Source organism: Bubalus kerabau, chromosome 2 (genome assembly GCF_029407905.1).
Source record: "Bubalus kerabau isolate K-KA32 ecotype Philippines breed swamp buffalo chromosome 2, PCC_UOA_SB_1v2, whole genome shotgun sequence".
NCBI lineage: Eukaryota > Metazoa > Chordata > Mammalia > Artiodactyla > Bovidae > Bubalus > Bubalus kerabau.
This window is the reverse complement of record NC_073625.1, coordinates 129,469,901-130,012,005: the sequence shown is the minus strand read 5'-3', so window position 1 is coordinate 130,012,005 and position 542,105 is coordinate 129,469,901. Positions and strand designations below refer to the sequence as shown.

At 41.5% G+C, this 542,105-nt stretch overlaps 13 protein-coding genes, 2 long non-coding RNA genes and 5 pseudogenes across 47 annotated transcripts; 11 read left to right on the top strand and 9 right to left on the bottom strand.

Annotated features, from left to right (window-relative positions):
* Window positions 1–3,311: 3,311 nt before the first annotated feature.
* On the top strand, window positions 3,312–3,783 carry LOC129644476 (60S ribosomal protein L21-like; annotated as a pseudogene).
* A 59,345-nt stretch (window positions 3,784–63,128) lies between these two features.
* KLHL24 (kelch like family member 24) lies at window positions 63,129–100,768 on the top strand. 5 transcript variants are annotated; one of them, XM_055568936.1, is made up of 10 exons: window positions 63,129–63,265; window positions 67,820–67,953; window positions 69,218–69,389; window positions 69,579–69,620; window positions 72,237–73,217; window positions 83,917–84,101; window positions 85,273–85,391; window positions 88,952–89,140; window positions 90,068–90,256; window positions 95,747–100,768. In XM_055568936.1, exons 5-10 carry the CDS (start codon window positions 72,298–72,300, stop codon window positions 95,945–95,947), a joined length of 1,803 nt encoding a protein of 600 aa, XP_055424911.1. In that variant the 5' UTR covers window positions 63,129–63,265; window positions 67,820–67,953; window positions 69,218–69,389; window positions 69,579–69,620; window positions 72,237–72,297; the 3' UTR covers window positions 95,948–100,768. The 5 variants fall into 5 exon arrangements, with proteins under 5 accessions (XP_055424911.1, XP_055424912.1, XP_055424910.1 ...); XM_055568937.1 differs by lacking the exon at window positions 69,218–69,389 and having other exon boundaries at window positions 67,820–67,949; XM_055568935.1 differs by lacking the exon at window positions 69,218–69,389.
* Window positions 100,769–122,667: 21,899 nt separating this feature from the next.
* LOC129643813 (40S ribosomal protein S6-like) lies at window positions 122,668–130,643 on the bottom strand. 4 transcript variants are annotated; one of them, XR_008710518.1, is made up of 2 exons: window positions 130,524–130,643; window positions 122,668–122,812 (listed from the first exon to the last, which is right to left on the bottom strand). XR_008710518.1 is itself a non-coding variant. In XM_055568930.1 (2 exons), the coding sequence occupies exon 2, from the start codon at window positions 126,906–126,908 to the stop codon at window positions 126,219–126,221; it is 690 nt and encodes a 229-aa protein (XP_055424905.1). In that variant the 5' UTR covers window positions 126,909–126,984; window positions 127,133–127,603; the 3' UTR covers window positions 126,139–126,218. The 4 variants fall into 4 exon arrangements, 1 of the variants encoding a protein (XP_055424905.1); XR_008710517.1 differs by lacking the exon at window positions 130,524–130,643 and adding an exon at window positions 127,133–127,636; XR_008710516.1 differs by lacking the exon at window positions 130,524–130,643 and adding an exon at window positions 124,311–124,444.
* On the top strand, window positions 129,914–233,271 carry YEATS2 (YEATS domain containing 2). Of its 14 annotated transcripts, none has more exons than XM_055568910.1 (33): window positions 129,914–130,186; window positions 145,496–145,586; window positions 150,545–150,662; window positions 153,794–153,891; window positions 154,398–154,490; window positions 157,522–157,767; window positions 159,421–159,536; window positions 169,162–169,323; window positions 178,048–178,159; window positions 182,027–182,075; window positions 184,761–184,937; window positions 185,889–186,131; window positions 187,753–187,911; window positions 189,314–189,417; window positions 190,753–190,860; window positions 191,585–191,767; window positions 197,015–197,273; window positions 200,886–201,047; window positions 203,031–203,200; window positions 204,002–204,160; window positions 207,462–207,638; window positions 211,065–211,251; window positions 217,554–217,682; window positions 218,200–218,298; window positions 219,248–219,328; window positions 223,348–223,450; window positions 224,329–224,402; window positions 225,778–225,857; window positions 226,533–226,734; window positions 228,370–228,596; window positions 229,449–229,523; window positions 230,207–230,280; window positions 231,023–231,383. In XM_055568910.1, exons 3-33 carry the CDS (start codon window positions 150,563–150,565, stop codon window positions 231,189–231,191), a joined length of 4,377 nt encoding a protein of 1,458 aa, XP_055424885.1. In that variant the 5' UTR covers window positions 129,914–130,186; window positions 145,496–145,586; window positions 150,545–150,562; the 3' UTR covers window positions 231,192–231,383. The 14 variants fall into 14 exon arrangements, 13 of the variants coding, with proteins under 13 accessions (XP_055424885.1, XP_055424884.1, XP_055424883.1 ...); XM_055568909.1 differs by lacking the exon at window positions 145,496–145,586 and adding an exon at window positions 140,660–140,735 and having other exon boundaries at window positions 231,023–231,382; XM_055568908.1 differs by lacking the exon at window positions 145,496–145,586 and having other exon boundaries at window positions 129,915–130,186; window positions 231,023–231,380.
* Window positions 169,181–178,033, top strand: LOC129643817 (60S ribosomal protein L30-like; annotated as a pseudogene).
* Window positions 233,272–234,158: 887 nt separating the features above from the next.
* MAP6D1 (MAP6 domain containing 1) lies at window positions 234,159–242,670 on the bottom strand. 5 transcript variants are annotated; one of them, XR_008710521.1, is made up of 4 exons: window positions 242,256–242,670; window positions 237,296–237,413; window positions 235,824–236,802; window positions 234,159–234,296 (listed from the first exon to the last, which is right to left on the bottom strand). XR_008710521.1 is itself a non-coding variant. In XM_055568932.1 (3 exons), exons 1-3 carry the CDS (start codon window positions 242,633–242,635, stop codon window positions 236,722–236,724), a joined length of 579 nt encoding a protein of 192 aa, XP_055424907.1. In that variant the 5' UTR covers window positions 242,636–242,670; the 3' UTR covers window positions 234,731–236,721. The 5 variants fall into 5 exon arrangements, 1 of the variants encoding a protein (XP_055424907.1); XR_008710520.1 differs by lacking the exon at window positions 234,159–234,296 and having other exon boundaries at window positions 234,731–236,004; window positions 236,314–236,802; XR_008710519.1 differs by lacking the exon at window positions 234,159–234,296 and having other exon boundaries at window positions 234,731–236,470; window positions 236,584–236,802.
* A 3,323-nt stretch (window positions 242,671–245,993) lies between these two features.
* Window positions 245,994–384,081, bottom strand: PARL (presenilin associated rhomboid like). Of its 3 annotated transcripts, XM_055568928.1 has the most exons (11): window positions 384,078–384,081; window positions 297,088–297,218; window positions 286,498–286,687; window positions 285,898–286,038; window positions 282,959–283,007; window positions 263,359–263,454; window positions 262,625–262,774; window positions 259,918–259,988; window positions 248,854–248,955; window positions 248,619–248,716; window positions 245,994–246,317 (listed from the first exon to the last, which is right to left on the bottom strand). In XM_055568928.1, the coding sequence occupies exons 2-11, from the start codon at window positions 297,210–297,212 to the stop codon at window positions 246,206–246,208; spliced, it is 1,134 nt and encodes a 377-aa protein (XP_055424903.1). In that variant the 5' UTR covers window positions 297,213–297,218; window positions 384,078–384,081; the 3' UTR covers window positions 245,994–246,205. The 3 variants fall into 3 exon arrangements, with proteins under 3 accessions (XP_055424903.1, XP_055424904.1, XP_055424902.1); XM_055568929.1 differs by lacking the exons at window positions 297,088–297,218; window positions 384,078–384,081 and adding an exon at window positions 302,822–302,931; XM_055568927.1 differs by lacking the exon at window positions 384,078–384,081 and having other exon boundaries at window positions 297,088–297,243.
* LOC129644475 (cytochrome P450 2J5-like) lies at window positions 308,345–316,829 on the bottom strand (annotated as a pseudogene).
* LOC129643816 (40S ribosomal protein S13-like) lies at window positions 312,054–312,606 on the bottom strand. Its single transcript, XM_055568934.1, has one exon. The coding sequence runs from the start codon at window positions 312,589–312,591 to the stop codon at window positions 312,088–312,090; it is 504 nt and encodes a 167-aa protein (XP_055424909.1). The 5' UTR covers window positions 312,592–312,606; the 3' UTR covers window positions 312,054–312,087.
* On the bottom strand, window positions 336,553–337,105 carry LOC129643815 (glycine cleavage system H protein, mitochondrial-like). Its single transcript, XM_055568933.1, has one exon. The coding sequence runs from the start codon at window positions 337,103–337,105 to the stop codon at window positions 336,587–336,589; it is 519 nt and encodes a 172-aa protein (XP_055424908.1). The 3' UTR covers window positions 336,553–336,586.
* Window positions 337,686–419,518, bottom strand: ABCC5 (ATP binding cassette subfamily C member 5). Of its 5 annotated transcripts, none has more exons than XM_055568923.1 (30): window positions 419,389–419,518; window positions 416,310–416,486; window positions 399,544–399,701; window positions 397,016–397,171; window positions 396,236–396,383; window positions 391,181–391,414; window positions 390,857–391,030; window positions 389,651–389,798; window positions 387,322–387,470; window positions 386,813–386,920; window positions 382,156–382,512; window positions 376,849–376,920; window positions 374,470–374,594; window positions 374,277–374,349; window positions 372,471–372,674; window positions 371,482–371,625; window positions 370,595–370,697; window positions 366,824–367,008; window positions 366,281–366,427; window positions 365,880–366,009; window positions 364,232–364,385; window positions 364,012–364,140; window positions 362,109–362,295; window positions 360,329–360,418; window positions 358,242–358,431; window positions 353,245–353,404; window positions 343,391–343,469; window positions 342,235–342,348; window positions 340,478–340,642; window positions 337,686–339,143 (listed from the first exon to the last, which is right to left on the bottom strand). In XM_055568923.1, the coding sequence occupies exons 2-30, from the start codon at window positions 416,436–416,438 to the stop codon at window positions 339,042–339,044; spliced, it is 4,314 nt and encodes a 1,437-aa protein (XP_055424898.1). In that variant the 5' UTR covers window positions 416,439–416,486; window positions 419,389–419,518; the 3' UTR covers window positions 337,686–339,041. The 5 variants fall into 5 exon arrangements, with proteins under 5 accessions (XP_055424898.1, XP_055424897.1, XP_055424899.1 ...); XM_055568922.1 differs by lacking the exon at window positions 419,389–419,518 and adding an exon at window positions 417,363–417,506; XM_055568924.1 differs by lacking the exons at window positions 337,686–339,143; window positions 340,478–340,642; window positions 342,235–342,348; window positions 343,391–343,469; window positions 419,389–419,518 and adding exons at window positions 352,491–352,907; window positions 417,363–417,506.
* Window positions 419,519–422,630: 3,112 nt separating this feature from the next.
* LOC129643807 (uncharacterized) lies at window positions 422,631–436,316 on the bottom strand. Its single transcript, XR_008710514.1, has 3 exons — window positions 436,124–436,316; window positions 434,469–434,606; window positions 422,631–423,240 (listed from the first exon to the last, which is right to left on the bottom strand). It is a non-coding gene; the product is annotated as an uncharacterized LOC129643807 (long non-coding RNA).
* LOC129643803 (5-hydroxytryptamine receptor 3C-like) lies at window positions 431,608–437,358 on the top strand. The gene is made up of 9 exons (XM_055568905.1): window positions 431,608–431,674; window positions 433,431–433,597; window positions 433,965–434,009; window positions 434,484–434,593; window positions 434,847–435,016; window positions 435,200–435,357; window positions 436,182–436,386; window positions 436,569–436,772; window positions 436,902–437,358. Exons 1-9 carry the CDS (start codon window positions 431,608–431,610, stop codon window positions 437,129–437,131), a joined length of 1,356 nt encoding a protein of 451 aa, XP_055424880.1. The 3' UTR covers window positions 437,132–437,358.
* A 9,278-nt stretch (window positions 437,359–446,636) lies between these two features.
* On the top strand, window positions 446,637–447,667 carry LOC129643804 (histone-lysine N-methyltransferase SETMAR-like; annotated as a pseudogene).
* Window positions 447,668–449,323: 1,656 nt separating this feature from the next.
* LOC129644474 (5-hydroxytryptamine receptor 3C-like) lies at window positions 449,324–457,387 on the top strand (annotated as a pseudogene).
* A 17,255-nt stretch (window positions 457,388–474,642) lies between these two features.
* On the top strand, window positions 474,643–482,390 carry LOC129643801 (5-hydroxytryptamine receptor 3C-like). The gene is made up of 9 exons (XM_055568902.1): window positions 474,643–475,682; window positions 477,017–477,183; window positions 477,627–477,671; window positions 478,386–478,495; window positions 480,301–480,470; window positions 480,785–480,945; window positions 481,453–481,657; window positions 481,858–482,073; window positions 482,188–482,390. Exons 1-9 carry the CDS (start codon window positions 475,616–475,618, stop codon window positions 482,388–482,390), a joined length of 1,344 nt encoding a protein of 447 aa, XP_055424877.1. The 5' UTR covers window positions 474,643–475,615.
* On the bottom strand, window positions 477,705–531,751 carry LOC129643806 (uncharacterized). The gene is made up of 3 exons (XR_008710513.1): window positions 531,007–531,751; window positions 482,286–482,386; window positions 477,705–478,636 (listed from the first exon to the last, which is right to left on the bottom strand). It is a non-coding gene; the product is annotated as an uncharacterized LOC129643806 (long non-coding RNA).
* On the top strand, window positions 506,475–514,090 carry LOC129643802 (5-hydroxytryptamine receptor 3E-like). 2 transcript variants are annotated; one of them, XM_055568903.1, is made up of 9 exons: window positions 506,475–506,541; window positions 508,529–508,695; window positions 509,232–509,276; window positions 511,074–511,183; window positions 511,339–511,508; window positions 512,245–512,405; window positions 512,777–512,981; window positions 513,153–513,356; window positions 513,488–514,090. In XM_055568903.1, the coding sequence occupies exons 1-9, from the start codon at window positions 506,475–506,477 to the stop codon at window positions 513,715–513,717; spliced, it is 1,359 nt and encodes a 452-aa protein (XP_055424878.1). In that variant the 3' UTR covers window positions 513,718–514,090. The 2 variants fall into 2 exon arrangements, with proteins under 2 accessions (XP_055424878.1, XP_055424879.1); XM_055568904.1 differs by lacking the exon at window positions 509,232–509,276.
* On the top strand, window positions 517,936–518,749 carry LOC129643805 (protein MIX23-like). The gene is made up of 2 exons (XM_055568907.1): window positions 517,936–518,007; window positions 518,093–518,749. The coding sequence occupies exons 1-2, from the start codon at window positions 517,951–517,953 to the stop codon at window positions 518,474–518,476; spliced, it is 441 nt and encodes a 146-aa protein (XP_055424882.1). The 5' UTR covers window positions 517,936–517,950; the 3' UTR covers window positions 518,477–518,749.
* Window positions 531,752–532,584: 833 nt separating the features above from the next.
* Window positions 532,585–541,741, top strand: EIF2B5 (eukaryotic translation initiation factor 2B subunit epsilon). 2 transcript variants are annotated; one of them, XM_055568900.1, is made up of 16 exons: window positions 532,585–532,842; window positions 534,301–534,425; window positions 535,284–535,469; window positions 535,562–535,739; window positions 535,829–535,909; window positions 536,188–536,265; window positions 536,800–537,112; window positions 538,026–538,171; window positions 538,388–538,529; window positions 538,652–538,753; window positions 539,075–539,182; window positions 539,319–539,409; window positions 539,707–539,830; window positions 540,503–540,628; window positions 541,045–541,155; window positions 541,322–541,741. In XM_055568900.1, exons 1-16 carry the CDS (start codon window positions 532,600–532,602, stop codon window positions 541,379–541,381), a joined length of 2,214 nt encoding a protein of 737 aa, XP_055424875.1. In that variant the 5' UTR covers window positions 532,585–532,599; the 3' UTR covers window positions 541,382–541,741. The 2 variants fall into 2 exon arrangements, with proteins under 2 accessions (XP_055424875.1, XP_055424876.1); XM_055568901.1 differs by lacking the exon at window positions 540,503–540,628.
* The last annotated feature ends 364 nt before the right edge of the window (window positions 541,742–542,105 follow it).

Sequence of the window (542,105 nt, the reverse complement as noted above, 5' to 3'; positions counted from 1 at the left end):
TATTGTTTATTGTTTTAGATATGCCTCTGGGGGCAGAGAAGAAATGGCCTCTAGAAGCTCCATCCCCAGGGTCTTCTCTCTTGGAAGACCAATCCGGGTAGGTCAACACCCAGATTGCCCTAGGAAGTCTCAAGTTGGCCTGACCTCACTCAGCATCTATTGGTCACGTGTCCAGTAGTGGATTGTCAAGTATTTTCATTGCATCTGCAGGTCTCCATTAAATAGAAAAAAACTGTCTTTTATTAACCTCTTGCTATATCCTAGGAAATTTATATGAGTTAATGTATTTTAATCCTTATAACAACCCAATGGTGCTAATAAGACTTACTTAATTTTACAGCTAAGGAAAGTGAAGCTCTGCTCAAGTGAGTGGCAGGACCCAGTTCTCACCTTTAAAGCACCCATTTCTGGCTATCAGAGCTGTAATATCATGTTGGCCCTGGCTTCTTGTATCCCAGGGAGAGAACTGCTGGGCTTGCCTACTACAGCTACCCTAGCTACCCTACCTCACCAAAGCAGCTTCTGCTGTCTGCACCTGCACTCATTCCACCTGTGGCAGTGGGCAGCAATGATCTGCAAGAGTCCAATCCTTTCTCTTTCCTGGTCAATGGTGACTCCCTCTCCTGGAGTTCCAGTTCTGCTTCAGCTCTTCTTTTCTTCCATGGATACTTACTCCTAAAATCGGAGCCTTTGATATTCCCCCCAAACTAGTTCTTCATCCAGAGCTCTGTTAATCAAGATGCTTTGGACTTCTGGGAATTCCCTAGCAGATGAGTTGTTAGGACTCCATGCTTCCATTGCAGGTGGCATGGGTTGAATCCTTGGTCAGGGAACTAAGATCTCACAAGCTGTGCCCAGGGCTAAAAAAAAAAAAAAAGAAAAGATGCTTTTGGCTTCAAAGACAGAATATCCCATCAAAAGTGGTTTAAACAATAAGAGTCTCATATTATAAGAAGCTAGAAGTGTGGAGTCCCAGGTTGATCCAGAAGTTCAGTGATATCATCAAGGACAGAAGATTTTCCCATCTTTAACTCTATCTCCCTTGGAATGATAAAGGTATACTGACATGGTCACACAATAGCTATCACAGTACAAAACACCATGTTGTCACAGAACTCTGATCCAAAATCAGGACAAAAAAGCACAGATCTCTTCTCCTCCATCTCTGTCTTTTTATCAGAGAGAGAAGTATTTCCTGAAATCCCCATGATACTTTTCCAGGCCAGTTGGCCACCTCAGACCAAATACCAGGAAATATAAGTTGAATACTATGATTGGCTTGCATCAAACACAATTCATCCACTGGGACTAGTCCATCTCCCCAAGATCAAGAAATGGCCATGTGATAGCTGAACAGAGTTACAGCCTGTTAATGCAGAACATGGGTTGTGTATACAACTAGTTCCCTGTGCCTGCCACAAAGACACACATACTCCTCCTGCAGGCCTTGGCCAGAGAGAGCTCAGAACTTCACCTCTATGACTCTAAACACCTCCTCTAAGAGAGCTGAGGACAGCACATGACCCAATGCCTCTCGTGGCATTTTGTCCTCTACAACCTCTCAGATTATAAACAACACTGGCCATATTCAATTCCACCCAACCACTTCAAATACAACAAAATTAAGAATGTAACTCAATTCTTTGTTTCTGAAGCATTGTATCAAGGCCAAATCTTATTCTTTAAACTTTAAGAAAAAATCTGTAACATGAGTATATATCCAGTGATTAAACATGAACATACAATTTAATAAATTATAGTAAAAATAAATGTAAGTATAACCTGAGTATATAATGCATAACCAGGAGAGTTCCCCCTGTGCGTCTTCCTAGTCCTAATCACTTTCTGCCCCTACAATTAACCACATTGACAGTTTCATACTTTCTATTATAGATTTACCAACTAAATAAGCATCCATAAATAATATAGTTTTTTGTGTATAAATTTTTAATGTGTATAAGCATAATTATAGTTATCTGCATTTTAGTATGCCTTCTTTCATTCATCTTTATCTTTTTTTAAGATTCAACCACATTTCTGCCTGTTTTTTATTTTCTATGTGTCATCTGTGCCACATTTTCACATTCCACTGCTGCTGCTAAGTCGCTTCAGTCGTGTCCGACTCTGTGCGACCCCATAGATGGCAGCCCACCAGGCTCCCCCGTCCCTGGGACTCTCCAGGCAAGAACACTGGAGTGGGTTGCCATTTCCTTCTCCAATGCATGAAAGTAAGAAGTGAAAGTGAAGTCACTCAGTTGTGTCCGACTCTTCACGACCCCATGGACTGCAGCCTACCAGGCTCCTCCATCCATGGGATTTTCCAGGCAAGAGTACTGGAGTGGGGTGCCATTGCCTTTCTACTACTGATGAATATTTGAGTGGCAAGTCAGTGTTTTTTTTGTTTGTTTGTGTTTTTAGTTTATTCACCAAGTTTTGCAACCATGACCACTACTAACATGGATTTTTTTTTTTTTTCGTCTGCACCATACATCATGCAGGATCTTAGTTTCCTAACCAGGGATCAAACCTGTGCCCCATGCAGTAGAAAGGCACAGTCCTAACAACTGGACCACCATGGAAGTCCAAGAATTTGTCAATTCTTCATTCATTGTGGATCCTGTTCACCAAGTTCCCCAATAAAATTTCATATACCTCCCAAATCCACCCACTCCACCACCTGAATAAGACTGTTATCTTCCCCCAAACCTTCCATTTTCCTAGTAGGCAAGTGCACACAAAATTGTACCATGAGTGTGATAAGCTCTATGGTTAAATTTTAGTGCAAAGGTAAAAAACACAATCAGTGTGTCTATGTCAAACTGGATAAGCTCTGAGATTCATCATGAAATGTTAAATATTCTTTACAGGTACAAGCAAAATAATTCCATTTTGTGTAAACTTGATTTTCCTACCATGCAATGAAATATACAAATCATTGGCAAAAGCTTTACTCCTGAGAAAAAAATCTAATTATATCTTACTAAGCTAGTTGGTTTTATGATGCTTGTAAAGAATAGATTCTGTCCCCATACAAATTGGTGGCTGCTTCAAAGAAAATTTCTATTCTTAGAAATGCTGGAGAGTCCATGCCCCCCAAGAGTGACCTTCACCTGACAAAAACTTAGACAAAAATCTCTAGCTTCCTTGTCTCTTTGTGGATAGCAATGAAGTATGTTATACACCATAGAGTCCTCTCACTTCTTATCCTATTATGACTTCGTGTCCTAGTTTGCCTCTTGGTCGAGCTTGCTCTCAATATATTAAGGGGTTCTCTCTTTTTGGCTAAAATTGCCAACTTCCAGTATTTTGCCAAAATGACCAACATGAAGGGCAAGGAGAACAGCACCCATTGTAGGTTCTCTAAGCCTTTAAGAAAACATGGAATTGTTCCTTCAGTCACATCCATGTGCATCTTCTACAACAAAGGTGATATTGTAGAGATCATGTTCAAAAAGGAATTCCCCACAAATGTTCTCAGGGTGAAACTGGAAAAGTCTAGTGTTACCCAGCATGCTGGTGGCACTGCTGGAAACAAACAAGTTAAGGGCAAGGCTCTGGACAAGAGAACTAATGTAAACACTGAGCAGATTCAGCCCTCTAAGGGCTGAGATAGCTTCCTGAAATGTGTGAAGGAAAGTAATCAGAAAAACAGAAAGCCAAGAGGAAAGTACTTGAGCTCAACTGAAGCACCAGCCTTATCCCCCTAGAGAAGCATTCTATGTAGGAACCAGTGGAAAGGAGCCTTAGCTGCTGGAACCCATTCCCTACAAATCTGTGGTGTAATAGGTGTAAAAAAATAAAAGACCTCTGTGTTGTGTTAGTCACACAGTTGTGTCTGACTCTTTGAAACCCCATGGACTGTCCTGTGGACTTCTGTCCATAGAACTCTTCAGGCAAGAATACCAAAGTGTGTTTCCATTTCCTACTCCAGAGGATCTTCCCAAACCAGGGATCAAACCCAGGTCTCCTGCATTGCAGGCAGATTCTTTACTGTCTGAGCCACCAGGAAAGCCCCAAAGACCTCTGGGCTGTGCGGTGGGGGGAAGATATTAAAGGCTCTGGTGGCAGGCCTCAGGTTTGAAATTCATGGAAGAATGTTACCCCTGGAAGACATCAGAGAATTAAGGCAAGACATTAGACCTGGAGGAACAGCAATACCAACAACGGGGCTCAGAGTACAGAGTACTATAGATGGACATAAGGTCAGAGCAAGGTCAGTTGGTTATAATTTTTGGAAAGGATCTAAAAAAACACAGATCAAAGTCTCAGTTTCCTTATCTGTAAATTGTACCTAATAACAGTATCCACCTAGATGTGTTGTGAAGAGGGGGAAATGAGTTAATATGTGAAGCCTTTCACACAATGCCTGGCATACAGTAAGCATTAGCTATTATTCTTCAGGCATTTCTGTAGAAAAGAAAGTATGTGCCTTTTATTCTAAATTTGGCTTCTGGCTCCAGACCAAAAAACTCCTTCAGTACAATGGTCTTTGTTAGTATCCTCAGGCTGTTTATTATCCCCCTGTTATCTTGGATCATTTCCATATAGTCAGTGCAGAGGGGCCCGTAGACCACCATCTCCCCCGGGGAAATAAACATTCCCATCACTCCACCCTGTGCGTCAGAAACATTATTGTACCGAGAGGCACAATTTACAGAAGTATTTAGCTGTCTGGGAAATTCTTCCCAGAAGTTAAGCCAGATTAAAGAGGTAATTTGAAAAATACAGTATTCCAAATGTATATAAAAACATACTATGTGTATTATACGCTGTAATATTTATTTGTTCATCTGCGTCACCCGGGGCTTTCGTTGCGGTCCGTGAATTCTCTATTTGTAGCCCCGCAGCAGTTGCGGCACACAGGCTTCGTTGTTCTGTGCCATGTGGGCTCTTCATTCCCTGACCAGGATTGAACCCATGTCCCCTGCAGTGCAAGTCAGATTCTTAACCTGTGGACTACCAGGGAAGTCTCTATTATATTTACAATATGAAAATGCAACTTTTTCAAAGAATGCATTAAAATACATAATGTATATTAATATACTCATTATAAACATTAATGTATTATAAATGATATTATTACTATGAAGAGAAACATTGTCGTGTTCTTGGGTTAAGTATCTTACATGCTTCATCTCATCTTCTTTTCTTATATCCTGAGAATTTGATAAAATAGGTAGGTTGTTTTCCTCTTTTTACAGTTGAGGAAACCAAGGCTTAAAACCGAAGTTGGATTCCCCTGAAACTATCAACATTGTTAATCAGCTATAGTGTCAAAGTGTTAGTCCCTCAGCAGTGTCCAGCTCTTTGTACTCCATGGACTGTAGCCCGCCAGGCTCTTCTGTCCATGGAATTCTCCAGGCAAGGATACTGGAGTTGGTGAACATTCCCTTCTCCATACCCCAATAGGAAGGAAAAAAAAAATTGAAGTTGGGTGTTTCGTTCCAGTTCACACAGGCAGTTCTAAGTAAGTCAGTTACAGCACCTGATTTGCCCATGCCCTATTCTAATGGAAAGTTTCCAGTTCACCTCTTTTATCGCCCAGTAAGTCATTTTGGGGTTGTTACTAACTAGAGTGGATGCCCCCATCCAAAGACAGCCACGTGCACATAGGCAGTAGTCCAAGGACACATGGAGCTGGCTCAAAAAGATCAAATGGGACAACTAGAGACTCTCTAATTTGAAAAAAGAAACACAGTTTTCCGTGAGAACCGAAATAAGAGGCAAAAAGATATATCAAGAGATGCCATAGGTTGAGTCAGAACCATGCCAAATTAAAGCCATTTGGAAACCAAACTTCTGAAAAGCAAAAACTGTAAGTAAGAAGAAGAACTTGGAAAGTTAAAGTGGAGATCAAAGCTGATATGTACAGAGTAGCTGAGACAGGTCACCCTGAGACTGGGTGGAGAGCCATGGACTCCTTTTGCCCAAATCCCAAGGCTGCTCTGAATCTGGATCGAGTTTCTAGCTCTAGTTGCAGCTCCACTTTGAATTTCAGAGATTTCTGCCTAGAGTCCACTTCTACTGAAGTAGCTTAATTGAGACTCTTTTCATTGTATTTAAATGAGCCTAACTGGGACAGAGACAGAGCAGTGCTGAGCAGCTCATCTCTCTTGACCCCACATACCAACCACTGGGCTACCCTTCTTGCACAGACCAGAGATGTTGCCAGGTGCAGACATGGGCCTTGAAAAATAGGTCAGAAACCATACAGCAGCCAGTACTAATTCAGGTTTGCTGTTTATACACAGCCCTAAAGTCGACTTTCCAAATGAAAAGTCAAGGACTAATCGGAAACAGCAAAACGTCCAAAGAGTGGGTTTGGTCAATAAAAAACAGCACCCAAATGTTTGCCAATTGCTAAGTGCGGGAGAAAAGCTATAAAATCGTAGGTACAAGATGTTTCTATTTTTGCAAACATGAGAGTGTATGAAAATAGATAAAAGGCCAGAAGGAAACGCATTCATTCATTCATCAAATGTTTCACAAGAGTGTTCTAGGTGCTCAGGATACAAGGGTGAGCAAAAAGTGACACAGTTCCTACCCTCAAAGAGCTTCTGTTCTAGTGAGGAAGACCAACACAGGCACTGTAATCATTCTAAGTGTTTGAGGGAAATGCACTTGGTGGAAAACTTTATCATGGGCAATGTGATCTCGTCAGAGAAGTTAGCAAAGGCTTCTCTGATAACTAAGTTGTGATGGATAAATATGCAGTACCTGCATGAAGGGTTGTCCAGGCAGAGGCTATAGCATGCGCAGAGTCCAGTGAGGAGGGACACTTGCCCTTTGGAAATAGTTGTCTCTGTATGGATAACAAATTACTAGGAGCCAGTATGGATGAGCAGGAAGAAGAGGAGGCCAGTGTGAAATCTGTCACAGTGAGCCAGGTGGCATAAGATGGCAGCAGCATGGGCTGGGAGACAGGGTTAGGGACAGAAACAAGCTGATGAATGGGAAGCAGCTAGGAAAGTCAAAATCAATAGGAATTGGTGATAGATTGGATATGGAAGGTAAAGGAAAGGGAATTTTCAAGAATGGCTTAGGTTTCTAGTGTGAATAGCTGGATGAATGGAGTTACCAACACTCTGATATGGGGAACACTGGAAAAGGAACAGGTTTGGGGGAGAAGAGTATGAGTTTAGTTTTTAGTTTTGCGAGATGAAAAGAGTGCTAGAGGGACTTTGTTAGTGATCCAGTGGCTAAGACTTCATGCTCTTAAAGCATGGGGACCCAGCTTCAATCCCTGGTCAGGGAACTAGATCCTGCATGCTGCAACTAAGACCTGGCACAGCCAAATAAATACATATCTTTTAAAAAAAAAAAAAAAAAGAGTGCTGCTGATGTGTTGCACAACAATGTGAATAGACTTAAAATTATTGAACTTTGCATTCTCAAATGGTTAACGTGGTTACAAACAGCAACAACAACCAAAACAGCTAAAGAAAGAAGTTGTCTTTCTAGTTTTAACATATTGGGACTATTGGGCCCAGGGTATTCCAGAGTTCTGAAAGTATTAACATCAAATGTCATGTTTCAAAATCTTCTTAGATGAAACAGTACTGAATATGCACTTCGGTTCGAAACACAAAATTAATCAAAGTTGAGTCCCTTGAGTTGAGATATTTAAAACAACTAAGACATTTTCAATTTACATGTAAATTCATCAAGCACAAAAGTGATATTAAAGATTTGATTACATTCTCCCCTCTCCCAAAATAGCTATAAAAGACACAGTAAGGAAAATTTGAATGTGAGCTATACTCAATGACATTATACCAAGGTTAAATTTCTTACATGTGATCAGGGCATTGTGGTTATGTAGGACGATAATGCTCTTTTGCAGGTGAAGCATCATAATACCTGCCACTTAATTTCAAATGGTTCAGCAAAATAAAATGTTTCATATAAAGATAGAGCAAAGAGTGTGTGGGAGCTCATTATACTATTCTTTTATGTTTTAAATTCAAAATGTTTGGTGGAGGATATAGGGAGCACACAATCTCCAGCTTAGATGGAGGACGAGGCTTGAAAGGTGCAGCCAAGAACAGGCTCAGAATCTCTGAAGGATCAGAGTGGTAAGAACATGACTTTCCTGGTAAGAACACTGCTTTCCTGATGCCCGAGTTAAGATGCTGCACCTTGTTCTACTGACACTGTTAGTTCAGGGTGGGGATGCTACTGCCAGAACTCCCCCGAGGACTCAATCTTGCAACAATCGCTCAACTGAGCAAATAAATCCAGTATAGATGGTCACCTCTGGATGGACCATTAGAACTAAAAAGTGTAAACCTGAACAGCTGAGGATAAGGCCACAGCACAGCGTGGGGTGGGGGAGTTGGGGGACGGGGACTTCCAATCAATCTCATTTTGAAACATCCAGGTGGCCTTCTCACGCTTAAAACACTTCATCTAGCGTGGAAAAATGTGACCAAGTCTGTGTGACATTTCAAGCTACAGAATTTCAATAGATCTTTAGATGAGAGATGAAAACCAAGGAAAATATTGGGTTAATAACGTCCACTCTCTATATCTCCATTTCAAGGGAAGCTTTCATGCATGTCCATGGATATATCATCCACATTATCCAGAGATTCTCAGATTAGCCTAAATTCTTTTAAACCTGACATACTGGAAACCTAATGCCATAAATATGATTCAGTGGCTCTGATCTTTTATGATTCTTAAAAAATACATAGAAACATTTTAACACATACCAAAGGCATTCGGGAATACTCTTTAGATGATCCCCAGTCTGGGTTAACAATACTGCTGCTCAGGATTGTGGATATAATAAGATGTGGATGTGAGAAGACAAAATATTATTGAAAGGTACCATGTATAACCAATAGTTTATCCATAACATAATCATCTTATTAACCCTTCCAGGTGCAAATACGGCAGGAGATATTGAGGGGAACAGTACAGAAAAGTGAAAGTCCTTGCTCACTTCTGAATCTCACGCTGCCTCTGCAAATAGTCTCCTTCAGTATGAGGTGTATACTAACTTAAACTGGGGACTGGAAAACTTAGCCATCACTTTCTCAGGGGAATAACAAGAATTTGAGGGCTTGTACCTGGAGAAAGGATCCTAGCGTGGAGAGTCAGGCGATCTAACTAAGGAGCTTAGGGCTCTCTTAGACCCCCATTCTAATTGTCTAGGGGTTCTGCTTGACAGGAGAACAGAAGACCATTGGAAAGGACCAAACTGAAGTCAGAAAGACCTGAATTTTAATTCCAGTTATTGCATTTCTCAGTGTGGCGCTGACAATTTGCTTAACTTTGCAGAGCCTCAGCTTCGCCTATAAAACGGGTTACCTATCTTATAGCATTGTTGTGGCTATCAAATGAGAGATAATTTTGTAAAGTCGTTAGCACTGAACCTGACATAACGTTAGTGTTAAATAAGTAACAACTATTATTAAATAAGGAAAGTTTCAAGCCCTAAGCATAGAAGAGCAGAGACATAAATTCCCTCCAGACGTGAGAACCATTTTGGCCACAGCCTGACTGACTGACATGTAAATTATGTCTCGCGCTCTCAAAATAATCCACCTTAACGGAAAGTTATTTCTTTGTCTGAAGTCGACAAAGTGCATTTCTCTGCTCTAGGCTGCCCCTTTCCCTGGAGGCTCTGTCCTGGGTCATCGACAGGTCCAAGATGACACTGAGGATGGGGAGTTGAAACTGGCCCTTTTCCAGAATTAAGTTTAAGTTTAATCAATATTATTAAATGCCAACTATGAGCCAGTCACAGTGATGGACACTAGGGGATACAGAAAGGACTAAATATCCCCCAACTCTACCTAAGGAGCTCCCAGTCTAAGGAGACCAACATGAGAACAGAAAATCTCTAAGGAGTGTGCGAAACATGCAGGTTACTGTGAGAAAATCAGACATTCGAAGTTACATGAAGCTTTTTAGATCCGATCTTCATATATTTTCAACATTTTATTCTGTTCCTCAATTTAGTGCTTTTCCTTAGCAACTAAACTCTCAGCAAATGGGCTTAAGTCAATGTATATTCAAATGAGAAAACAAAGTCCACACTCCGTTTGCTTCAAAAGTTGCCATCTTTGTCTCTGAGTGCTGAGTGCTCAGTTGCTCAGTCATGTCCGACTCTGCAGTTGTATTAACTTTGTGAGTTCTATGATTCTTGTCTCTGTCACTGGAGGAGAGGCGCCTAATACAGTCTGAGATACTGTATTAGAGGCACCTAATACAGGGTTATGGCAGGAAGGATCTTTCTGTCATACACTCTGTGAGAGTCTCATTGGGGATTAGAGGTTTCAACATATGAATTTTGTGGGGATGCAATTCTGTCCATAGTGTTCCACCCCTGCCCAGCCCCCCAAATCCATGTCCTTATTGCATGAGAAATACATTCTTTCCATCCCATCAGCTCCCAAAGCATTAACTCATTCTAGCATCAATTTTAAAGTCTAAAGTCCAAACTCTCAATATCAAAATCAGAGGTAGGTAAGACTAGAGGTAGGATTCGTGCTGAGGCAAGACATCTATCCAGCTGTGAACCTGTAAAACCAGGCAAGTTAAGTGCTTCCAAATACAACGGTGAGACAGGCTTTTCCATTCCAAAAAGGAGAATAAGAAAGAAGGAAGGGGTGATACATCCCCCCAGAAATCACAACCCAACAGGGCAAATTCCATTAGATTGTAAGTCTCGAGAATAACACTCTTTGGTTTGATGCACAGCCTACCAGACCCAGTGGGGCAGCAGCCCCACCTCCCCAGGTAGGCAGCCAGGGTCATGCCCAGAAGGCTCCAGTCATTTTAACAGAAAGAATTTAATATAGGGAATGTTCAACTAGATAATAAAGAATTGCTAACTAAAGGCAAAAAAAGATTATTAAACTCTCAGAGAGGAAGCAACAGCAGAAAGCAGTTCCTAGGCTGGAATAACCAAGGGAAGAGGTTGGGATTATTCAAATTTAGGAAGATCCCCTGGAGGAGGAACTGGCAACCCACTTCAGTATTCTTGCCTGGAGAATTCCTAGGACAGAGGAGCCTGGTGGGCTGTAGTCCATGGGGTCACAAAGAGTGAGACATGACTTGAGCGACCAACACTAGATGACTAAGGGTTTGGACGTGAGTCCCAGTGGACTGGGACCCAGACTTCGGAGGAAGCAGGGCCAGCCAGTAGGGCTGGTATCTCTGCAGGGACACCATGTTGGCTTTGCAAGTTGGCAAAGCTTCAAACTGGACTGAACTGTATGTTACTTGCTGGGCTTGCCATAGCAAAGCACCACAAACTGGGTAACTTAACAGAAATGTATTGTCTCACATTCTGGAGGCTAGAAGTCCAAAATCAAGCTGTTGACTGGGTGGGCTCCTTCTGAAAGCTCTGTGAAGGAAGACTCTGTTCAAGGCCCCTGTCCTTGCTTATAGATGGTCTTCTTGTGTCTCTTCACATTGTTTTCCCTTTATATATATTTTTGTGTCCAAATTTCCTCTTCTTATAAGCACATCAGTCATATTGAATTAAGGCCCACCCTCGTGTTAACCTGAATACCTCTGTAAGACCCCATCTCTAAATAGGGTCATATTCTGAGGTTCTGGGGGCAAGGACTATAGCATATGCGTTTGGGGGAACACAACTCACCTGTAACAAACTATTTCTGGAATGAACTACCTTTGCCAGAGTGAAGGAGCAGCATTGCTGGATGCTGACAACAGGAACAGGATGCCAACCAGAAATAAACCAGAAGCAAAGATGAAAATGTCTCTTCTTCCTCATCTAGCCCTGCAGTCTCCCTAACATCCCTTATGGACAGAGCCTAAAAGGAAGCAGCTGGCCAAGAAAAAATGTGGCTTGCACAGTCCCAGCCCCTGCATCACAAAGCAGAATATAGAAGAGTGAGTTTGAAAGCTGAGAGATCATAGTTTAAAAACTGACAAAGTACAGAATAGTTGCTACTTATTAATCACTAGCATCAGAACTTTTATTTTCATTTTCCACACATTTTATAATATAAAAGGAAGAATTGCAATAAAATATTTAATTGAACAAACATACTGGCTATGACAGCTGGTGGGCTGGAACATCCGCGTGCCTTAGCTCACATTCTTTTGTGTACTGATATACACCAGTGTACTGGTGGCCTTCAGAACTGAGCTACAGAAGGCCAATGTGTAATACGTGTGGTGTGTAAGAAAATGAAAAACTGAAGTCAAGTTGTTAGCAAGTGTTGTTTCCATTTTGTAGTTCAGGCTGTGAGAGTTCAGAAGGAGAGGTCATTTGCCCAAGGTCACACAGCTAGTAAGAGACAGAGCATAGATTTGAACCGGGACCTGATTCTCTGTGTCTCATGTGCCAAATGAAATTAATAGTACTTACTCAATAAACTGTTCTAAGGATTACATTAATATGTATATTGTGCTTAAGATACAGCCTGGAATGTCACAAGAGTTCAACAAACATTGCCTGAGTCTGGGGCTTTTTCTACCATCACAGGTTGTCCCATTATACACGCTTGTTAAAACTTTATGGCATTTGGAGGACAGAACTGCAATGAATAGAGACAGAGTTAGGAACAAAATTCCTTTAAATTTTTAAAAATCATAATATATTTTGCTATCCAATCTTTTTGCCAGCAATCATCCCTTTTGGACCACAGGATCTACACAGCATTGAGCACCAGCCACATGGTAACGACTGGAAATATAACACTGAGACAGAGAGTCCCACCTTCAAGTGACAAGCAGTGAAAACACAAAAAAAGGCCATGATGGATCTTTCACATCTGGGATTCCCTGACACAGGCGTGGGAACCTGTATTAGGGAAACTGGACGAGGACCTGAGGAAGAGAAAGCTTTCAGGGAGGAGGTCTTGTTTGAGGTGAAATCTGAAAGACAAGTAGGAGATTGTAAGCATTTCAAACATAGGCAAGAACTTGAGGAAAAGCCTCAAGGCAAGAGGGAGCAAGGAGTCTTTGAAGATCTGAAGGAGGGTGACTGTGGTGTAGAAGTTAAGGTGACAACAGGCAAAGCTGGCGAGATCCCCAGGGCCTGTTCCTGCAGGTCTCTGTGAGCCACAAGATCCTGGACATTGTCTGGGTGATAGTTTAGGACCATGGAAGGGTTTTAAGCAAGTGAGGGACAATAAGACATGGACTTTAAGAAGATCAGCTCTCGGGACTTCCCTGATGGTCCACTGGTTAAGAATCCATCTTGTAATTCAGAGAATGCAGGTTTGGTCCCTGGTCAGGGAACTAAGATCCCACGTGCTGCAGAGCAACTACGCCCACGCACCACAGCTACTGAGCCCGCACGCCGCAACTACAGTCTGTGCGCCACAACAAAAGATCCCACGTGATGCAACAACTAAGACCCGATGCAACCAAGGAAATAACTGTTTTTTAAAAAGAAAGATCAGCTCTGGATGTGGTAGGGGGTGTGGTTTGGAGTGAGGTAAGAGGGGAGGTGGGGAAATCAGAAAGGCTGCTACTACTACTACTAAGTCACTTCAGTCGTGTCCAACTCTGTGTGACCCTGTAGATGGTAGCCCACCAGGCTCCCCCGTCCCTGGGATTCTCCAGGCAAGAATACTGGAGTGGGTTGTCATTTCATTCTCCAGTGCATGAAAGTGAAAAGTGAAAGTGAAGTCGCTCAGTCGTGTCCAACTCTTAGCAACCCCATGGACTGTAGCCTTCCAGGCTCCTCCATCCATGGGATTTTCCAGGCAAGAGTACTGGAGTGGGGTGCCATTGCCTTCTCCGAGAAAGGCTGCTACCTGCCAGCAAAAGCCACGTGAGAGCTGATGAAGGTCTGAGATACAGAAGTGTCATGGGGATGGAGAAAACTGGATGCATTCAAGTAATATATAAAAGGTAGAGCCCACAGCATTTGAAAGCTGATTAGAAATAAGGAATGAGGAGCAAGAAGAAGAAATGAGAGAAATAAAGGAAAATATCAAAGCTTCTACTTGGGGCAACTGGATTGATGGTGATACCCTTTGCCAGGATAGGGGCACACGAGGCAAAGTAGGCTTAAGGGAGAAAAAGATGGGTTTAGGTTTAGGGTTGAGTTTGAAATGTGCAAATCATCCCGATGGAGATGTTTTCTAAGTAGCTGGATTCTTTGTAAACCATCATGTCTTATTTTCCCACTTCAACTAGTGACCGCAGTCCCACCTCTCCAAGCAGCCGAGCTCTCTATGAACCAACCAATAAGTGCCTTGAGTACCACCTGCCATAAATGAGAGTATTATTAGCCTCTCATTTTAATAACCGATAAATTTAAATTTGCTCCCCTCCAAAATTCATCCTTAGTGAGAACAGGATGTGGGTGTATGCAACACATAATTATGTATGTATTGTGAACTCTATTTAAAATGAGACCATTGTTACTCAACTGTTAGATACTTTCTAAACCCAAACCTATTTTTTGCTCTTTATTTTCCTACCATCAGCTAGGAGAGAGGGTCCCATTTTTTTTTTGTAATGTTGACCTGTTATTAATCTCAAAATTAAACACTAAGAAATGGAACACAAGTTATTTGAATTTTTATTCTGGAAAGGAAAATTCTAAGCTGCTGCTGCTGCTAAGTCGCTTCAGTCATGTCCGACTCTGTGCGACCCCAGAGACGGCAGCCCACCAGGCTACCCAGTCCCTGGGATTCTAAGCTGCACAACATCAAATCAGATGTCTTAATCTGAGAATATGGCCAACTCAGAATCAGAAAACATTATGGCTAGAACATTTAAATAAGTGGATATTATTTTTAACTCAGAAATCCCTATGTACAAGGCTCTGTTCAACAAATTTTGGCATCTTTTGGGAGGAAAGCACGTAGATATAATTCTGGTCTCCTCCACAGTGGGTCAAGTAGCAACTGCAGAAGAATCAGTGTTGGCCCCAGGCAGAACCTCTAGTGGGACTACACCTCTGAAGACTGAGTGAATAGGAAAGCCACAGCCCACTCAATTCAAAGGAACGATGTATGTTGAGAGGGATTGAAAGAAGCTACTTCCTCCAGGAGGCCGTCCCTCATTCCATTCAAGCTGGGTAAGATGTGCTTCCTGTTTGTTCACATGGAACCCTGGGCATTTCTGCCCTGGCACTAGACACCCATTACTGGAAACATTGTTCTAGTGCCCATTCCTCTTCTACCCCAGTGTGCAGTGTGAGGGCGGAAACTCTGCCTTGGACATCTGCATCTCCCTAGCGCTGGGCACAGTAGATACTCAATTGTTGTTGTTCAGTCACTAAGTCGTGTCTGACTCTTTGTGACCCCATGGACCGCAGCAGATACTCAATAAAATCTGATAAATAAAATACTGAATGCCCTAGTCACACATTTCTCAGACAACTCTAACATCAGTAAAGACACTTTGATGCTCAGAGTTAAATACTTAAAAACATGTAATTTTATAAAATCTTACTCTTAGCTCTAATGTTGTAGCCACGCATTAGGGAAACAAACTCACTCAGAAGGACAATGCAGATAGTGGAGTGCAGTTTATTATACCGGCGGGCCCAAGGCAGACTCTCCTCTTAGCCAAGGACCCCGACCAGTTTTTGTGAAAACCGTATATACCCTAAGTGTACATGCTCAAACCCACCTCCTGAAATTCTCTGAAACTAGTCTGAACAAAGGAAAAGAAAGATACAATCAAAGTTAACCCATGATTTGCATGCCTTAAACCTGTGATTCGTATGCCTTAAGCCTAGGTAGTTAACAGTGGACAGTTATCAATAGGCCTCTGGTCATACCCCAATAAGCATAATAGTATTTATGATTCTATTCGGTTACACAGATAATTAGGGTATTCTTTTAGGCATGGAGAGTCTAGGTACGAGCCCTGGGGCTCTTCCATCTGAGGGGGTCTAGTTTTCCAGTTGGAATGTCATTTCCATAGATACTGGGCATATAGCTGAAAGTCCACAGTTCTGCCCAAGATGGAGTCCTGCTTTCAGACAGAGCCTGTTCTGTTTCCTCCTTCACTACTACTAATGCAAACCCAGCTCCCAGAAAAGTCCCTTTAAAGAAGGGATTAAGCTGTGCTCCAAATAAATGTGGATTTCACTTGATAAGCCACTATGTGAAGTTTATCTTTTCTCCTCTGCTCTGATCTACTTCCATGGGGCACCATTTATGCATCCTTCAATTCAAATGTATTTATTGATTACATACTCGATGGCAAGCATTGTACTAAAAGCAGGATGTGCAGCACTGAACATGAAAGAACCAAGCCCAGCCCCTCATGGAGCTTACAGCCAAGTGTCCACTGGCACCTACTCACCTACAAAACTCCAAAGACCCTGAGACCGCCACGTGGGCATAATACATTTTTATCTTTAAGCTCTTGAAAACGTAATGCATTGATAAAGCAAGCTCGTGCTAATTCAGGGATATCTAAAGGTCTGCCATTCAGAGTTAAATAACAAGTTTGCTAAATATTTTTAAGTTTCCCAAGCCAACTGGGGACCGACCAATACACAAGAATTCATACCGAGGCACATCCAAGATCCCCCTGGCCTCCCTCAATTCGGGCACCTACACAGGGATATCCGTCCTGAAAAGCCAAAGGGAGACAGTGATGCCCACATCGTGCAGTCTTTCAATCGCCTGCTTAAAGGCCTCCCCTGTGTGAATTCAGGAAAAGGCGCCCCCTTTCATCAGGCATATTAGAAAAAAAGCGTCCCTTCCTCCCCAGCCGACGTAGCCCCACTCGGGGGTGCTTGGCTGGCGGTAGGGGGAGTGGAGCTCAGCCAGGATTTCAATCCCAGCATGCCCTTCGGCAGAGTCCCACGCTGAAGTTCTGCTACCAACTCGCTGGTCCGTGCACCGGGTGCAAAATGCATTAGCGCGTTTATATTACATCTGTTTAATGTTCATAACTAAGGAAACCAGTTTTTCTGGGAAATTACTGAACTATATGGAACGCCTTTCCTAAAATCCCAGCAGCAGTCGTAGAAACTTTAAGCACAATTCAAACTCATCAAACTTCTTCCAAGATCACTACCCATTTCTGCTAAATAACTCTCTAACTCTTCAAAGTCTATGACTTCATTGAGCTGTGAGCAATTCAGAAATGGAAAATGAGCAGAGTCTCCAGTTGTGTGGTTTGGGATAAAGCCCAGCACCTCCCTGGACAAATATCAAGGTCAGTGTTCCCACAACTCGCTAGTCGCTTCGCTGAGGAAGTGCCGGCTTGGTAGCCGTTGAGCCTCTCAGAACTTGAATTCCCAGCAAATCGTTTTGTGTGATTCACCCAGGACCAGCCCCTTCACTCGTGACTCTGAGAAGCAATTGTGAAAATGAGACTGCTGTGGGGAGATGTTACAGGGCTGCCCTACACCAGCTGACGTGCGTGTGGACGGCTGTTCTCAAAGGTCCTTCAGATGCCTGGCACCCGGCATATCTCATGACCGCTTCCAGCCCAGACATCTTGGCCTTGCCTGGGTGTCTCCCTCCTTCTCCTCTCCCGTCTTGCCAGTCATCACCACCCCCGGGTCCAAATTCTCCTCTCTGATTTGAGATGAGCCATTCCGTACTCCCTTCCCAAGTCACCCCAGGCCCATCTTCAAGCAAACACTTCAAAGGGCTCCGCTGAACAAATAGCTCGTATTACTGTTTCAACAGAGGCCTTGCCTTTATAGGTCTTTTTTCTTTAATAAAATTCACCATCCTTGAAGACAGCTGTGGTTTCAAAGAACCATCTTCTCTTTTGTTTTTCTGACGAATGGTGCAGTGGAAATCAGCTGCTTGAACCTCCTTCTTCAGCTTGATTGAACAGTGGAACCCTTTTTTCTCTCCCAGACCCGGTGTCTGGTCTATGGTCAGTACATTCAACTTTTCCAAGCTTAGACAAAAGCCCCCAGATTACAAATCGGCAGGTGGTTTACCCCTACTGGTTTAGAGTGCTAGCTATCTAGGTTTACAGACAGAAAGAGTTTAGTTTAAAACCTTGGTCGGGCCACGGCCCGAGATCTAGCCCCCTAGTGTGGCCCCTCAGTGGCTCCTGCCCACCTGGACATTCGATGGACTGCACAAGGCAAAGGACTAGCCTTGTTTGCTCTTGTGGCTTCTTTGGGCAACGGTCGTTTTGCTGTTTCCTCTGATCCTTCTCAGCCATCCCTGCTCACACATCAAAAGCAGAGAGCAAGCAGATTCCAGACTCAGCCTTCCATTCATGCACCCTGTACAACTACCTGAAGGCCTCATACCCACCCCCAGAATCACACAAACCCCGCAGGGAATGGAGACTTCATCCTAAACTTGCTGTTCACATCCTTCCTTTTGTATCAGTCTCCTCGATCTGTTTTCAAACTTTATTCCATTCCAATGAAGCTGCTTGTTTGGGGGATGGTTTTGATTCTCCACCCTGGCCACATGACCTCAGACTGCTTCAAGCAAACAGCTCTCCCCTCTCTGACCTACCTGGGATCCTCGAGCCCTGGACCCCCTCTTGTAAGGAGAACATTCTCCTGTCCTGAGAATGGCGTCGGGTCAGCAGGAACCCACAGTCCCAGGCCCAAGAGTACTTGCTTCTCCCTGGTTCCCTTGTCCCACCCCCGGCAGCCCCCAGCAACACCTCACACCAAGTCCGCTGACAGAGCCCTGATAAAAGGCCTCAGCCCCGTAGGCTGAGTGATGACAGCTGCGGCGGCATGCACAGTCCTGGGGCCACTCCTTGCCCAATGCCTTTGCTGGGACATTTTTCTAGCAAATGAATGCAGCTGCTTAATTTCTCCCTGCAATCTGTGCTTCCGTGGCTGTGAGTCTCAGGAGAGGCAGAATGAGTAGTGTTTTGGTTCTCTGCCTGACGAAAGTGATCCACATCCAAGGACACATTCCTTATGTGATGTGTACTGTGTCTCCAACTCTGTCTGGCAGTGGTGAGCTCAGATAGCAGAAAACGCCACTGCTCATGGCAAGGATTATGAAGAAGATACTCTGCAACTCCAAGAGGTCATGCTATCAGGGAAAACGCCCCCACAAAGACATGCAGAAATTTTCTTCCAGCCCTTTGGATCCCTGCAAGCATGAAGCCAGCTAGAGGTCAGACCCAATTTCAGGCAGCACCAGGGAATGAGGCAGCAGCTGTTACAAGGTAATTAAGTTAGGCAAAAGGCAGAGGGGCCAGGAAGCTGGTGTGAGGTCAGGCAGGGTCAGAAACGACATTCTGCTCAGGCCTGTAAAATACCTATTAGCTGCAGACATACAGGAATGGTCCATGTAAGCACTGTCAACAGTGAGAAGACTAAGGCAGGGATCTAACAAGTCTTCCTTCAGAGGATGCCAACAACAGATCCATTTTCTCTTCTACTGCAGGCTGCTTCAAGGAGGCTAAAGAATCCCTTTGTCCTGTTTTTAGATGATTTTACTAACAGGAAACTCTTTTTTTCCTAGTTGAACGGATGTACACATATATGCCTAGTTGAAGGCATATTGAATGGATGAATGGACGGATGAATGAATGAATAGGAGAGCAAGAAGTAGGAACAGGTGAATTTTGTAGGTAGAACCAGTACCAAGAATTGAATTTAAGGCCAGGATTTATCACCCACCCGAAACCAATCTCTCTGAGGACCACATTAACCACTGAGTTTCCAAAGAGGCTGGGGGTATGATTTTCATGGACTGACACTTACAGCAACAGCAATGATAATGTGATCACTTGTCAGAGAGCTGCTGCTATGTACCGAACATTGTGTCACATGCTGTATTAGATAGGACTCTCCCATGTTCTGTGCAGCTACTTTGACAAGAGTGTTATTTCAGGAAATGGATGTGAAAGCTGTTCTGTAATGCATTTGAAGAAGTGTTTAAAAACACACATAATAAAGATGTTCATAAGAGTTGTACATGCAGGATACTTTGAGAAGAGTTATTTCAAGGAATGAGCATGGTAGCTTTTCAGTAATCCATTTACAGAAGTGTTTATAAACATTTGTAATAACTATATTTATTAAAAAATGGTACCCACTTGGGATGGGATTCCCAGGTGGTGCAGTGGTAAAGTATCCACTTGCCAAGGCAGGAGACACAGGAGATGTGGGTTTGATCCCTGGGTCAGGAAGATCCCCTGGGGTAGGAAATGGCAACCCACTCCAGTATTCTTGCCTGGAAAATTCCATGGACAGAAAAACCTGGTGGTCTACAGTCCACGGGGTCACAAAGAGTCAGACACAACTGGACAACTGAGCACGCACCCACTTGGAACAAATAAAACAATTTTTTAAGTGAAAAAATAATAGGTCTTCTGTTATTTCACGTAACAAAACCCAACTCAAATTGATACAAGCATTAAAAAAGAAATTGTTACAGGGAGATCACTTTGAACTCATGACCAGGAAAGTTCCTAGATTTTCCTAGGGCAGGGAATGAACCAGTAGACAGTTTCTTCCTTTAACATCTGACTTACTATTTTTCTGAGACTGGCTCTTTTTGCTTTTTTTTTTTTTAATATAAATTTATTTATTTTAATTGGAGGCTAATTACTTTATAATATTGTATTGGTTTTGCCATACATCAACATGAATCCACCATGGTTGTACACAAGTTCCCCATCCTGAACCCCTCTCCTACCTCCCTCCCCATACCATCCCTCTGGGTCATCCCAGTGCATCAGCCCCAAGCATCCTGTGTCATGCATTGAACCTGGACTGACGATTCATTTCACATAGGATATTATACATGTTTCAATGCCATTCTCACAAATCATCCCACCCTCTCCCTCTCCCACAGAATCCATAAGACTGTTCTATACATCTGTGTCTCTTTTGCTGTCTCGCATACAGGGTTATTGTTACTATCTTTCTAAATTCCATATATATGTGTTAGTATATTGTATTGGTGTTTTTCTTTCTGGCTTACTTCACTCTGTATAATAGGCTCCAGTTTCATCCACCTCATTAGAACTGATTCAAATGTATTATTTTTAATGGCTGAGTAATACTCCATTGTGTATATGTACCACAGCTTTCTTATCCATTCATCTGCTGATGGACATCTAGGTTGCTTCCATGTCCTGGCTATTATAAACAGTGCTGCGATGAACATTGGGGTACACGTGTCTCTTTCAATTCTGGTTTCCTCAGGGTGTATGCCCAGCAGTGGGATTGCTGGGTCGTAAGGCAGTTCTATTTCCAGTTTTTTAAGGAATCTCCACACTGTTCTCCATAGTGGCTGAACTAGTTTGCATTCCCACCAACAGTGTAAGAGGGTTTCGCTTCTTTATCCATATGGTAGAAAACACAACTACCTACCACCTACATTTATGTCCAATCTTTTCATCTCTCATGACATACTATTGCTTGAGGGGACATTTAAGATAATATTCGTAAAGGGCTAGAAAAAAAGTCTTTGAAGAAATCGAATTGACATGGTAAGATAATTAACATAGTCTCATGGCCTGTGGAAAATTGTTTTCTATTTGTCTACCAAGGAACTGACCTGACCTAGATTGCCATTCCCCGATTTCAACTTAATCTCTTAAGTCATGATTCAGCCTGCCGCCTTACAACCCTACTGCTTCTTGGTGACCTCCTAGCCCCTGGAATTAGGTTTCCTTTTCTTTCCAGCATGGATTACAGGTGCTACCAAGTCTTAACATACACTAATAATATGTTGGCTATCAATATTTACCCAATAATTTACATTTTGGTAATAGAAAAACAGAAAACAAAAGAAGTCAACAAAGAAGTAATAAGATTATTTAAATCTGTGATAAGTGCTATGGATAAAAGAAATAAGGCAATCAGATGAAGAGTAACAGAATTCTCAGGAGGAGCTACTTCAGAAAGCTTACTCAGGAAAAGCCTTCTTAAGGAGGTGATATCAGAGCGGAGACCTGAAGGTTGAGAAGAATGCAGTCTCATCAGAGTCAGTAAAGAGGAGAAGGGGACGACAGAGGATGAGATGGTTGGATGGCATCGCCAACTCGATGGACATGAGTTTGAGCAAGCTCTGGGAGTTTGTGATTGGCAGGGAAGCCTGGCATGCTGCAATCCATGGGGTCACAAAGAGTTGGACATGACTGAGCAACTGAACTGAACTGAAAGGAGCATTCCAAGCAGAGAGAACAGAAAGTGCAAAGTCCTTGAGATAAGCAAGAGACTGGGTCATTCAAGAAAACATGGTTGGAGCATAATGAGTGGAAGAGAATGGACCATATGAACTTAAGAGGAAATAAGGACTAGATTATAAAGGATTTTGTACATGATGGTTAGGCATTAGAGTTTTATTTTATGTGAAATACAAAAATAATAGAAGATTTAAGCAGAGCATTGACAGGATTAGATTTAAATGTTTCAAAGTCACTCTGGTGATGTAGAAAACAGACTAAACATGGAAACAGCGGAAGGAGGGAGGCCAGATGGGAGAGTGGCAGGAGCCCAGGAAAAGCTGATGGCACTTGGAGTAGGGGGTGACAGAGATAGAAAGAAGAGGGCGGACTGAAGCTATATTCTTCAGGTAGAACTGACAAGACTTGGCTATGGATTGAAAGTAAGGGACCAGGAAAGGGAAAAACCCAAAATTCCTCTTAGATTTTAGGCTAAGTCAACTGGTTGGAAGGGGGTGCTTTTTACTACTATAGGAAAAAAACTGGAGAAAAACATAGTAGAGATGAGAAATTTTGGGGCATATTAAGATGCCTATTAGGGGCTTATGTGGTGGCTCAGTGGTAAAGAATCTGCCTGCAGTGAAGGAGACATGGGTTTGATTCCTGGGTCAGGAAGATCCCCTGGAGAAGGAAATGGCAACCCACTCCAGGATTCTTGCCTGGGAAATTCTATGGACAGAAGAACCTGGTGGACTATAGTTCATGGGGTTGCAAGTGTCAGGAACAACTTAACAACTAAAGCACCACCACCAAAACACCTGTTAGACTGGCAATGAGGTACATTGCCAGTACCAGCTGGATTCATATTCTGGGGTTCAGAGAAAATGTTTGGACTAAATGTACACATTTGGAAGTCATTGGCATAAAGCAGGTCAAAATCATAAAATGGAAAGGGAGAGTATATCAAGAAAATATAGGCAAAGAAGGAAAGAAGACCCGGGTCAGGTTTGGGGCATAACCTCATTTAAAGGTTTGATAGAAGAGGAAAAAGCCAGTTTTGAATACACTGAGGAAGAGGGATGTACTTGAAATAATCAGAAAAACATTTTATTCTTTTTCTCCATGACGCATTCAAACCATTCCTTTGGTTGAACTAGCTGTTTCCTGCTCCTTGAATAAAATCAAGGGCAATTTGTAGTGTTTGTAGATGTTCTTAAGTAATAAAAAGCCATCCAGTCACCTTTGGCCAGAGACATACACCGAGTCTAATTTCAGTAAGTAATATGAATGGCCCAAAGTAATAGCCAAACCTTCTAACGTCATGAACAGTTGAAGCTTCTGTCCCTTAGGCAAGCTCCAAGCTGGCTGCCTGTAGTGGGAGAGGAAGATACAGATGACTGGTTATTTCTCGCCCCTAAAACATGCAGTCCTCTTCCCCCTCACTAGATTGCTTCTGGTTCCTTGGGGTAAAGCAGAGTGGGGAGGGAAGAAAAGGTAGAAAGGCAGGAAAGATCTTACTTGATTAGTCTAGTTATGAATTTAAAAAACCAACCTGGGTTTGGCAGGTATTTAGAGATTATTCTTTTTTCCATGGGACCATTTATGGGTATCTTTAGAGACTCTACCCTCTCAGGAAATCTTGCAATGGCAGTCCTCTCGCTGGAGGTAAATGCATCTGCTAGGACAGATCACTTAAAATTCTTCCCTCACCACCTAGGAATTCAGACGTCTATCTGCAGGGTTTGTTTGTGGTTTGTTTTTCTCCAGGGAGCCCTCTTGGGCAGGATCTAAGAAAACTCCATGTCTGCTCTCTACGTGTGTACCATGTCAGGCCCGTGGGAAGCACTCAAGCCTCAGTTGCCCAAAACTCTGGGAGAACAGCCATCTCCAACACAACATCTCATTGTCATCAGAGGAGTTGCCAGCCAGTCAGACTCCAGTCCTCTGTGCCCCATTTTCTAGGTGCTCCCCAGTAAAGCCCCTTTCACTAAGCTGGCAGTGAAACTGATTAGTGTCATTTCAGGGGGGCTCCAAAGAGCTCTGGTATCATAGTTCTTTCTGTCTCAGTGCAGAGAAGAATTGAGTGAGAGCACAGTGGTAGATAAGAAGTGATTTATTAGAATAGGATGCTAATGAAGCTTACAAGCAGGTGAGCAAGAAATGCTGTGTCCCAAGAACTTTGTGGGCTACAGTTTTATAATCAAAGGAAAAGTGGGAAGGGGCAAAGAAGGCCTTCTTTGTCTTTCTGGAGTTGACATCATGTTTTCATCATTTACTCTCTCTCCAGGTTGAACAGGGGAGTTTTCTTGTCTCTGCGTGGTCAAGTTAGGTCCACGTATTGTTTTTATGTGTGCAGAGAGCATGTCCTAGGGGTCACTAACTTACTGAGCTCACTGGGCACAATGTATGTCTCATGCCACCATTGCTTTATTGTTTTGGGCCACATCCTGTGCTTCTGTTGCATGGTTTTGTTTCTAAGCAAGCCTGCTTGGTTTTGTGGTTAAGCAAACCTGCTTTCTTGAGCAATCATTAACATACAGGGGTCTCCTATATTTTTCTACTTAAAATCCCCTAGTGGGATTGACTATTTAATCACCTGTTTTGTCCCTCCATCCTGCCCCTATCAGCTGGAAGAGCAAGCCTTCTCACTGCTACCATACCATGGGGGAAACTGATTCTGCACATCTATCTAAAGTAATTTTCTCTCCAATTTCTTATGCACTTTGGTATCGTCCAAACTTTTTCATAAGCTGGAGGTATTTAATCAACCAAGCAACATAAAACCCACTCTTGGCTTATCCTTTTCAAGTCCTGGCTAATTATCTCCTTGAATCATTTTCTAAGATAGTGTAGGGAAGACAAAGTCAAAGACAAAATAGGACAGGTCCTGTTTTTCAATCCTGTATACACAGAAAACTGAGAAAGAGCAACCAAAGGAAAAAGTAAAGCCAGGTGAATACGATATGGCAGAAGTGAAGGATACCCAAGTAGTCACATGTTGCTAAAAGGTGGAAAAGATGAAGACAAAAATGCTCACTGAAGTTGTGGCCTCGTGTAGCTCCATTTCAGCGTAGTGTTGGGGACACAAGTTAAATTGACAGGTTACATCCTTTCCCAGAACTCGTTCTCCCCTTCTTCCTTGCAAACAAAACCGCCGAGGCCAGCTGCATTGTAAGTATGATTGGTCCAAACTAACTACGACAATCTATTTTCCTCTGGCAATGATTCATTTAGGAATGTACTTGTCATACAATTCTAGCCAAGATGTCAGGGGAAGTCTGTTGGAAGATTTCTTAGAGGTCTCTTTTTTCTTAAGAAGAGCCAGAAGGAGAGGGCAGCTCATCTCTTACATGGGCTATTGCCATCTCTTGGAGAAGGAAATGACAACCCACTTCAGTATCCTTGCCGGGATAATTCCACAGACAGAGGAGCCTGGCAGGCTACAGTTCATGGGGTCACAAAGAGTCAGACATGACTGAAACAACTGAGAACTCACATTGTCATTTCTACATGGGACATTTCACTGTGGAAATCACCTTGGTAAACGCCTGAGGATAAAGCTGACGCCAAAGAGGAGGACAGAACCAAGATAGCTGCCATGAAGCAGAGCCAGAGTCCAAACCCGGAGCCCACTCTTCCAGTGGGGTTCTTGTTATTTAATCTCATAAATCGCCATTTTAGTTTACACAGTTGATTCAGAGTTTTCTCTTATTTTAATGCCAAAAGAATCTCGAAGATACAAAGTAGGCTTAAGGGAGGTGAAGAACTGGAGGCAGAGCACAGGTGATTCTTTTGAGATATTTTTCTGGGAAGAGAGGCAGAGAAATGGTCTAACAGCTACAGGAGGATGAGGAATCTAGGGAAGGCTCTTCTAAAGATGGGAGATACAATAGCCAGTTTGTGCGTGTGACAACTACTGATGGGAATTATCCAGTAGAAAGAGGAGAAGGCAGAGCTGTGAGTACAAGCATCTTCTTGCCACCTCACTTCAAGTGCACAGCCTCTCCTGGAGTCGCTCGCTTATCTTGCTGATGCCCCCACAAAGAAGGGCCCCAGTTGTCACAGTATTGTTTCCACTGTCTGACTACAACTGCTTCCCTCCCTAGTGGTCCATTAGTGGAATCCCTCCAGCCATCTCTGAGCTTTTTATTTGTCTGGAGTAAAAGTAATAGCTGGTCTCAGCAAGGCTGGTCTCTCTCAGACAACCTCTGCTCAAGAAAGGCTGGCCAGAGTTCAGCTTTTCGTTTTCTTGAGGTTTTTCCCAAGGAGATTCCAAGTTACAAAATTTTACTCCCCTTCACAAAGAAACACAGGCTACCCAAGAATCCAGCTTGTAGTTAATTGCTTATCCTCCAACCTGAGCCTACCCCTAAGCCCTCCTTTACCCAGGGCCACAAGCAGCTCAGCTTAACGAAGTTTGTTGTTACTAAATCCCCTCTTTCCTTAGGGGTTTCACTGGTGGCTCAGATGATAAAGAATCTGCCTGCAATGCAGGAGGCCCCAGGCTCAATCCCTGGCTTGGGAAGATCTCCTGGAGAAGGGAAGGGCTACCCACTCCAGTATTCTTGCCTAGAGAATACCATGGACAGAGGAGCTTGGCAGGCTACAGTCTGTGAGGTCACAAAGGACACGACTGAAGCAACAAACACTTTTCACCTTTCACTCCCTCCTTAACATTTTACTTTCCAATTACAAATGCACAAAAGGATACACACTCATGCCTGTTGGAACATATAGCCCATCTCCTCCAAGGTAGAAAGCCTGGTATCCAAGTCAGCAGCACTGTCCCCTTCCTAGGCTAATGAAGCCATATGAAAATTAACTTAGAGTACAGGGTCTTTCCCAGGGGAACAGAAAAATTCAGTCCCAGTTGGGGCTTGAGCTATATCTGACTATGAATGTACTGAATAACTAAATGGTGATCCAAAAAGGCATTGCTGTAAAGCAAATCCAGTAAAAATATAATTACAGTGCAAAGGACCAAGTCAAGAACAATGTTGATTTGCCTTTCTATTGCTTCCTGTCGAGAGCAATACTTTGTTCCACATTTCACTTCCCCTACTCATTTAGCAGTAAAACAAGATGTGTAGCCTAAAAATGTATAATACCCATGCCATGAGGTATGATTATCTACACTCACACAGAAGCACCTGGTAAAAGCCAGTCAACTGAGTTTCATTTCCTTATGAAATTTCAACAATTCGTTAACAAAACATTCCAACTGACCAAAATATGTTAAATATCTAAAATCAGCTCCCTTTGTTGATTAAATTCAAATTAATTTACTGGTTCTTATTTTTCCATATTTTCTTACTAACGCAATTTTGGCTGAAATATAGACTGCATTTAAGAAAAACCAACTAGTTAAATACTTACTTTCTCCAACCAGTCAAATACTTTCTAAAATCGTAAAACCTGTAATCATTAGGAATGAGATTTCCCACTTAGAACAATAATTTAAGCTAAGTCACATTTGAAATTTTTGATGATTTAGAGTAAAGCCTTTCAGTGCTAAATTAATTTACTTGCCTGGTTTATTTTATTAAAATTTGCACCTGTGCATACCTTAAGATTTAGCCACCTCATATCCTTTTTTAGAATAAGGCAGTTGTTAATTAAGTACTTTTGTGATGATCTCTCTGGATGATGAGTCCTTGCAATGAATATCAACAATACATGGTTGTTGGAGAATTCTTTGGGGATTCTCCTCAGAACTGCCCTTTCTCATGAGGACAATTTCCACAGACATGTTCTTGTTGATTTCGCTTTTTTGACCACGTTTGATTGGGCTAAGACTAGACACACAGCCAAGCTGGACCAATTAGATTTTCTCTTATGGAAATTTGAAATTGTATTAATATATAGCCATTCTAGTCAGGCTTTATGTGTACTTAAGAGGATCGACAGGACACCAAGCAGACAAAGAAGCAAAGGAAAGAAAAGAATGAAGCCCACTCTCAGAACAGAAATAAAAGAACACGAAGCTTCAAAAAGAGAGGGAGAGGGAGAGACAGCTTGGTTTCTGGTGGCTTCCCAGCACCTAATCTGTTACTTCATAGGCTCTCTTTCATTAGATTCTCTAAAATACTCCCATAGATTTGTGTCTTTGTTTAATTTATGCAGGTTTAAGTGAGTTTCTGGAACTCTGAATTAAATTTTCTCAAATGACAATGAAGCCCTCACGACCTACTAAAGTACAGAGAAAGACTGGCCACAAGAACAGGCTAAGTTGCCGAGTTCTTGGGACTGATCTCTGTCTCTTTGACATGTAAAGCACTTATGTAGATCGAATAATGCTTTCAAAACGTTTCTGACCAGACCACACAGAGTGACATCATCAAAATGGTGAAAAAGAATTTTCTGTCGTCTTTCCCCTAAAGGTAACTGATTCTGACAATCACCCATGGACAAGAGTGTCTTTGTGGCGGTCGAGGAGTCTAACAGAAAAGTAATAGCACACAGCTGAGGGAAAAAAATCTAAAGTTGGACACATTGAAGACAGCAAGAGGTAACAGTTTTACTTTACCTGTGTCATCCCTCCCCGCAAGGCACCACAACTTAGTGCTAATAGAGACCTCCTAGCCTATTTCTCCCATAGGAGAAAGAGAGAGCGTGTAAGTACCCATCTTCCCCAGCTGTGTATGCATGCATGTTCAGTCGCTCAGTCATGTTCAACTCTGCGACTCCATGGACTGTAGCCTGCCAGGCTCCACTGTCCATGGAATTATCCTGGCAAGAATACTAGAGTGGGTCACTATTTCCTTCTCCAAGGGATCTTCCTGACCCAGGGATCGAACTTGCATGTTCTGTGGCTTCTGCATTGGCAGGCAGATTCTTTACTACTGAATGGGAGATGCTACCAAAGAGATCTACTTCTTTCTCACTCCATCTAGAATTCTGAAGAGTGCTGCATGACTTTGGGGCAGAAAGTGGCTGGTAGACCAGCAAACAGAGCTCTTGGAGGGCATCAAAGGGACAGAGGGCCAATTAACTGTGTCATGGACTCTATCGGGAAGCCTTTCCATGAGCTGTTGGGAATGCCTCACCTGTAGATCCCCCAAATGGCCCTCAGGAACCTCCAATGCTATACATGCCTCACTTGCACATAACCCACCGCATGACTGGCTCCCTCTGTGCACTGTGGTAGGCAGGGTAGCCTTTGCAGACAGCTAGTGAGCACACACAGAAGCTGGCCCAGCACTTCTGGATTGGGAGAGAGCAAACCCCACTCTGTGTGCTTAGTCATTCAGTCGTGTCTCTTTGTGGTCCCAGGTACTATAGCCCGCCAGCCTCCTCTGTCCATGGGATTCTCCAGGCAAGAATATTGGAGTGGGCTGCCATTCCCTTCTCCACTTCAGTCTGTTCAGTTCAGTCGCTCAGTCATGTCCAACTCTTTGCGACCCCATGGACTGCAGCACCCCAGGCTTCCCTGTCCATCACCAACTCCCGGAGCCTGCTCAAACCCATGTCCATTGAGTCAGTGATACCATCCAACCATCTCATCCTCTGTCATCCCCTTCTCCTCCCGCCTTCAATCTTTCCCAGCATCAGGGTCTTTCCCAATGTGTTAGTTCTTCACATCAGGTGGCCAAAGTATTGGAGTTTGAGCTTAAGCATCAGTCTTTCCAATGAATATTCAGCACTGATTGCCTTTAGGATGGACTGCTTGGCTCTCTTTGCAGTCCAAGGGACTCTCAAGAGTCTTCTCCAACACCACAGTTCAAAAGCATCAATTCTTCCAGCACTCAGCTTTCTTTATACTCCAACTCTCACATCCATACATGACTACTGGAAAAACCATAGCCTTGACTGGAGGGACCTTTGTTGGCAAAGTAATGTCTCTGCTTTTAATATGCTGTCTAGGTTGATCATAACTTTTCTTCCAAGGAGTAAACGTCTTTTACTTTCATGGCTGCAGTCACCAGCTGCAGTGATTTTGGAGCCAAAAAAAATAAAGTCTGCTACTGTTTCCACTGTTTCCCCATCTATTTCCCATGAAGTGATGGGACCGGATGTCATGATCTTAGTTTTCTGAATGTTGAGCTTTAAGCCAACTTTTCCACTCTCCTCTTTCACTTTCATCAAGAGTAGATATCCCAAATCAGGGATTGAACTGGTCTCCAGATTTGCAGACAGATTCTTTGCCATTTGAGCCACCAGGGAAGCCCTAAGCACCACTCTAGGGGAAACAAACAGGAAGCTGTCAGCCTCCAGCCTGCTCTGAAAAAGTGTCAGAATCCCTAACAGGGCTAACAGAAGATACTTGTATTTCTCTCTCAAGCCAGTCAGCAAGAATGGAAGGAGGTGACTGTTTCTTCAAATGCAAAAAGAAAAATGCAAGACTTAAATGTACATGAAAAATCAAGGAAACATGACACTATCAAAGGATTATAATAACTTTCCAGTAACTGACCCCCAGGAGTTGGAGAACTATGATTTGCCCAATAAAGAATTCAAAATATCTGTTTTAAGGAAGCTCAGTGAACTACAAGGAAACACAGAAACCCAATTCAACATCAGAAAAACAACAAATGCACAAAATGAGAAGTTTAACAGAGACAGAAATCAAAAAATAAAAAAGTAAAAATTCTAGCAATGAAGAATACAATGAATGAAACGAAAAACACATTAGAGATCATCAACAGCAGACTGTTGGTCAAGCAGAAAAAAATCTGTGCATAGAAGACGGGTCATTTGAAATTATCCAGAGGAGAACAAGGATAAACAAATGAAAAAGCTTAGGTGATCTATGCTGCTGCTGCTGCTGCTGCTAAGTCGCTTCAGTCGTGTCCGACTCTGTGCGACCCCAGAGACGGCAGCCCACCAGGCTCCCCCATCCCTGGGATTCTCCAGGCAAGAACACTGGAGTGGGTTGCCATTTCCTTCTCCAATGCATGAAAGTGAAAAGTGAAAGTGAAGCCACTCAGTCGTGTCTGACTCCTAGCGACCCCATGGACCGCAGCCTACCAGGTCCTCCATCCATGGGATTTTCCAAGCAAGAGTACTGGAGTGGGGTGCCATTGCCTTCTCCGTGGTGATCTATAGAACACCATTAAGATAATATTCTAGGCATTATTAGAGTCACAGAGAAGAGAAGGAGAAAGGAGAGGAAAGCCTATTTAAATAATGACTGAGAACTTACTAAATCTGGGGAGAGATTTAGCCATCCAAATTCATAACAATCAGAGATCCCCAAAATAGTTCAATGAAAAAAGATATTATCCAAGATATATTATAATAAAACATTTTTAATTCAAAGATTTAAAAAAAAAAGAATTTTAAAAGCAGTAAGAGAAAAAAATCCTCACATACAAGGGAACTCCCATGAGATAACCAGTGGATTTCTTAGCAGAAACCTTGAAGGCAAGGAGAGAGTGAGATGGCATATTCAAAGCACTGCAAGAAAAAATACTGCCAACCAATACTTTACTGTCAAAGATGTCTTTCAGAATCACCTGGTGGTCCAGTGGTTAAGAGTTTTACCTTCTAATGCAGGGGGTGTGGGTTCCATCCCTGGTCAGGAGCTGCAATATGCCTCACAGCCAAGAAAACAAAAACATAAAACAGAAACAATATCGTAACAAATTCAATAAAAACTTAAAAGATGGTCCACATCAAAAAACGCTTTTTAAAAATGTAGAAGAGAAAAAGACTTTTCCGGAAAGCAAGAAACGCTGCTTACAAGAAACGTTGAAAGGAATTCTTCAAGTTGAAAGGATGCTATTACTAACATGAAAATATACAACACGCTGGTAAAGGTAAGTATACTACCAAATTCAGAACAGTCTAGTATTAGAACATGGTAGTGTGTTAATAACTTAACTCTAATATAAAGTTAGAGGAAAAAGTATTTTAAAATAATAGCTATAATAATTCGTTAATCACTTCAGTTCAGTCGCTCAGTCGTGTCTGACACTTTGAGACCCCACGGACTGCAGCATGCCAGGCTTCCCTGTCCATCACCAACTCCCGGAGCCTGCTCAAACCCATGTCCATCGAGTCGGTGATACCATCGAACCATCTCATCCTCTGTTGTCCCCTTCTCCTCTTGCCTTCAATCTTTCCCTGCATCAGGGTCTTTCCCAATGTGTTAGTTCTTCGCATCAGGTGGCCAAAGTATTGGAGTTTGAGCTTAAGCATCAGTCTTTCCAATGAATATTCAGCATTGATTGCCTTTAGGATGGACTGCTTGGCTCTCTTTGCAGTCCAAGGGACTCTCAAGAGTCTTCTCCAACACCACAGTTCAAAAGCATCAATTCTTCCAGCGCTCAGCTTTCTTTATACTCCAACTCTCACATCCATATGACTACTGGAAAAACCACAGCTTTGATTAGACAGACCTTTGTTGGCAAAGCAATGTCTCTGCTTTTTAATATGCTGTCTAGGTTGGTCATAGCTTTTCTTTCAGAGCAAGCCTCTTTTAATTTCATGGCTGCAGTCACCATCTGCAGTGACTCTGCAGCCCCCAAAATAGAGTCTGTCACTATTTCCATTGTTTACCCATCCATTTGCCATGAAGTGGTGGGACTGGATGCCATGATCTTAGTTTTCTGAATGTTGAGTTTTAAGCCAACTTTTTCACTCCCCTCTTTCACTTTCATCAACAGGCTGTTTAGTTTTTCGCTTTCTGCCATGAGGGTGGTGTCATCTGCATATCTGAGGTTATTGATATTTCTCCCAGCAATCTTGATTCCAGCTTGTTCTTCATCCAGCCTGGCATTTCGCATGATGTACTCTGCATATAAGTTAAATAAGCAGGGTGACAATATACAGCCTTGACGTACTTCTTTCCCAATTTGGAACCAGTCAGTTGTTCCAACTGTTGCTTCTTGACCTGCATACAGATTTCTCAGGAGGCAGGTCAGGTGGTCTGGTATGCCCATCTCTTTAAGAATTTTCCACAGTTTGCTGTGATCCACACAAAGGCTTTGGCATAGTCAATAAAGCAAATCTCATTTACTATATTTTCATCCTTAGGAGTTTTTGGATCCATTTTGCATCTTCTATTTCTGTCTCAGGTGTTCCTTCACCCTCTTGAATATATGGAGTATATTTATAAAAGCTGCTTTAACATTTTTGTTTTCTCATTCTATCATTTCTGTCATTTCTGAGTCTGTTTATATTGGTTGACTTTTCTCCTGCTAATGGATCATATTTTCCCATTTCTTTACATGCCTGGTAATTTATTCTATTGGATGCCTGATAATGTAAATCTCACACTTGGGGGCTGAGTTTTGTCAAATTTCCTCAATTAGTGTTAGATTTTGTTCTGGTGTACAGTTAGGTTACCTAGAATCAGTTTGTCCTTTTCAAAGCATTCCTTGAGGCCAGAGCAGCCTTTAATTTAGTCTAGGGCTCATTTAGCCTCATCAGTAAGGAAATACTCCCCTGACGTATCTAGTTGATGCCTTAGAAATCATGAGCTCTTTCTACTCTGCCTGCTGGAGCAGACTATTTCCAGCTCTGTGTGAACTCCAGGAATCGTTCAATTTCCTACTCTCTGGAGATCCTTTCTGCAGCCTCAGTAGCCTCCCCTCACACATGTGCAGATCACTGAGCCAAGGACTTAAGGGAGTCTTTCTGTGAATACCCAGAACTCTTTCTTTGTGCCTTTCCCTCCCCTCCTGTACTCTGCCCCATGACTTCTAGCTACATTAACGTCTCAACTCCAATTTACATCTTTTAGCTCAAAGAGTTTCTTCGTCCTACACTAAGTCCACTCAGGCAGTACACCGAGTCAATTGTAAAACTCACCTCACTTTTTTTTCCTTCTCTCAGGGGCTACAGATCTGTTCTAGTTGCCATCTAATTCCAAAAATAGTTTTTCTTAATGGATATTTTGTCCAGTGTTCTAGCTGTTTAAGGGTTGAGGGTAAATCCAGTCCCTATTATTCAAACATGTCTGGGAGGAGAATCAGCTTACAGAAATCAGATAGGAATCACCCCTTTTGTTTAAACTACTACTAATAATATGGCAAATATTATCAGTCAGGATTAAAAAAAGAAAAAAAATCAAGGTAATATTATTATGTATTTAGCAAATACAAACACACTACCTGTACTGTGTCAAGACTATTCCTGGTCATTTGAGTTTTGATGCAGTTCTTTGAGAACCGTAATCAAGAAGAGTACAATGTTCCAGTCCTCAACAAACAGGAGAGACTGGGGAGCCCATGTCCAGAAACCAGTGAGAGGATGGCCCACACTTCTCTGCCTATTTCAATCAACACTTAGTCACAAAGTTACAATCATGCTACCCTCTTGTACTTCATTTTATTACCACTAAAGATCCTATGTATCACATTTTTCTCATTTTTAAATGTATACTGTCCCCACATGTTCACAATAGAAAAAAATCAGAAATATAGAGAAACTAAAATGGGAGGAACATTGACCCAAAATTTAGATACAGGTTACAGGAGATGACAACTAAAATACAATAAGATATTTCAAAAACTAAAATTCCTTAGTGAAATTTAATACGAGAAAACTACCAAGAATATGAATGATCATTTAAATGGATGTTTTCTATGGAGCTAAAATCAGGAAAAAATGACAAAATTAAACTGACTTGAGTACCCAGAAATATATTCAAGATACCAGACCTGAAGCACCTACTATACACAAAATAAGTAACGCCTATGAAACATTTAATATTGGCAAATGAATTAACATTAAGTATTTAACACCTACTGTTCACTATTTTAATCTGCTGATGTATTAAAGAACCAAATATGTTGAAATTTTTTTGTATAAGATGTAAATTTTTATATATAAAATTATATATTTCAGTGCAATGAAATGGAAAAAGAGCCAACCGCAAATGATGTAGACTGGGAAAAGGTATACAAGGCAAAAGGGATTGAAAACACTTACAAAGTGTCTGAAATTTTGAGCCTTACATAAAAGAGAAGGTCTCAGCACCCATCACAAATGTAAATATTTTTACAGTATCACTATTTCCAGGATTTTGGAAATAAATACACCCAGATGTTAAATTTGCATTTCAAATTGGTCCAGTTTTTCTCAGTACCAACTAGTATACAACTGTTTACACATTTGACCTAATCATTTCACTTCTAGGAAGATAGCGCCAAAGAAATTTGCATTCAGGGCCAAAGCTTTTTTGCTAGCACTGTTTTGAATAGTTTAGACAACAAACCTTAGAAAATTTAAACTTTAAAAAAAACTACAGCTACAGAAAATATATAATCAAACTAATATATTTTAGTTTGATGGGATATTATACAAAACAATATTAATCATTTTAACCATCTATTGAGCACTTGCTATGTGTCAGGTGCTGTTCTGAGCATTTTATCCTATTATGTATTTGCATTTAACTGCTTAATAGCCTGTATCTTAGGTACATATTTACAGATGGGGAAATTAAGGCTCAGAGAAGGGCTCTGCAATTAATAATAGCAGACAGACAAATCAGGTCTGTCTGACTCCAATTTCTGCGAAGGGGCCCAGAATGCCTTTGATACACGGAAGGCATGAATTTAAAATGTAACTGATGGTGGAGGGACTGTACATTTTTAAATGATTTGAGAATCATCTGGAAAACCTTCACATACATATTGATAATGAAAGAGGAGAGAGAGAACCTACCTGCATTTACCTAGGACTGTCCACAGGAGAGAGACAGGACTTAGTGAATTCTAATCTCTAGAAAAGTGTACTTTAATAGTGGAGGAGAAATTCTCCACACTCTGTCATAGCCCAGCTGATGCTCACACACACACAGAACTGAACTCAAAAGGTATAAACAGGAAATGGCTTTGTCTCCTAATACTGTCCTTTAACATGCCTCACCGGATCTATTTTTTTAGTCCCTGGACAGGATCTCAGGAAGATCTTAAAGTTTTTCAGGCTATAGGAATAACCTCAGCTGGAGACCTTAAAAAAAAAAAATCCAGTCCATGGTAAGGAGGAAAAAAAAAAACTCACATGGAATTCTGCACTGCTCTCCACCCCTCAGGCTTGACCTGTGGCTAGGGGATCAACACTAGGTTAGAAGGCATGTGTGGTCTGCAATTTCACTCTCTTGTTTCACCTCATCTTCTGGCTCTTCCAGGATCGGGTTAGGGGGAAGGGAATGGTCTTTTAACTCAGGCTGGTGCAGTGTGTGGTTTCTCTTGACTAACTTGGCTGAGGGTCACATACTAGGTCTTCAGAGGGGGAGCATTTGTGGGTTTGTCAGAGGCCACATGGTATCTTTGCTGTACATGGTTCCCTGATGTGTGTGATGTCTTGTACCCTCTGGCTAATTTAATACAATCCACCCTTGCATCTCTTGACCTCCAGAGATAACCACCATTTCCTCATACTCCTGGATTCCTGGCAGATAGCCCTCTGGGACAGGACCCCATCCAGGCAACTGAAAGCCCACTACCCACTGCAGCATCCTTTTGGCCAGGGAAATCACCATTCATGCTCCACTAAACTATTGCCCTCTCTTGAACAATACCATCATAGCCTTCTCCAGCCCACTTTCTACTTTCAGAATTCTCCAGATCAAAAGCAAACACCAGTGCCTAACCTCATTCCCACCTTCCACCTCAAATTTCAGAGTCTGTATGTCAGGCTTCCCTCAAACTCTCTTAACCCTATGCTCTGGTTCTACGGAAGCACGGGCTGTAATTCCTTGTCAGTCCATTACTTAACCACATCACTCCCTCCAAGGCAGATTCTGAAATGAGCCCCCTTTAAAATCCTAGTCCCCTGTGAGGCTGGAGGTGGGTGGCAGAGGCTGCTAGTCTCAGGACCAGCTCTGTCCTCTTTTTTTTTTAATTGGAGGATAATTATTTTACAATGTTGTGTTGGTTTCTGCCGTCCAACACCATGAATCAGCCACATGTATACATATATCCCCTCCTTCTTGTACCTCCCTCTCACCTCTGTCCATCCCAACCCTCTAGGTTGTTACAGAGCACAGGGTTGAGCTCCTGGTATTATACAGCAACTTCTCACTAGCTAGCTATTTTACATACGGTAATGTATACGTTTCAATGCTACTCTCTCAATCCGTCCCACCATCTCCTTCCCTCGTTGTGTCCACAAGTCTGGTATCTTTTTTTTTCCTGTAATATTTTAGGAGATCCTAAAAGTATGTCTGACAACGTTCTTTAGAAGAGAGAGAGGTATTTACTACTGGCTTTGAGCATTTGGCCAAAATTCAGAGACATCAAAAAAATCTCATTTCATACCCTTTTATATTAAGAACCATTCAGTTATATTTCTTGACATGGTTATTGGTTACTTCAGTGTGTTCACATTAAGAAAGATTCACTGAACTGTGTGCTTATACTTTGTGTATTTGGGTTGTTGTTGTTGTTTTGTTTTTGTTTTGTAGGTTATACCTTCACTAGGAGCTTCCCTGATGGCTCAGCAGGTAAAGTATCTGCCTGCAATGCAGGAGATGCAGGAGGCATGGGTTTGATCCCTGGGTGAGGAAGATCCCTTGGAGGAGGGCATGGGAACACATCCCAATATTCTTGCCACGAAAATTCCATGGACAGAGGAGGTTAGTGGGCTACCGTCCATGGCATCGCAAATAGTCGGACATGAATGAAGCGACTGAGCACACACAAACTTGCATAAAAATTTACTTACAGGAAATGATCCTGAACCCATGGTGCACTGAATTTTGTGCCAGGCCTTTTACATATCTTATCTCATTTAATCAGGTTGCCTGTCATTTATTAAGCACCTACAATATTTTCCTGTGGTCATGTATGGATGTGAGAGTTGGACTGTGAAGAAGGCTGAGCGCCGAAGAATTGATGCTTTTGAATTGTGGTGTTGGAGAAGACTCTTGAGAGTCCCTTGGACTGCAAGGAGATCCAACCAGTCCATTCTGAAGGAGATCAGCCCTGGGATTTCTTTGGAAGGAATGATGCTGAAGCTGAAACTCCAGTACTTTGGCCACCTTATGCGAAGAGTTGACTCATTGGAAAAGACTCTGATGCTGGGAGGGATTGGGGACAGGAGGAGAAGGGGACGACAGAGGATGAGATGGCTGGATGGCATCGCTGGCTCGATGGACGTGAGTCTGGGTGAACTCCGGGAGTTGGTGATGGACAGGGAGGCCTGGCGTGCTGCGATTCATGGGGTCGCAAAGAGTCGGACACAACTGAGCGACTGATCTGATCTGTTCTGATATGTCTGCATTATGTTATATTCTTTTTTTATATATATATTCTTTCTTTTAATGTTTATTGAGATGTATAATATATATACAGAATATGTTCAGTTTAACAAATAGTTACAAAGTAAACACACATGTAAGTACCACCCAGATTAAAAAAATACATTGCCAGCATCCTAGAAGCCCTTTTCCTGATAACAATCCCCTGCAATATTCTTCATATGAATTATTTGATTTAATCTTCACAAACAATCCTGGGAAATTATCAGTGGTTGAGGTTGCAAGCTGGAAAATTCCCAGTGCTCACCTAGATCTGGGACACATTTGAGTCTGAGCAGGCAGAGTTTGGAAACCTCACTAAGCACCTTGGTCATTTAGCAAAGACCCCAGAAGGGGTTTAGATCTTTCTCTGTCTGACCTATTTTACGTAACATAATGCCCTCCAGGTTCATCCATGGATCAAGCATCTTAATCAGAAATTGAAGCTTAAGTCCCTGTTTATTTTCTATAATAGTAGGTTCTGCTCTGCTCTCAAAACCCAGAGGGTAGACCAAGCTCCTGAGGTCCAGTTCCTGGATGTATAGCTCCTACATTTTTCTGCTTATTTCCTTAGCTCTGAATTCCTAGACGTGCCTGGCCACTGGCCATTAGAACTTACTTCTTTACTTGCTCCACCCTCATGAGTCCCTAGGCTCTGGTTCCAACTACCCAGGATGTGGCTCACTCATTCAGTCTACAAACATTTATTGAGCACCTACTGTGTATCAGGCACTAAGCAAGGTGTTGAAGATACAGCCATGAACAGGACAGACATGGTCACTTTCCCAAATAAGTTGTAGTCTAATGGGGGATACAGACAAGTCATAAGACACTGTGATCAGTCCTATGCACAAGCAAGTCCAGGGGCCTTTGAAAGTGTAAAGGGTGGATGCTTAATTTAGACTTCAGGTTTAGGAAAGACTTTTCAGAGGTAATAAAATCAAAACTGAGACCTGAAGGATGAGAGGAGTCAGTCAGAAGGACAGAAAGAGTAGTAAAAGTTGTAGGCCTGAAGTTCTCAAAATGCGTTTCCAGACCAGCAGCAGCAGGATCAACTGAGAACTTGTTATAAATGCAAGTTTCCAGACCTACAAAATCAGAAATCCTAAGTATTGGGCCCATAAGTATTTGTGATTCTAAGGCACCATATAATGTAAGAATCACTGGACTTCCCTGGTGGTCCAGTGGCTAAGATTCCACGCTCCCAATGCAGGGGACCCAGGTTCAACCCCTGGTCGGGGAACTAGATCCCACATGACACAACTAAAGATCTTGCATGCCAAAACTAAAGAGCCTGCATGCTACAATAAAAAAGATCCTGCGTGCCGCAATGAAGATCGAAGATCCAGCATATCGTAATAAGAAACAAAACATCAAAAGGCCTGGAGAGATTGTGGCTTCCTTCCCCTACAAAAGAATCATACCCCAGTTATGAGAATGATGATTGCAGTGCCTTATCTGAGATGGCAACTCCAGGCCCAGTTCAGTCGAGTGACATAAAAACAGACTAGAGAAGGACTACCATTCATTAAGGGCTTCCAAGGTGGCGCTAGTGGTAAAGACCCGACCTGCCAATGCAGGAGACATAAGAGACAAGGGTTTGATCCCTGGGTTGGAAAGATCCCCTGGAGAAGGGCATGGTAACCCTCTCCAGTATTCTTGCCTGGAGAATCCCATGGACAGAAGAGCCTGGTGGGCTTCAGTCTGTAGGGTTGCAAACAGTTGGCCATGACTGAGTGACTAACACTTTCACTTTTTTTCAAGGGCCTTAGGCTTTCAGATGCTGACCTAATCATATCTATAAACAAACCATAACCATGAGAATAGTCACAATATATTACTAAGAAATATAAAAAAGGTGGAATAAAATTATGCATACAGAGTGATTCTAATCATTTTTAAATGCCGAATAAAAAGACTAGAAGGGAACACACCAAAATGTTAAAATAGCTTTCTTCCCATCTAATACTCATAAAATAGGTCAAATTTAAGAGAATGACTTATGTGACAACATGTTTTTTATAGCAGGGGTCCCCAATCTCTGGGGTCTAATGCCTCATGATCTGGGGTGGAGATGATGTAATAATAATAATAGAAATAAAGTGCACAATAAATGTAATGAGCTTGAATCACCCCAAAACCATCCCCCTGACCTGGTCCGCGGAAAAACTGTCTTCTGTGAAACTGGTCCCTGGTGCCAAAAAGGTTGGGGACCACTGCTTTTTAGTACTTTAACAGAAAACTAGAAGCAACTTAAATACTCAGCATAATGAAAAGGGATTAATAAATTATATTTTGATCATATGATAGAATGTAAAGCAATCATTCAAAGTGACAGTTTAAAAAAGTTTTTTTGTCAAATCCTTGGCTCTGGCCTGCACCCAATCTGCCCCCAGAGGCAGGGCCCACATATACTTCCAAAATTACAGTGGAAGACAGGGCCACAGAGAACAAAAATCACCCATCTTTTCTGGGGCTTCCTGGAATTTCACTTCCAGATAAGGTCTTAGCTTTCCTCTCTAACAGAATTCATACCACCATTTTAGGTATAAACATGGACCCAGAGAACCCCAGACTAACTGGGGTTTAAACAGATTTAAACAAAAGGCAGTCTGTTTAGAGCTCATCTCGTGCCAACTTATCCCCCAGCACCCTATCCGTCATAGATGGTGAGTTTCCTCTAAGGAGAAATGTGACCAATTAACCTCTGAATCCCAGAGCAGAACATCTTCATTTTTCATTGTCAATCGTGACATTATCAATGGCTACCTCTTGTTCTGCACCAGGGCAGACCAGCCATTGGACTCTCTACACCCAGAGTCAGCCAGCTGTCCCCCAACAAAATCTGATGCATCATCTGCTTTGTAGGTAATTGTATTGGAACACGCACACACACAGTATAGTTGTAACCATGAGAACAGTTGTAAGGACTTCCCTAGCAGTGCAGTGGTCAAGAATCTGTGCTTCTACTGCAGGGGCCTGGGTTCCATCCTGGTCAGGGAGCTAAGATACTGCAAGCCATACGGTAGGGCTTAAAAAGAGAGAGAGAGAGAGAGAGAGAGGGAGAGAGAGAGAGAGAGAGAGAATAGTCATGATATTTGTTAAGGGAAAATGTGAGAAAAAAAAATATGTATATACAATGTGATTCCAATTTTAAAGTGCATAATGAAAAGAATCAAGTGAAACTTATCAAAATGTTAAATAGCTTCTCCCTCATCTCATGTAACAATCCAGCATAGTAATTATGTCTATTCCACAGGTGCAGAAGACAGGTGACTGTCTTTGAAAAGCGGAATTGTGAGTGGCTTATTCCATATTTTTACACTACTTTCTATATTTTATATAATTCCACCCCTCATTCCTTTCCCCAGAGGTGGAAGGCTGGGTCCTGCAGGAAAAATCCAAAGTTGATCCCTGATGCACAAATGAATGCCCTCTGCCAAAGGCCCAGCCTGCCATCTGTCATGAGCCTCTGGGGAAGGGAGGGTACAGGCAGGCACTGCACTTCCCTGAAAGGTCTGGTTCCCTGAAGGCCTAGAAGGACCATCCTGTGGGTGCAGCTGTCTGTAAAAATTAATTTTCAAATTAAATTTCAATTAAAAAACCTGAACCATCCCTGATTAACTCAACTTAATCCAGTTTCTTTTTTAAAGAGAAAAAACTTAACCCAAGGAGAGCTATGCCTGAAATTTGGAAATTTCCTGGTGCTGTCTCTAGTCCACCAGCCTCAATTTCTGCCTTATCCACTCCCCTGGCTCAGAATCTGTTTGTAAACCAGAGAACCCAGCTTCCCTCTGATGGTTTACTAATCTAATGCCTCTTTATGACCATAGCTCACCCGGATCCTGTTTGAGCCTGTTGGTGACCCAGCCCTTGGCTTCTGCCAAGCCCCTGCCTCCCAGCTCTGCCCTTCTGGCTGCCCACCCAGCCAGCACCCTCACACCAGCTCTTGGTCCTGCCCTCAGCACACAAGACAGACACAGCATTTTGTTAGTGAAGGTAACAGTGTGGAGGAGTCAGATTTTACTTCTGGTGGTGACATCAGCAGGAGTTGGGGTAGCTCCTGGCTACAGTTAATGGCACAGAGACTCCCTCAGACAATTTGAGTGCTCAGCAGTTTTGTTCTTTCTAGCTCTTTGTCTGCACTTGCCACTGCCACACTTTTCCCACCAAGCTTTGCTGTTACCATTAAGTGTCTCAAATAGAAGTTCTCTGATTCTGAATGGGGTCAGACCCATCAACCAGACCTGAAGTCCCCCATCTCCCAATAGTTCTTCAAAAAAAGGTTGGAAACTTGTGAAATAAAAAAAAAACGAAAGGTCTCCAGCAGCACTGCCTGGCTCCCTGCTCTGCTTTATAATCACCTCTCTCTCAGCTGCAAGTTCACCTTACACTCCAGGGAAAATTTCATTCCTGGGCAATTTGAGGTGCCTGGACCAATAATTCAGACCTCTACATCCTCATCTTGTGGCCAGTTCTACTCCGAACCCGCTAATAGAATGGGAATGATTTGTAACCAAATCCCTGCCTTGGAACCTCAGACAACCTTGATCCCCCCTTCTTGGGTTCCCAAGTCCACGCCAGCCTGGCATCCCAGGAATATCAAGGCAGTTACCTTATAGAAGAGTCATGTCCTTGTCTCAGGTATCTTGACAGGTACTACTGACTACTATTGTCAGTTACATCTTGCAGCCCGACTGTTCCCTTACGTGGTCACAATGTTTCACCCATCATCTTAGTCATTGTCAGCTTTAGTATCTGTTTTAAGATGTGCATGTGTGCTCAGTCACTTCAGTCATGTCCAACTCTTTGCAACCCCATGGACTGTAGCCTGCTAGCCTCCTCTGTCCATGGGATTCTTCTGACAAGAATACTGAAGTAGGTTGCCATGCCCTCCTCCATGGGATCTTCCCTACCCAGGGATCGAACCCATATCTCCTGCGTCTCCAGCATCTCTGCACTGCAGGCAGATTTCTTTACCCCTGAGCCACCAGGGAAGTTTTTTGATGTAAGTTTTATTATTATTCAAGTATAATGAGGCCAGCACAGGAGGAGGTGATTGCCATTGAAAAGATTGTTGTTCACAGTTCCCAAAGGGGTACATTGTGCCAAACAGGGCCATGTGGGGGAGCAGAAGGGTTGATGAGGGAGTGGAGGAATTAAGGGGAAAATGTGGGCAAGAGCCTTCATTATGGTTTTCACAGGAAGGAATAAAGGTAAGCAGCTTTAAGTTTGGCTAGTTTGAATGATTTCAGTCAACTCTGGGCACTGGGGCTGTCCTTAGTTGTCAGGTACATAGTTCTAGGGGGATTAGGACAAGGGAACAGTGGCCCAAAGCTGAGTCCTGTGAACACCTAATAAAGCAGATGGTTGGGATATAATCTTGAGTTGGTTGGTTTGCGCTTCCAGGAAATTTTTTGCTATTGGTAGGGATTTGCTAACCCTGGGAAGGACAGATGGAGAAGGAAATGGCAACGCACGCTGGTACTCTTGCCTGGAGAATCCCTGTGGACAGAGGAGCCTGATAGGCTACAGTTCATGGCGCGGTCACAGTCAGATACGACTGAAGCGACTGAGCACACCTACTCGCACGAAGGACAGAAGCTTCCAGTGTCAGCAAAGCTCCCAAAAGCATCAAAATAAAGAGACTTAACCCATCCCGATGCTTAATACACATCCTCACTAGGTATTAATTAACTGTCACAGTTAGTTCAATTGAAACTGAGGGTTCGAAGTTAAGAGAGGTCTTTACCTTCACTTCTTTACTCAACATGCATTTATTAAACACTATTGAATGAGCACTATGTTAAGCTCTGGGATACAAAGAAGAAAAATGATCTTTTTCTTAAAGTTCGGGTAACAAAACAAGTTTAAATGTCCTTAATAAACATAACAGTAACAGGAAGTCCGGTGTTCCATAACAAGAGAGGCCCTAAACAGAGCCTGAAAGGGACCAGATTCCGCGATGCTCCAATTTCACTACTGCCCTACCTCGCCCAACTCCAGAGAGCAGGGCTCAGGGACAGAGCTTGTGGCAAAAGAGCTGAATAAATTCTCTTGTTTCCCGCCCCCCTGCCACCCCCGACAGCTCCTCCAATAAGCTCCCTTTGAATAAAATCTTTGGATAAAATTATTTTCCCTTTCCATTTCTGTGAACTAACCATGAGGAAGTCATGCAGCAGAAGCAGAAATCTATATCCAGGAAGAGGTCCATTGCAAGGCTATCAAAATTGGGGGAAAAAACTGATGCAACGTAAGTATACAAAACAAAAGGAGCAGTTGAGCAAAATACAGCGCACCTACCAAGGTACATTATTAAGCAACAAGAACTGTGTATTGATTCAAAAGAAGCACAGAACCCAGAGTCAGACTTTCTACTACACTCCAGCCTTTGGGCAAACTAGTTAATATCTCTGAATCTGTTATCCCATTTGTAAAAAGGGGGCTAGCTAATTAATGATACTTGCTACTTCACAGTGCTGTTGTGGAGATTAAATAAGACAATGCAGGTAAAGTACTTAATAAACACCTAGAATAGGGCTCAATAAATGTTGGCCATCACTGCTCTTATTATTAATGTAAAGTCAGTGAAAACAGTTAAGTGGGTGGACTTAATACACCACAGAAAATATTCCTAACATAGTCTTAAATTAAAAAACAAATGTATATGTGCTGTGCTTAGTCACTTGGTAGTATCTGAGTCTTGGTGACTCCATGGACTGTAGCCCACCAGGTTCCTCTGTCTAGGAAATTTCCCAGGCAAGAATACTGGAGTGGGTTGCCATGCCCTCCTTGAGGGGATCTTCCCAACCTAGGGATCGAACCCAGATCTCCTGGATTGCAGGTAGATTCTTTACTGTCAGAGCCACCAGGGAAGTCCAAGAATACTGAAATGGGTAGCCTATCCCTTCTCCAGGGGAATATTCCCGACCCAGGAATAGAACCAGAGTCTCCTGCATTGCAGGTAGATTCTTTACCACCTGGGCTACCACGGAAGCCCAAATGTATATAATAGTATGTAATCAAATTCTGAGCCTATGTGAAATGTATCAGATCAGATCAGATCAGAAGAGTCGTTCAGTCGTGTCCGACTCTTTGCCACCCCATGAGTCGCAGCACGCCAGGCCTCTCTGTCCCTCACCAGCTCCCGGAGTTCACCCAGACTCACGTCCATCGAGTCAGCGATGCCATCCAGCCATCTCATCCTCTGTCGTCCCCTTCTCGTCCTGCCCACAATCCCTCCCAGCATCAGAGTCTTTTCCAATGAGTCAACTCGTCGCATGAGGTGGCCAAAGTACTGGAGTTTCAGCTTTAGCATCATTCCTTCCAAAGAAATCCCAGGGCTGATCTCCTTCAGAATGGACTGGTTGGATCTCCTTGCAGTCCAAGGGACTCTCAAGAGTCTTCTCCAACACCACAGTTCAAAAGCATCAATTCTTCGGCGCTCACCCTTCTTCACAGTCCAACTCTCACATCCATACATGACCACAGGAAAAACCATAGCCTTGACTAGACGGACCTTTGTTGCCAAGTAATGTCTCTGCTTTTGAATATGCTATCTAGGTTGGTCATAACTTTCCTTCCAAGGAGTAAGCGTCTTTTCATTTCATGGCTGCAGTCACCATCTGTAGTGATTTTGGAGCCCAGAAAAATAAAGTCTGACACTGTTTCCACTGTTTTCCCATCTATTTCCCATGAAGTGGTGGGACCAGATGCCATGATCTTCGTTTTCTGAATGTTGAGCTTTAAGCCAACTTTTTCACTCTCCTCTTTCACTTTCATCAAGAGGCTTTTGAGTTCCTCTTCACTTTCTGCCATAAGGGTGGTGTCATCTGCATATCTGAGGTTACTGATATTTCTCCTGGCAGTCTTGATTCCAGCTTGTGTTTCTTCCAGTCCAGCATTTCTCATGATGTACTCTGCATATAAGTTAAATAAACAGGGTGACAATATACAGCCTTGACAAATTCCTTTTCCTATTTGGAACCAGTCTGTTGTTCCATGTCCAGTTCTAACTGTTGCTTCCTGACCTGCATACAAATTTCTCAAGAGGCAGGTCAGGTGGTCTGGTATTCCCATCTCTTTCAGAATTTTCCACAGTTTATTGTGATCCACACAGTCAAATGCTTTGGCATAGTCAATAAAGCAGAAATAGATGTTTTTCTGGAACTCTCTTGCTTTTTCTATGATCCAGCGGATGTTGGCAACTTGATCTCTGGTTCCTCTGCTTTTTCTAAAACCAGCTTGAACATCAGGAAGTTCATGGTTCACATATTGCTGAAGCCTGGCTTGGAGAATTTTGAGCATTACTTTATTAGCGTGTGAGATGAGTGCAATTGTGCGGAAGGTTGAGCATTCTTTGGCATTGCCTTTCTTTGGGATTGGAATGAAAACTGACCTTTTCCAGTCCTGTGGCCACTGCTGAGTTTTCCAAATTTGCTGGCATATTGAGTGCAGCACTTTCACAGCATCATCTTTCAGGATTTGGAATAGCTCAACTGGAATTCCATCACCTCCACTAGCTTTGTTCGTAGTGATGCTTTCTAAGGCCCACTTGACTTCACATTCCAGGATGTCTGGCTCTAGGTGAGTGATCACACCATCGTGATTATCTGGGTCATGAAGATCTTTTTTGTACAGTTCTTCTGTGTATTCTTGCCATCTCTTCTTCATATCTTCTGCTTCTGTTACATACATACCATTTCTGTCCTTTATCGAGCTCATCTTTGCATGAAATGTTCCTTTGGTATCTCTGATTTTCTTGAAGAGATCCCTAGTCTTTCCCATTCTGTTGTTTTCCTCTATTTCTTTGCATTAATCGCTGAAGAAGGCTTTCTTATCTCTTCTTGCTATTCTTTGGAACTCTGCATTCAGATGTTTATATCTTTCCTTTTCTCCTTTGCTTTTCGCTTCTCTTCTTTTCACAGCTATTTGTAAGGCCTCCCCAGACAGCCATTTTGCTTTTTTGCATTTCTTTTCTATGGGAATGGTCTTGATCCCTGTCTCCTGTACAATGTCACGAACCTCATTCCATGGTTCATCAGGTACTCTATCTATCAGATCTAGGCCCTTAAATCTATTTCTCACTTCCACTGTATAATCATAAGGGATTTGATTTAGGTCATACCTGAATGGTCTAGTGGTTTCCCCTACTTTCTTCAGTTTAAGTCTGAATTTGGCAATAAGGAGTTCATGATCAGAGCCACAGTCAGCTCCCAGTCTTGTTTTTGCTGACTGTATAGAGCTTCTCCATCTTTGGCTGCAAAGAATATAATCAATCTGATTTCGGTGTTGACCATCTGGTGATGTCCATGTATAGAGTCTTCTCTTGTGTTGTTGGAAGAGGGTGTTTGTTATGACCAGTGCATTTTCTTGGCAAAACTCTATTAGTCTTTGCCCTGCTTCATTCCATATTCCAAGGCCAAATTTGCCTGTTACTTCAGGTGTTTCTTGACTTCCTACTTTTGCATTCCAGTCCCCTATAATGAAAAGGACATCTTTTTTGGGTGTTAGTTCTAAAAGGTCTTGTAGGTCTATGTTTAAATATCAATATTTAATAATATCAGTTGTACTGATAGCATAATAGCATTATGAGCAATATTTGAATGAAAGATTTAATCTTGTTGCCAATTTCTCTTTAATAAAAAGTGAAAGGGAGGAATATAAAAATAAAATCAAAAATAAAAAATAAGGGAACACTGATGCTTTTGAACTGTGGTGTTGTTGGAGAAGACTCTTGAGAGTCCCTTGGACTGCAAGGAGATCTAACCCGTCCATCCTAAAGGAGATCAGACCTGGGTGTTCATTGGAAGGACTGATGCTGAAGCTGAAACTCCAATACTTTGGCCACCTCATGCAAAGAGTTAACTCACTGGAAAAGACTCTGATGTTGGGAGGGATTGGGGGCAGGAGGAGAAGGGGACGACAGAGGATGAGATGGCTGGATGGCATCACCGACTCGATGGACATGAGTTTGAATGAACTCAGGGAGCTGGTGATGGACAGGGAGGCCTGGCATGTTGCGATTCATGGGGTCGCAAAGAGTTGGACACGACCGAGCGACTGAACTGAAGAAATTTTTTAAAAAAACAATAAGTTTGTCCTGGGGTTCATGTCTGCAGAGTTGATGAGCCTAAATCGCTGTCAGTTAGGGGAGTGACATCTAAGCATGTAGAACTCTAACTCATCTCAGTAATAACATGCTGATATAAGCCAGTTCCACACTGCAGGTCAGTGTCATTGGGACTGCCAAGAGGTCAACCTAGATCAGAGAGAAGGAAATAGAAAGCCACCTATTAAATGGTGATACACAAGAGTATATTTTTCATGTATATTATTAAATATTCAGAAATATGTATAAATAGCTATAGAAAGTAAGAAAGTGCTAGTCACTCATGCCCAACTCTTTGTGACCCCAAGGGCTATAGCCCACCAAGCTCCCCTGTCCATGGAATTCTCTAGACAAGAATACTGGAGTAGGTTGCCATTTCCTTCTCCAATAAATAGCTATAGATACACTATAAATACAGATACAAAGAAATAAAGGATTGGAAATATATTGCTAGCACGTAGCTCTCTTTGGGTTGAAAGATTATAAATGATATCCAATTTCTTCCTTATCCCTCTAAAGTTTTTTACAGTTGGCACATAATACTTTAAAATTTAGAGGAAAGGAACTTTAAAAACTACTTATTTCTTCTTTCTAAAGCAAGAGATTAATAATGAGAAGGTAAGAGGGAGAGTGAGAGCCAGTTCTGTCATATTCCCTAGGGCATGTGATGATGTACTCCCAGAAGTTCCTGAGTTGAGAAGTAAAAATAGGAAGAGCTGGGGTGAAATCTGGGGAGGCAATGAGTCTCATAAGAAGGGCTGTGAGCAGGGCAAACTAAGGTGAGGCACAGGAGTGGGGTGACTTGGAGGGAGGGTGGTGGGGCTACAGGGACAGGCGGCACTGATCCAGGGATTCAGCCGGGAAAGGCTTTGGGGAGGGTGTGGGAGAGTTGTTTTAAAGGTTCAGGCGAGGACCCGAGTTCAGTTTGATCCCAAAGGAAGCAGCTGCGTCCTCCCAAAATCCCATTACCCTATCAAGCAGGCTTTTCACTCTCACAGTTGGAACATGATTTCTGGTCATTCGTGACCTCTTAAATCCACCCAGCTCTTTCCTAAAGAGTTCTATATGCCCCCAGGAATGTCCTGATTTGGGTGCTTGTTGAAACAAAAGAACTTTTCCACTGAAGTCCTTTCAATCAAAAAAATTTACAAATTTTTTCCTGTACTTCTAAAACTAGACAGGCCTCTAGAAATACTTTAGCCAAACAACTTCATGGGTGCAAAGCACAGTGCTCCTTTTACAGATGAGGAAACTGAGACCCCAGGAGATTAGGTGAGGTGTCCAGTGTGACTAAGTTATGGCAGGGCTCCCTGGGACTCCTCTTTTTTCTGTGTATTTTTTCCATTACCCCATGTTGCTTCTTGTTAAACAGATCTTTGCGAAGATTTGTCAATGCATCATCATGTCCTGTCATAATAGTAATTATTATTATATTTTACAAAATAATATCTACTGTTATGTCCTGATTGAATAATACTTAACTGTTTGTTGGGGTCTATGTGCCCTTACCAGAAGCAGTCATTTAATTCTTATAGGAAGACAGTATTATTATATTTCATACAAAGAAGCTGAATATCAGAGCAGTTAAATAAACCATTCACTATCACTGTGTCAGTGGTAACAAAGTTAGGATCTGAACCCAGTCCATCTGAATCTAAAGTTACCTTCTTGACTCTCCATAAAGAAACACTGTTGGGTATATACATGAATTAGAATATTATCCAGCCTTAAAAAGGAAGGAAATCTTCTACGTGCAACAACATGGATGCATGTAAAGGACATTACACTAAGTGAAAATAAACACAGAATGATAAATACCTAATGACATCACTTGTGTGTGGAGTCTAAAAAATGCTGAAACTAGAAGCAGAGAGGGCTTCCCTGGTGGATTAGCCGTAAAGAATCCACCTGCCAACGCAGGAGACGCAGGAGATGTGGGTTCAATCTCTAGATTGAGAAGATCCTTTGGAGAAGGAAATGGCAACCCACTCCAGTATTCTTGCCTGGGAAATCCCATGGACAGAGGAGCCTGGAGGGCTACAAAGAGTCGGACATGACTGAGCATGCAGTCACATGTGGTGAGAACACTTAACATCTACACTTTTAGCAAACTTCAGGTATACAGTAAAATATTATTAACTATATTCATGTTGTCATATGTTAGATCTCTAGTACTTATTCACCTTGCATAACTGAAACTTTACCTCCTTTGATCCACATCTTTCCATTCTGCCACCTTCCAACCCCAGCTCCTATCAGAACCATTCTGTTCTCTGCTTCTATTGTTGTTGTTTAGTTGTGTTTGACTCTTGCAACCTCGTGGACTGTAGCCCTCCAGACTCCTCTGTTCATGGGATTCTCCAGGCAAGAATACTGGAGTAGGTTGCCATTTCCTTCTCCAGGGGAAATCTTCCCAATCCAGAGATCTAACCCACATCTCCTGCTGTCTCCTGCCTTGGCAGGTGGATTCTTTACTACTGAGCCACCTGGGAATTAATAGTCATCTATATACTTTCCCCTTCCCACCTGGGAAGCCCCTTCTCACCACTTAAGAAAAGGAAAAGAAGCTGGGAAAGGGGTGGCAGGCACCATGTCCAGCTGCAAAGGTGGTAAGAAGCCCCTGAAGCAGCCCAAGCAGGCCAAGGAGATGGACGAGGAAGATAAGGTGTTCAAGCAAAAACAGAGGAGCAGAAGAAACTTGGAGAGTTAAAAGCAAAGGCCGCAGGGAAGGGCCCCCAGATCACAGGTGGAATTTAGAACCCTGGCAAAAAGTAAGTTGTTCCTTGTGCCTGAGGCGATGATGAGTTTTAATTCTATTCCTGTTTAAACATTTGGATTCCCTGCCATAACCGTTGCCACCTATAGCTAGAATGAAGTGTTGTCTTAGAATCTATTATATGTTTAAGAATAAACGTGTGTGATAAAAAAGGAAAAGAAGAAACCAGTAACTGTGTTAATTATGTTAAATATGTTAATTAGCTTGATTGGGGTAACCATTTCACAATATATATGTACATCAAATCATCAAACTGTACTGTCAAGTAAACCCCAGAAAAATTTTTAAAATAAATATAAAAATACCTTGTACTGTACACACACACACAAAATATCTTTGACTGTACAAACAAAAAAATATTCTGTTGGGGCCAATCTCTCAAGGAGCTGATTCTCCATTAAATTCAGCATTCCTTAAATTTCTCTCATTAGTCAAATTGTCTTTTCTTCAAATAAAAGGACAACATTTAAGCGTCTTGAACTAAATTCCTAAACCGGATTCATTCTAATCACCTCCATAGAGTTACCAGGATAAGAATTTTTACCTTGGCTTTGTTTTTATTTCACTTGAGTGTGCAAAGTACTATTATGATGTATTACTCTAATATAATAATGATTTGCACACTCAAGGAAATAAAAAAGGAACCCAAGGTGAAATTTTTATGAGACGCCTAATGGAGAAATCATAGATACTCCCTTGTGTTTGTTATATTTTCCAATAATATGGCAATCTTCAAACGTTTCACATTATAAAACATCACCTCTGGTATTTAAATTGATAAATAAAAAGCAAGGTGCCCTCCAATTCCTGACTAGTGCTGGGGACAAAGATCATTCAGAGTTCATCCTGAAAAGCATCTAAATTTAGAGATTTGCTACCGGAGCAAAACTTTCATGTACTAGTAATAGAAGCAGGCAGCCTTTCCAAAATATGTTAAGTATGTGTTTGCGATGCTGTCATAAACAGGGTCAGAGTATCTGTCCCTGTGTGCTGGTGACCTGGGAGCCCTCACAGTTTTCTAGGCCAGTTACAGAGAGATCTGGGGCTGGAAGCAAAGAAGATTGCACAATAGTTAGCAGGGTGCTTAATTTAATCTCATCAGTTAGGGAAAGGCTTTTTAAAACTTTTTAAATTTTGAAACATGTATATATGTGCATAGTTGTTTATTTGTCTTTTAACGTCAAAAGCTTATTGAGGGGCTTCCCTGGTGGCTCAGTGGTACAGAATCCACCTGCCAATGCAGGAGACACTGTTCAATTCTTGATGCAGAAAGATCCCACATGCTGCAGAGCAACGAAGTTCGTGTGCTACAACTACTGAGCCTATGCTCTAGAGCCTGAGAGCCATGCTTACTGAGACCAGGTGCCATAACTACAGAAGTCCACATGCCCTCGACTTCATGCTTTGCAACAAGAAGCCACCTCAATGAAAAGCCAGTGCACCGCAACTAGAGAATAGCCCCTGCTCACTGCAACCACAGGAAAGCCCATGCAGCAACAAAGACCCAGCATAGCAAAAAATAATTTTATTTTTTTTAAAAAAGCTTACTGACAGAAACAAAAAGGTCTCCCTCCACCCCTACTCCTAGTCCCCTGGTCTACAACTCAAAGGTAACCATGGTTTAATCTCAGTGGTCTTTGAGTTTGGATATTGTATGATCAGAGGCAAACTGCTTTTCTACATCTTAAGGGCAATCTCTTTCTTTTTTAAATATTACAAATGCCCAGACAAAAGAAGTTAGAGGATAGGATCCTGGTGAGTGTTTAGAAAGTCTGGTTTTGGGTTCTGGGTTTTCTAAATCACTTCATTTCTTCATGTTTATTTATCAAATCTAGATTATAGAGGTTATAAGTTCTTCCACTCTTCCTTGCTTTCCTTCTTTTGCCTACCTAAAGCAAAGGATAAGGCATTCCTGAGGATGTAGCTAGAATTGGTGGGGGAAGGGACAATAATAATAACAGTAATAATTTTGGTTGCTGTTCAGCACTTATTATATTCCAGGAACTGTATTTTTTTTCTCATTTTGTCCTCATAACAATTCAATGAGGTAGGTATTTTTATCCTCATTTTTTTTACAGATGAGAAAACTGAGGAAGATGAAGTAATTTACTCAAGGATATATACTGGTAAGAAACAAAGCTAAATTTTGAACCTAGACTCTTCAAGTCTAAAGCCCCAGTGGAAATACCTGAGATTTCAAGTCTTTATAGGGAGACAGAGAATATGACTGTCAAAGTGCTAAGCTAGGTAAGGGACTGAAAAATGATATAGCACAAATTAGGCGCTCCTGGACTAGCAGTGTGTGGGAACTGCTCTGGAATCTGCATTCAGGTTTTGGGGAGGTTGCATTGTTCACAACAGATGCTTCTGACAGAGCCTAAAATGAGCACAGTGATAGGCACGCTTACTAAACTGAGAATTCTTGGGTTGGAGACAGGTGTGCCAGCCTCAGCCAACACAGTTTCTTAAGAAATTGGATGGAAAAAAAAGAAAGAAAGAAACTGGATGGAATCTCTCTAGAACAGGAGACGTCTGCTGCAGATATTCGTGGTTAGGTCCAGCCCTGTTTATACCTGCTGAAAGATTTCTGGAAGGCTGCCCATCAAGCAAAAGGGAACCAAAGATGGACAAGACACACTGTTAGAAACTGCAAGCATTTGGAAGGACAGTGCCAGAGCCAGCAGAGGAAGATCAAGTTGGAGTTAGTACATGCCTCTTAAATGTCACGGGGCGGCAAGAAACTGGAGATGGAGGCAAAGTGTGCTGGGACCAGCAGCAGGAATTCCATATGGACTCACAGCCACCTATGACTGAGACAAGATGCTGAGCAGCACTAGAAGTGGCATTATGGTCATTGTTTAAAACTGGCAGACACCAGAAGCAGGAGAAGACACTTTCTGTATGTGTTGATACTGTTAGGGGAAGCACACTGATTGAAACCGCCCACCCTGGCCAGGCACCATAGTAACTATTTGTATGAGTTGTTTTATGGCAGGAGATCCTGATAAGGAGTACGGAACTAATAAGCCACCACCAATCGGAAGAGTTCGGGAAAGGTCGAAAGGAGACACCGGTTGTCCATCCACTTCCCAGAATCCCTCTCACTAGCATCCATCTTGGCTGAGCGATGTGTGCGCCACCAGGAAAGACTCTGAATTAGAATGATTGGCCAAAGACCACCTGGAAACTAATCCCATCACCATAAAACCCAAGACTGCAAGCCACGCAGCAGAGCAGTTCTCCTGGGTTCACTTACCCTACTGCTCTCCACCCGGGTGCCCTTTCCCAATACAGTCTCTTGCTTTGTCAGCACACGTGTCTCCTTGGACAATTCATTTCCGAGTGTTAGACAAGAGCCCAGTTTTGGGCCCTGGAAGGGGTCCTCCTTCCTGCAACAATACCTGAGATGGTTTTGCAGCAAGTCATGTGACAAGGTGCTATGAGGTGTCCTTTGGCAAATCAGGCCTACCTAGAGCAGTCAGGGCAGGAGTCACTTCCAAAACATCACGTTTCTTCAGAGACCAGAGGGCCCATCCAAATTCTCATAACTGAGGAAGTAATCAAGGAAGAAGAGAGGGGGTGAAATCAGATGTCCTTGAAAAAAAAAGTGAAGTCGCTCAGTCGTGTCCGACTCTTTGCGACTCCATGGACTGTAACCTACCAGGCTCCTCTGTCCATGGGATTCTCCAGGCAAGAGTACCGGAGTGGGTTGCCATTTGAAGCAGAAACAAACAGGGACTGGCATCCTGTGCCAGGAGATTCAAGTATGCCCCAGTCTCCTGAAGTCAGAGCCCGGGGCTCACGGTGATAATCAGTCATCCTTACCTGCGTCTGCTGTGGCAAGCTTGGTCACAAACAGGATCCAAGGCCACCTAGATAACAGTTTCTGGCACCCTATTGACTTCAACCTGTGAAAGATGATTTCCAGAAGAAAGCAAGGATTGTCACCCTCCCACCCCATTCCCAGAAGAAACACTTGTTTCAGAAGGAAAACTCAGGAGAGAGGGTAGGGAGCTGACTTTCCAGGTGACAGAAAACTCACCTCTTTTCCCGGATCTCAAAATGGAAAATTTTCCAACTATGTCTACCTGGTTAAATCCTAATGCTATTATGTTTGACCCTAAGGTTTAACTGATCTGATCTGATCTGACTGAGGTCTATGGCTGTCTCAGCGGAGTGGGACAACCCTTCCTGGTAACTATAGAGCTGGAGAGAGTCAGACCTCTGCGTCCAAAAGAGCTGCAGAGATGATTCACCTCTCTTACCAGAGAAGGGAGACGGGTGGGCCTCAAGACTGGAGAGGCTTAGGTGCCATGAGCAAATAGTGTACTGTGTTCACTCATGTCTTCACTCAGCACTCTGAGGAGGTATTGTGTAACAGACTAGCTGAGGTGTTAAATGCGTCTGTGGAGGAAAACAGGGTAGGGTGGGGCATGCTGAGATACTTTGTTATTTATGGTAGTCTCTGTCTTCTGAAGAATGGAACTCTGTTGTTTGAAAGGTGATGAGTGTGAATAATGCAAATTACTGAAAAATAGATAGAGGAGGAGGGCTAGAGGGGATTGTCTAGGAGGAAGAGATCACATCGAGATCATGGAGAGGGAGAAATCCCAAGATTGTGGCTGGAGAAAGGCCCAGAGAGAGGGTGTGAGGTGGGAAAAGAGAAGTAGCTGGTACTGAGGAGGAGCGAGGTGAGGCCACAGAGATGTGCAAGGGGAATTGTTATGGAGCTGTGTGGTGTGAGATGCCATGTATTCTCTCTTTGTGAAAACCTCTCTTTCTAAAATCTTTGCTCTTCAGTACTTTGCAGCTGGGGCTTTTATTGCAGGGGTGGCGCAAATGTGCTAAGCACAGAGCTGGTTGAAGAATCCAGTTGCATTCAAGGGCTTGGTATAAATACAGTGCTAGTGTCACATTATAAAGGATGTGGGAGGTGTGCACAATTTCATAACAGGTGAGGGAGAGAGGAGAGGATCAGAACAGTTGGCATCAGAGGGAAACCTTAAAGGACGACCAATATGTCTCCTAGAATTAGAGATGGAGAGACTTCAAGTGCAAGGGACCTAGAGCAGAGGCAGGGTGGTCTAGAGGCAGAGTGGTCTGGAAGCACGTGGTATGTTTAGGGAGTGATGACTTACTACCTCCCAACCATTATCTGCATGGGGAAGAGGAGCAGGCTGGAGTGCAATAAAGAATGGCTGGAGGAACTCTGGATGCTTGGCCACCTTCAAATCATAAAGGCTGTCCATGAATGCCCTGGAGAGTAAAACATGGGCTTCCATGTGCGATGTGCAAGAAGACAAAATAGAGAGCAGTATGCTGTATCCCTGGAAGGAGAGGAAACAGTTCTGAAAACTGTCTGATTCCCCTCACTCTGAGTAGCTGCCTCCTTCAAATGACTAAGCTGACCTGGACTGTAAACACTGCATAAAATATATCGTGTTATGGGACTTCCCTGGTGGTCCAGTGATTAGGGCTCCACGATTCTACTGAAGGGGGTATGGATGCAATCCCTGGTTGGGGAACTTAAGATTGCATGTACCATAAATTTAAAAAAATTTTTTTAAATAAAAACTAATAACTCATGTAACAATCAGTTTCAGCAGATTGTGCTGGACTTGACAGCTCAGCTTCTATTCCAGCCCCACCTGAGGACAAGGCCACCAGTGGTGGTGCTCACTGATTTGTAGGGTAGGCATAGATCCCAGGGCCCTCTACCAACCTCGAAAGCACCTCTATTCTGGGGGTTGCCTGAGGAGCTCCCACCCATCAATAGGCCTGTCTCTTGAGGCTGCTGTCCTGTGAGTTCCCTCGCTCCCTTCCACTCTCAGTGACTGATCAACTCGCAGCCATTTGCCCCAAGAGAATCTGAGGACTTTGCTGTGCAAATCAGTTCAAGTTGATCCCAAGTGGTCTCGAGGCACTTTTTTTTTCCCTCTCAAGTCCCCTTAGCCTAAGAAGTAGAGATCCACCTGCCAGTTAACAGATACATACTGAACATCTGCTGCTGCTGCTGCTGCTGTTAAGTTGCTTCAGTCGTGTCCGACTCTGTGCAACCCCATAGACGGCAGCCCACCAGGCTCCCCTGTCTCCAGGCAAGAGTACTGGAGTGAGGTGCCATTGCCTTCTCCAACTGAACATCTACTAGGTATCAGTTCAGTTCAGTTCAGTCACTCAGTCGTGTCCGACTCTTTGCGACCCCATGAATTGCAGCACGCCAGGCCTCCCTGTCCATCACCAACTCCCTGAGTTCACTCAACCGCATATCCATCGAGTCAGTGATGCCATCCAGCCATCTCATCCTCTGTCATCCCCTTCTCCTCCTGCCCCTAATCCCTCCCAGCATCAGTCTTTTCCAATGAGTCAACTCTTCGCATGAGGTGGCCAAAGTATTGGAGTTTCAGCTTCAAAATCAGTCCTTCCAAAGAACAGCCAGGACTGATCTCCTTTAGGATTGACTGGTTGGATCTCCTTGCAGTCCAAGGGACTCTCAAGAATCTTCTCCAACACCACAGTTCAAAAGCATCAATTCTTCAACGCTCAGCTTTCTTCACAGTCCAACTCTCACATCCATACATGACCACTGGAAAAACCATAGCCTTGACTAGACGGACCTTTGTTGCCAAGTAATGTCTCTGCTTTTGAATATGCTATCTAGGTTGGTCATAACTTTCCTTCCAAGGAGTAAGCGTCTTTTAATTTCATGGCTGCAGTCACCATCTGCAGTGATTTTGGAGCCCTCCAAAATAAAGTGGGACACTAGGTATACTACAACACAAAATGAATAAGCCATCATCCCTGACTTCAGGAATTTGAGAGAGTACTCAGTTGGGAAAGGCATGTAAATATAGTTGACCCTTAAGCAACAAGGGTTTGAACTGCAAAGATCCATTTATATGCAGATTTATTTTTTGCAGTGGTAAATACTGCAGTACTACACCATCCAGGGTTGGTTCAATCTGTGGATATGGAAGCAGGGATACGGATAACAGAGATGTGTGGAGGGCTGACTATAAGCAGTACACAGATTTTCAGGTGCACAGAGAATGAAAGCCCTTAACTCCTGCATTAGGGTGATGCACACAATCAGTATGATAACTCCTGGGAAGGAGGTAAGGACCAGTGGCTGTGGGAAGACAAAGGGAGATATTTAGCCCAGAGGGAATGAGGAGGAATGGAGGGTTTCCAAGAGAGAGGATCTACACGCTGACTCCCGGGAGGAAAAGCAGGAGCTAGCCTAGTAAAGAGGATGAAAGAGAGGAGAGAGTATAAGAGGCCTAGGGAGCAGGATACAGATGGGAATGGTCTGGAGACAGACAGCAAGAGCTCTTTGGGCAAGAGTCCTGTGGGAAGTTCACTGAGGCTGGTGTTCAGGATTCAGAGTGGGGCCTCAAGGTGCATCAAGAAGAACCCTAAATGCACTTCCAGCGAGTTGGAACTTTGTGACGGCAGTGAGGCCCCACAGGTGCTTAGCTGCTTGTCTACCCAAGGAAAAATGAAAAGCCGTCCAAGAAAGTAAGTTGTATACTGTTTATCTTATCATTCAATAATAAATACATATCTTATAACATAAACATTAAATAATTATTTAACCATAAATTTATATTGGAAGGATGCGGAATAGGGATGACAGCTCCCTTAGTAGGAAATAGCCATATGTCATTCCCTGGTGGCTCAGACAGTAAAGAATCTGCCTGCAATGTAGGAGACCTGGGTTCAATCCCTGGATCAGGAAGCGCTCCTGGAGAAGGAAAGGGCTATCCACTACTATATTCTTGCCTGGAGAATTCCATGGACAGAGAAGCCTGGCTGCAGTCCATCGGTTGCAAAGAGTCAGACATGACTGAGCAACTACACTTTCACTTTCATATGGAAAGATAAATGTAAATATCAGAATAGGTCAAATAGTTGAAACTGGTTACCTATGGTAAATCAGAACTGAGGAAGGATAGGAGACAGAACTACTGTTGCACTACTAGATTTAAAATATTTAACTCTGTAAATCGGAGAAGGCAATGGCACCCCACTCCAGTACTCTTGCCTGGAAAATCCCATGGACGGAGGAGCCTGGTAGGCTGCAGTCCATGGGGTTGCAAAGAGTGGGACACGAATGAACGACTTCCCTTTCACTTTTCACTTTCATGCATTGGAGAAGGAAACGGCAACCCATTCCAGTGTTCTTGCCTGGAGAATCCCAAGGACAGGGGAGCCTGGTGGGCTGCCGTCTATGGGGTTGCACAGAGTCGGACATGACTGAAGCGACTTAGCAGCAGCAGCAGCAGCAACTTTGTAAATACACTTTTTAGAAAGACAATTGTGTACCTATATTTATATAATTATTTTTAAATGTGTGAATGCCAGCCTCAACACGTAATAACTGAGTGACCTCAGCCATAAAAAGGAATGAAACTGTTCCATTGGCAGAGACGTGGATGGGCCTAAACTGTCATACAGAGTGAAGTAAGTCAGAAAGAGAAAAACAAATACTGTATAATATCAAGCATATGTAGAATCTAGAAAAACAGTACAGATGAACTTATTTGCAAAGCAGAAATAGAGAAACAGATGTAGAGAACAAACTTATGGATACCAAGGGGGAAAGGAGGATGGGATGAATTGGAAGATCAGGATTGACACATATACACTACTATGTATTGGATACAACAGATAACTAATTAGAATCTACTGTATAGCAGAGGGAACTCTCTTCTATCCTCTGTGAATACCTAAATGGGAAGGAAATCCAAGAAAGAGGGGATATGTGTATACATATAACTGATTCACTTTGCTGTGCAGCAGAAACTAACACACTGTAAACCAACCAAACTCCAATAAAAAGTAATAATTAAAAAAAATGGGGGGAACTTCCTTGGTGGTTCAGTGGTTAAGAATTTGCCTTGCAGTACAGAGGACACAAGTTCAATCTCTGGTTGAGGAACTAAGATCCCACAGGCTGAAGAGAAATAAGCCCATGTGACACAGCTACAGAATCCATGCTCCATAACGAAAGATCCCACATGACTCAGTGAAGATCCTGTGTGCTGCAACTAAGACCCAATCCAATCAAATGCATAGTTTTAAAACAATTTAATTTTGAAAAAACAATAACTGAGTGACCAGTGCTAAATCCTTATCCTCTCCATGGCTTGACTTCTTCACCTGTAAAATGGGATAACACTCTCTTGCTGGGTTATTATGAAGATTTAAGGATATATACAAAGTACTTAGCACTCTGTTTGCAGCTTAGAAGTAAACCCAATAAATGGTAGGTAATTTCATTTTTAATAACAGATGGAAAAGAGGACTAAAAATCATGTTTAAAAGGCCTGGACACAAGCCTTCTCAGATCAGATCAGTCGCTCAGTCGTGTCCAACTCTTTGCGACCCCATGAATCGCAGCATGCCAGGCCTCCCTGTCCATCACCAACTCCCAGAGTTCACTCAGACTCACGTCCATCGAGTCAGTGATGCCATCCAGCCATCTCATCCTCTGTCGTCCCCTTCTCCTCCTGCCCCCAATCCCTCCCAGCATCAGAGTCTTTTCCAATGAGTCAACTCTTCGCATGAGGTGGCCAAAGTACTGGAGTTTCAGCTTTAGCATCATTCCTTCCAAAGAAATCCCAGGGCTGATCTCCTTCAGAATGGACTGGTTGGATCTCCTTGCAGTCCAAGGGACTCTCAAGAGTCTTCTCCAACACCACAATTCAAAAGCATCAATTCTTCGGCGCTCAGCCTTCTTCACAGTCCAACTCTCACATCCATACATGACCACTGGAAAAACCATAGCCTTGACTAGACGGACCTTTGTTGGCAAAGTAATGTCTCTGCTTTTGAATATGCTATCTAGGTTGGTCATAACTTTCCTTCCAAGGAGTAAGCGTCTTTTCATTTCATGGCTGCAGTCACCATCTGTAGTGATTTTGGAGCCCAGAAAAATAAAGTCTGACACTGTTTCCACTGTTTCCCCATCTATTTCCCATGAAGTGGCGGGACTGGATGCCATGATCTTCGTTTTCTGAATATTGAGCTTTAAGCCAACTTTTTCACTCTCCACTTTCACTTTCATCAAGAGGCTTTTTAGTTCCTCTTCATTTTCTGCCATAAGGGTGGTGTCATCTGCATATCTGAGGTTATTGATATTTCTCCTGGCAATCTTGATTCCAGCTTGTGTTTCTTCCAGTCCAGCGTTTCTCATGATGTACTCTGCATATAAGTTAAATAAACAGGGTGACAATATACAGCCTTGACGAACTCCTTTGCCTATTTGGAACCAGTCTGTTTTTCCATGTCCAGTTCTAACTGTTGCTTCCTGACCTGCATACAAATTTCTCAAGAGGCAGATTCTATATTACCAGTATTTACACCTCCAATCACTGGAACATGCATGTCCTCTTATTTCATAAAGGCTTGACTGTATTCATAAAGAAGAGAAAGTGAAAGTTGAAAAGTCTTGACTGTATTGCTAAAGAAGGAAGAGAAAGAAAGTGAAAGTTGCTTTGTCCTGTCCATCTCTTTGTGACCCCAAGGACTATAGTCAATGGAATTCTCCAGGCCAGAATAGTGGAATGGGTAGCTGTTCCCTTCTCCAGGGGATCTTCCCGACACAGGAATCAAACTGGTATCTCCTGAATTGCAGGCAGATTCTTTACCAACTGAGCCATCAGGGAAGCCCTTAGGGAGAGAGAGAAGTTGTAATTCTGATATCAGAAACCAAAAACTAGTTAAATGTTTCAAAATTTGGAGATACACTCAACTTTGAAAAAAAAAAATTGCGGAAACAAAAAGAAAACAATGTCTTTTGGAGCACCTGCTTCAGAAAACAGGGATTTGTGATAACTTTGATTTGCATATAAGTGTAAAATAAAAATGTAATCTTTGCCAACAAAGGTCAGTATAGTCATAGCTATGGTTTTTCCAGTAGTCATCTACACAACATGAGCACTGGAGCATAAAGAAGGCTATTGTTGTTGTTTAGTCACTCAGTTGTGTCTGGCTCTTTGTGACCCCCATGGACTGCAGCAGGCCAGGCTTCCCTGTCCTTCACTATCTCCCAGAGTTTGCTCAAACTTATGTCCATTGAGTCAATGATGCCATCCAACGATCTCATCCTCTGTTGCTCCCTTCTCCTCCTGCCCTCAATCTTTCCCAGCATCAGGTTTTTTGATGGTGATGCTGAAATTGTGGTGCTGGAGAAGACTACTGAGAGTCCCTTGGATAGCAAGGAGATCAAACCAATCATAAAGGAAATCAATCCTGAATATTCATTGAAAGGACTGATGCTGAAGCTCCAATACTTTGACCACCTGTTGGGAAGAGCGGACTCACTGGAAAAGACCCTATGCCTTGAAAGACTGAAGGCAAAAGGAGAAGAGGGCAGCAGAGGATAAGATGGTTTGATAGCATCACCAACTCAATGGACATGAATTTGAGCAAACTCCGGGGAGATAGTGGAGGACAAAGGCTGGCATGCTGCAGTCCATGCGGTCGCAGAGTTGGACATAACTTAGCTACTACACAACAACAACCCCCGATGACACAGTTGCCAGTAACAGATTTACAGAGAAATTTGGTTTCCCTGCGCTGTCTAGCTACCAGGGTTCTAGTCCCTTTCACTTCTCAGGTCCTCATATTTCCCGATTGTATACCAAAGGGTCAAATGAAAAGATCTCTGAGCCTAGTCCCCCAAAATTTAGGGTTCTGAAAACTCTTGGTTATAAGATTTTGCCTTGGGACGTAGCAATAAACATCTGACTGAGTTTCCCACAAGTCTCCTAAGACGTATGTATTTCCTTAACCTGTATCTACCTAAAACTGTTTCTGAATCAGCAGCCCTTGGATCGGATCTTGTTAAGCCTCGCACCTGACACCCGAACTACAGTGGGAAATCCTAGCGGCAGAGCGGCCACCCCCGGAATGGGGACTACAGCTCCCAGGGTGCCCCGGGACGGGGGCGCCCCTTCGGATTGGCCAGAGGTGCGTGACGCTCAGTGTTTTGGCCAGGGCGGTCACATGTTTCCTTTGTTGTGAGCTGTGGAAGGGCTGGTGGCTTCAGGAGACGCCGGCGTTGGAGAGAGTGCTGCGCCGCCGGCTGCTCAGGGACCGCGGGGGCCGCCGCTGTTGGCCACTGCTGCTGGCTTCTTCCAGCCTTCGCCGAGAGGTACCCGGGGATGACAGATCCGGGACTGACCGAAAGGCGAGGAACCGGCCAGAGCCGGGGGCGGAGGGGCGGCCCAGGTCATGCCTACGGGGGTGTCTGCAGGAGGGAAGCCAACGGCCGCCGGCCTCTCGAAGCCAGAGAAGGAGGGTCTGAGGAGAGATCGCAGCTGGGACTGCAGGGCCCTTGTCTGGGGCGAGGGGGTCTCTGGGAGTCTCCTGGGGGTCGTCAGGCCCGGTTCCGTAACGACACTCTGAAAGGAAGGGCACTGAAAGGCTGGCATTACCGCCCCGGAACCGCGACGCTGCTGGCGCGCCCGCCGGGGGCGGGTTGGGAGGGGCATGGCCTCTGGGGCGGGGGGTAGCAGGTGCGGGTCAGTCACCCCGCCGCCTGCGGGATTAGGGGCCGCTGGCGAACAGGGCCGGGGGAGAGGGGTCTCGCATGTTGTGGATGGGCTTCGAACGGAGCGCTGCTCTTCTTTAACCGAAGGAAGCGCTGAGAATGCAGAGTCAGAAATCAAGCCTTCGCGTTTGGTGGGGGCGACAGTTTGTTCCAGACTGGGAGGACTGACGGGGTCAAGGTGGGTCCCAGGGCTGGGGGCCAGAGAAGTCCTATTAAAGCGGTTGCGAAACGTGCTCGGCGCCGTCACCTGACCGTTACCCCCGCCCCCACCGCCCGGGAGCCTTTGTTTACCACTGCTTGCCGCGGGGCCCGCGCCGGGATCCGGGCCCTGGAACTACAGCCCCACGGGAGCCGAGGCGGGCGGGGGAGCGGGGGAGCCGCTGACGGGAGTCCCCGCCTAACCTCGCCTCCTTCCCACCACTCCAGGCTTGGGTTTCTTAATTTAGTTCGTAACGGCCCCGCCCCCAGGCTCTGGACTCTCGGGGCAAAGACTGTTAAGGCCGCGAGGATTGGGGCCCTGCGGGTGCTTGAGGGCGGGACGACGGGGCGTCTTCTGTGTGTTTATTGGCGGGTGTCTTGTCGCTGGGTGGACGTGCCCAGGCCGTTATTACCCGCCCCGCTGAAGGTGATCTGGAGGACACGCGGGAGCGCGCGCTTGCCTCTTCGGCAGCTGAGGCCGGAGCGGAGCTGCCGGCGGCGCGCGCTTCCGCGCCCGAGCCTACCGGCGCGAGGACCAGCTGCCCCGCCATCGTTGGGTGGCCGCCACGGCTTCTGTCTGAGCTTGTAGGCAGTTCTGGGGCCCGCGGAGGACCAGATAATTAACCTTCTTTAACTCGGTCCCCTAGTCCGCCCAGATGGTGGAAAGAGCCCTCAGGCGAATTAGTGTTTCCCTGTTCTGTAAACTAGGTTTAAATAGCGCTTCCCTGGTGGCTCAGACCGTAAGGAATCCGCCTGCAACGCGGGAGACCTGGATTCGATCCTTGGGTTGGGAAGATCCCTTGGAGAAGGGACCGGCTGCCTGAGGCCTGTCAGGCTACAGTCCATGGGGTTGCAGAGTCCAGCACGGCTGAGCGACTTTCCCAGCACCCTAACACCACGTTTTAGAGTGCCTCACAGTCAACCCCTAAGGCAGATTGACTCTTTCTCAGTTAATTTTAGTGGAGTTTAATGATTAATTATTTGCTCTCTTGAATAGCTTTTTAAAAATCGTGTCTTAGTATTTGCAGCTAAGAGCGTTTAGGCCCACTAGCGAGGTTGGTTTTTGTTAAGTACGGGAAATAGATTAAAAATCTGCCTCCTGTCACCTAAAATGTGAAATTAGATTTCTGTTTTTTTTTAAAGATAGCTTTGTATGGCTGAGTCCTTTCTCTGTTCACCTGAAACTACCACAACTTTTTGTTAATCGGCTGTACCCCAATACAAAATAAAAAGTTTAAAATTGAAAAAAAAGATACCTTGATGATATCCTCCCTCCACCCCCTCCAGAAAGTGAATTCTGTACCCGGGTTTAGATGAGTTGTTTGTGGAAACAAACATCATAGCTCACTCTTATATGATGACAGTTATAAAATCTATAAAAACAATTGTTTTAGCCACAGTGTATTGAAGATGCGGTTTTCCTAATCTGATTTAATAGGATACTAGGGTTTTATCAGATTTTTTTTTCCTATAAATCTGTAGGAATTCACCCAAGAAAGTACATTTCTGTAGAAGGTAGATTGAGTTCCTTGGGTGAAGAAAGAATTGCATTTGAATAGTTCTCATTGGTTATGCATTCTTAATTTATTTTTAAAATTCAAGTTGGAATGACTACACCAAAAGGAGCAGCCTCTGTGATCCTGAACTGCCTCATCGCTTGTGCATTGAAGGCATTTAACATTTCTAAATAAGTACAAGATGGAAACCTCTAACCTTTATAAAAAATAAAACCACCACTCATAAGCCTTCTTATCCAGACAAAGCCTGTGACTTAGTCTCTAAACAGGAAGAAGAAATAATATTCTGAGTTGGAGCTTACTATCAGCTTTAATTTAAACTTGCTTGGCTTTTGTCCAAGTTGCCAAAACTACTTAATGCCTTTTCAAAAACATTGTTTTAGCTTCCTTGTTTTTTCTGCCATTTACTTAAAACCCAAAGGTCAAGCCTGTGAAAAACAAAAAATACTATTTATTAAATGAGGGACTGCAGTTATTTTTGTATATACTTTTTTCTTACCTAGGAATTTGGGACATCCTTTTTCAATAAATATTTAGGTGTGAACTGTATAAAAATGTAAGTAAAATATCCTAGTATATCCTCATAAGTATATGAAATATATAAGCATATATATTTTATATGATTCTATTTCTGTTTTGACTAAAACAGAGTATATGGCCACTTGACAATTGTTGACAATTTGAAACCTTTATTCTTTCTCCTGTTAAGAACGCTAGTTAAGCTGCTGCTGCTGCTAAGTCACTTCAGTCGTGTCCGACTCTGTGTGATCCCATAGAAGGCAGCCCACCAGGCTCCCCTGTCCCTGGGATTCTCCAGGCAAGAACACTGGAGTGGGTTGCCATCTCCTTCTCCAATGCATGAAAGTGAAAAGTGAAAGGGAAGTCGCTCAGTCTTGTCCAACTCTTCACGACCCCATGGACTGCAGCCTACCAGGCTCCTCCGTCCATGGGATTTTCCAGGCAAGAGTACTGGAGTGGGGTGCCATCGCCTAGATTTTTTTTTTTTAAAAAAGAGTTTGTCACTCTGCCTAAATTTATCACCTAAGGGCTACCATTTTTTAGCATTTGGCACATGTTAAAGTACTAAATTGATAACTAAAAGTCATTAGGCTTTGCTCTTTACTCAGTGCTTTCTAAAACATACTTCTGCAAATCATTTGTGTTACCACCAAGGTAGATAAAAATCACTGACTTAGAAGTGCTTTTGTACATAGAGCAGCCATGTAGTAAAAGATTGGATCTCAAACTTGTTCGAGTGACAGAGTACCGGATGGTGTCCTTGCAGATTTAATTAATTCTAATAGAACCAAAAACACTTTTGCTAAAAGAAAACATAACTATATTATATATCTATAGGTCTTAAGATTTTAAAATAAAACAATGCATTAAATACCTAAAGGAAGCATGTTTCTAGCAAGATAAAACCAAAGACATTTAAGCTTACATGAGAAGTAGGTTTGGTAGGATAGCTTTATACCATGTATGAAGTCTGATAAACAATTTTTTTCTTCCTTTGGCGGTTTGGGAATATTAATAGCCAAAAGTTTTAAAACAAGGGAGAAAAACTGAATGGAGAAATTCAATTTTTTTGTTCTATGATATGAGAGAAGACAGTATTCTTTTTTCAGTTATAGAACCATAATTGTTTAGTCTGACACACTATTTAAGCACTCCTAAATTTTTCATCATTGGATATCTTTTATTTCTCTTTCTCTCATTAAAGTAATAATATATTGACTATTTGAGGTTCATGTAAACAAGGAATAATAACTTGGTATCATTCTAGACAAAGAAATTTAAAGCTTTTGTTGGTTTCTGGTATTGTATGGTGTGTAAATAGGTTATTGGTGGTTTCATAAGAAAAATAGAAATGTTGAAAATAACACCTTGAAGACTGGACTTTAAATATTGCATTTGTAAAATTTGTTTCGGGAACCACTACTCCAAGAGTAAAGTTTTAAGGTGAAAGTTTAAGAGTATAAATTTAAAGTGGCCATTAAATGGAATGGTTCAAATAAATCAGCGTTTTAGAAAATGGGGTGAAAAAACTTCTTGGTTTCAGATAGTTCAATGTTAAATATGGTTTTCTAGTTATTTTTAAATAATGAATTTATATGTTACAGTATTTTCTGGCTTTCCTTCTGCTGAGCTACTGTATATCTTTAAAGATAAACCTTTTATTCATTAGTCTTTTTGCTGTCTCTGCTGTGTTAGTCTTCACTTAGAGTTCAGTTTGAGAAAATGGGAGTAGTGTGGAGCATAGCATGTAGCTAGTGGCAGTTCATTACCACAGGTTGTTGGACCATGTTAGTCAAAACTGTTGGTACCATGTTAGTCAAAACTGTTGGTTTCCTTTGCCATCTGGAATTTATTAGTCATTGTAAGCCCCTCACTAATCCATACGATTTTAAGGCTGATAGTAACTTCTTTCTTTGTATAGGGTTCCTGTATTCTAAAGGAAAAATAAACTTGATTGCAGTACAACTACATTCTAAGATCAGTTCTGTTACTATATATCTCCTTTGGACTTTGTACACTGACCTCCCCTGTCCCCTGGCCTTAACTATTAGGTTGGTAAGTATTACCTAAAAACCCTCCAGAAAATGCCCAGGTGAATTGCCTTGCCCTTCTAGCTGAAACTCCAGTACTTTGGCCACCTCATGCGAAGAGTTGACTCATTGGAAAAGACTCTGATGCTGGGAGGGATTGGGGGCAGGAGGAAAAGGGGATGACAGAGGATGAGATGGCTGGATGGCATCACTGACTCGATGGACGTGAGTCTCAGTGAACTCCGGGAGTTGGTGATGGACAGGTAGGCCTGACGTGCTGCGATTCATGGGGTCGCAAAGAGTTGGACATGACTGAGCGACTGATCTGATCTGATCTGATCTGTTCCTTAAGGTATAATTCTAGACTAGATTAGGCATGAGAGAATCTATTCCAGTTTGCACTCTAGCAGAAACAATTTGTTTTCTGCAAGAGAAACATTGAGAATTTAAATCTATTTTAGTATCAATCTTTGAGTTCTTGTTAGATTCTAATCTTAGCCTACTCCACAGCATCTAAAATTGGATCTGAATCTGATATTCACCACCCCAGTGCCAGACAGAGGGATAGGCTCTCTAGAATTGTTTCTTGAATTGACTTGAGTAGGCTCAGGATTTTATTGTTTTCTTGGGAAAAAATACTTATTTAGCTAAGACTTAACAATCTCCTATTTTGACCAAGTTGACATATTCTTTACCAAAGTACACACAAGTTAGACTGACTTCTGCAAATAAGGAAACAAGGTAACATTCACCTCACAATCAAAGCTTAATCCAGGTATAGAGATGTGTGTTTTTTAATACATGCAGAAATCAGTAGTTTGTATCTTGGTTTTTGAGATCAACATTTGAATTTGCCTAAACTTGTTAAGAATTTATGAGTTCTATTTATAAATATCTAGGCCAGAAACCAGAAGTACTTGTATTTAAATACTGTTGGTATTCTGTGCACAGTTCAAGGTTCCAGTATTTTCTCAGAAGCATTCCTCTCTTTCCAACATACGCACACAGAGTTGTGCTGAATTGGTTGATTTCTACAGGTACTAGGGTCCATAAGATAAAGAAACAGAAGAAATATACATTTATATATTAAAATATATAATTACTTGATAAGCATAATGATTCTGTATGGATAATCTAGATAACAATTAAAAACTGAAATGTTTTTTCCTGAATTTCCCAAAATACTTGAGATTTTCTTATTGATTTCATAGGTACATAAAATATAATGACTGAACTGTTTGCCTTGAGTAATATTGATAAACCAACTCAGAATTATTTAATGACTGCAGATTCAAGTGAAACATTATTATCAGACATTCTTCAAATATCCAATGCAGAGTTACCATAGGAATGTTTCATCATCTCAACTCCACCATTGTTTACTCATCTTTCATTCAAGAAACCTTACTGCAGGATAAAATTGTCAAGAAAGGAATTGGATAAATAAAGAAACTGTTTTAGGTATAGAGTAAAATTTTTAATTCAATTTAAGGAATTGTTATTCAGGATTGGTTTTTTATGCAGAAGTTAACTTCTAGTCACAAATTGAAATCTATTAAAACCTCTTTTCAATGTATTAGTAAATAATGCCAATTGTACATGAAGTAATTACTATCTGACTTATATGTTGCTGTTCTCCATTTATTTTAGGTGTGGAAAAACTGGGGCTTTGATCAAGCAAATGCTGAAAAGGTATTATATTTATAATGTTTATAAACTCTTAGCATCATTATTAGAAAATATAAATCATTTTCCTTTAACCAGAGGTCACTTAAACCACCTGAGTAACAGGGAACAAGATCATATAGGAAGACAGCATCACAGTCATTTCTGTTACCAAATAAACTATCGACACACTCCTTTCTAACCCTTGCAGATCTCCTCAGTCTCCCTTCTACAGTTTCTCCAGTCCTAGGGACACTGAAATAAGTTATCTCCATTCATTTTTCTGGAACATAGGCCAAAACCATGTAGTTTTTAAATCTACCTAACAATTTGAAACTAGGTCTACAACATTTATGAGTTCTACAGTTGGAAGTAAACTCTAGAATACCCTTAACCAGAAGAATCTATCTTAAAAATCTTCCTTTCAAGTGAGAGTGTAGCTCTAGGAGTAACGCTCCTGAAGAAGATGAGGGAGAGAAAGAAAAGGATACTAGCTTTTCTAGGCAAATTGTGTGACTTTGGCAGTCAGTCATTGAGAGTCCAGTCACCCTTGCATCCACTAAATTATGTAGGTATTATTTTCCATCATTACATTTCTTTGGGACAAGCATTTTCCTTTTCTTTTGTCCAGAGATGCCTACTTATTTGCTACTTTTTAGTGATGGGAATAACAATGCTTTGATATCTGCTAATTTTTTAAAAGAACTCAGTCTAATTTTATGTTTAGTGGCAATCCACTCCAGGACTATTGCCTGGAAAATCCCATGGACAGAGGAGCCTGGTAGGCTACAGTCCATGGGGTCGCAAAGAGTCGGACGCGATTGAGCGACTTCACTTTCACTTTCACTTTGTTTATATATTAGTTCACTTACTATAAATCTTAAACCTATACTAGATACTCTATTTTGAAATGTGATTAAACTTGTCTTTACTAGTTAAAATACTTTGTGTAAAACAGGAAAATATACTGAATTACACCTGGAAGCCAAAAAGATGCTCTGAAATGTCCCGTATTCCTAAGACATTCTTGTGTAAATCGTTTAGTCTGTCATCATACAAAGAGTTGATATTTTATGGTGTTGTGGACTAGTTCATGGAAAAGTTCTCAGAAAGTCTAGAGAAAGTGAGGCTGCCCAAAAAGCCAGGAAAAAGTTGCTTGAAAGGAAACAGCCCAGATCTATGAGATAGTCTCTTTTCCATACAAAGCAGTAGACAGATGTCTTGTTGCTGTTGAATGGTTTTAATAACGAGAGATTTTATAGCTGTTTGTGTTTTCTGGTAAAGCAGTGGAAGACCTCTTGGCAGTCATCTATCAAGGGAAATAGGCATGGGAATTAAGAAGCTGAAAATAACATAAAAAGACCTTTAACTCATATAAAATTTTAAGACTTTTATTAATACTACTCACTCAATATGCTATCCCCAAACTTAGCAGATACACATACTATAAGATACCAAATAATGAATACAAGATACAGTAAAATTATTGGATACAGAAAGCAGAGCATCTTTTCATTTATGTTTCTTTCTTGTCCGTTTTAGCCCAAAGGGAAATTCTTAGTACTTGCGGTACGTTGTTTTGCATTCTGAACATATTTTCATTTAAAGTTTGAGAAAACAAAAATGTATGGAGGCAGAAACCAATGGGACGACCCAGAGGGATGGAATGGGGAGGGAGGAGGGAGGAGGGTTCAGGATGGGGAACACATGTATACCTGTGGCGGATTCATTTTGATATTTGGCAAAACTAATACAATTATGTAAAGTTTAAAAATAAAATTAAATTTAAAAAAAAAAAGTACATTTTGGATCACATGGCAACTTACTGAGAAGTGAAAAGAATAAAAGGAACTGCCTTAAAAATAAAAATTTAAGCCAATTGATAGCTGTAGTCCAATGCCTCAACCCATCAGTTACCTATTCATAGCATTTCTGAGGGAGACTTGAGGTTGTTTCTTATTAGGGAAAGGGAGGAGGGGATAAATAACATATATTTAAGAAAATACGGTACTATATCATTGTAGTGCGAATTTGGGGGAAATAAAGACAGAAGATATATCACGTAGCATTTAAATATATGTACCTCCTTTTTTCTATGCCTAGATGCACTGATACAAGTATTTTCTATTTATACAGCATTGAACATCTGTAGGTAACTCTTCCCATATAGTCTTCCGATAGATTGCTAGAAAGGGACTTAATGGTCAAACAGCATACATATTCTTAAAGGCCATTGATAGATATAGCTGAATTTTTCTGTAGCAGCACTATATTAAAATAATAAGTATTTATATTAAGATTTGAATGTAGTCAAGTTCTGGGTCGTATAGCGTTCTGACATAGCTCTACCTTCAGTAGATGAAACCCAGTTTGTAAAAGGGAAACAGAAGGTAATATATTAGTAATTCACAAAGTACATAGTATCCTTTCAACTAGGGGGTTTAAGGAGTACTATTGCAAATTGCCCCTAATGTTTTCATTGTATAAATTTTTATTAATCTTTATCAAAATGAGATAGTGCTCTATACCCTATATGAAATAGATAATGTAATTTTATTGTAGTGTTTACATCAAAATGAAATTATGTAATTGGAGTACTAAAACTTTTTACATACTGAAATGTTTTAATTTTTTTACTTTTAGCCACATAAAGAAAATCTGTTACAGTTATTTCTCAACAATTATATAGTCAACTGATGTAACAATGGTACTAATATTGGGACGAAGACTAAACAGAGAGGATCTTGGGGTGCGTGATTCACCAGCAACAAAGCGTAAAGTTTTTGAAATGGACCCTAAATCTCTGACAGGCCGTGAGTTTTTTGACTTCTCTTCAGGATCATCCCATGCTGAAAACATCCTCCAGATATTTAATGAATTTCGAGATAGTCGTTTATTTACAGATGTTATCATTTGTGTGGAAGGAAAAGAATTTCCTTGCCATAGAGCTGTTCTCTCAGCCTGCAGTAGCTACTTCAGAGCTATGTTCTGTAATGACCACAGGGAAAGCCGAGAAATGTTGGTTGAGATCAATGGTATTTTAGCTGAAGCTATGGAATGTTTTTTACAGTATGTTTATACTGGAAAAGTGAAGATCACTACAGAGAATGTACAATATCTCTTTGAAACATCAAGCCTTTTTCAGATTAGTGTTCTCCGTGATGCATGTGCCAAGTTCTTGGAGGAGCAACTTGATCCTTGTAATTGCTTAGGAATCCAGCGCTTTGCTGATACCCATTCCCTCAAAACACTCTTTACAAAATGCAAGAATTTTGCATTACAGACTTTTGAGGATGTGTCCCAGCATGAAGAATTTCTTGAACTTGACAAAGATGAACTGATTGATTATATTTGTAGTGATGAACTAGTTATTGGCAAGGAGGAGATGGTTTTTGAAGCCGTCATGCGTTGGGTCTATCGCGCTGTTGATCTGAGAAGACCACTGTTACATGAGCTCCTGACTCATGTGAGACTCCCTCTGTTGCATCCCAACTACTTTGTTCAAACAGTTGAGGTGGACCAGTTGATCCAGAATTCTCCTGAGTGCTATCAGTTGTTGCATGAAGCAAGACGGTACCACATACTTGGGAATGAAATGATGTCTCCAAGGACTAGGCCACGCAGGTAAGACTGATGCGTATTAACTACAACATAATTAGCAAAAGTTTTTGTTTTTTTAAAATGTTTTAAAGCTTCCTGAGTGTAGTATCCATGTAGTCATTTATATGTATCATCTACATGTGGTTTTATGTAATTCGAGATTTGTTTTGGATTATAACTCATTAGAATTTCTCCCAGTGAAGACTCGATTCAACAGTAGCACTTTTTGTTATTGTTGTTCTGAGCTATGAGACGGTATTGCAAAGGGTCTTTGGAGCTAGCATGTTTCAGCCTATATCTTCTTAACCTGTCTTAAAAAGGTTAATTTTTCTTAACCTTTATAGGGTACCAAATTTATTCCACGTTTTCCCAGAAGATCTTTGGAAGTTAAGTAACTAAAGACTCTGTTAGAGTTTGTTGGACTGCCTCTACTTATAAAAAACAATTTGTGTATTCACAGACTAACCTTTTTCCTAATAGACAACATGAAATATAGAGATCAAGTAAGTAAGTTGATATACATTGAGGGAATTCTCAGATGTAAAATCAAGGTTTCAAATCTTTTCTCATTGCCGCAGTTATTATATTTAAAACTATTTGAAAATGAAAGTCACTCAGTTGTGTCCGACTCTTTGCAACCCCATGTACTATACAGCCCATGAAATTCTCCAGGCCAGAATACAGGAGTGAGTTACCATGCCCTCCTCCAGGGGATCTTCCCAACCCAGGGATCAAACCCAGGTCTCCCACATTGCAGCAGGATTCTTTACAGCTGGGCCACAAGGGAAGCCTGAGAATACTGGAGTGGGTCGCCTATCCCTTCTCCAGGGGGTCTTCCCAACCCAGGAATCAAACCGGGGTCTCCTGCATTGCAGGAGGATTGTTTACCAACTGAGCTATCAGGGAAGACCCATTTAAAACACCTGTAGATTTTAATTCATAAACTATAGAAAAATAATCTCTGTGCCTTAAGAATGGAAGGAACAGTATTAAACATTTTACTGTGAATAAGCAAAAATTGGATGTTGTGAGACATAGTAAAGAATCTTAAATATTTTTCTACTAGAGCTGACTTTTTTGGTGTGTGTGGTATAAAATACATAACATAAAATTGGCCATCCTAACTGTTTTTTATTGTTTAATAGTGCTAAACATATTCACATTGTTGTGAAACTGGTATTTATTTTCCCATACTATCTTCACTTTGCCTATAAATCTATTAGAGCATAGCTCTTAAACCATATTTTTAGCATTAATTTTGATTATCAAAATTATTCCCGTGTTTTGGAATGTGATTAAAATTCAGCATGTTGTGAGATCTCATGTTTTTAATTATAATTCAGCATATTATGACCTGTCTTTAAAATCTACACTAGTTTGGATATAACAAGATTTGATCTGTTTCCTCATAAGTAAAATGAGATTTATGATAAACAGTGCTTATTTCACAGGTTTTGCTGTTGAAATTATTAAATGCAATAGTCTTAAGGTACTCAGCATAGAAGGTGGTACATAGGAAGTGCTTTAAGAATTATGGCTATAGTGTAGTGTTAGTATGACCCACTTTAAGAAAACTTCCAGTACTTGACAGTCTGAACATTTTTACAAATGAGATACAACATTGAGTAACTATTATTACAAAAATTAATGTAATATTTCTTTGTATATTAGGTTTAGAGTGCATTTTTTCTTCAAAGTCACTTGACTTTAGTTAAAAGTAATTGTTTTATAAGAAATAAATATAAAATATTTTACTCCTAGTCTTTTAACAAAGAACAAAAAACTATTAATTTTACTCTATAAAATATACTGATTTTTTAAAAGTTGTTTTTAGGACTGTTAAGAGACTTCAGCTGAGCTTAAGAATGTGAAAGACCAGAGTTCTTAAATGTATTAATTAGGAAAACTAAACAGCTTTGGGGCTGTTCCAGAACTTTTCTGGACAAACTGTATCTCTCCAAGGGGAGAGTTGTATATTTTTCCAAACAGAATCCCCTGTGGCAGACAGAATGGTTTGGGGTCAAACATGGTTAATAGTACCTATACCCAATACCTTCCAGTACTTGGAATAGGATTAGAATAGAGACCAAAGAATATGTGCTGTAGAATCAAAATTATTTATATTAAAATTGCTTATAAAGATATGACCAGAATGAAATCAGAGTGCAGCCTAAAGGTAATTAGAATCAGATTATAATTAGAGAATTTTCTGATTTTCTTAGTTATTCAATTTACAAAAATACAATTTTACATCCTATTTTTAAGGGAACCAATCCATTTCATACAGTGAAACACATCTGTATATATAAGATTATGATACCACTTTTCTCTAGGAGACTAGCAGAAAAAAAAATAAAGCTGTAGTTATATTGAATTTTCAGACTATTATAATAGCAGATATTTATTTTATATAAATTTTATATTTTATGAATTACGTGAGAACTCTTAAAAGGAATGCTTTATTGTAGAACTCTGCTATCACCTGTCCTTTATATTCTGTCCTCCACTTATCTGTTACTACATGTTAGTACTAATCACTAGGAATTTCCTTATCTGAACAATATGTATTCTTTGTAGAGGTTCTCATCTTTCTGAGAAACTACAAACTTCTTTGTAAGAGAAGTGACATCTCCACCTCTTCAACTACAGTTCATTCTGACTTCTCCAGTCACTCTACTGAAACTCCTCTCAGTCAGGTCATCTATTTGTTCTTTGTTAGCCTCTTTTCAGTCTTTATTCACCTAGATCTCTCTTTCAGATCTGATATTTTTAATTGCTTAAATCCTTCTTGAAACTCTCTTCTGATAGCTTCAGGAGTACCATTTCCCTCATGGTCCTCTTCTTCAGTACTCTTTTTCAGTTTGATAGTTCTTTGTCTATTGTTTGAAATGTTGATATTCTCTTGGTTCACATCTCGTCTTGCCTTGATAGTTTCGTAGATGATCACATCTATTCTCATGGTTTTGATTAACATGCTTACTATTGACTATGAAAACTATATCTCCACCCCAGGCTTTTTCATTCATTTATTCCATCATTCAGCTAATGTTTTTTTTTAAAAAATAATATGTATAGTTACACATACATATATATTTGAAGATGCATCTTTAAAACAATAACATAGCCAAAATAAATCTCACAGTTAAAAATAATTCTTTCATAATATTTAATATCCAGTCCATATTCATGTTTCCCTAGTCTTTTCCAAGCTGTTCTTTAATGAATTTGAATCCAGTCCAGGACTAGTACAGGATCATTGCATCTGTTTATTTCCATGAAGTCTCTTATTCCAAAGCAGTTTCTTTTTCATGAATCTTACTTGTTCATGGGCAAGTTGTCCAGAACAATACTCCATGATGTGTATTAGTCTGGTCACTTCCTTGTGATATCACTTAGCTGCATTTAGCTGTTTCCTGGAAACTGAAAGTTAGCTTCAGATCAATGGTGAATAGTTAAATACTTTTTTGCTAGAATTCATTCTAGGTAATGCATGTATCACATTGCATCACATTAGGAGAAAGACAGCATAACTGGTTGTTGTACCATTAGTGATATAAAGATTAGCTCTTGATTAGGGAGATGACAGTCCAAACCCACCACTGTATAGTTAGGTTATACTCTCACAGCATCCAATATTTCTTTAGTGTTTATTGTGTGCCAAGTATTCTCCAGAGCTCAAGCCATACTGGACAGTGACACCTGTATATACCCATGTGTCTCTTAAATGACAGAGAAAACCCCAAGATACACTGTATTAAAAACAGTGTGTAAAAAAAATTAAAAAACGAAAAAAAGAGTGTGATGGCAGTTTTCTAGAAAGAGGACATAGAACATAAGACCATAAAAGCTTTGCTAATCAGTATTGCCAGTTGTAAACCCTGGGTCCATAAAGAAAAAGTAGTGGAGATCTATCACAGAAGTAAAAAGCTGAAGAATAGTTGTTTTTATTAATATATGTTATGCAACTTTAAATTTCTATACTAAGGTATAACACGTTTTTAGTAAACACCTAGTGCAAGCTTCATGACATGTTAAGGGTACTGGCTTCAGAATCAGAGAGACCTGAACTACAACCTACCTCTGCATAACTAGTTAATTCTGTGACATTGGGCAAAGCACTTTAACTTTTCTATGTGTCAGCTTCCTCATCTGTAAACTAAGCATAATACCATCTATCCTGTAGGATTGTTGTGAGGATTAGAACTACTGTGTGAAAAAGGCATAGCCTAGTGTTGGACACAAAAATGCTTAATAAAAATTATTGCTAGTTTCATGAATAATCAAAATACAGTTAAAATTTGCACTATACTTTTACAGAATAGGAAATATAGTTTGAGAGACATAAATGCTTGCTATCAAGTGGTTTAAGTATAAATTGTTCATATCTACAGAAAAAATCTGCAACATTCCATTAAACAATAGAGATAGCTATGATCTAATAAGTTCATCATTTTGAGTTTGGAATTGGTTAATTAAGTACTTGTTTCTTCTAATACTTCCTATTACTCTTGTCTAATAAGCAGTTACTATATAATGAAAATAGGAACCTATTACCATAATGAGGACAGGATTCAAGTTCTTATTGAAAAAATCAACGAGAAGACCAAGGTTAAGTTTTTTTTTAAAGAAATAATATTTTAGAATTCAGTGTTCTGAGTTTCTGTTTGTTTTTCTTAAGTGATAATCTGCTATATTGGATTCATGGTCTACCATTTTTATACATGTTAGTTCATTGTTATTTTGAATGCATTTTTATATTAAAGTACTGTGTAATGTCAAAGTCTCCCTCTACCTGACCCTTGATATATCAGTATATATATATAACCCTTTCATCCCCAAAGGATTACCAGTTTTTTCACTCTTTTTAAAAATATTCTTTGTATACAGAAGTGTGTGTGTGTCTGTCTCTGTGTATACATGTGTCCCTACTATTTTTTATATAGATGGTAGTATATCTTATTTTTATCTCCTAAAAATATCTTGGAGTTTCTTCTATATCAGCACATATATGTCTTCATTCCTTTTTTTTTTTAACTCTTCATTATGGAAAATTTCAAATTCACTCTTTTTTAAGAGTTGTATAGTATCACACTTATGGATACTATAAATTATTTAATCCCTCTCTTAATGATGTACATTTAAGTTTCTAGATTTTTTTTCATTGCAAACAGTGCTCAGTGAATACTCTTATACATATGTCTGATAAATTATAGCATAAATTACTAGAAGTGAAATCACTAAGTCATAAAATAGGTGCATTTTTAAAACTTTGCCAAGATATTGTAAAAATTGACTTCCAATTTATACTTTTCCAAAAATATGAAAATCCCTATTTCTTCACTCCTTTCCTTACACAGTATTTTAATAGTTTTTATAAATTTTTGCTACTCTGGAAAAGTGAAAATTTGTATCCCATAATTTTTTTTGCTCAAACTTTAAACTTTATTTTGTATTGGGGTATAGTCGATTAACAATGTTGTTAATTGTTATTTCTTCTAATACTTCCTACTACTCTCATCTAATAATTAGTTACTATATAATGAACATTGGGTTGGATGTATTCTTTCAGATCATGTTTTTCTCTGGATATATGCCCAGGAGTGGAATTGCAGGGTCATATAGTAGCTCTATTTTAATTTTTTAAGGAACCTCTATACTGTACCAATTTACATTTCCACCAACAGTGTCGGAGGGTTCCCTTCTCTCCAGAGCCTCTCCAGCATTTCTTGTTTGTAAATGTTTTGAGGATAGCCATTCTGCCAGTGTGAGGTGATATCTCATTGTAGTTTTGATTTGTGTTTCTCTAATAATGAGCATGTGTCCCATAATCTTGATTTGCATTTCTTTCATGTGAAAGTTTGAGGTTTTCCAAGTTTGAAAACCATTTATAGGTTTGTTTTTTTCTCCACTTCATTGGACTCTAGTGTATCAGAATTCTGATTGGAAGTGATTGAAACCAGCATTAGCATAGAAGGGAGATAGATGTTTTAAAAGGGTATAAGAAGGTGTTATCTTGTAGAACCTAAGGGCAGAAGTTCAACAGGACTTACAAGAAGACTGGAACAGGCTACTGAAAATGCATCAGAAATCTAGCCATGCCCTATCTCTGCCTCTTACCTCTGCTTTTCTCTGCACATTTGCATCATTCTCTCTCACTGCTGCTGCTAAGTCGCTTCAGTTGTGTCTGACTCTGTTTGACCCCACCATTCATGGGATTTGATTTCTATATTACAAGGTCAGTCCAGAGACGCTGAATGTCTCCCTCTCATGTGGAAAGATAATCTCTGATCCAGACAGCCTTCTCTGGAGAGTTACCTGTGGCCTTGGAGTAGGATCATGTAGCAGAAAATTGATAGCTAAAATTCTTGTCCCATATGTAAGAGCAGACAAGCTGATAGTGGCTATTAATAGTAAGGTGTGGGTTTTCTCCTTTGTTCTTTCTTAACTTGAGGCAAGAGGAAGGGATGGAATAATTTGTGTTCATTGGAGACAACAAAAAATAACATCCATGTTTCTGCCTAGGAGGTAACACTGTAGCATTCAGCTTTATTCTTCCCTTTTATTCTCTAAGAATTTATTATTTCTTTTACAAAGTTGTAATCTATTTCATATCATAGTCTGCTGTTATCATTTATTTAATATATGGTAAACATATTTTCATGACATGAAATCTACAGTACCATAACCATCCCACCCACATTTAAACTCTTCCTGATTTTTTACCAGTAAATGAGATAAATATCTTTGTGACTATATAAGCATACCTGTAATTAGTTCCTGATAATAAATTCTTAAATAATTGCTTGTTTTAAAGAGTAAATATTTGAATCTTTCAATTGGTACAACTATTTCCTTATAGAACTCATTTTCCTCATTCCAGTTTCAGGTAGAAAGCCTTACCACACAAGTTGAAACTGTCCTTATTAAGTTTAGAAAGCCGTATGGTTTATGGCTGTCATAAGTCTCTTTATGGGGTCATTTATATACATTTATATTGATAAACCATACCCAGTGATTCCTCTAGGCTCAGGAACTTTTGTTTTTTGGATACAGTAAGATCAAACTATCAGGGAACAGACTTAACGTTAATTATGAGGGACTGATTAATTTATCTTTTAGTTTATATATATTTATTTGCAATAAGAAATGGAACTGTCAACTGTTCCAAAAAATGGAATGGTTCAAATGGAACTGTCAAAAAAATATTTTAAGTCAATGCAGCCAGCATATTCTCTTACTATGGGCAACTTACCAGTTGGGAAGCCAACGTTTTCAAAGGTTGTTTGGAAGCTAGAAGACCTTTAGAGCCCGACTCTTCCCAGCTAGTATAGTCTGAGGAAGTCTCACCCACCATAAAATATTCTTACCAAAGAACCAGTAATGTTCAAGTTAGCTTAGCTAAGCTTCTCCTTTCCTTTAGACGAGTTACTTGAATGGACACAGAAAATGTTTGCCTCTGTGCTTACTTAGTCTTTCATTCATTTGCTCATTCATTTATTTATCATATAGAGGGCTGATCAGTCCCCTCTTTTGATATATAGTTAATACACTGAGTTTAGTACTGTCGTATTCTACACACTAAAGAGTCATTTGGTCTCTTTAGAGCTTTTAAAGTCTCATATCTCTATTTGAATTCATTATTTTGGTTCAATGACTTGGTATTCAGGTATTTTTGAGTCTTGAAATAGACTGTGTCATTAATATCTCTCCCTTCTTCCTTCCAGCTTCCCACTATGTGGAAACATTTCTTTTCGTGTTTTCTAAATGTGTTCAGTCATTTTTCTTATTACCAAGGATCACCCTTAGACCCCTTTTTGTTGATGAAAATTAATTTGGCAGTTCATCTGTCCCTGGCATGTTTGCATTGACAATAAGAAGGTCTGTTATTTTGGCCAGCAAGTCTTTCTGAGGTTCTTAACTGAACCTGGCAATTACTATACATTTTGTTCATATGGTTTAGAATATTTTGTGGATTTATAATTCTTTTCCTTTCACATAAATCAAAGAATGTGATCTTTTAATTTAACCTTTTCTCAAGTTTATGATAAAAGAGTATGATGACTTTTAAAAAAGTATTTACCATGGTAGGAAAAAAATAATTTTCTTATCGCACTTTCCTAGAAACAAGTGGTGAGACTTAATACCCAAATTTCAATACCCAAGATTTAATACTGCTTAATACTTAAGCTGCGAATATTTGTTAGTTTGTTACAGCAGAAAATGAGAATTTTCACTTTAAAAGATTAATAAAGTAACATAGTCTCTAAAAATAGATTGCATGGGTATCTAGAATTTTATTCATCCTATACTATCATCTTGGCTGCTTTTTTATTCTCCTCACCATTATCAGCTGCAGCAACTCGTTTCCTTTAAGGCAATCATCTTCCTGCCTGAGATAAGTATTTTTCCAAGCTCAAGAAATAAAAATAGCTATTAAATTGAGTTAACACTCTCTAATGAGAACACCAGACTTGTCTCAAATTAAGTTAAAAGCCATTTGGTTGCAAATGAGACCTTCAGTTAGGCAAAACTACTAGTTTGCTGATCCTTTCAGATAAATAGACACAGGCACTGAAATAATCCTTTATTTAGTAAGACTAAATGTTTTAGCCATTAGCTTTTTGTGCTGTTTTTTCTTCTTGTCCCAAGGTGCAAAACAGACAATGTATGTTTATTGGGCTAAGAAGTCTTGGAAAACAAAGCAAATTCAAGAAAAGGGAAAGTATAAAACAAGTAAAATGCTACACATGTATGCTAAGCCTCTTCAGTCGTGTCGGACTCTTTGCGACCCTATGGACTGTAGCCCTCCAGGCTCCTCTGTCCATGGGATTCTCCAGACAAGAATACTGGAGTGGATTGACATGCCCTCCTCTGGGGGATATTTCCAGCCCTGGGATTGAACCCGTGTCTCTTACATCTCCTGCATTGGTAGGCGGGTTCTTTGCCACTAGTGACACCTGGAAAACCCAAAGAAAGTATAAGACAAAATTATATCAAAATTACCTTAATTTTGTATTAAAAATATTAGGAGTGACTCAAACCCAGTAACAGTATTTAGCAATTTTTGTTTTGCTCAATCAATAGGTAAGACTTTGAGGACTAACACATGGGTTTGTCTTAGAAGTATTTTAAGTAAGATTTAAGGAAATAATACTAATATGGAAAGAAGGATATCTTCTGGTCATTAGTTATACTACTAAGTGACTGGTGCTATCTACTATTTACTTTTAATATTTTCATTTTGGAATTATTTGGAAAATAGTAAATATTATTGATAGTATTTGAGTCCTTCTGATAATATTTTACTATATACTAGATTAGGGTTATATTATTCGCTGGGTTCTTAAAAGTAATTTTTATTGCATCTGTGGACAGAATTCTTTTCTATGATATTTATTTCTGATTTTATAATGGAAAAAGTATGCCTGGCATGGACTGACTAGGTGAATGATTGTTAGTTGAAATAACTGCAAGTAAGTATAGCTAGAATATAGCAGCTCTATCAAAGGGATGTACCAATGCTGCTTAATTCTGTTTTTTCCTAGTGAAATTGTAAAACATCACACTGACTAAAACTACAAATAAGTGTTTTAACCTGATCTTTTTTCCTTCATTTAAGAGAAGAGGGATTGTTAAAATTTTTGTTTGTGAGATTTAACATTGCAGCAGCCATAAAATGTAATTACAAGACTTTTTTATTTCCATGAGCCTTATGAACAAAAAGAAAAATCTTGGCTAAGCTTTTAGTTTTTCCTGACTCTATCGTAAGTTTAAACTACAAAGTAAAAGAAGCCTGTAATTAACGTAAACCTCAGGATTCCCTTAGGGCACTTAAAAGTTATCTTTTCCACTCTAAAAGTAGCCCATGCTCATTACTGTTTTGAAAATTTGTGTTGATATAAAGGAGGAAGCCACACAATCAGGAGAAAACCATCATTAGCACTTTGCTGTGATCTCTCCAGACACATTAATTACATAGTATTGATCAGACTTTCTGTACAATTTTTCATCTTGCCTTTTTCCTGTAGCATTCTTTACTATAAGCTCTGTTAACATCTTTGGAGACCACCTAGCCTTTTCAGTTGGATTAAGTTTACTTTACTTAAGTTTAAAAAAAATGTATTTAGGGAAATCCTTGGCAGTCCAGTGGTTAGGACTCTGCACTTTGACTGCGGAGGGCGTGGATTCTATCCCTGGTCAGGGAACTAAGATTCTGAAAGCCATGTAGTGCGGTTAAAAAAAATTTATTTTTCAAAATGATATCTGAACAAATACATGTATTCCTCTAAAGGATACTTAAATTGTACTGTGAATTTGTCTTTTTAGAACTAACAATCTGATGAAAAAGCACCATTTTCCTACACTTAAAAAGTGCATTGTCTTATCTTGTGTGATTATGCTTATCTGAATTGCTGTTAAGATTCCATTTGAAAGTCATCCTTAATATTACCAGGGTTCCAGTTCCATTAGGTATTATCTTTGGACTGCTACTCATAGAAAAAGTACCCATAGAAGTTTCCTGTGAAAAGATTATGTTATTAAACTCCTTATAAATGTTCTCAAAGTAAATAACTGATAGCCTCTATTGGTTGGCACATACTCAGAAAATAAATTTAACTTTATAATAATGTTCCACTTTTTTTTATGACAATGGCATGCTTTTAGGAATTTAAATAATCGAGTGTGTGTTATTATTTATGCATTCTTATAATAATTATTTTAGGTCAACTGGCTATTCTGAGGTGATAGTTGTCGTTGGAGGCTGTGAACGAGTTGGAGGATTTAATCTTCCATACACTGAGTGTTACGACCCTGTAACAGGAGAGTGGAAGTCTTTGGCTAAACTTCCCGAATTTACCAAATCAGAGTATGCAGTCTGTGCTCTAAGGAATGACATTCTTGTTTCAGGTAATAAAGAATTATTATGTAGCTACTTTTAATTTAATCACAGCTTGGCCATTTGAAACCATTACAGTGTCTCAAAAGAAAAGAGTGAAAGTAGAGATGCCCTCTTTAATCAGATCATGTTATACAAATAAAACTAAAACTGACTTATTGTTCTTAAAAACAGGTACAAGATAATTTAGAATTATTTAAAAAAGATTCACCAGAAAATGTCTTTAACCATATCATATTTTTAAAATTTATGTTACTGATTTCTTGTTATTTCTACTGAACAACAAAGTGATTCAGTTATACATATATATTATTTTTCATATTCTTTTCCATTATAATGTATCCTAGGCTATTGACTGTAATGCCCTGCACTGTACAGTAGGCCATATTATGTTTTAAATGCTCGCGAACACATATAGAATATGTACAATTTTTAAAACTTGTTTACTCTAAGGAGCACAGTGAAGTATATAAAGTGAAGAGTGCTCAGAGTTAAGCATCTCTCATCCACCCATGTTTTCTGGAATTCTCCCCAAAGTTTATGAAATAAGATTTTTCTTAAAATTCTTAACTTGAACTTCCATTATAATACGTGATATGTTACCTCTAAAGTCAGACAATAAAGTGACAGATTTATGCAAAGTGTAACTACAGTGTCTCTAATTTTAAATTTGTTAATTAAACAATTTTACCAGTTTTGCAGGTTACTCTGTTATTACACATTGAATAATATAACAACACATTATTTTGTGTAGTGGTATACTTTTTTAAAAAATGGCTGATTTTTTAAAATCTTTCTAGAATAATTCTTTTGTCCAGGTGCTTCTGTTCTCTGACTCTTAATTGAACAGTCTTATACATTTGACCATAGAATAAAATGTAGAATAGTAAAATTGTAAAATTCTACTATTCTACGTTAAAATTAGAATAGTAAGTTTCATATTCTACATTTTATTATTTGGGGCATGTAATGATTATTTCTCAAAATAACAATGGACAAGGTTAAATCTGCTCTGTGATCTATTTCCATTTGAAGTTTTAAGGGTCTTTGTTTTATTTATTGAACTGAATCCTTAAATTCTTGGACTGGGTGAATATTTCAGTGTTTTCATTATTTATGCCTTGGGCATAGATCCCTTGGTGATATACTTGTTAGTGTGTGTGCAATGTTTTGCATTTATAGGTGGAAGAATCAATGGACGTGATGTCTGGATTTATAACTCACAGTTAAATATTTGGATCAGAGTTGCTTCTCTAAATAAAGGCAGATGGCGTCACAAAATGGCTGTTCTCCTTGGTAAAGTAAGAGAAACCACTTTTTGTTATTATTGCTGGTACCTTTCCAGAATAAATACCACAGATGAATCCTTCATTTTACTCACCCTCTGGGTATTTTGGACTCAGCTTGTATTTCCTTTCATTTCTAACCTCAGTACATAAACTGAAGATATAAACAATTTGACACTGTACTTTTGAATGGATATTTTGTTCTCCCAACTTGGAATTCGTAGCAGTGCAGCACATTTCTTTTCTCATGTACCATTGGCTTCTAAATGCCTGAGAAGCACTCGAAAATAAAGGAGTACATCAAGTACAAAAACAGGCCAGTGTCTAATCCAAGCAGTCTTTTTCCTTTTACTGACTTCGGCAATCAGGCCAAGATATATTTATCTAGAGTCATATTATTTTATCTTTATTATTTATACAAGTAGGGACAAAGCAAATAAGTGTTAAGATAAACTCACCAGCTTATTTTAAAGCAAACTTACTACTGGCTGCAGCTAATAAATATAAAAAACATATAATCTGATTCTGGACCATTCGCTGTCCTTAGGAACTTTGAGAATCACTGGTAGACTAGTGGCAACTACAACCAGTTTTTTTGAGTTAAATTAATATAAGAAGCTGTTACACAAGCAGATAAAAATACAGCTGTGTAACAAGGGCTCACTTGGATTCTTTTCCTGCCTCCGTCTCTATCAGCTCCTCCAAAGCCACTTCAGATTGCTGAGCAGTCTAAGTATAAGCAACATACTTGGCTTGCGCATTTTTTTTGAAGTGTGGTTGATTTACAGTATTGTGTTAATTTCAAGTATATAGCACAGTGATTTGTGGTTTAGGGGTTTTATTTGTTTGCTGATTATATTCCATTATAGGTTATCACAAGAAACTGAATATATCACACATAATGTTTTTTATTCGTCCCCTGTTACCCTCTACTAAAATGATTGCTACCTCTTAAGCCCTCTTGTGGAGGCATTTTAGAGCCACCAATGAGAAAGCAGAACTGCTCTAGTTGGAACAGAGATGATGCCAGGAACCCTTCCCACTCAGTCACCTATCAGTTCTCATTCCTTCCCTCTTATCTCCCCACAAAAGTGCCTTAAAAACTCTGTACTGTAGAGCTTCTCAAAGTGCAGTTTGAAAGCTACTGTTAATTCCTAAGGGTACTGATCTAGTGTGCTGCTGCCACTGACAAAACTAGTGAAATAATGAGGACCTTAAGGTAGATGTAATGAAAATAAAATACTAACAGTATTTTCTAAAACCACTGGTTTGTTAATAGAGTTTTGGTAGCTATACATCAAGAATGACAACATAAAAGGGGCAGGTAAAATAATTAAGGGGTTGAAAGAGATGAGGTCAGACTAAAAACATTATAATTCTTTATTCTGAACAGAGAAGAGCATATGAAAATGATTGATGTTCCAAACATCATTTATGGATTGATGAACACAAATTTACTTGATAAATATTAGTATACTTGACTTGAAGTTACCCAAAACTTGGAAGCACTAATTCAAAAAAATAAAAGGATTCCTTTTGTCCTTCCACAGCAAGTACTCAATTCATGGAAAACAGTTATCCCCAAAATTACATTCAAGGCTGAATTCAAACCTATAAAGTTATTTAAAGCATAAATGTTTTCTGTTAAGGAAACCTAGGATGGTTTGGAATATAGTATCTTAGAGCAAGAAGCAATCTTAGAAAATATTTAATGTAACTTTTTCAATTTATGAAGAAACTGAATCCAGAGAGATGGAGTCATTTGCTCAGGGTTGCACAGAAAGTGATAAAGCAGGGGCAAAAGCTCAGATTTTCTCAATCTAGGAGCCTTTTATCTTGAGGCTCATAGCATATATTTTTAGTTTATGCATGTAGTGTAGTATTAAAGTTTAACCCTCAAAATTATGTGATAGGTACTATTATTTTATACATTTTTAGATTGAGGAAATTAAGACAGAGTTTGAGAGAGTATAGGTAAACTGCCCAAGCAAGGTCTTATGTGCAGTGGCAGAGCCAATGTGGACTCTACCTCTCCTGACTTCAAAGTTGTGCCTTTAAGTACTATATTATACCTCAGTTTCTGTACCCCTTCCATAGCTGCATGACCTTGAATAGGTTACCTAAGCTCTCTGGGTTATATGGTGTTGGGAGAACAGACCCACCAACAGATCATTTTAAATGTGAGAAATGCAAAATTGAAGTAACATTGGCTGCTAAGGAAATTTGCAAGAGTACAGAAAGATAGATTGTGGACATACTTGAATGACAATGTGTAAATATAAAGTTTGGCCTTGACCGTTTGGCATTCATTGTTAGACTAGTAAAAGGAGTTGATGAGGTATTTTAGGAAGATTAATACAAGAGCGGAGACCAGGAGGAGATTGAGAGGTATGAAATGATACGGACCCTGAGGAAGGATAGTGGCAGCGGGAAACAAAAGGAAGGGACAGATGCGAGAGATGCTGTGAAAGAAGGCTCAGTAGAACTTAATAGTTAGATATAGATGAGAGAAAAGTTGATGCTGCTGCTGCTGCTAAGTCGCTTCAGTCGTGTCCAACTCTGTGCGACCCCATAGATGGCAGCCCACCAGGCTCCCCCCGTCCCTGGGATTCTCCAGGCAAGAACACTGGAGTGGGTTGCCATTTCCTTCTCCAGTGCATGAAAGTGAAAAGTGAAAGTGAAGTTGCTCAGTCGTGTCCAACTCAGCGACCCCATGGACTGCAGCCCACCAGGGTCCTCCGTCCATGGGATTTTCCAGGCAAGAGCACCGGAGTGGGGTGCCATTGCCCTCTCTGAAGTTGATGATGATTGTTCTTTAAAAGAATTGTAGATGTTAAACTGGAGAGCTTCTATAGGTTAAAGATTTCTTGTATATCTCATGATGCTTAATGGATTATTCTGCATATAGCTGGTTTAATAAATGGCCTGTTGATCACTTGTCCTACTTCCTCATATTTGTGAAAAGAAAATGTATATGAAAGCTCTTTGAAATATACAGTCTAGAGTTCATTATGTGCCAGGTACTTTTCTAGGCTTTATGGGAACTAAATTAAAGAACAAAATAGGCCCTGCCTTCAAAGATTCTCACAGTCTAGTAATCCTTACCTAGTATTTTAGTTTCTAGCTTTATTCTATTTTAGAGCTTTAGTCTAGCTTTATAATATTCAATTATTTTCACCAAACGTGAATATGAGCACTTATGCTAAATCCTGTAATTCTCAATGCAAGTAGTATTGCTGCTAATGGGATAAAGATTGCTTCTTACTTCAAGCTATACATGTCCTTTTGTGCATAAAGCAGAGATATACATATAGTACATAAACACATATACAATATATCTATGGTATTAAAATTTTCATTGAATGGGGCTATTATGAAAAGAAATGTCTAAAATATCTCCTTGGTGGTAGTGAGAGGATGATAATTTTTTAAAAGGTCCAGAAACGGAGCTAAATATATTGCAGTTACAGTTACCAGGAACTTTTAAAGGGAAGAGATCCCTTAATTCTTTAGCCAACTAGTTAAAAATTCAAACTTTTGATAATTAAGATTTTTTCCATGTATTTTACATGTAGGTATATGTTGTTGGAGGCTATGATGGGCAAAACAGACTTAGCAGCGTAGAATGTTATGATTCCTTTTCAAATCGATGGACTGAAGTTGCTCCCCTTAAGGAAGCAGTAAGTTCTCCTGCCGTGACCAGCTGTGTAGGCAAATTGTTTGTGATTGGTGGAGGACCTGATGATAATACTTGTTCTGATAAGGTAAGCCATGTTTTCTTGCAGAAATAACCACTGATATACACAAGAAGAGAAATACAAATGGCCTAAGAAGTAGGTAGTTTGGTCCTCTAGTGTGAAAGGCCTTTTAAAAATTGTCTGGTACTTTATACTTTGGGAGGAAAACATTGAGTTTCAGGTTACTAAAGTGAAATGGTTTACAGAATCAAAAAATTATTTGTTCAGAATACAGTTAGTAAGTGAACTAGCAAAGGGTGAGACAGTAACCAGTTATACTGCTTTCAAATGGGTCGTTTTCTGTGTACTTTGAAAATATTGTTTAGAACAAAGATAAGGGAAGAAAACCTCTCTAATGTAAACATAGGATGGCTCAAAGCTGCTGCAGTTCATTAAATTCCTGGGACAATGAGCGTGTGCCATACTGGCAGCTCTGAAAATACCCTGTTTATTCTGGATACAAGTATCTAATGCCTGATTCATTTAACAATAGTTTGCTAAATTTTGTCAATAAATTTTTTCTCAAATTTTAATGTAATGTCAAATGTTACACATTTAGAATTCATTAATTCAGAACTTGTGATAAGTTAAAATATAGTAAATTGAGGTTCGCTTGTATTCTTTTGAAGAAAAGACTCCCTAAATATGTAAAGAAATTGTATTCAAATTGAGGCATACTTATCTTATGAAACAGAATTTTTTAAAATCCAGACATTGATTTTAATGGGAACAAAGCAAACCTGGTAGCCATTCATCCTAGAAACAATCTGTGCTTGTCTGTCACTCTGTTCTGCTTGATAATTCAGATATTTCATTCTCAAGCCAGCCTCCCTTAATTCTAGGAATTAATGGAATTTTATTTTAATCATGTTTTTGTATATTGGCAAACTTTTTATTAAGTAAATTTGCATTCTTGTTGAGAAATTTTAATTAAATATTTCTATATATTACTAGGTTCAATCCTATGATCCAGAAACCAATTCTTGGCTACTTCGTGCAGCTATTCCTATTGCCAAGAGGTGTATAACAGCCGTATCCTTAAACAACCTGATATATGTTGCTGGTGGACTGACCAAGGCAATATACTGTTACGATCCAGTTGAAGATTACTGGATGCATGTACAGAATACATTCAGCCGACAGGTAATAGCATAAAACAGATCAAAAGAAAAATCAGTGTAGGAGAGACCAAGTATAGTACCAATATGAATATACAGTACTGGACACTATTTCATGTACACTTGGATTATTTCACAGTTCTTTCAAAGTTCCACATACAGCATATGGTGTACTTGTTTTGAACTTCTTCCAAGGAATGGATTATTGAAATAACTTTTTAGTGTCCCGTGGTAAAGTAGGTATTGTACTTGGTCTGTTGGGTTTTTTTCCCCCTTGACCTTTTTCAGACTCCTGTTCCAGTTCTTATCCCTCTCTCTTGTACATTTCAAAAGAGAAGAAATGCTCCCAAACTGGTTTCTTTGCTTCTGCAGTAAGAAATTAGGTAACATGTTGTTTTGTTATAAAGAAAATGGCTGCACTTGGTTCTCTTTCATTCACACTGCATTTGTACTCTTTACTCTGCTTCTACCCCACCCCAAAAAGGCATTCTCTTGGCCTTTTAATTCATAATTCTACCCTCCTTCCTTCCACCATCAAAATGTTTGATGGCCCTGATGCTGGAAATCTGGCTCGACCCATACCACTTTTGAGGTGTTGTACCCACAAAGGTCATTACTAATAATTTTCTGAGTCTTATTCATGTTCTCTTGGTTTTTTTCTACCCCACCCTTAAATATGGGTATTGCCTGAGCCTCTTTTCCCTGCCCTTTTCCCAGTTTATACTCTATTCCTGCTCAGTACTGATGACTTCAAATCTTATTCTCCATTAAAACCTCTCTCCTCTGCTCCAGACTCAAATTTCCAACTACCTATTTAATATGTTCTAAGGCTTCAAACTTAAAACAGAATTCACCTTCTTCCCTAAGCTTACTTTTTCTGTTCCCAAACAACCTAGTAGGTAGAAAAACTCTGTTTCTTCCTTACTTACAACACTTCTGACACCAGATATGTGAATTTATTCCCGTACCAGTCAACTCTCCATCTCCAACTGGTGTCTTACAGTTCAATTCAGATCTGACACAACCTGAAGTTAGCTTCAGATTTTAAGGACTCAATCCCACAAGACTGCCACTGCTTCAGATGCCAGTCACAAGTCTCAGGTTGTCACCAGTACTTCTGAGCAATCAACTATAAATCAAGGTTTTCATAGTCCCCCCAATGAATTCAGTAATTTTCTTAGGAAAAACACTTATTTATGTTTACAGGTTATTACAAAGGACAGAGATGGGCAGCCAGATAGAGAGGTACCCACAGTCAGGTCTGAAAGGATCCCAAGCACAGAACTTTCTGTCCTCATGGATTTGTGGTGCTCCATCCTCCTAGCACATGGATGTGTTTACCAACCTAGAAGCTCTCCACGTCCTATTTTTTGGGATTTTTATGGAGGCTTTATCATGTATACATGATCAATTATAAATCAATTTCTAGCCCTTCTCCCCGCTCCAGAGAAGGGAAAGTAGGGGAGAAACCCTTTTCAAGCTTCTAGTGTCTTACTTTTCTAACCCATTTTACCACTAGTATCTGTTGCTTGCATTTGCTATCCAGATGGTATGTGTTCTTGCCTTTGTTCATTCTATCCACTTAGCCTTTAATGCCTTTTCTACCTTATCTACTTGTCTTTCAAGGACCACTGCATAGTTATAACAATCTGAGATTGCCCTGTTCCGAAATAATGCCTTTTCTTTCTGATCTGTCACTACACTTAACCTCTATTAGTAAATATTTATTGAGTAAGTAAACAAATAGAGAATGAAGTAACAGAGGGTCCTAATGTTAAGACAATTTTATATAAAATATAAGAAATATAGACTGTAAGGATAATGACTAGGGTTTGGGTATAACACTATTTTTCTGAAGCTGTTGACATTGAAGTATAGTCTCCAATTAGTAATGTATTCAGAGTAACATTGCCTCAGTTGATGAAAGGGACATAATAGGATCTTCAGTTTCATGGTACAAAGGGAACATAGTCTTCTGTCCTTCTTATATCCCATTTAAATAAAATGAACTGCAATTCTCTAGTTCATTGTCCTCCTACAAGAGACAGGTGAGAATGTGCCCTGCCACAGAAGAACCCTTGTTATGGTCACGTCCAGCTGTATGACAAGTGTTTACACTTACTTCTAAATTTTTTAACCAAAGTTTTTTTTAATTGGTTTATTGCAGTGAATATTTTTAAATATAGTGTGTTTTCACTAAGAGCTACTATTCACTGAGAAGTTGACTGTACTATACAAAACAATAGCAGAGCTTAGGAAGATAATTGCTAGCATCTAACATAACACAAAAAACATGTTTTGTTTTTTAATTGGAAGCTAATTACTTTACAATATTGTGGTGGTTTTTGCCATACATTCACATGAATCAGCCATGGGTGTACATGTGTTCCCCATCCTGAACCTCCCTCCCACCTCCCTCCCCATCCCATCCCTCAGGGTCATCCCAGTGCACCAGCCCTGAGCACCCTGTCTCATGCATCGAACCTGGACTGGCAATCTATTTCACATATGATAATATACTAAAGAATATATCTTTAACTAAATGATTGAGATAAAATTAAGGAAAAACAAGAGGACATATATGGCACATTTTCCTTAATTAGACAGTGCCTGATAGTGACTTCAGAAATTTCAAGGAACATTTAAATCAGAAGTATATTAAATCTATATGAAGTCTTAAGACTAGTATGTCAAATCTCTTGAAACAAAAAATACTGAAATTTCTGGGATTATCTTTTCTCCCCTGGGCCATTCTTAAAATCAGTACCTCTAAATGTATCTATGTATGTATGTATTATTGATAGGCAAGTTTTGAACCATCTGTGAGTCTTTGCCTACCCTTTTAATACTAATCAAATGAAAAATGATGAATCAACTATTTCATGAAATCTACCAATTTCATGGTAGAAAGCTATTTGAACAGTTTTAAAGTGCTTAGAATATCGAATGACCAAAAAAGAGCTGAAAAAATGAGCTCTTTTTGTGCGGTCATAATGGACCCAGCATTTTTCCCTGCTGTACCTTGATATTTTCATGCCTTTTGACATTGCATAATTCCTAAAAGCCACAACTTGATATTATAAACATATTTCACTTTTTAATTTTTATCAGGAACATATTTTTTTAATTGTGAAATTTTTTTACTGATGAAGTATTTTTTTAGCCTTCTTCAGTGGACTAGGTATTTAAAATGTCATTAAAGTTTAGAATAATAAATGAAATCTGGTTCTTTTTCTTTATTTTTGGCATTTTAATGATTCAGCATTATTTAAAAATAAAAATTAAGGAAAGAGGTATGTTTTACAATATTAAAATTGTGTTTCATTTAAGTCATGAAAAATAACATTTAAAACTTAATGTGTTATTAAGTTATTTTTATTAGTAGCTGCCATTACTCTTGAGACTAACATAGAGCAAAATAAACTACTATGCAAGTCATTTCCTGATACGAGTGAATACCAGTTTTGAAGATTGCTTGTTTCAATTAATTCTGAGCACTATTTAAGAAATGATGTTAATAACAATATCCTATAATTATATAGCTTAAGAATCATCCAAATGACTATAAAGTTCAATAGTATAAGCCAGCTTGTACTTGAAAACTAAGGATATTGTTTTTTGTGGTATTTAAAACTTCCAGAATTTCTAGAAAGAGCTCATTGTGCTTTAGATGAAAAGTGTTATAGTTTGGCACATAATTGATACAATTCATAGGTGGTATTCTACATGAAAGTTTTGTCATTCACTAGTGATAATGGGCCAAGTCATTTTGGGTGTATATAAACTCTAATGTAGGCATTTTTAAGTTCTCACTTATTCTTCTAGACCCAAAAATACTATCCTCTATTATATAAATCCACCAAGGTTTAATTTTTTCTACAAGAGTGAAATTTATATATAGCAAATCTGATCAAGTAAAAATGTTTGTTGTATTCACTGGTAGAATCTATCCATTGCTGGTTATGTGGAAGCAGGATAATAATATACAATAACTGTCTGAATTAATGTGAAATTTAAATAGAAGAATAATTGACCTGCAGCATAAACAGATTTATGCAATAGACAGTTTTAGTGTAATTTCTTTCTTTAAAGAAACACTTATCCTTGCAAAATATATATTATTGACAGATAAGAGTAAATTTAGCTAAGAATACCATTGTGTAGAAAGTTAACTATATTTGGGGAGTTTCTATACCCCAACCAAGGCACCCTAGTAACAGTGCTTTCTTAATCTGGTTATAACTCTCTCATTCATTCAACTTGAGGGTAATCCCATATAGCTAATAATGTTCCTATCCCTTGATCATGTAATAGACACTTTTTATAGTAAAGGACTGTCCTATAATATTATGATGTTTGTATCATTATAAAATTATGAGGTCCTGTAACAGGAGAAGCAACTCTTCAAGGATATTTTTGTTCAACCACCATTAAGTTAACTAAAACCCTTTTCTCAGCCACAACCCCCAGTTTACTGCCCATATCTTGACCCCAATTACTGACATTTATTCTGTTTTAACACTCCCTTCACCCATGCAAATTTATCTAGTATTCACACATAGAGCAGGAGTTGGGCAAAAGGGAACTTATTTCTTTTCTCCCTTTTGACTGTGTTCAGTTCAGTGGCTCAGTAGTGTCCAACTCTTTGAGACCCCATAAATCACAGCACACCAGGCCTCCCTGTGCATCACCAACTCTCGGAGTTCACCCAAACTCATGTCCATCGAGTCGGTGATGCCATCCAGCCATCTCATCCTCTGTCGTCCCCTTCTCCTCCTGCCCCCAATCCCTCCCAGCATCAGAGTCTTTTCCAATGAGTCAGCTCTTCGCATGAGGTGGCCAGAGTATTGGAGTTTCAGCTTTAGCATCAGTCCTTCCAAGGAATACCCAGGACTGATCTCCTTTAGAATGGACTGGTTGGATCTCCTTGCAGTCCAAGGGACTCTCAAGAGTCTTCTCCAACACCACAGTTCAAAAGCATCAATTCTTCAACGCTCAGCTTTCTTCACAGTCCAACTCTCACATCCATACATGACCACTGGAAAAACTATAGCCTTAACTAGACGGACCTTTGTTGGCAAAGTAATGTCTCTGCTTTTGAATATGCTGTCTAGGTTGGTCATAACTTTCTTTCCAAGGAGTAAGCGTCTTTTAATCTCATGGCTGCAGTCACCATCTGCAGTAATTTTGGAGCCAAAAAAAAAAAATAAAGTCTGACACTGTTTCTACTGTTTCCCCATCTATGTGGTGATGATGAAGCCATGAAGTGATGGGACCAGATGCCATGATCTTCGTTTTCTGAATGTTGAGCTTTAAGCCAACTTTCTCACTCTCCTCTTTCACTTTCATCAAGAGGCTTTTTAGTTCCTCTTCACTTTCTGCCATAAGGGTGGTGTCATCTGCATATCTGAGGTTATTGATATTTCTCCAGCATGTCTAATTTTACTTTTCCGTTTGCTGCCAAATTCCTTAAGGTCAACAGTTAATTTTTTTTTGTTTTAATTTGGTTCAACAGGAAAACTGTGGTATGTCTGTATGTAATGGTAAAATATATATCCTGGGTGGAAGACGGGAAAATGGAGAAGCTACAGACACTATTCTCTGTTACGATCCTGCCACAAGTATCATCACAGGGGTAGCTGCAATGCCCAGGCCAGTGTCCTATCACGGATGTGTGACTATTCACAGATACAATGAGAAGTGCTTCAAGCTCTGACGCCAGCGTACCTCACCCAGGAAGCCACAGCAATCCAAGATGAGAGGTTTTAAAAACTCCAGAGTGGGAACTTGGTTTATCTCCTTTATGCCATATGCACAAAAAAACAAAAAGAATAATTGTCGTGCCTTTCTCCCCCAAATACCAATCTTTTAAACTGTAATAAAGCCTTTTCTGTAATTGGGGAAAAAGTAATAGTTTTGAAGGTAATAGTGGTCTTTGCTTGGGCTGTGAGAGTGTACCTTTGTGAGTATTTGTAAAAAAAAAAAAAAAAAAAAAAAAAAGCCTATGTGGCATAGGAAATAATGTTTGCCTGCATACCATTTAGGAATTTGTGAATGGTCTCTTCATTTATGTATGTTTATCTGGAAGACTGTTGATTCCTTATTTTGTCACATAAGTGTGTATGTGTGTGTATATATATGTAGAAAATTGCATGACAAGTTTTCATTTAGGTCAAATCATGTAATGCTTAGAATGCTTAGAATCATTCTAAGGAGGGAAAGACAGTTTTAAAAATCTTTTTCACTAAAAAATACATCCAAATTGATTAACTTTATTATTTTTTTTTTCTGTAATTGATAAAACAGTAATGACAACAATCTGAGTATCATAAAATACTAAGTTATTGTGACTTCATTCTTAGAATTGCTTTCTTATATTAAAGATATTTTGGGGAGAAGATACAAAAGCAAGTCCCCTTAAAATGGGGGTTAAAATTAAAGATTAGTTCCTAAGAAAAAGTTATCTAAGACCCTTGAAGGAAAAATGACCCACTGTGGCTCTCAAAAGTATTTATGTATCATCTCTAAATCCTCTAAGGGAAGCGCCTTTTCTTAAACTTGGCAGAAGAGCTGAAATCCACTTTGCAATATTATCTTGTGAAAAACAGGGACAGATTTTCTCCCTAGCCCAGCAGGGTTTGACCTCATTGGAATGGTGCTTTGGGTGAGGACCTCTTCCTGGTTATCCTATTTTCTTGTGAACAGCTAAAAATCCTGGGAGTCTCTACTGTTAAGCTGCCCTTAAAGGATAAAGCAGGGACCACCTATCTCAGTGGGTCCACATTTCTTTTAAAGTTGATTATCTGAAGAAACCAACAGTAGTAGTAGCAGTTTTCTAAGATAAATCTTCATTTGGTACCCACTGTGTGAAATATCGATCAACATTCTCACACTTCTCTACATCAAATTGCCTTTGTCTAGACGTTTCAACTCCAGTTTATAAAGCTTGCTAGTTTTCAGAGAAGAGTGTGAAATTTTTTTTTCTAAGGCAAATGGGATGGCAGGAACTACAGCACAAGTGATTGTTGTTATTCCTGGGTAAACAGATACAATTTACAGTATTTTAGGGATGTTCCAGGTAGCCTGCTCTATTTCAGCTTCCCAGGCATTATTGTCATCTCACATCTTAATTATATATTCCTTGCCATAGGAGAAATGATGCAAATATGTAATTATAGTGTCACCAGGTTTTTGTTAAAACCAAAGTAGTAATCAAAAAACCTAACATTGATAAACTTACTCTTCTTTTCCCATTTTAGAAGATACAGAGATTTCAAATACACTATACAGTATCAACTTTAATGCCTAGCTGGATTGTGAATTCTGAGGAAAATTCTAAAAAACTTAACAAATTTTAGGGAATTTTTATTTTTCAAATCGTAATTTGAAATTACATGTACCTTTTTGTGATAATTGTCAAAGCAATTCATAAGCCAGTTTTCTACCATTTTAGTTGAAAGACAATAGTAGATACAATTGGGAAACCTGTTTTAATTTTAGAGTAAGCATCTACTTCTGCATCATACCCTTTGTAGGTTATGGAACCTATTTAGTTCAGAAATTCTTTGTGGTGTGTGAGATAATGTATGAGAAAAGTGTTGGTAAATGCTGAGTACTATACAAACGATACTTGTTATTTTCATGTGTATTTGTAAGGTCATGCCCATCCGTAAATATAGACACTTTCTTACAGAAAAGCCTTTCTCAGTGTAACCTGTATTTTAGTACTTGTGTAAGTATTAACTATTTACTTGTATTTTGTTATATGTTTATTTTTAATATTCATGTGTTTATTACAGTAAATTTGAAATGAAATCCTATAAACCAGAATTTGTTTAAACATGGACCTTATGCCAATATTTTTAAATTTTTTTCTCTACATAATTATAAACTACATAATTAGGTCACCAAGAACTTAGCTTGAATCCTATGAAATTAAAGTAACAATTTTTAAAGTTACCCAACTGATACTTTAATTTCCTTTCACGTCCTTTACTGATTTTTTATAATGAGGTTAGCATAGATAAAATAATAAAGAATTTTAGGGTATAATTAGTATATCAAAAGGGATTTATCAACAAAATTGGTGTCAGATTATATTCATACTGTCATCACATAGCTGACATTTTCTTTTGGTTTGTGATGCTCATATAAGCCTTTGGGTTAGGTTAGTATGTATATACATGTGTATATATGTAGATAGATAGTGTGCTCAATCTACACACGTATATACAAAAACCAAGAACTTCAGCAGTTTCTGGTTTCTGATCAGAGGAACATAAAGTAAAAATTAGTTGATCTTACTAAATTCAATTCCAAAAAAAGAAAAAAAAATGATAAATTCAATTCCAGACGTTCTGTTTTTTTTTTATTTTAATATTGGGCATCTCTAGCGTGCTCTTGTACATACGAAAATATATGATGAATATTATTATGATGACTCATACAGTCAGAATCTATATAACTCATACAATTTACAAGATCAGGAAATAAATCGGAGGGAGATACAAGTTTGGTAAACATAGCCATTGATACCTCAGTGGGAAAGGAATTCAAAACTAGGTTTTGTGGATCAAGAGAAATGTATTTTTTTTTTTTTCCATGAACTTTAATCATTTTTCATGTGGTTCCTATATGTGAGTGAGCTATAACGTGATCTAATTTTTACAACAAAAAGACCTTCCTCTTCTGCTCTAATCTTCCCACTGACTTTACTGCACAGGTATGAAATGGTAGCCTATTGGATCTTTAGTAACTTTTTTTTTCCCTAGATGACTGAAACATAGGTATTTACTCCATTTAAACCAGGTGTTTAAAAAAACGATGTAAATACTCAGGGTATTAACTTGTCATTTTTGCCTAATTGGAGTGTTTAAAGTGCCATATCTAAGCAACTTTCAGTTCATAATTCTAGAGTAAATTCAGTTTGGTAAAGGGGCTTCACACGTGGTGGTGGTTAAACATTCACTTTTTTATATTTAGATGAAAATGTTTGTGGACTGATACATTTTCTCTTAGTGAATATGAATTGTTTATGTATCTCTACTGTCATACCCTTTTTGAAACTCAGGAAAGACAAAGGTTCAATTCTACTACTTTTGTCAGTATACAAACCAGGTGTGTTATTTTTCCTGTTGTCTGGATATGGCAATAGATTTTTTAAAAAGAAAGGCTGTGAGAACCCATACGTGAAAAGAGAGAGTTGAATTGTTTGTGCCTTTTGTTTCTTGAGATTTATACGTGGAAAGGACATCATCTACTCCAGACTGTATTTTCAAAGAGAAGAAACTGCTATTTATGTGGTGCCAAGTGATAAAATAATGTCTCTTAAAGGCTTCCTGTGGACTGCCTTTATTTTCCTAAGCTCAAGACACCAGTTAACCTCAACATAATTTTGGCCTTTATTAGAATTTCTGTGCATTATATTGAAAGCTAGGTTTACATCACCTCACCCCATTATTCCTTTTAGTTACATAAATAAATTCACCATACCAAGAAACCAGAATGGGGCAATTTGGTTGGCCTTTAAGGCAACAGGTTTGACTAGCTAGCTATACTTATTGTCACATCTAATGCTAGGTATCAGAAACCACTTGAGCCGGAAGTGTGAACTGATAATTCCAGAGACATTGTCAACGTACTTCATACTTTTTTAAAAATGTTTTTTATGGATGTTTTACATTTGTGTGATTGCCTTAGATATTAAATTAGTGCTAAAGATCATCATTAAAAATGTTTTTAAATAGCAGTAGTTGTAACTTATTTTATATATTGTCCCAAAGAAAAGAATTTGTTTTAATGTTTTCAAAATAACTGCATCTGTATTTGTTTATGTGCCTTAAGTTCTCTAGTTCTGTTTCAACTTTTTTTTTAATCTAAAGTTTACCTTAGATAAGTTCCATACTTATTTCCTATAAATTGCTCTTAAAATGTTTAATGAGCATCAGCTATGTGGTTGCTTGGCAGGAAGGAAAATGTTAAGAAAGTGGTTCGGTGTTTGGAGTTTTACTATATTTGGGAAGGTTTTTTGTTTGATGCCAAGCTGCTTTTTAAGATTTTAAGAAAAAAATCCTTGTAAACATCATCAATATCTATATCCAGTGTCAAAAAAGTAAATCTACTTACTCTTGTTCCATTCTTAGGTACTGTTTTTTTGTTTTTTCCTCTACAGACTCTTTCATTTATCGTTTTTGAAAAAATTCTTAATCTTTCCTACCCCAACACCCACCCCATGGTTTCTTTATTTAAATCTTGTTGAAAGTCTCTGGAGCTAATCTAAGACAACACAATTATAGAGTTGAACAAAAGCATACTGTGCTTTATACAACTTGTACAGACCTGTGGCAGCCAGATGTCATTTGCTTTCAGATGCTCCAGTCTTCACAGTAAAAAAAAAAAAAAATGCTCCGTGTTTCTTTGTTTTCATCAGTTGCGGCACACTAATACTTTCATGTCTCGTCTAAAATATACTTTGTGCATAGTTTTTCTTTAATTTTTAAAAAGTTGTATCTAATAAAAATATGTCTTTTAACCATTATTACTTGACTACAGTTGTATTAAATTTTATTTACCAAAAACTAGTTGTTGTGTCTTAAATATATTCAAGTGGTTGTTTGAAAAAGGAATGGGGGGAAATTACAAGTTAACATATGTGTTTATTGGTAAGTCCACAAAGTAACTAGAAGGTCAAACAAAAAACTGAAAACATTGGTGTGTGTGAGGAAATGGTGGCTTTTTTAAATGATTTTGTAAACTTTTAATTATGAAAGTGATCCATCACATTTGCACTGTAGTATTCTTTTGATTTGGCTCTCAAAAATACCCCTATAGTAATATCAAGACTAAAGAACTTAAATTTTATTCCAGGTATTGAAGAGAGGGTACATTGTTCACTAAAGAGGCAATGTCTGACTTTACGTTAGCAAAAGTAAAATCTTGAGAAGGTGCATTACAGAGGCACAAGCAGCACTTAACTTGTTATACTTAGTTTTTAAATTGTGCCATGAAAATAAAAAGGCAAGTTAGAATGTGTCTTCCCCGAATGAGGGCATGGCGACTCAATCCACTATTCTTGCCTGGAGAATCCCCATGGACAGAGGACCCTGGTGGGCTACAGTCCATGGGGTTGCAAAGAGTCGGACACTACTGAGTTACTAAGCACAGCAAAGAGTGTCTTAAATGGCAGAGCTGTTTTCATTTCATTCATTTCCTCTGCACCCACACCTAGAAAGTGGATAGTGCTCTGCCATAAAGCCATTTAACCTCTCTGAGCCATACTTACTTTGTTTTAGGAAATGCACTCATAATACACAATTTACAGGCTTATGGGATAACAGTGTATGTTGAGTTCTGGCACAGAAGAGAATATAAATCTTGGTTTCTTTTCTGTGCATTTTGTTTTTAGAACAGAAAATGCAGTCAGGGAAGGAGTTGAAAAACTTGTTAGCTTTTATTTGGAAAATCATGGACAATGGGTAAAATGAAGAAGCATCTTGTAATTTAAATTTTCTGTTGAAAAAATAACCTGTGCTCTTAACAATATGAGACGGGGAAATGGGCTAAAACTGCCTCTGCCTCGCAGCTATTAACTGTTCAGTCGCTCCGACTCTTTGCTGCCCCGTGAATCTCAGCACGGCAGACCTCCCTGTCCACCAACTCCCAGTGTTCACCCAAACCCATGTCCATTGTGTCGGTAATGCCAACCAACCATCTCATCCTCTGTCATCCCCTTCTCCTCTGGCCCTCAATCTTTCCCAGCATCTCAGGTGGCCAAATAATTGGAGTTTCAGCTTCAACATCAGTCCTTCCAGTGAACACCCAGGGCTGGCTGATCTTTAGGATGGACTGGTTGGATCTTCTTGCAGTCCAAGGGACTCTCAAGAGTCTTCTCCAACACCACAGTTCAAAAGCATCAATTCTTCGGCACTCAGCTTTCTTTATAGTCCAACTCTCACATCCATACATAACTACTGGAAAAACCATAGCCTTGACTAGACGGGCCTTTGCTGACAAAGTAATGTCTCTGCTTTTTAATATGCTGCCTAGGTTGGAGAATCTCAGGGACAGGGGAGCCTGGTGGGCTGCGGTCTATGGGGTTGCACAGAGTCACACGATTGAAGTGACTTAGCAGTAGCAGCAGCAGGTTGACCATAACTTTCCTTTCAAGGAGTAAGCGTCTTTTCATTTCATGGCTGCAGTAACCATCTGAAGTGATTTTGGAGCCCAAGAAAATAAAGTCTGACACTGTTTCCCCATCTATTTACCATGAAGTGATGGGACCAGATGCCATGATCTTTGTTTTCTGAATGTTGAGCTTTAAGCCAACTTTTTCACTCTCCTCTTTCACTTTCATCAAGAGGCTCTTTAGTTCCTCTTCACTTTGTGCCATAAGGGTGGGGTCATCTGCATATCCGAGGTTATTGATATTTCTTCCGGCAATCTTGATTCCAGCTTGTGCTTCATCCAGGCCAGCATTTCTCATGATGTTCTCTGCATATAAGTTAAATGAGCAGGGTAACAATAATACTGCCTTGACGTACTCCTTTTCCTATTTGGAACCAGTCTGTTGTTCTATGTCCAGTTCTAACTTTTGCTTCCTGACCTACATACAGGTTTCTCAAGAGGGAGGTCAGGTGATTTGGTATTCCCATCTCTTTCAGAATATTCCAGTTTATTGTGATCCACACAAAGGCTTTGGCATAGTCAATAAAGCAGAAATAGATGCTTTTCTGGAACTCTCTTGCTTTTTCAATGATCCAGCGGATGTTGGCAATTTGATCTCTGGTTCCTCTGCCTTTTCTAAATCCAGCTTGAACATCTGGAAGTTCATGTTTCACATATTGCTGAAGCCTGGCTGGAGAATCTTGAGCATTACTAGAGTGTGAGATGCATGCAATTGTGTGGTAGTTTGAGCATTCTTTGGCATTGCCTTTCTTTGGGATTGGAATGAAAACTGACCATTTCCAGTCCTGTGGCCACAGCTGAGTTTTCCAAATTTGCTGGCATATTGAGTGCAGCACTTTCACAGCATCATCTTTCAGGATTTGAAAGAGCTCAACTGGAATTCCATCACCTCCACTAGCTTTGTTCATAGTGATGCTTCCTAAGGCCCACTTGACTTCACATTCCAGGATGTCTGGCTCTAGGTGAGTGATCACACCATCGTGATTATCTGGGTCATGAAGATCTTTTTTGTACAGTTCTTCTGTGTATTCTTGCCACCTCTTCTTAATATCTTCTGCTTCTGTTAGGTCCATACCATTTCTGTCCTTTATCGAGCCCATCTTTGCATGAAATGTCCCCTTGGTATCTAATTTTCTTGAAGAGATCTCTAGTCTTTTCCATTCTATTGTTTTCCTCTATTTCTTTGCATTGATCGCTGAGGAAGGCTTTCTTATCTCTCCTTGCTATTCTTTGGAACTCTGCATTCAAATGGGTATATCTTTCCTTTTCTCCTTTGCTTTTTGCTTCTCTTCTTTTCACAGCTATTTGTAAGGCCTCCTCAGGCAGCCATTTTGCTTTTTTGCATTTCTTTTTCTTGGGGGAGGTATTGATGTCTTCTGTACAATGTCACTAACCTCCATAGTTCCTCAGACACTCTGTCTATCAGATCTAATCTCTTAAATCTATTTCTCACTCCCACTGTATAATCATAAGGGATTTGATTTAGGTCATACCTGAATGGTCTAGTGGTTTTCCCTACTTTCTTCCATTTAAGTCTGAATTTGGCAATAAGAAGTTCATGATCTGAGCCACAGTCAGCTCCCAGTCTTGTTTTTGCTGACTGTATAGAGCTTCTCTGCCGGGAGCCGGCATATTGCATATTGAGTGCATATTGCATATTGAGTGCAGCACTTTCCACAGCATCATCTTTCAGGATCTGGAATAGCTCAACTGGAATTCTATCACTGCTGGGAGCCAGCGTGAGGAACTCCACCCATGACAAAGGTCATGAGGAAGGAGGCTCGGCATACGCAAAGGCGGGATCGAGCCTCAGGAGTCCACCTGGAAATTCTCGAGCATCTACCCCCAAAACCAGAGTCTGCCTACTTTCTGCTTTGTGCTTTCACCTACACCTCTGACTTGACGGGGGGCTGTCCCCCACTACCTCTCTCTGAAAAAAGAGTTAGCTTACAGCTCCAGTTAATAATTCCTGGGTGTGACAGTGTTTCAACCTACAAACTCCTCTGAAAGTCCTCTAGCCTGCCTGAATAGGTTTTTCCGGCCACATGTGATTGTTCAGAGCCTCCCAACTGTGAGAGGCAGGAGATGTTCTAAGCTGTCTAAACACAGATTCTTTTGAGTAGTTAAAAGATTGATTAGAAATTGTATTGGTGAAGGGTTTTTCACTTGTTGGGCCAATGTTTGCTGCTAAGTCTCCATACTCCTTACCTACTGTGTCCTTGGCAGTGTATTGATTGATATAATGGGTGTATAGAAATGTAAAATGCAGCTTTGTCCAATGCTTTTTTGGAGGCTGGTGCCTGACTTTGGAATAATCACCTTTAGAGAAAAATAAGTTTCTTAAAATGTTAACAGGCCTCCTGGCCAGAAGATGATGTCAATCACCTGAACTTTTGCATATGATAAGTTTGAAAGCCTGGCTTCGATTAGAACCAGGAACTGCTGTCCTTGCATGACTCCACCCCTTCCCCCATTATCCTCTATGCACAACTTAAGGTATAAAAACTACTTTGGAAAATAAAGTGCGGGCCTTGTTCACTGAAACTTGGTCTCCCCATGTCGCTCTCTCTTTCAAATTCTGGCTGAGTCTCCATCTGGAGCGCGGAACCCACCATGCTTGCTAATTATGCCTGGGCTTCTAAGATCCGACCGGGGAGGCCTCAGTGTCTCCTCTCCTTCGGGAGAACGGAAGGACGCCTGCAGCCTACGCAAGTGGTGCAAACTTCTTGTCTTGAAGTTTTATTGGTCTCCCGCGTAAACCAAGCTACTCAGCCTCTTTTCTCCACTGAATTTTCCTACTGAGCTATCCTCATTCTATTACTCTTTATATCTTTAATTAATATCTAATTGAAGCTATTGTATCCTTACCCTCGCCGACGCCGTCCCCGCTTCGAATACCCTGGATCTGCCGGGGCTGGACCCCGGCACTTCTCCATCTTTGGCTGCAAAGAATATAATCAATCTGATTTCAGTGTTGACCATCTGGTGATGTCCATGTGTAGAGTCTTCTCTTGTGTTGTTGGAAGAGGGTGTTTAGTATTAACTGTTAACAGAGACCAAGAAAATAAAAAGGCATGCCTTCCTCCTAATTATGTTGGGCGTCTTGATAATTTTCTGTATGATCTTTTGACATCTTTGGGAAGATGTTCCTGGAGAGAGACTGTTCCTCCCAGGACAAGCTAATTCCTATAGGCAAGTAAGCAGCTTGTTAGTGAGCCCAGTTTTCATACATAGACCAACTAATCTCCTATCCAAACCTCCAACTGCCTCCTTTAACTCTCACATATCAAGCCAACATTTCCTGTGCCCTAAATCACCCTGAGTCCAGATACCAGACGACTAAGAACCACCCACTATGTTCCCAAGCGAGCGGGAATTATTCAAACTAGCCAATCCTAAACTCTTTACCCTGCCATGCCTTGACACTCCCATGGAAGCCCCAGTAAAGACTGATCTCCACTTTCTCCCCATTTCTTTCTGCCTCCTGACTGACACTGATGCTTCCACCCTGACCCTGTGTGACATATCGTGCCTCTTGTTTCTAGGGGAGCTGTGAATAACATTGAACTTTTCTTTCAATGGCATTGACCACTTCTTGTCACACAGTCACCTTTATAATGACTCAAAATCGTGTTCATTTCTATGGTTTAATAGCATACTCAGTACAGAGGTATTAATACTTAATGTTTTAGTAAATAAAATCACCAATTCAGGTTTTTATACAAGAGCCTGCATATATGTTAAAACAGGATTTTTGAGTCATAGTTTTATAAACATAATAATCAATGCATACAGTATGAAATATAACCAAAATGCCAATCACTCTGAAGAGTCAAAACTTTGAATACTCATATCTTTTTATTTAGAGAAAAAACACAGTTGTGTGATAAAGGAGGAAGAAAGATTTTAGGAGGTCATATTGTTTAACACACTCCATTCTACTGAGATGATAATCAGAGTAAGACTTTATAGGAATTCAGTGTCTGCAGGTGAGTAAACAGAGGTAAAACAGACAATGCTCCAGGAAGCTTTCCAGCATGGTGGAACAGATATGGAAATAGGCCTGACTGATCTCCAACCACAGGGAGCGTAATTGGCCAAATGATGCCACAGTTGCTGGCCTTGAGATCCATCTTGCACTTGCACAGAGGCCACACCTCCTACCAGCTGCTTTCAGCCAATGACTTGCAATAGAAATTTGAAGGCACCCTTGTTTCTGGGAGACGGATCTCTTCTGATAGTGGGTTTGGGCTCCAGGACTTCCCTTCTTTGTGCAATCTTCCTTAGACTACCTGGGAAGGTAAGATGCTATCCAACCTTCTTTCCTTCCTTCTTCACTTGCTTCTGTAATCTAACAGCTCTCCCAGCCTTTTCTCTCTTTTCCTCCCTGTTTTCCCTCAAAGGGCAGGTTTTTAAAATTCTTACACATTTGATCTCATCTTGGCATGTGCTTCTCAGAGGACATAGGGCAAACATAAGTGGTATTTGGGGAAAAAACTTCCCTATGGAATCATTGCGTTAGGAAGAAAAAAAAAAAAAGATAAAGTTAGCACTGTGGAATGATTTGGGCTTCCAAAGGAGATGGACCGGTGGTAAAGAATCCACCTGCCAACACAGGACATGCAGGAGACACAGATTCAATCCCTGGGTCAGGAAAATCCCCCAGAGGAGGAAATGGCAACCCCCTCCAGTATTCCTGTGGCTCAGCTGGTAAAGAATCCGTCTGCAATGTGGGAGACCTGAGTTCAATCCCTGGGTTGGGAAAATCCCCTGGAGAAGGGAAGATCCCATTCCAGTATCCTGGCCTGGAGAATCCATGGACTGTATAGTCCATGGGGTCTCAAAGAGTTGGACATGACTGAGTGACTTTCACTTCACTTCATTCCAGTATTCTTGCCTGGAGAACCCCACAAACAGAGGACCCTGGTGGGATACAGACCATGGGGTTGCAAAGAGTTAGATACGACTGAGGTGACAGCATGCACACATGTGGAGGGCTTCACTAACCCTGGTTTTCTAAAAAGTACTAGTTGTTACACTTAAATTAGGTTTGGTGGCACCATAATGTGAAAACAGGTTTTAAAATCAAAACTGTATTCAAATGCCAGCTTTAACATTTACTGCTTGGGTACCTTTGGGCAAGATATTCAAACTTTGTGGGCTTCAGTGTCCCCTCTTCCTACTTAGGCTTGTTGTGAGGATTAAATTAGAATATAAAAGCATGAACTGTTTCAGCAAGTTGCCCTTCCCTGATTGCTATGTATTTCCTCAGTTTACAGAAAGCTTCTGGAGGACGAGGGCCTGTCTTACTTGATTAATCCCACAGCATCTTACCCTGTGCTTGGCAGCAACTGGGAAGAAGAGACCATAGCCTAGTACTTGGCAATGGTGCTTAATCAGGAATGGTTGTCCTTAACAACAGAGATTCTTTCATTTATGCATTCATTCATTTATTTGACAAATACTGGAGTTGTTAATGTGGGTCAGGCAGAACATTTCCTCCGGGACTGCAGTACTGAATGTGAGAGTCCCTGTCCTCAAAGTGTATAGAATGATGGGAGTAGCAGACATATGAACAGACAAATTCTATATAGTATGATAGAGGAACTTACAGGATTCCAGGGACCGAGAACTGTGTGTATGGAAAAACGAAACCAGCACTTTGCAAAGAGGTGGTATGGTCTCTTCTTTCCAGTTGCTGCCAAGCACTGGGTAAGGTTCAGTTCAGTTCAGTCGCTCAGTCGTGTCTGACTCTTTGTGACCCCATGAGTCGCAGCACGCCAGGCCTCCCTGTCCATCACCAACTCCCAGAGTTCACTGAGACTCACGTCCATCGAGTCAGCGATGCCATCCAGCCATCTCATCCTCTGTCGTCCCCTTCTCCTCCTGCCCCCAATCCCTCCCAGCATCAGAGTCTTTTCCAATGAGTCAACTCTTCGCATGAGGTGGCCAAAGTACTGGAGTTTCAGCTTTAGCATCATTCCTTCCAAAGAAATTCCAGGGCTGATCTCCTTCATAATGGACTGGTTGGATCTCCTTGCAGTCCAAGGGACTCTCAAGAGTCTTCTCCAACACCACAGTTCAAAAGCATCAATTCTTTGGCGCTCAGCTTTCTTCACAGTCCAACTCTCACATCCATACATGACCACAGGTAAAACCATAGCCTTGACTGGACAGACCTTTGTTGGCAAAGTAATGTCTCTGCTTTTGAATATGCTATCTAGGTTGGTCATAACTTTCCTTCCAAGGAGTAAGCGTCTTTTAATTTCATGGCTGCAGTCATCATCTGCAGTGATTTCGGAGCCCAAGAAAATAGTCTGACACTGTTTCCACTGTTTCCCCATCTATTTGCCATGAAGCGATGGGACCAGATGCCATGATCTTCGTTTTCTGAATGTTGAGCTTTAAGCCAACTTTTTCACTCTCCTCTTTCACTTTCATCAAGAGGCTTTTTAGTTCCTCTTCACTTTCTGCCATAAGGGTGGTGTCATCTGCATATCTGAGGTCATTGATATTTCTCCCGGCAATCTTGATTCCAGCTTGTGCTTCTTCCAGCCCAGCATTTCTCATGATGTACTCTGCATATAAGTTAAATAAGCAGGGTGACAATATACAGCCTTGACGTACTCCTTTTCCTATTTGGAACCAGTCTGTTTTTCCATGTCCAGTTCTAACTGTTGCTTCCTGACCTGCATACAAATTTCTCAAGAGGCAGGTCAGGTGGTCTGGTATTCCCATCTCTTTCAGAATTTTCCAGTTTATTGTGATCCACACAGTCAAAGGCTTTGGCATAATCAGTAAAGCAGAAATAGATGTTTTTCTGGAACTCGCTTGCTTTTTCAGTGATCCAGCGGATATTGGCAATTTGGTCTCTGGTTCCTCTGCCTTTTCTAAATCCAGCTTGAACATCTGGAAATTCACGGTTCATGTATTGCTGAAGCCTGGCTTGAAGAATTTTGAGCATTACTTTACTAGCATGTGAGATGAGTGCAATTGTGCGGAAGGTTGAGCATTCTTTGGCATTGCCTTTCTTTGGGATTGGAATGAAAACTGACCTCTTCCAGTCTTGTGGCCACTGCTGAGTTTTCTAAATTTGCTGGCATATTGAGTGCAGCACTTTCACAGCATCATCTTTCAGGATTTGGAATAGCTCAACTGGAATTCCATCACCTCCACTAGCTTTGTTCATAGTGATGCTTTCTAAGGCCCACTTGACTTCACATTCCAGGATGTCTGGCTCTAGGTGAGTGATCACACCATCGTGATTATCTGGGTTGTGAAGCTCTTTTGTGTACAGTTCTTCTGTGTATTCTTGCACACTGGGTAAGGTAGTGTGGGATTAATCTAAGAAGACAGGCCCTGGCCTCCAGAGCTTTCTGTCAAGTGAGGAAAAACAGCAGTCAGGGAAGGGCTGCTCACTGTGACAGGGAAATACCATTACCACTAATGGCCTAGTTTGTTGAATTTTCCACTTCTCAGCTTTCGGTTTCCGTATACGTACCATTCATAAGACTGTTAGCACATTTGACCTCTGATGCATAATCTTGCTCTGCTATTTTCCTGGGGCATTTAAGCATATGGGACCCATCCCTTTGTTCTAGCCCCAGGTCATTTTGACCTCTAGTCAACAGACCTTCACTCCCATTCACTCAAAGTAACATACAAGGCCATTCCTTGGATCATTTCATCACCTTCTTCCTCTGAAACCTTAAACTCTAAAGCCTTTCTTTAGCCATAAAAAGGAAAAAAATTGGGTCATTTGTAGAGACGTGGATGGACCTAGAGAGTATCATACAGAGTGAAGTAAGAAAGAAAAACAAATATTGTATATTAACACATATATGTGGAATCTAGAAAAATGGTACAGATGACCCTATGTGCAAAGATTAAATAGAGACACAGACATAGAGAACAAATGTATGAATACCAAAGGGGAAAGGGTGGCTGTGGGAGGAGTTGGGAGATTGGGACTGATATATATATACTATTGATACTATGTACGTGCTGTGCTCAGGCTTCCCTGGTAGGTCAACTGGTAAAGAATCAGCCTGCAATGCAGGAGACCCCGGTTAATTCCTGGGTTGGGAAGATCCTTTGAAGAAGGGATTCCAGTATTCTTGGGCTTCCCTGGTGACTCAGAGGGTAAAGAATCTGCCTGCAATGTGGGATACCTGGGTTCGATCACTGGGTTGGGAAGATCCTCTGAAGGAGTGCATGGCAACCCACTCCAGTATTGTTGCCTGGAGAATCCCCACGGACAGAGGAGCCTGGCGGACTACAGTCCTTGCAGTCGTAAAGAGTCGGACACGACTGAGTGACTAAGCATAGCACAGCACAGTGTCCATGGAATTTTTCCAGGCAAGAATACTAGAGCAGGATCAAACCCTCATCTCTTGAGTCTCCTGCATAGGCAGGTAGATTCTTTACCACTGTGCCCCTGGGAAGCCTATGTATAAAATAGATAATTAGCACATACTGTATAGTGCAGAGAACTCTACTTAATGCACTGTGGTGATCTGAATGGGAAGCAGTCCAAAAGCGAGGGGATATATGTATATGTATGACTGATTCATTTTGCTATACAGTAGAAACTAATGCTGAGGCTGAAACTCCAATACTTTGGCCACCTCATGCGAAGAGTTGACTCATTGGGAAAGACCCTGATGCTGGGAGGCATCGGGGGCAGGAAGAGAAGGGGACGACAGAGGATGAGATGGCTGGATGGCATCGCTGACTCGATGGACGTGAGTCTGGGTGAACTCTGTGAGTTGGTGATGGACAGGGAGGCCTGGTGTGCTGCAATTCATGGGGTCGCAAAGAGTAGGACATGACTGAGCGACTGAACTGAACTGAACTGAACTGAGAAACTAATGCAACATTGTAAAGCAATTACATTCCAACAAAATTAATTTTAAAGGAATAAAATAAGATAAAGTCTGTCTTTAGCCACAGTCCTCCTTTCCTTCCATCTCTCTCATTCTGTAACTTTCCTGTGAGCTTATCTAGACTTCCGGTCTTCTAAAGCCTCTTCACGCAGGCCCCTGTGCTACTCATTATCCCTTCCCAGCCTGCATTCCATCATCACAGTGTCATTCCTACACTCTTACCAGCACTCAAAATTTACTCACCCTTTTGATTTCCCATTCCACTTACTCTACCACCTCCAAGTATATCAACCCAGTGATTGGCCTTTTCCTCTCCTTCTCCCCAACTATTGATCACAAGTGGAGAACATCAGCTAATTTATACCTCTAAAATTGTGTGATCTCCACCTTCAACTGGGCAAGACTTCTTGGCCAGACTTCAGCACGGACCTCCTCTCTTCTCTTTCTTCTCTCTATAACAGCTCACTCACCACTCTCCTGATGTACGCCACTGTCTTCTGTTCTTAGCAGTTGATCTTGCTTTCTCCTTCAAAGACAAAGGACATGAAGTAGAACCTCTCCTCCCATACTTATTTCCTGCCCTCTCTGTTCTTCAGGATTTAGGTGTCCCTCCTTCATCTGAACCCTGAATCTCATTGACGTAGCATCTTAGGGAGTTCCTTCTACCTCCTCCTCTGATTTTCAACCTCTCTATGAGCTCTTTCCCATAGCATTTAAACATACTCTAGCCTTTCCCATTTTAAAAATCCTTCTGTAGCCCCAAGTTCCTTTCTGACTCTCTGTGTGCTCAGTCATGTCTGAGTCTTTGTAACCCCATGGACTGTAGCCCACCAGGCTCCTCTGTCCATGGGATTTCCCAGGCAAAAAAAAAAAAAAAACACCAAACACAGAATGGGTTGCCATTTCCTTCTCCAAGGTATCTTCCCAGCCCAGGGATTGAACTAGTGTCTCTTGCATCTCCTGCATTGGCAGGCAGGTTCTTTACCAGCTGAGCCACCAGGGAAGCTATTCTGACTCTACCCTCTTTTTAAAGTCTTTTAAAAGTCTTTAAAAGACTCTTAAAGTTTTAAAGTCTCTCCTTTGCCTCACTTCTTAATATACCACTATCTGGCTCACATACTCACCACTACAGAAATCACATTTGCCAAGAGCTCCAATTACATCTTTGTAAAGTCCTTATCTTATTTAACAAATCTGATGCTCCTGATAACATTCTCCTATCTTGACTGTAGTCATACTTTTACCTTCTCTTTCATGGGCTCTTCCTCCACCTCTGCCCTAAATTCTCAATCATCTGGCTTTCTTCTTACCCTGTCAGTAATTATCTGGGTAATTTTTTCCACTGCTATGGTTTCAGTTACAACTATATTAGTTAGATCCTAAATCTAAATTAGATAGATCCTAAATCTATCTTCAGACAGGATACTTTTATCCAAATACTTTCTAGAGATTTATATGTGAGTCCATAATATGGAACTACTAGAACCTAAAACTCAAAAACCTCTTTTTCCAAAAAGATTTATCTTATATTTCCTTTTCTGGTTGATAGCAACAAAATTGACTGCTTATCAAAACCAGGAGCTGAGGAGTAATTTTTCCTGTTATTCAACCATTCTTCAAATATTGAGTACCTACTTTGTGCCAGGAATTCTTCCTCTTTATATCTAAATCTATCTGTCTAACTTCCCATCCTCCCTACCAATGCCTTTGTTTCAAGCCTTCATCATTCCTTGTGTGGAAGAGCCTTCCAAGTGGTTTGCCTAAGATCAAAATTCCTTGTTGCCATGCAACTGAAACAATACTATCTGAATAGAGGATTTATTGAAAGATAGCTGAGGCTCACAGAGTTGATGAAACAGCCAAGTGTCATACGTGGAAAGTAGGCATAAACTGGGGAAGCTCTAGAGAGCAGTGAAGCAAGATACACAAAATGTTCTTTAAGCAGAAATAATCAGGATAAAACATCCCTAACTATCCACCCTGCTAATAAATGTATCTTTACCTCACAGACTTCTCAACTGAAATCCCTGGTGGAAACACTCAATTAGCTGACACCAGTTCAAGTACCTCACTGGCTGCTAAGAGCCAAAGGGAGCAACAAAGACAAAGACACATATGAAGAGAGAGACACAGAGAGAGAGAGACTTGAATTCCTTACGGAGAGGAAAATTTTGTTTCTTGTCAGAATAAATGCAGTGTGGAATCCCCGAAATCTTGGGTGGGGTGGAGGGAGAGGAGGAATACTTCATGGGCTTACCCATCTCTGTGCCTTAGCCTCCTCCTGGAATGCCTGGCCTCTAGCTATCTCCCCCATGTTCTTGGAAAGAACTAGGATTCATTTCCTGGGGAGCTTCCGTGATCACCCTCTTCCCATCCTGTAACCAAGCAGGACCCTATGGGGCCCTCCCAGAACAGGAACTCCCTCCCTCTCCAGAAACTTTAATCAAAGAATAAATTTAATCAAACAAGTGAGGAAACACAGAAAGGAAAACAGTCAAGCAAGACAAAATACCAATAGTTTAGGCAATAAACAAAGTCAAGGACCTTTCCTCCCCAAGAGCTATAGATAATATTCTAAGCCATGTCCTTTGAGCTGTTTTGCAGATACTGAAACCCCCACCAAGTGGAAGAAGTTAACTGTATGCTGCCCACAAGCTCGTAGATCCCAGAACAGTTGGTACCATGTTGATGATGTTGACTCCCACTTACCTAACTACCAACCAATCAGAAGACTGTCCACAAGCTGACCACACAGCTCACCTTTTTCCTGAAAGCCTTCATAGAGTTTGGGTCTTTTAAGCACTAGTGTGTCCTGGACTCCTTGCTTGGCCCGGTAATAAATGCTGCACTTTCCTTCACCACCAGCCAGTGCCAGTAAGTCTGCGGCTTTACTGCACACAGGCAAGCAGACCCAAATTTGGTTTGGTAATAATCCCAGATGAGCTCTTATGTGCCCCCATTAATTCTTTTACATGTATCCGTGAGAGTACTTTTCTGTTTACTTGACTCTTTACCACCATCTCCCAGATAATGGACTGTTTAAAATCAAGGACCACATCTTGTTTGGTGAGGTTTAAGAATCTAGCCAAAAATCCAGCTTAGAGGAAAGGATCAGCTGGGGTGAGCTGCCTTAGCAGGTAGTTTTGGAAAGACTGAGGTCGCTGGAAAGTGAAAGAAAAAGAGAAAGTGGCTAGAAGGTAGCGTGCCAATGACAAATGGCCTATTTTGAATTTGCGTAGAACTAAAAAAACTTATCTGTATGTGCTAAATAATATTTTTAATGATTTCCTGGCATCTTACATAACAGTGACTTTCCCTGACCTTATTATTAGGTTTTGGGTTTCTGTCTAAATATAGGTTCAGTAGTAACTTTCTCCTTACTTCTGAGTCCAGATCAAATGCTACCTCATCTCTGATGCCTTTCCTGGTTCCCCAAATAGATTTATTTCTCACTTATTGAAGGCAAGGACTAAGTCTGTCTTGTTAACCTAACTCTATCCCTAGGACCTGGCAAAGTGCCTGGCACAGAGTAGGTGATGAATATTTATTTAACTGATAATCACCATGGGAAGCAGAAGAGACTAATTGAAAACTAGAGGAATAGAGAAGCCATAAAGACTCCAAAGTTCTTTAATGATCCCTGGCTTGGTGCATACTTATTTCTTCTTTCTTGCTATGCTAAGTGGAAGTCCTGATGGATTGTTACCCAATCTTCTATTCCTGATTTAGCCCACTTCTGCTATCCCTAACCCACACCTGTACACCTACCTCCACATCTGCAATGGTCCCATTTTTATCAAAAGCATATAAATTACTTTCAGAATAGTGTTGTGAAGAATTCCATGGACCCCCACCTCGGCAAAACAATCGTAACTGGTGAAAATTATTTAAAAAACATTTAAAGTCTCTAGAAAATATTCTAAGGGCATATAATAAGTGAAAAAACTTATTCAAGAAAATTTGCTGAAACTTTGTTCTTTTGTAAGAACAGAGTCTGTAGCACTTAAACCACTATACATTCTCTACCTCTCCCTTCCCCCCCAACTCAATATTACAGAAGCTACACTCCAAGTGGATGTGATCAAGATGGGGCTTGGGCTTCCCTGGTGGCCCAGTGGATAAGAATTCACCTGCCAGTGCAGGAGACACAGATTCGATCCCTGGGCCAGGAGGATCCCACATGCCGCAGAGCAGCTAAGCCCATGTGCTGCAACAACTGAGCCTGTGCTCTAGAGCCTGGAAACCACAACTACCGAGTCAGTGTACTGCAACTACTGAGGCCCATGTGCCCTAAAGCCCCTGATCCTCAACAAGAGAGGCCACCATGATCAGAAGTCTGTACATAGCAACTAGAGAGTAGCCCCCGCGGGCCAGCAACTAGAGAAAAGCCCACGCAGCACAGAAGACCCAGGGCAACCATAAATAAATAAAATTATTTTTTAAAAAAGAAGATGGGGCTCACCTGCTCCCAAGCAAAGAGGCCTCCATGTGAGAGGGAGGCCACCAGCATGTCTCAGCCCCTACAGCTCTGTGTCTTCGTGAATATCGCTAATTTCCAGGTGAATATCGCTGAGAGGCAGAAGCATCCTTTCTCCAACCAGCCCCTATGTCTATGGCAGAAGGTCTATGCCAAAAAATCAGGCCAAGCACCCAACTTGTAAATCTGACTGTTTTTTTTTTAATTTCTAACAGAGTATGGGGATGTTCAAGCCTAAGGGAGCTTTAGAAAACAATGAAGGTAAACAGTTAAGAGGATGCTGGTAGTGTCAAGATAATCAACAGATGACATGACAGGCCAGCTAGATTACCAGTGAGAATCAGGGGGATAAAACAGCTAAGAAGACCCCCTCTAAGGATCAGAATAAATCTAAAAGGCTGGCCTCGAAAACCAACACTGCAAAGGAGTCAAAACTAAATCGAACTTCATGAAAGTTTAAAACTTCTGTGTTTCAAAGGATACCATCAAGAAATTGAAAAGACAATCTACAGAATGGGAGAAAATGTAAATCATATTATCTGATAAGGGACTTGTATCTAATTTGTATAGTGTAGTAGTTTCCTAAGACTGCCATAAGAAGGTATCAGATTGGGAGGCTTAAAAAACACAAATTTATTGTCTCAAGTTTTAGAGGAAAGAAGTCTGAGATCAAGGTATTTGTAGGGTTGATTTCTTCTAGGGACTCTGAAGACGATAATGTTCTGTGCCACTCACCTAGTGCCTGGGTATTTTCTGTCAATCTGTGGCATTTCTTACCCTCTGCTACATCACCCTGTTCTCTGCCTTTATCTTCACATGATGTTCTACTTGTGTGTATGTCTCTCTATGTCCAAGTTTTCCCTTTTTTATAAGGACACCCACAGTATTAGATGGAGAAGGCAATGGCACCCCACTCCAGTACTCTTGCCTGGAAAATCCCATGGATGGAGGAGCCTGGTAGGCTGCAGTCCATGGGGTCGCTAAGAGTCGGACACAACTGAGCGACTTCACTTTCACTTTTCACTTTCCTACATTGGAGAAGGAAATGGCAACCCACTCCAGTGTTCTTGTCTGGAGAATCCCAGGGATGGGGGAGCCTGGTGGGCTGCCGTCTATGGGGTCGCACAGAGTCGGACACGACTGAAGTGACATGAAGTGAAGTGAAGGTTTGTATATCTTTAAAGAAGATATACAAATAGCCAGTAGGCAAAGGTGCTCAATATCATTAGTTATTATGGAGTAAAAAAAGACAGGCTTTTGGGTTTGGGGGGGCTTTTAGTTTAAATAAATTGGGTTTTTAAAAAAAGACATAACAAATGTTGACAAGCATGTAGAAAAAATGGAATTCTCATACACAGCTGCTGAGTATTTAAAACAGTACAGCTGCTTTGGAAAACAGTCTAGTTGTTCCTCAAGAAGTCAAACATAGAGTTACCATATAACCCAGCTTCTAGGTGAGTATCCAAGAAAAATAAAAACATATATCCACATCAAAACTTAAACATCAATGCTTATAACAGTATTATTTGTAATAGCCCAAAGGTGGAAGCAACTCAAATGTCTATCAAACAATGAATGGATAAATAAAAAGTAGAATATTATTCGTTAATAAAAAGGGACAGAGAACTGATTCATGCTACAACATGGCTGAATTTTAAAAACATTATGCTAAAGTGAAAGAAGCCAATACAAAAGGGCACTTATTGTAAAATTCCATTCATATGAAACATTCAGAATAGGCAAATCTACAGAGACAGGGGTCGATTGGTTGTTGCCTAGAGATGGAGGGTCTCAGGAAATGGAGAGTGACTGCCGATTGGCATGTGGTTTGTTTTGGGGTGGTGGTTGCATAATTCTGTGAATATACTACAAACCATTGAATTGTACACTTTAAAATGAGTTAATTACATGCTATATGAATTATATCTAATAAAGCCACTATTTTTTTAAAACTATATAAATTCTTTCTTTCAAGAACCTCATCCTATGCCAAATTGCTATTAGAACTATACTTGAGAGTGAGAAAGAACAAAGTTTCTTCCTTGTTTCCAGTGCAATTTTCTTCCTTGAGTCTAGAAGCAATAGGATTTTACCCTGCTCAGCATCTCCTTATGTGGACAGGGAGGCAGACTTATGGATAGATAATTACAATACTACATGTGAAGACCTGTAACAGGCACAATGGATATTGTAAGTACAGCCAGCGCAGATTTTTGAAGCCAGATGGCCCTGGGTTTGAATCCTAGCTCTGCTACTACCATCCTCCACTTCCTCCATTATAAATCATGGACAAAAATAATGAGCTATGGGATTCCTGAAGGAATTAAAGGAAATACTATCAGAACGCCTAGGGCAAGGCCCTGCAGGGCAGTGTTTCTCATACTTCAGTTGCATGGGAGTCACTTGGAGATTCTGTTAAATTGTAGATTCTGATTCAGTGGGTCTGGGATAGAGCCTGAATCTCTGCTTTTCTAACAGGCTCCCAAGTGGTGGCCCTAGTATTGGTTGAGGACCACTGGTTAGGTAGTAGAACTATGAAGTCTTCATACCCTTTGTATGAAGTGTCAAAGGAGTGTAGAGGAGGAAGCAGTAAATTAATTCTTCAGACGGGAAGGCCAGAGCTGGATTTTCCTTGATAGTAGAGAGTTTGCCAGGAATGGGAAGGGAATGTGCATTCTAGAAGAGAGGCAGAGAACAATCAAGACCTTGACATAATAGTGGAAGATGACTTCAGAGGTAACTTATGGGGACTTTCCTGGTGGTCCAGTAGTCAAGACTCCTGTGTTTTCACTCCAAGGGGAATGGGCTCTATCCCTGGTCAGGGAACGAAGATCCCAAATGCAGTGTGGTCAAAAAACAAACAAACTTAGAGAATGTGGTAAGCAACAGCCAGAAACTGGGAGAGTAGGTTGGTAAATGATTTTAAACCAGATGTTAATGAGTTTTAATTTTAGCCTAGGCCAGTGGTGCTCAGAATGTGGTTCCTGATCAGCACCTTCCCCAAACTTGATAGGAATGCACATTTTAGGACCCACCCCAGACCTACTGAGTCAGAAACTCTGGAGCAGGAGCCCAGCAACCTATTTTCAAACAAGTCCTTTAGGTAATGTGGATGCACATTAAATTTGAGAACCACTGGCTCTAGGTAATGGGGCTGGGTCACTGGGAGGTATTTTTAATAGTAAAGTGAAGTGATTAGATGTGTGTAGTAGAAAGCTGACCCAAGCAGTTGAGACATAGTAGATAGGGAGAGTAGGAAGGCAGAACAAGCAAGTGGGAGGAGAGGAAGTCCATGAGCAGAGAGGGTGGACGCCTGGACAAGGGCAATGGCGGAAGAAATAAAGGAGAGAGCTGACCTAAGAAGAATTTAGGAGATGGATTCAGTAACACCTAAAGACTAATTGGATATTACCTGTGAGGGTAAACAAGGAGTGGATGATTCCAAAGTGTGTATCTCAGGTAACTCAGTGGGTGGTGAAACTAATCAAAATAGTAAGAGAAAGGAGAAAAGTAAGCCTTGGATGGCAGAGGGTGGGGCGAGGTGGGGGATGAATTTAATCATGAATAGGCTCAATTTCGGAGAAGGCAATGGCACCCCACTCCAGTACTCTTGCCTGGAAAATCTCATGGACGGAAGAGCCTGGTGGGCTGCAGTCCATGGGGTCACTAAGAGTCGGACACGACTGAGCGACTTCACTTTCACTTTTCACTTTCCTATATTGGAGAAGGAAATGGCAACCCACTCTAGTGTTCTTGCCTGGAGAATCCCAGGGATGGGGAAGCCTGGTGGGCTGCCGTCTATGGGGTTGCACAGAGTCAGACACGACTGAAGTGACTTAGCAGCAGCAGCAGCAGGCTCAATTTGCTCCAGAGTCATAAGGGGAAAGGTTGTAAATGCACTGAAAATAATGGTCCGGGTTCAGGTTGGAGGCCTAAGTCCATGATCTAGATTTGGAACTTGTTGGTACATAAGGGGTAGTTGAAGCTGTGCCCATGGAGAAAATTATTCAAGAAATGAGAACAGACCAAGGACAGAAAACACAGAAATCTCAGCATTCAGGTATAGGCAGAGAAAGAGGAGCTGGGGCTGGAGAGTGAGAAAGAGCTATCCAAGAAGCTGAGGAAAATAGGAAAGCAGCACATCGAAGAAATCTCATATAGGAATACACGAATGTGTATCATATAGGAATGTGTTTGGTTAAAACAACAGAAAGTCTGGCCACAGGTTGTTTAAAGAAACAAGTGATATTTTTCTTATAGTGGCAAGTTGGTAATCCAGGCCTGGTACCATCGTAGAAGACCCAGTCTCCTGCTTTCTTTCTGTCCCATTTTTAAGGTGTTGGCTTCTAACTCCAAGGTTGAAGGATGGCTACCATACCTTCAAATGTGACATCCAAATTCAAGGCAGGAAGAACGGGGCAGAGAGGCCAAGGCAGGACTAGCTACAACTCTCCCCTTTTTGGGAGAGTCTCTCTTTATATTCTTTGAACTTGGCTAAGTTCTCTTGTCTGGAACTGAGTCACACAGTCACTCCTGGCTGCAAGGGAGGGGAGGAAACTGAGTGTTTAACTCTGGCTTCAATAGAAGAAGGCAAGGGAGAAGGGTTGGGAGTGGGTGTGCATCTGCCAAACTGTTGTGCATGCCACACCTAAACGAAGAGAGACCCAGTGATGAAGTGGGGGCCGAGGAGAGGCACAGCTTCTCTCTGTGACTTATGCTTTTGCACAAATAAATCTTTTACACAAAATATAAACATCAACATTGTACAAGCAGTATAGGATTAAGAGTTAAAAAAAAAAAAAAGCTCCCAGCTATGATTCCCAGTATTATTATTATATATATTTTAAAAACTCTAAAACAGACTGCCTTCATTCTGGGCCATAAAGATCCAAGCTCATTCTACACACAAACTCTGACTATTCAAATTCTCCACTTGGTGTTATCTATAATGAATAGAATACAAAGCAGCTCAGCAAATCCTGGCAGTTTCCCCGACTTTTGTTCCTTTTATAATGGGCACAATTCTTCTCTAGGCACATTTATGACTGTCCTGACATTATCTGCTGCTCAGCTGGGGACACCAAACCTGGATGAGTTTACTCTGAACATATGAATAAGGCATTTTGTAAAAATAGGAGAAACATAATGGCCATACAAAGTATAAGAGTTTGGAAATGTTCAAAGAATAAAAGTTATTATGCACATGGTATGTCTCACTGCCAAGCTCAACCTATACAAGATTTCTCTTCCTAACTAAAACACCCTGTTCACTGGTGTTGGAAGAATGTGAGATCTGATTATAGGGACAGCATCCCACAATATGCCTTTGGGTGTGCTGGGGTGAAGGCCGAATGAGACTCCTAACATCTGGGTCAACAGGATAGCACTCTGGGCAGTGACTGATTTCTGAAACCGGATACAGGGACTTCTCTGGTGGTCCAGTGGCTAAGACTCCATGCTCCCAATGCAGGAGGCCTGGGTTTGATATCTGGTCAGGGAACTAGATTTGACATGCTCAGTTCAGTTCAGTCGCTCAGTCATGTCCGACTCTTTGCGATCCCATGAATTGCAGCATGCCAGGCCACCCTGTCCATCACCAACTCCCGGAGTTCACTCCAACTCACGTCCATCGAGTCAGTGATGCCATCCAGCCATCTCATCCTCTGTCATCCCCTTCTCCTCCTGCCCCCAATCCCTCCCAACATCAGAGTCTTTTCCAATGAGTCAACTCTTCGCATGAGGTGGCCAAAGTATTGGAGTTTCAGCCTCAGCATCAGTCCTTCCAATGAACACCCAGGACTGGTCTCCTTTAGGTTGGACTGGTTGGATCTTCCCACACTCCAAGGGACTCTCAAGAGTCTTCTCCAACACCACAGTTCAAAAGCATCAATTCTTTGGCGCTCAGCTTTCTTCACAGTCCAACTCTCACATCCATACATGACCACTGGAAAAACCATAGCCTTGACTAGATGGACCTTTGTTGGCAAAGTAATATCTCTGCTTTTTAATATGCTATCTAGGTTGGTCATAACTTTCCTTCCAAGGAGTAAGCGTCTTTTAATTTCATGACTGCAGTCACCATCTGCAGTGATTTTAGACCCCCCAAAAATAAAGTCTGACACTGTTTCCACTGTTTCCCCATCTATTTCCCATGAAGTGATGGGACCGGATGCCATGATCTTCGTTTTCTGAATGTTGAGCTTAAAGCCAACTTTTTCACTCTCCTCTTTCACTTTCATCAAGAGGCTCTTTAGTTCCTCTTCACTTTCTGCCATAAGGGTGGGGTCATCTGCATATCTGAGGTCATTGATATTTCTCCCGGCAATCTTAACTCCAGCTTGTGCTTCTTCCAGCCCAGCGTTTCTCGTGATGTACTCTGCATAGAAGTTAAATAAGCAGGGTGACAATATACAGCCTTGACGTACTCCTTTTCCTATTTGGAACCAGTCTGTTGTTCCATGTCCAGTTCTAACTGTTGCTTCCTGACCTGCATACAAATTTCTCAAGAGGCAGGTCAGGTGATCTGGTATTCCCATCTCCTTCAGAATTTTCCACAGTTTATTGTGATCCACACAGTCAAAGGCTTTGGCATAATCAGTAAAGCAGAAATAGATGTTTTCCTGGAACTCTCTTGCTTTTTCGATGATCCAGAGGATGTTGGCAATTTGATCTCTGGTTTGACATGCTACAACTAAGCATTTGCATGCCTCAACTAAAGATCCTGTGTGCCACAACTAAGACCCAGTGCTGCCAAATAAAGTAAACAAATACTAAAAAAAAAAAAAAAAAGCTAACAGAGGATAATACAAGTAAATATTATCAAGAAAACTAAAGGATATAAAGAATTCTGTCAACAAATAAATTCAGCACTCACATCATTATTTATCTTTAATAACAGAGAGCTATAGTGTGGAAAACCAATGTAAAAACAGAGGGTTGCCATTTCCTTCTCCAGAGGATCTTCCCCACCCAGGGATCGAACCCGGGTCTCCCATATTGTAGGCAGATGCTTAACCGTCTGAGCCACCAGGGAAATCTAAATAATAAATGAAAATATCACAGTATTATATTAACTAGATACCTATAGCTGATGAACGACATAAGGAAATACAACCAAATTAAAATCAGAAGTCTTCAGTCTTTAAAACTGACCCAGAAGTTAAAGGAAAACTGTTCTTATACATTTCCCTTTTTACATTGTATAGATTCCACCACAATCAAATCATATTACAGCTGAAATTGTATATTACCTTAACTTTACAATTAATTCTCAGATATTTGTAGCCTATGGTCAGATGACCTTTTTTTTAACAACTTTATTGAGATACATACTTATGCTGTGAACATTTCTGTACAAATTCTGTATGGACATATGCTTTCATTTCTCCTGGGACTGCCTAGGCGTGTAACTGCAGGGACACATGATAACTCTGTGTTTAATATTTTGAGAAACTGCCAAGCTGTCTGCCAAAGCACCTGCATCTTTCTACATCAGCAACATTATGAGAGCTCCAAGTTCTCCTCATCTAGAGACTTTATTCTTGTATGAAACAAATACAGAGAACTCAACCGATTCCGGCCATAAAAAGTTTCCTTTAGGATAAATAACCCCCTTTTGGGGGGCATGAATGAAAATGTCTTGCATCATTTCCTCCACTCTCCAAATTCATATCTACAGTGACTTCCCAATCCACAGATGAGAAGCCCAATGCATGGTTTCTTTGTGGGTTAGGATAGAGTTTGGTAAGATCTACAAGGGTGGGATATAGTTTTGTAAACTCCAAATATGTCAACTTAACATTTGGTTTCTTGTTTGGACTTGGTTGGGGGCATTTATTTTTAACTACTTGAGTGTGTAATTCCCAGGCACTGACTACTTTAACAGTTTGCTTGGGGCTGTACATGTGAGGTTCTCATTTTAAAAGTTTAATTGCTGTCTGCAATCTGGTTACCTCATTACCATAAGGGCTCCAGGAGTCCCACTCCTGTTCATCTTAGGAAGGGTGGTTAGTCTTCTTAGGGAGGAGGGCAAGACACCTCGGGTGTGGGGATCTCTGGGGCAGAGCTTAGCAATAATTTTCCATCTGAGTCAGATTCCCTCCCACTCACACAGAGCCTGGGGCTCATCACCCTTCTGAGGCTTTCCTTGGTTCTCTGGTTGCTGTTTTCAGTCTGCCTACTCCTGCCCCTCCACCAGAGCCCTGCAAGAAGCTGTTGGCTGCTGCTCCCAGAGTGAGCCCCCCTCCCAAATGCCAGCTCCTTCTCCTGGGTCAGTGCCATCATTCCTAGACAAACTTTAATAATTATCGTTTTTCCTTTCATTAATATTGTACATTTAACACCCAGCCCCTCCTCCCTCTGCTCACACTCTTACTAAGAGACTAGTGAGTCATCTAAATCATCCCACCTGCCTCTCCCAGTTAAGAGACTGTAAGACCCCAAACTGACTTAAACTCTATTTTACCCCAAGACTTGAAACTAAGTTTAAGCATATTGTCAAAGTCTCTCCCACCTCAGTCTCATATCAACCTTACCTAGATAAAACTGAAATTGAAAAGTTAGGAACTTCCCTGGTGGTCCAGTGGCTAAGATTCCATGCTCCCAATGCAGGGGGCTAGGGTTCGATCCCTAGTCTGGGAATTAGATTCTGCATGCTACAAATAAGACCTGGTGGAGCCAAATAAATAAATAATTAATAAATATTAAAATCAATATTTAAAAAAAAATTTAAAGTTATTTAACATTTTGTTGCCTCGACTCTGTGTCGTTTTCATCTCATATACTTGGGATGATAGATTCCCTCAGAAGTATGATTGTATCAGAAGCATGGAAACATAGTTATGAGTTTCTCATACACATTTCATCCAAATACTAGCCTGCTTTTATCAACTTTATTTGATCAGATAACATTAAACAGAAATTTCACAAATAAAATAATTTAAAAATGCTTACCCATAGAATTTAGATGACTTTAGTATTTTTAATGTTCTACTTGGTATAGAGAAATAATACTCCAATATCAGAAAATAGTAGTGTTAATAAAACAATAAGTGACAACTGATGCTCAGATTGGGATGGGGTTTGGGCGGACCATGCCCTGCAGGCAATAGGCCTTTTCTAATGGGGTTGTAACTTCCTCGTACCCAAGGTATCTAAGCTCTCAGACCCTGGTGCCAGACTGCCTGGGTCTGCAACGTAACTCTGCCACTTCTTAGCTGTCTGCTAAGTTACTCAACCTCTCTGTGCTTCAGTTTTCTCTTCCTTGAAGTACATACAATAATAATCAAGTTGTTACTTAGATTAAATTTGTGAAGTGCTTGGAACACTCCTTAGTTTACAGTGTTAGCTAATATCTAATTATAGCATTATGGGTGGCCTTTTTCATAGAAGGCGAAATCCAGGTTAAGATGTGATATTTCTCAACATCTGAAATGGTGGTTTGTTTAAAGCCAAGTGTGACATTGCTGGCTGTGACCATGCAACCCCTCTAAACTGTGCTCTCGCTTCTGCAATCTCACCAGCCCTCAGAGCCACCTGTTGATAAGGATATGTTGACAGCATCACCCACCAATTCTCTGAGCCCCAGAATTTGTGCACAGACCTGTTTAGTGTCTTTAGGCGGATGTCTCAAACTTAAAATAGTCCAAGAATAATAAAAAAATTTTTTTTTGTTTTACTGCACTGGGTCTTCTTTGCTGCACAAGGGCTTCTCTAGTTGTGGCATGGGCTCAGTAGTTGTGACATTTAGGCTTAGATGTCCCACAGCATGTAGGATCTTAGTTCCCCAACTAAGGGTCTAACCCTAACCTACGTCCCCTGCTTTGGAAGGCGTATTCTTAACCACTGGACCACCAGGGGAGCCCCCTCCCAAGAATTTTTGATTCACTCACCACTGCCCCCAACACAGAAAATCTGTTCTCCCTTTAACAAATGGCACCACCCTCCACCATCTGCCAACTCCAGAAACCAGTCTCTTTCAGTCCTTTATCTCCTAATCTTCTCCTTCCAGGCTCCAGTGCAGGTTAACACTGCGTAGGAGGCCTGGACAAGGAGGGGCCTGAAATCCATCCTCCAGCTGTGGGCCCCTGTGCAGGGCAAGCCTGCTTGAAGCCTGCCTGGGGCAACTTTTTCTCAGGTGCCATTTGGTTTAGCAGGGGCTAATCCCTTTCTCTCTTCCCCGGTCTTCTCCCAGTTCATTACCAAGTCTCTCAGTACTTTCTCCACCATTCTACAATCTTTCTGTTTTCTTCCGTGTCCACCACCCAGGTTAAGCTACCCTCATTTTTCACCTAGATGATCAAATTGCTTTCCAACTGTGTGGCTCCTTCTCTGTTCACACATCCCTCTAGTCATTCCCCACCCATTTGCTAGGTCAAATACATTACTTTATTTATTCATTTTTTTGATGTCTGATCTTATTTGTTTGTTACTCTTAGAACATCTCATTTTTGACTGGACTCAGACTTGGAAGTAGAAGCTCTCAGAGAGGACAGCCTCCGTCTCTTGACAATCTGTTCCTGCCGTTTTTCTTTAGCCTCCTTCATTCTCTTGGCCAAAAGTTTAGCATATTCTGCAGCCCCGTCTTTATTTTTCTTAGTACGCTGTTTCTTCAGAGCAATACGCCGGCGTTTGTGTTGCAGAACTCGTGGAGTCACGAGACGCTGAATCTTGGGTGCTTTAGTCCTAGGTTTCTTACCGTCTTTGTTTAGGGACTTTCGCACAACATATTGGCGGACATCATCTTTAGAGAGATCGAAAAGTTTGCGGATTCTGCTAGCTCTTTTGGGACCCAGGCGATGAGGCACTGTAGTATCAGTGAGTCCAGGAATATCCTTCTCCCCTTTTTTCATGATGACCAAATTGAGAACACTCAGATTGGCATCCACAATGCAACCCCGTACAGATTTGCGCTTTCGCCCTCCAGTCCTCCTTGGTCTGTAACAGGAATGCCCCTTACTCAGTAGCAGGCGAACTCGGCCATGGGTCAAGACACCCTGCTTCATGGGGAAACCCTGCTTATCCTTCCCGCCACTGATTCGGACCACATGACCCTTCCATTCTTCACCTAGAGCGTCAGCAGCAACTTCTGTGGCCATACGCTTCTCGTAGAAGGTTATTAAGTTTTCATTCATCGTCCACTTCAATGAGCTTCTGGCAGCCAGTGGCTGGGAAAGAGATGTTCAGCTTCATTCTGAAGCAGCTGACAGCCTCCGAGGCGCCACAAAAAAGAGCTACATTACTTTAAAAGGTCAAATTAAGTACATTACTTTTTTTTTTTTTTTTTTTTTTACATTACTCTTCTTAAAACCCTCTGATGACTTCCTGTTGCTTTTAGGTAAAGATTAACACCACCTACCTGCACAGTCTTCTTCTTGTCTGACTCTCAGCCCCAAACCCAGGCACTCTGCTCTCATTGAAGTTATCCTGGACTTCTCTCACTTTGTCTTAGGTTTTATCATGATCTGACAGCTCCTATTGCTTCCAGGTTTTACTTAATGTTTTTTCAGGGAAGCCTTTTCTACCTCCATATTAAATTTGGTTCCCCTGTGCTGTGCTCTCTTAGCACCCTGCCCATTTACTTCCTAGAGCTTATTCCTGTTACTAAATTGTATACACTGGGTGATTATGTATAAAAATCAGAAGTTGTTATTTCTCTTCAAGCGATGCCAGCTTTCTCATGGGCTCTCATTCCTGTTGGGGACTGGGCTAAATTTAGGCTTGCCATACCACTCGGCCTAAAAAAAGAATGAAATTTTGCCATTTGTAGCAACATGGACAGACTTGGAGGGCATTATGCTAAGTGAAATGTCAGAGAAAGGCAAGTACTGTACAATATCACTTATATGTGGAATCTAAAAAATACAACAAACTAGTGAATGAAACAAGAAAGAAGCAGACTCACATACATAGAGAACAAACTAGTGGTTACCAATGGGGAGAGGGAATGAAGAGCGGGAATACAGGCATAGAGGGAAGAACAGATTATTATGGAATCACATGAAATTATGCATGTGAAACTTCTGAAAATTGCAAAGCAATATAGAATTTAAAGACTCTTTCATTCAATCTAAAAAAAAGTACTCTGGTAAAACAAACAAAAAAAAGCTTGCCAAAGTTGTATGGTCTTAAACCATCTCATTTTGGGTGAAGAGTCAATTTAAAGTTACAGTCCTATCAGAACTTTCCCCTCCTCACTCTTGACATCCCAAGATGGCCTGTGGGACCAAAGGGAAGCTTTGAGGCAATGGCCAGAGGAGTCTTAGGTCTGTGTGCAGAGCTGTGAGCTATAGCCTAGGTCCTCACTGGCCTTCGCAGCCATGTCCCTAGTCATACCTGGTCACCAGGGCCCGGTATCAGCTGCTGAGGTTGTTGACTATCAACTCATAATCTGTTACTTTAGTACCTTGAGACTCTGATGTCTCACCTTCCCATCCCTGCTCCTCTCATCAGCTGACTGGGAGCACTTCAGCTCTTGTTGGGGTTTTCAGCTTTGCCCATCCTTGGGGTCTTAGCCACATTCTCCAGCCATTACCTTCATGGTTCTCATGCTACTTTCTTCTTGCCTGGCAGAAGGCGTAAGAGAAGTCTGGGTTTCCGGCACACCATCTACAAACTGTGGGCATGCAGCAGCACCATTTCAGATTCTTTGTTCTCCCTAACGCCGCTGTCTTTTCCTAAGCCCTGATCAATGTGAGACTTCTGCCAGAATTGGGCAGCCTTCCAAGCTGGGCCAGAGAGAGTGGGCTTCAAGATTCCTTCACACTTAGCTGGATATTTCTAATCCCCTGCCTCAGGGTTAGATCCCCAAAGTGGGAGAATACAGATATGTCCATGCTGACCACTTATCCTACCTTTTTTTCTGTGAAATTTATTTTTATCTTCCAATTCCCATCCTCTTTTTGGGTTTTAGCATAAGGCTAAGTGAGTTCTTCCCTGGCTTTTCAGATTAGATTGACTGTCAATCTCACAAGGGCAGAAACTGTTTTGTTCATTTCTGATCCACAGTATCTGACATAGTGCTGGGCACATAGTGCCAGGACATAGAACAGAAACACACAAAAAATTTGCTAAACAAATATTGCTTTCTTTTAAAAGATATTTATTTATTTGGCTGCACCAGGTCTTAGTTGTGGCACACAAACCCTTAGTTGTAGCATGTGGGATCTAGTTTCCTGACCAGGGATGGAACCCAGACCCCCAGCATTGGGAATGCGGAGTCTTAGCCACTGGACCATAAGAGAAGTCTTGAACAAATATTTTTAATCTGCCTTTACCCTAAATAGACATTAAGATCAGGAGGCCAACAATGACATTTTATAAATCCCTGTATTCCCTTATCATGCAGGGCTTTGGAGTACTGGCCCCACTATTCATTTATTCAACAAATACATTTTGACTGCATACTATGTGCAATGCACTGGACTTGCTATTGACAATATAGGAGTAAATCCTTTAAAACGTTTTTACTAAACATCAAACACATTCAAAAAATTGATAACATATATGTAAAGTGAAAAAATAATGGAAAGGGTAAAATTTTATCCTTTAAACCTTGGTAATTTCAATGGTAAATCTTTACCTAGTGAAGAAAACAGATTGAAGGGAGACAGAAATAGATCCCTGGAGACCAGATGTGAGGCTATAGCAGACTTGGGCAGATAGATATGGGATTTGCTGTACTGGGGCACAGGGAGAAGGAAAAGGAAGGCTGAGCTCAAGAGATATTTAGGTGGAAAACAGAACTTGATGGACTGTTACTACTAGTTGCATGAACTAGATAAGATCTAACCTTTCTGAGCCTTCGTTCCTGCATCTGTAAAACAGGTTAATAATAACTATAGTTATTTGTATCCCTAACACCTAGCATAAAGCTTGGTATATGGATTACACACACGAAAATCATAGCTACTGTTTTCATTGCTGTGGAAGCTTCATAAATGCCGGCAGAATATTTTCCTGGGGCTGCAACTTGCTACCTTCCTCTAAGGAGAAAATTATATATGATGGTGCTCTCACCAGAACAGACGCCCATTCTCCCCAGGCAGCAGGGCACTGCAGGTCACGGTGAGAGTCTGGCACAGCCTCAGCCCCGCCCCGGCCCCGGCCGCGGCTCCGCCCACAACCTTGCGAGCTCTATTACCCCCCGCCCATAACCTCTCGAGCTCCGCCCCCGGAACCTCGCGCGTCGCCGCCGCCGCCGCGGCGCGCGCCCCGCCCCGTCCCTGGTGCTGACGTCCGGGCCAAACGGGCCGGGCGGGCTCCGCCGAGCCGTGTGCTTCCGCGGGCTCCGGGGTCGCTGGGGCCTCGTGGTGGGGCGGCTCTGCGGGGCTCGGCCCGCTTCCTCCCCTCCCCCGTGCCCTCTCGCGGCACCCGGCGGTGTCTGCGCTTAAGCCGGAGACTCAGAAAGAAGGTAAGTGTTGGCGGGAGCGAGATGGGACCGCCGGGCGCGCGCTCCGCTCTCCCGGGCATTGTCTGGGCGGGGGCGGCGCGGGCACGTGCGCGCCCCTCCCCCACCCCTCCTGAGGCGCCGGCCCCCTGGCTGAGGGAGGGAGGGGACGCGTGACTGGGGAGGGGAGAGGCCTCGGAGGAGGAAACTGGGTTAGGGTGAGTGTGTGTGGCTGGGGAGTCTCCGCAGCGGGAACCCGGAATTTGGGTATGAGGGGGTGTTCTTTCTAAGGGGCACCGCGCTTTCTGAGAGAATATGGGTTCCCTGGGCCCCAGTGGCGGGAGCTTTTAGGATGTTAAACCTGGTGGCCTGCAGTGGGATTGGAGACGAAATTTGGTCCCAGCACCGGCAAGTTGTGAATTTATCAGCAAGAATCCTGGAATCTCCCTCCAACCTGTCGCCTTCCCTGTCGTTCCTCTCCGCCGTGAAGGATGAGTAGGATTTAGAAAGGTGGAGGATATTCCAGGGATGGTGCCCGCGTTAAAACATCAGAGGTGTGAGACAGCGCGGGGTTGGAGTGAAAAGCTTGGGAAAAGGAGTACTTGGGAAAAAGAAAGGCTGGTTTGGTGGGTTGTGGCCAGATTGCAGAAGACAGGTTTATCTCATAACCTTTTTTTTTAATGAGTGTAATTATGTTAAAAAAAAATAGAAGTGGAAGAAAATAGCACCAATAATTGTACAACCCTGACTCCTCATTCTTAGAATTTTGATGTTTGCTTGTATTTTCTTTTAAGCTTGTAACTGTTACCGAGTTTTAACTACCATTTTGCATTCCCTTTTCTCGTTTACATGTTAAAATGCAGTGTAATGTTATGTAGTATTCAGCAATATAATTTACTTTCTTAATGAGCAAGGAGCAGGCATTCATAGAAAAAATTTAAAATACGGGAAGGAAAAATGAGGAAAGGTACCATCGTTTTATTGTGTAGAGTTATTATCATTGAGCATATTTTTGGTTGTGGATGTTCTTTCAAAGATAGGAGCATGTAAAGCTGTTCTTAGGAATTTCACTTTTATGAGAATTCTTTGAAGGTTTTAAGAAGGAAAGCATAATCTGACGGCTGTGCAGAGGAAGAGAGCAAGAGTGGAAGCTGGAAGGTTGGTTAGTTTACAGTACTTTGGACTGGGTCCATGGTTTGGAGATGGAGGAGAGTAGAAAGATTAACAGATATTTTGGAGGTAGAATGAACAAGACTTGGAAATGAATTGGTGAGGGAAAGGGAGAACTCTGTTTTTTGATACTTGTTTTGAGCAACTTCGAGTAGATGGCAGCGTTCACTGAGAAGAATGGAAGAGAGCAGTTTGAGGTGGAAGAAATCATGAGTTCTGTTTTAGGTGTATTAAATTTGAAATGTATTTTAGATATGAAGTCCGTATATTGAAGAGGCAGTTGGATGTGCAGGTTTGGAGCTTCCAGAACAGACCTTAGAGTTGGAGATAAAAATTTGGGAGTACTCAGTATATAGATGATATTCAAAGTTATGAGACCACCTGAGAGTACTTCATGGCAGATAGATGGGGAAACAGTGGCAGACTTTATTTTTTGGGGCTCCAAAATCACTGCAGATGGTGACTGCAGCCATGAAATTAAAAGACGCTTACTCCTTGGAAGGAAAGTTATGACCAACCTAGACAGCATGTTAAAAAGCAGAGACATTACTTTGCCAACAAATTCTGTCTAGTCAAGGCTATGGTTTTTCCAGAAGTTATGTGAGACTTGGACTATAAACAAAGCTGAGCGCCGAAGAATTGATGCTTTTGAACTGTGATGTTGGAGAAGACTCTTGAGAGTCCCTTGGACTGCAAGGAGATCCACCCAGTCCATCCTAAAGGAGATCAGTCCTGAGAGTTCATTGGAAGGACTGATGTTGAAGCCGAAACTGCAATACTTTGGCCACCTGATGCGAAGAACTGACTCATTTGAAAAGACCCTGATGGTGGGAAAGATTGAAGGTGGGAGGAGAAGGGGACAACAGAGGATGAGATGGTTGGATGGCATCACGGACTCGATGGACATGAGTTTGAGTAAACTCCAGGAGTTGGTGATGGACAGAGAGGCCTGGCGTGCTGCAGTCCATGGGATTGCACAGAGTCAGATACGACTGAGCAACTAAACTGAGAGCACTTAGGTAAAAACTATATAGAAAATTGAATAATTGAGTGAGGCTCAGGCACGAGTTAGCCACTTCACTTTCACTTTCCACTTTCATGCATTGGAGAAGGAAATGGCAACCCACTCCAGTGTTCTTGCCTGGAGAATCCCAGGGACGGAGAAGCCTGGTAGGCTGCAGTCCATGGGGTCGCACAGAGTCGGACACGACTGAAGCGACTTAGCAGTAGCAGCAGGCATTTTAATGCTTGAAGATCTTATAGAGGAAGAAGATTGAGCACAGGACGGAAGGAACAGCCAGTGAGGTAGGAGAAAAAGCGGGAAACTAGTATCATGGGAGCCATGAGAAATAAGTTTCTGGATCCTCGGAGTCTTGATTCCTCAGTGCTTCTGAGATGTTTAATGAGGTGCTCACTTGGATTTGGCAACACAGAGGTTATTAGTTTGGTCATTGGTGTTACTAACCAGACTGGAAGTTGGAGGTGGAAACAGATGGAAGTAATTGAATGGGAGTGAGGAAGAGAAGACAGTGAGTGTGAATTGGGAGCAAGTGTCCCTTGTTCAACATACGTTATTTTCATCTCTCCCCAAACTAAATTTGATAGTTGAAAATGGTGTTTTGTTTCATGTTTCATTCCTTAATACTAGAATGTTTGAACATTTTCCACTTTTATTGGCCATTTGTGAATTTCTGTTCCTGTCCTCTGTGCATCTTTTTATTTGTGCTTGTCACTTTCTAATTGATTTTCTAATTATTAGGAGCTCTCTAGATTCTAAAAATATGTAGCCTGATGTAGAGCTTAAGGAATTGTCCCCCTAATGTGTCCTCCCCCAGAATAAATGAATTTATTATCTGTACTCCATCAGGAAGAACATAGTTAATAATGGAAAAACCATACTTAACCATTTAACTTTTATGTATACATTTTTAAAATAGTAGTAAAATACACATAACATAAAATTTACCACTGTAACCATTTTTCACTGGTGTTAAATACATTCATACACCATTGTGCAGCCCATTACCACCATTGATCTCCACAGCTCTTTTCATCTTGTAAAACTGAAACTCTGTCCCCACTAAACAATAACTTCTTATTTCCCCCTTACCTCCAGCCTATGGCAGTTGCCATTCAGCTTTCTGTCTCTGTGTTATTGACTACTCTAAATATCTCATATAAGTGGAATCAAACAGTATTTGTCTTTTTGTGACAGGTTTATTTTACTTCGCATAATGTCCTGAAGGTTCATCCATGTTGTGGCTTATGTCTGGATTTCATTCCTTTTTAAGGCTAGATAATATTCCAGTATCTGTATATTTGTTCTTATTGTTCAATTGCTCAGTCGTGTTTGACTATGAGACCCCACGAACTGTAGCCTGACAGGCTCCTGTGTCCGTGGGATTATCCCAGCAAGAATACTGCAGTAGGTTGCCATTTCCTACTCTAGGGAATCTTCCCGACCCAGAGATCAGACCCTCTCTCTTGCGTCTCCTGCATTGGTAGGTGGATTCTTTACCAGTGTGCCACCTGGGAAGCCCTCTGACTATCTCCTAGAGTTTGCTGAAATTCTTGTCGGTTGAGTCCTTGATACTATCTGATTATCTCATCTTCTGCTGCCCCCTTCTCCTTTCTTCTTCAGGCTTTCCCAGCATCCAGGTCTTTTCTAATGAGTTGGCTCTTCCCGTCAGGTGGCCAAAGTATTGGAGCTTCAGCATCAGTTCTTCCAATGAATATGAGTCCAGTTCTTTGGCGCTCAGCCTTCTTTATGATCGAACTCTCAACATCCATACATGACTGCTGGAAAAATGATAGCTTTAACTATGTGGACCTTTGTTGGCAAAGTGATGTCTCTGCTTTTTAACATGCTATCTAGGTTTGTCAGAGCTTTCCTTCCAAGGAGCAGGCGTCTTTTCATTTCATGGCTGCAGTTGCCATCCGCAGTGATGTTGGAACCCAAGAAAATAAAGTCTGTCACTGCTTCCACTCTTTCCCCTTTCTGTTTGCAAGGAAGTGACGGGTCTGAATTCTTAGTTTTTGAATGTTGAGTTTCAAGCCAACTTTTTCACTCTTCTCTTTTACCCTTATCAAGAGGCTCTTCAGTTCCTCTTCATTGATTCCATACCAGTAGAGTGGTATCATCTGCATATCTGAGATTGTTGATATTTCTTCTGATAATCTTGATTATTCCTGCTTGTGATTCATCCAGCCTGGCATTTCACATGATGTACTTGGCCTATAAGTTAAATAAGCAGGGTGACAATATACAGCCTTGTTGTACTTGTTTCCTAATTTTGAACCAGTCCATTGTTGCAAGTCCAGTCCTAACTTTTGCTTCTTGACCCGCATACAGGTTTCTCAGGAGACAGGTAGGGTGGTCTGGTACTGCTATCTCTTTAAGAATTTTCCACAGTTTGTTGTGAGCCACACAAAGACTTTTCGTTTAGTTGATGAAGCAGAAGTAAATGTTTTTCTGAAACTCCCTTGCTTTCTCCGTGATCCAACGGAATGTTGGTTCTTTGATCTCTGGTTCCTCTGCCTTTTTCAAATCCAGCTTGTACATCTGGAAGTTCTCAGTTCACATGTTGTTGAAGCCTAGCCTGAAGGATTTTGAGCATTACCTTGCTAGCATGTGAAATGAGCACAGTTGTGAGGTAGTTTGAACGTTTCTTTGGCATTGGCCTTCTTTGGGATTGGAATGAAAATTGACCTTTCCCCTTTGTCATGGCAAGGCTGTGATCCATGAAGGAGCCATCTGTACATCTGTATATACCACATTTTATTTATCTGTTCATCTGTTAATGAACACTTAAGTTGTTTCCATCTTTTGGCTCTTGTGAATAATGCTACTAGGAACATGGGTGCATAGATACCTGTTTGAGTCCCTGCTTTCAGTTTTATGGGCTATTTACCTAGAAGTGGGATTGCTGGATCATACAGTAATTCTGTTTTTAATTTTTTGAAGAACCTCCTCACTGTTTTCCATAGTAGCTGCACCATTTTATTTTTCCATCAGCAGTGCACAAGGGTTCCAATTTCTTCACATTCTTGCCAACACTTTTCTGGTGGGTTTTATTTTTCTTCTGTTTATTTATTTTTGATAGTAGCCATCCTAATGGTGTTAGATGATAATCTCTGTGTTTTTGATTTGCACTTCCTTGATATTAGTGATCATGTGCTTATTGGCCATTTGTATATCTTTGCAGAAATGTCAATTCAAATTCTTTTATCCATTGTAAATCAAGCTTTGTATTTAGGTCTTTGATCCATTTCGAGTTAATTTTTGTTAATTTAGGCATTAGTAAAGGGTCCAACTTGTCTTTTTTTTGCATATAAATGTCCAGTTTTCCTAGCGATATTTGTTGAAAAGCCTTTTTCCCCCGACTGAATGGTCTTGGCACCCGAGTCAGAAATCGTTTGACCATATATGTAAGAGTTTATTCTGGGCTCTCTATTTTATTCCGTCTGTCTATATATATGTTTTTATGCCAATACCATATTGTTTTGAGTACCACACTGTGGCTTCTACTAAGTTTTGGGATCAGGAGATGTGAGTCCTCCAGTTTTGTTCTTTTTGAAAATTGTTTTGATTATTTAGGGTCCCTTGAGATTACATATAAATTTTAGTGTTGAGTTTTTCTGTTTCTGCAAAAAATGTCTTTGAAATTTTGATAAGGATTGCATTGAATTTGTAGATGGCTTTGGTTGGTATTGACTAACAATATTAAGTCTTCTGATCCATGAAAATGAAGTGTGTTACCATTTATTTGTCTTCTTTAATTTCTTTCAGCAATATTCTGTAGTTTTCATTGTGTAAGTTTACCTTCTTGGCTAATTCTAAGTATTTTATTCTTTTTGATGCTTTTATAAATGGAAATATATTGTAATTTCCTTTTCAGTTGTTCATTATTTGTGTATAAAAATGTGACTGATTTTTATGTGTTGACTTGGTATCTTGCTTTTTTCTGTTAATTTATTCTAACAGTTTCTTGGTAAATCTTTAGGGCTTTCTACATGTAAGATCGTATCCCCCCATATTAAAATTCCCTTATATTCATTTAGTGAATACACTATAATTTGCTATGGACTATTTCCAGTTTTTTTAATTATAAAATATATAGATAGAGGAGAACTAATACTTACTAGTTTAAGTTGTAAGTCTGTAAGAACAGCCCATGTGTGTGTGTCACCAGGCTTGAGAGTCTTTCCTTAGAATAGATTCTCAGAAATACTTGATCCTCTTCTCTCTTTTCATTCAGTCATAGAGAATAGAATTCTTCACTGCCATCTCCTTAAATTGGCCCCAACCTCTCTGCCTTTAAACCTGCCCCCGTTTCAGCCTGTTTTCGACACTGCTGTTGAATGGAGGGTGAGAATCAGGTTTGGTGCACTTTTCCCTCCTAGAAAACAAGACTTATGCAGCAGATTGTCTCTATGGTATCTGTTCTATGGGAGTTAGGAAAAAAAGTTTCTTAAAGGCTGGAGTGCATGTCATAGATGAATTGGAACTTAATTTCATTCTTGAAGGATGAATAGCATTTCAGAAAGTGGAGAGAAGGTAGGAATGAAACATGAACCTGTTGGAAGGTAATAAGGAGAAGTTCAGGCATGTGAACTTTGATGACTGTAGACAAGGAGAGGTAGAAGAACTAGTTCTACTAACCAAGGGTTGTTTGTTCTGTTGATCTCAAGAGTGAGTTTGGGTAAGTGTGGGGAGAGACCTATTTTGTGGTGGTAATGAAGGCTGATGGTGACCAGAATGCCGAGCAGGCAGGGGCTTAAACTTTATTTGTAATGTTTTATTTACATAATTGTGCATGCATTGGTGATTGTTATCTATTTTGTTTTTTAATTACTTTTTAGTTTATTGGAGAGAGTATATCCTTTTTTATTGAGATGTAGTTCACATAATGTAAAATCCACCACTTTAAAATGTATAATTCAATGTCTCTTAAAGTGTATTCACAATGTTATGCAATCATTCATGCGTGCTTAGTGACTTAAGTCGTATCCAACTCTTTGTGACCCCATGGACTATAGCTTGCCAGGCCTTTGTCCCGGGGGTTTTCCAGGCAAGAATACTGGAGTGGGTTGTCATTTCCTCCTCCAGGGGATCTTCCTGACCCAGGATTGAACTTGTGTCTCCTACATTGGCATGCAGTTTCTTTACTACTGAGCCACCTGGGCAGGCCTGTGCAACCATTCAGTTCAGTTCAGTCGCTTAGTCGTGTCCGACTCTTTGCGACCCCATGAATCGCAGCACACCAGGCCTCCCTGTCCATCACCAACTCCCAGAGTTCACTCAAACTCACGTCCATCGAGTCACTACCATCTAATTCCATAACATTTTCGTGATTTCCAGGAAGAAGCCGTATACCTATTTGCAGTCAGTCCCAGTTCCCTCCACCTCTCTACCCCTCCTCCCTTGGGAGCCACTTTCTGTGTCTAGGGATTTGCCTATTTCTGGATATTTCCTGGAAATATTAGATTGGTGCAAACATAATTGCACTTTCGCACTGTGAATTTTGAACCAAGGCTCAGACACATCTTTATCAATCAAAATAGGAACCATTACAGTCAACACATTTTTGCCAATGAAAAACAAGTTGGCTTATTCCTGTAGCGTAAAAATCTGTTCTTTGGGAACAGACTTTTAGACTGTGGGAGAAGGCGAGGGAGGGATAATTTGAGAGAATAGCATTGAAACATATATATTACCATCTGTGAAAAAAATGACCAATCCAAATTTGATGCATGAAACAGGGTACTCAAAGCTGGTGCACCCGGAGGGATGGGATGGGGAGGGAGGTGAGAGGGGGGGTTTGGGACTGGGAGACACATGTACACCCATGGCTGACTCATGTCAATATGGCAAAACCCACCACAATATTGTAAAATAATTAGCCTCCAATTAAAATAAATTAATTAAAACATCTGTTCTTTGGGATTTGATGAACTCTTGGAAAGCATTTTTTGCCTCCTCCTGGTTGTGGAAGCATTTTCCCTGCAAAAACTTGTCAAAATGCTTGAAGAAATGGTAGTTGGTTGGTTAGAGGTCAGGTGAATATGGCAGATGAGGCAAAACTTCATAGCTCAATTCGTTCAACTTTTGAAGAGTTGGTCATGCGACGTGTGGTCAGGCATTGTCTTGGGCCCTTTTTGTTGACCAGTGCTGGCTGCAGGGATTGCAATTTTCAGGTGCGTCTCATTGATTTGCTGAGCGTACTTCTCAGATGTAATAGTTTCGCTGGGATTCAGAAAGCTGTAGTGGATCAGATGGGCAGCAGACCACCAGTGACCATGACCTTTTTTTGGTGCAAGTTCGGCTTTGGAGCTGCTTTTCTTGGTCCAGCCACTGAACTAGTTGTTGCCAGTTGTCGTATAAAATTCACTTTTTGTCTCACATCACAATCTGATTGAGAAATGGTTTGTTGTTGTTGCGTAGAATAAGAAAAGATGACACTTCAAAATCAAGCTTTTTAAAATTTTTGGCCAGCTCATAAGACACGCACTTATTGAGCTTTCTCACCTTTCCAGTTTGCTTCAAATGCTGAATGACCGTAGAATGGTCGAGATTGAGTTCTTTATCAACAACTTGTGTAGCTGTAAGAGGATCAGCTTTGATTGCTCTCAGTTGGTTGTTGTCAACTTCTGATGGCTGGCCGCTATACTCCTAAACTTGAAGTCTCTCATTTCCTTTGCAAAACTTCTGGAATCACCACTGCCCTGTACATTTGTTAGCAGTTCCTGGACCAAATGCGTTGTTGATGTTGTGAGCTGTCTGCACTACATTATGACCTATTTTGAACTTGAATAAGAAAATCACGTGAATTTGCTTTTTGTCTATCATCATTACCATAGTCTAAAATAAATAGAAAATACACAGTAATAAATCATTAGCTAAAAAAAACAAAGTGAGAAATGCATATTAAAATGATGTATAACATAACCACATTTATTTAAGAATGTATTCCAATATCAAATGGCAAAATTCAGCAATGAAAAGCCACAATTACTTTTGCACCAACCTTATTAAATAAATGTGGCCTTTTGTATTTGGCTTCTTTCATTTAATTAGTATGGTATATTCAGAGTTGATCTGTGTAGTAGCATGTGTCAGTACTTCATCCTCTTTTATTGCTTAAAAATCCATTGTATGACTATTACCACATTTTGTTTATCTAGTCATCAAAGGATAGACATTGAGTTGCTTCCATTTTTTTTCACTGTTAAGAATAATGTTGTGAACATTCACACACATACAAGTTTTTGTATGGACATACGTTTTCAGTTCTGTTGAATATTTACCTAGGTGTGGAGTTGCTAGGTCATGTAGTAATTCTGTGTTTAACTTTTTGAGGAATTGCCAAACTTTCCCAAAGCAGCTGCACTATTTTACACTTCCACCAATAATGTGTGAAGGTTCACACTGCGTATTCTTTTTACATTTTTTGACAGTCTATATTTAATATTTGTGTGTGTTTAAATAGCTTCATTGAGGGACAGTTGGCATACCACAAACTGCACACATATAAACTGTATGACATGATAAGTTTTGATAAATTTATGCATCTGTGAAAACATCACCACAGTCAAGATAGTAAACATATGTATCGGCCCCCAGTTTTTTCTCTTGTCCCTTGAGGATCCTTCTTTCTCCTCTCCCCATTGTTTCCTCATACCAGGACAACCACTGATCAGGTTTCTGTCATTATAGACTCGTTCTCATTTTGTAAAAATGTTACCTTTGTAGTATATTCTTTTTTCTTAAGCTAGCTTCTTTTCCTGGGTATTGTTTTGAGATTAATTCGTGTTGTGTTGCATGTATCAGTTAATTCTTTTTTACTGATGAATATATTGTATGGATGTGTCGCAGTTTGTTTATCCATTCACCTTTTAATGGACATTTGGGTTGTTTCTAGTTTTTGGCTATTACAAATAAAATTGCTGTGGACATTTGTTTTTGTATGGACATAAGCTTTTATTTCTCTTGGGTAATACGTAGAGTGGAATGGCTGGGTCACGTGGCGGTGGCGGCGCTGCTTTAGTCACTCAGTTGCGTCTGACTCTTGTGAGGCCATGGACTGTGTAGCCTGCCAGGCTCCTCTGTTCCTGAAATTCTCCAGGCAAGAATACTGGAGTAGGTTGCCATTTCCTTCTCCAGGGGATCTTCCCAACCCAGGAATTGAACCTGGGTCTCCTACATTGCAGGCAGGTTCTCTGCCGACTTAGCTACAAACTGCCAAACTGTTTTCCAGAGTAATTTTACTGTCTTTACCTTCCCACCACAAATGAATGCGAGTTCCAGCTATTTCACATTCTCTGTAGGTTTGTCTTTTCAACATACAGAGAAGTAACAAGAAAACAGAAAGAGGCATAAAGACACCCATAATCCATCTCCCAGGTTAGTCCTTTTGGTATTTTCCTCTCCCTAAATAATGCATGTACATGGTTAGAAAATTCAGACATTGTAGTCAGGAGTAAAATGAAAAGCAAAACGACTGCCCAGAGGCAACTATTGTTATTCATTTTTTATCCTTTCTTCTAGAAAAATCTACACAGCATCTACCAGCATTTGTGGGGGTATGGGGGATCGCTTTGCTCTTTCTTCTAGTTTACATAGAAGCAAAGTATACAAACCATTTGCACCTTGGTTTTTTTCACTTTACAATGTATTTTAGAAGTATTTGCGTATCAGCACATTTATTTTAATGGCTACATTGCAAAACAGTTTTGCTATAAGAAAACACAAATTTGGACTTTGCTGGTGGTGCAGTGGATAAGAATCCACCAGTGCAGGGGACACGGGTTCAATCCCTGGTCTGGGAAGATTCCACATGCCACAGAGCAACTGAGCCTTTGAGCTGCAGTTACTGAAACCTGTACACTCTAGTGCCTGTGCTCTGCAACAGGAAGAGCCTCCACAATGAGAAGAAGCCCACGCACCACATTGAAGAGTAGGCCCCGCTTGCTGTAACTGGAGAAAGCCCACACAAAGCAGCAATGAAGACCCAGTGCATCCAAAAATAAATATTTTTTTAAAAAAGAAAGAAGAAAGCATTAGTTTGTTTTAATACAGTGGATATGTTATGGAACTATTTGAGTATGATGTGGATTTCACATTTTACGTTTTGTGTTTCATCTGCAAGAAGCGCTAGGTAAATGCGAAAAAGTGCACCCTGCTGAACTGAACCACAGCAGAAGTATGCAGACCCCTCTTAGGTACACACCTTAGGTAACCTCCAGCAACCTCAGTTTACTTCTGTGTTATGAGCTACACCTGTCCTCATCTGGTGTTACTAAAGTTTTCTGTTGATTTCAGATTAGCCTACTACCACTTCATGGTAAGCTGTAACCTTTCAATGCTTACTTCCACAAGTAAAACTTAATTTCACAAGGTAAAGTGTCATATTTATTGTAGCATTTATGTATTTCTTAACCCATTTAATGTGTAAAACTCTGCTGCCATTTTTATTAGATTCCCTTTTTGATTATCTTTTTTAAATTAAGTGTCACTACTAAAATGTTTGTGTGTTGTGCCCAAACCCATTTTCCCCATAAGCCTTATGGTTTTCATTATGCAATTTTATGGTGTGATGATTTTTAAGAATGTATATGTCACATTACATTGGAACTGATTTATCCCATCAGTTCAGTCGCTCAGTTGTGTCCGACTCTTTGCGACCCCGTGAACCGCAGCACGCCAGGCCTCCCTGTCCATCACCAACTCCCAGAGTTCACTAAAACTCATGTCCATTGAGTCGGTGATGCCATCCAGCCATCTCATCCTCTGTTGTCCCCTTCTCTTCCTGCCCCCAATCCCTCCCAGTATCAGGGTCTTTTCCAATGAGTCAGCTCTTTGCATGAGGTGGCCAAAGTATTGGAGTTTCAGCTTTAGCATCAGTCCTTCCAATGAACACCCAGGACTGATCTCCTTTAGGATGGACTGGTTGGATCTCCCTGCAGTCCAGGGGACTCTCAAGAGTCTTCTCCAACACCACAGTTCAAAAGCATCAATTCTTCAGCGCTCAGCTTTCTTTACAGTCCAACCCTCACATCCATACATGACGACTGGGAAAACCATAGCCTTGACTAGACGGACCTTTGTTGGCAAAGTAATGTCTCTGCTTTTTATCCCATAATATGTACATAATTTATTTTTAAACTTATTTTTGAAAATTGTGAAATATATCATATATATATATATATATATATGCTAAAGAGCACATATGATATGAAGGTATGTTTTAAAGAAGACAAATAAGGTATCAAATACATACTTAGCTACAACCCAGCTTAAGAAATAGGAGATTGCTAATACTTTTGAACCTCCTTGTGTCCCTCTCACTGGTCATTTTATACTTTTTTGAATATCTGAACTATTCAATGAAAAATTAAGTTTTAAAGTGTTAACAGTCTGTGCCTCTGGTCTTGGTAATGTTGAATCCCCAACTGACTGTCCTGCTTTCCTGAATGTGCACACATAGCACATACGTGCATATTTGGGGGAGGATAATCTGTAAGTTGGTTTCTGTTTAAGGTTAATAAATCATAAGTTTGTCATTGTTATTTTTTTTGGTAATAGCTTTCTTGAGATCTGATTCACATGCCATAAAATTCACTCTTTTAAAGTGTAAATGTATTTTTTTTAGTATACCTACAAAATGGTGCAACTATTGCTATATCTAATTCCAGAAAATGAATAGGTACATTTTTGTAAATAGGTAGATTTTCTAGATTTAGGCAGTGTTTATCCAAAGAAAAACCAATTTTTAAAAGTGTCTTACGTTTTAAGGTACTAGTTTTCTTTCTAGCATCTCAGCTCCTGGTAGAAAGGCATGAGACTTATCCCCATAGGATTTATTGTCAGTTTGAAAGCTGTAATGAAAAATCCCTGTTTAATGAAGTGTGCAAGATTTGGCTTAATTTACATATTCTCAGTGACTGTGTCCAGGAGTTTGACACAGTCTTTATCTGGTCCAGTTCCTTCCTTTCCTTTCCAACGGGGACTAAAGACAAACCCCCCCCCCCCTTTTTTTTTTGCTTCTCTTGGAAAGAAAACTTTTATGGCTTCATAACTGAAACAACAAAATTGTCATATGAGTTAGAATTACCACTTTAGATAATTCCAATGATTTTTGTCCAAAAGTGGCTCTAAGAAAGTTACAGGGATGTTATATGGCCTACCTTCTGTCCACTTAAGAAGAATTTGCCGTAAGTATCTCAATATACTAAATATCCTAAATATCTCCTAAATATCCCAGATGGCTCAGTCTGGAGTATGTTAAAGGGATGGGGTAAAGGAACAGTAAAACCTACCTCAGGCCAGCTCTCCAGTTGTTGCAGTAATACAATGGATAGAAGCAGGGCACCTATAATTTAGACTAGCTCTTTGATCTTAAATTCCTTTTCTTGTTACTTTGTAAGATTGGAGGCAGAGTTCTGTCCTGAATGCATCCTGGGACAGACCTTATATAGCAACTTCTGTGTCTTAAGCAGTTTTGTTTATAGTAGGAAAGTAGATGTCTTGGACCTGAAATATGTAGTGCTTAAGTAACGAAATAGTTTTTTTGAGCTCAGCTGTTTACATGTCACATTGGGATGGCCACATCAGCTGAGTGGCTCAGGTCACTTTGGTGCTAATAACCAACCTCTGTCAGCTTCCCACCATTCAGGTCCAGTGTTAACATTGTGGCTGTTATAGGTCTAAAAAAAAAAAGACCTGTTTTTTTCCCATACCAGATGAGTTAAAGATGAAAAAGGCATTAAATTTGTGGGTGGCAGACATGAACAGAAAGCAGGGTTCAGTACTATCCTGTTTAGGCATTCACTGGCGGTCTTGAAACATATCCCCCACAGATAAGGGGAGACTACTTTGTGCTTGGTTTTGTGTATAAAACCTTGCGTAGAATAACTAGGATTGAGTTTTTGTCAGTACCACTTTAAGTGAATATCAGAACCAAATCTTGTCTTAAGCTGGCTATTTTTAGTTTGCAAAATGTAATTTATGAAATGGATGATATGTATTTGGATTACTGAAAGTCAGTTGATTTAAATATTCCTAAAGGTCCAGTGTTAGACATATGTAGTGGAAATCACCTTGCTTCAGGATCTCCCCAATACTTTATTGCTGGTAATAATACTTTCTAGTCATGATGAACTATTTTTTTAATATCCTGCTGGATTTCATTTTGTATCTGTGCATATTTACAAATGAAATTGGAGTCTCCTTTCCCTCTAAGGATGCCTTTTGACTATAGGTTTAGATATATTCTTTTTGTTGATAATTTAAAAATAGTTTGTTATTCTTATTTTCTTCTTTCATCTCATAGTGAGTTTTTGTTATTGTCACGTTTAATTTTATTGAAATCAGAGAATATGGTTATAACATTTCCTAATTTTGCAGTTTCTTCATATAACTTACATGATTTAATTTAATGGATTTTTATAGCTATTTCAAACAATATTCCTTTAGGTTCAGAGTTGTAAAGTCTGGCTTGTAAATTGCATTATGTATGTCATCTGTATTTTTATCTGTTTTTTTTTAATCTTCTAAATTTATTTAGAGAGACGTATGTTCAAATTCTCTTATGATTGTGATTTTCTTAAATTCTTGTATTTCTGGTTTGTTTTGTATACCTTGACATGATGTTGTTTGATGTATAGTTTGATGTATCTTTGTGATTGTGTCTTTTAATAGTAACATACTCTTTTCTGTATTAAATGTTTTTTGCCTTAACTTATTCTCTCTGTTATTAATCTTGCCATGGCTACTATCTTTTTGTTTGCATGTGTGTGTGTATAATAATTCTGTGTCTGGCTTCTTGTACTTACCATAAGTATTTTGAGATCTAGTCCTGTTGTCGGTTGGATCAGGAGTTCATTAGTTATACTACAGTTGTTTACCCATTCTCCTGTTTTGTTTTTTGTAGATATTTTTGAAATGTTTATTTGGTTAATAGGGGAGAACGGATTCTTTCATTCGAATGCTTAATAAAGGAGCACTGGTTATCTTATTTACCAAGGAGAAGATATTTTAAAATGAAAAATGTAAAAAGGACAGGGCTGAAGAATTACAAAATCATTATTAACATTTTAGGAACGTTGTATGTAAGCAGATGGAAAATGATTGTATTGCTACTCTTGTCCCCCCTCTTAAATCAGATATGAAAAGTCATCTTTAGTGAAAGCACAGAACTCAGTGATTCTGATGAGATTCAAATGCCATGACATCATGGAACTGTATATTGAGAAGGTACCTCACTTAGCAAAGTTTCAAAGAACCTTATCAGATTTAATTTCAAGAGTTGTCCATATCTTATACGGTTTGGTATTTGTAAGACAGGTTTCCAGGACTAGATTCTAGAGATTCTACATCTTGTCTAGCTTGAGAACTTTTAGTAAACCTTTGAGAACCTTTTACTAAGAATTTCTAGTGACTCTATATTACATCATTTTTTATATTTAAATTACACAGTTTTCTTTAAAAGTTTATTTTTATTTTGGCATTTATTTCAAAGTATAGAGCATTAAAAGATTTTGTTTTGTTTTTGGTCTTTAACCCTTTTCAAAAACTCGGACTTGTTTATCTTATTTGAATGGGTGTGATAACAGGGTAGTTTTGCTTTCTTACATCGTACATGGATATGTGGGGAAATGTGTATTTTTAAAGTTTAAGTTGATAGTGTTTACTTTTTATAAAGAGGCTAGTTCAGAGAGACAAAAATTTTAAATTAGAGGATTCAGCATTACATACTTTTCTGAATTTGGATTTGGTCTCTTGGTATGGAGAAAATCCTTTCTCACAAATTATAAACAGTAACTGATTTAAAAAAAACAGTTTACATTGTCAGTATTCTTTTCAGTTTCATTTGAGTCAAAACCTTAAGAGGATTAATAGGACATTTTGTTTCAGACTTGAGCCTGACACTAACAGCTGCTCATATTTCCTTTTCATAAATCTCAGGGTTAAACAAGATGAATCCAAAACTTACTGTTACATGGATCATTTGTTACGCATTCCACTCACTACATCATGGTGAGAGCTGGCCTTAGATGTGCCTACCCTTAGCTAGCATATACTTGAATGTGCCAGGTGTGTCCTTTAATATTGTTCTTTAGGACAGAAACAGATCTGAATTATTAAAAATGCTCATTAAGACATAAATCTTCCTGAATATGTTCGTCGGGAACTCAAATCTACACCCAGGGCTAACAGGAAAGCTTCATAGTGGCTGCATGATATATGAATTACCTTGGCAGCATAAGTTCACTCATTGGTTTTCTTCCTTACTCAGCCCACCTTTGCTCCACCACCATATTCTTCTCTTTTCCTCCTTCTGTTCTCCCAGTTTTAGAGCAAAAGTCAAGAGAGAATTTTGCTTTGTCCCTTAAGTGACAGTAAAACAAAAGACTATGTTCTTCAAGAATCCCCAACCTTTTGCGGGAGGAGCTACCATTGCTCAAGAGAGTACTTGGGGAAATGAGGTGTGGGAGGAGAATACGAAGATTATGAAGTCCACAGGATGAATGAGTGAAGGTGGTGCTGGACTCACTCATCTTTATAGATAATCCAGTAAGACTCTTGGCAAACTGTAGAAGATAGTTGGTCACTGAGGAAATGGTATGGCGCAAAGCAGACGGGAACTGGACTGTATCTCCCTCTGATTCCAGGTTTATCTTGAGTAGGAGGTTTTTTTCATTGTCTTTCTGTATGCAAGGAAAAGGAATAGGGTTTATTGATTTTTAAGAAAGTGTTCTTTGTGTAACTGCCCAAGAGTTTTTCAGGTTTTCTGTAACTAGTTGCAGGCCAAATGAAGAAGGCTAGAAGAATAATACCTTACTCTCACTTTTTATAAGCTTTAAAAATAGAAAATAATAGTCAGATTCAGGACCTCTCCAAAAATACTCACCTGTATTCTAAATTAGAGCTGGTAGGTGATGATTGTGAACAAACATTAAAGGGCTTGATTTAGAATGTTTCTAAATGTTGGGGGATTTTTATAAATGCTGTAGGACATTTTAAGGCTTCAGTTGACTTCAGTCGCTCAGTCATGTCCGACTCTGCAACCCCATGAACTGCGGCACACCAGACCTCCCTGTCCATCACCAGCTCCCGGGGTTTACCCAAACTCATGTCCATTTAGTCAGCGATGCCATCTAGTCATCTCATCCTCTGCCGTCCCCTCCTCCTCCTATCCTCAATCTTTCCCAGCATCAGGGTCTTTTTAGGCTTAGGGCTGTTTTAAAGATAACAATGATAGGAAAAATGTTTTCCTAGATCCATGATTTTACCTACATTCATGAAATTAGATAATGAGTCTTCCCAGCCTCTCCCACTTGTACCTCTGAGATGAGTGAAAGAACTGGACTGAGTAAGAGCTGAGAGGCTTTTAAGTTGTTATTTCTGTTTGAACTGAGTGGATAAAAAAATAAATATTTTCAAGTTAATGTTTTATTTTCATTAATTTTATTTTTAAACTTTTTATTGCTTTAGTAAATTCATATTGTATATTTTTGTCTTTGGTTATATAAATAATCTCCATCAGTGGTAAAGGAGAGATTTGGAAATCAGGGAGCTCTTCTTGTCTTTTCTGTGTCATAGATTAATCCTCTAAGGGGCACCTCCTCTAACCTCCCTGAACCTGTTTTCTAAGCTGTATGTCAGTAGACTCACTGCCCAGTAAGGGAAACACCAGCCATACGCAGTGCTTATTCAGCCTTTGTAATTTGACTGCTTCAAACTGAGGTGTGCTCTAAGTGTAAAAGTCTTAGTGCAAAGATAAGAACGTAAGATATCTTACTGATAATTTGTTTATATTGATTATATCATTAGAATGATAATATTTTGGGTACATTAGTTAAATGAAATATATTATTAAAATTAATTTCTTTTTCCTTTTAAAAATGTGGCCACTAGAAAAATTTTAATTCTGTTTGTGGCTCACATTATGTGTCTTTTGGACAGTGGTGATCTGGACAGTGTTTCCTAAACTGGCTCATGAAATATTATAAATGCTCAGTGAAACACACTGAGAGGAGGCGTGTCAGAGGGAACTTCCTGAAGTGATAAAATGTTCTGGATCTTGGTCCAGTTTAGTAGCTACTAACCACTTACGGCTATTGAGCACTTGAATGTGGCCATCAAGGTTTTGCATTCATTATGTCAGCAAATCTGGAAGACCCAGGAGTGGCCACAGGACTGGAAAAGGTCCTCATCCCAGTTTCCAAGAACGGTAGTACCAAAGAATGTGCTAACCTTCGGACAGTCTCATTCATCTCCCATGCTAATAAAGTCATGCTTAAAATCTTGCATGCTAGGCTTCAGCATTATGTAAACCCAAAACTTCCAGATGTCCAAGCTGGGTTTAGAAAAGAAAGAGGAACTAGAGACCGAATCGCCAGCATTTGTTGGATTATAGAGAAAGCAAGGGAATTTCAGAAAAACGTCTATCTCTGTTTCATCAACTATGCAGAAGCCTTTGACTCTGTGGATCATGACAAACTGTGGAAAGCTCTTAGAGAGATGGGAATACCTGACCATCTAACCTGTCTCCTGAGAAACCTGTATGTGAGTCAAGAAGCAACAGGTAGAGCCCTGTATGGGACAACTGACTGGTTCAAGATCGAGAAAGGAGTACAAGAGGGCTGTCTGCTGTCACCCTGTTTGTTTAACCTATACACTGAGCACATCGTGAGAAATGCTGGGTTGGATGAGTTACAAGCTGGAATCAAGATAGGCAGGTGAAACATCAATAAACTCAGCTATGCAGATGACACCACTCTCATAGCAGAAAGCAAAGAGGGACTAAAGAGCCTCTTGATGAGGGTAAAGGAGGAGCGTGAAAGTGCCAGCTTAAGACTAAATATTAAAAAAGTAAGATCATGGCATCCGGCCCCATTACTGCAATGCAAATAGAAGGGGAAAAGGTGGAAGTAGTGACAAATTTCCTCGTCTTGGGCTCCAGAATCACAGGACGGTGACTGTGGCCATGAAATCAGAAGACAATTGCTTCTTGGCAGAAAAATGATGACAAGCCTAGACAGCATGTTGAAAAGCAGAGACGTTACTCTGCCGACAAAGGTCTGTATAGCCAAAGGTCTTCCCAGTGGTCATGTACCGTTGTGAGAGCTGGACTGTAAAGAAGGCAGACTGGTGTGCTGCGGTCCATGGGGTTGCAAAGAGTCGGACATGACTGGGTGGCTGAACAACAACAGTGTTCTGAAATGTAGGAAAAGGAACTGAATTTTAAATTTTATTTAATTTGGATTAACTTTAAGGAGCTGCATATGACTAGTGGCTCATGTATTGGGACAGTGCAGATTTAAAGATTTATGGGATCGTTTTATTCAAAGACTTGTATACCTAGGACTTGTTTACTGTATTGCAAGCTTGTTAGTTTAATATATCTATACAGTTTGTTATGAATAATAATAATAATCGGTAACAGTAATATTTCTAAGAAGGCAATGGCACCCCACTCCAGTACTGTTGCCTGGGAAATCCCATGGATGGATGAGCCTGGTAGGCTACAGTCCATGGGGTCGCTAAGAGTTGGACACGACTGAGCAACTTCACTTTCACTTTTCACTTGCATGCATTGGAGAAGGAAATGGCAACCCACTCCAGTGTTCTTGCCTGGAGAATCCCAGGGACAGAGGAGCCAGGTGGGCTTCCGTCTATGGGGTCGCACGGAGTTGGACATGATTGACGTGATTTAGCAGCAGCAGCAACAGTAATGTTTATTAAGTACCTATTATATAGCCTATGTGTAAGTACCAGAGAAAGGACTTGTACATTAAATTATTTATTGAGACACATTGCTCATATTCTGTAATTCATTTGATGTACTGTGGATTCCAGGATACTGTGTGGGCTTACCATGTTTTCATGAAAATCTGGTTTTTTTCCTTTTCCTTATGAAGGCCATTCTGTGAAAGCCAGGCTTCTTTTGGAAAGTCTAAACAATGTGTTGCCTTGTTAAAGTATTTTCTCTTGAAAGGGAAATCCGTGTTTTGTAACAGATGATGATGATTTTTTTTTCAGTGAACTTTTGAAGTTAGTTATGCCTTTGATTTTAAAAAGGATGTGTGTGTATTTACACAGACTTACAAGCTTCTGTATTATATAATATTTATTCCCTTTGTATTTGTGTACACGTATAAGTGTTGAGACCAAGCAGTGTTATTAATTAATGTATTATTGCTTCACAGTGAAGAACAAATGTCATCATGTCTGGCATCAAGCGAACAATCAAAGAAACTGACCCTGATTATGAGGATGTATCTGTGGCCCTTCCGAATAAGCGGCATAAAGCAATTGAGAATTCAGGTAGAAATTCACCTGCCTTAGGAAATTATTTCTTTGTTGACATATACCTTCCTGTTAGATTTATAGGAAATTAAATGAAATGCATTTCCACTGTTGTGTATATTTTGAAGAAGTTTATGAGAGGGATTAGCTAAGTGCTCTGTTTCATAGTAATATACCATGTGTACCATCAAAGGCCAGAACATAAAGCAGGTACACTGTGAAAGCATTAATAATGAGACAAGCTATAAGTTTTCGCTGTCATTGTATGTTAGATGTGATCATAGTCTTAGCAATGTGTGTACTAAAATGTGAAATGATTATAGGTGGTACATGAATTGAGGGTTTTATTTTAATAATATTAATGTAAATAGAAAAGATAATGATCTCTTCCGACTTGCAGTCTCATGGCTACTGCTTAGGATAAAGCTAACTTTTAAAAAATTTTTAATTTTATTGGAGTGTGTGTGCGCACGTGCACATAGTCAGTCAGTCATGTTTGACTCTTTGCGACCCTATGGACTGTAGCCCACCAGGCTCCTCTGTCCATGGGATTCTCCAGGCAAGAAAGCTGGAGTGGGTTGCCATTTCCTGCTCCAGGGCATCTTCCCGACCCAGGGATCAAACCTGTGTTTCTGTGTTTACTGTGTTGACAGTCAGATTCTTGAACACTGTGCCACCTGGGAAGATGCTTTATTGGAGTATAGTTGATTTACAATGTTGTGTTAGTTTCAGGTATACAGCAAAGTGTTTCAGTTATACATATATTCATTGTTTTTTAGATTCTTTTCTCTTATAGGTTATCACAGACTGTTGAGTAGAGTTCCCTGAGCTGTACAGTAGGTTCTTGTTTGTTATCTAACTTACATATAGTAATGTGTATATATTCATGCCAAACTCCTTATTTAACCCAAGAGCTGACATTTTTAAAGAATATTATTTAATGGCCTTACTTAGATATTTCACATGGTTCTCAGATGTGGTAGGTAACTTGAAGGTGGAATATAAATGATGGAAATTTGGGGAACTCTGATCTCTGTACTTAGCTCTGGTGGGGGCACATTAACTTAGGCATTAAGTTACTTGCCTAAGATCATATAATTAGTTGCAGACCAAATCAACTACAATTACCCAGAATGTTTTAAGCTATCTCAAAAAAAAAGTGGCTATATTTGAGTTTTTAAAACAAAATATTGTTATTTATTTAAATAATAAATCTATTTAAGTACAGCTAGTTGAAGATCTCAGAGTCATATATAAGGTATTGCAGCTCCACAAACATCAAGGACCCCAAGGTTAATGGTGAAGGAAACTCCTGTCTGTGTAGGTGCAGTCAAGCCATATGGACCCCAGAAGTCTCTGTGGACTGAAAGTTATCAAATCAAATTCCAAATAATAAAAACATTTCACTGCAGCTTTTCTTCCGATTCAGTTGTAATTTTATTTAAAAGGATATGTTATTTGCTTTCAATAACAAGTCCAATAAATATGAAAGTATCATGAAACTTAAATTCATTATTCAAATGCATAGCATGGTATATCAATTTTTATAATGAAAATAAGAATTGGGAAAGCTGCTTTAGGAAACATCATAATTTCAATTTAAATCTAATCTAACATGTTCCCAGACATTTTATTAGCATTATTTTTCCTTGTTCCATGAAAGAGATATTTTAGAATTATTTCTGAGGAGCTTATGATAAATCCACCTTCAGTGATAACAGTCTCTCTGACTTTTATTTAGCCTCCCCTAAGATTATCAGCTGGTTTCTGTATACAGGGTTTATGTATACAAGGATACATACCATAAAACTAGGCAATATTCTTTTCATCAGATATGAAGAAAGCTAGTCATTTGCTTCAATGCAGGCATATCCACAAGAATGCTTATGCCAGCACTAGTTTAAATTGTTAGTCTAGTGGCATATATTATGGGGAGAAAATGACATGGGTGATCAAGGGTCCAAATTTTCTCTGTAATTTTTTAAACACCCCAAAGCCTGGGTGGTAGTTATTTCATATTACAGACACAGGATCATTATGCAAAATCTCAGGTTTTTCAAGCAGTCATTCAACTTTTTTTATTCTCTTGTAATCAATCTACATTTCATAGTATATTTTAACTCTTTGAATTACATATTACTTTGAGTAGTCATTATCTGAATTAAATTGCTTTCAGAGATGTCTTTTTTGCTGTATCCTTCAGATAGTTGTGATCAGAAACTACTGACTTGCTTGCTAGATCTTAACTTCTGCCTTCTTTTGAACTGTTCTTAGGTCACAGACTGCCTCTCCTTATAGCTAACTCTTTACTTTCTCCCTTGAGGTTATGGTTTTTCGGAAGTCAACACGTTTCTCTCAGAATCATCATAGGTTTTTCTTTTTTGGTAATTTGAATTTGATATGGTTTCAGTCAGAAAAAATCACAAGGAAAACTTGCATGTCTTTTTCCCAGATTAATTTACCAGTTGTTTTCATTTTGCCTCATTTGGTTTATCATTCTTTGCTCCCACCCCCAACCCAAACACACAAGTGCATTTGTGCAAGCAGATATATATGCACATCATTTTTTCTAAGTCATCAGAAGATATATTAGACAGTTGTAAACACTTGTGTATTTCCTTGGAACAGATTTCTTATGTAACCACAGTACAATGATCAGAAGTAGGAAATTTTAACATTTTACATCATATCTAATCTGCAGTCCACATTCAAGATTTACAAGTTGTCCCAGTATTATAACTGTTGCCCCCTCTCCAGAATCATGCAGTTGGTTTAGTTGTTATATCTCTTTAGTCTCTTGTAGTCACCTCAGCTTTTCTTTGTCTTTCTTGACTTTAATATTTGAATATATAGGCCAGTTAATTTTGTAGTGTCCTTCAGTTTAGGTTTGTCTGATGTTCACTGTGGTTAGAGACAGCATTTTTAGGAGTGCCACAGAGCGGTGGAGTCTTGTCAGTGTATCGTGTCAGAAAACATAATATCAGTTTGCTTGAATATTAGTGATGTTAACTTTTCATTATTGGTTGTGGTGATCATTATTAGGCTCTCCACTTCAGAGGTACTGTTCTGGGATTGCTTTTGTTGCTTGAATCAAGATAGCAACTGACTAATTGCATACTAACTTGGATTATTTTATGTTCTTTGTGCAGCTCGAGATGCTGCTGTGCAGAAAATTGAGACTATTATCAAGGAACAATTTGCACTTGAAATGAAGAATAAGGAACATGAAATTGAGGTCATTGACCAGGTATAATGATCTTACAGTGAAAAAAAACAAAACTATTGAAAAAACTGTATGTAATGAACTTTTAAAAATCTGTTGAAGTAGAATTACAGTGTATTTTTCCCCTTTGATGTTCTTTTAAAAGGTGCTTTTGCATTTCACGGGAGAGAGACCTATTTTTTTTTTTTCCTTCAAATAAAATGGTGGAAAAAGATAAAGAAAAAAATCACTTGAAATTCTATCCCAAAAGATAATTCCTGTTTGCTCTTGTGCTTTGTGGACAACCACAAATAAATGTCTTTGTGGACATTTCTCAATGAATATACATATTTATTAATATGTCTATATATTCTTGCAAACATCATATTTTGTCATCCTTTTAAATATTTTGCCAATCTGAGGTGGAAATGGTCGTTTCTGTTAGTTTTTCTTTGATTACTTTTCGGGGTCATTTGCATTTCTTATTTATGAATTATTTGCATATATCTTCTGTTATTTCCATTTTTTAAAATAATTAACATTTATTTTAGCGACTGATTGAGGCAAGAAGGATGATGGATAAACTTCGTGCCTGCATTGTTGCAAACTACTATGCTTCTGCAGGACTTCTGAAAGTTTCTGAGGTAAGTTTTCCTTGTAAGCAGTCATTTCTGACCACCTATATAGATGTGTGAAGAGAAATTAGTGTTCATGTGGAATCCCTGCCTTCAAAAATTTCTCATATTGACCTTTTGAATTCAAGAAGCCTAGCCTGCCTTCCTGGGTATATATTAATACATACAGTTATCATTGTGTTCACTCATATCCTTCAGGTATACCTCTCTGCACTGTCAATAATGATAACTAACATTTTATTTTCTTTCACTTAATTCTTCTTTAATTTTTAGCACTGTTGTTAGGTTTGCAGATACAAAGATGAGTGTAACTCAGTTTTAACTTGCCTTATTCCTCTTCATTTCCTTATAGTTGACTTTGGTGTAAATTATAGATCAATTGATTTTTATCTTTTACTGCTAATGAATGGCAGAAGGCAATGGCACCCCACTCCAGTACTCTTGCCTGGAAAATCCCATGGATGGAGGAGCCTGGTAGGCTGCAGTCCATGGGGTTGCTAAGAGTTGGACACGACCGAGCGACTTCACTTTTACTTTTCACTTTCATGCATTGGAGAAGGAAATGGCAACCCACTCCAGTGTTCTTGCCTGGAGAATTCCCAGGGATGGGGGAGCCTGGTGGGCTGCCATCTGTGGGGTTGCACAGAGTCGGACACGACCAAAGTGACTTAGCAGTAGCAGTAGCAGATTTACCCTATTCAAGAAGTCCTGATTTTTTTCCTGCTTACTTTTTTGGAAAATTTTCAAATATATAGAAAAGGTGAAATAAGTACTTGTTTATGCATCACTTAGCTTCAGCAATTTTAACAGTTTGCCAAGTTTACTTTATCATCTTTATTTTTCTCTGAAACCTTAAAAAGTAAGTTCTAAGCATCATGATGCTTCATCCCTAAATACTTAATCCTAAGATTGTCTTCTGTGTAGTCATAATACCTAAGAGAATTAGCCCCTAATATTATCTGATAACCAATCCATATTCAGCTTTTTCTCAGTTTTCACCAAAATATCTTCAAAGCTGGTTTTTTTTTTTTTTGACAGGATTCAGTCAGGGTTCGTGGAGGGGAGTGTGGTGGTATACTGCTTTGCGTCATTCCCTGTGGTTTCTGCTGATAAGAGATACCTGTCATGTACGGGTCGTCTTGTCATCCCATGGAGCTTTAGGCTATCCATGATACTTGGAGAAAGTTGAAGCGTTATTTGAGATTAATCTTAGATAGTAGTAGTTTCTTCTACTGCAGAAGTTTCCGTATTACATTTTAGAGTCTGAACCACTTTTCTTGGGCTACCATAACAAGTTACAACAAGCCTGATAGCTTAAAACAACAGGAGTTTATTATTTCATGCTTCTAGAAGCTAGCAGGCCAAGATGAAGGTGTGTTGGGTAGGCCATGCTCCCTCAAGACTCTAGGGAAGGATTCTTCTAGCATCTGGTGGTTATTGGTGGTACCTGGCATTGCTTGGCTTGTAGCTGCATCATTCCAGTTTCTGCCTTTAACTTCACATAGACTTTTCTCTCTACGTGTCTTCTCTTTTTCTTTTTGTATCCAACTTTCCTTCTTGTAGTACACTAGTCATTTGAATGAAAGTGAAGTGAAGTCGCTCAGTCGTGTCCGACTTTTTGCGACCCTATGGACTATAGCCTACCGGGCTCCTCCATCCGTGGGATTTTCCAGGCAAGAATACTGGAGTGGGTTGCCATTTCCTTCTCCAGGAGATCTTCTCGACCCAGGGATTGAATCTGGGTCTCCTACATTTGAGCCACCAGAGTGAGGCCTCCCCAAATCCAATATGACATCATCTTAACTTGATTACATCTGAAAAGAACTGATTTTCAAATAGAAACGTTCATAGGTTCTAGGTGGACAAGAATTTGTGGGAGATAACTGTTCAACCCAGGGCAGATTCCAATGTCATCTGTTATATAGCTTGCCATTGGAGTCAGCAAGATGGATGTCGAGCACTAGCAGCTGCGTTACATAGGACTGTAGCTCCTCTGAAGAGCTGGTTATTCATTTGATGTTTTGTTGCCCTTTTTTTAAAAAAACTATTTAACAGTACTGAACTGTGCTATTTGATGGTCTAAAAATGCACTGATTTTTGTTATATTCTGATTAGGATTTATTTAAGGATATTTAGGTATATTTTGTCTATCATGATCTGCCACTTAAAATATATTTTTAGTTTCCTCTAACAAAATACGTTTATAGCTGTAAAGTAAACTTTTATTTTTGAAATTAAGCTTTGTTGCTTTGAATTCTGAAACACTAGTCTCTGACTCTCTTACTCACTAAAACAATTATTTTAATTTCAATTAATTTCTAAAACTCGCTTCTTGAAAGTAACTACAGTGTATCAGTAGTACAGTATATCTGTATCAAGTAACAACTCTTCTTGTTTTATGTGTAAGTAATAAGACACAAAAAATACCCCAGGCTGGCTTCAGTGCTGGACTGTGCTATACTTTGTCCTATGTGGGAGTCATTTTATATATGCTTTTTAAAAATCTTTATATTTCTTACAGGAGTGTTTTATTTAGAATGGATGATGTATTTGAATCAAGCAATATGAGACTTATTTTTTAAAGTCAAATCTGACTTCCATGTGTTACTATTAATGTATATTTATCTTTACTTTTCATTTACCTTCTGAGAACTTGAATCTTTAGCTTTTAGTATTAGGACCTTTGCATAATTATTTCTCATTCTGCAGTTTTTGTTGATTTGGACTCTATTTTATGGGGGTAGGTGACTTAGATGGTAAAGAATCTGCCTGCAGTGCAGGAGACCTGATTAGTCCCTGGGTCGGGAAGATCCCTGGAGAAGGAGATGGCTACCCACTCCAGTATTCTTGGCTGAGAGTTCCGTAAACAGAAGAGCCTGGTGGGCTACAGTCCATGGGATCACAAAGAGTCGGACATGACTGAGTGACTAAGCACAGCACAGCCATGATCCTGAAATAGATAAGGGTTTTTGGAAAGATCAAATTTTTGCCTACTTTTGCTGAATATGATTTAAAGTTTGTTTTGCTTTCATTTTTGCAGGGATCAAAGACATGTGATACAATGGTTTTTAATCATCCTGCTATCAAGAAATTTTTGGAATCACCATCTAGGTCATCATCTCCTGCCAATCAGAGATCAGAAACACCATCAGCCAATCATTCAGAAAGTGATTCTTTATCTCAACACAATGACTTCTTATCTGACAAAGACACTAACAGCAATATGGATATAGAAGAAAGACTCTCAAGCAACACGGAGCAGAGACCAAGCCGAAATACTGGAAGGGTATATAGTTGGATGGGTGGAAGGGAGCCAAAAGAGAAGGGAACCAATATTTATTAAGTATGCACACAGTATTTCATTTTATTGGAACCATAAGATATAAGTTAATTATCACTTTTAGAGATGGGGAAACTCAGTCTCTATGAGGTTAAGGTTATAGTTGTCCACAAGTATCAGAACTGAGAATTAAACCTCTGTCTTTCTGACTTTACAATTCAAATCTCTGATCATTGCCCAACTCTCCCAGATGCCATTCATGTAGATAGGAGGAAAGAAACCTTGAGGAGTTGGCAGTACCTTAACTTTGCCCAAGGTCTTTCTACTTTATCAGGTTTATTCTCTCAAGAGCAGTGTCTCTTCAGTAGTTCCTCTTTGAAATTTAATGTTCTAAGATGCTTTAATAACTGAAAGAAACTTGAAAAAGAATAAGTAGAATTGAAAACTGTTTATTACTCTTTGATCCTGTCAGTTTGTTATTTGAATTCCCGTCTCACACTGCTATGAAGTTCTTGGTATAATACTTGACTATCAAATCCTCATTAGGAAAGACCAGTGGTTTTTCTCAACCAGATGTTCTGTGATAGAGGAAATTCCTAGGTTGCTTTCCACATACTCAGACATCAAAGATTTGGTTATTTTTGATAAAAATATTTTCTGGGGACTTCCCTGGCAGTCCAGTGGTTAAGGCTGCACTTCGAGTGCAGAGGGCATGGGTTCAGTCCCTGGTCGGGAAAACTAGGATCCTACATGCTGTGTGGCATGACTCACTGCCCCCCCTCCCCCAACAAAAAATTCTGATTACAAATTCATTCTGTTCATTGTTGAAAATTTTAAACTACAGAAAAGTAAGGGAGAACAGAAAAGTCATTTGTAATTATACTACCCCAAATCAGAACTGTTAATATTTGGATTTAGTTGTTGTATAACTTATGGGGAAATACTGTATAGGTTTTTCTTTTTTAATTAAGATAAATTTAGGTCATGCTAGTCATAGGATTCCAAAGCCTGCTATCTTTTATGTAACATACATGCTCATGTTCATGTAACATACTTAGTGTTTACTGTGTACCAGGCACTTTCTAAGAACTGTACAAAACAATCTGAGATGCATACTATTATCACCCTTATTTTATAGATGAGGAAACTGAGACAGAGAAGTTAAGTGATTACCAAGATGATACATCCAGTAAATGTAAGGTCCAAGTCTTAAACACTGGCTGTCTTTCTCCATAGTCAAACTTTAAATTAACCATTATATGTAAACTGCTTCTTACTGAAAAATTTGTAATAGTACAGAAGGTTGGAAAAAAGGTAAATTTCATTGACCCTATCACCCATTCCCATTTCCCAGAGGTAACCTTTGTAGTAGTTTCCTATGTATTCTTCTACATCCTATTTGCATATAAAAGCTGCTATGTATGACTATTAAAAGCACACATATATGTGGAGTTACAGTGTACAGACTTTTTCTATAATAGAGAAATTACAGTAAAATTATTCTTTCATACTCTGAGAGGAGCCATAAAACCAGAGAATTTTGTAATTAAAAAAAAGAAAAATTGAGTTAGTCCATTTGTACCTTGTATGATTTTGTGGTTTCTACCTATTGAAAATTATACAAATTGAAAATGAAATTTGATTATGATTTTTTTCTAGGACACTTCTAGTATTGCTGGCTCCCATAAAACAGAGCAGCGGAATACTGATCTTACAGGAGATGAGACTTCACGACTTTTTGTAAAGAAAACAATAGTAGTGGGCAATGTGTCCAAGTGAGTATTCAGTTGAATTGTCTCATTTTCAGTCATCCAGTTTTGGTAATACTCTGGCGTATTATTATCATAGTATTATAGTAGGAATAGGCTTCAGGAATTCTTTTTCCCAAATTCTTAGTTGTTTTAAAAGTAAATGACGGTCCAGAAACTTGAGACTCCTTCACTGTATCTGTTCATCTTTGACATGGAATAAAATTGTGCTTAGTAAAAAAAATTTTTGCAGACATGAAGTTTTATGTATTTTTTAAAAACACTTATTTGGTTGTGCCGGGTCTTAGTTGAAGCATGTGAGATGTAGTTCTCTGACCAGGGAACGAACCCAGGCCCCCTGCATAGGGATCACAGAGTCCCAACCACTGGACCACCAGGGAGGTCCCACTTTTATATATTTTATTAAGCATGTAAGTGTGGATAACTTTGGAGGAACTTTGACTTCTTCTGACCTAGTTCTATCCTTAGGGGCCTTACCTAATTCCTAAAAATGTTTGTTTGGTTACCCAAATTGAAATGTTTTAAATTTATAACAAAAGGTTATAAAGCAGGTCTTGAAGACAGAATTCCTCCAAGCTAAAGGGCTATCTAATGGTATGTCACATGCTGTCTAATAGGAGCATCATCATTTTTGCCAAGTGTTTAGGAATGGATAAAGACATAAATCTTCAACAGCTTAAGAATGTTCAGTTCAGTTCAGTTCAGTCACTCAGTCATGTCGGACTCTTTGCGACCCCATGAATGACGCATGCTAGGCCTCCCTGTCCATCACCAACTCCCAGAGTTCACTTAAACTCATGTCCATCGAGTCAGTGATGCCATCCAGCCATCTAATCCTCTGTCATCCCCTTCTCCTCATGCCCACAATACCTCCGAGCATCAGGGTCTTTTCCAATGAATCAACTCTTCGCATGAGATGGCCAAAGTATTGGAGTTTCAGCTTCAGCATCAGTCCTTCCAGTGAACACCCAGGACTGATCTCCTTTAGAATGGACTGGTTGGATGTCTTTGCAGTCCAAGGGACTCTCAAGAGTCTTCTCCAACACCACAATTCAAAAGTATCAATTCTTCGGCGCTGAACTTTCTTCACAGTCCAGCTCTCACATCCATACATGACCACTGGAAAAACCATAGCCTTCACTAGATGGACCTTTATTGGCAAAGTAACATCTCTGCTTTTCAATATACTATCTAGGTTGGTCATAACTTTCCTTCCAAGGAGTAAGCGTCTTTTAATTTCATGGCTGCATTCACCATCTGCAGTGATTTTGGAGCCCAAAAAAATAAAGTCTGACACTATTTCCACTGTTTCCCCATCTATTTGCCATGAAGTGATGTGACCAGATGCCATGATCTTAGTTTTATGAATGTTGAGCGTTAAGCCAACTTTTTCACTCTTCCTCTTTCACTTTCATCAAGAAGCTTTTTAGTTCCTCTTCACTTTCTGCCATAAGGGTGGTATCACCTGCATATCTGAGGTTATCGATATTTCTCCCGGCAATCTTGATTCCAGCTTGTGCTTCTTCCAGCCCAGCGTTTCTCATGATGTACTCTGCATATAAGTTAAATAACCAGGGTGACAGTATACAGCCTTGACGTACTCCTTTTCCTATTTGGAACCAGTCTGTTGTTCCATGTCCAGTTCTAACTGTTGCTTCCTGACCTGCATGTAGGTTTCTCAAGAGCAGGTCAGGTGGTCTGGTATTCCCATCTCCTTCAGAATTTTCCACAGTTTATTGTGATCCACACAGTCAAAGGCTTTGGCATAGTCAATAAGGCAGAAATAGATGTTTTTCTGGAACTCTCTTGCTTTTTCCATAATGCAGTGGATGTTGCAGTTTGATCTGTGGTTCCTCTGCTTTTTCTAAAACCAGCTTGAACACTGGAAGTTCACGGTTCATGTATTGCTGAAGCCTGGCTTGGAGAATTTTGAGCATTACTTTACTAGCGTGTGAGATGAGTGCAATTGTGCGGTAGTTTGAGCATTCTTTGGCATTGCCTTTCTTTGGGATTGGAATGAAAACTGACCTTTTCCAGTCCTGTGGCCACTGCTGAGTTTTCCAAATTTGCTGGCATATTGAGTGCAGCACTTTCACAGCATCATCTTTCAGGATTTGAAAGAGCTCAACTGGAATTCCATCACCTCCACTAGCTTTGTTCGAAGTGATGTTTTCTAAGGCCCACTTGACTTCACATTCCAGGATGTCTGGCTCTAGGTGAGTGATCACACCATTGTGATTATCTGGATTGTGAAGCTCTTTTTTGTATAGTTTTCCTGTGTATTCTTGCCACCTCTTCTTCATATCTTCATCTTCTGTCAGGTCCATACCATTTCTGTCCTTTATTGAGCCCATCCTTGCATGAAATGTTCCCTTGGTATCTCTGATTTTCTTGATCTCTAGTCTTTCCCATTCTGTTGCTTTCCTCTATTCCTTTCCATTGATCGCTGAGGAAGGCTTTCTTATCTCTCTCTGCATTCAGATGCTTATATATTTCCTTTTCTCCTTTGCACTTCGCTTCTCTTCTTTTCGCAGCTACTTGCAAGGCCTCCTCAGACAGCCATTTTGCTTTTTTTGCATTTCTTTTACATAGGGATGGTCTTGATCCCTGTCTCCTGTACAGTGTCACAAATCTCCGTCCATAGTTCATCAGACACTCTATCACATCTAGTCCCTTAAATCTATTTCTCACTTCCACTGTATAATCATAAGGGATTTGATTTAGGTCATACCTGAATGGTCTAGTGGTTTTCCCCACTTTCTTCAATTTAAGTCTGAATTTGGCAATAAGGAGTTCATGATCTGAGCCACAGTCAGCTCCTGGTCTTGTTTTTGCTGACTGTATAGAGCTTCTCCATCTTTGGCTGCAAAGAATATAATCAATCTGATTTTGGTGTTGACCATCTGGTGATGTCCATGTGTAGAGTCTTCTCTTGTGTTGTTGGAAGAGGGTGTTTGCTATGACCAGTGCGTTCTCTTGGCAAAACTCTATTAGTCTTTGCCCTGCTTCATTCCGTACTCCAAGGCCAAATTTGCCTGTTTCTCCAGGTGTTTCTTGACTTCCCACTTATGCATTCCAGTCCCCTATAATGAAAAGGACATCTTTTTTGGGTGTTAGTTCTAAAAGGTCTTGTAGGTCTTCATAGAACTGTTCAATTTCAGTTTCTTCAGCGTTACTGGTTGGGGCATAGACTTGGATTACTGTGATATTGAATGGTTTGCCTTGGAAACAAACAGAGATCATTCGGTCGTTTTTGAGATTGCATCCAAGTACTGCATTTCGGACTCATGTTGACCATGATGGCTACTCCATTTCTTCTAAGGGATTCCTGCCCACAGTAGTAGATATAATGGTCATGTGAGTTAAATTCACCCATTCCAGTCCATTTTAGTTCACTGACTCCTAGAATGTCGACGTTCACTCTTGCCATCTCCTGTTTGACTACTTCCAATTTGCCTTGATTCATGGACCTGACATTCCAAGTGCCTATGCAATATTGCTCTTTACAGCATCGGACCTTGCTTCTATCACCAGTCACATCCACAACTAGGTATTGCTTTTGCTTTGGCTCCATCCCTTCATTCTTTCTGGAATTATTTCTCCACTAATCTCCAGTAGCATATTGGGCACCTACCGACCCAGGGAGTTCCCCTTTCAGTATCCTATCATTTTGCCTTTTCATACTGTTCATGGGGTTCTCAAGGCAAGAATACTGAAGTGGTTTGCCATTCCCTTCTCCAGTGGACCACATTCTGTCAGACCTCTCCACCATGACCCACCCGTCTTGGGTTGCCCCACACGGCATGGCTTAGTTTCATTGAGTTAGACAAGGCTGTGGTCCTTGTGGTCAGATTGGCTGGTTTTCTGTGATTATGGTTTCAGTGTGTCTGCCCTCTGATGCCCTCTCACAACACCTACCCTCTTACTTGGGTTTCTCTTACCTTGGACGTCGGGTATCTCTTCACGGCTGCTCCAGCAAGCGCAGCTGCTGCTCCTTACCTCGAACGAGGAGTGTCTCCTCACAGCCGCCCCTCCTGACCTTGAACGTGGAATAGCTCCTCTTGGCCCTCCTGTTCCTGCGCAGCCTCTGCTCCTTGGACATGGGGTTGCTCCTCTTGGCCGGCTCCCCTGACCTCCGGCGTGTGGTAGCTCCTCTCAGCCAACACCCCGACCTCGGGCGTGGGGTAGCTCAGCCAGCTGCCGCCCCTGACCTCGGACGTAGGGTAGGTCATCTCGGCCACCGTGCCTGACCTTGGACGTGGGGTGCTCCTCTTGGCCACCACCCCTGACCTCAGATGTGGGGTAGCTCCTGTAGACCACTCCTGTGCCGACGCAGCCTGGCACTCTCGGTCACCGCCCCTGTTATTTCCTCACAAAACTCTTTGCTCTTCTCCTCACTAGGCATTTCTTCCATGCTGCTTGTCATTTTTGTCACATTATATCATTATTTCCAATTTTCATATATCTTTTCCAAATCAGACTGGAATCTCTTTAGACAGTGTATCTTTGTTTTTGTATCTCGCAGTAGTTGGTGTTCAGTAAATGTTGATTGGTGAATAAATTGATATATTTATGAAAATTTAAATTAGATTCGATTATTGAAACTAAAGGATTCAGAATTACACTGAATATCTGGGAAGGGGAATCAGATGTCAGGGGAGTCTTCCAAATCCCAGTTAATGAACCACTGATAACAAACAGGAAGTACATTAAGAATCTCAGGATAATACAGAGATGCTCAGTAGTCTTTGTAGTATTTAAATAGAAGCATAAAATATGACTAAGGCAATTAGGTTTCTGTTTTACAAGTTATTTTAGAATTAGCATGCATTTAGCTAAGAGAACTAATGTGTTGTGTTGAGGTCTCACCTATAGTATAAGACATGTCAGCCCAGAAAAGGCCAAAACTAGAAATTCAGGTAGGCTCACCAGGCCACAAAAAGACTGGGGAGAAACAGTTAATGACATTTTCAAACAATTATGTGTAATTTGTGGGTTTTGGGCTTTAAGGACAGGTGGACTTTATAAATAATGAGGAATGACTGGGATGAGAGTTATAAAGTCCTTGTTTGTTCTGGAAGAGGGTAAAAATATTGATTTACTTTAGACTTTGTTAACAATACTTGTTAGAGTATCTAAGATAACAACTAAAAGAAAAGACATAGAGATTTAAACTTTAAAAGTAGTAAGGAGGGCTTCCCTGGCTCAGTAAAGAATCTGCCTGCCAAAATGCAGGAGATGCATGTTCAGTCCCTAGGTCGGGAATATCCCCTGGAGAGGGGAATGGCAACCCACTCCACTATTTTTGCCTGAAATCCCATGGACAGAGGAGTATGGTAGGCTATAGTCCATGGGATCGCGAAAGAGTTGGACATGACTTAGCTAAATATCATCATCGTCAGTACACAGAAGTTGATTGTTTCTGTATGACAAACTTACAGAAAACAATTTTTAAAAGGTACATTTACTCTAGCAATAAAATAATGTAACATAATAAACAAAAGGTATGCTGGCCTTTTATGAAAATAAAAATTTTATTGAAACACATGAAGGAACTAAATGATTAGAGCAGTATGGCATGTTCATGGATAGGAAAGCTCAGTGTTGTAAAGATATCTCTTCTTCCTAAGTTGATATGTAGATATTCTGATTAAAGTGCTGATAGGGTTCATTAAATTCATAGGCTGGCTTTTATATATGGAAAAGCAAAGATAAAGATAGGACATGAGTACTCCTAAAGAAAAACTGGGTTAGGCAACTTGGCCCACTGTATTGCTAAGGATAACCATAGACATAGATGAATGTACAGAAGGCCATGACCTTATTTTCCAACAGAATGTTATAAGGGGGGCTCATGAAGTAAATGGCAACACACTCCAGTATTTTTGCCTGGAAAATCCCATGGATGGAGGAGCCTGGTAAGCTACATTCCATGGGATCGCAGAGAGTCGGAGACAACTTAGTGACTTCACTTTCTTTCTTTCTTTCTTTAATGGAGTAAAGCCAGAGCCTCAAAAGGAAGGGCTAAGGATTCTAGTTTTGCCATGGTTAGTACTTAGGGAAATGACTTGTTTTCTTTAAAGACAAAGAAACCACTTGCAACCTTGACAACAATGAGTAAGAAACAGAAGAGTTCTGAGTTCTAGCACTTTTGAACCTGAATGAAATCACCCCACAGGCTAGAGGTTTCCTAACCCAGGAATAAAGTATGCTAGTTTGTTTCTACCTAGTGTACCCACTTAGCAGGAAAAGCAGAATTTTTTTTTTTTAATTGACTGATAATTAGAAAATAAAAAAACTTCAAGGGAATGCCTCTTCAGGCCTACCCCCCCCACCCCCACCCTGAAAAAAAAGTTTAAAGAAAAGGGTTAACTGCAAAGACTTACTTTGATTAGGTAATATGGCTATTAAATATTGCCTGAATTTTAGGGGTTTTTTTAAATGGAAAAGTTTCTCCAACTCTTCAGCTCCTGATAACCATTTTTCTATTCTGCTTCTGTGAGTTTGATTTTAGATTTCACATGGAAGTGATACCAAGCAGTATTTGTCTTTCTTTGCTTGACGTATTTCGCATACCATAATGCCATCAAGGTCTTTCTATCCATGTTGTCAAAAATGGCAGGATTTACTTCTTTCTTAGGACTGAATAATATTCCTGTGTGTATGTTAATATGTTTATCTATATCTCCTTAAAAATATTTTTGTTTAATTGAAGTACAATTGATCTAGCAACATTATACTTGTTTTAGGTGGATAGCAGAGTGATTTAATATTTTTATATATTGAAAAATGATTACCACAATAAGTCTAGTTACGTCTGTCACCATAGCTATACATTACCTATACATTATATGACTTGTTTATAACTGGAAGTTTAGTTTGTTCCTCTGCCTATTTATAAATTAGATGTTTTGTTTTGGTATTTTGTGAGTTCTTCATGTTTTGAATATTAACCCTTTATCAGATACATGATTTAGAAGTATTTTTTTCCATTCCATAAGTTGTCTTTTCATTTTGTTGGTGGTTTCCTTTCTTGTGCAAATGCTTTTTAGTTTGATGTAGTTCTGCTTGTTTTGGTTTTATTGCCTCTGTTTTTGGTGTCAGATCCAAAAAATCACTGCCCAGACAGATATAAAAAATCTTGCCCTTTATACTTTCTTCCAGTTTTATGGTTTTAGGTCTTAAATTTAACTTGTGAATCCATTTTGTGTCGATTTTGGGTCTGGTGTGGATAGAGGTTCAGTTCATTGTTTTGCATGTGGCTTTTCAGTTTTCCCAGCACCATTTATTAAAACTGTCCTTTCCCTCATTGTATATATTAGCTTCCTCGTTGGAAATTAATGACCAGTAAGTGTGAGTTTATTTCTTGTCTCTGTATTTTGTGCCATTGGTTTATGTGTTTTTATTGCAGTACAACACCGTTTTGATTACTGTAGCTTTGTAATCTAGTTTGAAACCAGGAAACATGATGCCTTCAGCTTTTATCTTCCTTCTCATGATTGATTTGGCTATTCAGAATCTTTTCTGGTTGCACATAGATTTTAGGATTGTTTTTCTATTTGTAAAAAATGCCATTGGAATTTTGATAGAGATTGCATTGTAGTATGAACATTTTAACTGTTTTTCCAGTTCTTGAGCACAGAATATCTGTGCCTTCTTCAGTTTCTCTCATCAGTGTCTTCTAGATTTTTAGTTTTATTTTTGTTTATTGAAGTATAGTTGATAGTGTCTTACAGTTTTCAATGTACAGGTCTTTTACCTCTTTGGTTAAATTGCTCTTGTATTTGATGCTGTTGTAAATGAAATTATTGTTAATTTCTCTTTCTGGTAGTTTGTTGTCAGTATATAGAAACAACTGATTTTTTAATGTTGATTTTATATCCTACAACTCTACTGAATTCATTAATAGTTTTGTGATGGAGTCTTTAGGTTTTTCTATGTATGATATTATGATTTGTGCAAATAGAGACAATTTTACTTCTTCCTTTTCAGTTTGGATGCCTTTTCTTTCTTTCTTTCTTTTTTTTTTTTTTTGTCTAATTGCTCTGGCTAGGACTTATAGTACTGTGTTGAATAAAAATGGCAATAGTGGACATCCTCGTCTTGTTCCTGATCTTAGAGGAAAATCTTCTGGCTTTCACCATTCAGTATGATCTTAGCTGTGGGCTTGTCATGTATGGCTTTATTATTTTAAGAATTACTTCCTCTATATGCAGTTGTTGAGAATTTTTATTATGAATATATACTGAATTTTGTCAAATGCTTTTACTGCATCTTTTGAGATGATTATATAATTTTTAGCCTTCATTTCATTAATGTGATGTGTTGCATTGATATGTAGATGTCAAACCATCCTTGTATACCTGGAATAAATCTCACTTGCTCATGTTGTATGATACTTTGAATGTACTGTTGAATTCTGTTTGCTAATGTTTTGTTGAAGAATTTTGCATTTACTTTTATCAAGGATTGTTGTTTAGTCACTCAGTCATGTATGACTCTTTTGTGACCCCATGGACTGTAGCCTGCCAGGCTCCACTGTCCATGGGATTTCCCAGGCAAGAATACTGGTGTGGGTTGCCATTTTCTACTCTAGGAGATCTTCCCAACCCAGGGATTGAACCAGCATCTCCTGCATTCACAGGCAGATTCTTTACCACTGAGCCACCTGGGAAGCCCTTTATCAGGGATACTGGCTTATAATTTTCTTCTCTTGTAGTATCCTCATTTGGCTCTGGTATTGGTAATTTTGGCTTTATAAAATGAGATCATTGAGTGTTCCCTCTTCTTTTATTTTTTGGAAGAGGTTGAGGATTGGAATCAATTCTTTATGTGTTTGGTAGAATTCACCCTTTAAACCACTGGTCCTGGAATGTACTTTTTTGGGAGGTTTTTGTTTGCTGATTCAGTCTCCTTACTAGTAACTGTTCTGTTCAGATTTCTATTTCTTCACCATTCAGTCTGGATAGGGTGTCTATTTCTAGGTTTTATTCAGTGCTGCTAAGTTGTCCAGTTTGTTGATGTGTACTTGTTCTTAGTCTTTTATGATCTTTTGTATTTGTGTGGTATCAGTTGTAACATCTCCTCTTTCATTTATAATTTTATTTGTTTGAGTCTCTCCTCTTTCTTGGTAAGTCTGTGTAAAGATGTTTGTCTATTTTATCTTTTCAAAAAACCAACTCTTCTGTCTTTGACCTTTTCTATTGTGTTATTTAGTCTCTGTTTCCACTGTGATCTTTGTTATTTCTTTCCTTTTTCTAACTTAGGGTTTAGTTTGTTTTTCTCTTTCTAGTTCCTTAGGGTATAAAGTTAGGTTGTTAATTTGAGATTTTTTTTTCTTTATGTAGGCATTTATCACTATAAACTTCCTTCTTAGAACTGTTTTTGCTGCATCACTAAAGTTTTGGTATGCTCTATTTCCATTTTCAGATGTCTCTAGGTATTTTTTTTTAATTCTCTTTTGATTTCTTTTTTACCTATTAATTGATAAGTAGTATGTTGTCTACTCTTTATGTATGTATAAATTTTCCCATTTTCTTCTTGTAATTGATTTTTAATCTTGTTTTAAGTAGTAGTTAATTGGTTTGTTAGGAACAAAGATTTCAAGTTGTTTTTTTTCTCTCTACTCTAGGTATATACCTCCTGATAAGAGAGAAGAAAATGACCAGTCAACCCACAAGTGGATGGTATATGTCCGAGGCTCTCGTAGAGAACCCAGTATTAATCATTTTGTCAAGAAAGTTTGGTTCTTTCTTCATCCCAGCTATAAACCAAATGACCTTGTGGAAGTTAGGTGAGCAGTATTTGAGTTATTAAACCTCAGAAGTACAGAATTACTGAAGTGAAAGGAAAGTGATTTAACTTAAGAACACACCTTTGAAATTCTTGTATTATTAATAATTTTTTCAGCTTTGGCTTTTAGTCACAATATAATTTTAGCTGTGGTTCTTTATTGCAGATTTCTGTCTCACTGAACAGGTACCATCCCCACCTGTCAGGTTGTTACCATATGAATTACACCAGCTTATTCTCCTCTCCTTTGGAAATAACTTGTTTATATAGATATAGATAAATATAAAAATGTTACTGTTTTTATGATTATCAGAATATATTAGAATTTAATAAAGGATTCTGACTTTATAGAAATACTTAATGTTGTAAGTTCCCCATGATCTCACCCTCTCAGAAGTAACCTTTAATGATATTTTTTTCTGTTTTTAATCTAGCAAAGCTATTGAAGTTTTTTGTTGTGATTATTTCACAAAGATGGAATGATTTTATACACACACATACACACACACACACACATTATATATATACACTCTTGTAAAATTTGTTTCATTTAGGTGTATTGTTCACATCTATATGTGATGTTACCTATCACATGTATGTTCACTATATGAATGTATTGTAGAAGTGGTTCTGGTTTATTATCAATGAAATCTCCTGTATCTTCAGCTTTCTTCAGAACATTCCTTTAGAGCACTCCTAACTCTTAAGTAAAACCTGACTAATTCCTGAGAACACTGCTTCTTCTGAGAAAACTTTCAAGTGGCAACTTCTGGTTTTTTTTTTCCCTCTTACACACGGTGTATACCATTGGTTCTAGAAATGGGTGCTTGTCTGTCTGTCTTGTATTTGTGGCTTCCAGACCAGTTTTCCCCTTCTTTTCTCTAAAAACTTCTGCTCCTTTGAAATTTCATAAGATCTGCTGCTTCTCCTTTTTGGGAGCATTTACTGATTTCCTAGTCATTCCTCTTTCAAATACAGTTTTAGCACCTAGTGTGCTGATACTCCCTCTACCAGTCCACTTGCCATCACTCTTAAGGACTTTGATATGCAGATAGACAAGTCTTCTAAAACCTTGGTCTCCCAGTTCATTGATTTCCTTACTTTAATAATAATATTATGTTAGTGATATACCATGGAGTCTAAGCTGAGTAAGGAGAGAAGGAGATTACATTGGGAGATTACACAATAGCAGTAATGGGTAGTGAAAACTGGTGTGGACAAGAAATGAAAATCTCTTTGGGGGTCAAAAAATAAATCTATTTCTAATAAATAAATTAGAAATGGAGCTGGAAGATAGGCGTTGTTGGTCAAAAAGTCAAATACTTGGAAATGAGATTTTTGTAGCTAGTACAGAACATTTATATTCTTCATGTGGATATTTAGGTATATATTAATTATCAGCTGATCTGTCCTTTAATATGCACTTAATTCTCATAAAAACATGGATCTGATGCTAGATTTTGTTAATAATTTTGATTCCTGTACTAATACTATACTATTTTAATTGTTTTGCTTAATAGAGTATGCTGATCTTAGGTAGAGTATGTTCCCCTGATTATTATTATTATTATTCTACAGTTTTTGTCTTGGTCATTCTTGAGTACATATGTTGTTCCAGATTACTTTAGATTCTAAGTGTCGATTTATGGATTGAAATCGCATTGAATTAATGATTAATTTTCATACTTTTTATGATATTGAATCTTTCTATCTTGTCTACCCAAGAGAATGAATCAGAGTAAGAGTTTTCCGGTGCAAACAAGGTTTTTTTCTTTTACTTCCTTTATATTCTTGACATACTTCATTTGATAGAACCTTGGATAAGTGTTGCTATTCTGTTTTATTCTTATGGTACAGATTGATAAAGGAGCAAGTACATTCGCAGGCTCTCAAACATTAGAGTTGAAAAAACCTTGTGATTTTGTTTCAGTCTATACCTGATTCATGAAACCTTTTAGAAATACCCAGTACAGCTCATCTAGCCTCACCTAGAATTCCACTGGTGACCTATATTTGTTATCTTTGCTAGGAATACCATCTTCCTATTGTCTGTTTTCTTTGCTTATACACACATACATATGCTTATGTGTACACACATGTACACAGTGTAGCTGTCTTTCTTAAGATCTGCTGTTTATCCTTTAAGACATAACTCAGAAGTTAACTTTCTCAATGATTCCTTCTTTGCCCTACTTTCTTTCAGGGGTTAAAATACAAGTAAATGATTGTTTACTTGAATTCTTGGAATAGTAACAATATTTTGTACTTTAAGATAATTTAAGATTAACAGTATTTTCTGAGTTTAGATATCCTAACTCCAAATTAGCCCATTGTTTTAGTACAGATATTTTAGTGATTTTGTTAAGAAGTAGTAGGTGAGTTTAAAAACCACTTTGTCCATAAAGATATAAATATTAATATAAAAAACATGTCTTAATGTCCAGGCAAAAATTCCATACAGTAAAACAGCAGCAGCAACAACACTGTTTTAGGAAAGCATTTTATTTAATGTAAAACGTGTGAATCAGTTAAAATGTATTAATCATATTTTTCTATTGATGATAAACATTTGATTTACTAAAAATGGGGTTAGAGGCTCATTATGTAAAACCCTAATACTTTAATGATGCAAATCAGTGCCCATGTTATTTCTCAGTTCTCATCCCAAGAATTGGACTTTGTGAAACACATGGCTTCCTTTAGGCTGTAGAAAAGTATCATGCAATAATATATGAAATTGTATTTACTAAGAAATCTAATCTGTAGGTAAAGGTCACATTTATCAGATTATATTTTAAGTCTGAGGAAATCCAGGGGAGACATCATGCCATAGCTCCTTGTCAAATTTCTCTCTCACCTTTTACATCTAGAGTATCTTCTGTTAATTCTAAATGAGCTTTGTTTTGTGAAATTTATGAGGTTTCACATTTTCTGTTTGACTCATGCCACTTGGACAGTATTCCATAATTAGGTGTGGTGATATATCTGACCAGTTAAGTTTTTCACAGCTTCTGAATTACACTATTACCGCATACCTTTCCCAAGAGCATACTTTTACTGTACGTTTTATTAAGTACAATACTATGATTTTTAAATAATGTTTTAAAAGAGAACCTTGCTTGTGTGTTTCTAGAGAAACAGTTTGTTAATGATCAACCATACCTCTGTTTTCATAGCAAGTAATATATATAAATTTGTTATTACACTTACTAATTTACATGTATGTCTCCCTTACTAGATTCAGAACTTCTGGATGTTTGGGAATTTTTCTTTATTGTCTTTATCTAGAATCATGTCCAGCATGTAGTAAATGCTCATTTCATGTTGAGTGAATTATGAATTCGTGATGTGGGCCTTTCTATTTTTAAGTGGCTATGTTTGTTTGGATGTTTTTAATTACATTGAGGACTATAAAGGAAGCTGAGCACCTAAGGATTGATGGTTTTGAACTGTGGTGTTGGAGAAGACTCTTGAGAGTCCCTTGGACTGCAAGGAGATCCAACCAGTCTATCCTAAAGGAAATCAGTCCTGAATATTCATTGGAAGGACTGATGCTGAAGCTCCAGTACTTTGGCCGCCTGATGTAAAGAACTGACTCATTGGAAAAGACCTTGATGCTGGGAAAGATTGAAGGTGGGAGGAGAAGGGGATGACAGAGGATGAGATGGTTGGATGGCATCACAGACTCGATGGACATAAGTTTGAGCAAGCTCCGGGAATTGGTGATGGACAGGGAAGCCTGGCGTGCTGCAGTCCATGGGGTCACAAAGAGTCAGACACGACTGAGCGACTGAACTGAATTATATTGAGGAGAGTCCTAACTTCCTTTAACTTCTAACCAGTATACTTCCATACATTTTGTGACACCACACAGAATCATTATAAACTCTTTTCCATATAGCTGTTGTTCAGATATTTTGAGAGCACTGTTAGGTCTCTTCTGTTTTCCTCCAAGCCAGACATCCACATTTGTTTCAGTTGTTTATGTGACTTTGTGTTCCTCTGCCCATATAATGTGCCAGGTTATATTCTCTGGCACATTCCAGTTTATCTGTATTCTTAAAATATTCTTCTTAGAACTAAATTTTAAACTTCAGGTATGACAGAACATTAACCTGTGTCCTTGATTTAATTTAACTCTATGTTCTTTACGAGACTTTTAAGATGTTTCTTGTGTCAAAGTATCTAGAGTAATGTGATGAGTAGGTGAGATCTTTTCAGTTGACTTGAAACTTAAGGATAATCTCTCTGAACCAAAGTGCATGTGTGTTTCCCATGCACTGTGAATCTCCTTGTCAGAGCACATTACCTGATGAAGAGCATGGGTAGATTCTGCTCCTACATCCCATCTGTTTTCCATTAAGTTCAGTTGCCATGGCCATCCTTAGCCAACTTTCTAAAAGCTGTGACTGTAAACTTTGATTTTAGGCACAAGACAGTCACTACATGTTTGCTAGGCTTAGGACTCGATACAGGGATTTCAAACATGAAGAACACATGGTTCCGGTGTTAGAATATTCCTGGCCTTTGTGTGTGAGAGACTACAATGGACTAGGCCCCCAAAGGACTGTCCTAGTGAGCCTCTTCAAATTGTATCATTTTAAAAAAAGGATCACAGGGGCCGCAGGGGGCCGCTCTGGAGCCTGTTACTTGAGATTAAGCCTCAGATTCACTACTTAATTGCTCTGTGACCTTCTGCTAGTTACTTGGCCTCACTGTGTCTCAGAGGATATTTCATATTGTGGTTATAAAGATTAGATTAGTTAATAGATATAAAGGGCTTAGAAGAGTAGTAGGATTATGCTAAACAATATAAGTATTTACTTCTGCTGTTGTTACAAGGAACAGAATGTGTTTACCCTTCAGGGTGGACAACTTAGTGGAATGTTTTAGATTTTTTGAAGGTCCTATGGAGGAAGAATTTATTTGTGATTGCAGAAAGCATACAACTTACAGGAGGAAAATGAAATATTTTTTATAACAGAGCTCGTCAGAAATGTAAGCCCTTTCTTGCTCCCCGGCCATCTTGGCAGTTGCTCTTGGTTGGGGGCATCCTGTACCTAAGACCAGAAGATGGTGGCCGCAAAGAAAATGACAGAGTCACTGGAGTCGATCAACTCTGGGCTCCAACTGGTTAAGAAAAGTGGGAAGTATGTGCTGGGCTACAAGCAGATTCTGAAAATGATCAGACAAGGCAAAGCGAAACTGGTTATCCTCACCAACAACTGCCCAGCCTTGAGGAAATCTGAAATAGAGTATTATGCTGATTGGCCAAAACTGGTGTCCATCACTACAGTGGCAATAATACTGAATTGGGCACAGCATGTGGAAAATACTCCAGAGTATGCACACTGGCTATCATTGATCCAGGTGGTTTTGATATCATTAGAAGCATGCCAGCACAGACTGGTAAAAAGTAAATTGTATACAAATTTTCTTTAATAAAACTGGCCAGGCACAAAGACAGAAATACAGATCAATGGAACAAAATAGAAAGCCCAGAGATAAATCCACACACCTATGGACACTTTATCTTTGATAAAGGAGGCAAGAATATACAACAGAGAAAAGACAATCTGTTTAACAAGTGGTGCTGGGGAAACTGATCAACCACTTGTAAAAGAATGAAACTAAAACAGTTTCTAACACCATGCACAAAAATAAACTCAAAAGGAACTAAAAATCTAAACATAAGACCAGAAACTATAAAACTCCTAGAGGAAAACATAGTCAGAACACTCTGACATAAATCACAGCAGGATCCTCTATGACCCACCTCCCAGAGTAATGGAAATAAAAACAAAAATAAACAAATGGGACCTAATTAAACTTAAAAGCTTTTGCACAATGAAGGAAACTATAAGCAAGGTGAAAAAACAGCCTTCAGAATGGGAGAAAATAATAGCAAACAAAGCAACTGACAATTAATCTCAAAAATATACAAGCAGCTCATGCAGCTCAGTACCAGGAAAATAAACGACCCAATCAAAAAATGGGCCAAAGAACTAAACAGACATTTCTCCAAAGAAGACATACAGATGGCTAACAAATACATGAAAAGATGCTCAACATCACTCATTATCAGAGAAATGCAAATCAAAACCACAATGAGGTACCATCTCATGCCAGTCAGAATGGCAGCTATCAAAAAGTCTACAAACCATAAATGCTGGAGAGGGTGCAGAGAAAAGGAAACCCTCTTACACTGTTGGTGGGAATGCAAACTAGTACAGCCACTATGAAGAACAGTGTGGAGATTCCTTAAAAAACTGGAAATAGAACTGCCATATGACCCAGCAATCCCACTACTGGACATACACACCAAGGAAACCAGAACTGAAAGAGACACGTGGACCCCAGTGTTCATTGCAGCACTGTTTACAATAGCTAGGACATGGAAGCAACCTAGATGTCCATCAGCAGACGAATGGATAAGAAATGGGGGACACATGTACAATATTGTAAAATAACTAGCCTCCAATTAAAATAAATAATTTAAAAAAAAATGGCCAGAGCTTATTTAAATTAAAAAAAGAAATGTAATAGGAAGTTTCATTAGGTAGTGGATTTGGGGTCACTAGAAGTGATCCTAAAAGACTGGTTGGCTATTTGACTTAATTAGTTGGACGAGGAGTTATGCTTCATTCTATATTTTTAAGAAAGCCATTTTTAAAGTCCAGTATTCTGTGAGTTTTTCTTCTTGGTTATTGATACATTTCACCCCCTATGAGGAATCTGTGCTGTGCTTTGTGGCTGAGTCGTGTCCGACTGTGTGACCCTCTGGATTGTGACCCACCACACTCCTCTGTCCATAGGGGTTCTCCAGGCCAGAATACTGAAGTGGATTGCCATGCCCTCCTCCAGTGAATCTTCCCAACCCAGGTCTCCCACATTGCGGGCGGATTCTTTACCATCTGAGCTACCAGGGAAGTCCAAGAATACTGGAGTGGGTAGCCTGTCCCTCCTCCATGGGATTTTCCTGACCCAGGAATTTAACCGAGGTCTCCTGCATTGCAGGCAACTTCTTTACCAGCTGAGCTACCAGGAAAGCCCTTGAGGAATCCTGAAATACAGAATTATCTTCAAGGGAAGCAGTCCTTTTTTGTGTGAAACACATAATATCTTTTGAAGTAGAATATTTGGTAGCTGATGTCTCATCTGTTGGTAGGTCTTAGATTCCTTTTTTGCTTCCAAAAATATGGTTAAGGAGGAATTTCCTGTTAAAATCCTTGTTCCTTTTTCCTGGTTTGTCTGTCTTCTGTCTTCCTACAGTCCTTCCTATCCATTCACTAAAGTTTAGCCTATAAATGGTAAAGCACAGCTGATTTACTATATCCTTTATAAGAGAAGTTCAGCATACAAACAGTATGATTGACGAATATTGCAAAATGAATTTAGGCCATTCACTTAGCTTTACTGGAATTTAAGTGACTAACCCTGTCATCTATAGAGTTTTCTTTAATTATTCTTAAGTCCACTATGTTTCTAGGCCCTGCTGTATCTCTGACTTTGGATTCCTTTTCAGGCTGCTGTCTCAAGTCAACCTTCTCATTTGATCCCACATCTGTCTTTTATTTCTGTCTGAATTTATGCTGACATCATGGCTGCTTCTCTTGCTATCTCAGCTGGTTTCTTCCAGGCACTCTTATTTCTTTGCTTTCTTTTTTTCCTAGTTTATAATACAATTGTTGTTTTCTCTACTTTCTAGGCTGCTGCCATATTCAGGGATTTTTCCTGCCTTGGACTCTCCTGGTAGCCTCTGGCCTTGTGCCTGATGATTCATATCTGTTCCTAGACTCCTCTCAGGTTGTTTTCTTGCACTCCCTCTACCTTACTGAATTCATGTCTCTCCTTAGTTTTTCAAAAGCACATCCCACTGAAAGTCCTTTCTCCCTGCAGTCTTGGCATCCTCTCTCATTATAGTAATTCCAGGCCAGTGATTCATAATAAACATTTTCACTTTAAAGCATTCTCTCTTTCCTCCATTAACTTAAACCATGTTATTCTTAAGTACATGGGGGTCTCAATTACATTTTTAAACTTTTTATTATGGAAAATTCCAGACATAGACAAAGTAGAGTATATTGAATCCTCATGTACCCAGCACCAATAATCAACAGCAAACTAGTCTTTTTCTCATCACTCTTCCTTTTTATTTCCTTCACAAATTACATTTTGACTGAAAATTCTCATCTGTTTAGCAATCACACACATTCCTCTCTATTCACTAAAATTATGTAAAGTCAGATTCAATTTTTTTTAAGTCTTCTTAGTAGATAGATTAAATAAATTCGTCACCTTTAGATTGAATATGGTTTATTTTGTTTTTGCCAGAGTGGAGGAATAAATGAGTGTTTAGGGGTAAGGAATGTCCCTCACAGCCTCTGTCAGGTAGCAATCCACAGTTCTGGCTTTAATACTGTGACATCTGTTAAATCACCTTAGTTTCCTGTCCGTGAAAATGATGACACTGGATTATATGGTGTAAGTGTCTTAGCTCTAAGTATTCAGTGGTTGAAAGTTTAATGTAGATTTGAGTTGGATTTTTTTCTTTTATAGTTTAGCATTTTAGCAAAATTCAGCATATTGATTTAGCATTAACTGAGGAAATATAAATAATCATCAGAAAGATGTGACATTCTAACGTACCCATTATGGGAAAACTTCCTTTTCTAGAATGAGAGAGTGAACATGGACTAATACATTAATATCTGCTTTTCCCTAGAGAGCCTCCTTTTCACTTGACCAGAAGAGGCTGGGGTGAGTTTCCTGTCAGAGTTCAAGTTCACTTTAAGGACAGCCAGAACAAGCGGATAGATATCATACATAATCTGAAGGTATTGTAACAAAACAAAGCGTTGCTCCCCAGAAATGAAGTGTCTCTTTTCACCTACACCTGAAGTGGTAGGTTAGACCTTCTGAGAGAAGTTAACCACAGATGGTGGAAGGAGGATAGATCTGTTTGAGTGTGTTCTGCTTACTGCTGCAGTATTTGTCCTCTAAATGTTGAGTAAAGGGTCACTTTGCAACAAACTGTATGTTCTTTAAAAAGATGAGCTGGTTGAATAATCAGAAGACTTGATCTCTGATCAGAGCTCACTATTACTGTGTTACCTGGGGCTAATAAGTAAATGAAATCTTTTCCTTTTTAATCTATATTTTACTTTTTTACGTCTTAATTTTCTGTAGAAAGAGGCACAAATAGTAATCCTTGTCTATTTATCTCCTAAGAATAAAGATAGAAGTGAACATATTTTAGAAAATGTAAAGTCCTGAGCAAGGTTGTAATACTTTTGGAATCCTTAACTGATATATCCACATGGTTTATTATGTAATCATTATAAATTTATTTTACAAAGTGTTTTCTGTACATGGGGAAACTACCATTATAGTAAGTGAAAAGCATAAATATAAAACTATATATATAATATGAGGTCAACCAAGATTTTAAATAGATGGAAAAAGACACAAATATACTAAAAAGTTGGAGTAATTGAAGTAATGACATTGTGGACAATTTCTCCTGCCCCTTTTTTCTGTGTGTGTGTGTGTGTTTCTTTTCCAATTTATATAATAAGCATTTAGCGTTCATAGTCAGAAGACAGAGCATTTTTGTAAATTACCCTTATGCCCCTCTCTGTAGTAGTCTCATGTACATTTTCTGTCCGTAAGATATAATCCTAATATTGAACTCCTTCCAAAGTACCCTTACTTTGTGGTTTACCACATTATTCCCATTAATTGCTTTCAGATGAGTCTGAGTGCATTTTCAAAATTCCCTCTTTGTTCCCTTTATTCTACAAACGTACCCTTTCCAACCTTAAAACCACCTGAAATTTGTCCTCCATTGTTGGTAAACAGCACTGCTAAACTTCATGTTTAAGTTATTTTCTAGAGATTACTGTAAAACAAGATTTTCTTACAGCCTCAGTGAAGAACTGAAACCAAGTAAAGAATATTTAGCCACTTTGTTCAGTAGGGCAGGATATGTTCCCACTTAGAGGAAGGTCTGAAATAGTCTTGCTTTCCCCTTAACTTATTTTAAGCACTGCACATGCCATCTTGTATTGCACTGGGCTCAGTCCTGATCCCTAAAATAAAGGGAATTGTTTGCATACTTTTTATACACATTGTATTGTCCTTATCACTTAGAGTTTCTGGTGAATGAGACAGTTTTAAAACAGCAGTATTTAAAATGTTACTAGATTTTTCTCAGTTTTACTATTTATCATATATTGATTGGCCTTGAGAACTTAAGCACTTCTGTTATGACCATTGATCTTTATTTATACTGGAGTATCATATTTCCTGCTGTTTCTTTGTTAACTCTTAGAACCATCTTTGATTCATCCCTCTGTGTTCTAAATGTTTATTCACTTGCTGACCATGATTCTTTCTTCATAATTTTTCTTATAGACTATCCTTCACTATTAGACTAGGCTATTAGTCTACTCTGTCTCCTGATTAGCCTTTTTAATTCCAGTCTATCTCCCTTCCCCTCGGTCCGTTCTGTACACCACTGTCAGATTATTCTTCAAACACGAGAACTGTTACATTATTCTGAGAAGCTTTGATTGAATGTCTGTTACTCAAGTTTAGATTCCCCTGCCTGGTATTGGAGACTCTTCACATTTTGATTTGACATACTTCCCCTAAATTATGTCACACTAATCTCCTGTGTGAATGTCCTGCTCCAGTCAGGTCAGTCTCTATTCATGTCCCAGAGATACTTTGGGCCTTTTCTGACGTTGTCTTTTATTCTCCTCCCTTCTCCTATGCCGGTGTGGATTCTTTCCATTCTTTAAGATCCTGTGTAGCTTTTCTTGGTTACTAAAGTCCACAGTGATCTGTATTCTGAGATTCGGTAGTATGTAACAATCTATATTTGATACTGTAATGATTATATTGCATACTAAAGACTCTGTTAAGAGTTCTGTAACATTTAAAGTTTCCAGGATGAATTCACATATCCTGCATCCTTGAATAGTCATCTGAACCTCTCCTAGTCATCACCACGGAGCACAGTAATTCCCCAAACATTCTGTTTATCCATTTAGTAAATAAACTTTTGGAAGCTTCTCTCTTAAATTTACTTAAAACTGCATGACCCCTGCCCCCCTCTTCTAACCTTGATCTCATTTATCATTGTTTGATTTCTGGAGTAGACAGAACAGGATTTTGTTTTGTTTATTAATTCTAAAATGTTTATTGATAACTTTCATATCTCTCCTTAAATCATTCCTCCTCCAGCCAAAACCTGTTCTCGTAACATTGCTTATATGCTATGCTTTCCAGTTCTCTTGCCATTTTGATAATAGTTCTGTTTTGTCAATGTCTCTCGCAAAACAAGGTCCCACAAATAAAATAGAGGCCAGTGCAGTTTACAGAAAGACTGTTATTTCTGTGCTCTGGAGAACATGAAAATGGATATAGCCTTAACATTGCCTATATCTTTTATAACAGTCGCAAAGAGTCAGACATGACTGAGCGACTTCACTTTCTTTCTTTCTTTATAACAGTCACCCTATTGGTGAAGGTTTAAGCATTAAAACTCCAGATCTCTTCCATGGGGCTACTGTAAATCTACCCTGTATTGCCTTTTAAATTATGAATACTAGATCTCATGACTGAGTTGTCGTCTCTGTGTTGACTGCTAAGGAACTCAGCCAAGCTTGAAATCTACCTCTTGAAAGCCTTTGTTGTTGTTGTTTAGTTGCTAAATCGCGTCCAACTCTTTTGTGACCCCATGGACTGTAGCCCTCTAGGCTTCTGTTTCCATGGTGTATCCCAGGCAAGGATACTGGCGTTGGTTGCCATTTCCTTCTCCAGGGAATCTTCCTGACCCAGGGATCAAACTCAAGTTTCCTGCATTGGCAGGCAGATTCTTTACCACTGAGCCATCAGGGACCTTCTTGCAAACTTTTAAAATTTTACATTTATTAACCTCTTGGAAAAGGAAATGGCAACCCACTCCAGTGTTCTTGCCTGGAGAATCCCAGGGACGGGGGAGCCTGGTGGGCTGCCATCTATGGGGTCGCACAGAGTCAGACACAACTGAAGCGACTTAGCAGCAGCAGCAACCTCTCCCTGGCTTCGTATTTTTCCCCTTCCCTCCTCTTCCCCTCTTTTCCTCTCCCCTCCCTCCCCACTTCATCATTTTTACCTGTTGAACTTACTGTGTAAGATTTATATTGGCAAGCTGCCACAAATCCTTTTTTAACTTTTAATTTAAAATATAAAATGCAAGAATATGAACATATCTTCTTTGTATGTAATTGTAAACTTTTTTGTTTATATTATTAACATTACCTCAATGTATACTCCTTTCTCTCCTCTAAAATAAATCATCCATGATGGAGATATACTGGTAGTTATTAGTATTGCCTAAGTTTTCCTTCATTTTTTCCAAAAGTGCTTAGTAAATATAACCTAAGTATTTAATTGTGCCATCACACTGCATGTATATTTTTATAGCCTGTCTTTATAATAAGTGCTTATATGTCTGAGGTTGTTTTATTTATTTTATTCAATTTTTCTCTTAGAAAATTGAGGGCTTTTATTGATGTGATAAATCAATAGTTTACATTATGAAAAAGTAGATATTATGAAAGGAAGACTTGCAGTGAAAGTGTTTTAGATAAGATTGTATCCTAAGGTTTATAAGTAAGCACAGTAAAACTTAATACTCTTACTTCTCTCAATAGCTGGACAGAACTTACACTGGCTTGCAGACTCTTGGAGCAGAGACGGTAGGTTATTTTCCTGCAGTATTATTTGGGAACAAGTAGAATGAAAATTGATCTTTGTTTTTAATTAGGAAAAACATGAATGCTAAATTAAAAAAAATTTCTCCCCCCATTTTTATTTATTTTTTAAAAATTGTGATAAATTTACACATAAAATTTACCAACTTAATCATTTTTAAGTGTTCAGTTCAGTCGCTCAGTCGTGTCTAACTCTTTGCGACTCCATGAACCGCAGCACGCCAGGCCTCCCTGTCCATCACCAACTCCCGGAGTTCACTCAGACTCAAGTCCATCAAGTCAGTGATGCCATCCAGCCATCTCATCCTCTGTCATGTCCTTCTTCTCCTGCTCCCAATCCCTCCCAGCATCAGTGTCTTTTCCAGTGAGTCAACTCTTCGCATGAGGTGGCCAAAGTGGTATTAAATATATTTACATTTTCGTGCAGCTGTCACTAGCATCCATCTCCAGAGAACTCTTTTCATCTTGGAAAACTGGAACTACTCATTGATCATAACTCATCCTCTGCCCACAACCCCTGGCAACCACTCTTCTACTTTCTCTGTCTATGAATTTGACTGCTCTACCATATAAGTAGAATCATACAGTGTTCTTTTGTGTGTGTATGACTGCCATATTTCACTTAGCACAGTGTTCTCAAGGCTCATACACATTGTAGCACATTAGAATTTCCTTGTTTTTAAGGCTACAGTCTCTCAGTCACATCCAACTCTTTGTGACCCCGTGGACTGTAGCCTGCCAGGCTCTTCTGTCCATGGGATTTTCTAGGCAAGAATACTGGAGTGGGTTGCCATTTCCTTCTCCAGGAGATCTTCCCGACCCAGGGATCGAACTCAGATCTCCCTCATTGCAGGCAGACTATCGTCTGAGCCACCAGGGGATCCCTTTTTTAAGGCTGAGTAACATTCTGTTGTTGGTATATGTCACATTTTGTTCATCCATTTATCTGCCAATGAAAGCACTTGAGTAGCTTCCATCTTTTGGCTATTGTAAATAATGCTGCTGAGAATGTGGATCTGTCTGAGTCCCTGTGTTTAGTACTTTTGGGTGTATAACCAGAGGTGGAATTGCTGGATCACACAGTAATTCTATTTTTGATTTTTTGAAAAACTGTCACACTTCTTATCATAGCAGCCGCACCATTTCACCTTCCCACCAGCAGTGCATAAGCATTTCAGTTTCTCCACATCTTTGTCTGCATTTGTTGTTTTCTTTTTTTTGTATTTTCCAGTAGGTGTGAGGTGGTATTTCATTGTGGTTTGGGTATACATTTCTGTAATGATTATTGATGTTGAGCATCACTCAGTGGTTTATTGCCATTTATATATCTTCTTTGGAGAAATGTTAATTCAGATTCTTTGTCCATTTTTTAATTGGGTGTTTGGTTTCTTATAGCTGATTTTTAGGAGGTCTCTCTCTGTGTTCTCGGTATTAATCTCTCATCAGATATATAATTTGCAGATATTTTTCCCCATTCTGTGACTTTCCTTTTCACTCTTTATTGTGTTCCTTTGATGTGCAAAAGTTTAAAATTTTGATATAGTCTATGTGTTTTTTTTTAATCTGTACATTTTGTATCATACCCAAGAAATCATTGCCCAATTCAGTGTTACAATACTTTGCCTCTATATTTTCTTCTGTGAGTTTTATTGTTTTAAGTGTTATGTTTAGGTCTTTGATCTACTTCGAGTTAATTTTTCCGTATAGTAGAAAGTAAGCATCCATCTTCATTCTAATGCATGTGGATCTCCAGTTTTCTCAGCACTGTTTGTTGAAAAGACTATCCTTTTCCCAATTAGTGGTCTTGACACCCTTCAGAAAATAATTCGGCCATATAGATTCTTTTTAGTGTGTGAGAGTATATTCTAGCCTAATGATCCATGTGCCTGTCTTTATGCCAGTACCACACTCTTTTAATTACTATGATTTTGTAATAATATCTTTTGAAATCAGAATGTATGAGACCTTCAATTTTGTTTTCTTACCCCATCTCCACCCCCTGCCCCATCCCCCCCACTTTTTAGTGTTCATGATATATCAGCAGTAGCCATTATGATGAGAATTAGCTAAGTTAAACCTTACTCTCTTTATGGAAATGCACTGTGTTAGGTCAGAACATATTTATTGATCATGTACCATATGCTAGGCACTGGTTCAGGTACTGAGGACACAAAAATCAACAAATGAGAGCAGCTGCAATTCTCAAGGGGTTTTATTCTTGATTGTGTTGAGAGTGGGAAGAAAGTATATAGTAAACATAAATGCAGATAAGATAATTTCACTTACAAATGAGTGCTATAAAGAAGAGAATAGCTGGGAGACAAGGGAATTGCTTTTGCTAGGTTAGTTAGGGAAGGCCTCTCTGAGAAGGTGACTTTTGATTGAGACCTAATGGTGAGAAAGAGGCAGTCATATGAAGATTGGGGAGGAGAGTGTTCTAAGGTACAGAAACACTAATGGAAAGTCCCCAGTTTTATGATTGGTTTCATTGAGTTATTTATTAAGCTAGATTAGATTATATCCTGGGGTAAATCCTTTAGTTATTGAGATTGAAGTATAACTAGGAATCATTTGCCACATCTCTTAGAGCACCATGTTCTGAGATGGGTTTGGGGCTTTCTGTGACATTGATGATGGATTCATGAGCCCAGTTGTTGCATGGTTGTGTAGGTAGTGGATGTTGAGCTCCATCGGCATTCTCTGGGAGAAGACTCCGTTTATCCTCAGTCCTCTGAGTCAGACATCTCAGATGCCCCACCGTCCTTGCCTTTGACCATTCCAGCCCCCATGAAAGCGTCCTCACCGATAAAGCAGTCACATGAGCCAGTACCTGATACCTCTGTGGAGAAAGGTAATATATATTTTTCCATGTATGGACATGCATTTTACCTTGTATGGAGCGTTCCTTTCCCTCACTTGATAGTGAACTGCTGTCTTTAGCGAGTTAAGAGTATATGGAAAAGAAATTGTCCATAAGTAGGCATGCTGCTCTCCTACAGAGAGGTAGTATGAAAATAGCCAACTCTTTACTCTTCTCAGAAAATTTTTTTCATAAAGTTTTGTCAACATTTCATAGAACCTAGAACTCACTGAGAAAAGCATATTTATTCTTTGAATATAATGGTTTCCTCTGATAGATACAGGAAGACTTTCTTTTTTGAACCCTGATTGTGTAAACAAGAAGCTTGAATATTAAGTATCTTATCTTACTTAAAATACAATAAAAGATTTGTTATCATGCATTTTGACCATGGCATCATTTCATTTAATAGGCATATAAGCATATAATGAAGTATTTAGGTGTTCATTTATGTAACACAAACAGATACAATATAAAATTGATTCTGAATCATATTGATTTAATTGGTAAACCTACATTTTAATGTGTGTGAATATTTTAGTTCTTTTATAAAAATCTCAACTTTATTCCTCTTAAATTTTAGTTGCATCGTTTTTATGGGCATTTAATAAAACAGGATATCAGTAGATTAAACACATGCTTTCTTTTGAGTTTTTCCTCTTTGAACAGTTTTTCAATTCATATATAAAAAGTGGGAGAACATAATGAACTTGTGTAAATTTTATTATATACTGTTAATGTGTTTTCTGATTTTTTGAAACAAGCATTTTGATGAAATATGATTGTAGGTGTGATATTTACATTTCACCCCAAAATATATAAAGCGGTATTAAATACCTGTCTACTCTGTTTATTTTACTACTGGTAAATGGCTTACATAGTTGTTGAAATGATAAGAAATTTCAGATTGATTGATGATTTATTTGCCTCTTTCATTTCAAGAAGGATTCCCAGCCAACACTGAAGCTGAGAGACACACTACATTTTATTCTTTGCCATCATCATTGGAACGAACACCTACCAAAATGACAGCATCCCAGAAGGTTACCTTTTGTTCTCATGGCAATTCAGCTTTTCAGCCAATAGCATCGAGCTGCAAAATTGTGCCACAAGGTCAGATTCCTAACCCTGAGTCACCTGGAAAATCCTTCCAGCCTATCACCATGAGCTGCAAGATTGTCTCAGGTATACATGGTGTATGTGAAGTTGGTGTGTGTAAAAATTGTTAGAATGACAAAGCAAAGTGGTTTTGGTTGTTGTTGTTGTTTTTTAACTTCTTCTAAGCAGGGTTTTTGTTTAGTTAGCAAGCAAGCTAGGGACTTCCCTGGCAGTCCAGTGGTTAAAGATGCACTTCACTGGAGGGGACACAGGTTTGATCCCTGGTAGAGAACTAAGATCCTGCATGCCGCGTGGCAAAACAACCAGCCAGACAACAACAACAGAAAACCCAGAAGGTTAATTACTATTGATTTGCAAAGCCGAGGTGTCACAAAATAGAAACGAGTCATCCATACAGAAAGAATTGAATGAGGAAAGAAAGAAAATTCAAAGCAGTCACATTTTCATCTAGAATCAGCACAGGTAAATTGTTTGCTAGGATGTCTGATGGAAAGCTAAGGTAGGACGAGGATTATATTTGGAAACCAGAGCGACTATTAACAGAGAAAACTTAGTGGCCTTTGGTTTGTAGTTGAGCTTCAGGGGTTGATTTGAAGTTGAGATATCTTTTACACTCACTAGCTACACTAGAAATTTACTCATCCCTATGATCAGTAGGTAGTTCTGAGGCTTCATTTTCACTAAGGTTGAATTGTCCACTTTGTCACAAGTTTTACATTTGTGTTAGGTAAACTTCTAGTAGAAATATGCTTTATGGTTTTGGCTGTGCCCTCTTAGAGAAGACATGAAAGTCAATAGAAATACCTAGGCAGAGGGAGGACTCTATATAATACTTAAATGGTGGGGTTTGTCTTCAGTGCTAAAAATAGCTAAGCAGAAATGTGATCCAGGTCCTTGAAGAATGTATAATTTTACACCCCACCCCACCCCCAGTTAGAAGCATTTTGGAACTTGCTGCTTCAGAGGTGGAGTTGGCTGAACATGTAAATTGTTTTGAAGTTTAGAGAAACTCATGGATGACCGATGTGATCACTGCCAGTTGAGGGTGTTTAATGGTGTATTGGTCGGTAACCTTTGAGAGTGTTCTGTGGAAACATGGATCTCTGGATTATGTCTGTGACATGGTATTGAGAGATACTTTGGGGTGGGTGAGTTTTGTATTTTCCTATCAGAAATTCATTGCAAATCAAGATTTGGTTCCTAAGTCGAGATGTTCACATAGTAATTTCTTCCCTCACTTTAGTGTCTTCAAGTGTAACCAGTATTACAACAACCTGCCCAAAATATTATTACCTAGAGATTCAGCAGTTCCACACTTATCTAAAGCACTTGGTTTTCAACTTCAATGTGCTACTGGGGGTCTTGTTAGAATACTGATTTATATTCAGTAGATCTAGGGTAGGACCTTAGAATCTTTCTAACAGGCTCCTTGCTGCTGTTGCTGCTGCTTCTGCTGCTACTGCTGGTCCGTGGATAAGGATGTAGAGAGTGAAATACTCTAGTCCCTGGCCTCAGCTGCTGCTACTGCTCTCAGTACCTGAAACTTAAAATTTCATTCTCTTCTCCCAGTTTGTCACCTTGGTCCTGGTGGCTCTGCCCCTCTTCCATTTTCTTTAGCATCCTCTTAGATAGACTGAATATATCTCTTTTGTTTAGTTTATTTTGTTTTTCTTTTTCATTAATAAAGGTTCCCCCATATCAACCCCAAGTCCTTCGCCATTGCCTCGAACCCCAACTTCCACTCCAGTCCATGTGAAGCAAGGCACTACCAGTTCTGTTATTAATAATCCTTATGTTATCGTGGACAAGCCAGGGCAGGTTATTGGAGCCTCCACTCCTACTGCAGGTGTGTGTTTGAACTGAACAATATTCATGCAATCCCCAAGGTGACTTAGTAGCCAGATAATGGGAGAATGAAATCTTCAACCATGAACAGAAGGAGGGAATACATCAGAGTAACTCCAGTGCTGTTTCTCTGAGACGATTTACATTTTGTTGTATTTCTAGAAATTAAGTTTTTTTTTCCCTAAAGATTCAAACTAAGTCATAATTAATTTTCTAAAAAGAAAAATGTAGATTATATTCTCATTTAGATGGCTTTTTTTTTTTTGGACAATATGGTTATTAAATTTTCTAAATTAAGCTTTAGAACAGGAATAGCTTTCCGAGCCATACATGTTTTTCCTCAGTGATAAAGGTAATCTTTACTTTTCTGCGAATTAGATAAAACTTGCATGTGGGAGGGAAATTGAACTCTGTAGTTATTAAAAAAAAAAAAAAAAACTGTAATGGGAAGAATAAGAAGTCTTTGGATTCACTGTGTTTATCATTGTAACCTCAAATAAATAGAGTGCTTTTTAGATTTCTTTGAGGTACTTAAAACATTTTACTTATTCTCTTCAATCAACTGTTTAAACTCATGTTCCTCTGTGTAAACGTTCTGTAGCCTTCACTTCTAATTAAGAGAAATGAAATAAGAGGAATGACTATAATAAGATTGATTTTTTTTAACTTAATTGATTTTTAACACAGATTAATGTATTTGGGCCTTTGCAAGTATTTGGAAAAGTTATGTTCTTTAACAGTGATTATAATTATAGAACTCCTTTAAGAAAATGCTACTTTCAGAGATTCCCTTTTGAATACACTTTGGGATGCTAAGAAGGTGTCCTTTGAGGATGTTTAGTTTTAGGAATAAGCCAGTCTCTGTAGGCAAGTTTGGTAAATGGAGGTGACCAAATTAGTCCATTTTTAGTCTTGACTCCTGTTGACTGTTGATAATGTGACTTACTTTGATCAGATCCTAAAGACAGTTGTACTTATAGAGTACAAACTGTTTAGTGTTGTCAGTATTTTGCAATAGGTGTAACCTTCTAGTGAAACTACTTTGGAGGAACTCACATTCAGTTGAATGCATACATTTTGGCACATTGTGAAATAACCAGCACCATTATGTTACAGTATCTCTTTCTATAAAAGTGCAGATACATAATGTCTACTTAGTTTACTTATTCTACTATAGTTCCTTATTAGCTTCTTGTCCCTTTTTGGGATGAAGTGGTCCACTTAATGGGATGAATCCTTAAGTGTTTTTTCTATAATAATCTCCTGGTTGTAAGTTTTCAACCCTTCAAAATGAACACTAAATAGTGGGGAGAAGAGCAGGGTGGTGGAAAATGGCTTCAGAATTCCATTTTGTAAATTTTACTTTGTTCATACTTTGTTTTTAAATCGACTTTTCTTGTCAGGAAGTCCTACCAGCAAGCTCTCTACTGCCTCTCAGGCCTCCCAAGGAACAGGTTCCCCAATTCCTAAAATTCATGGAAGTAGTTTTGTAACATCTGCTGTCAAGGTAACACTCTTATTGCACTTTGCTAGTTTCTAAAATGGTACATTCAGGTTGAGCCAGAATTTGTCAGGTGATACTGCAGATTTCATAAAGTAATCTTCAAGCTAAAAAGTATCATAAAGATCAAGTACTCCAAACTCCCCTCCCTTGCCTATGATTTTTTTGTTTGTTTGGACAGCTTTGTTACACTTTTTTTTTTTAATATAGTAATAATTCTCCTCTTTCTACAGTCTATTTCCCCCCTCCCCCACCTTCTTCAGGATAAGAAGTGTTTTGAAATTTAGAACCCCAAATAAGATCTGATTTGTTCAGATCATAGCGCTAGTTATCTGCTCACTGGCAGAGACAATCAGCATTGTTGGATTAGTGATTCAGCCTGTCATTGTCTTGGCTGCCTTATGGCTAGAACCTCTGAGGTAAAGACTCCTGTTTGAGAATTCCTGAAAATTCAAAGATCATCTCTTACATGACTAGTGCTAACACAGCATTTCTTTATTTAGGCACTTAATGGTGATGATACTGAATAGTTTTCTGATCCAAGGCGAGGTTTTTCTCTAAATTCAGTGTAGTCTGTGATCACTGTATTGTAAGAATGCCTGAATTGTAAAAACTCCCTTAATGGCTTTAATTCTCTACCAGTGTATTTTTTTCATGTTTGTTGATGGTATTTCATTACAGTTAAGCAGTACTTTTAACTTTGTTGCTTGCCCCCAACATTTTGGAAAATTGCCTCTGAGAATTGGCTTTTGTATTTGAGAACTAGAGACAAATGACAGTAATTTTGAATTTTGACCCTTGTTAGTTCTTTTTGCTGTGTTGTTTTTTAAATTCTTAGTGAAAAAATAGCCCTCTGCATCCTGAGTATTTATTCTAGAGTAAGGGTAACAGATCAAGTTACAAGTAGTGTTAAAAGGGTGTGTGTACTGAAACACTGTAACTACCTGTTACATTCATTTGTTATTCAGTGCCTAGACTCTAGGGATAGAAAAGGAAATAGAAGATAGTACCTGTCCTTCAGTAGCATCTGGCAGGGGCCTGGACATGAAACCAGCGAGTCAACCAGACATTAGAGATTGTATGATAGGAGTCTTTGCAGCTGATCGTGGGCACATATGAGTGGGTTCTTGCCAAGTTATAGCCTTACTTTGAATTAGCCTCAAAAGCAATAATTAAAATGCAGGTGGACTTGGAAGACCCCAAAGAATTTTGGGTTTTTGTTTTGCTTTTTGGTGTATGTTGCTGGAGAATGTCACAGGCTTTTATTAAATATAAGTGACTAGAGTGTCTGAAATCACTGACTTTATCCTAATTGTACAATACGTATTTTTACAAACACAGCAGGAGGATTCTTTGTTTGCATCTATGCCACCTCTTTGCCCAATTGGGAGTCACCCTAAAGTTCAAAGCCCCAAACCTATAACTGGAGGACTTGGAGCTTTCACAAAAGTAAGTATTCCTGAGGGGATTATCCCACAAGTTGATAAGTTCTTGTTACAGAATCTTTTTTTGTGGCACGTTGGAGTTGATTGATGCTACCACCCCACAACATGAAACTTTTTTTAGTGTGTTTCATCTGTAAGACTGGATCCTACTTCCAAGACGTGCTTCCCTTTGTTTACTGTTGTTGACAGGGCTTCCCCTGAAGTTCAGAAAGATAGCGAGCATCAACAGTGCATTTCTCTCTAGTGCCATTTTGCCACCAGTGCCTAAAACAAATGACCAGATTGGTTTGCAGATACGCTGGATCAAGTCCACACCCTACTTTTGGTCCCTTTAATAGCTATTATGGGCTGTATTAGGCTTCCCAGGTGGCTCAGTGGTAAAAGAATACCTGCCAATGCACTAGCCACAGGAGCTGTGGGTTCAGTGTCTGGGTCAGGGAGATCCTCTGGAGAAGGAAATGACAACCCACTCCAGTAGTCTTGCCTGAGAAATCCCATGGACAGAGAAGCCTGGTGGGCTACCATCCTTGGGGTTGCAAAGAGTTGGACACTACTGAGCATGCATGCGTGCTGATTTAAGGCTATATTTAAGCAGTATTTTTACCCATCTAGTGGAGTCATTTTTTAAAGACCAGGCTTCCTTAATTCCTGCAGACAGAATAAATTCAAATATTAGTAGAATTGTTCATGGACTGTTTATTCAGTGTCATTATCATGTTTGTTGCAAGGTAATCATCAAACAAGAACCTGGTGAAGCCTCTCATGTACCCACAACAGGAGCTGCCAGCCAGTCACCACTCCCTCAGTATGTGACTGTGAAAGGGGGTCACATGATAGCTGTGTCCCCTCAAAAACAGGTTCTAACTGCTGGAGAAGGGACGGCCCAGTCACCAAAGATTCAGCCCTCCAAGGTTTGTGTTGGGTAAGGGTGGAGAAGTCAACCTGTCAGTGAACGTTGTTTGCCTGAGTCATGGCCAAGTGGTGCAAAGATTCAGGGTGAGAGCATCATTGATGATCCTGGGAAAGCTTGTGGATGAAAGTCTATGTTAAATCTACCTGTTCTTGCCATAGTCATTGACAAGAGCAGGAACATGTTTTGTAGAGGGGCCGGAGACAGTCCAAGAGGTGAAGGGACACCGTGTTATCTCTCTGGCAGTAAAGGATGTTGACGTCGTGGACACAACTGTCTACTAAATTCAGGTCTAAAGTGGGTAATGGAAAGGATCGAGGTCCACTGTTTACTTGTTTATTTCTGATAGGAGAGTGCTATAGTTTGTACCTCTGATGTCTTGGCTGTGTAATCTGTTGAGTGATTCCTGGCTCCTTAGAGAGTTTATTTTCTTTGTTATCTGGATGTTTGGGGAATTTACATATTGGGAGAATTGTAAAGCAGAGATACATGTTTCCCTGTATCCGTGGTGCTTAGGAGTGCCAGAGTTTATCCTGCTGTTATTCATATATTGTCTTAATCCTCAGACAACCTTGCAAGGTGGCTATTTTCACCACTGTTCTACAAATGAGGAAGTTGTGGCTCTGAGAGGTTAAGCAACTCCCTTATGAGCATACAGCTATTATAATAAGTGACAGAGAATTTGAACCCAGATCTAGTGACTCCAAAACTCCCCATTCTGGACCTGTTAAAATTTGGGGCTATTGTCTGTAACCTCAGCATGCTTTTAGAACATCCAGAGTTAAAATTATTTCACTTAATTTAGGGCAGATATATCCTAAAGCTATTACAAGTATTATGTGAAGTGCTTGCTTTTCAACTTTAAAATAGGAAAAGGTTTTAGATATTTTGGTTAGTCTAGATAGCTGCATGTAAATTGAGTTAAAAATTCATAGTGTTATAGTTGGTTCTAAAATCTGTGAGAGTTCATTAACTACTTTGCCAGACTTACCTGCTTATAAGACTCAACTGATGATTAAGAATGTATAGATACTGAGGCCCCCATCTCAGACTTACTGATCAGAACTTCTTGGGGGCCCTGGGAGTTTGGATTTTTAACAAGCTCTCCTGTTGACTCATATGATCAGGCACATTTAGGAACCATAGAGCTACAGCATCAAATCTGACTTGGGGGTTTCCATAGGCAGAATCACTAAAACAGGCAACCCCCAGCTAGTTCCTGATGCTGCTTCTGTTGTTTTGGCCTCAGGGATAAGCATTTTGTCCAGATTCCTTTTGTGAATCAGTTATTGTCATCTGGTCTTCGTACTCAGACATGTCCTATATGTTGTTTAAAATCTATTTTGGTTCACCTAGAAATACATGGTATTTCTGATTTGGGTTTTGAATCATTATAGCATTGCTCTTTGTCCTCAGAAACTCTGAGAAGTTTCCACTTTTTGCTACTTTTGTATTTTGCAAATCTGTTCACCCAGTAATATTGGCTTTCTTGTCACATTGCCACCTACCTAATGGCAAGGTAGGACCAAGAGAAAGGGGATGATGCGTTTGTGCTAGAATAAAACCATGCCTTGAATAAAATGTAAAGGCACCTGATAAGAAAAGCCACAGAAGTGTGAAAAAATTGCAGAGAAGCAGCAGAACATGAGAAAAGACATCTATTCCAGAAATTTAGTACCTGCTTTAGACTCAAGATAAGGAGCTGTGTGTACATACAAGCTGTCCCTCTTATTGCTGAGGTGCAGTGAGAGAAAGCAAGCCAGAAGACAGAAGGGTGAACAGAATAGTACTCTTAATTTCCACACAGCTTTGGCACAATAGAAATAACAGCTTAGTTTTTTCATAGAGATAGAGGTGCTGATTTTGACACGAAAGAGACAGCTAAGGAATTGGTGGTTCACATGAGAAAGAAGGAAGCAGTGTGGTTTAGTTAAAACAGCATGAGCTTTGTAGATAGACAGGTAGGCCTGGCATGCTGTGATTCATGGGGTCGCAAAGAGTCGGACACGACTGAGCGACTGATCTGATCTGATCTGACACACTTAGATCTCAGCCACTTATTACTTGTGTGAACTGGGCAGATTCATCTCTCTGAACCTTGTTTTTTAATCTAATAAAATGGAACATTACCCTTTCTTTGCCTTTCAGTGCTATAGGAGAATTAGAGATCATTGTATATAGAGTACCTCACACAGAGCAGGTGCTAAATCAGTGATGGCATATAATGTTATGTGAGATATCAGTGTGTGAGTACCATGGAATAGTTGCTGTCATTGAGAACTAAATCGTAAGTGGCTGTATTTTTCAGTGTCTGGAGGGAAAGTCACGTATGTGAATCCTCAGCTTCAGGTTGCTAGTTTCTGACTTGCAGAGGTCTGTACAGTGCACAGGGAGGGCAGGAATAAAAACACCGAATCAAAGCATGAATCAGAGTTAAGTGTTACAACAGTACAGAACAAAGGTGAAACTGCTTTGTGAAACTGTTGATAGGAGGAAACATGGAAAGCAGAGACAAGTGTTGTGGGAGGGGAAGAAGAGAACATTTGGTAAGTGATTTCAGGCTCTAGGCCAAAATGTTGAGGTGGTTGGTTTTTTTTTTTCTTTTTCTTTTAAGCTAGTTTGGGGTTACAGTGTCCTACGTAAGAGACTTAGCTGTGGTGTCATAGACATAAACCCTGCATATGGCTTTCCCCAGTAAAATGCCAGGCGTCCTCATTCTCCTCAGTGTTTTAGAATAAAGGAAGGGAAGTTCATCTTGTGAGTGGTTTGTTCTTAATGTACAGGCTCTGCTAATAAAAACTGCCCTCTTGTGGCCAACATGGTGATGTTTTATTTGGCTTTTGGAGAGATTAGGTACATCATATTCTGGACATTTTGAAGCAGTTGAGTGTGAGGATAGAGGCTGGCACAAGGAGAGAAAAGCAAGCCAGATGCATGGGATTGGGGAGAAAAATTAAAATACGTGCATGTATGTATTATTTTCCTTTTTTTTATATTGAAGTATAGTTTGTGTACAGTACTATATGTTACTGGTGTACAGTGTAGTGATTCACAATTTTTAAATGTTATACTGTATTTATACTTATAAAATATTGACTGTATTCCGTGTTGTACAGTATACCCTTGTAGCTTATTTTATACCTAATAGTTTGTACGTCTTAATCCTCTATCCCTGTACTGCCCCTCCTTCCTTCCATTTCCCCACTGGTAACTACTAGTTCATTCTATCTATGAGTCTACTTCTTTTTTGTTATATTCACTAGTTGTATTTTTTTATATTCCACATGTAAGTGGTATCATATGCATATATTATTTTCCTTTTAGATCTTTGTTTTCTTTGTTAATTTAGGAACATGAAAATATATGTAATTTAGCTTAGTCAATGGATTATTAAATGTGATGTATTTTGGAAATGTAAAGACAGATGTCTTAGGAAAAAAGTTCAACTACTAGAACAGACATTCCCAAACCAGAAGCTTAAATAAGCTTATTTCTCTCACACATATAAGACCAGTAGGTAGTTCTGGTGTGTTGGCCCCACAGTCCTCAAGAATATAGACTCCATCGTGTTTCTCTGTCATTTTCAGCATTTGGTTTTCGTCCTGTGGCCACTTCACCTCATGCCACCAAGTTCACGTTTCTGGTCAGCAGGAAGAGGGAAGGGGAAGGGGTTTTAGGGAGAGCGGAACTGAAGAGTCACACACACCACTTCTGTTCCTGTCCCTTTAGCCAGAAAGGAGATGTCAAACCTGGATGTGAAGGAGCTGGAAAATAGTATTCTGTGTGGCCATGACCATGCCTGAAAATTGGAGGTTGTACTACTGTGAGAGAGAAGCAGAGAATAGATATTGAGGTTCAGCTGGGATATATTCCTAAAAGGAGAACTGCTTTAATAGGGTAAATTTTCAGCTTTAGTAGCTATTCTAGTACCCTCTGGAGTGGCTGGACAAATTTATCTTTCTATCAGCAGTGAACAAAAGTTCCTGTCTCCCCATATCCTCTAGCCAGTTCTTGGTATCATCAGGCTTTAAAACTTTCCCCTCCAATCTGATGGTTGAAAAGTACTTTTCCTCTTTAACTTTTTCGCTTTTAGGAGGTAGATCGTTTGCTATTCTTATAACCTTATAGAAGTCTTTTCATCTAGTTTCTGGTGAGTTCTTTTTATAAAATAAAGAATTGGGGAGTGGGAAACACTGCCCCAGTTTTCCATTAATTAAGTTGTTCCTTCTAATTGAAAATCCTACTATTGACCTTGTTTTAAAAGAGCTCCAAAGTATTTTCTTACTTGAAAGAGTTTATAGTCTTTTCAGGACAATGTATTTCTAATTTTCATTGTTTGGTGCTGGAACCTTTTTTTAAAAAAAATTGAATTAAATGTCTTTCTAGCTTACACTTTTTCTTTTTTAACTGAATGTCTACCTTTAAGGAAAGAAAAGATTAGAGGGTATAGAAAAAGATAACTTTTCTTAAAAATCAGTTGGAAGAGGTGTCACATGTTATGCCATGTAATGAATGACATTAATTTCTAGATGTTCTAATGATGAAGAAATAATTGCTTCAGACAGAGAAAGCACAGAAGGAATTAATGAAGATGTGATATTTAAAAGTATATAGTGGAATTTATACTTTATATATGAGAGTGTTTATTGCAGTTTTCATAATATTAAGTTTAAAGTTACCTAAATAGTGACACAGCAGTGAAATATTTACTTAGATTATGGTATATCTATTCTAATACATTATTTTTTGGTCACCTAAAAATGTTTTTGAAAAACAATAGCATTGGAAATCCCTGTAATATGATGTTAAGTTTAAAAATTATAAAACTATATATATCCTAATCTTTGTTTTCAAAATGTACATTAAAAAGAATCAGAAGTAAATAAATACTGCATTAAAAATATTAGGAGATTATTTCAAGGTAAGTAGAGTTTTATTTTTTCCTTTTTATTTCTGTTTGTCCTAAGTTTTTTTTTAACATATACTACTTTTTATAATTAAAGTTAGTTATAGATAGTAGCTGGAGTTAAGACAAAAGCTGTAACAGTTTATTGTAATAACATACAGATTGTGAGAAATACTGCTCTTCACATCATAGATAGCATTCTTAGACAACTGAATTAGACAGTATATGTGTTGTGTCTAGGAGTTTGCTTTGTTCTTTGCTGAAACAGAGTGACTGTACTGTTTTAAAACCTTGAAGTACTATGAGAAGAAGCACTGCTGGATTTTTCTCTGTTTTGGACAGGTTGTTGGGGTGCCAGTCGGGTCTACTCTGCCTTCAACAGTGAAGCAGGCTGTGGCAATCAGTGGTGGTCAGATCCTTGTAGCCAAGGCCAGCTCATCTGTCGCCAAAGCGGTTGGTCCAAAGCAAGTTGTGACCCAAGGAGTTGCCAAGGCAATTGTGAGTGGAGGTGGAGGAACCATTGTCGCTCAGCCAGTGCAGACATTAACCAAGGCTCAGGTCACTGCTGCTGGCCCTCAGAAAAGTGGATCCCAGGGTTCAGGTACTGATACTAATTGAGGGCCCTTTCAACAACAGCCCCTTCCAAAATCCTCTGTGCTAGTGATTTTATTTGCTATTTGGTTCTCTCTAGGAAAACTTAGTAGGTTGAAGTTGTAAGGAGTTTTATAAAGACATGTTAATCTTTTTCACGTAACATTTTACATAGAGATCTATAATGCTTCTGCTTTAAGGTATGTGTGTGTGAGAGGGAGATAAAGAACAGTTGAAATAGAGTATATTTCTTGATACTGCTTTCAAGTCTGAAGAATAATTCTCATTTGTCCTCATTTCCACTCTGGGTTCTATTTCAGATTTAAGATCTTGGTATGTTCATTTGCCAGCAGCATTTGGAGATGCTTGACTAAGGCATTCTCTACTAAATAAAAGTTTAAACACTTTGAATGTTTTAGTCCTTGATGTGTTATTTCTGTGAGGGCAGGAAGAAATATACTTAAGGCATTTGATATGTACTCATTTTTGATGAGACTAAAGAGTGGTTGCTGTGAGTTGGGAGGATAGAAGGGTAGTGAATGTCCAAAATGAAGATTTCAGAGGTGATGGATTGCTACTGATGACAGAGTTCATTTGTGGCATTAAAAATGAGTGTTTGACCTATGGCTGATTCATGTTTATGTTTGGTAGAAACCAGCACAATACTATGAAGCAATTGTCCTTCAATTAAAAATAAATAAATTAAAAAAGAAAAATGAATGTTCGATATGGACCGGAGAAGTGATCTTTGGAGTTTGGAAGATATAGCACCCCAGAAGGGAGAGAATTAAATAAGTCTTCTACAGTGCTGTCACTGAGAATGATTATCTTGAGCATAGAGCACAGTACTTTTGAGTCAGGAGTCTGCCTTCAGCAAATGAGGGGAAGTGACTTGAGAGTTCAGGAAATGAGAACAGAAAAGAAAGGGAGATATAGCTCAGTAGAAGCCTCAAAGGAGGCTGGACTCTTTCTCCTCCCCTGGAGTGAGCGGTGATAATGGTTTAAAAGCCAAACTGCAGAGCAGAAATGTTCCTCTCCTGGCCCTGCTGCTAAGTCACTTCAGTCGTGTCCGACTCTGTGCGACCCCATGGACGGCAGCCCACCAGGCTCCCCCGTCCCTGGGATTCTCCAGGCAAGAACACTGGAGTGGGCTGCCATTTCCTTCTCCAATGCATGAAAGTGAAAAGTGAAAGTGAAGTTGCTCAGTCGTGTCTGACTCTTAGCGACCCCATGGACTGCAGCCTACCAGGCTCCTCCGTCCATGGGATTTTCCAGGCAAGAGTACTGAAGTGGGGTGCCATTGCCTTCTCCCTCCTGGCCCTAGACCTCAGATATTGAGGTAAAACAGAAAATAGCTAGGGAATTCCTGGGGATGTCTTATTTTCAAAGGGCTGACAGTTTTAATTACCACAAAAAGAATAATGTTCAAGGAGGCTAAGGCTCTAGAAGGTGTAAGGATCACAGCATGAATTCCTGGGGCTAGGGGCATAGTGAGAAAGTGAAGGAAGAAAGGATGAGGGGATGGGTTCAGATCAGGGACCTTGAGCCCCGTGGGGACGGGCTCTGGGTGTGCGTGGTAGAGAGGTTTGCTGTTCTGACATGGTCGCTACGCACAGTGATTAAAGATGAGATTAGTTCTGGTCATAATGGAGAGAGATGGCCCTCAGTTCAGTCTCAGTTCCTGGTTATTTGGGGCAACTTCCAGGGTTCCTGCCTCCCTAAGCTTTGCACAGTGAAGTGGTGATGAGAAGAATACTCTCCCAGGCAGGAGGAGGCAGTGAGCGTCCTTGCCCTGAGGCTGCTCAGGTGGGTGGTTCTGTAGGGTTTGTTTGGTGGAGATTCTTTTTTTTTTTTCTTTTTTTTAATGTATTTTATTTTATTTTTAACTTTACAATATTGTATTGGTTTTGCCATATATCAACATGAATCTGCCACAGGTATATACCTGGTGGAGATTCTAATGCAAAGTAACTGCAGAAAGTTTTCATGTTCAGAGGTTTTACAGCCATGTGCACTGAGAAGGAAATTCTAAGTGGTAAGTGAAAGCTGTTTGACATAGGTGAGACTTTTAAAAGATGAATTCTAGTTTCATAGTATATGTGTCAGTAGTTGACTGTAGCGTTTTTTAGTTCTTAGGAAGTGAGGGAGACTAAAAGTCTTGGTTCAAATCAGTATATTCATTGTTACTAGAAATTGACCATAAAGGGGCTTTAAAGAAATGTGAAGGAAATGTTATTTCACATTTGAAATGTGATTATTTCATTAATTGTCTAAACCGTAGTGCCTTTGAGAGTTGAGTCACTATTAATATTTATAGTGGGTGCTGTGTGCTAAGTCACTTGAGTTGTGTCCAACTCTTTGCGACCCTATGGGCCATAGCCTGCCAGGCTCCTTTGTCCATGGGATTCTCCAGGCAAGAATACTGGAGTTGGTTGCCAGGCCTTCCTTCAGGGGATCTTCTGACCCAGGGATTCTGACCCAAATCTCTTACATCTCCTGCATTGATTGGCAGATGGGTTCTTTACCACTAGTGCCACCTTGGAAGCCCAAATTATAGTTGGGACACGGGTATAAATTGTAACTGCTTTGGGCAAACCAGGATATATGGTCACCCTATTTATATACAGATATAAACTTCTTTATAGTTTATAGCAGATTCTTCTAGTATGTAAATTTTTAATTAGCAAGATAATTAAGAATATCAGCCTTTAAAGCATTGTGCATCTAGGACGCAAACTGTAGAGTTGTTTTTTTAAATTTATTTTTAATTGAAGGATAATTGCTTTACAGTATTGGTTTGGTTTCTGCCATACAGCAACATGAATTAGCCATTAAGTGTATATATGTTCCCTTCCTCTTGAACCTCGCTCTCACCTCCCACCCTTTCCCACCCCTCTAGGTGTTACAGAGCCCTGGTTTGGGTTTCCTGAGTCAAACAGCAAATTTCTGTTGGCTGTCTGTTTTACGTATTGTGGTGTACCTGCTTCCATGCTCTCTCTGCATGCATGCCGCCCTCTCATTCCTCAACCTCACCCATGTCAACAAGTCTGTTCTCTATGTCTGCATCTCTGTTGCTGCCCTGCACATAGGTTCATCAGTACCATCCTTCTAGATTCCACATATATGTGTTAGTATATGATATTTTTTCTCTTTCTGACTTCTAGGTTCATCCACCTCATTAGAACTGAGTCAAATGCATTCCTTTTTATGGCTGAGTAGTATTCCATTGTGTAAATGTACCACAGCTTCTTCATCCATTCATCTGTTGATGGACATCTAGGTTGCTTCCATGTCCCAGCTTTGTAAATAGTACTGCAGTGAACATTGGGGTACATGTGCCTTTTTCAATTTTCGTTTCCTCAGGATACATGCCTAGAAGTGGTACTGCTGGGTCACATGGTAGATTTATTCCTAGTTTTTTAAGGAATCTCCAAACCGTCTTCCGTAGTGGCTGTATTGGTTTACATTCCCACCATGGTTGTTAATGTTTTTGAATAAGTATTTTATTTTAGAACTAGCATTCTCTAGTTTTAATTTTAGAACTAGCATTGCCTTCAGTTCCGACTTAACTTACTGTTTTTCCTCTTTCTTTTTTTCGCCTTTTTTCCCTTCACCATTTTAGTGATGGCAACATTGCAGCTTCCAGCTACTAATTTGGCCAACTTGGCAAACTTGCCTCCTGGCACTAAACTCTACCTTACAACAAACAGCAAGAACCCTTCGGGCAAAGGAAAACTGCTGCTGATCCCTCAGGGAGCCATCCTGCGAGCTACCAACAATGCTAGTGAGTCCATCGTTAAATCATTTGGTCCTTGGGTCTTTGAGTATGTTCACCTCATCCACCAGAGGGGCAGTTCTTACCTGTTTCAGAAAGCATTTTCTTAGCTTTGTTTGTGGTAACATGGTGGCATTTGCCCACATGGATTTAAACCATACAAATATTTTAACTAGCAATGGATTTTTAAAATAATCATAGTCTTGGGAGGTGACACTGTTTTCTTGGATTTATCTACTGAAGAGTCTGGGATCAGGAACAAATACACTGAAGAGGTGAGGATGTTGAGGCTGTTTTTGGGAGAAGGCTGAGCTGGAAATAAAGAGGAGTTTTTTCTGTCAGTGGTATCTAAAGACTGGTAACACCAGAGAAGATTGCTGAACGCCTGCTTTCATCTTGAAGGGGATGGGAATAGGATTGGAATCAAGTGTCTCTGCTTGCCATTATTTAGATGTGCTGCATCTTAAGTTTGCTAGTTTGGTTAAATTTGCTAGTCTGGGAAATGGCAAGAGAAATACAGGCTCAACTTTAGTGTATAAGATGTAAAGCCCCAAGGAAATTAGATGGTTCATACTTATATAAATGGTTTATACTTATAGACTTATATAAACTTTTGCTTTGACATACAGTGAAAAAGTTTGGGTGGTGTTGAAAGGGTAAGAGGAATTCTATCTGAGTCAGAAGTATAATTGGTACAGCAATTAGGTTCGTTAGAAATTAGCCACTTGTCAAAATGCAGTGTGTAATTGTAACCAGGCAAGGGCTTGTGTGCCCATGGTACAGAAAGGCAGTTTTTGACAGGAGGAGTTTGCAGCAGAGTAAGGGTTTATTGCAGGGCACCAAGCAAGCAAGTGGGAAACAAGTCTCAGGTCCACTCCAGCTTGGTCTTTGAGTTTGGGGTTTTTAAAGGGGAAGAACAAAGAAGCCAGGGTTAGTTATCATCTCGTGACATTTCTTAGTCATAGTTTTGGGAGTCGGCATGTCTCTGGTTTATGTCTCTGGCCAGGTGGTCCAAGGCTCAGGGGTCTGTTCGCTCATCTTGCCCTGGAGAAACTGAGTTTTTACTTCAGCGATATTATTTGCAACAGCAGTTTTAGTACATGAATGATGTTATTAACAATGGCAGTTTTAGTCTTCTGACTCTGGTTGGTTAATGTTCAGTTAGCACAAGACTGAGGTCAAAGGGGACAAGAAAGGGAATAAAGTTTTGGATAGAGAGATTCATCATAAACTTGGCAGGGAAATTTGGTTAAGGGGGACTGAGTTTCAGAAGCTAGTCAACGATTTTGTTTACTGACTGTAATGGGTGATTTCCACTCTCTCACCCTGGTGTTTTTTCCTCATACATAAGCAGTGATGTATCAAAAACTTAGCTATGTAAGAAAAAGACAATGTAAGTAGTCCAAAAATCCATTCAGAGAGCTCCTTAGAGTTTAGTTTTTGTATGTCACCAAAAAGAAAGTAAAAAGGGATACAAAGGCTTTAAAGTGGAATTTGAAAAGCAAAATAGACTGGAGTCATTATAAATATGAGGAAAGTCTTAGTTTTTTCCGGAGCAGGGTGAGATGAAGAAGAGAGTACTGTAAAATTACACTAAATTCCAGCAGTTTCACTGAAATTGAATCAGATGCCAGAAAGTTTGGGAGGTCCTCTCTGAGCACATTAGGTGCTGATTAAAAACACTTGGTTAGAAAATGTATCCAACTCAGTCTCCCACAGCTAAGCCAGAACACTGCAAAGAGAAGTTCTTCATTTCAGTACTCAGAGCTGAACTAGTTGACCTCCATTCAGTCAGAAATAAATATATTTCCATCTTCTGCACCCGGAAATTCTCACTCTTGTCACAGAAGTCTGTATCACCAAAAAAGGAGGAAAGAAGGAAAGGGGAGGAATGCAGCCATCGTGACAACATTGCTCTGGGCTCATCTGTTTTCTCTGTTAAGGCTTCTCTTAGTATTTTTATGACTATGCTGTCATTCGTTGCATTTTCAGACCTCCAGTCTGGCTCAGCTGGCAGCAGCGGCAGCAGCAGCAGTGGTGGGGGAGGTGGCGGCAGCAGTGGAGCAACAGGAGGAACCGGTGGAGCCCAGAACCCTGCTGGCCCTGGAGGGATATCCCAGCATCTGACGTACACATCCTACATCCTCAAGCAAACCCCTCAGGTATGGTCATTTGTCACTGGTACCTTCTACATCACCTAGTTATTTATAATGACTGCTTTTAATTGTAGTGGATTTACCTTTACAGCTCTGGAATCAGGGGGATCAGTACTATTAATAACATTTTAGCCATGTTACAAATTTGTATTATTTGGGGCTTGCTGTGTTTTGAGAGAAAAGCAAGTAGAGATTCAGAAAGACTTAAGTAACTTATCCAGGATCTCTCTGCTGAGCTAGTTGGTAGAATTTAGGTTTAAACCCAGGTCTTCGTGAGAGATGTTTGCTGTGTTGTTGCCTCTCATGGGTTTGGAATAGTATCGGTGTATAGTTGAAAATTTTCTCTTAGACGGGAGTAACCAGATAGTACCAAGTTATGGTTTGGAGTTAACATTGGATTCAAGGTTAGGGACAGATTTCTGCCATCTTGTTTTCCCTTGATCCTTTCTTTCCCCTCTTTCTTGGCTCCTCTTTCTTTCTTTCTTGGCTCCTCTCCAAGTAAGGGAAAAGAATTTTGGTTCCAGGTTCTTAGTAAGAAGGCGGATAGTTATCAGTCTGAATGGTTAAATCCAGTTGTGAGGACTAGATTGTAAAACTTGAGCTTCCAACAGCCTGCTCTGTAACTCAAGTGCAAAGTTTGACAAGTAGGGATAGCTCTTGGTAGTGACACTGAGATCAGAGCTGTTCTGTTTGTTTTGATGAGTAGTAGAAATGAAGGGGAGCATTGTTGCTTATAATATGGGACCTTGTGATTTAAAGTCATTTGAACTTAACAAATTACTGATCAGGTCTTTGTTTGTAACTTAGGGCACATTTTTAGTTGGCCAGCCATCACCCCAGACATCTGGGAAACAGCTGACTACGGGGTCAGTGGTCCAAGGAACACTGGGAGTCAGCACATCTTCTGCACAAGGACAGCAGACATTAAAAGTCATCTCTGGACAAAAAACCACTTTGTTTACCCAGGTAAATGCACACTCACACACATTCCAAATATGTAGTAGTTATGGCATTTATTTTTTGGGAGGGGTGTTAGTTCTAAAAGGTCTTGTAGGTCTTCATAGAACCGTTCAGCTTCTTCAGCATTACTGGTTGGGGCATAGACTTGGATTGCAGAGGATGAGATGGCTGGATGGCATCACTGACTCGATGGACGTGAGTCTGAGTGAACTCTGGGAGGTGGTGATGGACAGGGAGGCCTGGCGTGCTGCGATTCATGGGGTCGCAAAGAGTCAGACACGACTGAACAACTGAACTGAACTGAACTGATGGCATTTATTTAAATGTTACAGCTTGTTTCTTTCCACAGAGAAATTATAGTTACCTAAGAGAATAAGTGATAAAATAGTATAGAATAATAAGAATAAAATATCAAAATTTGCAGAAATATAAGTAGAATGAGAAGATGAGACCAGAGAGTTATTTAGATATGCAAACAGTAATGTCTTGTATATTTGATAAAATTTGCCAAAGTTAAATAAGATGATCAGTTGTAAAATTCACACTACTTGTGAGAGGAATAAAAATAACCACATAATATTTTCTTAGAAGAAACAAAGATTTTCTTGACCCTTCATTATAAAAATTTCTCTGCAGGGACTTTGTATCGGAGATTCTGAATAGTATTACAGGTTATTTCAGCCACACTATCCATATTGTAAGTAAATGCTATAGGAAGCTTGGTGTATGTTTCTGTAGCTTCTTTAGTATAGGTGGAAGAGTAATGACAGAGAATTTTGACTGGGCGAGGGGTATCATAATCATCTGTAGGAGAATCTACAGCTAAATTTCAAAAAACTTAACAGATGAAATAAAGTGTAGAAGGTATAGACAGTGTGACGCCATTTTTAACAAATAATGCACTTTTTGTGTCTGTGTGTAGATCAGCAGTTCTCAAAGCACATCAGATTTTTGTCAAATGCTTTTTCTCTGTCTATTGAGAGGATCATGTGGTTTTTCTTTTTTTTTTTTTAATTTGTTAATAAAGTGAATATCGATATTTCAAATGTTAAAACAACCATGCATTCCTAGAATAAAACCTACTTGGTTGTGATATTTTCAAATACTCTCTTAAAGTATTATTGAATTTGATTTAGTAACATTTTGTCTAGAATTTTCCCAAGGAATATTGGTCAGTAATTTTCATTGTAATTTCTGTCTGATTTTGGTATCAGAGTAGTGCTGACCTCATAAAATGAGTTGGAAACTTCTCCATCCTTTTCACTTTTTGGAGAAGAATTTATGTCAACTTGGTATTATTTCTTAACTATTCAGAGTACACCAGTGAAACTGTAGTGGCCTGGAGCTTTTCTAATTGGGAAGGTGTTAATCTACAGTTCCAATTTATTTAACACATATGACTGACTGTTCAGGTTATTTAGTCTTAAGGAGATTTGTTAGTTTATATCCTTAAAGGAATTGGTTTATTACATCTGTGTGTGTGTTTGTGTGTATATTAGTCGCTCAGCCGTGTGCGACTCTTTGTGACCCCATGGACTGTAGCCCACCAGGCTCCTCTGTCCATGGGATTCTCCAGGCAAGAATACTGGAGTGGGTTGCCGTTCCCTTCTCCAGGGGATCTTCCCAACCCAGAGATTGAACCTGTGTCTCCTGCATTGCAGGCAGATACTTTACCGTGGAGCCATCAGAGAAGCCCTTTATTACATCTAAGTAGTTGAATTTCTTGGAACAAACTAGTTCATGATTTTCCCTCATTATCCTTTTAATGTCTGTAGGCTATTTAGTGATGTCCCCCTTTTCATTCTGGACTTTGATAATTACATATCTTCTCTTTTTTCTTGATCAGTCTAGTTAGAAGGTTTATCAGTTTTGTTGATCTTTTCAGATTACCAGCATTTGGTTTCCTTGAGTGTTGAATTCCCTTTGATCAGATGCTCTATGCTATGTTAAACAGATATGAGGCCCCAGAATTCTTTACGCAGTTCTTTAAAATCTTAGCAAATTTCTTCTAATCTGCTTATATTGCACCCTATGCAGTGACTTTCTTTTTTTGTCCTGCCACAGCTAAGACCTTTGCTGTTGCTTTTTATTAAGGTATAATTTGCATTGAATAATGCACACATCACAGTGTACTGCTCAGTGAGTTGGATGGATGTCTGTGCTCTTTCAAGCCTATCCCAGTCACGCTTTAGAGCATTTCCATCACTCTAAAACATAACCTTCATTTCTCATTCCACTTTTTTCTGTTACCATTTTTCTATTTCTGTTACCAGAGTAGCTTTTGCCTGTTCTTGAGCTTCATATCAATAAAATTATAGTTTTTTTTAGCTTCTATTGTTGAACAGAATGTTTTTGAGATTTATCCATGTGTGTATTGATTTTTGATTTTTGATTCTTAAATAATGTTTTGTTGCTTGACTCTACTCTCCTATTGATGGATACTTAGGTTATTTCCAGGTTTTGACTTATGAATGATACTGTTATGAGCATTCTTATACAGATCATTTGTATAGTAGAGTAGCTAGGTCATAGGGTAAATACAAGAAACTGATGGATAGTTTTATATCTGTCATTATCAAAGTGGTTGTACCATTTGATTCTCCCATGAGTAATGTGGGAGAGTTCTAGTTACTGTACATCCTCACAACAAGGTATCATCATTCTTTTAAATTTTAGCCATTTTTGTGAGTATGAAGTGATATCCCATTGTGATTTTAATTTGCATGAGACCCCGATATAGATTAATGTCCTGATTGCTTCTTCTGGATTCTAGTCATGATCCATGCAATAATTTAACCAACCTGCAAAACTGAAAATGCTTACTCATGCCTTTTATAGAAAAAGTTTGCTGAACCCTGACTTAAACCTCTAAAACTATAATTTGTTGAATGAGTCTCAAATGCTAAATGCTATGACTGTACTAGCAACATTAAATTACCCATTTAAATCTAGCCCTTGATTAGATTTTCATGTCTAAACGTTATGTGTTACATTTAGGAGCACTTTGGGCTCAGGTTTTTAATAACAAATGTCTCCTACCTTTGAAGGCACAGTTGCCAAACGGGGACTTGCAAATGCATTCATTTACTTGGTCTACATCAGGGATAAAGGAACGTTTGTATTAAAAGGTCATAAACTTGAGAGCTTGTTGGAAAGTACACAAATAAATACTTCATATAGTTTTGATTAGCAAGGCTTTCTTGGGGATGTGTTGGGGGTGGGGGGGGGGGCAGATATATAGGTAAAGATTGAATTGTGCCTGTTAACCAGGGTAACATTATTACTCCAACCTGTTTTGTCTCTGCAGGCAGCCCCAGGGGGACAGGCGTCTCTAATGAAAATATCTGATAGCACCTTGAAGTCTGTACCAGCCACGTCCCAGCTCTCAAAGCCTGGAACCACAATGCTGAGAGTTGCAGGAGGGGTTATCACAACTGCCACTTCCCCAGCTGTAGCCCTCTCAGCAAATGGGCCTGCACAACAGGTGAGAAGTAGCACGATAGTGGAAAATCATAATGAAGCATAAAATCAGTTTAAAAAAAAAACACAACTATCATAAGCTAGTCATCAGGCACACTAATGGGCACTCTAATTGCTCTTTTAAAAAAAAATTCAAATATTCACATACCACAAAATTCACCATTTTAAAGTATACAGTTCAGTGGTTTTTATTCTCAAGGTTGTATAACCATCAGTTCAGTTCAGTTCAGTCGCTCAGTCGTGTCTGACTCTTTGCGACCCCATGAATCGCAGCATGCCAGGCCTCCCTGTCCATCACCAACTCCCGGAGTTCACTCAGACTCACGTCCATCGAGTCAGTGATGCCATCCAGCCATCTCATCCTCTGTCGTCCCCTTCGATCACTACTATCTAATTCTAGAACTTTTTGTTTTTATTACTCCAGAAAGAAACTTAGTACCCAGTAGTAGTCACTCCCATTTCCTTCCTCCTCCTTCCAAGTCTTAGGCAGCTTCTAATCTACTTTCTTGTGACCGGCTTTTTTTGCTTAGCATAATTTCAAGGGTCATATATTTTATAGCATGTGTTAGTACTTATTCCTTTTTATAGCCGAATAATATTCAGTGTTATGGATATACCACATTTTGTTTCTCCATTCATCAGTTGATGGATATTTGGGCTGTTTTCCCCTTTTGATTATAATGATTAATGGTGCCATGAACATTTGTGTACAAGTTTTATGTTGCAGGTGGATTCTTTACCAGCTGAGCCATGAGGGAAGCCCTTTTATATAATCCTGTGTTTTCATTTATCTTGTCTTTATACCTAGGAAGGAATTGCTAGATGATATAGTAACTACATTTAACATTTTGAAGAACTACTAAACTGGTTTCCCAAGCAGCTGCCCTGTTCTAGAGTCCCACCAGCAATGTATGAGGGTTCAAAGTTTTTCCAGTCTTTGCTGATAATTGTCCATGTTTGTTGTTTTTGTTTGGAGCTTTTGTTTGTTTGTTTTAGCAATTGTAGTGGGTGTGAAGTGGTATTTCACTGTGGTTTTGATTTCCATTTCCCTGATGGCTAGTGATATTGTGCATCTTTTCATATACTTACTGGCCATTTGTATATTCTCTTTGGAGAAATGTCTATTCAGGTCCTTTGCCCATTATTTGGTTGGGTTATTTACTCTCTTTCTGTTATTGAGTTGTAGGAGCTCTTTGTATATTCTAGATACAAGTCTTTTACCAGATTTGCAAAAATTTTCTCCTTTCTTATCTGTCTTTTCACTTTCTTGAATCACAAAACTAACTTTGATGAAGTCCTGTTTACCTGTTTTCTTTTTAATAGAGTTTTAAAAAAATAATTTTTATTATTTATTTTTGGCTGTGCTGAGTCTTCATTGCTGTGCAGGCTTTTCTCTTGTTGTGGAGAGCAGGGGGTTACTCTCTAGTTGCAGTGCATGGGCTTATCATTGTGGCCTCTCTTGTTACGGAGTGTGGGTTCTAGGGCACATGGGCTCAGTAGTTGTGGGTCCTGGGCTCTAGTGCATGGGCTCAGGAGTTGTGGCCATGCTTGCAGGTTTAGTTGTTTTATGGCATGTGGCATCTTCCTGGATCAGGGATTGAACCCATGTCTCCTGCATTGACAGGCAGATTCTTTGCACTGGGTCTTGGTTGCTGCGGATGGGCTTTCCCTAGTGGTGGCAAGCAGGGGCTACTCTTTGTTGCAGTGTGTGGGCTCTTCATTGCAGTGGTTCCACTTGTTGCAGAGCACAGGCCTTGGGTGCACAGGCTCACTGGTTGTGGTGTGTGACTCTAGAGCACGCAGGCCTCAGTAGTTGCAGCTTGCAGGTCAGTAGTGGTGGCACATCGGCTTAGTTGCTTCATGGCATGTGGGATCCTTCTGCACCAGGGATCAAACCCATGTTCCCTGCATCGGCAGGTGGATTCCTATCCACTGCACCACCAGGGAAGTCCCCTATCAGTTTTTCTTTCATTGCTTATGTTTATGCTAGTAAAAAACCATTGCCTAATCCAAAGTCAAAATATAAGCCTGTGTTTTCTTCTAAGAGTTTTCTAGTTTTGGCCCTTACATTTACCTCTTTGTCCATTTTGAATTAGCCTTTGTATACGGTATGAGATAGGGGGCCAAACTTTATTCTTCTGTTTGTAAGTATCCAGTTGGCCAGCAACATTTGTTGAAAAGTCTGTTTCCCTTTTGAATTGTCTTGACACCCCAAGGTGCTCACTTCCCAGGCTTCACACCTCCTGCAACTACTGCTTCTCCTCACATGCCTACTCATACCACTCTACTTTGCAGTTCCTTGAACATATGCTCTTTCTTACCCCTCTGACTTTCTGCATGCTCTCTCCTTCCAGGGAAGACCCTCTTATCTCCCACTTTTCCTGTGTTCAAGATATCCTTAACGCTCCCAGTTCTCTCCCTCCCATCCCTAGGCTGAGGGAGTGACCCTCTCACTTGTCATGCTGTCTTGTACCCTTGCCTGCTGCAGCCTTCTTCACTGTCTGGTAACCCTCTCCTTGAGGGCTTTTATCTCGGGACCCTAATATTTAACACTGTGCTTTGTATAGATGTTTGTTGAATAATATGACAAACTTTAAAATATTACACTGAGATTTTAATAAAGTCATACTATTCCATTCTCACATCCTGAGATTATGTCTGATTGCGGGTGATAAGTTGAAATATTGTTTTATCAGTCAGTTCAATCTCTCAGTCGTGTCCGACTCTATGTGACCCCATGGACTGCAGCACGCCAGGCCTCCCTGTCCATCACCAACTCCCGGAGTTGACTCAAACTCATGTCCATTGAGTCGGTGATGCCATCCAACCATCTCATCCTCTGTCGTCCCCTTCTCCTCCCGCCTTCAATCTTTCCCAGCACCAGGGTCTTTTCTAATGAGTCAGTTCTTTGCATCAGGTGGCCAAAGTATTGGAGTTTCATCTTCAGCATCAGTCCTTCCAATGAATATTCAGAATTGATTTCCTTTAGGACTGACTGGTTTGATCTCCTTGTAGTCCAAGGGACTCTCAAAAGTCTTCTCCATCACCACAGTTCAAAAGCCTCAGTTCTTCAGCGCTCAGCTTTCTTTATAGTTCAGCCCTCACATCCATACATGACTACTGGGAAAACCATAGCCTTGACTAGACGGACCTTATTTTATAAAGTGATAAATAGGTGGTGAATTTCTTAATGTGGTAATCCTATAATATGTCCTCATTTAGAAATTTTTAAAATGTCCTGGTCCATGAAGTCTGAAAGCATAGGAACCGCCAGACTAAAGAAGCAATTTTTTTACATGGCATGACATTGAATAGGTAGTTAATAACAGCTATTAGCTAATATTTTGGGTGTGCTACATGGCAGTCACTGTTCTAAGTAAGTTACACTACTTTCTTCTTAATTTTTATTATTTCTGGTTCTATGGTTTAGCAGTCGGAAGGAACAACTCCTGGTTCATCGTCTACTGTGGGTTCTGTCATGAAAACTTCTGGACAGCAGCAAGTGTGTGTGAGCCAGGCTGCCGTGGGATCCTGCAAGGCTCCTGCCCCCTCTGTCATCAGCGCCACGTCCCTGGTGTCCACACCAAACCCCATCTCTGGAAAAGCCACAGTGTCAGGTCAGTTGTATCATCATTTCATTTCCCTTTCCCTTCTTTGGCCTAGAATATTTCTGGAAGGTCCTTAGTTCAGCTCATTTGTGTCCGACTCTTTGCGACCCCATGAATCACAGCACGCCAGGCCTCCCTGTCCATCACCAACTTCCAGAGTTCACTCAAACTCATGTCCATTGAGTCGGTGATGCCATCCAGCCATCTCATCCTCTGTCGTCCCCTTCTCCTCTTGCCCCCAATCCCTCCCAGCATCAGAGTCTTTTCCAATGAGTCGACTCTTCGCATGAGGTGGCCAAAGTATTGGAGTTTCAGCTTCAGCATCAGTCCTTCCAATGAACACCCAGGACTGGTCTCCTTTAGGATGGACTGGTTGGATCTCCTTGCAGTCCAAGGGACTCTCCCCAAAATTTTGTATAATAAATTATTAAAAACCATTAACTTGGAGGCATTTTTCATATAGCTTCTTTCTAGATGAAGTATTATTTAAAATGTAGGTATAAATTTTCAAGTCTGAAATGTTTTTATGGATTGAGTAAGAATTTTTAAGTGATATAGTAAAACTTCAGCCATCTGGAACTCTGGGTATTTCTCATCAGTTTTGAATGGAGCTCATAGCAAAACATCATACATTTCTTTTTGCTTTCATAAAGTACATAAAATGTAAAATTTTAAATGTAAAGATGTAAATTTTGAGTCCAGGACATGATTTTTAACAGTAGTTACTGTGTTAAGTTGTGTCAGAATGACATTCCTGAGGTTTGGTAAAATGTATCCTGTCTCCATGCCCATACTGAATGGCCTCAGAAAAGGGTGCGTTTTACTTCTTTGGGTAAGCTAGAGCACAAATCCTGAAGCTGGATTGCCTAATGCTTACCTCATGAAGTTTAAATGCCTAGGGTACTGTCTGACATGTAGTAATGATTATATAAATAATTGCTGCTATTGTCATTTTTAGTATCATCGTTGTTAGTCCACGTTCCCTTACCTACAATTCTGAAATTCAAAAAGCTGTAAAAACCAAAGGTTTGCTTACTGTTGTTGTTCTCCATAACTATTTTAGAGAAAAATCTGACCTCCTTTGACAGGCTATTTATACTACTAAATACAGCCACCTGATGTGAAGGACTGCCGGCTCACTGGAAAGACCCTGATGCTGGGAAAGATTGAGGGCAAAAAGGAGAAGGGGGCAACAGAGGATGAGATGGATAGCATTGGCAACTCAATGGACATGAATTTAAGCAAACTCAGGGAGATAATGGAGTGCAGAGGGGCATGGCATGCTACATACAGTCCATGGGGTTGCAGAGTCAGACATTACTTAGTGACTTAACAATACCATGTATCATTTACAGACACATATGTACATACAGAGAAACATACATAAATACATACACATACTATGTAGTTGACTACATACAGTCAACTCATTGGAAAAGACCCTGATGCTGGGAAAGATTGAAGGCGGGAGGAGAAGGGGTCAACATAAGATGGTTGGATGGTATCACTGACTCAATGGACATGAGTTTGAGCAAACCTTGGGATATAATGAAGAACAGGGAAGCTTGGAGTGCTGCAGTTCATGGTGTCTTAAAGTGTCAGACACAACTTAGCGACTAAACAACAACACATGCCCCAGTCCCTTTGGATAAAGATTGTGGATATTCTTCCCTGTTACTGCATATAGTTTGCTAAAATAAAAGCACAGGCTTGTGAGCTCTTCAGTCTAAATAAATCATCTTGACAACTCTTGGGTATTTTCAAAACTAACAAAAAAAAGATTGTGGAAATTCTCGTTTATTTTTCCCATGGTTTCTACCTCCCAATTAAAATTGACCAAATTTTTTTTATGAGGGTATTTTTGTTTTTCTATTTTTTAAGGCTGAGGAATCCACCTTAAATCCTTTCAGGGACGCGGTGGCCAAGGGACAGTGGTCTCTTTTGGTTCAACCACTTTGTGCCTGACACGGTCCACAGAAATTGTCTTGCTGGGGGCGGATGCCCTTGTGGCCTGATGCATTTCGTGTCCCCCTTATCCTCACATGGCAGTCTTCATGTGGCAGGTGCCCTAATGGCTTCTAAGTGCCTGACCCGTGCCCACACAATATTGGTTGGCCTAGTCCTCAGTTGTAAAGAAGACAAAAGAGAGACCCTTACCCATTCAGGTGGCAGCTACTGGGGCACGGTGAGCAGTGGGGCCTTTGGAACACACCAGAGGGTAACCCTGGCCAGAGTTCCTCAGTTGCTTCCACAGCACTTGCCTGGTGGCAGAGGGTCCCTATGAGAAAGGAGAAGCGAGGAGGTGGGGGAAGAGACCCCAGGTTCCCTGTATGAGCCACCAGAAATGTCGTGGTCCGAGCACACGTTGGAAAAGAATTTCCAGAGATGAGACAGAATGAGAGGGAAATAAAGTTTATTAGAATGGGAGACACTGTTAGAACAGCGGGCCAGCCCAAGTGAGAACCGACCATGTTGTTATTATTATTATCACTAGATTCCATTGTTGTTCAGTTGCTCACTTGTGTCCAACTCTTTGTGACTCCATGGACTACAGCATGTCAGGTTTCCCTGTCCTTGACTGTCTCCTGGATTTTGCTCAAACTCGTGTTCATTGAATTGGTGATGTTATCCAACCACCTCATCCTCTGTTGTCTTCTCCTGCCTTTCCCAGCATCAGGGTCTTTTCCAATGAGTCAGCAGCCCTTCACATCAGGTGGCCAAAGTTTTGGAGCTTCAGCATCATTTCTTTCAATGAATATTCAGGGTTGATTTCCTTTAGGATTAACTGATTTGATCTCCTTGCAGTCCAAGGGCCTCTCAGGAGTCTTCTCCAGTCAAAAGCATTAATTCTTCAGTATTCAGCTTTCTTTATGGTCCAACTCTCACATCCATACATGATTACTGGAAAAACCATAGCTTTGATGATATGAACCTTTTTTGGCAAAGTGATGTCTCTACTTTTTAATACGCTGTCTCGATTTGTCATAGCTTTTCTTCCAAGGAGCAAGTCTTTTAATTTCGTGATTGCAGTCACCATCTGCAGTGATTTTGGAGCCCAAGAAAATAAAGTCTGTCACTATTTCCATTTTTTCCCCATTTATTTACAGTGAAGTGATGGGACCGAATGCCATGATCTTAGCTTTCTGAATGTTGAGTTTTAAGCCAGCTTTTTCACTGTCCTCTTTCACCTTCATCAAGAGGCTCTTTAGTTCCTCTTTGCTCTCTGCCATTAGGGTGGTATCATCTGCATATCTGAGGTTACTGATAGTTCTCCCAGCAGTCTTGATTCCAGCTTTAACTTCATCCAGCCCAACATTTCACACGATGTACTTTGCATATAAGTTCCATTCATGACTCCAGATCAAAACCCTATGTTTCATTTGCTTTTTGGATGGTTAAGTACCAAAACATTAAGGCTCATTTATTTTCCCATGGTTTCTACCCCTCAGTTAAGATTGACCAGTTTTTCTTTTATGAGGATTGCTTGTTCTCTGCTAACTGAATGTTTAGAGGTAGTGTATTAGCACTGGAGTAGAAATGATAGAAGTGGAAGGAATTACTATTGTAAGAAATGAATAAGAGACTCATTATTTTCTACTATCCATTAATTTTGTGTGTGTGGATTCTTGTTTTTTTAAATTGAGGTATAAAGTCAATGGCACCCCACTCCAATACTCTTGCCTGGAAAATCCCATGGACAGAGGAGCCTGGTAGGCTGCAGTCCATGGGGTCGCTAAGAGTTGGACATGACTGAGTGACTTCACTTTCACTTTTCACTTTCATGCATTGGAGAAGGAAATGGCAACCCACTCCAGTGTTCTTGCCTGGAGAATCCCAGGGACAGGGGAGCCTGGTGGGCTGCCGTCTATGGGGTTGCACAGAGTCGGACACGACTGAAGCAACTTAGCAGTAGCATAATCTTTATAATTTTTCAATTAATTTTTTTGTGTGCATTACAAACTATTTTGAACAAGATTCCCATTGTGACTGGAACAGAGTAAGCAAGGGAAGAGTACTGGGAGGTAAAGTCAGAATGATGGGGCCAAATCACATAGGGCCTTTGTGGATCATTGTAAAAACATTGATTTTTACTTCAAGAGAAGCCATTGTAGGGGTCTTCCACTAAGGAGTAACATGAGCTGCCTGTATCTTTTTTTTTATTTTTATTTTTTTTCGTTTCATACATGATATTTTACATGTTTCAATGCCATTCTCCCAAATCTTCCCACCCTCTCCCTCTCTCACAGAGTCCATAAGACTGTTCTATACATCAGTGTCTCTTTTGCTGTCTCGTATCTTTTAATAAGTCATTGGCTACAGCATTTAGATTAATCTGTGGGGTACAAGATGGAAGCAGGGGACAGACCAAGAAGTAGACACTAAACTAAGAAAGAAACTTTGCTGTATTAGGGACCTCTGGCAACATCAGACTAAAAAGAGTTCCAGAAGTAAACAGAAAAGTTTAGTAATTACATTATCATTGGATTTCTCAGTAGCAGCACTGGAAGCTGGTTTTCAAAATTTTTGCTTTTCAAAATTATAGAGGGGAATTCTTGTAGTCTAGAGTTCTGCAGTTGGCCCAATCTTTACTAAGTATGAGGGTAGATATTTTCTGACAGGCAGCCTTTCAAATGTATTTTCTAGATTCTGTCTCGGAGCATAATTAAAATATATATTTCATCAGAGTTAAGAGATGTAGACCAGGAAAAAGGACAAAAATAGAAGGAAGGCAAAGGGAACTCGCAGGGTAGCTATGAAGTATGCTCCACAGCTGAGACCTTGGCCGCAGGCCTAGAAACCAGCAGTCTAGATGGAGCAGATCAGAGCACCCTGGGAAGGATAGCTCTGACTTTAAAAATGGAAGTGTAAATTATTTAAGAGGTTTGACCATATGGAGGAGAACGCTGTATTTAAGGGCAGGTTTGTAGTGTTTTTGAAGGACATGGGAAGACTTTGGTATGTTGTTGAAAGAGAACTAAATAAGCAGATGAAAAGGAGGAAAATTTTTAACTTCAGAAAATGAAATGGAATCATAGTATCATGGTATTCTTTGGATCAATAGAGGCCATTATTGGAGGAGAGGGAAGATAGGGTCTAAAGCTTATCTACCCTAATAGTCAGTCAGTGTGTAGCATTAAAATGTTACATCAAATTGAATCAAGGCCTACAATATACACATTGTTTTAAAAGACCAAAAGGGTTAAAAGTGGATGCTCCCTGTGAACAAGATGAAGACAGGGAGGTGGAGCAAAGGATGGCTGTTTTTAGTTATATGCCTTTTAGCCCTTTGTAACTTTTCAACTGATAAGCGTATAGTATTAAAATAGAAATAAGAATTGTTAAAATATGAAGAAACAGGTAATTGTACTCTTGGGAGGGGGTGGGGGGCACATCTCAGTAACTAACTACTGCTTGACGATCTAACATTCACTGATTCCAGAGAATGATTTTGTTTATTGAAGGCTTTGTTCTTGAAAGTATTTGAGATCCAACTGCATTCCAGTGCCTTAAAGTATCTTTAGCCTCTGTTGGTATTCTTAAGTTATTCTAACATGCATTTTCGTTGTTTCTTGTGTACTCTTTTTGTCACTGTTCCACTGGCCCTCTGAATGCCTAGAATAGTTTTATGATGGAAATGGGAGTATGAAAATTGCTTTAAAGCAAAGTAGGAGAGGATGAACCTTTCTCAAATAAGTGGAGACTATCTGGTTTGAAAAATAAAGGCTGCACAGAGATAGGAAACTGTAAGTTCTGGTGAGTACATAGATAACGTAGAGATGTTGTGAAGGAGATGTAAATAAATTAGGACCAGATTAAAATGGACTCCTTGTGCTTTGACTAATTTTGGAAACATACTCTAGGCAGACCAGAGCCAGAGAAGGTTTTCAAGTAGGAAAATGATAATTATCCAAATCAAAATACAAAATTTTACATCCAGTTTGTATGTATCACAGCTGTATGTAAAACAAATAAATAGTCATAGAAAACTAACATTGAGAAAAACTATCTCAAAATAATGATACTGGTTGTCTCTGCAGTAGGACTCTGTGGCTTTTTTCTATTATTTCCACTTTTTCAAAAATTTTTGTATTACTTATGATAGCAGGGTAAAAATAAATCATTATTGTTGCATCATTGTCTCCTTGAGAAACGTGCTTCATCCATTGCCTCATGCTTCTGGCTCTTTCTTTATGGAAAGAGTAAATGTCCTAAGAACATCCTGCTGTGAGAAAATGTGAATGCTAAAGAAGGCAGGAACTTTAAGGAAGCATCTGATCTTCAGCTTGGCCTTATCTTCCAACTTATTTTAGGATTGTTAAAGATTCACTCCAGTCAATCCAATCCCCAGCAGGCTGTCCTGACGATCCCCAGCCAGCTCAAACCACTCAGTGTAAATACATCTGGAGGTGTGCAGACGATACTGATGCCTGTGAATAAAGGTGAGTCCTTCACCTGTTGGGTGTGGTTGTCTCTAAGTCTGTCTGCCTGGAGGGTCTGTCTGGTGGGAAGGTCTGTGGTCCGTCCTTGGGTGGCCACTCCTGCCTTGTACAGCCTACCCTTGAGCTGTCACCATAATCCCTAGCACCAGCTCTGGGACTGAAAGTAACACCCGAGTGATCCATTGACTTCTAAATAACTGCTCATTTCTAAAGTTGAGCAGGGGAGTATATCTTAAACATTTATGAGAGTACAGGTCAATTGGGTTTTTACTTTCTGAGGTTAGTGACCAAGCCTGCATTTCCATGGTTGACAATAACAGCTCAGTTACCCTGCTACTAATAGTAAGCAGCCCACCTTACAAATCTGTGTGTAAAGCAAGGACCTTCCCATTTCTGTTACACTGAAATTGTTTTTGTGCTAGTCATCTACAGTAGAGCTGTCACCTGGGAGATAGATTATTTTCATTAAAATAAATTCTGTATTTCTTATATCCTCCCCTCCTCTTTTGCCTGTTAGTGGTTCAATCGTTTTCTACCAGCAAATCACCTGCCATTCTGCCTGTGGCTGCCCCAACTCCAGTTGTCCCCAGCCCTGCTCCAGCAGCTGTTACAAAAGGTATGTCATTTCCCACAGTATGTTTGCCCAGAAGTTTTATGCAAGACATTACTATCATAAGACTCCCTTGAATTTCAGCATTCATGAATCAGTCGCTTCAAAAATACATAGGGTGTTTATATACAGACTTCACTGAGGGAAGTAGAGATGTATAAAGCATCATTCTGCCCCCCCAAGAATTTATAATCAGGTTGGAGAGAGTTGCAGTAGACAGCAAGCAGTGATTGATAAATGCACGGTAGATGTTCTGAAAAATGAATGCCGAAATATTTTAGTCTAGGATGTGTGGTCCATGGAACGTGAGGGTTGTGGAGGTGGATAACACTTTGTATAGGACACGGATTTTAACCGGAACTTTAAGAGTGAAGCATTTTTGACTATGGACAGGCATGCCAGGTTAAGGAAACAGTAGAGACGAAGACTCAGAGGGCTTGTTTGGGCGAGTAGACCAATCAAGGGGACTCACCTGGGGTGTACAGTTATGTAAAGGAGCTGTAGGTAGGGTCAGATGTTGGCAGCTGGCAGTGGGGACACTTATGACTATTGACTGGATGGAGAGAGTACAGTGTGTTAGAACAAAACATTTTGACATCTGTAAGATCTACAATAATGATAGCTACCTTGTGTAAGAGCCTAAAATGTACCTGGCACCATGCTAGCTGCTTGGTGATATATCTATCTATCTATCTATCACTAATGATCAAAGTACCTGAAAAGAGCTGTTAATGCCCATTTTGCCAATGAGGAAACTGAAGTTTGGAAATAATAAGTCTGTACTTCCCAAGTCTAGAAAACTAGAAGGCAGTGCAGTCAGAATTTGAAATACTTCTTTTCAGGCATTCCAGGATCTCTCACAATAGTCTTGGGAAGAGATGGATTTGAAACTTACAGCATGACCATCTGAAGCAAGGGTTGGCTGACTGCAGTCTGCTGCTCATTTTTTAAATAGGTTTTATTGGCACATCTGAGAAGGCAATGGCACCCCACTCCAGTACTCTTGCCTGGAAAATCCCATGGATGGAGGAGCCTGGTGAGCTGCAGTCCATGGGGTCGCTGAGGGTCGGACACGACTGAGCAACTTCACTTTCACTTTTCATTTTCATGCATTGGAGAAGGAAATGGCAACCCGCTCCAGTGTTCTTGCCTGGAGAATCCCAGGGGCGGGGAAGCCTGGTGGGCTGCCGTCTATGGGGTCGCACAGAGTCGGACATGACTGAAGTGACTTAGCAGTATTGGCACATGGCCATGCCGATTCATTTGTATATTGTCCGTGTGTGCACTGCAGCCTCAGAGTTTGGTCATTCCAGCTGAGTTCACATGACCCACAAAGCCTCAAGTATTTACTGATTAGTTCTTATAGGAGAAGTATGTCAGTCATGATGAAAGATGCTAACCTAGACCAGCATCTCTCCTCAGTATCAGGTGTGTATCATAGTCCTCATACAGATTCTGATTCAATTAATTTTGGACTGGACCAGAGCATTTCTGTTTTGATTTTAATTAAGCATACCATTTGATGAGTTTTGACAACTGCATGAACCCAGCATCCCATTCACACTATAGAAATTCTCATCCCCTGTAGGCAGCCACTGTTTCAATTTCTATGATAGATTAGTCGTGTCTGTTTTTTAACTTTATGTGAATGGAAGCACATGCATTCTTTTGTGTCTGATTTAATTCACCCACTCAGTGTTTTTTGAGATTCAGCCATGTTGTTGCTAAGTAGTATTCCATACTGTAGAGGTGGATGGATAGACCATAGTATGTTTATCCTGTCTCCTGTTGGTGGACATTAGGTTTGTTTCCAGTTTGGGGCTATTATATGTAAGTCTTAGAAGAGCCTATCCAGTAAATAGCTCTCCCAACCTGAAAATACTGATTATATGATTTTGTGATTGAGTACCAGATTAAATGATTGTATTTACAGGAATTCCCTGGTGTAGTTAGGACTTGGTGCTTTCACTCTATGGCAGGTTCAGTCCCCAGCTGAGGAACTAAGAGAACCACAAGCAGTGCCATGTGGCCAAATAAATAAACAGCGTATACTTGCATCTACAGAACTAGAGTGTCTGAACTTTTTCTGAGGACTTCCTTCTGTTTCTTAAAGTCTCAGAATCACTAGGGGTTGGGGGAAGATGTCTTGCTGACAATGGAATTAGCAAGGTCACTCAATACAAGTTGGTATACATATAAAAGCCACTTTGAGTTCTATATAGAAATTAACTGCCAACGATCCACTAAATATTTATGAGAGAAAGACCTAAAAACTTGAAGGATATACAATTACAATTAATTATATAAATTTACTGAAATACCTGATTTTAGTCTCTCTCCCAAAATGACATGGGTTCAGTACAGTCCCAGTCAGAATCTCTAGTGTTGTTTTTGTGTTTGTGTAGAAATTGACAAGATAGTCTAAAATGTATATGGGAATGCACAGGCCTAGAATAGCTGATATAATCTTGAATAAAAAGTTGGGGGACTTGGGTCACCAGATGTATATATACTGTAAGGCTACGTAATTGAGATAGTGTAGTATTGGTTCAAGAACAGACAGAATGTAGGGGTCAGGCAATGGAAGGTGCAAACCGTTGGATGTAAGACAGGCTCAGAGATGTACTGCTCAGCACAGGGAATATAGCCAGTACTTACCTGATTTATGACACACTCAGCAGGGAAAAGATGTTCTTTTCAATAAGTTGTACTGGGCTAATTAGATATATCCTTTTGGGGGAAAGAAGAAAACTTGGCCCCTACCTTACATCATAAAATTTAATTTGCATTGGGTCCTAGACCTAAATGTGAAGGATGAAACAGTAAAGCTTCTGGAAGAGAATATGAGAATATCTTCATGACTTTGGGCAAAGAAAACACAAGAAAAGCAGCCATGAAAGAACAGATTGATAAATTAGACTTTATTAATACTAGGAACTTTATCGGATGGACAAAATTTAAGAGTGAAAGTTGCCACATACATCCTGAAAGATATTTGCAATTGACATATCTGACAAAGAGTTCTCCCCAGAATATAGAAGACCTGAAAGTCAGTATGAAAAAGACACTGATTTTTTTTTTTTAAAAGAGCAAGAAGTATAAACAGATACTTTACAGAAGAGGATATTTAAATACAATGAAATGAAAAGTTGTTCACCCTCATCAGTCGTCAAAGGAATGCAAGTTAAAACCATAGTGATACTGTTCTTTCACCAGAATTAAAAGAACTGCATTGCTAAGTGTTGACAAGGATGTGAAGCAACTGGAATTCACATACCCTGCTTGTGGGGCTACAAATTGACATAATAACTTTGGAAATGAGTTTGGCAGTTTCTGGTAAAATTAAACATGTTATCTGTCATGTGTTCCAGGAGGTACACTTCTAGGAAATGCATGCATATGTGCACCCAGATACATATACAAGCTTTGCTTTTTTTTTTTTTTTAATAGCCGAAAAGATGCTGACACAAAAGGGTATGCACGATGTGATTCCAGTTATATAAAATTTAAAGTGGAATTGGCAGAGAGGAATGCTAGAAGCATAAGGGACCCTGGCTGAGGACTGGAAATACTCTGCATTTTGATTGGGGTGCTGGGTGCATGGATGTATATGTAGGTAAAATTTATCAAACTGTACCCTTAATATTTGTGCATTTTTTGCAAGTTATGCATCAGTGAAAAGGGGGAAGATACACTCGTGTATCTCACTTGTAGACCTTTGCTTATATGAAACTATTGAAGGATGTTGAGTAGAAAATGACACTAGCACGCTGCTTTAGGTGCGTGTACTGGTGCTCGTGTACAAGATGAGTCGTAAGGGAATAGACTGACGGCAGGGAAGCTGGTGCAAAAGAAGTGTGCACGCATGCACACGTGTGCATGCACAGTGTTTTGATCAGAGACTATGGAAGGAAGACACATGCTCCTGACACAGTTATCTTCCGTCAGTAGATTTAGTAAGATCATGGCATCCGGTCCCATCACTCCATGGCAAATAGATGGGGAAACAGTGACTGACTGTATTTTTCTGGGCTCCAAAATCACTGCAGATGGTGACTGCAGCCATGAAATTAAAAGACGCTTACTCCTTGGAAGGAAAGTTATGACCAACCTAGACAGCATATCGAAAAGCAGAGACATTACTTTGTCAACAAAGGTCTGTCTGGTCAAGGCTACGGTTTTTCCAGTGGTCATGTATGGATATGAGAGTTGGACTGTGAAGAAAGCTGAGTGCCAAAGAATTGATGCTTTTAAACTGTGATGTTGGAGAAGATCTTGAGATCCAACCAGTCCATCCTAAAGCAGATCAGTCCCGGGTGTTCATTGGAAGGACTGATGTTGAAGCTGAAGCTCCAATACTTTGGCCACCTGATGCGAAGAGCTGACTCATTTGAAAAGACCCTGATGCTGGGAAAGATTGAAGGCAGGAGGAAAAGAGGACGACAGAGGATGAGATGGTTGGATGGCATCACTGACTCAATGGACATGGGTTTGGGTGGACTCCGGGAGTTGGTGATGGGCAGGGAGGCCTGGTGTGCTGCCGTTCATGGGGTCGCAAAGAGTCGGACACAACTGAGCAACTGAACTGAACTGAAAAGCCTCATGTGATGAGCTCGAATTTTTCCCAGTACAAAAGATCTGATTTTTTTGTTTTTTTTGCCGTGTGTCTCAGAACACTAAGATAATGCTAAAAGTTGATAAACTTAGCTGGAGAGATGATAAACAATAGGATATTAAACTTAGAACAGGCCAGCATTGTATTTTAATGTGGCATTGTTCAAGTGTAAGAGTGTATGTGTGTGGTCTTCCATAGTGGTGTGGTTAGCCCTCTAAGAAATATCTAAAAGCCATTTTATTGCCCTGCCTTTGTCATGAGACACAGGCTAACAGTTCTCCCGTTGTCTGCTGATCCCGTGATGACAGGCGCTATCCCAGCACCCTGGCCGTCTCTGCAGCTGTGGCAGCACCCTTACTGGGTTCCCATTGTTTCTGTCCACAGGTGTCGTTCCATCACTGAGCCCTAATAGCGCTCTCATTGTTTCTATTCCCTTGTAGTGAAGACCGAACCGGAAACACCTGCACCAGGCGGCCCCTCCCAGGATGGTCAGACAGCAGTGAAAACAGAAGACAGTTCTGAGCTGGGAAACTATGTCATTAAGTAATTATTTCAGTCCTTTCTAAGGGGGTTGTGCTTTTAGTATGTTATGGTACTTGAAAAAAAACCATCCCTGTGACAACTATATGTAGAGTTTTCTGTATGCATTAAGCCCTTTGATGGGTAGAAGCTTCTGTCCATGTGTGGTGAACAAGTATTACCATTTGCTGCCCAGCTCAGGAGACTTCATTTAACACCTCGATGTGACCTCTGAGCGGCACCTGATTAAGGGCCTCGGATGCAATTATAGGTCTCCCTTTCTTTGAGCTTGCCAACATGAAGTTTCTTTGCTCCATCTTTGGGTGTGAAATTTCTTATGATGTAATTGCTCAGGTGTGTGTACATTTTGTGTTGCAGTATCCACACATGTGCCCAGTCTTAAACAGCTGCCTTTTTATGGCCCATACACACTCAGTGCTGCTTCTAGAAATACTGAGATTTTCTCACTTCCAAACTGGGGGAAATCCACTTCTAGCATATTTTGAAGTACCTCAAACTGCTTGGACGGTAGAGACTTAGCCACTTTCACGGAGTTGACAGCATGAACTGTAATAACACTAAGAGTCTCTGCTCTAGTGACAGTCACACTACAGAAAGATTACATGACTATTTTAAAATATAAAAAGAAATGTCAAGTTTGCATTATTTGTCATTCCTGGGGTCTCATCTGTTTTAGTGTTGACTTTAAGCATTAAATGCTTTTTGTTTATAAACAAGGCAATATATAGAAGGAAGGACATGCAGATATAGTTGGGTTTAATTCCCTTGTAAAGGAGAAATATTTAATACATACATAAATTCATACGTATATACACACACACACACACACACAGAAACTGCTGTATGTATTCGCTACCCAAATTTTCTTTTGTCCTTCTCAGGATAGACCATTTAGAGACCATCCAGCAACTCTTAACAGCGGTAGTAAAGAAGATCCCATTAATTACTGCAAAAAGTAAGACCACACTGAGTATATGGGAGCGTGGTTTAAAGCTGTGACCTGCTTGGGGTATTGAGTCAGTTTGAATCACTTGGTGTTGTAATTAATACTGACGGTAGTTATCTTGGGGGGTGGGGTTTAGCTACAGCTGTAGCTTATTTGCAGGGTTTAGAATTCACACTGTCTTGGTCAGTTGGTTAGTCTTTTACTACTTTCACTGTGTTTGATCTGCAGAAGGAATTTTTTTTGTTATAGTATAGAAATTATAAATATGTAGTGTATATATAAAATTGTATTTGTTTTTAATGTTTATTAATAAGGAAAATAATTAGCATTTGCCCGCAGCATGCCAGACTCTGCAGGCTCATTATACTTTCTTATTTAACCATGGTCTCCGTAGGATACATGGTGTCATCTCATCTCCATTTCACAAATGAGAAAACTGAGAATAAGCAAGGTTGAGTCACCTGTTCAAAATCACAATAGCTATAGGTCATGCAGTTTTGATTCCAGAGTCATTTATCTTTCATCTGACACTCCTGTCACTCCCTCTGTAGAACTGCATGACTATCAAGACCTCCAGCAGTGAAGTCCCCTCTGTCCCTGCCCATTGTTAGCAAGACTGAACCATTTGCTTCTCAGCCCTGGTTGCTCTGACAGAGGGCATGACTGACAGCCTGTGGATACTTAGGTGTCTGCTCTTGGGCAAGGTCACCTGTGAACATTTAGAGGGAAGGGATGAAGCAGATCATCACTTCACATTCATGGGACTATGAAATGATGAGCCAAGTACAGACTACCCTGCTTTTTTTCCAGCTGTAATAGCAAAAATTATTTTTTTTCCCCTCAGGGTTTAGGGGGTCATTTTGAAGTAGCTCAAAGTCAATTTTCAATGATTCTTCTAGCCCAGCAGAAAAAAATTTTAATCTTTTTTAAAAAAAATCAGATGCAAATATAGAATGTTCAAGCTTAAAGGGCAGTTCAGAAGCCATCTTCCTAGTCGTCTGGTTTTACAGTTAAGAAAACTGAAGCCCAGAGTGATGATGTAGGTTGCTCAAGGCAGCTTAGTTAATAGGCCAGGGCTAGTTCTCAGGTCTGCTCCCAGTGGAATGCCATTGCCATTTATTTTAATAGAAAATCTCCTGTCATGATGAAGCTTTCTCTACCACAGAAGCTGATTTTCCCAAGGAGGGCTGTTGTTTTGAGTACACATGAATGAGATGCCTTCTCTTCTAAGGACAAGCCCTTCTGTATTATGTTGCATCGAACTTGCCTAGTAAGGAACATAGCCCATAAAGAGATCTAAAGAAACTTTTTGGACATGCCTCCAGCAAATAAGATTTTATTTAAATCTTAACTTTATTCAGTTTGCTGGATATGTGCATTCTAGGTGAAGATGCCAGCTGTTTTTCTGCAAAATCTGTGGAGCAGTATTATGGCTGGAACATTGGGAAAAGGAGAGCTGCTGAGGTAATCCCATGTCTGCCTCTTTGATATGCAGGCCATCACTGAGAGCCTGTTGGAGAAAATAATCAAACACATGTGCATTCTGGCTGCTTCCATAAACATCGTCATATGGAGCAGTGATAAATTCTGCAGCATGTTTTGTTAAATATTTGATGGTAGAACTTTTTCCTTAGTTAAAAATCTCATTCTCCAAAGACTTGTAGGTAGCCTTTGAAAGACCTAGTTTCTTTTCCTGCATTGCTAAAAATTTCTAAAAGTTTTTAAAAAATTGTAATATGTTAAAATTAAGTCAACTATTTATTGTTCAGTGTGGCAGCTACTCTGCCAAACAGTGAGGCTATAAGAGGAAGTGGCAAGTACAAAGGCGTGCGTAGGAAGCTTTGAGAAAGCCAGCGATGGGTTTGAGGAGGGCGGGAAAGTGGGAGATCACAGGCTGGGACCAGCTGAAACACCTTATAGGCTAGGCTTAGGAATTTCAGTTCTTTTATAAACATTAGGTAAATGTTCTTAGACTTTTTTTTTTTTTTTAATGAGGAGAAACACCATCAGATTTTTTTTTCCTCAGAAAAAAATTATTCTAACAGGTTAGCATGGTCATTTGCAATTGGGTGATTATTTGAACACACTCCTAAGTTGAAGGATTTCATTATGCCCCCCCCCACCCCTAATTTTTTTAAGTGGCAAAGAGCGATGACAATGCGAAAAGTCTTACAAGAAATACTGGAGAAGAATCCAAGATTTCACCATCTGACTCCACTTAAAACCAAGCACATTGCTCACTGGTGTCGCTGCCATGGCTACACCCCACCTGACCCCGAAAGCCTGAGGAGTGATGGGGACTCGATCGAGGATGTGCTGACCCAGATCGACAGTGAGCCAGGTAAGCAAGGCGGGGGGTGGGGGGTGTACTCAGCACCATTCGCAGCTGAGAGGTGTCTCCTTGGAGCACATGCTCATCTCTCAGCCTCCAGGGCTCTCAGGCCACATCAGCCCCAGCAGGTCTCAGAGCTTTTTCTCTTTCCTTCACCTGAGGTAAAGAAACCCAAGGACTCCAGGGGTTGCCATGGAAAACAAAAGTCTCGACTCACCTCTCACCAGGTGTCTTATCCACACCGCCCCCGCCCCCCAACAGTCCCTACCAAACTATTTGTGCCCAAGTGTCCCAAGTTGTGTCCCAGCCAGGAATGTTCCAGCCCACGGCATGCAACAGACACACACCATTCATTCAGGTGCCCCCTCCTCTGCATTAGTTCTCCTTTGGGAACTTTCTTAATCCACCTCCTTTCCTCCCAGAAGAAGTACTTCTTCCTTTGTGACCTATGAGTCCTCTTCCCTGAAGATGGGGACGTCTTATCTGTTATTTTATCTCCAAAAACCTAGTCTGGAGGTATATTGCCTGGTGTTGGAGGCACAGGTGTAAACAGCCAATAATGTTGCAGATAAAATGAATTGTTTTTTAATAAAGATACAAATAACTGTATGTGGGTGGGGGTGCAGGGGAGCTGAGCATAAAGATATATGGGGAGAATGTTTTGAGTTTCACCTTAAAGAATAAGTATTGTTTTCTCCTTTTAACCCCATCTTTGTAGAAAAACAGACCCTTCAACCTTCCAGTCTGAGGAAGGCTGGAGCACAGGCACAGTCTGGAGGGTCCTTTAAAACTTAACACAAGTCTCATTTTCTTCATGAAGCTTTCCTGAGAGCCCTAATGCAGGGTGGCCTCCCCTTTCTGCAGTCTCCAGTGGTATTTAATATCAGAACCTTGAGGGTTTCTCAGATTTTTATTGCTAAGCGCTTTGGAGAACAGAGGCCTTGTTGATTATTTCTGTGCTTCTCTGGCAGGGTATGTAAAACACAGTATTTTTCCTGTACTGGGCTTTCTTATTAATATGACTGATTAAATCTGTGAGCGTCCTGCCAGTAAAGTAGAGAGAGTTGGATGCTTTGCCTCCATCCTGCTGGGTGTCTTTAACCCCATGTCGACCTCACTCACTTATCATAAAGTGAAAGGGATGCATAGAACATTCCCAGAGCCCCTGCTGGCTTTAAAGCTCTATATATACTCTGTTGGGCTCTGTATAAATCAGCTAAAGATGGGATGCATGGTATACACTAAAATGGTAGTAGTACTCAGCTCTAAGCAGAACATGGGTGATTTTTAATTTCTTCACTGTTCATTTCTAAATTCTCCAGATGTAAAAAAAATTTTTTTAATCAGTGGGGTGGGAGGATGGCCTCATTTTTAGTAGCAAGAGTCAGAATTATGTGTTGTTTGACTCAGATTGCCCTTAATAGCACATATGTCTTAACACAAGATGCCTGTCTTGGTGCTTGTCTCACTTATGAATTACTAGTTCTTATAATTATAGGTCTGTAGAATTTTAGGACCGGACAGGAAGTCAGCTCCCTGATACTCAACCCTTCCTCTCTGGGTCTCAGGCTGTTGGTCCCTTGGAGATGCAAAGTCCCTTTTCTTTGGTCACCATAGTCATAAGACTGATTACCTCTCATTTAGAGTGCCCATCATCTTTCTCGTCCGCTGACAACCTCTGCCGGAAACTGGAGGACCTGCAGCAGTTTCAGAAGAGGGAGCCGGAGAACGAGGAGGAGGTGGACATCCTCAACGTCTCAGAGCCGTTAAAGATAAACATCAAGAAAGAACAGGAAGAGAAACAGGAAGAGATGAAACTCTACCTGCCACCAACACCGGGCTCTGAATTTATTGGCGACATCACACAGAAGGTAGGCGGCTAAGGCCTGTCTGTGAGACCCCTAACCTGGGGCTCGGTGCCTTAGACTGACGCCAGACTTTCTGGGGAGATAGGTGGTAAAGCTGGGCGAACTGTCTGGCACCTGCTTTCCCATGTCAGGGCCTTTGGGCAAGAAAGTGAATCACACGTGTAGAGCTTGCTCATCGAACATGACATTGCAGCAAAGGCAGCTAGATGTAGGCAGTTTCGTATTTTTCATCTCCTTTTTTCTCATCTGCCTCAGTAGAAGCACCTTCTACAGATGCACTCAGTAGAAGCATCTCAGAGGCATGTCAGAACGTGCTTTCCCTGACATTGTAAATAGCTCCCAAGTGCCCTGCCAGGGAGTGGATGTGGCACTGACTCCCTTGGGCTGCAGGAGAGAACTGTCCACCTGCCTCCGGTAGAATGCAGCTTCACTGCATCTGCACGGCTGCCTGGGACCCAAGTGAGAGACTGTTCTTTTTTCCCCCTACAGAGGCAATAAAAAATGGGGCAGTTTCCAAGTATATCTTCTTTCTTTTGCAAATAGGGCCTCAGAGTCTGATGCAGGCTTTCCAGCGTGTTGCTCCCACTGTCAGAATTCATGGTAGATTCTGTGTTCTCTCATGAAGGAGATTTGGGCAGGAGAGAAGGATTCTAATAGCATTTTCAACAATCCTTCAGAAACAGGGCACAGTAGGGTAACAGTCTTCTGGTTGTTACATTCTGTGTTGCTTCTCTGTGAGTTTTGTCCAGGACATTTGTAGAGTGTCTCTTCCACCCGGACATCTCCTTGGGTATCAGAAATGTGCTTGTTTTTAATGTACAAATAGAAACAAGAGGCCTTCTTTTGCTCTTCCAGATTGGGATCACCCTGCAGCCTGTGGCGCTGCATAAGAACGTGTATGCATCAGTGGTGGAGGACATGCTTTTGAAGGTGGGTGCCTGTGGGCAGCAGAGGGGCTGTCGGGGGCTGAAGCACCATGGGGCCAGCCAGGCAGGACACACTGGATCCCAGGCTGCTTTGAAAAAGACAAGGCCAGAAATGGAACAAAGATGACAGGCTTTATGATTTCTTTCTTATTTTTATATCAATTCAATTGTAGTTCCTCTGCGTGTCAAAGCAGCTGCAAGAGTTCCTGTGCCAGTGTCACTAACAATATTTTTAAATGCCATTTCAAGTGCTTTCTAAGTAGCCTGAAGTGCAAGTCAAAGCTCTCAGTGCTTTCGGAGGTGATTTGCATGTCACAGTAGAAACAGCCACAGCTGTCCCAGCCCTCGGCAACAGAATGACAGAAGCAGGTTCCTTACCCAGCCAGAGCCTGGCTCCGCTGTTCTTTCCTGGTGGATCCCCTCCAGGGGCAGGGATACCTCACAAATAGCCCTCATCTGTTTCCTTTATTAAAGCAGTGTCTAATTAATGAAAACCACCCCCTTCACAATTCAGAATCATGGCCTGTATAGTTGTGGCCTATTATTCAAACCTTTAGTTTTTCCTTAAGGACTTTGGGTCTTTAGATACAGTGGTTTCCCAAATTTAGGGCCTGGGATGGGGTCAGCTGCATCCCTCTGGCCAGCATGCAGGTGGCATTTTTAGAGTAACAGCATCTTCTGTTACAGGCTACAGAGCAGCTGGTCAGTGACATCCTGAGACAGGCTTTGGCAGTTGGATACCAGGCAGCATCGCACAACAGGTACAGTTCTCACTTCCTGACAGTTAGTTCCCATCAAGATGTTTTATACTTTAAATCAGTTCAGTAGGAGGTGGAGGTGTCCATGCTTGGGACATTCTCAGAGCCAGACTGTCTCAAAACGACCAAGCAGGCCCCTGAGTCTATCTCTTGGTTGTGAGAGGTCTGTATTGTCTCTGTCTCTGCTGCAGAGACACTGTTTGGTAGGATTCCAATATGGTAGGATTCCAATATGTTACAGGGTTGAATATATACCAATTCTTTGCCATGGAAGATAATAGCAGTGTTTCAGACTTGGGGCCAGGCACTGCACGTTACCTAATTTGTTTTTTGTTGCAGAACTCATACTCCCTCTTTAGAAATCAGGAAAGTGGGCTCTGAAATGTTATCTTGCCTGGCTTTCCTAGCAAATACATCATAGAACCTAGATTTAAACTTCAGTTTCACTGGCTCTATACCCACAGGCTGACCGCGCCTCTTTGTGGCCTGTCACTGATTGAGATGCTGAATTTTCCTTTTGTCCCACATCCCGGCATTCCTTTCAAAGGAAACAAATGTATTGTATTGTTTAAAGGCTGTTGTAAATTTATTAAAACTTTAACAGAGTACCTGAGGTCATGAAGAGACCTAAATAAGAGGATTATTAGGTCAGACTTGACAGGGATATAACACAGTGGATAGTATAGAGAGCTCTTTACAAAAAGCGGGGAACAAAGGATAATGCTGCTGCTGCTTGTCCTGCTAGAGATCCAGGAGTGGGCCGAGTGCCTCTGCAGCCCCTGCTCACCACCATGGTCCTGACTGTGAAGACACAAAGCAACTTCAGTGCTTTTGATAACATTGAACATCACACTTGCTCTGGCATAATTTCCAAGAGATGGGAAACATGGTCCCCAAGTTCTGTGGTGCTTTGATTCAGCTTTCATTTAGCCAAGACTGAACTACAGCAATATTCTGTTCTCTACTTTACTTCATTCCTTTTTTTCAATCTTCAAAATCTTTGTTTTCCCTTAATCATTCAGCCAACTGCTTGAAATTCATCTCATGCCTGTGAGTAGGAAGTTAGATTTGAGCCCTAAATAGGGCTGGCTGGGAAGAAGGTAGGCCACATCTCCCGAGTCAAGGGAATTAATGGAAAAGAAGAGAGGTGGGCAGGGAGAGGCTACAGAGCTGCTCCCCACCCCAAACCATGCCTGTCACTATCTCCATATAATTAATTTAGATATTTAAGAGAATTAACATTTTTTTTTTTCGGACCAGGATTCCCAAAGAAATTACAGTGAGTAATATTCACCAGGCCATTTGCAACATTCCTTTTCTGGACTTCCTCACAAACAAACACATGGGGATACTGAATGAAGATCAGTGAATGGAATGAATATGCTCCCAGGAAAGCAGGATTCAAAGCCTTGAACTGTGGTGACTTCTTTTCTGGAGAAGACTAGTTTGCTGTGTGCCTCAGAGAATCATGGCCACCAAACCATTGCCTCCACCTGATACCACCGGAGTGTTCAGTCCCAGGTCAATCCCTTTAGGACAGAAGTTTGTTTCCTGATTCTAGAGTTACACCATGAGTGAGTGCGTGCTCAGTCAATGCGCATCTATTCACTCTCTGTGCAGGCTCCATGAGGGTCCGGGGTCAAGCCACTTTATATTGGGCCCTTTTGTCCTCTGGGTATTTTCCAGGGGACACCGTGGGCCTGAGTCTCCCTCCAGGAGGTGGGAAATGAGTCTGGCAAGCTAGAGTTCTACCCATTCTGTGGGTTCTACCCCATTCTGGGGGTTCCAGGTACCCCCAACAGTTACCCTGATAACATCTGGAGGAGGGTTGGGCTTCGGCACAGAGCAGTGGCCGTGGTGGGAAGGATCCGCACTCAGCCCTGAGTCGACTCAGGAAGCAGTGATCCTGTGCTGAAACCACACGAGCTTGGGCGACTGCAGACTGAGAATTCCTGTTTCATGGAACACAGGATATTACTGCAGCCAGTCTCAGTATTGTCAGGGGGTGAATGGAGTCCAGCACAGGTCAGGAAAAGGTTTGACTACAGCTGAGAAGCCCTTACTGTGTTAGTCACAGACCCTCGCAGCTTGGATGATGTGCCAGCAGAGCGCTGGTTCATACTGTTGGCGAGGTCTGCAGGAGCTTCTGCTGCTGAGTCCATGTCGAGTGGCCAGTGGTTCCCACAGTCCCTCAGAAAGTTTCTTATCCAGTTCTTCTCTGTCAGTGAATTGTTCCCAAGAAGAAGAGTATTTCAAACAACACTTGTGAGTGCCTTAAAGGTAGAGAAACGACTGTCAAAGCCAGGTGACAGGGAGGTCAGTGCTCGGAAGCCGTGAGAACAGGCTGGTCGTGAGCAGAGCCCAGTCCATGGGAGACGGAGTGGATAGAAGGCAGGTTAGCAGCACCCTGCATGATGTCCAGTTTCAGTATAGACACAGTACCCCAACCTTCCTAACAAAGTCTGTGTGTAAGTAAAGAATTTGTTCTCAGTTAGGAATCTGCTCCAAGGAGATCTGAAACCTACCCAAGTCAAAGAAACTTACCAAGCAATGTAATTCGTGTTTTCCTGAGTCCTCTAGACGTTCAATTCAGGAAAAGACAGGGAGGCAACTACGAGAAGTCTGCCCTTTTTAATTCAGCCATCTGAGGACTGCAAGTGCAGAAGGAAATCTATTCAGTAAGGCATAGGGCATGCCCTGATTAAGAATAAAATAGTTTAGTGGTGAAGACTCAGATATTCTGTACATAAAATAGTCCAGGCAAGGTTAATGGGCAGGTATAGACTCATTTACCAGTGGACGATGACTCAGATCTACAGGATCGAAGATTTGATCCAATTCTTACAAGTATGAAAGCCTCAAGAAGTTATCTTTTTGCAAAAGAAATAGTAAATGATTTAACAGTCCTCATATATGTTAATGTTTCAAATGTATTTGTATCATAATATGTAACATAATGTGTAACAATATCTGCAGTAAATCTTTTGGTATTTGTGATGGGTTTTTCTGAGTTTGGGGGCTTCCCTGATAGCTCAGTTGGTAAAGAATCCGCCTGCAATGCAGGAGACCTAGGTTTGATCCCTGGGTTGGGAAGAGCCCCTGGAGCAGGGAAAGGCTACCCACTCCAGGATTCTGGCCTGGAGAATTCCATCGACTGTATAGTCCATGGGGTCACAAAGAGTCAGACACGACTGAGGGATTTGCACTTTCTGAGTCTGGAGCACTGCGCTTGGGTAGGGTTTTTCTTAGGTTAGGTCCCAAAGAGCTGGAGCCAGGCAAAGGTGTAGGGGTTTGTGTATTTAATTCTTCCACTTGTTTTCAAAAAGAATTTGCAGCTAGTAAAAGAAGGATTATGGTTATATAAAAATCTGAAAAAGTTTTGGAAGGATGCATTTTGGCCCTGGACATATGATTTCTGACAGCCTAGAGTGAAGGAAAACAACCTGAGATCAGACCCTCCTTAAAGCCAAGGCAATGAGGGAAACAGCTCCTGGTGTCCATCCAGGAAGCACACTGGTCCGTTTGGCAAGAATGGGTCTCTGCTGAGGCCTGGAAAAAGTTACTCCTGTGACCCGGTCCTGCTGGGACCATCTGCTACCACAGAAAAAACTACAGGAACTGCAGAAGTATCTCAGAAATGACTATTTATATCCACCCTTAATAAGAACTAAAGGCTTTGTTTTGGAAGCTTTGGTTCTTCAAAGATAAGTTCTTTGGGGAGGAGGCCCTGGGAGACAATCCAAGTATGAGACTTCACTTGGTGTCAGCCTTCAGGGAGTCCGATGGTCTGGAGAAGAATAGGGGCATTGCTCAGGCCCCTTTGCTGAATGTTCTGTGTGTCAGCCACAGTTCCGACAGCAGCCACTGGACAGTGTCACGGTACCTTATCGGGGACTCTCTTCCTCACTGGAGGAGCCTGTGTGTGGCCAGCAGAGCTCAAAGGATCCCCCGTCGGCCTGGGGCGGGCTGCACAGCCAAAGTTCTCTCAACTGCTGCTTTTTGGAGTTTGACCTAAAATCCTGGAGTTATTACAAGGATGAAAATATTAGCGTTTGTAATGCGTTTTTCTCAGTTGGAGTCGCCAGTCTTGCTCTCAGTGACTGGGGCCCTTCCCTCTGGTTGGGCCTCCTCACAGCTGATCAAGCCTGCTACTGCAGTGCTAACTTTGGTTATGGAATAATTAATTTGAACTCTTTCTGTTGGCTAAAATTAACAGACTAACTTTTAATACAAAAATGCTTATTGTATAGAAACTTTAGCAAATATTGTAAGATGTAAAAAATTTTAAGTTACCCATAGTTCCCCTTCTCAAAGATAGCTATTAATATTTCAGTACGTTTCTGTCTTTATGTGTTATTTATATGACCTGCATGAGTTTGGACCACATGGTGAGGCTATTATTATCTCAGTGGCTTCTTAAGGCCTTAACATAGTGTTACTGGAGTGGCCTTATTAAGACCTAGAGTGAGTGGGAGCAAGTTTCTTCAGAATTCAGATCTAATAATGAAGTCTAGTAAGGAAAGCTGTTACACTGGGATGTTTGTGAAAAGCTGTCTGTTCTTGAGCATGCAGGATGCCTTCCTAAGGTCAGGCCTCTCTTGGGCAGTGATGGGGCTCCTAGGACAAGCTCAGGGGGGAGGCATAGCTGGCTGTGCCGTGTGACTGACAGGGGCTATTGCTGGACCAAAGCAGCAGATGCCAGTAAAGCCGGCTCCCAGGAAGGGGTGCCTGCGCAGGAGAGAACACGTACAGCAGCTGTGCTTTGCACAGAAACCCAAGTTCTCTTAGGGGGAGGTGGGGTTTGCAGATTAGGAAACAGAAGTCTAAACTGCTGTCAGTTAATGAGTGGAGAACCAAGGTTTGTTCCCAAGACTGGCTTCAAGGATAGTCTTGCTTTACCCTAGGCTCCTGGTGGGGCTGGGGAGATGTGGGTTCTTGTTAAACACTACATATGACACCAGTGCGACCACAGCCCTGGGTGAGCATTCCCAGACTCTACACGCTCAAGGGAGAGCAGTGGTAGCCAAGGCACATTAAAGTCCTGTTACCAAGAGGAGGATAAAGGAAGACATGAGAAGGCGTTCGTGTTTATAATTAAATAAATAAATTAACAAGAAATTGAAATAGTACATTTGCATTTTAGTAAAATCTGAGATTGTACAGTTAATCTGTTTGCTTCTCACAGAAGGCCCAGCAGGCAGTCTCTTTTCCCTTAGGAACATCTAACATGCAAACCAATGAAGTCTGAAATAATAGAACCCTTTGTGTAAGCATATGGTTTTGCTTTTCCGTTTTAAATTATTCTCTCAGATCATTTCCTTTGCTGGAACAAGGGGAAAGGCTGTGCCTGCCAGAGCTGGGAGCTAGCACCTCTGAGGGGACGGCCCCCTTGCAGCCTGAGCTGGAAACACTGCCCCATCTCCACTCTGAGCTGCTTCTGAAACCTGAATGCCACCTCCTGTGGCGAAAGTAAAGGCTCACCAGGCTAAGTCACTTGGGAGCGGAGGGGGATAAAAATCCAAAGGGAAATCCTTGAGTTTTCTTACCAAAACTGTCCTTAGTTTGTGCCTATAATCTCTAAAAGGACACAAACGTTTCAAGGGCTGCTTGCAAAGAGGAGAACCAAGCTGGTTCCAGGTGGCTGCACTGGCTGGAGTTGGTCGATAAAGTCAGCAGAGGGACTTCCAAAACCAAAATGAGCTGGTTCCTCAGCAGCTAGTGAGCTCCCTGTAATGAGATGACATTTTAAGGCCTTTTGGGCCACCCTTGCCCCAAAGACACTCCCAGAAACCAACAAGATAAATGTCCTTCATTCAGCACGTCACTCATCCCAAGAAATGTTTTGTTAAAACCAGGGTCATCTTGGCCATAAAGAAATTACGTTTTTAAAAAAGATACCCTATGATTGATATTCTTCTGTTCCTTTGGGAAACTTGTTTCTGGTTACTTAGCATTATGAATCACATGCAGGTGATAACCTAAGATTTCTTCTACAACCTGTGGGGGGCCGCTGGTGGGACTATCCAAGGACATTACCTTGAGTTACCAAAATAGGTTATAAAATCATCATACAGCCTGGACGTTACTGGATCTTTCAAGGATCTGTTATGTCCATATTCCTCAACCCCCAGAGACCAATTCAGTTCACAGTAGAAATGATCGAGGTCTTCAGATTTAAAAACTGAAGGGCGCCCTAAAGAGGCAATTAAAAAAAGATCTGAAGCTTTCCGCACGCTTCCCAAGGAAGGAGAGGGTAGCGGGAGCCCAGCACTGAGCTGGGTGGTGCATCTGTTCTGCTCACAGCACCTGTGTGGCTTGCCGAGGAGTGGTGCCCCCTGGTGAGAACGGAGGACCCTCCCCTGACAGGGCCGTCCGGTCCTGAGGCCTCGCCGCAGCCCCCGGTGGTGAGTTCTGATCCCCTGTGGCTTGCTCTTCAGTGGGCAGTCACACGTTGAGGATCCGGGGAGCCGAGGCCTGAAAGATGGCTGAGGGGTTAGGGGCAAACTTTTTCCTCACCTCAGGGGCCTGAAAAATGAAATTTGGCCACAGATCAGTGGAGCTCTTCCTCAACTTCCCCCCTCCCAGCAGCTGCAGACTGCTAACCTGAAGGGTCGGGGTGGGGGGTGTCCACATGGACCTGACCTGCTTCCCGAAGCCTTTGGGTTGAGTCAGAAACTGAACAGCCCTACACCTCCCTTCCAGCCCCTCCTCTTTCTTACATGGACTCAGGCACTTGGAAGGCTTGTCACTAAGCAAGTGGTCCAGGGTAAGGCTGGGATTTAGGAGGGAGGCAACACCCTGCTCCCCGAGAAGCCCGTGCTAGAGGAACACACGTGGCTAACGACGAAGCAGCACCTTCGCTTTCAGTTGGTGAGCGATGGTTACGGGGGTTCAGAAACCACTGCCCCTGCCATAGTGCCATCCTACACCATCCACATCTGACTCCTAGTCCCTAACCTGGAGAGAAAAGCCGCTGTTCTCACAGCCCCCTGCAGCCAGGCACCAGCTTCCCACTGACCTGGAAACCGGCCCTGGGGCTGCCATCCCATCCAGAGCTGTGGGTTGTGATGACTTTGGCGGGCTTCACTTTTGTGGATCTTGATGGCTTCACTCCAGTCCAAGCCTGGAATTCCTGTCTGGAACAGAACACATCACAACCTTGCACAGGGCCGACTGTCCCTCAGGGGCCTTGCCTCTTGCCCTGTGCTTCTGGAACATTCCTGGCCAGTGTCCACTGCTGAGCTGCTGCTCTGGCTGCAGATGTTACTTTCTCACAGAGGAAGTAGACCCCAAACAGCTCCACCAGAAACTTTCTCCCACACTGCCAGGGAGCAACAGCACACACTGCACTGGGAGTGAGCAGAGGAGTCAGGCAACAACAGTATCCTCCTCGTCCTAAACCGTAGGCTCCTGGTGTGTGCTGGGCCTCAGAGGCCACATGTTCCAGCCCTGCTCTCCAGGGCTCCCTGTACCATCTCTGGGTCACGTCAAGGGGCCCTAGAAGCCCAGAACCAGTGAAAGTCACTCGCCTCCAGCCTGTGTCACTGGTGGCCCTTATGTCCAGGGAGGGGCTGGCCTGGACAGCGCACAGCAAGGCATGGTCACACCTGGTCACAACTGAGGAGGAAAGTGAGGCCCAGTGTTCTGTGTAGTTCTCTATAACCTGTCTTATTAACTCCTGTAAAACAGTAAATCATAGTGACCATCTCAAGAAACTAAAGACCGCCTGGCTTTTGCATGGCACTGTGCACGTGGGCAACTCATGCACAGGTGCAGGGAAGGATGGTGGTCTGCATGGGGGTAGGGACTGCTGGCTGCTTGGAGGGAAGTGACAAGGCTGGCACAGCCTAGCTCCATGTGCTCAGAGTTACAGTTTTTTGACAAAAACTAATCCCTTAAAAAAAAAAAAAAAGACCTGTTTCAATTCTGTCAACTCCCCTACTAAATTAGCAGAGACCTCCTGGGCCCAAGCCCCTGGCCAAGGGGAAAAGTGTCCAGCTGACCAGGGCCAGCACCCACATGTGGGCTGGGTCCTTGCCTATCCCATCCACAGCCCTGGCCAGGTTTCAGGCCCTGAGGTCAACAAAGCAGCCTTTTCTCCTTAGCTGCAGCACAGCTGGGCACCACTGGGCAGGCCACGTGTACATGGTACAGCTGTGTCTGTCCATGGTCAGCACGTGGGTACCAGGAAGTGAATCGGACCAAGGCTCTATCGGATAATTTTTGCTTCCAAAGCTGCAAGGTTTCAAAGACCAGCTGGCTGCACCATCTGCTGCTCTGCGTCTCCCAGAGAAGCAGGTCCTCCCCTGGGCGTGCCCTTCTGTCCCTACACTGAGCTGAGCCTTGGGTCAGGCAGCCCAAGCCAGCTGTCCCAGGGTGGCTGCAGGGGTCCCAGAGCAGGAAGTGACCTGGCCCAGGAGCTAGAGTAGTCCCCATGACTGTGGGGCAGGAGATAATAAAAATACAGGACTAAGTTGAGTCCACTGTGTCTCCCTCACCAAGCAATTTCCACCATCATCCACCTCATGTGAGCCTCAGTTGGACTTGATGCCCACAGTCCCTCCTGCTGAGAGGCAGGGAGCTACCAGGGTATGCAGAGAGCCCAGTCTGAGGATACTGAGGCCTGGTTCTCAGCCCAGCATGACTTCAAACAAATCCCTTAACTTCCCTAAGCCTTCAAGTTGGGCACTTAAAAAAGTGGGAGTCAAGTCTGGCACTTTGACGGTTAGCCCTTTAACTGACTCACCGAGAAAGAAAGAGATGACAGGAAGGAGAATTGCCAGAAGTGGGCAGAGTTAGAACCTGGGCCAGAAGTGCTGCACGCACGCACGCACACACACACACACGCACGCACACACACACTTCTGGTGGGAAGGCAAGCGAGTGATGCAGGTGAGCTCTCATCTGGAGACCAGGGGCCAGGTGAGGCTGGGGTGGAGAGGAGCAGCCACGAGTATCCTTGATATCTCTGGGCGCTCATGATCTGTTCATTATCTTTGCTTTATGAATTTATTTAAATGGTTTTCTTAGGTAACATGTATCTTGCAAGGAGGCAGGTGGGATGGAGTTGCTCATACCAGTAGTAGAGCTGGGAGGTAGAGGGTCTCAGAAGTCAGCTTGCAAGGTGACAGGAGAGCCAGGTTCAGCAGCAGTCCTGTGTCTCTGGCAGGTGACCCAGGCAAGTCAAGCTCTTACTATTTCTGCTTTACAGATGAGGAAAGGATCAGAGGGACCAGGTGACCCATCAAGTTTATACACCAGGAAGGACAGCTCTAGTGAGTCCCAACTTCTGCCCAACCACTGTCAGACATAGGTCAAGCAGCTACCTGACTGAGAGGAGGCAGCATCTTAGGGGATGGCAGCCTGTTTGGAGCACAAATTTGATCTAGGGCAAGAAACACTTGAACTCCACTCTGTTCTACGTGACCTCTTGCCAGACACTCAAGTGCCTCATCTACAGAATGGGGACAGCAAGAACTGAACTGATTTCAGGGGGTTATTGTAAAGTCTTGGGCTTCCCTCGTAGCTCAATTGGTAAAGAGTTTGCCTGCAATGCAAGAGACCCGGGTTCGATTCCTGGGTTGGGAAGATCCCCTGGAGCAGGAAATGGCAGCTCACTCCAGTATTCTTGCCTGGAGAATCCCAGAGAAGCCTGGCAGGCTACAGTCTATGGGGTTACAAGAGTCGAACACGACTGAGCGACTAAGCACACACACTGTAAAGTCCTGGGGGGAGATAATCTATGGGATGTCCTAAGCCTGGGGTCTGGTACATGCTAAGCAGTACCTTCAGTATCACAGGAACTGGAAGGACCCAGCAGGACATTCAAACCTGCCATCTATTTAACAGGCAAGGGACTGCTTCTGAAAGTCCAGCCTTTGCTTGGACACTCCCAGTGAGCAGGAGCGCAGCACCATGCAAGCTTACTCATCTCAATCAGTTCTAATTACTGGAAAGTGTGTCCCTCCCAGAGTCGAAGCTATCTCCCTGCAAGCCCTGCCCCGCTCTATACCTGGAACATCAGCCATATGAAGGCATGGCACACACAGGACGTCTGGCCTTCCAGGCCTGTCACCACTCAGCTCCCTCCAGCCGGTTCCAATCAGGGCCCCGGCATGCAGCAGTCAGCACCTTCCACTGCCTGGCTAGGGCGCCAGCGCTGCAGCTCAACGCTCTGCCCCTCACATCTCCATAGCTCGGCTTGAGCACAAGACCCACCCTGCAACAGCCACTCCCCACTGAGTTCCTTAAAACCCACATGCCCATTAAGGAATCTCTAGGGAGATGGGATGTTCTAGTGTCTTGATCATGTGTTCAGGTGTATACAAAAGTCATCCATCTGATTGATTTTACTGGATGGAAATTATACCTCAAAACAGTTGATTTTAAAAGTAATAAAGTTGAAGGGGAAAGTTCATACCCTTTGGCCCTTAATTTGACAGGTATGAATTCATATTGAAGAAATTAGGGTATAAGCAAAGATTTAACTATAAGAATGATGATCTTGTAAGTTATTTTTTCCTCTAAATTTTTTTTGCTAAAGGTAATACATATACATTTTCTTTTTCTTTTAAGCAGTGATTCAGGGAATTCCCTAGTGGTCCAGTAGTTAGGACTCCTCGCCTCCACTGCAGGGGCATGAGTTTGATCCCTGGTCAGGGAACTAAGATCCTGCAAGCTGTATGGCATGGCCAAAAGAAACCCCCAAAATAAAGCAGTGGTTCAAAAAGCAGAGTGAAAAGTCCCTTAGTCTCCATTTACTCCTGGCAGCGTCTACAACTCCTTTTCCTTCCTTTCCCTAAAGGTTACGATTTTCTCATATATCCATGCAGAGACATTTTACGCTTATTTCAGCAGATATGTATACATCAATAACCCCTTTAACAACACAGATAGTAGCAGACATACTGTTCTGCATCTTTTTTGACATCTGTTTTAGTCCCTCCTATGGCAGAGCTATAATTAACCAGTCCCCTACATCAGTAGGACTGATTTCCATCAACACTGTTTCCATCTTCTGTACACTGTTGACATGTACCTTATTACTCCTTAACTCCCACCCCATATTCAAGGTTACATGTAGGGAAATTTTCTCTAAGTGCAGTAACTAGATCAAAGAACAGTGTTTTCAATAGCCCCAAATTAGCAACACCCTAAATATTTAATGACATAAGAACGGGTTAATATTTGGAGGTACATATCAATATATGGGTAATGTATTGATATACCCATAAGACAAAACACTACACATCCATTAAAACTCATGTTATAGAAGTGCGTCTAGTAACAGGGACCAACAGCCACATACGTGAAATAAAAAATGTAGTTACAAATCCAGCCATGTAAGAATTACAAATGGATATGAACTCAAATGCATGTTAAGGATTAGAACTACCAGTTTGGGGTAGGATTGGGGATACTAATTTTTTATGTTGTAATTTCTGTAATTTCCAGTTTTTCTACAGTGACTATGTCTCACTGTTGGAGTAAGGAGAGAGAAAGCCCTCACTTATCCAGGAGAGGAGCACAGGCCTGTCAGTGAGAGCCAAGTCAGCTGCCCTCAGTGGGATCTTGAGGGGACCACCCAGAAGCCCTGCATCTGGTCCTCACCACCAATGCCCCCAGAGGGCACTGGCAGCTGGCCTGCGAGCACTCCTTCCATGGCTGGGCCCTTCTGGCAGAAATTAAGATTTTAACTCGGAGGAAAGCAGGCCTTTCTGACAGGACTGCCCCAGAGAGTGAGGTAGTGAGCTCACCGTCAGGGAGCTTGCTTCCTCTCTGACTCCAAGTCTGGTCAGGGAGCATCAACGGAGAATCAAAGGGGTGACCTCACAGGCTGCCTGAAGCTCTCGAAGTCGGGTGGGATGGGGGATCTGGGCGCCTCCTCGCTCCTGCCCACCTGGTCCTCCTGGCTCCGCGATTCAGTCTCCTGGGACCACTGGGTCTGGGTACGATGGGCTCTCCTGCCCCCAGCCTACCTGTATGATGTGGTTGCCACTGCAGCCGCATCCGCGTCGCCGATGGGGAGCACGTAGACCCCCCGGCCGGGGGTTGCGGAGGGCTTGGTCCTGCGGCTGCTTGCTCCCGGTCCGCGTCCCTGCGTTGCATCTCTGGACCCCGAGGGCGCCGTCCACACGCCGAAGTCCCGCTGGTACTGAGTGAGAGGCACGTCCCGGCCAGGGTCCCGGGAGCCTGCGGGAGATGGGCCTCTGCGCGAGGGAACACCGCCCGGGATTGGCTCCTCGCTCTCGAGGTCCGAGTAGCTGTGCAGGGTCAGCGGCACGGCCACGTCGGAGCGGTCCAGCTGGTTCCAGCGCCGCGCCAGGCAGCAGAGGCGGCTGATGCAGGGCCACGCCATGCCGGCCCGGCGTCTGCCTCTCGGCTCCCCGCGCTCCCGGCCCGCGCCGCCCCCGGCTGCGGCCCCGCCCCCACGGCCCTCCCCGCGCCGCCGCAGCTCCACCCCCTGGCCTGGGACCGCCACCCAGGGAGCGAGGGCTGGGCCACAGCTCCGCGGTGCGCACGGCTCTGGAGGGGTGCAGAAGCGAGCCTGGGGTTGGAGGAACTGAAACCGGCTGGAGGCACTTACAAGTATCCAACTTGAAGAATGTTCCTTAATTTAATCCAAAGTTCCCCAAGTGCTATCCTACAAATTGAACCTGGCTTCGCAGAGGCCAGGGGCCGGATGGCAACCATTCCTAGGGGGTACTGAGTGAACAGTCCGCTGGGCCCCGCCCACAGGCCACTGGCTGCCAGATTCGTACGAGGCTGCAAGCACGAGATGTAGCGATGAGGGGCTGTAGCGAAGCACGAGAAGATGAGATGTAGCGGAGAGAGAAGACTTGGGGCTGTACTTCCCGGAGAACACGCGTTTGAATCAGCCTTTATAATGCCAAATTTGTGACAACCAATTCAGCCTTCCACTGAGAATTGACATTAGCCCTCAACTGACATTTCCTGAGGTCTAAAATCCCTGATTTTAAAGCATGGCTCCAAAGGCTTGATTTAGCTTTATAAAGCTGCCACAAATCTTTGGCTACTATGCTATAAGAGTTCCCCTCCCTCCTGTGCAGAGCTAAGGTAATCCTCCAGGCTAAAGGTCAGTCTGTTTCAGGCATGACAGGGTATCAGACAATCCCTGGTAACACAAGCCTTCCTGAATTAACACAAGCCCTCAGTGTGCACTGCAGACCAGTTACTAGTAACTATCAATACAACATTAATTACCCAGTGCACCATCTCAAGCATATACCTGGACGGTATCCAGCCTGCACCTCAGAGGAACTGCAGTATAGCCCTGGCCAGTCAAGAGAGACTCCTCTCCCAAACCATTGCGTGGCTGGTCTTAGCTCGGGGGCACAGTGACGTGACACAACAACTGCCCGAAGTGGCCGCAGCTCAGCTGCCTGGGCCCCGCCACGACCCAAGGCAGCAGCAGAGGAGCCCCACGTTCTGTGAAGATGCTGGGAGACGACACACCTGCTCAGATTACCCACCTGCTCTGTGTGACCTCCATGCACCCACGGCCGTGGGTCAGCCACTCGGGAGACTCGTGACTAAAACACTCCGTCCTGCAGGAGAAAAAAGAGAGCAGCTCTTCTTGTTTTGACTCCTTCATTCATTAAACAGTTAAAAGAGCACTTACTATTGCTTTGTGCCTGGAATAATGCTGGATGCCTTCAGGAGGTTTACAGAGCAGTGGGTGACAAGACATGGAAACCAGTTAAACAGAGCTTTCCAGCAGCGGAAAGAAGGCCAGTGGCCTGGCCTCGCCTCACCACCCGCAGTGAGGGTGGGCAGCAGGACTGGGCAGGAACGCAAGGGTCCAGGCCCACGGGTTCGGCCACAGGCAGCCAGGGCTGGATCACGGAGGGCCTTGGTAGCCACACTACGGGGTTCACAAGCAGTTTTTTACAGGCGACAACAGGAAACGACTAGAGTGTTTTCAGCACTCTGTGGCCATATGGTGAAGTACAGCACATTTTAGAGAGCAGCTGGAGAACAGTCTTTACAGTCAGGTTAGGGACAAGGGACTGGGACTTAACGCACAGGTGCTGAGAGTGGAGAGAAGGGCCTGGATTCTAGAAACAAGAGGTGAGAGAGGGGATCTAGAATGGCCCAGGTTTCTGGCTTAAGCCAGGAGTGACATTTGACATGCCTGCACAGTGGGGGTCCAGGACCTAGAACTATGTTTGACAGGCAGCAGACACAGGTACAGAGTGACAAGCTCAGAAGACAACTTCACGGAGGTAAGTGAAGCCACAGAAGTGGAGAGGAGAGCGAGCTGAGGCTGCACGTGTGGGACCCCACACTGCAGAGCGCAGTGGAGGCAGCACAGGCTGAGGAGCACGAGCACGGCCTTGGGGTGATCACGTGCCAGCAAAGCAGCCAAGATGAGGAAGGAAGGTACCTCAGCGGGCAAACAGGAGAGCAGGGGCAGTTGCCAGAGCTTTGGACAGTTAGGCTTGTGCTTCTGGAGCTGGACGCTGACCTCCAAGGCCTCGCATAGGTAGATACTTGACCTTCTAAACATTCCTTCTCAGACAATCACAAATCAGAAAGAGGAGACATGTCTTCACTGCCTGTTTTTCGGGTCTGCCCACAGACGTGAATCTCATTTTGGACTCCATGTGGAAGGTCCATATGATCTCAGCCTCCCGTCCCATCTCTGAAAAACATTTCTTGCCTCATCTGTAAGTCACAGGGTTGTTAGTATCAGCTACATATTCAGAAAATGTCAAAGCACAGCAGTGTGACCTTGGGCGGTTCCCACACACGACCACCCTAGCACCTTACTGGCAAGATGAGGGCTAGGTTAAAAAAAATTACCTTGCCTTGAAGTGACATTAGTTTAGAATAGAATCCCCTGCCTGGTAAGAATGACCAGTACTTCACAGTAGAGAAGAGTCTGGGCTGGTGGGGAAGATGAAGAACCGCCATAGCTGAACAATTCCTTGGTGTTGGGCACATACTGCCATTTAGCTCTTAACATTATGTGAGGTGGGCACCGCTCCCTCACTGTCATGAAAACCAATGCTCTGTGCCCGCCACCACACAAGGCGGGCCCTCTACAGCACAAGGTGCAAAATTTGGCATAACCTTTTGAGATCACCAAAAGACCCCAAAACTCCCCTATAAATCCTTTCAAGAAAAACTTTTAAATTCTCAAATTGCATTTCCTAGAAATAATTCTCAATCACGAGAAGCTGTTCCACTACAGTGAAGCTACGACAACAACCCCTGTCTGCTATGTCAGTAAGAGGCTCCACTTCAAAGAATGTACATTTTCCAATATAAGATGCAATTAGGCTCAGATTCAAGTTTGAATTTATCCAAGATAGTTCCTTCTAATTCTTAATTTAGCTATAATTTTAACCTAGAAAGCAAAACCTAAAAATAGCTTTTTGTATACGACACTCACTGCCACAAAGTATTACCTACCTTTCTTGGGAAAAATTTAGAAAACATTGCAGCTGTTATTTCAGACCATGCCAGAGAGAAGATGTTCTTAATTTTTACCTGTCAACCAAGCAAGGAAAGGGGTAGGTAAGTAAGAGTAAAGATTTCGCAGAGGTGCTAGGAGGCCGACATTAAAAAGCAAGCACCTCTGGCCTTTCCGTGTGCGCACTCTTCAGGTTCAGGCGCGTGTTAAGCACAACAACGAGCAGCGCGAGTCCAGGCCAGCACTAGTGCTCTTCAAAGGAGACACACACCCTCTGTTTACAAACTACAGAGATACAAATCTTTATTTCACAACTTTGTCATAATTCACTTTCTAATGAGACATGTTCTGGGGACAATTTAAAATACTGGGAAAGCTAGATGCTGAGTATCTTCCAGGCAGGAGCAAAGATGTGGTCACTCCAGGGCCGCTGCATTCCTGGGCCTTCAGGCAGCACAGACCGGACGCGCCAGTATTGTCCAGCCCCAGTTACTTAGAGCCACCTCCTTTTTTGGGGCTGTTAGTCCTCATTTCATGCCAAATTTTCACTAGAGGCTCCCTGTTCTTCCAAATGAGTTCATGACCGTAAGTAATATACCATCTGGGGAGAAGAAGAACAAACCAGGTCCGACATTCAAACAGTGTGACATACAAATAACAAGCACCATGATACCACGCTGACATTTTAAAAACCGAATGCCACTGTCACCTACTATCCAGCATATTAAAACAGCTGATTATGTAACACAGATCAGTGACTTACCTTTAATATACAGACTATATAAAAGATGGAAGTAGAATGGAACCCAACGTGACTACTCCGAAAGCACCACACGCATACTACTTTTAATTCACCACAACCCTGCAAGTCAAATACTATCACTCTTCCCATTTACAAACATGAAGAAATCGAGTCTGAAAGAACGTCATTTGCCCAAACACTAACAGCTTCTAAGTGGTCAATCAAGGACTCACTCACAGGTCAGACTGATTCTAAATCTGGACTCTTTTTTATTATGTCAAGTGTAAGAAATGTCAAGAGTTAGAATTTACTAATAATGATGGCTAAACTTAAAACAAGAGAAAGAAGACCACCTAAGATTCAAATGCAATTATAAAACTCTTACAAGAAACAAAACACTTGTCAGGACTTTCCATTAATAAAGTGTCTTCTAAAATCTTTTTAACCTTATTTCAAGCAAAGAGTCAAACACTTTAATCTTATGGGTACATTGTTTTGATTATACTCCTAAGTTCAAATGTAACTGGTCATTTGGTTAAATTAAAATTAGGAAAATATTTCAAACTAACTTCTGCCTCTTCTTGGCAGCAGCATCACAGTCTAGTGCTCAGTCTGAAACTCCAGCTCTGCAATGACTCCCTGTGTGACCGTGGACAATCTCTCAACAGCTTCCTTTCTACAAGCTGGAATATCTCACAGGATTTTAAGAGTATTAAATTAGACCTTAGCTTAGGCACATAGTAAATATTCAATAAACATTAGCTATCATTACTGCAGCAGTACAAGGTGAAGATCATAAAATGTGCTCCAGGGACATAAAGTCAAAGAAATGTGCAGAAGGTTACTAACAGAATCTGTACCATTTTGTAAATATTTCTTAATCTAGATTAAAGATGTCAGAAAAGATGAATTCTGGATATGACTGAGATCGAGTAAATGAAAAGAGCTGAAATTAGAAACAGCAAAAAGAAAGGATTCCTCTGCCTTTCAGATCCTGGACTTTAAAAAATGCACCTGATCCAGTTTTCAGAACAGAAAAAGGTCATCTAATTATAGTTGAGAAAAAATAAAAAACTGCTGAGGAAAAAAAAAAAACTGCTGAGGAAAAGCTCCTTTAAGTACACATTTAAGCATACAGGTAAATTTAGAGTTCATAAAACGGAACCCCTTTCATCACTCTTTCTGTTTCTCATACTGTAATATCAGGTCAGTTCTTACTATTTATAATGTGTTGCTGTTAAAGCTCAAACTCACACATGCTATTCTTTAATCATCACTGAAAATTATAAATGGCATAATGGCATTTAGTTCCACCGCCTACTGGGCAAAACTGCTCCACTAAGAATAGATTTTTCTTTTTTTTTTTAATTAAGAAAAACTAAGTTTTCCCATTGTCATGAAATAAAGTAAAAATCAAATAAAGGCCAAAGGTAACATCTATGCAAGAAAACAGGGGCCATCATGGACCCAGCACACCAGACAGACAGTCTGCTGAAGGGCCTCTCATCTGTCTGAAGTTCTATGGTGGCGTCGCTACAGCACTGCTGTGTTTTAGGCCTGAACCACAAGTGGGAGATCTTGTAACAAGATTACAAGACAACTGTAACCACTATGGTGTGAAGGGCGGGAAGGCTTTGGATCTGGGTACAGATGCTCCTCACTGATGACATCTGGTCTCTACTCCATCCAGGCTGCGGGCACCAGCACACTCACCGCAGGCAGAGGACCAGTTCCACCCACTCAGGGTGTCTGCCCAGCACTGCTGAGGTCAGCAGGGTGGGGGCTGGGCAGGGCAGAGGTGGCTGGAGAGTAGGGGAAGGAATACAGCACAGACTGGGGGCTGGGGAACAGTATCCAAGAAGGACTAGGAACTGTGACAGGTCATGAGTTGGGGTGATATGAGGTTAAGGGTAGCGTAAAGGCACAGAGGGTCTCTCTCTACAAATGACCAAGGCAGGATAAGGGCCAAGAGACTCCCATTCCCACTGCACATGTGAAGCGGCTCAAGACCAAAGCAAACCACACTGCGATTTCCTTGTCCTCGCAACCCTACCTGCCCTGCTTCCATACCTGAACTAACTGCCCTACTCTACTCTGCCTTCCTCTGGGGTAGGGAAGGAGAGGACCAGAGAAATGTCACTCAGTCATACTCACACTTACATTCCAAAGAGAGCTCCCCCAAGATGTGCTGCATGATCAAAAAATTTCCATCCCAGGATCATTCCTGCTGTATCCATGGCAATAATGGCTTTTAGGGCCTGAAAGCCAGAAAAGAGAACAGAACTGATACAACTTTGATTGTTCCAGCATTGACATTTCTAATTTAAGGGCAAGAATTCAGTCAACGTAAAAATGTCACCCTGTCCCCAGCACTTCACGTCATAAAAATACTCACATTCCCTGCTGTGAACGTGAACATTGGAAGGAAGATGATGGCGAGTCTCCCTTCCGGGATCTTAGTGCAGACAGCGGCAAGGACAGTCATGATTGCGCCAGACTGCAAACCAACACACAGGGGAAAACGTGAAACTCTAACTGTGCAACTGTTTAGGACTGCTAAGTCTAAAGCAGAAATACTTCTTCCAGAAAGCTTACAAGCCATACATTTCTAGGGAAGCACAAAGTTAAACAGCTTTCCATTACTAATGTACAAAATAACAAGCAAAGGGGCTCCAAGTCCAGGATACAGTAACCACCTGGCAAGGACTAACCTACAGGCAGTAAGATGTAACAATGTCAGCACTTGACAAACTTCAGGAACCTTGTTACTGTATCACATGCATCACCTTATTTAGAGACTAAAAATGGACTTCTCAAACCTCAAGAGAACTCCTTCAATCAGCGAGTGAGCATGAATTCTCCCGATACGCACATGTGTGGAATTCTTCCCAAATTTAATGCTTTATCGTACCTCATGTGAACTTTGTATCCTATTTCATAACACTAAATATTTTCCTTAAAAGAATTTGACAAATGTTCTACTCCAGGAAAGCACGCCAAATTTGTCCCGTGGCTCTCCATGACCCACCCCTCACAGAATCCTCCCAGGGACACACATGCATCTGCCTGCTTGAGAAGCACTTTCCTTTACAACCTTGTATCTGAGAATAAAAATAATCGAAACTTCACAACCTTATGACCAGTAAGTCAACCATCTCTTGTTATAACTGAAATTATAATCGCTATACAGTTTTATCATCTATAGTGTTTTTCCACATTGCTACAAATCTTCATAATTTAAATTGATGATGGCTATGAAATACCTGCTGGATAAATTATGATAATTTAAACTTTCTTAATGTTACACATGTTACCAATTGCTCTGGATGGTACAATAACTGAGAAACTGGATCATAATCCCTTGTTTACATTAAATCTCAAGATCATGATTCATTCAAATAGTGGGGCCCTATGCTAGATGCTGAGGATACAGAGGGAATAAAGTCAACAACTCCTGCCTTAATGGACCTGACAGACTGGTATGAAAATAAGTAAAAGCAACAAAGCATGATCAGCTATGATGGGGAGTCTGGCAACCGCCAAACTTTTCCAAAGTGGTATTAGTGTTTTACTCTATCAGCATTACATGAGACTCCAGTTTCTCCACGTCCTCACCAGCACCTGGGATGATCTATTCATCTTTGAGATAAAGTGATGAGATATCAGTATGGGTTTTATTTTCATTTTCCTAATGATGAATGACGTTCATCTTTTCATGTGGTTATTTGTTACTCATACCTTCTTTGAAGCATCTGTTCAAACTTTTGCCCATTCTATAATTTCTTTATATAGTCTGACTTCACATCTTTTATTAGATTTCTGACAGGCAAATATTTTCTTTTAGCATGTTATCTTATCTTTTAACACTGTCTTTGGAAGAGTGTAAATTTTTAGCTTACATGAAGCCTGATTATCATTTGTTTTCTTATGGGTCCTGCTTTGCGGTGTCTCAACTATGAAGTCTTCGCGTCTAATGTAAGATCACAGTGAGTTTTTTCTATGTTTTCTTCTGTAAGTTTTTATCTTAGGTTTAACATTTCGGTCTGTGTTTCACTTTGAAGAAAACTTCAAAATACTCCTGAACCAGGTTTAACTTTTAACATTCTGCCACATTTCACTTATTTTCTCTCTCTACTTTTTTATCCTGAAACATTTGAGAGTAGGTGGCATATATCAGACCCTTTTACTCCTAAATACTTCAGCGTATACTTCCTTATATTAATATATCCTACAAAATAGTTCTCAATTTCAAGAAATTTTATATTGACACAATATTTTCATTTAATCTACAGAGCATATTCCAGTTTTGTTAATTGTTCCACTAGTGACCTTGTAGCTGTTTTCCCCCATGTATTGCATATAGCTGTCCTGTCTCTTTGCTCTCCTAAAACCTGGACCATTTCCACAGCCTTTTTTTTTTTTTAAAGGTGGGCGGTGTCCATTTTCATTGAAAGCTTCTGACTAAAAAAGGTGAAAATAAAGAATCTCTGCATAGAGTAGGCCAAACATTTTCCTAAACAGCAAGTTGTGAGAATTCCCTGGTGGCTCAGTGGTTAAGAATCTATGCTTCTACTGGTTTGATCCCTGGTTGTGGAACTAAGATCTCGCCAGCTGTGCAGTACAACCAAAAAATAAATACAATAAAATGTCATTTAAAAAAATAAAAAGCAAGTTGCCATTTATTCAGACACATAAATACTTTTAAATCTGTATAGATAAAGGTCACTTTGAGAAAATTTTAGAAGGATAATGGGACTGTCTATCTTTAAAATAATAAGTACAATAAGTTACAGTCACAAAAAAACTGGCTTTACATAGAATGTCTACTAAGACTTTTCTTTAATATTTAAATTTCTGTAATGAGCACTTTAGGCTTTCCAGGTGGCTCAGTAGTGAAGAATCCGCTGGGACTCCAAAAGGCCTGCAATGCAGGTGTCCTGCACTCAATCCCTGGGTCGGGAAGATTCCCCTGCAAAGGAAATGGCGACCCCTCTAGTATTCTTCCCTGGGAAATCCCATGGATAGAGGAGCCTGGTGGGCAACAGTCCATGGGGTCGCAAAGGAGCTGGACATGACTTAGCAACTGAACAAAAACAATGAGCACTTTAGATGGAGAAAATAATCATCGATAAAGAAGGAAGAACCCCTCAGAAGAAATGGAGTAGTCCTCACAGTCAATGAAAGAGACTGAAATGCAGTACTTGGGTGCTCCATTCATTTTCAAGGCAAACCATTCAACATCACAATTATCCAAGTCTGTGCCCCAGCCACTAATGCTGAAGAGGATGAAACTGGATGGTTCTATGAAGACCGTCTGACACCAAAAAAAGATGTTCTTTTCATCATAAGGGCCTGGAATGCAAACGTAGGAAGGCAAAAGACACCTGGGGTAACAGCCAAGTTTGGCCTTGGAGTACAAAATGAAGCAGAGCAAAGGCTAACAGAGTTTTACCGAGAGAATGCACTGGTCATAGAAAACACCCTTTTCCAACACAAGAGACAAATCTACACATGGACATCACCAGATGGTCAATACTTTAATTGGATTGATAATATTCTTTGCAGTCGAAGATGGAGAAGCTCTATACAGTCAGCAAAAACAAAACTGGAAGTTGGCCTAGATCATGAGCTTCTTATTACAAAATACAGACTTATATTGAAGAAAGTAGGGAAAACCACTAGGCCATTCAAGTATGACCTAAATCAACTCCCTTATGATTAACAGTGGAAGTGACAAATAGATTCAAGGGATTAGGTCTGGTGGATAGACTGCCTGAAGAACTATGGAAGGAGGTTTGTTAACACTGTACAAGGAGGTGGTGACCAAAATCATCTCCAAGAAAAAGCAATGCAAAGAGGCAAAATGGTTGCTGAGGAGGGCTTACAAACAACTAGGTAGAGAAGCGAAAGGCAAAGGAGGAAAGGTAAGATATACCCATCTGAATGCAGAGTTCCAAAGAATAGCACGGAAAGGTACAGTCTTCTTAAGTGAACAATGCAAAGAAAGACAGGAAAACAGAATGGGAAAGACTAGAGATCTCTTCAAGAAAATTATAGATACCAAGGGAACATTTCATAGAAAATGGGCACAATAAAGGACAAAAATGGTACAGACCTAACAGAAGCAGAAGATATTAAGAAGAGGTGGCAAGAATACACAGAAGAACTGTACAAATAAGGTCTTAATGACCCACAAAACCACGAAGGTGTGACACTAACCTACAGCCAGACATCCTGGAATGTGAAGTCAAGTGGGCCTTAGAAAGCATCACTACAAACCAAAGCTAGTGGAGGTGATGGAATTCCAGCTGAACTATTTCCAATCCTAGAAGATGATGCTGTTAAAGCGCTGTACTCAATATGCCAGAAAATTTGGAAAACTCGGCAGTGGCCACAGGACTGAAAAAGGTCAGTTTTCATTCCAATCCCAAAGAAGGGCAATGCCAAAAACTGTTCAAACTACTGTACAATTGCACTCATTTCACATGCTAGCAAGGTAATGCTCAAAATCTTTCAAGCTAGGCTTCAACAGTACACGAACCAAGAATTTCCAGATGTACAAGCTGGATTTAGAAAAGGCAGAGGAACCAGAGATCAAATTGCTAACATCCGTTGGATTAGATTATAGAAAAAGCAAGGGAATTCCAGAAAAACATCTACTTCTGCTTTATTGACTATGCTAAAGCCTTTGACTGTATGGATCACAACAAACTGTGTATCTTTCAGGGAGTCATGAACCCAAACCCATATAGACCCAAGAAGTCTGCCTCCTTGGTTAGAGGTAAGGATCTTTTATTCTCCACTCATAACTTGATTATACAGCCTATGCTGCTGCCAAGTCACTTCAGTTGTGTCCGACTCTGTGTGACCCCATAGACGTCAGCCCACCACCCAGCCTCCCCTATCCCTGGGATTCTCCAGGCAAGAACACTGGAGTGGGTTGCCATTTCCTTCTCCAATGCATGAAAGTGAAAAGTGATATGCATAAAGGTCAACTCATTAATTAGGAAACCAATTTTCATAAGTACTTTTCTTTATTTAATCTTCATGTATGTTATCATATAAAAGCTTTTTGTGGGTGATTTTTTTTAACTATGAATTTTAAATCAATTTGCTTTAAGAAGCCTTTTGCTTCTGCAAGCTACATACTGCTAAAAACCCCAGGTGTTATATGTAAAACAAGTAAAAGACAACTCTGAAAAGCTGAGAAAGGAAAGCAGCCCAGCTGGAAACCTTAGGAGCCAAGGAACAACATAGTGGTGAGTTTTCTTTTGGCCTAATGCTGCTCAGACTGGGCTCTGGCGAAGCTCACAACCTGGAAACACCAATGAACTCAGACAAAATAGGTCTGTACCCAAAAACGCTCACTCTAGCCAAAGGAACAAGAAAGCAGTCTAGCAAGACAGAAAAGTTTTCAGACAACAACCACTCTACTCCAGACAAACACGACAGAAACAACCATGGCCTGATCCCCATCAGCAAAAGCTGAGTGGAGTCTGGACTTCCCTTCTTAAAGACTAACAAGGCACCCCACCCTCTGACAGGGTGGTGTCAGTGGAGGTCACTCACGCAGCAGTAATAAGGCACTCTTGCTCCTCCTAGACAGAGCGGTATTAGCAGAGGTCTACTGAGGAGCCAGAACTGCCCGCCCTGCAGCAACAAGAGCCCTTCCCCACCACTGTCAAAGGAGCTGGAGTGGGGAACCTGGACTACCAACCTCACCCGGCACTAGTGATCAGAGCACTGTCAGAGGAGGCCTGCCACACAGAGTTAATTAAGATTGAAGTCTCATAATGTAATATCCAAAATGTCCAGGTTTCACTTAAAATCACTTATCAGGGAATTCCTTGCAGCTCCAGTGGTTAGGACTCAACACTTTCAGTGCCGTGGTTCAGGTTCAATTTTTAGTCAGGGATCTAAGATCTCCCAAGTAGCACGTCCTGGCCAAAAAAATAAATTAAAATTAAAGTCACCCATTACACCAAGAACAAGAAAAATCTCAACTCAAATGAGAAAAGACAATCAATAGATACCATCAAGTTGACACAGATGTTAGAAATATTTAACAAGCATTTTAAAGCAGCCATCATAAAAGTGGTTCAACAAGCAATCACAAACATGCTTTAAACAAGTTAAAAAAGAAACAGCATAGAAATAGAAAGGCTCAAAGAAATAGAAGATATCAAGAAAAATGAAAACTAAAAACTGTAATAACCTAAATAAAAACAACAAATGGCTCAAGAAGAATGGAAAGGACAGAAATAATTAATCAGTTACCTTGAGACAGAATAGCAATTACCCAGTCTGAACCACAGAGAAAAAACAGACTTTAAAAAAAGTTACTGAGGTTTTAGGGATAATAAACTATCAGTTTGTCAGAGCCCCAGAGAGAGAGAAGAAAAAGGGCAAGGCAGAAAAGGTATCTGAAGAAACGGCAGATCAACTCCCAAAGACATAAACCTAAATATTCAAGAAACTGAGCGAACCACACACAAGATAAACACAGATGTCCATGACGAGACACACAGTCAAACTTCTGAAACTAAAGACAAAGGAAAAGGTCTAGAAAGTGGTACTAGAAAATGACATCTTACCTACAAGGGGAAAAGCTACTTGAACAACAAAGAATTTCTCTTCAGAGACTATGGAGGTGAAAAAAAAAAAAGTGGCACATTTTTCAATTGCTGAAAGAACTGAGCCTGGAGTTCTATATCCAATGAAAATATCCTTCAGAAATGAAGGGAAGAAAAAAAAATGAAAGGGAAATTAAAACACTCTCAGAACAAAGAAAACTTGAGAATCCGTCACAGCAGACCTAACTGGCTAGGGGCTAAAGGAATGGCTAAGAGAAGTTTTCTACACAATGAAATGACAAAAGGAGGAAATCTTGGAACATCAGAAAGAACAAATCAGGGAAAAAGTAAAAAATTATGTGTAAATACAATAGACTGTCCTTCTGTCTTGGAATTTTCTAACTCATGTTTATTGGTTGAAGCAAAAATCATAAATGTATGCAGAGGAAATATTTAAGACAACTAAAATCTGGAGAAGGTATGGGGCAAAAAGTGAGATAGGGCTCACTTCACTCAAACTGGTAAAATGATACTACAAGTAGATTGTGGTAGGGATATACATAGATTGTAGTACCCAGAGCAAAGGTTAAAAAGTTATACAAAGAGATATACTCCAGAACACTATTGGTGTTCAGTCGCTAAGTCCTATCCAACTCTTTGTGACCCCATGGGCTGCAGCACACCAGGCTTCCCTGTCCTTCCAGAACACTATAGATAAGTCAAAATGAAATGCCAAATGAATCTGCACTAGCTATCGTTTTGTTTCGCTTGCAACTTTATAAGAAAGAGACTGAAGATACTCTACCTAAGCATGAGAAATCAGTTTATGTATAGTTTAGATCAGTGATAAGCTAAAGCAATGAAGTTACAGCAAGCAGATTATCATAATATTGGTATGCAAATTCAGCCAATGATAAACTATTTATAAACACAACCATACAAAATCTATGGGATGCAGCAAAAGCAGCTCTTACAGGGAAGTTCATAGCAATACAATGCCTTCTTTAAGACACAAGAAAAATCTCAAATAACCTCAATCCTAACCCACCACCCAAAAGAATGTGAAAAAGAACAAACAAAACCTCAAGCTAGCAGAAGGAAGCAGACATTAAAGATCAGAGAGGAAATAAATAAAATAGAGATAACAGGGGGAAAAAAAACCCAACACAGTAAACAGCTGGTTCTTTGACAGGGTAAACAACACTGACAATTCTCTGGTCAGGCTCACCAAGAAGAAAGGAGCAAAGATCCAAATAAACAAAATAAGAAATACAAGAGGAAAAATCATAACTGATACCACAGAAACACAAAAAGCCATTAACAGAATACTGTGAACAAATATATGCCAAGAAATTTGACAATCTAGAAAAAAACGGACAACTTTCTAGAAACATACAGTCCACCAAAACTGAATCAAGAAGAAATAAATAATTTGAACAGAACAATCACTAGAAATGAAACAGAATCTAAAATTTAAAGAAAAATCCCTGAAACAAAACTCCAGGACCAGATAGCTTAGCTGGGGAATTCTACCAAACATACAAAGAAGAACATAATACTGCTCCTTCTTAAACTCTTCCAAAAGACTGAAGAGAAAGGAACACTTCCAAAGACATTCTATGAAGCCAACATCACCCGGATACCAAAAGCAAAGACAATACCAAAAAAGAAAATTACAGGTCAGTATCTTTGATAAATATAGACACGAAAAAAATCTCAACAAAATATTAACAAACTGAATCCAACGACATATAAAAAAGCCATACACCATGACCAAGCTGGATTCATCCCCAGATCACAAGGAGGGTTCAATATATGCAAATCAATCAATGTGACACACATCAACAAGAGAAAAGACAAAAACCACACGACCATCTCAACAGATACAGAAAAAACATCTGATAAATTTTAACATTCACTCGTGATAAAAACCCCTACAAAAATGAGTACAGAGGGAACATAACATAATAAAAGCTATTTATGACAAACCCACAGCCAATATAATACTCAATGGTGAAAAGCTGAAAGCCTTCCTGCTAAAATCTGGAACAAGACCAGGATGCCCACTCTTAGCACTTCTTTTCAACATGGTATTGGAAGCCCAAGCCACAGCAATCAGACAATAAAAACAAATAAAAGGTATCCAAATTGGTAGGGAAGAGGTAAAACTGTCATTATACACAAATGACAAGCTACTATATATATATCAATAGAAAATCCTAAAGACTCCACACAAAAACTACTAGAACTGATAAATGAATTCAGTTAAGATAGCAGGACACAAGTTTAACATACAGAAATCAGTTGCCTTTTTTTACATTAACAATGAAATATCAGAAACTGTAAACAAACAATCCCCTTTAAAATCACATAAAAAATAACAGAAACCTCACCGAGGAGGTGAAAGATATATGCTCAGAACTACAAAATAAAGGATATTAAAGATGATACAAAGAAATGGAAAGATATCCCATGCTCTAGGCTTGGAATAATTAATACTATTTAAATGGCTATACTACCTAAAACAACCTATAGATTTAATGAGATCCCTATCACATTACCCATGACATTTTTCACAGAACTAGAACAAATAATCCTAAAATTTACATGGAACCATAAAAGACAGAATTGCCAAAGCAATCCTGAGGAAAAAGAACAAAGCAGGAGATATAGTTCTTCCAGACTTCAGACAATACTACAAAGCCACAGTAATCAAAACAGTGTGTTAGCATTGGCCCAAAAACAGACATGCAGCTCAATGGAACACAACAGAGAGGCGGGGGCGGTACCCACACACCACTTAATCTTCAACAAAGGAAGCAGGAATATAAAATAGGAAATAGCCTCTTTAGCAAGTGGTGCTGGGAAAGTTGCAGAGCTGCACCTAAGTCAATGAAGTTAGAACATACCCTCACACCACGCACAAAAATAAACTCAAAATGGCTTACAGACTTAAATGTAAGATATGATACCATAAAACTCCTAGATCATAGGCAGACCATTCCCTCACATAAATCATACCAATGTTTTCTTAGGTCAGACTCCCAGGGCAATAGAAATAAAAACAAAAATAAGCAAATGGGATCTAACCAAGCTTACAAGCTTCTGCACAGCAAAGGAAACCATAAACATAAAAAGACAACCTATAGAATGGGAGAAACTATTTGCAAATGATGCGATGGACAAGGGCTTAATTTCCAAAATATACAAACAGTTTATACAATATCAAAAAACCAAACAACCCAATTGAAAAATGGCCAGAAGTCCTAAATAGACAGTTTTCCCAAGGAGAAATACACAAGGCCAATAGACACATGAAAAGATGCTCAACACTGCTAATTATTAGAGAAATACAAATCAAAACTGTAATAAAGTAACATCTCACACTGGTCATAATGGCTGCTATCATTAAGAAGTCTACAGATAAAAAAATGCTAGAGAAGGTGTGGAGATGAGAGTGCAGATTGGTGCAGCCACTGTGGAAACCGGTATGAAGATCACTCAAAAAAAACTAGAGTTGCCATATGATCCAGCAATGCTACTTCTGGGCACCCAGACAACACTATAATTCAAAAAGATATATACATTACTATGTACATAGCAGCACTATTTAAAATAGCCAAGACATGAAAGCAACCTAAATGTCCACTGACAGAAGAATGGATAAAGAAGATGCGGTACATATGTATAGTGGAATATTACTCAGCCATAAAAAAGAATGAATAATGCCATTTTTCAGCAACAAGGATGGACCTAAAGATTATCATACTAAGTGAGAAAAAGACAAATACCATATGACATCACTAACATGTAGAATCTAAATACAACACAAATCAACATACCTATGAAATATAACCAGGCTCACAGATATAAAGAACAGACTTGTGGTTGCCAAGTGGGTAAGAGGTAGCGGGTAATGTTTGCTTCCCAACTAAACTAAATTTGAAGTCAAAATCCATGTCTGATTCATCCAATTGGTCTTCACAAAACAGGTACTTAGTTGACAAATGAGGTACAGAACAGATTTGAGATATATAAATTATACTGGCACCGAATTTTATATAGAAAACATTCCACAAAGAAAAAAGGGTAGGGGGCTAAAGTTAAAGCATAAAGGTCACAGGACAAGATACCGGCCTCATCAGGAAAATTAAGTAGAAACAAATCTGAGGAACAGACAAATTATGGCATGATTATTTTACATAAGGGTGCTTTTCTGAAATTAAACATTTGTAGTTTCTTTAAACATAACATTTCTATTTGAAAACATTTAAGTGCATTAGTATTTATGCACAATTAAATGTGTAGTCTTTAAAGAAATATGTAACGACTTCCACGTGTCTAGAAATTTGCCATTAAATGCAAAAGAAAACAGACTTGTAATTTTTACAAAATCATCCTGAACATAATTGAGACCAGGAAACTGATCTTGCTCACTGGATGCATTCCCAGACTCTAGCAAGTACAGTGCCTAGTAGTCCAACCTACACAGCACACAAATACTGATAAACAAGAGGATACAGTACCAGATTCAAATCTCTATTTAGAATTTTTCAATGCTAGATTAGGCTCTCTGGTTTATGGGGATTGGATACCCACTATTTTGACTACTCCTCATGATATGTACTCTGTGCCAGTTAAGTATATATAGATGACTAAAAGCTATAGCCTTAAATTTATAAGGCTTTACAAATGTATACATTCTATATTAGACTCAGATTAGTTAGTAGTATTGTTTTAATAGTAATTTCCTGCTTTGATCGTTGTACTGTGGTTTTGTAGCTAATAACAGGGTTAAGGGTAATATGAATCTGTACTAATTTTGCAACTTTCTTGTACATCTAAATTTCAAAATGAAGTGAAAAATTTTAACTAGAAATACTTACTGCACCAAGTGATGGTCCATATCTTCCTGTGGCAACTTTACACACATAACTGACAAAATTGGAAATAACACCTAAGAAATAAATCACATTTCAGTAATTTCAGTGAGGTATAAAAATGGCTTCCATTTCTGACCTCCACCCCATGAAGACCAACAGTTGGGTTTCTTCCCCAGTCAAGGTGCAGGCATAAATACTTATTCTGCCTATCACTTCAGATATATTATAGGAAAAGCAAAGTCTGACCCACTCCACCACTTACTAAGTAACACAGGGTCATTCACTCCACCTCTTAATTTTCATTTTCCTCATCCATACTGTATGAAGAAAGACTATGGCCCAAACTCACCAACTATTTGGGAATTCTCTGGACTGCATGCTATAGACTAAATCAGACTCTGTGGAGTAGGACCAGGGAGTCTGTATTTTACCCAGTTTGCCAAACGAATGTGCTGCAGATCTAGACTAGATGATTTTTTAGGTCCCTTTGGCACCAATGTCATTTGACCTTGACTGTGGCTAATTTCAAAAAACAACTTTCTGTGGAGTAGGAATTAATGGCACTTGAAAGAGACTCTTTGTACTTAGAACAACATTAATGCTTGGGGGAAAGAACTACATACACAGGCCAAAGACGTTACTCAGCTTCTGTTTTGAGGGACTAGATGCACATGAGTAATAACAACGATTAAGTACCCGCTCTGGACCTTGTGGTAGATGCTTCTATTTTCATCCCTTCTACAACCCCATGTCATGAGAGTGAGTACTATTACCCTCAGAGAGGTACCATCTTTTCTGCAACATTATACAGCTGGTAGCAGACATAGGATCTGAACCTAGGTCTTCCGTCTCTAAGTTGAGTGTATTTTCACTACACATAACTGGCAGATACACTGTTTTTAAATGAAAGGATTTTAGGAATGAATTTTTATACTTTACGGCTTTAAGTACATTTTGCAAACAAAATACATTTTTTTTGAGACAGTTCAGTCGCTCAGTCGTGTCTGACTCTTTGCAATCCCATGAACCGCAGCACACCAGGCCTCCCTGTCCATCACCAACTCCCGGAGTTTACCCAAACTCATGTCCATTGAGTCGGTGATGCCATCTAACCATCTCATCCTCTGTCGTCCCCTTCTACTGCCTTCAATCTTTCCCAACATCAGGGTCTTTTCAAATGAGTCAGCTCTCTGCATCAGGTGGCCAAAGTATTGGAGTTTCAGCTTCAACTTCAGTCCTTCCAATGAACACCCAGGACTGATTTCCCTTAGGATGGACTGGCTGGATCTCCTTGTAGTCCAAGGGACTCTCAAGAATCTTCTCCAACACCACAGTTCAAAAGCATCAGCCCTTCTGCACTCAGCCCTCTTTATAGTCCAACTCTCACGCCCACATATGAACACTGGAAAAACCATAGCCTTGACCAGACGGACCTCTGTGGACAAAGTAATGTCTCTGCTTTTTAATATGCTATCTAGGTTGGTCATTAACTTTCCTTCCAAGGAGTGAGCGTTTTTTAATTTCATGGCTGTGATCACCATCTGTAGTGATTTTGGAGCCCAAAAAAATAAAGTCTGACACTGTTTCCACTGTTTCCCCATCTATTTGCCATGAAGTGATGGGACCAGATGCCATGACCTTAGTTTTATGAATGTTGAGCTTTAAGCCAACTTTTTCACCCTCCTCTTTCACTTTCATCAAGAGGCTCTTTAGTTCTTCTTCACTTTCTGCCATAAGGGTGGTGTCATCTGCGTATCTGAGGTTATTGATATTTCTCCCAGCAATCTTGATTCCAACTTGTGCTTCCTCCAGCCCAGCGTTTCTCATGAGGAACTCTGCATAGAAGTTAAAGAAGCAGGGTGACAATATACAGCCTTGACGTACTCCTTTTCCTATTTGGAACCAGTCTGTTGTTCCATGTCCAGTTCTAACTGTTGCTTCCTGACCTGCATACAGGTTTCTCAAGAGGCAGGTCAGTTGGTCTGGTATTCCCATCTCTTTCAGAATTTTCCACAGTTTTTTGTGATCCACACAGTCAAAGGCTTTGGCATAGTCAATAAAGCAGAAATAGGTGTTTTTCTGGAACTCTCTTGCTTTTTTGATGATCCAGCAAATGTTGGCAATTTGATCTCTGGTTCCTCTGCCTTTTCTAAAACCAGCTTGAACATCTGGAAGTTCACGGTTTTTTGAGACAAGCAAACTTTAATCAACCAACTGCCAATTTAGCAGCATTTAGGAACCTGGAATCTTGAGTTATCATTTTCAAGCTGAGATAAAGAAATGCTGCTAAGTCCAGGATGACTAGAGTGGTTCCATGTTAATGTATCCTTGCAACAAAATGAACGAACTCATTCTTGACAGTCCTACTGGAGAGCTCTAATCAGAAGCTTTCTGGAAACTGAACACACTTTGGAATTGAGTGTAAAGATATTGAACAAAGATCCACATGATTAAGGCAGCCGAGAAGTCTGGGAACCACTCATCTATAAAACGGTGGGCCTGAGCTAAAGAAACCAAGGCCTTGGGAGACAAAAATGACATGCTTAAGTACTACACCAGCTTGTATCCTTCTCTGTATACAATCTGAAAAATAAATATGTACTGAGGATTACTGTATACAGAATGTGGCTGTAATCATTCCCTTTGTCCCTTCTCCAGACAGGTGAGAGGCACTTAAACTCCGGACAGGCCCAAGATGAAAGCTGATTACCTGCAGATAAGTATACTGCCATGAACTGCTCTTGACCCAGAATGTTCACTATGCTGGAGGAGAAGCTCCACAAGACATACATATTGGCTGCCATGTGAAACAAGGAGAAATGACTGAACGTTGACAGCAACATTGGAGAACAAAGGACCTCTATAAAAGAAAGAAAACATCCTGTAATTGTGCACACACAGCCAGGGAAAATGATCCAGTTTAGACTTTTTTCATTACCATTATGAAAAAAACATGCACAACAAACCAGAGCCAGTTAAAAGACTGGATAAGATGGTTTAAGATAGCATTTTTCAAAGTGGTACAAGCTACCTTAAATCTCTTTTCTATAGCAACCAATAAAAATTCTCAGGTCAACAAAAGCAACTTGTCCCATGGAAAAAGTTAGCTAGAAAAAATAATTAGTAAATTATTTAAATCACAGAAAGAAATAAAACTGTATATAACAGTCTCTTTAAAGAGTAAACTTATAGTGATCACTGATCTTAAGTCACAAAAAACGTATTATGGAAACCTACTATGTGCAAGGTACATTTTAGGTGTCTGGATACAGTTGTAAGAGAAATGAGGTTCCTGTCTGCCACGAGCTTACAGCCTATCCTCCAGATTTTGCTTATAACTATTGACAAGTTAGTCATATTTCTTATAGCACTTCAATTACCATAAAGCATATTTCCTTCATATTACTTCCACCTCAAAATAAAAATCACACAAGTTAGACTTACTTGAGGCTGGATTGGATGTGAAGTATCTGATCATTGTCCGCTGCAGAGAAGGTACTCTCCACAAACAAAATACAAAAACATTTGCAGCTATGATACCTACAAAATAAACATTTCTAATTTAGGAAATTAAAAATAAAAACAAAGAAAGTCTGATCAAAAGTCCTTATGAATCAGATTTTCTACCACATTAAAGAGTATCACAAAAAAACAAGTTATTACATACTTGGGAGAGGGGGTAAGTTAGGAAAAGTAAGTGAAATCAATGTTTTTGAGTATCAAAACTGTCACGGGTTGGTAAAGTCAGAAAATTCCTGTAAAACTGCAAATGTTCTAGGAGGTAACTTCCTTCACTCAGCTCCATATTTTACTTCTTCTCAATAAATAAGCAGATCTGTAATTACTGTTTGAAAATGGCCAAGTCAAAGACAGAAGTAATGTACAGAATTAGGTTCTTTGGCCAAGAGTAAAAAAGCTTTCTTTTTCCAAAAGGAATGGTATGCTTCTTTAACTTCTGAACAGCTTTCAGAAACACCTATGTATCATCTGTGTAGGGACTTCCCTTGTGGCCCAGTGGTTCAGACTCTGCATTTCCACCACAGGAGATGCAGTTTTGATTCCTAGTCCAGGAACTAAGATTCCAAATGCTGCTCAACACAGCCCAAAAATAAGTCTAAAAATAAAAGAAGATCATCCATATAGACAAAGATCCACAGGTCTGCAAAAAATACTCATTATTTAAGAATTCACGAATAGTTTGGAAGAATTTTGCAATTGCTTTTGAAAATATGTTTACATGTGGGAGTCAGGTGACTTTCATTTTTCTGCAAGAACTGAAGTTGCTAGAACTACCACTAAATTAAGCTTTCTGACAAAATAGTTAAATAGTTAAAAAAAGTCTATTGACTAGTAGGTTTATGACACAATAGTTAATTCTAGGGAAGAACTAAGTTATTAAGAACTGCAAACTTTAAAAAATACATTAATTTTAGGTACCACAACTCCTTACACATAGTAGGCACACATCTACTTCAATTAAAGAAATTTAAACATGTATTCATTCATTCCTTCAACCTCTTTAAGCAACAAGCAACTAGCCCTTTCAACTTCTTCAATTCTAGCAACATTCTGCTAAGCCAGAATTTCTAATCTAGTGCTCCTTCTACTAGACACAGACACAGATAGCCAAGGGGATTTCTTTTGACCTTGGTCACTCTAGGACTTCAGACACCAAACAGCTCCTTAACTGGGAAACAGTATATGCTGGTCCCCAGAAGCAAGTGAGCAGGAAAGGAGGTGACAATCCTCTGAAGAAACAGTGCACACTGTCTAAAGTTAAGCATGAAGAAAACTAGCAGGACTGACTCTGTTCTGTTTACACTGTAACCCGGGCAAGAGGCCTAACATCTCAGCCTCAGTTTTCTCTTCTGTTTAAAAAAAAAAAAAAAAAAAAACTACCTCAAAGAGTTGAAAGATGACTAGATGAGAAAATATGACTAAATGTAGTGATCACACAGTGATAACTCAAAAAGTGAAAATTATGGTATAAAGGGAATAGCCTTTTTAGGTCTGAATCCTAAAGGTATGCCCTTAGAAGGTTTGTGGCCTGTGGCATTTCATGGCCTTCACTTCAGTTTCCTCATTGTAAAGTGAGAATAAAACTCGCTAAACATCATAAAGGTTGTATGTGTGTGTGTATGTGTCACTCATTCATAACTGACTCTTTGTGACCACATAGACTGTAGCCCACCAGGCTCCTTTGACCATGGAATTCTCCAGGCATGAATACTGGAGTGGGTAGCCACTCCTTTCTCCTGGGGATCTACCCACCCCAGGGATCGAACCTGGGTCTCCTGCATTGTAGGTGGATTCTTTACCGTCTGGAAGCCCCATAGTACATACATCTAGTATGTAGATTACTCCAAGAAAATGGTTCCCTCCCCCTCCTTTTCCTTTTCAAGGTACAAGTGTTTAAAGTCTCTGTTTGTATCTCCATTTAAGAGAAGGGTTACTTGCCTCCTCCTAACCCAGTCATGCCTAGGACTAGCTTGGCACTATTGATTTGGAAAGGTTGCTGGTGCCTCAGTGCCTACCTTTGCCAAAAGTGATGCACTTGATTTTATCAGCAAGAATATGGAATAAAGACCTCCAAAACTTCTCTCCTTCATAAAAGCAGTGAAAAAGTTGGCCCCAAAAAAATGTTAGAATCAACTTTTTCAGAACTCTGAAAACTAGCCAAAGGCTTGCAGCAATCCAACTTTTTTTTTTTTTTTCTTAAGAAAAATGATGAAACTCAGTAAGAATAGTGAGCTTTGAGGCATTTTAACCTGCTCTAATCCCAGGCCCCCACTTTTCAGATATAAGTTACATGAAAACAATCCACTTTCCCAGTGCTGCCTGGCAACCACCAGAGACAGCAGACTGGAGCTGAATCTCTTCCAAAGCCTTGTTCCCAAAGAACTATCATCATCTGACCTATCTGATAATAATTTATTGGAAGACCCCACAAGCAAGGATGTCTGTATTTGATCTGACTGGGAGCTCAAGTGCAAAATTCATTCCCCAGGAGGAATCTGTCAAAAGCAATTATAGTCAAGTGTTTAAGTTCCCAGCTGGCTGAGGTGATGGATAATAGAGACTAAACAAAAATCTTAAAAGGAAAATATTAGCAATGAGATAGTCACAGGTGCTTACAAAACCTCACATATTCCTGGGATCTAGAAAGTCACAAGAATAAAAAAAAGTAGACTTCAAGATGGTATTTGTTACTAGAGACAAAGAATGATATTACATAATGACAAAAGGGTTAAAAAAAAAAATCTTTATATCCATGAGGAAGATATGACAATTATAAACATATATGCTACTAACAATAGAAACCCAAAATATATGAAGTAAAGATTGATAAAACTTAAGGGAAAAATAAATGACTCAATAATGGTTGAGAAACTTCAACACTTCATTTGTGACAATGGATAGAATTAGATGATCAGCAAGGATGTAGAAGATTTTAATACTATAAATCAACTTGACCTAACAGACATCTATAGAACATACCACTCAAGAAAATACACATCCTTCTGAGATGCACATGGACCATTATCCAGGACAGATCATATGTTTAGCCACAAAACAAGTCTCAATAAATTTTCAAACTGAAATTTTCAAAACTGAAATTATAAAAAGTATATTCTCTAACAACAATGGGATAAAATTACAAGTCAATAATACATTTGTAAAATTCAAAAATATGTGGAATGTAAGAGTGAAGTCCTCCCGCTTTAATGTTTCTCAAGGAATGTTTACAAAAAAGGGGTATCAATGCTTCCTGTTTGTAAATGTGTATTCATGGTGAATAAGGAGAAGAGGAAGACTTGGGTACTCTGTTGGCATGTTAAGCACAGAGAGGGATGCTTGACAGCATGCTAACTGAAGCCAGAGCAAGTATGTCTCCATCGGGTTATCAGGAACTCTTCAATAGAAAGCTGAGGCCTTAACTGACTAGTGATTGATCACATTGGATTTGGCTACAAGATGGAAGTGCTGGCTGGGTTAAGCATCCAAAGAAAAGAATGAAGCAGACTAAAGTGTTAACCTAGGTTTCTGGATTTGAAACTGAGCTTCTCGTCACTCAGGTACAATTTTGTGATGATATTTTTGCCTGGTTGTTTTTTTCTTTCTTTTTTTTGGAATTGCTCTTAAGAGTCTTTTCTCAGCATATTATTCTGCTCTTGCCTCTGCCCTCTTTGGGGCACTTCAGTTCTGCATGCTACCCCCGGGATCTCTACTGTTGCTATGTGAATGACAAGATGTAAGTGACCATTATAGTAAATGCTCTTTGTAAAAAAAAAATTTTTTTTAATGTTTTTAAAAATGTATACATTTTATGGGCTTCCCAGGTGGCCTAGTGGTAAGAACCCAAACCCACCTGCCAGTACAGGTAGATTTAAGAGACCAGAGTTCAATCCCTGGATCGAGAAGATCCCCTGGAGGAGGGCATGGCAACTCACTCCAGTATTCTTGCCTAGAGAATTTGAAGGACAGAGGTGCCTGGCAGGCTGCAGTGCAAAGGGTAGCACAGAGTCAGACATGACTGAAGCAACCTAGCACACACACAAATACATTTTATAGCCTGGCTTATCAATTTGATATTTTGCTGTCAAGTACGTTTTTCAACCTATATTTATCCATCCTATTAATAAATGCTAGTGATTAAAAAAATGTGAAAATCACACAGTCTTAAATAACCAATAAACAAAGAAGAAACCACAAGGAAAATTAGGAAGTACTTTGAAATGAATGGAAAAAAAAACAAACATAACTGCCATGAACTGAATTGTGTCCCCCTAAGATTCATATGTTGAAGACCTAATCCTTAACAGGATGGTATCTGGGGATGGGACCTTAGGAGGTAATTAGATTTAGAGGTGGGGCCTTCATGATGGGATTAATGTCCTTATTAGAGAGATACCAGAGAGTGTGCTCTTGCTGTATCTGCCATATGAAGACACAGCAAGAAGGTGGCAGTCTGTAAGCTAAGAAAGATCTCACCAGAAACTGACCATGCTGGACTTCGAACCCCAGAATTATGAGAAAATTAATTTCTGCTGCTTAAGCTACCTGGTCTATGGTGTCATATTTTGTTACGGCAGATCATGCTCAGCCAATACTAAAACTTAGAGGATATAGCAAAAACAGGGCTGTGAATGCCTACACTAAAAAAGACCTCAAAGCAATAACCTAAGCTTCTACTTTAGCAAACTAGGAAAAAAAAAAAGAATAAAGTAAACACAAAGCAAGTAGAAGGAGAAATAAAGAGTTTGGATGAAGTAGAGACTAGAAAACTAGAGAAAAATCAATGAAACTGAAAGCTGGTTCTTTGACATCATCAGTTGACAAACCTTTAGCTAGACTGACAAAGACAAAAAGACTCACAATACCTAAAATCAGGAAAGAAAGCAGAATGTTACTACTGACCTTACAGAAATAAAAAGGATTCTAAGAATACTATGAACAATAGCATATCAACAAATGAGAATAACTTAGATGAAACTGACAAATTCCCAGAAAGACAAAGCATTGAAACTGACTCCAGGAAAAAGACAAAATCTGAATAGGCCTTTATAAGAAGTAAAGAGACTGAATTATTAATAACAATAAAAAAAAATTCACATAAATAAAAGCCCAAGGGCCTCCCTGCTGGCTCAGTGGTAAAGAATCTGCCTGCCAATGCAGGGGACACAGTTTCGATCCCTGGTCCGGGAGAATCCCACATGCTGTGGAGCAACTAGGCCCATGCACCACAACTACTGAGCCTGTGCTCTAGAGCATGGGAGCTGCAACTGCTGAAGCCTGCACACCTAGAGCCCTTGTTCCACAAGAGAAGCCACCACAATGAGAAGCCCACATACCCCAACCAGGAGTAGCCCCTGCTCACTGCAACTAGAGAAAAAGCCCATACAGCAATGAGGACCCAGCACAGTCATAAATAAATAAAAAAATTTTTTTTTTTAAGGAAAAAAGGAAAGCCCAAGACCAGATGGCTTAACTAGTATATTACATTCCGAGAGCTGCTATAATTAATTACTACAAACTAGATGGCTTAGAACAATAAAAATGTATTCTCCTACAGTTCTGGAGGACAGAATTATCAACTGGGTCATGTTTCCTTATGAAGAATCTAGGAAAGATTCTGTCCTTCTTCCTAGGTTCTGGTGGTTCTTGGCATTTCTTGGCTTACCTTGGCAGCACCTCTCCAACCTCTGGCTCCCTCACTTCACAGGCCCGTTTTTTCTCTTGGTGTCTTTCTGGTCTCTTCCCTTATTATAAGGACACAAGTCATTGGATTCAGGGTGTACTTAATCTAGTATGATATCACTAACTATTTCAGTTAAGATAACACTGAGTTTCTGGGTTACTCTATTTCAAATAATACTCTGAGTTTCTGGGTGGACCTTACCTTGACATCAAAACCAGACAAAGACATCACAAGAAAACTACCAATATCCATTATGAACACAGATAGAAAATCATCAAGAAAATACTGTCATATCAAATTCAGCAGAATATAAGAAATTATAAACCATGCCCAAGTGAAACTTCTTCAGGAATGCAAAACTGGTTCAACATACTGTAATCAATATAACACTCCATATTAACAACATTGGAAGGCTCACAATTCCCAGTCTAAAAACTTAAAATACAAAGCTACAGTAATCAAGACAGCATGTCCAAAGGATATGCATATTGACCAGTGGAACGGAATCAGAGTCCAGAAGTACATCCATACATCTATGCCAACTGCCTTGTTTTTTTTAATTGTGGTCCCAGACAATTCAATGGGAAAAGAATAGCCTTTTTAATGACAAAGGAAGCAAGACTACACAATGCTGAAAAGACAGTCTCTTATGTAAAGAAAAAGAAATTAGTCATTTTTTAATTCCATACACAAAAATAAGACTCAAATGGATTAAACCTAAATATGAGACCAGACACTATAAAACTCCTAAAGGAAAATATAGGCAGAACAGTTTCTGACATAAATGGCAGCAATATCTTTTTCAACCCATCTCCCAGGATAACGGAAATAAAAATAAACAAATGGGACCTACTTAAACTCAAAAGCTTTTACAAAGCAAAGGAAACAATAAAATGAAAAGACAACCCACAGATTGGGAGAAAATACTTGCAAGCGATGTGACTGACAAGGGATTAGTCTCTAAAATTTATAAACAGTTCATGATGCTTCACAGCATCAAAACAACCCAGTCAAAAAATGGGCAGAAGACCTAAATAGACATTTCTCCAAAGAAAACACAAAGATGACCAAGAGGCACATGAAAAGATGTTCAACATCATTAATTATCAGAGAAATGCAAATCAAAATTACAATGAGATATCCCCTCACACCAGTCAAAATGGCTATCATAAAAAATCTACAAACAAATGCTGGAGAGGGTTTGGAGAGAAGAGAATCCTCCTACACTTGGTGGAAATGTAAACTGGTACAGCTCCTATGGAGAACAGTATGGAGTTTCTTTAAAAAACTAAAAATAGAGCTACCATATGACCCTGCAATCCCACTCCTGGGCGTATATCTGGAGAAAAACATGAGCTGAAAGGATACGTGAATCCCAATGTTTACTGCAGCACTGTTTACAATAACCAAGACAGGGAAGTGACCTAAATGTCCATCAAAAGAAGAACGGATAAAGAAGATGTGGTACACATATACAATGGAATATTACTCAGCCACTGAAAAGAATGAAATAATGACATTTGCAGCAACATGGATGGACCTTGAAACTCTCATGCTGAATGAAGTCAATCAGACAAAGAAGGAGAAATATCATATGATATCCTTTATATGTGGAATCTAAAAATAAATTATACAAATGAACTTACCAACAGACTTATGGACTTAGAGAACAAACTTATGGTTGGGAGGAAAGAAGAGGCGAAGGGACAGTTAAGGAATTTGGGATGGACATGTACACACTGCTGTATTTAAAATGGATAACCAACAAGGACGTATTGTATGGCACATGGAATTCTGCTCAATGTTATGTGGTGGCTTTTATGTATAGCATGAGTCCCTTGGCTGTTCATCTGAAACTATCACAACATTGTTAATCAACTATCCTCCAACATAAAATAAAAAATTAAAAAAAAGAAAAAAGAATAGTCTTTTTAACAAATGGTGCTGAAGCAAGTAGCTATCCACCAGGAAAAGAATGAATTTGGACACCTTCCTCAAACTGAATACAAACCATAATTCAATGTGAATCAAAAACCTAAATGTAAAAACTAAAACTCTTAGAAAAGGTGGAAATTTTTGTGACCGTGGATTAGGCCACAGTTTCCTTGATATAACACTTAAAGCACAATAAAATAAGAAATTTCATTAAAATTAAAAGTTCGTGCTGCAAAGAACACTATTAAAGTGATGGCAATGCACAGAATAGGAAAAATATTGCAAATTATATGTCTAAAAAAGATCTACTATCCAAAATATATAAAGAAATCTTACAGCTCAACAAAAAGACAACTCAAAAAATGAACAAAGCAAGACTTCCCTGGCAGTCCAGTGATGAGGGCTCCGTGATTCCACTGCAGAGGGCAAGGGTTCGATCCCTGATCCAAGAACTAAGATCCCAGCGTGGTCCAGGCAAAAAAAAAAAAAAAAAAATCCTTGGACAAAGAATTTTTTTTTTATTTGACTACGCTTGGTCATAGTTGTGGCATGTGGGATTTAGTTCCCTGACCAGGAATTGAACCTTGACCCCCTGCATTGGGAGTATAGAGTCTAAGCCACTGGACCACCAGAGAAGTCCCTGGACAAAGGATTTAAACAGATATTTCTCTAAAGAATAAATGGACACTTGCACGTGAAAAGATGCTCGGGGAAATGCAGTCAAAACAATGAGATATCACTTGCCATACATTAAGATGGCTGTTATTAAAAGAAAGAAAAGAGGAAACTAACAAGTACCGGCAAAGATAAGGAGAAATGAACTCTTGTACATTGTTGGTGAGAATATAAAATGGTGCAACTACTGTGAAAGTCAGCAGTTTCTCAAAAAGTTAAACACAGAATTATCATATGATGCAGCAATTCCGTTCCTAAATATACATGCCAAAAAATAGGAAGGTACTAAAACACTTACACATAAATGTTCTTAGCAGCATTATTCATGAGAGCCAAAAGGTGAAAACAAACCAATGCCCATCGACTGGATAAATAAAATGTAGTGTATCCATACAACACAATCTTATTCAGCCTTAATACAATGGGAAAAGGTCTCTTCAACTGGTGTTGGGAAAGCGGGACAGCCATGTGTAAATCAGTGAAGAGTACACCCTCTCATGATACACAAAAATTAACTCAAAATGGCTTCAAGTCTTAAACATAAGATATGACACCTTAAAACTCCTGCAAAAGATCATAGGCAAAACATGCTGACATAAATCATACATAAGAAAACATAAAATGTTAGGTCAGTCTTCTGAGGCAACAAAAATAAATAAAAACAAAAACAAACAATGAGACCTAGTCAAACTTATATAAGCTTTTGCATAGCAAAGGAAACCATAAACAAAATGAAAAAAACAATCTACAGAACGGGAGAAAACATCTGCAAACTATGCAACTGACAAGGGCTTAACTTCCAAAGAAGAAATACAGATGGCCAACAGACACATGAAAAGAGGCTCAAAATTGCTAATTATTAGAGAAATGCAAACCAAAACTAAAACTATAATGAAGTATCACTGCACACTGGTCAGAATGGCCATCGTGCTGGAAAAGGTGTGTGGAGAAAAGAGAATCCTCCTCCTACGCTGTTTGTGGGAATGTAAGATGTTGCGCCCACTGTGGAAAACAGTATGGAGGTTTCTCTGAAAACTAGGAATTACCATATGATCCAGCAATCCCTCTCCTGGGCATATATCCCAGACATACCTCAAAAAAGATACATGCACCCCTATATTCTTAGCAGCACTTATTTACAATAGCCAATATATGAAAAAAACCTAGATGTTCATCAACAGATGAATGGATAAAGATGTGGCACATATATACAATGGAATACTATTCAGATATAAAAAATGAAATACCATTTATAGCAAGAAGGATGCAACTAGAGATCATCATACTAAGCGAAGTCAGAAAGAGAAAGACAAATATGATGTATCACTTATATGTGGAATCCAAAATATGACACAAATGAACCTATCGAGGGCTTCCCTGATGACTCGGAAGGTAAAGAAACTGCCTGCAACGTGGGAGACCCAGGTTTAACCCATGAGTAAGGAAGATTCCTTGAAGAAGGGCATGGCAACTCACTCCAGTGTTCTTGCCTGGAGAATTCTATAGACAGAGGAGCCTAGCTGGGCTACAACCCATGAGACTGCAAAGAGTAGGACATGACTGAACAACTAACACACACACGCACACATACGAAACAGAAACAGACTCACAAACACAGAGAACAGACTTGTGGCTCCCAAGCAGGAGGAAGCTGGAGGAGGGATGGTGGGCTGGGAGGTCGGGGTTAGCAGATGTAAGCTTTAGTATACAGAAGGGATAAACAGCAACATCCTACTGTATATATAGCACAGAGAACTATATTCAATATTCTACGATAAACTATAATGGAAAAGAGTATTTTAAAAAAGGAATGTATGTGTATAAATATATATATAACTGAATCACTTTGCTATACAGCAGAAATTAACACAACACTGTAAATCAACTACAGTTTTTTTAATTAAAAAAAAAACAGTATTCAGCACTAAAAAAGAACGAAATTTTGATATATGCTAAAATATGAATGAACCTGGAAACCAGTATGCTAAACAGAAGCCATACACAAAAACATACTTTATAATTCCACTTATATGATATATAGGCAAAGTCATAGAAACAGAAAGTAGAAGAGTGGTTACCAAAGGCTAAGGGGTAGAGGAACAGGAAGTTATTGTTTAACAGGTACAGAATTTCTGTTTGCGATGATGAAAAGTTCCAGAAATTGATAGTGATGATGGTTGCACAACACTGAATGCACTTAATGCCAATGAATTACACATTTTATGACTAAAATGATAGATTGTATGTTATGTATATTTTATCACAATAAAAAAATACCAAAAAAACTGTAGTTGCTGATAGAAAAAGACAAGTAATAACATATGGAATCCTTATACATTGCCAAAGAGAATATAAATGGTACACTCACTTTAGAAAACCACCTGGCAACTCTACAGAAAGAACACAGGGAAAAGCAGATATCCACACTTAAAGGATGCACTTGGACTCTTACCTTACACCACCTTTTCATATGCCAGTTGGCCATTTTAAAGTCATCTTTGGATAAATGTCCAAATACTTTGCTCATTTTGTTATACCATATACAAAAATTAACTAAAAACTGATTACAGACCTAAAGCTAAGACCAAAACTATAAAACTCCTAGGAAAAAATAGGGGAAAAGTTTCATAACATTAGATTTGGCAATGATTTCTTGGATATGACACCAAAAGCACAAACAAAAAAGCAAAAATTGACAGATGTGACATCAAACCTAAAAGCTGTTGTGCAAAGAACACGAGTGAGAGGCAACCTACAGAATGAGAGAAAACATTTGCAAATCAAACAGCTGATAAAGGGTTAATATCTAGACCATATAAAGAACTCCTACATCTCAACAAAAGCCAACCTGATTAAAGTGAGTGAAGACTCTGAACATTTATTCAAAGAAGACAGTCAAATGGCCAACCAGAATATGAAAAGACATGCGACACCATTAGAGAAACGGAAACCAAAATCACAATAATGTGTCACCTCACACCCATTAGGATGGCACTCATTTTAAAAAACACCATAAACAGAAATTTTCAAGTGCTGGCAAGGATGCAGTAGGATTGTAAAATGGTGCAAACAGTATGGAAAATAGGATGGAACTACCATATAATTTAGCAATCCCATTTCTGGGTATATATCCAAAAGAACTGAAAGCAGGGACACAAAGAGATGTGCACACCCATGTTCTTGGCAGCACTGTTCACAAGAGCCAAGAGGTGGAAGCAAAAGGCCATCAAAGAACAAAAGGATAAACAAAATGTGGTGCATACACAAAATGGAATAAATTATTCAGCCTTAAAAACAGGAAGTCCTGTCACATGGTATAATATGGATGACCTTTGAGTACATGTTAAGTGAAATAAGCCAGTCAAAAAAGACAAGTACTGTATGACTCCACTTATATGAGGTATCTGAAGTAGTCAAATTATAGAAACAGAAAGTGGCATGATAGTTACCAAGGGCTGGGGAAGGGGTATAAAGGGAAATCATTGTATAATGGGTACAGAGTGTCAGTTTCACAAAACAAAAAGAGTTCTGGAGATGTTTCATAACAATGTGAATATACTTAACTTCACTGAACTGTACACTCAAAAATGGTTTAAATGGTGTATTTTATGTGTTGTTTTTTTTTTACCACAATTTTTAAGAAGTTAAACAGAGTACCATATGACCCAACAATTCCACTTCTAGGTATACTCAAATGAAATGAAAACATATGTCCACACAAAACACATATATGAAAGTTTGGCAGCAGCATTATTATAACATGAAGCCAAAAAGTGGCAATAAATGTCCAAAAACAGATGAATGAACAAAATGTGATATATCCATATAATGGAATATTATTTAGCCATAAAAAGAAGCACGTACTGACACATGCCACTGTAAATGCACTCTGAAAACATTACACCTAAGTGAAAGAAGTGAAATATTATACATCAGTGAAAGAAGCAGCCACAAAATGCCTCTATTATGTGATTCCATTTTTATGAAGTGTCCAGAACAGGCAAATCCAGAGAGAAAGAACGTAGCTGTCTAAGGACGAATGGAGGAGAGGAACAGGGAGAGACCTGCCACCGGCTATGGGGTTTCTTTACGGTCTAATGAAAATATTCTGGGCTTAGGTGATGGTGACAGTAGCACAAACCTGTGAGTATAATAAAAACCACTGCATTGCATTCAAGTTAGCAGCTGAACAACACGAGTTTAAGCTTCACAGGGCCACCTATGTGAAGATTTTTCCAACAATAAATTCTATGTTACTACATGAGCTATGGTTGGTTGAATCCACAGATGCAGTGTTTGTGTCAGTCACTCAGCTGTGTCTGGCTCTTTGCAACCCCATGGACTGTAGCCCACCAGGCTCCTCTATCCATGGGACTCTCCAGGCAAGAATATTGCAGTGGGTAGCCATTCCCTTCTCCAAGGGATTTTCCCTACCCAGGGATCAAACCCGGATCTCCTGCACCACAAGCAGATTCTTTATCATCTGAGCCACCGGGAAGTCCTCCACAGATGCAGAACATCCAACAAAGTGCCATCTATAAAGTTATTCACAGATTTTTGACTGTGTGAATGGTCAGCACCCTAACCTCAAATTGGTGTCCAAGGAAAGGACGAACTGTGTTTTTATTTTTAATGATAAATTAAAAAAAGGATATACTGATTTGGAAAGCACTGTTTGGGGTTCAGTGATTTCAAGTCTATCTTCCTCCTTAGCCAAGGAAGGGGGTACAACCTCTTTTTCTATTCCCCTGAAAAAAGACTATCCCAGTGGAGTTCAGTAGCTAACTACAGCATCCCTTCTGTTTCTGAGATGGGCCAGTTCATCCCCCCATAGCTCTCCTATCTGACTGAAGCTAGACATGGCCAGTCTAGACATTGACAAGCACATACATCCACAGCAGCCAAAGAACTGAGTTCAGCAGTCCCTACCTCAGGTTCCCTGAGAACCAGGACTACAGGCACAAGGATCATTCTGTCGGCCTTACACAGTGGCTATAATTTCTTCTCCTGGAAAATATCCACAAAACAAATTAAGCACTGGTCCCACAGCATCCTGGAATCGGGGGAAATCCAAAAAGACTATCCATCTTCCATCTTCCTATGAAAGCAAGACTAACGACAACCTAAATATCCATTAATAGAAAACTTGTTACAATAGTATTCATTTGCACGGACTACTAAAGCACCATTCCAAAGAATGATCTGGGATGCTGGTAATTTCCATTTCTTGATCGAGGTGCTAGTTATGTAGATGTGCTCAATTTGTGAAAATTAGTTGCACATGAAGATGACATGTGCAAGTTCTTCTAGGTACACTTCAATAAAACATTTTTTTAAAGCATACAATAGATCTACTTATATCAGTAAGGAATGTCCTTTTAAAATACTAAGTGAAAAAAAAATAAAGATGTAGAGGAGTATGTATTACATGCTACCATTTATAGTTTAAACCATAGTTAGATGTAAACATAAACGCCTATAAAACAGATGCTTTGGAAGAATACATAAGCAACTAAAAAGGCAACAGTTATGGATGGGGAATGGAACCGGAAGTCTATAGTGAGTGAGATTTATTTTTTATTTTATATATTTGCTAACATTATTTTAATGTTACCATGCACATTTATTCATTTCACAATGATAAACGCCTGCTGCCTTGGGACAATCTGCTGCAATCTGGCTTATGAATCAGCATCAGATACCTGGGATCAGGGAAGGCTGTGTGGTTTATCAGAAAAGTAATGAGTGGAGGTTTGCTACAGCAGAAAGTGAAAGGATGTAATAAAAGGCGTATTTTCTGAACTAAAGAGTTTGTTTCCTATCTCCAGCCCTTCTAGCTGTGTGATCTCAGACAAGTTAATTAACCTCTCTGAGCCTCAGTTACCCCCCATTTGAACAATGAGGATACTTCTAACAGGGCTCTTAAGATTAATAATAAGGACTAACAATAATATGTGTATTTGCAAAGTACCTACTAACATGGTACTTGCAGCCTAGTTGGCACCCGAGCATTACTTTTCTTATCCTTTCCCCTAGAACTAAAACTAAAAAATAAACTAATCCTGGTAGAAACAGAAGAGCAAAGAAGAAAAACACAGACTTTAGAGGTTGGGACACAAGGATCAAGGGCCTGGGGTGCAGCAGTGCTTAAACTTTGGTGCTGACAGTCGACGCGAACTAGTATAGGAACTGTGACGCCAGCTTGTTGAGATTTTGCTCCCCATGTTCCTTCTCCCTGTCCCCTCCTCGCTCAGATACAATAATTTGGTGTGTTCTTCCCTCCCAGCTTTACCTGAAGCCCAATACAGTAGAGTCAGCATTCTGCCGAGCCAACAGGAAAACCTGACAAGTGTCTCACAAGCACCTCTAAAAGCTAGAAATGGAGGGGAAAACTCTCTGTGGGGGTGCCTGGGGACCTCCAGTACAGGCTTCAAAGTCTTGCAGAGTAAGGCAATACAGGAGACTAGCTGAAAGATAAAAGTACCAGGGATGAGTCTAACTTTGAAGAATGCTACTTGATGCACCCCCCTCATCCTACAGACACCAACTGAACTTTAATAATTTTTTCAGAGCAATATGAAGTTTAGGGAGATGTATCTGTAAAACAATTAAGACCCAAAGAAAGTCCTAAACTAGGTAAGAATAAAAAGATTAAGGGATTAAGACCAGTTCTTTGGTAGATATTGACACAGTGACTCCCAGGGACAAATTGAGATAGAAGAGTCAAAAACTAGGGGCAGCCATCAGCTGCTCTCAGCTCTAAGGAAGGACGTTTTCACCCCACCTTTCACTTTCTGCTGTAGCAAACCTCCACTCATTACTTTTCTGATAAACCACACAGCCTTCCCTGATCCCAGGTATCTGGATGCTAATTCATAGCAGATTGCAGCAGATTGTCCCAAGGCAGCAGGCGTCTATCATTGTGAAATGAATAAATGTGCATGGTAACATTAAAATAATGTTAGAGAATACATGAATTTCACCTTAGTGATTAAGTAAATTATGATAAAGTAAATCCCTTATGATTTAAACTGTTCTTATTCAAACCTAGGAATCCAAAGAGGTGTGAATAAACCTGAGATACCCCTTGCTGCACCTAAAGCTAAGGGAACAAATGCATGTGCATAAAACATATTGCTGTCTGAATTTGCTATAACCAAAACCTTGCCACCCAGATTCAGGCAGCAAGGAATTCTTACATGAAACGTTTGGCGTAAAACTGCAAAACCTTTAACCTGCTAGAGATTTCAAGCTGCCAGTGTCTAGGTATGAATACTACAGAGCAAAGAAGCACACTAGTCTCACAGAGCTTTGAAGATTTCCTAGGTCAGTGGCCTCCTAAGGACTTCAGTTCTTTCAAAACACAAAAAGAAAAAAGAAAACCACTCAGAGGACCTCCACAATTCAAGGAAAAGGTGGCACAGAATAAATCTATCACCCCATAAATCAATTCCCAATAAAAGCCAGCCGAGCCAACCTCACTTCAGATCAACCTAAAGCAAACAACCAAAGCGAACCTCACTTCGGATCAGCCTAAAGGAAGCAACCAAAGTGCTAAATAAGCAAGTCAGTGGAGTGAACTGGCACCTCTGAAAAGAGACAAGATATAACTAAAGCATAAGTTTATTAACCACTGAAATCTTACTATGCGGCTAACTGATTATAATGCACCACGAACAAGTGTAAGGCTAGATTCACTGTTATCAGCATAATTATGTCCCGAAAGAGGAGTCTGAGATAACACTGAACAGATCAAAGAGCATTTCCTCAGCCTTTAAAAGTCACTTAATGAACCTGACAATAAATATTTAAGGTCGTTAGCATGACCATTCCGAAGAAGGCGATGGCACCCCACTCCAGTACTCTTGCCTGGAGAATCCCATGGACGGCGGAGCCTGGTGGACTGCCGTCTATGGGGTCGCAGAGAGTTGGACACGACTGAAGCGACTTAGCAGCAGCAGCAGCAGCATGACCATTCACATTTATGTGATTTGAAGTACTTTACACTCAGGCTCTTAGTCAGACTGCAACGTCATCTAAGGGAAAGAATTCTGATTTTTAACTACCTCCAAATACCAACAACTTCTTTGAATAAACTATTTCCTGGCATGAAAAAGGTTTTAATTTCTGATCCCACGTTTCCTCAAATGTAAACAACAAAATCTTTATCATCTTCAAAGAACACTAGGTATCAACTAACTGTAAGGCACTCTGAAAATATCAAAAAAAATTAAAACTCTGCTACCCTAAAGGCTACTAATTTTCAAAAAACAAGCAAACAAACCAAAAAGCCCAATTAATTCCAATGGAAACACAAGTGTTACTACAGAGTTTCTTTTGAAAGTTATCATTTATTAAGATTTCACTGACTCATCAATTATATAGCTGGCAATATACTTTGAAAAATCTCAACCTTTTGATTCAAGATCTCATCAACACTGAGTCACTCAATAGATTTTAACCGAATGTCTTTACTATGTGCCATATAAACTGTCACCTTGCTTATTTAACTTATATGCAGAGAACATCATGTGAAATGCTGGACTGGATGAAGCATAAGCTGGAAACAAGATTGCTGGGAGAAACATCAAGAACTTCAGATATGCAGACGGTATCACCCTTATGGCAGAAAGTGAAGAAGAACTAAAGAGCCTCTTGATGAAAGTGAAAGAGGAGAGTGAAAAAGCTGGCTTAAAACTCAACATTCAAAAAATGAAGATCATGGCATCCAGTCCCATCACTTCATGGCAAATAGATGGGGAAACAATGACAGACTTTATTTTCTTGGACTACAAAATGACTGCAGATGGTGACTGCAGCCATGAAATTAAAAGACACTTGCTCCTTGGAAGAAAAGCTATGAAAAACCAGGACAACATATTAAAAAGCAGAAACATTATTTTACCAACAAAGGTCCTTCTAGTCAAAGCTATGGTTTTTCTAGTAGTCATGTATGGATGTGAGAGTTAGACCATAAAGAAAGCTGAGAGCTGAAGAACTGATGTTTTTGAACTGTGGTTTTGGAGAAGACTCTAATGTGGTATTGGAGAAGACCCTAATCCTGGGAAAGACTGAAGGCAGGAGAAGGGGACGACAGAGGATGAGATGGTTGGATGACATCAGTGATTTGATGGACATGAGTTTGAGCAAGTTCTGGGGTTGGTGATGGACAGGGAAGCCTGGTGTGCTGCAGTCCATGGGGTCACAAAGAGTCAGAAAGGACTGAGCAACTGAACTGAACTGTGTGCCAGATATATGCTAGGAGTTACAGCAAAAATGAAAAATCTCAACATCGTTCTCAAAGATGACACATGTACAATTATATAAAGCAGGTTGCATTCAGTTCAGTTCAGTTGCTTAGTCGTGTCCGACTCTTTGTGACCCCATGGACGGCAGCATGCCAGGCCTCCCTGTCCATCACCAACTCCCGGAGTCCACCCAAACCCATGTCCACTGAGTCAGTGATGCCATCCAACCAGCTCATCCTCTGTCATCCCCTTCTTCTCCTGCCCTCAATCTTTCCCAGCATCAGGGTCTTTTCAAATGAGTCAGCTCTTCGCATCAGGTGGCCAAAGTATTGGAGTTTCAACTTCAACATCAGTCTTTCCAATGAACACCCAAGACTGATCTGCTTTAGGATGGACTGGTTGGATCTCCTTGCAGTCCAAGAGACTCTCAAGAGTCTTCTCCAACACCACAGTTCAAAAACGTCAGTTCTTCCGCGCTCAGCTTTCTTTATAGTCCAACTCTCACATCGATACATGACTATTGGAAAATCCATAGCCTTGACTAGATGGACCTTTGTGGACAAAGTAATGTCTCTGCTTTTTAATATGCTGTCTAGGTTGGTCATAACTTTCCTTCCAAGGAGTAAGCGTCTTTTACTTTCATGGCTGCAATCACCATCTGAAGTGATTTTAGAGCCCAGAAAAATAAAGTCAGCCACTGTTTCCCCATCTATTTGCCATGAAGTGATGGGACCGGATGCCATGATCTTCGTTTTCTGAATGTTGAGCTTTAAGCCAACTTTTTCACTCGCCTCTTTCACTTTCATCAAGAGCTCTTTAGTTCTTCTTCACTTTCTGCCATAAGGGTGGTGGCATCTGCATGCATTATAAGTTATTAAAAAGTGCAACGAGTTCAGAAAAAAAAAATTCCCCCCTGCAGGAAATAATGTCTAAATCATAAGCTTGAAGACTGGATCAATTCCATCAGGGAACAGAAAAATGAAACCTTCCAGACATATGAAATAGTCTGAATGAAGAAACGAATGCATCTTTTCACCACTTAAGTAGGTATCAAAAATTAAGAGTACCATTAAGTCTAACCATATTTGAGGGAAAGCAGTATTTTGCTATTTCTCTAGGAAGATTTTTTTCTTTTATCTGTACAACTGTTAACTTACAAATCCACTTCCTGAGTTTCTCAAATAACTAACTGCATAATTTTTAAAATATTGCACAAGTTTTACCTTGAAGAGCCAGAACTGTCTTCCATAAAGTGAAGTCACTCAGTCATGTCTGACTCTTTGCTACTCCGTGGACTGTAGCCTACCAGGCTCCTCTGTCCATGGGATTTTCCAGGCAAGAATACTGGAGTGGGTTGCCATTTCCTTCTCCAGCTGTCTTCCATAAAAGCTTACCAAAAACAAATGAAATTATCATGGTGATACACATGTTATGCTCACATTTAAAGAGGATCTTATAAACGGCATGGTGTAGAAGAGAAAACTGGCTCTAGGATGAGACAGACCTGGATTTTGAAACTCAGTTCTTACTTACTAGCAGTGTGACCTTCGAAAAGTTCCTTCTCTGAAAGCCAGTTTCCTTATCTGTAAAAGGGGAGATGACTACCCTGTAAGCAACCCTGTGAGGTAGGGAGACAATATGTATAAAGTCTGCTGTATAAATAAGGTACTTAATCAGCGTTCCCTTTCAGTACTTTAATAGGACAGTAATAATTACTCATAAGCTATTCACAAGCTAGGACTTTACAACAGAGATCATTTGATAAGTATCATACTAGATTAAAATTAGAAAATAACCCAGAGCCTCATATATACAGTACCTTTATGCCACAATATTTTCAAACCATTACATTAGCCTGAAGGTACAGAAATTCTGTCTTCTACACCACTGATGAGCACGGTACAAAAGCCATTGACTACGACATACTGTACCTTTTGGTTTGATTTCTCTTCCCTTGAATGGCTAAAACGTGTAAGCTAACACAAACCTGTCACAGTCCGCTGGCCATCACTTAGGTTATTCCACCACTTGTTAATCTAAAACAGAAGGAAAACAGCTTATCACCATATGGTAAATACTTTCAGTCTATGTAAATGAAAAGCAAGAAAGAAAATGCTTTGTGCATAAATAAGAGTCCTCATCAGTAAAATCTCTACTGAATAAGAGACATAATAAATATGTGGTAGAGTGGGAAGTACTGGTGTTTTACAGTCAGACAGCCTGCATTCTTTACACAGAACCACCGATCAGCTCTATGACCTTTGACAAACTACTTCTAAACTTCAGTTTCCTGACAGGTAAAATGGAGATGGTAACAGGTACCTAGCAGTACTATTGTGAGGAGTATCAGGACATATGTAAAGCACCTAGCACACCATCAAATAAGTGATTATTCACCAAGGCCTGATCTAGTTTTAAAATTCCAACCAAGAATATTTTCTACCAAAAAATACCTTACTTTAAGGTATAATATTAGATCGAGGTTTAGAAAAAGACAGAATCCTAATCTATCAGGGACACACATTGAACTTTTTATAATTGATATATGCCTAGAATGGGGCTTCCCCGATGGCTCAGTGGGTAAAGAACCCATCTGCCAATGCAGGAGACGCAGGTTCAATCCCTGGGTCAAGATCTCCAGGAAAAGGAAATGGCAACCAGCTCCAGTATTCTTGCCTGGGAAATCCCATGGAGAGAGGAGGCTTGCAGGCTATAGTCCGTGGGGTCACAAAGACTCAGACAAGACTTAGTGACTGAGCATGCTGAGCTGATGTCTAGGATTTGCTTTATAGTAATCAGTGGTGGGAAAGGATGGGAAGGAAAGGGGACTAGATGAAACAAAGTCGCTGTGTGTCAGTAACTGTTGATGCAGGATGACAGGGGTTCATTATACTATTTTCTTTATCCTCTTTACTCTTTTACTTTACTTTTGAAATTTTCCATGATTAAAGTTTTATTCATGTATTATTTATTTATTTATTTTTGGTCACACTATGTGGCATGCAGGACCTTAGTTTCCTGACCAGGGATTGAAATCATGTCCCCTTGTAGAGGGAGCTTGAAGTTCTAACTACTGGACCGCCAGGGAATTCCCTCCATGATTAAAGCTTTTTAATTAAAAAATATATACATGTTCTCACCATGAAACTTGAGCCAGACTTTGTACACTAATACTGAAAGAAATCCAAGGTTAGGAAAAAAAAAAAGTTACAAATCAGTATGTATTTGATCCATAATCAACAATGATTTCATTTTTGTAATTCAGTTGACCCTTGAGCAGCAGAGGCTTGAACTGCACTGGTCCACTTAAACGCAGATTTTTTTCAGTAAATATGTACTACACCATATACACTATACCATCTGCAGTTGGCAGAACCCACCAATGTGGGACCACTGTTACGGAGGGCCAACTATAAAGTTATATGCACGTTTGCCACTACGTGGAGGATCAGCGCCCCAAGCCCTGCATTGTTCAAGGGTCAACTGTAAAATTAAATATATGTGAGCTCTCACACCTTACTTGCTGCAGTAGTGTGGCATGGGTTCCCAGGACTTTCATTCCCCATGTTTTATTTATGTGTTACTTCAACTTTAACAAGATTTTACATTTTATACCCTATCATTTACCTATCTCAAACAAACTCATCTTTGGATGAAGATTATGCATATCATTTGTGTCATTTTCACCATTTGAAGGAACAATTTGGATACCAAAACTTTATACTTCAGAAGGCTGTAGCTTTTCAAGGGATCCAGGAATGTGGAATAGGTCAGCATTACTATCTTCTCAAACATATTGTACTAAATAAAAACTTTTGCTCATTATTGCAGGTTTTACCCGCAAAATTACATCAACTGTTCTTCTGACAAAAGCCTCTCTAGAACAGATAGGGCTCATGCTTCTTGTGTTGATGGGGAAACAAGGAGGAATGAATCCTCCCTACTTAGAGGAACCTTAACTATCATTAAGAAAAAGAACATCCACGGCTGCCCTCTCAGCCTCTCACTGGCCAGGAAAAAAGTGGAAGGGGAAAACCGAAGAGGACACCAACTCATCTCCAAACTGGAAGGGCAGTGTGCTGTCACGAAAAAATAAAAGGAAGTGCCTGAAAATAAAAGATTCACAAACTGGCCTACAGGCTCTGCTCAATAAGCACTGTCAAATGAAACAAAATATATGCTTTCTCTAAAAGGCGAGGAAGGTCATTACAATGCATATGAAGTAAGGAAAAGTTCTAAAAGCTCTGCATTTGTACCCTTTTCTTGCAACCTCAATCCAAGCACAGTTAGAAACATCAACAGTAGGTATTTATCAGAGAGATAAAAACATAATGTCACTAAGAAGCTTTCTAAAATCCACACAGTATCTCTACCCCTCAAACATAAAACGCCCTTTGATTTCAACATGTACTCCAAAATCATCCATCCAGATGATGCAAGTAAAAACAGTGACCATTAGAAAAGCCGGAAGAAAATGCAAAACAGTAATTTTTAACAACTATTTGTGGTGATTCTTGATATATGTGGGTAGAGGGACGAACTTCTTGAAACACTTAACTACAACAGTGCCAGCCATATAAAACGTTAATACTCGGTGGCTCAGTCAGTAAAGAATCCACCAGCAATGCAGAAGATGAGGGTTCAATCCCCTGGTTGGGAAGATCCTCTGGAGTAGGAAATGGCAACCTACTCCAGTATTCTTGTCTGGGAAATCCCTTGGACCGAGGAGCTTCGTGGGCTACAGTCCATGGGGTCGCAAGAGTTGGACACAATTTGGTGACTAAAACTACTACAATGAATAAAGAAGAATATTAAGTGCACTGACTTCATATCTACTGACCTAATGTTGCTATTAAAAACACTTCATAATAACCAGACTTCAAAAACTTATCAACTAGAATAAACAAAAGCCACGTTTATCTTTACCTCCTTTCTGAAGTCTCCTTCCTTCTGTGGTCTTATGCTATCCAACCAATCAGCTTTTATACCATCAAAATAACTTTGGACCTTGGATTTCAGTGATTCATATTGCCAAATAGCAGCTGATCCAAATGCACAGCCTGTAAACTACATAAAACAAATATATTACAAAAAAATTTTTTAAGAAATAGACCTATACGTAGTTTCAAGGATATTATTTCATTTTCATGGCTTTTTATGAACATAAGGAACATCAGGTACACTGAAACTTATTAGGTGAACATTTCACTGTTTCCCATTTTATGAACTTCACAGTACCCTGGGACCTGCTTACAATTAGAACTTTTTCAATAAAATTAAAAATATCACCTCAGTATCACCTGCAATGTTATACCAAATAAGAGGCCCATGAGTTTCTTCTCCAGGGCTTACATGAGTGAACCATGCGCTAACAGCAATTACTGCATTCATGTTTTCTCATAATCACGACTCCAGATCCTTCTGATGCCCCTCCATGTGTCATTAAGGGAGCCCAAACACGACGAACAGTACTTTAACGCCACACCCGAGGCAATGCAGGTAACTCGTATTAATGTGAGCTCTTACCCCAACAGTAAAAAACAAAGGCTTTATAAGAGTCCTTATAGGATAGGGAGAAGGGTAAAAGGCTGTTTCTTCTACAGGAGGAATCAAAGCACTTCTCTTGTACGCTTCACTACTTGTGTCCGATCTTCGTGGTTCAACCTTCCTGGGTGCTTTTCTGAATCCACATTTTTGCTGAATAAAAAAGTTAAACCTACAGAAGAAAATGGCAGATTAGAAACTGAACTGCATCTTGCCAACAGCAACCTCTATGAGCCTCCCCTCTTAGCCTGTAGCCACCAACTCAGTTTACTCTTGCTCTGCAGCCCCAAAGCCACCGAGACTCCTGCTCCCGGGAGGATTCAGTCAAAACAGTGAACATGCTTTTCTGAAAAAGGAGAGACACACTGCAGCAGCTTTACAGGGCATGTCTGGGCTATTACTGTGTATCAATAAATAAAACAATTTGTACTCCTCCTCCACACAGTTTACAATCCAATAAAAAGCTTTTTTCTTTTGTCAAATGGTAATTTCTCCCAGGTAGACCAGGCAGAGGCCTCTTCCTGACTGTTCTCATTATACTCTAAACATACTACCTTTCTACACTCATAAAACTGCTTGAAAGCAATCAGACAGGTCTTCTCATCTTTGTAACCCACACCCTGAAACACTCTGGTTGAGTAAAAAGAAAAATTTCATTTCTGTGGCCTGGATGACATCTAAACAAGTAATTCAAATGTATGTCTCGAGTCCCAGCCTCAATTTTCTTATCCTGTATTTCCAACTATATATTGAATATTTCTACTTGGCTGGAGAAGGAAATGGCAACCCTCTCCAGTATTCTTGCTGAGAGAATCCCAGGGGCAGAGGAGCCTGGTAGGCTACAGTCCATGGGGTCACAAAGAGTTGGACATGACTAAGCATGCAGGCATGCTCCCCATCACTTCAAAAACCAATATATTCAAAAGGGAATTCAGCTCCCTCTACAAACAGCTCCATTTTCCGACTTCCTTACTCCTTCGGTGGTCCCACAGTTCTCTGAACCACTAAGATTAAAAATTTAGAAGTTATTATTCTCTCTCCTTAATTCTTACCATCTCCTTAATTCTTACCATCTAATTAAAAATCAACTCTGGCAAATAACATTCTTTCCATTCTTAATTTAGTCCTTTATTTCATGCCTAGTTTATGTCAACAGCTTATTTAAGTTCAAACATTTGTTTTAACATGTTGCATTTTCTTCTTTCCTCATATTATTCTTCCACAAACATTCAACACCTCCTCAAATGCTCTCTCAGAGGACCAACATTCTCTCCTTAATTCCAACACAATCCATTAGCTCATCCCTTCTGACCTGGAATACTTTACCATTTCCTAACAGATTTCATTGCTTTTAATACCTCCCTACTCCAATGCATCCTTCACATTTTATTAAACGCAAATACCTTTCTCATTCCCCTGCCTGGAACCACACAGTAAATGTCTCATCATCTATCAAACTTCGCAACGTGCTCCTTTGTCGCAGGATGTGCTTCTCTAACTTCTTCTGTGCCCTTCAAACTTCAGCTCACGTCCTCCTCCAAGCAGCAGTCCTAACCTCCCCCAGGCTGAGTGTATTCTTTGCACTCCTAGAGTCCTAAAATACCTTGTATATACTCTTAACCTTCTCTCATTCGCTGGCTGTACTGTAACTGGATTGTCACTTCTGTATTCATTATATCTCTACCACCAAGGCCAATCCCTAATACAGAAAGGGTCAACAATTACTTCAGAAAAAAGGGATCAAGAACAATTATTGGTTTTATTTTGAATAACTGAAAGGAAAGTGGTACCATTCACTAAGACAAGGAAAATCAGAAGCACCAAAACAGGAAAGTAGAAGGAGAGATGAATAATTCCATCTTAGGCACTGTTTAAAACGCTTGCAGTCATTGCAGCACAATTCTATCAGCTAAAAAACTGGAACTTAAACTGCTATCAACTGGGGAAAGGAGAAAGTCTGGTATATTTATATGACGGAATACAGTTGTCCCTCGGTATCTATTGGAGATTGGTTCTAGGACCCCTTGCAGATACCAAATTCTGGATGTTCAAATCCCTTACAGAAAATATAGCTGACATTCCCCATCAACATGGTTGAATCCATGGATGAGAAAGCTGGAGATACACAGGGCCAACTCAACTACTCAATGAAAACCTACTGATAACACATCACAGATGAATCTCAAAAACACTGAGCAAAAGAAGTCAAACACAAAAGAGCACATAATGCGACTGTGTGATGGCATGTATATATATACATGAAGCTGAAAACTAGGCAAAAATTATCTGTGGTTAAAAAATAATTGTGGTGATCAAAATCAATAGTGATTGCTATTAAGCAATCACTTGACTGGAAACAGGCAAGAGGGAACTTGCTGGAATGATGGACATTATTTCTAGGTGACAGCTGCACAGGTGTATACATTCATCAGCACTAAGGGGCTATACACTTAACACTTATACATTTTACCATATGTAAGCTATATTGCAATAGTGTTTTGAGCACCCAGGTGATATCTAGCAGGCATATGGAAACATAAAACTCAGAAACATGGAGTAGCTACTGTTACTACTATTACTCATCTAACTTGCCCTTCAATTCTGAGTCCACAGCACAGTTCAAATTTTCAGACATCACATGGTAAGGATGGGTAATGATAAAGTAATTCACCTTAAAACTTTTAGTAAGTCAGAATTTGTACTTACAAATAAGTGCTACTCCTTTCAACAAAATCTATTTTGGAAAGCAATGCACTTATTCAAACAATGCCAACTGTTACTCAGAATGGCTCTGAACTCCTTCAGAATCTGTCACGAGGCTTATGAATTTGTTGTTTGGTCAGTTGCTAAGTAGTAGCCAACTCTTTGCGACCCCATGAACTGCAGCACGCCAGGCTTCCCTGTCCTTCACCATCTCCTGGAGTCTGCTCCAACTCATGTCCAGTGAGTCAGTGATGCCATCCATCTCATCCTGTCGCCCCCTTCTCCTCCTGCCCCCAATCTTTCCCAGCATCAGGGTCTCTTCCAGTGAGCTGGCTCTTCGGATTAGGTGGCCAAAGTACTTTAGCTTCAGCATCAGTCCTTCCAGTGAATATTAAGAGTTGATTTCCTTTAGGATTAACTTGTTTGATCTCTGTGCTGTCCAAGGGACTCTTGAATCTTCTCCCGCACCACCATTTAAAAGCATCAGTTCTTCCGTGTTCTAGATCCGTACTTGACTACTGGGAAAACCAAAGCTTTATCCTTTAGCAAATAACTACTGAATGGCAAATTGCAAATCTACTTTTCTATTTATTGTTCTATTGCCTGCTTTTACTGCAGACACTAAGAAAGATAAATATCTTCACTTTATGAGGCTCTCCTACGGCTGCTACTGCTGCTAAGTCACTTCAGTTGTGTCTGACTCTGTGCGACCCCATAGATGGCAGCCCACCAGGCTCCCCCGTCCCTGGGATTCTCCAGGCAAGAACACTGGAGTGGGTTGCCATTTCCTTCTCCAATGCGTGAAAGTGAAAAGTGAAAGTGAAGTCGCTCAGTCGTGTCCGACTCTTAGCGACCCCGAGGACTGTAGCCTACCAGGCTCCTCCATCCATGGGATTTTCCAGGCAAGAGTACTGGAGTGGGGTGCCATTGCCTTCTCCGCTCCTATGGCTAGGGGTGGCCATATTACAGAGTTCTAACAAAATGAGACAATTATTTAGAAACCTCCTGAAAAGGTTTTGCTTATCCAGTAAAAATGGAGGTATCACTAATGTTACATCCCTCCCACTTCTTTTTGCCTTGAAAAAAAGGATGTAAGTCTCTAGAGACAGGGCAGTCATCTTGAATGTCAAGAGAAAGGCCAAGGACTTCAGGTACTAACCTTGACATTTTTTGAGCTACTGAGGAAAGACAACAGTTACCTACCAATCATTTTAAGCTAAGTACTTTTTTTTACTTTACAATATTGTATTGGTTTTGCCATACATCAATATGAATCCACCATGGGTGTACACGTGTTCCCCATCCTGACCGCCCCCCCACCTCCCTCCCCATCCCATCTCTCTGGGTCATCCCAGTGCACCAGCCCCAAGCATCCTGTCTCATGCATCGAACCTGGACTGGCGATTTGTTTCATATATGATATTATACATGTTTCAATGCCATTCTCCCAAATCATCCCACACTCTCCCTCTCCCACAGAGTCCAAAAGACTGTTCTAGACATCTCTGTCTCTTTTGCTGTCTCGCATACAGGGTTATTGTTACCATCTTTCTAAGAGCTAAGTACTTCTCTCATATATTTAAGCAACAATTAACTTACCACCAAGGGCATTCCTCCCCACTCCAGTACTCTTGCCCGGAAAATCCCATGGACGGAGGAACCTGGTAGGCTGCAGTCCATGGGGTCGCTAAGAGTCGGACACGACTGAGCGACTTCACTTTCACTTTTCACTTTCATGCAATGGAGAAGGAAATGGCAACCCACTCCAGTGTTCTTGCCTGGAGAATCCCAGGGACGGGGGAGCCTGATGGGCTGCCGTCTATGGGGTCGCACGGAGTCGGACACGACTGAAGCGACTTAGCAGCAGCAGCAAGGGCATTCCTAACTGATAACACCTTTAAAAGTGTGTCAATCCTTTGCAATTGGATTTGATGTTTCTTAAATACTCCTAAGTAATTTAGACTAATGTGCTTAGCCGCTCAGTTGTGTCGAACTCTTTATGACCCCATGGACTGTAGCCCACCAGGCTCCTCTGTCCATGGGATTCTCTGGTCAAGAATACTGGAGTGAGTAGCCACTCCTTTCTCCAGGGGACTTTCCTGACCCAACGACTGAACCCAGGCCTCCTGCACTGCAGGCCTCCTACATTGTGGGCGGATTTCTGACTGTCTGAGCTACCAGGGTTTAAGCCCTAATTTACAGCGAGGTCTATAGCAACACCACTGTGTGTCAAAAAGCAAAAGATGTGACACAAAGTTACAGGAATACATTTCCTTTCAATGTTTCCTTGTAAATGGTTAGAAACTGTAACCCAGTGTAGTTGGCAGCTGGTTTTGTTCCCCCCCGCCCCGCCCAGTTGTGCCACAAGGTTCCCAGGACTTCAGCTCTCTGGGTTCAGGGGCTGAACCCAGGCCATGGCAATGAGGTCCTTGTAATCCTAACCACTAGGCCACACTTTTCTCTTTTTAGACCAAGAAATGTGAAGGATGAGATTTCTTTGTATCTCCAATAGCTTAATACTACAGGATATGTACTCAATCGCTTCTAATGAAAGACTACTTCAACAGTTCTTCAACTCATTTACAGTTCTGAAGCACAATGCCTGAGAAGGAACACAAACATGCCAGGTTGGGAATCTGGCTTTGACACAAAGCCAGACCTTTTGCCTAGACTAATGTTTATCTTGAGAATCTCAACAAAAGTTAAGTGTGGGGGCTGAGGACACAAAGAACATGTTACACAAACCAGCCCCAGGTACAGTTCAGATGCAGAATACATATGTTACAGCTGGACATACAGAACTTATTGGATACTGTGACTTGGTTCACTGAACACTTATTCCTTTCACCTAAGGTACATTCGGGAGAAGGCAATGGCAGTGTTCTTGCCTGGAGAATCCCATGGACGGAGAAGCCTGGTAGGCTGCAGTTCATGGGGTCGCACAGAGTCGGACACGACTGAAGCGACGCAGCAACAGCAACAGCAAAGGTAACATTCACATGCTGCAGGGACTGGGAAGCTACAAACTGTTTTCCAGATATCCTTTCGGTTAGAGTTCGTGATGTGACCAACGCCTTCTCATCAGATTCGCCAGCCAGAACTGGGTTTAGTGAGGAGGCAGGACACAAGGCATCACTCCTGCGGAAGGTGGAGGCAGCACAGTTCCTACTCCGGCCAGCAGATCCAATCTAGCAGCAGCTTCCCCGGTTGCCTCATTTATTATTGCATAACAGACCGCCCCAAGACTTAGTTGTCCTGAAAGCCTAATTACATCGCATGATTCTGTGAGGTAGCTGCCCTCGGCTGGGCAGTTCTTCTGCTGGTATCATCTGGAACCACTCATGCAGCCAGTCATCTGGCTGCTCAACTGGAGCTGGAAAGGCTACAATGGCCTCCCTGCCATGTCTGGAGCCTCAGTACTGGCTGTTAGCTGGTTCTTTCTTTCTAAATGGTCTCGGTAATCTCTAGTCTAACAAGAGCTTTAACCATAGCAGTGAGAGTGTTCCAAGGCAGAAAAGGATAAAGTTGCAAGGCCTCTTGAGGTCCAGACTCTGAACTTTGCACGTTACTTCTTCCACATGCCACTAGTCAAAGCAAGTCACGAGGCCAACCCTGCTTCAAGAAAAAGGGAAATAGATTCCAGCTCCAGATGAGAAAAGCTGCAAATGACTGTGGCCATGTTTTAAAATCTACCACATTTACTGTGGCAGAAGCAGTTATGACTCTGAAAGCATAGTCTGGAACAGTAATTCTCACAGCTCGTTCCTGAAGAGGAGCAGAATACTCCACCCCCAAATATGCCACTTTGGCACGGGGATTATTTTGAGCTGAAGACAACTGAGAAGCAGCAGACATAAGAAAAACTCTCTGCCCTGCCCCTATAGGCCTAGAAGCAGGATACACACTTGTAAAGGTGTACCCCCACCCGTCTCTACCAGGAAGGACAGAATTAACCACAAGACAACTAAAGACCCTTATGAACCCAGAGAACATCAGAGGAATCTACGTAACATCTTTACTAACTCGCCCCCATATTAACTTCTCACTATTTGCTGCCCTAGAAACTCAAAGTCCTTTCCCTTTGCCTTCTCATTTCTCTAAAACTTTGTTGTTCTTTTGTTAAAATGTATATAAGACCAAGTTCTAATCATCCCTTTCGGTTACTCATCACTGAGTACTTCCAGGTATATGTACAAAGCACGTTTTCCCCTTGTTAACCTGGTTTTTTGTTAGTCTGGCAGGGCCCCAGCCAATAAACCTAAGATTGGTAGAGAGAAAACAGCTTTTCCTTTCCTATATTATACCTTAGTATTGCCTGGTAAGCTCTTAAAAACAGGACACCAGGGCATCACATCAGACCAATTAAATTAGCATCTCCAGTGTTCTTGCCTGGAGAATCCCAGGGACAGGGGAGCCTGGTGGGCTGCCGTTTGTGGGGCCGCACAGAGTCGGACACGACTGAAGTGACTTAGCAGCAGGGATGGGACCAGTGAGTGCATCTGTATTTTTTAAGGGCTCCCCAGGCAACCCACTCCAGTGTTCTTGCCTGGAGAGTCCCGGGGATGGGGGAGCCTGGTGGGCTGCCATCTATGGGGTCGCACAGAGTCAGACACGACTGAAACGACTTACCAGCAGCAGGTTTCTCAAGTGTGGGAGGATTGAAAAGTTGAGATTTACTACAGATGTGGGGAAAACTTTAGTCTCTACACAAATCACCTGGGGATCTTGTTTAAAAAAAAAAAAAAAAATTCTAATTCAGTAGGTCTAGGGTGAGTCGGAGATGCTGCATTTCTAAACAAGCTCCTGAATTCCAGACTGACAAACTATGGCCTGCAGAGAGAATTTGGTCTTCCAACTTAAAACAGCTTTTGCATTTCTAAAGAGTTGTTTAAAAGAAAAATAATATCTGACAAAGACCTACATGGCCCTATTTTCTATCTAGACTTTTATAAAACAAGTCTGACAAAACAAGTCTGTCCTAAACTGCTGGTTCATGAACCACTTTGAATAGCAGGAGCTAGAAACGAATCCCCCACTCTTCCAACAATATTTCCACTTAAATTACAATAGTCATCTACAGGTTAATCCTAACTGATTAGAATTTAAAAAATAGGATTTGTAACCAAACAAAGAATTCCAATAGGAAAGTTTAACTAGGAATGACAGTGAGCATTTTTGGCTCATTCCCAGCATAACATCCACATCCTCTTTCCCTCTCGAAAGAGTACCCTGGAATTTCCAGCCATTTGGTTGGGGAAGGTACACCGAGCTCCTGACTGGCGTAAGCATGTCACAGTTATTTTCTTAAAACTCATCCTGAGTTAATACGTGGAAGATTAAAAGGGAAATAAATATACCAGATTTACTAATTTGTCAAGTATTTAAATATATCTTAAGACTGTCATCCCAGTCTAAATTTAAGATTTATGCTCCATATAATTGATACATACAACTGAAAAATTATGCAGGCTTCTTTCAAGCCTAAACCATTTTTCAGAAGTGCTGCCAACAGTTTGACAATGGTAAAGTTTCTAAAAACTCTAAGTGAGATGTTCTTCATTTTCTGTAAAGAGCCAGACAATAAATATTTTAGTCTTTGTGAAAAACAACTTAAATCTCTGTGGCATACTGTTCAGTCTTTTAAAGCACAGAAACCATTCTTGGCTGGCAGGCTGCCTTGGGCCTGCCATTATAGTTTGCAGAAATTTTGAGGAATATCACCACCTGTAGTTCTTGTTTAAAAAAAAAAAGCAAATTCTCAGCCACACTTAACTCCTGTTACAACAAAAAATCACAAGGACTAAGCCCAGACCTCTGTTTTAACCATATCATTGACTTCATTCCTCCATATACTAATTTTAGAACTTCGAGAAGTGAAAGCAGATCTAATAAAGTTACATACAAAGAAACTTGCTTCTTTCTAGAAGTTACATTTCGGGCTTACCCACAATCTCTTTTTCAATGTCACCCCAAAAAATGTCAATTTCAAACTCTGCATATGAATGCAAACTAAAACGTGTGACGGTAATCTTCAACACCACATGTATTTGTTTCAAATGGTCTCCATTTTTACTGGAACCTCCTTTTTAACCAAGTTGTTCTTCTTTTCCTTTCCCTTCCTAACACAGATCTTGAATATTGAACACCTGTTGCTTCCTAATAGCTATATTCACTCTTCTTCCCTCTCAAACTATGCAATTTCAACTGGGGTTTGGAATAAAGAATGGAATCAGGACCACTGATATAAATTACCACCTCCACCTGACCTCCTCATTCTCCCATCTCCTCAGGAGTTTTAGGTTAGTGCTAAGGCTCCACGTTCCCCTGTATCATGAAGTTAAGTACAATGTAAGCCAGTTTACCACAAATCTCTGATCCTACATTCAGTGCTTGTTTAGAACTACAGGTTCTTTCCCTCTTCTCCCACAACCCACCTCCTGCCCACCTGGCAAGTCGACAGGATTGAGGTAAGGCCTGGGAAATATAGTATACAGACACTCCAGATGATCTGAAAATTAAGGATGGCTCCACCATATTGGGGAGAAGGCAATGGCACCCCACTCCGATACTCCTGCCTGGAGAACCCCGTGGATGGAGGAGCCTGGAAGGCTGCGGTCCATGGGGTCGCTGAGGGTCGGACACGACTGAGTGACTTCACTTTCACGCATTGGAGAAGGAAATGGCAACCCACTCCAGTGTTCTTGCCTGGAGAATCCCAGGACGGGGGAGCCTGGTGGGCTGCCGTCTATGGGGTCACACAGAGTCAGACACGACTGAAGCGACTTAGCAGCAACAGAGCTGGTGTTCACGGAGAAGGCAATGGCAACCCACTCCAGTACTCTTGCCTGGAAAATCCCATGGATGGAGGAGCCTGGTAGGCTGCAGTCCATGGGTTTGCTAAGAGTCTGACAAGACTGAGCAACTTCACTTTCACGCACTGGAGAAGGAAATGGCAACCCACTCCAGTGTTCTTGCCTGGAGAATCCTAGGAACGGGGCAGCCTGGTGGGCTGCCGTCTATGGGGTCACACAGAGTTGGACAGGACTGAAGCGACTTAGTAGCAGCAGAGCTGGTGTTGAACTAAACACAAGGCTTCTTGCTATCTCTATCAGGTAGACTTCAGGCACTCATCTAATCAAGTAAGAAAACGGGGAACTGAAACTCTGTTAAACAACAGAAAGAAAATTCAGAGCCAAATACACACTAGAACCTTAGATAAGGGATTTCTCTCAATTTATAGTTGAACTATTCTAATGCAAAAAGGGCAAACACTGATAGACCATACTCTTCACACAGCTTCTACTCATGAAAAATCAAGTTTTTTTCCCAAGTCATCTGAAAACCAAATATTCCTTTGTCTCAACTCTTTTAACAGAAAAGCCTCTCCTACAACTTTGCAAGAGGCAAAGTGATGCCCTCCTCTGACTCCACCTTCCCTCATAAATTCCTCTAAAGAAGTAATCTGTAGAAAAACAAAGCTTTTATAAAAATTGATAAGAGAATAAAAGCTAGGCCCTGCGACTCTACCAGCTGTGTTAATTCTTTATTTGCTCGCGGGATTATGAGGTATGGTCCCTAATCTGCCCTTTACAGATTACTTCCCCTTCCCGACACGCCCCTCCCGAGAAAGAGGCTACCGCGGGCTCACAGAGATCTGGGCGGGGGATGGTCACTGAGCACCCGGGGCAAGGTGGCGCGACGAGAAGCGAAGACTGGACGGAGGCGTAAGAGGAAGAGAGAGAGGAGGGACGCGAGAGGAGAGGGGGTGCGGCAGGAGAGGCACAAGAGGCCCGCACGGCCTCCGCACCTGAGGATGCGCGGCCGGAATCGCAGGTCTGAGACGCGAGAAGCCCAGAGGTCGGTCATTACCTGCGCCGGAGCAGCCGCGACGGGGCCAGGGCCGCAGTGAGCTCTTCATAACTGCCACCGCACACTGGCAGAGTCCACGCTTGTCCACAGCCCCAGCCTCTCTGCGCCCAGCCTCGCCACGCCATCTTCCCAACCTCTGCCCCACCATGGCCCGACCTTATCAACCCCAGCCGGAAACCACTTCCGGGGCGAGGGAGAACCATAGAGTGCCGAGGAGCAATCTAGAGCGCCCCCGTGCGGCGAAGCCCAGGTTCGACCTACGGAGAGACGGGGACCCGAAAGCCGCCAGCCAGTCTCTCGGCACCGCTCGGTCTGAGTTTTGGAGGAGCGTCGTCTAGCCGCCCGGCCTACAGCCTACTGGCCCAGGGGAAAAAGAGGAGGGAAAACGAATTTATTGAATGATGCCATGGACCAGGCACTTTACTACATTTATTACTCGCAAAACACTTAAGATAGATGTTACTATTGTTGTTGGTTTGTTGTTTTCTACTGAAGGGAAGCGAGTGGAGGAACCAATATTGCAACCCAAGTTTTCTTAAATTACTACTCTTTACTGCACCTCACCATTTCACGTTGTGATACACTGAAGAGTTTGTGCATATAACAAAAGGTCCAAGTCTGGCCTGAAAATCTAGATTCTAAATAAAACTCAAACCTCCTGATCAGCTCTTTCTCACCCGTCAACTTTATTTTCCGCCACTCCATCCCTCCCTCTACCCTAACTGTGGTCATACTGAATCATCTGCACTTTCTGAAAAGCACAACTTTTCCAGTCCCTCCTTCTCCGGAGTTCGTATTAACCATCCTCACTGCCCAAACCACCTTTCCCTTCTCTTCCTACCGAAATAATTTGTCCTTCAGACCAACTTGGAGCATCACCTCTTCTAGGAAGCTGTAGGAAAAAGTTCTCCATCCTGGCCAGGTCTGAAAGTTAAAGTGACAAAGACATTAACAGGACAAAAGCACACCGATGTTATTAAATTTTTACATGCTCATGGAAGTCTTCACAAAAGAATGAAGATCAGAAGAAAAGACTAGAGCAGGAAGTTTTTATACCTTTTCTACAAAGAAACAGGGCTTCCCTGGTGGCTCAGTGGTAAAGAATCCACTTGCCAATGCAGGACAGTTGAGTTTGATCCCTGAGTTGGGAAGATCCCCTAGAGAAGGAAATGGCAACCCATTCCAGTATTCTCCCTGGGAAATCCCATGGACAGAGGAACCTGACAGGCTGCAGTCCATTGGACACAGAGTCACATGCAACTTAGCGACTAACACAACACAGCAACAACTACAAAGAAACAATCTGTGAAGAACTGACAAGATGATGGGGCTTGGCCTAGGGGAGTCCAACCAGGGTTAGGTAGTGCTTATCTTCCTTAGTAGGAAGATAAGTGTTAGGTTAACGAAGTTTGTTGCAGATTGCACCAGTGTCTCATTGAACAATAATATTAATAATTATTAGTAATAAATACTCATAATAATATGGAGGTTGCAAAGAACAAAGCTTTATTTAGGGTCTCAAGAATAGCAATTCAGAGGCACAGATTAGGGTAAAATGAAACATATTCTGGGTAAGAGAAGGAATCAGAGGCCTATAAAGGCAAAAGCCACAAGGTTGTTCAAGAATTAGGGAGTTCCCTGGTGGCCTAGTGGTTAGGATTCTGGGTTTTCACTGCCATGACTCGGGTTCAATGCCTGGTTGGGGAACAGAGATCCCCCAAGCGAAAAAAAGAAAAATTATTGATCCTGAGGCAGTCCCTTAATGCATTTTCCTTAAGGGATGGACTCTTGCCAGTTATTTTAGGCTAAGAGTTTAATAAACAGGTAGGCTGTCATGAGTTAATTTTCATTTCAATTCAGTTCAGTCACTCAGTCATGTCTGACTCTTTGTGATGCCATGGATCACAGCATGCCAGGCCTCCCTGTCCATCACCAACTCCCAGAGTTTACTCAAACTCATGTCCATCAAGTCGGTGATGCCATCCAACCATCTCATCCTCTGTCGTCCCCTTCTCCTGCCCCCAATCCCTCCCAGCATCAGGGTCTTTTCCAATGAGTCAACTCTTCGCATGAGGTGGCCAAAGTACTGGAGTTTCACCCTCAGCATCAGTCCTTCCAATGAATACCCAGGACTGATCTCCTTTAGGATAGATTGGTTGGATCTCCTTGCAGTCCAAGGGACTCTCAAGAGTCTTCTCCAACACCACAGTTCAAAACCATCAATTCTTCAGCACTCAGCTTTCTTCACAGTCCAACTCTCGCAATCCATACGTGACCACTGGAAAAACCATAGCCTTGACTAGACGGACCTTTGTTAGCAAAGTAATGTCTCTGCTTTTGAATATGCTATCTAGGTTGGTCATAACTTTCCTTCCAAGGAGTAAGAATCTTTTAATTTCATGGCTGCAGTCACCATCTGCAGTGATTTTGGAGCCCAAAAAAATGAACTCTCTGACACTGTTTCCACTGTTTCCCCATCTATTTCCCATGAAGTGATGGGACCAGATGCCATGACCTTAGTTTTCTGAATGTTGAGCTTTAAGCCAACTTTTTCATTCTCCTCTTTCACTTTCATCAAGAGGCTTTTTAGTTCCTCTTCACTTTCTGCCATAAGGGTGGTGTCATCTGCATATCTGAGGTCATTGATATCTCTCCCGGCAATCTTGATTCCAGCTTGTGCTTCTTCCAGCCCAGCATTTCTCATGATGTACTCTCCATATAAGTTAAATAAGCAGGGTGACAATATACAGCCTTGACGTACTCCTTTACCTATTTGGAACCAGTCTGTTGTTCCATGTCCAGTTCTAACTGTTGCTTCCTGACCTGCATATAGGTTTCTCAAGAGGCAGGTCAGGTGGTCTGGTATTCCCATCTCTTTCACAATTTTCCACAGTTTATTGTGATCCACACAGTCAAAGGCTTTAGCATAGTCAATAAAGCAGAAATAGATGTTTTTCTGGAACTCTCTTGCTTTTTCAACGATCCAGTGAATGTTGACAATTTGATCTCTAGTTCCTCTGCCTTTTCTAAAACCAGCTTGAACATCTGGAAGTTCACAGTTCACGTATTGCTGAAGCCTGGCTTGGAGAATTTTGAGCATCACTTTACTAGCATGTGAGATGAGTGCAATTGTGTAGTAGTTTGAGCATTCTTTGGCATTGCCTTTCTTTGGGATTGGAATGAAAACTGACCTTTTCCAGTCCTGTGGCCACTGCTGAGTTTTCCAAATTTGCTGGCATATTGAGTGCAGCACTTTCACAGCATCATCTTTCAGGATTTGAAATAGCTCAACTGGAATTCCATCACCTCCACTAGCTTTGTTTGTAGTGATGCTTTCTAAGGCCCACTTGACTTCACATTCCAGGATGTCTGGCTGTAGGTTAGTGTCACACCTTCGTGGTTTTGTGGGTCATTAAGACCTTATTTGTACAGTTCTTCCATGTATTCTTGCCACCTCTTCTTCATATCTTCTGCTTCTGTTAGGTCCATACCATTTCTGTCCTTTATGGAGCCCATCTTTGCATGAAATGTTCCCTTGGTATCTCTAATTTTCTTGAAGAGATCTCTAGTCTTTCCCATTCTGTTGTTTTCCTCTATTTCTTTGCATTGATCGCTGAGGATGGCTTTCTTATGTCTCCTTGCTATTCTTTGGAACTCTGCATTCAGATGCTTATATCTTTCCTTTTCTCCTTTGCTTTTCGCTTCTCTTCTTTTCACAGCTATTTGTAAGGCCTCCTCAGACAGCCATTTTGCTTTTTTGCATTTCCTTTCCATGGGGATGGTCTTGATCCCTGTCTCCTGTACAATGTCACGAACCTCTGTCCATAGTTCGTCAAGCACTCTATCAGATCTAGTCCCTTAAATCTATTTCTCACTTCCACTGTATTATCATAAGGAATTTGATTTAAGTCATACCTGAATGGTCTAGTGGTTTTCCCCACTTTCTTCAATTTAAGTCTGAATTGGCAATAAGGAGTTAATTTTAGGCTGAGTCAAATAATTATCTTGAGTTTCTGGAACATTGAATAGATCTTCTGGATCCTGCCATTAAGACAATAAGTTGTCCAAAGGTCAGATTCTTTCAGAAGAATCTGAGAAGGCTGAGAAGTGCATAGGTCACACTTTCTCAATGATTTCCCAACTCTCTAAAATATAGAGCTCTCTTAGCAATACTGACTCCATTTTTATTTTACTTTCACATTGGTCTCCAGTCTTTGGACTGATAAGGATCTGTCTCCTTGAAAGGAAACATTTATTTTCTGCCTTTAGAAAGAAAAGGAAGGGGACAGTGTCTGCATTTGTTGCTGCTTTTGTTATATTTTATTTTTGTTTGTTTGTTTTTTGTTATATTTTATATTTGCATTTACTGCTTCTTAATTGCCTTCGGCTCAAAGTAACTTTTATGTCAAAGAATCATATTTAGAGGTGACATTTTGGTTTCCATTAAGTCCTTCCTCTTAGACCTTCACTCTGATTTAGATGACCTTGAGCACTATAATAATACCACATTCAATCTATAAATACTTATTAAACACATAATGCCAGGCAGTATAGGCTTCCCTGATAGCTCAGTTGGTAAAGAATCTGCCTGCAAGGCAGGAGACCCTGGTTTGATTCCTGAGTCGGGAAGATCCACTGGAAAAGTGATCAGCTACCCACTCCAGTATTCTTGTGCTTCCATTGTGGCTCAGCTGGAAAAGCCAGCCAGTATACTAGATCTAGGATATATTTTAAGAAGACACTATCTCTGACCTCACAGAGATCCTGCTCTACTGAGGAAGAAGGGAGCAAGTCAATAAACAGGCAATTACAATACATTGGAAGAAGTGCTATGGTCAGAGAAGGAGAAGGCTCTCTGGGGGTTTAGAGGAGGGGGAAATAACACAGTCAAGGGATAAGGAATGGGAGGTAGGGGAGAAGGCTTCTCAGAGAAATTGATGGAGTTTACCAGGAGAAAAGAGGGCTGAAATGTTCTAGGTAGAGAAAATAGCATTTGTGATGTGTTCCAGGGCATGACTTACTTAAGAAACTAAAATCAATTAACCTTAGATTTGTCAGTTCGGATCAGTTCAGTCGCTCAGTTATTTCTCATGCTTTGAGACCCCATGGACTGCAGCACACCAGGCTTCCCTGTCCATCACCAATTCCCAGAGCTTGCTCAAACTCATGTCCATCATGTCAGTGATGCCATCCAACCATCTTATCCTCTGTTGTCCCCTTCTCCTCCTGCCTTCAATCTTTCCCAGCATCAGGGTCTTTTCAAATGGGTCAGTTCTTCGCATCAGGTGGCCAAAGTATTGGAGCTTCAGCTTCAGCATCAAAGTTGTATATTGTCACCTTGCTTATTTAACTTATATGCAGAGTACATAATGCAAAATGCCAGACTGGATGAAGCACAAGCTGGAATCAAGATTGCAGGGAGAAATATCAATAACCTCAGATATGCAGATGACACCACCCTTATGGCAGAAAGCGAATGAATATTCAGGACTGATTTCCTTTAGGATTGAGTGGTTTGCCGGGGTCCAGCCCCAGCTGATCCAGGGTATTCGAAGGAGAGACGGCATAGGCGAGGGTCAGGAAACAACTGCTTAATTAAACTTTAATTAAGGATATAAAGAGTAATAGAATAAGGATAGCTCAGTGAGGAAATTCAGTGGAGAAAAGAGGCTGAGTAGCTTGGTTTACGCGGGAGACCAATAAAACTTCAAGACAAGAAGTTTGCACCACTTACGTAGGCCGCAGGCGTCCTTCCGTTCTCCCAAAGGAGAGGAGACACTGAGGCCTCCCCGGTCGGATCTTAGAAGCCCAGGCATAATTAGCAAGCATGGTGGGTTCCGCGCTCCAGATGGAGACTCAGCCAGAATTTGGGAGAGAGAGCGACATGGGGAGACCAAGTTTTGATGAACAAGGCCTGCACTTTATTTTCCAAAGTAGTTTTTATACCTTAAGTTATGCATAGAGGATAATGGGGGAAGGGGTGGAGTCATGCAAGGACAGCAGTTCCTGGTTCTAATCTAAGCCAGGCTTTCAAACTTATCATATGCAAAAGTTCAGGTGATTGACATCATCTTCTGGCCCGGAGGCCTGTTAACATTTTAAGAAACTTATTTTTCTCTAAAGGTGATTATTCCAAAGTCAGGCACCAGCCTCCAAAAAAGCATTGGACAAAGCTGCATTTTACATTTCTATACACCCATTATATCAATCAATACACTGCCAAGGACACAGTAGGTAAGGAGTATGGAGACTTAGCAACAAACATTGGCCCAACAAATGAAAAAACCCTTCACCAATACAATTTCTAATCAGCCCATTATACTTATACTAATAGCTTTCTCACTTTTCTAAGGAACCTGTTTTTAGAAGGTTTAAAGCATCTCGTGCCTCTCACAGTTGGGAGGCTGTGAGCAATCACATGTGGCCAGACAAGCCTGTCAGGCAGGCTAGAGAACCTTCAGAGGAGTTTGTAGGTTGAAACACTCCTATCACTCCCAGGAATTATTATTAACTGGAGCTCTAAGTTAACTCCTTCTCCGAAAGAGGTGGTGGGGGACAGCCCCCCGTAAAGCCAGAGGTGTAGGTGAGAGCACAAAGTAGTAAAGTAGGCAGGCTCTGGTTATGGGGGTAGATGCTCGAGGATTTCCAGGGGGACTCCTGAGGCTCGATCCCGCCTTTGCGTATGTCAAGCCTCCTTCCTCATGACCTTTGCCATGGGCGGAGTGCCTCACGCCGGCCCCCAACAGTGGTTTGATCTCCTTGCAGTCCAAGGGACTCTCAAGAGTCTTCTCCAACACCACAGTCCAAAAGCATCAATTCTTCAGCACTCAGTTTTCTTTATGATCCAACTCTCACATCCATACATGACTACTGAAAAAACCATAGCTTTGACAAGACAGACCTTTGCTGGCAAAGTAACGTTTCTGCTTTTTAATATGCTATCTAGGTTTGTCATAGCTTTTCTTCCAAGGAGCAAGTGTCTTTTAAATTTCATGGCTGCGGTCATCATCTGCAACAATTTTGGAGCCCAAGAAAATAAAGTCTGTCACTGTTTCCATTGTTTCCCTATCTATTTGCCATGAAGTGATGAGACTGGATGCCATGAGCTTTGTTTTTTGAATGTTGAGCTTTAAGCCAGCTTTTTCACTCTCCTCTTTCACTTTCAGCAAGAGGCTCTTCAGTTCCTCTTCACTTTCTACCATAAGGGTGGTGTCATCTGCATATCTGAGGTTATTGATATTTCTCCCTGCTATCTTGATTCCAGCTTGTGCTTCCTCCAGTCTGGCATTTTGCATGATGTACTCTGCATAAAAGTTAAATAAGCAAGGTGACAATATACAACTTTGACATACTCCTTTCCCAATTTGAAACCAGTCAGTTGTCCCATGTCTGGGTCTAACTGTGGTCTCTTGACCTGCATACAGATTTCTCAAGAGGCAGGTAAGCAACCTTAGAGGCTTCTGGGTCACAAACAGCGGCCAGCCCTGTGAGGGGGTCATTCAGGCAAGAGAACTCTAGGCTTTTTGCCAGTTTCTGGGACACTGTGTGCCCAGTGGGGCCCATTCTGGACTCCCCAGGCCCTGGGTATGGTTCCACACAGAAAATAACATGTCTGTGAGAAAGATTCAAGATCTCAAAAAGCCTGTAAGAGAATAATGCTCAGCCATAAAAAGGAATGAAATACTGCCATTTGCAGCAACATAGATGGACCTAGAAATTATCTTACTAAGTGAAGTCAGATAAAGAGAAATATATGATATTACTTATATGTGGAATCTAAAAAAAGTGATACAAATGAACTTATTTACAAAACAGAAATAGACTGAGAGACACAGAGACAAACTTGAACAGGGGAGGAAGGGATAAATTAGGACTTTGGGATTAACACACACACACTACTATATACATATAATAATCAACAAGGACCTACTGTATAGCACAGAGAACTGTACTCAACATATTGTGATAACCTATAATGTGATCATCTTTTTTCAGAAAAGAATTTAAAAAAAGAATATATAGAAACACATATATGTGCTTCCCATGCAGTCCATGGGGTTGCAAAGAGTCGGACATGACTGAGTGACTGAACTGAACTGATGGGCTTCCCAGGCAGCATAGTGGTAAAGTATCCACCTGCCAACACAGGAGATACAGGAGACGCAGTTTCGATCCCTGCTTTGGGAAGATCCCCTGGAGTAGGAAATGGCAACCACTCCAGTATTCTTGCCTGGGAAATTCCATAGACAGAGGAGCCTGGTGGGCTACAGTCCATGGAGTTGCAAAAAGTCAGATACAACTGAGCATGCACACAGGCACACACATGTACTGAGTCATTTTGCGGTGCATATGAAACATTGTATATCAACTGTACTTCAATTTTAAAAAAGAAGGAAAAAAAGCCTAGAAGAACTTGTACATTTGCTTGCAGAAAGACTGCTGCTGCTGCTGCTAAGTCGCTTCAGTCGTGTCCGACTCTGTGCGACGCCAGAGACAGCAGCCCACCAGGCTCCCCCGTCCCTGGGATTCTCTAGGCAAGAACACTGGAGTGGGTTGCCATTTCCTTCTCCAATTGCAGAAAGACTAGAGGCTAATTAATACAAGTTTCCCAGCTGGAATTTTAGGCTGGAATTTTCCCAGCTCAGTTTAACAGTTGTGGATGAAAAAATTAATAGTCAATCTAAGAAAGGAATAGAAACTTTTATTAGAGCCAATCTGAGGATTCTAACCTGGGAGACAGTCTTTCAGAAAGCTCTGTTCCACCCGTTAGAGGTCAAAGCATAGTTACATAAGTTTTTGAGACAAATATACATCAAATGATGTATCATTGACAATTTACATAGTGCAGATCTGCACATACAAAGGAAGGAGTGGGTCATGTGTCCTCACGGCCCATTACAAGATTAAGAACCACGGCTATCTTTTAAGGAGGTCTGGTTACTGCACCACACACTCTCAAGGGGAGCAGGGAGACCCAAAGCTGCAAGGAAGTTTTTTGCTTAAATTTTTTCCTGTCTTGCCATAAAATAGGCATTTTATTTCATCACAGTGATAACTGATATCCTACTAATTAGAAATGTTGGTTCATTTTGTCCACTGGAAAAACCACACAAGATAAGAGCAGTGAGTTTCTACTTCATTCAGGGACAGTACTGAGGACTATGGCCCAGAAGACAACCTCTCAGAGCCTCAAGGAACTGCTCCTAACAGGTAGGGGAGGGATCAGTATGTATACACGTTTTTTGTGGAAAATTGTGTGTGCATGCACGCGCTCATTTGTGTCCAACTCTTTGCGACCCTGTGGGCTGTAGTCTCTGTCTATGGAATATTCCAAGCAAGAATACTGGAGCAGTTTGCCATTTCCTACTCCAGGGATCTTCCTGACCTGAGCGTCGAACTCGCCTCTTGGACATTGCAGACGGATTCTTTACCACTGAGCTTTGGGGAAAACACAGTAGTGAGGAAGGAAAAGCTTACTATTAATCACAAAGAAGAGATATCTCAAGGTAATGATTTTAGTGCTTATCTGTCTCTGTAAGGGAAGATGAAAGCCTCTGGGTCATTGAACTCCTTCCTTAGATATGCATCTTAACTACCTCGGGGCCCTTGCATCCAAAACACAGATTGCATCCTCCTGCTTTTCTATCCTGAGTTCCCCTCAGGGCGCACTGTCCCGGGAACTGCACGACCCGCTGTAAGTGGGGCTTGACTTAGCCCTTCATATAAGGAGATGATGAGTGACACTTTTTAAGAATAATTGTTATTGGGTATAGTGAATTTGCAATGTTGTGTTAGTTTCAGGTGTTCAGCAAAGTGAATCACCCTTACCCATATAGCCACTTTTTTTTAGATTGTTTTCCCATACAGACCATTGCAGAGTACTGAGTTCATTCTGCTATACAGCAGGTTATTAGCTATCTATTTTATAAATTGTACTGTATATATGTCACTCCCAGTCTCCCAATTTATCCTCCCCACCACCTTATCCCCTGGTAACCGTAAGTTTTCTATATCTGTACTTTGTTTACAAGTCATAGGTACATCTTTTAAATAACTCAAAGGATAAAAGATATTTCTTTCTTAGAAGTCAGATTTATTCAGGTATGATTTATATACAACATTCACTCTTGGAAGTATGCAGGTCAGTGATTTTTGACAAACACATTCAGTTGTGTAACTGTCTCCATAATCAAGATACAGAACATTCCCATCACCCCAGAAAGTTCTCTTGTGTCCCTTTATAGTCAACCCATAACCCTACTCCCAGACCTTGCCAACCACTTATGTTTTACGTCCTATAATTTTGCCTTTCCAAGAATATCACAGAAATGGAATCATATCGTATGTTTTGTTGTGAATATATATTTTCACTTCTTTTGGTTAAATACCTAGGAGTGAAACAGCTGGATAATATGGTATAGTGTTTAATTGTACCAGGAATTGCCCATGTGATTGAACCATTTTACATTCCCATCATCAGTGTGTGAGAATTCCAATACTTAGGTTCAAGACTTTGTTTTTAGCAATACTAATAAGTGTGTAGTGGTATCTCATTTTGACTTTAATTTGAATTTCCTAATCAAATTATTCTTTTTTAGTAAGCAATGTTTGTCTAGAGACACAGTGGGGTGTTTTTTTGTTTTGTTTTTTGGCCGTGCCACGAGGCATGCAGAATCTTGGTTACCCAATCAGGGATTGAACAGATGCCCCCTGCAGTGGAAACGTGGAGTCCTAACCACTGGCCAATCAGGAAAGTCCCTGGAAACACAATGTTTTAAAACTTGAGGCATCCTAGGTTGCTGGGGAGATCTTTCCTGGTCATGTGGCTGCAGGGGCATGCACTTCCTGCCTCTGGTCAGGAGAGGGCAGGAGAGGACAGAAAAAATGAGCTTCCCAGGTTTTGGACTGTCAGGGCCTGCATCAATAGTATAGAGATGCATTACTGCATTTATGGTTTTTCTCTCTGAACTGCTGAGAAGCTACCTCGTGAGACTTGACTCCCCAGATTAATCTTCTGACGTGATTCAAGGCCACACCTCTTAACCAACCTTATAAAATCCTAGGGACTGAGCTACCCAACTGAACCACATTGGTAGAATCCTTAATAAGTATACCCTCCAATGTCACGCATCAGAGCTTGTGTTAGGAAGAACCATAGGCCACTAAGCTGGCAAACTCTGTTCTTCTCCAACTTTTCAGGAGCTGAGAGAGACTGAGGCAGGTCTTTGTGGGCGACAAGTCTCCAGACTCCAGTCGGCTACAGGACCTCCTCTCTAGGACCTGGATGGGGGCAGTTCAGACGGGGCATGGCACAGATCTTCTGGGGCTGGGGCTTCCGGGTGCCCCCAAAGTTGTACTCCAACCTGAGCCCTGGGCTCCGCCCTGGCAGCTGGAACAAAAAGGTCCCGAGGAGGGTGGCAAACATCAGCAAGAGTTTCATCCAAGCCAGCTAGTCCCCTAGGCACACCTGATGCCCTGGAAGCAGAAGGAAAGGTCATGAGGCAGCAGGTGGCCCTTCAGGGGTCCCATCACACCCCCCACCCACAACCAGTGCTGCGCCCCATACCTGCGGAGAATGGCGGGAAGATGTCCCTGACCACAAAATTTACATCCTTGTCCAGGAGGTAGCCAGGGTTGAACTGTCGGGGGCTCCGCCAACACTCAGGGTCACAGAGCACAGATGCCAGGTTGGGCAAGATGATGGTGCCCTGCAGAGACGAGCTGGTGTAGCTCAAGTAACTCATTTGACCCAGCACCCAACCCTGACGCTGGGCTGACATGAGCTCAGAGAACACTAGGTGGGCAGGCGAGAGTCGCCTGGGGCCAGGGAGCCCCAAAAGATTCAGCAGAGGGGCCCTCAAAGAAGTGAAGTTGCTGGGCATTACTCTCCTGGCTATGGGGCACCTACCTCCATCCTAAGACTCCCAGCCTGGGCTAGACACAGCTCCTGTCTCCGAGGAAGAGGGCCAGTGGCTGGTGGGCATGACCAGAGGGCACCAAGTCCTGCACAGGGCAACAAACAGTGGCGGTGTGTGCGCGTGAGAGAGAGAGGAGGAATGGAATGGCAGGCAGACAAAGGGTAAGGAAGACTGAGTAATGAGGCAGAGAGAGAAGAAGAGACAGAAAGCTTCACTCCTTAGAATTAGGGAGAGGAGAGGGTGACCTCTAACCCTAACCTGAGCCCTCACTCTACCTCAAAGAAGTGAGTGACTGGAAAGAGAATCAGACTGATCAGACCAGAGCAGATAGGAGCCAACACTTGCTGTTGGTGACTTCTGCTCCGTACCTTGCAGGCCCTGGGCTGAGCAAGAGGCCCAAGGGGAGCCAGGAAGGGGTTTGCTGTGGCCTCCGGGACCTGGGACACACAGCCCCAGGGCTCTGAAGCAGGCCTCCTATTCTGCGGTTCTTTAACCAACACCAGAGAATCAAACCGGTCATCCCTGGGGGACTAGAGAACTGGCCACCTGATTCTTGGTTTTGACAAAGACATCTTAAAATTAAAGACAAAAACTCAGCAGTTTGAAGCCTGCACACCAGAGAGAAGCCAATGAGGAATGCAGAACACAGAGAATGTGTATACTTGTAGAAGCCCTCTCCCCTCTTTCTTCAGTTGATCTACTGAAGCCTACAGGGAGGGGCCTGACCCTAGCCATCCAGACCAACAGGCGCCCAGGCCTTCTGACTCCAGGGCTTCAGGCAGAGGCTTTTGCACAGGAGGCACTTGCTCCTTCTGCTGCCTAAGCAGGCTGTTTCCTAGTTATGGTTCTGGGACTTCCACCCCACACTCTGTTTTCCCTTCCTGGGATGAAGAAACCCCTGCATTACGGCAGTTCTTAACAACCTCCTTTGGATGCAAAGGCTCCGGGCAAGACGCTCTTTTCCCTTCAGAGTTATTTATGTCCTGTTCTGGGTGATGTTCTGGACTTCTTGCAAAGTGGCTGAGAGACCTCAACTCGCGCGACTGGCTCAGACATAGCCAGTACTTACTCAACAAGGCCAACCCTCCCTTTCCTCCAAATTATAGAACCATCTGCCTGCTGGGTGCCTCCTGGGGACTCTAGCCCAACTTCTTCCCTGTAAATGGCAGCTTGGCGTTTATAATCAAATAGAATGTCTGAGGAGACGGGCTTGATTAGGGGCCGTCGCTGTTGTCACTGTCACGCGACTGTCGGAATGGTTAAGAACAGTTTAGGAGTCTCTGTAACATTTAATGATCTACTGCCAAGCTTTGAGTCTACTTTCAGGAGACATCTCTTGCCCAGGCTGGGAAAGCTGGATATTGATTCCAGGCTGTTAATGGTTCCCTGGAGCTCTTATCACAGAACAAACTCCTAGAATCAATTGGCAAGAAAGGACTATTAATAAGGAAATTTCTAATGCCAGATGGCTTGAAACAGACCTGAACTCTAGTTCCCTCTTTTTCAATTTGACCTAATTTGGTATGACTCTTAGAGTCATACCTGGGGCCTCCTACCAGACTAACAGCAGAATGAGTTGATGACATGGTCCTGTCCTTACAATCCAGGAGACATTTAACCTCTGAACCTAATGGTCAAATACTGCCAAGGACTGCTCAGTATTAGCCAACCTAACAGAACAATAGACAATGCAAAACATCTCCATCCAACATGCTGGCTCATTTACTTTACAAAAATGGGATTTTTGGAGCAATATGAATGGCAGGGAGTATGGTAAAAAGGACAAAAAAAAAGTTGGAATCAGAAGGACATGAATTAAACTCAGTTAAGTTTCTTACTGTGTGTTCGGGGCAGTTACATGAGCTCTCATAAGCTATCTGTTTAAAAAAAGAATAACAATAGCAACAACATCAAAAAGACAGGATTATTATGAAGAAGAAAGTACATGGAGGCAGGTATCTCAAGTCTGATCAAATTAATAAGAATTTAATGATCACATCCTGCCAGGCCCTTGCAATCAAGTCTGCCCTGAACCACGGTTGTAAGAGTTGAACAAAGATTCTCATGATGGAGAAGATTGGGCTTCCATACCTTCTCTCTCATCATCATTTCCATGGTGTACCATCTTGTACCATCCAGGCATCCAGCAAGAACAGGCTGGAGCATCAGTGCTGAGCCAAAGCCCCTTTCTGAGGGAAGGCTTGGGGCTCTAGCCATCACCTCCATGCACTGGGTGCCAAGATGAGAGACTCTGCAACATCTTTATTAAAATTGGCAACCTTACCATCTGTGCTTCTTTAAAATGACACCCCACTCCCCAAATGATTCTTGATACCAGGCATCCACTCCCCATGAAACCCTCTCTCCTTGAGGGTGGGCTGTCTATAGTGACTCACTTCTGGCAAATAGAATATAGCAAAAATCATGATATCATGTGAGATTAGGTTACAAAAAGACTAAGGCTTCTGTCTTCTCACTTGCTCTAATGGAGTTCAGCTGTTTTAAGCTCCCCTCTGTAGATTCCCAATGTCAAGAAACTGAGGGTGGCCTCCAGCCGACTGCCCAGAATCAATCGTGAAGGTGTGGGACCTCCCTATGGAGCCTTCAGGGGAGAATGCAGCTGCAGCCCAACAACTTCATCATAGCGTCATGAGAGACACTGAATCAGAGCCATCTAGCTAAGCAGCACCTAGGCCCCTGACCCACAGACACTCAGATCTCTGACTCTCAGAAATGCTGTTGTTGTAAGTTGCTAAGTTTGGGGGTAATTTATTACATAGCAGGAAAGGCAGGCTTCCCAGGTGGTGCTAGTGGTAAAGAATCCACCTGCCAATATGGGAGATATAAGAGACACAGGTTCGATCCCTGGGTTAGGAAGATCCTCTGGAGGAGGGCATGGCAACCCACTCCAGTATTCCCGCCTGGAGAATCCCAGGGACAGAGGAGCCTGGTGGGCTACAGTGCATGGGGTCACAAAGAGTCAGACAGACTGAAGCAACTGAGCATGCAAAGAGAAGTAGACAGTTAATTATTTTTTTTTCTGTTAAACAATGATTTTATTGCTTTAGTACAATACACAAATTTATGCAACCAGGGCAGAGGCTGTGGATGACTTGTATTTCCAATTAGGGGGTAGGACTCGTTTGGTCTTGTAGTATCGAGCTAACCAGTGAATACAGCTCTCAATCAGAATCAGACGGAATTTAACATCTTTATCCTTTCTGTTCCTCTCAAGATGCTTCCGAACAGCAACAGCTTTCTTAGTTAAATGATAGAGATCCTCAGGGAGATCAGGAGCAAGTCCTTTGGACTTAAGAATTCTCAAGATTTTGTTGCCTGTCACAAAACGTACTTGTGCAACACCATGAGAGTCTCTCAGGATCACACCGATCTGTGAGGGAGTCAGGCCCTTCTTGGCCAGTTTGTAGATCTGCTCCTTCACGTCGTCAGAAGTGAGCTTCAGCCAGGTGGGGACGCTGCGGCGGTAGGGCAGAGCCGACTGGGACAGGCCCTTCCCGGGAGCGTGCAAGCGACCCATGATGGTGGCGGTGTGGCAGCAAAAGGCGACAGTTAATTCAACAAACATCTTTTACTTAGGATCTGTATGACAGTCATTGTGAAGACTGAATGCTGTAGTGGACACAAATCCCTTAACACAGTAAGGCTTGGCAGAGAGCAGGTTACTAGTTATTAGAAATTATTAGAACTCATTTCATGGCAGAAACCTGTCTCAAGTTGGATCACCAGAGAGCTATAAACCTCAACTCCATCCTTTTCTTTACTCCATACAAAAATGTATTCATGTCAAACTTACATCATTTAAAATGAGTTAGAGGTTAAAATTAAAAAAAATAATAAAATGAGTTAGAGGTAAGAAGCTACCATTTGGAAAAATATTCCTGTGTCTTTTAAAAACTCCTACTTAAGGCACCACTCAATATATATTGTCTACTGGCCTTCAAAAGTGTGTTATGAATGATGATCTTCATAACTTCTTGGAGGATAAGCCAAAGTTTTCCTCATACACATATGCTTGCTTTTATTACATGAGAGTCATAACTAATTTGGATTTCCTCTTTTGCCTTGACCCCAGGGTAGCTCAGACTCAAGTTTATATACATATACAGTAGCTGTTTTCGACCTAAATAGTTTTTAACTTTATTTCTCTATCTCTCCTTATTCAGTACTTGTCCTTTTAACCTCTAAAATCACTGAGGATGGTGATTGCAGCCATAAAATTAAAAGACGGTTGCTCCTTGGAAGGAAATCTATGACAAACCTAGACAGTATATTAAAAAGCAGAGACATTACTTTGCCAACAAAGGTCTGTATAGTCAAAGCTATGATTTTTTCCAGTAATCACATACAGATGTAAGAGTTGGACAGTAAAGAAGGCTGAGCACTGAAGAATTGATGCCTTCCAACTGTAGTGCTGGGTAAGACTCTTGAGAATCCCCTGGACTGCAAGGAGATCAAACCAATCAATCTTAAAGGAACTCAACCCTGAATATTCATTGGAAGGACTGATGATGAAGCTGAAGTTCCAATACTTTGGCTACCTGATGCGAAGAGCCAACTCATTAGGAAAGACCCCGATGCTGGGAAAGATCAAAGGCAAAAGGAGAAAGGGACGACAGATGATGAGATGGTTGGATGGTATCACCAACTCAATGGTCATGAATTTGAGTGGACTCCAGAAGATAGTAAAGGACAGGGAAGCCTGGTGTGCTGCAGTTCATGGGGTCACAAAGAGTTGGACATGACTTAGCGACTGAACAACAGCAGCCTCTTAACCTAATTATAAAATGAAAGAAACTAGACAGGCATTTCCAAGGATATAATACAAAATGCAGACCAAGCCTAAGGCACATAAAGTGCAAATGGCCTAAAAGTTTATAAGAAGGGTTAAGAAATACAAAACACCCATTTGGTGGAATATTATGCAGCCATTAATAGTGATGTGCACCAGTTGTGTTCAAATTGTGGTCCTGGGACCCAAAGCATCACCACCACCTGGGAACCTGTTAGAAAGGTAAATTCTAAGGGCTCACCCCCAGTACTCTGGGAATGGAGCACAGAAATGTCCATTTTGGGGCTTCCCTGGTGGCTCAGACAGTAAATAATCTGCGAGCAATGCGGGAGACCCACGTTTGATCCCTGGGTCAGGAAGATCCTCTGGAGAAGAGCATGGCTACCTACTCCAGTATTCTTGCAAGGAGAAGCCTGGTAGGCTACAAGTCCATGGGGCCACAAAGAGTTGGACACAAGTGAACACTAACACTTTATTTCTTTCTAATGTACATTTTAGTAAGCCCTGCAGGTGATTCTGGAAGTTTGAGAACCAATACTGAAGAAGAATCAGAATAATGAGTTAACTGACATGAAGGATTCAGAATTACATATTCAGCATAATCATAGGTTTATAAAAAAATGTGGACAGGAAAGATTGGAAAGAAGAACATTAAAATATGTGCAGGGGTACTTCTGAACAGTGCAGAACATTTAAAAATATCCCTAAATGAGTATATTCTTTCACAATCATAACCCTCTTGTCTGGAAAGCCATAGATGGAGATGGATGCGTGGATGACTGACAGAGAGCCGGCAGACAGGCAGAAGCTGGAGCGGGTGGCTGTGCTGGGCAGGCTGCCCAGCGTAGGGTGCTTTCTGCAGGCGCTGGATCAGTCATGAGGTCACACGGGGGCCACCTACCTTGGGCACAGGGTGGCCATGCACACGAGTGGAGGTCACACACTGGCGCACGGCACCTATGCAGCACTGCTGAGGCACTGTGCCTCGTGGAGGAGGGCGCAGGTGTGGGGCAGTTACTTGTGGTCCTTGTAGCAGATGGCTCCGGAGGTGCCCAGCACTGCGTCCAGTTCCTGCTGCACCCTCTCTGCCGGCAGCTCCGCGTGGGTCCCAGGACAGTGCTGCAGCCCAGCCTCCCCACCGTCCTGGTCTGCACCCAGAGATCACCATGGAGACTAAGGGCTCCTAGGTCGCCCCACCTCACTCAGCCACCCTTGGTCCCAACAGTGACAGGCTCTCTCTAAGGCAGAGCTTGTGAACAAGATTTTGCAGGGTTTGCTTCTCCAGGGGTTCTGGAGGGAAGGAGAAGGATCCGTATGTGAATACCCACTGTGTACCAGGTTTTCTATATACAAGGAGTCCTATGGAGTAGGAACGGTTTTCTCCATTTTACAGACAGGAAAACTGAGGCTGCAATCAGACAGGTATTCTACTGAAGGTCACAAGACTGGTGGAACCAGGATGTGAACTTAGATCATGGCTAGTCGGTCCCTGAGAGAACTCTAGCCACATTTTCTTTGTGATCTTGAGTACAGGGCCTGGCACTTACAGGTACTGAATCAGTACTGAATGAGTGAAATAATACTGCCTCATCTCACACTGGTTCTAAGTGGTTGAATTACTTACCGAGGATCACTCACTAAGTAGCCAGGAATAGAAGTCCCCTCCCTGCCCCCTCTCCCCCTTCTAATTCAAAGCCATGAACACTCCCCACACCACAGGGGTCAGAGCAGGGCCCCCCTTCCCAGGACTATAGACCAAAGCCAGTGACGGGGGCCAGTGCCTTCAGCCCAGAGGCCCACAGCCCAGGGGCAGTCAGCAGGGTGTACCCATTGGCCCCCTTAACATGGATGGCTCCATGTTGGATCATGTAGATGAGCACCCAGTACAGAGTGGTGCCCGTGGTGTCAGTGCCTCCCAGAAACAGGTCGACCACCACCTGGATCAGGTTCTCTTCATTGAATGTGGAGACAGGGTCATCCGTGGCCTAGTGGGTAGGCGGTGGAGAGGGCAGCTCCAGGTCTGAAGCTCTCCTTTAACAGAGCCCTGGGGTCTCCCTGAGTGAGGCCTGGCCAGTCCCTAGACTTGTGACCAGAATTCTCTGGGTAGAGGGAACTGCCCCAGGGGTGCTGCTCTGACATCAGCTAGGTCCCCTGCTTCCCACCCTACCCATGTCTGCAGGAGCCAGCATTGGCCTGGGAGAAGAAGGGAGGAAAAACCCAAATGGCGGCTGCTTTGGCGTGCTCTGAAAGATTTGAGGCCAGGGTGAGGACCTGAGGCCATGGCTTTGAAATGAGATGCAGCTGGGAAGACTGCCCCTCTGTACCTCCCCCAACCCCGTCCCTCCCCCTGCTCCGGCCCTCCCCGCCACCTCCAGCCTTCTGCAGCCCTCTCAGGCCCACCTTGATCTGGGCCAGGTAGCAGCTGATGAAGTCCTTGGAGGCCTCAGATGTCCTGAGTTTGTGCCTCCTGATCTCCCGGTGGATATAGCCCCGCACAGCCTTCTGGTACCTAAACATCTCCTGGTAGGGGCCAGGAAGGCAGTGGAAGGCCCAGGGGAACAGGTCATTTAGCTGTGGGGTAAGAGGCCTCCCCAGGGGCTGCTCAGGTGCTGGCACTGAGTCAGGGGAACTGAGAACGTTGCTGGGGATGCTGAAGGGGGCTGAGACCTCTGATGTGGGCATCCCAGGAGGAACCCAGAAACAGGCCCTGTGGCCCTCCTCCTGCCTAACTGACACTCACCTGGCTACGCCCTGGCTGAGGCCCCTGCCTGCATCAGACCCCCAGCTGTCCAATGACCCGCACATCTGCCTCCTTGACAAAGGCCAGGCCAAAGTTGATGGCTTGAATCAGTTCCTGGAAGAAGGGATCCTCCGAGAGGAAGTGGTGGCTGAACACGAGAGCCCCAGTGACTCTGGCCATGGATCTGACAATGGGTGCCTGAGAGTCAAAGGGTCCACCTGAGAGCAGAGGGGCAGGGCTCAGAGTGAGGAGGCAGAGAGCACTGCACCGAGCGCTTCTCCAGGCTGTATATGGCTGCTCATTGCATCATTCGTTCATTCTCAGTCCTCAGTTGTTCATTCAGCAAATGATTACTGAGCACCATCTATGGGCCAGGCTTCGTGATACAGGTGCTGGGTTTGCAAGGAGAGGTATTGGAGACACACACCACTTTAAACACACTAGAATGTGTGGCAGGTGTGTCCCAGCTGGGAGCAAAGGATGCAAGGACCTGGGATTCGGGGACGGCTGCTTAGCAGGTGATGTCAGCCAGGTCTGAGAGGAGCTGGGGTTTCTCACAGGGAGGGAAGGGGTGTGGATTAGGATATTCTAGAGGAGGAAGAGCATGTGCAAAGGGTCTGGTGTAAAAGGCCGAGATGTTGGGGGAGGACATTTCCCCATCTGTAGAGAAGGGCTTCAGGCTTCCCCAAGGACTGGACATTCTGGGCCTGTGTCCACCTACCTGCCCACACTATAGAAATTCCTGATTTACTGATGTAGCATAAGTCCCCTCCTGGACCTGCAAAGGGTCCACTCCTCTACACTTGCACACGCACACACACACACAGTTCAGCCTCCCTGCAGGACTGTGCTGCGTGCTGCGGGGATTGGGGGGCTGTCCAGGCTGCTCCTCATCCTGTTCCCGGTGGAAGGCCTTGACTAGCCCTGCTGCCTCTTCCTGCAGCCTCAGCTCCAGCGCCAGCAGGTCTCAGCCCAGCCCCTGCAGCGTGGCCAGGCAGAAGCGTCTCTACTGCAGCCATGTGTGCCCATTGCTGCAGATGACCCCTGGGCCAGGGGTGCAGCACATCCAGCAGTCCCTCCCAGCCTCCCTGGCCAAAGCTGCCCAGCTCGCACCCAGATGGGGAGGATAGACCCCTGGCGGCCTTCCCAGTCAGCTCTGGGATGGTGCTCTGGCTGGCCAGCCGGCCAGTGAGGGGCATCTGAGGCTCATGGGATCCGTGAGCTTGGTGCCGTCCAGGCTCAGCTGTGCCCTCCTCCCAGGCTGCCAACCTGATTTTACCTTTAAGAGTCCCCATAGGAACTGGAGGAGGAGATAAAGAAAGGAAGGGAGGACAGGGCCTGGAGGGGAGAGCAGGGGGCGGAGGGCATTCGCTGAGCCAGGTGCTGTACTGGGCACCTTTGGGTGTGTGGCTCACTTAACCTCCCCCCTGCCCTGTCCCTGGGAGGCGAGAGCAGTCAGTCTCCCTATCTAACAGATGGGTACACTGAGGGACAGAGAGTGAGTGCCTCGTCTGGAGTGGAGCTGAAATGACCCAGGTCTTTTTAACCCCCAGAGCTGGTTCCTCCCCATGCCACCCCCGCCTCTCACACAGGGTTATCTGAGGAGACCTGAGTCCTCCCAGCAGGTTCCTCCATGTCAACAATTCTGGGTCACCCCACTGGACCCCTGTGTGCAGTCACCACCCAGCCACCCCGTCCCCAGCAGGGAGGGCAGCCTTGCTTCTTTCTCTAACTAGGTCCTGGAAGAGTGGGGTGAGGGGCCAGCCTGAGAGCTGCTCTGAGTGGGAGACCAGGGCTTCCTTCACCGCCTGGAAGCTGCACAGCACCACCACCGGCGTGGGGCCGACCCACATTGTGAACACGTGGCTGTGAGTCTGGGCCAGCTGCGGAGAGACGGGGTCTCAGGTTGCAGAGACAGCTCAGCTGACCCCATTCTCTGCACCTTCCTTTTGGCATGAATCCCCTCCTTCTCACACCCAGTACTCACCTTCTCAGAGCACTCACCACCCATTTATCAGATAAGCCAAACCCCAGGTTCCCACAGCGGGGGTGCCAGCGGGGGTCACATCACAGGCTCCCTGTGGGCTTAGCATAGTCAGGGTCCAGCACTTACACATGTGGTGTCTGATCATTGAACCTCAACAACCCTGGGAGTTGGGTATGTTCTACCCATTTTACAGATGATATTAAATTATCACTGTACTTTCTCCAGAGCTTAGTGTCCAGTGTGGCCTTTACACAGATTACTTTAGCTTTAGCACACCATCAGTGTGTATATGAGGCACGTATTTTATGACAATGGAGGCCAGGGAATTCCCTGGTGGTCCTGTGGTTAGGATTCCACGCTCTCACTGCTGGGGGCCAGATTCGATTCCTGGTGGGGAAATGAAGATCCCACAAGCTGCTCAGCACAGCCAATAAAAAAAGAAGAAGAGGAAGAAGAAAGACAAGAAAATGGAGGCCAATAAAGAAAGTGAAAGACCAGAACCTCACACCCAGGACCCATGACTCTCAGTGCAGTGCTTTTCGGGGAGCCTGGGAATCATGGTTATCGCATATCTTCAACCAGAATTTTAAAGAATACTTAGTTGTCATCGATGAGAGTTGAGCCTTGTCATGCAGAAGGGAATTGTCTCCAGCCCTCCAGCTCTCATTGGAAGTATGGACTGAAGCTGAAGGTGAAGCTCCTATACTTTGGCCACCTAATGCGAAGAACTGACTCATTCGAAAAGACCCTGATGCTGGGAAAGATTGAAGGCAGGAGGAGAAAGGTATGACAGAGGATGAGATGGTTGGATGGCATCACTGACTCAATGGGCATGAGTTTGAGTAGGCTCCAGGAGTTGGTGATGGACAGGGAAGCCTGGCGTGCTGTAGCTCATGGGGTCGCAAAGAATCAGACACAACTGAGCGACTGAACTGAACTGAACTCCAGTTCTCAGCAACAAATCAGTTTTGGCCTGGATTTCAAACCCCTCTCCTTGCAACAGAAGCCCTTCTACTGGTGGGATCCACCCAACCCAGAAAGGGCCTTAATGCCACAGCATTACTTGAGTATACCCTTGGGGGCCCCAATCTCCCCAATTCCCAACCCAAGTGGCTTTTCAGAAAATGGCTTCCAGCCACAAACAGCACCGCCTTGGAGCAGAGTCTGGTGAAAGAGTGTTCTCCATCTCGTTACGTTGGCAGTGGAGCTCTGCCTCAGAATCCTCTTGGCTGAGCTCTGGGCAAAGTCCTTACACTCTGTTTGCAGTCCCCCAACAGCCCTGCACTGGATAGATGAGGAAACCAAGGCTCGAGGCCATAACGTGAGTGAACGGCAGGAGCAGGATCCACCCTGATGTGTGTCTGAGCCCAGTTCCTTACTTCTAGTGTCCCTGTGCTGAGGGGGAGGGTCCATGTGCCCACCCCTCCGGAGGGCCTCCAACTCAGGACAGATTCCCTACCTGGAGCAGCGTTGCTGGGTGCAGCTGAAAGCTTAGTTGCCACAGGTTTCCAAGGATGGGGAAGGGGAAGGGACTAGGAGGAAGGTGGTTCCTTTCCCAGTAGATGATGTCGAATTTCAGGAGCAGGAAGGAGGCGGCCAGTAAAGCCAGCCAACTGAGCAGGGGGCGCATGTTGGGCCTGCACCCCCCTCCCCTTGGCCTCCAGCCCTGGCTGCAGTGTGCCCCAGCCGTTTCTTTAGTCCTCCCTGGCCACCCTCCTCTCTCCACTGCCTGACCTCTGCTTTTATGCCAGCACTCTCAGGCAGTGTCATGAAGGGAGGCAACCCCAGGAGTCTTCTCATAATGGAATAAATCCATTTGGTCACACTGGTCACACCCAGCCTGCTACTCAGCAGGGCCATAGGGCTCTGGCCTGCTACAGGTTGGGATACCTTCACTCCCAGAGCAGCCTCACCCCTGGCCCATGAAGCTCAGCCCCTCTCAGTTGACTGCCCAGGTCAATCCAAGGAAGATGGGGCAGTCACTGGCTGCGGTATGGTCTCCCCGCAGGAGATGCTCTTCTGGCTCAGCACGACGCCAACTGGGCTTGACTGTCTTGCTCCCCTCTGCCCAGGTGCTAAGCAGCCTCTCTGGAGGCCCCACCAACCTCCCAATCCCAGCCCCATCCTCTAGCCAGCTGGGACTCTTTACCTGCGCAGGGGTGACCACGTTTGTCACTTGTCACATTCTGTAACCTCTGCTTTTATCTCAGCTATCCTGGAGTCAGATGGTGAAGTCTAAATCCTAGTCCTCCCCTCACTGGCTGGGGACCTTGGGCAAGTTTTCAGCCTCCCCTGCCTTGGTTTTCTCATTCGTACGATGGAGATGTTAATTTTAGGCATGGCCTCAGAGAATTGTTGTGCCAGGTGTGGCAGGAAATAAATGGTATGCTCGAGTAAACTGAGGATAGTTTAATGAAGAGATGATGCAGGGAGCTTAAATCAGGTACTCTATGAACCTAGAGGGGTGCGATGGGGTGGGAGGTGGGAAGGAGGTTCAAGATGGAGGGAACATATATATACCTATGGCTGACTCATGTTGATGTATGGCAGAAACCTGCACAATATTATAAAGCAATTATCCTCCAGTTGCAAATAAACAAAAGTTAAAAAAAAAGATTTACAATGGTGTGTGGGCAGGGGTTAGGGGAATCACAAGGCACAGTGCAGTGCTCAGGGCAGCCACGTGGGGGAGTCCTGCCCACTAGAGAGGAGAAGGGCCTTGATTAATGGGTGCAGACTTTGAGTTCAGGAAGATGGAAAAGTTCTGGAGATGAATGGGGGAGATGGCTGCACAGCAGTGTGAATGTACTTAATGCCACTGAACTGTACACTTCAAAGTGATTTAAATTGTAAGCTTTATGTTGTGTACATCTTACCCCAATTTTTTAAAAAAAGTCAAGGGATGGAGATGTGAGCAGATCCTGGAGCCCATTGTTTGGTGGAGACCCCCCAGCAACTCTTGGTGGGTCACTGACCAGAGCTCTGGCCTTCAGTAGTGGGATGTAGCTGTTTATGGCAACCCTGCAGGAAATAAATACCCCATCCTCACTCTGCTCCACCCTCTGATGTCTCTAAAGTAATGTGCCTCCCAGTCTCCCATTGGTCAAAATCAATTAAAAACTGTAGAGCGAGAAACCCGGTAGCAAATGTAAAGTTGTGCTGCTGCTTTGGAAACAATCTAGTCCCAGATGGTTCGTCACAGCTGTGTGATCCAGCAATTCCACTCTCTAGGCATACACCCAAAAGAAATGAAAACATGTGTTCACACCAAGATGTGTACCCAAGTGCTCACGGCAGCATCATTTGTAACAGCCCAAAATGAGGAATGGTCCTCAGACCTCACTCTGCATGTGGAAACTCTTCACTACCTCCGTCCCCACAGTCAGGGCTTCTTCATGTCTTATGCCTTCATTCACACAGTTCTCTCTGCCTGGAGGCCCTTCTCACATGTCTCCTCCTCTGGAAGTTTCATCTGTCTTCAAGGACTATCTCATCTGGATATAATGACAAGGGTGCTCCCCCCACAGGACTGTTAGGAGGATGAGCTGAGACAATGCGAGATGAAAGTGCTTGTGAATAATGTACATGCCAGTACAAATATTGTCACTGCTGCAGTTTCCACAAAACTACTGCCTTCTGCTTTTTATACATTGCCTTCCCCTCTCCAACATGTCATATTCCTTCTTTCTCAAATTATTGCTTAAGAGATTAAGTGTTAGTGTGAAGTTGCTCAGTTGTGTCTGACTCTTTGCCACCCCATGGACGATAGCCAACCAGGCTCCAGGTCCATGGGATTTTCCAGGCAAGAATACTGGAGTGGGCTGCCATTTCCTTCTCCAGGGGATCTTCCCAACCCAGGAATCGAACCCAAGTCTCCTGCATTGCAGACAGACGCTTTACCATCTAAGCTACTAGGGAAGCTTAAGAGATTACACTTCTCTAAATGCCTCTCGAGCCAACCTCCCTAGTCTCTATCCACTCGCTCCAGACACCCAACCATCACCCACGATGGTCTTCATCTTGCTCTGGCTTGACTCCTTGGCTCTGCTAACTAAGTGTGCATCCACTCCCGTTTTTCTACAATATGACATGTTCCTAAGGGCAGATGCCTTATCTCCCCCTCTTTGGGTTTCTCCAACAGTGTCACCCGATTGCTCAGAGTCCCGAGTTGCCATTAGGTGATGTGGACTCACTAACAGAAGGACTGGTAGCCCCCGAGGCCAGTCCCGTGGCACTTAACGTTCCTGTGTGTGAGCAACCAGTGTTCCCTGCATGAGCGCTCCTCCGTGGTGGTCCTTCCTCACATCTAGACTTCAGCTTCATTCCCTTCTCTCCCTACTGCAGTTGGACGGGAGGGCTTGCAGTACCTCACATGTAACCTGGTAGAGCCTTCTGAGTGAATTCAGGTGGTTTTGGTGGTTTGGGCATTTGAGGATGGTGTTCTGGGGGTGGCTGGGGTGGGTGGTGCTGGCAGTCATGAGGGTTTTAATAGAGGCTGTTGCACAGATGCAGGGAGTTGGTCAGTGGCTGTGGCGGTGGCTCTGGTTTTGGAGACGGTGGTAGGATAGGAAGAGGGGTCTGCCATCTGCCTTGTGACCCACTGACCACATTCCAGTCAGGTCCAGATATATTCTGGGTGTCTTGGCTAGGAATGTTTCTCAGAGCCTCCTCGACAACAGATATATCCTTTGAAGCGTTTTATTCAAGAGACAGGCAACCTCCCCCTGATGGGAGATTGCCTGATCAACATTCCTAAGTGTGTTGAACTTTGACAAACTCCCCTCCCTCCCCAACTAACCCCCTGGTTCCGGAGGGGGGATGTGGCTCCTGGAAGAGACACACCCAGCACAAGGGCCCAGACTGCTGTCAGATTCTAGGCATGGCAGGCCCAGGGCACCAACCTGTTTCTCAGTGCTCAGCCAGGCCCTCAGTGTTGGGTTGTGGGGTGTGGGCTCCCCAGTAAGATGGAGGAAGGAGATCCACATGGTTCTCACTTAGAAGGAAGTTTCCACGCAGAGTGTCTGACCCTCAAGTTGTACCTTCCTAGCTGGCCTCCATATGATTCCAGTCACCATCGCCACCCAGGCTATCAGGCTCCCTGCTTCCTTGAATCAAGATTGCTGGGAGAAATATCAATAACCTCAGATATGCAGATGATACCACCCTTATGGCAGAAAGTGAAGAGGAACTAAAAAGCCTCTTGATGAAAGTGAAAGTGAAAGTGGAGAGTGAAAAAGTTGGCTTAAAGCTCAATATTCAGAAAACAAAGATCATGGCATCCAGTCCCATCACTTCATGGGAAATAGATATAAAAAGAGTGGAAACAGTGTCAGACTTTATTTTGGGGGGCTCCAAATTCACTGCAGATGGTGACTACAGCCATGAAATTAAAAGACACTTACTCCTTGGAAGGAAAGTTATGACCAACCTAGATAGCATATTCAAAAGCAGAGACATTACTTTGCCAACAAAGGTCCGTCTAGTCAAGGCTATGGTTTTTCCAGTAGTCATGTATGGATGTGAGAGTTGGACTGTGAAGAAGGCTGAGCGCCGAAGAATTGATGCTTTTGAACTGTGGTGTTGGAGAAGACTCTTGAGAGTCCCTTGGACTGCAAGGAGATCCAACCAGTCCATTCTAAAGGAGATCAGCCCTGGGATTTCTTTGGAAGGAATGATGCTAAAGCTGAAACTCCAGTACTTTGGCCACCTCATGCGAAGAGTTGACTCATTGGAAAAGACTCTGATGCTGGGAGGGATTGGGGACAGGAGGAGAGGGGACGACAGAGGATGAGACGGCTGGATGGCATCACTGACTCGATGGACATGAGTCTGAGTGAACTCCAGGAGTTGGTGATGGACAGGGAGGCCTGGCATGCTGCGATTCATGGGGTCGCAAAGAGTGGGACACGACTGAGCGACTGAACTGAACTGAACTGAACTAAGGCCAAGAGTGGACAAAACTCAGACTCCTGCCTCTTGTTCCTCTAGGAACAACTCAAATCAGCTAAAGATGTCTTAGCTAAGCACCTTCCCTGTGTGAGGTGTTTGCACATCGAATCCCTAAACCAATTCTTTCTACAGTACTGTGGAGGATGCTCCACCAAGCAGTTATGGTACAGAATCCCCAGAGAAAGAAAATCAAGCACGGCTTTCTTGACATAGAGAAGCCAGTTTTGGCCTAAGCCATCTTATAGTCTAAGCCTGGCCACAACACTGGCCCTTGAACAGATTTCAGTAATTAAGGATCTACAAGGAACAAAAGAATACAGAAACAAACAAGTGTTATCAGGCAAGAGAAGAATAAATAGCACTGGTAATATATGGGTTGTAAAGATTCCCAGCTCTGGGTCTCTGTTTTGATGGTAAACACTAGCCTCAGGGGCTCAACCACCAGATCAATGGAAGCCCCAGGGACCATGTTGTTGCCCTTTTCTGACCCTCGTGACTTTAGTCAACTGAAGCTTGGACTCTGAGGACCACCCAAGCCCCTTCATGAATCTGCATGTATCCTTAGCTTAAATTTCCCCAGTTTTGCTCTTGAGGAGACACTGCTTCGGGAAAGATCTCACAGTGTTCTCCTTACTTCTGCAGTTAATACCTCCTTCTCCTCTCCTGCTCTTTGGCTTGGGTTGTATCTTTTGGCTCTACAGCCACCACAACGCAAACCCAGGTTGGGCTAACGTTCACTGCTTCTGCTTCACGGATGAAGAAAGAAAGGATGAACCGATTTGCTCAAGAAAGTGGTAGGGCTACGATTCTAACCCAGGTTTCTGTCTCCAAGTTCAGTTTTCTTTTTCCACAGCTGTCTCCTATCTGGGAGGATGCCAACACACTCAAAATTAAGTTTATTAAAGGCCAGGAGAAAAACAGAAGTGAGAATCTCTGAGCCAGTCACACTTCCAGAGGTCCTGATGCAGTTGTAGAGGCCTCCCTCACAGGACCAGGCTGGCCCCAGGCCTGCCGCTGCACCCAGAAACCCTTTCTTCGGAACTAAGATGCCCTTTCCACTCACTCTTCCTTTCTCTGCGTTCCCCCATCCAGGGGGACTGCCTTCCAAGGCTTTTGAAGGAACAGTGGATAAGGACTACATATCACAATTCGGCTAAGGGGCCTGTGCCCCAGGCGGGAGCTATTTCCCCAAACAGACTGCTCCCTGCAATGTGACAGATGTCAGATAAAAGACTGCTTTCATCTCGAGATCCGCCCAAACCCGTGCCTAACCTGCACTCAGGGCCTGGAGGGTGGTCCCTTCCACACACACATTCCACAGGCACCAGCAAGTTCTGGGCTATCTGTAGCCCCAGCCCCACCTCTCCCTCTACTCTAGAAGGGAGGAGACAAAAATAAGGAGGAACAGAGACCACTGGATATAAAAGAACTGGGAAGAGGTGAGGGAGGAGAGGTCCCTAACTTTATCTCTGTATACAGGAACAAAGAGAGGGACTTGTGCTTCTTATATTTGTTTTGAATTTGCACAATGCACCTAGCGCCTACTGAAAGTGAGTGGGAACAAAAGCAGTGGGCTCTGGGTAGTTAAGGGAGGTCCTCAAAGAACTGGAGCTATTTCTGGGAAAGGTTGGGAGACCCCTGGATCCCTAACTAAAGGAGGGTCAGACTCAGAGACCAGACCCAGGCAACCTGGGCAAAGGCCAGCCTTCAGGGACATGCCCTGCTTTGCATGTTATAATAATAATAATTGTGTCTCTTTCATTTTCCAAAGGATCCCTGTTTGACCACTCCCCACAAATAGCCTCCAGCCTCAACTCTGAAAGTCTCCAGGCTTTGCAAGTGGGGAAATGATGACATGACATCTCACTGCAATGAAGTCTCAGCCTTGGGAATACTATTGAGTGTTCCAGTTCCCACAGGGAGTTGTTTTCTTTCAACCTCAATTTGAAGAGGGTGAGTGAAGCTGCAAAAGACACTCCCATGCCACTGTTTGCCCAGGTGTAGGATCCCAGGGTCAGGAGGAGGCTTGGTGTCTGAAGAGCATGGCAAAGGGCAGTCAATGCCCTCCCCACAGGAAAGCACATGGGCACACCCACATCCAGTACCCTCTGCCTCCACGGAGCTCCAGGGGCAGGTGAATTATTCACAAAATGGACCAATGTCTTTCTTATACTCAGCCTATTCCTTCCATGCAAACAAGATTTAGGAAAGCTTTTATTAAAAACACCAAATGCATTTTAAATGGTCAAACGGAAAGATCCAAAATCTTATGAAGGACACTGGAAATGAACTGGGACAGACGTCCTGACAGCGCCTGAGCTTCCTGTCAGCTGGAGTGAGTGGAGACACACTGTGCTCCAGAAACTCCATCAAGAAGCCAAGAGTTTTCCCAACAGCAGATCCTGAAAGGGGTTTCCTGAGTCTGCCACCTAGTAGACAAAGTTGTCAACAGAGATTTTCTGGAAGATGAGCAGCTTTCCGCATGGGCCCAACTCTGAGGGTGACTCCAATACTGACCAAGGACAAAGTATTGAAAGCAGAGAGAGGTGGTCTCTCTGTGGATACAAGGTGGCTCGCCTCAGGCAGTGTGATTTACGGGGAAAACCTGGCCATACCTAGGAATGGGTGGTATCACTTATCTCAGGCAAGCGTCGTTTTGCTTATCTACCTATGAATGCCAGTGGTTGTATCACATGGTGTGTGGCCAGGTCGGAGTGCCTATAGTCCTGATCAACTGCTGAGCTCCCAAAGGAGGCACCAAGGCTCCTCTAGGCAAGTAAAGAATCCACCTGCCAATGCAGGAGACACAGGAGATGTGGGTTTAATCCCTGGGTAGGAAAGATCTCTTGGAGAAGGAAATGGCAACCCATTCCAGTATTCTTACCTGGAGAATGCCATGGACAGAGGAGCCTGGCGGGCTACAGTCCATGGGGTTACAAAGAGTCGGACACAACTGAAGCGACTGAGCACAACACAGCTCTAGGGAAAACCCTTCTATTGATTGCTTCAAGATTTTGGCCTCTGTGAGGCAGCTTGGTGGGCTAGTCTGGACAGTTTGGGGCAGGGAACTCCTGTGGCTAGTCTCAGGGGGTACCCAGAGGCCTTTTTGGAGTGGCCCTGGGCTCACATCCTTGTATTAGATCTTTAGATCTTTCCACAATCAAGGTGAGAAGGCATGACCTCACGGTAAAGAACACTGCTGACAGGAGGAAAGGGTATCTGTAGAGCCCAGGGCAGAGCTGGTCCAGGCACCTCCCGGGTGATGAAAGATGCTGGCTGTTCTCTGGTGCTGGCTGCCTGGATCAAGAGCAGAGGATCACAGAGGAGGGAAGGAGGGGAAAAGAGAGAGAGAGAGACATTGTTTCTTCTTTTTCAAAGCTACCTGTGTCTGTTTTTGATCTCCAGCACTCAACAGATTTCCCAGCCCTTAATGAATGCTCCATAAATAGTTTGGGGCTAGGTGGGGGTGGGGGTGGAGGTGGGTGGGAAGAATCTGGTAGAAGCTAGAGTTCAGGTATTGGGAAGCTGGGAGGGAAGAGCAGCTTGGTCAGTAACATGGGAATGAGAAGTGAGGGCTCGCGATCCTTGAGGGCTTGGAGGGAAGGTCTCTCACAGGCCCCCGGGAAAGGGACACGTTTTCTGCCATCAGTGGTTAGACTAGCCCCCAGGACCGCAGCCTACTAGATTCTTTGTCAAGGACACAGAGGAAGCTCAGGTTCTGTCAGGACATCTGTCCCAGGTCAGAACAGTGTCCCTCATCCCTAGAACCAACTGTTCTGGGCAAGGTGAGTGTTTCTGCCCCAACAACTGAGTGCCCACAGTGCCTCCCTGGCTGGCACTGGGGTGGTCCCAGGTGGGAGATGGGGCTTCTCTTTAGGAAGGGGGCTGTGGGAGACCAGTTCCCAGTGCTGACAGTTCTCACTTGGCAGCAGCTGGCTTCATCTTCCTATGCTGAGTCCACCTGAGAGGGGTGGGTGGGAGTTGGCCTGGGCTCAGGTGGGAGACAGCAGCAGGAGCGGGAGAAGCTCCCAGGGAAAGAGGTGACTGCCTGCATACAGAAACACTTCATCTCCCTCGTGGGAGCTAGGAGGAGGGATGCAGCTCTGGAGCTATGCTTCAAGTGAGGTTACCAGGAGGACCCAGGGTTTTCAGGGCATATTTGATCAACAGTAACCAGAATTGGAAGGACTTCCTTGGTGGTCCAGTGGTTAGGACTCTGCGCTTCCACTGCAGGGGGCAAGGGTTCTATCCCTGTTCAAGGAACTAAGACTCTGTGTCCTGGGTGGCTGTGACCAAAAAAAAAAAAAAAAAGAATTGTAGCTGGAAGGAATCTTAGAGACCATATGGTCCAGCACATGCATTTATTTCTGAAGCAAGAGGACTACCTGTAGTTGGAATCAAACCATCTGGGTTTGAATTCTGTGTAATTTACCACATACTGCATGTGTGACCTGAGAGAACTTAATCTCCATGGACCTGTTTCCTCATCAGCAAAATGTGTTTAATGACACCTACGCAGTATAATTGGAGAAGGAAATGGCAACCCACTCCAGTAATCTTGCCTGGGAAATTCCATGGACAGAGGAGCCTGGTGGGCTACAGTCCACGGAGTCTGAAGAGTCAGACACGACTTAGCAACTAAACTACCACCACTACCACCCAGTATAATAACTGAGAAAATTAAATAAGGTCATATTGCTGGTACCTCTGCAGTGCTTGGCACACTGGTGCTCAGATAATTGAGTACTCTCGCTCCCAGTCGAAGGTGAAAACATTGATAGGTTATAAAGACCATTATGTTTAAAACCTTAATTAAAATATGATAAATCAATACCTATTATGAAATAGAGGATTTTATGAGACAAGTAGTTTGTTTCTGTACCTTGAAACGGGCTTTGCCAGGTCACGAATTCCCTGCAGCCGAGGTGGCTAGGTGTTTGCCAAAGCTGCTTTGTCCTCAAAGCAGTTTCGCCTCCTCGGCACACAGCTAGACGCTGCATGGCCTCTCCTGAAGCTAGGTGCAGCTACAGAAGTTGCGTTCTAACCACTGGAATTTGAGTGGAAGCAATACATACCATCCTTAGGCAGGGCCCACAAAAACTTCCTGCTCAACATTCCATGCTCTTTCCTCCCTGGTTTACTGCCCTTACACAGAGGAGCTGACTGAGGACTTCGAGGCCTAGAGGTCGGCAGAATGACTGGAGGGAGGAAGCCCGGGTGCAGAGTGAGTACAGGAGCAGGACTCTCCCTCTACACCTCCAGCACAACACTGCTCCGTGACAGGCGTGGGGTCATGGTGATAAGCTGCTCAAAGCTTGGCCGGTTAGAGCAGTTAGCATGCTCTGTCTGTTGGGATTCAGGGAATTATGAGCTGGGACAGCACAAAGTGGTGATGTGAAAATTGCCTTTAAAAGGCACAGTTCCTAAGGCACTAGCCTAATGCATTCCCCTTTTGCCTGGCAAAGAAATAAAGCCACTCTTTTCTTCTCCATTAAAAAAAAATCAATTTAAAGACAACATATGGAAAAATGAAAACGGAAACAACCTAAATATCCAGCAAAATTGGATTGTTCCTATGAACAGCGCACCAAAGCCATCTTCTCAGTCACACTGGCCAGCTTCTCTAAAATTTACCCTCTGGTACCCTTCCCTGTTTTATTCTTTTTCTTCCTTATCATTATCTAATATTCCACATATCTTACTGATTACCAGTTCTCCCAATAAGATGTAAACTCCATGAAGGCAAGGATGTTTTCTGTTTTACTCACTACTGTATTATCACTTCTTAGAACAGTGCCTGCCTTATACTATATGCTCAATAAATATTTTTTGAATTAAACAAATAAATGAACCTCTGTAAGAAAATGCTATAAAACTATTAAAATTATGTTTCTGAAGAATATTTGACATGAGAAAATATTCACAATATATTAGTTGAGATCATACAAACTGTGTATGTAAGTTATCCTAATTTTGTGTTTAACAAGTTCTATCTTAAATGAATAATGTTATGTGTTTAGAAAAAAGACCTGGAAAAATACAGATCTAATTGTTAATAGTGGTTGCCTTCTTTGTAGGATGTGATTAAGATGTATTTCCACTGTCTATATTTTTTAATGTTTAAGTGCTTTCTTAGTTTCTAACAAAAATGCATCCATAATATTTTTGATAATTTTTTTAAAAAGAAAAAAATACACGTTTAGAAAAAGCTATAGAGAATACAAGGTAACACTGGCTATCTTGGGTTGATGGATGCTTCCGTAGTGTTGTAAAACTACCTAAAAATGTAATGGCTTAAAAAAAGTCAATTTTGCTGAGAAATTTGGGCACAGTTCAGTGGGGTAGCTCGTCTCTAATCCACGAGGCATCAGCTGGGACTGGGGCTGGAAGTTTTACTCCCTAAATGGCCTCTTCACACACAAGTTGGATGCCTCAGTACTCCCTGGCCTCACTCTATCTCCACACGCTCCCTCATCCTCCAGGAACCCTCCATGTGCTCTGTAAATCTCACAAAATGCTGGTCTCCCAATAGCTGCACTCCTGACACAGTGGCTGGCTTCCAAGAGGCAGGAAGTGTGAGCCTCTAGGCTACAAAGGGGCTATGTGCAGAACTAGCAGAGAACCACCACATTCTGTGGGTTACAGTCATCACAGAGCCCACACTCAAGGGGGTGGAGAAATAGACCCCATCTCTTCATGGGACAGTGGCAAGGTCACAGTGCAGGAGAGCCCGTGAGATGGGAGACACTGCTACGGCCATGGCTGTAAAACACACTGCCATGGCAGGGTTCAGGCAATTTTGGGTTTCTTCACTGCATCTGTCTGCATTCTTCCAAATTTTGTACAAGAAGCATGCATTACTTTTATAATCAGAAAAAAAAAAAAAAAAAGCTCTTTAGAAAATATGGCACATGATCAGCAGGCAACCATCGGTGCAAGATCAGTTTTCAGTACTGAGCCTTTCTGTGACACAACCCCCCACCCCACCACCACCCCATGGCTCATTTTGTTTCAGTCTGGGCCTATTTCTAGGTGATCAGTCAGGAAAGGGGCAGCAGAGGAGCGGTCACATCAGTGAGCCACACCTCAAATGCTGGGCATTCTGACTTTCTGGTATTCCCCGTTGTTAGGGAATGTTTAACAGGAGGATTCCTATGTGCTGTTTCTCATAAATCCTCTGTTCCTTGTCAGTTTCTGTTGTCAGAAACTAGTGGAGCGGCAAGCAGCTCCCAGGACTGAGGTCATAGGATGAGACAGGCTTGAATCTCCTTCAGTAAACACTCTCCTTAGGACAAAACTGCTTAGTCTCGATCCTCTTTCTTGAGACATGGATTATCTCCTGACCTTGTGACCATTATTAATCCCTTGTTCCCTTGGTAATGGTTGCTGTACATTTGGTTTTCTGATCTTTATCATTGTCGAAAGAAATTTCTTATACAACAGCCTATATATACTCACAGAAAGATCATTAAAGCACCTTTGCTCCATCAGACAGAGAAGGCAATGGCACCCCACTCCAGTACTCTTGCCTGGAGAATCCCATGAATGGAGGAGCCTGGTAGGCTGCAGTCCATGGGGTCGCTGAGGGTCGAACACGGCTGAGTGACTTCACTTTCACTTTTCACTTTCCTGCATTGGAGAAGGAAATGGCAACCCACTCCACTGTTCTTGCCTGGAGAATCCCAGGGATGGGGAAGCCTGGTGGGCTCCTGTCTATGGGGTCGCACAGAGTCAGACACGACTGAAGTGACTTAGCAGCAGCAGCTCCATCAGAGCTTGGGTCCCCGTGTCTTTCTTTCTCGCTCACTCTCTCTCTCTCTCCTTCCCTCCAGCTCTCTCTTTCACCTTCTTATCGTCGACTATGGACCACCAGGTTCTGGTCCATTAAAGGACCCCAACACCCGTCATTCTATATAAGGCCTCTTTCCCCCAATGCCACTTCTTTGCCTTTGAAGAAATCAAATTCTTTTTTTGCCATGACCATAAAGAAAGTCTGTAACACTGATTTCTATTAACAAATATCCACTGAGGCACCATTCAAGAGTTGGCTAAGTAGTGTGATACTTATTAAGCACCTTCTGTATGTAAAACATAATACTTAAGCCAGGAATTAAAAGGTATACAAAATGTACCTTATAATTAAGGGTATATTTAATAAGATTATTTACTGCCTTCAAATTTATATTCATGGGATGAAATATAAGGAAACAACCAGCCATAATATACAAAGCAAAAGGAAATAAACCTTAAAATAGATTTGTGAGCAAAGTGTTGTAGGAACCAAGAGGAACTTGGTTTTAAGAGAAAGGCTTTGTGCAAGGAATAGTATTTGAACTGAATTTAAGATTCCTCTGCTCATGGAATTCTCCAGGCAAGAATACTGGAGTGGGTAGATTCCCTTCTCTAGTAGATGTTCCTGACTCACGGATGGAGCCCAGGTCGCCTGCATTGCAGGCAGATTCTTTATCATCTGAGCCACCAGAGAAGCCTAAGAAGGAAAACATGGATTTGTTTGACAAGAGAAGATCAAGGGATTCCAGGTTGAGAAAATATTAAAGATTTAAAGTGAAGTGAAGTCGCTCAGTCATGTCTAACTCTTTGCAGCCCCATGGACTGTAGCCTACCAGGCTCTTCTGTCCATGGGATTTTCCAGGCAATAGTACTGGAGTGGATTGCCATTTCCTTCTCCAGGGGATCTTCCTAACCCAGGGATCAGACCCAGGTCTCCCACATTGTAGACAGATGCTTTACTGTCTGAGCCATCAGGGAAGTCCCAGTAAAGATTTAGAGGTGTGAAAATATTGACTTGGGCTTCCCTGATGCTCAGAATCCACCTTCCAATGCAGGAGACATGGGTTAGATCCCTGATCCCAGAAGATCTCACATGCCTTGAAGCAATTAAGCCCGTGAACCACGACTATTTTTTTTTTTTTTTCCGCCACAACTACTGAGCCTGTGCTGTTGAACCCAGGCGCCGCCCCCACGTTCGAAAACTACCGAAGCTTGTGTGCCTAGAGTTGGTGCTCCAAAATAAGAGAAACCGCCTCAGCGAGAAGCCTGTGCACTGCAACCCGAGTAGCCCTCAATCACTGCAACTAGAGAAAAGCCTTCACAGCAATGAAGACCCAACACAGCCAAAAATAAATAAAATTTAAAAATAAAATATTGGCTTATTTTTAGGAATACTGAGTAGAAAAGGAGGGTTGGAGCCAGATAATGAACACCCTGACTGCCAAACTCAGAAATATAGGCCACCTACAGGTAATTGTCTCCTGAAGACTTTTGGAAGGTAAAATATTTGGTCAACTTGCATTTGGGTTTGTATTTTGGAAGTGGTATATACAATGATTTGGAGAGGACAACTGCGGCAGGAAGACTAGCAATAAGGCTGTAACTACAAAATTAAAAAAAGAAAGGGAGGGGAGTCTAAATTATGGCAAAAGGAGAGAAGGGGGTGGTGATGGTGACGCATAGGACCTGAAGTGACTAAGTTTATTGGGAAGCGGCAGGAGAACTGATATAACTAAAGCCTTTTCAGGCTTCTAGCCTGAAAGACTTAAGGAAGTCAGAGGAGCCACTAATTAAGACAAGGAACACTGATTTTCAACAGGCTGTTTGAGGGGCTTGGTGCTCAGTGGAGGCACTCAGCAGGCAGCAGAGACTGGTCCGAAAGACAGGCCAAGCCCATAGTTGAAGGTCTGTCACTGTGCTGCCGGGGGTGAAAGAATCCAGGCAAGAAGAGCAAAGGGCAGAAGGCAAGGCAATGCCTCCTCCTAAAGGGACAAAGCAGGTTACAGAGGTGGGAGGAGACCCAAGATAGAATAGAATGGAAGGAGGGGAAGTCAGTGTCACATGCAGCAGCGAGCTTTGCTAGGATGACCATGCAGGGCTCCTTCTGCCACCCTTGTTACCCTTCTTAAGGGCACTTCCAGTGCATCCAAAAAAGTGGTTGCTTACCTTGGTGCCATCCAAGAGAACTTTCCACAACACTGAGAACGTTCTATTAAATATGTTTGTGTAGCCACAGGTGGTGACAAAGCACTTGAAATGTGACAATTGAGGAACATTTTTAATTTAAGAGCTGAGCCCCTTAATTTTTATGACACTGGTTTATAAAAAGGGGTGGGTTTAAGATACGATTTCTGATGACTCAGCAGTTCAGTTGCTCAGTCATGTCTGACTCTTTGCAACATGGAGTTCATGATTTCATGGAGGATGTGTCTCTATGGTGTGGACACAAGCACAGAAATAGCTAAAGAATGTGGTATGCTTGCAAAACATTTTTCAATAGTTTTCTTCTGTAAGATAAGATAGACATTATGCTCCAATTTTTCTGAGGAAGAAGCTGAGATTCAGGCAGGAAAAGCGGCAGGTCCAAGTTCCTATGGTCATCCATGGGAGGTGATGGATGGTCCTCCCAGTGCCTACGGCCAGGTTATTCCTGTCACACCAGATGAGAGGAAGTCAGCAGACAAGAGCGATGGGAAAAGGACACGCAGGTGACTTAGATGGAGCCAGTTGGATGGATGGAGACCCCAGTGATGCCCACAGAGTGGCTGTAAACAGCCTGAAAGACCCAAATTGAACACAGATGAAGGAATTCATCTGTTTGAAACAGGGGAGCTGTGTGAAATTAGACTGAAAAGGTGAGCATGTGATTAACATCAATGACAGATTGAGTCAGAGTACAAGTCAGGATGGATCAGGAAAATCCTGCAGGTAGTTAGATATTTGGGAGGTTCTTCCAATGTAATCCCAGCTTGAGGAGCTGAGGACCTGGGTTAGGGGCTGTTCAGTTCAGTTGCTCAATTGTGTCCGACTCTTTGTGACCCCCATGGACTGCAGCACGCCAGGCTTCCCTGTCCATCATCACCAACTTCCAGAGCTTGCTCAAACTCAAATCGAGTCAGTGATACCATCCAAACATCTCATCTTCTGTCATCCCCTTCTCCTCCTGCCTTTAATCTTTCCCAGCATCAGGGTCTTTTCCAATGAGTCAGTTCTTCGCATCAGGTGGCCAATACAAAGTATTGGAGCTTCAGCTTCAGCATCAGTCCTTCCAGTGAATATTCAGGACTGATTTCTTTTAGGACTGACTGGTTTGATCTCTGCAGTCCAAAGGACTCTCTCAAGAGTCTTCTCCAACACCACAGTTCAAAAGCTTCAATTCTTCAATGCTCAGCTTTCTTGTGGTCTCTTACATCCATACATGACTACTGGAAAAACCATAGCTTTGATAAGATGGACCTTTGTTGGCAAAGTAATGTCTCTGCTTTTTAATATGCTGTCTAGGTTGGTTATAGATTTTCTTCTAAGGAGCAAGCGTCTTTTAATTTCATGGCTGCAGTCACCATCTGCAGTGATTTTGTAGCCCAAGAAAATAAAGTCTGACACTGTTTCCATCGTTTCCCCATCTATTTGCCATGAAGTGATGGGACCGGATGCCGTGATCTTCATTTTTTTTAATGTTGAGTTTTAACATTAAAACTTTTTTTAATGTTAAAAAAACATTAAAAAAATGTTTTTTACTCTCCAGCTTTTTTACTCTCCTCTTTCACTTTCTTTCTTTCTTTTTTTTTTTATTATTAAATTGTTTATTCTCCTGCAAGGCTGTTGCTTCACTGTATAAAAATAGCACCAGCAAACACAGTGTATTGCAAAATTAAGATAGTAATATTCTTCACTGGACACTATACAACTAACAAACTTTTCTCCACTGGCAGTTATTTCTAGTGGAAAGATAATTTTGACCCAAATCCAAGGATAGCTGTAAGCAAGTTATAAGTCATATAAGGTTTAGAATAACCATGTTATCCTTGAATTACATAATTTTTGTAATTAGTTTTACCAGAGATAATTTCAGGAATTCTGAATATTATAACTGGAGTCTAGCCTAAAAATCACAGGATGCTGTGGAAAAAGATACAGTGTTTATCTGAAGTCATTAGAAAGTTAAAGGGTATTTTCTTCAGGAAATATTGTTACAAGTAGTTTCTTTTGCTAAAAGTTGCTTTCTAAATATCTGTCCACCACTAATTTAAGACAACTATGCTAGATTAAGTTGTTTCAAAGTAGTTTATTTAGGGGTTCCAGTTTCACTCCTCAATAGATTTTATGTATTTCTCATATGCTTCTTCACTCATTAGTTCATCTAGTTCTGAAGGGTTACTGAATGTCATCTTGATCAGCCAACCATCTTTGTAACAAGACTTGTTGACAAGTCCTGAATTTTCTGCTAGAGCTTTATTAATTTCAGTTACTTCTCCTGATAGAGGAGAGTAGAGTTCACTAGCAGCTTTCACATTTTCCAAAGCACCAAACTCCTCTTGTTTGTTCAACTTTGTCCCAACGTCAGGCAGACTACAGTAAACATCTCCCAAAGCTTCCTGTGCAAAATTGCTGATTCCCACTGTTCCGACACCATTTTCTGTTGTTACCCATTCGTGTTTTTCTGTGAATTTACGCACCGACAGCAGAGCAGGGCCGGTGCGCAGCTCCCAGACGGCACCCGCTCGCAGTCCCCAGGGCCGCGGCGAGCAGGGCGCGTTGGGTGCCGAGATGGCGCGCAGGCTACCAACCGCGACCCGCACGCTCCGCGCCGCGCGCAGCGCCATGTTCGCACGGGTGCCTCCTCTTTCACTTTCAAGAGGCTCTTTAATTCCTCTTCGCTTTTTGCTGTAAGAGGTGGTGTTATCTGCATATCTGAGGTTATTGATGACTCAGCAGAACTGATACCAAATAGTTTAAAAGCTTTCTGCATACAATATGACATATTGAGAAATGTTAGAATGAGTACCCTTTTGAATGGGCACTTAATTCTCAATAAATTAATCTGAATGAATTGGCTGAAAGAGCAATTACATTATTTGGATTGCTGAGAACCCTCAACAAACTGTTCATTTAAAATATTTCTCCACAACCACCGATCTCACTACACCCTTCCCACTTCCGACTCTTATTAGCAGCACAGGAGCTTGATTTGGTGACCATGCCCAGGACACAGGCAGGGACTTCGGCCCACTGTAGTGATTCCAGGCAAGGTGTACTCCACATCCCCTGCAACCAACCAGCTCCACTACTGGTCCTCCCCTCTGTCACTTCTCTGCTGGATATTCAGATCCAAGGTTCCAGGACTCCAAAGCCACTCAAAGACTGCTTATTCCCCTCCCAGAGAATTATTTTCCACACCAAGAGTTTTAGAAAATCCAAAATAATTTTATTCACTTTTTCAGATTTTTGCTTCCACAAGGTGTTCAGCAAACATGCTAAGGCGACAGAATGTCTAGTTGGTCACGACATGCAATGCTGACCATTCAACGGATGACAGCAGTGACCACGCCCACCTGAGCTACTGGCCCCACGGCACAATCGGGGTTGGCAGGAACACACCGAACCACACGGCAATCAGCAACCTGAGGTAGGTCTCTTTACAGTACAAAAACTTCTACACCAGTGTGAGACACTGATTAGCAAGAGCTGCTTAAAGTCGCGGACTTTGGAGAGAGGAAGAGACTCTGCGGCAACCGCAGGAAGAAAGGAAAACAGACCCACAAAATCCTGAACCCTGTCACTGAACTGTGGGGGTGTGAGGCCAGGCAAATGAAGAAGGACCATCGGGCCAAGCGGCAGTGGGCTCCAGGGCTCAGAACAGACGGTTTCAAGGCGCCAGAGAGCTCTGTGCATTGGCCAGCATTGGGAACCTGAGGCAGTGGGACACTCGGAGCAGACTCAATGCTTGCTGAGAAGCAACAGCAGAACAGAGGAAGGCAGGAGGATGCTCCCCCTTGGCCGAGGAAGGGTCTGTGACTCTCGGTCCCGGTGGAGGGGAAGGAGAGGGGTCTGGGACTCTGACCCACTGCTCTCCCGACAGAAGCGGTGAGGTGACAAGAGGACAGAAAGCAGGAGCCCTGAGAATTCACGGTGCTCTGTGCGGCCTCCGTGGCCCCCACTCTGCCCCACCCCGGTGTGGCTGCTGGGAGGCAGCAGGGGGCCACTGGAGGGCCGGCTACTGCTACACTCCTTCCTTCGGACACCCAGAAATCCCGGCACCGTGAAACAGCCAGCTGGGGAAGAATGCACGCTACCCTTCCTATAGTCTAATAGCAAAACCAGACCTCTAGTGCAGCAGACTGTACAAAAATGATAGAAAGGAATCTGCACTGTTCTTAGCACAGTGCTTATTTTAATATAAAATAAACAGCTTACATTTTCACTGGAAATATAGGCTATGTACAGAATTATATATAGATATAGCTACACGTATAAAGCTTCATTATAGGCCTCTGATACATATATAATAACGGTTCCCTGAACCTTTTAGAGTGCAATTAAGAACAAAAACTAAATTTTGTTTACATGAATATGGAATAAATACAATAATCAAAATAGGACTCTCCCTAAAAGTGAAACACACAAGCCAATCCTGAACTGCTGTGCGAAAGATAAAATTGGGAAAGGCAAGGTTTCGGCAGGAGGACGTGGTGAGGGGCCCGCCCCAGGCAGGGAATGGCAATGCTCCAAAGAAAAGAGATGTGGACGGCGCTGGGGGAGTTAGCCCTTGACGGCGATCTTGTTCTCTGCAGCAGCAAACATGGCATAGAACCGGGAGCTGTCGTTGGAAAGAAGGACCGATGGGGTGTCGAACTCCACCACCTGTAGAGGAAGGAGACAGCATCGGACGGTGACTCGGAGACACTCGGGGTGTCCTACAGGATCCACAGCTCAGGAAGCGGGGCAAAGCCCCAAACCCCCGAGGATGGAATCAAGGTGGCAGTTCAGCTAGCTCTGCCATGCCCACCTGGGTTCTCTCTCTCTCTCTTTTTTTTTTAAACTAACCAGAGTTTAGTTAAGAGAAAATTTAGAGACACCTCCAGAGTCCCTTCACATTAAGTCTCAATTCTCTCAGCCCTGTGTAAGAAGGAATCAATCAAAAGGTCCTATATGCTGCAGAGGGAAGAAACTGGAGCTCAAGTCAAAGGCATACCAAGTAAATAGCATCTTATTGTGTAAGCTGATCCAAACCTATGGATGGAAAAGAGGCTTAGTTGGCAGAAAAACAAAAGGGAAGTGAGTATAAGGGATCAACTCAGTCAATTATCCATTCCCATGAGGGACTACTAGGCAGTCACCGGAAATCACACTCCAGTAGAAAACAGAACAGTGTGCTGGCAGAACCTGCCTCCCAGACAGAGGCCACATACTCACTCCCCCAGCCTCCCTTGCTGCAGCGCAAAGGTGTGTGACACGACTCTGGCCAAGGAGAGAGAACAGGACATCTCCTGGGATGCTCTTAGGAAAGGCTATCCTGTCCAACAGAGACACAAGGACAAAGTGTCTTCCTGGGGCTGGCTATGTGATGGTAGGCGGTTGGATGCCAGAGCAGACACCCTGTACAGTAAAGGGGGAGGCAGACACTGGCTCTCTTATGGGATAGGCAGGGTATAAGCAGGTCCACATGGGAGAGCGAGCACAGGAAAGGGCATTTTAGGTAGATGGAACTGTATGAGTAGATACAGAGGTGGAAATGCTTAGGGGATCCAAGATGGTTTATAGCCAATAGCACTGAAAGGAAATAGCAGGAAATAAAAAAGCCTGGGGGCCAGTGTGTGGGAAAGCTGGGAGCAGCAAGAAGTTTGGCACCACTACATGCCTGCAAAAAGCAGATGTGTGGTGGCTGGTCTCAACAGCTTTGGAAAACCCCTGTGAGTGAACTACAAAGTACACATGCTCTCTGACCTAAGTCAAAGTGTTACTGTTCACAAGCAACAAAAGAACGGGTAGTGAAGCACAATGAGAACCCAACAGGCATGCTCCAGACTCAATCTCTTGATTGGGAGGGCTGCATCCCATGCAAAAGGAACCAGGCTGGAGTCACTATGGCTGCTTATCTGAATGCTATGAGGGCCATCAGCCCAGTCCTGCCAGGGGCCAGTTCTCCTCCCAGACAAGGCCACGTGCCAAACCAAGGTCCCCTGGGGGTTCAGTACCTGCCCCTGGGCCAGCACCATAATCCTATCAGAGCCTAGGACTGTGTGTAGGCGATGAGCAATCGTCAGCATGGTGCAGTCAGCGAATGCCTCTCGGATGGTCTCTTGGATCAGTAAGTCTGTCTCGGTGTCCATGGCAGCTGTGGCTTCATCTAGAATCAGAATCTGCGGGGGAAGAGAGGAGAAAGAGGGATCCAACCAATTCCTTAAGCAATCTAGTTAATCTAGGTTTCACCAAAATGTGTTTTAAGATTTGAATTTTATATTATATTGTTTTTTTCTAAATAGGTACACACAAATTTAAAATACTATTTTGTTTAGAATTGATATAACTTCAAATTCATATGTTTGCCTTGATTTCCACAAATATGTGAAATACTGATCTAACAAACCACTCACCTCACTTGCTCTGTGACTCTGAACAGTGACTTTTTTGGACTTCCCTTTTCCAGTTTTAACATGAGGGGACTGGACTGTATTTGATGATCTGGACATGTCTTACAGCTTTAAAATCTTTTAAGTCTATGGCTTCCAATACTACAGCTACTCACAGGACAGAAACAAGTTGCCCTTGGAAACTGAAGGCTCGAGGCCATCAAAAATAAAAACAAAAAAGCAAACAAAATATCCATATACCCAAATTGTGTCAAGGTTAAACATCTCTGGGTATTCTCTTTAAAAAAATGCCACTGAGTGACATTCCTGGTGGCTCAGTTGTAAAGAATCCACCTGCCAACACAGAAGACATGGGCTCAATCCCTGGTCCAGGAAGATGCCACACAGCAACTAAGCTCAAGTGCCACAACTCCTGAGCCTGTGCTCTAGTGCCCAGGAGCTGCAGCTACTGAAGCCTGTGGGCCCTGGAGTCCAAGTTCAACAGGGTGGTTGTTGTTCAATCGCTCAGTCGTGTCCTTCTCTCTCCAACTCCATGGACTGTAGCACACCAGGCTTCCCTGTCCTTCACCATCTCCTGCAGCTTGCTCAAACCCATGTCCATTGAGTCAGTGATGCCATCCAACCACCTCATCTTCTGTTGTTCCCTTCTCCTCCTGCCTTTAATCTTTCCCAGCATCAGGGTCTTTTCCAATGAGTCAGTTCTTCACATCAGGTGGTCAAAGTATTGGAGCTTCAGCTTCAGCATCAGTCCTTCCAATGAATATTCAGGACTGATCTCCTTTAGGATGGACTGGTTGGATCTCCTCACAGTCCAAGGGACTCTCAAGAGTCTTCTCCAACACGAAAGTTCAAAAGCATCAATTCTTCGGCACTCAGCCTTCTTTATGGTCCAACTGTCACACCCATACATGACTACTGGAAAACCTATGGCTTTGACTAGACAGACCTTTGTCGACAAAGTAATGTCTCTGCTTTTTAATATGCTGTCTAGGTTGGTCATAGCTTTTCTTTCAAGGAGCAAGCATCTTTTAATTTCATGGCTGCAGTCACCACCTGCAGTGATTTTGGAGCCCAAGAAAATAAAGTCTGTCACTGTTTCCATTGTTTCCCCATCTATTTGCCATGAAGTGATGGGACCGGATGCCATGATCTTAGTTCTTTGACTGTTGAGTTTTAAGCCAGTGCACTGAGAAGCCCACACCCAAGCCGAGCAACAAAGATTCAGTGCAACCAAAAAAAAAAAGTGCCACTGGGCTTGGAGCCAAGAATGCCTTTGGACCTCATGCCACAGGCAATGGCTATTCTTCCATCTTCCTGTGCTTCTGCTGACGCCCTCCTCTGCCACCACCAGACTGCCTTACCTTACAGTGACGGAGTAAGGCTCTAGCTATACACAAGAGCTGCCGTTCCCCCACTGAGAAGTTATCCCCATTCTCCATCACTTCAGATTCAAGTTTCAGAGGTAGCTGAGCAATCTAGGGAGAAATAGAGATTAGAAGGGTTAAAAAAACAACAACAAAAAAAAAAACACCTAAATTTTGAAAGAAAGAAAATAAAGCTAAATTTTGTCAAAAACCCAGGGGCAAAAATAAATTATTCTTAAACAGATGAAAGAATTATTAGCCAAGAATCTGGCTCACCTAGAAAGAACATACAGGTGTGATGATCACATAGCAGGACCACATTTTCTAGGCCATTCCATACTTCAACTAAACTATCTATTAGTCTCATGTCATCAAAATGTCCCAGAAATTCCAATATATTTTATGTTCTGAAATTCTGTCATTTTTGGTCCTGAAAATATGGTGATGCAATGAGAGATGGGGTAAACAAAACTACTCTCTTTCTGAAGGCCAAAGCTGTAGACCCATGGCTGTCAAACTTTTCTTCCTATAAACTATAGAACCTGTTCTTCAAATGAAATTGTTTGAAGAAGCCCAATAGAAAGGTCATGAAGGCAAAGCTGCTCTAGTTGAATTTGGGCAGGAGATCCTGGGCTAGTGTGCAGGAGCACAAGAGACCCCACTCCAGGCCGGGGGTAATCTTAGTTTGTGGCCCTTGGAGGGTGCCTGCTAAGTTACTCTGAGAGGTTCATATGCACATTGGGTGCTTTTTGTGGACTCAAGAAGTGATAAATCTTTTGCACATATATACATGCTTCAAAAGGATGTTGTACTGTTATGATTAATAAAATAGAACTTGATTTAAAAGCATACTGAATGCTGAATGGTTGTCATTAATATCTTCTCAATGAATGGATGGTACAATAAAAAAGGAAATATGACTATGGGAGGGAATAAGAGAGGGGAGGTGAGGATAAGGAAATACTGACTTTTATACCCATTGTGAAATGCCTGGGAAGCCTTGCTCTGAAGTGCTCCTCCACAGACATCCTGGAGGTGGCGGGAAAGGCCGGGCTGGACAGAGGCAGCCAGAGCTGGCTGGGGAATGACCATGGCATCACCGAGTTTCCACCCCTGAAGTTCTAGCAAAGTTTTCCCTCAGTTCTTTACTTACACATTCCTTCATGTGTGTCCTTTCTAGGGCATCCCAGATCTGGTCTTCAGTGTACTGGTTGAAGGGATCCAAATTTGATCTAATGAGAAACATAATAGGAATTTCTCAGGGATCCAACACATAAGCAACCACCCTGCACAGGCTGACTGTGGTAAAGGTTTAAACAGAGGGCTCAGACCCCGACAGCCACAGGTGGAGGCAGAGATGGGAGTGCTGCTGCCTGCCTGTCACAGGAATGAGCCTCCCTTTCTTCTTTACAAAACTGTATTATTTTTATTATGTAAATGATACAAGTTAGTTATAGAAAAATTAGGAAATATAGACACAAAAAGTCAAAAAAACCCATATATATATATATATATATATATATATATATATATATATATAGGATCTTCGCATGTGGGATCTTAGTCCCCCAATCAGGGATCAAACCCATGTCCTCTGCACCAAAAGTGCAGAGTATTAATCACTGGACCACCAGAGAATTCTCTAAAACCAATATGTTTAATCACTTATCAGACCCTTTGAAACAAACACTGTTAGCGTTTTGGCATATATCTTTCTAGATTGCTTCCTATGCATATGCATACTAAAATACATCTCTTATATGTATAAACTCAGAGAAACTCCCTCTCTCTTCTTGCTGCACCAGGGTGAGAGCCCTGTCACTGGGCAGGGGTCTCAACAGCTAGCTGACCAGAAAAGGAGCCGATCCTGCAGGAGAGGGAGGGACAAAGCTGAGCAGAAAGGGGCTCAAGAGGAAGGATTTCACTGGCACCAAAAATCAGTTTGGGAACTGTTCTTGCTTACTGTAGCAAAAGTATTCACCTCAAGGACATTAAGACTGACACCAAAACAACAGGACTAGAGAGCTCTTAAAGTATTATAGACAGGAGAAGAAGCTCTTGGTCATGGAGGATGAGGTGAACAGGTGGTGATGAAACAGATACTGGGTGGAAGGTGGGCTGCAGAATTAATTTTGGGTGTCTTGTCTCGATCTAAACATCACATTTGTGGGTCTAGTAATCTTAAAGATATTATAAGTATAATTTGCTTTGCTCATAAATTACACTTGAGGTGTGGGAAATAGAAAAATCTTTGGGAGAACTCTAGCTCTGATCCATACTCGTCTCCATGTCTGGGGTGACTAATCTTGGGCATGCAAACACAAGCAGGTTATTACTAAAGAATCCTACCCCAGAGGAGAGTGCAGGCTGGCACATGACATCTCTGGACTCCTGGGAGACTCACTAAACAGTCCCACTTTCTCGTGTCCCTTCACACTTGTGCTTCCCACCACTTAGAACACGAGATCACTCCCTACCTTTTGACATGAGAGGCATTGGTAAAAAGCAAGAGCTCTGGAGCCAGACTGCTTGATTCCTTCACAGCTTCTATCAATGACAACTGTGTGATCCTGGCCAAGTTAGCTTAACTTCTCTACACCTCAGTTCCCTTAAGTGTAAGACAGGGATAAAAGAGCAGCTCTTTGGACTTCCCTGGTGGTGCAGTGGATAAGAATCTGTCTGCCAATACAAGGGACATGGGTTTGATCCCTGGTCTGGGAAGATTCCACAGGCCTCAGAGCAACTAAGCCTGTACACCACAATCACCAAGTCCAAGTGCTGCAACTACTGTAACCTGAGCACCGGCAGCCTGTGCTCTGCAACAAGAGAAGCCGCCGCAGTGAGAAGCCTGCACACCGAAACCAAGACCAGCCCCCCTTCCTGCAACTAGAGAAAGCCCATGTGCTGCAACGAAGCCCTAGTGCAACCAAAAAATAAAAGAGCACCTCCTCAAAAGGCAGCTGTGGGAACCACAATTCACGTATGTAAAGCACTTACAGGAGCGCCTGCTGCAGGCTTGGCAGTGTGTATGTGAGAGCTACTATTACTGCATCATTATTCCATTGTTCCTGTTCCTTGGCTATGCTTCCTTCTCATCCTTCAGCTCTCAACTTAGCTGGTGTCTTCAGGAAGTGTCTTCTGGCCCTTCAGGCTTGGATTGGGGGTTCCCCTTGCTCACCCTTATGATGGCACTCGTCACTGTTTCATATGTCTCTCTCCTCCGTTGGATTAGAATCCCTGTCTGGATCTTATTCACTGTTGTAGCCCGGGGATACTGTCTAATATTTTTTGTAAGAGTAAGAGCCAACTGAGCTTGATCCCTACTCTGCCTCTTACCATCTGCATGACCTTGGACAAGTCACTCCTCAGTCTCCTCACCTATAAAATGGGGAGTCAATGACGTGACACGTCCTGGTAGGTTGCTGTGAATATTAGAGATGTGTAGATATAGCGCCTGGAACATGGTAGACATTTGATAGCTGGTGGCTGTTAAATTGACCGGGGATGTGGTCACTTTAAATGCCTGGTTACACTGTTTGGTGGTTTTGACTCTTATATTCAGCACATTTTCCAAGTGGACACAATAAGCCCATGATCCTGAACACCAGGATCCTACCCATGGAAAGTCTAGATGGGGAAGGCTGATCTCTGTAGGCATGTCATCCAGGAAGAGCCCTCTCAGTTAAAGAAGGTGGTTCGATTTGTTGATAACCTAAAACTGAAATGGCAGACCACAGGCTAAGTCAAAGGAGAATCTCACCCATTTCTAATCAAAAACACAAAACTGAAAGACGCTGAAAGCACCTGATCATCCCTGTCCCTCTAACACTCTGGAGTCTGTCTGCACATGCATCAGGGTTGATGAAATCTGTGTCTATGGCTCTCCTCTCCAGCCACCTTTTTAGGGGAACTTTGTACTGATATACCACAGCAGGGACAGACTCAAACACGTGTTCTCCATCCCAAGTCTCGGGGGATAAAAGGTTAATCATTTTCCCCTGATTCAAAACTAACCGGTGGGAATTCCCATGGGGCAAGATTAGCAAGACAATCCTCTGAGAGACATTTATCCAGATAGCAAGGCAAGTTTTTTCAATAAAATATTCTCTCTCCTATTTGTGTGGTCTAATATGGACTTCCTCATACTTTTATAGCAGAATTCTTGACCTGGGGGTCATAATAGGGTTTTTAGTTTTGAACCAAAATGCTCAGAGCTCTTTTTTAAAACAAGAGACTTCCCTGGTGGTCCAGTGGTTAAGATTTCGCCTTCTAATGCAGGGTGCGTGGATCCCGCATGCCTCACAGCCAAAAAAACAAAACATAAAACAGAAGCAATATGGTAACAAATTCAATAAAGCCTTAAAAAAAAAAGTTCCAGGACTTTTGTGGTGGTCCAGAATTCCTCATCATCCTAGAAGAAGGGGTACCTACTCCCATGGGAAATCATGACTGGCTTTAAACAGGGGTTATGTTTAAAGCACCTGAGCAAAAACCATGCTTTGCCTGGTCTCACCCTGCACTGCGTTCTCTATACAGACACCCCACAGGACTGCATGCTGAAGAGCGGCCTCTGCCCATTACAGAGAATCAACTCTTCCTCAGGCAATAGGATCTGTGGTTTAGCACCTGGCTGCTCTGATCTGGTTCCTGGTCTGACTGTAGTTCCCATTTAGAGCCAGCAGAACCTCTTCTTGAGTTAGAATCTACCTGTTAGCCAGCTCTGCTAGGTCAATTCCTATTGTGTCTCCATGTATCCAGGTCTAGCCTGACAGCCTGCTCAGGCTCCTAAGGTTTGGGGCCCCACCTTACTCTGGTTCTATCTCCAAGCTCCAAGCTCCCTGGAACACTGCCCAGTCTCTACTACTGTGATCTGTTTGCCTGTAGAAAATTTGTATTTACCTAAGGCTGGAATTCCCAGCACCAATAACTTGATAAACTGCTACCTATGGTTTGATACCTCACTTTTTGGATTTCCGGCTTAGCCTGTCACCTACTGCTCAAATCTTCCCTTTTTCTCTATGTCTTCCTGGAAGGACTGCATAATTTTAGGCTTTAGATTTGACCAGTTGTTCAGATTCTTCCCAATTCTGCTGAGTTGAGTCCTTTCCACAGAGTTAAGACCTCAATAAATATATGTTCAAGATTGAAGGGTCCATAATACTGGTTTTCAGGAAAGGAATGTGCAGATAATTTCTCTGGAGTTAGTCTAGGAAGTATTCTCTTTCTCTTTTGGCTGTGAGGCTTGTGGGATTTTAGTTTCCCAACCAGGGATCAAACTGGGGCCCTTGGCAATGAGAGTGAGGAGTCCTAACCACAGGACTGCCAGGGAAGTCCCAAGGAAATGTTAACACTGTACATTGATGCCTAGCATCATGGGTTGAAGAGTATCCCCCCAAAAGATATGCTGAAATTTAATCCTTGGTACCTAAGAATGTGACTTTATCTGGAAATAAATCAGTGTTGATAGTATTGGGTGAGATGAGGTCAGCCTGGAGTAGTAAAGTAGGGTAGACTCTCAATCTAGGACTGGTGTCCTTAAAAGAGAGAGGGCCGCATAAAGACAGAGACAGGGAGAGAACCCATGTGACAATGGAGGCAGAGACTGGAATGATGAATCTACAAGCCAAGCACACCAGAGACTGTTGGCAAACCACTAAAATGTAGTGGAGGCAAGGAAGGACCCTACAGGCTTCAGAGTACAGCCCTGCTGACACTTGATGTCATCCTTCTAGCCTCCAGAACTGTGAGAGTCAAGCTCTGTGGTTTTAAACTACCCAGTTTGTGGTACATACACTGTTGCAGCATCCCTAGCACACAAACACATCCAGTAAATTCATCAGATACGTCTACTAGACAAGCAGGAAACACACCAGGGTGTGGACCCTGTTCACTGAGCAGCTGCCCCACCAGACTCGGCAGACATGTGGATGGGCTTGACCTTCAGCCTCGCCCAGGCCCATCACACCAGCTGAAGGAGCCCCCAAGACTAAGACATGGGTTCTGGATATATAGGGAATATTTATGTACACCAGCAGGTGGTGTTTAGTCTCTCAGTCATGTCTGACTCTTGGCCACCCCATGGAATGTGGCCCTCCAGGCTCCTCTGTCCATGGCATTCTCCAGGTAAGAATACTGGAATGGGTTGCCATTTCCTTCTCCAGGGGATCTTTCCTACTCAGGGACTGAACCTTTGTCTCCTGCATTGCAGGTGGATTTTTTATTGCTTGAGCCATTGGGGAAACCCCAGCAGGTGGTTACACATTAAGGCAGACCAGACTGATCTCAACAGGGAACTCAATCAAGAATGAAAAAAACAAAAACACATCCTCATTACAGTGGCCAGATGGTCCTGGTCTGACCCACAAAAAAGAAAGCAAGCAAAGTTATGTATCCACTGCATCAAGTACTCAGCTGGGTGGATGGACAGAAAGAAAATCTGAGAATGAAGGTTATTTTTAACAGTCAGAAGTCCTGGAGTCCTATGTTGCCCAAAGTGTATTTTCATCTTTGGTTTTTTATATTTTATTTTTAGCAATATTCTAAGCTCACCTATTGACAACTACCGAATAAGGTTAAGAGTATCTCCTGAGGGGAATGAGGATACAGCAATCCCTTCTAGGCACACAGAAGACTCCACGCTGAACCACACTGTCCTCTGTCCATGTGGGCACCTCCCTGCAGCCTTGGGATTTCAGGGTAGGAGACTACAGGACCCTCATACCTTCTGACAGGAAGCTAAAGGAAAGTTCAAAATAGTCATTCAGAAATATGGACTGATTTTGGCTTTTACTTAGAGCATATGAAAAAGACTAAAGAGAAGAGCAGAGTTTGTGTGACAATTTTTCTCAAGAAAAGGGACAGAGACTTACTGCAAATCTGAAAACAGATAATGAAAATTTAAAGATATTGGAAAAAGAAAGGTAACTAACGGTCAAGACGCCTGAGGAAGCAGGCCCAACCTTGGTGCTTGGAGAGACAGGGTTACCTCTCAAGGTTATGACTGAGGAGGGTGTGGTGGGAACTTCAGGAGACAACACAGCAAGTATGGTGAGGAAGAACCTAGGCTCTGAGCCAAATAGCCCAGATTGAAATTCTTATCTTTGGGCAAGTTATTTAACCACTTTGGGCTTTAGCTTTTTCACCTATAAATAGGCATAATAATAGTACCTACCCTCACCAAATTCTGAGTACTTTAATTTTGATAAATTAATACAATTTAAATGCTTAGGACAGTAGGCCACATAAATCCTCAATAAGCTTAGCTAATACTATTGTCATTGTTGTTCTTTAGAGTAGCAGTGTCTGCTACAGAGTGACTTTTTTTTGTTTGTTTTTTGGCCATGCCACAGCTTGCAGAATCTCAGTTCCCCGACCAGGGACTGAACCTGGGCCCCAGGAGTGAAAACCTAGAATCCTAACCACTAGGCCAAAAGACAACTCCCCAGAATGACCTTTTCCTTTTATTAAGGACAATTTTAAAAGACCAGTTTCAGGTTCACAGCAAAATTGAGACGAAGATACAGAGATTTCACACATACTCCCAGCCAGAAAGACTTTAACAAAACTTAGATAACATCTAGTGTTCTTCACGGAGAAGGCAATGGCACCCCACTCCAGTACTCTTGCCTGGAAAATCCCATGGACGGAGGAGCCTGGTGGGCTGCAGTCCATGGGGTTGCTAAGAGTCAGACACGAATGAGCGACTTCACTTTCACTTTTCACTTTCATGCATTGGAGAAGGAAATGGCAACCCACTCCAGTGTTCTTGCTTGGAGAATCCCAGGGACAGGGGAGCCTGGTGGGCTGCCGTCTATGGGGTCGCACGGAGTCGGACACGACTGAAGCGACTTAGCATAGCATAGTGTTCTTCATAGTTATCCTAGATTTACTGTTACTTGCTGGTGTTGAGACTAGAAGCCTTTGGGGATTCCTTGATTCCACAGAGACTCAGATGTCAAAAAAAGTAAAAGGGGCCCCCTTAAACAACAGAATAATTCAAAGACAAGTGAAAAACCTTGAGATTCTAAGAACTGCTTCAAATTTGGAGCAACTTCCATTTCTTCTAGAGCACTAACTGCTTCTGCCTGAAGGTGTTTTGGCCCGGAATGAACCAAAGCAGAGGTGGATCAGTTGTGGGCTCAGGTGTCTTTGTTGTGATTTTGAGTTGAGAGCTTGAGACATTCCTCAAAAGTGGAAAAAAAATAAAATAAAATGGGCAAGTAGAAAAGGAGAGAAAGCATCTGAACAGGAAGAAGTGAGAACACTGCTTCCTGATAATGGATGGATGCTAGGTAGAGATGCTCCTGGTGATGAGATGTGCTCATCCCTGGTGAGGAGACTGAGATGCAGAGACACACCAGAGTGACAGCTAAGGACAACTAGTCCCTCTGAGGGGCAGACTAACCACCAGCCAAGCCAGACTGCAGACAGTCCACAAGGATGGAAAGCGAGGGTGGAGACAAAGAGATGGGCTTCCTGAGACCAGGAAGCATAGGTTCTCTGGGAAAAGAAAAGTATTGCTAGGACTATGAAAGAGGAAAGGTCAGCCAAAGTGTTTAGGTCTGGATGAAAATGGACCTCTCTTCATGGAGATAATCATCAGAGCAAATGGCAGAAGCAAGTACTGGCTGGCCTCAGACATACAGGAGCCCTATAGCTCAAACCCAGACAGCTGGATGAGGCAGGCCTGGATGAGCTATTGGAATGGATTGGCTTAGGATGAGCTATTGGAATGGGCTAATCCAGGGAGGGGTGTGCCCCTAAACGATCTGGTCTATGATTTATCTATATTTATATGCAGAACAATTCAGACATTTTTATCTTTTGAGATTCTGAGTTTTGTTTGTTCGATTTTAGTTTTACCTTGAATTCCCTTCTGATACACTTTAACTGCAAGTTGGAATCTCCAGGAGATGTACCCACCCCCAATGCTGGTTAATGGTGGTGGAGATACAGTTCCAAAATTTGGAGTCTCTAGGAGGTAGCTGAGGGAGCAGATGATCTAGCCTGCCCTTGCCTTGGGAAACTCATTACAGATTTTCTAATTTTCTAAGAACAGCAAAAGAATACCAAACACTGGATATTCTTTGGGATCTATGAGAAACTTGAGAGGATAAAGGAAAGGCAGACGGTCTGGGATTGAATTTGTCCTCAGTGACAGTCCTAAACAGTCAAAATTCCAGCGAGCAGAAACTTATATGATTTCCTAGGTTTGCACAGCTGACTGACAGTGCTCCAAGCTCAATGACTAAAAACGTGGGCAGCAGCACACCAGCCACTGAGCCGGTCCATCAGGTGGCAACACGTCTCTGGAGCTGATAACAAACTGCCCCGACTCCCAAAAAGGCTGCGCTTCCACACTGATCCACAAACAGCAGCCAGCAGGTCAGTTCTTAACCGTTAACTCCAGAAGCCGAGTCACAGACTTAAATGAAGCGCTGTAAAAATGTGAAATGAACACTGATACTTCTTGGTAGCAGCATATTCAGGGGAAGTCTATAACATGTCTTACTTTCTAGATCTCTTCTAAATGGTAATTTAAAAAAAATAAGAAAAATATGGTTTTTTTTGTCCTGAGCCAAAAAATCATTAGGCCAATTTTATTCTCAAAGGCATTCCCGTGGCACCTAAAAATAGAGAGATTTACAGGAAGGAAGAGCAGATTTGGTAATATCTCTCAATTTCTTTAGACTTTAGACTTGAGTCTTCAATAAATTCTAATTCTCTTTGATGTTGCTTGTTTGACCTTGTTATTTATTTACCCAAAGGGAAGGATTAATCATCATCGAAACTGCCTGCAATTTGGGAGACCAGGGTTCAATCCCTGGGTGGGAAAGATCACCTGGAGAAGGGAATGGCAACCCAATTCAGCATCCTTGACTGAAGAATTCCATGGAGAGAGAAGCCTGGTGGGCTATACAGTCCATGGGGTTGCAAAGAGTCAGACATGACTGAGTGACTAATACTTTCATTTATCATCATCAACAGAGCCAGTCTGTGCTATACAAATTCACCAGTGTTTTAGAGAAATGCCAAAATAAACACACCCGAGTACTGACCCCACATAAATGTAGGTAAGAATTCAGTTTATCTACCGAACCTCCTCAAATCAGTGAGTTCAAATGCCATTTCTAAAAGTGGTGGGGAGTGGGGGAGACGAGTTTGTTTTAAAGATAATTCTGAACACTGTGGTTATTTGACATTAAATTGGTACCTTTTCTTGGAAACTGCTAAAAAGTAAAGAGAAAATGACAATATCACTTTTTTATGGTTGAAGCTATTTTTATTTAGAGAGTCAACTTAAATAGAAATGGACACAAATTATGGATACCCATTGTTTTTAGGAGGCAAAAGCTTAAGGCTAGACTGATAAAGCACAAGAAAAGACAATGGGGTTAAACGTATTTCCTTATTAGTTACTGTTATAACAGGTCAAGAAAAGAAATGTTTTCTTTGGCAATCTGGCAGACTTCAGAGAGGGGCATCATTCCAGAGTAAGAACTAAAAGTTTGCAGAAGATACTAGAAAATGAGAAACCATGAGTAGTAATAATGCCTGAAAACCATCGACAGAACTGCAACTCTTGAGTGTCCCTAGGAGAGAGGACAGCGAGGGATGATGGTGGCTGCTTCCATGCACAGAATGCTCGCCCTCTGCCAGCCTCCACGCTTCTATAAAATTTGTACAAATTCATTCAATCATCACAACAGATCTTAGTAACATCCCCATTTCATGGAGGAGGAAACAAGCTTAGGAGTGGCTAAGTAACTTGTCTGAAGACAGAGAGTCCAGATCTCTCTGACTTCTTACCATCCCGCTGCAGGGCCCCCGGGTCCGGCTTAACTAATGAGGTGACTAGTACTATGGAGCTGCTCTTCCTGCAACAGGGAGTGCATGGTGTTGGGAAAGTGCCGCACCAGAAGCCACTGGATCTCAGTCCCCGGTGGGGCTCTGTCCCGCTCACCTGGCCTGCAACACTGCACGAAGCGCATGGCGCTGAGGTCTCACCTGACAGTGCCGCTGAACAACACCGGCTCCTGCGGAATGATGGAGAGCTTGCTCCGGAGGTCAGCAAGGCCGATGTCACTGATTCTCACTCCATCAATCTTGATGCAGCCTCCACACAACTCCACCAGGCGGAAGAGGGCCATGCCCAGAGAGGACTTCCCTGATAAGTCAGAAGATAGGCAAGAGTCATTCGATTGGCAAATTCTGGGAAGACAAAACTGGCCTCTTCTCAGGGCAATATCATCTATTTTTCTATTTCTGTTCAATCATTATTTCGATGGATAACGTAGATAACAAAGATAATGTAGAAAGTAATAGCTAGAAAAACAAAAACAAAAAACAAGGAACTCTCTGGAGCTACCAAGCATATACACTTATACAACATACTGCAGCCTGAGAAGAAGTAGGAGGGACCGTTACACTCTCCTGAGAATAAAATGGAAAAACGTCTCCTTTTCACCTTAGGTACAGGTACACAGGGTTTGATGCTTCTCAGGCAAGAACCAAGAGCTCCTAGCAAATCAGAGGACAAGCTGTTGTCTCTCTTCTGTCCCCTTATCTCAGCAAAGAAAAACAGGACAAGGCCTTTCACTGCCACGAAGCTAGGGAAGGGAGAAGTTCTAGGCTAAACACACAAGGAAAGGAGTTTTGGATTTGAGAAAATGAGTGACTATAGATTCTCTAGCATGATAGGAAAATGTAGAAAAGCAGGTTTGGGGGATAAAGTAGCAAGTTTAGGATCACAGTGATAGGCAGAATAGCCTTTCATAATTGACTCTTCATTTAAAAAATGATATAAATAATTCAAGCAGATAACATCAATTTCCCATAATCTAACTACTCCTTTAAAAAAAATTATGTATGTACATTATCTATTTATTTATTTGGCTACAGTGGGTCTTGGTTGTGGGATCTTCTTTTTAAGTTGCTGCATGTGGAGTCTAGTTCCTTGACCAGGGATTGGACCCAGGACCCCTGCACTAGGAGCACAGAGCACCAGCCACTGCACCACCAGGAAAGTCCTGCTTTTTTTGACACATTTCCTTTTAGTTTGTTTCCTTATGAGTTGAGATGATACCAGAGAAATATTGTAACTATCTTCTCCACTTAACATTACATAGCAAGCACTCAGTTATATTATTACCTTTCTGAGATAAAGTTTTAGTGGCTACAATAATTTCCATTGTGTGGCTGTACTCTTATTTAAACAGTCCTCTAATGTTGCACATGTAGTTTAATTAAAACTTGCTAGAATAATGCTATAGGGCTTCCTAGGTGGCTCAGTGGTAAAGAATTTGCCTGCCAAGTTTGATCCCTGGGCTGGGAAGATCCCCTGGAGAAGGAAATGACAACCCACTCCGGTATTCTTGCTGGGAAAATCCTATGGACAGAGGAACCTGGCAGGCTACAGCCCATGGGGTTGCAAAGAGTTGGACATGACTTAGTGACCAAACAGCAGCAGCAGCAGAATAATGCTATGGTAACCTTGTCATCACTCAAACTGCTCCTACCTCAGAAAATTTCCTTGAAACAGATTCTGAGAACTGAAATGACTTTATTAAATATTTACATATATATTTTAAAAGCTCAGTGCTCTTCCCCCATCAAAAAAAAAATAAGTTCGACATAGTCCTGTCTATCTTTCTGCAAGTCAGACCCACACTTTAGATGCAGAACTATGGGTTTTTATCTGTTTGAGCAGTTTTCCTGGTTGTCTTTTAAAAAAACCTTTTTTTAACTAGTTTGATTTATTTTTTTATTTATTAAAAAAATTTTTTTGGCCACACCCTGAGGCATACAGGATCTTAGCTCCCCAATCAGGGATCGAACCCATCCCCCCTGCATTGGAAGCCAGAGTCTTAACCACTGGACTGCCAGTGAAGTCCCAGTTTTCTGGTTCTTGACTCTCCTTCCCTGCTCTGCCTCCATGTTCTTAAAGACTTCTCATGGCAGCCTCCTGACTGTCTACTCAGAGGTCATTGAGGATACAAATATCTCCCTTGCTCCAGTGTCTGTAGCCACAGACCTGCAGTCTAGATCTGACCCCTGTCAAACAACCTCTGGGAACCCTGACTGTCCATCTCCCTATGGTAGGGGTCTTCGTGTCCATCTGCGAGTTGGGAAACTCGAATCCATATAGCAGAACAGTTCTCAAGGAGCCTTTCCTCCTGGGAGTGGCTTTTTCAGGACTGGGGGATCTGGCTAGTGGTCTCTCACTCAGGTAGAAGGGAGGAGGTGGAGGGCCCCCTTCAGTGCCAAGGCAGTGGTTCAAGATTTAAGGTGCTCAAATAAATGGTGCTCAAAGGAAGGAATGGTGCTCAAATAAATGATAAGCACCATTTATCTGAGCACCATAAATCTTGAAGGAATGATGGAAGGAATAGTGCTTAAATAAATAGGTTAAGTTGTTCTAACAAAAGATCTGAGTCTAGACTACCTTTGCACAGACGGAATGTGCTGGTAAAAAAAGCCATGATGTCCTCAGGTGGTTATAACCACGGAGAGCTGGGACCTATGTCACAGTCTTGAAAGAACCTTATTAGGATTACAGTTTAGACTTTGTAAGTCAGGCTATTTAGAATTATTTTATTTTTGTTAATTTCTCATCTACTTATACTTTAATAAAGTCTTGGTGAAAATTTTGATCTGTCTTACTGTGTTAAAAGGACATCACAAGAAGGGAGGTCAGAGGTTTCAGGTGAGCAGTGCACCCCTAGGGGGCCAATGCAGCAGAGGGAATTTATGGGAGGGAGCAGAGTAAGAGCCATGGGTACAGTCACCCTCATGGCTGGGCATTCTCTCTCCAGTGTAAAAGCCTAGAGGCCGTACCTTGTTTTGGTGTGAAATAATGCCTTCAAAGAGGGAGCAGGAAATAGCTTTTTCTTTTCTGCTTACCACATTCTTTAAAGTAAATTGACTAGAAAAATAGGCAAGAAAAAAAAAAGCTAAAGGAGTTTTGATGCGAAGGGAGCATAGAGCCCAGAAAGCTCAAGAGAAGTGACTCAGAGAGAACTCTTACACAAGGGTGAACAGGTTAGTGAAAGAAGACCAGACTCAATCTTGAAATGTTATTCAGGAAAGAAAGAGGGAAAGAAACACACTTCTAAGAATAGTAGGGAACTAAAATGCCTAAAATGATGGCCTATTCTCTATTTATTTACAACTGATGTCAGATCAAGAAAATAATTTCTGTCTTCGAAGGAACATAGATTCCTTATTTAGAGCTATGTTGCCTTCTAATAAATATGAGACTACACTTGTAACACATCACAAAGACCTTAAGCTTTTTGTATATTTTGACTTCATAGAAATAAGGATGTTACTGTGGTGCTATCCATAAAAGCGAAAAATTGACAACTCACTGCCCTTCAATTGGATCTGGGTTAATATAAATTGTGGTACATCCATAAAACAGAATTTTATGTCATACTGCATAGAAATCATGTCATAGAATATTAATTGACATGGAAAATATGTGGTAATTTTATAAATAGGCCATGAAATGGTGTGTGTAAAAGTACCTCATTTTTGTAAAATACATTTGTTGATAGCCTAATAAGATATCCACCAAAATGCTAGCAGTTAATTATCTCTGGGTAGTGGAGTTATGGTTACCTTTCACCTTTTGTACTTTGCTATATGTTTCCAGAAATATTCTACTTCTGCTTTATTGACTACGCCAAAGCCTTTAACTGTGTGGATCACAACAAACTGTGGAAAATTCTTCAAGAGATGGAAATACCAGACCACTTTACCTGCCTCCTGAGAAATCTGTATGCAGGTCAAGAAGCAACAGTTAGAACCGGACATGGAACAACAGACTGGTTCCAAATTAGGAAAGAGTACATCAAGGCTGTATACTGTCACTCTGCTTATTTAACTTATATGCAGAGTACATAATGCAAAATGCTGGGCTGGATGAAGCACAAGCTGGAATCAAGTTTGCTGGGAGAAATATCAATGACCTCAGATATGCAGATAACACCTCCCTTATGGCAGAAAGTGAAGAGGAACTGAAGAGCCTCTTGATAAAAGTGAAAGAGGAGAGTGAAAAAGCTGGTTTAAAACTCAACATTCAAAAAATTATGATCATGGCCTCTGGGCCCATCACTTCATGGCATAGATGGCACCTCACAGATGGGGAAAGAATGGAAACAGTAACAGACTTTATTTTCTTGGGCTCCAAAATCACTGAAGATGGTGACTGCAGCCATGAAATTGCTCCTTGGAAGAAACGTTCTGACCAACCTAGACAGCATATTGAAAAGCAGAGACATTACTTTGCCAACAAAGGTCCATCTTGTCAAAACTATGGTTTTTCTAGTAGTCATGTATGGATGTGAGAGTTGGACCACAAGAAAGCTGAGCACCAAAGAATTGATGCTTTTGAACTGTGGTGTTGGAGAAGACTCTTGAGAGTCCCTTGGACTGCAAGGAGATCCAACCAGTCAATCCTAAAGGGAATCAGTCCTGAATATTCATTGGAAGGACTAATGCTGAAGCTGAAACTCCAATACTTTGGCCACCTGAGGTGAAGAACTGACTCATTGGAAAAGACCCTGATGCTAGGAAAGATTGAAGGCAGGAGGAGAGGGGATGACAGAGGATGAGATGGTTGGATGGCATCACTGACTCGATGGACATGAGTTTGAACAAACCCTGGGACCTGGTGATGGACAAGGAGGCCTGGCGTGATGCAGTCCATGGGGTTGCAAAGAGTCGAACATGACTGAGCAACTGAACTGAACTGAACTGACATGTTTCAAGTGCTCTGCATTGAGAATGTATACTTTGATGATTAGAAAAAGTATTAAATGTTTTGAAGCAGTGTTGAAAATAAACCTCAAAAAGTGGTTTCAGAGACCTGAGACCCTAATTACTCATCTAACAGGAATCTGGTTTGAAGAGATGAGAGTGATATTCAATAAACAGCAAATCATGGGCCCTAAACTTGACTCTGGTTGATTTAAATGTTTCTTCAGAGAGGTGATCTTTACCTGATCCTGTTCGACCCACGATGCCAATCTTCTCCTTGGGTTTGATGGTGAAGGACACTTTCTTCAGGACCAGAGGGAGATTTTCTTGGTACCTCATCTCTGCATTCTCAAAGGTGATCTCTCCTTCCTGTGGCCAGTCAGGGGAGGGAGCTTTGTTCTTAATTCTGGCAGGTGCTTCCAAAGATAGAGTCTGGGGAGACAGAAAAGGCCAGTTCAGACTGACCACAGATTCTAGGGTAGCTGCAAGGTTTTGTCACAGAAGTAAGACCAGGATACCCATAGCAACGGCAGAGACAGCTGCTGCCCTGCTCCCTTGCTGCGAAAGAGTCCCTGGCAGTAAATGCTCATCACCAATAAACCAGACAGAGACAGAGAACAATTGCCTCTACCCTTGGCAGTTTACAATGGCCTTCTATCCCTCTTTAGCCACAGCAGATTTTAGTGGAATTCTTTGAAAACATTCCCCTTGAAACAGAGCTTCATCATTTGAAAATCAATGGCCTAAACTCAAAGGAGCAAAACTAAAATTCATGGAACATTTAATGAGAGCCTAGCACCCTGAGCCATCTCAGTCAATCCAGGAGACTCAGACACTAATCCCAACTCTACCACTAACAGCTGCATGAACTGGATACACCAATTCTTCAATCTTTGTCTTAGTTTCTCATCTGTAAACTCTAGGGACTGGATTAGATGATTTTAGAAATCCATTCCAGCTTAAAAATGCTGTGCTTAATAATTATTGGGTTATTTTGGCCATCTATAGTCACGCCTCCCCATGTTTTTAAAACTCTCTGGCGATTAGTCATGGAGCCTATAGCCTCACAGGGAAGTAAAGGTCAAAGACTGCAGTGCTCTGGTGGGTGGGGCTAGGGACTCAAGTCTAAAACTCTGTGCTGGGACAGGCTTCCAGGTTGTGGACAGGCAGCAGGGAACCAGTTCTCAGGAATGTGATTGATTTGTGCAAAGTACACTCTGTACCACAGCTGACCATCACCCTGACCTTTCCAGCAAGAGACCCACACCAATAGTGATATTAAATCAAACACAACATATACAGTCACAAATTTCCCACAGACAATTTGGGTGCCCAAAGAGCACCCAGCCAAGAGGCTCATGTATAAACATAAACGGCTATTAGCAGATTTATCAGATAGCTATCTGCCATTCTTCCTGATAATAATCATTTATAAGTTTAAGAAATATCCTACGACTGATCAGGTTCATTGCCAAAACAAACCAGTGGGACATGTCTCTGCTAGAAAAAGCAGTTACATTAACATACTAGTTCTCAGTGAAAGGGCAGTTCTTCAAAACAGTGTTTGTAAGTCAATATTCTAGTTGGAAGTTGGAATGTATTCTGCGCATGTAAATAATGATATAAATGAAAATAAAGTCTCTGGGCAGTTTGCAAAATAGGTAACTCCTGAGAAATGAGTTCAACATGAGAATGTTAACTACTCAAGACTCTGCTTCTCTCTACAGAAAATTGCTTTCAGACTTTGAACTAGGAGGAAGACACCACCGCACTGCAGGACTGCAGAGGTTCCTGGGGGAAGGTGGGAAGAGCTGGATCATCTCAGTACCAATGCAGTTAACTGGTTTCTGAACTGTGAACACAGTATAGAATTAGGCATGGGGCCTTTGAAACTCCTGAAGTCTGGGTCCTATCTCAAACCTATTGCATCAGAATCTTTAGAGATGAGGCCAATGTTAGTCTTTGCCTCAAGCTCTGTACGGGATTCTGATGGCCATCCCTGGTTAAGAACCAAATGAACTAGACTAAGACTTGAAATAACACCTGGTTTTAAATAGTATAAGGAAAATATTACATTAGTCTGCTTAACTGAATTAATGAGGTTAGGAACACTTTGGAAATTAGATGATGAATGTAAGTTCTCAATCAGACCACAATTCACAAATACACTTAGAAAATCTTATGATATTCTCTTCGCATTCCATGCATACTGGAGAGATGCTGCCTCTCCTGTGGGACAAGATGAGGCAGAAAATAAGCATCTTCCTGGGACATTTATTCCAGGCGGTAAGAGGGTAAAACTGCAGCAGAAGGCCTGCAGGAGCCTGACCTTGATGTAGTGGTCGATCCTCTCCACTGAGGTGAAGCGAGCTTCTGTCTCTGATGCCAGTCTGACAGTAAACTGGAACAGCCCTGTCAACTGATCATGGAAAACAACAATTCAAGAGAGAATTTATTATTATTATACACCAAGGGAATGCCAGCAAACCTCCTTCACCTCAGGGATCACAACTCAATTGTGAGAACTAACTGTGGATAGACAGCAGCTGGCTTTAGGGACCAAACCATTCTTTAACTGTTTAAAACAATGCCTAAGAGCCCCCAGTCAACTGCAACTCTCAGGGAATCCAGGTGGCACTGCAGTACTGGCACTAACTTTTCTATACCTAAAGGCTTTCTGTCTGTTTTTACATTTCCAGAAATTCAGCTGTAGCTGAATAACTTCTGGGCTTCATAATTGTACCTATACCTGGATATAGCAGCCACAATAAATGGAGACTGTATCAGCCTGTGAGCAGCAGTGAGAATGCTTCCAGGAAGGTCAACAGAAATGAGGCTGGGCCAAAACTGAATGCAGAGCCCCAGTCTGTGTACCCCAGACTGAGTACTCTGAAACAGAAGTATATATAACACAGATTTCTCCCACCCCCAACCCCCAGCCCTCCAAGAATCAAGTTAAGTCTGCAAGACATGGACAAATACCTTTGAGTATCTGTAAAGATATAGATCTCTTCTTAGGTTTCCTCTGGCCACTTATTTTTATCTTTCCAATATAGAAAAATGTCAAACATATACAAGAATAGAGAGGACAGTATAATGGGCTCCCACGTATCAAACATTCATCTTAAAAAAATTATCAACTTACAACCAGCATTGTTTCATCTGTACCACCCCATCCTTCCATAGATCTGGAATCAAATCTCATATAGCCTAAGTCTTATCCATAAATACTTCAGCTTCTATCTCTCTAAAATATAAAAATCTCTTTGAAAACCATTACCACATCTTAAAAAAGTTAGTAACAATTCTTTATCATCTTTAACTATCTAGTCAGTGCTAAGTTCCCTGCTGTTCTCTGAGCTATTTGAAGACCTTCAATCATCCCTAAGAACCAAAAAGGTTTATGTATATAACAGTACTGGGAAAATTTGGGGCCTGAAAATAAAACACACAAAAGTAGTATATTGAGGATATGTGTTTCTTAGAAGACTAGGAAGAGGCCAGAGAAGAAAGGTTAGTGAAGACATAAATCTACAATTAAGAAACAATTTTCAAAATCTGTTTATTTAAGAAAAAACAGTACCTACTTCATAAACACATGCAACAGAGTTAAACCCCTTTATTCCCATAAAGTCAACCTTTAGCATTCGTGGGGAATTGGTTCCAGGATTCTGTCAAAAATCCAAGAATGCTCAGGTCCCTTATATAAAATGGCCTAGTAATTGCCTACAACCTACAGACATTCTCCTGTATCCTTTAAGTCATCTCTAGATTACTTATAATACCTAATGCAATGTAAGGACTTGGTAAATAGTTATAAATACAATGCACTACATAAATAGTTGTACATCTATAGTAAATACAGTTTTCGGAACTATCTGGAATTTTCCCTCCCAAATATCTTTGATCTGCAGTTGGTTGACGCTATGGACGCAGAACTTGGGGATGTGGAGGGCTGACTGTGTTCCAGTCCACAGTGCTACTGCCAAAGCAGATGGGGAGAAGCTCTAGGAGCCAGAGGTAAAATGACAGCTTAGGGCAGAGTCGCCTACCAGGCCTCTCCTAGGCCAACGTATGAGAAAGACAATGCCCTCATCCCAAAGACTAACCTGCACAGCATAGGAGATGGCAAGCCCTGCGTAGGCCGGGGGAATCTTCCCATGCATGAGAACAATCATCAGCCCAGTGGTGGTGATCAGGGCAATGCTGATTAGGTCCAGCCGCACCGCCAGCCACCGCATCGCACAAGTGAACAGGAAGAAAGGACTCTGGTTGTTATCCAGTAGCTCCTGGTACCTGTGAGGAAGACAGAACACCTAATAAAGTAAGTAAAGTACCACACAACCCCAGTCATGGAGGATGCCGAAGTACTGGTGAGTTCTGGGTAGAGGGCTAATACTAAAGTATAATAACACTGCTTGTAACCAGGAGAGTGATATGGAAACTTAAGGAGTGCAGAGTATTCCAGGCTCCACACACAGGAAGACATGGGGGTTTTCTAGTTTTACCCTTTGAAAGAAACATATTCAAGTTACTAGGAAAAACATATCTACTTCAACAGCACCAGGAAAGCAGGGGGGAAGAAGACCAAATAAAGAGGCTGTTTAAGCTTTAGAGAATTGTTTTAGGTCAGTGGTCATTTTCTTGAGGAAAGAGAGGTTACAAATGCAAACTGCAGAAATGGCACAAGAGCAGCAAAAAGACTCTTGGACTGAATACGAGAAAGTGGAAACGGTCTGCTGACATACTTGTTTCCCAAGGCCATGGAGCAGAGAACCAGAGCAGTGAGTGAGTTAAACCAGAACAGATAGACCGAGCCAACCTTTGTCACTGCAGGAAGGAGACCTCTGTCATCAGGGGTCCTAGAGAGCAGCTCTCACCCCACCTGAGGGTCTGGGGTCACACACAACTAGAACTCCAGAGTGGAAGGCCTGGGTAGGCAAAGATACTTTGCCTTAAAGAAAATCCCTTTCCTCCTTATAAGAAGATATGTGCACTTTAGAGAAAATTTAGGAAACACAGTAAAAAATAGGGAAATGTAAAATTCCAGTACTCTCACCACTCAGCTAAAACCAGAATCCATATTCTGCTGCATTTCCTCCTGGTATTTTTTCCAATGCCCTCACGTTTATTTGGGTACATACCTACACATGTACACGGTCAACATATTTTACTCTTTGTTTTGCTTAAAGTTAGCATACATTTTTCAGAATTATTTAACCAACCTTTCTATCCTAGAGTTACTTTTTAATGTTAATTACTTAATTTTTGGAATGAACTATATACTCTATAAGACAGAATATTCACAAGGTACAAAAGGTTTTACCATGAAAAGTCAGTCTTTCTCCTGCCCTCCTCCAGCTACTCACTTCCACTGTCCAGTGGCAGCTGTTAGTTTCCTGTGTGTTCTTTCAGATATTCTAAATGTTACACACACATATTTAAAGGGAGCAAACTATACGTGCACATCTGTATCTTGCTCTTTCATCTAATATAACTTGGAGATCAATCCACATCAATACCTAGGAAACAGTCTCATTCTTTTTAGGGGTCACATAATATTCCATTATATGGGGACACCACAGCCTATTTAACCAGTCCTCTACTGAAGGACATTTAGTCTAGTTCAACCTCTAGTAAACATACATCTCCACAATGACTATATAAGTACAGAAATTTCTCACACGAACAATATTAACAACTAAATGTCAATTTATTGTCTATGAATATCTTACTTTTCCAAGAAAAAAAAAAGGAGCAAAACTCTGTCAAATATAGTCATTCAGAACTGAAAGCTAATAAAGACTCCAAATCTGTTTTTGTCTTCCCATTTGCTCAGAAGGGAGTTCCACCAAGCAAGTGAATCTTAATCAGCAGAGATCATTAAATCACTAATACTCTTAGTAATGAGCTTTATAATCCCCAATTTTGACTTTGAAAGGCTTCTTAAACTCTCATTAAATGCTGAGATGTTGGCTCCCTGATGAGCCCTCTGGCCCCCATGGAACTAACCTGTGCAGAAATTCCTGCCCTTTGTTGTAGGCGTGGATGGTGGCAAGGCCCTGTATGCTGGATGTGATGTGGGAGAGGAAAGGTGACTGCGTGATATTATCCAGACGCTTCAGCTCTCGGATCAGGACCCTGGAGAGAGAAAGAGTTCTGTGTCAGAGGGGTGGACTGGCAACTCTGGCTTCACCCTTTGCACTGAAAGATACAAAGACTTCCTGTTTACCTGGAGACAATGTGCAGAATTGAAAAGAGGATGACCAGGGGCCCTACTGCCACGAGGAACCACGGGAAAACTCCTGCGATCATTCCAACACAGAAGAACACCAAGATGACGTTCTGAATGAACATCTCAGCCTGGAACGGCAGGCGCACGTCGACTGGGGAAACAGTAAAGGAACATGTGTCAAATGCTGGGATCCACAAACAGCCAGAATTTTTAAAAAAACAAAAAGAGGCTCACAAAAAGCCATATCTGAAATTTGTGACTTTTTTGGTCTTTTAAACAGTCTGATCAAATAAAAATCTGGTAATGTAGTTGCTCTAATTTTTCTTGTCCCAAGAGCATTTAAGTGATCTTTCTCACCTGTGCCCTCTTTTTGGTTCACTGTGTTGCCCAACCCCCTTAAACATTTTTCCACTTTGCAAAGTAATATATGTTTGCTATAAAATATTTGGAAAATAAATATGCAAAAAATTAAATAAACATAGTCTTATTCTTACAAATATGTATGAACTGCTGCTAACATTTAAGAAACTTTTCATTGAAAATTTTAAACATACACAAAAATTGTAAACATACACAAAAACTGGAAGAGTATAGAACCTCTAAGAGTTAACATTTTCTTCGCCCATTTTGGACATCTCCTCCCCCCACCTATTTTCATACAAATCTGAGACATGTTGATACCACTGATTTTCATCAGTCTCTTTTCTATTCATCTGTGCGTATGTGAGTTTAATACAAATGTGATCATATCACACACATGTGTATCACTGTTTTGTGATGGTTTTGATCTCTTGTTACCTCTGGCCATAGCTATACATTGGCCTATCAACATCTGAAACAAATTCTTTCTATGGAGGCAGCACAGTAAGTAGTTAAAAACATTAGTTCTGGGGTCAAAAAGATCTGAGCTCAATTCACAGCCTGCTATTTAATAGTTGTGCAATCTTGAGCAAGTCAACCTTCCTAGATATCAGCTTTCTCATGCATTTGGTGGGTGAAATGATACCCACACCTCACAGGGCTGCTATGATGGCTAGGATAATGCATGTAAAACTGCTTGTAACACAGTAAGCCCTCAAAAAATGTCAGGTAGCATCACTATTATTATAGGCTATGGGAGTACAGTTGACCTTTGAATAACATGGGGGTTAGAGACACAGACCCTCCATGCAGTGAAAAATCTGTATGTAATCTACAGTCAGCCCTCCATAGATGTGGTTCCTCATCCACAGTTTCATATCCACAGACTCAACCAACCTTTTGTTCAAGGGTCAAGTGTATTTAAGTTCTGGTGCTGGCACAGCCCATGAAGCATTCAGCATCCAGCAAACCTGTCAAGAGATTGTATGTGTCCAGGAACCTACGCACCACCAAGTAAATATGTCTTTTGGACTCTCAAACACCCTGTCCAAAGCCTTTATGATCAGCACTCTGAACTGGTTTTCAGGTTAAATAAGATTAAATAAGAGCTCACATGAAAGATGAAAAATCAGATAGGTCCTTAGCCTAAAGAGAAATTGCAAAGTGGAGAAATTGCCATGTGGAGAAAATGCCCAAGCTAACATGTTCCTGATGCAAACATTGCAGTCACTGTGCTGGGTGGTTCGTGCTCTGGAGCACAATAGAGAGAAGCAGTGAGAAATACCTTCATCCATGTCTTTGGAAAACCTGTTGAGAATTCTTCCCGTGGGGGTAGTGTCAAAAAACTTCATAGGGCTTCGAAGGATTCTTCGGAAAAGCTCATCATGGAGTCGGGAGGAGGCTCGCAATGTGCCCTGAGGAGCAGAGTACAGAGCAATCAGAGACCCAGGACTCAGCAGGCTCAGAACCCACTCCACGGGTCCAAAGCCAGAGAAGGGAAAGTGGCTGTGGAGGAAGGAGGTGGCTAACCAGAAAGGGCTGAGGCTGACGGGATGCAGGTCACTTCGGCAAGAGGCATCCTGCTTCAGAGGAGCTCTCCAACTCAGAATAAACCCTAGAGGTGCCAGGCAGAAGCCTGACCACACAGCCACCAGTGAGAAGAGGAGCAGAGGCCCCAGTGCATACCTTGACAAAGACCACTCCACGAATGGCTTTCAGGATCAGCATGACTGCCATGGAGAGGGCGTAGATGCTGGCATAGTAGTGCATGAGAGGATTGTCCTTCATGCTGTTGCTCACAGATGTCCTGTTTTCTTGAGTCACAGTCGTGTTCTGTTTGGAAGCAAGGTTCTGTGAGGCAAGACCCTTAGGGACATCCAAGAAGCCCTTGTCAGGGCCACTCTTGGCTCAAGGCAGGGTACAGGAAACAAACTCTGGGAGCTGGTGGAGACAAACACAAGGCAGGCTTTGCCTGTTCCCCTCTCTTCTCTAATGACAACAGACAGCCTATAGATGTGCTCCTGGTAAGCGCTACTGCTCTGTGAGTTGGTCAGGGAGCAACTACCTGGTGAGGTTACATTAGGGACTCATCTCTTTAATCCTGGGTAATCTTTGTTAATTACCTCTTTTAACAGAAAAGTAGAGCACTTTCCCTAAGAAGAGCCAGGAAATATGAAGAGATGGCCATATTATTAGACGTACAATTTTCCCATCAATGAGGAATCTTACCCCACTTCCTTGCTTGATCCAGTAACTCAACCACCAGTTGCTGAAAGCGGTGCTGCCCACATTCAGCATGAAAAGGGACAGAATGACCAGGAACGCCAAAGGGCCCCCAGCAGCCTGGATGTAGACACCATACACTGACCAGGGCACAGAACCCTGCCCCTTCTCTTCCATTTGCACGAGCTGCCCTAGGTGAGGAAGAGAAATGTGAATTCAGAAAGGAAAAGCTGCTTTTCTAAAAGGAAGTCATCTGTAGAAGAGTAGAACCAAAGAGAGCCTACAGTTTCACAGAGCTCTAGGTTTGAATTATTTCTCCCTTTCCAGGAGCATTCATTTATCCATTTAATATCTATCTATGCTAAGTCACTTCAGTCGTTTCCGACTCTGTGCGACCCCATAGACGGCAGCCCACCAGGCTCCCCCGTCCCTGGGATTCTCTAGGCAAGAACACTGGAGTGGGCTGCCATTTCCTTCTCCAATGCATGAAAGTGAAAAGTGAAAGTGAAGTCGCTCAGTCGTGTCCGACTCTTAGCGACCCCATGGATTGCAGCCTAACAGGCTCCTCCGTCCATGGGATTTTCCAAGCAAGAGTACTGGAGTGGGGTGCCATTGCCTTCTCCGTAATATCTATCTACTAGGTACCTATTATGAACCAGGCCCAGGAATAAGCCCTGGAGAGGCAAAGAGGATTAAGACCAGGTTCTTGGCTCAGATCATCCACATATAGATAAATAAGTACAAAATTATAGTAAAATGTGCTAACCCCAATGCTGGAACTACTTGCAGGGCAGCATGGGAACATTCAGGAAGTGTACCTAACCTACTTGGGGGAGCTGTGAGGGGCTTAGCAGGGAGGTTCCAGGTGAGACTTTCTATGTAGTCCATATTGTGTCTTTTTTTTTTTTTTAGCTGCACAGCATGACTCGGATTTTAGTTCCCCTATCAGGGTTGAACCTACACCCTCTGCAATCAAAGTGTGGAGTCCTACCCACTAGACTGCAGGTGAAAGGTAAGCCAGAGTCAGCCAGGTGGGGAAATGGTAGGCATAGGTGTGAGGAAACAGGAAATCAGTATACACAGATATCCAATTCAGCATGGCTAGAATATTCTGTGTGCCTAAGGAGTGGCAGGAGATAAGGCTGATTAAGCAGGCTGTGGTCAGAGGATAAAGGTATTTGAACATTATCCTTCAGATAAGAACTTCTCAAGAGAACAGGCTACAGGGGTGTAGAGATTTGACTCCCAGCCCTACTGTAGGAGATGGGACTGGAATGGCCAGACCAGCCACCTCACGCAGCCTCTTCCATGCATCCCAGCATCTCAGACAAAGAATGGATTTTCTATGTGTGCCACATCATGAAAAAGATTTAAAAAATGCTGCTTTGAAACTGGGAAGGCACTGAACAGCCTCAAGCCCCAGGCAGTTGGCTGGTCTCCTGTTTTTAACTAGATCTCCTAGTTGTTCATGTGGAAGACAGATTTAAAAGGAGGCAACTGTAACAGTCTCGGTGGGAGATGATAAAGGTCAGAATGGGGTTATTTTCTTGGGTTCCAAAATCACTGCAGATGGTGACTGCAGCCATGAAATTAAGATGCTTGCTCCTTGAAAGCAAAGCTATGACGAACCTAGACAGCATATTAAAAAGCAGAGACATTACTCTGCTGACAAAGGTCTATCTAGTCAAAGCTACAGTTTTTCTAGTAGTCATGTATGGACATGAGAGTTGGACCATAAAGAAAGCTGAGCACCGAAGAATTGATGCTTTTGAACTGTGGTGTTGGAGAAGACTCTTGAGAGTCCCCTGGACAGTAAGGAGATCAAACCACTCAATCCTAAAGGAAATCAGTCCTGAATACTCATTGGAAGGACTGATGCTAAAGCTGAAGCTCCAACACTTTGGCCACCTGATGTGAAGAACGGACTCATTGGAAAAGACCCTGATGCTGGGAAAGACTGAAGGCAGGAGAAGGAGATGATAGAGGATGAGATGGGTGGGTGGTATCACTGACTTGATGGACATGAGTTTGAGTAAGCTTCAGGAGTTGGTGATGGACAGAGAAGCCTGGTGTGCTGCAGTCCATGGGATCACAAGAGTCGGGCACAACTGAGCAACTGAACTGACTGACTGAAAACCAGGGTTGTGGCCATGGGGATGGAGTATTCAGGAAGTAAATTCAGTAGGATGGGGTAGCTGGCTGTGGGAGGAAAAAAAACATTTAAGGATATTTCCTAGGGGCTCCCTGGACTGGTCGGGAGATTGATGTTGACAAGAGAATACAGAGAAAGCCCCACCTCTTTATCACATATGCTGTGCAATTATCTTGGAACACGCCGCACAGGCCTCGAGCACTTTATGATGAGAGTCTCTAGATCACATGTCCCCTAAAGACAATTTGTTTTTTTCCTACTGCCTGCGGCAGGAATTGACAGATGTCTCAGCCTTCTGTGCTGTGTTTGCTTTGTGAGAGTAAGGTATCTCCAATCACACCTGAATTCAAGAGCTCATACAGGGCTTATTAAAAGAAAGAAAAGAATCAGTATGGTCAACTCCTAACACCCAATGTCTGCCGCAGTTTTAAGACCAAGAAAATGAAAACAACACGGCAAACCAGAAAAAAAGTCCTGAATTCAACATGTCAGGTGAGAAGGTAACACAGAAGAAATAACTTTAAAACAGGAATGCATTTCTATTTATTATTTACAAAAGTGAAAATGCCTAAGGTATTGCAAACAGCTTCTCCAACTCTCAAGATTTGTTTTGGTTGATAAGATGAAGGGTTTAAAAAACAGGACCAAGGAGTCTGGATAGGAAAATCAAGTAGGAAAAATCTTGGCTGTAACTCTTCACCACAGCCCTGCTGGTGCCTGCTTGGGACAAGCCAAGGAGTGATCATTGTACCAGAGGAGGGGGCAAAGGGGGGTTAACTGAGGATGTGGGCATTCTTAGAGCTGGCATGCCTTTGCTTTGGTTGGCATGACTTTTAAAGAGGAGAGATGAATCACAGGAAAGAAAGGTATACCTCTATCCATGATTCAATTTTTCCATAAAGATGACTCAGCTATGACTACCTACACCTCACTCCACCCTGCATAGCAAAAAAAGGCATAGAAGTAAAGGTCATTTTTATTGCCTTGGTCTATGTGAGCAAACAGAAGTTGCCTCATGGTCTCCCAATAATCATATAAGAATCTTGTTATTCTAGAAATAAAAGGCCAGGTGTTCCACAACAGGCAGCATGAATTGCTACATGGCATAATTTCTGATAAACTTTAATGACACACTTTACATCATCTTTCTGCACTGCTGTACTGGCGCTCATGAATGCCCTGGCTGGCTGATGACCTCAAGAGCATCATCAATGCCAAAAAGAGAGGCAAGCACCATGTTCTTACTAGTCCATGTGCCACAATCATCATCAGGCTTTTGACTTGATGGTGAAGTGTGGTTATACTGGCAAATTTAACTGATGATCACAGGGCTGGGAAAATTGCTGTGAACCTCATGGGCAGGTTAAACAAGTGAGGAGGGATCAGCCTCAGATATGATGGGCAACTCAAATACGTGGAAAAATGGGAGCCCCCATCCCATCATTTTCATTGTACTGACAATCTCATCTGGCATCATGGACCATGAAAAAGCAAGTGTGTGAAAACATTCTAGAGGGAAAACCATGGGATCCTTTTTCTAGGGATGTAATACATATATGCAAATAAAATGCCAAAACAAAACAAAAGCAAAAACTTTAATGACAATTCTCAAAAAGGTTCATTACCTTCCTCTGGCTTCACTGCTTTCTCCTTCTTTACTGATCCTGTTTTAGGACCCTTGTCTTGTGTTTTCTTCTGTGAACCACTGGTCTCCTTTTTTGAATTAATCTAATGAAAAAAAAAAGTGTCTCTAGTTATCATGATATGGCCATTCAGATAAATGTCCAAAGGACATGTTAGCAAATGCATTCATGGAGTTGCTGCTCTTATTGAAAAGAGACACGTCCAACTTCTTAAAAGTTAACTTATGTAACTTCCCTAACTCCTGACATCTTTGAGGTCCGGGTTCCGGCCATTCCATAGACCCTGCTCTCCCCAAAGTACCTAAAGACCTAAATTCCAAACACAGTAGACTTTATGCTATTCTTATCCACTCTAACTTGTGCAAAGTATCAGCTGGATGACATCTATAAAGAGTCTAAGCCAGTAATTGGGACACAGTCGGTGCTAGTTAATAAGTGCCAAGTTGGCAGCCAAGACACCATGGATAATTTTCAAATGTATGCAGGATTTAATGTCTCTTCCCTGCCACATTATTCATTTGATTATTAAGAAAGGAGCTTTCATAACGCTCTGGTTAGGATTTAATTGAGTTTAAGAAATTAAGTTATGATTGAACAATAGCACACACTGAGCCCACATCCTTCTTGTCATTGCCTTACTGATGAATTCTCAGTGGCAGAAGATCTTGGTTCTCTAGTCCCTCAGTCCTTCCCTCCTAGAACAGAACCAGTGTGTGGACTAAAGCATAGTAATCTGGTCATTGTAAAACAGGGCCCCTGCCAGTAAGACACAGACAATGAGTTCAGCAGAGATTTCTCCATCATTCACTATGGTAACATCTGTCTCTCACTAGAAAGACACACACATACACACACCATGCAAATCTTACCTCAACTGGGGGTGTCTCTCCCAGCAACAGGTTGTTAAAAATAGTAGCATAATCACCATTTAGATTCATCAATTCCTCATGAGTGCCTCTTTCTGTAATACAGCCCTCTTTCATGAAGATCACTTCATCACAGTCAGCCAGGTACTGGAGACAAAGACAGGGACAATGTAGTGTGGTTGATTATTTGTGCAAATACATCCAAACCCCTACACCTTACTTCCGCAGGTCTCACCTGGAGGTGACCAAGCCCCCCCAGGGGACATTTGGCAATATCTGGAGACATTTTTGATTGTTACAATGGGGGGGTGGGTACTACTGCCATCTGGTAGATAGATGCCAGGGATGCACAGGACAGGCCCCCACAATAGAGAGCTAAGACTGAGAACTCCTGCTTTAATTTCTCCTGTCTTGTGATATAGTTCAAAAAGCAGGTTCTCCAGTTTTTGATATAAATCTGCTGATGAAGCCACACAGTCTTATATTAAACTTTACATCCCTTTACTAGATGCAGAAGTACACATAATTATACTTTCTGTGGCAGAACAGGGGGTTAGTCCCCTAAACTTGACAACATAAGCAAAGCAGATGGCAACCTCCTTGAGCTGCTCTCTGAAGTGGCTGCTTGTTATGGAATGACAGAGTGAGAAGAGCTTGTTTCTCCTAAACAGTACCCACTCACATATAGATGTTAACAGAATGCTTTCCAAACTATCTCTTACCCAGACTCCATTTTCAGCCTATTCCTCTTAGCCCTTTTACTTACTGATTTATATGCAGAAGCTAACATGCTCCAAGGATCTCTGATTCAGATGGCCATCTGGTACAACAAGCTTTATTGGTACAATGAGCCAGGAGGCTATTTGCTGAGGAAGGGAACACCATGATTCCAGGGACTTCAAGGAGCCCCATGAAGGTACCTGGACCAAGCCCACCTCCCTGTTTCTCCCTACTCAAGTCAAGGTGGGTAGCCTGGGGAAGGAAGCACATACCTGTAATTGGTGGGTAATGAACAGAACCGTCTTGGACTTGAGATGCTTCTGGATAGCACTGTTGAAGATGTGGTTGCCCACGTGGGCGTCTAAGGCACTGAGGGGGTCGTCCAGGATGTAGATGTCTCGGTCACTATACAAGGCCCGGGCGAGGCTGATCCTCTGGCGTTGCCCGCCACTCAGGTTGGCTCCTCGCTCACCAATCTACAGGAGCCCAGAAAGCACAAGGAAGTCTCCAGTTCAAGTCCAGAACAACACTCAGTGGTTGCCTCAGTCACCTCTCCTCTCTTCCACCCAAACCAGCTCCTTCTCTTCATTTCCCCACCTGGATGGAATGCCAATGTATCCTGTAGGGCCCACACCAGAACTGGGGGTATCAGCCCAATGCCTCGTCCTCTGCCACAACCATCTGGTTACTAACCAATCCTGTGTCTGAGCCTTACCACATCCTCTGGATGCCCCACTACAATCCATTCTCCATGGGCAGAATGACTTTATCAAATTACAAAGCTGACCATCTTGCTTAGTCCTAAAGGACAGAATCTAAGCCCCCAGATATGGCTGACAAAGCAGGCCCTTTACCAACTGGCTTTCTAGCAACTCTTAGCCTCCACTGTCAATGCCCCTTCTATACCCTGGGATCTGAGCAGGTGTGTCTGCTCAGTTACATTGGTGTCCATTATGAACACGCATGACTACTGTCATGCCTTCTCCTGTACTTGTCTGCTCAGTTCTGGCATCTTCTCCTCTGCAAAGCCTACCCTCCCCTTCTCCACTAACACCCAAAAGAAAGGGGACTCTTTCATCACCTTATTTTGTGCCTATTTGTCAGTATGTCTTTCCCAAGTGTAAGCTTGTTGAGGATACAGATTACTGTCCTTTTCGTTTATATTCCCAGTGCCCCCAGAAGCTTTTGCACAGGCAGCTGACATATAACAAGCACTTAATAAATGTTACTAAGTGAAAAAAAACAATCGATTGTCAAACAGTAACTGGCTCTGTATTTTTTTAAAAAAATCTTGCCCTTAAAAAAAAAACTTCAATTATTTCAAAGGTTTTCAAATAAGAGCATGTGTAAGAATTACCTGCAGGGCTTGTTAAAATGGACCGAGGGGCCCCACCTCTCGAGTCATGATTCAGTAGGTCTCTGGTGGGGCTGAGTCTGCAGTGATGTTGCTGATGTGCTGCTAATCAGGGGACCGGAATCTGAGAACCAGTAAATTAATCAAACCATTCCAATCTGGTTTGATGGCTTAAATGGAGTCAGCTGAATAAAAGTCAGCCTCAGAGACCTCAAGGGCAGGTCATGGAAGATGAGCATTAACACTGAGGGCCAGTTCCAAAGACAAGCCTCGGGGAACTACTCAAGGGCAGAGCAGCAATGAAAGACAGCTTTATGTTAAGGCCTCTTTCTTTCTAGAGGGTGTCGGCTCTCTAGAGAGTTATATGAGTAAAAAGAGGTTGGAAGAATAAAGTTTAAGGAATCTCAACAGGCATATGATTGAATAATGGTTTTAAATATGAATAGTGCAGAAAATATGAACTGTTCACCAACAATGGGATTTTGTTTAAAATCCACAACACATGAAATTTATGTGCTTAAAATAGGCAATGTTGCTATCCCTGACCTTAGGAACAAACGTGTCCCTAACATAAAGTCCCAATGAAAGCAAAAGTCCCGTGAAAGTTCTTCTCCCACAATTTAAGGTGCATGCCTAGGAGGCAGTTCTGGTACAGCTCTGCCCCCCAACTGCCATAATCCTCTCTGCTAAATAGCCTGGCCCAGGAGGGGCAGAAGGCTGGTACCTCTGTCAGATCACTGTGGGGAAGGATGGCCAGGTCAGGCCTCAGGCAGCAGCAGTTCAGCACAGAGTTGTATCTGAGGGACACAAAAAGACCCAGAGTCAGGGGCATGGTTGGGGTAGAGTCTGGTGACTTGGGATGCCTTGCGTCTCCCACGGCCAAGAGGAAAGCATGACAGAAACCAAACATTCCTTGCCTTTCTTCATCAAATTCCTTCCCAAAGAGGATGTTGTCTCTCAGAGTGGCATTGAGGATCCAGGCCTGCTGGGCCACATAAGCGAAGGTTCCATTGACTGCAATGCTGCCCTCTAGAAGTGTCATCTAGGGAAACAGACACCATCCAATGGCATCACAATGCAAAGCCATCACCCTGAGTCAACAGAACCCCCCACGTTCCACAGGGAGTTGACAGTCTAGTTGGTTTCCTTGGATGCTTTTGGAATCCAAATCCAGCTCTCACATTTGTTCCACAGCAGTCAAGAAAAGCAAAGTTGTCCTTGCTTATGTGTGATGGGAGCCCAGCATAACCCATGACTTGAATGAACGAATATTTCATTCAGCAACTCATAAGCTACTTTATCATCCTTTCTTCCTAACTGCAAACTGTTCTAATTAAAGGAACCCAAGCAGAAGGCCCTTTTGCAGAATTCCCCTGGGGAGGATGCTGCAAGGATTTAGAGCTAGTCCCTGCCTCAAGATGAGGGCAGGCCAACTTATCTACAGAATTAATCCAGGCTGTTGGCTAGGTCAGCTGCTTTTGTAAAATGAGGACCAGGGTGGGCTGGGAAATTCAAGTTAGACATCAACTAGCATTTTTCACTTTCATGCACTGGAGAAGGAAATGGTAACCCACTCCAGTATTCTTGCCTGGAGAATCCCAGGGACGGCAGCCTGCTGGGCTGCCATCTATGGGGTCACACAGAGTTGGACACGACTGACCTTACTTAGGAGCAGCAGCATTATAGAGTATTTACATAATGGTAACAGACCCTCCACTCCAATGTGAAGAGATTACACGATAAGCCCTGTGCTTTGAATTATGTTTTCAGTTGCAGGGATTGACACGAATCAATTTATCACTTTACTCTCTTTCAGGGTTCCTTTCAAAGGGACTAACAGTAGATGCTTGTCTTGGGTTATGAATGCTATAGCTTGAAACGGTTTCATTAACCAATCTGCACATACAAGCTTGTCCTCTCAAACACAGTAACGCACAGCAGACACACACAAGACTGTAACATACTGCCAACTGCCCACAAACAGGTAAGCACTCTCACAGATAATGCATTGTTCAGAAACCTGGAGGGTCTACTGTAGAAATCCAGCTCTTCCAGCTGCTACAGTACAAACACCCCACACTGCAGACCACCAATAAGGAGTTAAACTCGAAAGAAGCAGGGCTGACAAGTAGCCCCTGCCTCTCTGTCAGGATCTGATCCAGAAGCAAAGACCCGTTCAGTTTTCAATTTAACTGCTGCCCACCAACCCTCCCTTTCAGTCCACCTGTGTCTCTCATCACTGGCCCTGAAATTTGGCTGATCAGAAATTACGTAGGAGGTTTTTGGCTCTTAGCAAACACCAGTGGCTGAGCCCAACCTCTGCACAGTCTCATAAGCCAGAAGGGGTAGGGGTGGGGAGCTGCCCCTCCCGACGATTTGGATGCAGCTTTCCTCAGACCACCCTGAACATCTTTGCTCCACCAACTGTGACAATGACGCCGAACAAGACAAAATAACCCATAGACTGGATGCTACATGAAAATCGTCCCCAATCCCTTCTCCCATTTGTTTAATTTCCTCAACATGGATAAATGACTCAGAGGACCTTATCCATCAGCAGGAATAATCTTACACTTATCCTCATCTCAATCATCTAAGCCAAGCTCGTTTAATCCAAATTTAGAAGCACATGGGGTTTTGCTTTATTCTCCTGATTATCTGGTTCTAAAACATAGTAGAAGATAATCTGTCTTAGTTGGATGATCCCCACTTGAAATGCTGACTTCTGGGCCCTCTGAACACTATTCCCTCACTGCCTTGGGCTGTGCTAGTGTGTCTAGAAGGCCTAGCACCCCAACCAAACCATGAACTCCTCGAGGGCATAATTCTTTCAATGGTTAGCTTGAAAATGGAGTAGGTCTTTGTTTCTAGATCAAATCCTGAAGGCCCTTTCCCTGACAGGGAGGTTGGTGAGGCTGGTCCATTTGCTGGCAGTCTGCAGTTTGTCAGCTTCTGACCTCTGACATTCCCCAGCACACTGTCTGGCACACCTGTGGCACTCAATAAACACGTGCTGAATAAAAGAAGGCATGAGGAACAAGTGACTCCAGCTGGGTATCAGTGGGTCATTCACCAGGCGCCCACTGAATCCCATCCCAGATACAATGCTGTTGTTAAGGGGTAGGAGTAGGGGGGGTGGGGCGGGGAGTGGCAGGAGCATGATACAGACCAAGGGTCCTTTTGTTTCCACCTTTCCTGACTCTCTTCAGGAAATAACCTTATTTTTCCTGAGACTTTTATTAAGCAGAATCCAGAGAAAGAAGCAGAAAATGCCCAGGACAATAACAAAATCTTACCTGGCCTAAAATGGACGAAATGAGAGAAGTTTTTCCACTTCCCACACTGCCACAGATTCCAACCAGTTTACCCTGGACAAAGCACATGCGAGAGGAAGGTCATTAAAGGATACTGACCATTCATGTCAAGGACTTTAGATTTCTTTGAGGAAAAAAACATTAATGACAGTCTATCACTATGGGAACTCATCCTGAGGACCCAGCAAGTCACTTACCTCTGTTCTCCCTCATCAGGCACCCACGTCATAGGGTTTCTGTGGGGATGCACTGAGGTAATAGATGTGTAAGTCTTTTAGAAAATTTAAATATGCCACAGGCATTAAGGTGTCCCACATCACTTTTAGAAAGGCCCAAACCTTTCCCTACTTCGTTGGCAACCCATGCTTTTTGATAACTTGTTTGTTTTTATTGATGGTTTTGAAAGAAAGGACAGGACTCTTGAAAATCATTTTATTTTCATTTTATATGATTTTTTCCTCAGGGTCTATAAATCATTTTCAATAAAAACTACGCACAATGTGCACTGTTGTTTCCATTTTTCTACAAAACATTCCCAAGAATCTGAGGGCATATTTTTACCATCAATCGGACATGAAAGTAGAAAACCAAGCCTGTGATTAACTGAATATCCCCAGGCAAAATGATGAGTTCTCCATGGGCAGTATTAAGTTTTCAAGAACAGACAGATGATTTTAACGGGACACTTGTTCAGCAACACTCTATCACCTCAAGCCTGGCATGCAGGAAGGGGATGGAGAGTGGTGGTGTGGAAAGAACATGGATTCTGGAGGCAGACAGGTCTTATAAAAGTATTCTTGACAAAGTTTTTGACATGGTCCAGGGGGCTGAGAGATTACAAACCAGTGGTTACAAAGAGACCAAGCCACAGGCTTAGACTCTGCTCTGGTCAGTCAGGTTAACACAAAGAAAACTCTGTTCTGACGACTACATGGTGGCTAAAGATGTCAGCAGTGAAGCATGTGCCTGGGACACAGAAGACATCAGGCAAATGTTAACCTCCCTCCTCTTCCCTAAAGAGAGGGGCTGGGGAGAATAGCTAAAGGTTTGTCATGTGAACATGGACTGTAAAGGGCAGAAGGAGGGTCAACAGATAGAAAGGAAAAGAGTAAACTTTACCTGATTATAAGAAATAATCCTCTAATAGAGTTGACTAGCAATGTAATAGAGTTGCCTCAAGATAACTGTTATTAAATAAGAAGCCTGCTGTTAAAAGGTAACTGAAGTCAAAAAACTGACTCGCACGCCCTCCAATGATGAGCCATGCTAGTTGTTTCATGTGGTCTCTCATCCATCTCCCTCTTGTCTGTAACTTCCAACAGCTAGGAGCTTTTTGTTTCCCTTTAGTACAGCTCTGGATCTGTGTAACATGCCTCTCTGTACAGTCCAGCTCTCACAACCGTATGTGACCACTGGGACCACTATGGCCTTGACTATACCTTTATTGACAGAGCGATGTCTCAGCTTTTCAACACACTGTCTAGGTTTGTCATTGCTTTCCTGCCAAGAAGCAACTGTCTTCTGATTTGATGGCTGCAGTCACCTTCCACCATGATTTTGGAGCCCAAGAAGAGGAAATTGGTCACTACTTCCACCTTTTCCGCTTCTATTTGCCACAAGCAGGTCAGGAAGCAACAGTTAGAACTGGACATGGAACAACAGACTGGTTCCAAATAGGAAAAGGAGTACGTCAAGGCTGTATAGTGTCACCCTGCTTATTTAACTTATATGCAGAGTACATAATGAGAAACGCTGGGCTGGAAGAAGCACAAGCTGGAATCAAGATTGCTGGGAGAAATATCAATAACCTCAGATATGCAGATGACACTACCCTTATGGCAGAAAGTGAAGAGGAACTAAAAAGCCTCTTGATGAAAGTGAAAGAGGAGAATGAAAAAGTTGGCTTAAAGCTCAACATTCAGAAAACGAAGATCATGGCATCTGGTCCCATCACTTCATGGCAAATAGATGGAGAAACAGTGGAAACAGTGTCAGAGAGTTCATTTTTTTGGACTCCAAAATCACTGCAGATGGTGACTGCAGCCATGAAATTAAAAGATGCTGACTCCTTGGAAGGAAAGTTATGACCAACCTAGATAGCATATTCAAAAGCAGAGACATTACTTTGCCAACAAAGGTCCATCTACTCAAGGCTATGGTTTTTCCAGTGGTCATGTATGGATGTGAGAGTTGGACTGTGAAGAAAGCTGAGTGCCGAAGAATTGATGCCTTTGAACTGTGGTGTTGGAGAAGACTCTTGAGAGTCCCTTGGACTGCAAGGAGATCCAACCAGTCCACTGTGAAGGAGATCAGCCCTGGGATTTCTTTGGAAGGAATGATGCTGAAGCTGAAACTCCAGTACTATGGCCACCTTATGTGAAGAGTTGACTCATTGGAAAAGACTCTGATGCTGGGAGGGATTGGGGGCAGGAGGAGAAGGGGATGGCAGAGCATGAGATGGCTGGATGGCATCACCGACTCAATGGACGTGAGTTTGAGTGAACTCCGGGAGTTGGTGATGGACAGAGAGGCCTGGCGTGCTGCGATTCATGGGGTCACAAAGAGTCAGACACGACTGAGCAACTGAACTGAACTGAATGGGGTGGATCCCATGATCTCAGTTTTTTAAAAATATTTAGTCTTAAGCAGGCTCTTTCGCTCTCCTCCTTCACCCTTATCAAGAGGTTCTTTAGTTCCTCTTCGCTTTCTGCCATTAGAGTGGTATCATCTGCATATCTGAGGTTGTTGATGTTTCTCCCGCCTGTTTTGGTTCCCGCTTGTAACTGTAAAGAAGGCAGAATGCCAAAGAACTGATGCCTTCGAACTGTGGTGCTGCAGAAGACTTCTGAAAGTCCCTTGGATAGCAAGGAGATCAAACCAGATCAATCTTAAGGGAGATCAAACCTGAATATTCACTGGAAGGACTGAAGCTGAAACTCCAGTATTTTGGTCATCTGATGCAAACAGATGACTCACTGGAAAAGTCCCTGATGCTGGGAAACATTGTGGACAGAAGAAGAGGGTGTCAGAGAATGAGATGGCTGGATGGCATCACCAATGCAATGAACATGAACTTGAACAAACTCCAGGAGATGGTGAGGGACAGGAAGGCCTGGCGTGCTCCAATCCATGGGGTCACAAGAGTCAGACACGACTGGGTGACTGAACAACAACAACAACATGCCTCACACCACATTAGAACCCCTGAAGACTACTTCCAGTGAGGTAGATGGACATTCCTTACCACCTCTGTCACCACCACCTTGGTCCAGAAAACTAATGCTTTTCCTTGGTTCTCCTGGCTTCACTCCTTGTTTTCCTACACTCTTCTGAATCCAGAAGCTAGAATGATTCTCTGCATCTGTAAGTCAGATCACATCACTCTTCTCCTCCAATCCCTCTAGTGGCTTTTCTATCCATTCAGAGTAAAGGAGAAGTCATTATGAAGGCTCTGGCCCTCCAATCCTCTCTGCTTTTAGCACCCTCCCCTCTCTCTCATGCTCACTCTGCTCCTGTGAAAAGCACAATTAACATACTCGGGGCTTTTGTGCTTTTGTTCCCTCTGCCTGAATGCTCTTCTTCCCCATGTATTCTCATGGCTCATTCCTTCAAGTCTTTGCTCAAATACAGGCATACCTTGCACATACTGCAGGTCTGGTTCCAGATTATTGCAGTAAAGCAAATATCACAATAAAGTGATTCACACAAACGTTCTGGTTTCCCAGTGTTTGTATTAGTTATGTTTACTTTATACTTTAGCCTATATAGTGTGCAATTACATTGTGTCTAAGAAAAAACACTGTATCCATTTTAATGTAAATACTTTATACTTTAGCCTATATAGTGTGCAATTACATTGTGTCTAAGAAAAAACACTGTATCTATTTTAATGTAAAAATATTGCTAAAAATGCTAACCATCAGCTGAGTCTTTAATGAATTGTAATCTTCTCTGATGGAGGGTTTGAAATATCTCTAGGATTACCAAAACATAACAGAAATATGAAGTAAGCAAATGCTGTTGGGAAAAAACGTCTACAGGCTTGCTTGATGCAGGGTTGCCAGAAGCCTTCAATTTGTAAAAAAAAAAAAGAAAAAAAAGCATCATGTCTGTTATTACTTTTTTTTTTTTTTGGCTGTGCCCTGAGGAATGCAGAATCGTAGTTTGAGGCCTTCCCTAAAGTAGTCTATTTAAACTGCAGTGACACCTGCTCTCTTTCCATCAAGCCCTTCATCCCCTTTTCTTTGTAGCCCCTTTACCTGTTTACCATCTGCCTTTGCTCAGAAGAAGGCAAAATCCAGGAGGGCAGGGATTTTGTTTTCTGCTGCTCTATAACAGTGCCTGACAGACAGATGGCACTCAAAATGGCTGTGGAGACTTAGAGAACGAATTTATGATCACCACGGGGGAAGGGTGGGGGGAAAGGATAGTTAGGGAGTTTGGGATGGACATGTACACACTGCTGTACTTAAAATGGATAACCAACAAGGACCTACTGTATAGCACAAGGAACTCTGCTCAATGTTACATGGCAGCCTGGATAGGAGGGGAGTTTGGGGGAGAATGGATATATGTATATGTATGGCTGAGTCCCTTTGCTGTTCACCTGAAACTTTACAACATTGTTAATTGGCTGTACCCCAATACAAAATAAAAAATTTAAAGACAAATGGCTGTGGAGTGAGCAGATACATATACCCCTTGGATTTTCTGGATGCTGCAGCCCTCAGCACGCTGCTGGGCCCCAGTCATGTTCGGTAGGTTAAGCCTTGAAGCTGGAGTGTCTGGTAGTCACTCCCTATAGGGAGACTTCTGAGAGACTCTAGTCCTGGGCTGTAACATCATATACCATAATGGCCTTTACTTTCATTAAAAAATAAAGTTACAATAAAATTGCTGATGACAGCACCACTGGGAGTACCTATTAGATGCCAGGGTCTGTGCCAGGTTCATAGCCCAGCACTAATGAGCAGCTCACACAGAGTTATAATAAGAAATCATTATTACAGCTCACACATAATATAACAATCAAATCTACTCAGGGCAAGATTGTGGAAAACCCGCTTGAATGCTTCATTTCCTTGTTTACAAAATGTGTATCTCATGAGAGCATTTCTATTATTTATTTCTATTGTTATTCATTTCTAGTGTTAAATTCCTAAGAATCCCTTCTAGAGTGGACCTGGCCAGGTTGGCTCTTTAATGCAAAATCACTCCCAGCCATGAAGCACTTTGCCAAAACGACGGTAGCAGCCCCCTCTCCCCAGAGGACAGCTGGGAGACAGTTACCTCTTCGATCTCTAAGTCGATGTTGTAGAGTGTCCTCTGCAGGCGGAGGCTCCCCAGGTGGATGTGCTTGCCCTCTTCCTCCTCAGGGCTGGGCCGCTCGTCACTGTCCAGGAGGAGGTGACCCTTCTGCTCTGCCAGCACCGCCTGATGCTCAGTGCGCTGCAGCTGCCTCACCTTCTCTTTCTTGCCCCTGGCAGCCCTCTTGTCTTTTTTCGTTTTGGGGGTCAGCTTGGGTGAGTTCTGGATACTGGAGTGGGAGGAGTCCCATGCCAAGGTGGCATTTTTCATCTCTATCGTGAGGTGAGGGCTGGCTGGTTTTTTCTTTATCATGTGAACCTCTTCCATTAGAAACAAACTCTGATAGGAGTTGTGAGAGAGGTGCAAAGATGAGACACTGGATCAAGACCAGGGAGACAAGCCTAGGGCGTACACTCACGTAGCAAAACACATCAGGCTATACAGTGGAAGGAAGCTGAAGGGCAAAAGGTAGCTCATTAGTGTAGCCCAGCCTCAGGCCCATGGAGAGGTCACGGGAATGTGGGGACACCTTGGGAGGGACAGGGGCCTCCTCAATCGGCCCACACTCTATGTTACCAGTTAAATGCTAAACTCCTCTTTCCTTTTCCACCACTCTCAAGAGGACCAGGGGTATTTAACTGACTGGTCTGCAGCTCTCTGTTCTCATTCAGGAGCTGCTGAGTGGTAGGCAGTAAAATGTAAGCAGGAAAACCAAAGGGCACATTGCTCTCCTGCTCTGACTCTCGTCACTCTGCCATCCAGATCACTCCTGCAGGGCCCCCAAGCCTGGGCACTTTCCTCATGTACCACATGGCACATGGCACAGGGATAGGCTGAACTGATCTGATGACCAGGCCTAGCTCTCTCCAGTTAGAAAGGAGTACCTAAGGTTTGATCGACGGCAGAGTACATCTTCTCACCAACAAGTTCTCATGTCTTCCAAGTCCTACCTTGGAACTTGTGAGAATTCAAACAAAGGGCTTGCATGAAAGAGAAGGGTATCTCCCTCAGACACCCAGCTGAGAAGAAAGCAGGACTTTTCCCTCCCACCCATTCCCCAGCCCCACTGAGGCATGTCAGGGGAAGAAAAGAGGAATGCTTGAAAAGCTAAATGTCTTGGAAATTACACTGGAAACAATGACCATAATAAACCTCTGCCCAGAACCAACATGTGCCCATGACTTTGAACCCACTTCTGACACGTCCCTTAACTAAGTGATCTTTTCTACAGGATGCTATACCAGTTGGATTCCAAATATGATTAAACAATGTTTTTTTAAACATTAGAAAGTCTTTAGAAAAAAGATAACTTTTAGTGGCAGGACTCTTTCCCTAGTTACTTCGTTACCAAGAACCCCTAACTATTTTAAAAGCCCTTTCAAGTTTGCAGCTGCTATTAAGTGTACCACATAATCCTGTTGCCTGAGAGCAAGCCCCTTCTCCTAAATCCTAAACTTGGTCTTTCCACTCCTAAACTGCCACATCTCCTACCCGCTCCTAATCCTCCATCTTCCCAGAAGTGTCATGTTTCTAAATCTGGATAATCTTTGCTCTTGGTCATCCTTTAAAAAAAGAGTAGTTTAAAGTTTAGTTTTCTGAAAAGAGCCATTGGCTTCATTTGTTCAGAGCCTTCCTGAGAAGACTGGGCTGAGAATAACATGCCAAATATTCTGCCCACCTTCAGACTGGACCACACGCTGACAGAATTCCCATCAATTCTCTCACCTGAAGAGTTACTAAAAGGATCTCCTAGGGCTTATGTACTATAAAAACTATGTTAGTGCCTCTGACTTGCACAGCTTGTCCACATTTTCCCCTCCCACAGGCTCCCCACAGCCCCATACTCCTCCCAGGAGGATTTCAGCCTCAGTCACTCTGCCCGGACACTCTGAGGCATACAAGGGCCCCATGTACCTGAATTCATATCTACATGGATTTGCACCTGCCAGGCAAGAATCTTAGAGGTACATAAACCATAAACCTCAGCTTCACCAGAGGACGATGACCATCCAAACGCTACTCTCAATCAGTGAAACAATCAAATTGGAGTGTATCTGTTGAGCAGAAGAGGGGACCACTCATAGAGTTGCCAGATAAAATACAGGACACCTAGCTAAATTCTGATTCAGGATAAACAATGACTAATCTTTTAGTCTAAGTACATCTCATGCAGTTATTAACGGGGTGTCTTGTGTTTTTATTGGCTAAACCTGGCAACACTACAGTGGTGACTGTCTTAACAGAAAAGTTATAAGGTGGCTTCTCACTGCCTTTCTATAAATTATCATCCTCCTAGAATTAGAGGTGGGGGAGGAGGAGAAGACTGACAAAAGGAACTAGCCAGAATGCGACTCATTCTCATGGGGTATATAGCAGAGCTGTGGGTGGTTTTGCTTCTATTATTAACTCTGAAACTTCCTGGGTAGAGGAAGGATCTATAGTGTGAAAAGCCATCTGCTAACATAAGTTCGCACTAGTAAGTGAAAAGAGAGCTCTCGAGAAACAATAGGAATGAACAAATCTACACTATAAATTCCTATCCCTTCATCCAAAATGTCACCAAAGCCATTCACTAAAGAAGACTGAGAAGCAATTAATGGTCTAATTAATGGGACTAATTAATGGTCAAAACATCTGCCTTAGAGGTGAACACTCTGATTATTACAGATCATTTCAACTGATCTATTTTTAAGTTAAGGCCATTCAATATATTTTCAAATCTTGATTAATATATTTTCTTAGTGTAAAAATTTTTATTTGGTTAGTTTCTAGCTCTTCTATTTCTCTGCTGAGACTATCTTTTCATTTCTAAGGTCTTTTTCTGATAATTCCAACATTTGGGTCATCTCAGTGTTTTCGACTTTCTTGGTTCTTTGTACGTGGAGAAATTTTGGATTGTATCCTGGGTATTTTGAATATTACACTATGAGACTCTAGGTCCTGGTTTTGAATCCTATCAAAAATGTTGTGTTTTTGTTTTAGGAGGAAATTAATCCATTTAGGATCAATTCTGGTCTGCTTCCTATGGGCTGTTAAAAACAACAGGCCTCAAATAGAGTCACTGATGTTAAGCCCCAAACTAGGACTTAACTACAGTTTCAGCTCTCCCAGGAATGGAATATTAAACCAGTCAATCAGGAATCACCTGATCAGCACTAGCTAGGAAACATGCCTGAGAGACCCCTGCTGCTGCTGCTGCTAAGTCGCTTCAGTCGTGTCCGACTCTGTGTGACCTCGTAGACGGTAGCCTTCTCCATCCTTGGGATTCTCCAGGCAAGAATGCTGGAGTGGGTTGCCATTTCCTTCTCCAATGCATGAAAGTGAAAAGTGAAAGTGAAGTCACTCAGTTGTGTCTGACTCTTTGCGACCCCATGGACTGCAGCCTACCAGGTTCCTCCATCCATGGGAGTTTCCAGGCAAGAGTACTGGAGTGGGTTGCCATTGCCTTCTCCAGAGAGACCCCTATTTTCCCCTAGAGGAAAGTAACCTTGCAATAACCAATGCAGTTTTCTGCCTAGGAAAACATCCTTGTTCCCGGTCCCTTCTGCCTGTAAATCCTTTAATTCTGTATAGCTCCTCAGAGCTCTTTCTCTTTACTAGATTGCATGCTGCCCAATTCATGAATCACTAAATAAATCCAATTAAGATTTTTTCAATTAAAAAAAAAATCTGCCTTCGTCAAAGCTAGACATTGTGGGTTCTGCAAAATAAAGCTCTGATTACGATTAAACCATTTCTTTTCATGCGGCTCTGGAATTTGGCCTTCTAGAAACCAGGTTGGGGTGATGGAGGGTTGGGCCTGGGGGGCACATTCTTGAGGACTACCTTTCTTGACACAAGGCTGAGAACCTTACTTTTGTATTGCTCTCAGCAGCCAAGAAGGATTAGCAGGAGCTACTCTCAGCAGTGGCTTTGTCAACAGCCACTTTGCCAACAGCTGGGAGTCCAGCCACACAGGTGCTGTTTCTTTTTGTTTTCGTTTTTTTAAGTATTAACCACTTCCAAATATCTACCTCCCTCCACCCTCCCAAATATATCTACTTCTTGTATCATGTATTTGTGTTATTCTGAAAGCACAAAGAACATAGTCAAAGCATGATCAACTAATCCCTTGCAACGAAAAAAAAAATCCTTATTTCACTTCTCAGTATGGTCTAGGTTTATACTATTCTCATGTCACTGCATTTCCTGTACCATGAATGACCAACATACAGGACAGAAAAAAGAATCAAAAAGAGTTTATGACCAGCAGCATTTTGGTAAAGGTAGATGTAGATTAAGGTGAGAAAAAGCTGACAGTTTCCTGATCATTCTAATTGCCTAGGTTTGAATCACTTAAAGGCCCAGTAAATTATAACAAATACCCATGTTAAGTCCAGACAAAAGAGACTAGCTCTGAAGGGGAACAATGAAATTTTGGGAGCCGAGAACTACATAGGCTGTCTATAAAAGGTAAAAAGTCATATTTCTATGGAAAGGCCCTCTGAGTCTTTCACTGACTTCATTCTTACCAACTTGCCAAAGGCTAAAGGTGAAAAACGTCAAGTGTAGCCAGCCCATGTGGCCCACTGGAATAAAGGCAGCAGTTAGTTTTGCCATGGATAGCTCCTGACATGGAGGGGTGAAGGGAGCCACTTACCTTAAATCTGTCAACAGCCACAGATGCTTCTGAGAGGGACTTTACTGAAAATGGTGTAACTTTCAAAGCAAAAGTCATGGAATTGAAGACAGTTACCACTGTGAAAGCCTGAAAATAGGAAAAGAGGAGAAATTGAGCCTAATGAGGCTCTGTGACTAAAGTAACACAACATCATCAATTTCCTCTCAGGTTTAAGGAGGGCTACAGCTTGACTGTCAAATGTTGGTATGAGTCAGATGTATTTCCAATATATTTTTTTAAAGATAGAATTTTTATGAGACCTCCAATTAAAATTCTCAGTGAATCTAAATCAATTGATGATCTGTATTTCAGAATTAAACCCAAAGCTGAGTTGACTAAAAACAAGCCATACATTATCTGTGCACTGGGGCTAAATCTCCATTCTTCCACTTGGATTAACTGCATGGGTGAAAAATCCAAATCTTGTAATAAGAGGACCAGAGCATCTCTACATGTGGTGTTTCTACAATGTCTCCAAGCTCACTGACCTGTGCTGCTGTTAGATCAAAGCCAAGGGTCATGTGAACAGAGAAGGTCACCACGCTGGCGATCACCATCACAATAGGAGCCACACCGACAGTGATACTCTGAAAGTACCCAGCTTTTTCCAACATCCGACGTTCATCCTCTCGGATTTCTAAGGAAAAAAAGCAAGACGGTTTCTAAAAAGCAAGTCGAAAGAAACTATGGGATACTGCTTGCTGCTGCTGCTAAGTCACTTCAGTCATGTCCGACTCTGTGCGACCCCATAGACGGCAGCCCACCAGGCTCCCCCGTCCCTGGGATTCTCCAGGCAAGGATACTGCTTATCTGTCACCAAACACGATTTGGTAGGTCTTTGGCCACCATGGGTTTTAAAACGACCCTGTAACATCTATGATGCAAAAACTAGGTCAATATGACCATCAATTATAATTTAATCATGAAAGCTGGTATGCAAGCCTGAGGTTTGAAATGGATCAAGTCATAGGAATGAATCTAAAAGAAAAGTCATTACTTCTCAGTACAGTAATCACCTTCTGCCTTGCCTGATTCTTTTTGCAAATTTCTTATGTTCAGAAGGAATGAATACATTAATCATGTCTGCTATTGGCAGTTACGTTTGCTTACCTGGTTGTTGTTCATTTCTAGCTTAAGTACTTATAGGAAAGACTATACAACAATAATGGAGAATTAAAAAGGAACTAGATTTACTAGGGTGCCTACTGTATGTTGGGGCTAGGAAAGAGGCTTTCACACAAAAAAGCAGTAAGGATGACTGAAAGAAGATGAATGAGATAAAATACAATTTTTGTAAGCAGAATGACTTTTATTAAATATCTACAAAACTAACAACCTTATTAACAGAGTAACCATGGAGTTTAAAAGACCACAGAGTAGGAAGTATGACAATAAATCAGTGAAGTATTTTCAAAACATTTTCAAACACAAAGCAATTCTTTTGAGAGGCTACACACTAACCTTAAAGGCATTACCACTGTCCCAAACACTGAGAAATATATTAAGAGCCAGCTCTCAAGCCATACTTTTAAAAATTTCATTTCATTGCTTTAACATTTATCACATAACTTACCCAAGTCTATAATGAGCAAGAATGCTCTTTTCAAGCTAATACACACAGGTAAAGATACCAAAGTCAGGAGCTGAAGGATGAGTGGAATCTCAGAAAGAAGATTAGAAAACTGAGAAAATCAGAATTTGAGAGCCAGAAGGGACCATCAGTGGTGACCCTGCCCACAACAGGCTTGGCAGACATCCTGTTAGCATCCAATTGTTACATTCTATTGGCAACAAATTCACTAGTTAAAGAAGGGGCCCAATCCATTGCTGGAACTTCTGAGTGGTCACTTCCTTCTGATGACCACTCATAATTAAAGTTAATGGAATGTCCCTGAAGGTTTACTCAACAAATCAAGCAGTGAAAATAAAACAGCTTCCTTAATCTGAACACTGTATTTCTTCTGTTCAACTCAAAATTGCACCAACTTTTTAACTGGAACATATTCAGGTTAGCTTACTATGAGATTATGGTTGATAAACAGGCATTTCTATTATATTTAAATTAAGTTTAACTGTAAGTATGTCTTCTCATTTGAACTCTAAAGTGCCTTTAAATACATTTTTTCTTAAATGTCACTTTTTAAGGCCCAAGATTTCAACTTTTGTTAAGATCTTTAGGAATGCCCAGCTAAGGTGTTAATTATTCCTCCAAACTTTGTGGCATTTACATACAACATGCTTATGTCTGCACTGAATTTATGGATCAGAGTAGGGCCAGGCACTGAAAACCTTGTGACTCAACACAAATCAATTATTTGAAAAGAAACCAAACTTAGTAACTACTGAGTGAGCGGAAGAGTGAGGCCCAGAGTCCAGCTGTCCTGAACTCCGGCCCGGCTCCTCTCCCAGCACCACCCCCAGGTTCTTACACCTGCCTACTCGTATTGCACACATACCCATGGCGTGGGGGGTGGGGGGTAGAAGTGGAGCTCTCAGCAGCCACTTGTTATTGTTTTCTGTGACGGCCTCATGTCCAGACCAGAAAATCACAGGCAGGGTGACAGTATAGATAGGGGGCTTCGAAACTGAATCAATTACTCATAACCAGCTGAGTTATCTTGGGAAAAGTCAGGTCTCAGTTTCCTCATTTACGAGGTGAGGTCATGAGTGACAGTCTCTAAGATCCCTATCAACATAATGCTATAGGATATTACAAGAACATATGATATTCTGATCCTACGACATTAGGATTCACAGTAGCTAATGTGCTCAGAAAGCAAAGAAGCCAATATACATATACCAAGGTTTTAAACTCACTTTGTACACTCTGAGAGAATGCTTTGACCCAGGCATACATTTTAATAAATTTAATATAGGTGAGGACTTCATTCATCTTCTGGACACGGTCATCTGTGATAGTCACACATTTTCTCCTGAAATATGCAGTGATCCGTGATACAAACATCTGAAAGGAAAAGCAGTGTCATGCCAAATCAGAGCTTATTCAGAATTAAGAACTGTCTACTCTTTCTGGGAAGTAAATCCACTTAAGATTATTATAAAAGTGAGCATCCTGTAGTTGTACTGCCTTTTTTAAAAAAAATTATTTATTTACTTATTTGGCTGCACTGAGTCTTATCTGTGGCATGTGGAATCCTTAGTTGTGGCATATGGGATCAAGTTCCCTAACCAGGAATCAAACCTGGGCCCCCAGCACTGGGAGCACAGAGTCTTAGCCACTGGATCACCAGGGGAGCCCCTGTACTGTGTTTTAATAAAAGTGGTCTCTTAAATGATAATAGTACTTGACTCATTCCTTTGGAAGAAAGTTAAGGCAAGTATCGGAGAAGGCAATGGCACCCCACTCCAATACTCTTGCCTGGAAAATCCCATGGACGGAGGAGCCTGGAAGGCTGCGCAGTCCATGGGGTCGCTGAGGGTCGGACACAACTGAGCGACTTCACTTTCACTTTTCACTTTCATGCACTGGAGAAGGCAATGGCAACCCACTCCAGTGTTCTTGCCTGGAGAATCCCAGGGACGGGGGAGCCTGGTGGGCTGCCGTCTATGGGGTCGCACAGAGTCGGACACGACTGAAGTGACTTAGCAGTAGCAGTAAGGCAAGTATTTGCCCTCAGAGCAATCACGGATATCGAGGCTACCAAAGGGAAGCAGGAGAGCTATATTAGTTAGCATCTGCTTGAAATGGAGTGACTCAACCGTTCCTGTATTACCTGGGGGCAGAGTTCACCTGGTGACCTCCTCACTGACACTCTCTTTTTAAATCTCACGTAGGAGCTACTGCCTTTATTCTAATGACATCTGACTTCCTCTGAAGTCAAAATTTTGCCCGTGTGGACTGTACACTGTTTAGCTCTTTCCAGACATTTCCAAACCAGGTACCTGCTTAAAGAACTTTCCAATCAAAGATGTGATACCTCAGTGGTGTCAACTATATAAAGCCCAACAGAAGTAATTCTTCTGCGGAGAAGCTGCCAAAATACAGTAAAAAGGCTTACTCACCATTGCAGGATAAAAGAGGATAAAAACAGCTGATCCCAGGAAGCCTGTTGGTCCCAGAATAATTACATTATAAACCATGCCCAATATGGCAATAACAGGTCCTCCAGCCAGCAAGCTGCCAACAGCAGCTGCCTCAAACATCCTCTGCCCGTCGTTTGAGCACAGGTTGATGAGCTACGAGACACAAACAGCGGTGAGTGGACACTGCAAGGACACAGATGCTGGCTCAGCAGGGAAGTAAAGGTCAGAGCAGGGACTCAAGGGAAGGAAAAAGCCCAGGCTGGGAGCTCTCTCTCTGCTCTGAAGCCATCACCCCTCACTCACCTCACCCACAGACTTCTCCTTAATGTTCTTCAGCTTAAGGATCTTCTTAAACGCCATGGTTAGGATGGCTCCCCGCAAGCGTACCCCAGTTCGGTAATTCAACGCCCATGTCAGTGCGAGTGACCAAGAACGCACAATTTCTGTCAGGAGGAGGCCCAGGACTAGCAGCAAGCTGTACTGGAGGTTAGACTCTGTGTCCTGGGTGTACTCCAGGAGGTGTTTCACCACGAAGGCCTACAGGGAGAAACACACACCGCTGTCAGCATCTCCACCGCACCCACACACTACACCACAGTTTTATGTTAAGTTAGAAAGAGAAGGCATCTCCACTGTACAGTGACAAGTGCCTAAGCAGAGAAAGACCTTCTTGGAGGACCAATTACTGCTGATGGCCCACCCTCAGCAATTTATGCAGGGCATTTTGCAGGAGGCAGGTCTAATTTGAAACTTTTCTTCCTTTGGATACCATTGAAACTGATACTCTTTCTAATGTAACATAAACCTGTCCATGAGCTGAAATTCATTCTCAACACACTGATCATTAAAAAGTATATATTTGACCTTATTCCAGTATCTCCACACAATGATACATTTCTTTACATGAAGTTAAGACCTTTCTCTTTTTTGGATCGTTTCAAACGTGCTTATTTGATAAAAAGGAACAGTGTACCTACAGTTGGACTGGGGAAGAGTGAGAAGTGCATTTGCAAAACATTCCTGAAAATAAACATCAGCAGTTTAATAGTACAGAAGAGAGCAAACAAAGCAGACTATCCACAATCCAGAGCCCCTCCCACGGGCCCTCCCCCATGCCCCACTCCCTCCCAAAAACAAAAACATGTTACCTCAGGTAGCACATGTCTAACACCACCTGCAGGGAGGGAAGGCAGCAGCCCCCAGAACCACCGAGTGCCACCTCCAGCTCTGAGGTCCTGCAACGCCGGAGCACACACTCACACAAGGCACATTCAGCAACAGGATTAAATACCAGGAAGTGGGAGGTCATGTACTTTTATTGAAAATGAAAAAAAAAGTACCATCTTCAAAGAGCATCTCACAGACACTGTACAACAGGAGGAGCATTGCGGTAACATACATGGGAACATACAGAGTTGAGTTATACAGGGCTAGCCAGCCAACAGGTCGGCTGGCCGCGACTGTTGTTTTTTAACTACACACAGTGGAAATACAGCATTGAACCGAGATCTGTTTCCAAAGTCCGGAGGAGCGCATCAAGCTGACAGCACTTAATCGGTTAGGGCTCCTGAAGTTGCAGTGAGTCTGCAATAGAGGAGATTCTCCAGGAATAAAGACCTCGCTGCTAAGGAAAGAGAGTTAAAAAACAAAACAAAACTGAAAACTCCCCAAAGGGGTGACTCTTGCTTAAAATCACTGGTGCTATTCGGTCACTAGGCCGTGAGGAGTGACCTCTGCTCAGGACGGAATACAAAAATCTAGGCCTCAAGGAAAAACGGGTGGCATCCTTCAGTCTTTTCGAGTCCTTACAGCTAAAGTCGATCTTGCCAAAAATGAAACAAAACAAACCACATCAAAAAGAAAGCCAAACCAATCCCCCTCCCTAAAGGGAGAAAACAAAATTAAGGAGAAACCCATCCACCATCTACCCCAATCTTTATAGCAAAGGGTACTGAAGCTGGAAACCAGCTTGACTGACAGACCAAAATGGAGGCCAGAGGCAATTGTCCTGAAGCAGCTAATGCTGAATTCCAGACTCTCTCTGGGTGAGTCGTTATTTCTTGTTTTTTTTTTTCTAAGAGGAAATTAATACCAGATGTTGACTAGATCCTAAGAGATCCCCACCAATCAGATTTCCGTCAAGTCTCAGTAAACAGCCTGATCAAGTAAATAGGAGATTTCAGATGCCAAGAACTGTGTATCCCATCGCTCCCCTCCCTTGGATTTTTAGGTTTTATATCCACTGCTTGGGTCACCACTGCACACAGCTGGGTTGCTGGATTACTAGCAAGAAGGTTGGCTTCTTTTCCAGTACGCAATCCGAAATGTGGAACTGAGTCACTGAGTGGCAGGGTCAGAACCCCATTTTCCTCACGTGAAGCGACTCAGTAAGATGGCGGTGCGGTAAAGCATTTTCTCACACACCTTGGCACTGACGGAGCCGTCTCCAAAGGAAGGCGTGAAAGGACAGCAGGTTGTAGTTTGGGGTTCCTTCCTTCCCATACCTTTATTGTGCCACTTTCAGCACCAGGCAATAGCATTAGGACCTCCCAGAGGGGAGGAGAAGGGGGAAGGTAAAAGACAAAATGAATGCTTACACTATATAAAACTTTCAAAGGGGAGGGAAAAGAGGAAACAGCAGATTAAAGACTTTTCAACACACACAGCGTTTTTAAAAAACAATTACATTTCAAACCATTTGTATGGAACAAAGGAAACAAAAAGGTTCTCATGAAAAAACCAACCAAAATTTCATCTTAAAAGGTTACAGATTTATCATTTAAATTTAAACAAACTGGGAGAAAACTCGAGATTGTCAGCATAGCTGTCTGGCTGTCCATTCCCAGTGAATAAACATTACCTTACCTGAACTCTTGGCGAGAGATTCTGCCCAGCTTGACTCTCTCATTCTGACCGCAGAATACAGCCATCCTGAAAATTCTAAAGAACAGCTTCTGTCACTGGTTCCACTACAGAGACACTCCCCCCAAATCCAGATCCTGACAGCACCAAGCAAGCTGCAGCTGGAGAGAGGTTGGAAGGGCGGGAAACTTACCTCTCTAGAGGCTTTTCACTGTCCTTTCCCGCAAAGGCCCGTGAGCAGAGTTAGCATTCACCAAGAGATTGCACTGCAGGAGGAAGCCGTCTCTTGCAAATCTACAGGGCGGATGCTAATTCTTTACACACAAATCATAAGTCAGGCCTGGTCTTCTAAAACTGTTTTAATCCAAGAAGGCCACAAATCATCTCTGCAAGTTTAGCAATTTGGCCACTCATCAGAGGTCAGGATCATATCCTTATAGATTTTGGTTCTCCATTAACACTATGGTGACCCTTAGACACCATGTGCAGAGTGCTGGTCCACTGGTGTGACTGAAACCCAACTTGATCATTAATGTCCAGCCCTGGCCAGCCGGCAGTTAAAAAAATGAAACAATACACATTCACTTGATTGTGTTTCATTAGCTCTGCATATGGCTACCAAGGTTCAGTGAGGCCGGAGGGGAGATTAAAAAAAAAAAAAAAAAAAAAAATATATATATATATATATATATATATGGTATCTGGGGACTCAGTTCTTACGAAGATTTCTGTAAGAACAGATGAAGACAGTTTGAAAGCCCTGACATATTAGAAAATGTGCAAAAATCGAAAATGGATATTCTTCCAGAGGATTTAAATCCACAGATGGAAGGTATGCTCACTGCTAATAGTAATCTCAAACCCAATTCTTCAGTTTTCAATTAAAAAGAAATTTGTTAGAACCGGAGCTCTGAAAAACAGAAATTTCCATTGCTTACAATCTGAAATCTTTTTTTGTCAATGAGAGACTGGATGGAACCACTGCTTTCTTGATCGTTCCAGGGAAAAAGTCTCCTGAAATAACACAGGCCTTAAGGTGTTCTTCGTAAAGAGAGTGAAGAAAACGAAAAGTGTGCTGCTGTTTTCCTATTGAAGGAAGGCTCTCTGCTTTCCCTGGCGTTGAGGACACTTTACTAGAGATTAGTAGTCCAGTGCACGGTGCCTTAAAAGAGAGCTGAAAGAATATGCAGGTGCTCAAGGGAGTGACTGTAAGGCCCCCAAGCTGAACAAGCATAAGTAACTGTTCTTCCCAAGTGAAAAATTAAAATCCCAACAATATGGAATTTTGGGGGGGAGGTGGGAGAGCCAATGAAATTCTAGCATTGACCAAACAGAATCAAGGAAGCCTGTATACCGTGCTACCCAGCTGAAAGAATTCTTCGAAAGATCAGAGCAGCCACCAGCCCTGTAGTGAAACAATGACAGAAGCTCTTCTTGGGGGAAGCTGGTCCTATGAAAACGTTTGCCATTTTGGTCAGTGACATAATATTCAGGTACATGGTCCCTCTTACTTAAAAACTTATACCAAAGTGTGTTAGTCGGTCAATTAATAAGAAACCCAATACCAGAAAAGGAGTGTTCTCTGCTTCAGAAAAGAGATCAAAACTTTTAAAGACATCAAACATTAAAAACAAAAAACAAATGAACAAACAACAACAAAAAAAGAACATAACAGAAAAACTGCAAATTAGTTTTACCTAATTACCATGCATCTTAGGCCCATACTTACCAAAACCATGAACCTCCAGCTTACCCACACATGGAAAATGCACAGAATAAGGAGTACTACTGCTCCGATGCCTCAAGGCAAATATGTAGAAAATAGATTTAATCAAAGTCTCAAGTGTAAGGGCAGCACAGTGGGTGTAAGCAACAGGTGTCCAGAGAACAGTGTGGTGGTCACTCTTCTCCCCTACTCTGCTTCAGCAACACTAGGAAAACCAGGGCTGCCACCCCGACACCTGCCACACAGCTTACACTATAAACCAAAACTGAAAATGGACTTCAGGTTAGACTCTAAAAATCTCAACAGTCCTCCAGCTTCTTGAGGGCTCCTTTGCCACAGAACTGGCAAACATGTGACAACTCTGCCTCCAGACCTTCGCTGTGTCACCAGCACCAACTCAACAGCCTATGCCATACAACGCCACTCACAGCACAGAAAGACACACCTCCCGAGCCAGGACTGTTGTTTCATGTCAACACACACCACAGCAGCATGGTCCTGTACAGAAACGGAATCACTCAGCTTCACCCCCACCCCAGGGAAGCAAGCCAGTTCCGCTTCTTCTCTGGTAACACGGCCCCCTCATCCTTCCAGTTTTCACAAACCACTATTCACCCAATATCAGTTGTTCCCTGGCAACAGACCTGGAGGCATCTCTAAGGTTGCTAACTAGCCCAAAGGTGAGCACAACCCCTGAAACAGAATAAGAATGTTAGAGCTGGCCATGGCTGGGCCCCTGGAGACTGTCAGAAAGGATGGTTAGGACTTACTGGTCCACTGAAGCCCGCCAGCTGCGTGATCATCAGGCACACGATGGAGAGGATGAGCCTGGTGCGGCAGAAGGTCCACACAACCCTCCGGAGGGAAGCAGCGTCGGGCCCAACTTCATTCAGCTCTTCTTGCCACAGTCTCTCTAGTCTTAACAAGGGCACATATCCTCCGTTACACATCTTTCCAGGGAATATGCACACCCCAGCCTCCCTGCTGCCACCACTCGCACCAGTCTCTCCTTTAAAGTTATGTACAGAGTTTTCACCTTCTGGGGAAAAAAGACCCTTCCTGGTAACCACATATTTACCCTGTATAGGCAGCCTCTCAGGATTCAGAAAATGATGAGAACCAAAGTCTTTCCTTCTACCCACAAAAATTATCCCTGAATAGAATCTGTCTTTCTCAAGGGTCCCCAACCCTTGCTGAAGGATCCTTTGCTAAAGTGTAAAGTTGTGAACTAGATTTTAATCATGACAATCGGCTACCACAAAAATGTACTCTGTCACAAGGCAGCAACATAATCTCCCTGCAGACTCAGGAAGAGAAGCGGGGCTGAGAGAGAGAGAGAAAGCCCGTAGTTAAAACAGGATTCAAGGTAAAATAGGAGATAAAGCAGAAGAGCAAAGAGAAAGTCACCCCCAAGCTACCCTCCCTCTATAGCACGGCTCAAATCCTAAAAGGACTCAGAGTTCTGAACGTGGCACTGCCAGACCCACACTCCTCGCTCAGGCCCTACATATCCAGTCTGTGGGAAACGAGGGTGGACCAGAGACGCCTACCTTCTGCAGTTCACCTCGGAAGACTCATACTTGGACAAAGACCACACATCCTCCATTAAGAGCTCCCCCTTCTTGTGGGCTTTGCGAGCCAGAGGAGAAAGCCAAGAAAAAGTCATACAGGAGAAGAGCCCAGCATTGTCCACTGGGTGCTGGTGTCTGAGGAGAGAAAACCCAAAGCACAAAATTGTCAACACACATGGAGAGGCCAGCCAACACTTAAAATATGCTGTTTAGTTAGTATACAGCACTCTTAACAATGGAAACAGTGAGAGACTTTATTTTTGGGGCTCCAAAATCACTGCAGTTGGTGACTGCAGCCATGAAATTAAAAGATGCTTGCTCCTTGGAAGAAAAGCTATGACCAACCTAGTTCAGTTCAGTTCAGTCGCTCAGTCGTGTCCGACTCTTTGCGACCCCATGAATCGCAGCACGCCAGGCCTCCCTGTCCATCGACTAGCTGCCGGAGTTCACTCAGACTCACGTCCATCAAGTCAGTGATGCCATCCAGCCATCTCATCCTCTGCCATCCCCTTCTCCTCCTGCCCCTAATCCCTCCCAGCATCAGAGTCTTTTCCAATGAGTCAATTCTTCACATGAGGTGGCCAAAGTACTGGAGTTTCAGCTTCAGCATCATTCCTTCCAAAGAAATCCCAGGGCTGATCTCCTTCACAGTGGACTGGTTGGATCTCCTTGCAGTCCAGGGGACTCTCAAGGGTCTTCTCCAACACCACAGTTTAAAAGCATCTGTTCTTCGGCGCTCAGCCTTCTTCACAGTCCAGCTCTCACATCCATACATGACCACAGGAAAAACCATAGCCTTGACTAGACGAACCTTTGTTGGCAAAGTAATGTCTCTGCTTTTGAATATGCTATCTAGGTTGGTCATAACTTTCCTTCCAAGGAGTAAGCGTCTTTTAATTTCATGGCTGCAGTCACCATCTGCAGTGATTTTGGAGCCCAAAAAAATAAAGTCTGACACTGTTTCCCCATCTTTTCCCATGAGGTGATGGGACCGGATGCCATGATTTTCGTTTTCTGAATGTTAAGCTTTAAGCCAACTTTTTCACTCTCCACTTTCACTTTCATCAAGAGGCTTTTTAGTTCCTCTTCACTTTCTGCCATAAGGGTGGTGTCATCTGCATATCTGAGTGACTGAACTGAACTGAACTGAAGTGGGGGGAGAGGGATAGATTGGGAGATAGGGAGTGATAGATACACTCCAATTTTACTATATAAAAATAGATAACTAATGGGGTAATAAACTTTAAATACTCTTTCTAGTAATTGATAGAGCAAGCAGAAAACAAATTACTGAGAAACTCAATTAGTAACATTAGACCACAGTACAAATAAGTTTGAAAATAATCACTAAGAGACTGCTAAAAATTCCCCCAAACACTTAGAAATTTAAAATATTTTTTAAAAATATCTCATGAAACACAAAAAAATCACACTGGAAATTTGAAAAAAAAGCCCTAAATTATAATGAAAAGAGCATATATCTAAACACGCTGCTAAATCACTATTTGTGTCAAAATTAATATACTCTAATGCTTGAACTCAAGAAAAAGAGAGTCTAATATATAAAGAAGCTACAAGGAAAAGAAGAATGAACTGAAAGAAGGAGGAAAATAAAAGTAAAACTTAATGAATTAGAAAACATATAAGCAATAAAAAATCATGAGCTGCAAAAACCCTGATTTTATGAAAACGCTAATTAAACATGTAATTCTCTGTAATGACTTGTCAAGGAAAAGAAAAAGAGGGAATGCACAAATACTTCATATGATGAATTGGTATTTTTTTTTTTAATTTTATTGGAGTATAGTTGATTTGCAATGTTGTGTTAGTTTCAGGTATACAGCAAAGTGAATCAGTTATACATATATTCTTTTAAAGCTAATTTTCCCACGTAGGTCATTACAGAATGTTGAGTGGAGTTCCCTGACCAACCTAGACAGCATATTAAAAAGCAGAGACATTACTTTGCCAACAAAGGTCCATCTAGTCAAAGCTATGGTTTTTTCAGTAGTCATGTATGGATACGAGAGCTGAGCACCAAAGAATTGATGCTTTTGAACTATGGTGTTGGAGAAGACTCTTGAGAGTCCCTTGGACTGCAAGGAGATCAAACCATTCAGTCCTAAAGGAAATCAATCCTCAATATTCATTAGAAGGACTGATGCTGAAGCTGAAGCTCCAATACTTTGGCCACCTGATGTGAAGAACTGACTCATTGGAAAAGATCCTGATGCTGGGAAAGATTGAAGGCAGAAGGAGAAGGGGCAACAGATGATGAGATGGTTAGATGTCATCACTGACTCGATGGACATGAGTTTAAGTAAGCTCCGGGAGTTGGTGATAGACAGGGAAGCCTGGCATGCTGCAGTCCATGGGGTCGCAAAGGGTTGGACATGACTGAGCAACTGAACTGATACTGATGACTAAACTCAAGTTTCCCCAAATAATCTTAGCCCCAATTTTTCTGGTGCTTCACAGACAAGCCATTAACTAGCAGAACCTCTTACTTGGAAGTGGTCCGGATGGGCTTCAGAACACTTAAGCTATGATGGTACTTTCCCTTGGGATGTTCCTCATCCAGGATTCTGAGCTGAGAATGCATGGAGGGGTCCAGGGAAAGGCCTTCTGCTCGGGCTGCTGTTTCCAAGGCATCCTGGCAATCCAACTGTTTCAACAGAGAGGGAGAAAAGGCAAAGCACAGTTAATGAACATGAGAGAATCAGAGAGGGCCAAATCTACTGACACAACAGCTCAAACTGTAAACCTGATTCATCTCACCCAGGAAATCCCAAGGGTCAGGAGGTTAAACACTCACTTGTGTGATACGAATTCACTAAGGAACATTCAACCGGATACTTAAAACTTCTACACTAATAGACTTCATTTATTATTATTATTTGAGCACTTTCAGAAAAACTGAGCAGAAAGTACTGAGTTCCCATAGACCTCCTCACCTACCCTCTTCTCCTCCATAATTAACATCTTGCGTGAGTGCACTACATTTGCCACAAGTGATGGCCCAAGACCGATATGTTATCACTAACTGAAATCCACAGTTTATATTAGGATTCACTCATTGTGTTGTATGTTTTAAAATTTATATTTTTATCACCAAAATGTTTTATCTTTCATTTCCCAATACAGACTGAGAGTCAATTACTTCACTATTAACTGCAAATTCTATTGCCTATTTTCTATGACAAAAAGTTAACAATCAACACCCCTCCCCATTAAATAGCTCTGTCAGGCAGAAAAAGCCAGAATGCACACATGCTTCCCCTCTCTCTCTCTTGTTAGCAACAAGGAGTGCAGAACTGGGGCTCTCACCCTGGCTGCCCAGCTAAAGAGCTCTTATCCAGACTTCCACAAGCAGAGGGTCTCATGGGTAGAAATACAAAGTTTATAAATACCAATTAATCATATTAATAAAAATGCATGTAATTCAAACTCTGACTATGGCAGAAGAGGGTGGGCCAAAAACCTGGACACATCTATGACTATTTATTCTAAAAGTAACCCAAAATTACTTTTTTTAAAATTTTATTGAAGTGTAGTTAATTCATAGTAGTGCATTAATTTTTACAGCAGAGCAAAATGATTCAGTTATGCATACACATTCTTTTTAAAAAACTTTTGTATTGGGGTATATAGCTGATTAACAAACAATGTTGTGATAGTTTCAGGTGAGTAGAGAAGGGACACAGCCATACATACACATGTATCCATTCTCCCCCAAATCCCCCTCCCATCCAGGCTGCCACATTAACCATTGAGCAGAGTTCTATGTGCTATACAGTAGGTCCCTGTTTGCTACTCATTTTAGCCGTGTGTACATGTCTATCTCAAACTCCCTAACTCCCTCTTCCCCCTCCAGCAACCATAAGCTCGTTCTGGAGGTCTGTGAGTCTGTTTCTGTTTCATAAGTTCATTTGTATCATTTCATTGTAGATTCCACATATAAGGGATGTCATATGATACTTCTCCTTCTCACTATGACTTAATTCACTCAGTATGATAATCTCTAGGTCCATCCATGTTGCTGCAAATGGCACTATTTCATTCTTTTCAATGGCTGAGTAATATTTTATTGTATATGTTTATACATATATACACGGATATATAGATCCGCCACGGATCATAGAGTCACACAGATCCCCATACAGAGTGGGACAGGGTCACACACACACATTCTTCCTCATATTCTTTTCCATTATGGTTTATCACAGGATACCGAATATAGTTCCCTGTCCTATACCATAGAACCTTGTTGTTTGTCAACCCAAAGTGACTTCCACAGTTACTGTTACAGAAGCAGAACCATTCTTTTCCTCATGAAAGGGTTACAAGAACCTTATTCTTTTCTGACATTCTCACAAATATTTCTAGCAATTATTGTAAACTAGCAAGAAAGAATAGACTCTCGGATCAAAAAAAAGTTAAGTGGTGTAGAACCTAACACACTGGGCCTTATACAAAGTGAAGTCTCTATTTTCACACACTACCTCTTTTACACACAGAAGAGAAGCAACTCAAATATTAAGAGGCAGCTATTTAGTAAGTCTCACAATAGCACAGTGTGCTATCTCCAACTTTATTATTCTTCCTTTACAAAACTGGTTTAGCTGTTCTAGATCTTTTGTCTTTCTAGGAGAACCAAGTTCAAGAGTTAGGAGAGTTTTATAAACATCTTTGGACAGTATGGCATCAGAAAAGGAAAACCTGAGGGGAATTTCCTGGCTGTCCAGTGGTTAGGACTCCAAGCTTCCACTGCAGGGGGCACAGGTTTGATCCCTGGTGGGGGAACTGAGATCCCGCATGCCACATGGCATGACCAATAAATAAAGAAAGAAAGAAGTATCAAAGCTTATGTTTTTTAAAAAAAAGGAAGACTTGGTATGCCATCCATTAGCATTCTTATATAAGAATGACATAGTAGCATTAAGAGAAAACTAAAATCTTAACATCTTATTTAATTCATTCTTTCAACAAATAACTTACAGAGCACCTATATATAAAACTGTCCTAGATACTGGGAATAAAAGCATTCCAATTTCTATCTTTATAGTACACTGATTTCATTTTATTCATCTCTAAAATGCCTAGTTTCATCAAAACCTATGAAAAGAAAAGTGAATGGACTTAATGATAACAACAAACAAAAATCGATCTTAATGCATGAGTTTTGTTCCTTTGACTATATGCATGATGTCATGTTCTACCACCTTCCGGGTAGTTCCTTCCCATAGTGGAGAATGTGAAATTCAAAGGTTCTCTAAAAACACTCAGATGAGAGCAGGCAGGCAAGGTTTCACTCCCCCAGGCATATCATGAACACTACACCAGCATGAGAAAATGCCTGTGATGTATCAGAGACTGAGGGCTCTTGTAGTGTTTTTGATTTTCATACAAGGCATTCAGTATAAATTTATCCTGACCAAGAAAAACCCCATAAAAGTAGTTGAAAAAGTGGCTGAATTAATACTCATATTTTCATATAATAATAACACATGGAGTAGGAATGACCACCGTAAGGGTATGGAAAATCAATACTGTTGATCTAAGACAATTGAAAGTTACCATTCTAAGCAACCCACTTAATAAGTCACATCATATTTTTGCTATTCTTTCCTAAACTGCTTCTCAAACTGTCAATCTTGTTGCCGTATCCTACTCACTGCCTAGATGACAACAGTGAAATATTTGTTGGAGATGATAGGATCCATGCAGAATCCTGTTTCAAGTCCTGCTCCATACTTGCCCCCAGCTCCTTCAAAGATAGGACTCTCAAAACAGTAAGTAGCAGGTGTTTAGCTCCTGGCAAGAATTCTTGAATGATAAAATACCACTATCAAGAAAATCAACACAAAACCCCCTTACTCCAATAAAACTATACTCTCTATGATCTTAAAGTATTTATATTCCTTAGGCCACTGTGGGATTTTCCCATAGTTGGAGGCCTCTGTGAAGTATAGTGGTTTTGCATATGGATTTTATTTTCTTATTTTTATAATTTAGTTTATATATTTATTTTTGGCTATGCTGGGTCTTCATTGCTGCATGTGGGCTTTCTCTAGTTGCTGCGAGCGAGGGCTACTCTCCATTGCAGTGGGAGGGCTTCTCATTGCGGTGGCTTCTCCTGTTGTGGAGTAAGGGCTCTAGGGCATGCAAGCTTCAGTAGTGGCAGCACACAGGCTCAGGAGTTGTGGCCTGAGGGTCCTAGAGTGCATGGGCTTAGTTGCTCCATGGCATGGGAACCTTCCTGAACCAGGGATTGAACCCATGTCCCCTGCATTGGCAGGTGGGTTTTATCTACTGTGCCACCAGGGAAGTCCCTGCACGTGGATTTTAGAAGATAAGATATGGGCTCACAGGCTGATTCTGCCACCAACTTTCTGCATATTACCAAGTCACTTTAAGCTTCAACTTACTCATTTTTACAATGGTACATGCACCTACCACAAAGTGTTGAAAAGAATGAATTAAAGTGAAAGTCGCTTAGTTATGTCTGACTCTTTGCAATCCCATGAACTATACAGTCCATGGAATTCTCCAGGCCAGAATACTGGAGTGGGTAGCCTTTCCCTTCCTTCTCCAGGGGATCTTCCCAACCCAGTGACCAAACCCAGGTCTCCCACATTGCAGGTGGATTCTTTACCAGCTGAGGCACCAGGGAAGACCACAAAGTATTGAGAAGAATGAATGGGATAATGAAAAGTGTTTAGCAAAATATTGGGTATAAGTATTAAACAAACATTTAATACATATTAATTACACACCAACAGATCCACCTGATAAATCTTATGGACTATCTCAACCATTCCTCTTTCCTTTAGCTTTGCCTAATTGTTTCAAGATTAGGGAATTCTCTTCCTCCTTCCTATGTCTTCCGTGTACTACGCCACTGCAGTGGGATGCTTCTGGCAAGAGAAGAGCTCCTGGAGGGCAGGCTGACTAATTCTTGTTTGTATCCTTGGCCCCTGGCTCAGTACAGGGCCTGGCACCTATTATTCAAATGTCAACTAGAATATCTCAATATTGCTCCACAGTCTGCATTATCATCATTTAAAGCTACATGATATAGCACTAAGAAATCTTCTTAACCAATACACTTCTAATCTTCTGTGTATTATTAATAGTGTAATAAACAATTATAGTTTATTTTTCTCTTTCTGGATTATTTAGGATAAATTCCACCAGTGGGATTATAGGATTAAAAAGTATAGCTCCCAGCAACTAGACATATATCCAGTTTGCTTAATTACTCATTATAAAATGTGTATTCCAGTGATATTGCAAAAGAGAACTTCTATTAGCTTTAGTACTTTTAGTTCTATTTTGTCGACCCAAGGCTGCCTTTGTCCCACCTACTCTGGGACATTAGCAAGAAATAGAGGAAGTTAGGACAGCTTTCTTTGTCTGCAGCCAGATCTCATGACTAGCATAACCGCTTACTTGAAGGTGATGGGAAAATGTGGACAAACGAACTTATAACAAACCCATAAAGCATTTACTGTGTGCCAGGCATTGTTTTAAATGTTTTACAGATACTAACTTCTTATAATTCTCATAATTACCCTATGAGGTAGACATTCTCATTCCCCTGTCTTACAGCTGAGGAAACTGTGAAGTAACAACAGAGACTTGAAGAGATCTTTAAAAAGCAGAGATTGAATCCAGGCTCCAGAGTTGAGGCTCGTAATTACTAAGCTATGTGCCTTTTAAAGAAAAAACAAGCAAATAAATCATTACTGTATAAGATGACCTCGGATATATCTTTATAGACAGCCAGCTCTCCTCTCTTCCCCAGGGTGAGTATCAGATTAAAATAAACTCTGACTCTCCAAATTAACCTCATTATAAGCAAATAGTACTTTCCAAAGTCAAAATCACAAATACATGATTAGAACACTAGACTATAAACAGATGAGTTTACTTAATTGCAAAAGTGCACTTCCAGGTGGTTTTTCAACCAAAGATGAGTAGATGCTAACAGATGAATACATTACAGACTGATATTTTAAAATAAAGTAAAAGCATATTTATATTACCCTGCTAGTAACTGCAAAGATGTCACAAATGTCTAATTGTGTCTGGCTGGATGCCTAACTTCTCTTTCTTTCTAGGCTTTCCAAAAGTTTACCTGGCCAAGCAAGTCAAGGGGAAAAAAAATGTCTATTTAAAGTAAAAACAAATATATTCTACTATATTAACATTCTGTAAAGCAAGTTATCAACATTCTAAGACTGACTGAATTAAAAATGGAAATGAACCAAGAAAACTGACTCTATATATTCAAGCTATATAGGCTTGCTATATGAACACATAAATAATATAACAGGGTAGGGAAATATGATTCAGTGGATATCATTGGGACAAATAAAAAACAGACTGGAGATGAACTGAGACTCATGTTTCATATCATACATTAATCCATCTGGGATTAACCCTCAAAGTTACATTAAAATGGTGAAATAAACAGAAGAGAATTAAATAGCATTTTAGCACAATGATGGAAGGAAAATAGTCTCCATCTGCCTCCAAAGTCAGAAACTTACCGAAGGCAAAATGGATGGCTTGAATATAAAAAGGAAAACTTTCTGTGTAATGAAATTAGCACAAGAAAAAGGAGAATACAACTAAAAAAGTGACCAGATAACTAACATAATATTTTGAACAGTCAGCTTTTACTGAAAAACATATGTTTTATCCATTCATTCAGTATTTATTGAGGGACCTACAACACACCAGGCACAGCTCTGGGTGTGGAAACAGGAGTGAAAAAACAGACTCAGAGCTCAAAATCACTGCTTTCATGCAAGTTATAGTCTAGTATTTATAAAAGTTCAAAATCCAGAATAGTCTACTAAATTGATTCAAAAGTGTCCATCTCTCAGCCTCTAAATTCAATGTCACCAAGCAAGAAATTAAACTTAAATTTTAAGATACAATTATACATACCTTAATATCAGTAGAAATAGAGATAAAATCCAAGCGAACAAAGAGGGAAACATAAGAAAAACATACATCTGAACCTTGACTGGATTTTTAGTGAATCCTGGCAGGTAGTCAGGGAAACAAACTGGTCACATGTAACACTTTATACATGCTCTGTCTCCATAATATTACTGTAGAAAGAAAATTCTCCCCAAGAAAAGACATAATTTAAACCCATGGTATACAGGGGACTAGATGCTTAATAAGATTAATGGTTAAACCGCAGTAGATTGACACTCCAGTGCAATGTTGTCCAACAGAAAAAAATATAAGACACAAATGTAATTTAAATGTTTTTAGTAGCCACACTAAAAAGGGAAGAGAAACAGGTAAAATTAACCATAAGAATATACTTTAACCCAATATATACAAAATAGTATCTTTTAAACATGTAATCGATAAAAAATTATAAGGTATATTCTTTTTTGGTTCTAAGTCTTTGACACCTGGTGCGTGCGTTGTATATGGCAGATCTCAATTTGGACTTTCCACATTTCCAAGGCCCAACAGCTGCCTGTGGCTGGCAGCTACAGTGTTGGATAGTATAGCCTCAGATCAGATCAGTCGCTCAGTCATGTCCGACTCTTTGCGACCCCATGAATCGCAGCACACCAGGCCTCCCTGTCCATCACCAACTCCCTGAGTTCACCCAGACTCACGTCCATCGAGTCAGTGATGCCATTCAGCCATCTTATCCTCTGTCGTCCCCTTCTCCTCCTGCCCCCAATCCCTCCCAGCATCACAGTCTTTTCCAATGAGTCAACTCTTCCCATGAGGTGGCCAAAGTACTGGAGTTTCAGCTTTAGCATCATTCCTTCCAAAGAAATCCCAGGGCTGATCTCCTTCAGAATGGATTGGTTGGATCTCCTTGCAGTCCAAGGGACTCTCAAGGGTCTTCTCCAACACCACAGTTCAAAAGCATCAATTCTTCGGCGCTCAGCCTTCTTCACAGTCTAGTATAGCCTAGTAGTCTTCAATTGAGGAGGATTTTTGCTTGCCCAGGAGACATCTGGTAATGTTTGCAGACATTTTGGTCATAACTGTGCATTCAGTGGGGGTAGAGGCCAGGGATGCTGCCGAATAGCCAACCATGCACAGGACAGGCCCCCACAACAAAAAAGGATTTAGCCCCCAAATGTCAGTAGCACTAAGGTAGTCCAAGAGAGCTAAACTTGGCTCACATGCTAGTATTCGGTGTATGCTGACCTAGGGAAATGTGTTTTATGGCCTATTTGTTTTTTATATTACAATGCTTTAAGTCAATTTTAGAAGTAACTTCTTAAGGCTTCTCCTGAGATGCACTAATTTTTCTGTATTTCTCCTAAAGAGCTTTGCAGACTGAAGGGCTCTCCATGGACAGAGGATGCAGCCACAGAAGGCGTCCACAGCAGCTGATTCATTCCAAAGGGAAAAATACTGATTGATCCAGGAGTTGAGAAAACATTCAATAAAGAAATTACTGCTGCTGTTTGTATCTTCCTGAGGACTCTGGCTAGGAGACTCTGAAGTGGAGCAGGGTGAGGACGCTGGGGAACCGAAAGGGGACAGTGAAATTTAGATTCAGCCACTGTTCAAATAAAGGTCAGGGAAACACAGAGCCATTTATATGCCCATCCGGCGAGGAAAGCAAGGAACTTTCAATCCATAAGCAAACAGAGATATTTGCACAGGGACCCTCTCTCCTCTGTGCTCCAAACCATCCCCAGGGCTGTGATAACAGGCTCACTGTTACACCACAGGGCTTCTGCTTATCTAGTTTGCCCATCTCATTTTAACAGGCTGCCAGAGTGGAATGTCTGCTGACAGGGCAACCTCGGGCTTCCCCCTGCCTGGAGGCCCCTGAGACAGGATACCAAGGGCCGATGGTCAATCCTCAGGCTGAACAATCCCTTCCTCACAGCAAACAGCAGGGCAGCCTTCTGAATGAAGCCCAGGGGCTGAGGAACCAACCAGGTGCACCTCTCAGCTTCCAAGGGGATTAAAGGTTACAATACTCCTGTCTGACCTGCCCCACAAAGAAAGTTGCCCTCAGGGCACAATCAGAGTGGACTTGCCTCAAGAGCCTAGAGCATATTCTTCTCAATTCACAAGATAATAACAAAAATACAGAATGGATAGCCTCTTCTTACAAACTCTTCTGGCTCAAGTAAAAGCTTTTCTGTAGGTGTCCCATTCCTGCAGCTGCCTTTACCATAAACATTTAGAAAGACAAACTTTTAAGGGAAGCTGTTACAAAGATACAGTTTTCAAAGAGACTCAAAAAGTTTAAGATTAAAGAGAAAGTTACATTTTATTTTAAATTTAAAAAGAAATGAAAAACGCTGCATGCCCTTCCAAGAACATCTGACTTCAGGCTTCCCCATCCTCCCTCTCCTCAATAAGTTAACACCGCAAAGGACAATTCCCCCAATTCTCAGCACTTTCTTATTCCAATGTGTAATTAACAAGATCCTGATCATCTCAAGCATTTCCCTTAAGAAATTCCAGAGAGTGGCCACTTCAGTCTAGAGGGACAGCAAAATTTCAGAATGCAACCTTCACAGGAAGGAAGCATAATATATTAGAAATGGCTCACTAGTCAGAGTTGGGGAACCTGCTAACCTCAGGCTTATTGCTCAGTGGCTATGGATTAATTTGTACCCCAGCTCACTCATTTGTAACTAGGCTGCGTTACCCTAATGTCCAGGATCTGCTATTAATACAATCCACAAGTGTAAATACGTAAAACCAGTGGATATACCTTATTACCATCACGATAAAACAGGTATTTTTCCGCATCTCATAATCTAGCATTACCCCAGAATCAGGAGAAAAACTGGAGGGCTTTCAGTTGTTTCATAAGCTAAATTCCAAGAAACTTTTCCCAAGTTCCTATTACATCGGGGGATGAGATTAACTTTGTTATTACAATGATAAAGTTTCAAAGGATAAACTGAAAATAAATCTCAGAAGAAGAAAAGGGAAACACTTGGAGTCCCACTGGTTGAGGGGATAGAAGAGACGATCCCGTGAGATCTAGGGAAGAGGTTCTCGGCGCTGGTGACACATTAGGATCACCAGGGCAGCTTTAAAAAGCACTGACTGTCTGAGCGTGACCCCAGAGACTGGTTTAATTTGTTTGGAGTATTAGTATCTTTTTTTAACATTCTTCAAGTGATTTTAATATGCAGCCTAAACTGAGAGCCACCAGTGTAGATAACAAAATGTTGGTATTTTACATTTGACAAAATCCCTTGAAGACTTTCAGGCTTTGGCTTAAAAAAAAAAAAAAAAAGCCAAAATATAATTTGTAAATGAAACTCCCTTCAGTGCCCAGTACTGTGTGTGCCTGTGTTAAATGCCTCAGATAAGACATCATTGGGTCCATTATGTGACCTGTACTGCAGAGCAGGCTGGAAGCGCTGACAATGGTGAGATGCAAAGTAAAGGTGAATATTTGGGCAGTTTGCCTATTTTTCCAGTGTGAGAATACATTTAAGGAAACTAAGTAACTGCTTAACATCATACCTGCTTTAGTCAACAGAAATTGTTATTTGATATCTAATAAGAGTTGATTCTTTGAACAGCTAATTTAGAAAATAATCTTAAATAATTAAAAAAATATGGCATCTAATTATCTAAATAGGTTAACTCACAAAAAAGGGGTAAGGAGGGAAGGGATCGACTTAATAGGATTAATTCTACTAATTAGTGGACTTTTGTGCACCAAATTAACTTCCTATTAGTCTGTAACTTTGATACTGAGAGGTTCAACTATTGTAAAGACTTACAGAGGCCCTGTTCCCTGCTCCTGGCATTGGTCTTTTTTATTTTTGATTAAGAGAAAGTGAGGGACAGAATGGTGAGACATTTTAGAAAGCATTAGCACAAGGCTGCGTATGCATGCTCAGTAGCGTTTGACTCTTTGTGACCCTATGGACTGTAGCCTGCTAGGCTCTTCTGTCCATGGAATTTTCCAGGCAATAACACTGGAGCAGGTTGCCATTTCTTTCTCCAGGGTATCTTCCCAAACCAGGGATCGAACCCATGTCTCTTGCATCTCCTGCATTGGCAGGAGAGTTTCTTTACCAACATATCACCTGGGAAGCCCCAGTACAAGGCTACCTCAAAGCAAAACCCAGGTTTCATTGAAAAATTTTTCATTAACCATTTGTCACTTCCAAGTTATAGATTTTAACAAAATAAAGGCTTGAGTATTTAAAATTGCTTGAAAAATATGTTGCTAGTTCCAATACTTTTCTTCCCTTTGACAGAAAGCTCCTTTAACTCGTGCCAACAATCTATATTTATTTCCCTTAAGCAGCATTTCCTAGCTAGGAAGCAGCAGCCGTGCTGCAGATGGCGTAAAAGAGCTCATGATCAAGGCAGCAGGCCAACCTCAGGAGACCTGCGGGCTCTAGACTCAGTCACCACGCAGGAAAGCCACCTGGGCTCTGCACCAATGGCAGCACTGTTGTCATCCCCACCAGAGAGCTCCAGGCTGCTATTGGAGACCAACATCTGGCACCAGGCCAGAGACCGTATCATACCGTACTAAGCTCTATAAAGCTTTATAGATGCCTTCAGGGAAAAGGGGGCAGGGAGGCAGGTGTTCTTACTCATCCTATTACTGACTGTCCAGAAAATATGCTGAGTCACTGAGTACCAATCAAGAGAAAAATAATGCAGAGACTGCAATACTAATCTCCTTCAGCCCGCTCTCCTTCCTAACAGCAAGGAGACTCACAGGTAATATTTTTGACACTGAAAACACAAGGGCATAGAAAAATTCACATACCCTTCATCCATAAAGAAGCTCTTTCAGAGTCAAATTTTGTTAAAGTACTAAACAAAACTATTTTATGACAACAATAGTTGTCCCTAGGTAGAGGTGTTAAGGGTGATTTTATTTTTTCCTGTAATCTTCCATAATTTGCACATTTTCTGTAAGAGACCATAATTCTTTCATAATAACATATCCTAGAATCCTATTTCTTGGTAAGAGATTACTTACTAATCACATCCTTGTCTCTAGCATATAACTTGAGCTCACCCAAATAGTTCTTCCACTCACTAATCACAAATACTCCAACCAAGACTAAAGTGTCAGCTGGACACCAAACTAAAGGAGACACTTGGTGAAGGTCACTGGACTCTGTGAATACTTGCTTTGTTACTTTGCCTAGAGGCAGAATATTCTAACATGGGTAGAAAGCAAATTCCACTAGTGGTACACTTGACAGAAGGGACAAAAAGCGTAAAATAGTAAAGGCACATGCACTTTAGTTGACTATTCCTTATTTTGCATGTTTCCTCCTTTCTTAGTTAGATTAGACATGCTAGGGAAAAAAACAGTCACCCTTGGCTTTAGCCTGAGCACAGTGAGAAAACCACCACCAAAAAAAAAAAAAAAAACTTATAAAAGTATCACAGAGCTTTGTCTTGTTTTCACTTCAATTTTAATTTGAAGCAACTAAAATACCAACTCCTTGGCCTGTTATTCAAGAACACACATCATCTCCTTGCTGTCCACCTGAAACTATCATAACATTATTAATCAGCTATGCTCCAATATAAAATTAAAAGTTTGAAAAACAAACAAAAAACCCCACTGGCCTTTTTTAAAATGAGGAAAAAACCTACCAAAATAAACTGCAGATTTAGCAAAAAAAAAAAACAAAACACATCATCTGAAACTCATGATCTAGCCCTCTATATCTACAACTTCACACTTGATGCTCAAAGCCAACAGTTCTTTGGTTGGCCTACCCACAGCTTGTTGGTCCTACCCATAGCTCTTTCTTCCACCAGGCATGTTCTTCATTTCTCCAAATTCTACCTGTTCTTCAAATCTCCAACCAAATTCTACCTCCTGAAGTCTTCCCTGATCTCAGAGACTGAAGAATTCTTTTCTTCTTGTTAAATTCCACAGCATCTAAATTTTAGTAATCTACATACATGACTATGAGTTGAAGCTTCTAGGGAGGGCAGGCAGGGCCAGCCTCAATTTATCATCATGTGCACCAGAACACTTCCTTCAGGGCTGTGTGTTCATCTTGGAGAGTGCTCAAATGTTTGCTGAATTAAAAAAAAAAAAAAAGAATATATATCACATCTTAAAACAAACCAACCAGAGTTGGTAGAGTTATGTGGTCAACATGTACATATCTGAATGCAATTATAAGAAAAGGAGCTATGCTCAGAGAGAGTCACACCTCAGACACGGAAACAGTATTAAGGAGTGGTCTGGACATAAATCTTCATGTTAGTTGAAATAACGCTAGCCTAACACCAGCCAAGATTAGTACTTAGGCTCAAAGAACTAACAGCACCAGAAGGCACCCCTATTAGCACTTCAGGATTAAAGGATGTCTGCAAATCATCAAGTTGTGTGTGGCCACAAGCTTTACCTCAATAGTTTTGAACAAAAGGAAGGTGTGAAAATGCATTATTTTAACTAGCTCTAAGCAGATGTGATACAAATATCTGAAGGTGTGAACGATTAGAGCAATTTTCCCAGAGTATTCCAAAAGATTTGGTCACAATATTAGGAAAGGGGCAAACTATATACTCTGCAACTTTGCTGACAGCAAAAAAAAAAAAAAAAAAAAAAATCACCAACTTGTTTAAAATGCGTTTAATACTTGGTGCTTTACTTCTGACTTCTGTTTGACAGTTTCATGTGTCCATGTTAAACTGAACCTATCAAAGGCTAATGGTGGTGGATAAAACCTTGTTTTCCAATTAAGAGCCACAAATGTATCCTTATCTTTTGTTACTTTGGGAGGTACTGTTTTTCATTTCTGATGGATAATAATAGGCAGAGCTGGCATCTGGGAGGTCTTGTCCCAGATTTCATCTCTACCAACTAATACAAAAACAATGGCTATGATCATAAGACATGAAACTGTAATCTCTACCCAATTATCTACTTACATTCTTAAAAAAGGTAAATGGTATGCTTTTACAGCCATTCCACTTCCCAGATACTTAAATTGTCTGTTTTTATACCATCGCTGAACCAGAAATTTGTCATTTTGCTTTTTTCCTATTAGCAAACTGCTAACATACGAGACAAGTTGAAGATGTATTTGTATCTATGAAATCTGGAGTTTTGATAGATAATATGCAAGAACATTCTAGGTGATATGTGAATTTTTAAAAACACTTGATCATCATATATGCCTTTTAACATGTGTAAAAAAATATGTTATATAAACCTATAATTCTATTCCTTAGGTCAAGGCTGAGCAAAAAGAAAAAAGTTGATTAAAAGAAACAGTTAAAGTTAAAAACAAAAAAAGTTCAGAGGCTACAGGATATGGTAAAAAAAAAAAAACAACAGGAAAACAGTACTCATATTTAAAAGTTTAGGAAACATCAAAGGATAATGAAAATTAAATTCATGTGGACTCCTGAGATCTCACAAAAGTGGTTGGTATCAGCCTCCTGTTTCTTCAAGATGAGGCTGAGTCACATGAAGGAAACTTTCTGTCTGGTGCCTGACTTAATAATTTAGAGGACACAAGGCACAACAGTGACTCTACCTCCAACTCTTCTCTACCCACAGAGGAAAAGTTTGCTGCTGCCACTGCACACCCGAATGTCAGTTTTGCTCTAACTAAATGGACAGGGCCTCTGTCCTCAGAAATGTCACAGGACCACGCTCTATCTTTCCAGGTTCCATCTGTTCCTCTTTTACAAGCTAGGCATGGGCAAGCTTGCTCACTAAGGCTTCATCTACACAGATGCACTAACAACTCTGAAACTTGTCCCAGCTCCATTCCGCATCTGTACTCTATCTACTGATCACCTTATCTAGATGCACCGCAAATTCCACATGTTCAAAAGTAAACTCATGCTCACCTCCTTCTCCTTTCTCTCCCCATATGCCCATCAATAGCCTTACCACAGGCACCCCAATGTCTCCCTCCCTCCTTCCCGAAATACCCCTAAGTCTCTCCCTCTCCTCCATCTTCACTATTAGACTTGGATCCAGATCCCTGGCCTCTTTCACCTGGGCTGGCACAGGAGGCTCTAGGCTGCTCCCTGTATTTTGTCTCTCTCTCTCTCTCATACACATTTTTCATATACTGCCTGAAAATTAATCTTCCTAAGATAAATGAAGTCTTAAAAATCTCAGCTCAACTGCATTAGCTATTAGGTCATGCAAAGTAAAATTACAATGAGATATCAGACATACCTATCAGAATGGCTAAAATTAAATTAATAACATCAAATACTGGCAAGAATGCAGAGAGACTGGATGACTCACACATTGCTGGTGGGAATGTAAAATTAAACAGTTACTCTGGAAAAAGAGTACTGAAGTTTCTGATAAAACTAAACATGTACTTACCATATGACCCAGCAATTACACTCCTGGAATTCACCCAGAGAAATGGAAGGTTTATTCACAAAAAATCCTATACACAAATGTTCAGAGCAGCTTTGTTTATAATAGCTACAAACTAGAAATAACCCACATTTCCTTCAACAGATGAATGGTTAAACAAACTGTAGTCTATCTATAACATGGAAAATACAATTGATACACAACAAATTAGATGGATCACAAGGGAATAATGCTGAGTGAGAAAATTCAATGTCAAAAGGTTGCATACTATATAATCCCACTGGTACAGCTTTCTTAAAATGACAAAATTACAGAGATGGAAAACAGATGAGTGGTTGCCAAAGACTAGGGGAGAGGGCAAGGGAGGAGGCTGCGGCTCTAAAAGGGGAGCACAACACATCCTTTTGGTGGAGTTGATTTGTATCTTGACTGTGATGGTGGTCATACGAATCTACTTGTGAAAAAACTGCATAGAACACACACAAATAAGTGCACATGAAATTGGCAAAGTCTTAATAAAGTGGTTGCATGTTATCCTTGTCAATCAATATCCTGTCGTGATTTTATACCACAGGATGCAAGAAGTTACCACTGGGAGAAGCCAGATAAAGTATGCATGGGATCTCTCTGTATTATTTTTACAACTGCATGTGGATCTACAGTCATCTCCAAATAAAAAATTAAGAGAAAAAAACCCTTTTAATAATTTCCAGTAGTTCCCCTATGCCCATAGTAAAATATTCCTTAGCATGACATGTAGAACTTTCCCACACACCTCTTATGCCCTAGACTACTAGCTCTAAGAGCTAACATTCTTTGAGCACAGGCTAAGTGGCAGGCACCATTCTAAGCATTTTATATGTATTAGCTCATTTAATACTCAAGGCATCTCATGAGTTAGGTTCTACCATTGATACTATTTTAATTCCTAAGCCACTAAGACACAGATGACTTAACAGCTTGACAGCATCCCCACTTCATTCATCCTCTGTGACTTTTTCCAGTATAAGTGCTATACTAAATATCAAGCATTCAAAAGATATTCAATAAGTGTTTTAACATAAAGTCTGGACAAAAGGACACAGACACGGTACAGAACTGGGACCTTAAGGATTTGACACTGATTACAGTGAATCTATGTTTCTCCAAAGTTAAGCTTGAATAGGAAAGCATTGTACCACAGACAGTCAAAACAGAAAATACCCATCAGTGAGAAAATGTTGATTAATAAGGCTACAGCTTTCACGTAGCAAAGAGGGACAAGTAAGGTCAGGCTAATGAAACTCCAGTGTCAGCTGTAGAGCCATATCTTGCTCCAATTTTCACAGAACAAATACAGGAACACAAACCTCAACTTCCTACCCAGCAACCCCCATTCTTTCTTATTACTTCTGCAATTCAAGAATTTTTCCCCAGACGAAGATGTTTCTTCCAGATTAAAAATGCATATTCATTATTTCCCTTGGAGGAAATTATTCACTAAAGACTCCTTTACACTCATAGGTTTTCTTGAAAATTTCAACTGATTATCCTCCATCTATCTAGAATTGTTCCAAGTACGCTCTGAAATCTGAATGAGAATCTCCAGTCACCTTTTAAAAGCAGACAACAGAGGCAGAGGGAGGGAACAATTATAAGTACAAGACTGAAGTATAATGGTTCCTATTCCCACTGCTCCCTGCCCAGCCCTTCCCCTCCCCAACCCTGCATAATCTGTCTTCTTTCCAGCAACACCTTTTCAGAGGAGAACTCAAAGGGGAAAAACAGATGACAGGTTGAGAGCCAACCTCTTCTCTTTCACAAATAACCATAAATTCTTAACAGTGACCTGAAGTCAGTAAAGAAAAAGAAACTTCTTTTCAGTTATGCATTTTGTGAAGAAAGAAGGTATGGTCTAGCACAGCAAGCAGATAAGGAGAGGAAATCAGGCAGGGCAACACTGACCGGTTGAGTTCTCTTGTACTTGGAGTCCTCACGGTCTCGGTGCTGCCCTGAATTGCTGGTTCTCTCCCGCACATTTCTATAACCAGGGCTGGGGATGATGTATTCTTTTCCTATGTCAATGTCCTTCATCTTCTCTGAGTGGAGGGCTCACAGACTCTTGGTTCCACTTGAGAATTCCTGGAATTAAAAATGCATCAAGGACAGGTATTTCCTAAATTGTGCTTAATAAGTAAAAGTACTTTAAAATAGGGAGAAAGAGACAAAAGCATTAAAGTTTTCTGTCATTATATCTATAAAAATAAATTCTCAAACATCTTTCAAGTACCATTTTATTTTTCTCAACTAAGTTCAACTGCAATGCATAGCGAATTTAGATAAGTCTTTAAAAAAAAAAAAAAAAAAAGGCTTTCCAGAAACAATTTAAGTTTGTTCCAAAAAAATTTTACACCCGAATTTTAAAAACAAATTCCCCGTGGATTACGGACAGTGTCCTAAAATTAGCTAGTGGTGATGATTGCACAATTCGGTTAATATACTAACCAAACACCAAGCTCTACACTCAGGTGAATTTCATAGTATACAAATATCTCAACAAAGCTGTTATAAAAAAAAATAATAGCAAAAAGAAATTCCCCACCCTGTTCTACTAAGTCTTATCTAGTATCTACCTGAAATGCTGTTCTAAACCCCAGTTAGCCTGATTAACTCTAATCAATACCTGGTATCAATTCTGGTTACTTTAGAAAAAGTAAAACACATACATACTCCACCCTAAGATGGTCAAAGCTTCCCAGATACAAGCTGGGAAAACACTTTTTATAACAGCCTCACTAGAAATTAAAGAACTGTAGCTGTGTTGCCTTTAGAATTCCATAAATTCCTATCAATCACTGAGAATGAAAAATACAACATTGCGGACATAATTCTGACAGCTATAATTCATTTTTTAAGGTAACAGAAAACAAGAAAACTTACAAATCCTCTAAATATAAAAGGACTAAATCTCCACCATAGAAACTTGTTTCCAGCACAAAAGAAAGCTTGACTTCTTACCTTTCAGAGGTCTGGCTCCAGTACCCTGAGTTGATATTGCTCAACTACTTATCTTTCAAAGAAAAAAGTCACCTTGTCCAATGACAAACTGCACCATAAAGAACACCGGCTTACAACCAAGAGCGCAGCAATCATGTCACTGAGACCTCATTAAGCCTAAACTATAAACAGACCTGGCATCTGCCAGTGTCCCCAGTGTCAGGATGCAGCTGCAGATCAGAATAATCCTGCTTGTTACAGGGATCACTGAAGTCCAACCTTCCCTGCCAAAGGTTCCTCAACCTAGCCAACTATCTGAAAAGCAGAAAAGATCAGTCCTGCTTTGAAAAAAGGCAAGAGGAGGGGAGCAAGTTTGAAAGGAAGGAGGCCATAGAAACTCACTCAGAATGCCAAATGCCACATCAGGAAGACCACAAGGATCACCTCAATTGCCTAAGAATTCACGTAACCTCAGTTTCTTTCGATCACTTTGTTCCAGGTTATTCTAAGTTGGAACGGTGTGGGGAGCAATTTTCCATTCCCTCTAACACTCCTGCTTCTTTAATTTCCTGGGCCAAGAGGTAGAGCAATGAAAGTAGGCAGGCCTTGTGCAAGGACAAAGCTACCATCTCCTGGCCTTGAACATAAGGAGGATTCCATCTTCTGAGTATCAGGAAGGCCAGCCAAGAGCTAGGAAGTCCAATAGATCTGGGAAACAAACAAGGCCCAAATCTGAAGAAAACAATTAAGGAAAGATCACTAGGCCAGAGTTTGGGGATGAAGGAGAGGGTACTATTTGTATTTCCCTCTTTTCTTCTTTCTGTTCTCCCTTAAAGTTGTTTAAAAGTCTTTTTTAAGAGAGAAGAAGAAAGGGAAGGGATTTTCATTTACTTCTGAGTCAGAGCTGTACATGACACTTAGCAGAATAATCAAAGTGAGAGAACCCATAGAGTTGCTCGGCACAGAGGTCTCTTGGTCAGCGACTTTTTTTAAACCAGGACTCTCCTTCAGTGCTAAGTGTAGACCTTCTCCTGCACAATGATGCAGTCAAAACTGCCTGGGGGGAGGAGTTTGCACAGGATTACAAGGACTGGAAGTAGCCACACTGGTGTTCCCAAATTGCCTTCATTGCAATATTGCTTAGGTTTCCAACACCTCAGGAATGTGGTTCCAGGCCCTGCAGCCACACAAAAAGACCTGAAGCTACAAGGGTATATACTTACCACCTCCCTGAAAGCTACTTGTCTCCAGCCTACCACACCTTTCACTGACTCACCCTGGAGACCCCAGAATGACCTATCCATCTTCTCCTTCAAAACCTTCTGAAACTTTGCCAGTCCTTTCTGTGTCCATCTGCCTCCTGCCTCCCCCATGTCTGTGCAGAAACCGAATGACCCCTATGTGAAAAATACAAAGCCCCATGCAGCTCTCTGCGGTGGAAAGGGAAAGGGCACTAATGACTGTCAAGAGATCTGGATTCCATTCCGGACTCTGCCAAGGGTTTCCTGGGCGTGCTTCTGTCACGAACCTCTATCTACCCCTTAGCTAAAATGAGACGATGAACTTCTGAGGTCGCTGGGTGCTCAGTCCCCTCTGTGCGGCTTAAGCGGGGGTGCCCCAAACCGCCTCTCTACAACCTTTTAGAGGGGGGCTTCTCTCAGGCCAGCATCCCCTAGGATGCCCCTGGCCTTAGGGCGTTCCCACGGCCAATTCTGGCCTGGAAAGGCGATAGCGACCCACACACACGGGCCGCGGGCGTAGCACCACCTGGTGGCGTTAGCCGGGAATGTAGCCGGCACCCCGATCACTCATCCCACCCTACCTGCCTTCCGAGGACCTCACTTCCAACCCTCCCGGTCGCGTCCCGAAAATGAGGCGGCGGGAGACTAGAGGAAGGCCAGGCCGCTTTTCTCAGTTCTCCGATTCCCGCGGACTGCTCGCATCCTCGATCGCAGTCCCCCACTATGGGCCGAAACACACTGGATGGGGATGGCCCCCGCGACAACCCGAGGGAGAAGGAAGGGGTACGGCAGTCACCGACACCTACCTGTGCCCCAGCTCCAGGACGGCTGAGCCGGCCACTCGACCACGCTCCGGAGCATTAGCCCCCGGAGCAAAACAAGCCTTTATAGCGGCATTGGCCGCCAGACTGCGCAGGCGTGCTGCACAAAGAATTTCCAAGACTGAAGGGAATTGTAGTCCCGCTTCCTGGAGCCCCAGGCTCCTTTCGCGGCTAAGAACTATATTTCCCAGAAGCACTGTAGAAGCCCTGGAGGAGATGCAGGCCGCTCCTCCCTTCCATTGCGCTCCAGGCTCTGCACCATCCTCCCCAGAGTTTCTGCGATCCTGTCTGGAATCTTCTCCAAGGCCCTGTGTTCCAGTGAGTGGTCGGGACGGTTGACAGTAGCCCTCTGTGGGCTGGCTGCCCAGTGTTTGTAGGCAGGGCGGTCACGGCGATGCTTGGCCGTTTATGCACCAGAAAACACGGTGAAGGTCACCGTAGCCTATAGGAGACCAGCCGGCCCCTCATCTTATCTGTGTGGCCCTTAAGGTTTTACCACTGCGTGCTCGCGACCCTGCGTTATCCCCTGTCTCACTTTAATCCCACTGTCCATCACATGTTGTGCTGCCCACGTTCTAGAAAATAAACGCCAGGATGACAGTTTTTAGAGTGGCAAGAGCCTTAGAAACGACATGCCAATTCATCCCTTTCTTTTTATAAATGAAACTGAGGTTTCCAAATAGATTGATCACTTCATTTCTCTTTGTGTTTCATTTGTACCTTCAAGATGATCATAACATAAATAACTACTGTGTTTAGTGCCTACGTAGTCTGTACCTAGTTGCTACCTAGTCGCTAAGAGTCGGACACGACTGAGCAACTTCACTTTCACTTTTCACTTTCATGCATTGGAGAAGGAAATGGCAACCCACTCCAGTGTTCTTGCCTGGAGAATCCCAGGGATGGGGGAGCCTGGTGGGCTGCCATCTATGGGGCCGCACAGGGTCAGACACGACTGAAGCGACTTAGCAGCAGCAGTCTGTATCTTGTGCTTTACATACTTGTTTTTTAAATCTCCATGTATTTAAAGGAGATTATCCTTTAAATAGGTATAGGTGTTATGATTATCCATTTCAAAGTTTTTTTTTAATGGAAGGTAAAATGACTCCTCTACCTTTATACTTTTAGCTAGTATGAAACACCAATGTAGGGAATTCCCCAGCTGTCCAGCTGTTAGGACGCCCCACTTTCACTGACAAGGTCACATCCAGCTTCAATCCCTGGTGGGGGAACTAAGAACTGAGATCCCAAGTGACTTGAACCACAGCAAAAACAAACAAGTGACTTGAACCACAGCAAAAAACAAACAAACAAAATGCACACCAATGTACAATAGAGCTGAAGTAATTAATACAGTGTTTTGCCCAAGAATGGATTAATAAATCAATGCAATAAAGAGCCTAGAAACAGACTCATGCATACATGTAAAGCTGATCTGTAAGAAAGAAAACATTACAAATCAGTAAAGAAAGAAAAGACTATGGATAATGCTGGAACAATTGGTTATCCGTATTTCTTAAAACTCAGGGGTTATAGCTTCATACCACATAGATCAAAGGCCCAACTGAAAAGGAAAACCTTCAAACATTTAGAAGAGAATGTGAAATACCTTTGTGAACTTCTTAAATAAGATACAAAAACAAATTAATAAAATAAGGTTTGATTAATTTTTATCATATTAAAGTTTCAGCTTCTATATAAGATGCCATAAAGCAAAAAGATAAACTACAAGTTATAACTGACAAAGTTTTTAATACAAATAATTCCTACAACTCAATAAGAAATGCTAAATAACTGAATAGAAAAATTAGCAAATGATGTGAATAGACAGTTCACAGAAAAGGAAAACTCAAGCAGCCACTCAAATATGAAAAGAGACCCAGGGAGATAAGCTCAAGATAGTGGAGTAGAAGGACTTGAGCTCACCTGTCTTATGTAAACACCAAAATCACAAACAACTGTTGAATGACCATCAACAAAAAATCACTGGAAGCTACCAAAAAAGATACCCTACATCCAAAGGCAAAGAAGAAACCACAAAGAGATGGTAGGAGGGGCAAAATCGCAATAAAATAAAATCCCATACCTGCTGGGTGGGCAACCCACAAACTGGAAAACAATTATACCACAGAAGTTTTGCCATAGGAGTGAAGTTCTGAGCCCCACCTTAGCCTTCCCAGCCAGAGGGTCTGACAACAGGAGAAGGAGCCCCCAGAGAATCTGGCTTTGAAGAACATCAGGGTTTGATTGCAGGAATTCCACAAGACTGGGGAATACAGAAACTTCACTCCTGGAGGGCACATACAAGGTCTCGAGCACAGCAGGGCCCAGGGGAAAAGATACCCAATCTTACTAATAATCAGGGAAATGGAAATTAAATTAGCAACAAGATACCATTTTATGCCCACCTGATAGGGAAACATAAAAATCTGACAATATTGTGTTTTCAGGATCTAGAGAGACAGGATGCTTCACACATTGCTGGTAGAGTATCGACTGATAGAACAACATAACAGTTGGCCAAATTAATAGGTTGGAAATGAACTGTACTGTTAGGCCCCAAGTTCATTTCAGTTCAGTCGCTCAGTTGTGTCCGACTCTTTGCGACCCCAGGACTGTAGCACGCCAGGTTTCCCTGTCCATCACCAATTCTCAGAGCTTGCTCTAACCCATGTCCATCAAGTCAGTGATGCCATCCAACCATCTCATCCTCTGTCGTCCCCTTCTCCTCCTGCCTTCAGTCTTTCCCAGCATCAGGGGCTTTTCCAATGAGTCGGTTCTTCACCTCAGGTGGCCAAAGTATTGGAGCTTCAGTTTCAGCATCAGTCCTTCCAATGAATACTCAGGACTGATTTCCTTTTGGATGGTCTGCTTGGATCTCCTTGCAGTTCAAGGGATTCTCAAGATTCTTCAAGGGATTCTCCAGCACCACAGTTCAAAAGCATCAATTCTTCAGTGCTCAGGTTTCTTTTGGTCCAACTCTCACATCCATACATGACTACTAAAAAAATCATAGCTTTGACTAGACAGGCCTTTATGTAATGGTAAAGTAATGCTTGCTTTTTAATATGCTGTCTAGATTGATCATAGCTTTTCTTCCAAGGAGCAAGCATCTTTTAATTTCATGGCTGCTGTCACCATCTGCAGTGATTTTGGAGACCAGAAAAATAAAGTCTCTCACTGTTTCCATTGTTTCCCCATCTATTTGCCATGAAGTGATGGGACTGGATGCCATGATCTTATTTTTTCGAATACTAGGTTTTAAGCCAGCTTTTTCACTCTCCTCTTTCACTTTCATCACAAGGCTCTTTAGTTCTTCTTCACTTTCTGCCATAAGTGTGGTGTCATCTGCATATCTGAGGTTACTGATATTTCTCCCGGCAATCTTGATTCCAGCTTGTGCTTCATCCAGCCCGGCATTTTGTGTGATGTACTCTGCATATAAGTTAAATAAGCAGGATGACAATACACAGCCTTGATGTACTCCTTATCCAATTTGCAACCAGTCTGTTGTTCCATGTCTGGTTCTAGTTATTGCTTCTTGACCTGCATACAGATTTCTCAGGAGGGAGGTAAGGTGGTCTGGTATTTCCATCTCTTTAAGAATTTTCCACAATTTGTTGTGATCCACTCAGTCAAAGGCTTTGGCATAGTCAATAAAGCAGAAGTAGCTGTTTTTGTGGAACTATCTTGCTTTTTCTATGATCCACCCAATGTTGGAAATTTGATCTCTGGTTCCTCTGCGTTTTCTAAATCCAGCTTGAACATCTGGAAGTTCATAGTTCATGTACTGCTGAAGCCTGGCTTGGAGAATTTTGAGCATTACTTTGCTAGCATCTGAAATGAGAAGGGAATGGCAAACCACTTCAGTATTGTTGCCTTGAGAACCCCATGAACGGTATGAAAAAGATCCCTACAATTCAGTGTCTTGTAGTCAAAAAGTTTATTTTGCCCCTGCATAAAAGTCCCAGGTGAGTGAGTATACCAGATCAGCAGTGTAAGTTGTGGTCTTGGCACTCAGGTGGAGACCCAGGGTGAACTCTGTCAAGTTCGACATTTGGCTTCCAAAGTTGCTCTACTAATTGCCACCACCAGTCACCCAAATGAAGGGAAGGAAAAATGGAGTGTGGAGGAGGTGTGACTTGGCCTTAAGGCGGATCAGCCCAGAAGCAACATCTCTCATTTCCATTCACATTCTATTGGTAACAATTTAGTCATATGGTTGCATCTAACTGAGAAGGAAGCAAGAAAATGCAGTTCTCAATGAGGCAGCTAGGAGCCATCTACAATTCTGTCACAATGGAAGAAGGAAAGAACATATTTTGGTGAAAGCTAATGTTCTATCACATATGCCTATCCTGAACCTAGCTATTCTACTTCTACATATATGCTCTACAGTAGCCATTCTCAATCAGAGCTTCTGCAAATGAGTCAAACCCTACAGAAAATTATTTGAGTGACTATTTTCTCAATTCTCCCAAGGATAACACATAGCTAAACTCATTCTGGGCTTCCCTGGTGGCTCAGATGGTAAAAAATCCTTCTGCAATGCAGGAGACCTGGGTTTGATCCCTGGGTTGGGAAGATCCCCTGGAGGGCATGGCAACCCACTCCAGTATTCTTGCCTGGAGAATCTCCATGGATGGAGGAGCCTGGTGGGCTACAGTCCATGAGGTCGCAAAGAGTTGGACACAACTGAGCAACTACGCACAGCACACTCATTCTAGATGCCTAGAAGTTAATTCCTTATACACAGTGAATACCTTAGGGTGTTATGGCTTAATACTATCATCTGAGAAAAGCTACCCTAAAGGGTCTCTCACACACATGCACAAGGAGGTATGTTCCTTGTGCATTTTCTATAATAGAGAAAAGAATCTAAATTTCATTAACAAGAGAACAAGATTATGATATTTGTACAATAGGGTATTATACAACAGTTAAAGAACAAGAGTTAAAACGTTATCAATATGTATAGACCTCAAAAACAATGTTAAGCAAAAATAAGTTACAAAGGATTTCCCTGATGGCTCAGTGGTAAACAATCTGCCTGCCAATGCACAAGACATGGGTTCAATTACTGGTCTGGGAAAATCCCACATGCAGTAGAGCAACTAAGCCTGTGTACCACAACTATTGAGGCTGTGCTCAAGAGCTCAGGAGCAACAAGTACTGAGCCCACCTGCCACGACTACTGAAGTTCACACACCCTAGAACCCGTGCTCCACAACAGGAGAAGTTACTGCAACGAGAAGCCCATGCACAACAGCTGGAGAGTAGCCCTTGCTCTCCGCAGCTAGAGAAAAGCCCGAGCAGCAACAAAGACCCAGCACAGCCAAAAATAAATAAATACAATTAAGTTGCAAAAAGACTCAAATTGTATGACCTCATTTGTATTCACTGCTGTTGTGTTCAGTGGGAACAGAGAGGGACACACAAGGGGATACACAAGGGGCTTCATCTGTCCTGTGATATTTTATTTCTTCAAGAAATGACTTGGATGGCCCTAGAGACTATTATACTAAGTGAAGTAAGTAAGAGAAAGACCAATACCATATGATATCACTGATGTGTGGAATCTTAAAAAATGATACAAATGAACTTATTTACAAAACAGAATCAGCCTCACAGACATAGAAAACAAATTTATGATTACCAAAGGGGAGAGGTTGGAGGAGGGATTAACTCCTAAACAATTAGGAGTTTGAGATTAACTGATACACATTAATATATATAAAACAGATAAGCAACAAAGATCTATTGTATAGCACAGGCAACTATGAGTGCTGCTTGCTCAGTCGCTTCAGTCATGTCTGACTCTTTGTGACTCTATGGACTGTAGCCCGCCAGGTTGCTCTAGACAAGAATTCTCCAGACAAGAATACTAGAGTGGGTAGCCATTCCCTTCTCCAGGGGATTCTCCCAATGCAGGATCGAACCTGGGTCTCCTGCATTGCAGGAGGATTCTGTACCAACTGAGCCACCAGGGAAGCCCAGGCAACTATATTCAATATTTTATAATAACCTATAATAGAAAGGAATCTGAAAAAGAACACATATATATTTATATATATGTATTATATATATATAATATGGTTGAATCACTTTGCTGCACACCAGAAACTAACACAACATTGTAAATCAACTATACATCAATCTTAAAAAATGATTTATAAATGTTAAAATTTAACAAAGCTTCACAGGGGGTACACAAGTGCTTCTAAAATCATTTGCTGTACTTTTTGGTAACCTGTAAGTATGTCATAATAAAAAAGTTTTAGTATCATAGGAATAAATAATTTCCCTTCTCGATAAGGATACATTCAGTTTATCAGAAAAATATTGAGGGTTTGTATACATATAGATATATAAATACAGATAGTTATAGATATATAATGGAGAAGGAAATGGCAACCCACTCCAGTATTCTTGCCTGGAGAATCCCACAGACGGAGGAGCCTGGTAGGCTACAGTCCATGGGGTGGCAGAGAGTCGGACATGACTGAGCGACTTCACTTTCACTTTATAGATATATAAACATATATCTACTGAGAGTTCTTTAAGCACCTCTGGCCATCCAGTGAGAGAAGAAAACTTCTTTCTTAACACACCTCAAGCCACCTCTCCTAAGGCATACTAGTACTTCTGACCCTGCTTAAAACACTGTAGTACCCAAAAGGTGCATATCTGATACCTTCATATAAAATAAAAAGCTTCAAAAAATCTCCCTGAAATACTTTAAATATGTAGGTTTGTTTACGTAGGTTTAAAAAAAAAAACCATAGATGAACACTATACAACCCTGGATCAAAGCTTCAATACGCTAAGGTACCAACTACCTTGGCTTGTCCAAGGATAGCCTGGGCCAAAGACTTAACTTATTTACATAGTATTAATTGCAAAGCATCCCCTCCTCAAAGTGTATTTGTGTTTTGAAGTGTTTTAGGGAGTGATACTCTCCAACCTTCAAGCAAGGGGCTAGAGAATCTATGTTGCAATGCAGAATTGTATGCATCTTTAAATATATTTATATTACATAATGTACCTAGTCTACTCATTTATTCAATATTTGATGGAGATACAATGGAAGCAAAATAGACAAGCTTCCTGACCTCATTGGTTTAGAGTCCAGGATAAATATCAATCCAAATTTAAACTGTAACTGTGCTGTGTACTGGAAAACAAAGATTCATGTTACATCTGAAGAACAGTAGGAGCTATTAGTGAAGTAGTAGGAGCTAGTAGTGAAGATGGTGGAAGGGGGCAGAGAAGAGAGCACTCCAAGCAGAGGAACTTTAACAAAGGCCAGGTGGCGGGAGAAGGAAGGGAAGGTCTCCAGAAGTAGACCATGCTAAAGGTCTTTAGAGTAACAGCAGAAGCCAACCATTGCAAGGTTTTAAAAAGTGAATAGGTTAAGGGTTGAGAAATCAAATTTACATTTTGAAAATGTGCCTGAGGCCAGCAGATTTGAGGAAGAATTAGATAGCTTAGAATGGAAGACAAGTTTCTAACAGGAATGGCTGTTGTCATCCAGGATGGTGGTTTGGACTAGAATTGTGGTGGAAAAGATGGAGAGAAGTGGACAGACTCATGAGAAAAATTTAAGAGGTAAAATTGACAAACCTTGTTGATGGATTAGATACAGTAGGATGAGAAAGAGAGGTGTCGTGGGTAACACCTTGATTTCTGGTTGCAGAACTTGATGGATGGTAGTGCCATTTAGTGACACAAAAAATGCTCTACTGCAGCAATCCCCTGACACCCTCCCCTAGCTAGCTTGTCAGGAGCTAATGTCAAGAGTGATCACCCCACATCTGCTGTGGCACTTGTGTTGAATTCTTCTGCCAATTATAAAACAAAATTTCTCATTTGCAGATCAATTTTGTAATTTTCATAGAGTAAGATTTAAAAAAAAATTAGTTAGGACTTCCCTGGTGGTCCAGTGGCTAAGACTCTGAGCTCCCAATGCAGGGAGCACAGGTTCAATCCTTGATCAGGGAACTAGATCCTACATGTCACAACTAAAGATCCCACATGCCACAACAAAGATCAAGGATGCTGCATGCTGCAACTAATGTAAGGCCTGGTGCAGCCAAATATAAATATATTTAAAGATTAGTTAATGAACAGAATCTTTTATTTAACATCATCATGGAAACAATACAGTACAACAGAATAATGTGCCTTTAATGGTCTTAGGCAAATTAGGAAAGAAGAGAAGAGGATTTAAAATGTAAACAATACTGAATGAAAGCCAAATGACATCATAACATGTTTTACAGACAAAGGTCTCACAGAATTTTTAATAGAGAACTTCATGGGAGAAGCTGAGTGTTCACACAGTATACAGCAGTATAGGCATGTTATGATAAATCATATCACATATTCACTTTATGTAGGAAAGAATTACATACTCCCCACCTTTGCAGTAATAACTTCCCAACTAGGGGCAGTAGTTAGAATGAAATGAATGATTACTTTTTAAAAAAAGGTTTAAGAACTACTATACTGAGATGAATTATCAAATTGGCTCAACAAAATAACAGACAGGTATTCTAAAAACTAGCTGTTTATTATTAAGAGGGAAAAAATGACAGACATTATCTAATATTAATAAAACAATATTATCTACCTCATTAAACTAGTGTTGTGTTGATTCTGTAGCCTTGTATGTAGTAATTTATAAATTTATTTTAATTTTATAGTGGTATAAGAACTATGAGCATAAGGACATTATACATGGTTTTATTAATATACATATTAAGTAATATTATAATATAAATAATTGAAGTCAATATCAGGGGTTTAGGAGAATTATTTCCCTTAAAAGAGATCTGAACCTTACTCAAGTTTGGGAAATCCTGGGCTATGCAATTAAACCAAACTTTAGCTTGGTATACAAGACCTTCTGTGATCTGGCCCCACATAATACCACAGCTTCATTTCCTGTCACTCTTCTACTCAAATCTGAGGTCCTCTCAACACTATAGCTTCCATGTTTTTGCTCTAGATGTTGCCACCACCCAGAACATCCACAGAAATCTACTCAGTTAAAATAACCAACATCACAGTTTAGGATTTTACAGGCCTTAGAATTTTACTCCTCCCAGAATGACAAGTAAGGATTACTTACTCAAGCCAATAAAAGGATTCAGTATATCTAACATTTCTAACAGTAATATATGCATGAGGGATTCTCCCACATCATGAAATACTGGACTGGAAACCCACTAGATCACAAATGAGAGGCAACAGGGTCCCACTAAGCCAAAGAAGCCAGAACCAACAGTCCAGCTACAATGGCGCCTTCTTACTAGGACAGGCCTAGACAGACTGGAAGAATGGTCGCTCCCAGTCATTCCAAAAAGCTTCTCAGGTGTGATGTTTTATAAATATGGGCTTTTGATCAGACGAAGTGATAAATAACTTTGGTCTACCTTTGTAATAACCTTTCTGGCATGAATGTCAGGAAATTTTTAAGGTGATGCAGGCTGTGTTTATTTTTCATTCAAAATAATTCACTTATTGAATTCCACAAGGGAAAAATATGTACTCTTAAAGCATAAATTATACCCATTATTGACTGCAAGACAACCAATGAGAAAAACCAACACTGCCCTTCAGCTCCTAAAATGTTTTTTTCTGAGTATATCTGAGAGGTAACAATACCAAAGCATGTTTTTAAATTCTCATCCTAAAATTAGATCTAGGTGGATGACACATGGCTTCTGGCTGGTAGGTCACTGATCTAAAGAAAAAGAAAGAAAAGAAAATTCCTCCTTGAGGCAGTCTAAGTTTATATTGCTCAGGGATTCAGAAACAGCTTGAAATCGATACTTGTTTTATCTCCTATTTGTTTGTGGGTTCTCATGGTTCTAATCAAACTTCAGGTTTAAAATACTTATCTAAAAAAAAAACCACTTACCTCATGTATTTTTTAAATTTCTTTATTTTTACCTATGCTGCAGCATTCTAGATTCTATCATCAGGAAATCAAAGACAAATTTTTTTCAAGTTTTCTTCTTATAGATTTACTCTATTTACCTAAAGCAGTGTTTCCCAAAAATATTCATGGAGTACTAGTTCTGAAGACAGTCTGAGAAAAATAAATTCCTGAAAGTTAACTACATATGGGAAATCACATACATGATATTTTCAAGTCACATTAACATTTTAGTTAAATACTCTGAGAAATCCTACAGTAATAATACCTGATTCTCCTTGTTTAATTCATCATTTCTCAGAGTTATTTGAACTTGAACAAAGAAAAATAATTTTTCAGAAAAGCACTGAACATCCCATAGAACTAGAGTTCTGCAGAAAATGCTTTGAGAAATGATGGTCCAAAGTCATCTTTTTAAAAAAGAAAAAATAAGTAAATAAACTTCCTAAAGGGGAAAGAAGTCTCAAAAGATGAAGAGTGATGCTGAGGAGAATGGAGGGATTGTCCTTGTCAGCATTCAGCTGAGTGAAGCTAAGAGGAAACATTCTTCCGCTCATGGGAACTGGGGTTGGTTCAGTCAACTCAAACATTTTAAGTCCAGAAGATTCCGTGCAGGCTGAAGCAACCTGAATAATCTTAAGACATCAAGGATAACAATAACAACTACTCTTACCGCCACTTTCACTGTTTCTTGCTGCTCCAATTCATTAGCTGGTTAGGACAGGACAGGCAGTGTATACATATTATCTCCAGCCACATAAAACTCCTGCATGACAGGTTTTATCCTCTCAACTTTAGAGAGGAGGCACAGAGAGGGTGACATGATTCTAATAGGATTTGGTCTTAGACCTTTCTTACTATCTCATACTAACTAGCCTGAAAAGCTTCTTCCCTGAAGCAACATCTCCCTTGGTTCTCCTAGCCACTGAAGACACTCCCTAGAGCTTTCCCTAACAGAAACCACTCTAGAATAACAAGTGAAATCACTGATGACTTTGGCCCACGTACCCGTATGTCTGGCTTCTACCAGGAACCAAATATTTTCACATTCTTAATCTGACAAGACCGTGATCACCTAGACATGGCACAGTATTTTGAAATTACTTCCTAAGGCTCTTTAAGAATCAAACAAGAAAATTAATCTTAACACTCAAAGGCAAACTTGAACACCTACTGAGGCCAAGGAGGTAACATAAGTGAGGGGAGCTGGTCAGGAATAAGACAATAGTTGGTGACAGACACTCTGATGATCTAGAGAGAATATTCTTCATCCAAAGAGTTAACCACTTGGCAGCTCTGGCAGAAAGCATTGTGTATAGTAAAAATGTGAGCCCAGTATTGCTTGATCTTATTTTTCAAATGAGGCCAGAAACACAGTTTTTACATGAAATCTCCCAATTTTTAAAATGTTGACAACTAACAAATTTCCTAAAAACACCAGCGGGTCCAAAAGCAACATGAATTTGCAGGCAGATTGGTCATGACCTTACAATTCAACTTCTGCTGAAAACCCTGCCATCTCCCCTCCACCCACTCCTCCTCCAATCCAAACTGCTTCTGACACACTCAAAAAGTCAAAAGTTAAGACTTGCCAATATAGAAAGTGAAAGTGAAGTGAAGTCGCTCAGTCGTGTCTGACTCTTTGCGACCCCATGGACTGTAGCCTACCAGGCTCCTCTGTCCATGGGATTTTCCAGGCAATAGTACTGGAGTGGATTGCCATTTCCTTCTCCAGGGGATCTTCCCAACCCAGGGATCGAACCTGGGTCTCCCGCATTGTAGACAGGTGCTTTGCCAGTACAGAAGTCATATATAAAACCTCTGAGTCTGAAGTTGATTATATAAAAGAAGATGCCCCCCACCACTTTCTGGGGAAAGATGACAGCAGGGTTAAAACAAGTGTGTGTGCTACTTGAAGGAAACAGCAGGCATTCTGTGCCTTTCCTATGGTGCCCTATATGCCAGAGTGATTCTAAAGTATGAGGAGGCCATTAGCACTGCTCCACTGACCAAATATTTTTTCTTCCTCCTCTCCAAACTGGCTTGTCAGATGACTCTTGGAGACCAGGTTCAGGTCTAGTTAGGGCACCGGTAGGGTAGTCCTCTATGAGATCCTGTTGTCACTGGGGGGTGTTTGTTAGAGAGATGGCTATTGACACCTGACACCGGAATTATTCAAAGCTAGGGTGTGAGGTGTGGCCTATGGTCTTTTAAAATCAACATCATCACTAAGTCCCCAGAGAAGAGCCAAGGAGAGGAAGATGGAACAAGGCTGGCTCCATGGGGAAGGATTCCTCCTCTGCCTCATCCTCTACCTGCTGCTTCAAGGTAAGATGGGATAAGAACAAGAGCACAGCATCCATATATAGTCTGGGGAACACAGACCCAGGCTAATTCTTTTTATTTCTAGTTAACAAATGGGTGTTCCATTTTGGAAAAAATGGAAATTCATGACACTGACAGTTTGGTATAGCACCCAGGCTAATTCTTTTTATTTTTAGTTAACAATGGGTGTTCCATTTTGGAAAAAATGGAAATTCATGATACTGACAGTTTGGTATAGCACTTTCTAGGGTCCTAACAGTTAGCTGACTTTTCCCTTAAGCTACTTCTCCACTCCCCATGCTTCCATGGGCCTCTCTCCTTTCTCCATGTCATTCTCTTTCCAGGCATATAATCTACCCCACGGTTTCTAGGTATCAACTACTGTTGAGAGAAGAAAATTCTTCCTTATTTCTCTTTGTTGTTGTTGTTTAGTCCCTCAGTCATGTCCAACTCTTTTGTGACCCCACGGACTGTAGCCCACCAGGCTCCTCCGTCTGTGGGATTCTCTAGGCAAGAATACTGGAGTGCGTTGCCATTCCCTTCTCCAGGGGATCTTCCCAAATCAGGGATCGGACCTGAGTGCCCAGATCTCCTGCATTGGCAGGTAGATTCTTTATTGCTGAGCCACTGGGGAAGCCTTATTTCTCTTAAGCAAATGAAAAGGAAAGATGCCAAGGGAACTGAGGTAGATGAAAAGTTCTATTGTGACTTTTCAGTACAACTTTTCAGTATAATTTCCCAGTCTAGAGTAATTTCTTGTTCATTATTGAGATTAAGCAACGAGGTATAGCACAAAATTAGAGACAGACAAAAACAGACTCGACCAGGAGATCCTACCACATACATTCTCTGTTTCTGCCCCACAAAGTATGATTAGAAAAGGATTGGGTATAAGAGGTGTATCAAGGAACTGTTTATAAGATAGTCTCAGTGGTGATGAGTCCTGAGTTTTAGAAGAGAACACTCACAGTACAATGCAAAGACATACAATCATTAAATTGAAAACTGAGTTCCTTCCTTAAGGTCCCACGGATGGATTTCTCACTGCTGCTGCTGCTGTTAAGTCACTTCAGTTGTGTCCAACTCTGTGCGACCTTATAGATGGAAGCCCACCAGGCTCCTCCGTCCCTGGGATTCTCCAGGCAAGAACACTGGAGTGGGTTGCCATTTCCTTCTCCAATACATGAAAGTGAAAAGCGAAAGGGAAGTCACTCAGTCGTGTCCGACTCTTAACGACCCCATGGACTGCAGCCTACCAGGCTCCTCCATCCATGGGTTTTTCCAGGCAAGAGCACTGGAGTGGGGTGCCATTGCCTTCTCTGGATTTCTCACTACCCACCTGATTATTCCCTCGTTATTAATTCATGACCACCTATGCCCTGTTCATATAGTGAAGAGGAGAACTGTGATTGCAAAATTTGTCAGTGACATTCACCCAAATGGCTCAAGGACAGAGGTTTGTGTTGAGATTGTTAAGAATATAGCAGGACACTAAAAAGTGGTGCTCAGGGCTGAGTTTGCATACACATGTAGACAAGTTTTGCATGGAGAGAGAGAGAATGGAATTGAGAATGGAGCTCTGACTCAGCTCACCTTATCAACTTCCACCATTTGCCTACTACTCCAGCCTAACCCACACTGCCTAATCCAAGCAGTAGGAGTCTACCTGCTTCTTCCATAACCCCTGTTGTCTCTCTGTGCAGAAACATTCCCCAAACCGCAGCCCTGGCACTCTTCTCACAGTCTCTGCTCTCTACAGGGAGAGGAGATACATTCACCATCAATTGCTCAGGCTTTGACCAGCATGGGGTGGATCCTGCTGCCTTCCAAGCAGCGTTCGCCAGAAAGGCCTTCCGTCCAGCCACCAATGTCACTATCCCCATTCGTGTTAACATCTCCTTCACTCTGTCTGCCATCCTGGAAGTAGTAAGTCCTGACCCAACTCTGTAATGATGAGCAATGGGTGCACTGACTGGATTTTGTAAGTTAAGAGCTCAGTCTATGGGATAGGGAGGCATGACAGGGAATGCTACAATGATACAATGCAGATAAAAGCTCTCCCTTTTGGGGGATACACCACAAGAAACATAATCCCAGTGGACTACTCTCATACTGGTGTTTTCACTTGCATTTCTTATGTACACTGGATTATATGACCTACATTTTTTAGTGGTTTATGATTAAAAATCATAATTGCCATACAGAACAGCCTTGTAAATGATTAAGAGGTGGGTGATGTCATTGGATTTCACTTCATTAAGTTAGTGATCTCAGATGAAAACTGTTTTTCCAGGATGCACCGCTTCAATTGATGACATCATTCCTGTGGCTAAATATGGTATGATGGACTCAGTTTCCCCTTTGCTATAGTACCTCCCTTTTTCCACTGCAAGGTCCAACTTTGAGGATTAAAATGGATAAATCTGAGAATATCCACAAATTAAACAAGTTCAAACATAGCCGGACCAATAATGAAAATATAAAATTTTCTGATTTATTTTGCCAGTTTTAAGGAGGGCAGAGACAGGGCTCAGGAAGCAAGTGGCATAAACCAAGATCATGGAAGCCAGTACTTCAGTGGCTCCATCCCAGGGAATCCAAAGCCGAGCTCCAGGTCCCCCCAGACAGCACTGAGGAAGAAGTGAAAGGAAGAAGCAGTACAAGTTTGTCAGTGACAGTGTGACAGCTGTCACCAGAGGTGCGGTGGGAGAACAAAGAAACAAGTAAAGAAAGGAATGTAGAGTGCAAGAGACACAGGAAGACTAAAGCCAGTTCCCATCTCCTGTTTATCTCATACCATGGTGTTCTCTAGATCTGGTACAATCCGTTCATCACCTGGAACCCAGAGGAATGCGGGGGCATCAGGAAGCTGGGTGTGGCAACTGAGAACCTGTGGCTTCCAGATATCTTCATTGAGGAGCTGTGAGTGTCAGGGCTGAAAAAAGCAAGAAGGAGACCACATTTCTAGGGAAGAGCATGATGTAACCAATGGGGGCCAAGCACAGACTCAACCAGAAAGGAGCAGCATCTGAAACCCTCAGAACACAGAGATAGGTAGAAGGGGGAGGTCAGATGAGTGGGGCTGGAGCACAGAAATGGGCAACTTGGGAGAGGATGAGGGCCAGGTCTGATGGGGAGCCCACAGCTTTTACCTCTCTGTCCTTTTCACACTCAGGATGGATACAGATCAGACCCTGCCAGGTCTCATGGCTTACGTCAACAGTAATGGTCACATCAAATACAGTAAGCCAATGCGGGTAACCAGCATCTGCAACCTGGACATCTTCTATTTCCCCTTTGATGAACAGAACTGCACCCTCACCTTCAGCTCTTTCGTCTACACAGGTGAGTGAGAATCACATGCTGAAGGAGAAAGAAAAGGTTTGAGAAGAAGAGAACAGAAAGCTTGGATGAGTGAGTGAATCTCACTGAAAGGGGTGTGGAATCTAAGTGGTAAGGAATCCAACAGTCTGGGCAAAGGGGTTGGGAGGCTTGGGGGAGGCTGAATTGCCTGGGTCTCCTTTGCAGTGGAAAAGATGGTCCTGGGCATGGAGCAGGATGTGCAGGCGATTTTGGAAATATCACAGAACATCATTTGGAACAAGGGGGAGTGGGTACTTCAGGGTATCCATCAAATGATGAAGATGACTGCGGGCACCAACGGCTATGACCAAATCGTCTTCTATGTGAGTTCGGGGGCCCTGGGTGGGATCTTCTTCTACATGCATAGCTCATGTCCTCCACCAGAATGTAAGCTCTCCCACAAGAAAACATGCTCCATGGAGGCAGAGGTTGCTATCACTCTTTTCATTGAAAAATCTTCCATACCTAAAACAGTACCTGGCACTCAGGAAATGTTGATTGAATGGATCCTCCCTGAGGAAGAAACAAAGCTCCCACAGCAGTGATTTACAACGAGCATGAACCTCCACTCCATGTCCCCCACTCCCTCATCAGCTGCCAGGACGATTAGAACTTTTGGGAGGACAGGAATTTTTATATTTATTTTTAAAAAGAGGTGATGGAAAAGTTATGAAACACTGTCTTAGGGATATTATGATTCCAAATCCTGGTGATCCCAAAATGTCTGCTCTGTCTTGCTTTCTCTCCCACTGGTTTTAAACATCCACCAGCAAAGGCACTAGAGATTACACCTTGATGAGGAAAGCAAGCAGAAATACAATGCACACAATACCTAAGAATTTGGTCCCTCAATTCTGCTGAGAGCACATTGGTAGGAATAAAAAAATTAGGTGGAGAAAATTGACACATGGGCCAAGAAGGAATGAAACATGTTTCAAACTGTAAGCATCATGGTAGAATTAAACCATGGGAAGACAATGTGGTGATTAAGATGACTTTACTGGATAGGGAGAACAGAGAAAGGGACTTGAGGTAACATTTTCTTACTAGAAAGTTTGATCTGGGACAAATCTAAATTCTTGCTCTTACCTGGATTGGCAGCCTCCCAGCCTTCTCCTCAATTGCCTCCCTCTCCCCTTCCCACCAGGTGGCCATCAGGCGCAGGCCCACCCTCTATGTCATAAACCTCCTGGTGCCCAGCAGCTTTCTGGTCGCCATCGATGCCCTCAGCCTCTACCTGCCGGCAGAAAGCGAGAACCGTGCCTCATTCAAGATGACACTCTTGCTGGGCTACAACGTCTTCCTGCTCATGATGAATGACTTACTCCCTTCCAGTAGCACCTCCCTCATCAGTATGGCCCCTTCCACCTTTAGGAGAAGAAAAGTAGGGTGGGGCATGGCATGAGGGAACAGACCAATGAAACAGGTCAGAGTGAAAAGAGATCCTGGAAAAGGACCTCTTTTCTGGGGAAAGAGAAAATAAGAAGTCCTGGCTGGTGCCTCTGGCCCTCAGGCAGGCCCAACTTCCCTCCAGGTGTCTACTTTGCCCTGTGTCTGTCCCTGATGGTGCTCAGCCTGCTGGAGACCATCTTCATCACCTACCTGCTGCACCTGGCCACCACCCAGCCCCCACCTATGCCTCATTGGCTCTACTCCCTGCTTCTACACTGCACCAGCCCAAGGACATGCTGCCCCACTGTGCCCTGGAAGGGAAACATGGACCTTGCCCACCTGCCTGGTGAGGGATGTCAGCACTGCTCATGCTTCCTCTTCCATCACCTCCGCTTCTCTGCTCCCACCTCCTTCCCTCCCCACATAACTCCCCAGCTGACCTTGGAGGCCCACAGCTGAGTCTGTCTTGACGTAGGTGTGAAGGAGCCCATGGAGTTGGTGGGGAAGGTGCCACATCCCAGAGAGACAGAGCTAAATGGGTGCCCTGGCTCAGTGAGGAACCAGCAGGAAGACAAAGCTCAGAAGCTGCACTTGGTCCGTCTGTGGGTGCGGTTAAGCCACATGATGGACACCCTGCTCTTCCATCTCTACCTGCTCTTCATGGCCACCTCCGTTGTCACAGTTATTATTCTCTGGAACACCTAGGCAGATACCTACCTGCGAGTCCCAGGCCACAGCTTCTCTTGCCCCCTGAAACCATCCAGGCTCTCATCCCTGCCCAAATCCCACCTTACAGCTCTGGCAACCACCTTGTTTTTGTCCCAGTTCCTCTGCAGTTTCAGACCAGATCTGGATGGTTTCCTAAGCTCTCCCAAGTCAAGTCCTTGCTCTGGCATGCCATCAGCTACCCTCAGCCCTCTGGTGAGTCCTGCCTTTCTGGCTCCTTAGGATTCAGGTTCTTCGAATACTTCCTTGATCGAATTTCCTCCAATAAACCCTATTTGCAGAAAGCATTGGCTCTTCTCTGCATTATATTGTAGTTTGAAAACCTTGAGGTTGAGAGACTTCTTGTAGAAACTTCTCACTACTAAAGTAAGAAGGATTTTCTTGTTGTTTTTTTTTTTTTCAACTCTACTAAATAACATGTGAAAGCAGGGAAATGGTAGAGAAGGGGCCAAAATCTATCATGAGGAATTAAAATACGGACTAACCTCCTAAATCCAGTTATCCTGGATTTAAGCTTCTGCAATTAATGATGTGCCAGAACCAGGCAGCCCTTGTTTATAGAGTGAAGCCTTTTGTCACAGCCTGACATGTGACTCATTCATCATTAAGGACTAAGAGTGTTAACATAATCCCAAATTCTGCTAACTGCCGGTGTTGCAATCAGAGTTGATCTGTCCTTAATCATGCTAAGAAAAGAACACTGGGCTAAGGAGAGCACATTTGAAAATGGCATCTGCTTTACTTAGGAGTAACACAAATGACCCCACATGAACTGGAAAATTTCCCTTCCAAGCACTTGCCTTTTCATTTTGAAAGTCTCTGTGTCTTGGCCCATTATTTACAATAGCTTTTTTTTTTTGGAAACATTATTATTTGCCTGCGGCAGGTCTTTTAGTTGCAGCATACAAACTCTTAGTTGTGATATGTGGGATCTAGTTCCCTGACCAGGGAGTGCAGTCTCAGCCACTGGATCACCTGGGAAGTCCCCTCCAATAGCTTCTTAGGGAAAGTGGAGACCCCACTGTATTGCTCTACACCAGGGCTGTAGTATGATTTGCTGGACAGCAGGTTCAGAAAAGCACATATTTGGGAGCAACTTAATTACAACTTGAACACAATCTTTCATTTTTAGCAAGCATTTATTTTCTTTAGTTTATTCTACTACTTTCTATTGAACCCTAAATTTCCCAGGTCAGCAGTTCAGTTCAGTTCAGTCGCTCAGTCGTATCTGCCTTTTTGTACCCCCATGAATCACAGCACACCAGACCGCCCTGTCCATCACCAACTCCCGGAGTTCACCCAGACTCACGTCCATTGAGTCAGTGATGCCATCCAGCCATCTCATCCTCTGTCGTCCCCTTCTCCTCCTGCCCCCAATCCCTCCCAGCATCAGAGTCTTTTCCAATGAGTCAACTCTTTGCATGAGGTGGCCAAAGTACTGGAGTTTCAGCTTTAGCATCAGTCCTTCCAATGAACACCCAGGACTGATCTACTTCAGAATGGACTGGTTGGATCTCCTTGCAGTCCAAGGGACTCTCAAGAGTCTTCTCCAACACAACAGTTCAAAAGCATCAATTCTTCGGTGCTCAGCCTTCCTCACAGTCCAACTCTCAATCCATATATGACCACTGGAAAAACCATAGCCTTGACTAGACAGACCTTTGTTGGCAAAGTAATGTCTCTGCTTTTCAATATGCTATCTAGGTTGGTCATAACTTTCCTTCCAAGGAGTAAGCGTCTTTTAATTTCATGGCTGCAATCACCATCTGCAGTGATTTTGGAGCCCCCAAAAATAAAGTCTGATGCCGTTTCCACTGTTTCCCCATCTATTTCCCATGAAGTGATGGGACCTGATGCCATGATCTTAGTTTTCTGAATGTTGAGCTTTAAGCCAGCTTTTTTACTCTCCTCTTTCATGTTCATCAAGAGGCTTTTTAGTTCCTCTTCACTTTCTGCCATAAGGGTGGTGTCATCTGCATATCTGAGGTTATGGATATTTCTCCTGGCAATCTTGATTCCAGCTTGTGCTTCTTCCAGCTCAGCGTTTCTCATGATGCACTCTGCATAGAAGTTAAATAAGCAGGGTGACAATATACAGCCTTGATGTACTCCTTTTCCTATTTGGAATCAGTCTGTTGTTCCATGTCTAGTTCTAAGTGTTGCTTCCTGACATGCATATAGGTTTCTCAAGAGGCAGGTCAGGTGGTCTGGTATTCCCATCTTTCAAAATTTTCCACAGTTTATTGTGATCCACACAGTCAAAGGGTTTGGCATAGTCAATAAACCTGCTGCTAAGTCGCTTCAGTCGTGTCCGACTCTGTGCGACCCCATAGACGGCAGCCCACCAGGCTTCCCCATCCCTGGGATTCTCCAGGCAAGAACACTGGAGTGGGTTGCCATTTCCTTCTCCAATGCATGAAAGTGAAAAGTGAAAGTGAAGTCACTCCGTCATGTCCGACTCTAGCAACCCCATGTACTGCAGCCTACCAGGCTCCTCTGTCCATGGGATTTTCTAGGCAAAAGTACTGGAGTGGGGTGCCATTGTCAATAAACCTAGGGCCCTAATAATCTAGTCCACGAGACTTCCCAGCTATGGAGTAATGAAAAGAATAAGGAAAGAACAATGAAACTAGACTGACCTGGGTTTGAATCTGGATTCCACTGATTTTCACCTAGATGGACACTGAGCAAGATTTAGATTTTTTACCTCTCTGTATTTCAGTTTTTTAATCTGTAAAACTGGGAGTAATGGTGTTAAACTCTCAAAGCAGTTGCGAGGATATGAACACTAAGTAAAGTACATAACACATTATAGGGCACATAGCACAAACTGAATAAATGGTAGCTCCCATTAGGCCATTCTGAGTGTAGCTTTCATTAGAAACCTAGAGGGGGCAGTCAGAAATAAAAGGCCAGGCCCTGGCTCCAGCCCTTTGGAGCCTACCTGCTGCAGACTGCTGTGATTCCCTTCTCCAGGGTGTTCTGCCAACCGCCAGCACCACCAAACTGCACCCAAGGTGGAGGCCCCCTCCTCAGCCATATCATGGGAACATTAGGTAACCTCTCTGATACGGCCTCAGGACTCCCATGAAGATCCCAAACACCTTTCTTACATCTGCCAAAGGTGCCTGTGTCTCTGTCCCCATTCATGGGGCACTGACAGGCCAGATAGTTAACTCACATTTATTGAACATCTTTTCATGCCTGTTAGCCATCTGTATATCTTCTTTGGAAAAATGTCTATTCAGGTCTTCTGTCCATTTTTAAATCAGGCTGTTTGGTTTTTTTCAATTGATTTGTATGAGTGGATATACCCATTTGAATGCAGAGTTCCAGAGAACAACAAGGAGAGATAAGAAAGCCTCCTCAGTGATCAGTGCAAAGAAACAGAGGAAAACAATAGAATGGGAAAGACTAGAGATCTCTTCAAGAAAATTAGAGATATCAAGGGAACATTTCATGCAAGGATGGGCTCGATAAAGGACAGAAATGGTATGGACCTAACAGAAGCAGAAGATATTAAGAAGAGGTGGCAAGAATACACAGAAGAACTGTACAAAAAAGATCTTCATGACCCAGATAATCACGATGGTGTGATCATTCACCTAGAGCCAGACATCCTGGAATGTGAAGTCAAGTGGGTCTTAGAAAGCATCACTACGAAAAAAGCTAGTGGAGGTGATGGAATTCCAGCTGAGCTATTTCAAATCCTGAAAGATGATGCTGTGAAAGTGCTGCATTCATTATGCCAGCAAATTTGGAAAACTCAGCAGTGGCCACAGGACTGGAAAAGGTCAGTTTTCATTCCAATCCCAAAGAAAGGCGATGCCAAAGAATGCTTAAACTACCGCACAATTGCACTCATCTCACACGCTAGTCAAGTAATGCTCAAAATTCTCCAAGCCAGGCTTCAGCAATATGTGAACTGTGAACTTCCAGATGTTCAAGATCGTTTTACAAAAGTCACCAGAGATCAAATTGCCAACAACCAGTGGATCATCAAAAAAGCAAGAGAGTTCCAGAAAAACATCTACTTCTGCTTTATTGACTATGCCAAAGCCTTTGACTGTGGATCACAACAAACTGTGGAAAATTCTGAAAGAGATGGGCATACCAGACCATCTGACCTGCCTCTTGAGAAATCTGTATGCAGGTCAGGAAGCAACAGTTAGAACTGGACATGGAACAACAGAGTGGTTCCAAATTGGGAAAGGAATACGTCAAGGCTGTATATTGTCACCCTGCTTATTTAACTTCTATGCAGAGTACATCATGAGAAATGCTGGGCTGGAAGAAGCACAAGCTGGAATCAAGATTGCCAGGAGAAATATCAATAACCTCAGATATGCAGATGACACCACCCTTATGGCAGAAAGTGATGAAGAATTAAAGAGCCTCTCAATGAAAGTGAAAGAGGAGAGTGAAAAAATTGGCTTAAAGCTCAACATTTAGGAAACTAAGATCATGGCATCAGGTCCCATCACTTCATGGGAAATAGAGAAACAGTGGGAACAGTGTCAGACTTTATTTTTGGGGGCTCCAAAATCATTGCAGATGGTGACTGCAGCCATGAAATGAAAAGATGCTTATTCCTTGGAAGGAAAGTTATGACCAATCTAGACAGCATATTAAAAAGCAGAGACATTACTTTGCCAACAAAAGCCCATGTAGTCAAGGCTATGGTTTTTCCAGTAGTCATGTATTGGTGTGAGAGTTGGACTGTAAAGAAAGCTGAGTGTCAAAGAATTGATGCTTTTGAACTGTGGTGTTGGAGAAGACTCTTGAGAATCCCTTGGACTGCAAGGAGATCCAACCATTCCATCTGAAAGGAAATCAGTCCTGAATATTCATTGGAAGGACTGATGTTGAAGCAGAAGCTCCAGTACTTTGGCCATCTGATGCAAAGAGCTGATTCACTGGAAAAGACCCTGATGCTGGGAAAGATTGAAGGCAGGAGGAGAAGGGGATGACAGAGGATGGGATGGTTGGATGGCATCACCAACTCAATGGACAGAAGTTTGAGTAAACTCCAGGAGTTGGTGATGGACAGGGAGGTGCAGCAGTCCAGGGGGTTGCAAAGACACGACTGAGTGACTGAACTGAACTGTATGAGTTGTTTAAATATTTTGGATATTAAACCTTTATAACTAATCATCAGAGAAATGCAAATCAAAACCACAATGAAATATCACCTCACACCATCAGAATGGCTATCACCAAAAAGTCTACAAATAATGAATGTTGGTGAGGATGTGGAGAAAAGGGAACTCTCCTACATTGTTTGTGGGAATGCAAATTGGTGCAGACACTAGGGAAGACAGTATGGAGATTCTTCAAAAAATTAAGAACAGAACCACCATCTGATCCAGAAATTCCACTCCCAGGTATATGTCTGAAGAAAATGAAAACATTAATTTGAAATGATTCATGAACCCCAATGTTCACTGCAATGTTACTTACAATAATAGCTAAGACATAAAGTAATGTAAGTGTGCATCAACAGATGAATGAATAAAGATGATGTGAGATAGATATAGCTATATGATGGAATACTACTATACTACTATATCAGTTCAGTTCAGTTCAGTCACTCAGTCGTGTCCGACTCTTTGCGACCCCATGAATCGCAGCATGCCAGGCCTCCCTGTCTATCACCAACTCCCTGAGTTCACCCAGACTCACGTCCATTGAGTCAGTGATGCCATCCAGCCATCTCATCCTCTGCAGTCCCCTTCTCCTCCTGCCCCCAATCCCTCCCAGCATCAGAGTCTTTTCCAATGAGTCAACTCTTCACATGAGGTGGCCAAAGTACTGGAGTTTCAGCTTTAGCATCATTCCTTCCAAAGAAATCCCAGGGCTGATCTCCTTCAGAATGGACTGGTTGGATCTCCTTGCAGTCCAAGGGACTCTCAAGAGTCTTCTCCAACACCACGGTTCAAAAGCATCAATTCTTCGGCACTCAGCCTTCTTCACAGTCCAACTCTCACATCTATACATGACCACAGGAAAAACCATAGCCTTGACTAGACGAACCTTTGTTGGCAAAGTAATGTCTCTGCTTTTGAACGTGCTATCTAGGTTGGTCATAACTTTCCTTCCAAGGAGTAAGCACCTTTTAATTTCATGGCTGCAGTCACCATCTGCAGTGATTTTGGAGCCCCAAAAAATAAAGTCTGACACCGTTTCCATTGTTTCCCCATCTATTTCCCATGAAGTGATGGGACCAGATGCCATGGTCTTCGTTTTCTGAACGTTGAGCTTTAAGCCAACTTTTTCACTCTCCACTTTCACTTTCATCAAGAGGCTTTTTAGTTCCTCTTCACTTTCTGCCATAAGGGTGGTGTCATCTGCATATCTGAGGTTATTGATATTTCTCCTGGCAATCTTGATTCCAGCTTGTATATACCATAAAATAATATATGTAATGGAATACTACTCAGCTAAAAAAAAAAGAATGAAATTCTGCCATTTGCAACAAGATGAATGGACCTAGAGGGCATTATATTTAGTGAAATACATCAGACAGAGAAAGACAAATACTGCATCTTATCTTTACATGTGAAATTTAAAAAATAAAAAAATGAATGTAACAAAACAGAAACAGACTCACAGATATGGAAAACACACTAGTAGTTGCCAGTAGGGAGAGAAAAGAGTGGAGGGGCCAAATAGGTGTAGGGGATTAAGAAGTTCAAACTATCATGTATAAAATAAATAAGCAACAAGGATATACTGCACAGCACAGGGAATATAGTCAATATTTTATAATGTTTTAAATGGAGTATAATCTTTCAAAATATTGAATTACTATGTTGTACAACTGAAAATAATATAATATTGTAAATCAGCTAAATTTCAATTTAAAAAGCATTTATTGACTTCTTACTGCTATATGTTACATACTGGGGGGCCAAAATAATGTTTCCTTCTCTCCATGAGGTTACAGAGCAGGAGGAGAGACATACATGTAAGGAAATGTTTCCAGTTTAAGAGTCACAACAGTATTCTGGAGCACATGTGCACATGTGTGTGTGGGCATCTGTGTGTGTGTGTTTAATTGACAAGAAGACAGAAAGAAGAGACACTGAGGCAGGCTTCACCAAAGACTGGATGCTTGAATTGAGCTGAATCTTTAAGAATTTATTAGTAGGATCAGAGATCAATAGTAGAAGGTGCATTTTAGGTCAAGGGAATGTGGAAGAGTAAAATCACATACTGAGTGTTGGGGTGCTATTTAGGATGCAGTGTTTCTCCCTGTGTAGTCCAAGATCCACCTGCATTAGAATCAGTTGTGGATCTACTTTAAAATGTCGATTCCTGAGCACTACCAATTGTAATTCTGATTCAGGGCTATGATTCTGATTTAGGGCCAGAGTGGTAAGGGTAAAGCATATTAAGTAATTCTGATACACATTAAAGATAAGAACGAGTCTTTGGTAACATAAAATCCAAGGCAACATGATGGAAGGATGGGTGGGACCTAAGTCAGGGAGTTCTTTACATCATGCTAAGGTGGGGGGGGGGGGATTTCATCCTATAGGTCAGTTTTCTAAGTGTGGTCCCAGGAGGAATAGCTGCAGCAGCACCTGGGAAACTTGTTGAAAATACGAATTTTCAGACTCAGCAATCTTAACATAACTGCTACAGACAATGGGAGCCACTGAAAGATTTCAAGTATAAAAAAGATATGGTCAGCTCTGCATTTCAAATTACACAGCCTACACAGTGGAGGATAATTTAGAAAAAGCCAGACTAGGAGTGACGCCACTAGGTGTGAAGCCTGGGGGCTTTGATGCTGCTATACAGTTTCCAGAGAGATTCTTCACCTTGGCATTCTATCCTCCTCAAGGCTGGATTGTGATGCATGAGGCCATCCTCCCAAAAAAGAGGCAGCTAGAGGAAGACAAAAATGCTTTTCCAGGTGAGGAGGCCCATTGCTAAGCTGCAACTCAAGTTTGGGAAACCCCAGGCGAACGTAAGGATTTCTAGAAACACCCACACCTTAAGTTGATGGTATCCTCCAACTGATCCAAGACTACACCCCAAACAGGAATTCTAACTGGCCCCAGACTTGTCCAAGGAAGCAGCTAAAGCCCAAATTCAGGGCCTCTTTTTTAGGGGCCATGGCCGAGTGCCCAGGAATTCAAAGATACTGAACCCAAGATGGAGATTCCAAAGATGCCCAGAGAAAGCTGAGAGTGGAGGAAGTCCTCACCCTCCCACAATGACCCCTGAATCAGCTAAGAGTTTCTGAACCATCTCCTAGTCATGAGTGACCAACAAAGCCCACAGCTTGGCTTAGGAGAGACATGTATCAGAGCTAAAATGGGAGTTTTAGAGAATTCCCAGGATATTCCAGAGAATGTTGCTGCTGCTGCTGCTGCTAAGTCGATTCAGTTGTGTCCGACTCTGTGCGACCCCTGAGATGGCAGCCCATCAGGCTTCCCCGTCCCTGGGATTCTCCAGGCAAGAACACTGGAATGGGTTGTCATTTCCTTCTCCAATGCATGAAAGTGAAAAGTGAAAGTGAAGTCGCTCAGTCGTGTCCGACTCTAGCAACCCCATGGACTGCAGCCTACCAGGCTCCTCCATCCATGGGATTTTCCAGGCAAGAGTACTGGAGTGGGGTGCCATTGCCTTCTCCCAGAGAATGTTAGAGACAGCTATTTCTAATGGCCTCAGAAAATGACAATCTAGCTACTGAAGTTCTGTTTAAATATGGCTACCTTTCCCCATCTGAGAGCCTACTGGAGAAGGGAAGGAGGAGGCAGGCATATGCAGGACAGGTATCCAAACCACATTGGTAACAAGGAACTCCGTGCTAGCATAAACTCTGAGAGCTAACCTAAGCCAGTATGTCTCCTAGACAAGAATTCTAGGTGCTTAATAATTTGTCTGAGATGGAGGACTGGCCAGTGTGAAAAGCATCTTTTACAAGTAAAGAATTCTGAAGGTAGAAAGAGACCCAGTGTTCATGATGAAAAACTATGTGATTCTTATATGGCTTGTTATAAACCATAAGCACTAGAAAACCTGAAACCCTGGTTATTTTAAGTACTATCATTTTTATTGCTCTATTTGAAAATGTTCTCTAGTTCATCATTTTAGGTATTTTTATAGAAGATGATCAGTGGTTAATAACAAAATTTATATTTTCCTCAAGTGTGTTTATGTTCTAAAATATGATCAGAAAATACAAGATCCCATTGCCATCTCTCTATTTACTTGGCTCCATTTCTTTTTTTCTACATACTCCTATCCAGTATCTGCACTGTAGGAATGTTGGGGGATGACATAAAATTAGACATATTAGGTTGGTGCAAAAGTAATTGCATTGTTGAACTTTGCTGTTTGATACTGGAATACATTCTTAAATAAATGTGGCTATGTTATACATCATTTTAATGTGCATTTCTCAGTTTATGTTTCTTTGCTAGTGACTTATTACTTACTGTTTATTTTACATTTATTTTAGACTAGGGAGATGACGTTAGACTAAAAGCAAATTTGAGTGATTTTCTTATTTGAGTTCAAGACAGGTTGTGAAGCAGCAAAGACAACTTGTAACATCAGCAATGCATTTGGCCCAGGAACTGCTAATGAACATACAGTGCAATGGTGGTTCAAGAGGTTTTGCAAGGGAGAGCAGAGCCTTGAAGGTGAGGAGCACAGTGACCGGCCCCTGGAAGTTGATAGCAACCAACTGAGAGGATCATCAAAGCCGATCCTCTTACACATAAAGAATTGAGACACAAGAATCTGCTGAAGAACTCCACATCAACCATTCTATGGTCATTAGGTGTTTGAAGCAAATTGGAAAGGTAAAAAACTTGATACATGGGTGTCTCCTGAGCTGACTGAAAATCAAAACAATCGTCATTTTGAAGTGTTGTCTTCTCTTATTGTACATAACAACAATGAATGCTTTCTTGATCAGATTGTGATATGTGATGAAAAGTGGATGTTATATGACAACTGGCAATGACGAGCTCAGTGGCTGGACTGAGAAGAAGCTCCGAAACATCTCCCAAAGCCAAACTTGCACCAACAAAAGGGTCCTGGTCACTGTTCGGTGGTCTGCTGCCGGTCTGATCCACTACAGCTTTCTGAATCCTGGCAAAACCATTACATCTGAGAAGTATGCTCAGCAAATCGATGAGATGCACCAAAAACTGCAACACCTGCAGCCAGCAATGGTCAACAGAAAGGGCCCAATTCTCCACAATAATGCCCAACTGCACGTTGCACAACCAACATTTCAAAAGTTGAGTGAATTGGGCTACAAAGTTTTGCCTCATCCGCCATATTCACCTGACCTCTTGCCAACCAATTACCAGATCTTCACGCATCTTAACAACTTTTTGCAGGGAAAACACTTCCATAACCAATAGGAGGCAGAAAATGCTTTCCAAGAGTTCGTCGAATCCAGAAACATGGATTTTTATGCTACAGGAATAAACAAACATTTCTTATTGGCAAAAATGTATTGATTGTAATGGTTCCTAATTTGATTAATAAAGATGTGTTTGAGCCTAGTTATAACGATTTAAAATTAACGGTCCAAAACCACAGTTACATTTGCATCAACCTAATACAATGCCTGGCATACAATAAAGTACTCAATATGTTAGTTATCACCTGCAGCAACAGCAGCAGCAGGAGAAATAATAGCCCCTGAGATCTCCAGATCCCAGAGTTGAAACTCCGATTCTCGAGGTCAGAAGCAAGCCTGTGCCTCAGTGCTTTATTTCTCCTGCCTCTATCACTTCCATCTCCTGAGAGCTATGTCTACTTCTGAGTACAGTCAGAACTTAGGTCCCATTTTTCAGCCAACTTTATTAAAAACAAGGTAAGTATCAACTATCTTCAGCCACTTGCAGCACGGCTTGAAGTTAACCCTCCTTTCCTAGTTCCAGGGCCCGTGAGTATAGCCTACCTGTGGAACTCAAGTGTCCCTTGACAGCCAGCCCTTCACTCTTGGCCAGTCCAGGAGTCCAGCACCCCACAGGTGTGTCCATGTAGATACAGACACAGTGGTACTTTGGTCCTATATGACATGATGGCCCAATCCCTTGGCCAAGTTTCCAAAGAAGGGAAGCAATGACTTACAGAGCTGGTAGGACTGAAAGACTACAGACATTTCAAACTTTAAACAAAAGACATTGCAGCCTTCTGTTCTATATTTTCCCACTTTGGGCCCCCAAAGTGGGAAATTCCTGCCTTCCTTAGCGGTTTCTATTTTGGACTGTCATGATCTTACATTCTGGTAGGACTGAAAGACTACAGACATTTCAAACTTTAAACAAAAGACATTGCAGCCTTCTGTTCTATATTTTCCCACTTTGGGCCCCCAAAGTGGGACATTCCTGCCTTCCTTAGCGGTTTCTATTTTGGACTGTCATGATCTTACATTCTGAACAAAGTTTCTTTTGTATTCTAGGTCTGACTCTTCATCCCTTCTGCAAGAAAACATTTTCAAGTCTTTCTGGAAATGTGACTTAAGATATACTTAATATAACAATGTTCCAATTCACTCATTTGGTTAAATTGTACTTTTTATAAAGATGTGACATAAGACAACATTGACACAGGCCGTTAATATTGATGGTAGCTGGATTACTAGTTTATGATAATGTATATCACTATTGACAACACAAAAAATGTTAAAAACAGATCTGTTAACTTAGTTTTGTGACATCTGTTATCATGGAATCAATACATAGAGTAAAACTTGTATAGAAAACATTAGTCTCGGGGAGAACGAATCAGGGAGGCAGAAAGACTGGAAGGAGGAAATCTAGCTAGGGGATGTTGGAAAAATATAAACAATAGATAATGAAGCTATGAATAAAGATTTATAATTTGGTATTTGCAATTATTCTTAATAAATATGTAACCAAATCACTAAATATTGTCACCTTTCCAAATCTGCAGATTCCCTGGCTTTAGAAAAGTAATAATTCTTATTTCACCAGTCCACACTCTCTCATTAAAGTGAGTTATTTTGTTATTGATCTCAGTATAGAGCTGCCAAACAGGATACTTTTCCCTTAGTCTTGGCCCAACTTCCTCCCTGTCTGGAGCTCAGAAGGCATTCATGGACAGGGGCAAAGCAGGAAACTGCTGTGATCTCTCTGGCCATAGCCTCTCACCAGGGAGTGGTCAGCTGTCATGAGCAGTATTCAAAAATCAGGAACCAAGGTATGGTTGGAGCTCCTTTAAACACCAGGGTTTGGGGGCTACTGGCAAGTCCCCAGAGGAGAGTCCAGAAGAAGAGGATGGAAGGAGGGTGGCCCGCTGTGAGGGGATTCCTCCTCTGTCTCACTGTCAACCTTCTGCTTCAAGGTAAGATGGGGCAAGAACAGAGAAGACCAGAGTGTGGTTCTGAAGGATATATAGGAACTTTCTTCTAGCACGTGAAGGACATTAGAATTAACAAGTTAAATATTTCTTCCATAATGTCAGTGTCTTGATTTCCTTTTGGTGACAGATAGAAAGATATTCCACTGCTCAGGACACAGAGCTCTCCTCGCTCCCTGCCTGCATAGGGATCTCATTTCACTACCTTTCCAAATCTGCCTTTTCTTGTCCTCCAGTGCCCTTTCCACCACACCTTCATCCTAACCTCCCTACCTCCTTTGATATGATGTCTATGAAAAGAATAACCCTGAAAGAGTAAGTAAAATATCAAGAGAGGATAGGAATCAATCTGAGGTAGAAGAAAACAGATACTTTGCCTCCACAGGGAAATACTTGTTCCAAGTCTGGGTAGGTACCTTAAATATTATGGAAAGAGATAGAGAAAGAGAGAAGGCAGGGGAAAAAAAGATTAAAAAAAAAAAAAAAGGAAATGGAGCAAAGATTCTGCTCAGGTACTACCCAATAGCTCCCTGGCCATGGCCAAGAGCAAAGATCCACATAGGGCTTACTATATGATTGGCTCAGTGATATGGCCTAATGATCCCAGTGCTAGAAATAAGTCCTAAGCTATCTGAGATCACTAAATCTGAGAAGGGCAAAATAAGCTAAAGCACCAAATAACCACACATTCAGAATACCTACTTCATGTTTCCCACATCTGCCTAGTAAGTAAGCGCAGTTGATTATCTATCTTATCTTCTTGATAAATTAACTCTGTCTTAGGTAAACAGAAGTCCCTGAAAATGAGGATGAGAAATCATTAGAGCAGATTTATAAATGACCTTGACTACAAGTCCAAGGGCAGTGCTAGGTGGTACTAGTAGGTAGATCCAAGAGACTTATGATGGGTGCACCACAGGCCTTCTTGAAGTGGCTGCTATTACATCAAAGATGAGTTTGCATACAGATTTGGGCAGATTTTGCATGAGGATGAACAATGAGAATAGATACTGACTCAGCTCACCACATCCATTTCCACCATTTGCCTTCCAGACCAGCCCATCCTCTCCAGCCCTGGCAGGAAGGATTTTGACCTTAAGAAGTCTTGGCCCAAAAAGGAGGAGGGCTCACCCACTCCTCCCAGTGAGTCCTCTGTTTTCTCTCTCTGCAGAGAGGCTCCCATCCTAGTAATGGAGGCTCTCTTTCACAGGGTCTCTGCTGGCTTCAGGAAGAGGCAACATTTTCACCATCAGTTGCTCAGGATTTGACCAGCATGGGGTAGATCCTGCTGCCTTATTGTTTGATTTAAAGGTCTTCTGTCCAGCTACCAAGGTCAGCATTCCCACTCAAGTCAACATATCTTTCATCTGTCTGCCATCCTGGAAGTGATGAGACCTGGTCCCCACTTTCTGTTGCTTCTAATAGGGGATAATAATCCTCTGCCCTCTCAGCCCAACATTGTATTGGTCTAGTGGTGAGCAACAGGTACTCTGAATGGATTCTGGAGCAATTAGAGGGTTTTCCTATGGGATGGGGAGACACAGAGAAGAAGGCTGCAGTGACATTTTTTCAGGAAGGATTTATCCTTGAGTCCTGACCTTTCTGGAAGGTTCCAGAAGGAAGTGATCTTTACGTCAATTAAAACCTGAATTGATGTTCATTGCAGCACTATTTACAATAGCTAGGAGATGGAAGCAACATAGATGTCCATCAACAGATGAATGGATAAAGAAGTTGTTGTACATATATACAATGGAATATTACTCAGCCATAAAAAGCACTGCATTTGAGTCAGTTCTAATGAAGCAGATGAACCAAGAGCTTATTATACAGAGTGAAGTAAGTCAGAAAGAGAAAAACAAATATAATATATTAACACATATACATGGAGTCTAGAAAGATGGTACTGATGAAACTATTTGCAGAGCAGCAAAGGAGACGCAGACATAGACAACAAACTTGTGGACACAGTGGGGAAAGGAGAGGAAGGGATGAATTGAGAGATTAACATTGAAACATATACATTACCATGTGTAAAACAGATAGCCAGTGGGAATATGCTATATGATACAGGGACTCAAACCCAATTCTCTGTGACAGCCTAGAGGGATGGGATGTTGTGGGAGGTGGGAAGGAGGTTCAAGAGGGAGGGGACACATGTATACCTGTGGAAGATTCATGTTGATGTATGGCAGAAACTAACACAATATTGTAAAGCAATTATCCTCCAACTGAAAAAATAAAAACAAAACAACAAAAAAAAATTAAGACCTTTCTTTAAAAAAACCAAACAAACCTAAATTGTTCCTAGATACAAGGGGAGACAATAAGGAAAAGATAGATTAGCATCTAAAATGATGCCTGTTCCAATAAATTAGTAAATATTTATAAGAATATGTAGTGGGCATGGGCCAAAACTTTTTGCACTAATAAGCCTGGATGGGAATTTCTTTACCAGGATGCACAGCTCCAGCTTCTGACATCATTCCTGTGGATTACTACAGTAAAGCAAATCAACTCTCCCCCCTTTCCCACTACCAATTATAAGTTTAAATTTTAAGAGTGACTTAAAGGTTTTCCAGACCTCTACCCAATGTATAAATTGTTCCTGGACCAAATAAGTCCATCTAGAACTGGTCCAGGGGACACAAATCTCCCTGGGCAGCTTAGGAAGATAGAACTCGTAACCCAAGAAAATGGCCAAGTGGTTGCAGACCAATGCACTGGTACAACCCTGGGTCCAAGTGGTTTTAGGCTGTATTTAATGTCTGCCTAGCAAAAAGGCCATTAAGGGGTACTTTGCCAATGCTGCTGCTGCTAAGTCGCTTCAGTCATGTCTGACTCTGCGCAACCCCATAGACGGCAGCCCACCAGGCTCCTCCTTCCCTGGGATTCCCTAGGCAAGAATACTGGAGTGGGTTATCATTTCCTTCTCCATTGCCAATGATACTTGGCTAATAAAGAAGGGGAGATAGGGTGTGGTCATTAGGGACCCCAGTGGAAGTAAGAGTATCAGAGTTTAAAGACTACTTCCCTGGTGGTCCAGTGGTTAAGACTCTGTGCTTCCACTGCAGGGGACACGGGTTTGATCCCTGGTATGGGAAAGTTTTGCCTGCCATTTAGTATGGCCAAAAAGAAAGAGAAGAAGAAAGGGAAGGGCTGGAGTGGCTCCACCATCACTCACCTCTGCTTCTACTGACCTGGCTGTAGATGTGGGACTACACATCTAGCCTTTCATTAGCTAGAACACAGTAGAGTGCATCAGCAACAACAGACTCACTGTATCAGCTGAGAACCTGTGGCTTCCAGATATCAGCATCAAGGAATCGTGTATATCCGGGTCAGGGAAAGCCAGCATGAAGCCCATCTAAAAAGAGCAACCAAGGGTCAGTGCAGGGCACAGAGACACCAGCAGATTCAGATCAGGGCACAGTCTCAATGAGTTGACTCTCACAAAACACTATGAGCAGAAGAGACGAGAGAGAGTGACCTTAAAGAAATAGCCCCAAGAGTGAGCACGGTAGGAGAAGACCTGGGAAGGGAGGGAGACGAGCTGATGAAGGCACCCACAGCGCCTCTCTCTCTCTGCCTCTCACAAGCAGTGTGGATGTGGGTCAGGTACCTCCAGGTCTCACTACATATCTCAGCAGCCAAGGTCGAATTATAGTACCACAGGCCAATGAGGGTGACCAGCACCTATAACCCAGACACCTTCTACTTTCCTTTTGACCAACAGACCTGCCTGCTCACCTTCAGTCCCCTCCTCTACACAGGTGAGTGAGACACATTGTGGCAGCCATTTAAGGTTCAGAGGAAGATATATCAGTGATGCAGGCATTATTTAGGAAGGTTTTATATCAGTGCTTCTCAACTCTGGCTGCCCACCGAATCTTTTTAAAAATACCAATAACTATGCATTACCCCAGAAACTCCAAGTTAATTGTTCCAATGGGGTTCTACTACTGTGATTTCTTTCTATCTCACCAGGTGACACTAATGTGCAGACAGGATTAAGAACTACTGCTTTAATTTCTCAATAAAGTTTAAAAAATAAACACAAACTACTGCTTTACCTTAGATAGCCCTTCCACCAAATGAATCTAACCTGACCCTGACCTGCTGCACATGTATAATTTTTAGCTCAAGCCTGTTAACATTAACAGCCAAACACTTTAACCAGTAATTAATGTAACTGAAGCTACCAGGTGTCCTATGGCAGAATCAGATAAATAAATCATTATAACTGGCATGCATGTAATTATAAAAATACTGAGCTGTTCAAGATTTATTCCACTGAAACAACACATAGAATTGGGAAATTGAGAAGAAAAATAGGAAAGACTCCCAAAATTCTTTTTATTTATTTTATTGACTTATTTTTGGCTGCGCTGGGTCTTCGTTGCTGCACACAGGCTTTCTCTCTAGTTGCAGAGTGGGGGCTACTCTCTAGTTGAGGAGCATGGGCTCTAGGGTACATGTAGCTCTAGTTGTGCTACAGGCTTAGTTGCCCCAAGGCATGTGGGATCTTAGTTCCCCTTAGCCAATGCAGGGGACACTAGGGATCAAACCTGTGTCCTCTGCATTGGCAGGCAGATTCCTAACCACTGGACCACCAGGAAAGTCCCTCCAAAAATTTCTTGACTCATGTTTGAGTCATAACTAATCTTCCCATAACTTTGACTCTAACAACCAAAAAAAAGAAAACCTCCTAATGCTGCATCCCACATGTATATGAATTTCTGGTCCTATGACCCACTTCTGAGAAAACCTAGATGCCTACTTTAAAAGGACAGAGAGAAGAATCTGTGGAAGAAGCTTAGTGGGGAAGGAATTGAATCTTGTGGGCAGGAGACTTGAGGACTCTCTGGACTGAGCTACCCTGGCCTACTTGCAGTGGACAGCATGCTCCTGGACAAGGAATTGTGAGTGATAACAGATATACCTTGAAATGTCACTCAGACCCAGGGGGAGTGGGAGCTTCTGAACACCAGCAAGGCCACCCCAAAGATGTTGATGGACAGCAACCTATATGACCAACTCATTTCCTATGTAAGTACAGGGTCCCCTGTTTGACTTCCAAGTTGCTCTTGATTTTCCTCTTAATCTAAGGCCCTTTAGGATGTAAAAATAATTCTAAGGAGTTTAGCACCTGCTCCTCATTCCACTTTCTATCCTAACTGCCCTCAAGAAGGATCCCCAATGCATTTGCCCTGCAGACAGGAGGAGCAGCTGGACTTTTATAAAAATGGATGGTCCTGTCCAATGGTCCAAAGAGCCCCATTTGCCCACAAAAGTCTATAATTGTGTTCCCAGAAAGTGGGACATAAGGGGAAATTAGACAATGAAATTGGTGGCACTTCTGAACAGGGCACAATTCAATGCATCTATTACCCAGAGAGGTCAACCCATGACCAGCCTAATTGGACATCAGCAAAGAATGAATAATCAAATATAGAGTTGAGCCCTCTGGCATCAGTTATTTGCCACATTCTCCACACTCCTTCCTACCAGATGGCCAACAGGTGCAGGCCCAGCCTCTTCATCTTAAACCTCCTGGTGCCCAGTAGCTTTCCGCTCACCATTGACACCCTCAGCTTTTACCTGACAGCAGGAAATAAGAACTTTGCCTCACCACAATGAGGTACCATTTCATGCCAGTCAGAATGGCTGCTATCCAAAAGTCTACAAGCAATAAATGCTGGATAGGGTGTGGAGAAAAGGGAACCTTCTTACACTGTTGGTGGGAATGCAAACTAGCACAGCCACTAGTGAGAACAGTGTGGAGGTTCCTTAAAAAACTGGAAATGGAACTGCCATCCATTCAGTTCAGTTCAGTTGCTCAGTCATGTCCGACTCTTTGCAACCCCATGAATCGCAGCACGCCAGGCCTCCCTGTCCATCACCAACTCACAATGAGTTTACTCAAACTCATGTCCATCGAGTTGGTGATGCCATCCAGCCATCTCATCCTCTGTCGTCCCCTTCTCCTCCTGCCCCCAACTCCTCCCAGCATTAGGGTCTTTTCCAATGAGTCAACTCTTCGCATGAGGTGGCCAAAGTATTGGAGTTTCAGCTTTAGCATCAGTCCTTCCAATGAACACCCAGGACTGATCTCCTTTAGGATGGACTGGTTGGATCTCCTTGCAGTCCAGGGGACTCTCAAGAGTCTTCTCCAACACCACAGTTCAAAAGCATCAGTTCTTCAGTGCTCAGCTTTCTTCACAGTCCAACGCTCACATCCATACATGACCACTGGAAAAACCATAGCCTTGACTAGACGGACCTTTGTTGGCAAAGTAATGTTTCTGCTTTTGAACGTGCTATCTAGGTTGGTCATAACTTTCCTTCCAAGGAGTAAGTATCTTTTAATTTCATGGCTGCAATCACCATCTGCAGTGATTTTGGAGCCCCAGAAAATAAAGTCTGACACTGTTTCCACTGTTTCTCCATCTATTTGCCATGAAGTGATGGGACCAGATGCCATGATCTTAGTTTTCTGAATGTTGAACTTCTATATGACCCAGCAATCCCACTGCTGGGTATACACACCAAGGAAACCAGAATTGAAAGAGACACGTGTACTCCAGTGTTCATCGCAGCACTGTTTATAAAAGCCAGGACATGGAAGCAACCTAGATATCCATCAGCAGATGAATGGATAAGAAAGCTGTGGTACATATACACAATGGAGTATTACTCAGCAATTAAAAAGAATACATTTGAATCAGTTCTAAGGAGGTGGATGAAACTGGAGCCTATTATACAGAGTGAAGTAAGCCAGAAAGAAAAACTCCAATACTGTATACTAATGCATATATATGGAATTTAGAAAGATGGTAACGATAACCCTGTATGTGAGACTGCAAAAGAGACACAGATGTATAGAACAGTCTTTTGGACTCTGTGGGAGAGGGTGAGGGTGGGATGATTTGGGAGAATGGCATTGAAACATGTATATTATCATATGTGAAACGAATCACCAGTCCAGGTTCAATGCATGATACAGGGTGCTCAGGGCTGGTGCACTGGGTTGACCCAGAGGGATGGGATGGGGAGGGAGGTGGGAGAGGGGTTCAGGATGGGGAACACATGTACACCCATGGTGGATTCATGTCAGTGTATGGCAAAACCAATACAATATTGTAAAGTAATTAGCCTCCAATTAAAATAAAATAATAATAATTAAAAAAAGAACCTTGCCTCATTCAAGATAACTGTTCTGCTGGGCTACAATGTCTTCCTGCTCATGATGAATGACTTACTCCCTGCCAGTGGCACCCCCCTCATCAGTATGGCCCCTCCAGCTCTTGAGAAGAGAAAGGTGAGAGGGACTGGCTGAACTGGCTCAGGGAAGGGAGATACACTGGGCAAAAGAGGCTGTGCTTCCCAGGGTGGGATTGGAAGAGAGGAATAAAGTCCTGGCTGGTGCCTCTGGCCCTCAGGTAGGCCCAACTTCCCTCCCGGTGTCTATTTTGCCCTGTGTCTGTCCCTGATGGTGCTCAGCCTGCTGGAGACCATCTTCATCTCCTACCTGCTGGACCTGGCCACCACCCAGCCCCCACCTATGCCTCACTGGCTCCATTTCCTGCTTCTACACTGCACCAGCCCAAGGACATGCTGCCCCGCTGTGCCCTGGAAGGGAAACATGGACCTTGCCCACCTGCCTGGTGAGGGAAGTCAGCACTGCCCACACTTCCTCCTCCATCACCTCTGCTTTTCTGCTCCTGCCTCCTTCCCCACAATAACCCAGGTGACCTTGGTGGCCCACAGCTGAGTCTCTGTCTCACCATAGGTGTGGAGCCCATGGAGTTTGTGGGGAAGGTGCCAGGTCCAGAGAGAGAACTAAATGGGTTCCCTCGGTCAGCAAGAACCTAGCAGGAAAACAAGACTCAGAAGCAGCACTTGGTCAGCCTATGGGTGCAGTTAAGCCACATGATGGACACCTTGCTCTTCTGTCTCTACCTGCTTTTCATGGCCACCTCTATCACTATGGTGATCGTCCTCTGAAACACCAAGGCATGACATCCATATCCACTTCTCCTTACAAAATACAGCATGAAGATTCTCATGGTCTTAGGTCCAGCCAGACACAGGCCCTTTCCTAGTCTTAACCACTTACCTGCAATGACTACCATGTGTATGCATATGTTCATTTGCTTTAGTCGTATCCAACTCTTTGTGACTCCATGGACTGTAGCCCACTAGGCTCCTCCGTCCATGGGACTCTCCAGGCAAGAATACTGGAGTGGGCTGCCATTTCCTCCTCCAGGGGATCTTCCTGACCCCAGGATTGAACCCAAGGCTCCAGCATCTCCTGCATTGCAAGCAGCTTCTTTACTGTTGGAGCCATCAGGGAAGCCCAGTGACTACCATGTCCCCTCTAAATTCCCAAAACAACACAGCCCTACCAAGCAGGTTTAGGACAGCCCTAGACAATCTCCTGATGTCTCACATGCCTCATGGGCATGTGGGTCCTCATTCCCACACACTTCAGTGTTCCTTAGCCTCACCTAACTTCTGACTCCCTTATGACTGAAGATTGGGATCAGTGGAGTCTCTCCTTGATTGACTGTCCCAATAAATAACTTTCCAGGAAGCACTGGCTCCTCAATGCATTTATGATAATCTCTACAAACACTGAAGTAAAGAGCCCTCTTGTAGATAAAAAGCCCAGAGATAAACCCACATACCTATGGGTACCTTACTTTTGACAAAGGAGGCAAGAATATACAATGGGGCAAAGACAGATTCTTCAATAAGTGATGCTGGGAAAACTGGACAGCCACATGCAAAAGAATGAAATTAGAACACTTCTTAACACCATACATAAAGATAAACTCAACATGGATTAAAGACCCTAAATGTAAGACTAGAAACTATAAAACTCTTAGAGGAAAACATAGGCAGAACATTCTATGACATAAATAACAGCAAGATCCTCTATGACCCAACTCCTAGAGTAATGGAAATAAAAACAGAAATAAACAAGTGGGACCTGATTAAACTTAATAGCTTTTGCACAGCAAAGGAAACTATAAACAAGGTGAAAAAACAACTCTCAGAACAGGAGAAAATAACAGCAAATGAAACAACTGACAAAGGATTAATTTCCAAAATACACAAGCAGCTCATGCAAGTCAATACCAGAAAACAAACAACCCAGTCAAAAAGTGGGGAAAAGCCCTAAAAAGACATTTCTCCAAAGAAGACATATAAACAGCTAATAAACACATGAAAAGATGCTCAACATTGCTCATTATTAGAGAAATGCAAATTGAGACTACAATGAGATATCACCTCACACTGGTCAGAATGGCCATCATCAAAAAGTTTACAAACAATAATGCTGGAAAGGGTGAGAAGAAAAGGAACCCTCTTGCACTGTTGGTGGGAATGTAAATTGATACAGCCACTATGGAAGACAGTATGGAGTTTTTTTATTCCTTAAAAAACTAGGAATAAAACCACCATATGACCCAGCAATCCCACTATTAGGCATATACTCTAAGGAAAACAAAATTGAAAAGACACATGGACCCCAACATTCATTATAGCACTATTTACAATAGCTAGGACATGGAAGCAACCTAGATGTTCACTGACAGATGAATAGATAAAGAAGCTGTGGTACACATACACATGGAATATTAGTCATAAAAAGGAATGCATTTAGGTCAGTTCTAAGAAGCAACAGTTAGAACTGGACATGGAACAACAGACTGGTTCCAGATAGGAAAAGGAGTACGTCAAGGCTGTATATTTTCACCCTGCTTATTTAACTTCTATGCAGAGTACATCATGAGAAATGCTGGGCTGGAAGAAGCACAAGCTGGAATCAAGATTGCCGGAAGAAGTATCAATAACCTCAGATATGCAGATGACAGCACCCTTATGGCAGAAAGTGAAGAGGAACTAAAAAGCCTCTTGATGAAAGTGAAAGAGGAAAGTGAAAAAGTTGGCTTAAAGCTCAACATTCAGAAAACTAAGATCATGGCATCTGGTCCCATCACTTCATGGCAAATAGATGGGGAAACAGTGGAAACAGTGTCAGACTTTATTTTCTGGGGCTCCAAAATCACTGCAGATGGTGACTTTAGCCATGAAATTAAAAGATGCTTACTCCTTGGAAGGAAAGTTATGACCAACCTAGACAGCATATTAAAAAGCAGAGATGTTACTTTGCCAATAAAGGTCTGTCTAGTCAAGGCTATGGTTTTTCCAGTAGTCACGTATGGATGTGAGAGTTGGACTGTGAAGAAAGCTGAGCGCTGAAGAATTGATGCTTTTGAACTGTGGTGTTGGAGAAGATTCTTGAGAGTCCCTTGGACTGCAAGGAGGTCCAACCAGTCCATCCTAAAGGAGATCAGCCCTGGGTGTTCATTGGAAGGACTGATGCTAAAGCTGAAACTCCAATACTTTGACCACCTCATGCGAAGAGTTGACTCATTGGAAAAGACCCTGATGCTGGGAGGGGTTGGGGGCAGGAGGAGAAGGGGACGACAGAGGATGAGATGGCTGGATGGCATCACCAACTCGATGGACATGAGTTTGAGTGAACTCTGGGAGTTGGTGATGGACAGGGTGGCCTGGCATGCTGCGATTCATGGCGTCTCAAAGAGTCGGACACGACTGAGCGACTGAACTGAACTGAATGAGATGGATGAACCTAAAGCCTATTATACAGAGTGAAGGAAGTCAGAAAGAGAAAAACAAATATTGTATACTAACACATATATATGGAATCTAGAAAGATGGTACTGACGAAATTATTTTCAGGGCAGCAGTGGAGACATAGACATAGAGAACAGACTTATGGACACAGCTGGGTGGGTAGAAAGGAGAAGCGTGGGATGTATGGAAAGAGTAACATGGAAACTTACATTACCATATGTAAACTAGATAGCCAATAGGAATTTTCTGTATAATTCAGGGAACTCAAACTGAGCTCTGTAACAACCTAGAGGTGTGGGATGGGGTGGGAGGTGGGAGGGAGGTTCAAGAGGGAGGGGACATATGTATACCTATGGCTGATTCATGTTGATGTTTGGCAGAAACCAACACAATTCTGTAAAGCAATTACCCTTCAATTAAAAAATAAATAATTTTTTAAAGCCCCCTTGTAAAAACTTTGATACTTCATTCTAAACAGGTGTAATGGGATTTGACTTGAAGTCTCTCAGACACTTTCAGAGATTCAAAAGAATGAAAAGGTCATCTCATTTGCAAGAAATTATTATAAAATATTTAAATTAAAAAATGTCCCTTTCATCAACCATTTTCATTTCACTTTCCTTTGTGTCAAGTTTTATTCTAACAGGTTCCTCTAATCTCACAAAATCAAAGAGAGGGCCCTCTGAATACATACACATGCTTGAAGAAGGGCCAGGAAGACTAGTTAAGGGCCTCAATTAAAGAGTTTGAGTTAAATAGTCCTATAGCCACATAAAGGAATGCTCTGCAGCCATTTAAAGTAAGAATGTAGATCTATGTCAAAACCAGGGAAACAGGTCCACGATATATAGCATGGGAAAAAAAAGTTATAAAACAGTATGTATATAAAATTTCTGTTTTAAAAAAAAGAGTGCTAGATAGAAATGCAGAGGGTAAGATATGAATAACTGAGAGTGAAAGTGTTAGTTTCTCATTCATGTCCCTTTGTGACCCCTTGGACTATAGCCCACCAGGATCCTCTGTCCATGGAATTTTCCAGGCAAGAATACTGGAGTGGGTTGCCATTTACTTCTCCAATGGACAGCTGGGAGGGATTGGGGGCAGGAGGAGAAGGGGACGACAGAGAATGAGATGGATGGATGGCATCACTGACTCGATGGACGTGAGTTTGAGTGAGCTCCAAGAGTTGGTGACGGACAGGGAGGCCTGGCGTGCTGCAATTCATGGGGTCGCAAAGAGTCAGACACGACTGAGTGACTGAACTGAACTGAACTGAACTGAATGGACAGCTAGACATAAAAAACAAAAATAACAAGAGCTAACTTTGTCCAGGATAATGGGATTATGAGGATTGCTATCTTCTTTTATATTCTTGTCTGTGTTTTCAATGCATGGGTATTCAATTACTCAGCTGTGTCCAACTCTTTGTGACCCCATCAGCTGTAGACCACCAGGGTCCCCTGTCCATGGAATATTCCATGCAAGAAAATTGGAGTGGGCTGCCATTTCCCACTCCAGGGGATCTTTCCAACCCAGGGATCATATCTGCGTCTCCTGCATTGGCAGGTAAGTTCTTTACCATTGTACCCACCTGGGAAGTCCGTTTTTTCAATGAGTGTATATTATATTTACTCCCTGCCAAAAACCCTTCCTTCTTGGTGGGGTGGGGTAGTTGTCCCAAGAGGCTTGCAGGATCTTAGCTCCTCGACCAGGGATTAAACTCAGGCCCTCGACAGTGAAAGCACAGAATCCTAACCAATGAACTGCCAGGGAATTCCCCAAAATCTATTTTTTTTAAAAAGAGTTCCATATTAACAGTACTTCATATCCCCACCAGCACATATCCTGGGGAGGACTCCAACAGGTACCTGGGAGCAAGGACCTGAGGAGAGAGAAATTGAAAGGGGAAGTGAAAGAATACCAAGGATGAATATCTGGATTATGTTTTAATTATAATCAACTAGATGAATAGATTTCAGAGATTTATTCATATTTCTGACTCCCCTTAAAGAGTGTGCTTTCCTAAAAGACAATGTCTCACTCATTTTTACAAATCAGTATATGATACCATGATGCCTGTCACATCATAGGTGCTTAATAGACTTTTTGCAATGTATGAATGAACACCAGCCAGCCAAGAATCAGTGTTTATTAGCTCTAGATGCAATCCCTTTATCCTATCTTGGTATATTTTATTTTATTTTCCCATAACTTATATAGAAAATTAGCAGTCCATTTTTATATGTCAACTATCTCTGTTCTTAGAGACAGTCCTTATTACACTGACAATGGCATTTCTGCTTGTAGATTCTCTTATGTTTCCTTCTTTCCATTACTCGAAACATGTTTTTCAATCAGAAACTTGCCCTTGACTTTTGCTAATAACTTAACATGAGAAGTGTTTACCACAACTTTGAGGAGTTTCAAATTCCTTAAGGTCACCTTTGCATCATTTCTTTTTCCTTTCCCATCCCCACATTTGTGTTTCTCTAGACGTCAACTTTGCATTTTACCTCACACGTAGGTGACTTTAGGTTTTCTGTGCCAAGACCATTACAATTGACAATATCCTTTGCAAAGCAACCACCTGTTCATGTGTTAAGGCTGAGGTGACTCTTGCAGTTTAAAACATGACCTGACAATGAGGCAAAACAGCTTAAGCTATAGTTTAAGTTCTAGCCTAGATGTGTCAGGAGGAATGTTAGGGGTATTTCACAATTTCAGAGGATGTAGATATGATTTACAATATCCCTTTCCCTTTCAAAAAAACATATACTTACAACTTTATTTCCTTTTCCTCCATTTGCTAGTATAAACCTCTGTTAAGAGCACACATTGGAAATTTATGAACTCTTTGGCCCCGGATATACTACTACTCTCTTCAAATGCTTGATTATGTTTCTAACTTCTTAGGTTGCCATTTCTAAGCTCCCATTCTCTCCTTTTATTAGCAGTATCCGGTATATCCTCACAATCTTCTCACATGTCAGTATTTCTTGTCTTTTTTTTGTCACACCGTGAGGCATACAGTATCTTAATTCACCAACCAGGGATCAAACCATGCCCCCTGCAGTGGAAGCGTGGAGTCTTAACCTCTGGACCGCCAGGGAAGTCCCTCGGTGTTTCTTTTATTCACTAAACAGTTCTAAGAAAAATCCCTTCTTACTTATTGTTTTGGTGCCCCCATATACCTGCCCATTCTTACTGTGAGTTTTATCTCAATACTGCCTTTGATTCTTTCTGTCTTCTAGAAATCCAGAATATCTACAGACAGTACCATGTTTCATACTTATCCCCTCTCTTCTTTCATCTCTCTGCTTCTCTTTCTGAAAACCAAGCCTGTCTGCTCTTTCAACACTGTTTTCTCTCACCTTCCTCTGTACTACTCTTGTATTTTCTCTTATACCTTCTTTATACCGACATCTTTCATTATTATTTCTCCTTTACTATGTGTGCTGTGCTTAGTCACTCAGTCGTGTCCAACTCTTTGCAACCCCATGGACTGTGGCCTGCCAGGCTCCTCTGTCCATGGGGATTCTCCAGGCAAGAATACTGGATGGGGTTGCCATGCCTTCCTCCAGGGGATCTTCCCAACCCAGGGATCAAACCCAGGTCTCCCACATTGCAGGCAGATTCTTTACTGTCTGAGTCACCAGCCAGAAGCCCAAGAATACTGGAGTGGGGTAGCCTATCCCGTATCCAGGGGACCTTCCCAACCCACGAATCAAACCAGGGTCTCCTGCTTTGCAGGCGGATTCTTTACCATTGGACAATTAATTTATATTATTATACTTAATAATTCAGAGGTGATACTCCTGATACTAATTTTCCACCTATATAGGATAGTGGTAGGAATCTGTACAAAATAAGTAGCACTTTATAATTATGCCATGAGGGTTTTCTATAACTCGTGTGGCCATCTGTCTCAATGAACCACCAGAAAGCTTACTGAGCAAACACAAGGATTTCTAAAGGTGCAATTTAGCAAACAGAAGATAAAATGCAATTAGGAAATAAAATCATTCTTCAAGTTTCTTCCCTTAAAGGTAAATTGAGTAATTCTGCCAAGTTACCCCAAGACAACATGTCCAATGCCCAGGTCTCTCTTACTCTCTTACTACCTGTTTCACACTGTGCTAACATGGTATTCACTAGACCCCAAAGGAGCAGCCATTCTGTCTGCTTGCCTAGTTCCCACGTCTGACCAAAGACCACAACTCTTGCCTATTTCCTCATACTTTTTGAGAAAATATCTGCTTAGAATTCTAGTCTCAGGGATCTTGAGTTCACAGGCTACTTTCTTTTCACTCTACTCAGCCTTACACTTGGAATCCATCTTCCATGTATTAGTTAAACCAATTTGAGACATTTAGTTATTCAAAGTAGGTTCTTATTTCAGTATTCAATAACTGTTAGGCAATATTTTGAATCATTAATCCAACCTTTTAACATATTAAGTGCAACACACAGCTGGCATGCCAAAACCTTACACAATAAAGGTTTTTCTTCCTTACCTTTTCAAACTTTTTATTGCAGTCTAGGTTACATACAGAGAAGTGTACAAATCTTATGTGTACCACTGAATGAATTTTTAAAGTTGATCACACCTGTATAACCACCACCCAAGTGAAGAAACAGAACAACTCTTGGAAAAACACTGGGGCCTTAGTAGTTGTTGCGCCCATTCATTCTCTCCAAAGGTAATCACTAACCTGACTTCTAGACAAGTTTAGTCTGTTTTAGATTTTAGATAAGTGGAATTACAGTAGGTATTCTTTTATGTCTGACTTCTTTCCCTCAATGTTACATTTGTGAGATTTAGCCATGTGTGAATAGCAATATTTTGTTCATATTCACTGTTGTATAGGTTTTCATTTAATTATTTTTAGATCGGTAATTGCAGTCTTATTTACTGAGTTAACAGACTTGAACTTACGTTAGATTAAAATCACTGCTCACTTTCTTATATTAAAAGAACATTGGCAGATTGTTTTCAACCATAAATTTAACAAGGTAATTTAACTGTACTTGCTTATATCCCTTTATACCCTCAGTTAAAGGGTATAATATCTTAAATCATTTTTGTAACAAGGAAGGAGATGAATAAAAGTTGGGACACTAGATGTGTGGTTCAAAGCTTTCACTCTTCAGGTCAGGGTTCATTCCAGAGTTGAGGGTTCTCTCCTGATTATATGGTATTCTGCTGGGTGAAGGAACTGGTGTACATTGAATGTATGTCTCCATCTTTCCTACCCGTTTCCATGTGGATATTTTCTCATTTGCCCAACATGTAGAAGTCACTCAGCCAGTTTCTGGATTTCTCTCAGAAGGAATTGCTCTGTGCGTGTCTGTGGGAGGAAGGATGTTTAGGAGACTCCTATGTAACCATCTTGGTCTCCCCTAAATTTGTATATTTGTTTAAGCATTGTTTAATTCACAAAAAAAGCAAGGTTTTTTGTTTCTAGAGAGGTGACAAGCTGATTCTAAAATATATATAGAATTGCAAATGCCTAATATTTTTTAAGAAAAGAACAAAGATGAAGAAATTACACTATTTGATTTTAAGTTTTACTTTAGATATACAGTATGTGAGGCAATGTAAGGATAGACATAGATCAATGGAACACAGAGAGGATCCAGAAATAGACCCATGCATGTTAGTCATTTGACTTTTGATAACGGGTCAAGATAATTCAGTGGAGAAAGAACAGTCTTATTAAATGAATGGTGCTAGAACAAATAGATATTTATGTTGACACTTACATCATATGCAAAAATATACTCAAAATTTATCATAGGCATAAATATAAAAATATAAAAATTCTGGGAAAAAATAGAGCAAAACACAGCAATCAGAGAGGAAAAAGAAATAAAAGGAATCTAGAATGGAAAAGAAGAAGTAAAGCTCTCACTGTTTGCAGATGACATAGAAAACCCTGAAGATAGTATCAGAAAATTACTAGAGCTAATCAGTGAATTTAGCAAAGTTGCAGGATATAAAATCAATACACAGAAATCACTTGCATTTCTATATACTAACAATGAAAAGTCAGAAAGAGAAATTAAGGAATCAATCCCATTCACTATTGCAACAAAAAGAATTAAATATCTAGCAATAAACTTATCTAAGGAGACAATGTGGTCCACTGGAGAAGGGAATGGCAAACCACTTCAGTATTCTTGCCTTGAGAACCCCATGAACAGTATGAAAAGGCAAAATGATAGGATACTGAAAGAGAAACTCCCCAGGTCAGTAGGTGCCCAATATGCTACTGGAGATCAGTGGAGAAATAACTCCAGAAAGAATGAAGGGATGGAGCCAAAGCAAAAACAATACCCAGCTGTGGATGTGACTGGTGATAGAAGCAAGGTCCGATGCTGTAAAGAGCAATATTGCATAGGAACCTGGAATGTCAGGTCCATGAATCAAGGCAAATTGGAAGTGGTCAAACAGGAGATGGCAAGAGTGAATGTTGACATTCTAGGAATCAGCGAACTGAAATGGACTGGAATGGGTGAATTTAACTCAGATGACCATTATATCTACTACTGCGGGCAGGAATCCCTCAGAAGAAATGGAGTGGCCATCATGGTCAACAAAAGAGTCCAAAATGCAGTACTCGGATGCAATCTCAAAAACGACAGAATGATCTCTGTTCGTTTCCAAGGCAAACCATTCAATATCACAGTAATCCAAGTCTATGCCCCAACCAGTAACGCTGAAGAAGCTAAAGTTGAATGGTTCCATGAAGATGTACAAGACCTTTTAGAACGAACACCCAAAAAAGATGTCCTTTTCATTATAGGGGACTGGAATGCAAAAGTAGGAAGTCAAGAAACACCTGGAGTAACAGGCAAATTTGGCCTTGGAATACGGAATGAAGCAGGGCAAAGACTATTAGAGTTTTGCCAAGAAAATGCACTGGTCATTACAAACACCCTCTTCCAACAACACAAGAGAAGACTCTATACATGGACATCACCAGATGGTCAACACCGAAATCAGATTGATTATATTCTTTGCAGCCAAAGATGGAGAAGCTCTATACAGTCAGCAAAAACAAGACCAGGAGCTGACTGTGGCTCAGACCATGAACTCCTTATTGCCAAATTCAGACTTTAATTGAAGAAAGTAGGGAAAACCACTAGATCATTCAGGTATGACCTAAATCAAATCCCTTATGATTATACAGTGGAAGTGAGAAATAGATTTAGGGGCCTAGATCTGATAGATAGAATGCATGATGAACTATGGAATGAGGTTCGTGACATTGTACAGGAGACAGGGATCAAGACCATCCCCATGGAAAAGAAATGCAAAAGCAAAATGGCTGTCTGGGGAGACCTTACAAATAGCTGTGAAAAGAAGAGAAGAGAAAAGCAAAGGAGAAAAGGAAAGATATAAACATCTGAATGCAGAGTTCCAAAGAATAGCAAGAAGAGATAAGAAAGCCTTCTTCAGCGATCAATGCAAAGAAATAGAGGAAAACAACAGAATGGGAAAGACTAGAGATCTCTTCAAGAAAATTAGAGATACCAATGGAACATTCATGCAAAGATGGGCTCGATAAAGGACAGAAATGGTATGGACCTAACAGAAGCAGAAGATATTAAGAAGAGGTGGCAAGAATACACAGAAGAACTGTACAAAAAAGATCTTCACGACCCAGATAATCACGATGGTGTGATCACTGACCTAGAACCAGACATCCTGGAATGTGAAGTCAAGTGGGCCTTAGAAAGCATCACTATGAACAAAGCTAGTGGAGGTGATGGAATTCCAGTTGAGCTCTTTCAAATCCTGGAAGATGATGCTGTGAAAGTGCTGCACTCAATATGCCAGCAAATTTGGACAACTCAGCAGTGGCCACAGGACTGGAAAAGGTCAGTTTTCATTCCAATCCCAAAGAAAGGCAATGCCAAAGAATGCTCAAACTACTGCACAATTGCACTCATCTCACACGCTAGTAAAGTAATGCTCAAAATTCTCCAAGCCAGGCTTCAGCAATACGTGAACCGTGAACTTCCTGATGTTCAAGCTGGTTTTAGAAAAGGCAGAGGAAGCAGAGATCAAATTGCCAACATCCACTGGATCATGGAAAAAGCAAGAGAGTTCCAGAAAAGCATCTATTTCTGCTTTATTGACTATGCCAAAACCTTTGACTGTGTGGATCACAATAAACTGTGGAAAATTCTGAAAGAGATGGGAATACCAGACCATCTGATCTGCCTCTTGAGAAATTTGTATGCAGGTCAGGAAGCAACAGTTAGAACTGGACATGGAACAACAGACTGGTTCCAAATAGGAAAAGGAGTTCATCAAGGCTGTATATTGTCACCCTGCTCATTTAACTTATATGCAGAGTACATCATGAGAAACGCTGGACTGGAAGAAACACAAACTGGAATCAAGATTGCTGGGAGAAATATCAATAACCTCAGATATGCAGATGACACCACCCTTATGGCAGAAAGTGAAGAGGAACTCAAAAGCCTCTTGATGAAAGTGAAAGTGGAGAGTGAAAAAGTTGGCTTAAAGCTCAATATTCAGAAAACGAGGATCATGGCATCTGGTCCCATCACTTCATGGCAAATAGATGGGGAAACAGTGGAAACAGTGTCAGACTTTATTTTTCTGGGCTCCAAAATCACTGCAGATGGTGACTGCAGCCATGAAATTAAAAGGTGCTTACTCCTTGGAAGGAAAGTTATTACCAACCTAGATAGCATATTGAAAAGCAGAGACATTACTTTGCCAACAAAGGTCTGTCTAGTCAAGGCTATGGTTTTTCCTGTGGTCATGTATGGATGTGAGAGTTGGACTGTGAAGAAGGCTGAGTGCCGAAGAATTGATGCTTTTGAACTGTGGTGTTGGAGAACTCTTGAGAGTCCCTTGGACTGCAAGGAGATCCAACCAGTCCATTCTGAAGGAGATCAGCCCTGGGATTTCTTTGGAAGGAATGATGCTAAAGCTGAAACTCCAGTACTTTGGCCACCTCATGCGAAGAGTTGACTCATTGGAAAAGACTCTGATGCTGGGAGGGATTGGGGGCAGGAGGAGAAGGGGACGACAGAGGATGAGATGGCTGGATGGCATCACTGACTCGATGGACGTGAGTCTCATGAACTCCGGGAGTTGGTGATGGACAGGGAGGCCTGGCGTGCTGCGATTCATGGGGTCGCAAAGAGTCGGACACAACTGAGCGACTGATCTGATCGCTGCTCTGAAGGAGACAAAAGAACTGTACACAGAAAATTATAAGACACTAATGAAAGAAATCAAAGATGACCTAAATAGATGGAGAGATATCCCATGTTCCTGGGTAGGAAGAATAAATATTGTGAAAATGACTATACTACCAAATGCAATCTACAAATTCAATGCAATCCCTATCAAATTACCAATGGCATTTTTCACAGAACTAGAACAAAAAATTTCACAGTTCATATGGAAAAACAAAAGACCCCAAATAGCCAAAGCACTCTTGAGAAAGAAGAATGGAGCTGGAAGAATCAACCTTCTTTAATGATTTAAGATTATACTACAAAGTTACAGTCATCAATAGAGTATGGTACTGACACAAAAACAGAAATATAGATCAATGTAACAAGATAGAAAGCCCAGAAATAAACCCATGCACCTATGGGTACCTTATTTTAGACAAAGGAGGCAAGAATATACAATAAGGCAAAGACAACTTCTTCAAAAAATGGTGCTGGGAAAACTGGATAGCTACATGTAAAAGAATGAAATTAGAACACTTCCTAACACCATACACAAGATAAACTCAAAATGGATTAAAGACCTAAATGTAAGACTAGAAACTATAAAACTCTTAGAGGAAAACAAAGGCAGAACACTCGATGACATAAATCAAAGTAAGATCCTCTCTGACCCACCTCCTAGAGTAATGGAAATAAAAACAAAAGTAAACAAGCGGGACCTGATTAAACTGAAAAGCTTTTGCACAGCAAAGGAAACTATAAGCAAGGTGAAAAGACAGTCCTCAGAATGGGAGAAAATAATAGAAAATGAAACAACTGACAAAGGACTAATTTCTAAATTACACAAGCAGCTCATACAATTCAATGTCAGAAGAACAAACAACCCAATCAAAAAGTGGGGAAAAGACCTAAACAGACATTTCTCCAAAGAAGACTTAGAGATGGCTAACAAACACATGAAAAGATGCTCAAAGATGCTTGTTATTAGACAAAACTACAATGAGATATCATCTCACACTGGTCAGAATGGCCATCATCAAAAAGTCTACAAACAATAAATGCTGGAGAGGGTGTGGAGGAAAGGAAACACTCTTGCACTATTGGTGGGAATGTAAATTGATACAGCTACTATGGAAGACGGTATGGAGATTTCTTAAAAAACCACAGATAAAACTGCCATATGACCCAGCAATCCCACTCCTAGGCATATACCCTGGGGAAACCAAAATTGAAAAAGACACATGTATCCCATTGTTCATTGCAGCACTATTTATAATAGCTAGAACTTGGAAGCAACCTGCTGCTGCTGCTGCTGCTAAGTCGCTTCAGTTGTGTCCGACTCTGTGCGACCCCATAGATGGCAGCCCACTAGGCTCCTCTGTCCCTGGGATTCTCCAGGCAAGAATACTGGAGTGGGTTGCCATTTCCTTCTCCAATGCATGAAAGTGAAAAGTGAAAGTGAAGTCGCTTAGTCGTGCCTGACTCTTAGCGACCCCATGGACTGCAGCCTACCAGGCTCCTCTGTCCATGGGATTTTCCAGGCAAGAGTACTGGAGTGGGTTGCCATTGCCTTCTCCTGGAAGCAACCTAGCTGTCCATCAACAGATGAATGGATAAAGAAGCTGCGATACATATATACAAGGGAATATTACTCAGCCATAAAAAGGAACACATTTGAGTCAGTTCTGATGAGGTGGATGAATCTAGAACCTATTATACAGAGTGAAGTGAGTCAGAAAGAGAAAGATAAATATCGTATTCTAACATGTATATACGGAATCTAGAAGAATGGTACTGAAGAATTTATTTACAGGGCAGCAGAGGAGAAACAGACATAGAGAATAGACTTATGGACATGGGGAGAGGGGAGCACAGGGTGAGATATATGGAAATAGTAACATGGAAACTTATTTTACCATATGTAAAATAGGTAGCCAACGGGAATTTTCTATATGTCTCAGGAAACTCAAACAGGGGCTCTGTATCAGCCTAGAGGGGTGGGATGGGGAGGGAGATGGGAGCCAAGTTCAAAAGGGAGGGGATATATGTATACCTATGGCTCATTTATGTTGAGATTTGACAGAAAACAACATTTTGTGAAGCAATTATCCTTCAATAAAAAAAATAAATTAAAAGAAAAAAATAGAGCAAAACATACTGTAACATTGTGGTAGGCAAAGATTTTGTATACTGAACAAAGGAATATAAAAATAACCAGATGTATTAGAAGAAGCAAATATAATTTCTAAAAATTAAAAATACAATTATTGAAAATTAACAATCACAGTGGATAAATTAAAGCAAATTGTTGTTGTTCAGTCGCTCAGTTGTGTCTGACTCTTTGTGACTCCATGGACTGCAGCACGCCAGGCCTCCCTGTACTTCACCATCTCCCGGAGCTCGCTCAAACTCACATGCATTGAGTCGGTGATGCCATCCAATTAGACACAGATAAAAAAAGAACTGATGAGTTGGAAGACAGGCTGAAAGTGGTAAAGAAAGACAGAGGATTGGAGAAGGAAAAATGAAATGAGGAAAGAAAATTCTAAATGAAACTAAAAGAAGTCAAGAAAGGAGGGGAAAAAGAAGCAGAGTATGGAATAAGATGGCAGAAGTAAATCCAAATATGTTAATAATAAAACAAATGTAAATGTATTAAACTCAAAAATTTAGTTAGTGTTTGTTTAGTTGGATTTTAAAAAGACACACCTAAAACCAAAGGACACAGAAAAGCTGAAGGTAAAAGATAGGAAAAGACATGTAAGGTAAATACTAATTATAAGCAAGCTGGAATGGTTCTAGCAACATCAGACAAAATTGTCATTAAGATAAAAACAATTATTCAGAATAAAGAGAATCTCAACATAAAGATAAAATGTTTATCCTATCACTTGGAGGATATAACCGTTATAAACATGAATGCATTTAATAAAATAACTTCAAATATATATAAAGCAAAACTGGACAGAATTACAAAGATAAAGTGACAGTTCTAGTATTAAAATAGGAGATTTCAATATATTTCACGGTGACAACACATTACTGAAAAAATAATATATTTTAATCACACAGTTAAATCAGATGTAATGAGAATATGTAGAACTCCACACTTAACAATTGGAGAATACATTCTTTGTAAGCACATTTGGAATATTTACAAAAATCAACTATAGATAGACTATAAGCATGTCTCAAAATTTAGTAGCAGTCAGACTGTGTTCTCTGAATTATTAACAAATATTTATATCATGCTATTATGTACCAGCACTTTTCTAAGCATTTTTAAATTATGACCTTATTTAATCCTTATAACAATAAGATAAGAGCTATTGCTATTATCCATTTGATAGATGAAGAAACTGAGGAAAAGAGGTAAAGTAACTTAACTTACACCCATGGGACTTCCCTAGTGGTCCAGTGGCTAAGACTCCACGCCCCACTCACAGTGGGCTGGAGTTCAATCCCTGGTTAGGGAACTAGATCCCACATGTCGCAACTAAGAGTTCACATGCCACAACAAAGACCCAGCACAGCCAAATAAATAAGTAAACTGTATATTCAGGGAGTTCCCTGCTAGCCTAGTGATTAGCATTTCAGGTTTTCACTACTGTAGACCATGAGAAGTGGCAAAAACAGCCAAACAATCCAGCAATTGCACTTCTGGGTATTTATTCCAGAAAACCCATGTTCACACAAAAACCACAACACAAATATTTCTAGCAGCTTTATGCATAATAGACAAAAACTGTAAACAACTCTGTGAAGAAAAATATATTGATCTCTGCTCCCAATTCCTGAGATAGAGTTCTTAAAACTGTAATTTCCTGAGCAATAGCATTGGAGAAGGAAATGGCAACCCACTCCAGTGTTCTTGCCTGGAGAATCCCAAGGATGGGGGAGCCTGGTGGGCTTCCGTCTATGGGGTTGCACAGAGTTGGACATGACTGAAGCGACTTAGCAGCAGCAGCAGCAGCAGTTGTATTAGGAACATCTTTTGTTCAATATTTGGTCTTTGCTCTGGGTTCCTGACACAGACTCCTAAATCCCTCGGAATTTCCCAGATGTTGTTCTCATGAGGTGACTTTTGGTAGACTCCTGGATAGCTTCAGAATAGGGAAAGGTCATTAGAAAGACCAAGCCATAGAAGCTTGGAACTTCCTGCTCCAATCCCCATGCTTTGCTGACAGGAGAGGAGCTGCAGATTGATAATAATCAATCACGCCTATGTAACAAAGCTTCTATAAGAAATCCCTGAACTATGGAATTCAAAGAGTTTCTGGATTGGCAAACCCATGTGCCAGGAGGGTGGCACACCCCAATTCCTTAGAGACAGAAGCTCCTGCACTCAGCACCCTTCCAAACCTTGTCCTGTATATCGATTCATCTGTCTGTTTATCTATATCCTTTATTATATAAAAGTTAAAAAGTTAGTCACTCAGTCACATCTGATTCTTTGCAACCCCATGGACTGTAGCTCACCAGGCTCCTCTGTCCATGGAATTCTCCAAGAAATAATACTGGAGTGGGTGGGTTGTCATTCCCTCCTCCAGGGGATCTTCCCAACCCAAGGATGGAATCTGGGTCTCCCGCATTGCAGGCAAATTCTTCACCATCTGAGCCACCAGGGAAGCCCTTTGTTATATACTTTATAATAAATCAGTAAACACAAGTGTTTCCATGAGTTCTGTGAGCCATACAACAAACCATCAAACCTGAGGATGGAGTTGTGGGAACCCTCAATTTATAGTCAGTTGTCCAGAAGTGTGGGAGACCTGGGCTTGTAATAGGCATCTGAAGTAGGGGGCAGTCTCGTGGGAATGAGACTTTTGTTTGTGGGACCTGCACTAACTGTGGATAATGAATGTCAGAATGGCTCAGTATGAGGGGGAAAGAAAAAAATACATATTTGGTGTCCAAAGTAAGTGTTTTCCCTTAAAACTCAGAAGTCCTTCACCAGGTAGAAAAACAAACTGTGTGACATCCATACTGTGGACGACTGCTCAGCAGGAAAAGGGGGTGGTACTGATACAGGCAACTATCTGGATGAATCTCCAAAGAATTTTGTTGAGTGAGAAAAGCCAATGCCGAAAGGTTACGTCTGCATGATTTGGTCTATATAACATTCTTGAAATGACAAAATTATAGAAATGGAGAACAAATGAGTGGTTGCCAGATGGTAGAGTAATGGGGAGGGAGGTGATTATAGCTACAAAACGGTGACATGAAAGATCTTAGAGTTAATGTTCTATATCTTGAGTGTATCAATAGTAATAGCAATATCCTGATTGTGGTATCTCAATATAGCCCATCCCAAAGTTTTCAATAAACTGAGTGTGAATCAGAACCACTTGGGGCACTTTGAGACACACACGCAAACCTCCAAATGATTTTTCAACTCACAAACATTACCTGATGATGCCAAGGCTGTAGGCCTTTAGAGACATTAGACAGGGAAGGGTAAGTGGGTGAGTTCTATTTTAGGAGAATAGGAAAATAAAGGATTAGGTTAGGGAAAACTAGATAGAGGAAACCTTATAAAGAAGCTATTCCAATAGTACAAACAAGGGATGATGCAAACCTGTTTTGTGGTGCTAGCTGCAGGGACAGAGTTCCGATAGGTTTATGTCACAAAAAAGGGAGCTTAACCTCTCAAGCAAGCTTCTTAACTCGGTATTGACAGTAATCCCTAAGGTCCTTAGCTGGATAAAGGATATATTTCTAGGTCTGCAACAAAATAATTACATGTTCCTGCCTTGTGAAATCAGCAAGTGGCCCCACCACAAGAGAGCACACTCATCCCTTCCAGGTGGTCCACACATTTTCTCTGAGGCACAGTTCTTTCCAGAAGGACTTGATGATACCTTTATTAATGACCTCACCTGCCCCATCTCCCAAGTCCCCCAGTTTTCCTGAAAGGTCCTTGTAACTCAAATATGAGACCACTTATCTAGACAAAGATGCTAAACAGATACTTCTCCCCTAGTCTTGGCCCAATTTTCTCTCTGCCTAGAGCTCAGAAGGCATACTTGGACAGGGGCAAAGCAGGACACTCTGCTGTGACCTCTCTGGCCACAGCCTCTCACTAGGGAGTGGTCAGCTGTCATGAGCAGCATTTAAAACCAGGAATCAAGGTGTGGTCTGGGCTCTTTTAAGTTCCAGGGTTTGGGGTTCCTGGTGAATCCTCAGAGAAGAATCCAGAAGAGGAGGATGGAAGGGTGGTGGTCCACTACAGGGGGATTCCTCCTCTGCCTCAGTGCCAGCCTTGTGCTTCAAGGTAAGATGAGACAAGAACAGGGAAAGAGGGGAATACTGTTCTGTGAAGATTCCAGAAACCCTCTCATTCCCCAGAACTAGAAAGCACCCAAAGGAGTTGGGTTAAACATTTCTTTTCTCTGTAATATTTATGGTTTGGTTTCCTTTGGGAAACAGATGAAAAACCTATTTAACTAATCAGAACACACAGCTCCCGTCTCATTTGCCTGCATAGGCATCTACTAAATCGTCTGTTGTTCCATTTTACCGCCTCTCTGATTCCACTCCTTTATATTAATAATGTTCAACTTGTCCTTCTACCAGATTAGTAACTATGAACAGGGTAGTCTGGGTCCTTCTGACAATAACATAACTCCTTTCCCACCTCGCTTTGGCAGATGTGGTAGAGAGGTGATATGGAGGAAAAGGACAGTGTTTGCTTCCCCCCAGATATGTTTCTCCTTAGTTTGGAGATGTACCTCATGAGATAATTGGAATGGGGAGATGTAAAAGAGACGTGGGAAAGAAAAGGCTGGGCTTAGCTACAGGAATAACCACAGTCACCTGGGGTTGGGGTGCAGGGGAGGTGGGCAGAAGGACTTTAACATTTCATCATATAGCTCCACCAGCCACATGGTGGATGATCAATGAGATCTTATCAAGATGGTGATGATGAAAATGCCACCCACAGATCTTAGAGGAAATCACTGAGTTTGAGAATGTCACAGGGCACAGGACATTGTAGGTAGTCAATAAATTCACATTGAATACCACATTCCTTAAGTTTCCACATGTTTGACATCACACAGATGTTTGTCTCTAAATTTTTCCTTTCAGGGAATGAAAAAACATGAAAGTGGGAAGGGAACATTGAGAAACAAAATTTTAGAGGAATTTTGTTCAGCATCTACAAGGAAGAATCATAATAGAGCTGGAGAGAAGAAAAGTATGGTTAGACAAAGGCCAAAACTTTAGGGTCACCACTATGGAAGGAAGAGGCCTCCCCCAAGAGGCAGTTTGCATAGGGATTTGGGTAGGCTTTATATGGGACTAAAAGCACAGGAAGAAAGGGCTGTGCTCTGACTCAGCTCATCACATCAACTTCCACCATTTGCCTACCACACCAGCCCATCCTCTTCAGCCCTGGCAGGAAGAACTTGGCCTTTGGGACTCTTTTCCCAAGAAGCTGGGGTGGGGGGCAGTGGGTAGGGTAGGGGGGGAGTGGTTCACATGACCACCCCATGTCCACATTTCTTTCTCTGCAGGGAGGCTCTCAGGTTCCAGCCCTGGCACTCCTCTCACTTAGGAAAACACAAAAGACCTATTCCCATCTCACAGGGTCTCTATTCTCTACAGGGAGGGCAAACACTTTCACCATCAATTGCTCAGGCTTTGACCAGCAGGGGGTAGACCCCACTGTCTTCCAGTCTCTATTTAACAAGAAGGACTTCCGTCCAGTCACCAATTTTAGCATCCCTACTCGTATCAACATCTCTTTCACCCTGTCTGCCATCCTGGAAGTGGTAAGTTTTGACTGCTATATTTTTCTATAGGTTGCTAATAGAAAACAAGAACTCTACCTTGTCAGTCCAACATTATAGCTGTCCAGTGGTAAGCAATGAGCTTCCTGAATGGATTTTGTACAAGTTAGATGTTCATCCTCTGGGGTTGAGAGACACGACAGGGAATGCTGCAGTGACATTTTGTCAGGGAACATTGTCCTTGAATCCTGCCCTTATAGGAATATTCCACTTAAAAAAAAAAAACAAACACATATTCCCAATGGGCTCCCATGCTGTTTTTTCTCCTTAGAGTTTCTGTGCAACCTGAATTTTTCTGAACTATCTTTCGAGACTTGTAATTGAAAAACTGAACATGGGGCCACTTAGGAAACAAAGGGAAGAGGTAGACTAGGACCTGATTTCATAGCTAATGATCCTGAATGGGGATTTTTTTTTTTAAACAGGATGCACAACTTCAGCTGCTGACATCATTTCTGTGGTTAAAGTTGGTACGTAATCCCAGCTTTTTTCTCTCTTTCTCCTTGCCTGTTTTCTGGCTTTGTTTGCAAAAATCACATTTGTTAAAACTGACAGTGCCCAAGGAAATACAACCAGAATGGGGCCATTGCTGGTGATAAATAGCTTTCTGGGCTGCCAATCAACTTTGAAATTCAGATGGAAAAAACAGGAAGAAAAAGGGCAGTATAGTTGGAAACCCCTAAGTAAGCTTCAAGGCTCAAACATATCCAGCACCCAGCTTAAGATTTCCTGTGAGCAGGAAGAGAAAAGCCAATAAGACTTTGTAAACTAGAGAAGAGGGACATTATCACCAGAGAGAGAAGAGGAATCAGAGTTTAAAAGGAAATGTGGCTAAAAAAAATTTTAAAGCAACATGTATAACAATGTGCACAGTATGAGTCCAGGTAAATAAAAACGAATGCTGGAATATATATTATTTCTAGAATAATGTATAAAAAACTGTTAATAATGGGACTGAGTTGGGGAGATGAACTGAGTTGGAGTGAATTAAGGAGGGAAAAAATTATTTTGTATATTATATCTTTCTGGAGTTGTTGAAGTTTTATCATATGCCCATAGTACATACAATTAGGAAAAATACAGACATGTGTATGTATATTTCAAGGGACTCAAGGGCAGGAAATGCTGATATAAACTAGCTTCAGGTCTGAGCCATAATCATCTCTCTGTGCCCTGTGTCCTAGAGCTGGAATCACCCATTTATCAGCTGGGACCCAGAAGAATGTGGTGATATCAAAAAACTCACCATCACAGCTGAGAACCTGTGGCTCCCAGACATCTTCATCATAGAATCGTGAGTATCAGTGCCGGGAAAAGCTGGGGGAAGACTCTTCTGCAAGGAGCAGGCCAGGGCAGTGCAGGGCAAACCCATGCAGTGGGGCCACTGAAAACTTATTTCAGAGAGTAACACAGTCACAGCTCATCAACTTTTCCCCTAGAAATGAGAAAACGGTGGGCAGAAAAGACGGCGGATCATCAAGACAGTATGGTACTGGCACAAAGGCAGAAATATAGATCAATGGAACAAAATAGAAAGCCCAGAGAGAAATCCACACACCTATCGACACCTTATCTTTGACAAAGGAGGCAAAAATACACAAATGGAAATAAGACAATTGCTTTAACAAGCGGTGCTGGGAAAACTGGTCAACCACTTGTAAAAGAATGAAACTAGAACACTTTCTAACACCATACACAAAAATAAACTCAAAATGGATTAAAGATCTAAATGTAAGACCAGAAACTATAAAACTCCTAGAGGAAAACATAAGCAAAACACTCTCCGACATAAATCACAGCAAGATCCTCTATGACCCACCTCCCAGAATTATGGAAATAAAAGCAAAAATAAACAAATGGGACCTAATTAAACTTAAAAGCTTTTGCACAATGAAGGAAACTATAAGCAAGGTGAAAAGACAGCCTTCAGAATGGGAGAAAATAATAGCAAATGAAGCAACTGACAAAGAATTAATCTCAAAAATATACAAGCAACTCCTGTAGCTCAACTCCAGAAAAATAAATGACCCAATCAAAAAATGGGCCAAAGAACTAAACAGATATTTCTCCAAAGAAGACATACAAATGGCTAACAAACACATGAAAAGAGGCTCAACATCACTCATTATCAGAGAAATGCAAATCAAAACCACAATGAGGTACCATTTCACACCGGTCAGAATGGCTGCTATCAAAAAGTCTACAAGAAATAAATGCTGGAGAGGATGTGAAGAAAAGGGAACCCTCTTACACTGTTGGTGGGAATGCAAACTAGTACAGCCACTATGGAGAACAGTGTGGAGATTCCTTAAAAAACTGGAAATAGAACTGCCATATGACCCAGCAATCCCACTGCTGGGCATACACACCAAGGAAACCAGAATTGAAAGAGACACGTGTACCCCCATGTTCACTGCAGCACTGTTTATAAAAGCCAGGACATGGAAGCAACCTAGATGTCCATCAGCAGACGAATGGATAAGAAAGCTGGTGGTACATATACACAATGGAATATTACTCAGCTGTTAAAAAGAATACATTTGAATCAGTTCTAAGGAGGTGGATGAAACCGGAGCCTATTATACAGAGTAAAGTAAGCCAGAAAGAAAAACACCAATACAGTATACTAACGCATATATATGGAATTTAGAAAGATGGTAACGATAACCCTATATGCGAGACAGTAAAAGAGACACAAATGTACAGAACAGTCTTTTGGACTCTGGGAGAAGGTGAGGGTGGGATCATTTGGAAGAATAGCATTGAAACATGTATATTATCATATGTGAAACGAATTGCCAGTACAGGTTCGATGCATGAGACAGGGTGCTCAGGGCCGGAGCACTGGGATGACCCAGAGGGATGGGATGGGGAGGGAGGTGGAAGGGGGGCTCAGGATGGGGAACATATGTACACTCATGGTGGATTCATGTCAATGTATGGCAAAAAAAAAAAAAACCACTAAAATACTGTAAAGTAATTAGCCTCCAATTAAAATAAATAAATTTAAAAAAAAAAGATGGCAGAGCAGCAGCATTGGGAAACCTTGCCTTAAGAGCAAAACTTAAACAGATGCCTGCCCCCACTTTTGCCACTTAGCATGGATGTGGATCAGACCCCGGACGGCCTCTCTGCATACGTGTCTAATGATGGTCATGTTGTGTATAATAAACCGATGAGGGTGACCAGCATCTGTAACCTGGACATCTTCTACTTCCCATTTGACCAGCAGAACTGCACCCTCACCTTTAGCTCTTTCCTCTATACAGGTGAGTTGCACTGAATAAAATGAGATCCACCAGTGGGGCAACAAAAAAACACTCAGGGGCCAAGTCATTTTTTTTATGTATAAAAGGGGATAGTGGAATATTTTCTAGTTGCGGGTATGTAGATGGTGGGGAGAAGTTGAATTTTAGAGACTTCCTGAAAAAGCCCAAAACTGAAAGGAGGCAACTGGAGGCAAGGAAGTCACATTACAGGACTAGCTGAAAAAGTAACTAAAACAGTCATCGAATCATCTCTGCAATCCCAGCATAGAGCAGGTGCTGAGCAGATGTGAACTGAGTGTTTGTCTCCCCGGCAGAGGAAAGCATGTTGCTGGGCATGGACAAGGAAGTGTGGGAGATAATGGATGACTCACGTGACCGTGGCCGCACACAAGGAGAGTGGGAGCTCCTGGGCATCAACAAGGCCACCCCGAAGATGTCTGTGGGCACCAGTCTTTTTGACCAGATCATGTTCTATGTAAGGCCAGAGATTCCAGCATGACTCTCCATCCCCCATAGCTTCCTCATCAGACCCTTCTAAGTCTCAGAGCCTTTCACCACTTGTCCTAAGACCAAAAAGTCCCTAGGCACCATAACTCTCACAGCCTTCCTCTCTCCCAAGTCCCCAAAGCAACCCCCATCTCTGAACCTATCATCCCTGGCCTAGGTTTTCTTCAGTGGGTATGGGGGAGTCCTATTTGTCACACAAAAGCTGCTCCTCTCAAAAAGAGCTACTGTTGGAGTGAGAACATCAAGAAAGGAAGGGGTGGGACTTCCCTGGTGATCCAGTGGTTGAAAGTCTGCACTTCCAATGCAGGGGGTGCAGGTTTGATCCCTGGTCATGGAACTAAGATCCAATAGGCTGTATGGTATAGACCAAAAAAAAAAAAAAAAAGAAAAGAAAGAAAGGAAGGGACTGGACTCATCCCTTGGTTTCACTCCAGTTCTAACTTCACCTGGTTCTCTGCTCTCCCCTCCCCACCAGGTGGCCATCAGGCGCAGGCCCACCCTCTACGTTATAAATCTCCTGGTGCCCAGTAGCTTTCTAGTCGCCATTGATGCCCTCAGCTTCTACCTGCCGGCAGAAAGTGAGAACCGTGCCCCATTCAAGATGACACTCCTGTTGGGCTACAATGTCTTCCTGCTCAATATCAGTGACTTACTTCCTGCCACTGGCACCTCCCTCTTTAGTATGTCCCCTACCTCACAGTCGGGAAATGAAAAGTGAAAAAAAACATAGGCAGGGTAGGCGAGTGAACTGGCTAGATCTGCTGAGGCAGTTAAGGTGCAGTCATCTTTAAAAAGGCTTGAGGTGTGAGACAGAAGAAAGGGGGGCTTGGTGGTCCTTCTGGCCCTGACTCACCCGAGTGTGCTCCTTCCTGCCACCCAGGTGTCTACTTTGCCCTGTGTCTGTCCCTGATGGTGCTCAGCCTCCTGGAGACCATCTTTATCACCTACCTGCTGCACCTGGCCACCACCCAGCCCCCACCCATGCCTCGCTGGCTCCACTCCCTGCTTCTACGCCACGCCAGTCCAAGGACATGCTGCCCTGCTGTGCCCCAGAAAGAAAATACAAGCCTGGGCCTCATATCCACCTACCTGTCTGGTAAGAGAAGTCTACACTGCTCACCCTGTCTACACTGGCCCAACTTCCCAGTCTCCCATTTCTCTAATCCTGTCTCCCTCCCATCTCATGGCTATATCTCTGTCCTCCCCATAGGACTGAAGGAGCCAGGAAAACTGGGAGGGAAGGAGTTGGGACCCAAAGAGGCAGAACTGAATGGGGGCACAGGATTGACAAGAGCCCAGCTCGCTGACCTGTGGGTGCAATTCGGCCACATGATGGACAACCTGCTCTTCCGCATCTACCTGCTCTTCTTGGCCACCTCTGTCACCACGGTCCTTGTCCTCTGGAACACCTAGGAGCAGAGTTCTAATGGTGCAAGAACACCCAGTGTTCAGGTTTCCTTGGCTTCCGCTAACCATCCCAGACCCTGTTCCTTTGCTCCAGTCCACACACAACAGTCCCCAAAATGTGCCCATGATCCCTGCTCCAACCCTCCCTGGGCTTAAACAGAACCACTGTCGATGCTCTCAGAAATGGCATTATATTTCCAAAACACAATTCAGAATATACGTGTTTATGCTAGAAATATAATTTTTACTGGAAAAGAAAGGCTTTATAGTAAAGACTACAAATATTTACCAAAAAGTAATTCATGTTGCTGGAGTAGAGGTCAGGGATTAAACCTCTTTTTAAAAATAGGCTAAAATGCTTATTTATTATTTTAACAAATTTATTTAACAAATTTATTGAGCATCTACTATCTGCGAGGTACTATTCTGAATTCTGAAGATACAGAAGTGAACCAGGCTGGCAAAAATCTCTATCCACAGGGAGCTTACATTGCGGGTGGGTGGAGACTGACAGTAAAGAAGAGAAGTGAAACACAGAGTATGTGCTGAGTGCCAAGGAGAAAAAGCAAAGCAGAATGGGCAATGCAGGGAGGAAGCTGCAAGTTTAGAAGGGTGGTCAAGGAAGACCTCAGATAACTTCCTGACAGGCTGGCTCCTGTGCATTGCTCCATGATAATGCCAGTGGAGGACCAGTCTTTTCCAAGACTGGCTGTAACCCAGTCTTTTCCGAGAGGTCGGAGGCTATGTAACTTACTCAAGTTCTTGCTATTTTTAGTTCTTTTTTCAGGGATAGGTCTGTGCTTAATGAATGTTTACTGAGCCCAGGTGAGGGGATAAACAAATGTCCTTGGGTAACCCTGTTAGAAGAGCTGACTCATTGGAAAAGACCCTGATGCTGGGAAAGATTGAAGGCGGGAGAAGGGGATGACAGAGGATGAGGTGGTTGGATGGCATCACCGACTCGATGGACATGAGTTTGAGCGAGCTCTGGGAGTTGGTGATGGACAGGGAAGTCTGGAGTGCTGCAGTCCATGGGGTTGCAAAGAGTTGGACACGACTGAGCAACTGAATTGAACTGAACCCTGTTGGAAATCTGAAGAATGAAGCACAATATCTGTCCTCAAAAAGCTTGTGGCACAGCTGGAGAAATAAAATACATGGGTAAATAACGTAGAATACGTTATTAAAGTTTTGTTGAGCACCATTAGAGAGAAACTGCAGTAATTCCCTGGTGGTCCAGTGGTTAGGACTCAGTGCTCTCACTGCTGGGGCCCTGGTTGGGGAACTAAGATACACCGCATGTGCAAAGCAGCAAACAGGAGATAGAGAAAAAAAAAAAAAAAAAACTGCTATAGAGTTCAGAGGAGAAAGGACTCTTCTAGCTGAAGCAATGGTTCTCAATCCTGGCTGCATATCAGAATCATCTGAGGAAATTTCCAAATAATCCTACAACCCAGTCTTCACCCTAGACCAACTAAATCAGAAACTTTGGCATGGGTTTTGGTATGTTTGAAAACTTCCCAGGAGATTCTAACGTGCAGCTAGAGCTGAAACTACTGGGCTAGACACTAGGAAAGCTTTGTGTGGAGAAAGCAATGAATAGAATACAAGAACAGATGGAGACATGAGGCCTGACAGGACTGCTTGGTCACAATACACCTCTGGGGTTACATTTAGGTAAAATCGTAACAAATGATCAGGGGAATTCCTTGGCAGTCCAGTGGTTAGAGTGCTGTCCTTCCACTGCAGGGAGCACAGGTTTGATCCCTGGTCTGGGAACTAAAATCCTGCATGCTGTGTGTCATGGCCAGAAAAAGAAAAGTCAATGAGAAGATGGGTTCTTAACTTTGGAAAAGGATTGTGTCCCAAAATTTGGGCTTCCCAGGTAGCTCTAGTGGTAAAGAATCCACCTGCCAATGCAGGAGACATAAGAGACGTGGGTTCAATCCCTAGGTTGGGAAGATCCCCTGGAGCAGGAAATGGTAACCCACTTCAGTATTCTTGCCTGGAGAATCCCATAGACAGAGGAGCCTGGTGGGCTATGTTCCACAGGGTCCAAAAGAGTTGAACACAACTGAAGTGACTTAGCAGCATAGCAAATGGGCCTCATGGGATCCAGAGGTTTGTGCAGAAGTTAAATAGTGCGATCCAAGCAGAATCCCAACATACTCATTTTGGTGGTACTCAGGTGGCTTGAGTGTCCAGAACAAACTCATAAAACCACTAGTCAGAAAAAGTCCCAGTAGAATGCAAATAGTACAGACTTTGGCAAACAGTTCAGCGGCTCCTCAATGTGTTTAACACAGAATTACTACATGATCTAGCAATTCCATCCCTAGATATATACCCAGGAGAAATGAAAACATTTGTCCACACAAAAACTTGTACTCAAATGTTCACAGTGACATTATTCATAATAGGCAAAAAGTAGAAACAACCTAAGTGTCTATCAACTAAAGAATGGATAAATAAGAAGTTATATATCCATACAATGGAATATTATTTGGCCATAAAAAGAAATGAAGCACATGATACAGGCTACAACATAGACGAACCTTGAAAACATGCTAAGTAAAAGGAAAACCAGTCACAAAAGATCATATATCATATAATCCTATTTATATGAAATATCCAGAATATGCTAATCCCTAGAGGCAGAAAGTAGATTAGTGGTTGCCTAGGACTTAGTGGGGAAAGGGGTAGATGAAAGAGGAGTGGCTGCTAATGAGTACAGGCTTCCTTTGGGGGATGGTAAAAAAAAATGTTCTTTTTTTTAATATAAATTTATTTATTTTAATTGGAGGCTAATTACTTTACAATATTGTATTGGTTTTGCCATACATCAACATGAATCCCCAAAATTAGATAGTGGTGACGATTGCATGACTCTGCAAATAAGCTAAAAACCACTGAATTGTGTGCTTCAAGTAGGTGAATTTAATGGTATGTAAATTATATCTCAACAGAGGCACTAAATAACACCAAAAAATAAATAACCCCACCACAAAATTCTCTTTGCTCACCACTTCCAGCTTATTCTCTCATTCCACTGTTCCCCACTGTCATCTCCCAGACTCTCTGATTCCCAGATACATATATTCAACATTCATCAATGTCTTCCCGTGGCCCTCCTTGACCTTTGGATGACTCACCAGGGGCTCACAGACCTCAGCTCCCTACCCATCTATCAGCTCTACATGCTTCCCATATGTTGACATCATTCACAGCTTCAGCTCACACACAGACTTCACCATTTCTAATTATATGAAATCCTCACAGCCAGACCAGCTAGGGCTCTTTGATAGGAAAATGGGATTCAAACATTACACCTAAGACAAGTTTCCAGAGCCTTGGACTCTCTCCCATTGAGATGGAGGAGGTTGGGGGATGCAATGAAGAAGAGCAGCCCTACTTCAATTGCTGCAACTGAAGAAGAAAATACTGGGCTGGGGTAGCTGATAATCCCCACTGGTTGGCTGGCAGGTAGACCTCCAATACATGCAACATGCCATCAGGATTAAATGAGAGCTTCTGTCTCTATGGACCTTCCCGTCATCTGCTCCCCAGAACAGCATTGTGAAATGAATGAGTAAAGAACTCATTCATTATTTACCAATCTTTAGTTTACTTAGTGCTTCCTTATATTCTAGATATTTTTTAGGTGCTGGGGATATGGCAATGAATAAGACAGACAGGAGAAGACTCAAAAGACAGGAGGACACTGATGATATGACATACTGATAACTGTCCTAAAGAAAATAAACAGGGTAACAGGACAGAGGAATAGAATAGAGAAACAGAATGTTCAAGGAAAGCCTCTCTGAGAAAATGACATTTGTGCCAGCCAAGAAATGAATGATGAGATAATGATGAGATGTGTCCTGGGATATCATCCTGATAGATTCCTCAGGAGAGGTTAGGATGTAGCATAATAAACAGGCTCTACATTTATGGAAGTAGATGAATGTAGCCAGGACCTTTGGATGAGCAAGGTGAGAAATTGGAGGGAGAGTCCCATGTTAGTTACTTTGCTACTATTGTACAATGTTTAAGGATTGTGAGGGTGAGCATTAATAATCTCCTCAAAGAATTTAGAACAGTATATTTCAAATGGTTTTGATCATGGAATCTATTTTACTCATCCATACATAATGCCTCACTCAAAAAAGAACTGGTGATAACAATAGAATGGAAAAGGAACAAAATTAAAAGTTGCAGCAAACTTACTGCTATAATTACATATGGATTTGTTTATACTATATAAGAGAACATGAGTTTACATGAGTCTTTTTAATTAAACAATGCCCTATACACTTTAAAATAGGCAATAAACAGCAGCAGCAGCAAGGCCTTGTTAACATGGGATTGCTAAAACTATTTTTGATGCAAATATGCATCAAACATCGGAGAAGGCAATGGCACCCCACTCCAGTACTCTTGCCTGGAAAATCCCATGGATGGAGGAGCCTGGTAGGCTGCAGTCCATGGGGTCGCTAAGAGTCAGACACAACTGAGCAACTTCATTTTCACTTTTCACTTTCATGCATTGGAGAAGGAAATGGCAACCCACTCCAGTGTTCTTGCCTGGAGAATCCCAGGGATGGGGGAGCCTGGTGGGCTGCCATCTATGGGGTCACACAGAGTCGGACACGACTGAAGTGACTTAGCAGTAGCAGCATGCATCAAACATATTGAAGGAGAAAATCAAACAATTCACATGACACTGAATAGATGATGATGAAACAAAGCTATCAGATCATTATCAGAAAGCAATTATAGCAGCTGAACACCTCAGGTCAATGCTGCTAATGCATTGATAACAAAAACCCCTAGAAACTGAGAGAATTCTGACATGAGGGTGTCTGCTTGCAGGCAGGAGCTTTTTAACTTTCCCAGGGAATACAGGATCTTAGTAGAGTGCCTAACTTGAACCCTGAGGACACTTGAGTAATGTGCAAATTTTAGTTTACAAATGCCTCATTTTAGCAATCCTGTATTAGCAAGTCCTTGCAGCTGCTGTTTAGTTGCTAAGTCATGTCCCACTCTTTGTGACCCCATGGACTGTAGCCCACCAGGCTCCTCTGTCCTTGGGATTTCCCAGGTAAGAATACTGAAGTTGGTTTTAACGCAAAGCTGAAAGGAAAACCTGAAAGAAGTTCTTGGATTTGTCAGCCCTTCAGGAGTCTCTTACCAGTAGCCCTCCAGTGGGGACCCTACTGACCCCTCTGATACCACTAGTGACTCTAAGATATGTTAGAAGATTATACCTACATTACCCATATTTTCCTGACAAGAATTTGGACACTTTGTTGGGTTTTTGCTGATCTATAAAATCATTTTTATGAACAGTCTTATAAATCGTAAATTATTTCTTACATGAAAAGAAATATAAAAGTTGCAAAGAAAACAAAGAACAGGTATCAATTAACATGCATCTGTGATTTTCATCATTGATCTACTGTTGAAGTTGATGAGTCGATGAACTATTACTCCATTTGTTGTTGTTGAGCAAGAACTCTGCTTGTTTGAGTTATTAATGGGTCCAGAGTAAAATAAAGACACAGTGGTTTTTGCAGTTTTCATGAAAGATTGTTAGTTTAGGCCTTTCCTTGGTTTGGACACAGAAAAGTTATTTTAACAATAATAGCCATCATTTACTGAGTACACTTGACCCTTGAACAGCATGGGTTTGAACTGAGAAGGTCTACTTTTACACAGATTCTTTTCTTTCTTTCTTTTATTTGTTTGGCTGTGCTGGATCTTAGCCGTGGCATGAGAGATTTTTAGTTGCAGCATGTGGGATCTAGTTCCCTGACTAGGGATTGAACCCAGGCCCCCTGCATTGGGAGTGTGGAGTCTTAGCCACTGTACCACCAGGGAAGTCCTCAGAATCTTTTCAATAGTAAATTCTGCAGTACTACACAGTACTGCAGGTTGGTTGAACCTGGAGTTGGTTGAATCCACAGATGCAGAACCACAGATAAGGAGGAACCACGGACATGGAAGTCCCACTATGTTATAAGCAGATTTTTCAACTATGCAGAGGGTGGGTGCCCTAATTCCTATGTTGTTCAAAGGTCAACTATATTTTCTATATGCCAAGCCCATTATAGTCATTATCTCATTTGATCCTCACAACAATACTATGAGGCAGATATTAGCATTAGATATCTTCCCAGGTGGCACTACTAGTAAAGAAACTGACAGCCAATGCAGGTTGATAAAAGAGACTCGGGGTTGATCCCCACCTGGGTCAGGAAGATCCCCCTGGAGGAGGGCATGGCAACCCACTCCAGTATTCTTACCTGGAGAATCCCTTGGACAGAGGAGCCTGGTGGGTTAAGACCCATAGGGTCACAAAGAGTCGGACACTACTTAGCACACAGCACACACATCTAGGTAGAAAGAGAATAAGATCCTTCCCCGGAATCATATAGCAAGTAAGCAGTAGAACCATTTTTAATCCAATTTTGTCTAACTCTTAATCCTATGTTTTAACACATCCAGGTAATAGCCAAGGAAAGCAGATACAGTAATTCTTGAACATGAAAAACTAAGCATTAGACTCTGAATCCAAAATGATCCCCACCAAAAGATTTATCCCATTTTTCTCTGATAACTCTTAACTCAGGGTATCAGTCTTCACTGTGGCCAACATCAGACTTTAGACTTTCCAAAGCTCTCATGATTTCCTTGCTTCTTACTGGAACCCTCGGAAGCTAGCTTGTTCACACAAACAAATGAACATGTGTATAACTGATGAAATCTGAAAGAAACTCTAGGGATTATACTGTGTAAAGACAATTTTCAGAAAAAAAGGCAAAATTTTGACTGTTGTACAAATATAAAAAGGGATACACATTAAAGAATTGACTGGATGATGTCAGCAACATGGTGAAGTCAAAAGCTTCTTTTGTGGGACTTCCCTGGTGGTACAGTGGATAAGAATCTGCTGCCAATGCAGGGACACAAGTTCAATACCTGGTCCAGGAAGATCACAGTGCCATGAAGCAACTAAGCCCTTGTACCACAACTACTGAAGACCTCTTAATCTACGGTCGAAGAGCCACAGCTACTGAGCCCAAGTACCACAACTACTGAAGCCTCATGCCTAAAGCCTGTGCTTCACAACAAGAGAAGCCACTGCAATGAGAAGCCTGTACACTACAGTGAAGAGAAGCCCCCACTTGCTGTGATTAGAGACCACTTGCGTGCAGCAATGAAGACCCAGCACAACCAAAAAAAAGAAAAAAAAATCTCTCTTTGTCTCTCCCCTTCAATCTACAGTAAGACATCCAAAATTCAACAAAGTTACCTCTGCCCAACACACCAGGATGCCACAGAATTTCAAACATCTGTATCTAAAAGAGAGTAGACTGGAACACATCAAGGAAGGAGAACTGTAGGAACAGCAGAATTGGTGGCTGCAATCCTGGCCCTCTAGCCATGGCAGCTGAATCCACAGCCCTAGAGGGCATGGCGGCAGCAGGGGAGGCAACACACAACTCTAGCAGCTCCAGTGGCCACAGACACCTGGGCAGCAGCAGCGGTGGGGCCTGGGGCCCCATCCTTCCTAACACTGAGGCATCCATATTCTCGGATCCTCCCCCAAGACTCGCAGTGGAGCCCAAGAACCTTCACACCAGCTAGAACAGAAGTGCCTGAGTGATCTGGGCTCCCCGTTATCCTAGCTCTCCCACCATGGGGTGGATCCTGTGACTCAGGGGAAATTAGTGGCAAGGAAAGGGCCCACCATCCCAGTGCAACGCCAGCAGCACTGGCAGAAGCAAGGCAGCAACGACCCCAGGGGCATAAGAAGCTACAACGAAGGCACAGAGCCATATCTGTTACAGAGATGATAGCAAGTATTGGCTCTCAAATAAAACCAAAGGCAGCCCAGGTTAAGAAAAACCAAAAACTTGTACTATAGCACCACCTACCAGAAAAAAAGAAGAGCCTCTAACTTCTAATCTTTCACTACTTCAAAGGCGCAGGCAGAGGAATAGCTCATCAGGTGCTACGAATAATCAATTAACATTATACCACAAAAAGAAAATCAAACTTAAAGCACAGAATAATAATCTAACTGATAGAGAATTCAAAATAATTGTCATGAAGAAAGTCAATGAGCTACAATAAAATTCAGAAAGGTAGTTTAATGAACTCAGGAATAAAATTAATAAACAGAAGGAATACTTTATTAAACAGATGAAAACTCTAAAAAAAGAACCAAGCAGCTAAAGAACTCAATAAACAAGATGAAGGATGTATAAGAAAGCAATGGAAATGGACAAGATAATTACTGAGTTCAAAGATAGAATTCTAGAAACAATTGGAAGAGGAAAGATATATAAGATATTTTTAAAATGAAGGAAGTGATAAATGATAATGATAAAGGGTAAAATTCATCAAGAAGACATAACAGTGATTACTATATATGCACCTAACATGGGAACATCAAAGTATATAAAACAATTAACAGACCTAAAGGAAGGAATCGACAGCAACACAGTAACTGTAGAGGACTTGGATAGGTCATCCACACAGAAAGTCAACAAGGATATAATGGCCTTAAGTGAAACCTTAGACCAAACTGTTTTAATAGATTTGTATAGCGTATTCTATCCAATACAACATAATACACATTCTTCTCAAGTACATCTGGAACTTTCTCAAGGACAGATCATATGTTGAAACACAAGTCTCAATAAATTTAAGAAGACTGAAATCATATCAATCATATTTCCCAATCACAACAGTATGAAACTAGAAATCAACTATAAGAAGAAAACTGGAAAAAAATTCCAAATATGTGGAGACTGAACAACTTGATACTGAACAACCATGAGTTAATGAAGAAATCAAAGGAAAAATAAAAAATTACCAAAAGACATGAAAATTCAATACACCAAAACCTATGGGATACAGCAAAAGCAGTACTAAGAGGGAAGTTTATATCAGTACAAATCTACCTCAAGAAACACGAACACTCTAAAACAAAAAATTTAACTTTATATCTAAAAGAACAAGAAAAAGAAGAACAAATGAAGCCCAAAGTCAGTGGAATGAAGAAAATAATAAAGATCAGAGAAGAAATAAATGAAATAGAGATTTTAAAGACAATAGAAAAGATCAATGAAACTAAGAGCTGGTTCTTCAAAAAGATAAATAAAACTGTCAAAATTTTTGCTAGATTCACTAAGGGAAAAAAGAGAGAAGGTCCTCAAAATAAAATCAGAAATGAAACAGGAGAAATAACAACAGATACCACAGAAATACAAAAGATTATAAGAGAATATTATAAGCAGCTATATGCCAACAAATTAGACAACCTATAAGAAATGGACAAATTCTTAGAATTGTACAACCTTCCAAGACTGAATCATGAAGAAATGGAAAATCTGAACAGAGTGATAGCAAGTACAGAGGTTGAAACAATAATCAAAAAGCTCTCAAAAAACAAAACTCTTCGAGGAAAACATAGGCAGAACACTAGATGACATAAATCAAAGCAATATGCTCCATGACCCACTTCCTAGAGTAATGGAAATAACAACAAAAGTAAACAAGTGGGACCTGATTAAACTTAAAAGCTTTTGCACAGCAAAGGAAACTATAAGCAAGATGAAAAGACAATCTTCAGAATGGGAGAAAATAATAGCAAATAAAACAACTGACAAAGGATTAATTTCCAAAATATACAAGCAGCTCATACAACTCAATACCAGAAAAACAAACAACCCAATCAAAAAGTGGGAAAAAGACCTAAACAGGCATTTCTCCAAAGAAGACATAAAGATGGCTAACAAACTCATGAAAAGATGCTCAACATTGCTCAATATTAGAGAAATGCAAATAAAAATTACAATGAGATATCACCTCACACCAGTCAGAATGGCCATCTTCAAAAAGCCTACGAACAATAAATGCTGGAGAGGGTGTGGAGAAAAGCGAATGCTCTTGCACTGTTGGTGGGAATGTAAATTCATACAGCCACTATGGAAGCCAGTAGGAGATTCCTTAAAAAACTAGGAATAAAACCACCATATGACCCAACAATCTCACTCCTAGGCATATACCCTGAGGAAACCAAAATTGAAAAAGACACATGTATCCCATTGTTCATTGCAGCACTGTTTACAATACCTAATACATGGAAGCAACCTAGATGTCCATTGGCAGATAAATGGATAAAGAAGTTGTGGTACATATACACAATGTAATATTACTCAGCCGTAAAAAGGAATGCATTTGAGTCAGTTCTAGTGAGATGGATGAACCTAGAGCCTATTATACAGAGTGAAGTAAGTCAGAAAGAGAAAGGTAAATATCATATACTAATGCATATATGGGCTTCGCTTGTGGCTCAGCTGATAAAGAATCCGCCTGCAATGCGGGAGACCTCTGTTCAATCCCTGGGTTGGGAAGATGCCCTGGAGAAGGGAAAGTCTACCCGCTCCAGTAATCTGGCCTTGAGAATTCCATGGACTGTATAGTCTGTGGGGTCACAAAGAGTCGGATATGACTATGAGGCTTTCACAATGCATATATACAGAATCTAGAAAAATGGTACTGAAGAATTTATTTTCAGGACAGAAATGGAGAAACAGACATAGAGAATAGACTTAAGAACATGGGAAGAGGGGAGGAGAGGGTGAGATGTATGGAAAGAGTAACATGGAAATTATGTTACCATATATAAAATAGATAGCTAAGGGGAATTTGCTGTATCTCTCAGGAAACTCAAACAGGGGCTCTGTATCAACCTAGAGGGGTGGGATGGGGAGGGAGATGGGAGGGAGGTTCAAAAGGGAGGGCATATATGTATACCTATGGCTGATTCATGTTGAGGTTTGACAGAAAACAACATAATTCTGTAAAGCAATTATCCTTCAATTTTAAAATAAATTAATTTTAAAAACTGATCTATCAGGGAATTGTGAACACTACTTATATATTTTAGGATATTACAGGAGTATTGTTAGTATTGTGACTATGTCAAAAGGAGGTCTGTCTTTGTGAGATGCATAATAAATATTTATGCAAAAATTTAAAAACAAAGCTCTCAAAAAACAAAAGACCAGGACCAGATAGCTTCACAAGTTAATTCTACCAAACATTAAAATATTTACTACCCATTCTTTTCAAACTCTTCCAAGAAAATTTAAAGGAGAGAATGCTTCCTAATTCCTTTTACAAGGCCAAAATCACCCTGACACCAAAACCAGCCAAAGACAACACAAAAAGATAAAAATTATAGGCCACTATATCTTATGAACATAGATGCAAAATACCTCAACAAAATATTATCAAACCAAATACAACAATATATTAAAAGGATTACACATCATGATCAGGAATGAAAAGAATGGTTCAACATCTGCAAAGTGATCAACATGATATACCACATTAACAAAAGGAAGGATAAAAACCATACAATCATCTCAATAAATGCAGGAGAAGCACTTAACATGATTGCACACCCATTTATGACAAAAAAAACTCTCAATAAAATGCATATAGAAGGAATGTACCTCAACAAATAAACCCCACATATGACAAACTCACAGCTGGTATTACACTCAATGGTGAAAAATTGAAAGTTATCCCTGTAACATCAGGAACAAGACAAGGTTGCCCACTCTTGCCACTCATTCAACATAGTACTGCAAGTCTTAGCCAGAGCAATTAGGCAAGAAAAAAAAAATAAAAAGCATCAGAACTGGAAAGGGAAAGGTAAAACTGTCACTATTTTCTGATGACACAGTTTTATAAATAGAAAACCCTAAAGACTCCATCAAAAAAAAACTTTAGAAACAATAAACAAATACAGTAAAGTTGCAGGATACAAAACCAATATACAAAAATCTACTGCATTTCTGGGACTTCTCTGATGGTCCAGCAGTTAAGACAATGCTTGCAATGCAGGGAGCATGGGTTTGACCCCTGGCTGAGGAACTAAGCCAGTATAGGAACTAAGCCTGGCTGTATAGCATGGCCAAAAAAAACCCCAAATCTATTGCACTTCTATACACTAATAATCAACTAGTAGAAAGAGAAATTAAGGAAACAATCTCATTTACAATTGCAACAAAAAGAATATACCTAGGAATAACTTTAACCCAAGAGGTAAAAGACGTATACCCTGAACTATAAGACATTGTGTTGAAAGAAATTAAGGAAGACACAAAGAAGTGGAAAGATATTCCATGCTCATGGACTGGAAAAAACTAACATTGTCAAAATGTTCATATTACCTAAACCAATCTACAGACTCAGTGCAATCTTTATCAAAACACCAAGGACATTTTTCACAGAAATAAACAAATGTTTTTCTAAAATTAAATGGAACCACACAAGGGCCCGAATAGCCAAAGTAATCCCAAGAAAAAAAGAACAATGCTGGAGGTATCACACCCTCTGATTTCAAACTATATTACAAACTATAGTAAGGGTATTGGCAACATGGTATTGGCAAAACAGCATGGTATTGGGGGTGGGGGAGTGTGGAATACATAGATCAACAGAATAGAACTGAGAGCCCAGAAATAAACCCATCCATATGTGAACAATTTGCAACAAAGGAGAAAAGAATATACAATGGAGAAAGGATAGTCTCTTCAATTACTGGTGCTGGGAAAATTAGACGGTCACATGCTAAAAAAAAAAGTGAAACCAGACCACTATTTCACACTATACACAAAAACTACCTCACAATAGATTAAAGTCTTACGTGAAAGACCTGAAACCATAAAACTCTCTAAAAGAAAACCTAGGCAATAAGCTCTTTGACATCAGTGTTAGCAATATTTTTCTAGATGTGTCTCCTCAGGCAAGGGAAACAAAAGCAAAAAATAAACAAATGGAACTGTATCAAATTAGAAAGCTTTTGCACAGCAAAGGAAACCATCAATAAAACAAAAAACAACTTACGGAATGAGAGAAGATATTTGCAAATGGTTATAATAAGGACTCGGACAACTCAACATAGAAAACCAAAACAGCTCAACTTAAAAATGAGCAGAGGAGCTGAATAGACATTTTTTCAAAAAAAAATACAGATAGTCAACAGGCACATGAAAAGATGTTAGCATGACTAATATTAGGGAAATGCAAATTAAAAACACAATGAGGTATCACCTCATGCCTGCTAGATTGGCTATTATCCAACAGACAAGAAATAAGTGTTGGTGAGGATGTGGAGAAGAGGGAAAACTTATACCCTGGGATATAATTGGTGGGAATGTAAATTGGTGCAGCCACTATGGAATACAGCATGGAGGATTTCTCAAAAAATTAAGACTAGAACTACACTATGAGCCAGTTACCCCTCTTCTGGATATTTATTCAAGGACTACAAAAAACACCGATTTGAAAAGATATATGCTCCTTTATGTTTATTATGGCATATTTACAATAGCCAAGGTATGAAAGCAACCTAAGTGCCCATCAGTAGATGAATGGATAAGGAAATGTGGTATATACATAATATGGTATATATAATAATGTGGTATATATATAATATGTATATATATATATATATATATATATATATATATATATATATACACATATAATAGGAATATTACTCAGCCATAAAAAGATGAAATCTTGCCATTGTGACAATATGAAGAAACCTTGAGGGTATTATGTTAAGTGAAATAAGTCAGATAGAGAAAGAAAAAATACTGGATGATTTCACTCATATTTGGAATATTAAAAATAAATAGAAAATCAAAATAAATGAAGAAACCAAATTAAATAAAAACAAACATGTAGATACAGAAAACAGAGTAGTGGTTACCAGAAGGGAAGGGATTGAGGGGAAGGGAGGGCAAAATGGGTAAAGGGATCAACTGTATGGTGACAGATGGAAATTAAACTTTTGGTGGTAGAGTATACAGAAGTAGAAATATAATGTTGTACACATGAAACATGTTATAAATCAATGTTACCTTAATAAAAATAAATTTTTAAAAAAGAATTGATAGAACTCATATGACATGAAAGAACCAGGCAGATGTTATAACTGATTCAAAAGTCAAGAAGCACAAATCTATATGGAGAAAAGATACTGAATTGCAAATAAAGGCAATTTTTCCACAAGAGAGAGACAGAATTCCACTGGAACTCTATAGGATGAGATACAGTTTGCATTTTGACAACGTTGAACTTTACCTGAGCCTGTGTTCTGAGAAAACAACAATGGCTAAGAAGCCTACCTACCAATCTTTTGCTTTCTGAAAGCTCCCCACCCTTTGTATTCCAGGAAATGGCTAACTACAAAGAACCACCATTCACCCCGCCCACTCTTTCTCATGACTCCGTTGTTTACATGTGAGCCCAGACCCTAAGGAGGCCAGGAACAGAGCCTCCAACTACTAGCTGTTTCTCACATAAATGATTAACTGAGATTAGCACTGTTTATCCCTGTGAAACAAGCTAGACACAGAGGTGAACATTTCCTGTTCAACTGACTGAGACTTTCCTGATTATAAAACAACCTCAGCTGTAAATTTTCATCTGTAATATGTCTCAGTTTAGTTCAGTTCAGTTCAGTCGCTCAGTCATGTCCGACTCTTTGCGACCCCATGAATCGCAGCACGCCAGGCCTCCCTGTCCATCACCAACTCCTGGAGTTCACTCAAACTCATGTCCATTGAGTCGGTGATGCCACCCAGCCATCTCATCCTCTGTCGTCCCCTTCTCCTCCTGCCCCCAATCCCTCCCAGCATCAGAGTCTTTTCCAATGAGTCAGCTCTTCGCATGAGGTGGCCAAGTATTGGAGTTTCAGCTTTAGCATCATTCCTTCCAAAGAACACCCAGGACTGATCTCCTTTAAGATGGACTGGTTGGATCTCCTTGCAGTCCAAGGGACTCTCAAGAGTCTTCTCCAACACCACAGTTCAAAAGCATCAATTCTTTGGCGCTCAGCTTTCTTTACAGTCCAACTCTCACATCCATACATGACTACTGGAAAAACCATAGCCTTGACTAGACGGACCTTTGTTGGCAAAGTAATGTTTCTGCTTTTGAACGTGCTATCTAGGTTGGTCATAACTTTCCTTCCAAGGAGTAAGCGTCTTTTAATTTCATGGCTGCAGTCACCATCTGCAGTGATTTTGGAGCCCCAAAAAATAAAGTCTGACACTGTTTCCACTCTTTCCCCAACTATTTGCCATGAAGTGATGGGACCAGATGCCATGATCTTAGTAATGTGTCTACTTCTCTCTATAAAAAAGTCTAAGTTAAACCACCTGGCCAAGGTATTCTGATCCATGGATCTAGGTGATCTCCCTATTACAATAGCCTGAATAAAATCAGTCTTCTTAATTATTTGATCTTGTCTTTGACAATATCCTTCAGTTGCTGTTCAGTCACTAACTTGTGTCTAACTCTTTGCGACCCCATGGCCTGCAGCATGCCAGGCTTCCCTGTCCTTCACTATTTCCTGGAGTTTGCTCAGATTCATGTCCATTGAGTAGTTGATGCCATCCAACCATCTCACCCTCTGTCACCCCCTTCTCCTCCTGCCCTCAATCTTTCCCAGCATCAGGGTCTTTTCCAATAAGATGGCTCTTCGTATCACATGGCCAAAGTATTGGAACTTCAACTTCAGCATCAGTCCTTCCAGCGAATATTCAGGGTTGATTTCCTTTAGGATTAACTGGTTTGATCTCCTTGCTGTCCAAGGAATTCTCAAGAGTCTTCTCCAGAACCACAATTTGAAAGCATCAATTGTTCAGTGCTCAGTCTTCTTTATGGTCCAACTCTCATATCTTTACATGGCTACTGGAAAAACCACAGCTTTGACTAGATGGACCTTTGTTGGCAAAGTGACATCTCTGCTTCTTACTACGCTGTCTAAGTTGGTCATAGTTTTTCTTCCAAAGAGCAAACGTCTTTTAATTTCATAGCTGTAGTTACCATCCACAGTGATTTTGGAGCCCAGGAAAATAAAATCTGTCACTGTTTTCCCATATATTTGCCATGAAGTGATGGGACCAAATACTATGATCTTCATTTTTTGAATGTTGAATTTTAAGCCAGCTTTTTCAGTCTCCTCTTTCACCCTCATCAAGAAGCTCTTTAGTTCCTCTTCACTTTCTGCCAATGGGTGATATCATCTGCACATCTGAGGTTGTTGATATTTCTCCCAGCAATCTTGATTCCAGCTTGTGATCCATCCAGCCCAACATTTCACATGATGTACTCTACATATACGTTAAATCAACAGGGTGACCAATATATAGCCTTGTTGTACTCCTTCCCCAATTTTAAACCAGTCCACTGTTCCATGTCTGGTTCTAACTGTTGCTTCTTGATCTGCATACAGTTTTCTCAGGAGACAGGTAAGGTGGTCTGGTATTACCATTTTTTAAAGAATTTTCCACAGTTTGTTGTGATCCACACAGTCAAAGGTTTTAGCATAGTCAATGAAGCAGAAGTAGATGTTTTTCTGGAATTCCCCTGCTTTCTCTATGATCCAATGAAAGTTGGCAATTTGATCTCTGGTTCCTCTGCCTTTTCTAAATCCAGCTTGTACATCTGGAAGTTCTTGGTTCACATACTGCTGAAGCCTAGCTTGAAGGATTTTGAGCAAGACGGATGGGTCATAGTGGAGAGTTCTGACAAAATGTGGTCCACTGGAGGAGGGAATGGCAACCACTCCAGTATTTTCGCAGCAAGAACCCATGAACAGTATGATAAGGAAAAAATATTTAACACTGGAAGATGAACCTGCCAGGTCAGAAGGTGTCCAATGTGCTACTGGGGAAGAGTGGAAGACAATTACTAATAGCTCCAGAAAGAATGAAGTGACTGGGCCAAAGTGGAAATGATGCTCAGCTGTGGATGGATCTGGTGGTGAAAGTAAAATCCAATGCTGTAAAGAACAATTACTCAGTGGCCTGCAAGTTAATATGAGCTATAATTCAAAGGCAATGGACACGGCTAGAATCAGAAAACTGGAAACAGTTACCCAAAACATTAGCTTTTCATTGAAGTACAATTTTTTCTATAATCTCCTCCCTTTTAATCAAAAATAATCTCAAAGATTATTCTTGATCACAAGATAAGGCTGTTCTCATAACATATGGCTTCACTGTTTACAGTGGCAAAAAAAGAGCTGTAATTTGCCCTTTCAGATCAGATCAGATCAGTCGCTCAGTCGTGTCCGTTCTTTGCAACCCCATGAATCACAGCACGCCAGGCCTCCCTGTCCATCACCAACTCCTGGAGTTCACTCAGACTCACGTCCATCAAGTCAGTGATGCCATCCAGCCATCTCATCCTCTGTCGTCCCCTTCTCCTCCTGCCCCCAATCCCTCCCAGCATCAGAGTCTTTTCCAATGAGTCAACTCTTCGCATGAGGTGGCCAAAGTACTGGAGTTTCAGCTTTAGCATCATTCCTTCCAAAGAAATCCCAGGGCTGATCTCCTTCAGAATGGACTGGTTGGATCTCCTTGCAGTCCAAGGGACTCTCAAGAGTCTTCTCCAATACCACAGTTCAAAAGCATCAATTCTTCGGCACTCAGCTTTCTTCACAGTCCAACTCTTACATCCATACATGACCACTGGAAAAACCATAGCCTTGACTAGAGGGACCTTTGTTGGCAAAGTAATGTCTCTGCTTTTCAATATACTATCTAGGTTAGTCATAACTTTCCTTCCAAGGAGCAAGCGCCTTTTAATTTCATGGCTGCAGTCACCATCTGCAGTGATTTTGGAGCCCAGAAAAATAAAGTGTGACACTGTTTCTACTGTTTCCCCATCTATTTCCCATGAAGTGGTGGGACCGGATGCCATGATCTTCGTTTTCTGAATGTTGAGCTTTAAGCCAAGTTTTTCACTCTCCACTTTCACTTTCATCAAGAGGCTTTTGAGTTCCTCTTCACTTTCTGCCATAAGGGTGGTGTCATCTGCATATCTGAGGTTATTGATATTTCTCCCGGCAATCTTGATTCCAGTTTGTGTTTCTTCCAGTCCAGCGTTTCTCATGATGTACTCTGCATATAAGTTAAATAAACAGGGTGACAATATACAGCCTTGACGAACTCCTTCTCCTATTTGGAACCAGTCTGTTGTTCCATGTCCAGTTCTAACTGTTGCTTCCTGACCTGCATACAAATTTCTCAAGAGGCAGATCAGGTGGTCTGGTATTCCCATCTCTTTCAGAATTTTCCACAGTTTATTGTGATCCACACAGTCAAAGGCTTTGGCATAGTCAATAAAGCAGAAATAGATGCTTTTCTGGAACTCTCTTGCTTTTTCCATGATCCAGCAGATGTTGGCAATTTGATCTCTGCTTCCTCTGCCTTTTCTAAAACCAGCTTGAACATCAGGAAGTTCACGGTTCACATATTGCCTGGCTTGGAGAATTTTGAGCATTACTTTACTAGCGTGTGAGATGAGTGCAATTGTGCGGTAGTTTGAGCATTCTTTGGCATTGCCTTTCTTTGGGATTGGAATGAAAACTGACCTTTTCCAGTCCTGTGGCCACTGCTGAGTTGTCCAAATTTGCTGGCATATTGAGTGCAGCACTTTCACAGCATCATCTTTCAGGATTTGGAATAGCTCGAAATGGAATTCCATCACCTCCACTAGCTTTGTTCTTAGTGATGCTCTCTAAGGCCCACTTGACTTCACATTCCAGGATGTCTGGCTCTAGGTCAGTGATCACACCATCGTGATTATCTGGGTAGTGAAGATCTTTTTTGTACAGTTCTTCTGTGTATTCTTGCCATCTCTTCTTAATACCTTCTGCTTCTGTTAGGTCCATACCATTTCTGTCCTTTATCGAGCCCATCTTGGCATGAAATGTTCCTTTGGTATCTCTGATTTTCTTGAAGAGATCCCTAGTCTTTCCCATTCTGTTGTTGTCCTCTATTTCTTTGCATTGATCGCTGAAGAAGGCTTTCTTATCTCTTCTTGCTATTCTTTGGAACTCTGCATTCAGATGTTTATATCTTTCCTTTTCTCCTTTGCTTTTTGCTTCTCTTCTTTTCACAGCTATTTGTAAGGCCTCCCCAGACAGCCATTTTGCTTTTGCATTTCTTTTCTATGGGAATGGTCTTGATCCCTGTCTCCTATACAATATCACGAATCTCATTCCATAGTTCATCAGGCACTCTATCTATCAGATCTGGGCCCTTCAATCTATTTCTCACTTCCACTGTATAATCATAAGGGATTTGATTTAGGTCATACCTGAATGGTCTAGTGGTTTTCCCTACTTTCTTCAATTGAAGTCTGAATTTGGCAATAAGGAGTTCATGGTCTGAGCCACAGTCAGCTCCTGGTCTTGTTTTTGCTGACTGTATAGAGCTTCTCCATCTTTGGCTGCAAAGAATATAATCAATCTGATTTCGGTGTTGACCATCTGGTGATGTCCATGTGTATTCTTCTTTTGTGTTGTTGGAAGAGGGTGTTTGTTATGACCAGTGCATTTTCTTGGCAAAATTCTATTAGTCTTTGCCCTGCTTCATTCTGTACTCCAAGGTCAAATTTGCCTGTTACTCCAGGTGTTTCTTGACTTCCTACTTTTGCATTCCAGTCCCCTATAATAAAAAGGACATCTTTTTTGGGTGTTCGTTCTAAAAGGTCTTGTAGGTCTTCATGGAACCGTTCAACTTCAGCTTCTTCAGCGTTACTGGTTGGGGCATAGACTTGGATTACTGTGATATTGAATGGTTTGCCTTGGAAATGAACAGAGATCATTCTGTCGTTTTTGAGATTGCATCCAAGTACTGCATTTCGGACTCTTTTGTTGACCATGATGGCCACTCCATTTCTTCTGAGGGATTCCTGCCCACAGTAGTAGATATAATGGTCATCTGAGTTAAATTCACCCATTCCAGTCCATTTCAGTTCGCTGATTCCTAGAATGTCGACATTCACTCTTGCCATCTCTTGTTTGACCACTTCCAATTTGCCTTGATTCATGGACCTGACATTTCAGGTTCCTATGCAATATTGCTCTTTACAGCATCGGACCTTGCTTCTATCACCAGTCACATCCACAGCTGGGTATTGTTTTTGCTTTGGCTCCATCCCTTCATTCTTTCTGGAGTTATTTCTCCACTGATCTCCAGTAGCATATTGGGCACCTACTGACCTGGGGAGTTTCTCTTTCAGTATCCTATCATTTTGCCTTTTCATACTGTTCATGGGGTTCTCAAGGCAAGAATACTCAAGTGGTTTGCCATTCCCTCTCCAGTGGACTACATTCTGTCAAATCTCTCCACCATGACCCGCCCATCTTGGGTTGCCCCACGGGCATGGCTTAGTTTCATTGAGTTAGACAAGGCTGTGGTCCTAGTGTGATTAGACTGACTAGTTTTCTGTGAGTATGGTTTCAGTGTGTTTGCCCTCTGATGCCCTCTTGCAACACCTACCGTCTTACTTGGGTTTCTCTTACCTTGGGCGTGGGGTATCTCTTCAAGGCTGCTCCAGCAAAGCGCAGCCATTGCTCCTTACCTTGGAGGAGGGGCATCTCCTCACCGCGGCCCTTCCTGACCTTCAATGTGGGATAGCTCCTCTAGGCCCTTCTGCGCCTGCGTAGCCACGGCTCATTCTTAAATTTGCTTTGCTGTAGGTTTTCCAAAAAACCTCAAATTTGACTTTTAAAAGCCTCTTGAGGCTAGGCAGCTATAGTACCCATCGGGTGAATTTCTCTGTTCTTGAAGACCCCAGGCTGTTAAGATTCTTGGGTCTGGCAGAAGGTGGCCTTACCTACCTAAAAGCTGGTAACCCTGTAAATTAGGTAACAGCCAGTATTCCTGGAAGGATTTGTAAATATTGGCTCCCTAAAGTCAACTTTTGTTCCTTAGAAGTGTCTGACCACATTTGATTGAGTAAGTATCATTCTCAAATATAACATTACAGGCAGGGCACTGGTTATTTAATCAACATTTTCAATGTGTTATTAAAGAGGAAATGATTCTTACTTACTAAATCAATGCCAGTAACCATACTGTCATGAAAACATAATCATAATATATCATGAAATTAAGAATATTCAATAAAAGTTTCCAAATTCTGAAGAGATCAGGCAAGGAGAAAGATATCATTTACAAATATTTCACTTCAGGGACTTCTCTAGTGGTCCAGTGGTTAAGAATTCACCTTGCAATGCACGGGACACAGGTTCAATCCCTGGTCAAGGAACTAAGATCCCACATGCCACAGAGCAACTAAGCCCTCACATCACAACTACTGAATCCTCATGCTGCAACAAAAGATCCTGCATGGCATAACTAAGACCCAACGGAACTAAATAAATAAATAAAAATTACATAAGGAAACAAACCACGAAGAGACAAAGCTAACAAAACTGTTAGTATACTAAAAACTAGGTGTAATAAAATGATCTGAAATTGTAAAATAATATACATTCTGTCATAAGAAAATTCAGAGAACTTTATTTGATGTGACTATATCATTCAGCAAGAAACAAACTGAGAGTAGAGAGACTTCCAACCAGAAGTGGTTAGGAAGCTTGACCCTCAGTGGTTACAACTCAGTTTATAAAGTATGAACGAGTAAGTACACTGTTTTCTATTGTAATTGGTTACTAGAAACTTACATTCTTTGTCACTGCATAAAGCTTGCAGTGTTTATACACTAAGACCCCTACATGCAAATGAATTCCGAGAGTGCCCAATTTGTTAAGTCCAACAAAGTTAACTTAGGTACCCAACTAACACAATTGGCTATATAGTACTATACTATAATAGGCCTATAATACTTCTCACACAAATAATACATAATAATAACATACAAACAATGCATTAAAATACAGACACAAAGAAGACATTTAAAATCTTACAGTACAGTATCTTGAAAAGTACAGTAGTACAGTACAAGAGCTGGCATCCAGTGGCATGCTCATATCTTTGAAAGTTCACAGCTTGAAGGTTTGTATAGAGGGGACTTACTGCAGCTGATTTAGCTAGGAAGCTGTAAGGTCACACTCATATGAAGAAAGCTTAAAGTCAGCGTCAAAGTTGGCATCTCAGAGAAAGAACAGTTTTAAATTTCGATTACATGACTATGAGTGTTTGGCTTAGGGCTATTTGGTCAGAGGGTATACATTATATACACAGTTGAGAAGAGAATTTGTTATCCAGAAGTTAACCCTGGGGAAATCACTAGGGACACAGATAAACAGGTGAAAAATATGAAAGAGACATATGGTAGGCAGAATAATGGTCCCCTAGAATATCAGACCACCTTACCTGCCTCCTGAGAAAACTGTATGCAGGTCAAGAAGCAACAGTTAGAACCGGACATGGAACAACAGACTGTTTTAATATTGGGAAAGGAGTACATCAAAGCTGTATATTGTCACCCTCTTTATTTAACTTATATGCAGAGTCTATCATGTGAAATGCCAGGCTAGATGAATCACAAGCTGGAATCAAGATCGCCGGGAGAAATATCAATAACCGCAGATATGCAGATGACACCACCCTTATGGCAGAAAGCAAAAAGGAACTAAAGGGCCCCTTGATGAAGGTGAAAGAGGAAGTGAAAAAGCTAGCTTAAAACTCAACATTCAAAAAATTAAGATCATGACATCTGGTCCCATCATTTCATGGCAAATATACAGGGAAAAAGTGGAAACAGTGACAGATTTCATTTTATTGGGCTCCAAAATCACTACAAATAGTGGCTGCAGCCATGAAATTAAAAGATGCTTGCTCCTTGCAAGGAAAGATATGACAAACTTAGACAATGTATTAAGAAGCAGAGACATCACTTTGCCAACAAAGGGCCGTCTAGTCAAAACTATGGTTTTTCCAGTACTCATATACAGATGTGAGAGTTGACCATAAAGAAGGCTGAGCACTGAATAATTGATGCTTTCAAATTGTGGTGCTGGAGAAGACTCTTAAGAGTCCCTTGGACTGCAAGGAGATCAAACCGGTCAATCCTAAAGAAAATCAATCCTGAATACTCATTGGAAGGACTGATGCTGAAGCTGAAGTTCCAATACTTTGGCCATGTGATGCAAAGAGCTGACTCATTGGAAAAGACCCTGATGCTGGGAAAGATTGAGGTCAGGAGAAGAGAGTGACAGATGATGAGATGGTTGGATGGCATTATCGACTCAATGGACGTGAATCTGAGCAAACTCCAGGAGATAGTGAAGGACAGAGAAGCCTGGAGTGCTTCAGTCTATGGGGTTGCAAAGAGTCAGACATGACTGACTGAGCAACTGAACAACAACAAGAGATGTCTATATCTCAGTCTCTAAAATTCACCAATATGTTTAGGTCCAATGCAAAAGGGAGAACTAAGGTTGCAGATGGAATTATCGTTGCTTATCAACTGACCATGACATGAGAAGATTAGCTTGGATTATCCAGGTGGACACAATGTATTCACAAAGTTTCATATAAGTGGAAAAGCATTAGAATGAGAAAAGTGACCCAGTGTTGCTGGTTCTAAAGATAGAGAAATAGGACCCTGAACCAAGAATGCAGGGAGCCTCTAAAACCTGGAAAAGACAAGAAAATGGATTTGCTACTATAGCCTCCAGAAGGAATGCTGTCACACCAAAACATTGATTTTAGCCCAGTGAGACAAATATCAGACTTCTGGTTTACAGAATTGTAAAATAACAAATAGAGGGTTTTTTAAGCCAGTAAGTTTGTGATTTGTCACAAAAACTATAGGAAACTAATAAAAGAGGTTAAGAGGCATATTGAGATAGAAGGAATTATCCAACATATGTCTAATAAGAGAGAATAGAAAAAATACAATGTTTTTTAATAACTGAGAACTTTCCAGAATTAAAGAGATGAATCTACAGACTGAGAGATCACACCAAGATCTGAAGATAGTAAATATCAGATAATCCACAACCACACATGTTGTAGTGAAACATCTGAGAGAGAAGCCTTAAACCTCAAGCAAGAGCAATGACAAGACAACCGGAACTCTGTTTCCAGGGAGGTTACAAATGTCAGTGGTCAGCTAATCCTATCAGTATTCAAAGATGGACTCTAGGTGTGGCCTGTGCTCTTTTAGTCTGGGAATTCTTGGGTCCTGGTACAGGCTCATAGGAGAATTTAAACAAAGAAGATGGACAGAAGCTGGTTCCCCAGGGAGAGACTCTCCTTCTATCTTGTTCTCAGTCTTCTGCTTCCAGGTAAGAAATGGGCAACACAGGAAAAGAAGCAAGGACCCTCTCTGGGAGAACACCTAAGATGTGCTTTCAAATTTCCAACTTCTAGAAATTATCTAAGATGAGCATAGTTATTTCATAACTATGTTACCATAATATCCAAATAGGCTCTCCTTCTCTGAAAGATAGAAGATCCCCTTCTGTTGACATGCTACATAAGGACTCTTCTACTTTTTTTTCATGAACCATCCCCAATTGTTTTCTCTACCCTTTAGCCTCCATGAATCCACCTTTCTATGCACAGGTGTAATTCTTTCTCTCTATAGCTCCAAAACCTACTCCATTGCAGCAAAGGGCCCACTTACAGCTATAACTTCCCCACTAGTTACTGCATCCAAGTGCTCTAGGTTAGGTAAGATGTCAGAGAGCAGCAGGTGGAGAGTAAAGCTACAGTGTGCTTTACTGGTATACTGGAGTTAACATGGTATACTGGAAAGAACATGGGATTTAGCACTAGAAGGTCTGGGTTTGAATCTTGGTCCCTCACTTGGCTACCTGTGTAACATTGGGCAAATTTCTTGACTTCTCAGAGCTCCCATTTTCGCATCTGTAAAACAGAGCCACCTTGAAGCGTTGTGAGGATTCAATGAGAGAGACCACACAGTGCCTGGCATTTGATAGGTGCCAATAAATGGCATTTTACCCTCTCAGGTTGTCATGTGACTTTTGGATAAGGGGGAGGTGTAGGAAGACAAAAGTATAGTTTCTAACTGACAGGGGCATGAGAGGATTCAATGAGAAGAGGACTGAACAAGAGGTGCTTTAGAGGCCAGAGCAGAGAAGAAACACAAATTGTACACCTAGTCTAGGCAGTAAAAAACATGATAAATGTCATTTGGCCACTCACAGTGATTAACAAATGAATATTCATTGCTCACAGAATGATCCAAGGATTTGCCTGGAGAGCACTGTCACTCTGGGAAAAGGTAAGGCTTGATGTTCTCATCACAGAGGTCACCAACCATCTTTATTTCTCATTCTAGGTTGTTACTTCTCTAATAAATTTGCTCTAGTAGAAAATTAGAATCTTTATTAGTCAGAAGAAAGGGGAAGGCAAGACCTCAAAAGCTCAAACTAGTAGGCTGATATATAGGGTTGAGTGGCAAAATAGGGAGAAGGAAGGTTGGGGTGGTTAAGGTGAAACAGATATGTTCTCTTTAGGGTCTCGGGAATGTAATTCTCTCTGATGGCTATTGCTGCCCCACGGCTCAGTTTGCATAAAGATTTGGGCATGCTTTGCATGCAGAAAGAAACATTAGCAAGGACAGAGCCCTAATTCAGCTCACCACATTAATTTCTATCATTTGCCTTCCAGCCCAACCCTTCTTTCCTCACCTTGTAGAAAGTGCCTGGCACCTGGATCATGGTGATCCTTTTCCCCTATTCTCCATCTCATTCCTGGGGGTATATGGTACAGCAGTATTAGACAAACCTGGGCTTACATCAAGTCCAGTTTCTGCTTCTTATGATCTATTTGACCACAGAAATTTACTTCCTCTTATTGCAACTCAGTTAATTCATTTATTATATGAGGATAAAAATAGTTTCTACCTGATAGGGGTTTGGAAGGATTAAATAAGGTAATCCATTTAAGGGGCTTGAGCTATATCTGACACACTGTCAATGTTCAATAAATGTTAGGTATATTTAATATCGACTTCCCTGGTGGCTCAGATGGTAAAGCATCTGCCTACAATGCGGGAAACCCAGGTTCAATCTCAGGGTTGGGAAGATCTCCTGGAGAAGGAAATGGCAACCCACTCCAGTATTCTTGCCTGGAAAATCCCATGGACGGAGGAACCTGGTAGGTTACAGTCCACAGGGTTGCAAAGAGTCAGACACGACTGAGCGACTTATCACAGGCTACCCCCAAGCTCCTGACCTGGGACCCTCTCATATAGGGAACATAAGTGTTCTCCCCTAATTCTCACACATTCTATGTTGACTACAGGAAGAGGCAGTACTTTCACCATCAACTGCACAGGGTTTAGCCAGAATGGGAAGTATACGACCGCTCTGGATTCAGTGTTTGAGAGAAAGGCCTTCCGTCCAGCCATCAACTTCAGCATCCCCACCATAGTCAACATCTCCTTCACTGTGTCTGCCATCCTAGATGTTGTGAGTACTGACTCTCTGGCCCTCCTTAGTATCCTTAATCTTTTCCCCGCTCTCAGCAAGGCAACCCCCCAAACCCTTAACCACACACTGAAGCTTCCTCCATCACTGCTATAAGCATGTGCCCTGTGGGGATCCCCAAGAAGTTCTATCCAGTTCAGCAGGATGAGGTATAACCACACATAGAAGATTCTTGTCACCCACTGACTCTCTTCCCTGACTGTACAGCAATGTCCAGGTCCACTTCAGAAGTTCTGACTAGATGGAACATGGGCATCAGAATTTTTTAAACTTCTCAAGTAATTCAAAGATAGAGCCAGGGTTGAGAAGCACTACTCTAATCTAGTCCTGCCATGAACTCTTCTGCCCATGGCCTAACACATGTTTTGATCAAGATTCTGGCCTTGACCAGTAATGTTGGATTTGACCACAGCACAGCTTTTACACACCTTGGGGCTTGATAAACAAAAATGAACAACGGTTGGGATGCACAGACTTTGTACCACCAACATGCTGGAAACAGGAAATTCTTTTGACAGGATGAACAGTTACAGCTCTTGTCATCATTTCTGTGGCTGGAAATGGTAAGACCAACTGTTTATTCTCTCCCTATATTTACAGTCAGAATGGATTTTAAACAAAGATTATGACCGTTTATGTACCCCAAAACATAATGTTGAAACATATGAGAGAGAAATTAAAAAATCTCCAAGCATGGTGAAAGGTATCAATAAACTGCTTTCAAAAACCAAGTCAAAAAAGAATAAACATGTAGTGATTTTTAAGAAATTTGATTTAATAAACATATCAAACTTTGTACAATGATCATGCATAATCTTTTTGACACAAATGGAATATTCCCCTAAACTGACCATATTTTTGGCCACCAAGAAGGAAAGCAAAAGTATTTAGACCATAGTCTCTGACTATAATACAAAATACAAAGAGTAGCCCCTTTTCCCAAAATCTTATTTCTTAGGAATTTAAATTAAATTTCTAAAATATGTTCGACTAAAGAGAAAATAAACAACTAAATAGAAATTAGAATGAAGAGGATTACATATGAAAGTCTATTAAATGTAGCCAAAGTATTGGGTTAGCCAAAAAGTTCGTTCACATTTTTCTATAAGATGTTACAGCCAATCCAATATAACTTTGGAAAATTTTTCAGAAAATTTCTACCTTAAGTTCTTTAATTAGAAAATGAGGGGGAAAATGAAAGTAAATTATTTCAATTTCCAACTTGAAAAGACTGGCTGAAGGGAAGGAGAGAGGAGTGGAAGAATAGTCATGATCACCTAATCTTGCTCTCAAACTGTGGTTCCCAGATGCGGATTGCACCACCTGGAAGCTTAGACATGCACTTGATCTAGGACTCCTCCTAGTGAGGCTAACAATCCCAGCATGTCCAAGACTGAATTCTCAGAAAATGTAATTTTGCTAAATCCAAGTCTCCAGCAAACCAGGATGAATTAGTCACACTATCTACTGAATCAGAATCTGCATTTCAACACCGTCCCCAGGTATTTCATATGCACAGTGAGGTATGAGAAGTGCTGGTCCAGTATAAATTTTTATTTAATGTGCATATAGCCCTTTGTTCTGGCTGTGGTTCCACAAACTGCAGCTGACATTGTAAATGCCCTGAGAATAAAAAGTCCCCCAGGCCTCAGAATTAGATAATCCTTGAAAAAAGTTTCCAGAGAAGGTCACCAGCTTTGGAAAGGAGAATTTGGAAAGGTCATCCCAGAGACAAGAAAGGATGGTGCCTTGCACCTGCCAAGGAGAGGAAGACCACCAACTCGCCTGGCTTCATAGAACCCAAGGACTTGTTCAAGGTGTCCTTGCAGTAGAAACTGATCGCAGGGGCCTAGAAGACAGTTAAAACCACCCTGGAGACTAATACATAATACCTAAAAACAGCATTACACTCCACAAAATCCTTTTACATGCCTAATTTCATTCAATCCCCCCGCCTTATTTCACATGAGGCAATTCTATCTCAGAGAGGCTGAGCCACTGACCTTTCAACTCTGAATCTCAACCTTTCTGCAGAAAGGACAGGATTTCTCTGATCACCAGTAATTTCCCACAAAAGTGAGAAAGCAGAGGGATCAAAGTTTATGAAGAAATGGGCATAAGCAGCTTCAATTCTATCTGCAATTCTTATTTCTTAAAAAAAAAAAAAGCCAAAATATATTTATCAGACTACTGACTCCAGAGTTGGGTGTTAGATACACTGATGTTTGTTACATTATTTTATATACTATTCTATGTGTTTGAAATACTTTATAGCTTCTTTTTTAAAAAAAAATTTAAAAGGCAGAGAAAATAACCTTGATTCCTATCAGGCTCTTACCTCTCCTCCATCTGGGCTGTAGGTCTGGGACAACCCATTTATTAGTTGGAACCCAGAGGAGTGTGAGGGCATCTCGAAGATCAGTGTGGCAACCAAGAACCTGTGGCTCCCAGACATTTTCATCACTGAATTGTGCGTATTAAGGGCCGGGGAAGCCCCACCTTCTGGCAACAATGGTGTACAGTCTACCAAAGGCCACTATAAAGTGGTCTTACATGGCTGAGAAAGGAGCAGATGGGTAAGAATAAAAAACACTGCTCCTGCCTCCCACCTCATTTCTCTTACAGCGTGGATGTGGATAAGACCCCAAAAGGCCTCAAGGCATTCATAAGTAATGAAGGTCGCATCAGGTATAAGAAACCCATGAAGGTGGTGAGCATCTGTAACCTGAACATCTTCTACTTCCCCTTTGACCAACAGAACTGCACCCTCACCTTCAGCTCATTTCTCTACACAGGTGAGCTGAAGTGGAGTCTTAGGGATAGGAGTCAATAAGAGCAACCAATAAAGCAACAGAAAATAATGTATAAAAAAATTATGAATAAATGGTGACAAATGGGCTTCCCTGGTGGCTCAGCAGTAAAGAATCTGCCTGCAATGCAGGAGCCACAGGAAACACAAGTTCTATTCATGGGTCAGGAATATCCCTGGAGAAGTGCATGGCAACCCACTCCAGTATTCTTGCCTGGAGAATCTCTTGGGCAGAGGAGCCTAGCGGGCTACAGTCCATAGTGTCGCAAAGAGCAGGACATGACTGAAGTGACTTAGCATGCACAGTGACCAAGGGCAGCAAAGATTAAGTCTGTTTGGATGCTTAAATATTTTCCATAAAATATTTCCTAGGGAGTTAGGAAAATATTGTGCATTTCCATCCCCAGCTCCCAGCAAATTTCCTGACATATGCTAGGCACTCAAAAATACTTGTTGAGGGACTTCCCTGGTGGTTCAGTGCTTAAGAATCTGTCTGCCAATGTAGAGGACATAGGTTTAATTCCTGGTTGGGGAACTAAGATCCCACATGCCCTGGAGCAACTAAGCCCACGTGCCACAACTAGGACCCAATGCAGCCAAATTAATAAATAAATATTTATTATAAAGAACTTTAAAAAATTGTTGAATGAAAGGATGGGAAAAGAGTACAGTTGAGTCAACAGGAGACTATCTTTGGAAAATTATTTGGCTCTTCCTTTCAGTGGAGTACATATCACTGGGCATGGAGAATGAAGTGTGGGAAATAGCAGACACATCCCAGGACATCATTCAGACCCATGGAGAATGGGAGCTCCTGGGCATCAACAAGGCCACCCCAAAGAAGTCTGTAGGCACCAACCTGTATGATCAGATCATCTTCTATGTGAGTTCAGAGGCCTTTGCTTTTTCCTTCCTTTTTTTTTTTTTTTTTTCCTTCCTTCTTGCTTGTAGAGCTGCCTACAATCTCCACCAAATGGATATCTCCCAAGTTTCAGGGTTTCTCAGTCTTAGCACTTCTGCCAGAGACCAGAACACTCTCTTCTTGCTGCCTAGCCACACACTCCTTTCTAAAGCTCATGGCTCTCATCTAACTCTCCCTTGGCAAGTTCTACACCAAATTATGAAGCTATCTGCACAGCTCCAGATATCAGAGTGATAAGAGACCAATGAGAAAGGCAGAGACAGAAACAGTCACTACTATTCCAAGCAGCCTCTGAATCCCATATTCACTTCCCTTCCTCTCCTTCTTACTAGGTGGCCATCAGGCGCAGACCCAAATTCTACATTATGAATCTCCTGGTGCCGAGTAGCTTTCTGGTCACCATTGACGCCCTCAGCTTCTATCTGCCAGCAGGAAGCAAGAACCGTGCTCCGTTCAAGATAACTCTTCTGCTGGGCTACAATGTCTTCCTGCTCATGATGAATGACTTACTCCCTGCCAGTGGCACCCCCCTCATCAGTATGGCCCCTCCAGCTCTTGAGAAGAGAAGGGTGGGAGGGACTGGCTGAACTGGCTCAGGGAAGGGAGATATATTGGGCAAAAGAGGCTGTGCTTCCCAGGGTGGGATTAGAAGAGAATGAAGTCCTGGCTGGTGCCTCTGGCCCTCAGGCAGGCCCAACTTCCCTCCAGGTGTCTATTTTGCCCTGTGTCTGTCCCTGATGGTGCTCAGCCTGCTGGAGACCATCTTCATCTCCTACCTGCTGGACCTGGCCACCACCCAGCCCCCACCTATGCCTCGCTGGCTCCATTTCCTGCTTCTACACTGCACCAGCCCAAGGACATGCTGCCCCTCTGTGCCCTGGAAGGGAAACATGGACCTTGCCCACCTGCCTGGTGAGGGAAGTCAGCACTGCCCACGCTTCCTCCTCCATCACCTCTGCTTTTCTGCTCCTACCTCCTTCCCTGCCCCCACAATTCCCCAGTTGACCCTGGTGGCCCATGGCTGAGTCTCTGTCTCTCCGTAGGTGTGAAGGAGCCCATGGAGTTGGTGGGGAAGTTGCCAGGTCCCAGAGAGACAGAGCTAAATGGGTGCCCTGGGTCCATGAGGGCCCAGCAGGAAGACAAGGCTCAAAAGCAGCACTTGGTCAGCCTGTGGGTGCAGTTCAGCCACATGATGGACACCTTGCTCTTCTGCCTCTACCTGATCTTCTTGGCCACTTCCATTGTCACAGTCACCATCCTCTGGAACACCTAAGCATGGCATCTGTCTGCTCCTGCACATCCAGCTCAGAGTTGCTCTGGCCTCCAGGGGTCAGGCAGGTCTTTGTGTTTGTTGAGTACTGACTGTCATGGCCTCAAAGATGATAAAGTTTCCTGTGACATTCCATGCATCTCAATCCAGCCCTGCCGGTCAGTCTCAACCCAATTACAATTACAAGAAGAACAATTCCTCTGTCCCTGCATTCTGTTGGCTTCTCTCAGCTCTCCCATGAGATTCTGGGCTCCCCTTTATATCTTCTGCATAGCAGTTCTACCTCCTCTGCCTGCTTAACTGGCCCCAATAAATCATTTTGCAGACAATTCTGGCTCTTTGTCATGTTTGGGGATAAAAAGTTAACTATCCAGGACTGATAGTTTCAAAATATCATCTGTGTATCCCTCTGCCTGTGATAAAGCTTTGATGACAATTCAATGTGACAAATGTCCTGTACTAGAAGTTTTAATTTTCTTAGGCATTTTTAAAGATGTATTTCTTACTCATGTGTGTGCTAAGTCGCTTCAGTCATGTCCGACTCTTTGCAACCCCATGGACTGTAGCCCACAAGGTTCCTCTGCCTATGGGATTCTCCAGGCAAGAATACTGGAGTGGGTTGCCATGCCTTCCTCCAAGGGATCTTCCCAACCCAGGGATCAAACCCAGGTCTCCCTCACTGCAGGCGGATTCTTTACAGACTGAGCCACCAAGGAAGCCCAAGAATACTAGAGTGGGTAGCCTATCCCTTCTCGGGGGGGATCTTTCTGACCCAGGAATTGAACTGGGGTCTCCTGCATTGCAGGCAGATTCTTTGCCAGCTGAGCTACAAGGGAAGCCCTTCTTACTCATAGATAGAAACTTTTATTCATCTTTTTCATTTTCTTGCACTAACTTCAATTTAATACTCTCCTAATTTGTTTTATTTTATTCTTTAATTTTCTAAGTTGAATTCTCAGTTAAAATATTCTCAGTCGTCCTATAAATATTACTCTGACACAGTTTGAGCTTCATCCTATAGGTTTTAGAATGAAATGTTCTCTTCTTTATCAGTTTCTGGACAGTTCATAACTTGAGTTTTTATTTCCTTCTTGATCTAAAACCTATTTATGAAAGTGTTTCTTATATCCATGGATAAGTGGGTTTTGCTAGTGACACACGAACTTTAGAAACTTTCTGAATTTATAACATTTATTTCTGGCTGGATTCATGATTGATTTTCTGTTTCAGGACATTAAAAAGTATATATTCCCTATTTACGTGTTCTTCTATAAATAGAGCTTATTGATTGAATCATTTAAATACTCTCCGTGTGTGCTATTTTATTCAAATTATCTGAGTAGTTGTAGTTTTTCTTTTATATACTTGACTGCTGCCTCATAAGATGCATAAAAGTGTATGGTTATTATATCTTGAATTGTCCCTGATTTTATCCTTAAATAATGGCACTATCTATTCCATTCAATGTGTTCTGAACCTCATTTCCATTTGTATGACAATAACATTGCCACTCTAGCTTTGTGTGGGTGTGTGTGTGCTGACGTATCCAACTCTTTGTTACTCCATGGACTGTAGCCCTCCGTCCATGGAATTTTCTAGGCAAGAATACTGGAGTGGGTTGCTATTCCCTACTCCAGGGGATTGTCCCAACCTAAGGACCAAATCCTAGTCCCTTGTATCTCCTGAATTGGCAGGCAGAATGTTTTTGCATATTTATTTTATTAATTCTTGGTTAATTTTGAAAAACTATTATGCATACAAGGTACAAATAGTAAAAGGTACGAAAGAGTAAAACATGTCTACCTTCCATCTTTGTTTCCAGTGACCAAGCTCCCCATTTTCTTGTGCATCTTTCAGGTACTCATTTTCCACCTTTCCTTGTCACTTTGTTTTTGATGAAGTTATGTAAACAACATAAAGCTGGATTTTATTTCATTCAACATTTCTTTTGATATATGGATTCAGCTTTGTTTACATTTAGAAAAAATACAGTTGGTTTTATTCCTTCCATACATTTTCTGTTTACGATTTATATACCTTGGTGTTGTTTTCTCTATTCGCCATTCCCTCATTTTTGCTGGCTCAGTCTAATTTCTATTGATTTTTTTCCTCCTATAAATTTTAAGTCCTATAATACTTTTTAAGTACTTTCATGATCATGTTCCTAGCAACTATAATTAGACCAATATATTTTCATTAATTTTCAAAACTAAATTATTATACTGATTTTCCACCAAGACAGTTTATTTTAAGCAACATTGCCCTCCATCTAATCTTTTTCCGTGCTGGAATTTCTGCTATTCACAGGTTAGCAGATCTGCCCTCCAAGCTCCTTTTCATCATGCCCTCATTTCTTTGTAGGTTGGTTTTGTGTTATAATCAATCTTCCAGACAACCAATTCAGTTCTTAGTAGTGACCATTTCTACTTTTAGCTCATCTATTGAATGTTTTAATTAAAAACACTTTGGGAAGGGCTTCCTTGGTGGCTCAATGGTAAAGAATCCATCTGCCAAGGCAGGAGACATGAATTTGATCCCTGATCCCAGAAGATCCCACATGCTGCAGAGCAACTAAGCTCATTTGCCACAGCTACTGAGCCTGTCTTCCAGAGCCTGGAAGCTGCAACTACTGAGCCTACAGGCTGCAACTGCTGCAGTCTGTACCCTAGAGCCTGTGCTCTGCGACAAGGAAAACCACTCCTATGAGAAACCTGAACACGGCAGCGAGCGACTGTTAGCAGCTCCTGTTAGTCAGCACTAGAGGAAAAGTCTGCGCAGCTAGAGACTCAGCACAGCCATAATAAAGAAATAAAATTATGGGAAAAAATAAAAACACATTTTTTACTCTCATAAAGTCTTTAAATGTTCTGATCAAATACCTTAAACATTATCTTCTCTCTTTTTTTTTTTTTTTTTTTACCTTTCTACTTCAGTAGGCGCCTCTGTCCTAAATATCCATTTTGGTCATTGAGATGGTTAATTTTACATGTTAATTTGGCTAGGCTATAGTACCCAGTTATCTGATCAAAAAATAGTATGAACGTTCCTGTGATTAACATTTATAATCAACAGACTTTAAAATAAAGCAAATTACCCTCCAAAATGTGGGTTAGCTTTATCCAATCAGTTAAAGATCTTAACAGCAAAGACTGATGTTTCTGATGAAGGAATTCTTACTCAAGAATGCAACGTATTTGTCTATCATACCTTAATTAAGTAGAGTACAACACAGAAACCCTGACTGAGTTTCCAGCCTCCTGGTCTGGTCTGCAGATTTCAAATTCAGTACTTCAAATCAACTCTTACCTGAATTTCCAGTCTTTCAGGTTATGTTACAGATTTAGTCTCTACAATCACAAGAGTCAATTTCTTTCCTTTTTTTTTTTTTTAATGTTTTGACTGTGCAACATATAGAATCTTAGATCCCCAACCTGGGATCAAACCCATGCCCCCTGCATTGGAAGTACAGTCTTCCCATGCACTGGGCCACGAGGAAAGTCCCTAGAGTCTGTTTCTTAACATCTAAAGATTTCTCTCTATTTTTTTTCTTCAGATAATATATATTTTGTTTCTCTGTAGAAACAGAGAGGCCTGGTCCTTTATATGCTAAAGAGGGATATAAAAATATATAGAAATTACTTTCACTCTCAAACTGCCTATTATCTTGCTATATAGTCACTTTTGAATGTGAGCCATTAAATGTTGCGTCATTCAAAACTTTTTTGCCCCACAAATTGCAAATATAAAAAGAGAGCAAAAGAAGGGATCTATAAAGTAAGAGATTTAAGATGTATAACTTCAATTTAATCATGAAAAAATATCAAACAAACCTAAAATGACTGTAATAATTTGAAAAAAAAAATTCCCATACACCCAGAGAGCTTCATTGGTGAGTTCTGTCAAATATATAAAGAATAATTAATATGAATTCTACACAATCTCTTTCAAAAATTAGAAGCAGAGGGAATATTTCACAACTAATTCTCAGACCAGTGTTATTACCCAGATGCTAAAATCAGACAAAGACATTACAAAAAGAAAACTAAAGATCAATATCCCTTATGAACATAAAAGCAAAGGTTCTCATGAAAGTACTAACACACTGAAATCCAGCAACACATCAAGAGGATTATACACCATAACAAGTAGAATTTATCCCAAGAAATACAGGTTGATTTTAACATCAAAAAAACTATTAATGTAATACCTTATTAAAAGAACAAAGGGCGGTCCAATATGGCGGCGCCCAGTGGCGGTGTGAACTATGAGGAGTTCGCCAAGTTCCAGTTCATTGTATGATGTCTGCTCAAGGGTGTCTTCTTTATATTTTATTGGCGAATTTGTGAGAAAGAAGGTACATCGTTGGAGCTAGAATCAGGAATTACTCAAGGTGATGAGGACGATTGATGACAGAATAGTACATGAATTAAACACTATGGTTCCAACAGCTTCCTTTGCAGGGAAAATTGATGCCAGCCAAACCTGTAAACAACTTTATGAGTCACTGATGGAGGCCCATGCCAGTAGGGACAGAGTCATAAAAAACTGTATAGCTCAGACCTCATCAGTAGTAAAACAGCTCCGAGAAGAGAGGGAAAAGAATTTGGATGATTTAATGTTATTAAAGCAACTTAGAAAAGAACAGACAAAGTTGAAATGGATGCAGTCAGAACTGAATGTTGAAGAAGTGGTAAATGACAGGAGCTGGAAGGTGTTTAATGAATGCTGCCGAATTCACTTCAAGCCTCCAAAGAATGAATAAAAAGATACTTTTTTTTTTAAGATGGACCGGGTCATCTCATAAAGAGTCAAGCATGACAGACATCAACATGGTGGGCTTCCCAGGAGGATTTCTGAGCCAACAGTCCAAGACCTTTTGTTGATTTCAGCCCCACTTAGCCAAGACCTCACATATAAATAATTCTGATAATTATGGAGAAATCAACTGCTATTTTATACTGATTCTGAAAAAAAAAAAAATGTTTTGTAACTATTAAAATAATTTTCTGACTCAAAAAAAAAAAAAAAGAACAAAGGGCAAAACCCACATGATCAATTCAATAGATACAGGCAACACATTTAACAAAAATCCAACACCTTTCAGTATAAAAACAATCAACAAACTGAAAACAGAATGGTACTTCCTCAACCTGATAAAGTGCATCTGTGAAAAACCTGCTGTCATCACAGTAGATAGCAAAACACTGAAACTTTTTCCCATAAAATTGGGAACAAAATAAGGATGCCCATTTTTCTCACTTCTATCAACACTGTACTAAGTGTTAGCCAGGGAAATTGTCAATAAAAATAAAGGAAAGGCATCCATATTGGAAAGGAAGAAATAAAAACTATATTTGCAGATGATATGATCTTATAAATAGAAAATCTGAAGGAATTCACTACAACATCTATTGGAACTAATGAATGAGTTCAACAAGATTATAAGACACAAGATCAATATACAAAAAAAAAGTATTTATATACATTAGCAATAAACAACTTGAAAATAAAATTAACAATTATTTAAAAAATGGACTTCCCTGGCAGACCAGTGGTTAAGAATCTGCCTGCCAATATAGGGGACATACATTCAATCCCTGGTCTAGGAAGATTCCACAGACTGCGGCACAGCTAAGCCCACGCACCACAACTACTAAAGCCTGTACACCCTACAGCCCATGTTCTGCAACAAGAAAAGCCACCACAGTGAGAAGCCCACACACTTCAACTAGAGTGTAACCCCTGGTCGCCCCAACTAGAGTAAGCTCTGCATAGCAATGAACACCCAGCACAGCCACAAATAAATAAATAAATCTTTTTAAAAATCTTACTATAGACTACAATAATCAAGATATTGTGGTACTAACACAAGGAAAGACATGTGGAGCAATGAAACAGAGCTCGGAGTTCATAAATAAACCCTAACATTTATGATCAATTAATTTTTACAAATGGACCAAGACAATTCAATAAGGAAAAGAAATATTTTTCAGCAAATGGTGATGGGATAGCTAAATATCAACATGCAAAAGAATGAGTTTGTGTTCCTATGTCATACCATACACAAAAACTAACTCAGAGCAGATCTCTAAACCTAGATGCAAGAGCTAAAACAAACCATCAAGAAAGTGAGAGGAAGAAAATATTTGAAGACTCTGCACTTCCAATGCTGGGTGTGTAGGTTTGATCCCTGGTCAGAGAACTGAGATCCTGCATGCCACATGGCGAAGCCAAAAAAAACCCCAAACATTCTTACAAACTCAACAATAGACAAATAACCGATTTTAAAAGGAGCAAATAATCTGAATAGATGTTTCATCAAAGAAGACATATAAGTGACCAATAAGCATGAAAAAATGTTCAACATCTTCGTTGTTGTTCAGTCGCTAAGTAGCAGCTTTTTAGTATGTTGTCTAGGTTTGTCATAGCTTTCCTTCCAAGGAGTAGGCGTCTTTTAATTTCATGGCTGCAGTCACCATCCACAGTGATTTTGGAGCCCAAGAAAATAAAGTCTGTCACTGTTTCCATTGTTTCCCCATCTGTTTGCCATGAAGTGATGGGACCAGATGCCATGGTTTTAGTGTTCTGAATGTTGAGCTTTAAGCCAACTTTTTCACTCTCCTCTTCCAATTTCACTAAGAGGCTCTTTAGTTCTTCTTCGCTTTCCACCATAAGGGTGGTGTCATCTGCATATCTGAGGTTATTGATATTTCTCCCAGCAATCTTGATTCCAGCTTATGCTTCAACCAGCCCAGCGTTTCCTATTTATTTAGCCTTTCCCATTCAGGTTCAACTGTCTTAACAATTGGTGAGCAGGTTGGTGGACAACAATGACCTCTAGGGGGTGGTGTTACCTAACTCCATAAACCACTCTCCAGTATTTCAGGGCCTAGCCAAAGAACATTTTCTCTTCTGTTTTTTTTCTGCCATTCTCCTCCCTTAAGTTTTTAAGTGAAGTTTCTATTGAATGACCTCAACCGGTTTCACCTGAGCTTTTGAGAAAGTTTAAAGAATATTTTTCTTCAACGCTCAGCCTGGACAAAGAGGATTGTCATACCTCTGGAGACTAGTTACATCTCTGGGGGTGATAGTAAAAAAAAGAGAGAGACTAGCAAGCTAGGACATGAACAGTAAAAATCTCAGCTATCCGATAGCATATTAAGAATCCTCAACTTTCAGAACAATGACTCCAGAGCTAAAAGAAACTAGAAAAATAAACACTCACAGTAGTGAATAATTGGCTCTGATCAGTTCAGTTCAGTTCAGTCGCTCAGTCGCCTCTGACTCTTTACGACCCCATGGACTGGAGCACGCCAGGCTTCCTTGTCCATCACCAAGTCCTGGAGCTTACTCAAACTCATGTCCATCGAACTGGTGATGCCATCCATCCATCTTATCCTCTGCTGTCCCCTTCTTTTCCCGCCTTCAATCTTTCCCAGCATCAGAATCTTTTCCAATGAGTCAGTTCTTCGCATTAGGTGGCCAAAGTATTGGAGTTTCAGCTTCAGCATCAGTCCTTCCAATGAATATTCAGGACTGACTTCCTTTAGATGGACTGGTTGGATCTCCTTGCAGTCCAAGGGACTCTCAAGAGTCTTCTCTAACACCACAGTTCAAAAGTATCAATAGCTTTCTTTATAGTCCAACTCTCACTTCCATACATGACTACTGGAAAAACCATAGCTTTGACTAGATGGACCTTTGTTGGCAAAGTAATGTCTGTTTTTTAATATGCTGTCTAGGCTGGTCATAACTTTTCTTCCAAGGAGCAAGCATCTTTTAATTTCATGGCTGCAGTCACCATCTGCAGTGATTTTGGAGCCCAAGAAAATAGAGCCTCTCACTGTTTCCATTGTCTCCCCATGTATTTGCCATGAAGTGATGGGACCAGATGCCATGACCTTAGTTTTCTGAATGTTGAGTTTTAAGCCAACTTTTTCACTCTCCTCTCTCACTTTCATCAAGAGGCTCTTTAGTTCTTCACTTTCTGCCATAAGTGTGGTGTCATCTGCATATCTGAGGTTATTGATATTTCTCCTGGCAATCTTGATTTCAGCTTGTGCTTTATCCAGTCCAGCAATTCTCATGATGTATTCTGTATATAAGTTAAATAAGCAGGGTGACAATATACAGCCTTGAAGTACTCCTTTCCCGATTTGGAACCAGTCTGTTGTTCCATGTCCAGTTCTAACTGTTGCTTCTTGGCCTGCATTTCTCAAGAGGCAGGTCAGGTGGTCTGGTATTCCCATCTCTTGAAGAATTTTCCACAGTTTGTTGTGATCCACACAGTCAAAAGCTTTGGCATAATCAATAAAGCAGAAGTAGATGTTTTTCTGGAACTCTCTTGCTTTTTCCATGATCCAGCGGATGTTGGCAATTTGATCTCTGGTTCCTCTGCCTTATCTAAAACCAGCTTGAACATCTGGAAGTTCACAGTTCATGTACTGTTGAAGCCTGGCTTGGAGAATTTTGAGCATTACTTTACTAGCGTGTGAGATGAGTACAATTGTGTGGTAGTTTGAAAATTCTTTGGCATTGCCCTTTTTTGGGACTGGAATGAAAACTGACCTTTTCCAGTCCTGTGGTCACTGCTGAGTCTTCCGAATTTGCTGGCATACTGAGTGCAGCACTTTTGCAGCATCATCTTTTAGGAGTTGAAATAGCTCAACTGGCATTCCAACACCTCCACTAGCTTTGTTTGTCGTGATGCTTCCTAAGACCCACTTGACTTCACATTCCAGGATGTCTGGCTCTAGTCCAGTGATCACACCATCATGATTATCTGGGTCATGAAGATCTTTTTTGTATAGTTCTTCTGTGTATTCTTGCCACCTCTTCTTAATATCTTTTGTTTCTTTTAGGTCCATGCCATTTCTGTCCTTTATTTGTGCCCATCTTTGCATAAAATGTTCCCTTGGTATCTCCAATTTCTTGAAAAGATCTCTAGTCTTTCCCAGTCTATTGTTTTCCTCTATTTCTTTGCATTGATCACTGAGGAAGGCTTTTTTATCTCTCCTTGCTATTCTTTGGAACTCTGCATTCAAATGGGTATATCTTTTCTTTTCTCCTTTGACTTTTGCTTCTCTTCTTTTCACAGCTATTTGTAAGGCCTCTTCAGACAAGTTTGCTTTTTTTCATTTCTTTTTCTTGGGGATGGTCTTGATCACTGCCTCTTATACAATGTCACGAACCTCTGTCCATAGTTCTTCAGAACTCTCTCTGTCTAACAGATCTAATCCCTTGAATCTATTTGTCACTTCCACTGTATAATCGTAAAGGATTTGATTTAGGTCATACCTGAGTGGTCTCTCCCATCAGGAAACTTCCATAAGCCTCTTTTCCTTCTCCATCAGCGGGCAGACAGAATGAAAACCACAGTCACAGAAACTAACCAATCTGATCACATGGACCAAAATTTTGTCTAACTCAATGAAACTATGAGCCATGCCGTGTAGGGCCACCCAAGACAGACAGGTCATGGTAGAAAGTTCTGACAAAATGTGGTCCGCTGGAGAAAGGAATGGTAAACCACTTCAGTATTCTTGCCTTGAGAACCCCATGAACAGTATGGAAAGACAAAAAGATAAGACACTGAAAGATGAACTCCCCATGTCAGAAATTACTCCAGAAAGAATGAAGAGACAGAGCCAAAGTAAAAACAACACCCAGTTGTGGATGTGACTGGCGATGGAAGTAAAGTCTGATGCTGTAAAGAGCAATATTGCATAGGAACCTGGACTGTTAGGTCCATGAATCAAGGCAAATTGGAAGTGGTCAAACAGGAGATGGCAAGAGTGAACGTAAACATTTTAGGAATCAGCGAACTAAAATGGACTGGAATGGGTGAATTTAACTCAGATGACCATTATACCTACTACTGTAGGCAAGAATCCCTTAGAAGAAATGAAGTAGCCACCATAGTCAACAAAGAGTCCGAAATGCAGTACTTGGATGTAATCTCAAAAACGACAGAATGATCTCTGTTCATTTCCAAGGCAAACCATTCAATATCACAGTAATCCAAGCCTATGCCCCAGCCAGTAATGCTGAAGAACCTGAAGTTGAACAGTTCTATGAAGACCTACAAGACCTTCTAGAACTAACACCCAAAAAGGATGTCCTTTTCATTATAGGGGACTGGAATGCAAAAGTAGGAAGTCAAGAAATACCTGGAGTTAACAGGCAAATTTGGCCTTGGAGTACAGAATGAAGCAGGGCAAAGGCTAATAGAGTTTTGCTAAGAGAATGCACTGGTCATAGCAAACACCCCTTCCAACAACACAAGAGAAGACTCTACACACAGACATCATCAGATGGTCATTACCAAAATCAGATTGATTATATTCTTTGCAGCCAAAGATGGAGAAGCTCTATACAGTCAGGAAAAACAAGACCAGGAGCCTAGTGTGGCTCAGATCATGAACTCTGATCACTAAGCAACAAATAAGCCCAGCTGAGAAGCACAAAAAGCTCTAAGATTTACCCTCAAAGTGCCCTAATCCATCAGCTCAATACATACAAAAACCAAAGCCCTGACTGATAGTGTCTAGAAGAGTCCAACTCTTGTACATGTATCAATGGTACTCTGAAGGGGACATATCAAACCATTATTTTGACATCTTTTCAGGTAGAACCTGGAGAGGAAAAAAGTGTCAATTAGTTAGAAGAAAACACAGGGTTGGCAATGATTTCTTGAAATATGACATCAAAAGTACAGGCAACAAAAGAAAAAAACAGGTAAGTTGGACTTCATCAAAATTTAAAACACTTGTGCATCATGGGACACTACCAACAGAGTAAAAAAGCAACCTGAAGAACCGGAGAAAATATTCGAAAATCATACACCTGACAAGGGATTGATACCCAGAATATATAAAGAACTCCTACAACTCAACAACAAAATTGATTTTAAAAAGGGCAAAGGACTTGAATAGACATTTCTCAAAAGAATATATACAAGTGGTCAATAAGCACATGAAAAGATGCTCAACATCACTAGTCATTAGAGAAATGCAAATCAAAACCACAATGAGATACCACTTGACACCTGTAAGGATGAACATTATAAAAGAAAAACTTTTTCAAAGAAAATAACAAGCTTTGGTGAGGATATGGAGGAACTGGAACCCTTTTGCATGTAGGTGAGAATGTAAAATGGTACAGCTGCTAGAAAACAGTATGGTGGTTTAAGATAAAATCATGCAATCCAGCAATTCTACTTCTGGATATATACCCAAAAAAAGTGAAAGCAGGGACTCAAGCAGATACTTATACACTCATGCTCAAAGCAGCGTTGCTCATGATTAGCTAAAATATGGAAACAATCCAAGTGTTGTTTCACTTGGGTTCACAGTGAATGGATAAGTAAAATGTAGTGTATACATAGAGTGGAATGTTATTTAGCCTTATAAAGGAAGGAAATTCTGACATATGCTACAACATGGATGAAACTTGAGGACATTATGCTAAGTGAAATAAACTAGTCACAAAAGAACAAATATTGTATGAGTCTACTTAATCTACTTAAATGAGGTACTTAGAATAGTCAAAATCATGTAGACAGTAGAGTAGGGGAGAAGAGAATGGGAAATTATTAATATTGTTTGATGGATACAGAGTTTCAGTTTCACAATATGAAGAGTTCTGTGGATGGATGGTGGTGTTGGAAGCACAACAATGTGAATGTACTCAATACCACTGAACTGTACACTTAAAATGGTTAAGATGGTAATTTTTTAAAAGATGATGCATTTTTATTTTATTTACTTTTGGCCATGTGTCATGGCAAATGGGATCTTAGTTCTCCAACCAGGGATAGAACCCGTGCCCTCTGCGGTAAAAGAACTGAGTCTTAACCACTGGACCACCAGGGAACTCCCAAGATGGTAAATTTTATGTTATATGTATTTTACTACAATTAAAAAACAAAACAAAAAGCATAAGCCTCAGCTTGGAGGAGCCTGAAATTACTTCTACTTATCAGTCTAAAGTTAGTAAGACTCTCCCTTGCTGACTGGCAACAACCAGTCATTCATTCAGCAAATATTTCCTGGGCATGTACCACGTGCCAGGCACTCTTCTAGACACCTGGCACACAGTAGGGAATAAAACAGACAGAAGGCCCCAGTCTTCACAGAGCTTACATTCTAGACTGCTTGATAGTCAAGACTCATTTTGAAACCTAAATGGCAATATATTGATTTACAAAAAGAACTAGAACTGGTGGTTGACCAATACAAATGGTCTTTTAACATATGAAAGTATGTTCAACCTCACTCAAACTAAAAGAAATGCAAATTAAAATTATACTCTGTTCCCCTATTGATAGGGGAGTCCAAACATATTGCATATTGATAGAAAGTCCAAACTTTGACAACACATTCTGTTTATGAGGCTGCAGAGGTACAGGCACTCTCATACATTGCCTGTGTCAGGGCAAAATGGCACATTTTCCATGGATAGCCATTAAGTATTCACAACACCAAGAGCAATGAAGGTTCAGCAGGCTTCCCAGTGAGTTCAACAGCGTGTCCCCTGCCATGGAAATCGAATTCAATTTGAACTAATCACTCTCCTTTAAGAACAAATTCTAGGGCTTCTCTGATGGTACAGTGGATAAGAATCTACCTGCCAATGCAAGGGACAAGGGTTTGATTCCTGGTCTAGGAAGATTCCACATGCGGAGGAACAACTGAGCCCAAGCTCTAGAACCCGCAGGTCACAACAACTACGCCCACGTGCCACAACTACAGAGCTCCATGCTCTGCAACAAGAGAAGCCACAACAACGAAAAGTAGCTCCCGCTCACTGAAACTAGAGAAATCCCACACACAGCAACAAAGACCCAGTGCAGCCAAAAATAAATAAAAAATTTTAAAGACAATTCTAAGAAATAAATGCAAATGTATAAAGATATCAATGTGCTAATTCACTTCAGTCATGTCCAATGCTTTGCAACTATGGACTGTAACCCTGCAGATTCCTCTGTCCATGGGAGTCTTCAGACAAGAGTACTGGAGTGGGTTGCCATGCCCTCCTCCAGGAGATCTTCATGATCCAGGAATCAAAATTCTGATTCCTACAGCTCCTGCATTACAGATGGATTTTTTACCACTGAATCACTGGGGAAACCCAAAGATATCAATAGAAAGATGATATTAATAGTTGCAGCATTATTTGCAATAGAAAAAACTGCAAAAATAATCTGAATGTTTATCAGATGAGAAACAAATGATATATCCAAACTACAGAATGTTAGAGAATCATTGAAAATAGCTATAGTTTGTCTACATTCCACCATATATTAAATAAAAATTAAATTTGTTGCAGACAAAAACGTATCATCATAATAATAGCTAATACTTGGACTTTCCTGGCAGTCCAGTGGTTAAAACTCCACACTGCAAATGCAGGGTGCATGGATTCAAATCTTTCTTGGGGAACTAAGATCTCACATGCCATACGGTACAGCCAAAATAATAATAATGATAGCTAACACTTATATTGCATTGATAATGTGTCAACAGTGTTCTAAGGGCTTTTCATATATTATCTCATATAATCCTCACAACAAACTAATGAGGTAAATACTGTTATTGTTGTTGTTCAGTTGCTAAATCACGTCTGACTCTTTGTGACCCCTTGGACTGCAGCACGCCAGGCTTCCCTGTCCTTCACTATCTCCCAGATTTTGCTCAAATTCATGTCCATTGAGTTGGTGATGCTATCTAACCATCTCGTCCTCTGTTGCCTCCTTCTCCTTTTGCCTTCAATCTTTCCCAGCATCAGGGTCGTTTCCAGTGAGTCAGTTCTTTGCATCAGGTAGCCAAAGTATTGGAGCTTCAGCGTCAGCGTCAGTTCTTCCAATGAATATTCTGGGCTGCTTTCCTTTAGGATTGACTGGTTTGATCTCCTTGCAGTCTAAGGGACTTTCTAGAGTCTTCTCCAGCACCACAGTTTTGAAAGAAAACACCAATTCTTCAGCATTCAACCTTCTTTAGGGTCCAACTCTCACATCCTTAAATGACTACTGGAAAGACCATAGCTTTGACTATACAGATGTTTGTCGACAGAGATGTCTCTGCCTTTTAATACATTGTCTAGGTTGATCCGGAGAAGGCAATGGCACCCCACTCCTGTACTCTTGCCTGGAAAATCCCATGGACGGAGGAGCCTGGTAGGCTGCAGTCCATGGGGTTGCCAAGAATCAGACATGACTGAAGCGACTTCACTTTCACTTTCATGCATTGTAGAAGGAAATGGCAACCCACTCCAGTGTTCTTGCCTGGAGAATCCCAGGGACGGGGGAGCCTGGTGGGCTGCCATCTATGGGGTCGCACAGAGTCGGACACTACTGAAGCGACTTAGCAGCAGCAGCAGCAGCTAGGTTGATCATAGCTTTCCTTCCAAGGAGCAAGTGTCTTAATTTCATGGCTGCAGTTACTGTCCACAGTGATTTTGGAGCCCAAGAACATAAAATCTGTCAGTTTCCACTTTTTCTCCTTCTATTTGCTATAAAGTGATGGGACCAGATGCCATGATCTTAGTTTTTTGAATGCTGGATTTTAAGCCAACTTTTTCACTCTCCTCTTTCACCCTCATCAAGAGGCTTTTTATTTCCTCTTCACTTTTTGTGATTAGAGAGAAATCTGCATCTGCATATCTGAGGATATTTCTCCAGCAATCTTGATTTCAGTCTGTGATTCATCTAGCCCAATATTTCACATGATGTACTCTGCATATATGTTAAATAAACAGGGTGACAATATACAGCTTTGTCATACTCCTTTCCCAATTTTGAACCAGTCCATTATTCTGTATCTGGTTCCAACTGTTGTTCCTTGACACACATACAGTTTCTTAGGAGACAGGTAAGGTGGTCTGGTATTCCCATCTTTTTAAGAACTATCCACAGTTTATTGTGATACACACGGTCAAAGGCTTTAGCATAGTCAATGAAGCAGAAGTAGATGTTTTTCTGTAATTCCCTTGCTTTCTCTATGATCCAATGAACGTTGGTTATCTGATCTCTGGTTCCTCTGCCTTTTCTTAACCCAGCTTGTACATCTGGAACTCTTATGTGTGTGTGTGTGTTTGAATACATGAAAATGGTGTGTGTGTGTATGTGTGCTTAGGCATATAATTCTATGCCTAGATACATAAACTTCAGTTCAGTTCAGTCGCTCAGTTGTGTCCAACTCTTTGCGACCCCATGAATTGCAGCACGCCAGGCCTCCCTGTCCATCACCGACTCCTGGAGTTCACTCAAACTCACGTCCATTGAGTCAGTGATGCCATCCAGCCATCTCATCCTCTGTCCTCCCCTTCTCCTCCTCCCCGCAATCCCTCCCAGCATCAGAGTCTTTTCCAATGAGTCAACTCTTCGCATGAGGTGGCCAAAGTACTACTGGAGTTTCAGCTTCAGCATCATTCCTGCTAACACAAACTTAGCAGGGACATAGAAAGAACACCCATTAAATGTAATGGTTATAACTCTTGGAGTTGTATAGAGTGAGAGAAGTAGGGGAAGAAATATTTACTTCATTATGTAGTTTTTTTATGTGGTATGTGTGTGTGTGTATGTATGTGTGTGGTCTGTTAATTTGTGGTTTCTATAAAGCTTTTTTCCCGATTTTTTTATTTTGGTAAAGTATACATAATACAAAATTTACTATTTTAACTATTTTTAAGTGTACAGTTTAGTAGCCTTAAGTATATTCACATTGTTGTGCTACTATCACCACCATCCTTGCACATAACTCTTTTCATGTTGTAAAACTGAAATGCTATACCCATAAATCACTCCCCATTTTCTCCTCCTTCTCATAGCCCCAACCATTCTGCTGTTTATATGATTTTGATTACTCTAAGTATCTCATATAAATGGAATTCTATAGTATTTGTCTTTTTTCTGACATTTCACAAAGCATAATGTCCACAATGGAGTTTCATCTACCTTGTAGCGTATGTCAGAATTTCCTTCCTTTTCAAGGCTGAATCATATTCTACTGTATATATACAGCACCTTTTGTTTATCAATTCATTCACTTGGGTTGCTTCCATGTTTTAACTATCATGAATAAATAATGCTGCTATGAACATGAATATATAAATATCTGAGTCCCTTTTTTCACTTTTTTGGGGTATATATCCAGATGTAGAATTGCTGAAAACATACTAATTGTACATTTCATTTTTTTGAAGAACCACCATACTGTTATCCATAGAACCTGCACCATTTTACATTTCCACCAATAGTATATAAAGACTCCAATTTCTCTACAACCTCACTAATGCCTCTTATTTTCTGGGTTTGTTTGTTTTGATAACAATAATCCTAGCGAGTATGAGGTGATATTTCATTGTAGTCTCGATTTGTACTTACTAATGATTAATCGAGGAGGGCATGGCAACCCACTCCAGTATTCTTGCTTGGAGAATCCCCATGAACAGAGGAGCCTGGCAGGCTACAGTCCATGGGGTTGCAAAGAGTCCAACATGACTGAGTGACTAAGCACAGCACAGCACACAATGATTAATCATGCTAAACACCTTTCATGTGCTTGCTGGCCACTTGTATATCTTTTTGGAGAAATGTCCATTCAAGTCCTTTGCCCATTTTTGTTTTATTGTTGTTAAGTTTTGGAAGAAAAAAAAAAAAAAAATCAATAGGTCAAGAAAGAGTCTCTGTAACAGACATCTGTTAAAACCTTATCTATCCAGCTACCGATCTACAGAATTACAAGGCCTGGATTTACCACTCACACTTTCTGAGATGAAAGTGTTCCTCGATCAGTCTTATCTGACTTTCTGTGACCTCATAGACTGTGGCCTGCCAGGTTTCTCTGTCCATGGGACTCTACAGGCAAGAATACTAAAGTCGGTTGCCATTTCCTTCTCCAGGGGATCTTCCCCACCCAGGGATTGAACCCACATCTCCTGCATTGCAGGCGGATTCTTTACCTTCTGAGCCAGCACTTTCTGAAGTGTCTGCTGCTGCTGCTGCTGCTAAGTCGCTTCAGTAGTGTCCGACTCTGTGCGACCCCATAGACGGCGGCCCACCAGGCTCCCCCGTCCCTGGGATTCTCCAGGCAAGAACAGTGGAGTGGGTTGCCATTTCCTTCTCCAATGCATGAAAGGGAAAAGTGAAAGTGAAGTCGCTCAGTCCTTTCCGACTCTTCGCGACCTCTGAAGTGTCTGGAGTCATTTAAAATTTTCTACAATTGGACTTTCCATACCCTCATCACACCCCCACACAACCCCCTTGTGTGTGCGTCCTGTTTATTTACTCACCCCTCTTTTCTCTTTCTTCCTGAGGGTTTGTAGGACGGTCAAACATCTTCTGCAATGTATACCCATTTAGTTGAAAACATTTACTGAGTTGCCGTCTGCCTTTCCTTCTCCAAGCTAAATTTTCCAAAATTCTGAAGAAATAGTTTTCTTTCAGCACCGTCGCTAACTGGTACAGGGAAGAAATGACAAGGCCCATCAGACCCACGAGGAGCGTTCCTGAGGAACGCGGGCCAAGCCACAGCCGCCGCGTGAAAACAAATCTCAGCCGTTGGAACTCCGAATCCCGGCATGCAACGCGGCCACGCGTGGTAAAGACCCTTTCAGAAATGTTGCTACGTGGTCAAACACCGACAGTTCTTGTGTTGAAGGAGTGCGCTGCCTTGCTGGAAAGCTCCTTCCAACCAAAGGACGCTCAAGCTGCCTCACCCCGTTTCCACTGTGTCCCCAAGGTCCCGCACTTCGGCAGGCCTGGCTGACGCGCCGCAGTCACGGCCCCTTTCCCTTAGGGTGCTGCACTTCTCAAGACTCCAGTCTTGTGGCCCGTCCAACTCAACTTTATACTGTTCTTGGTTCCAAATTTATTTCCAACCTGATTAAGACACAGGGTAGGGTTTCAATAAATGCTGACAGATTGAATAAATGAAGATGTCATAAAAGAATACATAAAAAGCCACACATAATTTGGCAGAAAGATTATGGAACTGTAACCTCACACTGATCGGGTTCCAACACTAGTTTTTCCACTTAATCCAGTCGGGTCCACTGAGACTTCAAAAAATGTTTGTTGAATGAATGAATAAAATGTTCTCACAGAGACGTATGACGAACTAAGTGCGATAATGCTTTTATCGTTCCCAGCCACAATCAGCGCTTAATATTAATGGAATTACTGCTCTCCCTACTATTCCATGTTCTGTGTTTATGTAGACTTGTGAGTGACCTGAGGGTAAGGAATGTCTTACTCGGTCTGGACTCCCCAAGGTGCCGGCTTACATTAGGTGAGGAGAAAGAAAACTGAGGACCACAATTTTTAATGTGCTGGGAGCTGGTGGAAAAGAACCCGCCTGCGGATGCAGGAGACAAGTGACGCAGGTTTGATCCCTGGGTGGGGAAGATCCCCTGAAGGAGGGCATGGCAACCAGTCCAGTATTCTTGCCTGGAGAATCCCCCTTAGAGGAGCCTGGAGGGTTACAGTTTATAGGGTCGCAAAGAATTGGACACGACTGAAGCGATTTAGCACGCAAGCACGGAGTGGAGATTATACATCCAGAGCCGCTTCTCAGAGAGTCTCATTATCCCCAAGAACGTCAGTTTGCTCAGGAAAAAATGATGACGGCAACACTTGCACTCCATAAATCCCCTCCTCGCCGCCCGGGTGCCTCAACAGGCCGCACCCGCGCCGCTGGGCCCCACTGCTCTCTGCCTCGCAGCTCAGCCCTTAGGCAGACCTAGGGGAGACGCATGCGCATTCTTCTGCCCTCGGCTCCACCCTCCCTTCTTTCTCTACTCCTTCGCATTTCGAGTGCTGGATCTTTTTGTCCCTTACAGCGTGCCGTGTCAGTTTCCGTGCGGAAGTGGTGGCCGTGAGAGAAGATGGCGGCCACTGTGGTGGCGTCTCCTGGTGCGTTGGCTAGTCGGGTCAACAAGCGCAGCGGCGGCGGACCGGGAGGCGGTGGCGGCGGTGGTGGCGGCGGCGGCGGCGGCGGCGGCGGCGGCGGTGGCGGTGGTGGGACAGCCAGAGGGGCGGAGGAGGAACCGCCGCCGCCCCTACAAGCAGTTCTGGTGGCCGACAGCTTCAACCGCCGCTTCTTCCCCATCTCCAAGGACCAGCCTCGGGTGAGCGACGTGCTCGAGAGCTGCCGGAGGGTCTTGTAGGTGGCAGGGCTAGAGCAAGTTATACTGTGTGGTGAGGCGGCCTCTGGAAGGACTTGTGCCCACTCTCTTTCCCAGAAATCGGGTTTATCTGGTTAGGAGGAAGGCGGAGAGACGGTCAAAAGCCCTGATGACTGCCTGACCAAGTGAGTGGCTGGCAGATTTGGGCACGCGTAGTGCTGTTCACCTCCAGGTTTGGGAGGCCCGCAGGACTAACCTTGGACCAGTGTTTGTGAGAAGCCTTCACAGGAGGATTCAGTGCCTCAAGAGGAGGCTGCGCGGCTTTTGTGCATAGGAAAAAGTGATTCTTGGGTGAAAGAAAATGTAACCACCTTTTGCCTTCAAAAGGGAGGTCCTGGACCTAAAAAAGGAGCAGACTAGTCTGATCCCATAGTAACAGCTGTTTTGGATCTTGTACAGTGTGCTTTTTTCTTTGCAGGTTTTGATGACAGTCAGTGCCATCTGTCAAAAGGAGAACAGAACAGGTTCAGTGGCTGGTGGCCAGCATCCCCTGTATTGTCTAGACACTGGGGAATTGGACTGAGCTACTCCTAATGATTGCTGGGTTCCTCAGCAGTCCCCATTTCAAAGAAAAGGACTTACATTCTGTTTACGGAAAACTGTCTTTGACTCCCCACCCCACCTCCAAATAGTCTAATTGGCTGTTTATTTGGGGCAACTGTTTGGGATGGCTAGCCCTTGGCTCTTAGAAAGAGATCAAGGAAGGAAATCTTACAGGGAAAAAGGCCTTAGTGGTGTTTTAAGTTTCTGGAGTTATGACTGATTTCTAGTGTTAGAAATCAGGGTTGTCTGTTCTGTATCAGCTTTGTCTGATGCTAAGCAAGTAGATTCTATGCTTACTGTATCCAAATTGCAACCCATTAGACTCATGTTTGGGCTTCCCAAGTAGCTCAGCTGGTAAAGAATCTGCTTGCAATGCAGGAGACCTCGGTTTGATTCCTGGGTGGGAAAATTACCCTGGATAAGGGATATGCTACTCACTCCAGTATTCTTGGGCTTCCCTGGTGGTTCAGATGGTAAAGAATCTGCCTGCAATGCGGGAGACCTGCATTCGATCCCTGGGTTGTAAAGATCCCCTGGAGGAGGGCATGGCAACCCACTCCCAATTTTCTTGCCCGGAGAATCTCCTTGGCCAGAGGAGCCTGTTGGGCTGCAGTCCATGGGGTTGCAAAGAGTTAGACATTGGACATGACTGAGCAACTAAGCACAGCAGACTCATGTTTAGAGCATGCTATAAACATCAAAGATAGCCTGATTACTTTTAAATAGGAAAGATAAAACTAGTGTTTGAAAATACTGACAGAGGAGTGAAATTGTGGTTGAAGTAGGAGAAAGAATGGTTCTCAGAGGATCCTCACAGATAACAAGTCTTCAGACGTTTTTTTGTCTCTCACCCTCCAGGTCCTCTTGCCCCTGGCCAATGTGGCACTAATTGACTACACTTTGGAATTTCTGACTGCCACAGGTGTACAGGAAACCTTTGTCTTTTGTTGCTGGAAGGCTGCTCAAATCAAGGAACATTTACTGTAAGCTCTGCAACTATTCTTTCCATGTTTCACCATTTTTCCCCTGGTTTCCTTAGGATGAATGTAACTAAGGGGAAATTATGAGGAAGAAAAATATGTCTATTTGTATCCCATTGTAAGGTCTAAGGGCATTCTCTTCACTTAGGAGGTGAGCAGCTGAAGCTGTGATAAAGATTAAAGAACAGCATTTGAATTTTTTCTGAATCTCATAAAGTTTAGTCCCAGTGAGTTTTGCTTTTTATTTGGTGGCTCCAATATGCCAGTTACAAGAGTAACATCTTTGTTTTTCCACTGAGCTTCTAAATGTTGAGCTCTTCCTCATCTTTGTATTCCTGGTACCTAGCATAGTACCAAGCACATAGTAAACACTTAACAAATGTTGAGTGAAATCTTTTTGAAAAAGAGTGACTCTCAGGATTTAAGGAAGCTTAGGAAATATAGGCTAGGATTAGCATGATCTCCATCAGACAGCTTCTAAATTTGATACGAGCTTTAAGAGAAAAGTTTGTCCCTAGAATACTTCAAATAACCTAAGTCTCAGTGGGATTTTTAGTTCCAATCCGTGTTTGGGGATCGGTCAGGCAATGGAGAGGAAATAGCCATGCTTCTCTAGCCCATAAAACAAGATTATATACTGAAAACAAGATTTATATACATAAAACAAGATTATATACATAAGACACTATACTGAAACCATTAATTATAGTTTATTAATCTCTTTGAAGTTGAGGACGCTGGCAGAAACTCTAAAAAAATCACAGCAAAGGAGTGTGAATGTTGAATGGCGGGGGAATAGAGAAGCCCTGCATGATCTTTATGTTTGGTTTACTCATTCTCCTCACCCCTCCCTTCCCTTAGGAAATCCAAGTGGTGCCGCCCAACATCCCTCAATGTGGTTCGAATAATTACATCAGAGCTGTATAGATCACTGGGGGATGTTCTCCGTGATGTTGATGCTAAAGCCTTGGTGCGCTCTGACTTCCTTCTGGTGTATGGGGATGTCATCTCAAACATCAATATTACCAGAGCCCTGGAAGAACACAGGTCAGGATGGGAAAAACAGTAGAGGTGGGGTTTGGGACCAACAGAGCCCTAGGACTGCTTTTTTACAGCTCTCTCCTTCCTGTCCTTTATAGGTTAAGGCGGAAGCTAGAAAAAAATGTATCTGTGATGACGATGATCTTCAAGGAGTCATCCCCCAGCCACCCAACTCGTTGTCATGAGGACAACGTGGTAGTGGCCGTGGATAGTGCCACAAATCAGGTGCTCCATTTCCAGAAGACCCAAGGCCTCCGACGTTTTTCTTTCCCTCTGGTATGTGGTTATCTGGGGTCCTTGAAGTGGGAAGGTGACAGGCTTCAGCAGGAGAGATGAGTTAAAGTCCTTGTAACTTCTCCCCACAGAGCTTGTTCCAGGGCAGTGGAGATGGAGTGGAGATTCGCTATGACTTACTTGATTGTCATATCAGCATCTGCTCTCCTCAGGTGAGCTCCTCAGGTCAAAGGCTGCATATCCACTAAGTAAAACTCTGAAGATATATTACCACCCCCTTAAGTGACAAGCTATATTTCTTCTCCCCCTCTCTCCCATCTGTTCTATAGCAAAGAGGTGTTGTCATCTTGACCCCAGTAGCTCATTGGCTGACTTTTTTGGGATTCTGGCCCATGTCCTGCTGTCACAGTGTCTGATATGTCTCTAGGAGGCTATGTTTGCTTCCAGAGAATAGTACTTAACCTTATCCCCCTCTGACTTCTCCACACAGGTGGCTCAACTATTTACAGACAACTTCGACTACCAAACACGAGATGACTTTGTGCGAGGCCTGTTAGTAAATGAGGAGGTAATAAAAGGCTCCCAGTGCCTCTTTAGAAGAGGGCTGTAATATTAGTCATGCTGATAACTTTTGGTTTCCCACCCCCACCCCCCTTTTTTCCTCTCTTTCTTCATTTGCTTTTTTATTTTAACCAACTTCAGGGACAATAGACCCTGCTGACACACAGAAGCAGAAGATTCATTTTTCGTTTTTGGCAGATCCCCAATACCATCTGACCACCAGTGACATGTTAAAAAATCTCAAAATCAACAAATTGATTGCTAAAAACATGACTATCCACCATTACACGTAATGTGAAAATTTGTTTTCCCTTGGGTAGGTGGGGGGACTTTTGATCCCATCTCATATTTTATTGGGCTGTAGGAGGAAGGAAAATAGCTGGAGGTGAGAGGGAAGCAGTACAGAGAAAAGTCTCAGGCCACTTGGCTGTGACATTGAGAAGCAGTAGGGAATTTAAGGAAGTTAGAAGAGAGTTATACTGGGGGATGTTCTTTCTCTCTTGCTTGCTTGGGTGACCTCTCTTTTTTTCTCCTCATTTAGATCTTAGGAAACCAGATCCACATGCATGTGACAACTAAGGAATATGGTGCCCGGGTCTCCAACCTACACATGTATGCTGCTGTCTGCGCGGATGTTATCCGCCGATGGGTCTACCCTCTCACCCCAGAGGCTAACTTCACTGACAGCACAACTCAGAGCTGCACTCACTCCCGACATAACATCTACCGAGGGCCTGAGGTCAGCCTGGGCCATGGCAGCATCCTGGAGGAAAATGTGCTCTTAGGTTCTGGCACTGTCATTGGCAGCAATTGCTCCATCACTAACAGTGTCATTGGCCCTGGCTGTCACATTGGTGAGTATAGGTAGGGAGGTCAAGCTGGCCATCCTAGAAGCAGGAACTTGGGGGAACCCCATGAGTCCAGAAAAGGATACAGAGGGATAGTCCCTGAGAATAAGGAACTAGAGTGGCTGCCTTAATAAAGGAAAGAACAGGGATGTAAAAACAGTGATACTTTTAATTTGTGGTCTGTGAGCCTATTATTGGGTGACTCTTCACATTCCAGGGTACCCTGTATTCACAATCAGGACCAACTGGATAATTAACATGCAATAACACCTGTTTAGTACATTGCAGTTTACAAAGGGCTTCTGCGTACTTTATTTCATTTAATCCTCATAAAAACCTTGTGAGGTATTATTTATAGATAAGTTTTATAGATAATCAAAAAGGCTAAAAGTGGTTGTCCCCCCAAGGTCATGGCTTATAAGAGGCAATGCAGGTACTTGATTCTGATTATAAGTCTAGTGTTCTTTATACTCTTTAATAACTCACTTTGGTTATAACAAAGTGATGCTTCTAATGGAACTGCCCCATTAAGAGAACAATAAGATTCTGACTTTAAAATGTACCAAAACAAAAGAGGTAGAATAATTTGGTTCTACTTTTAGACATGAGTGTGATTCTAATAAGTTTCTTGAGCTCAAGGGATCTCCAGAAATCTTAAAGGTTCTCAGGTTCTTAAGTCCAGTATATAGTCAAATTTTTGTAAACCTGGTGGAGGGTAGTCAGGCTGAGCAATGTTCCGGTCTCTGGCCTGAGCTTAGAGAGGGAGAGGGAATTTATGGTGATTTGGGGATGGAGTAGTAGAGCTGGATGGGATCTCTGTTGGTGTCAGTCAGCCCCATTCTCCACAAATGGTCTGAGAAGTGGTCTGGTCTGGAATTGGAGCCATGGGTGACCAGGAGTGTTTCCTGTCCTGAGCCAGGTGATAATGTGGTGCTGGACCAGGCCTTCCTGTGGCAGAGTGTTCGAGTGGCTGCTGGAGCACAGATTCATCAGTCTCTGCTCTGTGACAATGCTGAGGTCAAGGAAAATGTTACACTGAAGCCTCACTGTGTCCTCACTTCCCAGGTAAGACCTGCTCCACATGGCACATAGGCCATGAGCTGAGTGGTGGTTATGCTGAGCCAGAAAGTGCCTTATGTCCACCAAATCCAGCCTGAATTGAGATTCCCAATCCAGTGGTTTCATTTGCTTTCTACTTGACTTAGTAAAGTCACTTTCCTTTGCAGTACTTGTCCCACGCATTAATGGATCTGTGCCACCCACTCCTTTTTTCTCCTCCAGGTGGTAGTGGGCCCAGATATCACGCTACCTGAGGGCTCGGTGATCTCTTTGCACCCTCCAGATGCAGAGGATGATGAGGATGATGGTCAGTTCAGTGATGATTCTGGGGCTGACCAAGAAAAAGAGAAAATGAAGCTGAAAGGTGTGAGACTCAGCAGGTGTGGGGCATCTGTGTGTCTCTCTGCCCCATAGAAATACCAGTGTTTCCTCCTAAGGGGTTGGTGCTTCTCCTGGGCCCTTGCTAAAGATCAGTGTCTTTTCCAGGTTACAATCCAGCAGAAGTTGGAGTTGCAGGCCAGGGCTACCTCTGGAAAGCTGCAGACATGAACATGGAGGAAGAGGAGGAACTACGGCAGAATCTATGGGGTGAGCTAGGCCTCATTCCTGCCACCCACCATCTAAATCAGATTATTTTGAGGGAGTTTGAACACTTCAGAATCAGACTGGCAGTGGTTTAGTCCCTAAGTTGTGTCTGACTGTTATGGCCCAATGGACTGTAGCCTGCCAGGCTTCTCTAGCCATAGGATTCTGCAGGCAAAAATACTGGAGTGAGTTGCCATTTTCTTCTCCAGGGGATCAGAATTAGACTGCTTGTTCATTAATTTGTTCATGCAGACAGAGCAGATATATTGCTCTCTGTCAATGGCTCTTCCGTTTTCTTTTTTCTTACCCCTTCTGGATTCTCAGGACTCAAAATCAACATGGAAGAAGAGAGTGAAACTGAAAGTGAGCGAAGTATGGATTCTGAAGAGCTAGACAGTCGGGCAGGCTCTCCACAGATGGATGACATCAAAGGTACATGGCCAAGGGAGCAGTGTCTGGGACAAAAGAGGAGACCATCCAGTTTGGTTGGGCATAAAGTGAGGACTGGATGACTTAAAGCATCCTGGAGCAATATTGGCCCATGAACTTATTCTTGCTTTGATTTTAGTGTTTCAGAATGAAGTCCTGGGAACACTGCAGCGGGGCAAGGAGGAGAACATTTCTTGTGACAATCTAGTCCTGGAGATAAATTCTCTCAAGTAAGAGCAGCCTCTCCCTATTCTCATCTTCTCAGGGTAATCCTAGGTGGTGGAGGTTCTCTCCTAATTCTTCCCCAGATAGGAACATGTTTCCTTGACATCGCGACTGGACAAGGCTGGTAGCATTTGAAACAGGGAGAACATTGTTCTAGCCTCAGCATAGACTTCTTCCTTCCAAAATCCTCCCTTTCCATGTTGCATCTGACTTCCTCTTCCCAATGTCCTGCCAAAGTCATAGTTCTACAGTATGCTGAAAGGGCCAGTGAAGGCCCTGGTGTCACCCCAGTGTCCCCACAGGTATGCCTACAACATAAGCCTGAAGGAAGTGATGCAAGTACTGAGCCATGTGGTCCTGGAGTTCCCACTGCAACAAATGGATTCCCCGCTAGACCCAAACCGCTATTGCGCCCTGTTGATTCCCGTAAGCAAAGATTGAGGCTGGGTACAAGGGGTTGAGTGGAGACAGGTATACATTTTGGGGGCTTGGCTTTAAAGGAAATCAGGAGTAGAAGGTCTTACGGGGTATATGTTACTTGTGGTTCCTTTCTCCTTGCCTCTGGACACAGATTGGGTTCTAGAGCAGGTTTGGTTGTCCAGGGGAGTCAAGTTAGTTTCAGTAATGAGTGGCCTTTGAGATTCCAGTATTCAGGTGGTACTAGACCCCAAAGGCATACCCAGAATGGACTGGATTGTCATACTCTGACTGAAAATGATCTGACCCAGAATAAGGTGAACATTTAGACTGGGAACAGATATTTTGAGGCAGCCTGCAGCATCTGACCCCCTTCACCTTCCCTAGGAAATTTCTTTTTCTCCAGTCCTGCCAGCAGCTCCCAGGTGCCTCTGACATAGTTCCACAGAGCCTGTATAATCTCTTGTCTTTTTTAATTTTTAATTTTGTGACTTGCGGGATCTCAGTTCCCTGATCAGGGATTGAGCCCAGGTCATAGCAGCAAAAGTACCAAATCCTACCACTAGACCGCCAGGCAACCACCTCTTGTCGTGAAAGACCCATGTTATCATGATTGATTCTCTTTACTGTCCAGGTCTAGGTGCATGCTCAGGAATATATTGCAGCTTCTCTTTCCCACAGTTGCTCAAGGCCTGGAGCCCTGTCTTTAGGAACTACATAAAGCGCGCCGCTGATCATTTGGAATCTTTGGCAGCCATTGAGGACTTCTTTTTGGAGCATGAAGCTCTTAGCACTTCCATGGCCAAGGTGAATACCACCCCAAGCCACATAGTCCTGCATTTACTTTGAAACAGGCTTTGGTGACCTCCATGGAGACACAGTATAGACTGACATGAATCCATATCGAGTTTGGTTAATAGCGTCATCCACCTGTAGTGTTGTGCTCATTGCTGGGATAGTACAGCTTGGAGCCAAGCTAGTAAGGCAGCCATTTGGAGGTTGTCCTGGGAATGTGTGGAGCGCTACAGTTACAGAAGTCAGACCTGTCCCAGTGTCAAAGTGAACAGCTCACTCTTGTCTGTTTTGGAGGAGACTCCACAGTGTATAGGAGGCAGCTGAGGGCCTGGTAGGAAGCCACTAGATCTTGCTGCCTCTTCCTCTGTTATCCATTGTATCTTGAACCCTGCAAGGCCCCTGAGACCTCCTCTGCTGGCCTTCTGTAGGTACTGATGGCTTTTTACCAACTGGAGATCCTGGCTGAGGAAACAATTCTGAGCTGGTTCAGCCAAAGGGAGGTAACTGACAAAGGCCAGCAGTTGCGCAAGAACCAGCAGGTGAGTCAGGCTGCCTTCCTCTCACTGCAGTCGTTGTCTGGTTCCCTGGCTCCTGGCCCCAGACTCCAGGTGGTTGGTCCCTGGGCCTCTGGTTGTTTATGCACTTAGGAGAACAGGAGGGTTATGTGAGTCCCCCTCAGTAGCTCTCCACTCTTCTTCCTTACAGCTGCAGAGGTTCATCCAGTGGCTAAAAGAGGCAGAAGAGGAGTCATCTGAAGATGACTGAAGTCACACTGCCTGCTTCTGTGGGTGTTGTTGATTAACCTCAAGGTTTCTGGGCCAGGACAAGTGAGAGATTAGTTCAAAAGGATGAGTGACCACCGTCTGAACTGAGACTGGAGCAGAGGCTGGAACTACAGTATTCTTCCCACCATCAGCAACCATGTGCCTCCCATCCTGACTGGGGAGTGGGGGTGAGGGAAGTTGGGCTGGATAACAGCTCTGCCTAAGGAGGAGCTAAGCAGGCCCTGCGGTTAGAGGAAGACCAGAGGAACAGCTTTGTCCTCTGGTTCCCCTCAGGGAATAGCAGAGAGCAATTGGCCCTCTCTGCTGCTTGTATTTGTTAATATTAAAAAAAACAAAGAGAGGGGTTTATTTGCTTTCTCTCCAACTCTGACTGATCAGCCATTGATGTAGGTGACCAAAGAGTTCTGAACCTCTGATGCAGTAGTAGCCTTTCCTTAACCACCTGGTGGAGAGGGAGAAGAGGGGTATTGTGGCCACTAGATGGTACTGTGGTGCCTTGCTAGTTGACCATTGCCATTGTCATGATAGTGGAAGGGCTAGATTCTTTTCCAGCCTTTGTGAACCAATTTGTGGTCCTGGAGTGGTGTGCCCAAACCAGGTTCCATAGAGAGTCCTAGTCCAAACACTTTTCTTCAGAGGGTGATGATACCAAGCATATGTAAAGTCCATTAACCACCTGCCAGTCCATCACATGCTTTGTCCAG

Excerpts from the sequence above, each read along its gene's own strand:
- KLHL24 (XM_055568937.1), top strand. The coding sequence starts at position 72,298 with ATGGTACTAATATTGGGACGAAGACTAAACAGAGAGGATCTTGGGGTG. Across the intron at positions 84,102-85,272 it reads GAATGACATTCTTGTTTCAG|GTGGAAGAATCAATGGACGT; the intron begins GTAATAAAGAAT and ends TTGCATTTATAG. Across the intron at positions 85,392-88,951 it reads TGGCTGTTCTCCTTGGTAAA|GTATATGTTGTTGGAGGCTA; the intron begins GTAAGAGAAACC and ends TTTTACATGTAG.
- LOC129643813 (XM_055568930.1), bottom strand. The coding sequence starts at position 126,908 with ATGAATGAAAACTTAATAACCTTCTACGAGAAGCGTATGGCCACAGAA.
- YEATS2 (XM_055568910.1), top strand. The coding sequence starts at position 150,563 with ATGTCTGGCATCAAGCGAACAATCAAAGAAACTGACCCTGATTATGAG. Across the intron at positions 184,938-185,888 it reads TGATACCTCTGTGGAGAAAG|AAGGATTCCCAGCCAACACT; the intron begins GTAATATATATT and ends TTTCATTTCAAG. Across the intron at positions 219,329-223,347 it reads CCCATGGATGGAGGAGCCTG|TGAAGACCGAACCGGAAACA; the intron begins GTGAGCTGCAGT and ends ATTCCCTTGTAG.
- MAP6D1 (XM_055568932.1), bottom strand. The coding sequence starts at position 242,635 with ATGGCGTGGCCCTGCATCAGCCGCCTCTGCTGCCTGGCGCGGCGCTGG. Across the intron at positions 237,414-242,255 it reads GTGGCAACCACATCATACAG|ACAGGAATTCCAGGCTTGGA; the intron begins GTAGGCTGGGGG and ends GTTCTGTTCCAG. Across the intron at positions 236,803-237,295 it reads GCCCCAGGGCCGGTTTCCAG|GCCCCTGAGGTGAGGAAAAA; the intron begins GTCAGTGGGAAG and ends TTCATTTTTCAG.
- PARL (XM_055568928.1), bottom strand. The coding sequence starts at position 297,212 with ATGGCGTGGCGAGGCTGGGCGCAGAGAGGCTGGGGCTGTGGACAAGCG. Across the intron at positions 286,688-297,087 it reads TCGCGGCTGCTCCGGCGCAG|GTTTAACTTTTTTATTCAGC; the intron begins GTAATGACCGAC and ends TTTCTTCTGTAG. Across the intron at positions 259,989-262,624 it reads GGCAGTATACTTATCTGCAG|GTGTTATTTCCAATTTTGTC; the intron begins GTAATCAGCTTT and ends TTTATTTCTTAG.
- LOC129643816 (XM_055568934.1), bottom strand. The coding sequence starts at position 312,591 with ATGTTTGTTGAATTAACTGTCGCCTTTTGCTGCCACACCGCCACCATC.
- LOC129643815 (XM_055568933.1), bottom strand. The coding sequence starts at position 337,105 with ATGGCGCTGCGCGCGGCGCGGAGCGTGCGGGTCGCGGTTGGTAGCCTG.
- ABCC5 (XM_055568923.1), bottom strand. The coding sequence starts at position 416,438 with ATGAAGGACATTGACATAGGAAAAGAATACATCATCCCCAGCCCTGGT. Across the intron at positions 387,471-389,650 it reads ATTCTCTCAGAGTGTACAAA|AAATCCGAGAGGATGAACGT; the intron begins GTGAGTTTAAAA and ends TTTTTTCCTTAG. Across the intron at positions 374,595-376,848 it reads TTTCGTCCATTTTAGGCCAG|ATGACACTTCTAGAGGGCAG; the intron begins GTAAGATTTTGT and ends CTGTTTCCCTAG.
- LOC129643803 (XM_055568905.1), top strand. The coding sequence starts at position 431,608 with ATGGAACAAGGCTGGCTCCATGGGGAAGGATTCCTCCTCTGCCTCATC. Across the intron at positions 434,594-434,846 it reads GATATCTTCATTGAGGAGCT|GATGGATACAGATCAGACCC; the intron begins GTGAGTGTCAGG and ends TTTCACACTCAG. Across the intron at positions 435,017-435,199 it reads CAGCTCTTTCGTCTACACAG|TGGAAAAGATGGTCCTGGGC; the intron begins GTGAGTGAGAAT and ends TCTCCTTTGCAG.
- LOC129643801 (XM_055568902.1), top strand. The coding sequence starts at position 475,616 with ATGGAAGGGTGGTGGTCCACTACAGGGGGATTCCTCCTCTGCCTCAGT. Across the intron at positions 480,471-480,784 it reads TAGCTCTTTCCTCTATACAG|AGGAAAGCATGTTGCTGGGC; the intron begins GTGAGTTGCACT and ends TCTCCCCGGCAG. Across the intron at positions 481,658-481,857 it reads CACTGGCACCTCCCTCTTTA|GTGTCTACTTTGCCCTGTGT; the intron begins GTATGTCCCCTA and ends CCTGCCACCCAG.
- LOC129643802 (XM_055568903.1), top strand. The coding sequence starts at position 506,475 with ATGGACAGAAGCTGGTTCCCCAGGGAGAGACTCTCCTTCTATCTTGTT. Across the intron at positions 509,277-511,073 it reads CATTTCTGTGGCTGGAAATG|GTCTGGGACAACCCATTTAT; the intron begins GTAAGACCAACT and ends TCTGGGCTGTAG. Across the intron at positions 512,406-512,776 it reads ATGATCAGATCATCTTCTAT|GTGGCCATCAGGCGCAGACC; the intron begins GTGAGTTCAGAG and ends CCTTCTTACTAG.
- LOC129643805 (XM_055568907.1), top strand. The coding sequence starts at position 517,951 with ATGGCGGCGCCCAGTGGCGGTGTGAACTATGAGGAGTTCGCCAAGTTC. Across the intron at positions 518,008-518,092 it reads TCGCCAAGTTCCAGTTCATT|GAATTACTCAAGGTGATGAG; the intron begins GTATGATGTCTG and ends AGCTAGAATCAG.
- EIF2B5 (XM_055568900.1), top strand. The coding sequence starts at position 532,600 with ATGGCGGCCACTGTGGTGGCGTCTCCTGGTGCGTTGGCTAGTCGGGTC. Across the intron at positions 539,410-539,706 it reads CTGGAGATAAATTCTCTCAA|GTATGCCTACAACATAAGCC; the intron begins GTAAGAGCAGCC and ends GTGTCCCCACAG. Across the intron at positions 540,629-541,044 it reads TTAGCACTTCCATGGCCAAG|GTACTGATGGCTTTTTACCA; the intron begins GTGAATACCACC and ends GGCCTTCTGTAG.